Source organism: Delphinapterus leucas, chromosome 2 (assembly GCF_059928025.1).
Source record: "Delphinapterus leucas isolate spDelLeu-1000000601 "Yukka" chromosome 2, BTC_Dleu_Yukka2, whole genome shotgun sequence".
NCBI lineage: Eukaryota > Metazoa > Chordata > Mammalia > Artiodactyla > Monodontidae > Delphinapterus > Delphinapterus leucas.
Genome location: NC_143130.1, coordinates 44,962,088 through 45,538,455, shown reverse-complemented (window position 1 = coordinate 45,538,455; position 576,368 = coordinate 44,962,088). Strand labels below are relative to the sequence as shown.

At 40.9% G+C, this 576,368-nt stretch overlaps 1 protein-coding gene and 3 pseudogenes across 17 annotated transcripts; all 4 read left to right on the top strand.

The window, feature by feature from the left end:
* The first annotated feature begins 16,640 nt into the window (after positions 1-16,640).
* On the top strand, positions 16,641-17,135 carry LOC149750012 (tetraspanin-5 pseudogene; annotated as a pseudogene).
* A 107,276-nt stretch (positions 17,136-124,411) lies between these two features.
* LOC111187358 (protein SET pseudogene) lies at positions 124,412-125,709 on the top strand (annotated as a pseudogene).
* Positions 125,710-140,301: 14,592 nt separating this feature from the next.
* LOC111187343 (large ribosomal subunit protein uL14 pseudogene) lies at positions 140,302-141,271 on the top strand (annotated as a pseudogene).
* A 78,536-nt stretch (positions 141,272-219,807) lies between these two features.
* AKAP13 (A-kinase anchoring protein 13) lies at positions 219,808-562,553 on the top strand. Of its 17 annotated transcripts, none has more exons than XM_030764018.2 (39): positions 219,808-220,180; positions 317,487-317,530; positions 350,962-351,109; positions 363,290-363,586; positions 373,737-373,920; positions 398,315-398,513; positions 401,190-402,605; positions 402,762-404,331; positions 408,092-408,225; positions 467,528-467,603; positions 472,656-472,792; positions 482,652-483,022; positions 485,230-485,283; positions 488,509-488,574; positions 490,495-490,687; positions 493,545-493,653; positions 503,237-503,279; positions 505,030-505,162; positions 511,906-512,080; positions 527,215-527,282; positions 529,430-529,496; positions 532,929-533,064; positions 534,503-534,615; positions 535,196-535,348; positions 535,956-536,206; positions 538,523-538,648; positions 538,765-538,882; positions 539,749-539,997; positions 543,157-543,233; positions 543,765-543,946; positions 544,067-544,149; positions 546,819-547,013; positions 550,076-550,237; positions 550,666-550,736; positions 551,207-551,251; positions 554,054-554,104; positions 554,747-555,196; positions 556,642-556,969; positions 557,800-557,970. In XM_030764018.2, exons 1-39 carry the CDS (start codon positions 219,823-219,825, stop codon positions 557,847-557,849), a joined length of 8,682 nt encoding a protein of 2,893 aa, XP_030619878.2. In that variant the 5' UTR covers positions 219,808-219,822; the 3' UTR covers positions 557,850-557,970. The 17 variants fall into 17 exon arrangements, with proteins under 17 accessions (XP_030619878.2, XP_030619882.2, XP_089762963.1 ...); XM_089906837.1 differs by adding an exon at positions 499,298-499,426 and having other exon boundaries at positions 219,947-220,180; positions 401,190-404,331; XM_030764022.2 differs by lacking the exon at positions 401,190-402,605.
* Positions 562,554-576,368: the final 13,815 nt, after the last annotated feature.

Genomic DNA, 576,368 nt, shown 5'->3' with positions numbered 1-576,368 from the left:
AGCAGATAAGTGGTTGCCTGGGGCCAGGCTGGGAGCGGGGAGTGACTGTAAGTAAATTTGAGGAAAGTTGAGCCAGAGAAGTGCTGTGAGTGGTCTAAAACTGGATTATAGTGATGGTTGTTGCACAATTCTATACATTTACTAAAAATCATTTACTCTAATGAGTGGATTTTATGCCATGCATATTTTAATAATAAATTATTATTTTAAATAATTTTATCATTTATATTATATAATAAAGCTGCTGTTCTTCCCCTCTTTCTTCCCCCCAAAATCTATTTAACTGGTGGAAACCAGTGTTACCCGTGATTATGGACCTCTTTTTCCTTGGAACCCGTATTAACATTAGGCTCTTCTAAATAGTGAAGTACTGATTTAGAGTCTAAGCTTTATTCAACCTAGGATTTTGTCATGTCTTGAAAGCCAATTTGGCCAGCATCACGGAGTCTATTTGCATGCAGGACCCATTAGAAGTGAGAATTAGAGAAAACAGCCTGGTCGTAGCCCAATGGGCCACAGGTGGAGGGAAAGATAATTCTGAGATTTTCCACCAGATTCAATCAAATCTTGGTGGTATATCAAGAGCCCAGAATGTGGCAAGTTGGGTGCAAACAATAATGGAAGATGGTCCCCTTAGCAAAGATGCCAGTAGATTCAGACCCACCCCTAGAAAGCTGAGCGCACTCGTTGGCCTCCTTGGCAGGAGTCAGTAGCAGCTGTGGCTTCAGCTGCAATTGGCCTTGATGAGACATTCACCCCAAAGAGTCAGGGCAGAAGAACGTGGCAGATAACCTACACTTAGAAAGGCTAGTGCACCAACACAGGAGATGGCCTTGGGTACTCCTGAAACTATTTGGCAGGAGTTAAGGGGGAACTGAGGCATAGAGGGGCAAAGCCTGAAAAGATCGTATTTAGAACCTTAGTGTAATTCTATTTCACATGAACAAGAGATAGGAAGGTCAGCAAACTCAGATAGGCACTAATGAGATAGCCGATGTGTCAGTTAGCTTTGCAGACACCTCTTACTTCAGTTCCCATCCTAATTGTGCAGGTCATGCCAATAATGAGTCCAAAGATAGGACAAGAGGGCTCAGTACGAAATATTGTCAGTTGTTTAAGAGAAAGACCACTGGACCACCATAGAGGATGTGAACTATAGCCCTATGCCTGCCATCGAGTCAGGGTGGGACCCTAGATGCAGCCCTCAGTTCCATGCGTCTAAATGACAGGCTGTACTGGATGACTTCTTAAGGTCCTTTCCAGCTCTCTGATTCAATATTTTCTTCTATATCTGTGACAATGCTTTGAACCATCTAAGTAATATACAAAACATTATTATTATTATTTTAATATCTGGGATAGTGTCCATTTTAAGCTAAGAGCAACAATTTCCAAACTGATTAACCATTTTCTGGCAATGTGATGACTCTTTATTCTTAAACATTTAGAATTACTCCAAGAGGTCCCATGGCATTCTGCACATATCTCTATAATCACATTATACTGTGACTGTTTATGTGTCTCTCTGCCAGGAAATTGTGAGTAATTCTAGGATAGGTAAAACATGGGATTTTACTAATTTTTTAATCTCTAGAACCAAATACAGAGTCTTTAAACATAGAAGGTCCTTGAAAATCCTTGCTCAATAAAGGAGGTTAATAGCTATTCAGTGCCTGCTTGAAAGCAAGTCAAAATGGCATCTGGGCCAGAGTGCCCCTGCCCTGGCTGTAAATAGACCAATTGGTTTACCAAAAAAAAGTCGGATCAGCTGACATCCTGAAGACGCCACCTTTTACAAGGAGTCATTCACTCTTTCACTTCCCTACTGGCCCTTCATTGACACCGAGGTCCCGGCTTGGTGCAATGGTCCTAAGGACTACTTGAGTTATTTGTTATCAACTTTCAGACTATAAAATATGTTTTAACCACCTGCTATGCTTCCTGAAATACACTGCTTGATGTTTCTGGAGTAGGTTACATCTACCGTGAGCCGAAAATAACAAGGCTTAATCTGGCTAGTATCGGAAGATGTGTTCTCTGAGGCTTCCAACCTCAGATGTCCCACTTAACACAGTGTGGGCTCATTAGTGTGACATTAAAAGTACTTCCCTCTTCTTAGCTGAAGCACCCAGCTGTCCTATCGTGTTAAAACAGAAAGCCAGTTTCCAAGGTGTATTGGTTATTAAACAAGACCCAAACTACATCATCTTTTTGTTGGAGGAAAAAACAAATACTTTAAAGGAAGGCCAGCCTTAATTTGACTGTTCAGAATCGTTCTTTATTTTAAACTACAAAAGCAAAATAACAATTTATGGAGAAGTACATCAATCAAAGCATCATTTAGAACATCAAGCCCAGAAAACAACCCATATGTTAAGTAATAGGGGCTAGGTAAATGCAGCTACATACTTATATAGTTAAATATTATGGGTTTTGAAGGACTTATTAAGAAAAAAAATGATCACACTATAATAGTAGGTGAAAATATAGGTAAATCATATATTACATCATTATACCAATAGTTTCTGTAATATTATATATTGTAAATATGTATTTATTTATCCTACACAAATGTATTTGGTGGGATGATCTGTTAAGATGTTGATGTTGACCTAGTAATCCCCGAAATGCTAATTCTCTCCCTCTCTGCTCCTCTGTGTTCTAATGCCAGGTCAGGGTTTTTCACAGTGTGGTCCTCAAATCACCTACAGGAGGATCACTCAGTACCAATTAAACACAGATTCTTGGACCCCATTCCAAACCTTCTGACACAGAAGGGGGAAAGAAATCTGTTTTATTAGCAAGCTCTCCAGGTAATTCTTGTGATCACTCAAAGTCAAGAACCTCTGGTTGATGCTCTTCTTACCCCAAGAAGCAGTTAATTTCTTTTTTTTTTTAACAAGTTTACTGGAGTATAATTGCTTTACAATGGTGTGTTAGTTTCTGCAGTTTCTGCTTTAAAACAAAGTGAATCAGCTATACATATACATATATCCCCATATCTCCTCCCTCTTGTGTCTCCCTCCCACCTTCCCTATCCCACCCCTCCAGGTGGTCACAAAGCACCGAGCTGATCTCCCTGTGCTATGCAGCTGCTTCCCGCCAGCTATCCGTTTTACACTTGGTAGTGTATATATGTCCATGCCACTCTCACTTCGTCCCAGCTTACCCTTCCGCCTCCCTGTGTCCTCAAGTCCATTCTCTACATCTGCCTCTTTATTCCTGTCCTGCCCCTAGGTTCTTCAGAACCATTTTTTTTTTTTTTTTTAAGATTCCATATATATGTGCTAGCATGAGACCCTTGTTGCTGCTCCTGGGACTGCAGGGTTAATAGCCTCCATGGGCACCCACAGCCTGCACTTCATCCAGAGTGCTGCCTGCAGGAGGGACAGGGCTCTGTCTTCTCTCAGGGAACTCACAACCCCCTTCTCTAGCTTGGAAAAAAAAGAAAAAGAAAAGCAGTTAATTCCTTTGTGATTCAAGGGCAAATCCACAGAAGCCCTCAACCAAGTCTTCAGACAATTAGACCCTTCCAGGAGCTAAGCTAGAAGGGAAGGGGAAGAGGAGCTGGTGCTTTGACTTCTAGGGGAGGTACACAAGCCCTGAGAGAGGGGGACTCGTAGGTGGCAGAAAGCCTGTTCCCATAGGCAGCACTGAGTAGCAGAAAGAACCAGAACCACTGTGGCTACAGCCATGGACCAAGAGCCAAGCATCCCCACTATTTGGGGGACCACTTAATTGGTCCAATGGAGTGGGGAAGGGAGCCCTAAAAAAAGACTAATTGCCATCTTATCAACCCTACTGTAATTTGATTATGAGAAACATTTTTAATGGTATTTCTTGCCTAGCAGTGATATTGTAAAGCAAATTCTTGCCCCCTGCGTATATCTGCAGATTCCAGCTCTGCTCCTTACAAGCTCTGAGAATCTGAGCAAGCTGTTTAACCTTCAAGCTTCGGTTTCCTCATGTGTGAAATGAAGAGAATATGGGTTCCTATTCATTGGGTTGTTATGAGAATTAAATGAGTTAATACGTTCAAAAAGCTCAGTACAGTGCCTATCACCAAGGAAGAGCTCAATAAAAATAGCCATTATTATATAAATGACTGACACACAGGATATGCATTTCTACATACTCACTAACCTCTGTAGCAATGCCTAACAGAGCCAGAAGGACAATAAGAGCCTTTGCCTCATCCCACAAGCAGCAAATCTGCAGCCTTTGAGGCACGGTTCTCTAGATTTTTTTTTTTTTTTTTTACATCTTTATTGGAGTATAATTGCTTTACAATGGTGTGTTAGTTTCTGCTTTATAACAAAGTGAAACAGTTATACATATACATATGTTCCCATATCTCTTCCCTCTTGCATCTCCCTCCCTCCCACCCTCCCTATCCTACCCCTCCAGGCGGTCACAAAGCACTGAGCTGATCTTCCTGTGCTATGCGGCTGCTTCCCACTAGCTATCTACCTTACGTTTGGTAGTGTATATATGTCCCTGCCTCTCTCTCATTTTGCCACAGCTTACCCTTCCCCCTCCCCATATCCTCAAGTCCATTCTCTAGTAGGTCTGTGTCTTTATTTCTGTCTTACCCCTAGGTTCTTCATGACATTTTTTTTTCTTAAATTCCATATATATGTGTTAGCATATGGTATTTGTCTTTCTCTTTCTGACTTACTTCACTCTGTATTACAGACTCTAGGTCTATCCACCTCATTACAAATAGCTCAATTTCGTTTCTTTTTATGGCTGAGTAATATTCCATTGTATATATGTGCCACATCTTCTTTATCCATTCATCCGATGATGGGCACTTAGGTTGTTTCCATCTCCGGGCTATTGTAAATAGAGCTGCAGTGAACATTTTGGTACATGACTCTTTTTGAATTATGGTTTTCTCAGGGTATATGCCCAGTAGTGGGATTGCTGGTTCATATGGTAGTTCTATTTGTAGTTTTTTAAGGAACCTCCATACTGTTCTCCATAGTGGCTGTACCAATTCACATTCCCACCAGCAGTGCAAGAGTGTTCCCTTTTCTCCACACCCTCTCCAGCACTTACTGTTTCTAGATTTTTTGATGATGGCCATTCTGACTGGTGTGAGATGATATCTCATTGTAGTTTTGATTTGCATTTCTCTAATGATTAATGATGTTGAGCATTCTTTCATGTGTTTGTTGGCAGTCTGTATATCTTCTTTGGAGAAATGTCTATTTAGGTCTTCTGCCCATTTTTGGACTGGGTTGTTTCTTTTTTTGTTATTGAGCTGCATGAGCTGCTTATAAATTTTGGAGATTAATCCTTTGTCATTTGCTTCATTTGCAAATATTTTCTCCCATTCTGAGGGTTGTCTTTTGGTCTTGTTTATGGTTTCCTTTGCTATGCAAAAGCTTTGAAGTTTCATTAGGTCCCATTTGTTTATTTTTGTTTTTATTTCCATTTCTCTAGGAGGTGGGTCAAAAAGCATCTTGCTGTGATTTATGTCATCCCAGTCTGCTGGAGCCCCGCCCTGAATCCCTACCCCTGGGCCAGTGTCCTGACCACCTCTCCCCATCACTCTGTACCAGCTCCTCTCTCTGGAGACCCCGACCCTGACAAACATCCCTGTAATCACCAGATATTTTGCTCCTGTTGGGGTTCAGGGTGGGCCCCCCAAAATACACCACAATGGCATATTGATTACTTTGAATTACAGTTACTTAAAAAACAGCCAATGCTGGAGGGTCACTCTGATCCTCCTTTCTATCTCTCTGAAAGCAGGAAATAAATCACTCATGTAAAAAGTACACTCCCCATATCTGGAGGTAGAAGAATACCCTTATTGCCAGAGACAGGGAATTCAGGCTGAGAAGCGTACGTAAAACAACCTTGTCACTACCCCAAGCCCAAACTCTAGATTCTTCACTAATTCAGCACCCAAAACCTAAGTCTTTATGTCCTGTAAATTCCTCACAAATGCATTGTTTCCTTGTCTAAAAAGTATAAAGGCCACCTGCTTTGGCCACTTCTTAGGTCGCATTTCTACCAGACCCCCTTATGCACAAATTAAAATTTGTTTCTTTTTTTCCTGTTCATCTGTCGTGTGTCACTTTTATTATTAGTCCAGCCACAAGGACTCAAGAGGGATTGAGGGGGAAATTTCCCCTTCCCCGACACTTCCAAATGACTGATGCCCAAGGCCAATTTCCCAGAATGGGTGATGCTACATTTCTTGGTATCTGACATGATTTCAAGATATGTGCGAGCATCGCATTAAATAACATTGAATCACATAAAGAAAAAGTGCATTTTTAATGTTCTTTCAATCCCTTTCAATTGTCAAAGGAAAAGTCTCCTTTGGGGGGCCAGCACAGCTCTACCTCCTAGTTGCTAACTTGCTAACTGCCCTTTTTAACAAAGTGAAAACAAGCCTTAGATTCCGAGCTTTTAGCAAGGCACGGTATCTGGCTAAACATCAACAACGTAACATTGTATTGCTTTCACTGTGTTTGTTTTTACAGTTACCCTATATTTACAAGAGTGGTATAGTTTCCTTCCTAAATAAATGTATTCCTTTAATAAGAGTGAGTTGACTGTTCTTTAAAAATTAAGTAAGAGTATGATCTTTGCCAGGGATATGGTAAAAATCTTGAGGATCATGCATGAATGATGCAAGCTTGACAAATACCACCCAGACAGAAAACACTGCCTTCAAGGCAGAATGAAAGCAACATTTTCTTATCTGAGTACTTCAGATCTATCATCTCATTTCAACTTCACCACACTATGAGATAGTTACGAAACAGAGCAGGACCCTACAGTCATTCCCCTCTGTCCTCCACCTGCCTTTTGCCTGTGGAAAAACTTTAGCCAAAGAATAAGTTTAATCAGAGAAGTGAGAAAATGCAGAAACAAAGGAAAACAGTAGAAGGAGACCAAATAATAGTTTAGTCATGAAGCAAACTCAAGGATCTTTAGTTCCTCCTCAAGGGCTATAGACAATATTCTGAGCCATATCCTGTGTGCTTGTAGATACTGAAACTCCCACCAGGTGGAAGAAGTTAGCTACATGATGACCAGACTGTAGCCATGACGTAAGCTGCCACAATTCCGAGAACTGGCCTCAAAGAAATGGAACAAACCAACCCTGGAACTGAAGACTAACTGTACTTAAAGCAATCAAGATGACGCTGGTCAGACCACTGATGACCAATTTCAAGATGACGGTCAGAGCTGACTGTGCTGTTTCTGCATGTAGCCCCTCCCTCTGCCTATAAAAGCTCTTGTGCCCTGGTTGTCAGCGGGGGACGGAGGCGGGTAGTCGGCCTTTGGACAGGAGTCTGCCCTCCCCACCCCCACAGTTGCTGGCCTCCAAAATAAAGCAAACTTTCCTTTCCACCAACCTTGCCTCTTTATTGGCTTTTGAGCAGCGAGCAGCCGGATCCCACTTTGGGTTATAGTTATGCTTGTTTTTCTATTCCATAGATAAGAAAACAGACTCAGAGAGGTCAAGTCACTTGCCAGGGTCACACAGAAAGTAAGTTTGAGAGTCAGGATTCAAACTCTCCATCTTTACTAAGCTTCCTCCCCCACACCCTTATTGCCTCTCCTGCTGCCAGATGGGTACCTCTCAGAAACCAATGCTAGCTTGAAGAAAAATTAAATGTTGACTACCACTGAGAGGGCCTGTCTGCCAGATAACACAGACCTTCCAAACCAGGCCCTGGGATCCTCTATTCCTCCACAATCCCACTTTACCTTACAGTCAAATACACTCAACAAAGACTGTACACTGTAAGCAACAACTGAAAACATCCCTGTATGTTCACTTGGGAACAGATGTGCCCTAAGTAAATTCACAGACTGACAAAATTACACAGCAAATTTGGGTAACATAGGGGCAGAAAAATGTTCTCTTCTTCCCTAGGTTCTTTGGCTGGCCTAATAGTTAAATTGCCACAGTACAAGTGAACAGGGGAAAAACAGATTTAACTTTATACATACAGGAGTCTCAAAAAAATACGAGACTCAAAGAGATGACTAACACAGGCAGCTTTTATACCTTCTAGACAAAGAAACAACAAATTTATGAAAAATTGCCAAGACAAAGGGGATTGGACTTCAGGTAGTAAATTAGTAAAGAAGTAACAAGTTTCTTGGCTCTAAATTCCCTATCTCTTGTGACAAGGATGCTCTCTACCCTCCTGTTACAGGGTAGGAACATTTCATGTGGGAGATTTATTTCCTGATTTCAGGGGAACAAAGGAAGATCATAGTGTTCTTCTTGTACCGACTGTTTCTTAAGTAACTTTAATTCAAAATAATCAATATGCCAAAGTGGAATCTTTTGGCGTGGCATATTCTGCTTCCTTTCAGCAATGTCAGATTGTCTAATGATGGGATCTCCATGGAGGCCAGTGAGTCCAGAGGAAGTTAAGGGAGATTTTGGGAGGATAGCTGGAGATATATGTGGAAAGGAAGGTAGAGCCAGATTAGGAAGGACCTTGAGTGACAACAGAGGGTGTTGAACTCATTGACACCTCGAAGTTTGAGGAGTGAAGAAGCACAGGTACATTTTAGACTAACCTGGAGGAAAGGAAAGGAATGGGGTCAAGCTTTTTGCTTTTTGGAAAATTTTTGTTTTGTTTTTTTCTGAGAAGCAATATTTCCTTTGGAATGAAAAGTAAGAGCTATTAAAACGGAGCCCTCTGTGCTGCCCACATCTACCTGGAAACTCATAGAACACAGCACAGGCTTATCTAAGGGAACATTTAAAGATCAGTCCCACTGCTGGTGGACTTCCATCTCCCAGAGCAAGAAGAGATATTAGAACCTGCTGGGCATTTAAAATACACTTTATTTTCCTTCTCAAAATAGATTTGATTCAAAAATAGTTCTACTGGTTGAAAGTGCAGCTTAAAGATAAGAAACAAATTGTTTAGAGCACTATGCCAATAACAGAAATGAATATAAGCTTGAAGACTGCAGTGGCCATCATCAAGAAAGCCAAACACCCAGGACCCCCTTCTTGTGTGGTTTACAAATTTTGCCCGCTGAGCCTACTAGAATTTACATCTTGACACTATGCCAAAGAAATAAGGTCTGGAGACAAGCCTTCATCCAACTGACACTGCCTCAGAGCATCCCTCACCTGAATCACCCCAACATGGTCAGCACACTTCCTCACAGCCTAACATCTCCTAGTGGTTTCTTCAAACCACTGTCCTCAAATTTGGCCTTGAAGGACCCTCGCTAAACAATGCCCACTCCACCTCCCCAGCTGTATTTTCTCCTTTTCTGATAACTCCTCCTAGGGGACTAGCCTTACTGAATTGTCATCATTATAGTCACTCATGTGTTCCACAAATACTTTGGGGGGGAGGCATACCAACTACACAGCAGGTCCTGTATCAGGTGCTGGGGACACCAAGGGGGATATAACAAGCTCCTGCCCTCATGTCCCTTACAGTCTAGTTCATAGACATTTTACTAAACCTAAGAACAACAGATTTCTGTAAGAAGAGGGTCCTTTCTTCACACATAAGATAGTCTCCATCTTCTGGTGTGTTACAATCTTTAGAAGTAGATCCCCCCCCCAAAAAAATACAGAAATGGCATTAAACTTAAATGGTTTGATACTCCACTGGGGGAGGGGGCATTGGTTGAAAATTTGGGTCTCTTCCTAAAAGACTAAAAACTTTGTGGATACAGATCTATGAGGAAAATGAAGAGTGGCATGGACAGATTAATATAGTTGATATCCAGGAGGATCCAAGACCTCCCCATCGTGCCCCAAAGGCAAGTCTGAGGACCATTGGCAGGGCTAAAGGAATTCTTCTTCATGTCTTTATTTACCTCCTCTCTCATCTTAGCCCTCGTCCATTTTTTTTCTTAAAACGAGCCTGCTCTTCTACCATATGATCCTGCAATGCCACTCCTGTGCATATATCCAGAGAAAAACATGGTCTGAAAGGATACATGTACCCCAATGTTCATTGCAGCTCTGTTTACAATAGCCAGGACATGGAAGCAACCTAACTGTCCATTGACAGATGAATGAATAAAGAAGATGTGGCTCATACACACAATAGGATATTACTCAGCCATTAAAAAGAATGAAATAATGCCATTTTCAGCAATATGGATGGACCTAGAGATTGACCTACTGAGTGAAGTAAGTCAGACAGAGAAAGAAATATTGTATGTTATGCTTATATGCAGAATCTAAAAAGAAATGATACAAATGAACTTATTTACAAAACAGAAACAGACTCACAGACTTAGAGAAAGAATGTATGGTTACAGGAAGAGGGGGAAGGATGTGGGGAAGGGATAGTTAGGGAGTTTGGGATTGACATGTACACACTGCTATATTTAAAATGGATAACCAACAAGGACCTACTGTACAGCACAGGGAACTCTGCTCAATATTCTGTAACAAACTAAATGGGAGAAGAATTTGAAAAAGATTAGATACAGGTATATATATAACTGAATCACTTTGCTGTGCACCTGAAACTAACACAACATTGTTAATCAACTATGCTCCAATATAAAATAACAAGTTTAAAAAAACCCCAAAAACTAGCCTGCTCTTTGCTACATTCCAGCCTTGCAATAACCCAGCCACGGAAGCGTCCCTCCTCTAGGGTTGCCTGCAGGTAGCAGCTTCTGCAGCTCAGGCCTATGGACTTACCACACGCTGCTCAGCTAGGGGCCCCTGATTTCTGCTGCCCAGTTATGGCTCCACCCTGCATCCCATCAGCCCGCTGCTCTCCCAGCCCCTGGAAACCTTCCCCACGTTTCTCACTTTGAAGAAACTATAAGTAGAGGCCTCCCAGATTATCTTGCTCTTACCAGTCCCCTGTAGTTCCCTGAAATAATATATATTTTTTAATTTACCCCAGTACATTCTAATTCTTGTCTTCGCCTCCTAATTATCCTGGAGTGACTCAGTCTCCGGGTGTGACTGTCCCTATGGTTCTCCTCTGCCCCCCACTCCAATGTATGACATCTCTGTAATTAGTGTCCTCCTTCTCTCCATCCTCGCCTCTAATTCAGCTTTGGCAAAGTATAAACTTTGTAATTAGAAAGAGCTCAAATGTTGCCAGGAATGCAAACACATTTAGTGCTAGAGCCTAGAGTTTTGTACAGTTCTGGGCTGCACTCCAAATCCTAGAGTAACAGCGAAAGAAAAGGGGAAAGAAAGGGACCCTTTAATGAGCTTGTAGTACATGTCAGGAGCTTTCTCACACACAAGCTCATTTAATCCTTTCAAAGACCTAAGAGGTGGGTTTAGGTAACAGGAGCTAAGTGAGGCCAAGAGAATCGCCCAAGGTCATAAACCTGGAGAGAGGCAGAGTCAGACTCACACCCAGGTCTATCCCTGGCAGCCTCTGCTGTGGTCTTTGGGCTTCTCCACTGTATTACTGAATGTCACAGATTATCTCAGTTTGATACCTGACAAGCCTGGCTACTTGTGTGATGAAATTCCTTCACATGCCTCTTTCCACTGTTTGGCTTTCCTGTTGAAATTACTCCTACCTATTTGGTAAGGAGAGATTTCAAATGATGTCAACATCTTAAAGAACTCTGCTTAAGCTATTCGAAGCAGTATTGCCACACTCACGCACTCTTGCAGCTGACTGCCTAGATCGTCAGCACCTTGAGGGCAGGATCCACCTTGTATTTGTCTCCCAGGTGGTAGGTTGCAGGACTTTGCACTAAAGGCACTTAATAAATACTTTATTACAAAAGAAAAATAAAGAGAAGATTGGACTCCTGCCCCACTGAAGCCCAGGGCAGTGGAAACCCAAATAACCCATCGGAGCATCCTTTCATCTGTCCTTGGATACCAAAATGAACTCTGAGAGAGCTATGTCCTGGAGTCCTGAGCAGGACAGAAGAAGGGAGGAGGTGGGTAGGAGGGAACCAAACTAGGTAACAGGAAGCTTATTTTTTTAAAAGATGTATCTTCCTTGTCCTCCTGTTTCTAAATTACCTTATTACTTAGAGGGTTGTTATCATATACCGTCTACAGGGAAAAGAATTTTAAGAAGACCTGGCAGGGATATTTTCATGGGCTCCTCAACAGCTATTGGAATCATCCTAGAAACAGATGGCGCGTCACTGCGACATGCTGTGTGAAGGACAGTTCCTGCTCAGGTGTCATCCGGGATCCACCCCCAGAGCTGCCGGCTGCCGCCACTGGGAGCCTTGAAACCAAAGACACCATGTCTCTCTGTGTTCCGTGAATATGGGACTGTCCCTAGCAAAATGATCTTTGGAAACTTTCACCTCTGAAATCAGCTAACCCAGTGTTGTTTTCTTTCAGAAGGAAAAATAAAAATACTTTCCTCTTCTTCATAAACCACACAGTCATGATTTGCCCTAGAGATCTAAGGAAAACAAGAGGTAATTTGCAAGCTGTTGTGCATATAAATAGAAGTGTACATACAAAGGTTTTTGCAAAATGGGGTATTGGAAACCAGCTGTTCAGCCACCAGTCAGTTTGTACTACATCAGAAATGCTGCCATTGCTTCCTGTGAGCTCAGGGACCCTGGCTTGACTGGTGATACCAATCAGGCCAAACAGACTTGATGGACGTGCCGCGAAAAAATTAGCTCTCAGTTTGCATGAACTGGATGAATCGCTTCCCTGGTGAGCACCTCACAGTACACACAGGCCATTTTCAGGGACAGGGACTAAAAAGATTCCTTACAGAAGCAATACTTTGCTTTAGACACAGGAGGCTTTCCACAGAGGAATTCTTCAGTCCCACCTTTTAAAATCTTCAGCAGAAAAAATGTTTTAAAGAAAACTGCTTGTGGTGCAATTTCACAACTTTTATAGAGTTAGCGTCTTGCCCTGGGCCTCCACCAAATGCTCCCTTCTCACTGTCTCAGGTCTCTCTGGAAGATGCACACACCCAGGGCTGGATCAGAGCCTTCTTTCCTGTTTGGGGTGATGTAGCTAAATAAGAGATCCTAACATCAGAACACTAGCCTTTCAAACTTCTAAATGGATCAGAAGATCCATTTTCCCTCCTCTGGACACCCCTGACTTTAAATTCACTCTGTCTATAATACAAGCAAGTCAAGAGGAAAGATAACATTTATATCCTTATGAACCCATCGGCCGGCAAACCAGAAGATGGGGGTGAGAATGGGCCCCCTCACTCCCACCCCCACTACCTCAAAATGATTGTGTGATTATTCGCTTTCAAGCAGGCCTTGCCCACAACACCCCCAGATGGACAGCTCTCCTCAAGTCCCAAGCAAACTGAAAGTGTTCCATCTGATTCTAATCCACAGAAATTCCTGAGGGGATTTCTGACTTTTACTGAATTGAAATTCAAAGTAGCAACCATAGTGAGGCCTTCGGAGAGCACCCCTATGTGGATCAGTGCACCATACATATACGAAAACAGTCTACATATGGCTCTATGCATGGGGAACCTTCTGCAAGGGTGAAGTTCCTTAACAAAATATTAACAGTAGTTACCTCTGGGAAAGGGGAATCAGGTACACTGTACCCAGACAATGAAACTTTCCAGAAGAAGAGAAGGAAAGGGAGCAGCAGCAATAAGGGACTTGTGAGCTTCTTTCTGAAGCATAGTGAGTTGGCAATATTTTAGTGTATGCTTCTTCCGGAAAATGAAAACTGGGGTCCATACTTCAGCCTTAGGCCAACTTGGGTTTGAATCCAAGTCCAGATCTCCTGCAAGTTTATTTAACCCCTCTCAACCTCAGTGTTTCCTACCTTATAGGGCGGTAGTGAGGAAGAGAAGAAAGTAAGTGGGTAGATAAATAAGCACAGCAGATGTGTGTAAACCTCCATAACTATGATTGATCTATTACCGTAACTCTCAACACATCACAAATGTGAGTTAATTTTTCTTCAAAATAAATAACCCTACTCAAAACTAAAAAAAGTTAGATATTTGAAAGAAATGAAGGCAGAGCCTTCATGCGCTGTCCAGTAGAACTTTCTGGGCTGCCCACGACATAGCCACCAGCCACCCATGGCTATTGAAAGCAGGAAATGTGGTTAGTGTGACTGAGGAACTGAATTAAATTTGGCTGGTGTTGGACAGCGCAGATCGAGAGGTACCCCGCTTTCACCAAGAGGGTAATGAGTTCCCAGACAGTGAGGACTAGATAGACGTTCTCGGTTTGTTAGAAGAGACCTCACACTAGACTCCAGCTCCCCAGACCCAAGCCCTGCTTCTACTGCATCTCAACTCTTCTCAAAGAAATTGAAGACGTCTGGACTGTTTTCACTGAAAGGCATGTGAAACCCAAGTTGGACCATAACAGGATGACCACACTTAGGATACTTTAAAATAAAAAAGTTAATAGTGTTTTTGAATAAAGATAGAAAGGCATTTCATCACAAAGGCTTAAGTCTTTCACTTTTACAGAGTTATTTGCATTTCAACGGAACACTCTCATGCTTCTTAAAAATGCTTCAATACAGAATGGAATTGTAACAGTAGGACTCCAGGCGGTGGGGGAATTGCCTTTAAGTGGAACTGTGCACTTGCCTGGTTACCTAGACTACTCGGAAGGCTAGCCCTGTTTATTTATTTTTTTAAATTTATTTCCTTGTTTTTCCCCCACATATATTTTTTATATAATTTTTAAGGGTTACACTCCACTTACAATTATTACAAAATATTGGCTATATTCCTTGTATTGTACAATAAATACATCCTTGTAGCCTACCTTATACCCAATAGTTTAAACCTCCCACTCCTCTACCCTTATAATGCACGCCCCCCCAAAATGGTAACCACTAGTTTGTTGTCTGTATCTGTGTCTGCTTCTTTTCTGTTATATTCACTAGTTTGTTGTATTTTTTAGATTCCACGTATAAGTGATACCATACGATATGTCTTTCTCTGTCTGACATTTGAGCATAATGCCCTCCAAGTCCATCCAAGTTGCTACAGATGGCAAAATTTTGTTCTTTTTTACGGCTGAGTAGGTTTCCATTGTGTGTGTGTGTGTATATATATATATATATATATATATATATATATATATATATACCACATCTTCTTTATCATTTCATCTGTTGATGGGCACTTAGGTTGCTTCCATATCTTGGTTATAGTAAATTGTGCTGCTATGAACATTGAGATGCATGTATCTTTTCGAATTTACTATTGTTGTTTTTTTCAGCTATAAACCCAGGAGTGGAATTGCTGGGGCATATGGTAGTTCTATTTTTAGTTTTTTGGGAAACAGTATGGAGGTTTCTCCAAAAACTAAAAATAGCCTTATTTTGTTCTGAATCACCTGGATCACAGGAAATAGGGTAGAACCCGCTGACACCTCAACCATGGTCTAAGCAAACTGGCCAGCTGGGTAAAGGCTCCCCACCACCACCACCAAATCCATAGGGAGAAAAGCTTATAGACCAAATCCAATCCTGAATCTTTACAAGCAAGCCAAGATTCTCAAAGAATAGTATGTGCTCTGTTCTCAATGGGCACTAGAATAGCTAGAGGTGCTTAGAAGGAACTGATTGCTGGGTTAAGGCAGTGCAGTAAGAAGGTGTGATTCCCAGCATTTACTGAAGTTTACTGTAGGGGTGCTGGCACGCTCCACCCAAGTCTCCACTCACAACTGGTCTGCAGCCTTCATTTCCCCGCTTCTCCCTAGAGACTGGCCTCACCCACGGCCATGCCCTTTTCCCAGAGACACCTGAAGCCAATGACCAAGTGACATGGGCATACAAAGGCCAGGCCCACCTGCCGCAGGGCAGGCCAACTCTATGGGTCTTTCCAGCTCCTGCACTCCCTGGAGAGATGAGACTGCAGCCCACCTTCTCCCTCTGGCCAATCCTGCTTCTTTTACTCCTTTAGGTGCTGCTCCCAAGAGCACTAATTCTGCATCCCAATCTCCCTCCACTTCCCAGGAAACCCCCTGCAATAGGTCCTGTGTGCCAAACACTGTCCTCAGGACTAACATGTACTTACTCTCAGAAGTAAGCACTGTTATTATCCTCTTTTTAAAGATAAAGAAACTGAAGTTAAACAGAGATAAGTAATGTTTCCAAGACACCCAGGTAGCCTTGGGAGATCTTGTGAAGATTAAGAAATGATGCATGTAAACACGCTTATAATAGTGACTAGCACGGAGTGAGTATTCACTTCATTCATTACTGTTTTTCATTCATTCTGTAAATATTTATTGAGCATCTACTATATGCCAAGTGCTCTTCTTGGCACTACAGATACACCATTGAGCAAAAGAGTCCAAGTCTCTGCCCTCACAGAGCTAGCATTCTAGTGGGAGGGGCAAGAAATATACAAATAAACAAGTAAATGTAAATGTCATGTGAGTGCTGTTAAAAAAGAAAGAAGCCCAAAATGGAGTCACTTATGCTAGACCCCACCAAGAGTTAATACCTAACCTAATTACAGTTTCAACCTTCCCCAGGAACGTGCCCCTTAACCAGCCAACCTGGAATTTCCTGATCAGCACTAGGAAATCCTCTGATAGACTCCCTCCACCCCTCTTAGGAGGGCAACCTTGCCTAAAACAATGAATTCTTTGCTAATTTCTATCCCCCCGCCCCCCCACACCCTCCCTCTCTACATTTATAAACCTCTCCTTTTCTGCATCTCAGTGTTGCTCCTTTCCATTGCTCGATGAGATGTTGCCCAATTCAGTGCTGCGGGCCTTTTGGAGCTGATGATTGGAACCTAAATATTTACTTCAGCTGCACAGATTCCAGTGCAAGTCGAGAGCGATGCAGCATGCCATTCTCCTGCTGTACTAAAGACCCCACAGAAGGTGTCATCAACCCTCAGTGTGGCTATGATGCCAGGCAAAAAACAGAAGTCGATCAGCAGTTTGTAATCTACACGAAAGGCTGTGCGGCCCAGTTTGAGAAGTGGTTGCAGGATAACTTGATCATCATGGCTGGTACTTTCGTAGGTATTGCATTGCTACAGATTTGGGGGATGTGCCTGGCCTGGAATCTGGTGAGTGATATTGAAGCTGTCAGGGCTAGCTGGGAGAGCCCCTGCAACAGCTGCTTCAAGACACTGGACAGACTCAGCCTTCCTGACCCTCCAGTGTGCTCAACTGATATCCATCCTGCAAGGACCCTAATCACAGAAGCGACCCGCAATGCCACCTGATGGAGCTGCCAAGAACTTACTGTGGGGGCGGGGAGTGTACAACTGGGAAATGCTGCTCACTGACAGAATTTTTTAAAAAATAACCAGTAAAAAAAACAATTGAATTGTTTTTAATAAAGCCAATTAGGTCTTCATATTTACTCAGTTGAATTTTTGTTATTTAACAGTGCCATGTAGACAAACCAAGGCAGGTTAAAAGCAACAGGAGACTACAGCAGTGAAAATGGGCTATTTTAGGTAGAGAAATAAGAAAGAACTCATTGATAAGTTGACATTTGAGTAAAGAATAGAAGGAAGTAAAGGAGTGAGCTGTGTAAATACAGTCAGCACTCCCATATCCGGAGGGTCCACGTCCATGGATGCAGAACTCACAGATATAGGAGGGCTGGCTATACTACACCATTTTATAGTACAAGGGGCTTGAGCATCCTCAGATTTTCGTATCCACGGAGCATCCTGGAACCAATCCCCTGCAGATTTTGAGGAACAACTGTAGTTGCAGAAAGTATTTCAAATAAAGAGGGCAAGTGTAAGGTCAGGAACAGTGAAAGATACTGAGCAGAGGTGTGACATGATCTGACAGATTTTAAAAGGATCACTCTGGCTGCTGCTGTGTTGAGAATAGACTTGGGATGGGCAGACAAGGAAGGGAGCAGGGAAGCCACAGAGGAAGGGGCCTTTTGCCGTAATCCAGAGCAGCAGCAGTACTTTAGGCTGAGATGGTTATGATGGAAGTCGTAGGAACTGTCAGACCTGGCTCCATGCTGGAGGTAGAGCCATCTGGATTTGCAGATGGATCGGATGTGGGGTGTGACAGCAAGAGAAGAGTCAGATGACTCCAAGATCTGGGGCCTGAGCAGTTGGAAGGATGGAGTAGCCATGAACTGAGGTGGGAAAAAAAAAACCTACAGGAATTGCAGCTTTGGCTGAAGATGGGGCAGGATCAGGAGATGTGGATTGATGCAAGTTAGCTATGATTAGGCAGAAGCCTTTAGGGAGAGACAATATGGAATGCTGGTGATGGAATTCAGGGCAGGCCTGCCCCAAAATATGGCACTTTGGCATTAATGTTTGGCATTAATGAATTAATGTTATTTAAGAAACAGCTGGCGCAAAAAGAGCACTCTGACCCTCCTTTGTCCCCCTGAAAGCAGGAAATAAACCTCCCACATGAAAGGTGCCCTCCCTGTACCAGAAGGAAGAGAGAAATCCTTATCACCAGAGATAGGGAATTCAAGGCCAAGAAGGCTGTGTAAACAAACCTTGCTACTTCTTCACTAATTTACTACTCTGCCCCAAACCCCTTTGTCTTGTCAATTCTTCACAAATTTATTGTTTCTTTGTCTAAAAAGGTATAAAAGCTGCCTGTTTTGGCCACTTCTTTGAGTCTCTCTCTCTCTCTCTCTTTTTTTTATGGTTTCCGGTACATATGAAATTAAATGTATTTTTCTCCTGTTAATCTCTTTTATGTCTATTTAATTATTAGACCAGCCATAGAACCTGGAAGAAAAGAAAGGAAACGTCTTCCTCCCCAACACTGGTTATGAACACATATTCTAGAGCCAGACTACCCAGAGTTGAGTCTTAGCTCTACTACTATTAGCTGTGTGACTTTGGGTACTTAACTGCACCTCTCTGAGTATCATTAGTCTTATCTGTAATATAGGGAGAATATCTGTATTTACCTCATATGGCTGCTATAAGACTTAAATGAGGAAAGATATGTACAAGTGTGAAGGACTAATAAACACCGTATTAGTGTTTAAAAGTAAAAACTAGGCCTTCAATCAATATCAAAGTTGAGAATTATATAATATGTAGTGGAGAAAAAAGTTGTCCTCAACCCTCTTAGGGTCCCTGACTGGGTCTGAAAATTAAAATGACAGAGACATTAACAGAAGACAAGCAAGCAAATTTATTTAATATAAGTTTTAGGTAACACAGGAGCCCTTGTAAGGAAATGAAAACCCAAAGAAACAGTTAGACCTACATATACCTATACTGGATTTGATGAAGAGTATGTGGTCATGGAGGAATATGACAGGTTAAGGAGTATGAGATGAGTGCAGTAAACTGGGGGAAACTCAGCAAGGCCTGCTTGTTGGGATTATTCTCGGGGTCCCTTTGCCTTAAGAGATAAGGATGCTCTTTTCCTCTGGGTATAGAGAGGACATCTCTCACGTGAGAGATTTTTATCGCCCATTTCAGGGGACAAGAGCAAGGCAGCAGATGGTCAGAGTCACCTCCCTGCTTCTGCCATTTTACTCAGACTCATTCAGCTTAAAATATTCAACATGCCAAGGTGCCATATTTACGGGGGAGCATGTCCTGAACCCCATCAGGTACGTGTTGGTACCCAGGAGGAGTGATTCACTGTATCTGAAGACTTGCTCCCCTGAGGAGGTGAAGCCTGGGCTTGACTTTGAAAAATGCATAGGAAGTAGCCAGGGAGACAAAGGGTGGAAAGAGTGGGAGCATTCAAGACAGAAGGGCCAGCATGTCCATTTCCCTGAAAATATAGCCGATATGCAGTAAAAGTGAAATGTGAAATGGTTATCTTATGCCACCTATGTTAATCCTTCTCCCTGACACTGTATAATCCACCATATGTCTAAAGAGAATGAGAATGGCTTTCAGTTTATTTATGCAAAATAAATAAACTCTAGTACAGTCCCTCTGACCTTCTCGTGCATCTGTCTTTGCTGAGTGGTGGGCTGGCACCACTGGCCACATGAAAGCCTGTGTTGACATGTTAGAGCTTCCAATAGCTACCCAGTGGCCCCTGTCTACACAGGGGCAGGAAGTTTCCTTCCTTAGCCCCCAGGCAAGTGTGTTCAAAAAGTAATCAACAGGGGCTGGCATTTGCCTTTCTTCTAATTATATGTGAACAGATTTCAAGGCCATATGGCTCAGTAAATATCCCGAAACTCTCTGTCCCTTACCATTCCTATCAATCCTGCTGGAGAAATATCATTTCTAAGGTCAAAAGCTTGATTTGGGCAGAGCAGTTCTGTCTGGATCTCAGTGAAATGGGCCACAAAGACCAGACACAGAAGGAAGGCATCTGATTCCCTCAGCAGAAACCTTCCCTCTTGGTAAATGATCAAATATAAGAACATAAGCAACAGGAGAGAGGCTTGAACTTGTGTGGGATCAAGGCACTTCCTGGATTTTTGAATACACCTTAGATACATAAATATGGAAAATCTTAACGAGTGATGACAGATAGTTAAGAAGAAAGCCAGACTCTGAGCTGTCAGAGCTTGCCTCTCTGGATAGGCCACCCATCTGAAGCCCCTTGGCCTGCAGGCGTAGCCCCAGCTAGTCCCCAGTCAGACAGAAGCAAACTTAGCCATCCAGCTGCTACACCGTCCTGACAGCAATGTGTTCTGAAGGGTAGCAGAATATATCACTTTGGCATACTAATTATTTTGAGCTGAAGACAATTGAGAAGAAGCAGATATAAGAAAAGCTCTCTGCCCTCCCCTGAAAGCAAGACGTAAATGTGTAAAGGGGACCCCCTCTCCTCTCTACCAGGAAGGACAAATTCTAGACCCTTATGAGCACAGAGGCAGGATCAGGGGACCCTACATAACAAGTCTTCCTAACTAGCCCTTATCTTCCATTAGTCTCCCCCATATATTTGCCTTTCCACGATTTGCCACCTTTGAAACTGAAAGTCCTTTTCCTTCGTCCTGTCACTTCTCTAAAAATTTATTGTTCTTTTGTTGAACAGCTATAGACGCCCAAGTTCTGACCACCCCTTGGAGTTTCTCATCTCTGAGGGTTCCCATGTATATGTGCTCTGCACATGTTACTAAACTTCAGTTTGTTTCTCTTGTTAATCTGTCTTTTGTCAGTCTAATTGACAGGACCCCAGCCAATGAACCTAAAATGGGTAGAAGAAAAGAAAAGTTTTCCTCCTTTGCAGTTTAAAGCTGCTTCGCCATCAGCAAGTAGGCTTGAAATTAATAGCCTTTAGCCCAGAGTAACCTGCCAAGCTCTCATCCCCACGGTGAATGTCCAGAAACTTCGACTGGGCCTCTGCTCCATTACCTGGCTTACCTATCGCCCCACCTGGGCACTGAAACCTGGGTGCATCGGTGGTTCCTCTCATCTCTTATTGCTTGTGGTCCCGATTCAACCCTGACAGGTTTGGAAACAAACAAGCACCACCACGGCCTGCAATTGGGATTCTCAAAGCATTTACTCTGCTCCAAGAACCTGAGGGCCTAACATCTCCCCAGAGGCACTAGGGTTCAGGACAGCAGATTTCAACAAATAGAGCCCAGGCCCACTCACTCCCACTCCAGGTGGGGAGATCTCGGGGAGATAGAAGCGTATGCTTTGCTTGTCAAACTCATCACCACCACCAAGATGCTGGTCCCCTGAGCACACCAGCCTAGAGCAATGTTATCAACCTTTTTCACCTATGCTCCCCCTCCTTCAGCAAATCTCACAGCCATTCATTTCCTAATCCTCATTCTTCCCCCTAGGGAGTGATGGCTCAGTTAAGAGTCAAATTATTTTCTGAAAATTCTTCCCCTGAGATTTGTTGAGTTTAGCTCTCTGTAGTTTACATGGCCAAAAAAAAGTTTCTATATTCAATATAGAAAATACATTTTATAATGCCAAATATGCTGTTTCAAACTGTAAATCCACATGCAAAACCGCAGGAGATTCTGCCAGTCGTAGAGAACCATCTCCACGTCATTAGAATCACTGTGGTTTATGTCCCCTCCACCAGATCAGGCCACGTGCACACAGCAAGACTAGTCTGGGTCAAACCAAGGTTGGCCACATAGCTTTAAAAATTATAATTAAGATCTCCAGCTACCCTTCTTGGGCAATACCACCACAGCCAAGTGATTGCTTTCCCCCATGGCGTCCCCACTTACCCCTTAAATTGTCCTCATCTCCTGTGGTCTAGGCTCCGTTACCCATAACATAAGCCCTTCTAATCATTAAGGTAGCATAGTCTGCATTTCACGTAAAGGAAATATATTTTTTAGGTTTCTGATACAAAGGTAATACTCCCTTTTAACAAATGTGCTCACCTCCTCTAACAGACCTCCAAACACACACCTACACACACACACGCATTGTGGATGAAAACCCAAAGCCGTCAACCGGGAAGAAAAAGCAGCTAGAATATTCACTCGATGCCAAAAGTAATCTCTTTGCTGGAGTAGGGCTGGGCGCCTTGATTAAAGCGTTGCCTTTTAAAATTTAATCGTGTTATAAAACTTCTCTTCAAATACAGAAATACGAAGAGAAAATGATACAACGTAATGAAGAACCACGAACTCACAGCCCAGATTTATCTGATCTTAACATTGACCTTGTGGACTTTTTGCTTTCGAAACAAAGGGAGGTCTATGGATGAACTTGAAGGTGCCTCCCCGGCACTCCGCAGACCTTTCCCATGTTGTCTCTCTCTCTCTTCCTCCCAGAGATTCACCAGTTTTTATATCTTCCCACGTATTAATGTATATGTCCAATATGTTTTGTGTGTTTTTTAAACTTTATATAAGTGATATCCTATGGTAAATATCCTTGCTTCCATCTAAGACCAGGATCTGTGGGCTGAAGGCTGCCACAGCTGACAGGCTGAGCAGAAGAAGGGCGAAGTCCCACAGCCCTGGGATTGGGTATCAACCTCCCTCTGAAGTAGGGCCCTTTGTCACAGCCTGGCATGTGACTAGTGCCATGTAAACAACGGTCATCATTCTTATTATCATCTGCCTGGCCCTGTGCTTAGCTAGAATCCCAGCCCTTTCCTCCTCAGTCTGCCCTTTAGACTCACCCCACAGTGACACTTTTACTCACTAACAGTGCCCAATGGCACAGCACTCATGTCAGTGCAATTTCATTCAGCAGGCAAGAAACTTCCCTTGATCTATAAACAGAGGATAATTCATAACTTTGCTGATTTTCCTTCCTCTCTGTCTCTGGTGTTTATCCACGGCATAGTTGCCAAATACGTATTTCCCCACAGTGTCTCCCCTTTGCCTGCAGAATCAAATCCAAATTCCCCAACATAGCATCAAGGGCCTTACAGTCAACCTCAGCTCTTCGTCTCATCTTTAGCCACATCCCACATCCCAATTTTTTTTTTTTAATTGTCATGCTGGTTACTTGTTAAAATTCTATAAAATGCATTTTTCATTTTCCTACTCTATTTTTATAATCATTTTTAAATTGAAGTATAGTTAATTTACAATGTTATGTTAGTTTCAGGTACACCACAAAATGATTCATAGATAGATAGATAATATACATATTCTTTTTCAGATTCTTTTCTATTATAGGTTATTACAAGATATTGACTATAGTTCCCTGTGCTACACAGTAAGTCTTTGTTGTTTATTTTATATACAGTAGTGTACATGTTACTCCCACACTCCTAATTTATCCCTCCCCTCCCCCGCAACTTCTATCCCCTTTGGTGACCACAAGTTTATTTTCTATGTCTGTGAGTCTATTTCTGTTTTGTAAATAAGTTCATTTGTATCCTTTTTTTAGATTTCACATATAAATGATATCATATGATATCTGTCTTTCTCTGTCTGATTTACTTCACTTAATATGATAATCTCTACGTCCATCCATGTTATAGCATCTTATTTTAATTCTTTGTACACAGTGTTCGTCTCCTAGACTGTAAGCACCTCAGCACAGGGGCCCTACTTTATGCTTCATTTTATACTCATGCCTTGCCCGGGACATAGAGTGAATAAATGTTTCACAAACACATCAAATGTAATTTTTTTCCATGACTAATTTCTAGCAAGATGAAGAGAATTTTAGTATCTTAGCCTGTGTGTGAACTATTGATTTATTTTTGAAAAATAAGGCTCTTTCAGCAGCAGATCTTTAATAAATAATTATGAACACAAAGTCTAAAGCACTCAAGCAGTTTCCCTCGTATGGATATTTTCCCTGCCTGCAGATTTTTTTAAAAAGATAGACACATTTTGTTCTAGTTGTAATAGAATAGAATTGCAGAATCCCAGCCCTCCCCTAGACCCTTTGATCCCCAGGCCCTCCAATCCTGATGCCAACAGAAAAGGTATCTATATAATAACATCGACATCCTTAATACAACCGCGGCAACAACAGCAAGCGAACTTCATCCAGGACATACGTGTCAGGCACTGTGCTAAGCCTTATCTGTACTTCAGCATTTAACCTGCCCACCACCCTATAAGGTGTGATGGATCATTTTATGTGTCAACTTGACTGGACCACAGGGTGCCCACATTAAACATTACTTCTGGGTGTGTCTGTGAGGGTTTTTCCAGAAGGGATGAGTATCTGAATCAGTGGACTCAGTAGAGCTGCCCTCCTCAGTGTGGGTGGGCACCATCCAATCCAATCCACTGAGGGCCTGGATGGAACAAAAAGTGGAGGAAGAGAGGAATCATTCCTTTCCTGCCTGCCTGCTTCAGCTGGAACATCAGTCTTCTCCTACCCTTGGACTAGGATTTACGCCACTGGCTCTCCTGGTTCTCAGGCCTTCAGACTCAGACTAGAATTATAACAACTTTTCCAGGTCTCCAGCTTGCAGACAGATGGCAGATCATGGGACTTCTCAGCCTCCACAATTCTGTGAGTTAATTCCTCATAATAAATCTTCTCTCTCCATCAATCATTTGATCAATCGATAGACAGACGATAGATAGATAGACAGAGAGATAGGTAGATAGATATAGGTGAGATAGACAGATATAGAGAAATAGATATAGGTGAAATAGATAGATAGATATAGATGATAGAGATAGTATCCACCTGTTTGTGCATACAGACAGAGTATATATACACATATATAACATATATATACTATATATGTATTAGGGTTCTCAAAAAACTAGAACAATGCCTGTGTGTGTGTGTATATATATATATATATATATATATATATATATATATATATATATATATACTGTGCCTCCCTACACTCCACAGGGCCCTACATACCCAAGGAACATATATATTCTACCCAAAGGCGTTATCCCTACTTTATCAAAACAGGAAATTAAGCTCATGAGGCCCAGAGACATGTGTGGGCTGGCCCAAGGTCATGCCTTTGCAAGGTAGAATTGAGGCAGAGTGACTTCTGCATCACCCTATCCGTCACTCCTCAAGTCACTGAGCCAGAGTTCCCCACTTCCCCATCCTACCATTTCTGCTTCACTGAAACACTGTCTTCTCTCTCGAGATCCCCTGGTACAAGACACTAATCAAAACTGCCCTTGACTGATCCCAGCTGACTTTGCCTAAATTCAATCTCTCCTGTGCTGGCCATCCACTGCAGCATCTCAGTGTCTTGTCCAGGATCCTATAAGAAAGAACGACCTCTGATTCATCTATACCCTGATGATTAGCTGGCACGTACCAACACAGGTTTGCAATTCCCACATTTACACTGTAAAAGTAGGGGAAACCTTATGGTTATAATTTAGGTTTGATAAACCTAAACATGCTGGAAGATAGAGGAAAACAAAATCTTTTTCTGGCCTGCTGTCTCTGAGACAATAAGCACATTCAGAGCATTTAAATCTACTCCATTGATCTCTTTTGTGGTCATTTTACAAGCACTTCACTTGAGAATTAATCCTCAAGTTAATATAAACGGAACGATATGAAAGCTGTGTGCTTCCTAGAACGAGGAGCATTGAGAAGATGAAAGCTGCTTTCATTCTGTGTTGGCAAAACGTCCTTGCACTTTTCTCACATATTTGGAGGTCTTCAAAGGCCCTAAGATTTTTTAAATGCATAGGGTGGGTCTACTCTTAGATCTGCCTCTTGCTTAGACCTGGCAAGTGAAGCCACCATCTGCTCTGCTCCAGGAAAGAGAAGGAAATACAGACAGTCTGGGTCTTCCTAAGGGGGTTCCCTGGCTCTGATGTTGTGGGGGTTTTTTTCATCTCCAATTTGGAAAATGTCAGGGCAAAGCCAAGTGAACCCTGCTTCCTTGGAAATGAGAGGCTAACCATATACCTCAAGGTCAACAGGTACATTTTTCAACAAAAGTTTGTTGAGGCACTACTATGTGGCGGGGTACCAGGCAGGCATGGCGAATACTCCCTGTACAGATTCCCCTCCCACAATACTTGCAGGGGCTCCTTTCCATCCTTCTCAGGCTCACTTCTCCTGACTACCCCCATCACTTCCAAGAGCTGAACAGGGTACGATATTGAGCAATCACAGATGCCTAAGAAACAGATGCCTTAACAAGACAGAAAACGAATTAGTGACCCGATTTGTTTCTCTTTTTTTGCACTTTAAATAAGAAAACTGGGGGGTGGGGGGAATAGTGTAAGATATAAGAGCAGCCACGAGACTGAAAATGACAGCTCAGGCCAGCTCACTGCCTCAGGAGCAGCATCCGCCCTGCCCAGCCTCGGAGCCTGCCAGCAGATACCTAGAAAATAGCACAGCTTGGTTTCAAGGTAGGAATCACACACCAGCCCCTAAGGCCCGCCTTATTAAAAGCAGCTGCTGAAAGCCATTAGTCTGTCCACAGCAAGAAAACCTTTCTGTGATTTTTAAAAATGGAAAAACAAATCTCAGTGAATTCCCTGACCTTGTGAAACAGGAGGAAATATTACCTACTCTCCCCTTTTCTTCCCATCCTTTCTAAAAGGGGAAGAATTTTGTCAAAACTTTTAAAGCCATAGTAGAGGCAACTCAGTGACCATTTTACTTAAAGTTCAGAGTGACCAAAGGTCACTTCCAAGGTGGACCTGAGTCCTCACAACAGACACTCAAGAAGTCATATTTGGGACTTCCCTGGTGGTGCAGTGGTTAAGAATCCACCTGCCAATGCAGGGGACATGGGTTCAATCCCTGGCCTGGGAAGACCCCAGATGCCGCGGAGCAATGAAGCCCGTGCGCCGCAACTACTGAGCCTGAGCTCTAGAGCCGAAGAGCCACAACTGCTGAAGCCCATGCACCTAGAGCCTGTGCTCTGCAGCAAGAGAAGCCACCGCAATGAGAAGCCCGCACACCACAATGAAGAGTAACCCCCGCTCGCCACAACTAGAGAAAGCTTGCACACAGCAATGAAGACCCAGCTCAGCCAAAAATAAAAATTAATTATTTATTTTTTTAAGTCATATTGACAAAGACTTATTAGAGAAAGAAACTAAGACAGCTTAGAATCTTATGTCAGCCAAACTTTCAATTAAATGCAAAAGTAAAAAAAGATATTGTGAGTCATTCAAGGCCTCACAAGGTTATTAAACAAAGACTCACTTTGAAAATACGTTTTAAGAGGAATAGTGCTACAAAAAGAGAAAATAAATTCTAGAAGGACACTGCTAGATACAGGAAAGAAAAGTGAGTAAATATACTAACAAATTTTATTTTCTAAATAAATTATGACTCAAAATATATATATTTTGACCAGAGTGAGGTGATACCAGATTGAGGTGAGACCATGATAATGTATTTGATTTGTTTGTAAAGATAACTGTAGTTTTAATAATCTAGAGGTAACGACCAGAAAACTAAAACTGTAACTTGAAAATCTGTAAAGGGACTTCCCTGGTGGTGCAGCAATTAAGAATTCACCTGCCAATGCAGGGGACATGGGTTCAAGCCCTGGTCCGGGAAGATCCCACATGTCACAGAGCAACTAAGCCCATGTGCCACAACTACTGAGCCTGCGCTCTAGAGCCCATGAGCCACAACTACTGAAGACCGTGTGCCTAGAGCCTGTGCTCTGCAACGAGAGAAGCCACCATAATGAGAAGCCTGCGCACCACAATGAAGAGGAGCCCCCTCTCGCCGCAACTAGAGAAAGCCCGCACACAGCAACGAAGACCCAACGCAGCCAAATAAATAAAATAAAATAAATAAATAAATCCAAAAAAAAAAAAGAAAATCTATAAAATAGAATTCAACATATGTATTAGAAAGTAGGAAGGGAGGAAAAAAGACAAAAGCTATGCAAAACTAAAAACAGAAGACAAGATAAAGCAACAAATACTAATATAATAATAACTACAATTAAAGTAAAAAGTTGAACAAAGCAATTAAAATATTCTCAGGTTGTATTTTGAAAAATATCCAGCAAAATGTTGCCTATAAGAGATTTATTTAAAATAAAAGTGCAGGGAGAGATCATGTAAAAGAAGTATTTTGCACCACTTGTTAACAATGGCAAGAGAAATGTTATTTGAGGTATTGCAGTAGAGCAGAGACTCCAGTGTAGAGCTGAGGTCAACTCCAAATGCAGCAAAGACAGCTGAAGCTTGATAGCCAGAGAGCAGAGAGAGGGAATCAGTTAATGGAAAATCACTAAGAAGAACCTAGCAAGGTAAGAGGGGTGGGGGGATTTTTGCTAAACTGGTTTAACAGGATTCTTGCTAAAGGCAGGTCAAGGACTTGGATATCAAGGATGGAGGATGAGGAACTTGATCAGATATGAAGGATGGGGGGAGGGGGTTCTCCCTAAACTCACCTAGAAGGATTCTTTGCTGAAACTGGACTCAGAAGGCCAAGGTCAAGGTCTAGTCAAGAAGAGGATTAAGAGGAGCCTGACAAAAATTTGGTCAAAGAGGGAGTCTGTCAGTTGAAAATAAAGTAATGGAAAAATAAGAACCCAGAGAAATTCAGAGTAACAATCTTAATATCAGACTAAATAGAATGTAAGGTAAAAAGTATCATAAAGAAAAAGACTATGATGTATACTGGTAGAAGCAACACTAGATCATGAAACTATAACAATCATGAACATAATGCTCTAAATAATACAGTATCTAAATACATGAAGCGGACTTCCCTGGTGGCGCAGTGGTTGAGAGTCCACCTGCCGATGCAGGGGACACGGGTTTGTGCCCCGGTCCGGGAGGATCCCTCATGCCGCAGAGCGGCTGGGCCCGTGAGCCATGGTTGCTGAGCCTGCGTGTCCGGAGCCTGTGCTCCGCGATGGGAGAGGCCACAACAGTGAGAGGCCCACATACCGAAAAAAAAAAAAATACATGAAGCATAATTGATAAAACCATAGGGAGAAGTAGACAGATCAACGATTGTAGCTAGAGATTTTAATACTTCCTTTTCAGAAAAAGATAAAGCAGACAAAAAGAAAAATCATGTTGTAGAAGAACTACATATGTGTATACGTTTGTTGACACTTATGAAACATTTGCAGAAATTTATAATGTACCAGGCCACAATAGAAGCTTAATACAGATTAGTTTCTGGCCATAAAGCAGTAAAATGAGAAATCAATAGCACATGTCTGAAAACTAAGAAATACTCTGCCTTTAGGAGAAAGAAGAAATAACAATGCAAAGTTGAAGATACTTAGAACTGGTGAAAAAGAAAGCACTAGAGGTATGTATTTCTGACTATAAATAAACATTGATTGCTAAAAACCTCCAGCAAACATCATACTTATTGAGAAAATTTTACATGCATTCACTTTAACATCAAGAACAGGAAAAAAAAATGCACACTTTTACCACCACTGTACAACACAGTACTGGAGGTCCCCACCAATGCAACTAGGCAAGAAAAAGAAATAAGGAAAAAATAGAAAACATTGGAAATGAAAAGGCATAACAATTATTATTGATGAATGATATGATCACTCATGTAGACTATTCATATAGATGTAATAATTTATTTACATATTTATCTTTTATTTAAGATAAAATAATTTATCTTTTATGGATAAAAGATCAACATACTATAATAAATAGCATTTCCCTTTATTAGCAATAACTAACAAGAAAATAAAATATGAAATAAGATAACCGACACAATAGCAATAAAAATCTAAAAAAGTATCAATGAGTTATTCTAAAAATGAGTGTACAAGGCCTGTATGGAGAAAATCTAAAACTTTGTCAAAGAAAACTTTTAAAAGATCTGACTATATGGAGAGATTTACTATATTCCTGTAATGAGATTACAACATTATATATAAATGGAGAATTTTCTTAGAATTAGATTGTGTTGGTAAGTTAATTTGGAGAAAATTAACTTCTTTATAAAGTCAGAAGCATTGAAATACATATAAACATATATGTGTATATATATGCAAGAAACAGAACAAAACTATGGTGTAATGTCATCCATGTATAGAATATGTATAAATAAAACAATATATTTTAAGAATATATGTAAATGGGCTTATTAAGCATGTTGGAGTGAATGCCTATGGGAGGAGGTAAATAGGGATGGAGCTAGAAAAAAAAAATGGCAATGACTAAATGAACACAAAACACAGGGCATCTTTCTAAGGATCAATTATGACAGCGTGCCAGGAACTAAATATGGTCCAATAAAAGGAATAGAGGTGAAAAAAGACATTTTCAGAAAAAAACAAAAAAACTAAGGTAGGTAAAAGAATACAGATAAGCCAGGGCTTAGTATTAGAAGCTATCAGATCATGAGAACAATAAGAAAGAAAACCTAGAATATGCGATGGGTCATAGAAGTTAGAGCTTTCAAATTAACTTTTTCCAAAAAGTCTTTAGATAACTTTCACTATTCAAACCACACATCCATGTTCAAAGGAAAAGGCACTCATCTGGCTTCCAAATTCTCTGGATTCAAGAGGCTAAAGCACATAGTGAGCTGACAGACTTCTTCCTGGGACCCCTCTTGGCCTCTGTAGAAGGCAGGTTGTAGAACTCTAATTAATTGGTCTCTGATTGATCTCTCTGTAATTATTCTTTTTTAAATAAGGTGAGTATAGGAAAACTTACTGATAAAATAAAATAATTAAATGAAAGCTAATATATAGTCTTAATAAAATATGTTAAGCTTTCAGTCCCAAATGTCTTAGTAATTTGTATTTGAATATTTTATGCGTATAAGATAGCCTCATTATTATTGCTTATTATGGCATTGAAGCTTTAAATTAAATCCAAATACAGTAAATCAAAGCGAGTTTAACTTTCAAATATGTGGTTCAGTAGTTCTCAAAAGCTCTAAGCACCAGCACACCAGTCTTAAAAGAAATATAGTCAGTGTTTTGCAAAATGAAAATCCACAAATCACAAGTGCTGCTTCCTAGTAAATAAATATAGAAAATTATTGTTAGTTATCATTTACACTCAGTAAAAATTATACAAATCCACTTATCTTTGCAATAAGGAGAAATTTTCATTTGTTGCCACAATAAAAAACATAGATAAAATCAAATGATTTCAGGATTAACACTATTTTTCTAGGTATCAAACCAGTATCTGTTGACAGATGTTATCCTACAAGCCTCATGAAGCTTTACTTTAATTACTGTGAGGTATTTTTAAATATTGGATTATATATTAGAATGAGGCGCCTTCTAGAAAACAAACCCATAAGCTGGAGCAGTTTTTCAGCACATTGGACAGTGACCTTTACCTGCAGTTTTCCTATGCTGGAGACCAAGCTGGTTGGAACGCTCCACTCTGCTGCCAAGTGAAAAATTATTGACTAAATGTGAGACTCTGAAATTCATCTCTTACTGAGAAACATTTAAGAGCATTATAGAATTCATTTTATCCATGCAATAAATCTACTGAGAAATGAGAAAGAAGAATCCACTTGCAAATATGGAGAAATATTTCCTTGAGCAGTCACATCAGAAAAACTATTCACCTTCAACAATATGCCATAAAATGTAATGCTGGTAGATTTGTTTTAATGCAGTGTTCATGATCCAGGGAAGGATGCCTGGGAAATATTCATTCTTGTCAGTTTTTGTTAAAAACATGTCTTGTGCGTGACTCAGGTCTTCTCCTGCACTCATTATAGGAATAGAGCATGTTCAAACTGTCCTCTCTTTCTAATGCAAAAAAACAGTGTAATTTTTAAAGATAAAGCTCCCCCAAATAAAGCTCTTTTGTGTATTTGATTGATGTATCATGCTTTCAAGTTAACTGCCTAAGAAAGGCTTGAATTCTCTCTTATTTTTTAAAGTTTATTAAGCATTTAGGATCTTTTCACATTTCTACAGCTTTTTCAATAACTCCAGTGGTAGATGTGATTACCTCCTCTTAAAAATTAGAAAACCAGGGCTTCCCTGGTGGCTTAGTGGTTGAGAGTCCACCTGCCGATGCAGGGGACACGGGTTCGTGCCCCAGTCCGGGAAGATCCCACATGCCGCGGAGCGGCTAGGCCCGTGAGGCATGGCCGCTGAGCCTGCGCGTCCGGAGCCTGTGCTCCGCCACGGGAGAGGCCACAACAGTGAGAGGCCCGCGTACCGAAAAAAAAAAAAAAATTATCAAACCAAGCCTCAGGGAGGTCAAGTGACTTGCTAAAGAATGCACAGCAAGTAAATTGTGGAGCTGGGCTTTGAAACTAGCTTTGACTGATCCCATGTATAATTATGCTTTTCCTACTTGTCATAATGCTGCTCCACTATAATGTTTTACAAATAAAGTTTGCTCTGTGGCTTATCTCACTTACAGACAAACATAAAGAAATAAATTTAAACTCTATCATTAGTTCTATTTACATAAAAGAAAACATGTTTATGACAGTAATCTGTCAAGTAGGTCTCCTAAGGATCTGTAGTTACTGGCTTTGGGTGTAAAAGAAATCAGTCTCGGCCTTCTTCATTACACATCTCACTAACAAGCAGATTGGCCAGGGCCTATTTTTTTGAGAAAGTAAATGCGTAATTTCATGCCAACACCCACACCCTTTTTCAAAGAAGAAAAAATACCATGGTGTAATACAGTAATCTCTTATAAAGAATCCTCCTGTTTATAATGATAAAGAGAGAAGAGAGAAGGAGCAGGCTGTCCAAAGACAGCCTCAGACAGGTAGCAGCCCATCTCAGGAAGGGTCTAGTCCTACCCATTGGGGTGTCAGGATACACTGAGGATAAAGCACTGGTCAACCTCATAGAGTGGTGAAGCGGTTATGAGTGGGTGATTTAGAGCCAGGCCACAGCAACATGACCTTGGGCAAGTTACTTTACCCCTGAGCTTTAAGTTTCTTCATCTGGAAAAAGGAGATAATGAGCTCTACCTTGCAGAGTATTCTAAGAGTTCAGTGAGTCCCTGAGTACAGGGTAAGAACTGAACAAATGCTAGCCATTATCATAATCCTAACCATCATATCACTTTTCCAGTTCAGCAATTTGACCTTCTTAAGTGCTCAGTATTATTTTCTTCAGGAAACCTCAAAGGACACCGACCTGTGGGTGTGAAGGGTAGAAACGTCTATGTTCCATTCCACCTATTCCCATATGCTTTGCTGGGGAAAATCATAATATTCTCTCAAATAGCTATAAGCTTTGGACCAACAAGACCAAGACACTTATCATCAATGTACTGGAGACAGTTGCGTACCTTATAGGTTAAGCAGTGCCCACTGACTGTTTAAACAGAAGGAAGGAAAATATCACCCATATCATGGATGCGAAAGAACTTTGCAAAAGTTCAAAATTGCAAACAGACACACACACCCAGACATACACAGAAATGTGCTGCACATCTTTGTAAATTAGAAAACAAAATAAATTTGATTTTGAAGAGGTTAATTTTTTTCCTCAAATGTCTTTTAGTTGATATTCAACTGGATGGACAGAACATCTGTTTCAGAAGAAAGTTCCAGTGACAGGATAAAATGATTTCCAATATCATACCTCTTTAAAAATGAAAGACACCTTTATAAATATTTACCTTTTTAAGTATTTTTATTGGAATATAGTTGTTTATACATATTTGTCTTAACTGAAGTAGATTCATCACAATTTTATTATACTACCATTAATCAACCAAGTATATGTGCAGATTCTCTTGTGTAAATTTAAGCCAAATAGTCTGAGAAATATTAAAATACTATGATAACATTTTGACTTTAAGCAATCATTTGAGGAGATGAAGGGCAGTGGCTCTGACTGCATGAATTCTGAATAAAGTAGTGAAGATCAGATACATAAGTTGGATCCCAATGATAAAACGAAGCATATGGCTTTGAAGTGACAGATAAGTCTTGAGCAGTCACTTTCAAGCTCACAAAGAAAGAAACAGCTGACTAGCAATGGAAAAAAACAAGGTAAAGAAGAAAGAAATTGGGGAACAGAAAGTGCTGGGTGATGAATCAGAAGGCAGTATAGGTTCCAATAGCAGGATCTTTGGGAAGACGCCAAGAGAAAGGGACATTTTAGGACATTACCAAAGTCAAACTTTTCCCCCAAGAAATAACTGGTATGTAACCACCAATTCGCACAACATCTGACACCCACTTGTGATGCCCAATAGCATAGGGTAGCATTTATTGAAATAGGTAGCATTTATTGAAAAGTTACTACGTGCTAAGCATTGTAGTAAGCATTTTACAAGCCTTCTCTAATCTTAGGATACGGGAACCAATATCAACCCCATTTCTCAGATGAGAAAACTAAAGTTCTGAGAAATTAAGTGAATTGCCTAAAGACATGTAGCAAGTCAATGGTGGTGCCCAGGTATGAACCAGGAAATGTAACTCAGAGTCCATGCTCTTAACTTCAAAATTACACTTCTGTATACACAATGGAATACATTTCTTGAAAGTTAAAAAAAAAATTCATACAACTCAATGAATGAATGAAAAAGAAAGAATTCCATGTGCAGCCCCTCTTCCTTCAGTAATAAAATCTCATTATATGATGATTGATTCAAATTCTCACCAAGCCATACCTTGCTTAAAATAGAACTGACATCACAGGAGAGTCCCAGAACCTTGGGGATAAGAATTTCATAGAATCAGGAACTTTCTTAAGCTAGGTAGCGTTTTCTCCTTTTCCTCTTTATACACACAAAAGAATACTACTTCTTTTTTTTTTTTTTTTTTTTTGCTCTAGCAGCATTTTTATTTACAAACAGCAATTTCCATTGACTTTATACCATAAAAAAGCCATTTACAAGCAAGAAACAAGAATTCAGAACAAAATTAAGCAAGGAACACTACTTCTTACTACCCTAAAGTTTTTAAAAATTATTTTATTTCAGCTCATTGTCTTTAAATAATGACACCCAATTAACCAATTAGATAACAATGAACAAATGGAATAATCAGTTTGATGACCATCATGAGGTTGTCACTTCCCTGAGTAAAGGACTTGTCACATGTCACTTCTTTCATGTGGGCGTCATGGTTGAACCTGTATTGGGTTATTTGTAAAGTAACGTAAGAAACTTCGTAGCATCTGGTCTCTTAGAAGGAGAAAGATTTTAGTCCAAACTAGACTGTAGGTCTCTGCAATCTATATCTAGACATGGCAGATGATAGACAGACAGGCAGACGTGTATGTATATTTACACCATAGGTATTTTTAAGAGCTTAAGTCTAAAGACAGAGAGAAAATGGACCCTTGGAATTGTGCACTTTCATTTTTTATTTTGAAATACTTGCATATCTCAAATGTTAGATTGTCTAGAACCACATTATCACTGGCCTTCTAATAAAAAAATGCATTCAAATGAAAAACATACTGACACTGCAAAATAAATTCAAGTGGGAGAAACAAGCCTTGTACAAAACAGAAGAGGAATGTTTTTCCTATGAATAATTTAAAGCAAGGATCAGTTCAAGCAAGGAGAGCTTTCCTTTTAAAAACCTCTCAAGACCTGATGTGTGACCATCCATCTAACTGCCACAGTGATGGAGCGCCTACAGTGAATGGAGTGCCTTGCTTTGTGTCTGGCACATAGCAAGTGCTCAATTAATATTTGTTGAATGCGTGCATACATGAATAACCAAATAAAAGGTGTCTCAAAAAGCTCAAAAGCTAGAAGCTCCTATTTCAAGAGTCTGAAATAAGATCATAAACCTGAGTATAAATCCAAGGATGATGATAGCACCGACGAAAGTCTTCAGGCCAAGATCATGAATTTGACTCCCCTGGAGGCCAGTCAGTTTTGGTTATTCTGAGCCGCCACACTGTGCCCTACGCCCAGTCAGCCATGTCTCCAACGCATGTCACTGATCACAAGGACATCTAAGATGGGTCAGCACTGAGTCATAGCTGGATAAGCAATTCCAAGGGTCTGTTCTCATGGCAGAGGTCATGAGGATCTCTTTGGGTCCTTCATTTCAAGGACTTCATCCAAAGTTTCTTTCCCTACCACCTTTAAAAATGCCATTTGTGAAGGGGAAAAAAATCCACAATTCTGCTGGATATTAGTTAACCACAAACCAACCTCAAAAGCATATAGAACTGTCAAGTTTGGAAACTGTTATGGAGAATTATCATTCATATGTATGTCCAGGGGCTCTAAGAGGTGCATGATCATTTCACAGGCACTCATTTAACAGCCTCTATGGAGCACCTATGTGCCAGGCACTGTGACAAGGCTGAAGAGACTGCAGACCCTGTCCTCGAGGAGTACATACTCTAGGGAAGAGATAGACGTTGCAAATATATAATGCTATAAAAGCAAAGGAGACGGCATCATTTGGATTATCAAAAATGAGGCCTCTACCTAGTCAGAGGAGGTGGCCTTTAGGTAAGCTTTGGGTAAGGCTGAAAATTAGCTAACAAATAGCTATGATCGCCATGTATTCCTGACCATACAAATTGGGATTAAATTACTTAGATAAATTGGGGAAAGTCAGCCTTCATTTGAATTACCCAGACACTGAGATTTTATTTTCTATTCTGAACTATTGAAATATCAAGTGAAAAAATCAAAGCAATTGACCAAACCATTATCCAGAAAACACTTTTTCCTTAATTTTACAGACTCTTCATGAAAAGTAGTTCAACAGCAACTGTATGAACAGTTCTCAGGTTCTCCACCGCAGCTGGTGCCCTTACATCCGGTTTTAAGATCCGGCTTAAGATTTTTGACTTGTTATAGGTCAAAGCTCTGAGGCAAATTTCTTCAAAACTCTTTGCACAACATGGTAGATGCCATCATAGGTTATTTCCTCGCTGGTAGAATGTCAACTAGCCTTCCCCATAGACTAAGCTCCACTGCTGAATTGGTTTCATTGTACTTCACAGCCATTTTGCTATGTAATTGTGCGGGCATTCATCAAGATGACAGAGGAAATGAAAACTCCAGTCCCAAAGCTGTGTGGATGTCAGTGAGCAAACAGATCCAAGAAGTAAACAAGCCAGATTCACATTCACTTGTGATTAACAGGAAAACGGAAGGGGAGGAAACTGACTATGCCAAGGACAGGATGGAACACAAACTGAATTTTCCTCCTGGCCTTTGAAAATGCTGACATTTCATCTGCTCATTATTTCTATGTGTCTTATGTTGCAACTTGCTTAACACCCTAAATAACTGCCTGGGGCCAAAAAAATAACTACAATAGCATCAGGACTTTTTAAATCACTGGTCTTGTTAAGAAGTTACTGCATTTACCACCTTCATCTTTTATGAAGTGTCTAGAACACCTACCATTCACAACATTGTGAGCTCATAATGAATGAGAGAAATTTGAAGAATATATGTCTCATTTATCTCTGTAGCCCCAGTACCTAGCCCAGACCAGTCACAAAGTCCCATTAACTAGATGCTCCCTAAAACCCTTGAGCAGGAAAGCAACTTGCCAAAGTTCCTATCATGAGTAGGAAAGGTAATTCAGTGAGTGGAAATTCATGGTCTCTGGAGTCAAACAGGTGGGATTTTGAATCGACCCCTGTTTCCTAGTCACAGGACCATGGACAAATGGCTTAAATCTTCTAAACCTTAGATTCCTCATCTATCAAGTGGAGATAAGTATCCCCAACATCACAGGGATAAGGCACGAAACAAACCAAATCATGCACATAAAACATCGGCACTTACTAGGAAATAAGGAAATGTGTTGTCTTTCCTTTACTAAACCATTCAATAGGTCAGCTTGTGGCATGTCAGTGATGTGGAATTTTTATTTTACTTTTACTAGTGGGAGCAAGGTGAGATGAGGAAGTAGATCCTGTTACTTTTGATATGACAAATAATATTGGGAAGTTACTCTTTTCCAGACTTGCTTCATTCATGCCAGAACAGCACACTATATATTCATGCCTGAAACGTGTTCCCCTACGGTGACAGAGCTACAGGGCTGATAGAGAGGATGCCACACACCCATGGTCTCAGAGGCCCTATCCCATCATTATTCTCACCTTCTCTGATGCAATGAACACAGAGAGCTTCATGGCCATCCACCTCCTCTTGGCATCTCTTCTACGAATTACAGATGGGAAAGTTCTCCCCCACCTCCAGATGGAGACAGCTAGGTCTGAACCCACCCTCACTCTTCTCAGCATCTACAACTCAAGCTGAATCCTACACTGGGGACATCAGTCAGCTCAGAAGTCTCAAGGCTGAGAGACTGGCCCATCCAGTGGCCTGAACCATCTTTTAATGAGCTACATAGAAGTGTCAAAAATTTGGAGAACTATCTTAGAAAAAGCTTTTCTTCCATTATCACTACAGTAACCTTCCTTTTGCCCCCTGAATTAAAATCCTCTCCATGGGCTGCTCCCTAAGGTATAAACTACCTGAGCTAGCCAGCACCTTTAGGCATACTGGATCCCATCTAATGAAGAATATGATTTAATGAGAAGATAAAGGAAAGAAGGATGCAATAGTGCAGGGGGCTTGAACTATTAAGAGAATGTGATCTTTGGCTTTAAATTAAGTCATTTTCACCCTAAATTAAGTGATAGCACAGCACTCAACATTCAATTTCCTGCTAGGAATGGAAATAAAATGTATAGAGTACCTACTACACACCATCGGACAGTTTACCAGAACCATCACACTAAGAAGGAAAGTAACTTGCCTAAAGCCACAAAGATAGTCAGTGAAGCTGAGATTCAAAGCCAGGTTTCTCACCTCTCAAGTCAAACTTTCTCAACCACAGAATCTTCTACTGTTCAGGCATTAGTCCAAATGTGCCCACTTCACAGAGGCCCACTCCCCACCACATCAACCAAAGAGTCCCTCCTCTCCTCCAAAAATAACTACTTCCAAGTATATTACCTTCTTTGTTCCTTTCATAGCAGTTGTTGCAATGTGGCCTCATCTTGGTATTGATTTGTTCACTTGTTGATTATCTAAACTTCACTAGAAAAAGAAATGGCCCTTCAAGGAGGGCTCTTACTCATCTCAGTATACTTGGTGGACAATAATGATAAAAGCAAGATTTATATAACCTTTATTATGAGCTACATACTGTAATTAGTACTTTACATATATTAATTCACTTAATCCTCTGAGGTGAAAACTATTATTGTCCTCTTTAGCTTACAGATAGGAAACCAAGGTACAGAGAAGTTAAGTAACTTGCCCAAAGTCACACAGTTAGTAAGGACCAAGCTGGCCACCTGGAAAGACTGTCTCCAGAGTCCAAACTCTTAACTCCTCTGCTCTCTTGCTTCTATTTGTTACAGGGCTGATGGGAAACTTCTTAAGAAGGCACAAAAGAGAGGCTTTGGGGAGCTTATTTACATCACTTGCCAGTATCCAGGCCCTTCTACCTGCCTATGCCTCCCCTCCTTTCCCTTTGTTCTGAAGATCCCATGTGCCAGAAGAAGTAGAAAAAAAAAAAAAGACTCACTTCAGACAAAAACTCTCTGTAAGGGCAGGAAATAGGCTTGCTCAGTGTGACCCAGGGAGGCTGAGCCGCGTTGTCTCCACCTTTGTGGCTCTTGTGCACAGCACAGAGCCTGGCACAAAGGGGATCTGGAAAGGAAGGGAGAGAGGGAAATCCCCTCACTGGGAAGGGCTGAGAAGAGTTTTCCTAGAAGAAAGAACAGTACATGCAAATGATGGAGCTCCTGACTACTTTTGTTGTATTGAGGTGTAGTTTACATATGATACAAATGCACCACTTTTAATGATGTGATGTCAATATAGCGCTTGATGAGTTTTGACATTTAACCACCACTGAAAGCATGATAATCAATATTTCTATCACCTCCCCCCAAAGTTTCCTCACCACTGAAGATTTTCAAGCAAAAGAGTGACACAACCAGATTGGTGTTTCAGAAAGATGATCCTACATCAGGCATGGAGAGGGAGGTAGATCAAAGAGGCAATGGTATCTTAAAAACCCAGTCATTTGGTAGTGTATATATGTCCATGCCAATATCATACATCAACTATACCTCAAGAAAATAAAGAAAAAAGAAAGAAAGAAAAATAAAAATAATTATGTTTACAGAGAAAAAAAAAGAAAAAACCCAGTCATCTCAGTTTCTGACCCATGGAGCAAGAGAGATTCACTGACAGACAACCACTTTAAAACACTCACTGGAAGAGTTCACAAACTTGGTTAAAATGCCAAAAGGAAAGAGAGCACAAAATGACAAAACTGGTCTGTATGTGTTAAGCATAGAGTTTTTCTTAAGAGCAAGATTGCTGCCCAATCAATAAAGCTGCAGCAATCCATACGCATCACAAGGAGATGTGATGGCCGTTTAAGCTGAGTCTGGGTGTTTTATGACTTTGGGCACAGCCTCGGAGTCCCATTCCAACCAACTGCCCTGAGAAAATTAGCTGCCAGCTTGACACACAACCCAAACCAGCAGACCAGGTGAGGGTAGCGTTTGACAGAAACTGCAGTCTAGTGCACAGAGAGACTGCAGAAACAGGAAGGCAGCCTGGCACCAAAGTTCAAGACCATATATGGCACCAGCCTGGTATTCCCACCAGCTCAAAAGACTAAACACCCAAACTCTCTGTGCTCAGAAATGATGATAGGAAGTTCATCCCGTGAACTGCTTATTATATGCTTTCCTTAAAAAGTTAATTATCTTAACTTATTAGGTGAGGTCTACACTTATCTCCATTTTAGAAAGGATGAAACTGAGGCACAGAAAGTTCAAGCCACTTGTCCAATGTCACACAGCAGAGCCAGGATTTAAAGCCAGGAAACTCAGCTCCAGAGACCCAGAGACTGATCCCCATACTTCCTGCCTTTCCAGAGCATAATGGTTTAAGAGAACAAGTTTCAGAGTTGGACTGAGATCCAAATTCTGGATCTGCTACCAGTCAGCTGCATGACCTTGAATCTCTCTCCATCACAGTTTTCTCATCTGCAAAAAAGGCAGAGTTGTTGAGGATTTAAATGTGGAAAGCTGCTGGCACAGAATGAGTCCACAATGAAGAGTAGATGTGATAGTATTATTTCAGGAGCTCACAAACCAAATTCCAGGATGCATATGATTCAAGCTTCACTGTCAACTAACCACCTAAAAAAACCTGAACACTAATGAATCATGCTGGTTTTAATTAGAGCCTCATTATTGCATTAGATCAGGAAAACTTCCCCAGAAGCATGTACTCATTTGACAAATGTCAAATACTTACTTGGTACCAAGTGCTCTTCTGGTTTCTGAAAACACACTGGTGAATGTGAGAGAAAAATCCTTGACCTCACAGGCAGGGACAGTTACAATTTTTAACGTAATTTAAATTATTGCCAACCAGGTATTGAACCCGGGCCCCAGCAGTGAAAGTGCTGAGTCTTAACCACTGGACCATCAGGGAATTCCCTGTTCCTTTTAATTTTAAAAAACTCGAACAAACCAACATGTTTACCTCTCATAAGGCTATACAGGCAATCTAAAAAAAAAAAAAAAAAAAAATGTCAAGCGTCTTTATCTTTGTCTAGAATTATACCAACCTTGTCTACAGACATTGCAATCGTGTGAGAAATCTACTTAATTAATTAAGGGTTGGGGTTTTTTTGGCGGTAAAACCCTGAAACCATGGACCTAGGAGACAAATTAAATTACAATTATTTCTTTAAATTAATCTTTGATTTAAAAAAAAAAATCTGGGCTACAACAAATCACTGGGTGGACTCTAGGATCCCTTTAATAATATGAAAGGAACTGATTCTCCTTAGCCTTTTTTAAACATTTCTCTTAGAGTGCTATTTACACTCCTAATGGTCTCAGTGAAAACAATGAGCATGTTAAGCAAGAGGAAAATTCCATGTTGGGATGTGACCTGCAGATGAATGAATGTCTGAAGGCTTCTTTCTCAAAACTCAGCTCAAACGTGACCTCTGCAGAGAACCTCCCTGACCATCCAAACTAAAGCAGCCCCACACCCCCAGGTTCTATCCATTACCCTCTTTTATTTCTCCCTATCCCTTATCACCCCCTGAAATTACCTCATTTGTTTATCAGTTACTTGTCTTCTGCCTCTCACACATCAGAAGGCAAGCTCCGTGGGGCTAGGATCCCATCTGCCTTTCCTCACTGTATCCCCAGCAGACAGTATGCTGCCTGGTGCACATATTTGTTGAGGGAATAGATGAAGAGCAAAACTGGTGTGTTTCTTTGAAAGGGTCTCTCCCTTCAGCTGCAGTGAGGAAAGAGAAGCATGTACAAATTCCTAAGTTCTCCTCAAGTAGGCTATAAAGCAGTGTTGGGGTGGGGGGTGGTCTTGCATCCATTCATTCACTGAGCACATATTTACTGAGAAACTACTATACACCAGGAACCAGGCTAAGTGCTGGGTAAAAGAATGAAATAGACATGGTCCAGGTTCTTAAAGAAGCCATTATTGAACAAGCCCAAGCCTGGAACATCTGCAAAGTATACACTGATGGGGCTAATTCAAAGATACATAATGTATGTAAATTCCTTAGCATGGGTCCTGGAAAATAGTAAGCACTCAAGGACTGAGGAGAAACAAGAGGAAAACCATCATGATGATGATGACTACTATTTCATATGCAGAAAGATAAAGGAACTTCCTACAGACATCAAATGAGCAAAAAATATTTACTGGGATCAATTAAAAAGTATTAATAATCTGCCCCTGGACGAACTTGGAGAATTCAGTATAGGTTCTTTCTGCAGATAAGAAGAATCATCATGTCCAAGACTAGTGACGTATTTCACTTTCTTATCTAAAGCCACAGCCACTTCGTCATTTATGTTATTACTAATCTACCTAGGTTATTGGTTCAAGATGGCGGAGTAGAAGGACGTGCTCTCACTCCCTCTTGCAAGAACACCGGAATCACAGCTAACTGCTGGAAAATCATCGACAGGAAGACACTGGAACTCACCAAAAAAGATACCCCACATCCAAAGACAAAGAAGAAGCCACAGTGAGACGGCAGGAGGGGCACAGTCACAATAAAATAAAATCCCATAACTGCTGGGTGGGTGACTCACAAACTGGAGAAAACTTATACCACAGAAGTCCACCCACTGGAGTGAAGGTTCTGAGCCCCACGTCAGGCTTCCCAACCTGGGGGTCTGGCAACAGGAGGAGGAATTCCTAGAGAATCAGACTTTGAAGGCTAGCAGGATTTGATTGCAGGAATTCAACAGGACTGGGGGAAACACAGACTCCACTCTTGGAGGGCACACACAAAGTAGTGTGCACGTCAGGACCCAGGGGAAGAAGCAGTGACCCCATAGGAGACTGAACCAGACCTACCTGCTAGTGTTGGAGGGGCTCCTGCAGAGGTGGGTGTGGGGGCTGTGGCTCACCGTGAGGACAAGGACACTGGCAGCAGAAATTCTGGGAAATACTCCTTGGCCTGAGCCCTGCCAGAGTCCGCCATTAGCCCCACCAAAGAGCCCGGGTAGCCTCCAGTGTTGGGTTGCCTCAGGCCAAGCAACCAACAGGGAGGGAACCCAGTTCCACGTATCAGCAGACAAGTAGGTTAAAGTTTTACTGGGCTCTGCCTACCAGAACAACAGCCAGCTCTACCTAACACCAGTCCCTGCCATCAGGAAACTTACTCAAGCCCCTTAGATAGCCTCATCCACCAGAGGGCAGACAGCAGAAGCAAGAAGAACTAAAATCCTGCAGCCTGTGGAACAAAAACCACATTCACAGAAACATAGACAAGATGAAAAGGCAGAGGGGTATGTACCAGATGAAGGAACAAGATAAAACCCCAGAAAAACAACCAAATGAAGTGGAGGTAGGCAACCTTCCAGAAAAAAATTCAGAATAATGATAGTGAAGATGATCCAGGACCTTGGAAAAAGAATGGAAGCAAAGATCGAGAAGATGCAAGAAATGATTAACAAAGACGTAGAAGAATTAAAGAACAAACAAACAGAGATGAACAATACAATAACTGAAACGAAGAATACACTGGAAGGAATCAACAGCAGAATAACTGAGGCAGAAGAATGGATAAGTGACCTGGAAGACAGAATGGTGGAATTCACTGTTGCAGAATAGAATAAAGAAAAAGGAATGAAAAGAAATGAAGACAGCCGAAGAGACCTCTGGGACAACATTAAACGTAACAACATTCGCATTATAAGGGTCCCGGAAGGAGAAGAGAGAGAGAAAGTACCCAAGAAAATATTTGAAGAGATTATAGTGGAAAACTTCCCTAACATGGGAAAGGAAACAGCCACCCAAGTCCAGGAAGTACAGAGAGTCCTATAAGGATAAACCCAAGGAGAAACACACTGAGACACATAGTAATCAAATTCACAAAAAATAAAGAGAAAGAAAAATAATTGAAAGCAGCAAGGGAAAAATGACAAATAACATACAAGGGAACTCCCAAAAGGTTAACAGCTGATTTCTCAGCAGAAACTCTACAAGCCAGAAGGGAGTGGCATGACATATTTAAAGTGATAAGAGGGAAGAACCTACAACCAAGAGTACTCTACCCAGCTAGGATCTCTTTAAGATTTGATGGAGAAATCAAAAGCTTCACGGACGAGCAAAACCTAAGAGAATTCAGCATCACCAAACCAGCTCTACAACAAATGCTAAAGGAATTTCTCTAAGTGGGAAACACAAAAGAAGAAAAGAACCTACAAAAACAAACCCAAAACAGTTAAGAAAATGGTAATAGGAACATACATATTGATAATAACCTTGAGTGTAAATGGATTAAATGCTCCAAACAAAAGACACAGGCTGGCTGACTGGATACAAAAACAAAACCCATATATATGCTGTCTACAAGAGACCCAATTCAGACCTAGGGACACATACAGACTAAAAGTGAGGGGATCGAAAAAGATATTCCATGCAAATGGAAATCAAAAGAAAGCTGGAGTAGCAATATTCATATCAGATAAAACAGACTTTAAAATAAAGAATGTTACAAGAGACGAGGAAGGACACTACATAATGAACAAGGGATCAATCCAAGAAGAAGATATAACAATTATAAACATATATGCACCCAACATAGGAGCACCTCAATACATAAGGCAACTGCTAACAGCTCTAAAAGAGGAAAATGACAGTAACACAATAATAGTGGGGGACATTAACACCTCACTTATACCAATCGACAGATCATCCAAACAGAAAATTACTGAGGAAACACAAGCTTTAAATGACACAGCAGACCAGAGGGATTTAATTGATATTTATAGGACATTCCATCCAAAAACAGCAGATTACACTTTCTTCTCAAGTGCACATGGAACCTCCAGGATAGATCACATCTTGGGTCACAAATCAAGCCCCAGTAAATTTAAGAAAATTGAAATCATATCAAGCATCTTTTCTGACCACAACGCTATGAGACTAAGAATCAATTACAGGGAAAAAAAACGTAAAAAACACAAACACATGGAGGCTAAGCAATACGTTACTAAATAACCAAGAGATCATTGAAAAAATCAAAGAGGAAATCAAAAAATACCTAGAGACAAATGACAATGAAAACACGACGATCCAAAACCTATGGGATGCAGCAAAAGCAGTTCTATGAGGGAAGTTTATAGCAATACAAGCCTACTTCAAGAAACAAGAAAACTCTCAAATAAACAATCTAACCTTACACCTAAAGGAACTAGAGAAAGAAGAACCAACAAAACCAAAGCTGTTAGAAGGAAAGAAATCACAAAGATCAGAGCAGAAATAAATGATATAGAAAGAAAGAAAACAGTAACAAAAATCAATAAAACTAAAAGCTGGTTCTTTGAGAAGATAAACAAAATTGATAAACCATTAATAAAATTGATAAACCACTAGACTCATCAAGAAAAATAGGGAGAGGACTCAAATCAGTAAAATTAGAAATGAAAAAGGAGAAGTTACAATAGACAACGCAGAAATACAAAGCATTCTAAAAGACTACTACAAGCAGCTCTATGCCAATAAAATGGACAACCTGGAAGAAATGGACAAATTCTCAGAAAGGTATAGCCTTCCAAGACTGAACCAGGAAGAAATAGAAAATATGAACAAACCAATCACAAGTAATGAAATTGAAACTGTGATTAAAAATCTTCCAACAAATAAAAGCCCAGAACCAGAGGGCATAACAGGTGAATTCTATCAAACATTTAGAGAAGAGCTAACACCCATCCTTCTCAAACTCTTCCAAAAAATTGCAGAGGAAGGAACACTTCCAAATTCATTTTACGAGGCCACCATCACCCTGATACCGAAACCAGACAAAGATACTACAAAAAAAGAAAATTACAGACCAATATCACTGATGAATATAGATGCAACAATCCTCAACAGAATACTAGCAAACAGAATCCAAAAACACATTAAAGGATCATACACCATGATCAAGTGGAATTTATCCCAGGGATGCAAGGATTTTTCAATATACGTAAATCAATCAATGTGATACACCATATTAACAAATTGAAGAATAAAAACCATATGATCATCTCAATAGATGTGGAAAAAGCTTTTGACAAAATTCAACACTCATTTATGATAAAAACTCTCCAGAAAGTGGGCATAGAGGGAACCTACCTCAACATGATAAAGGCCATATATGACAAACCCACAGCAAACATCATTCTCAATGGTGAAAAACTGAAACAATTTCCACTAAGATCAGGAACAAGACAAGGATGTCCACTCTTACCACTATTATTCAACATAGTTTTGGAAGTCCTAGCTACAGTAATCAAAGAAGAAAAAGAAATAAAAGAATTCAAATTGGAAAAGAAGAAGTAAAACTGTCACTGCTTGCCGATGACATGATACTATAAATAGAGAATACTGAAGACGCCACCAGAAAACTACTAGAGCTAATCAATGAATTTGGTAAAGTTGCAGGATACAAAATTAATGCATAGAAATCTCTTGCATTCCTATACACAAATGATGAAAAATCTGAAAGAGAAATTAAGGAAACACTCCCATTTACCATTGCAACAAAAAGAATAAAATACCTAGGAACAAACCTACCTAGGGAGACAAAAGACCTGTATGCAGAAAACTATAGACACTGATGAAAGAAATTAAAGATGATACAAACAGATGGAGAGATATACCATGTTCTTGGACTGAAAGAATCAACCTTGTGAAAATGACTATACTACCCAAAGCAATCTACAGATTCAATGCAGTCCCTATCAAATTACCAATGGCATTTTTAACAGAACTAGAAGAAGAAATCTTAAAATTTGTATGGAGACCCAAAAGACTCCAAATAGCCAAATCAGTCTTGAGGGAAAAAAAATGGAGCTTGAGGAATCAGACTTCCTGACTTCAGACTATACTACAAAGCTACAGTAATCAAGACAATATGGTACTGGCACAAAAACAGAGATATAGATCAATGGAACAGGATAGAAAGTACAGAGATAAACCCACACACCTGTGGTCAACAAATCTATGACCAAGGAGGCAAGGATATACAATGGAGAAAAGACAGTCTTTTCAATAAGTGGTGCTGGGAAAACTGGACAGCTACATGTAAAAGAATGAATTTAGAACACTCCCTAGCACCATACACAAAAATAAACTCAAAACGGATTAGAGACCTAAATGTAAGACCAGACACTATAAAACTCTTAGAGGAAAACATAGGAAGAACCCTCTTTGACATAAATCACAGCAAGATCTTTTTTTATCCACCTCCTAGAGTCATGGAAATAAAAACAAAAATACACGAATGGGACCTAATGAAACTTAAAAGCTTCTGCAAAGCAAGGGAAACTACCAACAAGACGAAAAGACAACCCTCAGAATGGGAGAAAATATTTGCAAATGAATCAACAGACAAAGGATTAATCTCCAAAATATATAAACAGCTCATGCAGCTCAGTATCAAAGAAACAAGCAACCCAATCCAAAAATGTGCAGAAGACCTAAATAGACATTTCTCCAAAGAAGACATACAGATGGCCAAGAAGGACATGAAAAGCTGCTAAACATCACTAATTATTGGAGAAATGCAAGTCAAAACTACAATGAGGTATCACCTCACACCAGTTAGAATGGGCATCAACAGGAAATCTACAAACAACAAATGCTGGAGAGGGTGTGGAGAAAAGGGAATGCTCTTGCACTGTTGGTGGGAATATAAATGGATAGAGTCACTATGGAGAACAGTATGGAGGTTCCTTAAAAAACTAAAAATAGAATTACCATATGACCCAGCAATCCCACTACTGGGCATATGCCCAGAGAAAACCATAATTCAAAAAGACACATGCACCCTGATGTTCATTGCAGCACTATTTACAATAACCAGGTCATGGAAGCAACCTAAATGCCCATTGACAGATGAATGGATGAAGAAGAAGTGGTACATATATACAATGGAATATTACTCAGCCATAAAAAGGAATGAAATTGGATCATTTGTAGAGATGTGGTTGCATCTAGAGACTGTCATACAGAGTGAAGTAAGTCAGAAAGAGAAAAGCAAATATCATATATTAACGCATATATGTGGAATCTAGAAAAATGGTACAGATAAACTGGTTTGCAGGGTAGAAATTGAGACACAGATGTAGAGAACAAACATATGGATACCAAGGGGGAAAGCGGCAGGGGGTGGGGGTGGCAGATTGATGAATTGAGAGGTTGGGATTGACATGTATACACTAATATGTATAAAATGGAAAACTATTAAGAAACTGCTGTATAAAAAAATAAACTAAAATTCAAAAAAAAAGAAATAGCTAATCAAAAGAAAAAACAACTCAGTAAAAATTAACAGTCTTAAACCCAAAATATATTTATTAAAATAACTATTCTTATAGTCAAAGGAAACCATGACAGACAGCAAAAGAAATATAATTTTTAACAATAATGTTTTATATTAAAACATGTTTTATGTTTTAGATTTAAAAGGCATGTATACCACTAGTAATATAATATAGCTCCTTAGATGTCTAGTACAGTGTTTTTAAAGCTGTGGGTTGCAGTGTATTACTGGATAGGAACCAAAAATGTTTTTGCAGATTAAATTTAGCACAATAAAAAAATCAAACACAAAATAATGAAAAAATAATCTACCTGGGACATCCAGTTCTGGGGAAGATGGAATGAGTATGCTCTGCTCTCTCTCTCTCTCTCTCCTCCCCTTTACTGATAAAATCTCTGGACAAACTAGATAAAGAAACTATATGAGGATTCAAAAAAGTAAATAATAGCAGGCTTGCTGGGAAGGAAAATGAAAACTCAAAAAACCAATATAGCAGTGAATTTCCTGATTTAATTTTTTGAGCCCAAATTCTCCAGCTTAGACTTAGATTTAGGGGTCCTAAATCCCAGAGCTGTATGGCAGGCACAAACGGAAAAAAAATCTCCAAAAGAAATTTTATTTTTCTGGCCAGAAGACTGGAAAGAGGCGGGGCAGCTGTGAGACAGAGACTGTGAGGGCATCTGCATCTCTTTTCCTCCTTTCCTCTCTGCTGGTCCTCGGCAAACCTCCATCATGAGCCTGCACTTCTACAGCGGGTGCAGCACTGTCGCCACACAGGCACCAAAAACTGAGAGAAAATCCTGCTCTTTGGCCAGAGGAATGGGCTTAGTTTTTTTTAATTGAATTATAGTTGGTTTACCACATTGTGTTAGATTCTGGTGTACAGCAAAGTGATTCAGATAGATATAGACATATATAAGAATATACATATATTCTTTTTTCAGATTCTTTTCCATTATAGGTTATTACAAGATTTTAAATGTAGTTCCATGTGCTATACAGTAGGTCCTTTTTGATTATCTTTTTCATATATAGTAGTGTGTATCTGTTAATCCCAAGCCCCTAATTTATTCCTCCCCCACTTTCCCCTTTGGTAACCATAAGTTTGTTTTCTTTGTCTGTGAGTCTGTTTCTGTTTTGTAAATAAGTGCATTTGTATCATTTTTTAGATTCCACAATAAGTGACATATGGTATTTGTCTTTCTCTTTCTGACTTACTTCACTTAATATGACAATCTCTAGGTCCATCCATGTTGCTGCAAATGGCATTATTTCATCGTTTTTAATGGCTCAGTAGTATTCCATTGTATATGTGTACCACATCTTCTTTATCCATTTCTCTGTTGATGGACATTTAGGTTGCTTCCATGCCTCAACTATTGTAAATAGTGCTGCTGTGATACAGGGTTGCATGTATCTTTTGAATTAGAGTTTTCTCTGGATATATGCTCAGGAGGGAGTGAGATTGCTGGATAATATAGTAGTTCTATTTTTAGTTTTTAGGAAACTCCATACTGTTCTCCATAGTGGCTGCACCAATTTACAGGGGATGGGCCTCTTTGATGTGAAGTGTGTGGGAGGAATCCTGTTATTTTTCTGTGTCTCTTCTTTCTGACTGATTTACCTCAAGGTGCAACCATTCACATAAAGTGTGGAACTGTGAAGGGAGACTAAAGTCTCAGATTTTTAAACAGAGAGCAAAAAAACGGAGACCTGGAAGCCAGAGAGTATGGGGACAATCACAAACTGGAAAGGGCTGGAAAAAGCTATCCTCTAAATCTAAGTATGAAATCCTAGGCTCACTCTCAAGCTGCTCATATGTAGAATTAACCAAAGCAGCATAGCAAAAGCTCTAAGAACTGAACTGTGGTATAGACCATCTCCCACATCCCAGACTGGTACCTGAGTAGGCAGGCCCAAATAGTGATACAGTGGCTTTGAAAACTAAATTGACATTGGAACCAGAGCCTACAGAACACAGGACTTGCAGTCTGAACCTTACAGAATTGATTAGCTGCTCTAGAAAAACAAACCCCCTCCCCACCAAAAAAAACCCCACAACATTCTCCAGAGGGTTTTAACTAAACCCAGAGTCTCATAACACAACGTTCAATATGTACAGGATGCAATCTGTGGTAGGCTCAATAATGTCCCTCCCAAAAGACACCCATGTCTTAACCCCCAGAACCTATAAATATGAAGTAAAAGGGATGGTGAATCCCCTACACGGTAAAAGGGATTTCACAAATGTGATGAAGTTAAGGATATTGAGATGGGAGATTATCCTGGATTCTCTGGGTGTGCTCAATGTGTTCACAAGAGGTTTAATATAAGAAGAGCAGGAAGATTGGGATCAAACAAAAAGTAGATGTTATGATAAAACCAGAGGTTGAAGTGATATATTTTGAAGATGGAGAAAGAGGCCACAAGCCAAGGAATATAGGAACTTCCAGAAGATGGAAAAGACAAGAAAAGACATTCTCCCTTAAAGCCTCCAGGAGGAATGCAGCCCTGCCAACACCTTAATTTTAGACTTCTGACCTCCATGACTATAAGAGAATATGTCTGTGCTGTCTTAAACCAATAAATTTGTGGTAATCTGTTACATCAGCAATAGGAAATGGATATAGCATTTCAAATTACTCAACAAAAAACTGAGAAAATCTCAAAGAAAAGATAACAGATGCCAAACCTGAGTAATTCAGATGTTGAGATTATTAGACAAAGATTTTAAAACATCTACAGTAACTATGTTCCATGTAAAGTAAAGGCAAACACTCTTTAAGTGAATGAGAAGAGAGATATTTTCAGCAAAACAATAGAAACTACAAAAAAGAACCAAGTAAAAATTTTAGAACTGAAAAATACTATAAAACTGAAATTTAAAATTCCCTAGATGGGTTCAACAAAAGAATAATGACTCAAGAAAGAGTCAATGAACTAGAAGATAGATTAATAGAAATTATCTAATCTGAACAATAGAAGAGAAAAACTGAAAAAAATTAACAGGTTTCAGGGAGCTGTGGAACAATATCAAAAGTTCTAAATATCTGAGGCTTCCCTGGTGGTGCAGTGGTTGAGAATCTGCCTGCCAATGCAGGGGACATGGGTTCGAGCCCTGGTCTGGGAAGATCCCACATGCTGCAGAGAAACTAAGCCCGTGAGCCACAACTACTGAGCCTGCGCATCTGGAGCCTGTGCTCCACAACGGGAGAGGCCGTGACATGAGAGGCCCGCACACCACGATGAAGAGTGGCCCCCGCTCTCTGCAACTTGAGAAAGCCCTTGCACAGAAACGAAGACCCAACACAGCCAAAAATAAATAAATAAATTTATTTTTAAAAAAAAGTTCTAAATATCTGTATCATTTTTGTCCCAAAAGGAGAAGAGAATGAAACTGATGCAGAAAAAATAAATTTGAACAAGTAATGGCTGAATACTTCCCCAATTTATAGGATATAAACTTACAGGTTCAAGAAATTCAGTGGACCTCAAATAGGATAAGCTCAAAAAAACCAGGACCAGATACACTATAATCAAACTGCTGAAAACCAAGCAGAGAGAGAAAAAGAGAGAGGGAGAAAGGAAGGAAAGAAGGGAAGAAAGGAAGGGAGGAAGGAAGGAAGGAAAGAAGGAAAGGAGGAAGGAAGGGAGGGAGGAAAGAAAGAAAGGTTTTTTTTTTTAATTACACATTATATAAAGGACATAACAGTGGTTCTCATCTGGGGTGGTTTTCTCTCCCAGAGGACATTTGGCAGTGTCTGGAGACGTTTTTATTTGTCACACTGAGAGTGGGATGCTACTGGCATCTAGTAAGCCAAAGATGCTGCTAAAGATCCTACAGGACACAGGACAGCCCCAAAACAAAGAATCATTCAGCCCAAAATGTCAACAGTGCTAAAGTCCAGAACCCTGATATAAGGGAACAACAATTCAAATTACAGCAGAGTTCTCATTAGAAAGCATGGAGGCCAGGAGACAGTGGAACAACATTGTTAAAGTGCTAGAAAAGTTGTCTACCTACAATTCCGTATCCAATAAAAATATCCTTCAAGGATAAAGGCAAAATAAAGACATTTCAGATGAAGAAAAACAATTTGCTGGCAGCAGATTTGATCTAAAATAAACACTAAAGGAAGCTTATTAGGTGGAAGGGAAATAATATCAGAAAGAAATTGGAAATGGTAAATATAATAGACTATCTCCTCTTAAATTCTTTAAAATATGTATGACTGTTGAAAACAAAAAATTATAACGTTGTCTGATGTTATTTCAGTGTTCAGTCTTTTGATCTCTGAGTAGCTTTTTTCTAAGATGGCTCCCAATATTCTCAGGCCCTAGTGTATACACACCTTCTCCCAGTTATTCAATCAAATAAATCTATGCGTTATTACTATGAAGGACTTTTGAAAATCAGTTCACCTTAAGATAGAGAGATTACCCAGGTGCACCTGACCTAATCACATGAGCTCTTTAAATCTGGCTCTAACATTCAGAGACAGAAGCCAGAGATTCAGATCATGAGAAGGATTTGATGATGCTCTTCTGACTTAAAGATGGAAGGGGATATGTGACAATGCAAGTGGACTCTAGGAGCTGAGAGCAATCTCTCGTTGGCAACTAGCAAGGAAATGGGCGCCTCAGTCCTAAAACCACAAAGAACTGAATCTGCCAAAAATAAGGAGGAAGCTGGAAGCTGTTTTTTTCACCAGAGCTTCCAGATTAGAACTGATTCCAGTCAATACCTCAATTTCAGCCTGGTGATAACCTGAGGACAGAACCCAGCCATGCCAGACTTCCAACCTACAGAACCATATGCTAATGAGTAGGTGTTATTTCAAGCTCTTAAATCTGTGGTAATTTGTTACAGAGCAATAGAAAACTAATACAATATATATATAATATACAGATTTCCAAGTCAATTCAGATAAATATTTCTACTTCTTTTTAAGGCTGTATGATATTATATTGTTTTGTTATTATTTTGAGGTAGCAAAACATATTCAAAAGTAGCCCTATTTACAGAAATTCACCTGGTTCCTAATTCTTGTTATTTTCAAATAACCCAACAAACATACTGATGCATTTGTCTTGACATATCTGCGCTATTTTTTTCTGGAAGGCAGATTGCAGGAAGAGGGATTATTTTACCAAGGGCATGCACATTTTTTATTTTAAGAGCTATAATCCAGTTAATCTCTAAATGTGTTAAATTGATTTACACTCCCCAAAACAGACTTCATTTCCTCACACCCTCACAGATAATACTAAGTATTACCAAATGTTAGAAATTTTGTCAATCAGTAAGTTTTGTTTTCATTTCCATGGCTATCTAAGCAAATTTTATTGTCTGTTTGTATTGTCATTTGTGAATATCATTTGCTAATTTGAGATTAGATTGTTTGCCTCTTTTAATTTTTATGAGGTTTGTATAAAGAAAAATTCACTTGTCTTTTACAAATGATGCAAACACTTAATCCAAGTCTATTATTTGCATTTTTTACATTTTAAATGTGTCTTTCACCATGAATTTTGTTAATTTTATGCTACCAAATGTATATTTTTCTTAACAGCTTTTCTATGGCTTGCTTAAGAAAGTATTTCCCATCACAAATTTATAAACAGTATTTTCTGATATGTTACTCCAATGTTTTATTATTTTATACTTTTTCTTTTTTTACTCTTAACACTGTTAGTAGCATTACTGATTGATAATTTACATACCAAAAAAATCCCTCATTCCAATTCTACCGTTTGATGAATTGTATAGTAAATGGAGTTGTACAACCATCCAGTTTTAGGACACATATATCACCCCCCAAATTTTCTTCATGCCTGTTTTCAGTCAATCCCTGCTCCTATTCCAGCCCCCAGGAAGCCACTGATCTCTATAGTTTTTGCCTTTTCTAAAAATTTCATATAAATGGAATCATACAAGGTATAGTATTTTGTGTTTGGCATCTTTCATTTAGCGTAATGTTTTTTTTTTCTTTTTTTGCAGTACGCGGGCCTCTCACTGTTGTGGCCTCTCCCGTTGCGGAGCACAGGCTCCAGACGCGCAAGCTCAGCGGCCATGGCTCACGGGCCTAGCCGCTCCGCGGCATGTGGGATCTTCCCGGACCGGGGCACGAACCCGTGTCCCCTGCATCGGCAGGCGGACTCTCAACCACTGCGCCACCAGGGAAGCCCTAGTGTAATGTTTTCAGGCTAATCCAGGTTGTGGAGGGTAGCAGTAGCCAATCCTTTTTACTGCTGCATAGTATTCCACTACACGAATAAGCCACTTTCTGTTTTACCCAATCACCAGTTAATGACCATTTAGATTGTTTCCAGTTTGGGGCTACTCTTAGACAATTATTCCATATGAAATTAATTCTGATTATAAGATTTGACGTAGGGATCTATTTTTTTCCAAAATAGGTAACAGTCCTTCCACCGCTTTTTAATGAATAATATTAACCCCAGTGATTTGAATTACTATATTTATCACACATTAATTTTCCATTGATCCTTGGATCTATTTCTGGGCTCCCTCTTCCAGTCCCCTGATTATTTTGATCATAGTGGCTTTATGTTACATTGTAATGTATAGTATGGTAGGTACCCTCTAGTTATTTTTCTTCTTTTTCAAAGTCTTCTTAGCCATTTTCACACATTTGGTATTTGATGTGAAATTTCAAATATATTCTTCAATTCTCCACCTCTCCAAAAAAAGGTGATATTATGATTCTTACCAGAATTGCAATAAATGTTTATACTGGTTTCAGAAGAATTTTTATCTTTATGATGTCACTCTTCTGTCCAAGAATATGGTATACCCTTTCATTTATTCCTTTGATAAAATGTATATTCATCTGTAAAAATGTAGAGTTTTCTTCATATAGCTATTACATTTCTTATTTATCATTAGGTATTTTATAGCTTTGTCATTAATTTTTATTCCATTTTACTTTCAAAATCATTTTAATAGTGGAAAAAGGAAATTTTATTTTTGCACATTCATTTTATTTCCAGCTAAACTCTCTTAATAGTTATAACACCTTTTTATTCAAGCTCTTAGATGTTATAGGTATTCAAGTTCTTAGATTTTATAGGTATAAAGTGACCTCAAAGCATATAGTGGTAATTTCCTCCTTCTTTTTCAATATTTAAGTAACCTTTTTTTTTTCTTTTTTCTTTTGCAGTACGCGGGCCTCTCACTGTTGTGGCCTCTCCCGTTGCGGAGCACAGGCTCCAGATGTGCAGGCTCAGCGGCCATGGCTCACAGGCGCAGCCGCTCCGCGGCATATGGGATCTTCCTGGACCGGGGCACGAGCCCGTGTCCCCTGCATCGGCAAGCGGACTCTCAATCACTGTGCCACCAGGGAAGCCCTCAAGTAACCTATTTTTATTGTTGTATTCTATCAATTAGAACCTTCAAGTTTTTTGAATGATAGCAGTAACAACAAATATCTTGGCCTTATTCAAAACTTGAATAAGGATGTCTTATGCTACTTGGTATAATGCTTGCTGTTGATTTTTAATAAATTTCTTTGTCCTCTTTATGAAGTTTTCTTCTATTCTTACTTCACTTAATGTTTTGTCAGAAATTGATCCTAGTGGAGTTAAGAAAGCACCTCATCTACTGGAAGTGCACATAGATGCATCCACAGGGGACGAGGTAGGTGAGGCCCAGATGGTAGAAGACACTGGCTGCCAGGCTAATGAACTTGTTCTTCATCCTTCAAGCAGAGTGGATGAGGGCATGGACTCTTGATTCAGATCCCAGGTTCAAATCCCAGCTCTGCCACGTATCAGCTCCCTGACCTGGTACAAGTTAATTAAGTCCTTCAGGTCTCAGTTGCCTCCTCTCTAAAATGGGGCTGATTATAGTATGTACGCCACAGTGTTGTGAGGAATACATGAACTAGCACGTTCAAAATGCTCAGAACTCTGCCCAGCATATTGTCAGCAACGAAAAGTATTTGCTTTATTATTATTTTTGACCAAGAGAGAGTCATGAAGAAAGCTGTTTTCAGATTGTTACTCTGGCCAAAATTATCCTGGAGCCAGGAAGAGATGAGGGAAGTGTTAACATCTCTTGTGGGTGATGGGAAGGGACAGAAGAGAAGAAAAAAGGGAGCAGGATGTCTGCGTCTCCCAAGGGTGAGAACACCTCTTCAGATTTCATGCCTCTTTCTTAATACTTTACGGAGACAAGCTAACACAGAAATCATTTATGCTCTGTGCATGCAATGATGGTACAACCATTTCCTCCAGAATAGGGATGGAAATGGGGGAAAGGAGAAAATCCTCCCTGAATCGTATTCTCATTTCCAAGCTCAACTCCCCTGCCCCTAACCTGCCCTCATGGCATCAGTGTTCAATACACACAGGGCCTTAACCACGCCCTGACTATGGCCTGACTGACCCTACAGCTGGTGCCAAGTTCAGCAACAGAGAGCCCCAGGTATCAAACAATGGGTTTGCACCTGCACCTGTTCACCTGAGGTTTTAGTTTCCAGATAAAGCATCTCTCCCAGTGCTTTATGTAAACACAAAAATCACAATTAGCAGCCCACATAAAGGAGGCAGAGTCTCCATGTGACTCACAAAGCAGGGCAGTGGGGGTTATATATGACAACAGTGGGATTAAAGGACATTACACCTGGAGATTTTCCAGGCAGTGTTAGAGGCAGGTAATACTGAGCTTCTTGGGAATTTTGGTTGTCACTCTGGCTTAATGATGAGTCTCCATCTATCTGACTTTGCCTTTGATTAGAGATTTCCCAGTAGGAATGAGTACATGTCCCTGTATGTTTAAGCCAGGCCAATGGCCATTAAAGGTGACAGTGCAGAGCCATCAGCACCGTATGTTCTGTACATCTTCCCATCACTAACCCGACTCCCATTCTCCTTCATTTTCTCCCATCACCTTGCCCTCAGCCTCAGCTACTGGTCCCCACTCTGCTCCAGACATTTTGTTTAGGGCTTTGGCTTGATTTTTCTGAGCTTTGATTCTTCTGATGCTTATATACTCCTGCCCACCTCCAACTCCAGGGCTCATTTAGTTTCTGGTGTCTTGTGTAGTGTCCCCTGCCATAGCTGCATCCCTGAGGATTATAATCCCAGCAGACCCCACACTAGCCCCTAAGAAGGATCACTAGGAATAGGAAGGCTATGCCCAAGTGTCCGAGTCTCTCATCAGACTTTCCCAGGTGCACACATTCAACACATGACCTCACACAAGAGAACCCATCTCCAAGAAGTCCCCAGTAATCACACTGGGCCTCTCATGCCATTCCAGGGAAGGATGGCGATTTGCACCCTTTCCCTGAAATTTGACAGAGGCAATGCAAGCTTACTGGGGCCTCTCCTTTCCCTTGGGCATTGCAGCCAAGTTCCCCTGAGACATTTTCACCAGGCCCCAGCCTGGAGTTACCTGGAGGTCCCTATGACATGAACATAAAACATTCCTCCATTCCTGTTTTCCACTTGACCTCCTTGCTTCTCTACAACCAAACCCTTGAGTTTGAAATCCATGTCCACATGGGTACAGCAGAATAACAGTATCTGGGCCCATCATTCCTTGGAAAGAGGGAAGGCAGCATTTAGAGTTAAGGTAATGTGGGTCTTTGGAGTGGCCACGTGGGTTTAAGGAACTGCTTAAAGTATACGAGATTGATGATGGTTTTAATGGTTTAGAACAATGACCACCATGCAATATCAAAAAATCTGTGATCCAATCCTTCCAGTTTTGTCCAATGGCTCAGATTATTTTAAGGCACCTCTTTAGATTAAGTGAAACTCAACTGATGAGTCGTTCTTTTTTTCTTTTCATAAAGGCTATTGTGAGGTAGAACAGGAACCTATTCCTGGAACAGGTGGGGAAGGGAGCAATCAGTCCCCAGCCCTGACCATCAGGTCTCAGGTCGAGCTCTCAATCATTAGATAAACTTCAGGCCCCACGCCATGACCCAGGGCCCAGGCAGAAAGCCCTCTCCTTCAGCCAGGGTCCAGAGGAGGCCAGGGAGCCAAAGGACACACAAAGAATGCTGATCACACTCCCAGATCCAGATGAACAATGACTGCAGTTAGCTGCTTCTGTGCTTCAAGCAACAAATGTCTTTAAAGCCATGTGCTGATGACCAGGCAGAAAGGATGGCCAAGCTGGAACAGAGCTAGTGTGTTAGTATCATGGCCTCCTGCACTTAGCACTCATTGGGAGTGACTTCTGCTCTGGGGCCTGGGACCTGGGGCACCAGTGGTCTGCTCCTGACCCTCCAGGAAGGGATTCTGTTTTTCACGTCTCTTCCTCCTTCCCTGCATGTTGCCCCTCCTATCATGCCCCTCCCTGTCCCCTATTTTGCTCCAGGGCTTCTACCTTCTACTTTCAGTGGCTCTTCTTGAAAGGTGGAAACTGAGGGGAGGGTGGGAAGAATCAGAGTCCTGGAGAAGGGGCACGAAGCAGTACTTTGGGATATTCAGGCACATTGAAGACAGGTAACTCATGAATAACAGGGAATCAGCAATAGCCACAGAATGCTGGGCCCTCACTCCACTCAATCACCCCCATTCTACTGATGGTGCATGCTCTTGCATCAGAGGTATGTAAGTTTCCCAGGGCTGCCATAACAAATAATCACAAACTGGGGGGCTTTAACAACAAAATTTTATTTTCTCACAGTTCTGGAGGCTGGAAGTCCAAAATGAAGATGTCAGAAGGTCATGCTCCCACCCAGGGCTCTAGGAAGAGTCCTTCCTTGCCTCTTCCAGCTTCTGGTGGTAGCTAGTGTTTCCTGGCATACCTTGGCTTGCAGTTGCATCCCTCTAGTGTCTGCCTCTGTCATCACATGGCCATCTTCCCTCTGTGTGTGTGTCTGTGTTCAAATTTCCCTCTTTCTATAAGGACAGTCATTGGATCAGGGCCACTCTAATCCAGTACGACTTCCTCTTAATTGATTATATCTACAAAGACCCTATTTCCAAATAAGGTCCCATGCACAGGTACTGGGGCTTAAGATTTGAACATATCTTTTTAGAGGACACACTTTAACCCACAACAGGAGAGTAAAGACAGACACTGAGACCACTAACCTGAGCCCAGTGGGCCCTGGGCTCTGTCAGTACTGTGCCCTTGTCTGCTCTTCGCAGCACAGTTGGCCTCTCTAATACTCAACTTCAGCTGCTTCATCTCAGGTCTCCAGAACCCTGCATTTTGAGCCTTCCTGGACAACCACATCTCTGTGCTACCATGCCTAGTGCCTTGCGCTATACCCAGCATGCAGTAGGAGTACAAAAAAATGATGATTGCATGACACCCAACCAATCTTGTTCCAGAGATAAGACCAGGGGCCCTAGACATAATTGTCTCAGGGTTGCTGAGGGTTAGAGAAGCTAGGTCTCTCTTAATTTGGACAGCCACCCACACAAAGAAAGATGGAGGGCGAGATCAGACACACTTCAGCACTGCTTGCCTACATTTTGGGGGGGGCCTCTCTCTTGCTCCCACCATGTTCTTGGCAGATGTTCTATTTTAAGAACCTCCCCAAGATTCTTACCTATTTTGCTTTGACCTTTGTCTCCAGCCCTACTTGTATGACCTTGACCCAATAGGAATTATCCCTCAGCACTCAGCTTGCCCTTCTCCCTTGACCAATTTGGATGGACTTCCCTTGTGACCTAAATCTGACCTCTAGGACCTACCCAAGCACTGGCTATTTAGCAGATACATGACACAAGCTTGTCTCGGCATCCTAGCTCACATCTATGGAAAACTTTGTATCTGCCAGACATGGAGCCATTGGTTTTCCATGGATCAGCTCATTAAATTCTCAGAGCAATCATGAGAGGTAATAACAATTATTATCCCCATTGGACAGATGAGGAAACAGCCTTGGAGAGGTTAGACACCTGTCCCGAGGTCCCACACATCCCACACCCAGGATGGCACTTGATTCCATCCTGGGTCTGGGACTGTGTAGCCAGTGGTCTCAGGGCACAAAGCCAGTTTCCCAGAGTGTGGGTCAAAAAGTCCTGTTGGCACCACAGATGATTTGTGGTGGTACACGAATACAGCCCTAATATTGAATTCTGGAGTGAGATTCCTCTGTTAGGTCTCATCTTTCTGATCATATCACGGAGAAAGTCTCGGTTTGGTGCTGAATGGGATGTGATTTAACACCTTTCTGCATGTGTTATTATCCTCTCTATCACCACCCTGTTCTTTAAAGGCAAGGCAAGCCTCAAGCTCAAGCAATCTGACAGGAAATCGTCTAGAAAAAAAAAATGATACTAGTCATCCTCTTATTTCTTCTTTACTTTGAATTTATGCAAGTGACACTGTTTCTCCTTTTATGGTAGTGATTAAAGCCTTCGTTTCATGATGCATTTATTTAAGTACAAGATGTGAATCTACTTCTTAAAAATTAAGTCAGTAAGAGTACATCTGATATACCCAACATGGAAAATCCAGGAAGGTGGGGCACAGGAGACTCCAGAGTGGGGCAGGGTCCTATGTTCTGTCACCTCCCAAGACTGGGGGATCCCAGCTGTCCTATCAGCTGAGCTGGCAGCTCCCACCTAGCTGCTCTTCAAATACTGTTAATGGTTTGTTCTCATTTAGAATAGCTACGAGTTTTCACAGATTTTGCAAACATTGGCAAGCACTGACCCACTAACCATCACATTTTCCTCCAAAGAAGCCCAGCGTTTTGAGAAAGTAAGAATTAGCTCAGACTAAGAAAGTAAAAATCTGCCCCCTGCCATTCATCAGGCTGGGATAACAGATAAAGATAAAGCCAGCTGCAAAGTAATAGGAAACAATATTTCTCGCAAGGACACTCCAACATTATAACCTTCTTTGAGTAACTACTGCTTTCTTACATCCTGGAAAGCCTTGATCTCTAAAAGCAGAGACTACCAGAACGGTTACTAAGGGAAATATTATCTGTAAGAATGAAACATTTCCCTCTTGCCTAGTGGAGGATCTTAGCCACTTTGACACAAAGAGCCAGCCTCGATTACCAGCCCAGATGCAGAGCTTCCAGAGAAGGAGGTTCTAAAGACAACATTCATATTTATCATAACTTTGTCATTTCCAAGGGAACAGGAGCCTGGGGCCAATTTACAGTCCAGACCTGACATTGACACCCTCATACACAGCTCTTTTTTGCTTTGAACCTTTATTTCCATATCACTTAAACTTTACCCTTCCTGAAAATCCTATAACAATTCTATCTTTTCCCATGTTTGCTGAGATGCCCCCCTCTGAAGTGTGGCCTCCCCCACTGCAATGGGCTGATGTATCTTTTTCAGACCACAGATGGTGGTCTTAGGCTGATTGGGTTAAGAGAGTTTATATTTAACTTTTGTCATTCCAGGTTTTTCTGGTTATTGTTTACCTTTTCAAATAAACACGCAAATCACAATTCACCACCAGGGTATCAAAACAAAATTATAAAAACTGCAATTTAACTCTTCTAAAGAAACCACCTAGTTATTCTACTCGACTTTTCTGGGTAACCATTACCGTGATGCTTGTCTTTTTTGATGGCTGTGGTTTTGTTTTGTTTCAGTTAGGAGCTGGCCTTGATCAATGTTGCAAAAAAACCACACAGGCTTATTTCCAACAACATGGATGGACCTAGATATTATCATACTAAGTAAAGTAAGTCAGAGAAAGACAAATATCGTATGATGTCACTTATATGCGGAATCTAAAAAAAAAAAATTATGCAAATGAACTTCTTTACAAAACAGAAAGACTCACAGACATGGAAAACAAATTTATGGTTACCAAAGAAGAAAGCAAGAGGGAGAGGGATAAATTAGGAATTTGGGAGTAACATATATACACAACGATATATAAAATAGATAAATCAACAAGGACCTAATGTATAGCACAGGGATCTATACTCAATATTTTTTTTTTTTTTGCGGTACACGGGCCTCTCACTGTTGTGGCCTCTCCCGTTGCGGAGCACAGGCTGCGAACGCACAGGCTCAGCGGCCATGGCTCACGGGCGCAGCCGCTCCGCGGCATGTGGGATCCTCCCGGACTGGGGCACGAACCCGTGTCCCCTGCATCGGCAGGCGGAATCTCAACCACTGTGCCACCAGGGAAGCCCAATATACTCAATATTTTGTAATAACATATATGGGAAAAGAATCTGAAAAAGAATATATATATATATATATATATATATATATATATATATAACTGAATCACTTTGCTGTATACCAGAAACACAACATTGTAAATCAACTATACCTCAAATAAAAATTAATTAATTAAAACACACACACACACACACACACACACACACTCAGGCTTGAATTTCCACAAGCTTGCTTAGCTGTCCTTGTTCCCTGTCAGCACAGAGCAAAGTCCCATGCCCGTAATGAGGCATGCCCACTGCCTGTTACACAAACCCTCTGGACTGGGGATCATCTGGATGGAAAGAAACCCACATCCCCTCCCAGCTGCATGTATCAGGGAGCTTTCTTTAAGCAGAATCACATGGTTGTCTTGGGCAAGGGGAAAAGAGTCTAGCCCGGGGAGGGATAGAGGTGCAGGGTCCAAATTCCTTCCCTCTGTTCTCTTGTGTCTGCTTCCCAGCAAGCTCCGCTTACTCTCTGCTCACTCCCAGCTCCTCTGCTTCCCCATATCTGAGGTACAGACTTGACTTGGCAGTACAGTTGGCCACCCCATGACTACTTCAGACTCTCACAGCCTTAGAACTAGATTCCCAGGACAGAAAACATGATGAGATTGTTTACCACCAACCCTGTGCTCATGACAGCAGACACAAACACAGACCCCTGGTCCTCGCTTCAGCAGGGGCTGTGGGTCAAGAGTAATTCCAAAGGCGAGGACGTTATGGATCCATTTATGTATTAACTCAGATATTGCAGCTATCTGAGGGCTTTACAGGGATACGTCAAGGGCATGGGATACCCAGTGTGAGCTGACTTGGTTGCCTCAGGAATATGATGCCAGATCTTACTAACAGAGGGTGAGGGGGGGATGGGAGGTGAAGGAACAGGGGACAAGGAACAGGGGAAAAAGGAAAGGAGAGATAAGAGAAGAGAGGTCAGAGGGTCAGTGCAACCTATTCCCCAAACAGAAAAACAACTTTCCACCACAAGCCTGGATGTGAGTCAGCACAAGAAGTGTAGAAGTGTACAATTATACCATTATTAATTCATACTGTGCGTTTGAAAGGTCATTTTCCTGGAGAGAACAGCTGGGTATCATGGAAAGGGCACCAGATTTATGGTCAGGTGGCCCTGGACTCCACTCTGTGTGACTTTTCCAGCTGTGTCACTAGGGCAAATTCCTCCCCCTTCCTGAGTCTCAGTTTTCTCTCTTGAGGACAGTAGGTAGCACCACCTTGCCCAAGGTTGAATTTGAATGTTGCCTAAGATAATGTGATTTGCCCTCCCTTTGGTCTCCAAACTGATCCAAGATGGAGAGACTCTCAGTGGTCCAGGTTGTCACATCAACAGTTCAATCACTTGAGATTCTGTCTGTAGAATCCTCATTCTTTCTTTTGGTAGGTTGTTCCCAGAGGAAAATGTCACAAGAGCACAAGCTTCTCTTCTGAGATAGAGTCCTAGAGGTTAAAATATCTGGGACTTAGAATCAACCTCCAGCTTTAACTATGTTAAAGGTAAGAAAGCATCCAAGTGCTTTACCACACCCTATGTGGCAGACTTTGTTGGTTGATGTAGCTGATGCTGTCCGAGCCCACCCATATCCCCTCATCTTATCAGAGTTCCTGCCAGACTCCCCACGCCAGCACTTATTTCCTATGCCCGAACCTGTTTGCCAGTTCGCAGGCTGGACAGAAGTGTCAGGGACTTAAACTCCCCCAGCAGCGCTCAACCAGCGCTTGCTGGAAGTGTGATAACTCCCAAGGGTACGTGTTACTCTGGCTCCCAGAGATGCTCCAACAGGACTAGGCTCCAGCTGTGCACAGTGGTAGCCAGCTTGACAGTGCCCCCTTTCATGGTGTGATGGTTAACTTCAGGTGTGAGCTTGACTGGGCCACGGGGTACCCAGACGTTGGGTTAAACATTATTTCTGGATGTGTCTGTGAAGGTGTTTCTGGATGAGATTAACATTGCCTGGGTAGCCTGAGTAAGGCAGATGGCCCTCCCCAGTGTGAGTGGGCTTCATCCAATCTGCTGAACGTCTGAATTGAATGAAAGGCTGAGTAAGAAGGAATTCTTTCCCTCTGCCCGTCTTTGAGTTGTAATCAGTCTTCTCCTGCCTTCGGACTCAGACTCAGACCGGAACTTACACCATCAGCTCTCCTGGGTCTCCAGCCTGCTGACTGCAGAGCTTGGATGTCTTGGCTTTTCATAGTCTTTCATAGTCTGTGTGAGCCAATTCCTTATAGTGTGTGTGTGTGTGTGTGTGTGTGTGTGTGTGTGTGTGTGGATATAGATGTGTATAGATGTCTGATTGGTTCTTCTTCTCTGGAGAACTCTTACTAACACACATGGCTATTCTCTTTGCCTACCTTCCCCACCACTCTACCAGGGTTTACTTCACTACCCAAACACAATACTAGCATTCAAATCTTTGTGTCAGAAGCTGCTTCGGAGGGAACTCAGACTAAGGTTAACCCGACAGCATCCCTGACCCCCTTCTCTCTGGCTGTCTCCCTGCGCTGAGGCTAGAAACCCAGCACTTGCTTTCTCAGCTTCCTGTACAATTAGAGACAGCCGTGTGACCCAATCCTGGTCAATAAGACATACAAGTTAGTCTACTGGGGGAAATGGAACTCTAAAATGCTGTTTTATTTATATTTCTCGTTAAAATGGGAAAATCTGAAAAGAAAACTTTTGTCTCTTCCATTCTTCTTCCTGCCTTAAATGCTGAGAGGATACCTGGAGTTTCATTACTATCTTAACAACCACAGTGAATTAAGAGCCCCTAAAGTCCTATAACATTTGCCGTCTTTAATAAGACCGGTCCCTAGAATCTAATTATTTCTTCCTAGGCCCTAGGCATATAACATTTTCAGACATTAACTCTTCTTTGCCGCATTCAAGCACGTAGTCAGTTTTGCACGTTGGCACTTGGGAGAGGCTTACGGCAGAGCAGGAACTAAATCGCCTGAAAGTGTTCTGGGTTATGTGTTCCAAAGACTGAAAGCCTCTGGGAAAGAGGAATTCTGGGCATGGACTGAGTGTCTTAAAGAGCAGAAAGGGAGAGTTGATCTCACGCAAGCTAAAAAGAGACTCCCCTGGGGTGGGGAAAGAACAAAAGCAGAGATTGGAGAGAGGTTGCTGAGAGCAGAGGTGACCTATGCCCTGCTGCCTGTCATGCTCTGCTTGTCTACAGTGCTGTCACTGGCTGATGACAAGACCCAAGAAAGGAGCGATGGCATGGCACGTCTGAGCAGGCTGGACCACTGGCACCTCTGTAAAGTTCTGCAGCCACCTCACATCTCAGGGAGCTTCAGAAGGGGACTCCCAGACCAGAAGGACCATGCAGGAAGGGATAGTGCAATTCTCAGGGTAGCCTTTGTAGAATGGCAAGACCTAGACTCTGCCAGTGAGGTTGAGAAGGTCTGAGTGATGGGTTCAAACTCCTTCAGGGGCAGACATGTTAAGAGGTTAGGGCTGTAAAGTTTGTACACACTCCAGCACTAGCCACTGCACCGTTGTGAAGGTTACTAATCAAATAAGACCAATCCATCTTTCATTCTTTCAATAAACATGAGTTCCTACTGATACTAGTCATTGGAGACAAGAATCAAAAAGGACAGTCTCTGCTTCCAGGGAGCTTACAGTCTGACAGGATAAACGCTCGCAGCCAACTTGTAGACTCATGAATTGAGTTACTCATCTGAGAAGCTTCCCAAATATTACCTGAATTAATTCTGACAAAAAGAGTGTTTTGTGCCCCATTTATAGATGAGCAAACAAGACTTACCAAAGCTCACACAGTTGCTATGGTGTGGTGTTAAGACTCAGACCTAGGTCTGACTGATTTCAGTGGACAGGTCCCTTCCACTTTTCTCATCATCCTCAAACACTCACAGGGAGCCCTAGAGAAGTCTGGGGACCGCTCTTTCTACCCTTGACCTTGACAGACTTTATCAAGTAGAATTAGTTATGTCTTGCTATTTAATGTGAATGTTTCCCAAAGCCAATTGCTCCATCTGCCAAAGCGCTAGGTCATTTCCGTGAAAACCAGTTCTATTCATCACACCTTAAGGGAAAACAGCAACCTCTTGTATGCACACATTAATTAACACAGCAGAAATAGGCTCGAGTTAATTATAGAGGCTTCCTACTTAAAAAATGAGGAACAGGCCGACTGCCAAAGAAGGCTCAGCATCACGGAACAAAGTGGAAAGTGGAAGAAGGCATTACTTTTTTACACTGTGTCTTTGCCCGAGAGATACTCCTGTTGAGAAACAAAAGTTTAGTGGCCAGTGCCTCGGAGCTGGCCACAAACTCTGAAAGTATCTCTCAGCTTTGTTCATGTTACATATCCCTTTAAGGAAAGATCCTCTGTCACTAGAAAAGCTGTGTGCATCAATTATTAAGAAGGGTTTATATCAAGTAGGAAGGAAAAATTACATGTCATTTTCCTAGCATTTGATTTTTTTTTTCATTACTTATTACCAGCATCCATCTATTTGGGGAAGAATGAGCCAAAGTTTTTTTTAAAAATCCATGACAAGAACTAGAGAGATACTAAGCAATAGATTTTCCAAGGCTCAGAAAATATACATTTACCACTGAATCTCCTGAGAAGTTTTCTTTTTCTGCTTCAAATATGCCAAGGAAAAGTGTACTTAAGCATGCTAATACATTTCCCAAACCACACTAGTCCTGTGTTTACCCTTCCATTTTTTTAAATAAATGTGGTATCAACTAAGCATCTCATCTTGATCCCTCTAGCTAGTTCCTGCAGATGTATAAACATTATCCAGCTTCTTCAAAGTAAACTCTGTGTGGTCTGCTGGCATTATGAAAAAGTATCACTAGAATAAATAACATTTTCCATTACAAAGAGACGGTGCAACCCAGATATTTTAAAGGTAGCTCAGTATTCTATCTTCTCCAATAATGAAATAGATATCACATTTGACCAGTTGTCACTGCCCACATGAATAGAACATTGTGATTTAAAGAATACAAGACAGGGAAGACCGTGACTCCCCCACCCCCAACAGAAGACAGAATTTATAGAATCTTGTGATAGAGGGGATTTTTAACAGCAACCTGTTCCAACAGTCCCCAAACTTGGGTGTGCATTAGAATCAGCTGGTGAGTCATGTTGAAATGCCATTGAGCCATCTCAGACATACTGAATCATCTCTAATAAGATGCAAGCATCTGGGTATTGAACATTCCTTCTCCAAATGACTCTGATGGGCAGCTCTATTTGGGAACTTCTCATCCAACCCAGAATCCTCACAACAACATCCCAACCAAGTGGTCCTACAGTGTTTGCTTAAATGCCTCCTCCCATGAGAGCAAGCCAATCAGTCTATCCCTGTATGGCACTAATGCCGGGAAGTCAGCCCCCTGGAATACCCCACCGCTGGCCCTGCTCTAACATGTAAGTCAGAGAGATCTCATCTGCAGTTACGAAAGGGCAGATTTTTGTTGATTTCACCTGAGAAACCATATAGAGAAAGATTTACACCAAGATCCAAATTGCAGGCTATAAAAAATAAGGATACATCCTAAACTTTATTATTATCAAAAATGATTTTGTACTGAATTAGGTTAGCATAAGAGCTGGACTAGATATCATTTCAGAATGAAGCTTAAGCTCTCTATGATAGAAGCATAAGTGATTCAGAATACAATGCAAAGAATGCAGATCTTTCCATCATACCTGGATTGGATCCTGGATCTTCCACTTACAGTTTGAGTGGCTTGGGCATCTTATTTCACCTCTCTGAACTTTGGTTTTCTTGGAAAATTGGGATAAAACCAATATGATAGGGTTGTCATGGGATTACACGAAATACTGGCATTCAGTAAATGTTGGTCCTTCCTTCCCCTTCCTTTTGTGTTGCTTCTCTGCTCAATTTGTTGTGAGCTCTTTTATATCTCTTGCATCCAGTCTTTCTCTTCATTACCAACACCACCACCACCATCCACATTATTGCGCCTATATTTGTTCAGCGTCTCATTGCTTAAATATTTAGCTTTGGATGGGGATAAGAAGTAAATTATCATCTTAAAAACATGTTCCATAATTCCCTCCAGGGAGTAATTCTATTTGTTCAGGAAAATACCTTGCGAGGCCACATGGGACAGCAGAAACCCTGAGATCTTGGGTTAGCCACAGGAAAAAGTAGCAAAAGAGGTAGCTAAATTGTTCTGCATTTGAAATAAACTGGAAGACCTAAGCATAAAAGAGAGGGGAGGGGAGAGAACAGTGAGATTGGGGGTAAGCAACAAGGAAGAGGGATCTTATAAAAGAGATGCTTAATATTTGAGTTTAAGTTGTTACCCTGCTGTGATATAAACTCACATCCATTTCTCCAAACTTAGGTAAAATGTGCTGCACATACAAAGAGGTTTTGTGGCAACCAGGGAAAGGAGCTGCACAAGACAGAGTAAAGGACAAGAATCAGCCGAGGAAAGAAGTCAGAGTTGATCTTGGCATGAAAGCCCCCAAGAACTACAAGAAATCTTGAATTTTTCTACATTGTTGATCGGAGTATGAGCTAACCACATCCAGCTCTGAAGAAACAGAGTACCTCCAGCTAACACAAAGGCTACATTAAGATGTCTACAAAATTCACCTGCACCTTTTCCATCTCAGCTCCCTTATGCCATTCCTTTGCTTGGAAGCTCTGAGGGAGCCTTGCACTGACGTTGGGGAGACTCTATGTTCTTTATTACCAATTTGTCAGAAAGTGTCCATTTTTTAAACATACAGTCTTGGGCTTCCCTGGTGGCGCAGCAGTTGAGAATCTGCCTGCTAATGCAGGGGACACGGGTTCGAGCCCTGGTCTGGGAGGATCCCACATGCCGCGGAGCGACTAGGCCTGTAAGCCACAACTACTGAGCCTGCGCATCTGGAGCCTGTGCTCCGCAACAAGAGAGGCCGCAATAGTGAGATGCCCGCGCACTATGATGAAGAGTGGCCCCCGCTTGCCACAACTAGAGAAAGCCCTTGCACAGAAACGAAGACCCAACACAGCAATAATTAATTAATTAATTTTAAAAAAAGAGAGAAATGGTCATATAATTACCATTATTAAAAAAATACACTCTTTATGCTCAACATCACTAATTATTAGAGAAATGCAAATCAAAACTACAATGAGGTACCATCTCACACTAGTCAGAATGGCCATCATTAAAAAATCTACAAATAACAAATGCTGGAGAGAGTGTAGAGGAAAAGGAACCCTCCTACACCATTGGTGGGAATGTAAATTGGTGCAGCCACTATGGAAAACACTATGGTGGTTCCTTAAAAAATTAAAAATAGGGCTACCATATGATTCAGCAATCCCATTCTTGGCCATATATCTGGAAAAAACTATAATTCTAAAAGATACATGCACCCCTATGTTTATAGCAGCACTATTTACAATAGCCAAGACATGGAAGCAACCAAAATGTCCACCAACAGATGAATGGATAAAGATGTGGTGGGACCTAATGAAACGTAAAAGCTTTTGCACAGTAAAGGAAACCATAAACAAGACGAGAAGACAACACTCAAAATGGGAGAAAATATTTGCAAATGAAGCAAATGACAAAGGATTAATCTCCAAAATATACAAGCAGCTCATGCAGCTCAGTATCAAAAAAACAAACAACACAATCCAAAAATGGGCAGAAAACCTAAACAGACATTTCTCCAGAGAAGATATACAGATTGCCAACAAACACATGAAAGGATGCTCAACATCACTAATCATTAAGAGAAATGCAAATCAAAACTACAATGAGGTATCACCTCACACCAGTCAGAATGGCCATCACCAAAAAATCTACAAACGATAAATGCTGGAGAGGGTGTGGAGAAAAGGGAACCCTCTTGCACTGTTGGTGGGAATGTAAAATGATACAGCCACTATGGAGAACAGTATGGAGGTTCCTTAAAAAACTAAAAACAGAACTACCATATGACCCAGCAATCTCACTACTGGGCATATACCCTGAGAAAACCATAATTCAAAAAGAGACATGTACCACAATGTTCATTGCAGCTCTATTTACAATAGCCAGGACATGGAAGCAACCTAAGTGTCCACTGACAGATGAATGGATAAAGAAGATGTGGCACATATATACAATAGAATATTACTCAGCCATAAGAAGACACGATATTGAGTTATTTGTATTGAGGTGGATGGACCTAGATTCTGTCATACAGAGTGAAGTAAGTCAGAAAGAGAAAAACAAATACCATATGCTAACACATATATATGGAATCTAAAAGAAATGGTTCTGATGAACCTAGGGGCATGATAGGAATAAACACACAGACATAGAGAATGGACTTGAGGACACGGGGAGGGGGAAGGGTAAGCTGGGACGAAGTGAGAGAGTAGCATGGACACATATACACTACCAAATGTAAAATAGATAGCTAGTGGGAAGCAGCTGCATAGCAAAGGGAGGTCAGCTCAGTGCTTTGTGATCACCTAGACGGGTGGGATAGGGAGTGTGGGAGGGAGGTGCAAGAGGAAGGGGATATGGGGATATATGTATACATGTAGCTGATTCACTTTGTTATACAGCAGAAATTAACACAACATTGTCAAGCAATTATACTCCTATAAAGATGTTAAAAAAAGAAAAAATAGATGTGGTACATATATACAATGGAATATTACTCAGCCATACAAAAGGATGAAATAATGCTAGTTGCAGCAACACAGATGGAGCCAGAGATTATCATACTAAGTGAAGTATGTTGGAAAGAGAAAGACAAATACCACATGATATCACTTATATGTGGAATCTAAAAGATGACACAAATGAACTTATTTACAAAACAGAAACAGACTCACAGACATAGGAAACAAACTTATGGTTACCAAAGGGGGAAGGGGGAGGGGGAGGGATAAATTAGGAGTTTGGGATTAGCAGATACAAATTACTATATATAAAATAGATAGACAACAAGGTCCTACTGTATAGCACAGGGAATTATATTCAATATCCTATAATAGACCATAATGGAAAAGAATATAAAAAAGAATATATATATATTTATATACAACTGAAGCACTTTGCCGTATACCAGAAACAACAACATTGTAAATCAAGTATACTTCAATTTTAAAGATAATAATAAACATACACCCTTTCAGGTATAGCATTCACCTCTCTTAATGAAGCTTTCTGTAATCTCCTGTAACAACAACAACAGCAAAAAAAAATGTTGCAAAAATGTGACCTCTGTCCAAAAAAATAAGCTGTTTGGCCACTTTATAGGCTTGAACCTCCAAGGAGAAAGGTTTTTTTATATAATATATAAGTAAATACATATATAAAATATATATATTCTATTTATTGACTATATACTATGTGCCAGGTTATAGACTCAATATTTACTTATATTCTCTCATTTAATCTTCACAAGAGCCCTCCCAAGTAGATGTTATTCTTACCGTTGTTCAGACAAGCAAAGTGAGGCTCATAGGAATTTGGTAATTTGCCCAAAGAGTCAGGTGGTGAGCGACAGAGCCAGCCTTACCTTGCCTGTGCTCCCATCCAGGCCACCTTGATGGGCTAACCCCTCATTTGATTAGGACTAAGTTTGAATAGCAAGCTGCAAAGATGCTCCTGAAGACCTCAAGTCTTCCTGAAGAAGACCGTGTCCTTACTCTGCAACAGACTCTAAATGACACCAGCAGAAGATGTGGAAAAACGTCAGGTCTTTGCTACAACAGCTCTAACTTGGCATTAGCAGTTCCAAACTCAAGCTGTGCATTAGAATCCCCTAAGAAGCCTCCCGAAATTGGAGGTTCTCCATGCAGATCTGCTAAAGCAAAATCTTTGGGGCATGGGGTACAAAAAAGATTGTATTTTAAAGTTCCCAAATAATGTAGCCAATTCCAGAAGTGGGGTTAAGAAACACTGATTCTATGCCCCTCTTAGGTACAAGAACTACCACTTTAGTGTTGTAGGACTTCTAGTTCCATCACAATAATAGGTCTATTTTTAAGGGAAGTTAGAGGAAGTGAGGGAAATCTTAGCATTAACACATGTCCATCTAAGGCTGGATGGGTTTCTGTTTGCTGCCTCTGGCCATAAGACTCTATCTCTCCATATGAGATAGTTTATCAACTCCCAGCAAGGCTGTAATTAATGGGGGAAGCATCCTATTATGCTTAATACAGAGGTGATAAACAGCCATGAGGCATGCCAGAAACTGGTTCAGGACAAGCACAAGCATGCCTTTGAGAGAAGAGAGTATTGTAAGCCACAGAAATATCTGGTACCCAAACCCAGTCTGGTTAGTACACGAAGCCCAGTGGAGAAAAACAAACTAACATCAGCCACGTTCTACAATTTTTGTTGGAAGAGAACAGAGAACAGACAGGAACATCTGCTGCTCAGATCCCAGGTTAAGTGAGACCAGACCTAAATGAGCCAGAGCTGTTTGAGAACTTGGAGGAAGATTCCAGGAGTTGACACACAGGCATGTACCTAATTAAATCCTCCTTTGAGAACGTGATATTTTGGTCCTAATTCTCTGGGAGAATCACTAGACCTTTGAGATAGAAAATGTTTACATAAAATGCTAAAAGGCATTTTTATTAGTTTAAAATCCTTCTTAATGGATACTTGCTGAATGACTTTCATTAGACTTTCTTTATAGAATTACCTGGTGCCATTAAAATGTTTATTATGGGGAAAATGTAACTTTTTTCCTGTCTGCTCTTTCTTTTAAGAAAAATATCATTGGTATTGTGATGCTCATGGAATTCTGTTAATAGCTGATAACACCAGTTAAAAAATGTTTACCTAGGCCAGTGGTTCTCCAATTTGAGGCATTAGAAACACCTAGAGGACTTGTTCCAAAACAGCTCACTGGGCCCCACCCCTGAGTTTCTGATTTATTAGGGCTAGGATAGAGCCCACAAATTCACAGTTCTAACAAATTTCCAGGAGGCTACTGGCCTGAGGACCACACTTTGAGAACCACTGACCCAGAGCATGAGATCAACTTCCAAATGATCTGGGGTGAGATGCAGCCTCTCATTTCCACCAAACTCCAGGAACAGAAGAGCCTGGATCATCCTTCCTCCCCTGTTTGCCAGGGGGGACCATTGGTTTCTCCAGGACAATCCTGGTTTATCTCTTTTGCATTAATTTAATTATTTTAGCACTCCCTTTCATCACCAAAAGTGTCCCAGTTTAGATGATAATTTTTATATTCACCCTAATACTTGTTCATATTTGCTTGAACTTAATCTGTAAAATTCCACATACCTAATTGGAGGATGCTCTCCTCTGGAGAGAATTTGCTTTTGCTTTCTCTGAGAACCAGGGACACTATAGACCAGGAATCACTTTAGCTGAGTTTGCAGCTTAAAAAGAAGTCCTAGTACCAACTCCAGGCTTACTCTCCTTATTGCAGTGTTGATAGTGGCGTTTGCCTTCAGGGGACCCTGCCTTTCCTTTTGGGTACTATGTGTACATCCTTCATGGCCCCCAGTTCCCAGCTCAGAGTTCAGCTCAAGGGAGAAATTTTTCTTGCTGCTGCTGTTATTTAAACTTGGAGAGAGGCTTCTTGGAAATTTCCCTTACTTCTTTTAGTTTTTCACATTTTATTGTGAAAATTTTCAAACACATTCAAAAGTAGAGAGAATAATATAATGAACTGCCATGTACCCACCAACCAGCTTCAACAATTATCAACTCATTCCAATCTTGTTCCATCTATACCACCCAATTCTCTACCCACTTTCCCTCCTCACATGTACACTGGATTGTTTTGAATTAAATTCATACATCATATGATTTCTTTTATAAAGATATCAGTAGTGTCTCTAAAATAATAGGACTCTTTTTTAAATAATTAGTATTGTTATCACACCTAAAAAAATTAACAACTTTGTAATATTATTGTCTCATAATTTTTTAAATTTATTTGTTCAAATCATGATTCAAATAAGCTCCATATCTTGTAATTGGTTGTTATCACTTTAATAATTTACATGTTCCCCAGACTATCTGGTTTTTATTCATTGTATCTTATTTGGTGGTGAAGACAGATAGTTTGTTCTACAGATTTTTCTTTGGAGTATGTTTTGCTGTTTGTATTCCTATGGTGTCATTTAACATGTTCTTCTGTCCCCTGTGTCTCCCATAAGTTCACAGGTAAGTCTAGAGCTGTGCAGTCCAATGTAGTAGCCCTTAGCCACATGTGGCTACTTAAATTTAAATTAATTAAAATTCAATAAATTTTTAAAAATCATTTCCTTAGTCACATTAGTCTCCTTTCAAGTTCTCAATACCCACATGTGGCCAGTGGCTACTACGTTGGACTGCACAGATATAAAACATTTCTGTCATCAGAGAAAGTTCTATTGGACATTGCTGCTCTTGTTCATAATCAGATTAGTTTTTTTCAAAGCTACTTCATAGGCAATGGTATAGTATTTCTATCAAGAAGCACATAAAATCTTGTCTTTTTTTCATCACGTTAGTAGCCATTGGTGATCATTGCCTAGACCCAGAAATTTGGGATGACAAAATTCCAGTTTTATCACTCTTTTTACGTATTACCTGGAATAACTCTATAAAAAGAAGCTTCTTCCCCTCATCTACTCTTTGACTGTCCTGAGCTAGTTTGTATAGGAAAGACAAGGTAACTATCTAATCCTTTCCCCTTATTTGCCAGTTCTCAAAATAATAAGTTGGCTCCCTAACATTTTCTAAAGGTGGCCAATGAGGCGTTTTATTCTGAGAACCATCATGAACCTATGGGTCTAAACATATTTGATATGTTTGAATCAACTGGTGCTCTTAACTACAATTAATAGCCTTGTGTAAATATTTTTTCATATTTTTGCTACTGCATTTTTGGAATTAAATCTTAGAAGTAAGACTTCTGAGTCTAAAGGTAAATGCACATGTAATTTCCTGGCATATGGCTTACTCACTAGTTACTTGCTGTCTCTTCATCCACAGGAAATCCAATTATAAATTTAAAATAAGTAATAGTTTTGTGGTAAATGCTTTAATGCCACTCTCCTCTTCAATCTCACGTTGAGAATCACACAATTTCTTTTTAACATCTTTATTGGAGTATAATTGCTTTACAATGGTGTGTCAGTTTCCGCTTAATAACAAAGTGAATCAGCTATACATATACATATATCCCCATACCTCTTCCCTCTTGCATCTCCCTCCCTTCCACCCTCCCTATCCCACCCCCCTAGGTGGTCACAAAGCACTGAGCTGATCTGCCTGTGCTATGCGGCTGCTTCCCACTATCTATCTGTTTTACGTTTGGTAGTGTATATATGTCCATGCCACTCTCTCACTTTTTCCCAGCTTACCCTTCCCCCTCCCTGTGTCCTCAAGTCCATTCTCTAGTAGGTCTGGACCTAGAGTCTGGCATACAGAGTGAAGTAAGTCAGAAAGAGAAAAACAAATACCGTATGCTAACTTGTATATATGGAATCTAAAAAAAAAAAAAAAAAAAAGGTTCTGAAGACCCTAGGGGCCGGACAGGAATAAAGAGAATCACACAATTTTCAAAATGATTGAGATGGCTGGATTCTGATATAAGGGTGACTTAAACACTCATTAGTAATTGGGGTGATAAGTCATTGGAGCCTGGAGGGATGTCCCACCATCATATTCAAGTTTTCAATAAAACAATTTAAAAATTTTACAAAGCCAGAAAAAAAAAAAAACTTTAAATGGGATACAGAAGTTATCTGACCCAAACCTCTCATCTCACACCTGGGGAAACCAAGGCTCAGCAACGGCCTGATTTTCCCAAGTCGTCCCTACAACTGGTTTCTGAGTTGGGACTTCCATTCCCTGAAAATCAGAGGCACTTTTGCTTTCCCAACAGACTGTCTTCTGCACAGGATTCAATCTTTCCTTTAAGAGCAGCTACTTATTCCTGGTCAGGTGCAGTGGCCCATGACCAAGACAAAAGGAATGAGTAGCCCCCTCAGAGCCATCTTTCTTCTCTTTTCCAGCCAAACCTGCCACTCTCAGTTTCATCACCACCAGCCCTGGATCCCTGTGAACCAGCCTCCAGATGCCTCTCAGCACGGCAGAAGAGCCAGCCAGCCCTGGCTGTCACCGCCCCTACCTGCCCCCGGGAAAGAGGAAGCCATCCTGCTCCTAGAGAGACAGACATGATGACAACTAAAAAGAAGGCATTTGCCTACCAATGCCTAGAGCTCCTTCCGCCCAGATTGTGAAAGGAATGGTTGGTCCTACTTAACTGTCAGGTCAGGGCTCAGCGAATCTAGCCAGTGATGAAATGAAAGATGTAAGGAGGTTGCTGGCAGCTGCCCCCAAGATCCCTTAATCCACTGCACAGTTCTCTGCCTAGGACAAAGCATCCAAGGGGGTTGGACCCTCCCACTGGTGCTCTGCTGGCCGGGATCAACACATGGAGATAAAAGTTTTCTCTCCAAAAATACACCAAAGGTCCCTAGAGCGTAAATCCCCACAACCTGAAACCTTGTATTCTGGAGTTGTCAGATGCATGAACCCTGAATCAAAACTCCCAACAACCCGCTGAAATCAGCCCACTCTCTTCCTACTTACTGAGATTCACACCTAGGCCCCAACGTCCACCTACGGCTGCCTGAATGCCATCCTGCTGAATTATCTCCAGAGAACACAGGTCACTCTTTGGTATAGTGTAGACCAGTGACTTAACCTGGATTCCCAGGTCCCTCAGAGTCTGTGAAGGTAGCGATATTTACAGTTTTCAAAACATTATAGTTTAGGGACTTCCTGGTGGCGCAGTGGTTAAGAATCCCCCTGCCAATGTAGGGGACACAGGTTCCAGCCCTGGTCTGGGAAGATCCCACATGCCGCGGAGCAACGAAGCCCGTGCGCCACAACTACTGAGCATGATCTCTAGAGCCTGCGAGCCACAACTACTGAGCTTGCACGCCTAGAGCCTGTGCTCCGCAACAAAAGAAGCCACCGCGATGAGAAGCCCACGCACCGCAATGAGAAGCCCGCGCACCGCAACAAAGAGTAGCCCCCGCTCGCCGCAACTAGAGAAAGCCCGCGCGCAGCGACAAAGACCCAATGCAGCCAAAAAAAAAAAAAAAAAAAATTATAGTTTATATTTCTCTTCATATCTAAAAAAAAAAATTAAGCATAAAAAAAATCGAGCATGTGTGTTGGGGAAGGGGAGTTGAACACCTAAAAAACTGGCCATGGGAGAAAGCAGGGGGTTCTCTCACCTGCCTGCAAGGCAGAGGCTCAGAGCACTTCCTTCTGGGCATCTGTTTCATTGTGGCCACAGAGAGGGGTTTTAGGAGCAAGCAGACCTGGGTTATAATCCAGCCTTCGTCATGAACACTGGCCACGTGAACTTTAACAAAATTATCACTGCAGACCCATTTTTCATCTCTAAAGTTGGGAACATCCCACCCACTTCACAGAGCAGAGGCAAGAATCAAATGAGATAAAGTAGATGAAGCACAAAAGAGAGCCCCAGGCATAGAGTATGAGCTGGTTTCCTTCTACCATGACCTTCTCCCTTTATGAAAGAAGAGGCATTGTGGCATACAAAGACATAGTCAGAAATTCTTTTGACAATCAACAGGCACATGGCCATAGGTCATTCAACCTCTCTGAGCCTGAGTTTTCTTATCCAAGAAAGAAAGTTTTTCTTGCAGGGTTGCTGTGAGGATTAGGGATCATGTACCTTGAAGCATGTGCTCAACAGAAGGTAGCTCTTACTGGTTTTCATGGTTCCCCCCCCCCCCCATCCCACCATGTGATTTCAACTGAGAAGCACCATATACAATGCATGGGAGAATCTGAGATGGCATGGGAAGGGTAAGAGATGAGCATGCTATGTGCCATGCATTCTCAAAGGGGGTGGTGATGTTACCCCCAAGGGGGTGAAAATCACTTCTTGGAGGAAGTAAAAATTGGTTCTGCAAGGGTGTGGAGGGATCTTAGATATCACAGTGGTTTGTGGCTTCTCAAAGGGCCATGGTATATCAACAGATATATGGTGTATCTGTGGTATTAAAATTTCACGATGGGGAGCAAGGGGTTGGTAATTAGGGGGGATAAGTGTCAAAAATCTCCTTAGGGGCTTCCCTGGTGATGCAGTGGTAGAGAGTCCGCCTGCCAATGCAGGGGACACGGGTTCATGCCCCAGTCCGGGAAGATCCCACATGCCGCGGAGCAGCTGGGCCCGTGAGCCATGGCAACTAAGCCTGCGCGTCCGGAGCCTGTGCTCCGCAACAGGAGAGGCCACAACAGCGAGAGGCCCGCATGCTACAAAAAAAAAAAAAAAAAAAAAAAAATCTCCTTAGGAGGTAATAATGAAAAAAAAAGGGGGGGGGGGCTGTTGAGAAACACCACTGTATAGAGATGAGAAGCATCTGAGAAGAAAAGAAAATGGTTGCGTGAAAAGGCAATACTCTACCTGTGGATTAGAAGGAAGGCTGGGGGTGGGGGAAGTGGTGAAAATAGGCCGAGTTCAATGCCACCTGCTATAAACCTATAAAAGATTTTTTGGTACAGAGCGGGTTTTGTTGCCACTATTGTCTTTATTGGGTTTGTTTGTGTTTTTTTAAGAAAAAAAAAAGAAGAGCCAATATATATTGAACATTTCTGTGGTAGGAATTGTGCTTGGCATATGATATATATCACTCCAACATGATCGTGAAAAGTAGCTTTCAGTTCAACCAATGAGAAAACTGAGGTTGTTTGAAGATAACCAAAACACTTAATGGCAAAGCCCCTGTTCTTTCTAGAGTGGCCATCCGTTCAAATTGCTCTGGACAGTGCCTAGTTATTCCTGGTGTCAGCAGGGTCACTATTAAAGAGCACCCCTTTTCACACTCATAAGCGTCCGGTTTTGGATAATAAATTAAACAACTACCCTACATTATTGTCGCTCTGTCCAATCCTCCAGGGATTTCCACAGGGAGGGTCTAGAATCAGAACAACGCAGAATGGCTTCTTGCAGGAGCATCCTCATCAGAGGAGGCAGAGGAGAGGAGGAGGAACGATGAAAAGAAAGTGGCAGAGAGGTATGAGAAGAGTCCCACGTTGAGAAATTGCAGCATGCCCGACTTCTGGAACCTTCCTGAATAACACCTTGATGCGCACGTGGACCTTTTGGAGCTCAGAGAAATGCAAAAGCACGGATGTGATCGCAGCAGAAGGGTGAGGCTGCAGTTGCAGCTGCTGGGGTATCACACACCTGGCAGGCTTAGGACACCCACGAGGAGGCGGACGAGGGGAACCCCAAGAAGCCCCAACCAGGGCCTCGTCACCATGGAGCCACGCCCTTCTCTGGGGTCCCTGCAGCCTGGGACTGGATACCGACAGGGTTTGGAGTCTTGGCTCCAGATGGCAGGCAGCCTGCAAGCACTCGCTTCTGGGCAGCAGATGAAAGCCCTGCTGCCGGCCACCCACCCCCACCCCCACCCCCGCCGCCTGGGCATCATCTCCAGACCCTCGCAGGGCCCAGCAAATTGACATCTGCAGGTTCAAGCAGGAAGTCGAAGCTGCAGAAGACTTTCTATTTGTGCCTGCGTCTGAATAATTTAACACTCCCTCCAAAATAGACTATCATTAGAATTTGTCAATTCCTGTGCAGACAGCCTCAAAAAAAGAGAGAGAGAGAGAAAGGAAAAAAAAGTCCACACATATGTTGTCTCAGAGTAGTGGAACAAGGGGCTGGAGGTTCCGTGTTGTTCTTCTTTTCTAGGAGCCCACAGGAAATGCTGCCCTTCCATGTCTCCTTGGCCCTAAACCCAAGTCTACTGCTGCATCCACCAGATGGAGGAGAAAAGCCAAGTTCTTACAGATTCACAGGCGTCCGTTTCAACCTCCACCACTTATTTTGTGTGGGGCTATATTCAGGTCACTTTTATGCCCTCAGTTTCTCCATCTGCAAAGTGCAAATAATTACATGGCCTCCCTCTTAGGGCTTTTATAGCATTAAATGAGCTAACGGGGGTAACGTGCCTCTTTCAAGGTCTGGCGCACAACACATGCCCTATAGTCCTTAGTATACTGTTCTATATTAGGCACTGACCTTAAGGGAAACGGTGCTAGCTCCCACGAGGTCCCACAGACAGGCACAATGGCCAGCCCTGCATAATCCCACTTTCTTCCCATTGCTTAGCCTGCCAATGCTCATGGGAAAACAAACAAATCAAAACAAAACCTGTATGTGTATATACAAATATACCTATACATATATATACATACGGAATACACACATATGTACACACACGTGCTCATCAGCTCAGCCTCCAGTCCGGATGCTCAAATCAACTGAGGCCCAGTCCTGTTTCTCAGTGTTCCTCGAGACCCTGGATAGTGCCTAGTTATCCCCAATGAGGGCTGTTCCTAACCTTTTCTGTAACTCCCACCCCACTTCCAAAACCTTCCCTCTTATTTCCTGACCTCACCCCATTCACTGAGTATTGCAGCCTTCTCTTAAAACGTCTCCATCCTCCCTCACTGCTCATCTCAAAGGCTAATCTCCCCACTGTGCTCAGCCCCACCCCCTTCCATCAGTTCCCAGACTTGGCTCCATCCCCCTCCTCCTGCCTTTGCATCTTCAAGGTCTTTCTCCTCACGCTTAGTTTTTATCCTATAAAAATGCTCAAGTTTCACACATTCTAAAAAACACTTGTCTCCACTCTGTTTCCCACTAACGCAGTCTACATTTTCTCCTTCCTTCCACCACCACCATCTTGAGGAATGTCTGCGTTCGCTGGCCTGTGTCTTCATTCCTGGGGCTGCACCTCTGTTCTCACCACTGTGCTGGCAGCTTGTCCTCCAGACTCACTCATTCTGTCCTAATTACCATTCAGGTGCCTCTTCTGGGTCCCCATCCTCCTGGACCTCCTCCTTGGTCAGACCTCTCCTGCTTTGGGGTCCATGACACCAGCTCTCTCCTGGCTCTCTCCTTCCTCCCTGAAGGCTGCTTTGCTCTCTCATTTCCTCCGTTTCTCTCCCTCTCTCATTCCGTGTTCCTTATCCTCAACCTTCTTTTTAAATGGGAATGTTCCCTAAGGTTCTCTGCACAGCACTTTTCTGCTTCTACTCTGTCTCCCTGGAAGACTGCAGCCACTTCTCCCACATCACATTTCGGCCCTAGTCAAGCACATAACTTGACCCTGACCTTGCCCCTGAATTTGCAATCAGCTCATGAGCCTGCCTACCCAGACGTCCACCAGCCTCTGAAATGCCCAACACGGAATTCAGGATTCCTCAGACACACCTCCCACCCTCCCTCCCAGTTACCCTAATCTAGGGACCCCTGCGTTGACTGCGCCCTCTTTCCTCAGCCCCATTTCCCATAAGTCCTAGCCCTGCAGTCTCAGCATCCTGCAGTCTCCAGTCCCTCCTTTCCCCTCTCCCGCCACCGTCCAGGTTCAAGCACTGACATCCCCCACCTGCCGGCACACCATCCGCCCACGTGGCCTCCGCCCCCCCCCCGCAGTCCCTCATCTCCCCAAGCCCCCCACCCCCACTACCGTGGAGCCTCTCCTTGAATGGCTGTTGATATGCACTCCCTTTGCTGAGCCTTCCAAGTCCCAGTCACTGAGCTGAGCATTCTCCCCATGTCATCCCAATGCACTCTCCCAAGATCCCTGTGTGGGTACCATTCCTGCCTCCACTTTACAGATGACGAAGCAGAGGCTGAGGGGTGCACAATTAGCTAAGAGTCTAACCAGGGAAGGGGCCTAAAACCACACAGTCTTATAGCCTCCAACCACAGACCAGATCAGACCAAAAGAATCCCCTCCAAAGAAGCCTTGGGTAGCTCCCTACTGCCTACCAATTTCCCCACCACCATGGTCCCCAAAGCCCCCTCAACAGTCATGTAGCCGTCACACTGGATGCTCCTCGTGTTACTCCGTTTGGTTTCTGTCCACCTCACGACCACATCTGTGCACTCAGACCACATTCCAGTTCTGGGCTTCTCCTAAACTTTTCACCATCTCACTTGGTTCAGCCACAGTGCTCCCTCCTCCCCGCCGTGACAACTCCTGCAGACAATTGATTTCTCCTTCTTTGGCACACCCAGCACTTTACTTATACCTTTGCCACAGCCTTCATTTCCACTGACCTTATATGATGGTCATGTGCATGTTCATTTTCCCGTGGTCTTGAGGGCAGATACCCTCAACGTACTCATTTCTGTACATGGCACATACCTAACCCAGGGCATGTTAAATATTTGTCGAAATGACTTGACCCCAAGGATCTCACATATACACTGTCACCGTGATTATTTTACCCATTTGTAAAGCAGCAGGACAAGAAACTTGCACAAGGCAACATCGGGAATTAATACTCAGTTAAGTGGAAGACGGGGGGTGGGTTCCAGACCCTGGCTCGCTACCTGGTCCACTCACTTGTTCTGGGTCGGTGCAGAAAACTCACTGCTTGCAAGCTGCCCAGTTAATTTTCAAGGAAAGAACAGAACAGCTTTCGCATTCTGACACCTCTTCCTGCTCTCCCATCCCACCTTCTTGAGAACCAGGCTCTGAGGATGACTCACTGGTGGGAGAGGGTGAAAACAGCTCCCAGGAGGGGGCCGGCAAGCTCTGCTAGACACAGAGCAGGGCTGGTGACAACATTTGTCCCAAGAGGGTGGGGATGCAGTTTCTTTCTCCACAGTCTCAGGTTTGATTTGAGCCCTTGGGATAAACCTAAGAAAGATAAGAGCATTCGCAAGTGCATTCACCTCCTTCTGTCTGTGGAATATGCTCGAATGCCTGCAGGATGTTTTTCTGTGCAGAGAGCACCAAATGTCACTCATTCTTCACTCCCGCCACTCAAGTCTCCTCCCATCCCATAAAATGCAAGTCACTTCAATGAGTCTAATGAGAAAAAGAAAAGGAAAGCTCAAAGAAGTACTCCTGAATCTGCATGGCTTGGCAGAGTTAACAGAAATCCTGGACTGTATAGCACGGGGAACTATATTCAATATCCTGGGATAAACCACGATGGAAAAGAATATAAAAAAAGAAGGTATATATATATATATATATATATATATGTATAACTGAGTCATTTTGTTGTACAGCAGAAATTAACACAACATTGTAAATCAACTATACTTCAGTCAATCAACCAATAAAAAGAAATCCTGGTGGGCTTCCCTGGTGGCGCAGTGGTTGAGAGTCCACCTGCCGATGCAGGGGACACGGGTTCTTGCCCCAGTCCGGGAAGATCCCACATGCCGCGGAGTGGCTGGGCCCGTGAGCCATAGCCGCTGAGCCTGCACATCTGGAGCCTGTGCTCCACAACAGAAGAGGCCACAACAGAGAGAGGCCCGCGTACCGCAAAAAAAAAAAAAAAAAAAAGAAATCCTGGTGACGCCCTGGGACTATTTCTGCACCCCAATATGCAGGGATTAAAACCTGAACTCTGCCTACAAAGGCATCATGCAGAGCCTGGCAGGACTGTTAGAGCAAATGTCTTGCTCTTCCTTCCCTTCAAACCACCCTACCTACCTCCCCACTGGCATCTCGGCTCCCGACACACAAACACCCTTCTGGGCTGTCCCTGGGTCTATTCTGTACCTGTTATACCTCTGGAGTATTTATTTTCTTTCTTGTTCAAAAGGTTATTTGTTCCACAGAAAGAGCTTTTCTTTTCCAAAATCAGAAGAGGGTGGACAATCTGCTTTCTAAATACCTACTGAGCCTTTCTGCCAGAGGATGCTGCTGGACAGTGCCACCAGCATGACGGTTTGGAGCACAGAACGCCTTCCTCGCAGCCTCAAACAGAGGGTGCAGCCAAATGAGCTTGCTCTGGATCCGCCACACAAAGGGCACAGCTGATCTCTTTCCAGCCTGGCCTCTGCCCATTAATTAGAACATCCCAGAAATGCTTAAATTCACCTCCCATTCTCCCCCCCCCCCCCCGTCTCATCCACACTCTTCCTTTTGCTCTAATGATAAAGCTAAGCACCCAGGGGAAGGAAGGGCAGAGAACATCTCACGAGCATCTGCCGTGTGCTCAACTCAGAGCTGGAAGCTTGACATTCATTCAGTCCTTACAAGGACCCTCCAAGGTGGGTACAGTTATTGTTCCATTGTAGAGAAGGAGGAGCTGAGGCAGGCTCAGAGAGGTTAAGCAACTTTCCCAACATCACACAGCTAGTGTTTGACAAAGCTTAGCAGTTGAGTCCAAGTCTTTACATTCCAAAGCCCATGCTATGTGGCCTATAGGACAAAGGACCAGATTGAACTGCTCCACTGTAAACTGCTTGAGAACAAGAACCACACTTTAAATATCTCTATATTGCCCGCAACACCCACCAAAGAAAAGGCACTCAGTGTGTGATGAAAGAATACAAGCATGAACAATTTTAACAAAATAAGAGATTCTCCTTCTTCCTTCTTGAAGTGGTCTGTACCCTGATTTGTTAAGTTTTACAATAAAACTAAATGCAGAGAGACCCCAGCAACCAAGGAATGTTAGCTTTTAAAACAGACAGAGCAATCCCTGGCACACCCCATGAAGAGCTACACCCGTACGCTTTAATTTCTACCTTTCCGCCACCTGGTTAGGAAACTATATTCCTTCTTTTGGTCCTCCATTTATTTATCTTAATGGAAATAAGTCTTGGTGTCCCTGTCTGTTACATGGATTGGAAAGGAAGCATGGTGCAATGACAAGGACCAGGCTGCTGGCCAGAATAGGTTCCAATCCCAGAAAACTACTCAGTCTCTGTGACCTTCCTGAACTTTCACATGGGGTATTACATCATCCTCCTTGCCTCACCAGGTAGGGAGGACCAACTTCAAAAATTAAGAGTGTACAGCCAGTGTTATTCGTTCTTAAAAGGGGAGTGTATCAGTTTGCCAGAGCTGCTATAACAAAATAACACAGACTGGGCAACATAAACAACTGCAAATTTTCTCCCAGTTCTGGAGGCTGGAAGTCTAGATCAAGGGTGTCACTGAAGTGGACAAGCTGACTGTCATCCAAGAGTTTTCCCAAAAGGGTGTTCTTATCTCAGTAAGGATAACTGTAGGAGGCAGAAGAATGGCCTCCCAAACATGTCCTAATCCCTGGAACCTGGGGATATGCTACTTGACATGGCAAAAGGAGCTTGCAGGTGTGATTAAGGAAAGGATCTTGACATGGGGAGGCTATACTGGGTTAACTGAGTCGACCCATTGTAATCACAAGGGTCCTCATAGAAAAGAACAACACAGAGAGAAATCTGAAAATGGGAAGCTGATGGATTTGAAGATGGGGAAAAGGCCACAAGCCTGGGAATGCAGCTGCCCTCTAGAAACAGGAAAAGACAAAGGACCAGGTTCTCTCCTCGAGCCTCCAGAAGGAACACAGCCCTGCCAGCACCTTGATTTTAGCCCAGGGAGCCCCATTTCAAACTCCTGCCTCCAGAACTGTAAGATAATACACTGTGTTATTTTCAGCCACTAACTATGTGGCAATTTGTTACAGCAGCAACAGGAAACAAACATAATAGCCCAGCCCCAGGTCTGGCTGGCACCCTAAATCAGGTTTCATCAGTCCTGCAACACAAGTCTCTCTCCCATTCCCCAAGCGTTCCAGATAGCAAGCAGAGTGCTTGACTTATCTGCAAGGAGAAATCTACCTGTAAGTCCTCATCTTGGCACGGCCAGCACCTCCTATCCCACATTAGGCAGACCAGCACCTCCTATCCCACATTAGGCAGACCAGCTGCACGCGTGCCCACAGTAGGTACAGCCATGCCAATAACTGGGTCTGTTGGCTAGAACGTCCTCTTTCTTGGGCAGTATTTGGAAGGCACTGACAACATTGCCTTCTGAGAAGCTCCTTTTTCTGGGCCTACTTCGCTGACCAACACCTCTTAAGAGGGTTAGATGTGTTCTTTCTTTAGAATTGTGACCATTAAATAAGTAATGCATTTAAAGCCCTTAAAACACAGCAAGCGCTCAACAAATTTCAATTATTATCACTATTATTATCATTATTGTTAATAGATTCAATCCAGTTACGTTCAAGTACAGTGGGTTTGGGGGTCTTTTCTCTCTTCAATGTGACTTCATTTTGTCACTCTGCTCTTTATCCCCTGGTGTTTAAATTTCAAGCATTATCACTATTATTATCATTATTGTTAATAGGTTCAATCCAGTTACATTCAAGTACAGTGGGTTTGGGGGTCTTTTCTCTCTTCAATGTGACTTCATTTTGTCACTCTGCTCTTTATCCCCTGGTGTTTAATTTTCAAGTTCTCAAGGGAAGCCTCACACCTTGTGCTGACTGCACAGTGGTAATTATACAAAGATTAGCTGGAATCACTGTTGGATGATCTGTAAGATCCTTTTCAATAAATGAGAAAATGTATGTGAAGCTGCGAGTACAGTGCCTGGCACAGAATGGAAACTCAACAGTGTTTGTATTCTCACTTATTAATTCTCTGTTGTAGGTTGAATTGTGTTGCCGCAGAATTCATATGTTGAACCTCCAGTGCCCCAGAATGTTGACTGTATTTGGAGACAGGGCCTTTAAAGAGGTGATTAGGTTAAAATGAGGCCCTCAGGGTGGACCCTGACCCAATCTGACTGGTGTCCTTATAAGAAGAGGAGAACCGTGTGGGGAGGCATCAACAGGGCAGCCGTCTGCAAACCAGGGAGAGAGCCCTCAGAGGAAATGAAACTGCTGGCACCTTGATCTAGACTTCCAGCCTCCAGAACTGGGAGAAAATTTGCTGTTGTTTATGTCGCCCAGTCTGTGTTATTTTGTTATAGCAGCTCTGGCAAACTGACACACTCCCCTTTTAAGAACGAATAACTTCCATATCTCTGGACAGCAGGAAGCTGCTGTAGTATGACTTAAAAGAAGTCCCTGATCCCTATATGGGCCTGGAAATCTCTGTTTTGTGAGGCAAGGATGCATATTTTCCCAGCAAGACTTGGCTGCTGTGCCTGGCACTCAGGAGAGGGCTTCTCACTTCCTGAGGAAGGAGGTGTCATTAGTTGCACAGACACACCCCCTGCCCCCCGCCCGCAAGAGCCCTGCATGGAGAGGAGAGTCATGCATCGTAACCTTGCAGAGGAAACACGGCTGGCACCTCAGATATGGAGAACTGTAAAATTGCAAATGACAGATTCGTGACTCCCCTGAGGGAATAAATAGTGAGAACAGATGGGCCCCAAGGCTGGGAGATTTCATTTAAATCTTAATAACATTTTGATAGTTTAATGGATGTGGTGAGAAAAGAATAGCAAACCAGTACCAAACACAGTTTGCCCACCCTGATGTTAACCCAGGAGGATGCCTCATGAGGAGAGGCATAACAGGGCTACAGGGACAAACTATTTCCTGTGGGGTTTAAAGCATCCTCTCTGAACTGGCAAAGCTTGTGATGGGGGTGATATCCAGAGCAACACAATGCACCCCATTTTCCCTATGCAACAGTCCTCCGCACGGTCCTGGGTGATTTCCAGGTAAAGGAGTAACCTAGGAACAGGCAGGGGACACAGACCACGTGCGCTCAGAGCTCAGGAGGGTCTCGCCTGGAGATGGCTTATCTAGCGAATCCAGCCTGTTCCCAATTCATCTCTCCCTGCTCATCTCTGGAGACTGACAGTGAAGACATGCCCAATATAGAGAAAAGAATACTGGACGAGGAGTCCGAAGGCCTGGGTCACAACTCTACCACACATCAATCATGAGACATTGGATGAATGACTCAGCTTCTCTGTAAAGTGGGAATAATACTTCCTACCTTGCAGGAATTTTTGATAAAGTGCAAACGAGGTCTAGTCTTTGGAAACGGTAGGCAAATAACTGGCACTCAACACATGCAAATCCCCCCATTTGTGTCTCACAAATAGCACAATGTGCACAGACACCCATGAGTGGTTACTGCATGGGTCTTGGCTTTCTAGGTTATTCCTGGATAAACAAATGCGGGCTCTATGGTTTGATGGCCCACCCACACCATCTCTTCCTCAGGCTCTTATTTAAATAGGTGTCTTGGAAAGTACAGGACTGAGAACAGATGAAAGGTTGGGGAAGATGAGCCCAGATACAAAGTGTCTTAACTGGGACGTCCAGTTCTGTTAAATCACTCAGAGAGACAAAACAAGCAACTGGAAGCAGCAGAAAGGGTGGACAGGGAGCCAGAACTGGGGATGCCAGCTCTGCAGCAAGTGTGCCAGCAGAAAGCAAGCAGGGGACTGGTGCCCAAATGGCTCACAAGGCATAAGGATGGAGCAGAACCAACCCATCAAAAGAAAGCTGAGCAGTTAAAGATGATTCAGATGGAGAAATCAACCTCAGGCACTCCTGCTTTCTCAACTGAGTCCTCAGGGAGGATGTCTGGGGACCCCACTTGTGAGCATCATGACTTAAGCCCTGATAGAGGGGAGGGAGGGCATCTTTGATGAACACCTACTCTGAATCAGGCTCTGTGCTCATCTTACCTGCATCCACAACACCACTGGTCTTATATCTATGAAATATATTTATAGTACCTGACATAATGGGGGTTTAAGCAAATGGGGCTGTTTAGCACATATTGGGAATACAGTCTTTTGTAGTCAGACTCCTGGACAAGCATTACTTTTAAAGATATTAATATAAATAGATGCTTTCTTGAGGTGGGTGGAGAAGGAAAGGGAGGGGCAGAGAGGAACAAATCCCCTGATTGTGATGAGGCCCAGCGTGTTTCAAGAGAGCTGATGCTCTGATCTCAGCTGTTTTCATTTTTAAGCCAACTCTCTTCCCTTCTAGCTAGTGGGGGATCTGTCTGGTTTGCCCAGCTGTTGAGTCCACCTTCAGAAAGAAAGTTTCAGAAATTAAAAGGTAAAAATTATGAGAGAATACGAGAGATGTGAAAGACAAAGAAATGAGGGAATTCCCTGGTGGTGCAGTGATTAGGACTCCATGCTTTCACTGCCGAGGGCGCAGGTTCAATCCCTGGTCGAGGAACTAAGACCCCACAAGCCTCGCAGCACGGCCAAAAAAAAAGAAATGAGATTCCACCCAAGAATTAGGGGTGACTTTAGAAGGAAAATAAAAACGACAGAAACAGAAATAATAACTGAAGGCTTACTCTTTCACTGGGTCACAACCCTTGCCTGCACATCAGGATCACTGGGCAGTTCCTTTAAAAAATTCAATTTCCCAGCCCCATCTCTAGAGTCTGGCTTCAGTAATCTCAGGAGAGTTAGGAAATTGGTTGGGTTTTTTTTTTGGTTTTTGTTTTTTAAAATAAACTCCTCAGCTGACTCTGATATACAGCCAGGATTGAGAACCATAGCACTGGATAAAAATTTACCCAACGTGAAGAAAATCTTGACTCTTCAAACCAATAGTGTTTACTAAATTCCAAGCAAAGTTAGCCCCACCCTGACACTTCTTTTAATTTCAAAGAGAAAATGTTAAAATAAGTTATTAACCTAAGAACAAACATTAGTTGTTAGACTATTTCCCTGCCACTTTAAACTACAGGAGATAATTTGTAGGAATCTTAAGGGAGGTTATATATTGTAGAGGTTAACAGTTCAGCCTCCAGAATCAGAAAAGTCTTGACTAGGTTTCTCTGCCTTTACTACCTGAATCATCTTGGGTAAGTTGGGAAGGTTAAATGAAATACTGCATTTAAAGTAACCAAAGTCTAGCCCATAACCCTCAGTAAGGGTTAATTTTTATTATTTTATTTTTCTATTATTTTATTATTATTTTCATAGTTTCATTGTTTTAAAATACAAACCTTTATAGAGAGACTGAAAATAAACGTTGAATAAAGAAATATACTATGTTCTGTAATGCCAATTCTCACCAAATTAATTTGTAATGTAACTACATAAATACAAATGTAATTTGTAATGGAATTAAACTGTAATTCCTATCCAAACTCCAAATGGACTTTTTTAACTTGGTGTGATGAGAAAAACAATACTTGTTTTTCTGAGTTGCTGCCCAGGCATTTTATGGTATGATAACCTTGCTCACACCCAGAGTCTGGACATTTAGAAAAGGATTGAGTTTAAGATTCCCTCCATAAGTTCCTGCTTTGCTTTTTCCAGGGTACCTTTTAAAATAACCACTTAGAGTTAAGCCCATGAAAAATTAGTGACCTCCATCCCAACCACTTTATAAGCAATAGGTGCTTACTACATTGTTCTCTGTTTCCTGCTGGATCAGGACTTGGGACAGAGGAGTGCCCTTCTCCCCACCCCCACTGTGGCCCCTCAGTCCTTTGTGCAGGTGTATTGAAACTGTGCCTTCAATCAAAATGAACCCCTAAGTTCCCCTTCCCAAAAGTGGGAGCTCAGATGCTGAGGGAGCCACCTGCCGACCCTGGGTGGGTGACTGGTGCCCCCTCATTCAGCAGGTCATAATTGGCATATTCTTAATTCAATACACCAGCTCTGGCTTCTCAACACATCTGGCAACATGATTCAGTAACTCATCTGGAAGAATAAATGGGTGAAAATATCCAAGGAACATTTTAAAAGTAAAAATGAAGAGGGATTTGTACCTCCAGACATTAAAACAGAATATAAAACTATAATAATTACATTAGTCTGAGGCAGAGAGATCAAATAGAACAAAATATACAGGTGGCTTTTCAACTCACTGGGGAAAGAAGGAGTACTGATTAAGTGATACTGAAGGAACTGATTAACAACAGTTAAAACAGACTAAAATAGAGATAGATCCCTACCTCACACCATATGTCATAATAAAGTGAAAATGATCAATAGATCACATGTAAAATTAAAATAATAAAAACAGTCAAAATTTACAGATGAATACTTTTCTGATTTTCTGATAAGGAAGGACTTCTTAGCATGAAAGAAATTTTAACTGAAAATATTGGCAATATATGAAAATTAGGTTGCTACATGGTAAGAAGACCATATAAGTGCAAAATTAAAGGCAAATAGATTGGGGAAATGATTACCGTAATTATGAGAGTCACTGATTTAATAACCTCCATATACACAGAGCTTTTACTGACGAATATGGAAAACACTAACTCTCAATTTTAAATGGACAAAGGACATGGAAAGACGATGCTTAGAAGAGGAAATACAATTAGTCAATAAGCAAAAGTGCTCAATCACATTAGCAGTCAAATACACAAAAAGTAAAATATTTTCTCAGCTAACAGATTGACAATGTTTGATTATTTTAATAATAATACTGCAAGCAAGGATACATTGAGGGGCATTCATACATTGCTAGTTGTAGGGTAAATTAGCACAGACTTTCTGGAAGGTAACTTGGCAGCATGAATAAAGAGCTTTATCATTTATAAGTTTTATTATTTTCCAAATCTTATTCAATAACAAGTACTACTTTTCAAATCAGAAAAAAAATTAGTAAGCATGAGGAAACCAACCACCTGATGACAAACTTGAATAGTCACTAATTTCACCAATAGAATTGGGTAATTTCAAATTTCCTTGCTAACACAAGTTTTGGAATAAGTCACATCATGTGTATTGCTGAATATGTTCATAACAACCAGAGCCAGAAGTGGGATTTGTCATTTGTTAAATTCAGGCAGCTCACCAAGCAGCCCAGACTTAAACATGAGAACAAATGAATTGCTCACCATAGCTTTGTACTCACATCTCAAATGACTGACTACCTTAGGTACATCTTACCTTCTTTCCACATCCACTTTAGCCATTGAATCTCTCCCTGAGATTAAGAAAAGATTTATGGTGAAAAAGATAGCTCTTACCATCAGGAAACTCTTCCTCCCCTAGAAATGCCAACCCTTTGCTCCTTGCAAAGATATGCTCTGTACCAGCATTTTATTTTGGACCCTACCTTATCCTAAAAAAATGGAGCATCTTGGCTGAGCAGCCCACAGAGGATTCCATCTGCTGCTGGCCAGACAGAAGCTGGGGATTAGGAGTAAACACTGGAAGCCCCAAGCGGATCAGCCAGTGTGTCCCTGCCCCTCCCCTAAGCTTTATGCTTCCTCCCGTGGAGACTTCTGTACCTTCCAAAGCCCTCAATGAATGGGCTAGAAAAAGGTTCTTTTCTTCCCTTGGCACTTTACTGCCATGCATGTTTCCCTGCTAGCATGGTCTACTCCATTAAGCCTCCTCCTGCCTGCCAAAATTTCTAGACTCAAAGTAGGCACCAGGCTGTATATCTTCATTGCCTCAAACTCCAGAGGACATGTCAAGCCCTCCAAGTCCAATCCACTCCATCAGTACCACAGGGGAGTGGAATGTCTGCTGGTACAAAATGCCCCACATCCCCTCCTTGCAAGCATCCCCAGTCTCCACAAGGGAGTCTCTCAGGGTCCCTTCACTTGACTTCATGGGGAGCAAAAAGTCTTTCGCCTCAAGCAAGTACTTCCTACAGGCCAAGATTCCAAAGATTATGCCTTCCTTTCCATCTCTATAATTATATAGACCTGGGGGCTTAGAGTTGAGGGTTCCACGGCCAGTTTTGATACCTCTTGGAAAGTCATGAGAATGGGACAGGGACCCCAGTTATTTGTGGCTCAGTTTAAAAGGCAGAGTACCTAAGACATCTTATTTTCAGATTTGCACTCTAAATGCCTATTCTGGGACAATAGAAAATTCCCACTAAACATCCTGTTACGTAGTTAACTTGCTTTGATACCTCAAATTATTAGTCCCAGTTCTCCTCCCCCACATAATATAATTATAATCCACATTCTTAGCCATGTAATGTTGCAGTGTTTTCCACTGTGAGAGGCATGTACATCCCCACCTCACTGATGTGGGGTTTGGCCATGTGGTTCGCTTTGGCCAATGAAATGTTAGCAACAGGATATGCACAGAGGCTTTCAATGTGCTTTTACAGTTTGGCATCTCTCATGTCCTCCTATCATTTGCCATGAGAAGGACATGTCCCTAGCAGCTGCTAGTAGCATATACGTAGCTGGATGAGAGACACACGGAGCAGACCTACACCTGAGCTGCAATGTGAAGGAGAGACCCTCCAGTTGACTGGCAAACTCACGAGTGAGATAAATAATGTTTGCTGTGTGAGCCACTGAGATATTTGGGGATATTTGTTACGCAGCTTTATTATTCTCACACAGTAATAGCTGACTAATATTCTTGCTATCTGCCCGACATTATGCTAAGCACTGTAGTACCTCATTTAGTTTCTTTCTTTTCACAACTGTATGAGATAGAGCACTATTAATATTATCTTTATTCTATAGATAAGGAAATTGAGGCACAGAGCATTCAAGCACAATTAGTAAGTGAAGGAGATAAGCTTCAATCCAGACATCTGACCACCATGGAACATAAAACAGAAGGAGAGAAACGTGCAGCTCTGTGCTCTTCAAGGTCTGTACTCCGGGGCTGACCTTGGACTCAGAGCCACAAGGCCCTCAGCACAAGACTGACCAGATCCCAAAAGCTGATGCAACTTTTCTAGCTTTGTCAGTGCATACAGAGAAAATGAGACAGGCTTCCCTTCCAGAATGCATTACCTGTCCCTGAACTTTGAGGAGGGGAAGTCCCACGGGGAATTCTAAGCAAGGAACAATCCTACCTTTGTGAAGAGCAGCCATCCAATGTTCTGCGCGGGATTGCACAGCACATCTCATTCTCTGCCTGTTATTTGATTCTCTCTAAGCAGATATCTCCAGCTTTTTTCTTTTAAAAATGATTACACAATTGCCAGCTGCTGGGATTATACAAATAACCTGATAATAGCAAAGCAATATGCTGTCCAGTGTTCAAACACTGCCACACAGCAACAAAGCAGCCTGGGGTGCCACTTCTCATTCACAGCCTGCAAACAGAAGTAGCACAGGTGAAAGCCACCCACTCTCTCTGTTTCAGGGGAACAGAGTAGCAGGATGCTTGGTCCCAAGATGGATTTTTTTTCTCTTCAACTTCCATGATGTTCTGTGCACAGGGAGAATGCAAAGTCACATCCTTTGGCAGAATAACTCGTCAATATAATTCAACAATGCACTCCCTTCTTTAACCAAAGTTAGTACCCCTGATGGGCAGCAACAGGGCTTACAGGTCTTCAAGTTACAGACAAGTCCGCGATTCAGAGGACGAGGATTGCATCTTCCTTGCCTACCACTAACCCCAATGCCTAGCACGGTGGGCAGTCAATCAATATTTGTTGAATAGATAGATGTAAAAGGGATTTCGGGGATGGAGGGGAATCCACCTTTGAGTTTTGCATATTTTAATTCTTAAAAAGCAAGAATAGGGCAAGCAAGGACAGGGTTAAGAAAATCGGAACCCCTTAGAAAAGAAGGAACGTTGAAGACACAGCCAGACTTTAAAGTCTTTGACACTCACCAACAAAGCTAATACTTTATCATCTGTATTTCAGCAAAAGTCAGCTCAGTGTTTGTGGCAGACACCTGGGGTTCCCTGCCCAGCAACCACGTCCCCTTCTTTTTGGTAACAAGTCCTCAATTTCCCTTTGAAGAACTCCCCATTCCTCACTCCATGTGGAACTCATAGGGTGGCCTCCAGGACAGGGAGGTGACCCCACCTGGGCCAGGCAGATTTCCTTCATCCCTGAATGGGAATCTTGATCTGGGCACCCAAAGCCAGAAAATGGTGGGGAACTCAGCCCCTTGGGAGGGTTTCCAAATAGCCCATCTATTTGCAAGGGAGCAGGCTGGACTTTCCACAAACGGACTGCAGATTTCCCCAGAACACAACATGGAATTAACATCAGTACTCCAGCACTGCATTCCATCGTTTTGTTTTTTCAGCTAAGCTCCTTCTTCTGAATCCTTATTAAACACTAGCACAGAGCAGAGGAGAGAACTCCAAGCTGGAAATAGGGTCTCTGATCATAAATCTGCCATGGGAAATAATAAGTTACCTCCCCTGTTGGGGCCTCAGTCTCTCCCTCCATAGTATTAAGGGGCTGGCATTAAATAAACACAAAGGAGCCTTGTGTGCTGGGTCAATAAAAATTGACCCTTGGAAGCCCTGGTTCTTGGCAACACAAAACTCACATTGTCAGGGACAGTGAGGCTTGGAGTTTAAAGCAGTTAATCCCCTGGCTGGATGACTTAGACAAAGAGGATTAACCCTCAGAGGAGAGAGTCATCATCCAAATATAGAGCAATCCCAAGCACACACATTAGAAAGGGGAAGCACCCCCGCCTTCTCTTGCAAATTCCTGTTCTCTAGCCCTGTTGGTGAGCTGTTCGATTATCCCTCCAACACCCTAAGGCCAAGGTGTTAGACCCTCTCTATGTTCCTCCACCACGCTTCTCAATTCTCCAATCCAGGGTTACAGCATTTCTCCTTTGAAATACACAGGTTTGTTAAAGGTACCCCAAGTTTGTTAAATAACTAACCATTGAGCACCCAGTGTGCCAGTGTGCCAGGGGCTCTTAAAAGCCAGAGCTATGGAGGTAGACAAGATGATACAGTCCCAGCTCTCAGGGAGTTGTTCAGTCCAGAGGGAAAACACCTATTGAGTGCCACATACCCTCAATAAATGCCCCTCAATAACCCCTGAAAATAGATCTTACTATAACCATTTTACAGATGAGGAAACGGAGGCTCTGAGAAGTTAAACTACTTGCCCAAGGTTATACAACCTACAAGTATCAGACAGAGCTGCTTGGTTTTAAAATGCAATGGGACATAGAATGTGCAACACCAAGAGTGAACCCTAAGGTAAACTACATACTTTGGGTGATTATGATGTGTCAATGTAGGTTTATCAATGGTAACAAACGTACCACTCTGGTGGGGATACTGATAATGAAGGAAGCTACGCATGTTTTAGGGGCCGAGGGATGGGAAATCTCTGTATCTTCCTCTCAATTTTGCTGTCAACCTAAAACTGCACTAAAAATAAAATCTGTTTTAAAATGATAGCATCATTTGTAAATGAAAACAATCCTATTTACAATTGCATCAAAAAGAGTAAGTACCCAGGAATAAGTTTAACCAACGAGGTGAAAGGCTTGTATACTGAAAACCACAAGACGTTAATGAAAGAAACTGAAGAAAACATAAATATATGGAAAGATATGCTGTGCTCATGGATTGGAAAAATCAATATTAAAATGTCTATTACTACCCAAACCAATCTGCAGCTTCAATGCAATCCTTATCAAAATTCCAATGGCATTTTTCAAAGAAATAGAACAAATAATCCTAAAATTTGTATGGAACCACAAAAAACCAACAACAACAACAACTCGAATAGCCAAAGTAATCTTGAGAGAAGAACAAAGCTGGAGGCACCACCTCCCTTATTTCAAACTGTATTACAAATCTACAGTAACCAAAACAGTATGGTATTGTCATAAAAACAGACACATAGATCAATGGAACAGAATAGAGAGCCCCAAAATAAACCCACGCATATATGGCCAATTAATGTACAACAAAGGAGCTGAGAATATACACTGGGGAAAGGATGGTCTCTTCAATAAATGATGGTGGGAAAACTGGACAGCCACATGCAAAAGAATGAAACTTGGACACTGTCTTATACCAGACACAAAAATTAACTCAAAATGGATTAAAGATTTGAATGTAAGACCTGAAACCATAAAATTCCTAGAAGAAAATATAGGGGATGAGATCCTTGACATAGGTCTTGGCAATGATTTTTTTAATCTGACACCAAAAACAAAGGCAACAAAAGCAAAAAAAAAGTGGGACTACATCAAAATAAAAAGCTTCTGTACAGCATAGGAAACTATCAACAAAATGAAAAGGCAATCTACCAAATGGGAGAAAATATTTGCCAATCATATATCTGACAAGGGACTAATATCCAAAATATACAAAGAACTCATACAACTCATTATCAAAAAAACCAAACAATCTAATTTTTAAACGGGCAGAAGATCTGAATATACATTTTTCTAAAGAAGACATACACATGACCAAATAGGCACATGAAAAGATTCCCAATGTTACTAATTATCAGGGAAATGCAAACCCAAACCACAATGAGATATCTCCTCATACCTGTTAGAATAGCTATTATCAAAAAGACAAGAAATAACAAGTGTTGGTGAGGATGTGGAGAAAAGGGAGCCCTTGTGCACTGTTGGTGGAAATGTAAATTGGTGCAACTATGGAAAACATGCTGGAGGTTCCTCAAAAAAATTAAAAATAGTACTACCATATGATCCAGGAGTTCTACTTCTAGGTATTTATTTGAAGAAAATGAAAACGCTAACTCAAAAAGATATATGCACCCCCATGTTCATTGCAGCACTATTTACAATAGTCAAGATATGAAACAACCTAAGTGTCCATCAAGAGATGAATAGATAAAGGAGATGTGGTACACATATACAATGGAATATTATTCAGCCATAAAAAAAGAATGAAATCTTGCCATTTGCAACAAAATGGATGGACCTTGAGAACATTATGCTAAGTGAAGTAAGTCAGATGAAGAAAGGAAAATACTGTATGCTCTCTCTTACATGTGGAGTCTAATAAATAAATGGCCAGTGAAAGTCTGGACACGTCCCACACCAAGCCCTTTGGGTATCTACACTACAGCAACAGGGACCAAAAGACCAAATTCACCTGTTAGTTACTTTGAAGTTTCAGTGGATGGTCAAATCTACAAACTAGGATACACATAACCAACTTACCTGGAGAAGTCAGCCTCATCAAAGGCCTATATGCTATGTTATGTGGTGGTCAGGCACATGCCACCAAAGGTAGAACTTATGTCCTGGAAGATTTCCTCACTTGCGCAGCACTGTTCTCAGCACATAAGATGCTAGATCATACTGCATAATACAAATAGATCCAACACTCTTAATTATTTATGTAATTTATGTGGCAAGAACTTCCCAGGTCTTCAGGATAAAAAATTATTATTTTTTAATGATATGGGATGCTACAAGATATCCCCATCGTTCTGTAGAATTCAGAAACAATGTGGAAAGAAACGGAAATTTTTGAACTTCAGTCTTTTCAGAGTGCATATGCTCCTGGAATAGTCATCAGAGGAAACAATGGCTGTTTAATCTGCCACACTTTTCTGCATCAAATAAGCTCCTAGTTGTTTATCCATTCTATATATAAAAGCTTACATCTGCTAACCCCCCTCTCCCACTCCACTCCTTCCCCAAACCCTTTCCCCTTGGCAACCACCAGTCTGTTCTCCATGTCCGTGATTCTGTTTGTTTCATAGATAGGTTCATTTGTGTCATATTTTAGATTCCATATATGTGACATCATATGGTATTTGTCTTTCTCTTTCTGACTTACTTCACTTAGTATGATAATCTCTAGTTGCATCCATGTTGCTGCAGATGGCATTATTTCATTATTTTTTATGGCTGAGTAGTATTCCATTGTATATATATACCACATCTTCTTTATCCATTCACCTGTCAATGGACATTTAGGTTGTTTCCATGTCTTGCTGCTATGAACGTAGGGGTGCATGTATCTTTTTGAATTATAGTTTTGTCCAGGAGTGGGATTGCTGGATCATGTGGTAATTCTAACTATCTAGAATTATTGGACTCTTTAAATAATGTGCAGTGTAACTATTTTAACTATTAAACATAAATTTAAATATTAAAATAAATGTTAACAAATAGGAATACAATGCTTTTTAAATATTTAGTTAGTTAGTTAGTTAGTTGTGCCAGGTCTTAGTTGTGGCAGGTGGGTTCCTTAGTTGTGGAATGCAAACTCTTAGTTGTGGCATGTATGTGGGATCTAGTTCCCTGAAACAGGGATCCAACCAGGATCCCCTGCATTGGGAGTGCGGAGTCTTAACCACTGCGCCACCAGGGAAGTCCCAATACGTTTTAAAAAAAAGAAAATAAGCTCCTAGGAAACAGGCAACCCAACAGTCAGCCCAGAGGTACCTTTTTAATATTTATGTTATCGAGAAACACTCTTCTTGATCCTCCGCGATGTGTTCCCATAAGCTTATGAGAAATTGCTAATTAAAATTTCAGGCTCTGTATTGATGAAGGTGGACTAACCATTGTAACAAACTCTAAAATGTCAGTAGTTTAACGTAGACAGAGCTTGCTTCTCGCACATGAGACAGCACCAAACAGGGCCAGCCAGCGGATGGGAAAAGAGCCTGGAGGAGGCAAATGGAGGTTCACCGGCCAGGCCTGGAAGTGATACCCATCACACCCATTCTCATCACATCAGCAGATCTGTCACAGGGCCATACCTACTTGCAAAAGAGGCTGGGAGATGGAGTCTGCGTGCCTAGGAAGAGTAGGAAGCAGGTCTGATAAAGAGCTTGCCAGTGTCTGCCACTGGCTGCAAAACCACATACAGGTGTTACTCAGTATCTTCAGGGGATTGGTTCCAGGGCCCCCATGGATACCGAAATCCAAGGATGCTGATATAAAATGCGTAGTATTTGCATATAACTTACACACATCTTCCTGTATACTTGATATTGTCTCTAGATCACTTTTAATATCTAATACAATGTAAACGCTATGCAAATAGTTGTAAACTTGATGTAAATGCTGCGTAAATAGTTACCGGTGTGCAACAAACTCAAGTTTTGCTTTTTGGAACTTTCTGGAAATTTTTTTCCAAGTGTTTTCGATCCATGGTTGAATCCATGGACGCAGTACCAGCAGACCCAAAGAGCCGACAGTACTTAATATGGTTATTTCTAAATAAAGAACATAATTCAAAATGCTTACATAGATGGTGAGATTATAGGTAGATTTTCCTTTTCTGTTCCCAATTTTCAGGATTATCTGTAATGTGGTTATAATATATCCAAATGGTGGTGAGAATAGGAAAGGGAGGAACTCCCCTAATTTGTAACTCATGAAACAGTTATGGATGGACCCACGTTATCCAGGCAACTGCCTGAGAAGTAGGGGCAACACTGCTTCCCTGGTCCCCTTGCAGCTCTCCTCTACTCCAAATACGGAAAACAGAACTTTCTGCTCTGTTTGTTCTGGGCAGCTATGGTCTAGGACTTCTTTATATTTACTAAATATTTTCCACACTCTCTTGGGTCTTTGTGTACCTTAAAGCATCTCCGAGACATCAATCAGAATTTCCACAGGTGTTGTTTCTCTAACTGGATGGATGTCTGTGATGGAAGCTATATCAGACTTCTGATCCACTCAATTCACACACGGCCAAGCCTTGTAGAGGAAGCACAAGACAGTAATTATCTCACCACTCAAAGGACCCTTTCAAGGAGCCAAGACAACAATCAGCTCTTCTGAGTATGTTAGTGGTTCCTGAGTTTTTTTCCTCCTTGGCACACATGATGATAACCTTTAAACACCCAAGAAGAACTAACACAACATTGTAAACCAACTATACTCCAATAAAAATAAAAATTTTAAAAAAAACAAGAGGTTCCAGTGGGTGTCCGTGCCACTTTCCACCATTGCCCTCTCCCCCCTTTACCCCCCGGCCAACACCACCACACCACCTCATCAGACTGCCTGTTGTTCCCAAATCAATCGAGGACTTTCAGGTCTAGGTGCCTCTCAAACTATTTCCTCTATTAGGAATACCCTTCCCCTCCCCAGCACCCACCTGGAAAACTCCTACCCATCCTTCAAGGCTCAGTTAAGCAATGCCCCTTTATGCTGTCCAATAGTTTTTTTGGCTCTCCGTCTTCTCTCCTCATGCAGCAATAACCACTGCGTATAGTCTGTGCTCCCACAAACATTCACTCAGTATATATCTCCGTGACATCATCTTCTCACCTTATAGTCTAATTATTAATTAATGAGCTCCCCAACAGCAGAGCCCAAACACTGCAGCCCTTATAGGTCCTGGCAACGGAGGAAACTTGGTCCCCACCCAAGTCATGGTCCTACTTCCCTAATGAACCAGAGGTGTAGGGCCAAGAATATGTGACCATGTAAGTTCTCAAGCTAGGAAAAGATGATATGAAGATGTTGTGGTCTGTTCCCTACTTTTATTACCCGGGGATCTTGTTAAAATGTAGGTTCTGATTCAGCAGGTCTGGGGTGGAGCCTGAAATTCTACGTTTCTAACAAGTTCTAACAAGTTCCAAAGTGATGCTGGTGCTACTGGTCCAGGGCACATACTTTGAGTGGCAAGGGCCTGAGGTTTGTTTGCATGGGCACATGATACACCTGGGGCAGCAAGAGAGGCAAACCTCAGAGACCCCTGCTTCCAGGGGATGGAAGGTTTTGGACACAGAAAACAGATACCCTTCCAATAAGAGAAAAGCTTAAGCTCTCACTAGGAGACAGGTACTGTTCTAGGCCCTTAATGCAAGTTAACTCATATCTCCTTCCCCATAACTCTACAGAGTAAGTAAGACTATCATCATTCTGATTTTACTGACTGGGAACCTGAGGTACAGATTGTGAAATGACTTGCCCAAGATCTCACATGAGTAAGAAGCAAGGCCAGGCTGGGAACCCAGGCAGACTGACACTGGAGCTCTTTGCTCTCTACCTTCTCAAAGAAGCTCAAGAATCCAGGAATGACTAGAAGGTCAAGCCAGTCAGAAGGGACCTTACTTGTCTAGAGGAAATGGGCTAAAAATCCCAGGATATCAACCTGGCAGTGACACAGATGAACCTGAGAAAGTTGATGGGAATAACCTGGCCTGTGAGAGCTCTACCTGGTGCCCCCAGATCCCACACACTGGGCCACTGTGGAAACAGGAGGCCACCAACCCTGAGATGTGAGGACAGGGGCCCAGCACAGCTTCTCTGCCAGAGGTGGGCTGGCACCACCAAAAGAAGACAAAGTCACCCATCATGGGGAGTGAGAGGAGAGCTCAGCTCAGCATCCCACCCTGTTTCCATACTGCTCCTACCCTTTCTCATCAACCTCTTCATCGCCTCAGGTGGGCTTATCTTCTACCACTTTAATTTTGAAGCTGCCACTTTTACATTGCTTTCCCAGAGCTTCCCTTTCCTTAAAGCTTAATTTTTATGCTTTGCTTTAAAAATAACTCAAAGTGGCTACATTTAACCCACAGACATTTAAGCAACCACAGGTGGGTTGCATTCATCACTCATCCTAGGGACAGGAGTGGAACCGAGCCCCTTCAGCCCTCCAGGGCCAATGTCAGGAGCTCCTGACATGGCCGTGACCTCTTTAGCCCTATCCCCAGGGCCCAGGACTCTGCCCAGAGCAGGGCACACCCCACAAGGCCATTTCCTCTCTCTCAGAGCCGACCATGTGCCCGCTGGGCTCCATTCCAGCACCATCTGCTTCACTCCAGATCAGGAGAGAGGCCGCGGTCAGATTCTGCGCACTGCAGGAGAGCAGGGCCCAAAGGCAAACCATGAGCCGCTCTCACTGGGCCTGGGCTTTGGTCACTGGCAGGGGAAACCCCAGAGAATTTTTCAGAGGAAGTTGCTGGGGAGCCCAACCAGGCTCTTACCTGCCTGGGAAAACTAACTGTGCTGTTTCAGAGGGCTTCTAAGCATAACAATGAAGGGGGCCCAGGCCTCATTTCCTGTTCTCTCTCTTTTTTTAATTTTTTTAACTGAGGTATAGTTGATGTCCAACATTATATAAGTTTCAGGAGCACAACATAGTGATTCACAATTTTTAAAGCTTATACTCCATTTGCAGTTATTATAAAGTATTGGCTATATTCCCTGTGCAGTATAATATATCCTCGTGGCTTATTTATTTTATGCCTAGTAATTTGTACCTTTTAATCCCCTACCCTTATCTTGCCCCTTCCCCTTTCCCTCTCCCCACTGGTAACCATGAGTTTGTTCTCTATATCTGTGAGTCTGTTTCTTTTTTGTTATATTCACTGGTTTATTTTTTAGATTCCACATATAAGTGACATCATACAATATTTGTCTTTTTCCGTCTGACTTATTTCATTAAGCATAATACCCTCCAAGTCCATCCACGTTGTTGCAAATGGCAAAATTTCATTCCTTTTCATGGCTAATATTCCATTGTATATATGTACCGCATCTTCTTTATCCACTCATCTGTTGATGGACACTTAGGTTGCTTCCATACCTTGGCAATTGTAAACAATGCTGCTGTGACCATGGTCTCTCTTGATCTCTACCCTCAGACAAACATATTGCTGCAGGCCTGACTTGGGCTCTGGTCCTTTCTCTAGTGTTAACTGACTGTAGGACCTTAAACAAGTCATTTCCTTTTCTAGACTCAACTCCCTCCTTTGCCTAGTAAGGAGTTTAGATTCCTGCTGTCCCTTCAGCTCTGAAACACTAAGATCCTAAGTTCAAGTAAATCCTTCCATTGTCCTAAACTTGTGCTGGGCCCAGAAAGGAACCTGCCTATGAAATACTTATTAGAACAAACCTGAACACTTGGGGGTATTGATGGATGGACATGTCTTCGTTGGCAGGTTTCTGTCCTGGGGACAGACTTGAAAACTCACGCCTCTCCCTGCTTACGTGAGTTTTAGACGCCAGAGTGCCTGCCAACACGTGTATCATCTGGGGTTGACGTATGAAGCAGTTAACGGTCCCCAGCTCCCAGCTTGAACAGCCAACTGCTACACCCAGGCATCTGTAATGCAAGAAGGCCCCAGATGTCTGGCAAAATTACCTTCTCTTGCATCTATGCAGAACTGGAAGAGAAAGAAATGAGGTTGTTCAACCACTTGTCCAAGGGTAATTTTGTCTGTGATTTCTTTGCTCTGGGCCTCAGGTTTCCCATCTGTAAAGTGGAAATGGGAGAGAGGACATGGCCTACATGTTCTAGCTCCTGAAAGCAGTTCAGAACTCTATTTCTGGGGGGTTACAGAGTCACCAGTTAGGGGACAATTTTCAATTGCCTTTTGGGGGAAAAGAAAAGTCAATGCTACTCTCTACCCTGCTGCCCAAGACAGAAGCAAGCTCTAAAGACTGAAGGAAACACGAAGTGGGTGGGGCAGGAGCTTCCATAGAAAAAGGGAAATTCAATAGGACCACAGGCTTCTGTGTGGGCAGCTGAGAGAGGGAATACATGGTGTGGGTGTTCATTGCCAGGGTAGGAGACACTGTTGGGTGGGCCATAATCAATGGTCAAGACAACAAGGGAGCTTTGGCCTTTGCTCCTGATGCATCTGAGAGCTCCAAAGGAAAACTGACTCTATGTTCCTTGATCTAGAGGAGGCCAGAATGGCGGCGAAGGCAGGTAGGTGGGGGAAAGAGAAACCATTAGCTGCTGAGTACTTACTAGAGGCCGAAGGCTCATCACTGTCACTCACATTCCCACTTCTTGCCCAGGCCAAGAAGAAGAATAGAGAGAGCCTCAGCTAACCGAGCAACCACAATAGCATTGACTCACTCATGTATCAAATAAATATTTATTGTGTGCCTACTATGCACCTGGAGCAGGGAGAACAGCAGATTTTCCAGTAGAAAACATCATGGAGCAGATATTATGCGAACGAAGCCCAGAGGCATCTGACAGCAGAGTTTCTGCACCTACATAATCCAAGTGACTCAAAAATTTTGATCATGGAATTCCAACAAAGTATGGGACAGTGCAGAGCTGAGCTGGGGTGGGGGGGTGTGGCCTATTGCCGAGAATAGAAGGTTGGTTTCCCTCTGAGGCACCTTGGAAATCTCTAGTTCATAAGGATGATTATTGTCCAGTTGTCTCATCTGGAACATCATGGGCCCCATGCAAATAATCTTCTCAATAGCACTGGCAACTTTAAATGACAGGTTCTAAATTCTCGCTACACTTAGAATTTTCAAGTCTTTCATCAGGTGTAGTGATCCTTTAATCAATTTTTAGACCAACATATTTCCAAGTCCAGGAGCATGAAGGAAACTGCAGAGCACTTGGGTTTTATTACTACCACCATCATCGCCATTATCATCACCACCACCACCATCATCACCATCATCATTTTACAACTGAGGAAACAGGGGCTCAGGGAAGTTAAATAACTTGCTAAAGTTTACACAGCTAGAATGTAATGAAGCTTGAGTTCAAACCAAGTTTTGTTTGTTCCCAAATCCCACTACTCCATCCGATCCCCAACATGGTCAATCCTGGTACCCACATAGACAAATGGAGGCCAACTTGATACCTCTTCCTCATATTTCCTTCTGGGCTTCAATTCCTTTTTTCCCACTGTTGCCCCTTTCTCTCTCTCTTTCTTCCTCTCTCTCTCTCTCTCTCTCTCTCTCACACACACACACACACACACACACACACAGGAAACCACTTGCCATTGCGATACCTACTTTTTCTTTTTTTCACTCCCCACCCCCTCCAATATCATTGCAAAGAAAATTCACACTCACATGTATTCAGTCACACCACAGGGAGGAAATGGTCAGTACCTGGAGTCTGAGATTTAAGTCATTCCAGCCTCCCCTTTTCCTGTAAGGCTATTGCCGATTTCTCTCCTTTTATAAACAGGAACACATTATACAAGATGCTGTAGATGTGGGATTTTTCAAGCAAGCTGGTGACACTCTTTCACTTGGCATAAAATCGATTTAAATAAATGTCTCTCTTTTTCAAGATTCTTTCCTGCTCCTGCTTAATCTTAAATTAAGAGCAGTACAATAATAACCCAAGAACATCACACCCCTGAATTTCAGCCACCTCACCCGGCGGATCTTGTCTCCTTTTTTGAAAGTGTGAGCTATTTTTTGGTTTCCACTTGTTTCTCTTTCTTGTCACCACACATTGTTTTCTATAAGAAATAAGCAATTGGAGCCTTCACATTTAAAGCCTGTTTTTAGTCCGTGTGATCCACAATAAGGCTCTCATGAGACCTTGGAAAGAAAAGGAATAACTTCAGGGAGTTACACTTCAAGATCCACTGAAGCAAAGATCTTCAGTCACCTCCAGTAATTAAATGACTCTATTCACTCATTCAGTAAATACTCACTGAGTGCATACTAGGTGCCAGGCAATATTCAGGGCACTGGTGATACAGCAGTGACTCAGCTCACTGAAGGGACAAACTAAAAACATGCTAACGATATTCAAGTTTATGTCTCCTTCTAGGACCTCTTCCTTCAACTCTAGACCCACATATGTAACTATCTAATTAACATCTCCCATTGGATGTCCAATTGAGCCCCATAACTGTCCCTTCTCCATCTCAGTAAAGGGCCACTCTTTCTAGCTGTTCAGGTCAAAATATGTGGAGTCATCCTTGACTCCCTTCTTTCTCTCATCTAACCCATCATCAGCAAGATTCATCCAGAATTTGATGACTTCTCACCATCACCACTCTCCACCCTGGTCCAAACCACCATCATCTCTTGCCTGGATCATTACAGTAGCCTCCTGACTGATCTCCCTGTTTTCACCCTTAATCTCTAAAGTCTATTCTAAAGTCTAAAGCTCAGGTAATCATTGTAAAACCTAAATCAGATAATGTCAATGAGTGCTCAATATTCTCCAATGGCTTCCCATCTCACTCAGAGCAAAAGCCAAAGTCCACACAAGGCTAGACAACCTTGTATTACCCAGCTCTCCACCATTTCTCTGATCTCATCTTCTCCATCCCCCTCTTCTCTCAGTTCCTTCTACATGAATCCCCTTGCTGTTCCCAGAACACGCCAGTACACTGTTCCCTTGGGGCCTTTGCACTTGTTGTTTTCCCCGCCTACAAGGGTCTTTCCCCAAATATCCATGTGGCTCACTCTTTCACTTCCTTCATGTCAGCCTGACCACACCCACCCCACTCCCCACCCCCATTCAACCAGGCACCCCCCATCCTCCTCTCCTCACTTGATATTCTCTCATCACATAATATTACACATTTACTTATTTACATATTATCTCCCCAACTAGAATAAATCCTTCATGAGGATGAACCTTGCTACCCTGACTGCTGTATCCCCTGCCTACAACATGCCTGGCATGTAAGGAACACTCAAGAAATGTTTGGTGAATGAATGACTATCTAAAGATACCTATGTCTGAAGTTGGTCAGCCATGGAAACAGAGAAAAACACAGGAAAAAAAAAGAAAAAAAGAAAAGAAAAAGGGCAAGTTGCAGGCATTTGCAGAGTTCAGGAGAAAAGGAGCCTTAGCCAAGGGGACTTAAACTTTAAGGTCCCTATGGTAGATTGATTGCACAGATATACCAATTCCTCCCCCGTTCCCTGTATCCATGCTCTCTGCCATGTGACTACGTAGCTCCTCCCATCAAGAAGTGTACTCTATTCCCCACGCCTTCACTCTGGGCTGGCCTTGTGACTTACTTTTGTCAACAGACAAGACTGAAATGACAGTGTGCCAGTTATAAGCTTAGGGCTCAAGAGGTCATGCAATTTTCCACTCTCCCTTGGATTCCTGAGATAACATGTGAACATGCCGGGCTAGCCTGTTGGAGGATGAGATACCACCTGGAGCAGAGCCAAGTCATCCCAGCTAAGGCCATCCTAAAGCAGCCAGCTCTTAGCCACTCCAACAGCAGACAAAAATCACATGAGCAAACCCAGCCGGGATCAATCAAGCACAACCTGGATCTGCAGAACTGCCTGGACAAGCCATAGACATGTGAGAAAATGAGAAATGGTTGCTGTCTTAAGCCACAAGTTGTGGGGAGGTTTGCTCTGTAGTCCCATTGGCAAGGTCATCCCTAATGTGTGTGATCAGCCCCTAGGGGAGGCATCTCAGCTGCTCTGCTCTGAGTATGTGTTCATCAGGAAAGCTTCTCCTTATGATTTAGCTCTCACTAAGGGGGGGTCTGCAGGAAGAAAACAAACCACCATGCCACACAGTGTCCCAGCCATTACAAATCAATAGACTGGCATGGGGGTGAGCAAGGTCACTGTGATGTAGCCCAGAGGGACAGATTGGCTTTCTGAGGCAGCAACACCTTGGATGGGGAAAATTGACAGAGGTGAATGTCACCTTCTGAGCTGACTTGGGGGACACCCAGCCAGCCACCCAACCAGGAGCTAGCCTCATCACAGCCTGTTTCACAGGAGCTTTGACCAGGTTCTCAGGCATCCAGCCCCATTTCTGTCCAAGGAAAACACTGCAGGAGCCCTGCAGCACCAAGGACAGCAGTGGGGTGGAGCTCTCAAATCCTAAAACCATGCTCTTTTTTTTTTTAAACTGGGTCTAGTTGATTTCCAATGTTGTGTTAGTTTCAAGTGTACCACAAAGTGATTTTGTTATATATATATACACACACACACACATATTTTTTTCAGATTCTTTTCCATTACAGGTTATTACAAGATACTGAGCACAGCTCCCTGTGCTATACAGCAGGTCCTTGTTGTTTACCTATTTTATATATAGTAGTGTGTGTACATGTATCCCAAACTCCTAATTTATATCTCCTCCCTCCCCCCACGCTATCCCCTTTGGTAACATTAGTTTGCCAAAACCGTGCTCTTTAGAGGAACAAAGTCTCAGAGGGGCAGAGCAGCAAACTGTGGTCTTCACATTCAGCCTACAAGACGGAAGCCTCAAATAAATGCATCATATGATATTATGTAAATGCACCCCGTGGTACACCAATGGTCAGTATATTTCCACTTGATTCTAACACCTTTCCATAGCCATAGAAACTACTGTCATTCTCAAAGAATAAAGAATCAAAGCTAGCAAGGACAATACCTGCAGGACTATTCACTAAAGGTGACCCTTTCTTTCACTGTGGGAAAGGAAATGAACATAACACTAAGGTTCAAAAGAAGCACTAAAATAGTCCTTGATCTGGAAAGGACTGGAAGGATAGCTGAACACTGTTTGGCACAGAGCTTCTCAACACCTTGCAAAGATTTATGCCTCTGTTGGCTGCATTTGCTTAGGCTGAGTGACCACAGGAATCTATGTCTCTCAACCAGCCTTCTTCTAAACATAGAGTGCAGGATTTCAGCCAATTCCTTCCTCAAAAGCTCAGGATATTAATCTTAGCGACAAACAGAAATCATAAGAGGCAATGCCCAAGTGACCTTGCCGTGTTACCCCTCTGACCTCAAATCCTACTGCTGTTCCCCTCACTCACTCAACTGCAGCCTCCCTGGACTCCTTTCTGGTTTTCTTAGGAACATACCTCTCTCCTGCTTCAGGGTTTTTGCAGGTGCTGTTACTCTGCCCAGAATGTTCTTCCTCAGACATCTGCCTGGCTCGCTCCTCACTTCCCCAGGGGTCTGGTCAAATGTCACTTACAAGCAAAGCTTTCCCTGATCAAACTGTATTAAAAAATAACTATCCTCACCCCACCCTCTGGCAAGATTCCCCCTTCCTCTTACTCTGTTTCATTTCTCTCCACTATAATGCATCACTATCTAGTTATTTATTTGTCCATTATCTTATACACATATTCACACACACAAACACACACACCACACACACACACATGCACGCACAAGGTAAGCTCTTTGATGGGCTTTATTTAGTTCAGTTCTGTATTCCCCCCACATAGAGCAGTAACTGACACGTCATAGGTACTCAATGAATGAACTGCCATTTCTTAAGCACCTACTTTGTGCCAAGCAATTTATATGATGATCATTTCCCAATAAACACATATTTTTAAGCATCTATGATGTAATTATATTATAAGAACTCCACTGTTATCTCCATTTTACAGATCAGGAACCCAAAGCTCAAAGCGAGGCTAAATAACCTGCCCAAGACACTCACCAAGGTCTGTTTGAGCATCAGAGCCCATGCTCCTTGCAGTGTGCCAACCTGCTTTTTAAATACCTTAGTGATGGTCTAGGTTACAAAACGCATGTGATACGCATCTCTGGCAACATACATAACACAAGAGCTCATCATCCTACCATTTTTCATCACCCACTACAGCTTTTGTTCAGGAAAAAACATCCATCAGATTGGATTTTTATTTCCCAGAGCACATTGGTTGAAACAGCTTTAGCTTTCCTTTATTCCACCTATTTAGAGACAATCAAGGTTGGAGCTTTCCTTTTGAACTGAGCTGGGACAAGCACAGACAGGTCAGGGACCCAAGGGAGATGAAGGTAGTTCATCTGCTCTGAGAATCCCTCAGAATTATCCAGAATCCCTGCCTCTGTGTACTGCTCCCAAACCTTCCTGGTCCTAGAATTTAGGAAAATGGTCCATTAAAAAAACAAAAAGGCTGATCTCCTGCATTGGGCACACTCTTCCCTTGGTGTCATCCTATGTCTGTGTCTACTGGGATAGATCTGGTCACGTACTGCAAATGCCAGCCCTGTTGTGACTTGTAGAGCTCTGACCATCCAGTAGCCTTGATGCTGATGAGGTGGGAGAGCGATGGGGGTCACTCACAGACCAAGGGACCAAGACAGGGACCCCGTCCCTACTGAAATCCATGTAATGCCTCAACTAGGAGAGCTTCCTTTTAAAAATAATCACTGCCACAATTAATTCCTTCCTCCTCCCTGCTCCCACCACTCTTTTCACACCTGCATTACTGAACTGATCACAGCTCATTGTTACAGGTGTTTCTTCTTCACCAGGTGTGAGCTTCTGGGGAACTGGACTTTGTTTTCATCACCTCTGCACCCTGAAGGATTAATCCAGCCTCTGACACATACTATGTGTTCGACTAGTATTTGCTGACTAAAGAAAGATGCAGAATGAGCCTGTACTACGTCTGCTGCACCCACTGGAGCAAGTAGGGTAAGTCTTCTAGAAAGGGCAAGAAGCAGAAGCATCTTCTAGAAAGGGCAAGAAGCAGAAGCAGAAGAGGCCAGGGTAGACCAGAAGGACCGCTGAGCTGGCTACAAGACCCAATTCTCCCGCACAGGTATATACCTCATCCTTCACCTGCCACTCTCCGAACCTTAAAGCCGCCCACATTTGCCTCTGAACAAGCTTTTGAAAAAATAAGCAGGCACCCCCCGCACCCCCTCCCCACCCCAGTACCCCACCCTACCCCACCCTACCGGGCTGCTCTTTTCAGAGCCCCAGACATCGACGTTAAGTTACCTTTAGAAAGAGCTAGTTTGCATCTGTGGTTTCTGGTTAAAGGATCCTGTTTCAGCAGCCCGGCTGAACCCTGGACAGCAGAGATATCTAACACCCGTCTGCGGAGGAAACGGCAGTGCCTCGCTCCTCCCTGGCTAAACGCATTTGCTCACCCGTCCCTGCAGAACAAATCATGTTCTTTTCCTTGCGCTAAAATCCCTCTATAAACAAATCCTCTCTGTGTCCCTAAGAAACGGCTCCCACACCCGCGGAGGGCGCCCTCCACATACAGAAATACACGCAAACCCCAACCCAGAACCACCAGGTGTAAGCCTGGTTTTGATGTCCTTTAAGAACCAACAACAACAAAAATCCATCTAAGAATTGAAACTAAGAGCAGTGACTAGAAAGCTTATGCACAGGGAGTTATAAACGTCCGTAGTCTAAGTTGCAAAACTGTGCAAGGCGCTAACAGTTCAAACACGCTTTAAAAACAGCCCTTGGGGATGCCACCTTCAAAGAGGCGCGCAGCCCCGGGCAGCGGGCAAGTCCTTGCTTTTCTGCGCCGGCTTTCCAAGTCTCTCCCCTGTCTTTTGTGCCATTTACTATAAACAACATTCGAAGGTAGCACCGTGTACGTTTTCAGCCCTGGCAGGAGAGCCTGGGAGCCCCAGGAGCGCGTGGGGTCCGCGCCGCGGCCGGGTCTGCACGCGCCGTAACGAGCAACACAGTCCCCTACCTGGGTGGGAAATTCGCGGGCGGCCGCCTCCGGGTGCGGGCGGAACGGCGTCCGCCCTGGTGGCCCCGCCGGCAGCTCCGGCAAACGCTGCGCTGGGGCGATCCCCGCGGAGGCAGGAGTCCACGGGTGTCACACATGCATCACGGCGCCCGCGCCGCCGCAGCCGCCGCCGCCCGCCCTGGCGCAGCGCGCAGCGCGCACCGCGCAGCGCGCCGCCGCCACACCGAGCACCAAGGGCGGGGGGCTCCTGCGTCCTCTATTCAGTGGGATCAGATCCTAACCCGCTTTCTACCCGGCCTGAGCATTAAGACATTCGCGGCGGGCAGCTCTTCGCTTCTAAATCTCCTTCTGATTGGAGACGGAGTGTTTGGGATAGCTGGGTGGGAAGGGGACCCAGCGGGACCCCAGGCTCCCTGGATTTGCAGAGCAATAGATGTTAAACATCTTATTCCTCGAGTTTCGAGTTTCATCCCCCACTGATTATTGTCATCTCCTTCGCGCTCTCCACCTCGCCTGGGGCAAGGGGGCGATGTGTACTCCACACCCCTTTCACCAGCCCCAAACTAGGACACGTACTTCAGCCATAACAAACTTATAATTTCTTGCACATGCCTCACTCTCTCACCTCCAGGCCTTTGCATGTTCTTTCCTGTCTGCCCAGAATATTCTCTTCCTCCTAAGCTTGTTATCCCTGCCTAATGACTAATGGTTCTCAGCTGAGCAATCTCTTCCTTGAGGAAGTCCGCCCTCCTCCCTGGAATAAGAGAGTTCTCCCTGCTCCATGTGCACGGGGCCACCACTGCTTCCTCTACCACAGCACCCAACACCTGTTACTAAAGTTGACTGCCTGGTGTCTGTCTCCCTCACTAGAACATAAGCTGTGGAGATGCATGGTCTCTTGTTTGCTGCATGTACAAAGGCATATAGTGTCTCTCAATGTATATTAGTGCAGCTACTATCCAGATTAAGGTATAGAACAGCTCTGGCATCTGGAGGTTTATGACCCTTACCAGGCAATAACTACTCATCTTCCATATGTAACCACTATTCTCGCCTCTTCCAGCATCAATTATTACTGCCTGTTCTTGAACTACCTATGAATGGAATCAACAGTTTTATATTATTTCAGATTTTGAAGGTATATAATATATCTACCTATTATATATATAATATATATGAATAAAGACAAATTTTCCTTTTCCTTTTCCAATGCTTATATCTTTTATTTAAACTTTTTCTCGCCTTGTGGCTCTGGCTAAGACTTCCATACAATGCTAAATTGAAGTGTCAATACCTAGTCTTATTCTTAGATTCAGGGAAAGTCTTCATACTATTAAGTATGATGTTAATTAAAAAAGTGATGATAATGAAGAGCCTTGTTTTATTTCTAATTTCAGAGGGAAAGCATTTTTACCACTAAGTATGATGTTAGCCGTTGGTGTTTATTTTTATAACGTTTATCAGATTACAGAATTCTGAGAAGGAATATCAGGGAATAACAGATTCCCTTCTTCTTTTAGTTTGCTGAAAAGTGTATAATAGGGCTTCCCTGGTGGCACAGTGGTTGAGAGTCCGCCTGCCGATGCGGGGCACGCGGGTTCGTGCCCCGGTCCGGGAGGATCTCACATGTCGCGGAGCGTCTAGGCCCGTGGGCCCGTGGGCCATGGCCGCTGAGCCTGCGCGTCCGGAGCCTGTGCTCCGCAACGGGAGGGGCCACGACAGTGAGAGGCCCGTGTACCGCAAAAAAAAAAAAAAAAAAAGTCAATATTTTTCTATATATTTAACCAGTTCTTCATTCCTTCTTGGAGTTCTGTGTATCTATTTGGAGGTTCCTTTACTTCACTCTGAACAGTTCTTTTTAGTATTTCTTGTAGGGAACATCTACCAGAGACTATTCTTTCAGCTTTTATACAACTTAAAATGTCTTTATTTGACCTTTCTTTTTGAAGATTATTTTTCACTATGTATAGCATTCATAGATGGAAGTCTTTTTTTCTTTCATCACTTTGAAGAAGTCAATCTATTGTCTTCTTGCTACCATATATTCATTTGAAAACTCTGCTCATAGTCTTGTTATCACCTCTCTGAAAGCAATCTTTTTGCCTTTCACTGCTTTTAATATTTTCTTTCAGAAGTTTAATTATGATATTCCTATATATGGTTTTCTTTATTTTTTTTCTGATTCTGAGCATCTTGAATTTGTGGGTTAATATCTTTTATCAGTTTTAGAAAATTCTCAGACTATCTTTTCAAATGTTGTTTCTGCCCTATTTTCTCTCTCCTATGCTCTTAGATTGAGAAAGCACATGTTACACATAATTAAATGGTTTTGATATTATCCCACACATCTTTTATGTTCCATTTTTTCTATTCCTTTTTTACCTTCTTTGTACTTTAGCTTGAGAATTTTCTATTGACCTTTCTTTGGGTTCACTAATCTTGTTTTCTGCTGTGATCAATTTGCTGTTAAACCCATCCAATGAGTTTTTAAGTATAGATATTACATTTTTCAAATGGCTACTTGATTATTTGACATAAGCTTTGTTGAATTTTTCTTTTTATCCATTCTGTTCATCATTTTCTCTATTTTCTTTAACATATTTATAAGAAAATCTATTAACTACAACATATGGATAATTTATTTTATTGCCTTTTCTGTTGATTATTAGCAAACATTTTCTTGCCTTTTTGCATGTATCCTGTTTTCTTCTTGTATGCCAGATATTGTGTAAAGGAACCACTGAAAACTGAAGTTACTCTTGTTTTCCTCCGGAGATGGTTCACCTTGCCCTCTGTTATACAGATAAGATGAGGGGTTGATCACCTCAATCCACTCAGGAATCAGCTTCCAAGGAACTGGATGTTAGCTCTACCTAGACTAATTTCACCTCTGTGTTCATATGTCTCAAAGATGAGAGCTGTCATGTGTTTATTGTAGGACATAGCCTCCAGGGAGAATTTTTCTCATCAGCACTATGACACTGCAAAATATTTCACTCTGCCTTTCCAATCCAGCACCTAGCTTCTTATACCCCCCAACTCAGCATTCAGCAAAGATCCCATCAGGCAAGCTGTCTGTACATTTGGGTGTTTTCTAGATTTTAAACTGGCAAACAAGCCATATGGTGGTCTAAGGCCCTGCCATTTTCTCTTCCCCTAGTATAGCCCCCTCTGCCTGATCCTCAGCCCATGCTTGGACTCAGCAAATGCATAAGGAAGAAAAGAATAAAATCAACTCACCCACCTAGGAAGAGCTCTTCCTTTTTTGGAATGTTAGTTCATTTAGTCCTTTTTGTTTTCACTATCCTCAGATATCTTTTAAAATGTGATTTCTGTAATTTATTCTTTTTTTCTAGTTGATGTGCAAGATTAATGGCATGCCACCACCTATTAAATACTACTGGAAAGCAGAAATTGATTTGCTAACTGTTTAATCCTCACAACACTTTTATGAGGTAAGTACATTTTTCAGACAAGTTGTGTAACTTGCCAAAGATCACTTAATAGTAAGTAATGAAGACAGGAGATGAACCGAAGCTATCTCATCCTAAAACCAGGGGTGACAATAACCATGATGATATATTGCCTCCAATGGATGGGAATATTCTTTTTCAATAGGTAAAAAAATGCTAATTCTGACTTCTAACTGAAAATCTGAAGAGAAGATCATTTTTAAAACTTCCTTTTGAGATTCATTTTGAGTCAGATATGTAAGTTATTTAAATTCAAGGCACATCTCTCACCAAAATTTTTCTGTAGAAACTAAATGACCTTTTCCTACCCCTCAAGCCCCAAGAGATAAACCTCACTTAATCAAAAGTGGTTTTGGTCATATTTTCTTCAAGAAACCTGAGTGGCAACTGTCAAGTTTTCTGTGTCCTCCTCCCACAGAATTCTAAATTATGACAATTCACTGACAATTCACTTCAGGAATACAAATGCATTGAGGGGAACACTTTCACTTTATATTTTCATTTTTGGAATGTAAGTGCAGTGGACTCCTAAACTGCTTGCCTAGAATAGCAAAGGTTAAGGTAATTAGAGTAGAAATGGGAAAATCCATCATCAATTTGTGTTTTAAAAGGTCCAAAGAATACCAAAATGAGAGCTGAGAGGGCATCAGGCAGCCGGTGGTTTGTGGCTGCAAAGGGTGAGTCACAACTGAAGCTATAAAACCAGCACATTCTGAAAAGCACTGGTGTTCACCCTTTTCTTTTTCACTTAATGTTTTTCTTATTTTATTTTTATTTTATATTGGAATATAGTTGATTTACAATGTTCTGTTAGTTTCAGGTGTACAGCAAAGAGATTCCATTATACATATACATGTATCTATTCTTTTTCAAGTTCTTTTCGCATTTAAGTTATTAAAGAATATTGAGCAGAGTTCCCTGTGCTATACAGTAGGTCCTTGTTGGTTATCTATTTTAAATATAGCAGTGTGTACATGTCAATCCCAACCTCCCAATCTATCCCTCCCCCCCTCCTTCCCCCTGGTAACCATAAGTTTGTTCTCTAAGTCTGTGAGTCTGTTTCTGTTACATATATACAATGGAATGTTGCCCAGCCATTAAAAAGAATGAAATAATACCATTTGCAGCAACATGGATGGACCTAGAGATAATCATACTAAGTGAAGTAAGTCAAAGACAAATATCATATGATATAAATGCAGAACCTTAAAAAAATGATAAAAATGAATTTATTTATAATACTGATGTTTACTCTTTGTGGGCCTTTGCCTAAGAATAATGTAATAATGATAAAGTCTCTTCTAGCTACAGCTTTATCAGTAGAAATAATTAAGATGCAAAAGAATCAGAATCTCTTCCACTCACTCTACTGACAGGGAAGAACTTCGGACTTGACCATGGCAAAAGTCAATATATGAACTTACTGAGAAAGACTTGATTGTTGGCTTTTAGAAAGGAAAGTGTCACCTGATACTGCAGAAAAACCAAACAATTCCATAAAGAAAGCAATTGTCTGCCTGAAAGCAGAATTTTAAAACTAAATCTAAAAAAGGAATCCACAAAATTCTATCACAGGATTTTAAATATTTCCATTACCTTCTGCTGCTTCCCAATTAACCAAAGAAAGCAGTGATTTCCATGCACTGGCCGTGTCTGCCAGACTTGCTGGTTCATTTCCTGGATTTTAGCACTCTGTAAATTTTGATGGTTCAATTATACTACTATCAAACGATGTTAAAATGCCACCCTTCCTGTATTAAAAAAAAAAAATTTAACACTACCTGCCAGTATAACAATCAATTTAACAGCTGCTTTTATCATGTGCTTACCATTTGAAAGGCATTCTATATATATTTTTGCTATTTTCCCCAAAACACTGCAATTTATGCATTTTATTTTCATTTTCCAAATTAAAAAAAAAAAACAAGCTTAGAATGGTCAGGTAATATGTCTAAGGCCACACAACCAGTAAGCAATAGGGTTAAGAGTCAAATCATGGTAAAATTCCAAAGCTTGGGTTCTTTCCATAAAATCACTCTTCTCCTATTGGAATAGTCTTGGTTCCAAACTAGCTGTCCTGTCTTATCCCTCCTCATGCCCATTGCCACACCTTCCATTCTACCCAAATCGGTCTGTTCCCTCAAATATTTTGTACTTATTTTCTCTTCTGTATCTTTACACACACAATTCCTCATACTAATATTGTTTCTAATCCTCAACCTTATAAAAAGCTAATTTATCCTTCATGTGCCTGCTGAGATTCCACTTCTTCCAGTAAACCTGCCAAGACCACCTTACTTCCTCCCCCAGCTCTCCATAGCAATCTCTCCCTTCCAGATATGTATATGACATATATTCTATTTGTTCATTCATTCAGCAGATCTTTTTTCACTTCAAGCACTGGAAACACAGAGATGACTGGAAGTGAAATCCAGCAACAGATAAATATAAAATGTGTTTTAAATATACTAATATATATGTGAATGTATATACACACATTTATATGTTCAACAATATTAATAATAGCTGACATTATTGAGTGCCTATTATGTGCCAGGCACTATTCTAGGCCACTTAGGTGTTCTAACTTATTTAATCTTCACGACAACTCTTCAAAATAAATACCTTTTTATTTATGAGAATACTGACACACAGAGAGGTTAAACAAGTTTCCCAAGGAAGATGAGAAGTTCATCAAAGGGACCAGGAGAAGAAGGGTGTAGTGAATATTGTAGGTGATCCTCTAACATCCAATCTAGTCTCCTTCGAGACTATGTTTGGAAACATTTGGAAAAGATGTGAACCCCATAAGTGGCCCATGAATGACCTAAGTAAACCCAGTCAGTAATTCCAGTAAATAATTTCCAGTGCCCTGGCCCAAGATCCATCCAGAAACTCAAGCCTAACAGCATTTCTTTGCAGCAGAAATTGGCTCAAGGAGGTCCACAAGATCACACTAAAGAAAAAATCACTTTTTCTCTTCTGGACATGAATGAGGAATCATTAAATAGCCCTGTTTGCTATCAGCAGCCATTTTACAACCATGAAGAGGACCAGCATGAACACAAAGTTTACTGTCTTAACCTAGGTTTCCCTCACTTAAGCCAGTGTTTCACCTTCCACCTGCTCTTCATCCCAATTCTCCATCATAGAAGGTTTTACTAGTCATAATGATGCTGAATGCCAAGGCCTAGCACCATCCTACTTTCTACCAACAATGGGGTCCTCATTGCCATCTGACCAGTGAATGATGCAGTCATAGGATCCATCCTGAGTGACTCGTTTCCAGGGCCCTTTATGGTGCCAGCTGTCATAGCCTAGGTTTTCCCCTGAAAGCAGAGCCTGAGGCAAGGGTTTACACGTAGGTAGTTTATTTTGGTAAATGAGCCCAGGGAACAAGAGTAGGGAGACTCTGAAGAATGAAATAGAAAAGTAAATTCAAGGGTACAGTATCAAACTAGTCACTGTTTTTGGCAACTGGACATTGGTCCTGCTGGGAAGCTCTGAGAAATTGTATAGAATTGGACTGAGAAATGTCACCCAAGCATTGGAGGAGTGAAACGCTTATCTGCCAGTTTCCATCTCCTGTTGGTCAAAGGTTGGAGCACTGAAGGTTAATTTCACACTTGCACATTTGCATATGCAAAAGTGTCCAGCTGGTCCTCCAGTTGGTTTAGCTGCCTCACAGAGGCTTCACAAAAGAAGTGATGATTCTGTGACTGGACCATTCACTGGTTCACTAGTTGGACAAGCTTGTTCCCAGAAGAGTCCCATATCTGGTATCAGAGAAGCAGAAAGTAAAAAATACACTGTGCAGCTGAGGCAAGGTGCTTATACACTTGGGCAGAACTGACTCCTGCATCCATGGCTAGATTAAAGGTGGACTCAGAGGATATGAGGTGGGGCACAGGAGGTGTCCACACATAGTACCAGTTGTCAGAGAGAGACATGAAAAGCACCTTCAAGCTCAAGGCCATCATCCAGCTGCTAGAATCTGGCTACCTCTGTATTTCCAGTAATGGGAACACATTAACTTCCTTATTTTTTAAGCCACTTCTTTCTTCTTAGTCCCCCCTTTATTAAAAGAAAACTACTAGAAAAAAATATATATATATATATATTTATGAATTGTGACATGTCAGGTAGTGGTAGGAAAGCAGCCAGAGATATAGAATTTGTTTTCCTTGCGTATAGGATTTGCTCACGTCATCGGTTGTGAAGCCTTATTGGTATCGTATTGGCCATGTTCAAAATGTACATAAGCTACTCATTTATGTGAAATAAAGCAAGCTGTCTTTTCTGTAATATGAAGCCTAAATCATGCCAACTTTTAAGAGAGGATTCTCTACAGAAAAAAAAAAACAGTATTTACAAAAGAAGTAAGAAGTTTGTTAATAAGCTCAGTTTTTCACTCAACAAATTTAGGGTGCCTCTCATCTACCTGTCATCATTGTTGTCTTCCCTGGGGATACAGCAGGGAAACAGACAAAATTCCCCACCATCAAGGAGTACTGTCTAGTAGGGGAAACAGACAGTAAACTCAGGGGAGAAGGAAAGGTAAGACCAGACCAACATATATTTTTTAAGGATCATCTGGTTTCTGTAAGGGGCTGCGGTGGAAGCAAGGAGACCATTTAGATGTTGATGTAGCAATTTGGGCCGGAATGATGGTGGCCCATCATTGGTGAGGGTGAAGGTGATGAGAGGTGTTCATTCCTATCGCCTTTATTGTGCAAAGCAGTACAGTCTTTGAAGAAGGAAATACCTGAGGAAGAAAATGGATTCTAGAAGGAAATGGAGGAGTAAAATATAAAAGGTCACTGGATAGGTGTTAGGGAGGACATTTGATTCAGCTGGAAGGACAGTTGCAAAGTGTGAAAGAGCCATAGACCGAAAGAAATGTAGGTGATGAATTGAATCTACTTTGGTGTTAATCAATAGGCATATGAGTGATAACATTGGAATATTCTAATTACTTTTCATTTCTAGGTTATGTTTCTTTAAATACAACACCAGGCGAAGTCTGGACTCTGTGAGACCCAATATACATAGAGTTACACAGACTTACACAGAATGAAATTTGTCCTGTTTAACACATTTTGAAAGTGATTTTTAAATATTTTTACTCTTATGATTTTTACTCATAAATCTTTCCCTCTGAGATATATTAAGTTCCAACTGCTGCAAAGAAAATTAGATAGAAGACAGTTTAGCTATGAATCAAACAAGAATCATGATCAAAGAGAGTCTCAGTAGATAGAATGTAGTATAGAAATTAAGTTAGCTAAGTTTGGACCTCATATTAATCATTTCATAATTCATATTTTCAAATATTTACAGCTCATTGAGCAGACTATTTTCTTTCCCTGTGGAAAGATGCTTGGTGCTTAAGGGGCCCCGTGATTTAGTAAGGATAATTATGTGAAGTAAAGTACAAATGACAAGTGACTATTTTTGTGATTTTCTTTGCCTCCTTTCCAAACTCAGTAGAATGGTGAAGTAGGGGGGAAACTGGATGACCGTTTGAGCAGGGAGCAGGGGTTGATCTCTTTATTTAAAAATATTATGGGCAACAAATTATTCCTTTAAAATGCAAGCGCATTCAGAGTGTAAGCTCCATCACACCTCTGTGTGATGATAGTAATACCTCAGTTACCTAAAACAGTGGGCAATGGGGCACTGACAGAGAATAGAGGGGAAGTCCTAAAAGCTTGGAAACAAGGAACTGGGGTTTGGACCCATCTTTGCTACCATCTATCTGTGTGGCTTTAAGAAAGTCACGTGGCTTCAACAAATGATGTTGGGAAAACCGGATACCTACATGCAAAAGAATGAAGTGCAACCCTTACCTTACACCATTTACAAAAATTAACTCCAAATGGAGCAAAGACCTAAATATAAGAGTGAACCCTATAAAACTATCATAAGAAAACAGAGGGGGAAAGTTTCATGGTATTGGATTTGGCGCTTATTTCTTGGATATGTCACGAAAAGAACAAAGCAACAAAAGCAAAAAAAAAAAAAAAAAGATTAACTGGACTACATCAAATTAAAAGCTTCCGTGCATCAAAGGACACAATCAACAGAGTGGAAAGGCAGCCCAGAGAATGGGAGAAAATATTTGCAAGTGATCTATTTCATAAAGGGTTAGTATCAAGAATACATGCAGAACCCTTACAGCTCAACAACAACAACCACAAAAGCAACCCAATTGAAAAATGGACGAAGGACTTGAATTGGTATTTCTCCAAAGAAAACATACAAATGTCAGTAAGCACATGAAAAGGTGCTCAACATCACTAATCACTAGAGAAGTGCAAATCAAAACCACAATAAGATACCACATCACACCCATTAGGATGGCTATTATTTTCAAAATGAAACAAAATACCAAGCGTTGGCAAGGATGTAGAGAAGCTGGAACTGCTGTGCACTATTGGTGAAAATGTAAAACGGTGCTGCTGCTATGAAAAACAGTAAGGTTGTTCTCTAAAAAATTAAAAATAGGATTACCATTTGATCCAGAAATTCCATTTATGAGTATATGCCTAAAAACTTAGAAACAGGGACTTAAAGAGATGTTTTTAAACACGTTTATAGCAACATTATTCACAATAGCCAAGAGCAGGAAGCAACCCAAGTGTTCATCGACAGATGAATGGATAAGCAAAAGGTGGTATATACATACAATGGAATATTATCCAGCCTTAAAAAGAAGGGAATTCTGATACATGGTGCGACATGGATGAACTTGGAGGATATTATGCTAAGTGGAATAAGCCAGCCACTAAAGGACAGATACTGTATAATTCCAGTTATATAAAGTACCAAGAGTAGTCAAGTTCATAGAGACAGAAAGTGGAATGGTGGTTGCCAGGGGCTGGCAGGAGGGGAATGGGAGTTGTTCCTTAATGGGTACCGAGTTTCAGTTTTGCAAGATAAAAAGAGTTCTGGAGATGGATGGTGGTGATGGTTGCACAACAATGTGAATTACCTAATGCTGTTAAACGGTATACTTAAAAGTGGTTAAGATGAAAAATTTGTTATATGTATTTTATCACAATCTTTTAAAAATTTAAGATAATGAATAGAAAATGCTTTCACAGTATAGGATATACAGAAAGTGCTCCAAAAATAACAAATTTTATACTTGGTATTTTATTAAATTTCCTGAATTGAGGCCCAAGATGGTCCCATTATGTCAAGTTCCTTTCTGGGGAAAAGAAAGCATGTGGTGAAATTAAGTCATCAGAATTTTTAGAAGTGCCTGACACATCATTTGGTCTCATTCCCTGGGGAAAAAAAAAGTTACAATGCCTTGCCAACTCTTAGAATTCTTATTTCTAACATGAAGTGTCTGGACAATTCATTAAATCATCTGTAAGTTCCTTCATCTCTCATAGTTCTCTGTTCTAAGTCAATACTTTGTAAACTGTGTCCTGTAGCTCTAGTCCTCCAGGTAAAGGACACGCTACACCACTTGAGTTCTGGATGCTTCGGTACACGCACACGCACGCACACACATACACACACAGCCTTGTTTCAAGCAGAGATGCTCGCATTTTCTATATTGAGGTTATGTTCAATATTTACTGTTATACAACATTTTTCTAATTTTAAGAAAATGAAAGCTCTGTTTCTATGGAAGCCAGGTAAATAAATTTTTCAGATAAATGAAATTTATCTTCTTCAAGTACAAAACTTTCATTTTAAATTCTACGTTTCATGAAAATCCTATAAAAACTGACCCTTGTGGGCTTCCCTGGTGGCGCAGTGGTGGGGAGTCCGCCTGCCGATGCAGGGGACACGGGTTCGTGCCCCGGTCAGGGAAGATGCCACATGCAGCGGAGCGGCTGGGCCCGTGAGCCATGGCCGCGGAGCCTGCGCTTCCGGAGCCTGTGCTCCGCAACGGGAGAGGCCACAACAGTGAGAGGCCCGCGTACCGCAAAAAAAAAAAAAAAAAACTGACCCTTGTCCCATACCTTCTAAAAGAGGATTCCTGGGCCATAGTCTGATTGGTAAGGCTTGGCTTCACCAGGGACTGACATGCAGTGGGCTATGCTTTTACATAGAATTATAACCATGAGTTTCTATTCTCTTTTCAGGAAAACACAAGACTTTGAACCCAAAATGAAAATAATAACTCCTACTAACCCAGTTCTTAACTTTTCGTCTGTCAGTGCCCCGTCAATCTTCATGGTACTGCCATCCAGTACCCTGCCTGGTTCCATGCCTCCAGCTCTGCCCAGCTGTTACCTCCGTTAAGACTTCCTTCATCTGGCTGAATACTTATCAGCGTTAAAAACTCAGCTCATGGCTCTGCCGCCCGCCCCTCGCCGTGAGGAGGAAGCTGAGGAGGAGGCGGCTCGGGGAGCTGGAGCCGCGAGCTGGAGCGCGGAACGTGAGTGAGGGAGCACAGGGCCGCCTACCTGCCCGCCGCCGCCTCCCCTCAGTAAGCGGGAGCCCGGCACGCAGCCTCAGCCCCTCCCTCGTCTTCAGGCCGCGAGGGCAGCGCGCGCGAGCCAGGGGGAGGGAAAGCGAGCGAGCGAGCGCGGGGAGGAGGCGGCCGGACGGAGCGGGCGCCCGCGCGTGTGGCGTGAGGGGAAGCCGCGGCCCGCCCCCTTTGCCTTCCCTTCTCTGCCCTCCTCGCTCCCCCCGCCCCCCGGACCGCGGAGCAGCACCGTGTCGGCGCCCGCGGCCGAAGTCAGTAAAAAGGTGCTCAACTCCAACCACGACGGGGCCGAGGAGACCTCAGAAAAAGAACAGCAAGAAGCAATTGAACATATTGATGAAGTACAAAATGAAATAGACAGACTTAACGAACAAGCCAGTGAGGAGATTTTGAAAGTAGAACAGAAATATAACAAACTCCGCCAACCATTTTTTCAGAAGAGGTCGGAATTGATCGCCAATATCCCAAATTTGGGGGGAGCAACGTTTGCTAACCATCCACAAGTGTCTGCACTGCTTGGGGAGGGCGCTGCGTTATTTGACAAGAGTCGAAGTGACAGAATTTGAAGATATTAAATCAGGTTACAGAATAGATTTTTATTTTGATGAAAACCCTTACTTTGAAAATAAAGTTCTCTCCAAAGAATTTCATCTGAATGAGAGTGGTGATCCATCTTCAAAGTCCACTGAAATCAAATGGAAATCCGGAAAGGATTTGACAAAACGTTCAAGTCAAACGCAGAATAAAGCCAGCAGGAAGAGACAGTATGAAGACCCAGAAAGCTTCTTCACCTGGTTTACTGATCATTCTGATGCAGGTGCAGATGAGTTAGGAGAGGTCATCAAAGATGGTATTTGGCCAAATCCATTACAATACTACTTGGTTCCGGGCATGGATGATGAGGAAGGGGAAGGAGAAGAAGATGACGATGATGACGAAGAGGAAGAAGGATTGGAAGATATTGATGAAGAATGGGATGAGGATGAAGGTGAAGAAGATGAAGATATGATGAGGGGGAGGGAGGAGAGGAAGATGAAGGAGAAGATGACTAATGGAACACTGATGGATTCCAACCTTCCTTTTTTAATTTTCTCCAGTCCCTGGGAGCAAGTTGCAGTCTTTTTGTTTTTTTCTCCTCCTCCTCCTCTTGTGCTCAGTTGCCCCGTTTTTGAGGTCTCTTTTCTCCTTTATACCATGGCTCACAACTTATTTGGGGGGGAAATACCTTGAGCAGAATTCAGTGGGTAAAGAATCTCTACCCCTTTCTGTTCCAAGTTCATTTTTATCCCTTCCTGTCTCAACAAAAACTTTATGGAATCAACACCACCATGCTCTGTGGGAAAAAAGAAAAACCTCCTGCTCCTTTAGCTCTGCTGGAAGCTGGAGGGTGCTAGGCCCCTGTGTAGTAGTACATAGAATTCTAGCTTTTTTCCTCCTTTCTCTGTATACTGGGCTCAGAGATTACACTGTGTCTCTATGTGAATATGGACAGTTAGCATTTACCAACATGTATCTGTCTACTTTCTCTTGTTTAAAAAAAGAAAAAAAACTTTAAAAAATGGGGTTATAGAAGGTCAGCAAAGGGTGGGTTTGAGAGGTTTGGGTGGGTTAAGTGGGCATTTTGACAACATGGCTTTTCCTTTGGCATGTTTAATTGTGATGTTTAATGGACATCCTCGCAGTTTAAGATGACATTTTTAAAATAAAATTCTCTCCTAATGATGACTTGAGCCCTGCCACTCGATGGGCGAATCAGCAGAACCTGTAGGATCTTATTTGCAATTGACATTTTTTATTGTAATTTTGTTCCTGTTTATTTTTAAATTTTTCTTTTTGTTTCACTGGAAAGGAAAGATGATGCTCAGTTTTAAACGTTAAAAGTGTACAAGTTGCTTTGTTATAATAAAACTAAATGTGAACACACACAAAAAAAACTCAGCTCATGTGTTCCCAACTTAAGGAAGCCACCCAAGCTGGGTGAAGTGCTTGTCCTTTCATCCCCAAATATCCTGTCCATCTGGATACCATATATACACATGTATACCCAGGCACTTACCATTTTTGTTATCATTCTCTCTTTTTCAGTCTTCTCCTTAACTAGGTATATGCCCCTCAAGCCAAACTCTATGTTCTCTTCATGTCTGTATCCTCAATGCAGATGACAGGGCCGGAGTATTCAATATGTACTATTTAACTGAACTAAAATAATTTTATGTCATCTTAAAATTTCATGGATAATTGACCCTTTTTTCATAGCCAACTTTCCTTGATGTCACAGATGAGTTTTCTACCATGCCTCATCTTTTAATTACACCTATATAATTGAATGTTAACTCCTGTTAACGAGATTATTTAATGACATAGAAAAATACAAATGGGAATGAAGTATGAAATCTGAATACAAAGCTGTACAAACTTCAGTAAAATTCTGTGAAAGCAGTAGTATATATTGTATATGTATGTAGAAGTGATATGCACACACAATATGCATCTATATGCATATACATGGAAAAGCATCAAGATTGTTAACAATGTTCACATCTTGTAAGGATGTCTACAGACACTTTAAAAATACATTTCTGAGACTTCCAGTTTCCAGTCCAGCATAAAAGGAGTTTGGAAGTCACCACTCCATTCTAACAGGTGAAAAGCTGAACAAACTGAAAAATTAACAACTCTTCTTAGATTCATAAAAGAAGTGAGGTCACAGGACAAATTGCTGCTCCCAGCATTGGAGAGACATGCAGATACAGAGAATCACAATTTACTGAAGCAGAAACGCTTGAGTAGAAACCTCCACAGGAACCAGTGCTGGGGCTGGAAAACCTGAACTATAATTGATGAATTGCTGGAGGCTCAGTGTGGACCCATCTGTGAGATAAAAAACTCCAGGGGGACCCAGCCTTAGGGGGTCCCCACATTGGTGTGAGTTTTGCCTCCAGAGGCTTGACCGGGTTCTCACAGTGAAGATCGGAGAAAAATCCACTCATGCTTCCTGTAGGAGGAGGGGGAAAGTGGCTGTTTTGAAAAATGCCAGAGCATTCTATTCTTCTTAACAAGGCCTGCCCTCAAGAGAAACTACCTTGCCAGAGCCGAACCTATTGGGTTTTTGTCAGAGCCTAACTAGCCCAGGGGAAGGGAAACACCCAACTCTAGCTCCCTCCAGTCCCTCCTAAGGCCCCCACCCCCACTTAAGAGGGCTGGGACTGAGAGGCACTTGCAAAGTTCACAGCCAAGGAGCACAGCCTCACGGAAAGCCTGAGACCTAATCACAGGACCACAGAACACCTCCCCTACCCCTACACCTCACCACCACATCACCAAAGTTCTCTTTACTGCCATTCCTTCTACCCAGTATATCATGTCCAGCTTTCAACAAAAAAATTACAAGGCACACTGAAAGGCAAAAGGCAGTTTGAAGAGACAGAGCAAGCATCAGAGCCACACTCGTACATTGCAGGGATGTTGAAATTCGCAGATATTGGATTTAAAACAGTTACGATTAACATGATAAGGGCTCTAATGGAAAAAAGTAGACAACGTGAAAGACAAATGGATCATGTAAGCAGAGAGATGGAAATTCTAAGAAAGAATCAAAAAGAAATGCTAGAAATCAAGAACACTGTAATAAAGATAAAGAATGCCTTTGATAGGCTCACTAGTAGACCGGACAGGGCTGAGGAAGGAACCTCTGAGAGTGATGATAGAGACTTCCAAAACTGAAAGGCAAAGAGAAAAAAAAGACAAAAAAACGGAACCGAAGATCCAAGAACTGTGGGACAACTACAAAAGGTATAACATCCAAGTAATGGGAATACCAAGAAGAGAAGCGAGAAAGGAACAGAAGAAATATTCAAAGCAATGATTGTAATAGGGGTGGGGCGGGCGCACGCGGCCCTTAGCGCAGGCCGTTTGGGATTGGCTGTTAGCGGTCCTGCTCCCACCAATGGGTGACATTGCGGTGGGCCCCTCCCCCTCCCCTTCCTCTATATAAAAGGAGCCGGAATTCTGATTGGGGGAAGATGGTTCTTTGAGGCACTCGTCTGCCATCTTCTGGGCCTGCTGGCTTTCTGAATAAAGTCATCATTCCTTGCTCCAACTCATCCCACAATATATTGGCCTGTCGGGCAGCGAGCAGAGCAAACCTGGACTTGGTACCATAATGACTGAGAATTTCCCTAAATTAATGACAGCTACCAAATAGCAGATACAGGAAGCTTAGAGAACAGACAGGATAACAGCGGGGGATGGGGGTGGGGGCGGGGGTTATTAGGCATATAATATTCCAACTGAACAAAATCAAAGATAAAAATCTTAAAAGGAGCCAGAGGGAAAAAATGCCTTCCCTCTAGAGGAGCAAAGATAAAAATTACATCCACCTTTTCTTCAGAAACCATGATGCAAGCAAGAAGAGCATGGAGTGAAATATTTGAAGTGTTGAGAGAAAAAAATGAATGCCAACCTAGGATTCTGTATTCTAAGAAGTTACCCTGCAAAAGTGAAGAATACCTTTTTCTTTTTCTTTTTCTTTTTGTCCACACCACACGGCTTGTGGTACCTTAGTTCCCCAACCAAGGATCAAACCCGGGTCCTCAATAGTGAGAGCTCGTTGTCCTAACCAGTGGACCACCAGGGAATTACCAAAAATACTTTCTAAGGCAAACAAAAAATTGAGAGGATGTGTTGCCAGCAGTCTTGCTTTGAAATGTTAAAAGAAGTTCTTCAGAGAGAAGGTGTTTGTTCAAAACCAACAACCTGGAGCTTCCCGGGTGAAATCTGAAAGGGGCCCTCGGACACAGAGGGTGAGGAGAGACGGAAGGAAGAGGCAGGCACTCCAGTCTGGTAGGCGGTAGGTTTAACAAGCACGGGAACTTGGTACCAAGGCTGTGACCCCAGAACCATACCCCGGCCCCTCCCTCCAGGTAAACTGGCAGAAAACCACAACTAACCATATCCTCTGGCTGTGTTCAGAGCGCAGGAACAAGAGTCCATCCACAGGAAAACTGCGGCAAGCTGGTTCAGCTTCACAAGCGCGACAAAGCCGCCCTGCAGCTCATTACCATCTCATTATAATACTAGGATCTCAGCCATCCGCACCAGAATGGTTCGACCCCGCTTCCCACCCAGATGCCAACAACCATACAAGGGCAGAAAGGAGGTGGCAGCCCAGTTCCAGGAAGAATCACAGCTACTCCCGGAAAACCAATGTATATGCCTCCCCCTCATTAACCTTGCCCTTAAGATCTTGCCTGAATCATCCCCGTGGGCGAGAAGTTGATTTGCGAACTAAGTTCCTGCTTCTCCATCCTCTGGCCATTGAATAAAGGTTGCCTTGCTTCCATCTCAGCTTTGGTTTCGGTTTTGGCTGCACGAACTTGAATGGAAAAAGAACCTTCCCCTCTGAGGCCAGCTAGGGCTCAAGTAGGGGTCCACGCGACCTAACTCGGTAAGAAAGTTATCTTGAGGCTTGTCTGAGGCTTTTCTTGGGCACCGCAAGAGAAGTCCATCTCCACATCTGCCCACCATAATCGTAAAGTTTATATAGAAGCCTGAACAGGGTTCTGTCACACATACTGTCCAGATGGTCTCAGCAACAGATCACTCTCAAAGCTACATCCTTGAAAATGGCTCCCACTGTGGGAACGGTGGGCAGAGCATACATGCCAAGGACAGGGGTGGGGTGAAGAGCCTCCCATTTCCCTGGTCCTGTTCACACATCATCCAGTGGTCACATCCTCTGGATGACCTCCTCCAACAGAAGGAAATCGATATGGGTCAGAAACTCAGATCCACATAAAGAAAGAAAGAGCGTTAGAGAAGTAATACATGCAGGTAAATAAAAACTTTTACTTTTCTTATTCTTTTTTTTTTTTTTTTTCGGTATGCGGGCCTCTCACTGTTGTGGCCTCTCCCGTTGCGGAGCACAGGCTCCGGACGCACAGGCTCAGCGGCCATGGTTCACGGGCCCAGCCGCTCCGCGGCATGTGGGATCTTCCCGGACCGGGGCACGAACCTGTGTCCCCTGCCTCGGCAGCCGGACTCTCAACCACTGCGCCACCAGGGAAGCCCTTACTTTTCTTATTCTTAACTGATTTCACAGATAATAGTTTGTTACAAATAACAATAGCGACAATGTACTTGATTATGTATGTTTATTATACATACAATATAAGCATATGCAATTGTATATATAAGCATATACACTTCCATATGCTTCTGTATGAGTGAGATAAATGACAGCAGTAATATAAGGTACAAGCAAGGGACAGGAGGAAGGAATTAGGAATATTTTGTTTTTATAAGGTACTTGCACTACTTGCAAAGCAGTATAGTGTTATTTGAAAGTAGACTTGCATTATCTGTAAATGTACATTGCAAATTCTATCCAGGGCAACCACTAAAAACAAAAATGAAGAAATATAATTGATATGCTAAGAAAGGAGAGAAAATGGAATCATATAAAATGCTCAATTAAAACCACAAATAACAGAAAAAGAGTGGAAGACAAAAATAGGAATAAAGAACAAGGGCAAGGAATAGAAGATAGAAACAAATATGGTAGATATTAATCCAACTATATCAATAATCACTTTAAATGTCAATGGTGTAAACACACCAACTAAAAGATAGACTTTGACAGAGTGGATCAGAAAACAAGACTTAAGGGAATTCTCTGGTGGTTCAGTGGTTAAGACTCCGCGCTTCCACTGCCAGGGGCCAGGTTCCATCCCTGGTCAGGGAGCTAAGATCCCGCAAGCCACGTAGTGCAGCCAAAATAAAAAAGATTTAGCTATATGTTGTCTACAAGAAACCCACTTTAAATATAAAGACACATGTAACTTAAGATTAAGGGATGAGTAGACAAAGCACAGAGGATTTTTAAGGCAGTGAAACTAATCTGTATGACAGGCGTACAGTAGACCTATGTCTTTATACATTTGTCCAAACCCATAGACTACACAACACCGAGTAAACCCTAAGGTAAACTAGACTTTGGGTTATAGTGACGTGTCGGTGTAAATTATTGACTGTAACAAATGTACCACTCTGGTGGGCGATGTTGATAATAGGGGAGGCTATGCATGTTGAGGGGGCAGAGGATATATGGAAACGCTGTGAACTTTCCACCCCACTGTGGAGTGGAAATGGGGAAAACTTTTTACTGAATAATTTTAATATCTTTCTGCACTCTCCAAATTTACTGTAATGAGTGCGTGTAAACAAAGATAAAATATGTTAAAATTCTACCACCTCCCTTTTCCTAACATTTGTATGTGGAAAAATCAGTGACCTATCGGGCTTCTCCAAGTCTTGAGTTGTTTGATGAGTAACACGCTCCTCTTCTTTGACACTGATTGAACTTGTTCTGCAATAAAAACATTGAGAAAAGGGACTATGACCCTCCCAGGTTGGGATCTTCCTCTGGTCTGTGCTCCTAGGCCTCCCACTCTGTACCCAGAAGGATAATGATGTGACTTCGGGGCACTCTTATGCATGGTGAAAATCTTATTGATTTGGAAGGTGATGTTCTCCAAGTGTTTGCCACAGAGTCAGTAACAAATCATTAATATTTCATGGCTTTTCTGTTCCTGTGTGAGGACAACTCCAACTGGTCTTCCTGAGTCATAAGGGAGAGGGCAAAGGCTGCTGGGGACTGCAGCATCTCCTTGGAAACTGCTGAGCTCAAAGTGGGACCTCACTCCACATATACAGGTCATCATAGACTCTGAGACATGGGTCAGACACCAAGATGTATATTTAGCCAGGAAGCATGTTTCCATGGCAATCTTAAACTCCTGTGTCTGCCTTTCTTCCTCCATCCGGTGTATTAAGTCCACATTCAGCCCCTGTGGGCTTTGCCCATCTGTTATGCAGCTGAGGCCTCAGCTGCTTTATGGGTTGCTGATAATCTTGGAAAGCTAGGGCAAAACCCAGACAATAATGTTCACAGTACTTATTTTGTGATTGCTTGACATTCTTTTAAGAGTCTGTTTTCAATTCAGAGACATTCAGAGAGATTTCACAAGGCAGGTCATTGTAACATTATTTGCAACAGCAAAACACTGGAAATCATCTAAATGTCCAACAAGAGGGCACTTGCCTAGATAGCTATTTCTTCAGCTAAGTACCAGATGAGGAAGTCAACTTGCATATAAAGTCCATGCTGTATGCAAAATAAGCACTAGAATCACATGCATTTAGCTGCATTTGCTTTAAGTTGAATGCATTTATAACATAATCACACTGTACTCATAAAACTAAAAAAAAGGCTCTATTAAAAACTTATTGGGGGCTTCCCTGGTGGCGCAGTGGTTGAGAATCTGCCTGCTAATGCAGGGGACACGGGTTTGAGCCCTGGTCTGGGAGGATCCCACATGCCGCAGAGCAACTGGGCCCGTGAGCCACAACTGCTGAGCCTGCGCGTCTGGAGCCTGTCCTCCGCAGCAAGACAGGCCACGATAGTGAGAGGCCCGCGCACCGCGATGAAGAGTGGCCACCGCTTGCCACAACTAGAGAAAGCCCTCGCACAGAAACGAAGACCGAACACAGCCAAAAATAAGTAAATTAATTAAAAACTTATTATCCAAAAAAAGGTATTGAAGGAAACAGAATAAATTCACTAACCAAGAAAAAATAAAACCTTATTACTCAGGGGGCTTATGTAATCCCTTTTTAATTTCCCTCCTGAAAATTTTCCTGCCATTTGCCAACTATGATAATAATTAAATATAAATTAAATAAATCACTCTCCTGGTCTGCAGAATGTGCATAACCAGACAGAGTAAATGTTCACTGAATACTATTTTCCAGTCAGGCTGGATTGTCAGGGACTGATGGAATTGGCCAGCCTGTCTAGAATGGGACTGGTCACATGGTGAATGCAGAGTACATGGAAATATTGTCAGACCACAGAATTCCAGAGAGGGACAACACAATGCAGAGAGGACCTGATCCAAACCCCCATTTAACAGGTGCAGAAGCTGAGGGTCAGTGAAGCCATACACTAACCCAATTCACAAGCTAGCCCAGAGGGGTGAGGACAAGAATCCAGGTCTCCTAATTGTCCATTCTAAGTACATTCTGACGCTTTCTTTTTTCAGAGAGTAGGAAACTGAGAAACAGAGAAGGTGGATGATTTGAAAGTGCGGCGTTGAGAAACATACACAGAGCATACAAGCAAACCTAGCACACAGTGGAACTCAGTAAACATTTGTTGAATGCAGTTCATGATATGTTAATGACCTATTATTTCAGATTTCAATTTTTTTAAACTTCTACTTTTTTTTTTTCCCTTTGGCCACCCTGCACAGCATGTGGGATGTGGTATCTTAGTTCCCCAACCAGGGATCGAACCTGCAACCCCTGCATTGGAAGCGCAGTCTTAACCATTGGACCACCCGAGAAGTCCCCAGATTTCAAATTTTTGAGCCAATATAATATGTGCTTATTGTAAAAAAAATAAATAAATACTAAAATATACAAAGATAAAAATTAAAACTCAATCCCCTCTATCCCACATCTAGAGGTAACCACTTAACCATTACTGACAGTTTGAAGAATATCCTTCCAGATATTTTCATATATATATAATTTTTAAACAAAAGTTGATTCATAATTTTTTTAATATTTATTTATTTATTTTGGCTGTGCCAGGTCTTAGTTGCAGCATGCGGGGTCTTCGTTGCAGCGTTAGGGCTTTTTCTTAGTTGCAGCATGCGGACTTCTTCTTAGTTGCGGCATGCATGAGGGATCTAGTTCCCCGACAAGGGATCGAACCCGGGGCCCCTGCAGTGGGAGCGTGGAGTCTTACACACTGGACTACCAGGGAAGTCCCTGATTCATAATGTATTCACCTCTACATCTTTTTTTAATTTACTGATATATGAAAGACATTTTTCTGCATCTGTACACATGGATTGCTTTATTTGTTATAATGTCTGAATAATATTTGTCCATCTCTCTCGCACTACTACTCTCCCTTGACCAGGTGAGAAAATTAAAAAGAGAATTGTGGGAGTGGACATTTTATAAATGGTGCTGGGAAATTTGGACAGTCATCTGGAAAAATACAAAATTAGATCTATTCTTCACCCCTTATGCTAGAATAAATTCCAAATGGGTCAGAGGTTTAAATATAAAGTATGAAAACATGCAGAAGAAAATGTGTGTGAATGTATCTAATCTGAGACTGGGGAAATCTTCCCTAATCATGACGCAGAGTCCAGAAGCAGTAAGGCAAGAATGGATCAATTTGACTACATAATTTTTTTTTCTTAATGGTCACACAAAAGAAAAAAAAAAGGGAAAGGGAAAAGGAAACCATAGATTTAAAAGGACACTTAAGGGCTTCCGTGGTGGCACAGTGGTTGCGGAGCGGCTGGGCCCGTGAGCCATGGCCGCTGAGCCTGCGCGTCCAGAGCCTGTGCTCCACAACGGGAGAGGCCACAATAGGGAGAGGCCACAATAGTGAGAGGCCCGCGTACTGCAAAAAAAAAACAAAAAAAAGACACTTAAGAGATAAATCAATCAATATAATATATGGATTGTTTGCATACTATTTCCAACAAACCAAGTATAAACACACACATGCACATGCACACCCATGCAGAAGCATGCAGAAGAACACATGAGCTCATGTGCATGCACACATGTTTATAAGACAATCAGGGAAATTTGGAACACTGATAAAAGATTAGAAAGTAAGTAACTTTTATGTAATTTAATGATATAGTAGGTTATATTTTTTAAAGAACACATATCTTTTAAAGATACTCTGACAATATTTATAGATGAAACAATATGTCTGGGATTTGCTTCAAAATAATCCAGGGAGTAGGGTGGGAAGAAGTGGTTGGCAATATATATCAGATAGGAATAGCCATGGATTTAATCATTACTGAATTTGTGTAGTGAGCAAATGGTGGCTCACCAGACTATACTCTTCTTTTTTGTATTGTTTAAAATTCTTCACACTAACCATTAAAGGTTAAAATTTTTAAAGACTACTGATACAGTGATATAGTCAAGAAAGCTCTCTCCTGACTTTAGTCCTGACACTTGGCAAATACAAATTTCTTTGTATAATTAGAAATCATACATTGCCTCATTATTCTGGTAATTTATGCATATAAATTACCAGTTAGATTTCAAGTCCTTGATATTAGGAATAGCATGTTTTGTTCATCATTTTTCTCCAGTGCCTAGCTAGGAGTAGGACTAGATGGGGAAGTGTTTCTCAAATGTTTCCATGTGCAGAGAGCTTAATGCTCACTCAGCACAAATGTGGACCACTGGTTTTAGGTAAAGCAAATAAAATCGGTATTAACTTTTATTAAAATTAAAATATTACTAAAATTAAGAGTATTAACACTGTATCAATGACAAGAATAATTGATAGAGAATAGTATTGGTAGACAAAAATAAATGATAAAAAATTTATTAATAAATACTAACAATATTATATTATAAATGATAAATTTGATATGCTAAAAACATAAAATAATTTTTTTATTTTTATGTTTCTTTATTGAATTATAGTTGATTTGCCATGTTGTGGTAGTTTCTGCTACACAGCAAAGTGATTCAGTTATACATATATACATATTCTTTTTCATACTCTTTTCCATTATGGTTTATCACAGGATACTGAATATGGTCCCCTGAGCTATACAGTAGGACCTTATTGTCTATCCATTCTATATATAATAGTTTGCATCTGCTAATCCCAAACTCCCACTTCATTCCCCCACCACCCTCCCCCTTGGCAACCACAAGTCTATTCTTGATGTCTGTGAATCTGTTTCTGTTTCATAGGTAGGTTCATTTGTGTCATATTTTAGATTCCACATATAAGTGATATCATATGGTATTTGTCTTTCTCTTTCTGACTTACTTCACTTAGTATGATAATCTCTAGCTCCATCCATGTTGCTGCAAATGGCATTATTTCATTCTTTTTTATGGCTGAGTAGTATTCCATTGTATATATGTACCACATCTTCTTCATACATTCATCTGTTGATAGACATTTAGGTTGTTTCCATGTCTTGGCTATTGTAAATACTGCTGCTATGAACATAGGGGTGCATGTATCTTTTTAATTATAGTTTTGTCCAGTACATACCCAGGAGTGGGATTGCTGGATCATATAGCAACTCTAAAAAATAAAATATTTTAAATTAACATGAATAGAAACGTTTCATCAGCTATAGAAATGACACCCTTTGCAATCTTTCACCAACATCCCTCCATCTGGCTCAGTGTCCTATAGTTTGGGCCACAGGTCAGATTATACATCTTGTCTTTCCTCCTCATATGGTTTACCTTCCTCTGTATTTTTACTAAACACAGAGTTATCGAGCACAGAGTTCAGGTGGTCAGGAATGGCAGTAAATATTGGACACCTCTTTTATACAAGTTTGGAAAATCAAATAGAAAATGAAGTGGTTTCCCCTTTGGGTGGTAATGGATATTTATGGCTTTAATGGAAATGATGGTTTCACAGGTGTATGCTTATCTTCAAACTCACAGATTTGTATACCTTAAATATATAGAGCTTTTTATGTGTCAATCATAGCTTCATAAAGTGGTTTTAAAATTTTTTTAATTAAATTTTTATCAGAACATGAAGTGGTTTCTCACTGAATACTATTTTCACCGCCCTGTTGAACACTATGTTGACCAGCAATCACAGTCGAAAGCCAAAGGGTAAATATTTCTGCTTGGAAGATGACTTTTTCACTCCTTTATTGACCATAGCTCTAGAAAGTATTGTTTCATGGTCTGCTGCAGTGCCCAAATGTGGATATGGATACATATATATATATGTGTGTGTGTGTGTGTATCTCCAACATTATATTGTGTTTTTCTTCATGTGTTTCTCTAACAAGAGAAGAAAACCATTAACTATTGGTAAACAAACTCCCAGCAATCAAACTCTTCACACAACAGTTCAGCTTAGGAAATCCTGCTATCTCGTCCTGAGTGTTCATCATAGAAATATTTTGCCTATGACATGAGAGTTTAGATCCCTGGTTTTCACTATTCAAGATACTGAGATTTATGAATTTAGGTGTAAATGGCATTATGAAAAAAAATTATTTTAATTTCATTCCCCATTTCAAAGACAAAAATGTACCATTCCCACATTCCAGAACAGTGCCCTCACTGGAGGAGAGCAGTGTCGCCCTAAGTATGTGTTTCTCCTGTCAGCATGAAAAGATGTGCACACAGAGACCCCGATTTGTTCTTATGCACAATCTTCAATACTTCCTTCAATGCCAAATGAAGATTAAGAGTAAAAGTACAACTATTCTTTGTGAGAAAGCATTTTGTTGTTTGACACACAAGAGCCACCTCTTTGATTCATGTGACAAAGCTCTTTCTCATTGTAAATTAGCTGGAGCTCCATCAATATTTTTCCCAATAACCCTACTTAAGTCTACATTATGCCCGCAAAGTATTATTGATTAAATTTTTAAAAATCTTTCTTCCTGCAACATGAAATTTCAGTGATAAACAAAATAAAAAGTCATCATGCAGTTCTTCACACATACATCTTGGTAACTCCCGCTCTGCCCCTGGAGTGGGCTGAAGGGTGGCCCCCGAAGATATCAGGCCCTAATCCCTGAAAACTGTGAATGTTACCTGGTAAAGTTTTTGAGATGTGATTAAATTAGGGATCTTGAGATGAGGCGATTATTCTGGGTAGTCCACCTGGGTCCTAAACTCCATCACATGTAATCTTATAAGAGGAAGGCAGACATAAAGTTGACCAGACACAGAAGAAAAGGCTATGTGAGGACATATGATGAGAAAAACAACTTTTGTTTTTCTGAGTTGTTGCCTAGGCATTTTACAATATGATAACCCTGTGCACACCTAGATTATGGACATTTAGGTAAGGACTTGAGTTTAGGATTCCCGCCACAAGTTTCCATTTTACTTTTCCCACTTAGAGGTAAACACCAGAAAAGTTAGTGACCTCCACCCCAACCACCTTATAGGTAATAGGTCCTTGCTACCCTGCTTTCTACCTCCTGCTCGCTCAGGACCAGAGATGGGCTGCTCTCCCCCTGGCTCATTGCGTCCCCTTGCTTCTGAGATCTGTAATACATCTTGTGACTCTACTTTCTTGATGTGGATGTGGGTTTCACTTCCCCAAAGTGGGAGCTGGGGTGCTTGTGGGTGGTTTGTGCCTCCACATTCAGTAGGTCCTAATCCACATATTCTTAAATTGGTACACCAGCTCCATCGCAGGACAGCAGCAGAGATTGGAGTGATGCAGTTACAGGCCAAAGAAAGCATGAGTTGCTTGAAAATGATGCAAAAACATCAATGGTTTTAAGTCACAGACCAGCCACCACAAGCTGGAAGAGCCAAGAAATAGACCTCCCCTAATACCTCTGGAGGGAGTGTGACCCTGCCAAACCTTGACTTCAGCCCAGTAAAGCTGATTTTGGACTTCTGGTTTCCAGAACAGGTTGTTGTAATTTTTTGCAATGGCTCCAGGAAACTAAGACAACCCCTGAGTGGCTATATCCATATGTAAAGTCAGGTGTCTCCCACAATTCCCAGGCAGTGGCAATGGTTCTTCCACGTTGTACACTGTTTATATTATTCGGCATCCAACATTGTCATAATACACTCAGCCTGTCAGCATCCCTTTCTGGGTCCTGCAGAACATCATGCTTGTCGTTAACTCTCAGGACGTTTTTCAAGCTCTTTAGCAATAGTGTACTTGTACGTCTTTTTATTTGAAGAGTATTCCTCTGAATGGTTCCTCTATAGTTTTGATCCCTGTGATAAAATTTATCAATTTCATAAGAAAAGCTTTTTTTGGCAATTTTTTTTCGGGGGGAAGAAAACTTGGTTTATAAGAGGTCTTGTGCTTTGCAAGAAAATGATATGAAAGCTTCAATCGTTTTATGTCGCTGTGGGAAAAATTCTTAACAGACCATCTAGACTAGAGGCAAATGAATTAACAATTCATTGAAATTCAACTCTCAGATGTTCATCGTTCTACCTCCTTTTTGAAACCATCTTGTTTTACTTGTACAAAATCAATAAAATACAGATTCTATTTGTCCTAAATTACAGAGCTTCCCATCATTTTTGCCTGAAAACCTGTTCAAAAGTTTCTTTTGTAAACTTCATGTTTACAAACTTACTATGAATTGTAGCATTTATTGATTCATTTTTGGCCTCAAAATCCACTGAGAATCGTATAAACACTTGAAAATAACCTAGTAAATTTGAATATTTGTATCCAATCTGGCACAGCGGTTTCAAACCTAGATTTTTTAAAGAAACCTTTGAATCCACACGTGCACTGAGAGGCATGAACAAGAGTGTTCAAGCAGCATGTTTTGTAAAAGCAAGTCAACTGAAAGCAACAGAATGTCTACTAACAATAGAATAGATACATGAAAAATTGTGGTATATTCATAAGTTCATTCTGCTATATGAATATGTACAGCAGAGAAAATAGAATGAATCAGAGCTAAGTACATCAGCATGGGTGAAACTCAAAGTGTTGTGAATGAATCTCAAAATGTCCAGTGAGAATAGAACCACTATTGCTAATATTTTCAAATCTAAGAACAGTATTGGCTCTTTATTTTTCTTTACCCGTTGTAGGAACTGTGACTTGTCTGGAAATTTGATTATACTGTATTTTCAAAGAAAGTCCATGCAAACCAACCAGGCACCAGTAGAACTCAAAAGGTAACATTATTTTGGTAAACTCAACAAATTCCGGAGGCTATTCCTTAGGCAAGTAATTTGTACATCAAGAATCAGAAAGAAGACGTTCAAGATGTCGAAGCGAGGATGTGGTGGGTCCTCTGGTGCAAAATTCCAGATTTCCTTGGGTCTTCCGGTTGGAGCCGTGATCAATTGTGCTGACAACACAGGAGCCAAAAATCTGTATATCATCTCTGTAAAGGGGATCAAGGGACGACTGAGTAGACTTCCTGCTGCTGGTGTGAGTGACATGATGATGGCCACAGTCAAGAAAGGCAAACCAGAGCTCAGAAAGAAGGTACATCCAGCAGTGGTAATTCGACAAGGAAAGTGATACCGGAGAAAAGGTGGTGTGTTTCTTTATTTTGAAGATAATGCAGGGGTCATAGTAAACAATAAAGGCGAGATGAAAGGTTCTGCCATCACAGGACCAGTTGCAAGGGAATGTGCAGACTTGTGGCCCAGGATTGCATCCGATGCTGGCAGCATTGCATGACTCTTCGGTGCATTTGTAAAAGAAAACAATAATAATAAAAATTATTTGCTCCAAAAAAGAAAAAAAAAGAATCAGAAAGAATGTCATCATTTCTCAGATGTGATCTCATATTAACACAATTTGCAGACTGGTGAGTCAATCAGAATGTCGGTTTATTAATTTATAATGAGTAACATTACCACACTGACCAAAATACTCAAGCGTGTAAAACACGTGAATCAGAACACAAGTCATCAGATGGTTTCTTGATGTGTATTCAATAAGAACATGGACGCTTAAATGTATATTCAGATGTTTAATGGCATCTCAGTGAGAGTCCACCTTCCAAAGGAACTAGGAAAGTCAATATACTGGAGAAGGCAGATCCTCCTTGAATGCAGATTGAAGGAGTACTACAACTTATCTATGCTCTAAGCCTATGCTTCTGGAGTTCAAGCACACCTGAGGACACTCCTGCAGCACAATGCCTGGCACAAAGAACACCTGCAATAAATATATGGCAAAGGGGGACTTCCCTGACAGTCCATTGGTTAAGACTCCATGCTTCCACCACAAGGGGTGAGGGTTCGATCCCTGGTCAGAGAACCAGGATTCTGCACGCCATGTGGTACAGCAAAAAACAAAAAAATTACATCACATTATATATGACGTAAAACGTTTGCTGTTTGCTTCTTTTTCCCCCTACTCAATAATTCAGCAAATATCTATAAAATTGTCTCCTGAACACAAGGTACTGCTGGGAGATGAAGAGTATACAGATGAGAAAGACACTACCCCTGCCATTATATAATAACCAGCAAGTGGTTTTACAAAGCACTTTCACAGTTACCTCATTTGAACCTTGCAAGATCTTGCAACATTCTTGTCATCCTTTTCTTATAAATGAGGAAATCAAGCCTCAAGTTATTTAAATAACTTGCCTATGGTCATTCAACTAGTAATGGTAGAGCCTGGATTTGCACCCAAGTCTTTTGACTAATATATATATGTGCTATATATATATATATATATATATATATATATATATATATATCAAAGAAACAGAGAAGGAAATAAGATTACTCAAAGCCAACAAACATAGTCTATCTTCCTAGAGCATCAAATAAAAGCAAGTGCAAATAATATTTAAAATATTATATATGCACACATATTATATTATATTACATTATTTATATTGTATTATATTATACTCAGTGCTAACTATGGAGAATGAAAAATTCTATGCACATTTCTGATAAAACACTAAGCCAAAGTGAAAATGTTTGATTGGCTTCTGTGCCTCCTTTCCTTCAGCAGTATGAATCACTTTATTCTGCCCTGCTCTCTAGGTTCACCATTTCCCTTCTCTTTCTTAATATAGTGAACCAAGTTGACTGGATTTATGCCCTGGAAGGAGGTTGACACAGTCAGTGGCTCAGTGCACAAGTTCTAGATCTAGATCTAGACCTCCTAAGGCGGCATCCCGTTTCCACCACTGTTTAGCTGTGTGACTGTGTTTGTGCCTTAATTTCCTAATCTATAAAATAGAGATGAGAATAGTACCTACCTCACAGTGTTGTTGAGTTAATACATATAGAACAGCATTTAGACAAGTGCTCCTATAAATGTTGACAATTCTTTTTCAAAATAGCAGTGACATCCATTTGTCCTACCTCCTTGAAACTGTGCCCTAACAACCTTGATAATGAAGAAGGCCATGGTAATAATAACCTTGTGCTCAGTGCCTGTGATGTATGAGCGCTATCCAAGAGGCTTTGGATACAATACCTCATTTAACTGTTATAATAAATTCTCTGCTGTATTCATTTGCATACAAAATCTGAAAATAAGGAAACTAAGATTTAGAGAATTTAAGAAAGTTGCCCAAGATTACACAAGTAGTAAATTATGGAGCCAAGATTTGGAATGGATTCTTTCCAACTGTAGAGCCTGTGTTTTTCCCCTTGGATAGAGCTTGGGGTATCCTCCAACTGTTTGCTTAAATGTTTACAAACAAACAATCTTATGGTATATTCCACAGTTAGGTAATCCCACCTAGCGTGAATTTTTCTATTCAATTTTCTGAGCACACCTCATTTCCCATAGTTTCAGATTTGCAGATAGAGGGCCTACCTTACTGCAGCCTTCTTGCATTCGGTTAGAGACCACAGAAAGAGAGAGAGAGAGAACATCAAAATGAGCCTTCAGAAACAAATTTATTTCATTGAAAGAGATCCATTTTCCTAGAAGAAAGTAGAACTGCCTGTGCCTGAAGCCCCTGGGTTGTAAGCAAGCTAAAAATGTCAAAGATTTAAAAAAAGAAAGCCTTGGCAAAAACCTCATCAATCAAGCAATGAGGGCTTACTAGTAAGTTCCGTGACACTGAGAATCAGATTGAGAATTATTCATCCAAGAAGCCACTGTCAGTTCCTCACATTTAGTATTCAGATCCACAATTTTCCTGTGCATGCCGTAGTTTAATGATCAGGGACGAAAAGTGACCTGAAGAACCCAGCATGTATTTTCTGTTTATTTGTCACAGACACTAACCTGTCCTCAAGGTCTCCACACAGCCATCCACCCAGAGGGGAGCTTGGTCTTCACAGAATCTGCACTACCTCAGAGCCCTGCTGACTAGTCAAGAAACTTAGGGAAATGCTATTGAGTGAAAAAAACATGGAGGGTCAGGTGCAGAGCGGGCACAGCTGTGCTCCCTGATGAGTCCCCAGGGTCTAAAATGGTCAGCTAGGGGACTTCCCTGGTGGCCCAGTGGTTAAGACTCCACGCTTCTGCTACAAGGGACATGGGTTCTACCCCTGGTCGGGGAACTAAGATCCCACATGCCACGCAGCATGGCCAAAAATTTTAAAAATAATAAAATAAAATAAAATGGTCGGCCAGGTATCATGTCTCTGCTTTGAAAAAATATTAGGGAACCCAACAAATTTAATTTAATTTAATTTAAAATTTGATGACCAGAGCCTTTAAAAAGCATTTCCCCGTAGAGTCTCCATTTGGTCCCACAAACTTGAAGGAAGATACTGTTTTCCCCATGTTCTAAATGAAGTGACTGAGGCTCTGTCCAGGATGATGAAGCAGTAAAGGAGGCAGCTGGGGCCTGAGCCCAGCTGAATGTTTCTGAAACCCCTCCTGTTACTGCCCTGGGCTCAAGTACATCCAATGCCCATCCTGAGCTCCAGCTATATGCCAGGCACTGTTCTGGATGCTCAGAGAAATGGAGACAGGACATAGTCCCTGAGAGTTGGGACAAATAATCAGGCATGTCAAATCCTCCGCAGTGGTTGTCAGCAGGGCATTCTACCATGGGGCGAGGCAGTGACATCAAAGCTGGGGCCTGAGAGATGACCAGAAATTGGTCAGACAAAGGGAGTGTTCCATGAAGGCTTTGAGCCCAAAACCTCAACCTGAGCAGTCTCCAATCTGACAGCCAAATAGTGTTCCCCTCCTATTTAGGGCTCCTGCGATTCATCTACTTCGCATTTTCACACGGCTGGGCAAATACTTTTTAAAGAACCATTTTTTCTAGGAAAAAAGTATATAATACACACATAGTATGTGTATGTATATATGTATATGTGTGTGAATGTGTATTTACATAAATATTCATATATATATGTGTCTATATACATGTAGAAATAGAGATATAGATCTAGATACAGATAAACTACATACAGAAGGACAAAAAAGCCATTAAATTCATTGAGTACTATTTTTCTATGTGGAACTTTAGCTAGTTTTTTCAGTTATTCAATTATTTAAGAAACACTTAAATGTATTTAATGAGCATGTATATATGTCGAGCATTGTGCTAGGCAGTGAGGATACAGCAACAAATAAGATCCTGTTCTCATGGTACTTACATTCTACTGGGGGAAGCAGATACAAGTAAACCTAAATAAGCAAGATACTTACAAATTACAATAAATACTAGAAAGTAAATAAAGGGATGAGAAAGAGGAAAACATCGGGGGCCACCTTAGGTAGAATGTCAGAGTAGACTTCTCTGAGGAGGTGATGTCTGAACTGAGACCTCGCAATTTCAAGAGCACTCCAGGTGGATGGGACAACAAGGATACGGGTCTAAAGGCAGAAAAGAGCTCGATGTGTTAATGCTCTGGTCTTCAACCTTGGCTGCCCCTTTGATTACCCTGGAGAACTTCCTAAAACTACAGATGCCCAGGCTTCACTCAAGTGCTAGGTATTTTTTAAGTGCTCCAGCTGATTTTAAAGTGCCATTAGATTGAGTATCACTGAAGTAAAGGATCAGAAAGGAAGCCAGTGTCACTGATGCACAGTGAATAAGGGGAATTGAGGTTGGATAAATACACAGGTGCAAGTCTGTGCAGGACCTTGTATGCCTTGGGAAGGAATGTGAATTTTATTCTAGGTGTGAGGGGAAAGTATAGGAGCATTTTTCAGGGGCATGTCATTAAGTGATTCATATTTCTATAAGATCACCCTGATTACAGAGTGGAGGAGAATGGAGAGTAGGGGCAAGAGTGGAAGGAGGACCAATGTAGAGACCATCACAGTTGTTTGGATGAGAAGTGATGGTGGCTTAGATTGGGGAGGGGGCAGTAGAGATGGGAAGAAGTGGATGGGCTTAGGTTAACTACCTGGAGTTAGTTCAGACTTCACAGGTTTAAGGCACGGTCCTCTACGAGGCTCCTTTCACTTCAGACACCAGCCACGAGCTCCAGGGTTCTCAAGCCACCTGCACTTCTTACCAACTGGCTGCCTATTTGAGGGTTCCATTACACTTCAGGCTCAATAATTTCCTAGAACAACTCACAGAACTCATGAAAATATTATCCTTAACAATTTTATTATATAGGATACAAATTAAGACCAGCCAAATGAAGAGACACATAAGGTGAGGTCTGGGAGAATCCCAAACATGAAGTTTCTGCGTCCTCAGCACGTGTCACCCTCCTGGCACATCAATGTGTATCACAAATCAGGAAGCTCACCCAAGCCCTAGGGCCCAGAATTTTTACTGTGTTTTCATTATATAGTGATGATCAATTGAATCATTGACCACAGAACAGAATTTAATCTCCAGCTCCCCCACCCCCCAGAGGTTGGGCTGATATCAAATGGCTCAAGGCTCCAACCCTCAAATCACATGGATGGCCTTCCTGGCATGGCTAGCTCCTGTCCTGAGTCATCTCATTAGCATAAACTCAGGTGTGGTCTAAGGGGCCCACCATGATTAACAAAGACATTCCCATCACGTGGGAAATTGCAAGGGTAGAGAGTCCCTCCCAGGAATGGAGACAAAGACCAGACAGTTCTTCATCACTGCCCTGGAACCACTTACTGAGCTAGAGGAGCATAGGCCTGGTGAAGGTTGTGGTCTGGAATCAGGAGTGTGGTTTTGCATGTGTGAACTTTAGATTCCTATTAGACAGCCACATGGAGTTGTCAAGAAGGTAGTTCAATGGATGAGAATGGCCTCAGGGGTGAGATCTGAGCTGTGGATATAAATTTTACAGTCATCAGTACATTAATGGTACTTGAAACCAGCAGACAGGGTGAAATCAATTAGCAAGTTGGCATTAATAGAGAAGATGGTCCAGGTCCAAGCCCCAAAGCAAACCAGTTTAGAGTTATTGCCACCTACAACTCTGTTTTTCCTGCTGTCTCACCTTTACTTGCTCAGACAGCAAAAAATGAAAGTTTATCCCAATTGAGACAAGTCCCATCTTTTATACAGTACGTACAACCTCTTCAAAAGTCACGTGTCACAGGAGCAAAGCTAGATGATTTCCACAGTGAGCACTGGGCTCAAGCAGGTGAGGTCTATTCTAAAACAGACAGTAAAATAAAATGAAAAGCAGTAATCCAGACTATTTGAAATAACATTTGGGATAAACCAAGACATGTTCCTTTCACCAATGTGAAAGTATGAAAGGATTTTAAAAAAGAGATGAGTTTGTAATTTCAACAAAAAATGAGTTTATAATTTCTTTTTACTGATAATATTCACTTTCCATGCAATAACTGTGACTAAAATGATTACACTGTTTGAACTTTTTTTCAAAAAAGAAAAAGTTGCTTATTCCTTATTGAAAAGGAATTTCAAAGTTGAATTGATTTTTTTCAACTTTTAAAAGTTAACATAAAACTACTGGAAATCCAATAGACGAATTACCCTTGAGAGCAGTGCCAACTTAGGACCAGAATCATCAGGGTTATAAGATCTTCATCCAAAACCATCCCAAGGGTGGTAATAATAATTAATAATGAAAAGAGCAGTCAACATTCATAGAGTTCTTATTATATGCCAACCCTGAGGTAAGTATTTCACGGACATGATTTTATCCAATAATATTTTTAATATGTATTGAATGCATGCATTTAATTTTTATTTAATAATGTTTGTTAAACAATAACCCTGAGAAATAGGAATTGTTACTATCCCATTTTACAAGTGAGGAAGCTGAGGCTTAAAGAGATAGAGTGACTTGCTTCTCTACAAGCCACAGTTGTTTAACCAAGGTAACAAGGCCACAGTTCATAAGCCCCAAAGCCAAGATACTAACCTAGTTCTGTCTGAAGATGAAGCTATAAGAGGTCCAAGAGTTAAAGGAGAGATAGAGAGCCACTGATGCCCTTAACCATGTCTTGGCTGTATGACTGCCTCACTGATGTGTGTTTTTTCTGATAGAAGTGATGTAGTACCATGTGCAGACACTGGCAATGCCAATATAACGAAATGTCTAGACCTCAAAACATCAGATTATCTATAAAAACTATTATGCATTCATCATGTATTATTTGTTGTTATATAAATACATCATAAATACAAAGAGATAGTATTTACTTATTAATATAAATGAATGATTTCTTTATCATTGCTATAGTAATAAAAACTATCATGCATTAAGTGCTTTCTATGCCTCAAGCTCTTTACAAATATTTTTATTTAATCTTCATAGCACTCAGCATGATAGATCTGATAATCCCCTACAGAGAGCCAGAAGATTTAAAATTTGTCCAAGGTCACCCAGTGACAGGGTTGGGATGTCTGGGTGCACGTTCTCTCCCACATAAAGAGCTAAGGGTAGCAGTCCCTTAGCTCCAGGCATTGTTCAGAAGTATCTGTTTATCACTGATGTCGGTCTTTGCCATCTGCATTCCCACTTAGCTGCAGGTAATAAAGATCTCCCATCTATTTTATTAAACTGAATATATTAACATTATTTGAACAGCCATTACCGCTCAGTGCTCTGATACAGAGATAGCCTCAGTGATTACTGACATGCATAGAGTTCTTTGCCTCCATGCTAAACCATGTCACCCTGACGTGCTTTTGTATATTTAATTTTTTGAAACTCATGTGTCTGTTTTTATCATTTTTCTGCCTCCTTCCTCACTGCTAGGCTGTAAGCTGCCACGCACATCTTGCTGATGTTCTTTCACCTGCTTCTAGAGCAGAACTACTGACATTTTGTGCCTGATAATTCTTTGTTTGGGTAGGGGCTGTCTTGTGTATTTTTCAGCATCCCTGGCCTCTATCTTCTAATGCCAATAACATCTCTCCTTTCCTCCCCAGTCATGACAATCAAAAATCTCTCCAAAATATACAAACAGCCCATAAAACTCAATATCAAAAAAAAAAAAAGCAGTCCAATCCAAAACTGGACACGGGATGTTTCCATGTCTTGGCATCAAAAAACAATTGGCTTAAGAAGACGTGGTACATATATACAAAGGAATATTACTCAGCCATATAAAAGAATGAAATAATGCCATCTGCAGCAATATGGATGGACTTAGAGACTGTCATACAGAGTGCATTAAGACAGAAAGAGAATAACAAATATCGTATATTAACACATATATGTGGAATCTGAAAAAATTGGTATAGAAGATATTATTTACAATCAGAAATACAGCCACAGACGTAGAGAACAGACGTATGGATACCAAGCAGGAAAGGGGGGTGGGATGAATTGGGAGATTGGGATTGACATATATATACTATTGATACTATGTATAAAATAGATAACTAATGAGAACCTACTGTATGGAACAGGGAGCTCTATTCAATGCTCTGTGCTGACCTAACTGGGAAGGAAATCCAAGAAAGAGGGGATATATGTATACATATAGCTGATTCATTTTGCTGTACAGTAGAAACTAACACAACATTGTAAAGCAGCTATACTCCAATAAAACTTTTTTAAAAGATGTGGTATATACAATGGAATATTACTCAGCCATAAAATAGAATGAAATATTATCATTTGCAGCAACATGGGTGGACCTAGAGAATATTATTCTCAATGAAGTAAGTCAGACAGAGAAAGACAAATACTATATGATATCACTTATATGTGGAATCTAAAGAATAATATAAATGAATCTATATACAAAACAGAAACAGACTCACAGACATAGAAAACAAACCTATGGTTATGAAAAGGGAAAGGAAGGCGGGGGAGGATAAATTAGGAGTATGGTATTAACAGGTACAAACTACTATACATAAAATAGATAAGTAACAAGGATTTATTGTATAGCACAGGGAATTATATTCAATACCTTATAATAAACTATAATGGAATGTAACCTAAAAAAAAACTGAATCGCTATGCTGTACACCTGAACTAACACAATATTGTAAATCAACTATACTTCAATTTAAATAAATGTCTCCAGACATTGTCAAATGTCACCTGGTGGAGAGAGAGGCAAAATCACCCCCAGTTAAGAACCACTTTTTAGGCGTGTACATACACAAACACACACACACTCACACACCTATACCTCTAATGTGTTTCACAATGCTGTTTAAAGGAGGAAACAGCCAGCCAAGCTTTCTAGACAAAAACACAAAGTTAAATTAGATAAACTCAAGTAGTGTTGTGAGGAAACCACTCTGAGTACAATGTGTGAACTTTAGCGCATGAAGCCTGTAACATGTTTTTTGCTCAGAGGCCTGTTTTATTTTTTATATATTTTATATTTCCAGCGTATCCTTCTGAAGAGCTGAGGTCCTCAGATAAGTGACCATAGAAAAGAAAATTTACTACGTATGCCACTATGGTGATCACCCATGCTTCTACCATATTACTTGAATAGTCAGTCTGCAAAGCAAATAATTATCTCTAAATCTCCACTTCTCCTACAACTGAAAAGTCCTATAACGTTTCCATTGTCCCTGAATCAATACTTCTGTTAATTAAAAAAAAAAACTAGTTAAAATGTTACTGTCAAATTTATTGTTCCTTCTCATGTATTAGCCCACCCACTTGTAAGAACTACCTGATATAATACTTCATTGATTCTTCTTTGCACAGATATTTTTACCTGTTCAAATTCTGACTCTCAGGTAGACTCGCTCTGAGAATGTCTGTGAGGCAAACAGCATGACGGTCTCCATCATTTTGAAACTTGCTGCCGATGTGCATTTTCCCCTGCTGACAGCAGCATTCCAAAAGAATCAATTTCTTTCTCATAAGAACTTGGTCAATTTTTTCTGCTCTTCAGATGTCATCTTGTCAAAAAATGAAACCACTGGGAGTCATTTCTATATGCAGTTCTTTGCACTATTTAGCTGTCTGGGGTTATTGACTGGAAAATAAATCCTTATCGATGGTACTGATGGAATGGCTGGGTCATAAGATGCCCGCGTTTTCAACTTTAAGATATGATACCATTTTGTTCTCCAAATGGCTGAACCCATTAGAAATTCCAGCAGCAGCGTTTTAGAGGTGTAGCTACTTCTTACACAAAGGGGTGTTTAGTTTTACTAATAACCTTTAGAAGTACACATTACACTTGACATTCTTTGCAATCCATGGAAGATTTTTACCCATCCAAAGAATTCGCTGACAGATACATGTGCTTCCGCATGCTCTCTGACCACTCTGCTCAGGGGATATCACATCTGTCAATCAATGGCTTGCATAAGTTCAAGACCGGAGCTCCAGTACGACTGATGTGAATCTCGACCTCCTCCCTGAGTTAACTCCAAATGACCTGTCTTTTTTGCCATTCATTGCTAGCTGGAAAATGACTGATGAGATTAAATACTGGATTTTTCCAGAATCCAGAATCATGTACCTGAGTCATGAGTATAACTGTGGTAGAGAATTGGGTGACCATGAAAGATGTGTGATCCCCCTCTGGAGTGCAGAGTTTTTGTGGGGACGTGTCTGTCCAGGAAGCACTACGTTCCCCAGTTTCTAGACAGGACTAGTTCTTACCAAGGAGATAGGAGCAGAAGTGATGTTGTCTCCTGCAGGTTAAAGTGATTCAGACACACATGTGACTTCCACCCAATCCCTCTCCCCAAGCCATCAGCTGAACGAAAAGACCTCTGGGCACCTGGTGGAGATGGAAGGAACCAGGACCCTGAATGACCACATGGGAAGCTTTCCAACCAGTTTGGACTGGGAACTGAGAAATATATTTTTATTGTGTTAATCCACTGAAAATCAGTGTTAATCTGTTGCAGGAGCCAATATCACCCAAATTAATACAGAAACCGTACACAGCTAAAGGAGACTTCATGTATGGACAAATTTGTATTTGCCCTTTTAATAAAAGGAGTATACATATTTGTATTTCTCAAGTGCACAGATGCAGGAGGCAAGGGCCAAAAGCCAGCACCTACTCCTTGTATTTATCCAAAGGAGTTGAAAGCGTGTCTACACAAAAACCTGCACATGGATGTTTATAGCAGCAGCTTCATTCATAATTGCCAAAACTTGGAAGCAACCCAGATGTCCTTCAGCAGGTGACTAGATAGATAAACTGTGGTACAACCAGACAATGGAATATAATTCAGCACTAAAAGAAAGAAACTATCAGCCATGAAAACCATGGAGGAAACTTAAATGCATGTTACTAAGTGAAAGAAGCCAATCTGAAAATGATACATACGGCGTGATTCCAACTATGTGACATCCTAGAAAAGATAACTATGGAGACATTAAAAAGATCAGTGTTGGTCAGGGGCTGAGGTGGGGGAAGGGATGAAAGGCAGAGCACAGAGGATTTTCAGGGCAGAGAAACTACTCTGTATGATACTGTAATGATAGATACATGTCATTATACATGTGTCCAAACCCATAGAACATACAACAGCAAGAGTGAACCCTAATGTAACCTATGGACTTTGAGTGATTAAAATGTGTCAAAGTAGGTTCATCAGTTGTAACAAATGTACCACTCTGATGGGGAATGTTGATAATAGGGAAGCTATACATCTGTGGCGGCCAGGGGCATATGGGAAATCTCTGTACCTTCCCCTCAGTTGTGCTGCAAACTAAAACTGCTCTAAAAAATGAAGTCTATTTAAAAATACGAACTAGAGGGGGAAAAGTCAGCCCCTTTGGATTTGCTCTTAACTCCTCTTGGACCCAAGGCCTTTGGATCGTGAGAGCAGTAAAGTCACTGGTCCAGTGCTGAACACCCAGTAGTACACATTAAATGCCAATTTCCCTCATCTCCTCAGTTCTTAATTGCTAACAGAATAATGGATGCTACCCAGATACTGGACATCGTGGAGGCATTATCCAATGGGAAGAATATAGCTGCCTACCACTTAATGAAAAGTGAAAACAGAAAAAGGAAGCCTACAGGAGGAGAAGGCACAGAAAATTTTCTTGGCCACAAGTAGACAGAAACACCATCTGCTCTTGTATGATTCTGCTGTTGCTCTTAGGGTGTGGTTACTGTAAGACCTTAATATTGTTTTGCTCATTTTAGAATCATTTTAAGGAAGTAAAGCCTAGCTTACAATATGCTTTTACATCACCTTATGGATTTTACTTTGTGTTCATCATTTTAAAAATAGTTTTGATAATACAACTTTTCGAATGTTTCCAAAAGCAATCCTTAGAGAGATGCTGCACTACCCCCCTACTTTTTCCTTCAATTGAAGGCTCTATTCCTGACCAATATGCCAGTAGTATAGGGTGTGGTTTTTTTTAAATCTTTATTATTTTTTTACTATGTGCAAAATCATGCATACGCTTTATAAAAATAAATTCAGATAGTAAAGAAATGTGAAAGAAAAATAGACAAAATGGGATCATGTTATACATTTAGTTTGGCAACTTGTTTCCTGGATTAAACTGTTTGTCTTCGGCATCTCTTCATGGACATCCTTCCCATGACAAGCACCCTCAGTACATTTAAAGACCTGAGATCTCACTTTAGAGACAGGAGTTAACTGATGTTAATTCAGGATTCCTTTATCCCTGTCTGCCTCATTATCCCAGCCCACTTCACATGAGTGTGGGCAGAAACAGCCAGGTCCAAGGAACTCATCTGGGCAGAGATGTAGCCAAAGAGGGAAGAGTTTTACAAATTTGATCATGGCTAGCTCTCCTACAAGGGACTCTTTGTAGCAGGAGTCTACAAGTCAGCATTGCCAGGGATGAGATGCTAATTACTTGAGCATGACAGTAGCAGACCACATAGCAAGAAGCCGTCTACCATAGAGCTTCTGGATGTGTCACTCTAAGATCAGAGACTTAAACTAGGCAGCAAGGCTGAGCCCCAGCCATGGACAGGATGTACAGGTTTGAGGGTCCCTTCTGCACACACAATGGTCTTACAGCTTTCGTCCATCACAAGAAGTACTTAAATAGAGGTGATCTCTCCAGGAAGGTGAAATGGAATACAGCAGCTGCTCTCAGGTCACTGTATTTCCTGGAGGTACCTGCTTCATTCCCTAAGATCGCTGGGCATTGGCCAGGAGGATGTCAGTCACCCTGTGGCCAGATTGCCTGTTTCAACAGTGACACTGTGTGGCAAGACCGGTAACAACAACCAAAAATCCTGGCTAAAGATGATAGTATCCAGGAATCATGGAGTATCCCTGGCGAGATGAGGAGAGAAGATAGCAGGAAAAGAAAAAAATACATTCTCACTGGAGGCGTTATGGGATAATGGATGACTTATGTTAAATATTAAAATAAATGATACATCTCAAGCTCATGAATAAGAAGAACAATAACAAAGGCAGCTGCCTTCGGCTATATATCCTCTGTGGTTCAGGCATGTGAGGTTCTTTGAATGTCATCTCATCTACTCTTCACAGCAAAACTTATATAAGATGTGTACTTATTTTCATTATTTGGAGGAACCGTAAAGTTAGAAAAGTTAAGGAACTTGCCCAAGTTTACACTTGCCAAGATGTGCTAAATTAGCTGTTCAAACCTAAAACACTCTACTCCCCAATCCAGGTCCTCTTCATGATTCCAGAGAATATGGGGGAAATGAAAGTCACCGATGCCCTCCAAAGGGAAGGGAGGAGTCTCTCATTACTTTCTCTGACCCATGTAGGTGTGGAGGGGTCAGGAAAGACCTAAGAGATTCCACCAACCCAAGGAAAGCATCCCTACCAACTAAGAATCTCAGGTTCAGACATCATTATCTCCAGCCCAAACCTTACAAAATATCTATGCATTTTTCACCTCCAATTTCTCATTGAGTCTCATAAAAATTGATAGCAAAATGTATCAATAAATAGTACTCTTCTTACTATTCTATGTCATACTGATTTTCTGGGCACAATGCCCAACTTGGTTTAATTTATCTTTATTAATTAAGCTAGAGCTTTGTAAAGTATGGTTGTTTTATTAAATTGATGTGACCTAGCCAGCTGCTACTAGCACAAGTGCGTGTGGCAGCAGAAAGAGTTGTCACAGAGGAAATATTCTATCTCCTATCTCCTCTAATAGCCCAACAAAACCCAATGCAAAGAAATCTCATCCTGACATTTAACCCTTCTCCTCCTCCTCCTCCTTGAGCTTTGATGGGACTGGGGATATGTTAATCTGGGATCATTTGGTTGCAAGGAAGGAAAACACATCACGCTAGTTCATAGTAAATCATGGGTTTGCTCTAAAATAATCTTTTCTCAATTTTACTCCATAGGAACATAATGGACTTAGAAAGTGGCAAGTGTCCAAAATTTCTATAACAAACTCAGTGTTTATGAAATCACAGTTTAAAAGCTAAGGTGTAGCTGATGGAAATCAGGAGTCAGGAAGTGGTGAGTGGAGGTAGAAGGAAGAAGAGTGAAAATATACTTGTACAATATGGGAAGAAAAGTGATACCATTAGCAATTAATGGAATGAAAAAGGTTAAAATGAAAACAATAGAGGGGAAAAATGATGGTATAACTGGAAGGGGAGGAGGGGCAGGGAAGATAGATAGTAGTGTGTGGGGGTTAGCTACCGCTGCGTAACAAATTACCCCAAAACTCAGTGGCTTAATACAATCATCATTTATTATCACTTACACATTTGCAGGTGAACCAGAGTTCAGCTGATCTAAGCTGGGTCTGGCTAGATGGTTTTGCTTCCCTCTGTGGGTCTACGAGTCAACTGGGAGAGCTTTGCCCCACATCTTTTATCCTTCTGAGACCAGCAGGCTAGCGAGGTGCTGACAGAGGTACTTGAGGGCAAACCCTACCACACAAGCACTTTTCTAATCCCTGCTTGCATCATGTCTGCGAACATCTCATTCGCCAAAGGACACCACATGGCTGAGCCCAAAGTCAGAGGGTAAAGAGTAGAGGTGGGAGGATCTGCAGAGCCCCATGGCAGTGGGCATGGAGATAGGGAGGGGGTGAAGGACTAGAACCAATGGGGGCAGGAGAGGTGGGTGAGGGTAGAGGTGAACTAAATTCTCATAGAGGTGAACTAAATACTACCAAAGCAGAAACCAAGAAACAATACTCCATAGGATGGATGGTGTAGTGGTACAAGTCTATTATTTACAGAACCAAATTAACACTCAGAGAACTAAAAATTGAAACAGGGACTTCCCTGGTGATCCAGTGGTTAGGAACCCGTCTTGCAATGCAGGGGACACCAGTCCAAGCCCTGGTCAGGGAACTAAGATCCCACATGCTGCAGGGCAACTAAGCCTGTGCGCTGCAACTACTGAGTCCATGGCCACAACTAAGACACAGTCCAGCCAAAAAATAAGTAAATATTTTTTAAAAAGAAGAAGAAAGAGAGTTGTTTCCTTCTGGAGATTAGTATCAAGATGGGGAGGGGTGGGTTAAGGCTTATAAACCTTTTATTTGTTGTTTGAATTTGTAACTGTATATAATTATTAAAGATATTTTTAATTAATTTTAAAAATCTAAAAACAGACACTGACCACTATACGCAATACAACAGATTAAAGATTAAAAAGAGACAATCTTCCCCCTCAAGAAGTTCACAGTCTTGTGAGGAAGACGGAGCTATAAACAAATAGTGACAATACTGTTCCATAGGAGGACACAGTGCTAAGACAGCACAAAGGAGAAGGAAACTCAGTGCATTAGGAATGGATGAGGGAAGACTTAGCAGGAGTGGGGACTTTTGAACTGAGATTTGAAGTACAGGAATTTGAGAACGACCTCTCTCTTGCCCAAAATCTTTAGAAATGGAAAAGCATGTGTTTAAGGCCATAGCTATCCTAGAAAGCAAAGAGGGGTACCCTTGGTGGGTGGGTAACTTGGTAAAGAAGGAAGCTACAGACTGAAATATGCTCAGAAGGCTTTTGCACCACTTTTGGGCAAATACTCACAAGAATTGAGAGCAGGGACTCAAACAGATATTTGTACACACATATTTATAGCAGCATTATTCACAATAGCCAGAAAGAGTAAACAACCTAAGTGTCCATCAACAGATGAATGGATAAACAAAATGTGGTATATACATACAATGGGATATTGTTTAGCCTTAAAAAAGGAATAAAATCCTGGCATATGTTACAACATGGATGAACCTTGAGGACTTTATGCTAAGTGAAATAAGTCAAACACAAAAAGACAAATACTGTACGATTCCAAGTATATAGGTCCCTCGAGTCGTCAAATTCATAGAGACAGGAAGTAGAATGCTGGTTGCTAGGAGATGGAGGGAGGGGAGATGGGGAGTTGTTTAATCAGTGGAGTTTCAGTTCAAGAAGATGAAAAAGTCCTGGAGATGGATGGTGGTGATGGTTGCACAACAATGTGAACGCACTTAATGCCACCGAACTGCACACTTAAAAATGGTTAAAATAATAAATCTGTCCCATGTATATTTTACCCCAATTTAAAAAAGAAAGAGGGCTTCCCTGGTGGCGCAGTGGTTGAGTCCACCTGCCGATGCAGGGGACATGGGTTCGTGCTCTGGTCCGGGAAGATCCCACATGCCGCGGAGCGGCTGGGCCCGTGAGCCATGGCCGCTGAGCCTGCGCATCCAGAGCCTGTGCTCCGCAACGGGAGAGGCCACAACAGTGAGAGGCCCGCGTACTGCAAAAAAAAGAAAGAAAGAAAGAAAGAAAGCTATTGTGAAGCTCGGTACAAGCTCTAGAGAGCTCCCAGCCTGGAGGCTTAGTGTGAGAGGGCTGGGCAGAGGATGACTGTCAGTAGGTAATAAGGTGGAGCCTCAGGAGGGGCACATCCCAGTGAGTCAGGAGAGTGTGGAACCCTCAGGTGGAGACGTAAGGCAGTACAGCTAGATATCATTCGTATGGGAATAAAACACCAAACAATACACCATGTTCCCATGGCAGCACACATGTTTATGTAAACACATAGAAAAAGATCTGGAAGCTTACCACTGACAGTATCTTTGGGGAAAGTAAAGGAGAATTTTAGCTTTCCCTGAATGTTTGGGTTTTTTAACTCCAAGAATATATTTACGCATTTATATAATCATGTATTTATATACGAATAACAAGTTTAGATGAGAAAAGGATGGTACGCTAGTGTCTTTGTCTTTTTTTAAACTGAAATAGAGTTGCTGTACAATATTCTATGTTACAAGTGTACAATATAGTGATTCACAGTTTTTAAAGTTATTGTAAAGTATTGGCTATATTCCCCGTGTTGTACAATATATCCTTGTAGCTTATTTTATGTCTTAACCACATATGTTAACCAAAACAACAGTATCTATTTTGACAACATCCACCAAAAGTTTTAGGTACCATCTTGGTTCAAGCTCTATCAAGCTTCATAGAATTACAACTTTTCCCCCCACAGGGACATCCCCTTGACTTTTCACTGGGGAACATATAATGTGTAAGAATTGTTCCCGCTGCTCTCCAAACCACCAGTCCTCACACCAACACTGGGCTTTTTTTTTTTTTTTGCGGTACGCGGGCCTCTCACTGTTGTGGCCTCTCCCGTTGCGGAGCACAGGCTCCAGACGCACAGGCTCAGCGGCTATGGCTCACGGGCCCAGCCGCTCCATGGCATGTGGGATCTTCCCGGACCGGGGCACGAACCCGCGTCCCCTGCATCGGCAGGCGGACTCCCAACCACGGCGCCACCAGGGAAGCCCAGCACTGGGCATTTTAAGTGCAGAACATTGAGGAGCTGCCAGCCTTCTCTGCCTCCACGTCAGACCCACATTTTCCTTGCCACAGACAACAGCACATCTCGGCCTCTCTTGAACTCTCTCTTATTTTGATCAAGATGTTTTGTGAGAAAAGTGGAACTAGAAGTAAAGGAGGCATCAGTCCTGACTCAGTCACTTATTTACTGTTCCAAGTTGACATTTTATTTAAATCCCTGTGCTTCTGTTTCCTCGTTTCAAAACTAGTAGTGATAACAGTGGCTGTTATCATAGGATTGTTGCAAAAACTAAAGAAGAATACAGATATTTCGGATAGTCTGCATGAAAAACAATAGAAAGGGGTATGGAAAATACTCGAGATTAGCTGCAGATGGAAGGTCGTCTGGGTACAACATTTATTTCTCCAATTAAATTGTAAAGTTGTCCAGGTATTGTCCCCGGCTTCCCCCACGAAGCTTTTAGCCTTCGCTTCATTGGTTATCTCGCTTTGGTACGTTATGAAATGCTTGTCCCAGCAGGTGGCAGAAGAGAACTGAGTCAGGAAAACCAGCCTGGACGCTTCAATGGGCAGAGTGAACCAAGTTAAAGGGTCCACATCTTAATATGCAAGCTGAAATTGCTCTAGACCTTGATTTCATGGTTGTCATTGACCTTTCCTAACAAAGTTGGGTCTGGAAAGTCATGAGGGCAACCACTGTGTCAAAAAAACTTCTTCAAGAACATTCTTTCCCTGAGCATCTCCAAGGTACTAGAGACACATAGATGAATACAAAATAGTCACTGCCCCCAGGGAGTTCACAGTTAGCTGAAACCAAACAAGGAGATGACAACTTGCATTTTGCAGGGCTGCCCTATTATGACAGCAACTGTCTGAATGTGACGGGCTGCCAGGTTTGGGTTGCCTGCTTCAAACCATCTTAGAGACATGGCATGTCTCTCCAGCCCCACTGTCTCCATCCAAGTCCAGCTCATCATCTCTGGCCTCCATTACTGCAGCAACGTCCTAAGAGAACCCCCTTCTAGTACTAGTCTTATCTCAAGTTCATCCTCAGGGTAAGCTTTCTAAAATGCAAACATAGTTCTACTATACACTGTCTACATGAAAAGATTTAATGGTTCCTCATTGCCCTCATAATAACACCCATACACTTCACCTTCCTTATAAGGCCTTTCATGATCTGACCTCTGCTTTCCTCTCCTGCTTCATCTCTCCCCCTCCATCTCCCATGCAATCTATATATCAACCCAAGAAATGACTTTCAATTTCCCAAATGCTTTTTATTCCCTTCTGGTCTTAGCCCAAGTTGTTTTTCTCTCTGCCTAGAATACCTTAAAACTAAAACCCATTCCCTCTGACCAGTTGTTCTCCTTAATCTGGCTAGCTAGTATTTATCCTTCAGGTCTCAGATTAGATGTTTTTTCCTTTGGGAAACATTCCCTGATGGCATAAGACCGGGTTGAATAACCCTCCTGGGTACCCCATAGCACTCTCTACTTCCATTTTCCTAGCATTTATCATACTAGAAATGTACGTATCTTCCCCTGACCACTGTAAGCTCCTTGAGGATAGGATTCCCTCTTGTTCAACAATGTATCCCCATTTCTTGGCACAGTTCCTGGTACAGAGCAGCACACAATCAAAATAAATTGAGTAGATGAATAAATAAAACACAGTTGACACCATTCAAGGAATCATAAGATCCTTGGGACATGAGATTTTAAGAAAGTAGATCCTCCTGTGTATGTCAGCCACAATCCCTTTCCATCGAGTTGTCAACCACACATGCTCAAGACAGGTTGTTTTGGTGCAGGTAGGCTGGAGACACGGAGAAGATCATCCAATCAATCTTTTCATCTACAGCAAAGATGTTCTATAAACTTGAAAAAAAAAAGCAAAGACTTTAACAAAGGGACTACTCGCAGAGTTTCCTTCATGGTAAAGGGAACACACAAGGCTTGGTAAGGTGTCGAGAGCCTAGCAATGGTGAGAAGCTGACACCACCCCCAGGGCCTCTTGAGACCAGAGGAGGAAATACTGTTATTGAGAGCCCAGTGAGAAAGGAACCCTGGAGCAAGGGCTGTCTAGTGGGAGTGGTACATATGGGAGGATGCAACTACAGCCACAGGATGCCCAAACCGAAAGACAGCAGAGAAGAAACACCCAGGCCTCTTTTTATTCCATCATTCATCTCCCTGCCCCCCACGTTGGCTCTCGCTGGCTGAAACTGAAAGCCAGCTGGCAAGAGAGCCTGGGTGATGCAGTCCACAGGACTCAGCAGGGCAGAGCATGAATCTGGAAGGGGAGGAAAACAAAGAATAACCCACATCCTTACCTAAGCCAGCATCTGGGAGAGCAGGACTGTATCTTCTCTGTGTCCTTGGGAAAATGTAATTAAATATAAAATATAGAGTTTAGTGTTTAATTTTTTCACTCCTTACATACTTCTAAAATACAGAGAGGTCCAGAAATAAATATAACAGACACTCACATACCTACAACTCAGATGTAACACGTGAACTTTTTGTCATGACTCTTTCAGAGTTGATGTTATTGTTTAAGGAAAAAAATTGCAGATAAAGTTAGGAGCACCCTCTTTTCTCCCTCTAATCCCTCCCCTCTCCCATTTTCTCCTGAGATAATCACTAAATTGGTAGGTATTCCTCCATTCACAATTTTGCTACATACATTTGTATGCATAAACCATATATAACATTGTTTTATATCATTTTGGTTTTTTTTTGTTTTTTTTTTTTTGCGGTACGCGCCTCTCACTGTTGTGGCCTCTCCCGCTGCGGAGCAACAGGCTCCGAACGTTCAGGCTCAGCGGCCACGGCCCACGGGCCCAGCCGCTCCGCGGCATGCGGGATCCTCCAGACCGGGGCACGAACCCGTGTTCCCTGCATCGGCAGGCGGACTCTCAACCACAGCGCCACCAGGGAAGCCCCATTTTGTAATTTACAAAGTAGTCCCATACTGTGTATATCCTTTTGAATCTTCTTTTACACAGTCAGCACAATGTTTCTGAGATTTATTTGTGTTGATACATATAGATCTGGTTAGTCTGTTTTAACTTCTATGTGGCTTTCTATTGTTTGAATATTTACATTTCCTGTGTTACTAATATATTTGAATTTATTTCCACCATTCTTATTTTGTGCTTTTTCTATCTATGTTTTTCTTTTTCTTCCCTTTTTTTGCAGGGCAGGGGAGGAAGGGGAGAACCATGTTTTCTTTATTTCCTCTTGTTTCCTTTAACCATTTAGGGAGTTACAGATTCTATTTCTTTTCTTTCAATTTATTATCTTAATTTTTTAACATGCATAGTTGACCTAAAGAAAATATTAGTATATTAGACTATTTTAGTTCCGGATTATCCTCTCCCACCTTCCATGTTATTGTTGTCTAGGATTTTAGTTCCACATCTTTAACCACAAAATATAATCATTTAAAATTTTGTTTTTAGTCAAAGTTTATTTATATTTGTTTACATGTTTACTAATTGCCTTGCATCCTACTTCTTTCTTCTGCACTATATTTCCTTCTCTTTTTTTTAATAAATTTATTTATTTATTTATTTTGGGGTACATTGCGTCTTCATTGCAGCGTACAGGCAAGCGGGGGCTACTCTTGTTGCAGTGTGCAGGCTTCTCATTGCAGTGGCTTCTATTGTTGCGGAGCTCGGGCTCTAGGTGCCCAGGCTTCAGGAGTTGTGGCACACGGGCTTAGGTGCTCCGCAGCATATGGGATCTTCCTGGACTGGGGCTCAAACCCGTGTCCCCTACATTGGCAGACAGATTCTTAACCACTGCATCACCAGGGAAGTCCCTATTTCCTTCTTCTTAAAGTGCATCTTTTAGTAGTTCTTTCAGCAAGAAATTGTGAATGATTGTTTTAATCATTATCTAAATGTTTTTATCTTTTAAAATGTTTTTTATTTCACCCTCACCCCTGAATGATAGTTTAGCTAGGATAAAATTACTAGACCTAGGGACTTCCCTGGTGGTCCAGTGGTTAAGACGCTGTGCTTTCACTGCAGGAGGCGTCGGTTCGATCCCTGGTCAGGGGACTAAGATCTCACATGCCTCGAAGTGAGGCCAAAAAAAAAAAAGGATTACTAGACTGAAAATTGCATTCCTTTAGCAGTTTGAAAATACAGTACTATTGCCTCTGGCCTCTACTTTTGCTGATGAGAACTCTGCTCCCCACTGATGTACTCGCCTTTGTAGATAATCTGTTTTGTCTCCCTGGTACTTTGTGTTTGTTTGTTTTTGTTCTTTGAGCGTTTGGAAATGGTATCAAATTTAAAGAACATTTGCAAAATAAAAATAGTACTAGAAATATTCATATACCATTTATCTAGTTTCATCCACAATTAACCTTTTACTCTAACTGCTTTATTGTTTGTTCTCTCTCCATACCCATACAGACACACGTACACACTCACACACACAGCACATAATTTTTTTTCTGAATCATCTGAGGATAAGTCATGCATATCATGCTCTTTACCTCTAAATACTTCAATGCACATTTCCTTAAAGACATCGTCTTAGATAACTGTCGGCACAGTTATCAACTTTAGTAAGTTTAAAATTATACATTTTTATTTAATCTTTCATGCTTATTCTGATTTTCTCAATTGACTCAGTAATATCCTTTATAGCATCCTCTCCCCTATCCCCAAAGTACACAGTCCAATCTAGTCTCAGGTATTGCATTTAGTTGTGTTGTATCTTTAACCTCCATGAATCTGGACTTTTTATATAGACTTTCCTTATTTTTTATGACATTGAAAGTTTTATTACATCCCCCTCCGCAATTTTTAAATAGGATGTTCCTCATTTGGGGGTTCTTCTAACTTTTCTTCACTAGATTCATGTTATACATTCTTGCCTGGAAAATTACATAGGTGATGTGTGCTCAAAGTATCACATTTGGAAGCACATGATATTCCAAGAGAGGGAATGTTTCCTCTTTGTGATCTTATTAAAATACGCAGTAAACATGAATTGATCTTATCTTAATTGTGACTCAGCAATGACTCTACAATCTGAAGATTCATAATTAACTAGTGTTTTTATTAAGCTAGATCCAAAAATGTATAAGAAAAAACTACCTTATTCTTTCTTCCGATCTCTTCAAACTCTCTCTGTAGATCCTTCCCCTTTCCTACATGGAATCTCAAATAATAACTTAATAATTGTATTATTTTAGGATAGTCCAACACAATATCAAAACTATAAATTTACTTAAATTCAAGTCATCCTTTCCATGGCTCAAGGAGCAGGCAACTTTGCCCACTATTAATGGACGTGCAGCTCTGTCCCTGGAGTGTAACCACTGCTTGTCACTCTGCTGCCAGTCAGGAGCACCTCCAACCATGGTCTCTCGATTTTGGATTTTTCAGGCATGAGATATGTATCTTCCCTAGGATATTCCAGCTTCAGGAGACACATGTCAAGCTTTCCAGATATCACCATTGAAGTCACTTTCTCTTGGTTTAAAATGAGAGGGAAGCATCTTCCTGCTTCTTCTCTTTGAGTGGTCATAAGAACATAGCATATCAATGACTGTCTCCTAAAAACTCCCTCTCTAAGCCTTTTCATCTTCAACTTTTTATATAGATCTGAAGGAGGCAATTGGCTCATATTGTCAGAACCAGTTTTGCAATCTATTAGCATGTCCTGCATTTGTGACCAAGAAGCTACCTTTAAAATCGGGGTGATACTTGTGACCTATTGAACAGTTCTTGATCTTTTGGTCTCAGGAGAAACTAAAAAATGGTCTTATTTTCACATCCAGTTAGCCATGTCATCCATCTCTTCTGGAAAATTCTCAGTCATTATCTTTTTGAATATTGCTTTTCCCAATCTCTTTCTGTCTTCTTCTTCTGGAACTTCAGTTGGACATAACGTTGGTCCATCTCATTCTACGATCATTCGAGTCCCATGTCACAACTCTCTTTCATTTTTTTTCATCTCATAATCCTTTTATGTGGCATTCTGGGTAATTTCCTCAGAAAAATCTTCCAGTTCACTAAATTTTCTTTCAGCTGTGTTTTGTTCACTAGTTCATCCATCCACAGAGAGTTTTTTAATTCCATTGACTATTTTTAATAATTAGAAGTTTAATTTGCTTATTTTCAATATATACCTTTCCATTTTTCATCGTGTACCCTTCTTCCATTTTAATTTCTTTTTCTAAAATGTATGTGATTGTTTTAAAGATTCTTATGTTATCACAGATGAGTATGTGATTTTAAGCCCTTAGGTGCTAATCCGTCCTCATGTTGTGCCTACCAACCACCCCACACGGTGGATGGTTTCCTTATGTGAGTTGTTATTTTTTATTGTGAGCTAATACTTACTGAAGATCTCATGCACCTGAGGTTATGAAAGTATCCCTTCAGAGTAGTTTGCATTTGTTTCTGTTGACTATTTTAGAGAGTTCATTGGTCTAGGCCATTCTATCTATAATGAAGTTAGAGAACATTTGGATTCAATACTTACACGTGGCACAGGAATGGGTTTTTACTTTTAACAGAAGACTTTTTTCTACACAGAATATCAGGCACAGATAGGCTCCCTTGCTGCTTTTTTTGGGGGGCGGGGGGCTGTGGATAACAGGAGGAGTTTCCTAGTTCCCTTTTTTTGGAGAAAGCAGCCACTCCCTGCCATCTGGTTATATGCAAGAGGTTCAGTTTAGTTCTTTGTGCCACATGCTTCCTGTCACTGCAGGGGAGTTCAATCCTTAACCCCAAGTTCCTGGGGCCCATATCAAAGTCTGGTCTATCCCTAAGTCACTGTAGCATTGGCTGGTACACCTATTGCTCCCCTTGTGAATTACCCTTTCATTTCTGCTATCTGGTAATCTTTTTTTTTTTTCCTTTGAGTTTGCTGTATTTTTATTTTTCCCAATGTTTTCTTTTGAAATTTTTCAATAAGTGAAAAGGATAGTATACTCAACATTTTCACACACTTTTTTTTTACTTAGATCTATAGTTAGGGGAGAAAGAGAAAGAGAGAGAGAGAAATTGGCTTCCTCTTTATTGAAGTGCCTGTTCAATGCTTTTGTCAACTTTTTCTATTGAGCTGTCTTTTTCTTATTGATTTATAAGAATTCTGGATACAACTCATTTGTCAATTAGGTGTGTGGCCAATGCCTTTTATCATCTGTAGCCTGTGTTTTCACTCTCTTAATGGTGCCTTTTGATACTTAAAGATGTTAATTAATGAAGTTAGATTTATCAACCTATTCCTTTATAATTAATTGGGTTTGGGTTTGTTTTGTTTTGTTTTTTGTTCTTCATAAGAAATTGCTCTTTACCTTTGTTCTATGCATTTGCAATAGTAGGTGGGGGCATCTATTAGCTCAGTCCAGCATTTTGCCAAAACCTACCATACAGCTTGTAAAGGAAAACAACATAGAAAGAGCAATAAACAATCAAGGAGCTTGAAGTTTAGCCCTCATGACACCATCTACAGTATTTGTATGACCTATTGAAAATTACATAACCCCTAGTGTTTAGTTTAGCTGGGACTTCAATCATTTGGTCACCCCATTATGTGTCTTCAAACCAATTAAATATCAATTTTTTTCCCAGGGGTTTTGTTAGTTGAAACCTCAAATTTACATCATACTTAATGAGAAAAATATTTTAAGTATATTTACATTTGGATGTACTTCCTAGGGTAGGGATTGGAGAAATCTGTTGTCAACATTTTTCAGTTATAATCGATGAAAAAGTTTAAAAGTAAAGAAGAAAGTCCCTTCACTTCTAAAAATCTCAGTTTCCTCCTCAGTAGGATGATCATATAATTTATTATCCAAACCAAGACATTTTGATACTGAAAGGAAGTGTTATTCATTGCTATTCTGGAACAACTGGTATAAACTGGGACTGTCCTCGGCATCTCTGCATGTGGTTTGCTCTGCCCATTTATAAAGTGGGAGAGCTATACTAGGTGATCTCAGAGATTTCTCTGGTCTCACATTCTATTACCCTAGGAGGGAAAAAAAGGAAATATCTGTATTTCTTTAAATTTATTTCCTACTCTGATAAATAGAGATGTTGTCACTTTTATTATATGGTCTAATTTTTAATAATCTATGCGATAGCGAAAACTTTAATAATTTAGATAAACTTTTAGGTAGAGGAATATGACTAAGACAGGCTAAACTTCTCTTTTGCTTTTCCCCAAGAACATGTAATCACACTCACAACTCCAGCCATGAAGTTTGCTCATCGTGCCTAGTAAGAGGGCCAATCCAGAGTGTTTGGAGTGGTCTCTGTCTCTTGGATCCATCCCTAGTGAGTTCACTGGGAATCTAAGCCCCTCAAAACCCCAATTCTTACAGCTGTGTTCTCCATGGTCCAGACGCCTCTGGCAACCTTTAAAGTTTCCTCACAAATTCCTATGGAATAACGTTAAGTGAAGAAAATAGAAGAGGCACCAAGACCAAAAAAAAAAAAGAAAGAAAGAAAGAACGAAAAAAAAATGTCAAGAGAACAGAATAAGAAGCCTAGAAACAGACAGCAGACCCACCGCCATATAAATGGTAACTTGGAACTTGACAGCAGTGGCCTTTCAAACCACTAGGAAAAGAAAACATAATTTAAAATACAGTACTGGTGCATTACTAATCTATTGCTGCATTAAAAAGAGGCTGGGGATACGGGGATATATGTACACGTATGGCTGATTCACTTTGTTATACAGGAGAAGCTAATGCAGCATTGTAAAGTGATTATATTCCAATAAAGACATTAAAAACATCAATTAAAAAATAAAGAAATAAAAATTATCCCCAAATTCAGCAGATTAAAAGAATACACATTTATTATCTCAGTTTCGAGGGGTAAGGAATCTAGATACCACATAGCTGGGTCCTTGGCTTTCAGGGCATCCCTCAAGAAATCAAGGTGACAACTGGAGCTGCAGTCATCAACTCAAGGTTTGGCGGGGGCAGTATGTACTCCCAAACTCACCCAGTGGTTGTTAGCAGGATTCAGTTCCTCACAGATATCAGACCAGGGGTCTCAGCTCTTTTCAGGATGTTGAGCAGAAGCCATCCTTGCCTCCTTGTCACGTGTTCCTCTCCACCACAGCGTCTGGCTTCATCAGAGCATGCAAGCTGAAAGGGCAAGAAAGAGAGAGAGAAAGTGGCAGAAAGAGAGACGGTCCTAGCAAGGTAGAAGTCACAGTCTTTTGTAACCTAATCACGGGAACATCTCATTACTCTTGTCGTATTCTATTTATGAGGACATTCTCATATCCTCATATTCTAGTCTTGAGGACTAGCCCAGGAGGAAATTACACAAAGGAGGAAGTACCAGGAGGTGGAAAACATTAGAAGTCTGCCTACCACTGGGTCTTACCATCAGTCCAAAATCCCTCTTCCCAGTTTTTCTCAGGAGACCTAGCAATGCAAACTGGACTCCAAGTGACCCCTTCTGCTATCCCTAGTTCCATATGTAGCAATCCAGACACACTCATTTCTACTTTCCAAAGTTATTCTTCTATCCTCTACTAGTCACGCAAATTTAGCCTGTGCTTTCAGAAGATGAAAATGGCAGACAGACAAAAGGAAAGCCTATCTAAAGTGAAAAAAGGCATTAAGGATGCTGCCAGTTTCTAAAAGAAATTTTATCCCCTGGTAAAAATAAAATCCTTATTCGGCTTGACCAGTCCAGTTGACCCAGAGCCCAGCAAAGGGATTTTCCTGTTCACACTCACTGAAGCCACACTGTCTTCCTGAAAGAGTTACTTGGCCCTAGGCTGTAGCTCAGCTCCTACAGAGGGACTTAAAAGGAAACAACAGCTCTTGGTCCAAAGCAATAAAGAGACAAGTGAGTCATAACAGTCTGGATTCTCCACCAGCATAAGCAGTTCCGTGAATCGCCTCTATAAAAACCCTGCCTTTCTATCCCAAGCTGTTCCAAGTGCCAAAACCTTCCATTCAAGAGTTTTATAACTCAGCCCTGTGCTCACAAATGTCACTGCACATAAGAGGGCCTTTGATCTCTAGCCATACCCAAGCCCATAGTCTGCAGCGAAGCGTGGTTTGATAGCTATCTAAAGAGAAAAGCGCTTGGGTTTCCTCTCGTCGATTTCTATTCTACTTTTAATAGGCTGCTTAGCTTCAGGCATCTGCCCTCTGCCCTCCCAGCTTCCATCTCAACCAGAAGTAAAACAGGGCCATGGTTATGTGCTTTGAGAGCTCACGAAATAACAATGGTGGTAGCAAATACTCAGAGAGGGCTCACTACATGCCAGGCGCCGTCTTAAGGAGTTTATATAGGCAGTCCTATGTAGGAGGAAGAGGAAAGGGAAGCACACAGAGGCAAAGTGACTACATGACAAAGTCAGAGTTAGTAACGGATATGAAACCAACTCATACATCCTCAAAGTACGTCTTGCCGCTGAACGGTGAAAGAGAGTAACACAAGCCTTCACTGAGAAGACAAAACATGAAGACAGAAACGTGAGTATCTTTACCATGTGATCCTGCAATACCACTCCTGGACATACATCTGGAGAAACCTCTGCTTCCAAAAGAGATACGTGCACCCCAGTGTTCACAGCATCACTATTTTCAACAGCCGAGACATGGAAGCAACCTAAGTGTCCATAAACAGCTGAATGGATCAAGAAGATGTGGTATATTACTATATATGAGATAGATAAATAATAAGGACCTGCTTTACAGCACAGGGAACTCTACTCAATACTCTGTAATGGCCTATATGGGAAAAGAATCTAAAAAAGAGTGCATATATGCATATGTATGATTGATTCACTTGGCTGTACAGCAGAAACTGACACAACATTGTAATTCAACTGTACTCCAATAAAAAGTTTTTTACGAAAAGAAGATGTGGTATGTATACAATGGAATATTGCTCAGCCATAAAAAAGAATGAAATAATGCCATTTGCTGCAACATGGATGGATCTAGAGATTATCATACTAAGTGAAGTAAGCCAGACAGAGAAAGACAAATACCACATGATGTCACTTATATGTGGAATCTTAAAAAAAATGACACAAATTAACTTATTTACAAAACAGAAATAGACTCACAGACAGAGGAAACAAGCTTATGGTTACCAAAGGGGAAAAGTGGAGGGGGAGGGATAAATTAAGAGTTTGCAATTAACATATACACATTATTATATATAAAATAGATAACCAACAAGGACCTACTGTATAGCACAGGAAACTATACTCAATATCTTGTAATAATCTATAAGGGAAAAGCTTCTGAAAAAGAATAGATACAAATATGTATAACTGAATCACTTTGCTGTACACCTGAAACTAACACACCATTGTAAACCAACTATACTTCAATTTAAAAAAAAAAATCAAAGAAACTCACAATTTGAATTAAAAAAAAAAAAGAAATGTGAGTCTCCCTTTAATAAAGGGATAAACTTTGGAACAAACTCCTTAGCTCTAAAAGCACTTTCTTTTTCCAGGTACAGTGTTAGAAAAGTCTTCAGTAAGAAGACTAAATGTACAAACCTTTGAACTAAACCAAAGCCATGAGCTGATTAATCAAATTGAACTGAAGGCCCCAAGTCAGACTAAACTATGCTCTGAGATCTATTGGAAGAAGATTTCTTCTACTGAAGCTTTTTCCCCCATTCAATATAAAGATACAGGACTCCATTACTGTGAAATTCCTTTAGTAAAAGAGGCTTTCTTGACTCATCTGAACTGGAAGGCTTTATGTTTTTAAAGTGTGTTTTTGTTAATTGTGGAAATTCATCAAATATGGCTAGGTCAGAAGACAGTTCATAACTAAGTCCTAAGATGTATCGTTTCAAGCATAACTAAATTCAAAAATTAGATATTCAAAATTAAGTCCAGAGAAGTTTCTATCTACAAGTAGCTGCTATAATGAAAACCACCTTTTTTCTCTCAGACCATATCAAGTAGTGGAGTCAAGCCGCTCCCTGGGAACAGGGGTGGTCTTGTATATGCTGTTGGGGAGCACAGGGTTGGTCACATGGCTGTAGTTGGGTCAATAGAGCCCCATAATTTTGCTGGAATGATTGAGAAAGAGGGGTTTTTATACTGGACTTTCCAAGCAAGTGACATAAAAGCTGTCGCTGCTCCAGGCCATCTCACTGGGGACAGCCTGTCCGAAAAGGGAGCCAATATAGAAGGAAGGAGATAGAAACAGACGCCATGATTTTCTTAGAGCATTTGGATCCGGCTGTCCCTGAATCTCCTCCTGTGCGATGTGGTTAACCGAGCCTATAAATCCCTGTGTGTTGTTTTTTTAAATTTATTTTATTGAATTATAGTTGATTTGCAGTGTTGTGTTAGTTTGCAGTGCTGTGAAACTGTAACTGTTTCACAACAATTACAGTTGTTGTGTACAGCACAGTGATTCAGTTGTACATATATATATTCTTTTTCACATTCTTTGCCATCCTGGTTTATTACAGGATATTGAATGTAGTTCCCCATGCTATTCAGTAGGACCTTGTTGTTTATCTATTCTACATATAATAGTTTGCATCTGCTAATCCCCAACTGCCCATCCATCCCTCCCCCACCCCAAATCCCTTTGTGTTGAAATCTGTGAATTGGGATTCTGACCCTTGCTATCCAGAGTCCTGAATGGGACAGAGGAATAGGTCAGCTTCCACCTCCTGCTCTGCTACTACTGACACTACAGGCCGTGTGAAATGAACACTCGTGAAAGCTGGGCACTTCAAAGCCACACCCATATCCTGGGTGCGTCTGCTAAAGCAATCCAACAGCTGTGCACACAGCTGGAGCTGACTTAAAGAGTTCCTAGGAAGGCTCACCCTACGGCTAAAGGTCATGTAAAGATGTTTTGGAGAGATAATAAACAACATCAAACACATGCACACACACACACACCCGTTAGGCAAGAATACCACATATTATCTTCTTAGGGGAAATAACCAGGAGCGAAGTATGGTTATTAGTCAGTAACTGACTATAATTAGGGGCTTTTCCGCCCTAGTAATATCTGAAGTAAGGCAGAGAGCATAAGCACAGCCCAGCGGTCTGTAAAGAAGTTATCACATCTTGCTTGATGTTTCCAGTGACTCAGTCCCTGAAGAGCAGGTCCCTGCAAATCAGAAAGAAAATGCCTCCTAGGAGAATTTAGTACCTAAGTAATTGGGAGTTTCCTCCTCTCTATCAGAGTTAAAATAATTCTACCTTCAATCTTCCACTTTGGGGCCCAACATCACTCAAGCAGCCACTCTAGGAATTCCCCAGCTGCTGGACTTTAAGTCCATTTTTATTTCAGAAATTTTATTATGTTGTATATAATACATAGGGAAGAGTGTATAAAAATTATAGGTACACTTTAAAATAACGATTAAACAACGATGTACCCACACCCTGGGTTAAGAAATATTGGGTGGGCCAAAAAGTTTGTTTGGGTTTTTCCATAAGAGGCAAAACCCAAACGAACTTTGTGGCCCACCCAATATGTTACAAGTCATTTTAAACTCCATGGTGTGTCCCTTCCTAATTGCACTCGCTCCCAGGAGAATAACCACTATCCTGACTTTAATGTTAAGCATGCTTCTGCATTAAAAAAAATAGTAATTGTAGCATGATTGTATGTATCCCTAAACAATATATTATTTCATTTTGCAAAACTCAGTATAAGCACACCTTGGAAGGAACAGGCAATATCGCCTATTTTAGATGAAGGCTCCCAAGAAAAGCAAAGCTGAACTGAGTCTCTGGGTCACAGTCTGGTTTTAACTTCTGCCCCTTCTGGTGAAGGTGGAAGGGGCGGATCTTGTTAGTGAGTCCTTGGAAACACAGAGCTTACCTTCCCATCGGGCAGGGCCAGGCGCAGGACGTCCAGAATCTAAATGGACTATTGAGTATTTTCTGCTTCTAAACTCATGACTGTCAGGTACAAGTAGAAACAGAAAAATTCTGTGCAGTGAAATGGATGTTCTCAGCACATCTAAGTGGCACTACATGTAGGCATTTCATTAGTATATGGTCAAGACAAGCCACATTAAGAAGAGAATATGACTCTCAGACTTGCTGTTCTCAAGTTGAAAAGAAAAGCAAATGGCAGTGTGTGTGGGGTGGAGCCCTCAACCTGACTCTCAGGTCCACTCCTCCCTGAGGGCCACTGCACCAGCTGGCCACTCCCACACACCTCTCATTCTGGAATCTTCTTTCGCCAAGCTCCAGGGGACTCCTTCTCAGCTCCTCTAACTGGATCCCCTAATTCCTGTGTCCCAGATCTTTCCTGGTTTGTTCTTTCATTTTGATGGCGTACATCCTACTTGAGATGAGCCTCTTGAAAAAGGCTGCATGAGACATAAAGGCCTCAAGACTTTGTGTGCCTGAAAATGTAGTTTTTCGACTCAAACTTAAGTGATAGTTTGGGTCTCGAATTCTAGGGTGGAAATCATCTTCCTTCAGAATTTTGAAGGCATGGTTCTATTATCTTCTTACCTTCAATGTTGCTATTGAAAAGTCCAAAGCCATTTTTGTTCACAAGCCTTTCTTATTTATTTATTTATTTATTTTCTCTTTGGAAGCTTGTAGAAACTTCTATTTGTTAACCAATGTTCTGAAATATCACAATATGTGCCTTGTTGTAAGTCTGTTTTTGTCTATTTTGCTGTACATTCAATCATCCCTTTCTGTCTGGCGACTTATGTCCTTCAACGCAGGGAAATTTTCTTAAATTACTTTTTGATAATTTTGTTTTCTCTGTTGTCTCATTCTGGAAACTTATATTATTCAGATAGTGGATCTCCTAAACTGATCTTTTAATTTTCTCATATTTTTATTCTTGTTTCTGTTTCTATATTTTTTACAGTATTTTGGGGGTGATTTCCTTTACTTCTACTAAGTTTTTAATTTTCAGAAGCATATTTTGTCCTCTGAATGATTCTTCTTTTATAGCCTCTTGTTCCTTACTTCTCCTTTCCTTCTGAGGATTTTAATTATCGGTTCTTTTGTACTACTTTTTTCTCCCTGTCCTGTTTCTGTATTCCCTAAGTTGCTATTATTTGTTTCCTTTTTTCATCTCAACCTATTATGATGGTGGCTTTTCTCAGAAATCTAGTACTTTTTGGCCACCTACTCATAATGACCGGGAGTGAAGAAAAGCTGGTTGGAAGCTCTGAGCGTATGATGAGATTTGTTGACTTTGAGCTTCGCTGTAGAATTGTATGGGTGGTCCCTTTGGGATAAAACCTTGATGTTAGTTTCTCAGGCTGGTCAATATCTCAAGGAAGAGCCTTCCAATCCCCTGCCTGGAGATAAACCCTGGTGCCAGTATTCTGGGCACCAACAGGAGGAACAGGGCAAGGGGTCCCTTCATTCTGAATTTAGTGTACATACAGTCACCTAATTTCTCTGTTTTTGCTACAGTGTTGACATAGTATAGTACCCACACCCACAAATATGTCTGAAGTACCCCATCCAGAGGCCCTCTGTTCTTATCCTGAGACTAAATCTCCAGATATCTGCCAGGGTGGGCAATCATGAGGGACAGGGCAACATGGCTTTACTGTTCAGTTTTTCCAGTACAGACTCCTCAACTGCATTTCTGTTGCTCTAAGTAATTTGTTCCCAATTTGTTCCTAATTTGTTCCCGTTGACTGCTGAAGAGCTCCACACAAATGCTGAAATGTGGTCGATGTGAGTGTTTACATTAAGCCATTCTGCAAATGCCTTCTGCAGAACCACCCCTACAAACACCTGTGAGGGTGAACACCTTCTCCAGCTGAGGTGGAAGAGATAGAAAGTCCTTGGCTCTAAGTAGGAATAGAAAAACTCCTAGGTTAAATGTTGCTAGAAAAATCTCTCCCATTATCCAAGACCATTCCATCTGTAGTTGCTTCCTGTGTCTTCTGCCATCAGAAGGTCCTCGTGTGGTTAAAAGAAAGCTCTCCTTGCTGCCTTTCTAGGGATTTTTCTCGCTACGTATTCCATGTACATATAGATAAGATTAAGATGTTCATATACCTCATCTCATCTGTTCCTTATAACCACAGTCCTGTGAATTAGGAAGGTTGGGTATCATTAGTACTGTTGTTGTTGTTATTATTATTATTATTACCACCCTTTTGCAGAAGTGAAAACAGGCTCAGGAAGGCTGAAGGACTTGTCCCAGATCAGATTATATGCAACAAATAAAGCCAGCATTATAATCCAGGTATTCTGCCCCATAGGTACCACTGTCCACTGTACCACCACTGCCTCATGTAAATTAGCAGTCTCCTTGGGACGTACCCACTGAGATTTTCCCAGACCAATTTTAAGGAGGAGAAACTTGTCATCAACCTTGAATAAGGGTTGTGATGTCTTTTCACAGTTTGTGCTTTCTCCGGGAGGCAGAAAATGTGAGTGGTTCATTTCAAGGACCTGGAGCTCTTGCCCTTGAACTCTAACACTGAAGCCACCCTATGATGTGGTGACTGAGGTGACAGGATCCTCAGTGAGAACTTATCCTTCAGACAATGACTGTGACTTCATGTTCAAACCAGGAGTTTCCATTTTCCTCTATGCCTCAGCCAGCCCAGCTTTGCCCTAAGGTCTGACTTCTCCATTTTCAGATCATCGTGATCAGCACCAAAAACAAGTTGCAACTGTCCTGTCCTTTGAGTTTTATTTAATTACAAAGAATATCATTAGTATTGAGGAAAGGCACTAATTTTATGGCGTTTCATTAAAGTTATATACCTAGAAACATCTAATGAACAGGGCATGTCCAAAAAGCCATGTGTAAATTACATTTTTGCAACTGGGAATATATTTCCCCATAGGGAAATTGTATTGTGCTTTTTAAAGGCATGACTAAACGAAGAAATAAATGGTCCCAGGTCAGCACACTAAAGTCTGCTAGGCTTGTTTTTAACCCATAATATACCTAAAGTATAGTGCTAATATTAGGATTTCAGATACATTTGTTTCTGAGCACTAAATGTTGTTTTTATAGGAAGGCACATTCCCTGAGTGGGAACATCTCTGATGCCTAAACAAAATAAGGAAAGTCAGGAGCCCAAACATTTAGCCTTTTGTGTTTTCGTTGTTGTTGTTATTGTTTAGCCTTTTGTGTTTTAATACACATAAACTCATTCCATTTTCAGGACAGCCCTTTGAGGAAAGTATTAAAGAAACCAAGTCTCAAAATGGTTAGTAATATTCAGTATGCGTTAATAATATTCTCAAAGACAGGTAACTAACAAGTGACAGAGCCAGAATTTAAATCCAGATTTATCTCAGCCTACTCTTTCTTCTAGGTTTAGGCACCACTCTAGATTTATGGTCCAAATATTCTGAACTGAGGACGACTTGTGCCTACTGGGGTGCAATAAGGGGTGGGATGAATGAAGGCTGGTCCAGAGCCTAGTCTAGAGCAGGGAATCTCAAACTTGACCGTGCATCAGAATCACCTAGAAGGCTTGTTAACCAAGATTTTCTGGGCCCCATCCACTCATGTGTTTCTAATTCAGTAGGTCTGAGTGGGGCCTGAAATTTCACATTTCAGACAAGCTCTCAGGTAAGGCTGATGCTGCCGGTGCAGGGACCACACTTTGAGAAATCATTAAGTCTTCTCTAATAAGACATCTCAACAAATAGCCAACCCCTGAAGCAGCGACCTTCATAGCTAGTAACAAGGGATGAAATTCACCTAACTCTTGAAGGTCTATAATTATGATCAGTACACGAAGGGAGCTAGCAGGTGAATTCGCTGCCCTGGAGAAACAATATGGAAAAGAAGCAAATGTTCTCAACAAGGTCCCTCTCCACGCATAAATTTCATTTTCTCCAAAGAAAAAAAAGAAGCAAACAATACAGAAAATCAACAGAGAACATTTAGTTTGGAAAACAGAAGCAATAAGAAGAAAGGGCAAGGTGGAAACAGTGTGATGACTACAAAACAATTGAGTTTCTGCATTTTTTTCCCTCAATGCCTATAGAGAAGCTTAACCAGTAAACATGTATTTATTGGGCTCTTAGGGCTCTTAGGGTATGCTCAGGTAGGTGTAGAAAAAAGTATGGGGCATGGCTCTTGACCTCTAGAAAGTTATAGTGATGCCTCATGATCGGTTTCTTGCATGCCACAAAGTGAAATTCCCAAATAAGTAAAAGTAATTCCTTAAAGTACTCAGATTTTATCTATTTGAAGTGTTCTTTTCATTTTAAAAAATATTTCTGAAACCTACACCTCCCTATGAATTTAAACCAAGAACAAAAAACATGGTTTAAAATTTTCTTGATGATTCTAGGCCACATAACAGATATCTTCTTTTGGAATATTAAATAATAACCACAGGACTTATTGAGGGGTACATGGCTGTTTGCCCTACTTAACGTCACCCAAGTCCAGTCTTAATATTTGGGGGTTTCCCATTCTTTATCAATTGTCACTTTACCTTTGCCTTCGGGATCCAACTTCTAATACCTCCACTTTACCTCTTTGAATTTGTTGTTTCTTCTCTACTGTGGATTAGAAAATTCATACTTTTTAGGAAGCAAGACTAAGAGAAAACAAGAGATGAAACCTGAGGACCTGAGTTTTTTGCCTATGAATCAAGTGAGCTTTAGGGTCTGGCCTTAGTGACTTCATCTTTGGAGCTCCCTGGTGACGCTGATGCTGCCCGTCTGAAGACAACATTTTGAGAACTCGTTAAGGCTTCCCTAATGAGTCATCTCAACAATACAAATATTTCTTCCTTTTTCTAAATTATTTTCTCAGTGGGGGCCAGTTTGAAATCTTCCAAATATACCTTCACTTTGAGAGGATGATTGGCCCAACCCTCCTGGCTCTTTCCTTTTTCCTTCTGGACAAGCCCTCTCAGGACGCTACTTTCATCTTCTGAAATTTTCCAAACATTTAATATAGGATAATAGTCCCTGGTCATATATGTGTGTCACCTATTTATTGGATGAATAAATAATGTATCAACACATACATATATTATTGTACCCTAGTCCCCTATAAGACAGGTACTATTTGGATACTTTCATTTATCTCTTCTAATCCTCAGACCCATCATATGAGCTAGAATGAATAGCCCATATTCTAAGCTGCGAAAATTGAAACTCAGCGAGATTAAATGACCCACTCATTCAAGGTCTTATTCAGTAAATGGCATAGCTGGGATTACAACTCAGATCTTCAGATCCCAAAGCCAGCATGCTTTCCATTAGACCACAGCTATTGTCCCACTGAGAATAAACTAACTATTGGGATGCAAAGGAAGATGGCAATTTATAGTTTTAAATGAGAAAAACTCATGGCAAGCATAATGGCCTCTCTACCCCACACCCATGGCAGACAATGTTCTTTCCTGCTGCATATGGAATCCTCAGAATCCTTTTCAACCTAGTGTCTCTGGTAGCCAGAACTAATCCATTGGAATAGGCACAAAGTACAAACCCATATGCCTCAGCTTCATTTACTTGGAAATTTCATTTTGTGGTATCCCACTTAGAAACATTCCACCTAGAAAGTAGAAAATAAGATGCTATTTGCAAAAGCAGATAGATAAGGTTGGGGAAGATAGACATTCAGTAGAACTGACAGCTTATTCCTTATCCTAGATCAGTGGTTCTCAACCAGGGGCAATTTTGGCCCCAAAGCTGACATCTAGGAATATCTGGAGACATTTTCCTTTGTCACAAATGGAGGAGGAGGGGGTGCTACTGGTATCTAAAGGGTAGAGTTTAGGGATGCTGCTAAACATCCTACAATGTGCAGGATACTCAGGTTCTCTTACAGCAAATAATTATCCAGCCCAAAATGTCAACAGTGCAGCAGCTGAGAAACTCTGCCCCCGATCACAACACACGGAAAGGAAAGAACAGAGCATAGCCCCTTGCAGAGGCCTGCTGCTTCTCTCACATTAGTAAAATAAAGTTGAGGGAACTGAAACCACTGGTTTAGGATCTCCTTCTGGTTGCTCTTACACAAAGAGCAGAGGCCACACAGGGTTCAGTGATAGCTGGCTGCAGGATCCTTTTATTTTCTTCCAGCCCAGATGATCTGAAGAAGCATAAGATGCTACCCACACATCCTGTATCAACATAGATTTTGGCTTTGCTCTCCCAGTTTCTCTCCAATCAAGACAACAGGAAAGAACATTAAAAAGAAAAGGGAAAGTGAAGGGTGAGGGGAAGAGTAGACTAGACACTCCAAGGAAAATTCCTCCACAGCCAGACTGGTTCTTGGTGCTAGCTCATCCACATGGATGCTGTGAGCGCTCTCACAGTCCTTTGGTCCCTATTTTTCCACAACCTTACCACTCTCAGTGTGGTGTCCAGAGCAGAAGAACTGGCACCACCTGATGCGTATCTCCTTAGAACTGTAGAATCTCAGCCCTCCCTAGACCTCCTGATGCAAAATCTGCATCTTAACAAGATCCCCCAAGTGATTTGTATGCACATTCATGTTTGAGAAGCACTGCTCTAGGGTTTCCAAAAGGCAAAATAAAAATGCACAGTGAACAGCTGCAAAACAGATGCAAAGCAAATCACGTGGTGTAACATATGACTTCTCCAGGGGATTTATGACCCTCTGTGGACGGTAGCTTGAAATATAGAAAACAGAAATGTGAAGGAATATGCGCAAAAAGTCAATGCCATGTTATATCTTTTTAAGTGCCCTAAAGGGATCCACCTTGGGTTCAAGAAAATGTGGTATTAGTACCTAAAACAGTTTCATGTACCCAATGTGTGCGCAAGTGTTTTGTCTTTTGTTTTTTTGTTTTGTTTTGTTCTCAATAGGGAACAAAGATTGGATTTATACTGATCTTCCACAAAAATCAGAGGATTTGATTTGATCAGTATTTCCAACACAGCATTCCATAATACCGAAATTTTGTAACAAGAAAAAGAGAAGAGTCAATGTTGTCTCTTTTTAAATAACGTAGAAAATAGATTAAGGCGAATGGAACCGGTTCAGTCTCAGGTCCTCTCTCAATTTATTCTAATTGGCTTGGCTTTACTCATTCAAGAAATATTAGGTCCCAGAATCTGTGCAAAGGAGAGTTTGAAGGAATGCAGCAACCAGCGCTGCAAAACATTGCCTGAGATTAAGTGGGCAGGCCGCCCTTGATAACTGAGATGAAGGGAACCGAGCAGGGGGGAGGAGTCGGACAGAGAGGAGCTAGAGGAAGGGGTGGGGGGCGCTCTGGATGCACTTGTGGATGCGCGGGTGGAGCCCGGGAGCCCGACCTCACCGCGGGCAGGTCCAGCCTGACTCACACGCTTGCCTTCAGGACAGGCCATGACTTTGCCCGGTGAAGGTTTTCCGAGGACCGCGTCAAGCAGTCCCGCAGCCTGTTTCCAACGGAGCCGTGGCCGAGTTTCAGATGATCCATCCACAAGGGCAGGTGTAGGAGGGGCCGCTAGAGGCCGCGCTCCATCTCTTCACGGAGGAAAGGAAAGGGCCCGAGCGAGTATGTGTGCAGCTGGCTTTGTTCAGCCCAGCACTGGGTGTTCTTTCCTAACCTCCGCGCTCTGCTTGCGACTCTCTGCGTTGACCTGAAAGAGATCAAACACCATCCTCGAAGCCAGAGCACCCCGCGACCCCTGCATCACTAGAGCGGGGTGGGATGCTGGGTGGTCCCTCCGAGCCCCTCCTCCGACTCCTGGGTCTCTTCCCAGGCTTCTCCTGGGGCAGAAAGCTTGGTTCACTGATAACAGGCGTCAGTCCCCTCACTTCACTGGGATTCTGAAGCCCAGAGAACTGATTTGGAGAGAAAGCAATGGAGCAAGGTGGAGAGAGAGAACGAACCTCAGAACTCAGGCAAACCGTCTCCTTCCTGGGGAGGCACCTGAGCCCTGGGAGTGCTCCCCAGGAGGTTGGGCAAGAGTTGACACTACAAGAGGAGCGGATGTGGAAGGGGAAATGAGGCAGACGTTTCCAGAGGCTGCCCCGCCCAAAATAGTGTTCAGAGACCACTGAATTCTTAAGGTCACTGGACATTTTTACGGTGGAGTGAGGACTCAGATAAAGTCATGACAAGGCAAGCAGGAGAGAGTTGCTCCTAAAATGCTTCCTGAGAAATTCTGAGCCAGTGGATCACAATTCTGCCCCAGGACAGAGAGACCCTGGCACTTCCACAGGGAAGGGAAATCACCCAACATTTATGAGCACCCCTCCAGGCACTGGGCTTAGTGCATTCTGCTTTCCATTGCTCAGTGACCTAACAGGCCAGTGGGGTGAATATAAATATATCCATTTTGTTAAGTAATTTTCTAGGGTCAGCTGGTAACAAAGTGGCAGAACTGTGATGCTTGTTTGTTTGATTTAATTTATAAATAGATAATACAATCACATCTAAATCGGAAAGCCTAGAAAGGGATGTAATAGAAAGTCTCTCATCCCCACTGACCCCCAAATATCCAGTTGCCCTCATCTCATCTCCTTTGCCACATATACAGGTAACCACCATCATGTGTTCCTGTTACATATACACTTTCAGCATTTCTTTACACATATACCAGTTAATGAGAATATATAGTCTTATTTTTCCTCCATTTGTACACAAAACACGGCATGCTATACACACTGCTCTGTGCCTTGCTTTTTTTCACTTCACAAGATATCTTGTAGATCTTTCCATATCAGCACATGAAGACTTTCCTCCTTCTTCTCCTTTTACAGCCGCATGGTATTCCATTGTATGGACATACCATAATTTAATTAACCAGTCTTCAATTGTTGGATACTGCGTTGTTTCCATCTTTTGCTACTATAAACAATGTTGCAATGAATAGCTTTGTACTTACATTATTTGGCACATGCCGGAGCCAGAAGCCCACATCTTTCTCCCTCTAAATAATTTATGTTCCCTCCACTCCAAAGCTGACACAGGACTGATTATGTATGCCAGCTCTGACAGATAAATGCTCATATCTCTGTCTTCCCCCCAACCCCCAATCTTCCTATTTTCCTTTTCTTGTTATGAAGCCTATTTGTATTTGAAACAGCTACAGAGATGCCAGACAGAGTCCTTGCCATTTTATCTCTTTCTGTGGTTGCTTCATTTCATTCTTCAAATACCAAGTGTGACTGTAACTGGGCTGTACTGGAGATAAAATCTGCAGATGTTGTTCCACATAAACATGGAATTTCTGCTACCAGTTGGATCACACTGTTTCGTACAAGTGCCAGGGATGTTCAAAGCCTGCATACCGTAGCCCACACCAGGCTTGGATCCCAGCTTAGAACTGGAAGGAAGATGAGCTAGAGGCAGTCTGCTGCTGCAGGAGCTAGCATCCATCGTCGTTTCTGGCTGTTGACCTAAAGGGACATGAAATGAATGGAGGCAACATCAGGGAGGCCCAAGGAAGTCCGCCTTCTGGAAAAGACAAAATGCATCATCCAAGCTTTCATCCTTGTCATCTGTGTTCATTTTATCTTCTCTTTTTACAGTTAGATTTTTCGGGTTTTCTTTTCAAAAGATACCTTCTTGTCTCTCAAAACAGGATCTGGGGATTAGAGAGAATACTGGGCCAGGGAGGGGTGGGGGTGGTGGGGCAAGAGAAGGTAGGGGTTTCTTTTTTTTTATGCATGTGATTCCAGCCACTGTCTGCATAGTTCACCAAGATTGGTTTACCCTGTTTTGTGTATAGTTTGATCTAAGTCCTAATTCTTGGAAACTTACTGCATACCACTCATTATGTTGATGACTGACAGAAGGCCCAGATGCTCTGGTCTAAAAGAAGAGTCAGACACATACCAGATATTATCAGTGCAGAACAAGAGATCAATTCAAAGTGATACGAGCCATGATGTAGGTAGAGATGTACGTTCGGGGTCTCGTCTAGCTCAGAGGAGGGGCGCTTAACCCAGAGTGGGGAGACAGAGAGGTGGGGCAGGCAGTTCAGGAAGGCTTCTTTGGGAAGATAATGCTGAAAGGAGCCATGAGGAGTAGCAGGAAGTGCTCCAGCAAAGAAGGCGAACGGAGACAAGAGCATGAACAAAGGCCCAGACCAAGGAAGTAGTAGGGGCACTATGACCCAAATGTAACTTATTTTTTAAACACTTGAAACATTGAATAGCAAGCTAGTAGCCCACCTGGAGCAAGTTTTAAAAGTGAAGCTGGGATAAATTTGAACTTTATTCTACAGTTCTTAAATATTAGCCATTCCTTCTGTTCTTACCTTAATTAGATGGGTCTCCAGTAATAAGCTCCCATCCAATCTTCTTCTCTAACCTCGGAACATGTCAGGCAGACAGAGTCCCAGGGAAGCCTTTCTCAGCTGCCTCAGCCCTTCTGTCTCTTATCTCTGACCCATGACTGTTTTCTTGTAATCACAAGGACGGCTAGAGTTTGCCTTTTAAAACCGCCACCAACGCTCTGAACTTAGGCAATTCCTACATCTTTCCTTCCAGCTGTCGACCAAGCCTGGACAAGTCAAGTCTTCTGGAAGTCTGTATGACAGCTCTTTGCCCCCCAGGAATGGAGACACTGGAAAGCTTACAGAGCCCACGTCACTCTGTGAATGTAACAGGCTTGTGTTATCAGAATAATCTCTAGGGATCATATCTCCAGGTATTACTGGATATGCTAGATTTAGTTGAGAAATGCATGTGTCAGAGATTCTCTGCAAAAGGTGGTTTTTCAGGTGGTCTTCCAATAATAATAATGCCAGTAACAGTAATTAACATGTATAGAACACTTCCTATGTTCCAGATACTGTTCTAAGCCCCTTAAAGATCACTCCTGAATGGTTTTATCTCCTTTAATCCCCAGATTTCCTTCTTAGAGCCTGGCATGCTGCCTAGTTAAAATTCAAGTGTCCTTGGGTTCAAATCCCGGCTCTGCCACCTACTATTTTTGTAATGTGCCTGAACCTCAGTTTCCTCATCTATAAGTGAGCATATTGATACCTTCCTCCCAGAAGTAAAATGATATAGATTAAAGCACCTGGCACATAACAAGCTCACAGTGAATGTCTCTTACCTTCCCCTAAACAACAGATACTTTTATTGAAAATGCTTCTACTTTCTTTTTTTTTAATGCTTCTACTTTCAAATAATTTAAGACAGAAGACCTAGTCGAGTGTTTTTTGACAATGATATAATTATATCACATAATTCCTCCAAATAGCAGAAGGAAAACATATGGATTTTTTTTTCTCTTCTGGGGTCTGTATTTCTTAAACAAGACTATGAATATGAGGAAAGAATATATGAGAGCAAGACCAAGTGCCAGTTAAGGACACATTTCCTAATCTGGACACTACTCCTTCAGGGATCCACACCCCACCCCCAGCCCCATGAAATCATCAGAAAAGGAAAGAAACACTTGGGCTCTGAGATCCTGTCCAATTTTAGCTCTAGGTGTTAGGGTCATGTGGAAGTGGCAAGTTTTTGAAATGCTGACATGCTGACACTTAAGCGAATGGCTGGATCCTATTATAGCTCAAAGAAAATATATAAAGAACCTGGGCCTGGGTGAGAGTTCCAAAATGAAATAATATCCAGCATGATGTAAGTGGTAAGGCTTAGGGATGGAAAGACTGGGGTGTGAATCTCAGCTTCACACTTCTCAGCTGTGTGACCTTGGGCATGGATGAATAATATATTGTCACCTTAGACTCCGTCCCTGGGTTTACCTGTAAAATGGAGATAGCATCCTTTTCACAGCATTGTTGTGCTGCTCAACCAATGTCCATTCCCTTCCCCTTTGTGGTCAAAAGCTTACTCCATGTGAATCTACGGGGACTCCCAGCTCAGCCCAGCTGCAACCCTAAACACTTAGTAAATTGTTGGAAATCCATTTCCATATACCGTTTCGTGTTTTTTTAAGGAATTGTTGGAATCCAATAATTCTGTTGGAATTATTTCCAGGCTTGCAGCATGTGTCTGCCCATGGAGAAGGAACAGTTTTCCCTCTTAGCTCCTACTCATACAATTTCACCTTGGCTGGCATCTATCACATAAACCACAGAACAGCAGTCACTCCATCACGCTCTCTGCTTCCAATCTCCTTTTCTTTTCTAGCAGTGACAGACTTTCATCTTTCTGAAAACGTTTCCATCTCCATTGGGACTATCCTAGTCCCTTTAGTGCCGGTGACTGGGGCTCTCAGTCTCTATTTCCTACTCCTTGGCCTTTGCTTTCTTTTGCATTTCCTGAGGTGGTCCCCTGTCCTTTCAATGACTTTCTGGATTTCTCATTCGCTTTGTGTTGTTTTTCCTTTGTTGCCTCTTGGGGACCAAGGTTGAAACCCCACTCCCTCCTTTTTTGGTTGCTCATCCTGCTATTTTTATTCCCTTACCCCTTCTGTCAAAGTAACACAAGAAAGAAGTGCCTTGAATATACCACAACTATTTAACTGGAGACATTAAGATTAAGAAATATAGAGCAAACAGAACTTCAACAATATGTGTTTTATACAAAATGATAAATATTTTTAAATGGAATTATTAGTATTAAAACCTTCAATGATATTATATCTTGATAGAAATAAGTGTTCGCAAGGATGTAGAGAAAGGGGAATGCTTTCCCCTTTCCCACTGTTGGTGGGAATATAAATTGGTATAGCCACTCTGGAGAACAGTATAGAGTTTGTCAAAAAAATTAAAAATGGAACTACCATATGATCTGGGAATTAATTCCACTTCTGGGTGTTTATCCAAAGAACAAAAGCACTGATTCAAAAAGGTATCTACACCCCATGTTCATTGTGGCATTGTTAAAATAGCCAAAATATGGAAACAACCTAAGTGTCCATCAATGGATGAATGGATGAAGAAAATGTGATATTGAGCTATTAAAAAAATGAAATCTTGCTGTTTTTGACAACACGAATGGACCTTGAAGGCATGACGCTAAGTGAAATAAGTCAGAAAGATAAAAACAAATACTACATGATCTCACTTATATATGGAATCTAAAAAAACTAAACAAAAACTAAACAAAACTAAATGAACTCCTCCATGAGAATCTTTGTACTCTAAGATACTGGATATATTTGTCTCCAGTCATTTTTCTCCATTTTTCCTGTACCTGGAACCCACCATTTTTTCACTCCCATCCCATGGACAGTGTTCTCACTCAATTTGCCTCCCAAGTGGGACCATAACACCAACTATAAAACACACACACACACACGCACGCACGCACGCACTTCCCTCTTTCCCCTCTGAACTCCTTGCACCCAACCCAGGTAGCTGTTCAATGTACCTTTCCCCCAGATATGGCTTTATGACAATCTCCTATTGTTAAATTAAACTATTATTCGCGACCTCTTGTGCTCTTTCCCTTGTCACAGGACTGTGTCATACTTACCTTCATACCCTCCACAATGCCAACATAGAGTGCCTTGCTCATGGCGAGTGCTCGATGGATATTCATCTCACGGGTGACTCTGGCTCTGCTGGATTTTGCTTCTCTTTTTTTCCAGAGAGGGTCTAGCTGTCTCTGAAGAGGTAGCTAAAGCTTAAAAAACAAAAAGAGAGCGAGAGAGAGACAATTAACTAATGCTTTAGGAGTCCATAGTCTAAAAGAGGAAAAGGCCTGGTGGTAGAACCTTCACAATAGTAAATCCCTGTTTTCAAAAGTATCCACTGTGTATCTGGAGGCTGGAAGGAAGAGGACTTCAAAAACAGGAGAACAAATTAGGAAATGAGATCAACAAATACTGTAACTACAAACATTTACTCAAACAGGCCCCCTCTCTTATCCTAGAGACCAGAAAGGAAATAACTGCTCCCTTTGGAAAATAGGATTCCAACTTGGGGAGACACCCATGGCCTTGACCCAAAGCTCTAGAAGGCCTAAATGTATGCTGTGTCAGAGGCCTTATGCACTAGGGGTGGCCCATAAATGATGAATTAATGAGTGTGAGAGAGAGAGAGATTGGCAAATAGTCTATTCCAAACAAGTCATAAACTTCCAGATTCTAAATAAGCCGGATTTCCCTAGAGAATTATAGTAATAATAACCACAAACATGTTCTTTCTATGTGCAAGACATAGCTATAAGTCTTTCCACGTATCAAGTCATTTCATCTGCACAATCTCTGATGTAGATTATTTTACTATCTTCATTTTGTAAATGAAGAAATTTAAACACAGGAAGCTTAAGTGATTTCCCCAAGGTCAGACAGCTAGCAAGCGGTAAACCTGGGAATGTGGAGGGAGAAACATAGGGACTCAGCTGAGAGAAACTTGAGTTGGAATCTTGGCGCCATCATCTATTAGCTGAGTGAACTTTTGCAAACTCCCTGAATCACATTTGCCTCATTGGAAAAATCAGATTAATTGTATCTACATCCTAGGGCTGTTGTGAAAGTTGGATGAGTCTTGGAACTTTGAGTTTCCTATAACTGAAGGACTAGCCATTTGGATCAACCCTCCTGCTGAAATAGCCAAGCATGCTGGATAACTTTTCTTTTCATCTTCATAAAAGTATCAAAGAACTGACAAAATGGTTTTTAAAAATACAGGCCTAAACCTAGAAGGAAGCAAGAACCCAGAGAAGTAAGCAGAGCATCAAAATCACTTTTCTTCTGAAGGCGTTTGTTCATCTGGATTATCCAAGCTGTGAAACTGAGCTGTGGTTTTGATGGCTTCTCGGGACAGAGGACAGAAGTCAAGGCCAGGGATTGCCAGGTCTTCCACAGGTACTTTTTCAAGGACGCATGAAACAGAAGTAAATGGGCTCCTCCCACAACACCCCCATGGACTGCAGGGAATGAGGTCTTGGTGCCAAGCAGAGTCAGGAGAAAAGAGAAAAACAACCTGTCTCTAAGGGGTTGTAACCATGGGCTAGCATTTTTGCAGAGGCACAGCCTAGGTCTGCATCGTGGGTGTGGTTCAAAAGCTCAAGCTATGAATTTAAAATGGCACTGCATGAAGAATATGATGAGAAAATGGGAGCAGGGTTACAGAAAAGTAGGTTGGAGGGCAACGAAGGCAGACACAATTTGTGTGCTGTGCTCCAGGCCCACTGACAGGCTCCCCGTTCCTCACACAAACACCCACGCACACCTGCTCATCTCTGCACCAGCTGGGCCTTCCACTGTAGGCGTCACGGTGGTCAACAGTATGATCTCTGGAGTTGGATGGCCCAGGTTCAAATCCTGGCTCTGCTACTTCCTGGCTGCATGACTCTGGGTAAGTCACTTAATCTCTCTGTCCATTTTTCTCATCTGAATAAAGGGAATAATTACAAAACCTCCTGTGGTTTATTGTAAGGATCAGACAGTTCACGTCTACAGAATGTTAAGAACAGTGTCTGGCATATAGGAAGTAATTATATGGTAATGATGATGGTTTCCTGAAATGATCATTTGCCCTTTATTTATTTGGCAAGATTTTATTAATCCTTTACAATTTGGATAATATTACCTGCTCTGTCAGGCCTCTCCTGTCTCAGCATACCACACAACTTCACATATACAACTCTTCTGGAGCCCTTATCACACCAATTTGCAATGACTGGTAGACAATTCTGTCTCCCCCATGACACTATCAGTTACTTAACGTGGAAACTAAGTCTTATGTATTATTGCATCCCTAGCTGCTAGTACAGAGCTTGACACATAATAGATGATTAGTTAATATTTGATGAATGAAAGAATGTATTGATGACTTCACCTTGCCTTAGTGCAACAATTTTTCCCATAAGAACAGTTTTTTGAGTTTCCTGTCCCTTATTCTGCCCTCATTTTAAACAAAAAACATAAAATTCAGCTTGTTCTCCCACTTGAATTGTTTCTCTGGAATGTAAACTTCTTACGAGCAGTCCCAGTATCTTATCTACTTAATTTAGATCTGCATGAGACATAGAGTATCAGGAAAATGACTAAACCACCATAAAAATGGTATTGGCAAACAAATTGGGCCAATGAGTCATGAGATCATGAACTGAGACATGTTCACAGATTCTTCCTGCTTATGTGGGGATGCGGACTTAAATCGACTTCCTGGTTCTGCTGTATTCATGGATCAGAAGACTGGGATTTATAGTCCCAGATTGACGACTTATTTGTTATGTGACTCTGAGCAAAACATATTCTTCCTAAACTTCACTTTTCTCATCTGCTAAGTGGGTTTAATAATACCTGCCAGATAGTGATATCGTGAAGCCAATAAGGTGATGCAAGACATGTGAAGGGGCTTCATCAATGGCCAAGTGCTTAAAAATTGTAAAAATGGCCGATTGTATTTATCTGTGCTAGAAAATTCCCATTTATATTCTGGGTGGCCAGTTCTCACCCTTCAATGGATGGCTTTTCTCAGAAGAAGCCTGTGTTATAAACACAACAAAGTCAGTGTTATATATCAGTGTTATAAACACAACAAAGCACTTCACCTGGCAACAAAGAGACCTAATAAAATTTAGAGACCTCTCTGTTTTGAGAGTTTGGCAAGTGACTGAGCTTGGTTCCAGAGAAAACAGCTCTGAGGGGAACTGATTGGGGAGCACGTAGGAGAGTTCATGCTTTCCCTATGACCGACTTGCTCTGACACATCCATCCACAGTAACAAGTGGAAAGAGGTCGTGGACTGCCGCAGTTGGGTGTCTGAGAGCAGAGGGAAGCCTCTCTGAAATGATGTGATTTGAAAACCAGCTCTGAATATAAGAGAACAACCTCAGCCAGAGATTAAAGACAATCCTTCTCATCCTGCCCCTAGGCTCTTCATGGTATTTGTTTTACTCTTCCTGACTTCCTTCACTCTGTATGACAGACTCTAGGTCCATCCACCTCTCTACAAATAACTCAGTTTCGTTCCTTTTTATGGCTGAGTAATATTCCATTGTATATATGTGTCACATCTTCTTTATCCATTCATCTGTTGATGGACACTTAGGTTGCTTCCATGTCCTGGCTATTGTAAGTAGAGCTGCGATGAACATTGTGGTACATGACTCTTTTTGAATTATGGTTTTCTCACAGACCTACTAGAGAATGGACTTGAGGACACGGGGATGGGGAAGGGTAAACTGTGACAAAGTGAGAGAGTGGCATGGACATATATACACTACCAAACATAAAATAGATAGCTAGTGGGAAGCAGCTGCATAGCACAGGCAGATCAGCTCAGTGCTTTGTGACCACCTAGAGGGGTGTGATAGGGAGGGTGGGAGGGAGGGAGACGCAAGAGGGAAGAGATATGGGGATATATGTATATGTATAGCTGTTTCACTTTGTTATAAAAAAGAAACTAACATACCATTGTAAAGCAATTGTACTCCGATAAAGATGTTAAAACAAACAAACAAAAAATGATTCTTCTCAACCAAGGGGAATCAGACCCTGGGGGGGGTGGGAGTGTTGAAGGCATCACAAGGCACCACCTCCAAGTCATTAAAGACAAGACTCTGCGTCCTGAATTTAGTGACATATTTGCTCATCCTCATTACTAGTCTCGCTGAACTCTTCCCCGCTCCTTTTAGAAAGCCAGAGAAATTTCATAACGGAATGAGGCAATTTCATTTTGGCCTTGCCTTGGTCCATTAAGATCATATTCTGCAGCTAGGAACCAAGCTGCACATTTGTGGAATCACAAGGTACTAGAACTTGGAAGGAATTTGGAGAACATCAGTTGGAAGCTGAAACCCAGATATGAAGTGACATGTCCATGGGCAAGCTGTGAGTAGGACCAGAATGCAGGCATCTTCACTTCCAGCCCAGGACTACAGAACTGCATCCTCTCTGCCCCCTGGAGTAGAACCTTGAGAATCCAGATGCTTCCATTTGCCAGCTGTGGTCCAGAGATAAGGTGGATGTAGGTCATAAGTGCAATCTGCTATCTAAACAACCTAGCAACACTGCCAAGGCAATTCATTTTGAAACCTGCTACCTAAGTAGGCTGCATGATACCATCTGTCTAAAGAAGGTTCCAGTTGTCATTACAATCATTGGAATTGCATCAGTTGCATCGAGCATGAAATATACTCACCCACCCGGTTCTCTTCCTCACCAAGCAGGCTTTTTCTTCTCTGTAATTTCTTCCAAACAGTCCTAGAGTGTAAAGGAGCTGGGGAAGACACCAAGACTTGATGACAATGCTCTACATCCCGGTTTAACTTCTGTTTAACTAAAGAAAAGAAAAAAATAAAGTTAAGTACTTCTCTATGTCAGATGCATTCCATTTATCACCTTTAATCCTCACAATAGCCCTCTGAGTTCGATAACTTAGCCACAATTCCCAGTTGAGGAAACTGAGGCAGGAGATAAAATAACTTTCTCCAGGTCACATATTTAGTAAGTGGTAAAGCCATTGTTGAGTCTCTCTGTCTCCAGTGGCACCTGATCCATCATATTGAAAGTTAATGAACATAGTGTAGTTCATATACATGTTTAAACTATTTGTATATATTACTTTATGTATAACAGACAAATACATAAGGTCCATTTCTAGGCAATGATTTGAAAAACTAATTGCACTTTGAATACTCAAAAAAAAAAAAGCTAGCATACACACAGTCCTCTCTTCCATTGAGTCCCATGCCACACGGTTTGCAGGATCTTAGTTCCCCGACCAGGGATTTAACCTGCGCCTTCCGCAATTAAAGCACAGGGTCCAACCACTGGACCACCAGGGAATTCCCCATTGAGTCTTCCGTGGCGGAGCACAGGCTCCAGACGCGCAGGCTCAGTGGCCATGGCTCACGGGCCCAGCCGCTCCGTGGCATGTGGGATCTTCCCGGACCAGGGCACGAACCCATGTCCTGTGCATCGGCAGGCGGACTCTCAACCACTGTGCCACCAGGAAGCCCCCCATTGAGTCTTTTCATGAACCTTCCTACTGAAGAGTGTTTCAAACATTCAAATCACCAGAAAATTAAAGGTAGAAGATTCTCCATTCCACCATGCTAGAAACACACCTGAATTTAACCTAAATTCGAGTCCATTCTGGGCCAGATAAACCTGCCCTTTGTGCTCTAGAGAAAAACAGCATCCCAACTTCACCAAACTCCAAACGAGTTTAAGATAATAAAAAATTAGCATTTAGTAAGTGATTACCGTGTGCCAGACACTGCACTGAACCTTTTGAATTAATTACCTCCCAGCAATCATAGGAGAGAATTACCATTACAGGCATACCTTGTTTATTGCCCTCCACCTTATTGTACTTCATAGATACTGCATTCTTTACAAGTTGAAGGTTTGTGGCAGCCCTGCTTCAAGCAAGTCTATCGGCACCATTTTTCCAACAGCATTTGCTCACTTCATATCTCTGTGTCACATTTTGGTAATTCGCACAATATTTCAAACTTTTTCATTATTATTATGATTGCTATGTGATCTGTGATCTTTGCTGTTACTACTGCAAACACGTATGACTCACTGAAGGTTCAGATGATGGTTAGCATTTTTTAGCAATAAAGTATTTTTTTAATTAATTAATTTATTTATTTATTTTTGGCCACATTGGGTCTTCTTTGCTGCACACGGGCTTTCTCTAGTTGCAGTGAGCGGGGGCTACTCTTCATTGCGGTGCGCGGGCTTCTCGTGGTGGCTTCTCTTGTTGCGGAGCACGGGCTCTAGGCACCTGGGCTCAGTAGTTGTGGCTTGGCGGGCTCTAGAGTGCAGGCTCAGTGGTTGTGGCTCACTGGCTTAGTTGCTCTGCGGCACGTGGGATCTTCCTGGACCAGGGCTCGAACCCATGTCCCCTGCATTGGGGACTTAACCACTGCGCCACCAGGGAAGTGCCGTCGATAAAGTATTTTTTAATTAAGGTATGTAATTTTAGTCATAATGCTATTGTTAGTGCTTGCACACTAACAGACTACAACATAGTGTGAGCATAACTTTTTTTACACGTGTTGATCATTAATGAAACTTTTGATTTGCAATGTTTTCTCAGACTGTCCACCAATGATTTTCTCCTTTTCTTTCTGCTTCTCCAAACTCAAAAAGCATCTGATAAAAGACAATGATACGCTTCTCTCTCAATTTCTGTCCATATTACATATAAGAATTAAATCAGTTTCCCAAATCTTAGTTACAATTACCTGTTCAGTGTTTTTCTTCACCACTCAATTATAAGCTCCCAGGAATAGCATTTGGTTTTTGTACCACTGTCATATGGTTTGTATCCAAAAAGATCCATTAAATGAGTTATGGATATAGCATATTTTAGTTACTCATTACATGGAAAAGTTGCTAAGTGTTTTTGACTCAGAGAGTGAAAAATACTCTCTTAAAGATCAATAAAGCACAATGCAATAACAAAACAAAACACACAGGTTTGCTCTTTATATCCTATGTTGTCTTTGACAAGGCATTTAATATCTTCAAACCTCATTTTCCTAACCTGCAAAATGGGGAAGTACTTTCTCTGAAAACCTGTGAACATTTTTTCCCAAGATTTTGTCTCTGGTGGGAATCCAAATGATAAGTTATCGCTTAAGTATTAATAGAACTTTGTCATTCCTTCACGTGAATAGTCATCTTCTATTGATAAGTAATGATAACAACCTGAGGATTTTAAGCTCAAAGGGTGGATGTACAATACATTGTAAGAGGAGAATAGAATGGCACCCCACCTAAAATTGAGTTCTGTCCACTTAAATGAGAGGTCCTCTGTGCCCTCTTAAATGGTGCTTCAATATCATCACTTAAAGCATAACTTTTATATGCACTAGGAAACAAAAAATTTGTGTGACTCACTTTATTGCGATATTCGCTTTATTGCGGTGATCTGGAACTGAATCAACAATATCTCCAACGTTTGCCTGTGTTCAGATCATCCCTATAGTTGGCTGGCTAAATTACCTAGCAAGTAAGAAACAGAGCCATGCCCATAACCACCATGCCATGATGTCGCCCAGCTATAGAGAATAGCACAGAGGAAGGTTCTATTCAGAAGCTAATTTCGGCTCGGGAGGTTGAAACTGTAGACCAGAGTCCAGAGACAGAGCCTCACCTTCAGCATCCTCTGTCCTCGCCTGTGAGGGTGGCAGATCCAGTGATCTGCTGCCAACAAGAGGTGGCACCATGACTTGTTCTATGCTGACATACAGCACCTAATGGACCTCTAGCTCTTGTTCATTGCAACCCTACACAGAGAAAGGTAGCCTTGCCACCTTGTAAGAATTGCTAGAAAGTTCACACTTTCTAGCAATCATGAAACTATGATAACAGTGATGGTCCCCACCTCGTGTGGATGAGAGTTTCAACTCTTCTTCCAACTGGTCAGTCAGTCTGGAGAGACTATTTGGATTTGTTTTGGTTACCAGCACTAGCAACAGGTAATAACACCGACTTGATTGGCCTCATTCGATTGCCTAAGAGCCTCTTGACTTGTTATCTCATTATCTCCATATAATCTTTCCTTCTGTGCAGAGAAGTCCACATGCAGGAGATTCTTCATTCTTTCTCTGGGCTTCTGCTGGGGCCCCTTCTCCCTGCTGATCTCTGCCCTAAGAAACCTCCCTGACTTTTTACACCTAGCTCTGGTCATGCCTTCACTCTACCTTGGCATTTGGCAAACAGGCTATTATTTTGCTCATGGGTGTTTAAAAATAGCCTCTTTTGCATGTTGTATTTCTCTTAATTAAGTCAGAAGCTTCTCAAGGACAAGCATCATATATTTTATTTACTTGGTCTCCCACCTCTGACATATAGCATCCTCTTCGTTCATGAGAGATTGGCCAGCCACCTTTTATTTCCTCTGCCCAGCCTCCGAAATAAGGGAAAACATCACACAAGCAAGGGAGGAGAATAGGGCAGAGATCTGGACATTCCAGCCTAAAAAAAAATAGATAATTCTCTCTGGGCATTTTCATATGAGTTTTTTTTGTTTTGTTTTGTTTTTGTTTTTGTTTTTGTTTTGCGGTACGCGGGCCTCTCACTGTTGTGGCCTCTCCCACAGGCTCCGGACGCGCAGGCTCAGCGGCCATGGCTCACGGGCCCAGCCGCTCCGCAGCATGTGGGATCCTCCCGGACCGGGGCACGAACCCGTGTCCCCTGTATCAGCAGGCGGACTCTCAACCACTGCGCTGCCAGGGAAGCCCATATGAGTTTCTTGATTGCCAATCAGATTTCACTTAGGCATTAGTTACTTTCAAAAACAAGCAGACCTAAGACTTACTGAAGACCTCAATGTACCAGGTTCCTTACATACATTATTTCAGTTATCCTTGCAACAACCATAAATAACAATAAATGTTTTTCTCATTTTGGAGATGAGAAAAATGACTCTGGGATATTAAATAATTTTCCCAAGGCCTTCTGAACTCAAAACCCAGTCTAATTCCAAACCCTATGATCTTCCACTCAACCGCACAGCCCCCAGTTGTGGCCCAGGGTTTCCTTGCCTATCCCTCTCATTCCTTTTCTTTTCACTTGACAGGTTTATCTGTTAAGTTGCATAACATTAACTCCGAGGAAGAATGATAGTAGCTTCCTGGAAAAAGGGACCAGGAAGAGGAAAAAAGAGCAAATTTTTCTGAGTCCCCACTGTGTGCCAGGCCACGTGCTAGCTTCTTTACACACATTTATTTACTCTTCTTAGTGAGCTCATTATGCAAACAAGAAAACTGAAGCTCAGGAAGTCACATGACTTGCCCAGGGTCCCCCAGCAAGTGAGCTGTGGAGTTAAGATCCAGCCCCAGGACCATCTAACCCAAAGCACAAGCATGGAAGTTCCCAGGAAAATAGTGATGTTCTACTAAAGTAGTGGGCTGTGTTTTCAGGATTTAGGACTGAGACCTTAGCAGGTTGTCAGGCCCAATGGGTAATGTGTCTGTCAGTAGAAGTGGAACAAGACTCTGAAAGCCACAAGCTTCTGACATTGGTGATGTCAGGCAGTTGTGATTGTGGCTCCCTGAAGCCCACAGAGGAAACACAAGAGGTCACAGGCCAAAACCACACATCCAGCCATCCTCCAGGGGCTGACTGCCCATGGGTGTGCTGCCCACATGTCTGTATGGTGGAAGGAGAACCCAGAAACCACCAGTCCCACTAGACAAGCTTAAACAGCTATCTGCAGGCCATCTCTTAGGGAGAAATCGATGCTGAACTATCCTTTGGGCATGGAGCACACTGGATCAACATTGCACACAATGGGATAAGAGAGATCATTTTTAGGTCAGGGATATAGTGGATACTCATTGCTTTCTCCACTCAGCAGTCATCCATTCCTTCCGGCAACAACCCACATTTCCTCTGAGCCCCACCCTTCCCTGCTGTCAGTAAGTTGACTCTCCCTCCGACTCCAGGGACAGGCAGGTGACCAGGCCCAGCCAATCAGAGCCATGTGTTCCTTTCCTGATCACAGTAATGTGTCCAGATGAGCCTGCAACCCAATGAGATGCAATGAGACTTTTGCTTGAACTGTAGGTAGAGGGACACCTTCTCTTTCCTTCTGAGTTTGAACCTGGCAGGATGTTGACCTGGAGGTGACAGCAGCCAGTTTACCTCTGTGTGGAGCTAGAGAATAAAGTCACCACAGAGGAAAGCAGAGATACTGCTGTGGACTGAAAGGTTGTGTCCCCCCAAATTCATATGTTGAAATCCTAACCCCAGTATGTTGGTATCAGTTGGTGGGGCCTTTGGGGACGATTCAGTCACAAGGGTGGAGCCCTCATCAATGGGTAAAGCTTTGATGCTTTATAAAAGAGACTCCAGAGAGCTCTCTTGCCCCTTCTTCCATGTGACGACACAGCAAGAAGGCAGCCATCTATGAAACAGGAAGCTGGCCCATATCAGACATTGAACTGCAGGCACCTTGATCTTGGACTTTCCAGCCTCCAGAACTGGGAGAAATAAATGTTGTTTAAGCCATCCAGTCTATGGTATTTTTGTTATAGCAGCTCAAACAGAGTAAGACAGATACAGATGAAGAAGGTTGTGTCCTAATGACATTGTTTGACCCCTGAATCCAGCCTGGCCTGGACTCTTCAACTTCCTGAGTTAATACATTCCCACTTTTTGCTTAAGTCAATTTGACTCAATATGTCTGTTTTTGTATCACTTGCAAGAGAAAAAGTCCTGACACAATGGCTCTTCAAAAAAAGTCCTTCTCCCTTGAGATTTGGGGCCTCAGATTAAAGGCAGTCTGATAGAACTTAATCTTTTTCATATCTTTGCTTAACTGTCTCCTCAGTAAGGCTTTTCCTGACCAATGTATTTTCAATTATGACTTCCTCCAACCCAGTAATCCTTGTCCCCCTCTCTGCTCTATTTTTCAGTTAACACCATATGATACACCACTTATTGTACTTATTTGTTTTGTTCATTGTCTGCCTTCCATAACTGGAATATAAGTCATAAGGTCAGGGATTTTTTGGTCTGTTTTTATTCATTAATATATCCCCATTGCCTACACAGAGTCTAACACAGGATAGAAGGTCAGTGAATATTGGTTCAATGAGTGAATGACTATTTGGACAAGCAATTCAAGGAGGGATTCCAGAAACATCAAAATCATCCCAGAGCCCTTGGACTCAGACAGACTTGGGTTCAAATCTGGACTCCTCCAATGACTGGTTACCTGCTCTACAAATTACTGAAGTCTCATGGAGATTTAGTTTCTCACATAAAAAGGAGGAGGGTAATAATTTGTACTGTCAGGATTATTGTGAGATTAGGCGAGATTATAACATCCTTCCTGCCACATTGTAGGCTCTCATTATAGGTTATCTACACATAGGGTAACCAACCAGAATGAGAAAGAGAACTCACTAGAATGATACATCAAGAGATCTTGCTCATCTTTTGTGAATCCATGATGACTGAGGAACAACCAAGGGTATATACTTGGCTCAGTATGACAACCACTGTTAGCATGTCTACCTGGTTTTAGAATGACTGATTCAAGAAAGAAGGCTTTTGGAAGGTATGGGAATTCTTGTGGGACACAGATGATAAATTGCTGGCTCCTGGCAAAAGATGATGTGACTTGTATCATCTGTTTATTTATTTAATGCTACAGACTGAATGTTTGTGTCCACCACAAGATTCCTATGTTGAAGCCCTATACCCCAATGTGATGGTATTTGGAGATGAGGCCTTTGGGAGGTGATTAGGGTTAGATGAGGTACTAAGGATGTGGCCCTCATGATGAGATTAGTGCCCTTATTAGGAGAGTTTGCTCTCTCTCTCTCCCTCCCCCACCTCCCCCACCATGTGTGGACACATCAAGAAGGTGGCCACCTGCAAGTCAGGAAGAAAGACCTCACCAGGACCTGACCATGCTGATACCCTGATCTCAGACTTCCAGCCTGCAGAACTGTGAGAAAACAAAGGTCTGTTGTTTAAGCCACCCAGTCTATGGTATTTTGTTATGGCAGCCCAAGCTGACCAAGACACTTGGGCACTCTTCCTTTCTTATTGCACACATGAAAACTGAGATCTGTATAATAAAAGAGTAAAGTGAGAATAAAAAATATCAGGACCAGGGAAAGTGCACATTAGCACAGGAGGTGTCGAGGGAGGGGAAGAGCAAGTAGTTCATCAGGTAAAAGAGAGTTCTAGCATTGAGATTTAAATTTGCCTGTGAGCTCCCAGTGAGCCAAAGAAAAGAGAGAGAGAGAAAAAGAGAGAGAGAAAGGCATTAATAAGGGTCAGCAAAGGGCAGCTTCCCATTGGCTTAATGTCTAGGGGTTTAGAAACTTCTAGAGTTCAAGGTAAGCATCAATTATTTAGCATTATATAAGGTGTGGCTACTTGACTCCTTCATTGTATGATTGGGGCCTTAGCAAACATGCTCAGGTGAATAGGTTCAAGTAAATACATTGAGCTTCAAAGAAATGGTCAAGGGACTTCCCTGTCAGTCCAGTGGTTACACCTCAGCACTTTCACTGCTGAGGGCCTGGGTTCGATCCCTGGTCTGGAAACTAAGATCCCACAAGCCTCGAGGCACGGCCAAAGAAAAAAAGAAAAGAAATTGTCGAGAAGCAAATCCACTGGGCTGCCTGCCTTGGCTCATCACATTTAATGAAGTGTCTCTTTTGAGCTGGTGGCAACTTCTTTAAAATAGACTCCTATCTTTGTCCTATGAGAGTGGATATGATTTTTTTAAAAACGGTTCTCACTATGGAGCCTTTTAGGTCCTGTGCTAGGTACCCCATGAACCTTATCTGCACCTCTCTCTCCTCATTGTAGGGATGAGCAATCCCAGCTCAGAGAGATTAAGTCACTTGCCCACAGGCTCCCAGCTAATATGTAAAATAATCGGGACCCAACAGCCCCCGCTCCTTTCATTCCTTCAGTGTTTCTCACACTTTACTCGTACATGTGCCTTCTTCCCTATCTTTGTCTTATCCTCATAACATTCATGATTGTTTACCATTTTTCAGCAAATTAACTCTCTGTATTTTAAGTTTAACTTTTCCTTAAGCAATATGCATGAAATTATGAGTTTGATGTGCTTGTTATATTATATTATATGTACGTTATGCTATATTAGCAATATTATTAATGCACATTAAAATAATTATGTAACCATTAATTTTTTAATTTAAAATTGTGTGAGTATGACCTAATATATCCCTCTAATGGTGTGCATATTCAACCTTTGGAAAACCTTATGCAGTTTCCAGAAGTGAACTAAGGCGGACATTTCAATGAAAGATACTGTTTGTTGCTGTTGTTTGGGGCTCTAAAGTAACAAGACCCTCTTTAAGCAAGGCTCATCCACTGTCTCTGAAAGCAAAAAAGGTAGAGACCCCAGAATATCTAGAACAGCCACAATGTTATCACAAGAGAAGTGGCTAGACCTGCAGAAACTCTGCAGTGAGGTGGGATAGGGAGGATGGAAGGGAGACACAAGAGGGAGGAGATATGGGGATATATTTATATGTATAGCTGATTCACTTTGTTATAAAGCAGAAACTAACACACCATTGTAAAGCAATTATACTCCAATAAAGATGTTAAAAAAAAAAGTCTGCAGTGAGGGGATCCAGTCATTTAGATACCTGGGTTTCCGCTCTTCTGCTTAAAAAACATTTGTTAATAGTTACACTTCAAGTAATGTCATGAATAAAAGTCAAATAAAAACCTTTGGACTTTATTTGATAACTACAAGCAGATTAACAGCAAATCATATTTAAATAAGGCCTTCGTAAGTGCACCATGATGAAACAGAAGCAATAAGGTTAATTAAATCTTTATGTTCTATTATATACCTAGGGAACCCACCCTCTTTAGACTAAACAGTATTAAAGATAGAAGGGCATGTGGTAAGTTGAAGTTATCTTCAATATATCAATGAAATGCTCTTCTTGGATTTTCAGTAGTTGATTTTAAAGTTGGTTTGAGCAGTAATCCCAAGAGAGGAATCTTTTGATCTAACCAAATGAAGGAATAATCTCATTAGTGCTTAAGCAAGGAAGTCATCATTTGTTCACTCAGTTCACTCATCTACTGGATGGATGCCTAGTGATGCTGGATATTGTGCTAGGTTCTAAGATACCCAGATAAGATGTGGTCCCTGCCCTCAGCGAGCTCATAGTCTAGTTGGGGAGACAAACAAATCAAACATAGAATGATCATGTTATGTTGTGTGGGCACAGGTACTAAGGGGGCCCAGAGAAAAGGAATTAAATGCAGCCTGAGGGAGTCAAGATAGGCTTCTCAGAGAAGACAAAGCGGCAGAACTAAGTGCTTAAGGATGAGCTGGAGTTTGTGATGAGGTAACTCCAGGCAGAAGGACTAAATCACATATGGGAAAGCACCGTAATGAAGGGCAACTTGATGGAATTGGAGACCAGGTTGTTCATAATAAACGAGTAATTCTGTACCACTTAAGTGAAGAAGGGGAGTAAAGTTCAAGACAAGATGGACCAGATGATGACAAGCCTAACTAACTAGCTTATCCTGAGAGCTATAGGAGCCATTTGAAGGTAGTAAGCAGAGGAGATTTGGGTTACTTGATAGCGGCTGCCAGGAATCCTCTGTGTGGGCTGCTCGTCTCCATTCTGGGGACTTTCCCTGGATGCATTTGGCACTAGAGAGCAGCTGCAATTACTGACGGCTGGAAAACAAGGTCTCTCTGGCATGTTATTCGGGCGACTGTAATTACAGATAATGGACCTCAATTTGCCCGTCAGGAATTTGCACAGTTGGCTCTATCACTGGAATTTGAATATTTTGCGTCCTGCTTGTGCACCAAAGTTAGAGAGCAGAAGTGGCTGTGGTTTCTCAGGAACTCACACACTGACCTTGCAAATGGTCCCAGGCCTTTGTGAAGCAGTGGCCCTTCCCTGAAGAGCGGACTTTCCCTGAGCAAACCCATCCCCCCAGAAAAAGTTTCGAGCCACTCTCCTCAGGCACCAGGTCGGGAAGCTAAGCAAGCAGGACCTACTGTTCCAGTGAGGTCGTGGCACTCTCCTGGAGTCCATGGCTGGTTGGGAGGACTGTGTCCACTCAGCTCCTTGTCTTTAACCCAGGCTGACACACCCTCACACTTCACTGCCCATAGCCAATTAAAAAAAAAAGTGCTTTGAATATATTTCAGCTCCATTTAGGGCAATTGCCTTGGAAGCTCTTGCTTCATTACTGTTTTTGTTCTTTATGCCCCATTCTGGTCCAGGGTCAACCAACTTTGTTTTCTACTATTCTGGTTTTGTGTTCTGTTCTTGTCCCAGCACTGGCCCTTCTATCGATTTAACAAATATTTATATAGTATTTGGCCATATACCAAGTCATGTTCTAAATTGCTTTATGTGTATTAACTCATTTATTCTTCATAACAAAAGTATGCAATAAATACAGGTAAGGAAGTTATTATTATACCCATTTTACAGATGAGAAAATGAAGCCAAGAGTAGGGGAAATCAGATTTGAACAAGACAGTATTGCTCCAAAGTCTATGCCCAACTTCACTTGAATTTCATACATTTCAACTTGTGTCTCCTTAACATCTGAGATATTTTTTTACTAAGCACTTTTTTTGTGCTAGGCATTTTACATGTGTGACCTCCTCTAATCCTCAAGACAACCCAAAAGGACAGATAGAGAAAAAAGAGCTAAGTTATAGTGATTTAAGCAACTTGCCCAAGATTATGCTGATTAAGTGGGAGAGCTGCTGGCCACTGAGCCTGACAGAGCTCTTTATCCCCCCATTTTTTGCCTTATTCTCTCCTGTACTGATTGTTTCGGGGTATTCTCAAGCTTGAGTCAGTCCCTGGGACCCTACAACCACCATGACACTAGACACAGCCCAGACCCCACTCAAGGGAAGCGTATTACAATCCGCCACAATCTCAGAGGAAGGAAATGTAAACTTACAGTCTACTCTGTGAGGTCACGTTCTCACTGCTTCAAAGGGCCACTTAATAAATATAGCTGTAACAATTATATTCGCCATTTATGAAATGCTTTCTAATGTGCCAGGCACTTTATATACAATATGCCTAAGCAGCGTGATGATCCTACGAGGTCAATATTATTACTGCTGTTTTACAGATGAAGAAACAGAGGTTCAAAGAGGTTAAACAACTTGCCCACCATCACCCAATTATTCAGATATGCTGACTCCAAAATCCATACTTTTTCTACTATATCTGGCTTCTTTTCTTGTGAACTATATCCAGAGAAGGCCTTTCCAAGGGCTTAGAGAAAATATAGAATATGAAAGAGAATAGGTTCCAACGTGGGTTGGGGGAGTTCATTATTTTGTTTTTTTCCTTCCTTCCTCTCTCCCATCCTCCCTCCTTGCCTTCCTTCCTCTTTTCAATCAAGAAAAATGACACAGTGAATAACAAAGCTAACAGAAGCCCTAGACTTGGCCTCCTGTCATCTTTAAAATCTAAGTTCCACCCATGCACAATTATGACTGCTGACAATAAAATCCCAACCCAGTGTGAATCAGCACAAAGAAAAAGCAAAAGAGGGCAGGGCTGGGGCTTGGTGCTCAGAGTTAGCCCCAAAGATATGAGTCAGGGAAGTCTCAGGATAACCTCCTGCCAAATTAATCCCAGGCCAGGGCTTGCCAAGGTGCAGCCGCTCTCACAAACTCCAGAGGACCTAAGTGGACTGCCCTAGGGAGAAAGGGCAGTTCTACTGGGCCTGAGAGAGACCACTGGGCAGGTCATTGGAATTGTTGTTATCGACTGAATCTCCCTGGGGCTGCTGTGGCAGAAGACAGTCCTACAGTCACGTAGGTGGCAGCTTACCTGTTTAATTCTCTTCTTCACTGTACCCAGATACTCAGTAAAGGTGTGTGTAATGCACAGAGACACAGATTTATTTGCATTATTAGATAACATCTGCAACGTGGCCTAGCCAAAAATAGTGTCAACACAGTGCCTGCGTGCTATCCTAAAAATAATGGCATGGGTTTGTGGAGATCTAAACAAAATGAAAAAGGTTTGTCATAGTTTGTCCTTGGTCTGGGCTCTCCCCATAATCTCCAGGTCAACCTCCCTCTCTGAATCTGAACTTTGTGAGTAAATTCTGGGGTCAGAGGTTGTCAGCATCACCTTGTGCTCCACCCCAGACAGACCTAGGCTCTTGTAGGTCTCAGTAATCTGCACTTCTTTCTTTCAAAACACAGAAACCAGGACATTTTCTGCTCACCCAGATCCTCTTAGAGAAAGAAGAGGGAGTTATGCATCCATGCTATATGGAAAGAGAAGAGGATTTTAGAACCATAAATATCTGGAAATGAACTCTGCTACTTCCTGTCTGCATAGGCTTTGGGCAGCTTATTCATCTGTAACAATGGAGAAAACAAGACTTATGTCGGAAAGCTGTTGAGAAGACTACTTACATGTTAAGGTCGCCAGGACAATGTCTGGCTCATGGTTGATTAGATCGTGGTCACCCAATCTCCTGGGCTGACCTGTGCTTCTTTCTGTGTTCCCAAATCCTTCTGAGAGTCCTAGAGTCAGCTGTTCCTTCAAATACAGGACTCATTGATCAGAAATGCACTGAAGGCCACTCTGGGATACTCCCTGTGTTCCAGAAACAGAAATGGGCAATTTAATTATTCTTTTATTCCATAAAATGATGAAGCATGTGTTCTGGGTTAGGGACTGAACTAGGAGCTGGGGATGTATAAATGAGTTGTGGGTCTCAGTTTAGAGGGGGAAACAGACAAATCAGACTATAGTCATGAGATCTATAAGGGCAAAACTAGAGTCTGGGCAAGTCCCGGGAAGAGTATCTAAATGGGATTCTCGGGAACTGCTTGAGGGATGTGTGTGTGTGTGTGTGTGTGTGTGTTGAGAAATAAGGCATGAAGGGGAGGGGGGCAAGTGGGAGCCTGAAGACCAGATGAGGAAGGAAGGTGGGATTGGCTCTGCCTGCAGAGGGAACAGCGTACGCCTAGGCACAGAGTAGGAAATCACCACTGGTTCTGACCAAGGGGACCAGAGGATAGTGGGGGGCGAGGCCAGGGCAGCAGCTGGAGATTTGGGCAGAGGTCAGATCGCAAAGGGTCTGGGGAGCTAAGCTATGCAGTTTTTGGTTTTAACACGAAATGTATAGTGAGTCCTTGAAGCATTCCAAGCAGGAGGGTAACATGATCAGATTTGCTTTCCTAAATTGCCATGACAATTTATGTCCTCAGATTTGACTTGTTTTTATGAACTCATGACACTACCTACCCCCCCCACCCCTACCCCAAGGAAAGAGAAAATTACATTTCCAAAAATTAAAATTGTCAAAGAACCACATGCTAGGTGGGATTTTGGTTTTGTGTTGATGACGCTGTTCGGGGTGGGAGAGATTGGATTTGAATAGGAATATTAACATTATGACTAGAGCATTTAGCTCTCTTTTCACCCACGAAGCTAAGTCCATGGTTCTCAGATCATGAACAGGAGTTTTGAGATTTTTACCAAATCTGGAGACAATGATCTTCACTCTGACAAACGAGTTCTCAGAGGTCCCTCAGGAGTGAAAAAGCAGGAGGGCTGTAACCCAGCCCTGAAATTTATTGGCAGAAGCCGTTTACGACTGTAAACTCTCACTCTTCAGGCACCCCCGTGCTTGCCTTCTATTTCTGGCCCTGACCAAAGCTGTCAGCTTCTCACTTTCAAAAGCATTTAGTTCATTTAATTAAAAAAATATTATGATTGTGAGAAGTCTATAGAAGTGCCCTGAAAATCTGATGACCTCATTTTTTGGTAGCTCCACAACATTTGTGAACATTTGTTTTTAATCATTGTCACTTCCTTTGATCAAATTTATTGTCAGGGTTTTGGAGTTTCAAGGGCAGTTTATGCTACCAATCAGGACCCATTTATCTGAGGCTCTGTCTCTGTAACTTAAATACAACACGCCGGCATAAAATAAAAACCCCACTGACCTCAGCAGCAGGCAAGATCTGGAAAGCAGACTTAGAAAGTAGATTAAAAGAAAAAGCTCAAACTTTCTCTCTTGCAATCCTGTATTGTCCTCATTCACTGGAAGGCTTTTCTAATAGGACATTTGTCTTGGCAGATAAAGTGTCACATACTAAGCAGGTGATAAGTGGCATAACTCAATGGAAGCATTTGGGAAAGCAAGTCAGAAACAAACGAGTAGCTGGAATGTGTAACAATCAGCTCAGACAGGCAAGGTCCCAACACAAGAGTTATTTTGAAGGCTCCTCTCTGATTTGGCAGCCTGGCTGAAGTTAGACAGGTTTGAGCTTACTTTTAAAATCAGTCTCCCCATGAGTGTGTGTGTGTGTGTATTACACAGCTGCTGTCCTTCTGTCACTGAATACTTAAAGTAGAAAATCAGGAGGTAGTATCATACTTGAAAAGAGAGAAAAGAAGATCTTCGAGAGAAAAATAAAGAGAGGAAAGCAGATTTCCAAATAGGCCTGATATCTACTTCAAGAGACCAGCTAAAATTACCCCAGCTAAAGAGTTTCTTGTGTCACAAGCTTTGTCCCTAATGTACGCTGAGGCCAAGGCCTCCGCAAGTGGAGCTCTAGTCACAGCTCAGCTGGGAGTTATACACCCTCTGGGATCTGCAGGCCAAGACTTAAGTGCATTAATGGAGGGCCTCCTCAAGCTAGTGTGACGGAGATCCATCAAATCCGAATAGAAGCCAGAAAGGGGAAAGAAAATAAAATTAAATAGTTCTTTCATAAGCTTCAATCAAGTTTCATGAGTTAAGACACAGATGTGAAATTTTAAAAGCATTCTCCAATGCCTTCGTTCTGGATGAATAGGTTTCTATATTTAGGCAGTTTTAGCATTTGCAAGGCACTTGCTTTGTGGAGGGGAAATGAATGTGTGGACAGGAGAGAGAGAAGAGGGAGGTGAAGAGCCAGCTTTTAGCTTGTACCTGGTTCCAAATTTTCCTAAGCTCCAAAGGTCTTGGTTTAAGAGCTCTGTTTAACTGTGAGAGCAGCTCCCAAATAAAAGTGAGACCCAGAACTATCTTCCTATAAGTCTGTGACTAATCTGACTCCTCCCAAATTGGGAGCTTCATAGAGGTGGTATTCTTGAGCTGGCTTTTAAGACTTGTGGAATTAGCCAGGCAGTGATGCAGTAGGAGGAGATTCTGGGTAGCAGTAACCACACAAGCAAGGGCAGGAAGGAAGAAACAAGAGAACATGTTCTGGACATGTGAAGATAAAGAATTAAAAGGGCTTGGCATCAGTCTGGATGGTTGGGGCAGGGCAGAGGGAGGTGTCAGAGGTGACTTGGCAGGTTTCGGTTCAAGTGGTGACCTTTACTGAAGAATGGAATACAGGGAAAGGAATGAATTTGGAAGGGGAGCTGATTGAGAAGGGCATCTGTTGATTTTGGCTTCCCAGCATCCATCCCACTTCTTTCTATCCATGGTACTTCAATTTTCCTTTAAGCACACACCCCATCCTCTATCCTCTACTCAAGTGGCTCAGGTGTAACTGACACCATCTGTGGTTCAATGGGTGGACACATGACCCAGACCTGACTAATCAGAACATTTCATCTCCCAGGCCATCAGGGCTGACTCTATAACTTTATATAGAATTGATTATGAATACTAACATAATGGTGGGATGGTGAAACTTTGAGCTGTATTTGCATAGCAGTTTGTAAGATTAAGAAATCACCAAAAACAGGGGGATGACATGATTATACGGGAGCTAAGTCTTCTCCAGTGACCTGCTTGCAGTGTTATGGTACCACCAATACTGATTCAGGGATGGACATGTGATCAAAGTTGGGTCAATGAAAGACAGCCCTGAGACTTTTGATCAAAGTATTGGGATACAGGACCTCTCATTTCATTGGGGGTACAAAGCTGATAGAATGGGGGCCTGGAGCATCTGGCAGTTATATTGCTACTATGAGAGAAGAGTTTCCTGAGAAAGAAACCAAGACAGAGGAGAGCAGAGCCAAGAGAAAGAGATGGTGAGAGACAAAGAAGGTGGTGATGGGGAGAGACAGATTCCTCCTAATGGCATCATCGAATCACTCGGAACAAGACTTGCTTGAAACCTATCACTCAGAACAAGACTTGCTTGAAATCTATCTCTGGATTTAATTTTCCTTTTTCTTTTTTTCTTGAGCCAGTGAACCAAAAGAGTCTTAATGAATATAAAGATGCTATTTTTGGACATATATATTTTAGGTACTGGGAGTCATACAGACAGTTAAAAAAGAAAAACTAGTGCCCAAGACATTAGAGAAAGTGACTTGAGCACTAAGATAAAGTTTTAAGAGTCTTTCACATGTTTAAAACAATAATAAGAGCCAAGAGTCACCTTCTTGCTTGGTGTCAGGTATTGTTCGAAAGGGCTTTGTATTTATTCTCTCATTTCACCTCACAACAACTATGTGAGTAAAAAACTGTTATTTGTATTTTACAGGTGAGGACATTAATGCACACACAGGGGAGGTTAAGTAGCTTGCTGTGGTGGCCAGACTCCAAGATGACACTAATGAAACCTACCTCTTGGTTATTCATGCCATTATTTCATTCCCTCCCCTTGAGTCTGGCTGGACCTAGTGACTTGCTTCTGATGAACAGAATAAGACAGAAGTGATGGTGTGTGACTTGGAGACAATCATTAAAGTGGTATAGCTTCCACTCTTCCCTGTCTCTCTCTTTCTCTCTCTCATCACTCTCCTTGAGGAAAGCCATGTTGTGATCAGCTCTGTGAAATGTCTCATGAGGTGAGAAACTGAAGTCTGTGGTCAACAGCCACAGGTTTGAGTTTGGAAGTGGATCTTCCAACCCTGGTTAAGTCTTCAGAGACTATAACTCCTACTGACAGCTTCACCTCTTGAGAAACTCTGAGCCAGAACCACTCAGCTAAGCCATTCTCAATTCCTGACCCTCAGAAACTGTGTGAGATAATAAGTGTTTGTTGTTTTAAGCTGATGTGTTTATGGGTAATTTGCTACACAGCAGCAGATAATTAATACAGATTTTGGTACCAATAATGGGGTGCTGATATAATAAAAATCTAAGATGTCGAAGTTGTTTTGGAAACACAAAGTGAGTGGAAACTAGAAAAGCTGTAAGGATTTTGAGGGGAGTGTTTGTGAAAGCTTAAAGTGCCTTAAACACACGATTTGTAGAATTATGGACTTCGAAGAGCCCATCAGTAAAGGCTTAAAGGAAAATGGAGAAAAGCTTGTTAGAAACTGTGTAAAAGGGGATCTCCATTGTGCAGTAGCAGAAAGTTTAGTAATATTGGTGTCTGCAGTAATGTGGGTGGTAAAAAATGTGCCTGATTAACTGGGTGATCAAATTAAGGAAATTTCCAGCCAGTGTGCTGAAAGTGCCAGCTAGTTTCTTCTTACTGCTTATGGTAAAATGCAAATGAGAGGGATAAACTAATGGAAGGATTGTTAAACAAAAAAGGGACTGAAGGGTTTGAACAGTCTCACCATCTGTAGATGCCAAATGATGTTAAAATTTAAAAATGGCTTCTGAGAAAAGATCAAATCCAGAGCACTGCCAGGAAAACCTGGTCCAGAGACAAAGCCAAGTGTGTGTCTGTAAAATGCTTTGTTAATACTTGGAAAACTTAAATGTGTTGCCTCACAGTACTGTTCAGGCAAACAAAAAGTCCTCTATGGTGCTAAGGGTGTGACTAATCAAACAATGGGACTTCTAAGAAGCTTTAGGGTATTGTCTTTCCATAGACATCCAAAGTAGAGAAGAACTATATCAAAGAGATTTGTGAGTGTGGCTTTATTTTAATGGAGTGGACCCCCAATAAGATTCACAGGAGACGCACTAAGTATTTAAAATAATTATATCAGCAGAAACACTACCAGCTTGGACTAAAAGAGGTGAAAACAGTACAAAACGTAGAAAGGATTTTGAGCTCTCGAAATTCAACAAGACAGAAGCAAACTGAGGAAACTACTTAGTTGCAGATACATGCTACCTTTCATGAAAAAGGAAAGATAACACAGAGAGTGGAACCAAGAGCTATGAGAACCATTACTGGGCAGAGATAGGACTGAGTCCGAATCTAGGAACCCACAATATTTTCCAAGATGGGTTTCAGAATTGCTATGGACCAGTGATGACTTTGTTCCTCCCAGTTCCTTCCTTTTTGAACAGGATATCTATAACGAATATCCGATGCCTATTTCACAATTGTACATTGGATGTGTGCTTTGGAGGAGGGGACAGATCATTTGGCTACTTCATAGGATTAGTTTAAAGATTAAGAGCTATACTCAAGGAACTATACTTAAGGTCTACATCTGAGGAGCCACATTCACACCTGGACCTCATTTAAGTTATGAAATTCTGGACTTTGATGTTACAATGGTCTGGAGACTTCTGAAGGCCTTAGGATGTGATGAGTATATTTTTTTCAGCCTTGGGATATAATAAGGATATTTTTCATGTGAGAAGAATGTGAATCAATGTGAGGTCAGAGAACAGACTGTGATTGCTAGCCTACAAATGACCCCCAATGGTTCCCATCTCCTAGAATTCAGTCCTTTGTATAATCCCCTCTTCTTAAATGTGGACTGGACTTAGCAACATGCTTCTAATGAATATAATAAGGAATGTTGGTACATGACTTGGAGACTATGTCATAAAAAGTAGTGTTGCTTCTACTATCTGTTTCTTTCTCTCTCTCTGTCTCTCTCTCTCTCTTTCTCTGTTTCTCCTCATTCACTTGGTAACAAGCCATGCAGTGAGCATTTCTGTGGAGAGGACCAAGTAGTCAGGAACTGAAATCTTCTGGTAACAGCCAGGAGAGTAAATTTGGAAGTAGGTTCTCCAGCCCTAGTCCAGAGACTGTGGCCCCAGCTGACAGCTTTACTGCAACCTCATGAGAGACCTTGAACCAGAACCACCCATCTTAGCTACTTACAGATTCCTAACCCTAAGAAACTGTGTAGATAATAATTGTTTTGCTATTTTAGCCTACATTTTGGGATCATTTGTTGCATGACAGTAAACGATATACTTGCCAAAGGCATAAACTCTCTGATTCCATTTAAATGAACCCTAGGGAAGACAAATCTTATCTAAGTTGTCTGGAGTCATGGGTGGTGGTGAGGACTGACAAGAGCAGGGGCACATTTGTCACACTCACTGAATTGTACACTTAAAAATGAGTGTATTTATTGAATGTATATTTTACATAAATAAAGTTGACTTATGAGGGCAGATGTTGAGGAGATGGAATTACTAGTGACTGTAGGCTAAAAAGTATGATGGGGAAGGCAAGAAGAGGGATGGGGCGATGTCTTAAGAATATATCTGTGTCAGGGATTTTAATTTATTTTTTAGGAAAATAGAGGCTTGACTAAGTTTGAAAGCAGAGGATAAGGACTAAAGGTATAGAAGAAAAAGTTTAAATTATAAAATAAAATTCCAGAGGGGACCAAAATAAATTATATTAAGCAGGACGATTGGATAGTAAAATACTTCTTGGAAAATATGGCTAAAAGGAGAGTTAGAAGCTTGAGAGGGAACTGGGGTTTAGGTAAAGAAGGAGCCTATTATAATTTTTGTGCAAATTGACACCGGAAGTCAATTATGTTTTGATGCTCTGCTAAAATGTTTAGTATTATTCTATAAGCAGCTGCGAGCCATTGAAGTTTTTTGATCAGGGAAGTGACAAGATAGGGCTGTACTTTAGGGAAATCATTCTATAGCAGAAATATGGACTAGTTGGGAGATATTAGAGGCAGGGAAACCCATTAGGAGACTATTGCTATCATTCAGTCATGAGATGGTGACTGAACATGAGAGAAGCAGAAAAGAAAACTTGGCCTTGATTTGTAAAAGAGATTGTGGAATGAATAAGGCAGAATTTTGGAAATGATTAGATGGAACTGAGGGAAAGGAAAAGCAGGAAATGGAGCAGTTGAGGGAGAGAAGGAGACCTCACTTTTGGAATAAATTCTGAGGTTCAGCAGACTATCCAAGTGAAAAGGTACTTGCAGTGAGTGGGACTGCATGTAGAAATTTAACAGCAATTATTGGATTAGGTTAGAGATGAGATTTAGGAAGCATCTGTCTTTCTTTACTGACAGAGGAATCAAGACCCTTTGAAATGGACAGTGTGGGCATATCAGTCAGCTTGGGCTGCTATAACAAAATACTATAGACTGGGTACCTTAAACAGCGGACACTTATTTCTCACAGTTTTGGGAGTGGAAAGTCCAAGATCAAGGTGCTAGGAAGTCCAAAATTTGGTTCCTGGTGAGGGCCCTCTTCCTGGCTTGCAGATGGCTGCTCTTCATTATATCCTCACATAGTGGACAGAGGAAGCTCTGGTGTCTCCTCTTCTTCTTATAAGGGCTCTAATCCCATCATGGGGGTTCCACCCTCATGACTTCATCTATACCTAATTATCTCTCAAAGACCCCACCTCTTTATGTCACTTCATATCTGCAACACATGAGTTTTAGGAGGCTCAAACATTCAGTTGGTAACAGTGGATAAATAGTAAATGATGCTTCAGACTCAATTATACCTATACTGTTCTTTCTGGAAGATGAATTGAATGGATTCCAGACACGGTTTCTCAAAATGTGTGCTTAATGCAACATGAGATATTAATGCGTTTTCCAAGAGAAATTCGTTTCATGATGAAAGAAGTTTGAGAAATATAGGATTAAAGAAAGCTAAACGGTTTTTTAAAGGCAGTTCTTCTTAGAGCCTTAATATGTAATGGTACGATGCACAGTGAATCCTCAAGAAGACAGGACAACAGAATATAAAGCATTTCTTATATTCCCTTAAATAGACAAAGCTTTTTCTTAGGAAGAGCTCCAGAAACCAAAGTGTTTTTTGTTGTTGTTGGTGGTGGTGGTGGTGGTTTTTTTTTTTTTTTTGCGGTACACGGGCCTCTCGCTGTTGTGGCCTCTCCCATTGTGGAGCACAGGCTCCGGACGCGCAGGCTCAGCAGCCATGGCTCACGGGCCCAGCCTCTCCACGGCAGATGGGATCTTCCCGGACCGGGGCACGAACCCGTGTCCCCTGCATCAGCAGGCGGACTCTCAACCACTGCGCCACCAGGGAAGCCCAGAAACCAATGTTTTAAGGAGAGCACTGTAAAAGAAACTAGTTTAGGGACTTCCCTCGTGGTGCAGTGGTTAAGAATTCACCTGCCGATGCAGGGGACACAGGTTCGAGCCCTGGTCCGGGAAGATCCCACATGCCGTGGAGCAACTAAGCCCATGCGCCAAAACTACTGAGCCTGCACTCTAGAGCCTGCGAGAAACAACTACTGAAGCACCCATGCCTAGAACCCGTGCTCCACAACAAGAAAAGCCACCGCAGTGAGAAGCCCGTGCACCTCAACGAAGAGTAGCCCCTGCTCTCTGCAACTGGAGAAAAGCCCACAGGCAGCAACAAAGACCCAACACAGCCAAAAATATATATAAAAATTTTAGAATAAATAAATAAACTAAAGCTAAGAACAGAATTTAAAAGACCTAACAATTACAGAGGTTCAATGTGAATTGACATAAGGTATTAATCACATTAAAGAAAAAGAAACTAGTTTAATATTTTATATATATATGTATTGATATATATATACATACATGTATATTAGAATATAACATCACCTATGTAGTATTCTTGCAAAAATAAAAATCACCCTATTCTACCAAGGAGGGGCCAATCGGACAAATACATATCGTGCAACAAACTATTAAACAATTGACCTAGACTCTTCAAATAAGTCAATGTCATGGAAGACCAAAAGAAAAAAAGATGGGGAAACCCTTCTAAATTATGAGAGTCTAAAGAGATACTATTAATAAATGCAATGAATGAGCCTTGATCAGATCACTTAAGGGAAAAATAAGCACAGCTATAAAAATCCTTATTGGAACAACTGGTAAAGTTTGAAAATGAACTGTACATTGGATAATACAAAGTAGGGAAAAAAATAAGCTTCTGACTCAATTACATCCTATTGACCAGGTCTTTCCCAAACTACTTTGGTACCTGGGAACCTATACTATAAGACCTAAACACATGAAAGTTATAAGTGATATGTTCGTTCCATTCAAAAAGAAAAAAGAAAAGAGAAAAGCTGTTTTAAGCTGTACTGAAATTGTAGTTATTGGTAACATTTGTGTGCGAATAAGGACTTCTTTAATATTGCAAACTCCATACAATTTAGGAAAAAATATTGTATCAAAGATGAAAAATTAAAAAAAATCTGCCCAAGAAAACCTGAGTTTTCACAACATCGTAAATCAACTGTACCCCAATAAAAATTAAAAAAATAAAAGAAAACCTGAGTTTAGGCCTCCCATGAATCATTAGAGTCCTTTTTCCATTAAATAGTGTTTAAGGCTCAAAAAAAACCATGGTGTTTCTTTAACTCCAGCTTCAGAAACCCTCCATTATAAATAATTGGGGATAATTATGAGAGCAGCTGAATAAACTGGAAAAGACCAGGCACAAAGAAAAAAGCAATAGGATGAAATGTGCAGTCCTTGAGCCAGCCCATAAATCTCTCTGGAATCAGAATAACAGTCCCCATCTTCTCCAAACTGGAACCTACGTTTAAAGCAAACACCAAACCAAACCTAACCAAATCAAAATTATGTAACCCCCAAAAGTGAGTCTGGTTTTCTTTTACAGTTATATAGAGAGAATCTCTGGACCCTAAAATTAAATCCCCTTGACTCCTGACTGAGAAATATGGCAATAACATTTTTTGAGGGCAGTGTTCCCTTAATCCTAAGGCTTTTGTGATTCCCTTCGTTCTATCAACCCAGCCGCCGCCTAACTCTTCTACCATGGGAAATATAATGACTTTAGAAGCTTAATTTTATCCCATGAGCAGCCTTTAGCAAACCTGTTGCTGGAAAGGTCATTATGGAGAAAAGAAAGGGTTTCAGCAATTAAATGAATCGTTCTATCACTAAGTGGTACATCTGGCCTATATTAATTAAAGGCTGGGAAACTGCTCGGGAGCAGGAGACTAGATGGCTGTCACAACTATTGGAGAGGTCAATATGCACTTTTTGTTGGAAATTCTCTATTACAGTTGTGGCAGCGTCCATGTTTCCCTGAATTTCTCTAAATAGCACTAATTCTGCATGATCAGGTTTACTCCTAGAGTGTCATTTTCTTATTATCTACAAAGGGAGAAGTGGAGGAGGGAGTTAAAGCAGGCAGAGCACTTGCATTGTGCCAGGCAATGTGCTAAGGGCTATGCACAGGTTGTTTTTATGCACTTATCGTTATGTGGCTATTGGGTGGGGGTGACCAATTTACAAACAAAGAATTTGAGCATCCAGGATCTAAAGCCAACCCTGGATGCTTCTAAAGTTCTGGTCTTTCTGTCTAATACAAGAAGAACTTAAATCAGAGAGGTTAAGCACTCTAACACCCTAACAGCAGGGAGGTAAACAAGCATAATCTTTCTGGAGGACTATTTGCAATGAACGTACATCAAGGTCCTGAGCTGGTAATAATCATAATGATAAATGCCATTTACTATGCACTGATCTGTAATCCAGCATATAGCTCTAATCTATTTCTTTGCTATTGCTGTGTTTGTGCCTGTAGAATTTCTGATACATATTACAGGAATATATTCTGAACAAGGAACTGGTTGCTTAAACAGCTGTTTACTGAGCACTTACTCTGTAGTTGGGCTGAACACTCACAATCCTAAATGGAGAAGGGGAGGGGAGGAGCTGAGAGAGCCCGAGTGAGGGAAGACCTAGCCAGTGTGCTATTCTAAAGTGGATTTAGCAACTTTCCCTTAGTTTTTGACCTTTGAAAGCCAAGTTGTGTCACTTAGTAGCTATGATTTGGAGCAAGTTATTTAATCTCTCTAAGCCCGAGTTACTTTTACCAAAAAAATGGATGGAAGACCTAAATAGACATTTCTCCAAAGAAGACATACAGATGGCCAAGAGACACATGAAAAGATGCTCAACATCACTAATTATTAGAGAAATGCAGATCAAAACCACAGTGAGGTATCACTCACACCGGTAAGAATGGCCATCATCAAAAAATCTACAAACAATAAATGCTGGAGAGGGTGTGGAGAAAAGGGAACCCTCTTGCACTGTTGGTGGGAATGTAAATTGATACAACCACTATGGAGAACAGTATGGAGGTTCCTTAAAAAACTAAAAATAGAACTACCATATGACCCAGCAATCCCACTACTGGGCATATACCCTGAGAAAACCATGATTCAAAAAGAGTCATGTACCACAATGTTCATTGCAGCACTATTTACAATAGCCAGGACATGGAAGCAACCTAAGTGTCCATTGACAGATGAATGGATAAAGACAATATGGCACATATATACAATGGAATATTACTCAGCCTTAAAAGAAATGAAATTGGGTCATTCATAGAGACATGGATGGACCTAGAGTCTGTCATACAGAGTAAGTCAGAAAGAAAAAAACAAATATCATATATTAATGCATATATGTGAAATCTAGAAAAATGGTACAGATGAACCTATTTGCAAGGCAGGAATAGAGACACAGACGTAGAGAAGTGACGTATGGACAGGAGGTAGGGGCGAGTGGGATGAACTGGGAGATTGGGATTGACATGCATACACTACCGTGTGTGAAAGAGATAGCTAGTGGGAACCTGCTGTGTAGTGCAGGGAGCTCAGCTCGGTGCTCTGTGATGACCTAGATGGGTGGGATGGGGTGGGGGGAGGGAGGTCCAAGGGGGAGGGGATATATATATATATACATACGTATAGCTGATTCACTTCGTTTTACAGCAGAAACTAACACAACATTGTAAAGCAATTATATCCCGATTAAAAAAAAAAAAGGTGAATAACAGCACCAGCCCAGGGACGTGAAAAATAAATGAGACAGTGCAAGTGAATGAGGTATAGTGAAGGCATTATGGCCCAGGCACACGTTAAGGTTTGGAACAAACTCCCACAGGGACGCTCTATCAGAATCAATCAACCTGAAGTGTGCTGTCCAGTATAGTAGTCACAGCCACATGTGATCTTTAAACATTTGAAACAAGGCTAGACTGAATTGAGATGTGTTTTAAGTGTAAAACACACACTGGATTCTTTTGAAGACTTAGTATGATAAAACGGAATACCTCATTCATAAATTTTTGTAGGTATCACGTGTTGAAATTACAATGTTTGTCATATGTTTGGTTAAATACAATACCTTTAAAATTAATTTCATCTGTTTCTTTTTACTTTTTAAATGTTGCTACTAGAAAATTTTAATCACATATGTGGATCACCATATGTTTCTACTGGACAGCTTTGGGCTTGACACTGAGGAAGCAAGGTTCTCTTTGTCACTGAAGAAGTGAAAACTTAGCTCTGGACTGTAAAACCTCCTCCCTGGAGCCAGGTTTCTCTTAGAGATTCTCCTGTCCCCTACTCCCATCCTCATCCTCCACTTAAATTCAGCTGAAGCACGTGGTGTGTGGGTGACCTTTCAAGATGAAAATCTGTTTTCATCCTGGTCCTATGGCTTAAAATCCTTGGAAGGTTCTTCTTGGCCTTTCAGGATAAAGGCCATACTCCTTAGCAAAGCAGTGTAACCTGACTTTGGCTCACTTCTTTCCTTCAGCTTTATCTCTTACCCCTTCTTGCTCCAGTTTTTGTGTGTGTTGTGTTTCTGATACCTTGGTGTCTTTGGATTGCCTCTTCCTTTTCCTGGGAATGGCCTCTGCTACCTGTGCACACACTCCCAAGCCTCGTGCACTAGCTACACCACCGTTCTTTACCCAGTGGATTGTCCTCCAAGACCTGGCTTAACTGTCACTCCTCCTGGATGCCTCCCCTGAACCTTCACCCTCTAAGTAGAAGTATTCCTCTCTATGCCCCATAACACCCTGCGTCTGCCTGTGGGGGGGTGCACTTACACTTCTGATTTCCTGCTGGCTTGCTTGCCTATTTCCCTCATTTGACAGAGTTCCTTAAAGACAAGAACAATGCTCTTCATCCTGAATCCCAGGACCAAGCCTAAGCCTGGAACACAGTAGACTCTCAACAGCTACTTGCTAACTGAATTGAAAGCAGGTCAGAGAACTGTCCAGGGATCATCTGCTCCCAGGTGGTGTACCAATTAGAGCTCTTGCGGATGCAAGTGACAGAAATCTCCACTCCGACTGTCTTTGTTGTCTTACATGATTGAAAAGTCTATGTGTTGTTCTAGCTTCAGGAATTGCTGGATTCAGCTGTCCAATCAATGTCACCAAGACACTGTTTTGTTTTTTTGTTTTTGCGGTACGCGGGCCTCTCACTGCCCGGCCTCTCCCGTTGTGGAGCCCAGGCTCCGGACGCGCAGGCTCAGCGGCCATGGCTTACGGGCCCAGCCGCTCCGCGGCATGTGGGATCCCCCCGGACCGGGGCACGAACCCCGCGTCCCCTGCATTGGCCGGCAGACTCTCAACCACTGCGCCACCAGGGAAGCCCAAGACGTTGTTTTTAATTTCTCTACCTTTCTACTGTGCTGGCTCCATGTGAAGAGATTCTGTCCTCATGGCAGAGATAGCTGATAAGCCTATCTTCCAGTTTCCAGTTGAGAAAATGTCAGCAACCCCGATAGTTCAAACAGAGGGTAGAATTTACTCCTATTGCCCCTAATTGGCCAGTCTGGGGTCATGTGCCTAACTCTGAACTAATAACTGTTGACCTGCAGATAGGATGCATTGATTGGCTCAGGGTTGATGGTATGCTAAAGCATGGAACTGAGATTGTGGTGGAGTTGGCTTCACCCCAAGCAAGGGGCTGAAAGTGAAAGTTACTTAAGGCAACAGCAGGGTACTATTCGTACTGTGAAAGGAATAAAGAGTCCACTGCTATGAAACAAGAGCCCCGAGGCAAGTTGGTTCCAGCACTCCTTCTTTTACCAAAGTAGACATTTTAGGGACCATGGGTCTCAAGAGAAATTCATGTTCTTACACCTGTGTTGATTTTGTTTTTTCCTTGCTTTGGTAATTTCCAGGGACTCTGTAAAATGGGGTTCATTCTTGTTAGAGTTATAGGTATTATAACCTATGTAAATCAATTGGAGAACTGTAAGTTGACTGGAAAGACAGGTTAGAGATAGTTGAGAGATACAAAATCCTACTGCTGCTTGATAAGGCCCTGGTATCTTTCCTGGCTTGAAAACTTACTCAGGAAAAGTGAGACAATTACTAAACCCCAAATCTCTTTCTGGTGAAATGGGGCACACTGAATAGAGACATTTGGTGTCCCTTGGAAGAACAAGTCTTTAGTATCAGGGACTGTCAGTTTGAGGGCACCTCACAGTAGCTCCTTCTGTACAAATTCATTCATGCGAAACTTCTGAGTGCCTACTGTTCCCACTGGGACTCTGTTAGGTGTAGGAGAGAGAGGGGTAAACAAAAAAGACTTTAGGGAACTTACATTACAGTGGGGGAGAGAGCCCATAACCACACGTAAATAAGATACCTTCAGACCGCAATAAATGCTGAGAATAGGTTTGAGTAATATGAATGAGAGGGAGTAGGTGAGAGTGAATTATTTTAGATAGATGTTTTCTCTGACGAGGGACATTAGAGCTGGTGCCTGGATGATGAGAATGTGCCAATCATGTAGATAACTACTTAGGACTTCCCAGGAAGACAGAGGATTTAGCTGTCTGGGGAATGTAGAGTAGACCCTTGCCCCTCAAAGCAGGATCCCAGACCAGCAGCATCAGAATCACCTGGGAGTCTGTTAGCAATGCAGAATCCCAGATCCCACCCCAGACCTACTGAGTCAGAATCCACATTTAACAAAACGTCCCAGGTGATTTGTAGGCATGGTAAACTTTGAAAAATGCTGGACTCTCGACCTTTTCTGCAGCTCACTGGGAAGGTATAAATCCTGCTGAGGCTGGGAGCAGGGAATGTTGTTGTCAGCAGTCACTTGAAAGACAACATGTATCTTGTCTGCTGCTGCTTTGCTCCAGAAGAAGACCATAGGGTTTTCACGTGTTAGGGTCCAAGAGATTTTCTAGGTTAGTCCTCTTGCTTTGCAGGAGACTGAAGTTCTTTGAGAAGGGGTGACCTGCTCAGGGTGGGCTTCTTTGGGACAGAGTCAGGACTAAGATCTAGGAGTCTCTTCTCTCTGGGCCACCTTTCAAATATTGACAGGACAGATTAGAGTGAGTATGGAGGAGAGAATAATAAGGTGATTGGGAAATAATTTCACATGAAGCACTGGAAATGTTTGGCCTTGGTTTTCCATTCTGTGAGGCTGAAATAAGAAAACATATGTGAGAATCAGGTTCACTTACAGGGAAGCAAGTTTCTTCTCAAGGCTAGGAGCACTTCTAAGATTTAGAGCCAAACAACAATGAAAGTGCCTGATGCAGGCAGTAAGTATTCACAGTAGCCCCTCTCAGGTAGTCAGTCACTGGTAGGGAGCTTGGCTGGATCAGGTTTCCCAAAAGATAGTCCTTTGCATCTTGACATTTTGGGGGGCCATATCCTATATAAGTATTTTAAATTAATATAAAATACATGTGTAACCTGTGTAAAGTGCACTAATCTTAATTGTACACTGGATGAATTTTCACATAAGTCTATACCTTTGTTATTTACCATACAGATCAAAATACAGAACTTGCCCAGCACCTGCACTTCTCCTTCCCAGCCAATAATGCTTCTCCCTCTAGGTAACCACTGTTCTTACTTCGATTACTATCAATTTGCACGTTTTGGAACTTATGTGAAGTATAAGTACATATATACTTTATATATAACGTAAATTTTTTACTTAATTTTTTTTAAGTAGATTCATTTTTTACAGCTTATCTAAGAAATAACATCAATGAAATAGTCTTTTGATGTGAAAGGCATTTTCCTCCAATACACATTAAAATAAACACACAATTATCAAAATGAGTTTATTCGTGTATTAACAGACCACATTTTGCTTTTCAAAAGCCACCAGGTGATTCCTGAGGTCCATGCAACTTGCAGATTGTCTGATTTTGCGCTGATCGAGAAGCTGAAAGTTTATGGAACGCCCTGTCACAATCCTGATGCCACCATAGATCCATCCATCCATCCATCCATCCATCCATCCAACTACAACACTTGTTGAATACCTAGCAACGACTCTCTCAGGCACTGGACACAGAAAAGACTCCACTTTCTGATTTCAAGTGGAGGGAAACAGAAGAGTAAATCATTTCAGTATGTGTCACGGTAAGTGCTACAGCTCAGGTAAGCACCGTTACACAGAGGAAGGGAGTCTTCCGGAGTCAGGGAGCAGAGGAGAGGGTGGGTGAGCATTTCAGTCGGCACCTCTACCAGCCACCCGACTTTGATCACTTTGCCGCAGCGATGCAGCTGCGGTCAACCTCAGCCTTCCTTAGCAACCCGAGGGGACCGCCCAGGTGTCTTCCTATTGGTCTCACGGAGCTTGATGGGCAGCTCTGCTGTGCAACCCCGGCTCGCGGCCCCCGGCTCCGCGCTTACTCACAGGAGAGCTCGTAGGCGTTACGGCCCTCCCCGGGTGCCCCGCCCATCCCCGAGTAGCTTGTGGCGCATGCGCGGGCTCGTTGAGGCTGTAGGGACAGCAGGGAGCCGGAGCCGCCGAGGTGAACCTCCTAGGCTCCGCCGACGTCGCCGCGCCCTCTCCTCGCCTCTGCCGCCGCACTTTCAAGCCGTTGCCACCACCACCGCCTCTGCCGCCGGAGGAGCGGCCGCCTATTGTCTTTCTCCGCGGCGAAGGTGCGGAGCTGCTCCGGCTCGGCCCGCGGGGGAGCCCCGGGCGCCTCACGGTGAGAGCGCAACTTAGTTGGCGGAGTTGGGGGAAGTTTTGTGATTTGAGGAGGGGTCGCGGGTGGGGAGCGCGGGGCCCTCACCCTGCGGGCGGTCCTCCGGCGGGGGCCGGAGCGGGGGTCCGGGGCTGCGGGGGCTGGGCGGGGGCGCGCGGGCGGGGATGAATGGGCGGCGCGGGAGCGCCCCCCGGCTCTGCGGCTCCCGCCTCCCTCCGCGGCCCCCTTCACGCATTGTCTGCCCCGGGGCCGCGGCGCGCCTTGCCGCTCCCGCAGCCCAACTTCGGGGCCGCCTCCACTCCCGGAGTGGGGGGCACGGCCGCCATGCCCCTTCAGGTGCCTGGACCCCCGGCCTTCCCGGTCGGCTCCTATGGGGGCGGGGGCCGTGGTAGCAGCTGCGGCTGCTCCACGGGTCCCTCCCGTCCGGGAGTCGGCGAACAAGTGCTGCGGCCGCGAGGGAGCGGCTCTCGGGGGCCGGCGCGAGCGGTAAACACGCCGGGCCTTACCCGCCTTAGGGGGGCGCTCTCGGCGCCTGTTCCCGGGGGCGCGGCCGGGGCACCCGCGCGGGTCGGAGACGTGCAGCCCGAGGGGACCCACTTTGGAACCGTGCCATGGGCTCAGCTCTGTTGAGTTCAGATGCAAACATACTTTGAGACCAAACCAAACTTTTTTTTGGATAAATATGGCTATTGAACCCCTCTCCCTTTCCCCCTTTTTCCCCCCCGAAGTCAACTCATATGTTAAGATTTTAAAATAAATGTGGGGGAAATCCTCAAGAGTTTTTCTATCAGAAAAAAGGATTGGCTTTTTTTTTTTGAACTAGTTCTTACAGCAAAATGATTCCGTCACATTTAAGTTTCTAGATCTTACTGTGAACTCAGGAGTTAACAATGTAAGTTGGATTGAGCAATATTTTGGTGTTCGTCTTAACTTTTACACTCCTCAGTGAAGTTATTTTGAGAGTTTGTTGCCCCAGGCATATAGAACCAAAGGAAAAAGCAGTGTGCCTTTTTTACTTATTCAACAGCCCCCCCCCAGTTTTATTTTCATAAGTAACTTTATTTTTTTAAACCGTTGGATTGCCCAGATCAGGATAAATGCTGGCAGTTTTGGAAAGATCATTTTTTGCAAGTTTGTAAAGGATAAGCTGTTGTGAGTGATCAGAGTTGTGATCAGCTGAGATAAATCATTGTTACAGTCCTGTAGGCTTTCGTGGTCTCTAGGGGATTTGCAGACTGCAAGAAGTACAAGCCTTGTTGTCAGGCTTTGGGTGCATTGGTTCTGCTGAATTCAGTTCATTTGCCTTATGATGTGAGAATGATTCTGTTTAAATCCCCTCGGTGGAACAAGCCTAAATGTCTGTCAGATTGCGTGGTGGAACAAAATGACCAGAATGTGTTCCTATCAGTTGTATATCCCTTTGCCATCTGGTAAATTAACAAGGAAAATTTGAGAAATATGGTGTGGGTCAATATGCATTGATTGGTTTCTCATGCTAAGTGAGTAATGTGAAGTGTTGCCCAGGTTTTCCTGGTTAGGTTGGCCTAATTTTGCTTTGAAAAAGCAACTTACTTCACCTGACAAAGCTAAAGAAAAATGTCCTAATGGCATAAGCTTGTATTTTTAAAGTACAACAACAAGGTCACTTTTAGGAATCATAATCCTTGCTCTTAGGGCTTTCCTTCCTGGTTGTGTGGTTGTGTGTACTGTGTGTACCTGTGTGTGGGGCGGTTGTGGGGAGGGACGGTGACAGAGGTTGGAAGGCGTTGTCAGGGAGAGACAAAATGTAAACAAATACTACTTAGAACATGTGACAAGTAGGCCAGTTGCTTTCCCTCTCTGATAGCATGTTATACATACTTTTGTTTTAGGATTTCTCACACTTCATTTTTTTTGCCTGACTAATAGTAACTGCATATGTAGTATAAATGGACTCCTCTTCTAGCCTGTTAACTCCCTGAGGGCTGTGATGGGTCTTAGCTTTGTGCCTCTGTGCCAGGAAGGAGTCTTAACACAGCTCAGGTGCTCAGGATGCATTTGAATTGGGTGAAGTGCTTGGTACTTCACCCTAGTGTGGTACCCAGAGAACCACTAACTCTGGGGACTTGTTAAACATGGCAGCTCACTTGCAGATCTGTGATGAAATTTAGTGTACTTTATAAGGATTTCTAACCTTTCTTTTTAACCTGTTAATTACTTCTTGAAAAGAATTGAGGTTTAAATAGTGCGCTATGGATTTCAGAAAGTGGTTCTAATCGAGAAAATTTCTCCCTTTTTTGGTGAAATGATTAAGACTGCTGGACTAATCCATTCACTCCTCTGCCTGTTCATATCTCTGTTGTGAAATGGGGAGGTAGCACAGTTTAGAAGAATGTACATTTTTTGGAATTAGGTAAATTTGAGTTCAAATCCCCACCCTTCCATTGACTAGTTGGGTAGCCTTGAGCAGGTCACTTATCCCCTCAGAGCTTCAGTTTCCTACTGTGTAAGGTATAGTAACATACTTTACAGCATTCTTAGCAATAAATGAAACTATGTGACGTACTTCATAGTGTGCCAAACATTAAGTAGGTGCCTGTTACCTGGTAGCTGTAATGACAATAATTTGGATAATTTTTGTATGAGTTAAAGCATTTTTAGAAGTCTGATGCTTCTGAGAACAGTGGTTTAGCTGTCTGTTTCGTAAGGGGGGAATGCTTCTGAGAATTGAGAGTCTTAAATGCAGTTTTTTAAAGGTGTGGGTTGAACTGAATGTTAATAGAAAACAGTTTTATCTTCTCAGTCAGCTCTTAGTCTTTGAGTGGGCTTTGCAGAGTGTCTCTGTAGGATAGAACTCTATGCATTTATAGTGTTTAGGAAATCGTTAGAGATGGGTTGTTTTCAACATTTGTAATAGAATATCTGAGTTATTTAATTCCAGCTTTTCTTCCTTATTTTACCTTAATTTTGAAAAATAACAGGCATTGATTATGACTACGTTTCTCAAACTTGATTAAGATGGGACTGGACTGTGGGTTAATATAGCAGTAGTACAATTCAGAGACTTGAGCAAATCATTTACTTCCCCTTCAAGATAACACTTTTGAAGGTGTCACCATTTGTGGAAGGAAACAGTGATTTAAATCAGTTATACGAGCTTTGTTTAGAATATTCAGAATACCAAGTGGAATAAATACATTCTAGAAATATTAACCTGTCATGGACATTTCTGTATATTGAATCTAATCTTTCCATTTATTTTCTTATAAAATAAGGGCAAAAAGTTAACCATGAAGGATTGTAGTAAACCTTTAAAAATTATATTTGACCAGACTCACATATTGAGGAAAAAAAGAAAGTTGACAAAGCTAGATGAACACACTTGGACTTTTGATAATCCCCTCTTTTAAAGTTAACATTGAAGTGTGCTTGAATAAACTTGGTTATTACTGATGGGGACAGGCATCCATTCGGAAGCAGTGCTCCCGAGTCACTGTCGGGCTGTCTTACCTCACTGTAAGTGGGGGGGAGAGGAGGAAGCTGTTCGTGGAAGGAAGTTTGTTTCATTCATATGTCTTCACATTTATGGTCTTGTGGTCCACCTCTCAGTTGACTGGGACATATAAGTAGAAGATGGGTAGATAACCCATTTTTGTCAGTCCTTGCTCAGAGAATGGACCAGTAGACCTGATACTGAGATACTGTGATTGTTACGAATGCTTGTATGGGACAATGGTGTGTTTTCCTTTTTTACCTCTTCAGAGCTGTGTTCAGAGCGTGGGGAAGGTGTGGATATCAGTGTGTGTGATGTGGGTATTGGGATGGGGAGAAGGAGATGGTGTGAGGGATTTACAATTTATGTCACTCTGTAGGCTCTTCTATTAGAAATCAGTCCTTTTGATATTTATTTATTATTTATTTTGGCTGTGCCGGGTCTTAGTTGCGGCATGAGGACTCTAGTTGCAGCATGCGGACTCTAGTTGTGGCATGTACGTGGGATCTAGTTCCCCGACCAGGGATCGAACCTGGGCCCCCTGCATTGGGAGTGCAGAGTCTTACCCGCTGGACCAACAGGGAAGTCCCAGAAATCAGTCCTTTTGAATTTTCACTTATGATCCTGTCTTAAGCCCATATTTGGCCACAAAAATAGTCTTTACCACTTCAAAAGGCTAGTTATTCCTGAATGGTTAGGAATTAAGTATGTCACACTGTAATGAATTAGTCTTTTAGACAGCCAAAGATGTCAAGCAAGAGAGCAGCACCTAGGAGTTATGTAGAATTTCACAAACCCAAGATAACTCTCCGATGGTGATGTCTACTGAAGGCATATGATACGGGGCCACATGGCTGACTTCACATCCGAACTTCGCCAATTATTGGCAGTGTGTCCTTGAGCAGGCCACTTCATCTGTCTCAGACTTAGTATCCTTACTTACAAAATAAGAACAAATTTGATATTGTCATCCTACCTACTACCACTACTGTCATGAGAAACGCTCGAGACAAAGCACTATGCAGATGCTTTGTCATTTTGTAGTTTTGCTGGTTGGCTACTGGTTTGGATAAAATTCAAATCCTAGTCTATAAAAGGAGAAAACATCCAACTAAGTTTATTGGTTTTTCTTTATAAATATTGTACCATTTCTATTGCCATTCTCCTTACTTGTGAAAATGGATACTTCTTACTTTTGGCTCTTCTCAGATTTCCTTTTATAACATATTTGTCATGGAGTATTTTTCTAAACTCAGTGCTTGCTGTGAGACCCAAGTTACTCTGAAATCACAGGAACTGACATTGGATGCCAGTGCTTGAAGTCAGGTGAAACCACAGTAAACAGTGAACAAAGAATGTCAGAATGTTTCAGAAGAGTACAAAAGAAGCTAGTGTAGTTGTCTGATCTTTACTGACTCATTTTCTTAAATTATTTTTTAAAAGCTTAAAAAATCAGGGAGTGTGCCTCTTATGTGCCAGATGTTATACTATGTGTCTTACATACATTTATTTCATTTTTGAAACCAACCTATGAAGCAGGAATTATTAACCCATTTTAAGGGGAGGAAACACCCTCAAAAGTGATTTGACAGGGGTCACAGAGTTGTTAAATTTGAACTAAACTAAAATTTGAACTCAGATTATTCTGGCTCCAAAGGGCATGCTTTTCACATCATTGATGCTGTCACCTGAAAAGAGTACATTTTTAAACAAATCAGGTTTACTGAGTTATTGTTTATATGATAAAATGCACCCATTTTAACTATATGGAGTTTGATGAGTTTTGACAAATGTATCCATGCATGTAACTTAACAACACAATCAAGGTATAGAATGTTTCCGTCACTCCAGAAAGTTCCCCTTCTGCTTTCCAGACAGTTCTGCCTTCAGCCCTCACCCTGCTGCCTACCTTGCTATAGGCAACCACTACTCTGCCCTCTGTCACTAGAGTTTTGTCTGCAAACTATGGCCCTCAGGCCAATCTGGCCTACTGCCCTTTTTTTTTTTTTTTTTTTTTTTGGTTTATAACAAAGTGAATCAGCTGTACATATACATATACCCCATATCTCCTCCCTCTTGCATCTCTCTCCCACTCTCCCTATCCCACCCCTCTAGGTGGTCACAAAGCACCGAGCTGATCTCCCTGTGCTATTCGGCTGCTTCCCACTAGCTAGCTATTTTACATTTGGTAGTGTATATATGTCCATGTCACTCTCTCACTTCGTCCCAGCTTACTATTCCCCCTCCCCGTGTCCTCAAGTCCATTCTCCACGTTTGTGTCTTTATTTCTGTCCTGGCCCTAGGTTCTTCAGAACCATCTTTTTTTTAGATTCCATATATATGTGTTAGCATACGGTATTTGTTTTTCTCTTTCTGACTTCACTCTGTATGACAGACTCTAGGTCCACCCACCTCACTACAAATAACTCAATTTCGTTTCTTTTTATGGCTGAGTAATATTCCATTGTACATATGTGCCACATCTTCTTTATCCATTCATCTGTCGATGGACATTTAGGTTGCTTCCATGTCCTGGCTATTGTAAATAGAGCTGCAATGAACATTTGTTTTTTAATAAATAAAGTTTTATTGGGGCACAGCAGTGCTCCTTTGTTTACATATTGTCTGTGACTGCTTTGGTGCTACACTGACAGAACAGCTATGAGACGCCCTGTGGTCCACAAAGCAGAAAGTATTTACTATCTCACTTTTTAGAGAAAAAGTTTGCTAATCCTTGTTCTACATAACCAAATATAATAACACCTAAAAAATGAACAGTTCTATAGAATTATTCAGTGCATATTCAACTTTCCCTATTTGTCCTCCATATATCTTTTTATAGTTGATTAAAATTTATAAAAAAAGGATAATATTCCATTGTGTGTGTATTGGGCACTTGGGTTATTTCCATTTCTTGACTCTGGTAAATAGTGCTGCTATGAACATTGGGGTGCATGTATCTTTTTGAATTGGAGTTTTAAACTTTTTGAATTAGAGTTGATTGCTTTCTTATTATTGCCCCATCTGAGAGTGCAAAGACTTGCCCCTGTATTTTCTCCTAGAATTTTTATAATTCAGAGGGTTTTTTTTTTAGTTTTATTTCTTTTCCAATTTGTATTCCTTTTGTTTGTTTTTCTTCTCTGATTGCCGTGGCTAGGACTTCAAAAACTATGTTGAATAATAGTGCCGAGAGTGGACATCGTTGTCTTGTTCCTGATCTTAGAGGAAATGCCTTCAGTTTTTCACCATTGAGAATGATGTTTGCTGTGGGTTTATTGTATATGGCCTTTATTATGTTGAGGTAGGTTCCCTCTGTGCCCACTTTCTGGAGAGTTTTTATCATAAATGGGTGTTGAATTTTGTCAGAAGCTTTTTCTGCATCTATTGAGATGATCATATGGTTTTTATTCTTCAATTTGTTAATATGGTGTATCACATGAATTGATTTGCGTATATTGAAGAATCCTTGCATCCCTGGGATAAATCCCACTTGATCATGGTGTATGATCCTTTTAATGTGTTGTTGGATTCTGTTTGCTAGTATTTTGTTAAGGATTTTTGTATCTATATTCATCAGTGATACTGGTCTGTAATTTTCTTTTTTCGTAGTACCTTTGTCTGTTTTTGGTATCAGGGTGATGGTGGCCTCATAGCATGAGTTTGGGAATGTTCCTTCCTCTGCAATTTTTTGGAAGAGTTTGAGAAGGATGGGTGTTAGCTCTTCTCTAAATGTTTGATAAAATTCACCTGTAAAGCCATCTGGTCCTGGACTTTTGTTTGTTGGAAGATTTTAAATCAGAGGTTCAATTTCAGTGATTGTGATTGGTCTGTTCATACTTTCTATTTCTTCCCGGTTCAGTCTCAGAAGGTTATACATTTCTAAGAATTTGTCCATTTCTTCCAGGTTGTCCATTTTATTGGCATAGAGTTGCTTGTAGTAGTCTCTTAAGATGCTTTGTATTTCTGTGGTGTCTGTTGTAACTTCTCCTTTTTCATTTCTAATTTTTTTGATTTGAGTCCTCTTTTTCTTGATGAGTCTTGCTAATGGTTTATTAATTTTATCTTCTCAAAGAACCAGCTTTTAGTTTTATTGATCTTTGTTTCTATTTCATTTATTTCTGCTCTGATCTTTATGATTTCTTTCCTTCTATGAACTTTGGGTTTTGTTGGTTCTTATTTCTGTAGTTCCTTTAGGTGTAAGGTTAGGTTGTTTATTTGAGATTTTTCTTGTTCCTTGAGGTAGGCTTGTACTGCTATAAACTTCCCTCTTAGAACTGCTTTTGCTGCATCCCATAGGTTTTGGATCATCGTGTTTTCATTGTCATTTGTCTCTAGGTATTTTTTGATTTCCTCTTTGATATTTTTCAGTGATCCCTTGGTTATTTAGCACCGTATTGTTTAACCTCCATGTGTTTGTGTTTTTTACATTTTTTCCCCCTGTAATTGATTTCTAATCTCATAGCATTGTGGCCACAAAAGATGTTTGATATGATTTCAGTTTTCTTAAATTTACTGATTTGTGACTCAAGATGTGATCTATCCTGGAGAATGTTCTGTGCGCGCTTGAGAAGAAAGTGTAATCTGCTGTTTTTGGATGGAATGTCCTATAAATATCAATTAAATCTATCTGGTCTGTTGTGTCATTTATAGGTTGTGTTTCCTTATTCATTTTCTGTTTGGATGATCTGTCCAATGGTGTAAGTGAGGTGTTAAAAGTCCCCCAATATTGTTGTGTTACTGTCAATTTCCTCTTTTATAGCAGTTAGTAGTTGCCTTACATAATGAGGTGCTCCTATGTTGGGTGCATATATATTTATAATTGCTGTCTCTTCTTCTTGGATTGATCCCTTGATCATTATATAGTGTCCATCCTTGTTTCTTGTAACATTCTTTATTTTAAAGTCTATTTTATCTGATGTGAGTATTGCTACTCCAGCTTTCTTTTGATTTCCATTCACATGGAATATCTTTTTCCATCCCCTCACTTTCAGTCTGAATGTGTCCCTAGGTCTGAAGTGGGTCTTTTATAGACAGCATAAATATGGGTCTTGTTTTTGTATCCATTCAGTGATCCTGTGTCTTTTGCTTGGAGCATTTAATCCATTCACGTTTAAGGTAGTTATCAATATGTATGTTCCTATTACCATTTTCTTAATTGTTATGGGTTTGTTTTTGTAGGTCCTTTTCTTCTCATGTTTTCTTCTTAGAAAAGTTCCTTTAGCATTTGTTGTAAAGCTGGTTTGGTGGTGCTAAATTCTCTTAGCTTTTGCTTGTCTGTAAAGCTTTTGCTTTCTTCATCGAATCTGAATGAGATCCTTGCCAGACAGAGTAATCTTGGTTGTAGGTTCTTCCCTTTCATCACTTTAAATATATCATGCCACTCCCTCTGGCTTGTAGAGTTTCTGCTGAGAAATCAGCTGTTAACCTTATGGGAGTTCCCTTGTATGTTATTTGTCATTTTTCCCTTGTTGATTTCAGTAATTTTTCTTTGTCTTTAATTTTTGCCAATTTGATTACTATGTGTCTCAGCGTGTTTCTCCTTGTGTTTCTCCTGCCTGGGACTCTCTGCACTTCCTGGTGTTGGGTGGCTATTTCCTTTCCCATGTTAGGGAAGTTTTTGACTATAATCTCTTCAAATATTTTCTCAGGTCCTTTCTCTCTCTTCTCGTTCTGGGACCCCTATAATGCTAATGTTGGTGCGTTTAATGTTGTCCTAGAGGTCTCTTAGGCTGTCTTCATTTCTTTCCATTCTTTTTTCTTTGTTCTGTGTCAGTGAATTCCACAATTCTGTCGTTCTTCTGCCTCAGTTATTCTGCTATTGGTTCTTTCTAGTGTATTTTTCATTTCAGTTATTTTATTGTTCATCTCTGTTTGTTCTTTAATTCTTGTAGGTGTTTGTTCTGTAATTCTTCTAGGTCTTTGTTAAACATTTCTTGCATCTTTTCGATCTTTGCCTCCATACTTTTTCTGAGATCCTGTGTCATCTTCAGTATCATTATTCTGAATTCTTTTTCTGGAAGTTTGTCTATCTCCATTTCATTTATTTGTTTTTCTGGGGTTTTATCTTGTTCCTTCATCTGGTACATAGCTGTCTGCCTTTTCATCTTGTCTTTTGTGAATGTGGTTTTTGTTCCACAGGCTGCAGGATTGTAGTTCTTCTTCTGTCTGCCTTCTGCTATAATTCCGAATTTTACATTTAGGTTTATGAATCACTTTGAGTTATTTTTTCGAGTGATGCAAAGTGTGGATTGAGATTTATTTTTTTTGCATATGGGTGTTTAGTTGTTCCAGCAGTTTTTTTTGAAAAGACATCTTTCTCTATTGAATTACCTTTGTACCTTTGCTGAAAGCCAGTTGATCATATATGTGTGGGTCTGTTTCTGTATTCTGTTCCATTGATCTGTGTCTTTCATTTTTCCATTACCACACTCTTGATTACTGTAGCTTTATACTAAGTCTTGAAATCAGGTAGTATGAGTTCTCTAATTGTGTTATTTTTCAGAATTGTTTTTGAGTATTATAGGTGCTTTGCCTTTCCAAGGACATTTTATTTATTTATTTTAATTTTTAATTAATTAATTTATATCTGTTTAGTTTTTGGCCACATCGCGTGGCTTGTGGGATCCTAGTTCCCTGACCAGGGGTCGAACCCAGGCTCCCGGCAGTGAAAGCACAGAGTCCTAACTCCTGGACCACCAGGGAATTCCCTCAGGTACATTTTAGAATCAGCTTGTTGATATATATAAAAAATCCTGCTGAGATTTTTGATTGGCATTGCATTGAATCTGTAAATTACTTAGGGGAGAATTGACAGCTTATGATATTGAGTCATGAACATGTTATATTTATTTACTTAGACCTTTTTTGAAGTTCTTATTAGTGTTTTGTATTTTTTTTTTTTTCCGGTACGCAGGCCTCTCACTGTTGTGGCCTCTCCCTTTGCGGAGCACAGGCTCCGGACACGCAGGCTCAGCGGCCATGGCTCACGGGCCCAGCTGCTCCGTGGCATGTGGGACCTTCCCGGACGGGGCACGAACCCGTGTCCCCTGCATCGGCAGGCAGACTCTCAACCACTGTGCCACCAGGGAAGCCTGTAGTTTTTAATAAATGGATCTTGCACATACTTTGTAAGATTAGTATGTATTTCATGCTTTCTGGTGCTCTTGTAAATGATGCTTTTAAAATTTCAATTTCCAATTGTCCATTGCTAGTATGTAGAAACAGGATTGAATTCTGTATGCCGACCTGGTGTCTTAAAACCTTGCTAAACTCACTTGGGATCTTCTTTATAGACAGTAATGTCAGTGGCCAATACAGGAAGTTTGATTTCTTCCTTTGTAGTCTGTATGTTTTTTATTTCTTTTTCTTGCTTTATTGAACTGGCTAGGATGCCCAGTATGATGTTGACGAGGAGTTTTGAAAGTGGACATCTTTTCCTGATGTTAGGGGGAAAACATTTGTGTTTCACAATTAACATGATGATCTTTATAGTTTGTTTGTTTTTGTAGTAGTAAAGATGTCCTTTATCAAGTTGAGAAATTTCTGTTTCTAGTTTGCTGAGAGTTTTTGTCATGAATGGATACTGAATGTTGTCACAGGCTTCTGCATGTATTGAGATGATCATACGTTTTTTTCTTCTTTACTCTGTAGGTATGGTGAATTGCACTGATTTTTGAATGTTGAACTAGCCTTGTATTCCTTTGATAATCCTCAGTTGGTCATGATGTATTTTTTAAAAATCTCTTTATTATTTATTTATTTTGGCTGCGCCAGGTCTTAGTTGTGGCATGTGGGCTTCTTAGTTGTGGCATGCATGTGGGATCTAGTTCCCCAGCCAAGAATCTAACCCAGATCCCCTGCACTGGGAGTGCGGAGTCTTACCCACTGGACCACCAGGGAAGTCCCCATCATGATGTATTTTTATATATTGTTGGATTCAATCTGCTATTGACTCTTTTTTATTTCTTCCGTTTGTTTATGTTCATTAAAAAAACAATTCTTGGTCATATGTATAATATTCATATAATAGTTGTTAAAGTTCTTGTTCATTAATTCCATTATTTCTTTCTGTGGGCTGATTTTTTTTTTTTCTCCCGTCTTGGGTCACATCTTCTTGTAATTTCTTGTTAGATCCTAGAAATGGTGAATTTTAAGTTGTTGACTGCTGTTGATTGGTCTAAGATAGACCAACCCTAACTCTTGTCCTTTTACTCTAAGGCTTGTTTTACCCCATTACTAAGGCCTGAAGCCTCTGTAGTTTCCATTGAAGAATGAGATGTTCCCTGCTCTGGGTGGTCAGAATATGAATGTCTGCCAGCCCTGTGTGAGCTCTGGGGTAATGTAGCATATAGTTCTTGGGTCATTCTTTGCCTACCTTTGTAGATTTTTTTACAGTATGCACACATGGCTTATTATTTAGTATTAGACTCAAGCAGGCCTCTGTGCTGATTTCTGGAGATCCTTCTTCATGCAACTCCTTCCTTTCTAGTACTCTGCAGTTTTTAGGTTCCTGAGCCTTCTCATACTCTTTGACTTCTTAGCTTGAGAAAACCACCATGGTCTGCTTGGGCTCCTCATTGCAGGTGGTCCAGCATGTGACTCCAGGCTGAGAAAGCTGGTGCACTTGTGGGGTTCACCTCATCTCTTCCCTTTGCTAGGGATTGCAGTGCTGTGCTGCTGGTTGTCCAGAAGCTAAAAGATGTTGCCTCATATATTTTGTTCATTTTTCTGGTTGTTGGAGGGTGGGGTGTGTGGCAGGATAAGTCTAGATCCAGTTACCCCATCATGGTTGGAAACTGAAATCCCTTGGAAGAGTATACTTTATTGATGGTGCTCAAAGTCTCGTTATAGGATTCTTCAAGTCTTTGTGGGTGTAAATATCAAAGAAATGTTTGTTAAATGTCTACTGCCTGTAGCTAGCCCTTACTCTGTAGGTAATACAGAAAAAGTAGATATCTTCTAGTTGAAGAGGTATGTACATAGTACATACATGAGATTAATCAAAGTTGTGAAATGCTCTAGTGATGAGCAGAAAGAGAAAGGTCACGGTGGTCTGATATTTTCTTTCTTTTTTTTTTTTTTTTTTTTTTTTTTTGCAGTACGCAGGCCTCTCACTGTTGTGGCCTCTCCCGTTGCGGAGCACAGGCTCCGGATGCGCAGGCTCAGCGGCCATGGCTCACGGGCCCAGCCGCTCCGCGGCATGCGGGATCTTCCCGGACCGGGGCACGAACCCGTGTCCCCTGCATCGGCAGGCAGACTCTCAACCACTGCGCCACCAGGGAAGCCCTGATATTTTCTTATAGAAATGTTTTCCTTTACATTTTTGATTCTTAGCCTGTGTTTATAATTCCCTTTTATGGCACAGGATGAAGTGGGTCAGTGGGTAGAGTATTGGCTCTTTCATATGCATTTGGTGACTTATTTGCTCTGTGGCTTTAGGTAAACTTTTAGTCTCTGAAACTCAGTTTTCTCATTTGTAAAATGGGCATGTGACATACCTTGTAGGGTTGTTTGTTATTCAACACATATTTGGGTGCTTTCTGTATGTCAGGCACTGCTAGGTGATGAGAGTTCAGTGACAAATAAAACGTAGTTGCTGCCATCAAAGGGCTGACGTTTTAGCGAGAGAAGCAGAACACAAACAGGTAAAAAACAACTTTGGTGACGTCTGGTTTTGATAATTGTAGGAAGAATATGAAGATTATTAGCAAAAATTGGGGAGGTCAAACAATACCTTTCTGAGGAGATGAGATTTGAGAGAGACCTGAAGGAAGTGAAGAGAGCAAACCACCTGAAGGTCTCTGGATGTTCCAAGTCGAAGGAGCATCAAGGGCAAAGAGCTTGAGGTGGGAGTATGAACAGGGAGGCTAAGGATGGGGCGAGAAAGGAGAATAATAGGAGATAACGTATATGTACGTAGAGGCTTGGTCGAATAGGCTTTTAAGTAAGGTGGGAAGCAGCTGAAGGATTTGAGCAAGGAATGACAAGAGCTGATTTAGGTTTTGAAAGTTTCACTCTGAGTGTGGGGAGCAGGAGGTGGAAACAGCGAGGCTAGTTAAGAGTTTTACACTAGTCCAGTCTAGAGAACATGGTGGCTTGGGTTAGGGTGTGGCAGTGAAAGTCTGAGAAGGTTGGAATCTATGTTCCTGTGAAGATAGAACTGATAGGATTACTTACGGATTGGGAAAAGGTGTTGAGCAAAGAAGGCAAGCAAGGATGATTCCTAGGTGTTATGGACAGGTGGGTGAATGGTGGTGTGGTTTCCTGAGTGGAAGAAGTGAAGCGGTTTTGTGGCGAGGAAGAAGTTGATTTCACTTCTGGACATGGTAAGTTTGAGATCTGTGAGACTTTTAAGTGAAGATACCAGTAAGCGTTTGGAGGTGCAGACCTGGAGTTGAGGGCTGAAGGCTGGACTGGATTTACAAAGTAGAGAATTGTAGCTTGAGAAGGGAGGGTGGGGGTTATTGTGGGAATTAGGGATATCTAAAGCTCTTGGCACATAGTAGGGCAACATGGTGTGGTAGCTAGTAATAATAATGACAGTGGTAAAAAACAACAGCAATGACAACAACTGGGTATGACTAAGAGCTAGATATAAAAGAAGCAAGATGGTAGTGACCAAAAACAGCACCTTGTGTCAGTGTTAGTTAGGACTCCAAACCTGCTGAAAACTTTTCTCCTCTGAGCACGATAAAAGTAACATCAGTGAAAACTGTTGTACATTTTCCGTCTCTATATCAGTGATCTTCAAATGTGATTCAGGGGTGTCATTACGTGTAGTGTACACACAGTACACAAGATAGTTTGGGAGGAGGCTGTTGCAAAGTGTTAACTGTAGTTTCGTTTGAGGAGTGAGATGATGGTAGAGTGTCTTTTGATCTTCTAAATACTTTGCAATGTATATATTTTTCTTTAATCTCTCTTTTTTTCTTTTTTTAAATAAAGAGAGGTAATACCTTTGTAGCATCTACTCAGTTGGTGAGCCTCTGGGCTGATGAGTTTCATTTGTTTGTGGTTGCTAACACTACAGATGGGTCTTTGACTATGGTCTGTTGTCTTGAAAATTTGAGCCCTTGATCACAGTGGGGAATTGGGGGAAAGAGTATGGGTGGTTTTGATAAGAGTCCACAACAGCTCCTGGGAAAATTGTTAGCACATGTTCTCCCCCCCAGGCTGGTTGTGACACCGCTTTGTTCAAAGGGGATGTTCTGTTGCATTTGCATTGTGGTGGGCAGATCACTTCAGATAAATTGAATCGAGCATGACTTTTTTTTTTTCTAAATCTGAATTATTACTATCCGTACTAACTTAGATTCTTAGAAGTATTCCTTTTCCCAGGTGATAACTGCCAAAGGTGACAGGGATTTTTTGCAGATTTGACATTTTCTGTAATTTATGAGTCATTTCTGAAAACACACTTAGTATACTTTGAAATGGTGTCTGTCAATTAATCCATCTACCTGGTGTTGCCAGTTGAGTTCTACCCTGTTTAAAGTCATTGTGTTTCTGGAGTTAGAGAAGAGAGGTCCATTGTGGCATTACATGGGAATCATTTCTGTTACCTTTTATAATCTAGAAGAAAGTGGTTTTTTGCCTCTTGGATACCTTGTGCACAGAGAGGCTGGGCTCAGAATACAAAGGAACTCTGGATGTGGCCTTGGAGTTTGGGAGTTATTTAGGGGGAAAATGTGGCAATGAGAGTTTGAGAAGTAGAGTTCTAATTGTTCATTTGGTCACATGAAACCTTGGGGTCTGGCTGAGGTGCTTTCTCTGTTTGAGGATTAAGGATGCATATGGGTCAGTGGACAGGAATGACCAAAGCTTTTGCCTGGGCCCTCCTGCTAAAAGGGTGCTGTATGCTTAGAGCATAGGACAGTGTGTATTTAAAGGACTTTTTCACTCTAGAGAGATCTTTTGCTCAAGATCAGGCCATTTCCCAAAAGGTGTTTTCTAAAAAGTGAAGTCACTAAAGGGAAGAAGAAACTTTTACTGGGTGCCTGCCTGTGTATTGTGTGTTCATTTACATTTTCTCAATTCTTTACAATAATCCTGTAAGATTGGTATTATCCTCCTGGCTTTTTTGATGAGAAAAGTATGGTTCAGAGATTTTACTTTGCCTTTCTCAGGTTAATGGACTATAATTTTCATCCAGGACTCTGTGACTATAAATCTACTCTAGTTTTATTATATATGCCATAAGTCACATTTTTTATTCGCTCTGATATAATTATATCCAACATAGCTTAAAATTCCAGCTTGTTCTTGTAAATTGAAATCATTGTGGTCTGCTTTTAAAGTTTTCCTAGAATTCCTAAAAACATGCTGGGCTTCCATGTTCGTGCCTTGAAAGTAGCAGAAACTTGCCGGAAGAATTGTATTTTACTTCAGATGCAGGGGCTTTGTGGATCAACATTAATAATTAACATTTATGTACTTTTTCACATCTTCAAAGTGTTTTACAAACAGTTAATTAGTTCATGTTTAACTTATATTGGAAGTTGAAAAACCAGTTTTTTAGGTTCATTTTAGCAGTACTGAAATGTTAAGGGCATAAGGAGTAATTCTTCAGTAAGAAAAATGTAGGTAGGAACCGTGCAACATTAAACATCTCTACTCAATCCCCTAGCTTTGTGCCCAGCTTAGCTCACAGCAGGCGTGTTTTTTGGGTGTACACATCTTGTGCTTAATGCAAGGGAATGGAATTATGTGGACTGAAAGACATGGGGTTCAAAGACTTGGATGATTCAGTGGACTGTACTGCAACTTTCTTTTCTGTAGTTCCTTAAACTAAACGTGAATGGTCCTTAATTTCTGTGGGGTTTTGACAGATGGGAAGTGATTGGCACAGAGACTTTGGCAAGTGAACAGAGTTGTTATACATGCTAATTTCTGGGAAAAATATTTTCTTTTTCACTCCTGGCTTAGGAGATAATAACTCTGTAACTGAATACTTTGCTAGTTTCCTCACTTGTCACCTGACTCCATCTCCTCTCCCCCCAGTAAAATGGCTTTTACTTGGCAAGGTTGTGTAGCTGGAAAAAGATTTGGAAGGAGACAGTCGTCTCAGTTCAGCTGTGTTTCTGTCACCTAAGTAGGTGTGTGACCTTGAGCAGGTTACTGCTCTTCTTCTGCCCTTGAGTACTTCTTTGAAATAATGTGTTAAACTCACCTTTCATTGGATCCTTAGAGGGGTGGCTGGAGGAGGATATAAAATGGAACGGAGGATATTTTCACATCAGTGAAGATTCTTCAAAGTTGCAGCGACTTCTTCCTTCCTACTTTGGTTGGAATAATTAATTTATTTTCTTACTGTTATTGCCAACCACATTGCTGTTCTTTAAACATCTTTTTTCCCCTAATACAGAGCAATAAATAGAACCCTGTGATAAATATTGTGTCTGGGTAATTTCCTAAGACAGGACATGCAAGTTCCTTTTCATCATTGCTTATAGCCCTGTCATTCAGAGGAATCTGTTCATGAATCTTTGCCTAGGTGACCCTGCCAGAGAAACTTTACTGTGTGATGGCAGAAAGGAGGAGTCTGAGAGCTTGGCATGTATATTTAATAACATTTTTATTATGAATGGGAATCTGTTCTTTTTATGGGGCCAGGTAGTAATGAATGGCCCTGAATGTTTTCCTCTATCAAATTGTGTTGTTTTTCATATCTTTCTCTTTTTTTCCACTGCCCTTTTCCTTCACTTCGTGAAAATCCGAAAACAAGTGAGATGAATTGGCTTTTGAACCTTTTTGTAACATTAAATACACCCAGGTTTAAGTTTTTTATTCTGTTTTACCAAGGTTTTTGGTAACTTGGAAGGAGTGTTTGTTATACAGCTGAACCTTGAATAATAATACACTATGTGAACTTTGAATAATTGAGATTAACTTAGTTAAATGTTTAAAGCCACCGTTTTATTTTAGAGGATGTCTATAGGTAACATATTTACTTTCTTGAAAAAGACTTTTTTGGGCCAAGTTTTATATAAATTAGACAAGATAGAAGTTTTGGAAACACGTAGTTGGTTATAGAAGTATCATAAGCTACAGAAATAAATGGATTTTTCTGAGACACTGTGCCAGCAACTAGGATAAATGATTGTTTTTCCTATTTAGGTTAGGTATCTTGGGTTATACTATTTTCAGTCACCTTTTTAATTTTTCCATGTTGTCTTTGCCCACTGTTCGTTTCCCCTCTCCCAGTTAATTCAAAAGGATTCATTTGTCACATTTCTCACTGACTAGGTAGGGACAAAGTAAACCCACATGTCTCTATTTCCTCCTAGATTATAAGGTCCTGGAGGACAGATTTTATCTGCTTTGTTCATTGTTGTATTCCCAGCATGTGGTATTGTGCATGGCACATAGCAGTTAGTTATTACTCGGGAAATATTTGGATTGATTGATGAATGAATTTGTGATACAACTGTATATAAATAATATATGCATATGATTAATGTTAATAAAATCTATATTTTGAGAATAAATGAACAGAATTTAATTTTTTTCTCCCAGCATCAATTGTAGTTTGATTTTGGTGAGTTAAATCATCCCTTTTTGGGGAAGAGAAGGCACCATGTTAAATGGAAGATTAGCCAGTGTTGACCAAATCTGGCAGTAAAATTTGTTCAGCTCTTCCCTGGTTTTTGTGCTTGGGCAGTGTAGGTTTCTATTACTTTATATTTTAACCTGTTCAGCAGCTTCATCACTGACATACTGGTGTGGCTCATATATGGCCGTAAGTGTGGCTTGCCTGCCTAATTCTTAAAAAATGTAATTTTAAAACATATTCGAAATACAACAGTAGAATTGATCTCTATATACCCATTACTCAGATTCTGGAGAATTAGTGAGATTTTGCTATTCTCTGCAACATCATTTTTTTTTTTCTTTTGCGGTACGCGGGCCTCTCACTGTTGTGGCCTCTCCCATTGTGGAGCACAGGCTCCGGACGCGCAGGCTCAGCGGCCATGGCTCACGGGCCCAGCCGCTCCACAGCATGTGGGATCTTCCCGGACCGGGACACGAACCCGTGTCCCTTGCATCGGCAGGTGGACTCTCAACCACTGCACCACCAGGGAAGCCCTGCAACATCATGTTTTAAATAACAGTTGTATTGTGATATAATCCATATAGAATAAAATTTACCTGTTTTACTTTAATATGTTTATTATAGTTGTTTTGAAAGTTACTACCAGACTGTTATTTTCTTAATAGTGAGTTTTAAATGGTATTTTTACTCCAGTGTTTAATACTGTAAACCATGAAATGTCTCTGTAAATCATGGCATGATGTGTTTCCAGGATATGGAACAGACAACTTTAACTCAAAGCAAATGAGTGCTGAGTAGCCTTTTTTTCCTTTCAATAGAATCATTACAGAAATAGGACCATAAACCTTCTATTAAGCACTTTTGTATGAAATCTGAGGTTTCTGTCAAATTAGACATGGAAAATTAAACAGAGCTGCACAAGTTACTGATCTTTGCAGTTTTTGAGCTCGCTCTTATGTTAGGCTTATTTTTTTTTTCTTCTTGTTTGGATGACTTTCTCTTAAATACTAGTACAAGAATGTTATGATTTAGACAATATTATTATTGGTTTCATGTCAGTAGTTTTTTCACCCCCCCCGCCATAGAATTTAATGATTCTTTTTTTCTTTTGAGAATCTATTTTTCTTCCTAAAATGTATCCCTGTTTATTTTGATTGTTGTGAAGGAAATACTTTTCAGGTAATTGAATCCCTTCATAAATTTAGTACTTCCTTAAGAAGTCATTTAGCGATGTATGTAAAAATAGTGTTGATTTTTCTCATGCTTCTTAATTCAAATCATCATCTTAAAAGCTTTCATTTGAAGCCCCAAGAACAATTGATTCACTGTTTTTCATAGCCCGTATTTGTATACATTATGTCCTAAGCTCATGAATTCTCTGAAATACCACACTTTTCCCCTGCTCTGTGGTAAAGTACTGTTTGAGTTGCTTTGCCAAAAGTGCTGTGGTTGTCTAAAGATTACCACTTTAATAGTTAGCTCTCTAGGATGTGTGCCTGTAAATGGAGAATTTTCTTTCCTGAGTGTAAATAAAAGCAATGGTTTAACTGTGAGATATTTCAGGACCCAAATACTAAAGGAAACTCAGAGAAAAAAATTATATCTATTCTCTCCCTTCAGCCTTCATGCCTGTTGAAATCTACAGGGCCATGTTCCTTAATACAGCTGTCATTTATTGAGAGCCTCTGTTGAACTAGGTATATTATGTTTCATCAGTTCTTACCTCTGCAAGGTGATTTTATGATTTTGCCAAAGAAGGAGATTGAGGTGCAAGGAGGTAATTAATTAATTGTATACTTATTCAGCAAACATTTAAGGCCACTACTAGGTGCCAGGGATCCAGGGCTGAACAAAAATAAGACATGGTCACTGCCCTTAAAGTGCTCATGATTTTGTTTCTTGTGATAGCAACAATAATAATAGTAACAACTGCAGTCATTTATTACTGCTTTCCATGTGCCAAGCTTACTTCTATGTGTTCTGTACACCTTTATTTCATTTTAATCCCCACAACTCTTAAGAGGTGGGGTTTATACATACTTCATGGTTAAGGAGACTGAGGCTTGGAGAGGGTAGATAACTTGCTCAGGGTCTCGCAGCATGTGGCAGAGTTGGGACTTGAATACGAGTCTCTGACTTTAGGACCCAAGCTCTTTATACATCAAGAATATTTCTAGCAAGAGTTGAAATAAGTAATTATGTGAAAGGAACATCCACTGTGAGCTGTGATTTTGGCAGAACTTTGTGTAACTTTGACTTTGCCAGTAAATTTATTTTTATAGTTAATTTTCTGCTATATAATCTATTCTAGAAGTCATCAGAGAGTTTTCATGATTCATGAGAGATATTTTTTGTTTTGTTTTTATTAACAACAGTAGTGTACAGTCCCTCCAGAAATTTAGGAATTAGACATAAACAAAAAGTACACATATGAATAAATGACACTACCTGGAAAATTTTCGTGGTACAACTGGTGTTTTTCTTTTCAGACTAAATTTGTAGAGGGAGTGTATGTGTGCATTTATATATACCATATGTGATCATATTTTATATGCTCTTGAATATAAACAGGTTATAAAACAAGTTTCATGACTATACTTTTGCACGATATCAAGTAACCTGTGTAATCATTTTAATGGCTATATAGTATTTCATTGTATGGATTTAGATTTATCCGTAGATCACTCATTACCTTTTCAAATTAAAAAAAAAATTTTATTTTTTGGGCATGCCGCGCAACTTGTGGGATCTTAGTTCCCCGACCAGGTATTGAACCTGCGCCCTTGGCAGTGAAAGCCCGGAGCCCTAACCACTGTACCTCCAGGGGATTCCCTCATTACCTTCTTTTTTAAAAAATTTATTTATTTTTGGCTGCGTTGGGTCTCCGTTGCTGTGCACGGGCTTTCTCTAGTTGTGGCGAGTGGGGGCTACTCTTCATTGCAGTGCGCAGGCTTCTCATTGCCGTGGCTTCTCTTGTTGCGGAGCACAGGCTCTAGGCACGCGGGCTTCAGTAGTTGTGGTGCGTAGGCTTCAGTAGTTGTGGCTCGCGGGCTCTAGAGTGCAGGCTCAGTAGTTGTGGCACATGGGCTTAGTTGCTCCGTGGCATGTGGGATCTTCCCAGACCAGGGCGCGAACCTGTGTCCCCCGCATTGGCAGGCAGATTCTTAACCATTACGCCACCAGGGAAGTCCCCCTCATTACCTTCTTATTTGAATATTTAGGTGGTATTTCTTTTCTTTCCCTCCTTCCCTCCCTTCCTCCTGTTGTAAGCACTGCTGTGATGAACAGCCATGTACATAATCTTTGTATTCTTATTTTTCCTCACAGAAATGGAATTGCTAGGGCAAAGGCTGTATGTTTCAACAGCTTTTAATAGATACTGTCGAGCTGTCTGCAGAAAGTTTGTATCATTTACACTCCCACTGGCAGAGTATGAGTGCCTGTTTACCATTTATTTTTCCATAATCTTTTTTTTTTTTTTTGGCTGCGCCTCACGGCTTGCGGGATCTTAGTTTCTCAACTAGGGATTGAACCCAGGCTGCAGCAGTGAAAGCCCAGAATCCTAACCACTAGGCCACCAGGGAACTCCGTTTCCATAATTTTAAGAAAGTTTTTAAAAAATCCAACATTTAAAAGGAAGTTTTAAATGCCATAGTAAAATTACTAGTAGAATTACTGGACTGCTGGCAACCAATTGTAAATAAAAGAACTCTGTATTTCTAAAAGAATAGAAACTCATGAAGCATAGTCCCTACTCTCTTAAGCACTGAGAGTTAATCTAAGATTGGTTCTTAATATTAAAAGGCACATAATGGAACTTTCAAATAAAGAAAGTCACTGATAATCATGTTCTCTGGCTTCTCCTTAACTGCCAGTCCTAATTAACTCCAGCAGTGAGATAGGGAAATGTTTGAGATAAGATTTATAGAGATGGTATGGAGTAAGGTACCCTTCTATACAAAGTGCTTTATGAGAGATGACCTGTGGCCATTCTGTTCCACATCCAAATGAACATAAGAAGCTTTAAAAATTAAAATTACATCTAATTTAATTATGAACATGCAGAGTTCACATATGTTCCCAAAATCACAGTCATGTGTTGACATTATGGTTTAAATAACCAAGAAAATAATCAAATTAAACATTGGTCTATGCTCTTGACTTACTAATCTGGCCAAACATTTTTCTGTGAGATGGATGAGTTAATTGGTCTTAACTATGATAGCAATGATTTTTAATTAGATAATGTTAAGATTTTCTGTACTATAGGTAGGAAGAATTAGTTGCATAGCGAGTTATAAGTCAGATAGGTGCATAAGCTGGTCTCCTGGTACTCTTGATTCACCAAAGTGTCTCTGTTCTGTTGGGCATTCTTAGCAGTATTATCTTGCTGATCTTTAGCCTAGTCCTGGTTATAGAGAAAGATTTACTGGTTAATTTAGTAGATAAATCCTCACTAGAAGTAGAAGAATTGATTTATGCTGGCTCTATAATAGTGTTGTCCTGGAACATGTAGATTGTTATTCAGTTGTGGGAGGACTTCCGTGATCCTCTTGGAAATACCCAGTTTTTTATGTAGCGTACCTGATTCTTGAACTGTTCAGATTTCATTGATGTGTCTGGCGGTTATTTTGGTTTGGTAGGAACCCTCTTAAGTGGAATTTTGAGGACATCTTCTCTGCCAACCTAAATTTTCAAAGGGCCTCTGTTTTGGAAATCTTTTGGGATCAGGTGAGCTTTCTATTTCTTTCTTCTTCTCCTCCTCTCCCCCCTCCCCTCCCCTCCCCCTCCTCCTCCTCCTCCTCCTCTTCCTTCCTTCCTTCCTTCTTGCTTCTTTTTTCTCCTTCTCCTCTCCTCCTCCTCCCCCTTCTCTTTTTCCTCTTACATTGCTTGGACTTGAATCTTAAAAGGGTGCCATCCTGCTTTCTCACTGTTTCCTCCCACTGGTAACTTAAGCTATAATTTGTTTATCAAAGAAGCTAGTCATTTTAATCCTAGCATTTTCTTGACAAACTGCCCTTTTGGAGATAGAAAGGGGAGTAATAACATTGAGCAGAGCAGGCAAGGACTGGGATCTCGGCCTCTAACATCTCAGAGGGTTCTCCCTTTGAGTCTTGTGACTTTTTCTTTCCTGGCCTATGGATTTGGGCATTAACATAATAGGTCTGGTAATGTACCAGTGCTAGGAGTTAAATGTTTCACTGCAGTTGTCTTGGGACACATGACAAGATTAATGGGGAACAAAGTAATAAGAGAATGTGTAATGTGAGAGTAATATAATAATATAAGAATAGTAAGAAAGTAAGGAGTCAGATATAAAATCAGAGAATTGATAATGTACCAGTGCTAGGAGTTAAATGTTTCACTGCAGTTGTCTTGGGACACATGACAAGATTAATGGGGAACAAAGTAATAAGAGAATGTGTAATGTGAGAGTAATATAATAATATAAGAATAGTAAGAAAGTAAGGAGTCAGATATAAAATCAGAGAATTGAAACTCACTGACTGTGATAAAGATGCTAAGGGTAAATGTTGATGCAGAGCATTCTGTAGCTGAGGAAAACTTGATGGTTAGTGGATAGACACTGGCTTCCAATTCAGTAGATTTGGGTTCTGGACTTAGTTTGCTGCTGACAACCTTGGGCAGGTTACTTAGACATACCCCTCCCGTCCCCAGTTTCTGCCATTAAAAGTGAAGTGCATTCATTTTTGTTTTTTAGTTTAGTTCCTCCCCCCTGCCCCACCCCAAATGGTATTCTCAAGCCCTGGGGATTCCTTAGAGTTATATCAGGGGGCCAAGTGGGGTTGGGCAGGGCATGAGGAAGAGACCAAATTGTCCCCCATAGAGTAACTCCGCTTTTTTTAATTTTACATTTGTGGGTTTCCTGTAGTATTTACTTGGAAGAAAGTCACATTGCCAGGAATCAGTTTGGAAACATCTAGACTGAAACATCTTGAAAATGCTTTTGGATGCTAAGATGTGGAGTTTATGAATACTCTTCCATAGTCTTTGTTCTTCGTGTAATTCTCTCAGAGTTAGGGAACTATTGGCTCAGTTGCAAAGTAACTGTGCAGCACAATGGATAATTGTGGTGTTTGACTATTTGGCTGTGCTCTGATGTCCACTGCACATGAGCTATTTCTCAACACACAGTTAGAAATCAAAGTACTTTCTGCCTCTCATAACTTGGATAATCCTAATAAAAGGGTAAAGAAAATCATATTCCATGCTTATCAGAACATATTTATACTACCTGCCACTTTTTTGAGCAGCTGCCTTGGAGCATTTTATATAAGTTGTCTCATTTAACCCTGGGATGGTCTGTGAAGTTGCTGGAGTTAACTGTGCTGTAGGTGAAGACGTTGAGGCTTACAGAGATTGTGTAGCTTGGCCAAGCTCCCACAGCCAGTAAGAGATAGAGCTGGGGTTTGAAACTAGGATTGCACTTCTAAAATATGTGCATGCTTTATTGTTTGCTTGCCTCTCCTAAATTTACAGGAGTTTTGTAGCGTGAAGAAATTATCAATAGCACCATTACTACTCATGTTTCTCACTAATGAAATCAGGTAATATAAGTAATTGGCAGCTTTCATTGTTTTGGGGTTTGTTTTTGGCCACACTACGCGGCTTGTGGGATCTCAGTTCCCTGACCTGGGATTGAACCCAGGCCACGGCAGTGAAAGCATCGAATCCTAAGCACTGGATCACTGGGGAATTCCCTCATTGTTCTTAACTGCTTAAGATTATGCCAAGGACTCTCAATCATAGGGCAGAAATGGTTTGATCAGACTGAATATATATTCCTTATCTTGTAAATACAGAATAAATGAGACGTTTTTCTGATTAGAGCAGGATGAAATAGTCTATACGAAAGCTTGGAAACTATTCCTAAAAGAATAATAGATGTGAAAAAAAACTAGAGTCTACAATAGATGATACAAAATTCTTTAAAGTCAGATTAGATTGTTTAGTAATCAGAAAGAGATTCGTGATATCCGTAAAGCTATATGGGAAATTTGGTAATAATTTTGGTACCTCAGGAACAAATTTACTGTGATGTTATCTAATTGCTAAGAACTAGGCATTTTTTTCTTCAAAATGTAATAGTTTATTACTGGACATTGTAAAGACAACACATTGTGATGGGCATTAGTGCTGCTCACTAAGGTTTCTAGTTCTCCTTTTTTATTCTTATTAAAGATCCATTGCCCAGCCTCTTTCAAGTCCACGTGGCTGTGAGACTTGCTTTGTCCAATGAAATGAGAGCAGGAATGACAGGCATCACGCTTGGATGGAAGTATTTAAAAGCTGATGTGAAATCCTTTCTCTCTCTTTCCCTACTGTTGGGGTCCTACCATATGACTAGAGCAGACTGAATGCTGAGTCCAGGCATGAAGGACAGCCGCTCTAGAGAGTTTCCTGGAACCGTGCTGATCTTTGAGTGAGCGAGAAGTAAACTTTATTGAATTCAGCCTCTACCACCTTCTGGTTGTTTGTTTGCATAGTATAACCTAGCCTATGCTGATGTTACTACATGCGTTGTCAATACTCATTAGTGCAACAGATCGCTGAGGAGAGGGACTGACGGAGAGCAGAGCAGAATTATTTTGGATGTAGGTAAGCTCAATGATGTTAAATACATATTAAATAGCAGAGTTTCTCTTTAGCTATCATCCATTTTATATTATGTCAGTTTATTCTTCCAGAAGCACAGCTTTGGTCATATCACTACCCTATTTGAAAACATTAATAGTTCCTCAGTGCTCACAGAATAAAATCTGCGTAAGACCTGCCACATGCTTTAAAACTGTTCTCTTGCTACAGTGAACTGTACCTCCAGCATGTGCCTTTGCCCATTCATGCAGTTGAGAAACACCTATTGACCACTTTGTGTGCCAGTGCTGAGATTTGACTCTGGGGATGCACAGAATGTTCCTTCCCATCTCTGCATGTCCAAATTTGACTTAGCTTTTGATAGGAGCCTTGAAGGGTATTTCCTATTTAAACCCTGCTTCATTCTTATAGTTCGATATAATCTCTCTTTCTGACTTCTCAGGCGTTTTTGTCACACCAGTTTCTCTCCTATGTTGTGAATTTTTATGTTATGTCTTATTCCCTTTGCTTGGGGTAGAGTCACACCTTTCCCTAGCACCTAGCTCCCAGCAAAGGGTAGGGACTCTAATATTTACCGAGTGAATGGTTGATAGATTGTGGTCCTGTTGAAATGTCAGCCAGTGATTAATTTGCTTTTGTTTGACAAATTGTGTTAGTTATCTTTTTTTAAAATATAGGTACTCATTACATATGTTAGAGAAGGATTTTTATTCATATTTTTTAAAAAATAAATAATTAATTAATTATTTTTGGCTGTGTTGGGTCTTCATTTCTGTGCAGGGCTTTCTCTATTTGCGGCGAGCGGGGGCCACTCTTCATCACGGTGCGCGGGCCTCTGACTGTTGCAGCCTCTCTTGTTGTGGAGCACAAGCTCCAGACGCGCAGGCTCAGTAGTTGTGGCTCACGGGCCCAGTTGCTCTGCGGCATGTGGGATCGTCCCAGACCAGGGCTCGAACCCGTGTCCCCTGCTTGGCAGGCAGATTCTCAACCACTGCGCCACCAGGGAAGCCCTGTGTTAGTTATCTTTAAAGTTCTTCTGCCTTCCTTGCTTGCACTTGCTGCCTTCTGGTTATTATCTTTGTACATTCTTAGCAACTTATGTATGGTTATGTAGTAGGGCCTTATGTGGCAATGGCATTTAAAAAAAAAAACATCTAGAATGCTGTATTCTAACACACTGACACCTGCTGAGTCTTCTTTACCACAGCGTAAGGTCTGTTTTGTGTTTTCTTAAAGAGTTACCATAGAGTTTTTTAATGTGACATATGGGATGAGTCTAGGGCATAAGAATGTATGCCAATTCAAACTTTGTTTTGTCTTGATGTTTTGCTGTCTCTATTGATAATCTCCTGAAAGATGTGGGCACTTGATTCAGAGTTTCGAAATGGGTGGTTAAAAAGATGCAGATTCTTGTCTGGTTTGGCTGTTAGCTAACTTTGTTAGTTTTGGTTGTGAACTTTATGTCCTCAAAACAAGTGGGCTTGACAAGAATCTATGATTCTTTTCCTGATTTTACAGAAGACCAAGTACTTTATTTGAATTCTAATCTAGTGTGGATGCAAAAATTGGAGACAGCATCCTGGTGGAGTTGGGATAGGATGAGGGAGACTTTAGATTTATTGAGTGCTTACTATATGCTGGATGCTGTTTATTCACTTTATTCACTCTCTTGTGAGGGCATTTTTATCTCCATGTTTCAGTTAAGGAATCTGAGGCTCAAAGAAGCTAGGATCCTTGTATAGGCCACACATCTGGTAAGAGCAGGATCCAGAACATTGGTCAAAATCAGTCTCACTCCAAAGCTAAGGTTCTTTCTGTTGTAAATTGCAGGCAGTTCTAGGTTTTCCTAACAGAGTGGCCTTTGGGGCAAAATGAAGGGTGGTTTGGATGTGTCTTGAAGGAAGCACTGTATGTTGCATATGATACTGTTTGTAGAATAATGTTGCGACACAAAGGAGTGACTGGATGAACTTTTTTCCTGGATCTTCTGTTAAACCATGTGTTCTGTAACAGTGGAGTAATTCCCTTTGTTTTTGTTAGTGTGCTTTATGTCCTGAGATAAAGGGACTTGACTGAAATCCCCACAGCTTTGTGTGGTTTCATGTCATGCTTGCTCTTAACTAGTTTTTGTGGCTTTGGGCTAGATAATGTAGCCTTTTCGAGCTGAAGTTCTCTTGTGTGTAAAATGGAGAAAGCAACACCTGCTTTATATAGCATGTTGCTGGATTTCATCTGAAATTGTAGCTGTTATTGGGAAAAGATTTTTTAAGTACAAATCGTGTTATAGGATATTGGAAGGTAAAAGAAAACCTACACGGCAGGCACTGACCTTCCCAGTGTGGGCTCCTGTTGAGAAGTAAGTTAGTTATGATATTTGTGTATTCCTGTTTTAGGATACAAGCATTATCTAGTGCTCTAATAAGTTATTTGAAACTTTTGTTTCTTTGCTAAGTTTTGTAAGTACAATTAAATTTTCATAATCAACGTTTTCAAGCAGAGCATAGACACTCTGAGGGGAAAGTATATAAGCATGAAGCTAACTTGATTTGTTTCTAGGGGTAAATTATCTTGGGATTCTGTTTAGCAAACATTTGAAACATCATATTATGGGCTAGGCCCTGAAAGAACTGATAGAGAATAATACACAGTCCCATTTCAATGAAGGCTCATCTCTGGAGGATAAGCATCTTGCTCACAAAACAAAAAGAGTAAATATTATGCCAATTATAGGTACAATTAGTATTATAGGTACAAGTAGTATTAGCTCGTTGAAAAAAAAAATGAGCAGAACAAATGGAACCAGCCACTAGGAATGCAAAGATAATTTTTGGGTGAGATAGAAATTTGTGGTGTAACAGTGATATATAAAAAGCTCTAAGGAACACAGATGAGGGATGTGACTGGACTGGATCTTAAAGTGTGAGTATAGGAGTTTGCCAGGCGTGGTTGAGGAGAGAAGGAATAGAACAGCGGTCCTGCAGGGACAGAGTCTGTGCAAAGAAACAGCCAGCCCGATGTGCTTGAGCAGAGTGAGCAGTGGGTGGAGGTATGTAGTGTGGGTGGGGTGTAGCCACAGAATTAGGTTGAAAAGTTAAGGTGGAACTGGTGGTGTCACATACCATGTCACATGACCACAGAGTGTCACTCTAGGGAATTGCGTTTGCCCTCCTGAAGCTAAAGGGAGGATCGTCTGTTTTTATTTTGGATAGTTCATTCTGGGAGCAGTATAGGTAGTGACTTGGTGGGGGGCAGGGGAGCACTGCCCCTCAGAAGAGGTAGAGGAGACCATCACAATAGTTTAGGACAGAGGTGATGAGGGCCTGGATGGTGCAGTGAGAAGAGAGGGGTGTCAGCAGATCTCCTGGACATTGTCAAGGTTGAATGGATTAATAAGCTTGGTGAGTAGTAGATGGTGGGCAGGAAGGGGTGGTAGTTGTCCAGGGTGACTGGAAGTTTCCAGCTTAGGCTGCTGGGTGAATGCTTGTGTACTTAGGGCATGATTCTTTCTGGCACGGTGGGTATGAAGGAGTGTGCTTCCTGGAGGAGGTTGGCTTAGATTACCCCTTTCACCGGTTTTTGTTTTTGCTTACTGTCTGTTTTAGAGTTTATTCATCCAGAAGACACCATCTGCTTACTGTGTGCCAGTAATCGTTATTTTTTAAATTAAATTAATTTTGGTGAAATACACATTACATGAAATTTACCATCTTAACCATTTTTAGGTGTACAGTTTAGTGGTATTAAGTGCATTTACATTGTTATGCAACCATCACCACCATCTATCTTAAGAACTGAAACTCTGTACCCATTAAACAATAACTACCCATTTTCTCCTAACCCCCAGCCCCTGGCCACCACCATTCTACTTTCTTTCTTTTAATTTGGCTCTTCTAGGTACCTTATATAAGTATAATCATATAGTATTTGTCTTTTTGTGACTGGCTTATTTCACTTAGCATAATGTCTTCAAAGTTCACTCGTGTGTTAGAATATCCTTCTCTTTTAAGACTGAATAGTATTTCATTGTATGGATGCACCACATTTTGTTTATTCATCCATTGGTAGACTCTTGGGTTGCTTCTACCTGTTGGCTGTTGTGAATAATGCTGCTGTGAACATGGGTATGCAAATGAAGTCCTCATTTTCAGTTCTTTGAGTGTGTATACCTATAAGTGGAATTGCTGGATTATATAGTAGTTTTTAAAAATTTTTTCAGGAACTTCCATACTGTTTTCCATAGTGGCTGCACCATTTCACATTCCCATCAGCAGTGCACAAGAATTCCAGTTTCTCCATGTCCTTTCCAACACTTGTTATTTTCTGTTTTTTTTCCCCCTCAATAGGAGTCATCCTAATGGGTGTGAGGTGGTATCTCATTGTGGTTTTGATTTACATTTCTCTAGTAATTAGTAATATTCAGCATCTTCTCATGTGTTTATTGTCCATTTGCATATCTTCTTTGGAGAAATGTCTGTTCAAGTTCTTTACCCATTTTTTAAATTGGATTTGAATTTTTGTTATTGAGTTGAAGGAGTTCTTTATATATGCTGGATATTAACCCCTTATAGGATATATGATTTACAAATGTTTTCTCCCATTCTTTTCTTTTGATTGTGGCCTTTGATGCAGCCAGTATTCTTTTAACAAACATTAAATTAGGAGGGAGAGTTGTTGCTTCTGAGGTAAATTCACTGAGTTCAAACCAACGAATCAGTTTCTTCCCTTTTCCTTTAGAGTTTCTGGGTTTAGTTGAAGGTGGGTTGGAATTCTTTTTCTGGAATGTTGCTTTCTAGGTGTGGTTTCCTGACCTAGTATCTCTTGAATGGTGTTGCTCCCCTTTCTTTCTTTTTCATGCCTCATAGCTATGGTTATTAGAATAAGCATCACAATTTATTTCCCTTGGCTGGTCCCTCATCACCAGCTGTCCATTTAGAACCAGGCCCTGCCATAGCTTCTTTTGTGTAACATCCCTTTCGTGTTGTAGTTACGTGAAACCTGCTCATGCCCTTCCTCGTTGACTTTGACCTGGATCATGGCAGTGGCTTCCAAACAGGTCTCCTGCTTCATATTTCTCTTACCTTTATTCTTCTTGCATACTATTTACACTGGTCTTTCCACAGCACCTCAGAAATGAAAACTGAACCTCTTTCAGGGGCTTTGTGATGCTCCCAAGATCAAGTTCAAACTGCTAAGCTTGGCAGTCAGACTCCTTCCACCATAACCATATAACCTTCCTTTCCAGCCTTTTTACTTCCCAGGTCATTACTGTGTTGGGGTTCTTGGTCAAGGCATTTTATTTTCATTGGCTGGGCTAAGGAGCTTGGCAGCTGGGACGTTTCTCCTTGTCTGTGACTTCAGATTTCCTCACTGTGCCCTGAGCGTGCCTGTGCTCCTGCTGTGCCCTCAGCTTGTAGTGCTCTCACCTCTTCTCCTTGCCTTGCTTTTCAAAGCCCCATTCAAATCCATTTCCTCCCTGAATCCTTTTCCAGCTGCTCCAACCCATAGGGATCGTCTCCCTTCTTCAGAATTATTATGGCACTTATTTTCTGGGCTGTTCATCAAGCAGTTGATTTTAACTGCTCTGTATTGTTTGCCTTTGTGTGTGTGTGTGCGCACACGCATGTATCCTGTCCTTAGTTCCTTGAGGTAGTAATCATGTCTTATACTCTGTACAATCCTGTACATATAGGTCATTGATAGATATTCATTGATCTATAATATTGGTTCTCAAAGTGTAGTCAGTGCATGATCCTGGAGGATTCCTGAGACCCTTTCAATGGGTCTGTGAGATCAGCACTATTTTCATAATATTAACATGTTATTTACATTTTTATACTGTGCAGACATAGGCACTGCAAAAGCAGTGCTGGGTGAAACTGCTGATGTGCTAGCAGGAGCCAAGGCGGGGGCACTCAGCTGAGCTTGAGTAGTCATGGTAGTTGAACAGTTGTGTTCTCGGAGTGAAAGATGGTGCCAGTTTCACTAAATGTTCTTGATGAAGCAGTGAAAATTATTAGCTTTATCATATCTCAGTCTTTATAGTACCCCCTCACCATGGGGCATGCTGGATCCTTTATCTTGCAATACATGTGTTTTCCCAGTTTTACAAATCATAAAAGCACAGGAAAACAGAGCGGTTAAGTCACTGGCTCAGACTTATTCAGGAGGTAAGTAGCAGAGCCAAGCTTTAGGCCTCGTTCAAGTCTGATTCAAAAGCCTGAGCTCTTCATGCTGCTCTACCACTGCACAGAAAAGCGTGTGTTATGAATCAGCACTGTATACACACTGCAGACCAGTCATTAGCATAAAAGTACATTATCTTTTACTTTCGGCCGTGCTGCGGCATGTGGGATCTTAGTTCCCCAACCAGGGATTGAACCCATGCCCCTGCAGTGGAAGCTCGGAGTCTTAACCACTGGACCAGCAGGAAAGTGGTTCAGGAAAGTCCTGAAAAGTGCATTATCTGAAGATGATTCATGCAGGGCTCACGCAGTGGCTGAAGGCCCTGCCTATGCTTTTTTTTTGTTTGTTTGTTTAGAACCCAGGCTGTAGTCTTGTACTGTTTTGTGGAACCAGATCCTTAGAAAGTGAGCAAAACTTCACAGCAGACCCTCACTGGAAGGCTGTAGGCTTTATGTCTTATAGATTAGTAGTAGTATGTAAATGGAGCTCAAGGTTGGGGAGATTTACAGGGTGGCTGTAGTTCAGAGGCCACTGCTTGGACTAGTAGCCCTTCTTGGTTTCATTCAGGGGTACAGAAACTTTAGGTCATCTGAAAGTGTTGTTTTGGATCAGCAATGGGTTCCCCCACTGGCAGAAGAGGAAACGGGAATGGAGTTGAAGGCAGTGAACGTGAGGTTAGCGGTGTCTGTCTGATCCTAGGCTCTTGGGTTATTTGCTGAGAGCGTCAGGTGACTGAGAGAAAAGCAAGTGTGAAAGCAGATTGAGAAAAGGGGAAGCTACCCCACCCACGCACCCTGCACAGGAGTGTATATTGCAGTTTCCACTCTGGATGGTGTACAGTCAGGCCCTCGCATTTGGGATCATCTGCAGAACGCTTGTTTCTGCTTGCTAGGTTTGCTGACCGAGAGAACTTCACAAGTGTTTGTACTTTCAGTGTCTCAAATGCTTAAGCAGCTTGACTTTCTACTGTTTAGATACTTCAAAATTGTCTTTGTAAATTTGTTTTGAAAGTAATTATATGAACTTTATTTATATTACACATTATACCTCTTTATTAAAGAGTGTATATTTGTTATACTTTATTATAATTATTAAACTCTCATTGTTTTCTTTCTTTGTAACCACCTCAATGGAAATGGAAATATGAGTACCTATTTTAGCCCAAAGAGCAGGGAAAGGAGGTGTAATTCTTTTTTTCATATTTTGGTCTTCACCAACTCGTTTTATTCCCAGGTTTCTCATAATGTGCTTTCAAACCAAAGTCTTCCATTTGCTCAGCACTGCTGTTGCCAGTGTGTAATTGGAACTTGTCCTTTGGATTTGTATTATGTAAATAGGCTTTGACAGGGGCAAATTTAAACTGCTGTAAAGATTGCCTATTTATTTCTAAAACTGTATTTTGCGGTAGAATTGAATTGCTAATTGTGTTGAAGGATTTTTAAAATGAGGGGAAAATAAAACGAAAACTTATGAATAGTTGCACAGTAAAAAAAGAAAAATAGAAGAGGAAAATATGAACATTGTGCATTTTGCCTCTGAACTGGTCAGTAGCTGTTCATTCCAATGATAATTAACAAAAAGATTCCCAGACATAAAATGAGTTTTAGTGGGATGTAGCTGCTTATATATAGAATGAAGATGGAAAATGTACTATAAATACAAATGATACGGCTTCAGAGTGTTCCTTTATTTAGTAATTTGGGAAGAGTTAGGGAGCTCTAGAATTGGCTAAGCAAGTTGGTGTACGACATATTTTGTTAATTCTTATGTCAGAATGCCTTTTCTTGGTGTGGGTGCTTTTCTAAGATGAATGGTTAATTTGTTCTTGGTTCTTTTCAATGACTGTCTTTGAGCAAATGACAAATTGAAAAGATGTCCTAACTCTGAGACTGCTGGCATATGCTTGAGACTTTTTCTTCTTTCAGCTTTCCCATTGTATTTGGGAAGTATATGACTGGATGTCACCTACACGGCTTGGGAGATGGGTTAGCTTCTGTTTTCTAAATTTGATTCTGGGCTTTGTATTATGTAGGATTGCGGCTTTTTGATGAGGAAAAAAAATCTTACTTGTAACCTCAGAGGGTGACAAAGGGTGTCGTGTGAACTTTTTTGGTTGAGTTCTCTGGGGTTGGGATGTTTTGTTTGTTAAATTTTAGTTTCAGGTGTGGGGTGGTAGTCAAGTTATTCTAGAAATTGATCATTTTTCTTTGGTTAGTCTCCTGAGAAATTTCAGAGAGAAATGACTTTTTAAAGTGAGATACGAGTAGATACATTATTAGCTCCTAAAATGTGACGGGAGGTGTTTGAGCTGGTGCTTTGAGTAAGCTCAGAATTCATGGGTCAAGGCAGATTTGTAAACAGAAGGATGTTGAGTCAGTATGTTAAATGGCATTAGAAAGATTTGAACAAAGGTGGAAACAGATGATAGAGCAACTTTATCTGTGTTGAGGAGTTGAGGAGGGAAGGAGGGAAGTAGAGTTGACCTTTGAATAACACTGTTTTGGACTATGTGGGTCCACTTATATGTAGATTTTTTTCAATAGTAAATATTTCAGTACTACATGGTCCGTGAATGTGGAACCGTGGATACCAAGGAACATATACATTGGGCCGACTATAAGCTATATGCCGATTTTCAGCTTTGCCGAGGATCAGTGCCCCTAACCCATGCGTTGTTCAAGGGTCACCTATACAGTCTAAAACCTTGAAAGTGTTAAAGAAGAATGGGATGAGGTTATCCTTTTATAAACTCAGAGTTCACTGGACTGCCAGACACTTAAGAATTATTATTCTAAACAACTATTCTTTGTGCAGTTTATGTTTAGCTCTGTGATAGGTGCTTGAGGAAGGAGTTACAAAAGAAATATGTGGTGGTCTTGCCTCAGTAATTTTTTGGAGCAGCCTGATTAACTTTGGGTTCAAGACTGTGGTGTGGGTAGCCAGATACTTCGGCAGACTGGTGCCCTTTTGTTCATTCTGTTCATTTCCCCTCTTCCTGCTATTAAATTGCTTTGGAAATCATCCATGTCATTAATGTAAAATCACACCTTATACCTCTCGCCATTAGTACCCATGGGCATGAGTGGTAGCCACAACAATTTTAGGGACTTCAGTGGTCAATGAGTGTGTCCAAGGTGCTTAATTTCTTCTACAATTAACTAGTTTTCAGTGGGGAAAAGGAAATTTGAGAGCTTTTGGGTGACTTGCTGTAACTTACAGGACATGTAAAGTATCACATTGTATCATGATAGATTATCGGAATTTTGGTGTATGTTGGAATGTTAGAAATAGTGTCAAGGTCATTCTCCTGAAAATCGACCTATCTGAAAACCAGTATGTTTGCTCTAGTCCATTCTCACCAAGGCCATGGTTTCCATGTTTATTCTTCTTCCTCCCTCTCCATTAAAAGATATAAATTTTAGGCATCCTCTACACACACTCCTTTAAAATTGTACTGTAACTTGGAAGATGACCTGTCCTTTAAGGGTTATGTACTTAATAGAATTGACATTTGTTATCTGTGGTGGAGTATGATATGTTAACATCATAGAGATGTACTAGGTTTCAATATGAAATATGGGATTTTTTTAACATCTTTATTGGAGTATTATTGCTTTACAATGGTGTGTCAGTTTTTGCTTTATAACAAGGTGAATCAGCTATACATATACATATATCCCCGTATCTCCTCCCTCTTGCGTCTCCCTCCCACCCCCCCATCCCACCCCTCTAGGTGGTCACAAAGCACTGAGCTGATCTCCCTGTGCTATGCGACTGTTTCCCACTAAGCTACCTGTTTTGCATTTGGTAGTGTATATATGTCCATGCCACTCTCTCACTTTGTCCCGGCTTACCCTTCCCCCTCCCCATGTCCTCTGTGTCTGTGTCTTTATTCCTGTCCTGCCCCTAGGTTCTTCATAACCATCTTTTTTTTTAGATTCCATATATATGTGTTAGCATACGGTATTTGTTTTTCTCTTTCTGACTTCACTCTGTATGATAGACTCTATGTCCATCTACCTCACTACAAATAACTAAATTTCATTGCTTTTTATGGCTGAGTAATACTCCATTGTATATATGTGCCACATCTTCTTTATCCATTCATCTGTTGATGGACACTTAAGTTGCTGCCATGTCCTGGCTCTTGTAAATACTGCTGCAATGAACATTGTGGTACATGACTCTTTTTGAATCATGGTTTTCTCAGGGTATATGCCCAGTAGTGGGATTGCTGGGTCGTATGATAGTTCTGTTTTTAGTTTTTTAAGGAACCTCCATACTGTTCTCCATAGTGGCTGTATGAATTTACATTCCCACCAACAGTGCAGGAGGGTTCCCTTTTCTCCACACCCTCTCCAGCGAAATATGGGATTTTGTTCACCAAACTGTCTTGCTTCCTTTCTTCCCAAAAGAATATTAATTAATGCTTAACTTGAACAACTTAACTTGATTTTTGTAATACATTTTTCTTGTAAGCTTGCTAACTTATGAACAGCAGGTAACTTTTTCTTGCTTTCTGTTTTTTTTGCTGATTGTTTAAGTTCTAGAATGGTATTAGAAAAAATTTTTTTTTTTTGAGTTTTGAACTTTACTTATTTTTGGCTGCGTTGGGTCTTCGTTGCTGCATGCAGGCTTTCTCTAGTTGAGGTGAGCGGGGGCTACTCTTTGTTGTGGTGCGCGGGCTTCTAATTGCGGTGGCTTCTCTTGTTGTGGAGCACAGCGCGGGCTTCAGTAGTTGTGGGTCGCGGGCTCTAGAGTGCAGACTCAGTAGTTGTGGCGCACTGGCTTAGTTGCTCCACGCCTGGTCTGATCTTCCCAGACCAGGGTTTGAACCCGTGTCCCCTGCCTTGGCAGGCGGATTCTTAACCACTGTGCCACCCGGGAAGTCCCTAGAATGGTATTAGAAATATTAATATGTTCATCCTAGGTAGGGGCAAAGCCTTTTTTTTTTCCTAAATATATACCAGGTGAGCTTCCAATAGTTTTGGACTTCGAGATTTTAGAAACCGACGCGCAGGCTCAGCGGCCATGGCTCACGGGCCTAGCTGCTCCGCGGCGGCATGTGGGATCCTCCCGGACCGGGGCACGAACACGTGTCCCCTGCATCGTCAGGTGGATTCTCAACCACTGCGCCACCTCAAACCTCATTTTGAGAGGAATTTTGACTTTGCTTTTTCTTTGTCATAATTTAAAATTGCTATGTATGACCAAATGAATCGTTCTGATACGATTTTTTTGGGTAAAATTGGAACAGCATTCAAACAGTAGACCTTTAACTTAGAAGATATTATTTATATAAAAATAAACCAGAAATCACTGAAATGTAGTTTTGGAGTATTGGTCAGCGTTGTCGAGTTAATAAGTTAATCAGTATGGTTAAAAAGGGTATTTGGCAGAAACAGAAATGTTGAAATATAATGACAAGTCATGCAGTGTTAAAAGAACAGTCCTTTTTTAACCCATTCAGAGACTTTTTGTGATACTTAATTTGAGCGCAGTGGCATCATTGGCAGAATTTGTTATCCTTTGTGTGTGTGTGTGTGTGTGCGCGCGCTACCATTTACTGAGTTTCTTCTATGTTCTGGCCATTATGTCCTAAGTGCTCATTAATCCTCACCATGACCCAGTGAAGAAGGTGACATTGTTGTAGTTTCACAGAAGGGGAAATTAAGTGTAACTATTAATCAGCTGTTCAAATGGCACAAAGCCACGGGAGTTATTGGTCTTGGGAAACGAACCCAAGTCCGTCTGGCTCCTGCTTAGGTTTGTCCGATAGAAATATAATGTGAGCCTCATATATGTAATTTAAAATTTTCTAGTGACCATATTAAAAAAGTAAAAAGAAACAAGTGATATTAATTTTAATATTTTCCTTAACTCAAAATATGCAAAATATCATTTCAACATATAATTAATATAAAAATTGAGATACTGTACATTCTTTTTTGGTATAATACTAAGTCTGAAAGTCAGTGTGTATTTTACATGTATAGCACATCTCAGTTTGGACTGCTTTTTAAGAGTTCAGTATCCGCATGTGGCTGGCTGGTGGCTCCTATGTTGGATGGTGCAGTCCCAGCACCTCTGCTGTTGCCACTACTCTATTCTACTTAAGTGTCAAGGATGAAGAGTTCAACATCAGCCCTAAGTTTTGCATGTTTTTGATTGACTTCCACTTATAGTGTATGATTATGGCATTGACTAGTTTAATAAAATAAGTCCTTAGAAAAAGTGGCAGAGTAGCCTTGTGGCCATGCAGATATTTGGTTGTCTTTCCCATATTTAGAAATTCTGCCCCTCTGAACAGGAGTAGATGATGTAGGTTAAAATAGTCGAGCAGTATTTAAAAGGCAAGTAATTACCCTTAGGCTGGAGATTTTAAGGAATTCAGTTACGTACTTATCCTTAATAATAAAGACCACAAATGACTAAGACCACCTTTAACCACAAAAGGGGAACAGCTGAAATAGTGTACGTGCATTTAAGGTAGATAGTTCAGCAGTCTATTTTCAGCGCCTACTGTGTGCCAGGCGTTGTTACATGTTTAGGGATTAAAATAAGAAATGAACTCTTAAGAATCTCATTCTCAAGGGTTTAATTAGAACAATTGTTTCCAGAAAGATATTTTTTTTCCCCCATCTGATTGGTGTTGAGAAGAAAAACTGGGGGGTGATGGGAAGAGTCAAACTGTGTATCTTTTGGGATATTGCACCATGAAAACAGTGTTTGCTTCAGGTACAACTTTTGTCTCACAGCATTGTAGGATTTCAGGAAAGTGCTTTGCAAATTTCTTTGTGTGCATTATTTAAGAAGGTATTACATTGTACTGAGAGGGTTGAAATGTCAGAGCCCCAGAACAAGTTTAAAATACTCTCCTTCTGACAGTCTGTGACTTGCCATTATGTTGCCACATTTCTGTTCCTGGTAAAGACCCGTTGATCATGTTGATTAACTTGGTGTGCATTTTTGACTGAGCTTTTCATACAAGTAACATCACCTAGAGTATGATTGTCAGTGCTGACCTGTATATCATTATGTACAGGATTGCTTGGTTGCAAGGTAGATGGAAGTATAGGCGCTTAATCATTTAAAGTTAAGAGTTTGTTGCATTCTAGTTTATTTGGGCTGGGGAGGAGAGTAATGTTTTTCCAAATTCAGTGATTTTTTTGGTGAGGGGAAAGAGGAAATAGAAATGATTAGTTAACTAGCATTTATTTGTTGTTTCAAAAAATTGAAAGCTCTTAAAGATAGTGGCATTTTGTCAGCGACAAAACATGCATGTGTGTCATATTTTCTGTTGCTAAAGGTCATTGCCTCAGGGTTAATAGGGCAATGAGAAGGGAAATTGTTCACTTCATTTTTTTCTCTGGAGTCACAGAGTGAAGAGGATGGGAGAAAGAAGACACACCTTTTATATTGTCATGTCATTTCTAGATGCCTAAGGGTGTCTGACCCTTGAAACAGTGTTCTTACACAGCAGTGGTAGCTTCACTGTGCAGACTCTTGTCACTTCATTTTTATGATGATCTGCAGAACAGCTTCTTTTTTTCTTTTCTTTTCTTTTCTTTTTTTTTTTTGCCACGCGAGGCGTGTGGAACTGGAACTTCCCCCACCCAGGGATTGAACCCATGCCCCCTGCACTGGGAGTGCCTGTGTAGTCTTAACCACGGGACCACCAGGGAAGTCCCAGAACAGAAAGTCTGACCCATGACTTTGGGTGCAATTGTTGGGCTTGTTAGCCCAGTCTGTTACTCTTTCTGCTTGAAGGAATGGGTGCAAGGTTGTTACTGTTTATCGAACGTGAAGACCATTGCCCAGCTATTTGTAAAGCAGTCACTTGACCATCTCCTTAGATAAAAAAGGCAAATACAAGTTGGAAGTTGATACTTAAAACTTATAGCCTTATTGGGACATGGAGGAGGAATACCTTATTTTACCAGAATATAACGCCAGGAAATTTTGTTGAGAGTAAAAATGTAGGGACCAGAGATACATTTTGAAGGGGCTCAAGAGCTAGCTATTTTATGTGAGAGAAGTTATCTGAACAGCATGGAATTGTAGGAAGGGAAGCTGAAATATAAAATAATTTTTCTTTCTACTCCTTTCTTCAGTATTGGAAAACATTTTTAAGGGATTGCACCTAAAAATGTTAGATTTCACACTTAAAGGGGTTATTGGCCCATTCCTAGTTTTTCATAGATTAGGACACTTGAATTACGTGGAAGTCTGCAAACCATTTCCAGTAGAATCTCATTAAACAAAGGTGCAAATGGACAATGACTCAGAAATCCAGACAATAATGATTTTGATTATTTTTGTGTGGTTTCTCAAGTTTTTAAAAAATGATGGGACTTCCCTGGTGGTGCAGTGGTTAAGAATACTCCTGCCAATGCAGGGGACACGGATTCAAGCCCTGGTCCAGGAAGATCCCACATGCCACGGAGCAACTAAGCCCACATGCCACAACTACTGAGCCTGCGCTCTAGAGCCAGCGAGCCACAGCTACTGAAGCACCCACTCCTAGATCCCATATGCTCCGCAACAAGAGAAGCCACTGCAATGAGAAGCCTGCGCACCACAAGGAAGAGTAGCCCCCACTCGCCACAACTAGAGGAAGCCCGTGCACAGCAACGAAGATCCTACGCAGCCAAAAATAAATAAATAAATCGATTTTAAAAAAATGGTGACCAAAAAAATAGTGAGTCTCATAAAATAAGTGTTTTGTGAGATATCTAGGCATCAGAACAGTCCATGGTGCAAATAGAATTGGTATAAATTAAGGGAGAATGTGCTTTAGATTGTGTTAGAGCTCTTGTAGTGTGTTAGAGACTCTTAAAGGGTGGGCAAAGCTAAAACTAAAAATAGCTGGAGGCTTATATGCACATTTGAACTTTTGAAGCAGCTGGAGCAGGTCTCTTAATTCCTTTACCCCTCCCAGCTGAATAGTTCTCCCTCTCTGTTAGCAGTTTTATTGAGAAGTCTTCACTGGCTCTTAGGGCATTTTTGAGAGAGAGATGTGAAAGGAGCTTGGATTAGAGCACAGAAAGTGGAAGGAATAGCATGGAACATTTGATGATCTCTGCCACTGTCAAAAAATAAAAGCAAAATTTGATTGGAGAGGTTCCAAGAGAGTAGCAGATGTTTTTATGGAGGGGTGTCTGTGTGTGTGCATGTTCATATATATATTTTTTTCCTTTACCTTTCTCTCCTCCAATCTAATACTTATTCTTGTCCAGACTTTGACAGTGTAATGGAAGAGGCAAAGACTTTTCTTCCTCTGTAAATGAGTTACAAATTTTCCCAGGTCCAAGGCGGGTAACAGAGGGAACTTTATAGGTTTTTTCTTTACTTCATAGGTTTATTAATATTGTTTTAAAATGTTTGAATAAAAGTTCATTTCTCAGGTTGCTGTTTTTCAGTTTGTATGCATTGTTAAACAGCTGCATTTTCCCATGTTGATTAAGGAATACTTGTTTTAGTAATGCCACTGTCGCCGCTCTATGAGTGAGGTCTCCCCTCCTCCCACCCCTTTTCATATCCAGTACCTAGAACACTGCCTGGCACTAAAATAGGTGCTCCAGTATACATCAGCATTCCTAAGGCCTTTGTTACAACTACAACTAGAGGATTGATAGGAGTAATACACATGATGATGGGCTCTATCATTGTTTCTCTCTGCAAATTATTTATCCACAGTCATTTGAATGATTACTTTATACCAACCAGTATGTGTGGTCCTGCGATATACATTTTTAGGACCTAATCTCACCCTCAGGGAGTTTATTATTTTAGTTGGAGAGGCTAGACTAGTCAACCAACAACCAGCAGTATGGAGGTGCTGTATTAAGAGCTTTGATAGTGTGCTTTGGAGAGTATTGGGGGGGGCACTTGACCCAGTTTTTCCATGCATTGAGAGAATTAGGTGACTGTTTCTTGAACGAAGTGATGTTTATGTTACCATGTTCTGAAGGATGGGGAGGAATTAGTTGGGGTTAGAGTAGGAAAGCCTTGGAGGCATGGAGAGCCTGTCCCTTGCAATGCAGAAGTACTATATTCAGTTTTCAGGTTACCTACCATTTTGATTCATCTGTGAGGAAGAGTAATTGGTTTTGTTTGGATTTAATTCCTGTTGTAATTTGAACAAAGCTCCTTTCCAGTGGAGCAGTTTAAGAAAGAATAAGTTATCAATCCTACCTAACCTAATTAAACCAAACCAAACCAAATGTTGCACCCTTCCCAGTATATTCCTGTACATGGTTCTAAATTAAGGAAAAAACCCATTTCAACTTTATTGTGGATAGAAGTTGTGTTATTGTACACTTTCTTATATTGGCAGAAACTCCATCTCAGTAATGCGGATGCTCTGTAGTAAAATGGATGACTAAAAAATACTTAGTGCAATATTTTCTTATTAATATGATATTGATACCTTATTAATTATAATATATTGCATGGGCAACATACAAGTGAGCTCCTTGAATATTGTACAACATTATATATATTCAGGTATTGTATTTTTATTGGAATTCCCTTTATGTTATTTATAAAGAAAAGCCTGGTTGTAAATGATAATTTTGGAGGCATGTTTAAATTGTAAAAGATAAAAACGTACAGTTCTTGGGAAGTAATTCTTGGAGTATCAGACGGTATTCGTTCATTTAAAGAAGGTCCTCTAAGGACTTTAACACTTGGAAGACATATCATTTTCATTCCAGGACAAAGGCCTCTTTGAAAGTATTGATATTAACTGGTGGGATAGATATGTTTTTTGGGGTGAGAGATAGTTTTGTTTTTTAAAAATAGCCCCAAAGTTATTTAGAAACAAATAGATAATAAATTGCAAAGAACTATTCTGTGTTAAGAAGAAAATGAGACACATCTATAAATATCTAATGCTATTTTGAAGATCCTTATAAAAGAGAAGCTCCAAAAATACTTTGAACAATGGCAGTGTTGGTGGAATAAGAATTGACTCTTCCAAAAGGACCTTGAATAGGATAATCAGTGGTTCATTGTATAATTTCCAATTTTGACTCTTAAGTGCTTGCAGTGGTAAATGGCTAGTTTGAAAATAAGAAAGTGTGGTTTTCCAAAAGGCTTCCCATTTCTATTAGGATTCTGTGTTATCAAAGTCTTTAATATTCTGTATTGGTTTAGTGAGTAATAGTAATGCGTGTTTCCCGTAATTAATTTAAACGTAAGGTTTCACTGTTGCATGAGGCCTTGATAATTATTAAGCCAAGTGCTGATTAGGGCGGTGGGCAAAGGAGCAGTGTTCAGTCAGTGAGTTGAGAACTTAATCATCTCTTACAGTGAATTAATGAGCCTTTACTGTTGGGGGCCTCTGACATTACTGCCAAGGATCATACAAAAATAGGTAAAAATCTAAGAGAATTAAGTTTTTGTTTAGGCACTTTCACTTGTATATTGAGGTAACACAGTCTGTGGATAAATCTTTGTTTTTTAAATTTTTTTAGTGTAACTGAAGCAGTTGCACATATTTAAAGAGTATTTTCGCACTTGGATTTAGGCTGAGGAAAACATAAAGTGATCGTGAAAATGTAAAGGAGAAAAAATATTCTGAGTTCTCACTGCCATTCAGGGAAAACTGTGGAAAATCGTACAGGATGATTTAGGTTTACCTGACTGGTGAGTGCAGTTTCTGCTCAGTTACCACATTTTGTCATTTAAAATCCCAAGACAAGAGAAGTTCTAGCTGTAGTCCTGTCCCCATCCCTAAATGTTTTTTAAAGGATGATGTATTGCAGGAGATTTTTACTTTATTCCACATCGTACCCTCTCCTTCATAACCGTCTCTGAGGAATTTTCTTTTAGGTAATTCTTGCGGCCATCACTTATGTATATAGTTACTTTGACTAGAGATTTAGATTGCATGTGTGAAATCCTGTTTCAACAGAACCTTGTTCTTCATGCTTTAATAGGAGTAGAGAACCCTGGTCATCAGAAATGCTGGGGTTTGTTCTCCTTCCTTTTCCCAGTATAAAGTTTTGAGAAGGTTATGTTATCTTGAACTAAAAGCTCTGTAGGGTGGTTTTATGACAGGAGCATGAGTGGCATGCAAGGATAATGAGTCCTTTAGGCAAAAATCTGTGGCCATTTGTGGTTTGGAAAAAAAAAAAAAGTCCTTTGAAAATCCTGGGCAATAAAATTGCTTTAAAACTAAAATGTTAGCCATAAATGTTTAGTAAGTGCTAGAATATAATGTTGCAACTTGAAGAAATCATTGAAATCATCTTGTCCAGTTTGTTCATTTTATTGATGAGAAACCTAAGGGTCAAAGAGGTGGAAAGAGATTAAAATAGCGTTCCAGATCTGATAAGACTAATTGTAGTAGAAGTATACGTAAAGATCTGCATTTGGGTCCAGAAAACCAGTTATGCAGGAATAGATGAAGGAGGTCTTGGGTTAGTTAGAGCGTTAATTGACCATAATAAGCGTACTTCAGTCATGAGTGACATGGCCATCAGAATTGCTAAATTCATTTTTAATTGCAAGAGTAAAAGTATAATGTCCAAAAAAAGGGACATTGGTGGCCTCTTAGAGAAGAAGACCACACCTGAAGATTCAGACTGTTAATGTACTTAGTCCTGGATTATCTATTTTCAGAGAAACATTGACAAATGAGTTTGTCTTACCATCCAATTTATACTCCTGAGCACTGTTTGAAACCAGATGCCCCAGGTCACTGACTTCAAGTGTTGTTCCTGGCCTCAGGAGCAAGGCTGACCTTTTACCTGTTTTCTTCAACATGATTCTCTTGCCTTTCCTACTGCCTCAAGATCACAGTAACACCTTTTACTTTCCTCCAGGCCTGCTCAGGACATGGTACCCTTGTTTAACGCTGTGAAGGATAGAAGTTGTTTCTCAGCGTCTTGTGGAGTCAGGCCCTGAACCTCAGTAAAGATGAGGCCTCTCCTCTTTTTTCAGAGTGGCTGGTGAGGGGTGGGTGTTAAATGGTCATTTGTGGGTTTGCATTTCTGCTGTTAAGGTTTCTAAAAGGGACTTAAATGTAAGGCCCAGAAATCTTTTACTTTTTGGCTTCCCTGTGATTTTGCATATATCAGAGATGGTAGCTGAGGATAGCACTGAGGACTGACACACCTACAGGAATCAAAAAACAGCAAACACCTGAGAAGGCACACATTCAAAAATGGTGCTAGAATGACCATGTGGTCCTTTTCTACTAGGTTATCATCGTTTTTATTATTGATATCTTACCTTCTGAGTTTCTACCTGAGGAGGAAGGGAGCTAATCTTTATTGAACATCTAGGTAAGGAGCCACATGCTTTACAACTATCTCTTTATCTTATAGTAGTGTTCTCACCCCACTTATAGGGTAAGATAAAGAAACTGTGGTGTGTGAATGAAGTCATACCATGTAGCTAGTGGAATTGTAATTCACTTGTGTCTTGACTCAAAAGATCTTGTGTCACATTTATTTGATGACCAAGGAAGACAAATTAGTATATTTTTCTTGTTTAGAATGGCCTAACAACCACCATTCTTTTCTACCTAATTCTTTACTTTTATACTTGTTAGGCTCTTTATCTGTGTTTTCCCTTTTTCCCTGGTGGATTTTGAGTTCTTAATTTTTTTGAGTTTCTAATTTAGGATCACATGCTTCTGGAGTTTCCCTGGATGATCTTCTCCCTTCCTGTCTCCCTTATAAGACTAATGGTCCATCTGGAAGTTGTTTTACAGGCCAGGGAAGAGGGAAGCATGGGAGGTTATTCCCTAAACTGCTTCTTAATATTTTGTTTTTATTGGACTAATTTCCTTTACTGGTTGAGCATCTATTATTGACATGATGTGGTGCGTGGTGCCCAGGAAAATAGTAACCTCCCCTCTGGCCCTCAGGAGATTTAGGATTTAGTTTGGGAGCTAAAGTATGTACAGCTGGCATTGTGATAAGTGCCACAAGGCCATAGATTGTCTAACCAACCAACCAAAAACCAAATAAACAACTGTTTAGAAGGGGAAGGGAGCACAAATTTATACAGATATTACAGGGAGGCTGTGGTTCTCAATCCTGGCTCGAGATCAGAACATACTAGGGAGATTTTAATTCAGTAGGTCTGGTGCAGGGCAGGAATCTGTGATTCCAATACGCACAGTGATTTATGCCATCGAGGAGAATCTCTTAGTTCTCAGAAACAGGTTTGTTCTTATCTTCTGAATAAACCTTTGCATTTTCCTCTAGCCTGTACTTTAAAGTGGAAATAGTTGAACTTGAGTGCATTTTGGCTCATTGCCCTTGTCTAGTTAGTAGATCTGTGAATGTTATCTGTGATTGACTTAAGCAGAATTTCCAAAGTAGAAGTACATTCAGTCTTTCTAGGAGTTAGGTGTAGAACCTAGTATAGTAGACTTCATTTATTTGTATATTTTTGGGATAAATTTGTGTATTTAATAGCAAAGCATCATCATCTTCTATAAAGCCTCATTAATTTGGACTCTGTTAATTTAAATTTGTATTTTGGAGGCAGACAGGCACCGTTGTTTTCCGAGTGTGCTGATTACATGTTTTAATCCTAGTTAGCAGGTCAAATGGAACCTCTTATCGGTTTTATTGGCTCCCAATTTCAAGTTATCTGCATTAAAGTAGTGAAAATTTCTTAAGTTCATTAACAGTTGTCACTAAATTATCTTTCTGAAGCAGTTTGAAATTGGTTGAAGTTGTAAACTCTGTTTTCTGTATAGAAATATGCTGACACTTTCTCTTCAGTTGTAGAGAGATGCTGTGTATGACTCAGAATCTTTCCCATCAGGGGAGATAAAAGTGATGTGTATGTTAGTGGCTGTTGGTAGGTTTGTTGCTTAAAAGCTGTAAGTTATATTTCTCTGAACCAGCCTGTCTGATTTCCAGCTGTATAGTTATGTTGTCTTGAAGTTCTTAGTCATTCCTACACTTGTGCTTGAAGTGGTACTGTGGGCCTTTGTAGTGTTTCTGCTTTTCATCCTGTTTTAACATGTCTGACAGTTACTGTTTATCTAGCCGCCTCCATTCCTATCCTAATCATTACATATAACAACTAGCATTTGAATACTTACTATATACCAGGCATTACGCTTGATGGCTTTACACTTACTACCTTAACATTCATAATAATACCTATGTGAGTAGTATTGTTATTATCCATATTTTGCATATGAGAAAGTTTTGAAGGTCTAAATGCTTACCTTAGGTCATAGAACTAAAATTAATGGAAATCCATGTCTGTGCTGGGAACCCATAGTTTTAACTTTGCTGTACCAGGACCAGGCCAGATCTTCATCATCAGTTAGCGTTATTTTGTTTTGTTTTTTTGTATAGTCACTGGGGATTTTGATTCCAGCGGATGGAATAGTCACAAGTGTATTACTTCCCAGACATTCACACTAATGGTGTAGAGGCTCATGCTCAACCAAGGACAGTAAACATTATAACATTGTTTAGAAGCATATTTGTTACAAATTTAGGAACCAGGTGTATCAGGAAAATCCAAAATACCACTGGTTATGCCATTATAGTGATTAAGAACTCAGGTGGGGAGCATTTATACCTTAGTTCTGCCTGTCCTGTGACCCCAGGCAAATGATTCAACCTTCCCAGTCCTCAGTTTCCTCACCTGTAAAACAAGGGTAGTACTAGTACCTTACTCCAAAGAGAGATTGTGAAGGTGAAATACTTAGCAGAGTATCTCGCAAATAGTAAGCTTCAAATGTTGCCTTCCTATTATGAGCCAATAGGAAAATCATAGTAGTATTAAATTTAGATTATGTAAACGCTCTGAGGTGGAGATGATCAAGTATTGAGGTGCTGGTACTTTGTACCAAAGTACTAAGGTACTTTGTCCAAAGTACTTTGGTACTTTGTACCAAAGTACTAAGGTACTTTGTCCCTTAGTGTTAAGCAGACTTGTGTTGGTGGTCTTAAGCTCTGCTATTTCCAGCCATAGATAATTACTTCAGGAATATAAAAATTCCAAGTTCTGAAATATTTTAAAACATTTTAGAGTGGTTTTTGTTTAAAAATATTCTTGCTAATATGAAAGTGAAGTAAATGGTAAGAAAATCGATTACCAGGTTATTTTAGCAGAGTGACCTTAGGATAGATAAAACTTGAAAAATATGAAGTAGAGTTGTATGTGCTTGTGGGCTTGCATTTGGTAGGAGCGATGCAGGCAGAAGAGATGTCAAGTGACAATTATTGATTAGAAGGAAGGGTTGATGTAATTGTGCCTATGTGTGGTTTTGTGTATGAAAAAGATGCCTTTAATGTTAAAATGACTTTGAGAAATAGCATTTATCTAACCAAACTCTGTCATTTAGTCTTCTCTATAATATTTAAACACACTGTAAGTTTTCAAAAGAAAGCCATTAAGGAAAACTGTCTTGCCACGTAAGGTAGGGGTGGGAAACCATTTACTTTGTAAAGAGGCCTCTGAACTGTGCAAAAATTCATTGTAGGATATCCGAAATAAATGATTTAATTGGTGATTATTTGTTTCAATTTCCATGTTTGAAATTAGAACATAGACTGTTTAAAACTATATAAGGAGCAACATGCTTATGTTATATATTGTGGTCAGGTCAGGGAGAAGGAAATGGAGAGTGAAGTAGACAGCAGATTGTTGGAAACTGCTGTCTACAGAAAAGTTACCCAATGAGTGGCATGTGTATGCATGACCTTCTCTGGACCAAAAAGTGACACAGTGCAATATCACTCCCATCTTCAGGTCTTCTTTAAGTTAAAAGATAAATTTGTGTTGCATTTTTACAAGTACAGGAAGAGTGGCAATCTTCTCTGGTTGTATCTGGATCAGCTGATGAGCTGGAGCAGACGATTTCTAAGAATTTTTCCAGCTCTAAGATTTTATGATTCTTTGTCATCATCTGATAGAAATAATGACTGAAATAGCTGAGCACTTGAAGATTTCAAAAGTTCAATTGATAGAAATACTTTTTTACTAATTACTTCTGAATTTCATTGTGAGGCAGTTTATTTTTTTATAAATTTATTTATTTTTGGCTGCATTGGGTCTTCGTTGCTGTGTGCAGGCTTTCTCTAGTTGCAGCGAGCGGGGGCTACTCTTTGTTGTGGTGCACGGGCTTCTCATTGCGGTGGCTTCTCTTGTTGCGGCGCACAGGCCCTAGACGCACGGGCTTCAGTTGTTGTGGTGCAAGGGCTCAGTAGTTGTGGCTCATGGGCTCAGTAGTTGTGACTCACGGGCTTAGTTGCTCCATGGCATGTGGGATCCCCCTGGATCAGGGCTTGAACCCATGTTCCCTGCATTGGCAGGGAGATTCTTTTTCAAAATTTATTTATTTATTCATTTTTGGCTGCGTTGGGTCTTCGCTGCTCTACATGGCCTTCTCATTGCGGTGGCCTCCCTTGTTGTGGAGCCTGTGGGCTTCAGTAGTTATGGCACACGGGCCTAGTTGCTCCATGCCATGTGGGATCTTCCCGGACCAGGGATCGAACCCGTGTTCCCTGCCTTGGCAGGCGGACGCCCAGCCACTGAGCCACCAGGGAGGCCCCTGGGAGACAGTTTAGATGAGGAGCTCTTTCCAACTGTGTTTCTGGGATTCTGTGTTTTTGAGTATTGAATGTTACATACCAGATCAGTTCACATTTTTTTTCCTTTTCAGTAGAATATATGAATTTACCTAAGAACAGTAGAAAACAGCTTTCTCTTTTAGCTGTCTCAACTCATTCTAACCTCATTCTAACTTAGCCTAACTTTATAGTTTATTTTGCCTGCAATATCTTGCCCACTTTTTATCTGCTATAAAAATGTATTTTTCCTTCCATGAGGGGAAAAAATGCAAGCTAACACATACTTATTTTGGATTATCTTTTTTCCCCATTATTTTCCTAACCCATTGAGCTCTGTTCATGCCTCTGTCAGTCTTTAAAAAAAGTTGATTCAGTTTGAGGATAGCTGAAACATTTTTTATGTAGGAGTGGTTTGTAAAATGTGGGAGAATTCTACTGACTTTCCTCTCACGGCATCATTCGGTAGCAGCTTACCAGTGATACAGAGATTACTGTTGATGCCTTTACTGTTCTAGGATAGCTCTAGGTTTTGAAGGAGTCAACACAGTTTTACTTCAGTATAGAAACCAGGAAAAACTTTACTTTGTCGTCTGAAAAATACCTGGGTGTATGTAAGCTTCATTATACGACTAGATTTTCATTCACTTTGCAAATTTGGGCTTCATGAAGCTACTTATAAGGTGAAAAAAAAATGATCTATGATCCTGCCAGTTTTGCCACAGACTGATCTCTATCATGCAGAATCTTGATACTCTAAAAGAGCAGAACACTACTGAGAGAGAGCTCTGGGAAGATTTCCAACAACTTTGTTTCTTATGGTTGAAAGCATTTGCCATCATATTTTTATAAGGTGCTGGTGGTGGGGCTCTCTCCTCCCCCTGCTACCTCCCAGTTGTATAAGTGATACATAGAATTTGGCAAATATATAATAAAGGAAATAATTACCCATAATTCCATTACCTAGAGATAGTTAATATTTTGATTTTCTTCTAGTCTTTTTCTTCCTTGTACATGGTTTAAAAAATACATAGTTGATCAGATTATATAAACAGTTTTCTGCTTTTTACCGTTTAATAGTGTGTTCCCATGTAATACAGTTTCTTGAATATTATTTTAAGGGATAGCATAATTCTGTTGCTTGGAGTTATCAAATTTAATTGTTAGTAGATTAAAAATTTTTTTTTCCAAAGCAAGTTTTCCTTCAATTTTATCATTATTTCCTTGTGGTAAAGTAAAATTGCTGAACATTTTCAAGTTTTTTTATTACAAATTGTTAAATTTTATCTAAAACGCTTTGACTGCGTTATAGTTAATATGTATCATCTGAGTAAGGGAGTATTTTGCTGCATCTTTGTCATCAGTGGGCGCTTTTGTTTTCCTACCGTTTCTTGTTTTATAGGGGAAAAAATACAATGAGATTATACCTCTCTTAGAAATGCTATGACTAGTCAGTTCATAAGCTCCTTGGTCTTCGTTTTAGTCTGAAACCAATTCTGGGGACTTCTTGATCATCCCTTCAATATTATTAGCTAAGCTTTGTAAACACATGAGTGTTTTGTGTTAGACCAGATCTGGAGTGGGTTCATTAAAACCAGGCTGTCACTGAATAGTTAAGCAAGCATTTGGGAATTCCCTGTGAAGGAAAAAGAACACCCAACAAAACTATCCATGTTTATGGTGTTCTGTGCCCATCCTTTGTATAGCTGGCAATTACTTTGGCGGAACCAGTTTGTGCATCCAGAAGAACTAGTCCAAATGTCTCTGCCCTTTATCAATGCAGACACCTGGTCATCCCCTCCTGTTGCCTTTTCTTTTGACTGTAACTAGCAGGTTTTCAGCTAGCTTACAGGTTACATACAGACTTGTTTATTCAACTTTAGCTCCGTATTTACTAGGCATATTTCTGTTTTATAGGTGAAACTCTTAAATTTCTCTGTTTCTGGAACTTATTCATGTGTTCTGAAATGCTTCTTTTTATTGTAACTGACTATAGTGTAAACTCATGGATCCTACCCAGGAGGGACTTGACTTTGGTATCATGGAGAGAGCTGGTGCAAAATCTTCAACAGGCAGTTGTCATAGAGATAAAAGAGCAATTCTTCTGTATTCATCAGTAGAAATTGTCCTATCTGGTATTGCATAGGTGAATCTTTACTTTAATTAACCAGTTTTCAGTTACCTTAAGGTCGGTCAGGTGCCAAAAAGGAGAAAAGGAGACATCTAAGCAGTAAACCACCACAAAGATGTCAATGCCGTGGTGCATCAAAGCTCTCACACGCTTTTATTTATCCTAGGAAAACTGTACTTTCTCAGTCATCCAGTTACTCTTGTCATATTGCAATTTGAAGAAGGTTACTTACCTCTTTTCCTAGCCTCTAGCAAAGTATTGATGGCCATTCAGAAGCCGAGGATTAAGTTTAGGGATGGCTTAGTGTGGTGGAAATTGAAAAAAAAAAACTTCTAGAGTGGTTTAAACAATGCAAGTGGATTTCACTAAAGGGGCTGAAATAGTTTGATAGCAAGTGAAACTGCAAGAAACATACTTAACTCTAAGCTCAGTAGTCTGGTGCCATTTGAAAGTTTGAGCATTTCTTTTCAGGTCTTTATGTTGTTATGTTTTTCACGTATGTAAATATTTAGAAGGAAAAGTTTTTAATTCCGAATAAGTCTAGTTTGTCATGTGTTCTTTTGTGGATTGTACCTTTGATGTCATATCTAAGAGATCTTTGCCTTAGCCAGGATCACAAAGATTTTCTCCTACTTCTAAAGGTTTTACAATTTCAGCTCTTATGTTTTATGTCTGTGATCCACTTTTGGGTTAATTTTTGTGTGTGGTGTGAGCTAAGGGTTTAAGTTCTTTTTTTCTTTTATTTTTTGCATGTAGATATTCACTTGTTTAGTGCCATTTGTTGAAAAGATTCTTAACAGTTCTTTTAAGCTGTATTACTACCTCTCAGTCTTGGATGTGCTAATGAACAGAAGCCTTCATTTTCCGGCCAAGTTAGGGGAGGAGGGAGGGAAGGGGTTTGTCTTGAGTCTTGGCCTTATTGTAGGGAGGTCTTGTACCATAGTTTGCTTTGCTTGATTCTGATTCTATCTATTAAGACATCCACAGGGTCTTTGTAAACAGTGAGTAGAGTTTTAGCCAGCTTGGCTTTAGTTAAGAAGATGCTGTTATCCTCTCCCTCTGAGGGTGATCATGAAATCTTATTTTAACACACAGTTTGGGTTGGATAAGCCTAGGATAGTATAAGCTGACTTGAACATTTGTTAAAAATAGTTTTAACATGAGAATGATGAAACCCTTCTTAAAACATTCTCTTTTCCTTTTCCAAACAGTTACTTCTAACACTGTAAGTAAAACACGTTTATTACAGAAACTTGGAAATTACTGAAGTATAAAGAAAAACCTCTCTTTCCCCATCACTACCATCCTGGTTTTGGCGCAGCAGTACTTTAAGTTTTGTGTGGTTGGTATATGGACTCTGTATAGCATAGTTTTTGGGAACAATATTTTGGTCTACTGATGGATTCAGACCTGTTTTCTTGCATTTCTCATGGGAAGGGAAAAGATTAAGAGCTAATATTTGATGAGCATCTATTGTGAGCCAAGCCTTGTAACTCATTAAGCTCCATGAAGTATCAAAATTATATTATTTAAAATATTAAATTAAAAAATTTTAGTATTAAAAATGTATTCCCTCTCTCCATCTTCCCTACCTCCCCCCTGCTTTTTTACAATCTTGGGTTAAATTATTTGCCCAGTGTCATTCAGCTAGTGTGATAAATCTGAAAATCAGGGAGAAAGTGTAAGCATCTTTCATTTAAAATAGTTAACCTGTATTTTCTTTCATGGTTGGAAAGGCTTGAAAAGAAGAGAGGATGAAATATTTCTTATTTTCTTTCTTTTTTGGCTCATGTGGTCTCCCTTTTATTATTCTCCCTCAGAATTAGAAGTTACATGGTCTCCTTACGTCCTGCTCAAATTAAGACTTTTTTCTCTTCCCCTTTCTGTGCTGTGCTTTCAGCTCCAAGAGCCTTAGTTTTAACTTTGGTACTGTTAGCTGAATAGAAAGATAAAGAAGAGAGTGAGGATTTTTAACAAGGAAAATCCCTTGGATTGATTTCATCAGCAATTATAATTTATTTAGCATTAACTAATAACTAGCTGTGGATTACCAGGCAGACCACTCAGTTTCTTCATCTCTAAAATGAATCAGCTACTCACCAAAGATTTTTCTGTGGTACATCAGCATTTCTAACTTTTTGTGTTAGTGGAAACATGAAATAAATTTCTGGTGATAGGGTCAGGAGTCATTGCCATAAGGATGAGTATTGAAAGAACCTCTGTCTTCTCTTAAGTGCCCTTAAATCTCAAATCACCAAACCATTTGCATTGGAGTTAATGGGTAAGAAGCGTCAATTGCAGTGTACTCTTTCTGTGTGTGCACGTGTGTGCACGCACACGCGAGTGTGTCTGTATTGAACATATGTAATCCTGGAGCCTCATTTTTCTTCCTCCTCGTTTAGGAGGTATTTATGACTGTCAAGGCCTTCTTGACAGCTAGAATGTCCCATTGACGCCCTCATTTTACCAAATAGCGTAACTATTCTAATCTGTTGCTTATGTTGTTGCCATAGTATCCTGTCTGGAAACAGAAAGGTGGTTGATACGTTTGTACAGCAATCCAGATTTTTTTTCCCCCTCACTGACATACGCCAGCAGAAATTTTTTTCTTGTGATTCACGCTAAGGCCTGGGGGTATAAATGAGTGCTAAGGGGGGAGGGGTGTCTGGACTCTGGACAGTTAAAATTAGAGTCTTTATATTAACCCATTCTGTTAATCATTAAACTGTTCTGTTTAGTGATTTAGGGCTTTCCACTGGAGCCAACTACTTGCTATATGAATTGTATTTATTCCTGACGAATGTTATGTTTGAGCTGAACATAGAACTCAGGCTAGAGCGGAGCATCTTTCTGCTACCTCAGGCTCATTAAAACAAACAACTAAAAACAGAAAACAACGGAAGGTGGCAGCCTCCAGGGATTATCTTAACATATTTGGACCAGTGAATCAGAGTGAAAAATGGTAAAAGGTGGTTTTAGAGGTGTGGAAAAGAAATCCTAAAGGAAATAAAAAAATCCTAAATCCTAAAGGAAATAAAGAATCCTAAAGGAAATTATTTTTATCCCTTTTATTCTAGTGCCAGTGAACCTTTGACTTGATTGCGGAAGAAATCCACATGGGAGTAGGAAGTTGTTTAGAGTAAAATCTTCATTTTGCATTGATATTTTTGCTTTTCACGTGTTCAGAAAAATTGGAAAGAGAAGCTGTTAGTGGTTGAGTGAAGTACCAACAGACAAAACACTACCCTTTCAGGATGTCTGAGGGGAAATACAGAATCAGTTTTTATCTTTTTCAGAAGACATGGCCATGTAGGCTTTGTGGGAAAGGTATTACAATTCAGTTAAATTTACTGAGGTTAACACCAGGATTCCAGCAGCACTTCCTGGTGAGTGGATTTTGTTCTGGGTGGCCTTCTGCTTTCCATTTTGGACCTCTTACCTGAGGCTTTCTCTCCCAGCCCCTTTGCCCTGGGGTATTTTGTTACCACAGAATAGTTAACTCTTCATATGGTACAATCATCAGCTGTTTGGAAAACTGTTTCACAGCTGAGGAAATGAAGGTAGAGAGAATTTGCACAGCGTCGCACATACCGTTTTCCCATTTAATGTCGTCTTCTCTTAGAGTATTTGAGACTTTAAATGAACTCTTCCCGTCTTTTCCCTCGCCCTCCATATGCTTACTCAACCAAAAAACCCTTATCCTCTGATCTCCGATAAGTACTGGGCAGTTATCTGATCAAAATAGTTCTTTGGAATGAGCCTCTTTTGAGGTTATTTACATTTTTTAAAGACGTTGGATAGTTTTAATGAATGCTCAGCATAGTTTGTGGGCCTTGTTTTTGAGGCCCCTTAAAACACCAAAGAAAACAACTTGGCACTTTACCACTGAAAGGCACTTGTCTCTAAACCTGCATTTCTAGAGCTCACAGTGGAAGTTATAGTTTATGATGACACCCCTGAGAGTCAGCCTAGAGAAAACTGATTGATGTACTCTAATTTTGGAGACAGAAAAGTAAACTGATATATCTTAGGATTTTTAATGATCATTGATGCAGAAAATTTGTTATTTAAGATAGTCTGTGTCCTGAAATGTCATTAAATTCTCTTTTCCTATCTGCTTGTCATATTATGGAGGTAGTTTATATAGAAGTGTGCTCTGATAAAAATTCATTTAATTACATCTTCCTTTGGGCTACCATAGTACTATGATTTACCTTTATTATAGTACTTACTTATAGACTGAACTGAGTTGAAAGATTTTATCAACTGTGAAAAAAGCCGGTTTATAATTAAATTAATAAAGTTCAGGCAGGGACAGAGAGAGCCAAAGATTATTTATAGTTATCTCATTGTAATGGCACTGTACCTGAAGTTTTTCTTTCTATGTATTTTACTTAGTTGTAGAAGTGCTGTGGTTGTTGAGAGCAGCCTGGTATTGCTAGAGTTGTAATGGCAGCAGGTTATAAAGATATTGATAATAATTTGGGGCTAGGGAGTTTGACCTTATTGTGAAGAAAGCAAGGGATCCTTGGGAGGGAGGATTTGATCAGAGAATCGACACACAAATCATAATCAAACTGTGGGGAAGTTGAGCCTTGTGATAATGTGGAGGTTATGGTTAGTGGCAGGGAGAACAGTAGGGAAGCTATATAGTCCAAGAGAGAGGATGAGGACTTGGGTAGTAGGAACAGATAAAGAGACATTGTAGAGGTAAAATAGTAGAGTTTGTTGAGATACAATGTAGGGAGTAAAGGAGAAGGAAATCATTGCATGAGAGCTTGAGGTGAGACCATTAATGAGGATGAAGGACAGAGAATGAGGATATAGGAGATGGGTTTGGTACAGAGCATCCATGGAGAATAGGATGTCTAGCAGGCAGTTGGCAATTAGGAGGGTATGGAGCTTTAGGAAAGAAGTTGGAGCTAGAGAGTCAATGTCAAGAGCAATCTGAATATACGTGATAGTTGAAACTGAGGGAATGGGAAAAATGGGAAAAATGTTTGTTGGATGTGAGGGCTGCCTGGGGGTAGTAAGTTGCCTAGGTTGTCTGGCCAGGTAAACATGCCTTTTCTTCCTCCCCACTTTGCCCAGCCCTTCCTAGAGCGCTGGGCTCCAATGAAGAGAATTTAACTTAAAATCCATCGTATCATTAAACATTGTATAAATATATGACGGCGTAAATATTTGGGTTTCACAGTGTATACTGTGAGAGGCAGTACTGCACGGTAAATAAGAGCATAAATTCTAGAGCCAGAATGCCTGGGCCCTAAACCTTTCTCTGTTCCTTACTAGCTGTCCACTTACTAGTTGCGTGACCTTGGACAGTGTGTTCAACCTCTGTTGCTCCATTGCCTCTTTTGTAAAGCTAAGATAAAGTGGTTATTGTTAGGATTAAATTATTTCTTATTTTAAAACCCTTATAACAGAGCTTGGTATGTCATAAGCTCAAGTTACAGTTATTAGCTGTTATTATCATATACTCTGATATCTGTCCTAAATGGTTCCAGATAGTAATTTGGTACATTCAGAGTCCAGTAACTCATAGTTAAAAATTATTCTCCTCAGATCTTTCCCTTTGCTACCAGTAACTTTAAAACTAATGAGCGGAAGTTGATTTGAATTTCTTTTCCTCTTTTTGCTTGCTTTGTTTTTGGGGGAAGTTAGAGCAGCTTTGTGCCCCTTTTGGTTGTAGATGAGATAGGAAGTGTAGCCATAGCAATAATAGATTTTGAGTCTGTTGCTTTCTTCTCCTACCTCATTCTACTCTTATCAGTGTGGATGCTGCTATCAGTGCCCTACATGGGCTGTATTGGGGCTTGAAGATGAGCTGCAATTCATTGAACTTTGTATTTCTAATCCTTCAGTCAGCTGCTGTAATCACTAGAAATTTTCAGAGGGGGCCAATTAAGTAAAAGTAATATTTTATGTTGGACAAACTTGCCTTGGTAGTGTGAGGGGATTGGGTGGTCAGGGTTTGAGTCCCATCCAGTTCTACCTCTGAACAAGTTACCTCTTAGGGTCTCATTTTCCTTCTCTACAAGAGAAAAGAAACTGGATCTTTATTATCAACATTTCCATTTAGCTCTGATAATGTCATTCCTAGAAACGGGACTCAAAAGTTTAAGTGTATCCTAGCAATACGTGTAGGAAATAAAAAGGACATTTAAACATGCAACTAAAATAGTGCTTTATAATTTTATTAGAGAATGCCATTGTAGCTTGATTATTTAGTGCAGGAGAGAAGAAGGTTTCTGGGAAAGAAAGCGAGTGCTGGCAGCAGAACTCCGTCTAGCATACGACACTTTACAGCTCTCTGGTGTTTTAGGGGAATATGCTTAGTATTTTGGAGTGTGCTTTTGTGAGGTGTACCTTTTAAACTGGAAAGTGTGATAGCCATTTGACTTTAGCTCAGTTTTAAAGTAGTTTTCATGAAAACTCTTTTCTGTTGCTCAGCTAGAATTTTTCAGAATATTGACTCAAAAGGGGAAATCACTTAGGTAGGGCTGTTGCCAGCGTATACCATTAATCAGTTAATTAGCATTTAGGGATCCACTGTGTAACTATCATAGAATCGAAAGTCTTGCTGGGGAAAAAGACAGGCCCACATGAATTCATGATTCTCTCTTTTCCACTCTCAATAAATGGCATCACTGTCAGTCTATGTCATGGGAGGCAGAAATCTAGAAATCATCCTTGATACTCCCTTTTTCTTACTCCCTATTTTTATTACATTATCAACAGATCTTGTTGTGCTTACTATCCAGATGTCTGTCATCTACCGCCTTCTTTCCATCTTTATCACTCTCACCCTAGCCCTAGCTGTTCCTTCTTACCTGAATTACTGCCACAGCTTTCTAGCTGGAAGCTCTCTATCGACATCCTGCCTTCTTTCACTCTGTTGTCCATTACATGAACAAGTGAGCCTTTTAAAATAAAAATCTAATCATGACCCTTACTTTTAAAATAAAGACCGAAATAGTTGACAGTAGGCCCCAAATGGTCTGGCCCCTACACTCTTTTCCAGCCTCATTTCACACCATATTCCCCCCTGTTCTCTCTGCTCTACTCATGTTTGATTTCTTTTAATCCATCATATTTACTCTTTTGCTAGGGTCTGTGTACCTGAAAGATTCTTCTCTTTGTTATTTGTTTCTTAACTCTCATCCCAAAAATTCATTTCTGAAGGAAGCTTTTTCTTTACTTTCTCCAAAGAGGTAAAATCTCCTTATTGTTTGTTTTCATAATATCATGTACCTCATCTTTGCAATATTGTTGCACTTCTCTGTTTATGTGATTACTTGATTTTGTCCCTCGCTAGACTCTAAGCCCTCTGAGAGCACAGATTAAGCCTTCAGAGGACTCAGCATTGTCTCCACGATACCTGGTAAGTCCCCTAGCAGGTAATAGGAGCCCTGTAATTATATGTTAAATGAATGTGTGAGCTTTAGTTAATTAGTGGGCACAGAAGTAGCATTCTAATATGTAAAAGTGTGAGACTTGGATAGAAGTAACCCTGATTCTGTAATGAGGACAGAGAGGTGGAGTTGGGGAGTGGTATGGACTGATGCCGTCAGGCAGAGTGTCTTACGTTGAAGTTGTGTGTTGGATAATGTTATTGTGGAATGTGGACGGTGTCATACTGTTGGAAATGCAAGCAGGTAAATGCGATTCCTTTTTTGTTTGGAGCAAAGTGAACACTGGATAAACAACGTGTGGGAAGACTTGAGCCATAGTTTCCATGACTTCATTGGGTTTTGTTGTGCTACTTGACAGGACTTAATGTTCTTTATCCTGCTTTCTGAACTTTGAGGAAGGAATGGGGAATGGGTTAAGCCAAAAAAGGAGGTGTATAGTCAGAAAATGACAGAACCTCAGATTTGCTTTTTAAAATAATAGATTAGAAAAAAGAGAGAGCTCTTCAATAAGATGGAAAGGATATGGACCTGGGTTTGATTCTCAGCTCTCTTTTAAGCAGCTTTATTGAGATGTAATTCATATACCATGTAATTCACTCTTTTAAAATGTACAAGTTGGTGGCTTTTACTATATTCACAGAGTTGTGTAACAGTCATCACAGTGATTTTATTTATTTTATTTACTGATTTTTAAATTTAATTTAATTTTTATACAGCAGGTTCTTATTAGTCATCAATTTTATACACATCAGTGTATACATGTCAATCCCAATCACCCAGTTCATCCCACCACCACCCCCACCCCGCCGCCGCTATCCCCCCTTGGTGTCCATACGTTTGTTCCCTACATCTGTGTCTCAACTTCTGCCCTGCAGACCGGTTCATCTGTCCCATTTTCCTAGGTTCCACACATATGCGTTAATATACAATATTTGTTTTTCTCTTTCTGACTTACTTCACTCTGTATGACAGTCTCTAGATCCATCCACGTCTCTACAAGCGACCCAATTTCGTTCCTTTTTATGGCTGAGTAATATTCCATTGTATATATGTACCACATCTTCTTTATCCATTCATCTGTCGATGGGCATTTAGGTTGCTTCCATGACCTGGCTATTGTAAATAGTGCTTCAGTGAACATTGGGGTGCGTGTGTTTTCTTGAATTACGGTTTTCTCTGGGTATATGCTCAGTAGTGGGATTGCTGGGTCGTATGGTAATTCTATTTTTAGTTTTTTAAGGAACCTCCTTCCATACTGTTCTCCATAGTGGCTGTATGAATTTACATTCCCACCAACAGTGCAAGAGGGTTCCGTTTTCTCCACACCCTCCCCAGCATTTGTTGTTTGTAGATTTTCTGATGATGCTCATTCCAACTGGTGTGAGGTGATACCTCATTGTAGTTTTGATTGGCATTTCTCTAATAATTAGTGAGATTGAGCAGCTTTTCATGTGCTTCTTGGCCATCTGTATGTCTTCTTTGGAGAAATGTCTATTTAGGTCTTCTTCCCATTTTTGTATTGGGTTGTTTGTTTTTTTAATATTGAGCTGCATGAGCTGTTTACATATTTTGGAGATGAATCCTTTGTCCGTTGATTCATTTGCAAATATTTTCTCCCATTCTGAGGGTTGTCTTTTCGTCTTGTTTATGGTTTCCTTTGCTGTGCAAAAGCTTTGAAGTTTCATTAGGTCCCATTTGTTATTTTTGTTTTTATTTCCATTACTGTAGGAGATGGATCAAAAAAGACCTTGCTGTGATGTATGTCAAAGAGTGTTCTTCCTATGCTTTCCTCTAAAAGTTTTATAGTGTCCAGTCTTACATTTAGGTCTCTAATCCATTTTACGTTTATTTTTGTGTATGGTGTTAGGTAGTGTTCTAATTTCATTCTTTTACATGTAGCTGTCCAGTTTTCCCAGCACCACTTATTGAAGAGACTGTCTTTTCTCCATTGTATATCCTTGCCTCCTTTGTCATAGATTAGTTGACCATAGGTGCATGGGTTTATCTCTGGGCTTTCTATCTTGTTCCATTGATCTGTGTTTCTGTTTTTGTGCCAGTACCATATTGTCTTGATTACTATAGCTTTGTAGTATTCCTCAGGCTCCATTTTTTTCCCTCAAGACTGCTTTGGCTATTCGGGGTCTTTTGTGTCTCCATACAAATTTTAAGATTTTTTGTTCTAGTTCTGTAAAAAATGCCATTGGTAATTTGATAGGGATTGCATTGAATCTGTAGATTGCTTTGGGTAGTATAGTCATTTTCGAAATATTGATTCTTTCAATCCAAGAACATGGTATATCTCTCCATCTGTTGGTATCATCTTTAATTTCTTTCATCAGTGTTTTATAGTTTTCTGCATACCAGTCTTTTTTCTCCCTGGGTAGGTTTATTCCTAGGTATTTTATTCTTTTTGTTGCAGTGGTAAATAGGAATGTTTCCTTAATTTCTCTTTCAGAGTTTCCATCATTAGTGTATAGGAATGCAAGAGATTTCTGTGCATTAATTTTGTATCCTGTGACTTTACCAAATTCATTGATTAGCTCTAGTAGTTTTCTGGTGGCGTCTTTAGGATTCTCTATGTATAGTATCATGTCATCTGCAAACAGTGACAGTTTTACTTCTTCTTTTCCAATTTGTATTCCTTTTATTTCTTTTTCTTCTCTGATTGCCGTGGCTAGGACTTCAAAACGATGTTGAATAATAGCGGTGAGAGTGGACATCCTTGTCTCACCTCTGATCTTAGAAGAAATGCTTTCAGCTTATCACCATTGAGAATGACATTTGCTATGGGTTTGTCGTATATCGTCTTTATTATGTTGAGGCAGGTTCCCTCTATGCACACTTTCTGGAGAGTTTTTATCATAAATGGGCATTGAATTTTGTCAAAAGCTTTTTCTGCATCTATTGAGATGATCATGGTCTTTATTCTTCAATTTGTTAATATGGTGTATCACATTGATTTGCATATATTGAAGAATCGTTGCGTCTCTGGGATAAATCCCACTTGATTATGGTTTATGATCCTCTCAGTGGGTTGTTGGATTCTGTTTGGTAGTATTTTGTTGAGGATTTTTGCATCTGTATTCATCAGTGTTACTGGTCTGTAATTTTCATTTTTTGTAGTATCTTTGTCAGGTTTTGGTATCAGGGTGATGGTGGCCTCATAGAATGAGTTTGGGAATATTCCTTCCTTCACAGTTTTTTGGAAGAGTTTGAGAAAGATGGGTGTTAGCTCTTCTCTAAATGTTTGATAGAATTCACCTGTAAAGCCATCTGGTCCTGGACTTTTGTTTGTTGGAAGATTTTTAACCACAGTTTCAATTTCATTACTTGTGATTGGTCTCTTCATATTTTCTATTTCATCCTGGTTCACTCTTGGAAGGTTATACCTTTCTAAGAATTTGTCCATTTCTTCCAGGTTGTCCATTTTATTGGCACAGAGTTGCTTGTAGTAGTCTCTTAGGATGCTTTGTATTTCTGTAGTGTCTATTTTAACTTCTCCGTTTTCATTTCTAATTTTATTGATATGAGTCCTCTCCCTCTTTTTCTTGATGAGTCTGGCTAATGGTTTATCAATTTTGTTTATCTTCTCAAAGAACCAGCTTTTGGTTTTATTGATCTTTGCTATTGTTTTTGTTTCTATTTCATTTATTTCTGCTCTGATCTTTATGATTTCTTTGCTTCTGCTAACTTTGGGTTTTGTTTGTTCTTCTTTCTCTAGTTCCTTTAGGTGTAAGGTTAGATTGCTTATGTGAGATTTTTCTTGTTTCTTAAGGTAGGCTTGTATAGCTATAAACTTCCCTCTTAGAACTGCTTTTGCTGCATCCCATAGGTTTTGGATCATCGTGTTTTCATTGTCATTTGTCTCTAGGTATTTTTTGATTTCCTCTTTGATTTCTTCAGTGATCTCTTGGTTATTTAGTAACGTATTGTTTAGCCTCCATGTGTTTGTGTTTTTTACGTTTCTTTCCCTGTAATTCATTTCTAATTTCATAGCGTTGCGGTCAGAAAAGATGCTTGATATGATTTCAGTTTTTTAAAATTTACTGAGGCTTGATTTGTGACCCATAATGTGATCTGTCCTGGAGAATGTTCCATGTGCACTTGAGAAGAAAGTGTAATCTGCTGTTTTTGGATGGAATGTCCTGTAAATATCAATTAAATCTGTCTGGTCTCTTGTGTCCTTTAACGCTTCTGTTTCCTTATTCATTTTCATTTTGGATTATCTGTCCGTTGGTGTAAATGAGGTGTTAAAGTCCCCCACTATTATTGTGTTACTGTCGATTTCCTCTTTTATAGCTGTTAGCAGTTGCCTTATGTATCGAGGTGCTCCTGTGTTGGGTGCATATATATTTGTAATTGCTGTATCTTCTTCTGGGATTGATCCCTTGATCATTATGTAGTGTCTTTCCTTGTCTCTTGTAACATTCTTTATTTTAAAATCTATTTTATCTGATATGAGTATTGCTACTGCAGCTTTCTTTTGATTTCCATTTGCATGGAATATCTTTTTCCATCCCCTTACTTTCAGTCTGAATGTGTCCCTAGGTCTGAAGTGGGTCTCTTGTAGACAGCATATATATGGGTCTTGTTTTTGTATCCATTCAGCAAGCCTGTGTCTTTTGGTTGGAGCATTTAATCCATTCACTTTTAAGGTAATTATCAATATGTATGTTCCTATGACCATTTTCTTAATTGTTTTGGGTTTGTTTTTGTAGGTCCTTTTCTTCTCTTGTGTTTCCCACTTAGAGAATTTCCTTTAGCGTTTGTTGTAAAGCTGGTTTGGTGGTGCTGAATTCTCCTAGCTTTTGCTTGTCTGTAAAGCTTTTGATTTCTGCATCAAATCTAAATGAGATCCTTGTCGGGTAGAGTAACCTTTGTTGCAGGTTCTTCCCTTTCATCACTTTAAATATGTCATGCCACTCCCTTCTGGCTTGTAGAGTTTCTGCTGAGAAATCAGCTCTTAACCTTATGGGAGTTCCCTTGTATGTTATTTGTCATTTTTCCCTTGCTGCTTTTAATAATTTTTCTTTGTCTTTAATTTTTGCCAATTTGATTACTGTGTGGTCTCCATGTGTTTCTCCTTGTGTTTCTCCTGCCTGGGACTCTCTGTGCTTCCTGGTGTTGGGTGGCTATTTCCTTTCCCATGTTAGGGAAGTTTTCGACTATAATCTCTTCAAATATTTTCTCTGGTCCTTTCTCTCTTCTCCTTCTGGGACCCCTATAATGCAAATGTTGTTGCATTTAATGTTGTCCTAGAGGTCTCTTAGGCTGTCTTCATTTCTTTTCATTCTTTTTTCTTTATTCTGTTCCGCAGCAGTGAACTCCACCATTCTGTCTTCCAGGTCACTTATTTGTTCTTCTTCCTCAGTTATTCTGCTGTTGATACCTTCTAGTGTAGTTTTCATTTTGTTATTGTATTGTTCATCTCTGTTTGTTCTTTAATTCTTCTAGGTTTTTGTTAAACATTTCTCAAATCTTCTCAATCTTTGCCTCCATTCTTTTTCCAAGGTCCTGGATCATCTTCACTGTCATTATTCTGAATTCTTTTTCTGGAAGGTTGCCTATCTCCACTTCATTTAGTTGTTTTTCTGGGGTCTTATTTTGTTCCTTCATCTGGTACATAGCACTCTGCCTTTTCATCTTGTCTCTCTTTCTGTGAATGTGATTTTTGTTCCACAGGCTGCAGAATTGTAGTTCTTCTTGCTTCTCCATCACAGTGAGTTTAGAACATTGTCATCACTCCCAAAAGAAGCCCTGCACCCTTGAGCTGCCATCTTGACCTAGCATTTAATAACTGTTTTATCTCAACCCACTTAACAGTCTCTGAGGCTCAGTTCGCTTTTCTCGTTTGGGCTCTTAAGAGCTGCCAGGAAATTGAGCCAGATTATTACCTTCCTAGACCTGAGAACCTTAATTCATTTTGTTGACAGAAGGAGAGATTGTTGGTTACCAAAGTCATAGGTGTTTTTCTACATATGCCAATAAGATAGGTTTCTTCTCTCTTCTCTCTGTTCCTTTGGGTGTTTTGACATAAGTTCTGGGTGTTTTGATGTAGAAGTGCAGGATTTATTTATACCCATATTAAATTTCATCCTGGTACATTTGGTCTCTCATGCACTTCCTTGATACACCCTGTTAGCCATTCAGGGTTTTTGGATCTTCAGTCTTAACTTTCAATATATTAGTGTTCTTAATTAATCTCAGATAGTCCGTATATTGGATCATTTTATCGTTAGATATTTCAAGCCCTTGGTAAAAGTGCTCATCAGAATTGCACAGAGATGTGGTGGTGAAGAGTTGGAGTTGCCTATAATGGAAACCTTGTTTCTTGTAGATGTTCATCAGTTATTCGTTTTGCTTTGTTGTTGAAATCTATTACAGGGTTAGGATGGCAACAGTGGGACATGGGGCATGTTCTCCCCCTCCCACAGTGTTTCCCCAAATTCCTAGAACATGCTTTAACATAGAAGCACATTCTGTGGCTTTAGAAGCACAGACAGAATCATGTGCTGGGGAAGGGAGAATTTTATTCACTCTATGCTTAATCTGAGGCTACCATGTTCTCTCAACCCAGATTTCTTCACTTCATTTACAGCAGTATCATGGGAGATATGGCCAGGTGTTTTGCTGAAATTCAGACACATTGTCAATCCCTAGGATGAATTAAGTTACTAAAAAGAAAAAAAAACACAAACCGTGAACTGTCTGGTGTGTCTTAATTGTGGCTATATCCTGGATTTTTAGATTGTAGCTTCCCTCTCCAAGGCTTACAAAACATCCCTTTAACAATCTGTGTCTGATATTGAGATAAAACTCAATAGATTAGTTTATGGAATCTACTTTCTTACTGCAGGCTGCTGTTGTTCTTTCTAATCCTCCATCTCTTTTATTCTTTTTTTTTTTAAATTAATTTTTTTGGAGTATAGTTGATTTACGGTGTTGTGTTAGTTTCAGGTGTACAACATAGTGATTCAGTTAATATATATACATATATATTCATTCTTTTTCAGGTTCTTTTCTCATATAGGTTATTACAGAATATCGCATCTCTTTTACTCTTAAATAATCTTTCGGGACTTGGGAAGACTCTCTTTCTAGCCTGGGGCAAACTCCTTTAAGTCAGACACTCTGACAGTGTATCCATGTCTTGGGCTGTTAATTTTTTTCTTTGCTGTTACTTATGCTTTATCGTGTAGTCCGAAGTTCATTCTGATTGGGAGAAAAGGAGGAACTAGAATGGATAAGGAATTCCTTCATGTACTTCCTTTTGTACACCACCACCCTGAGCAGTGGGTCTTAGATCTTCCTTCCTTGTCTTGCCTCAAACATAGAAAATCCGAGAAGGTTTTTCGTAGTCCGTGGCATTTTTCCCAACTTCAGGTCATTTTTGGAGTAAAGACTCATATCCTTTGTGCCTTTCTACTCTAAACTGCTGTAAGTTCATCCTTCTTGTTGTAAACAAAATCAGAAGTGTTTAATTGTTTAGTCACTTGGCTATATACACTGAACATTTCAGTTAAACAGGTTTTTCTGCTTTGGGTTGGAGGTGGCTGTTAATAAGGTGTTAGAGATGAAAACTAATCCTGACCACCCCTTCTTAATCAGAATCCAAATTATCAGGACTGCACTGCCTCAGAGTCCGTAGGAGACTCACTGCCTTCGCTTTCTGTTTTCTTACTGCTCAAGTTGGCAGCTTTCTTTCCCTGCAGTGAGTCTAGTGGCTCAAGTAAAACTATTGCCTACGGGTTTTTGTTGCGGTCGTGAATCTTCCCTCAAAGTTCCATGAGGTTATGGCTCAGGGGAGATGTTTCTCAGTCCATTCAATACTTAAAACAATAATAACTACAATTTATTATCTACTGTGTGCCAGGCGTTCAACTTATATTTGCTTGCTTAATCCTCCCAACAGCATTGTGAGAAAGGTATGATCCCCTTTTTACTGAGAAGGGACCGGAAGCTTAGAGAGATTAAATGAATTGGTCCAGACTTCATAGAAATAATCTATTTGATATCTGCGTGTTTTTGTCAGTCTTTGAGAGTAACTTACCTGAAATAGTAAGAGGCATACCTAGCATTCTAATCTAGGTCTCTTTGACTTCCAGAGTAAGTGATTTTTCTCACTGCTGTTGGGGGCCTGCCGTGATGTGGTGCTGTGCTAGCTGCTTTGGAGGATATGAAATGGAAGAAAGTACATTCTTGGCCTTCAAAGACTTTTTTAAAAATAAGGGTGAGGGGAGCCATTGAGTTTTTTAGGGGAGGGCCTACCTTTCTTTCGGAAGCAGTGGGCTGAATCCTTTCATCAGTGTGCAGAGTAGGAGCCTTAGTTGACGCAGGTGGAGATTGCCTGTCTCAGCACCATGGTGTTGCTTGTAGCCTTTGACTCCTTGGGGTGATCTGTACGTCACCCTCTACTTGGACACAGCTGTTTTCATCAAGCCTTGTCCGATGCATACATCTGTTGTATGGTAACAAAATGATTTGCCTTTATTTTAGGCTCTTCCATTTACGGTGTCTTCACATACTCCAGCAGAACTTCACAGAACTCTAGCCCTTGGTGGAGGGTGACTTTGAGTTGTATCTACATTACTTAATTGTCGTGAATTTGACTTTTCTAAGCCACAGTATCAAGAAAAGAAATTTGAATGTTTGCCAAATAGAGGGTAGGTCCCTTTAAGGGATGAGACATCTGCCTTAAGCAGTTTTGAGGAAAATAACTTTTAAGTATTCCTTAAAAGTAAGTATCCCCTTTATCCTGATTTTTGGTAATGCTCATTATGGAAATTCTGGACTACGTAGAACTTAACTCATTGTGGAAATCTTAGAATATAAAGTAGAAAAAATAAAAATTACCCATAACTGAACCTTCCAGGAATAATCACTGAACATTTGAGTCTGTCCCCTCCCTCCTTACTATTATGTATGAGAGAGCTACATGTCTATATTCTGACTTTTATCACTTTACATTATAAGCATTTGCACATGCTATTAAGTTCTTATGGTTTTAAATAACCTTAATCATTTTCCTAATGTTAAATAAGTTATTTCCAGATTTTTTGTCATAAAATCCTTATAGATTCCAGTATTTTTAAAAATATTTGTTTGATTTTTAAGTATGTAATATGCACAGCAGAAACCAGATTTCTGCTGCCTTGAAACTTGGGGAAATCATTTTGAATAGTTGGTAATTTCTAGAACTGATAGGTTTTCCCTTCAAAACTACTTTATTTTAAGCATTTTGAACAGCTTTTTTCTGAAAAGCGTTATGTACTGTAGTAGATTGCTTTAATAGCTTAAATTTTCCTTAATGATTCAGGGCCATTATTTTATTATAAGCATCAATCTTGCTATGTTACTAGAATAGTTTCCTCTTAATGGCTTCTATCACACCATCCTTTCTTGCTTCTCCAGACTCTTCGGCTTCTTTCTAATATTTGTTTTCCTTAGAGTGTTGGGTTGGGTCCTACTTTTCTGAATATACTTGTCTGCATGATTTCATGTCTACTGTGACATAAACTGTTACTTATATGCTAATGATTCCTAAATTTATGGGAACTTATTTCTCATGAACTTCAGATCCATGTATCCATCTTTCTTTTGCTCATTGTCAATAGCTATTATTCTTATCTGTATCAAGGATACCTCAAAACCAGCATATCTAGAATTTAACTCATTATATTCCCCTAAAATTACCACATGCTCATCTGTTTTTTCCCAGTAGTACCATCATCTAGGTAGTCAAGGTAAAAATCTTTCTAGATTCCTACTTAGTCTTCACTCGCAAGGAAATGTGATCACTAAATTCTAGCTAGGCTGCCTTTTGCAGATCTGTTTTCTCCTCTCCATCCTTATTACCATATTTAAACTCACTAGTTTTTATCAGGACAATCACAATCGCCTCTCATCTTCCTACTTACAGACTTACCTCTTCAAGTCTCTTCATCATGGCCAGAAATTACATTCTTGGGCATACATATCGTGCTGTTTTAATGCTTATAGACCTTTATGGTTTCTAGAGTAACCATTACTCTAATTGCCTCTAGAGTAAAGTCTGCACTCCTTAACAGTCTAGAATTGTTTCTTCTTAGCTTTCTGGTCTTATCTCCTGTCTGTCTGTCTGTCTGTCTGTCTGTCTGTCTGTCTCTCTCTCTCTCTCTCACACACACACTCTCTCTCTCTCTTTCACCAGACTTTGCCACCAAACTTCTAGCAGTTATCTGAATATTGTGTGAAATTTTATATGCATACGCATTTGCACATGCTATTTGTTCTGCTGGAGAGTACACAGCCCCTCACATAGCTTACCCTGCATTTTACCTCAGCATGATAATAAGTTCTTACAAGATACAGCTGAGTTCACTTGTGTCACTGTTCATGAACCGTGTCACCCCGTGTTGGCCAGAAATACCTCACCTGCTTCATGTTTATTGAACCTTTTATGATACTTCCTGTGGTAGACAGACTAATGTCCCCTCAAAGATGTCCACATCTTTATCTCTGTATGAATAAGTTACCTTACATGGCAAAAAGGACATTGCGGATGTGATTAAGGACCTTGAGGTGGGGCGATTACTTGGAATTATCCAGGTGGGACAGTCTAACCACAGGAGTCCTTAAAAGCAGAGCACCTTTTCTGGCTGTGATGGGGGGGTGGGTAGAGGGATGGGGTAGTGGGGTGTGTGTGGGGGGGAGGTGGGGGGAGAGTGGGGGGGGAGGGAGAGAGAAAGAGTGCGAGTGAGAGCGGGCACCAGTGAGGGGAAGGTTGAAAAAGGATCAGAGAAGTTCAATGTTGTTGACTTTGAAGGTGGAGAAAAGGGCCACAGCCAAGAGATTCAGGTGCCCTCCAGAAGCTGCAAAAAATGATAGGGAAACAGATTTTCCCTGAGACCCTCCAGAAAGGAATGCAGTCCTACTGACACTTTGGTTTTTAGCCCAGTGAGATCCGTTTTTAGATTTCTAACCTACAGAATTGTAAAATAAATTTTTTTGTTGTTGTTTTAAGGCACTAAGTTTGTGGTAGTTTGTTATGAAAGCATGAGAACTAATATCCTTCCACTGTATCTTATCTATCTTATTTTATTAAATGTTTGCTTTCTTGTCTTTTTCACTAGATTTTAAGCTCTGTGAGAGCAGGATTATATATATTTTCACCTCTGTCCTCAGCATGTAGTCCAAGTGCTAAGACATTGTTAACATCCAAAAATTTTGAGCACATGAATTAACTAATATAGTGATATTTGTAACCTTATAAATATCTTTTAGGATCTTTGCCACCTAAATTCCCCATGCTTCTTTTTGAGTTACTGTTTTGTCATTTTAAATATTTTGTCTCCTTTTTCCTGTTAACTTACTTTACTTACTACTCCTGTTTTTTTGTTTTTTTTGGCCATGCTGCACGGCATGTGGGATCTTAGTTCCCCGACCAGGTATCGAACCCACGTCCCAGCAGTGAAAGTGTGAATTCTTAACCACTGGACCACCAGGGAAGTCCCTCTGCTCCTGTTTTCTTTAACTATGCTGTTTCTTCTCCTGTTGGTGTTTTTGTTTGTTTTTTTTGCTTTCAATACAGTCTTTCTTACATCATTTGCACACGGCAGTTTAGAGTAGCATAGTTTCTGAGTCCCTTTGGAGAGAAGCTTGTACAGATGTCCAGTCTTATTATATTTACTCAGTGCTTCTTTACAGGTGGTGTGTACTTCTTTCTCACAAAGAAATCTGAACCAAAATTTTACTTTGATAATTTCCATAAATGAAATAAAATTATTGATTTTCCCACTCTTTGTTAAACTGCATTCCAGTGTAAATCTGGCATGAATTCCAGCTTCACTTAGACTGTCATAATTTACCAACTATAAATTCTAGATAAAATACAAAAACAAAAATATTAAAAGTACTAGAGAGTAACCAACAAAGTGGATTCTGGAGGGCAGTTGATATGTGGAGGAAGGGACCAGGCAGTCAGTCACTGGGTGGATTTCTCATTTTTAAGTCCATAGGAAACCCCCAGTATTTATATTTATGGCTTGTTATCACCAGAAGAGACAGTTCAGGGCAGTCACAGCCATTGAACATGAAGGAACGTGGGGGATCCAAGCCAAGGCTTAAACTGGAGATTGGAGTTGCTATCCAAGAGACAGAAGTTTGCTGTCTGAGTTCAATTAACTGCCTGCTAAAACAAACAAACAACAAAAATCGAGATTATTTGGAGGAATAAAATAATCCAGAGTCTCCACAATATCCAGGATACAATCTAAAATTACTCAAAATATGAAGAAACAGGAAAAGGTGACCCTTTTGCAAAAGAAATCTAATCAACGGAGATTGATCCCAGGATGACCCAAATGTTGGATTTAGGGGATAAGGATGTTTAAGCAGCTATTATTTATACTTCGTTATGTGCAGGGAGATCTGCTTGTAATGAAAAAACTACAAAATCTCAGTACAGAAATAGAAACTATAAAAAAAGAAATACTATCTGAAATAAAAACTTTACAGGTTAAATTTAACAGAGGACAGAGAAAAGAATCACTGAACTTTTAGATCAATAAGAATTACCTAATCTGAAGAACAGAAAGACAAATGATTGAAACAAAAATGAACAGAGCCCCAGAGCCCTGTGGGACAATTTAAAAAAGGTCTATAATATGCATGCAATTGAAGTTCCAGAAAAAGAGGAGAGGGAGAATGGGACAGAAGAAATTATTTGAGGGAATAGGGATATAAATATTTCCTAATTCAATGAACGAATTAACTAGAAATCATTACTGTTTTGACATTGTTTATGAGAAGAAGGGGGAAAAGGATGACAGGCATAGAACCTAGGAAGAATTGAGGCTTGCTTGCCCTACTTTCCCCCAAATGTCTGGTCTTAACCAGACTGACTGATTTCAGTCCTTGTAGTGTTTCTTTCTGGGTCTTACACATCCACCCTGTTAGGACATCAGTAGTTTAAGTTGCAGCCAAGACTGAATTGCACGGAGTGGTAGAATACAGTGGTTTTTGAAACGTGCCAGGGCTGGTTTCTTTTGGAGGTCTGCAGTGAACACTGAATCTTTTTGTTTGTGCTGCTTTTCCTTTTGCCTTTCTTCTTTGCTTTCCTTTCCTGCTACCCTCTTGTTTCTGAGAAAGGGCAAAAAGGAGCCTGAAATATTTGAGCTGGACTGGCTAGATCAAAGGCAGTGAGTTCTATTGAGATCAGAGTCAGCTTTGGCAGAGAGTAGCCTCTGGGGAGGCCTTTGTTGGGTCTTTGCTTTTCTCTCCTAGATGATGTTGCTGGTGGCAGTGCATGGAGTCGCTTGGTAATGAGTCGTTGTTAATATGCCTGGATTGAAATGTGGAGGCCACAGTCCTGTAATTCTGACCGTAACTTTTAAAGAAATGCATGCTTGCATGCTCACATCCAGCTAGTATGCACTGATGAGGCCATACTGATTGTTAGAAGTTTGAAATACTGCCCCAAGCCCTTGTTCCCACTTCTCTTTGCTCTGGCTGTCCTTGGACCTCCCCCAAGATGGCTGGTTGTCTTCCAACACATTCCTTGTGATCCAGCAGCCAGAGGGTTTCAGTCTGGCATGAGGGCTGGGTGCCTCTATTAGGCTTTATCAGACTAGTGACTTCCCTGGTCATAAATATTCAAACATCTCCCTGTCTGTCCCTCTGGTTCCTGTGTCCATCCACAGGTGTGCACCAGTGTATGTCCTAGATAGGTGTTAGAAATTTGGTTACCGATTTTGGGAGGTAGTGTGGTCTAGGATTAAAAAAGAGTTTTGGAGTTGGATTGACTCCAGAGTCTACCGATTTTGAGCAGGGTGTCCTTAGACAAGTTCCTTGAATGCTGATACCCATTTTCTTGTAGAATAGGGATAATGTCTACTTCTCAGGCATTAATGGAAGCTTACAAGAATCTGTATATAATAATATGCCTTCCACATAAATGTTGATTACTTTGATTTCCTTTTGGTTTCATCATAGCCAGTTATTCTAGGTCATCTCTAATTTTGTACATTTTTGTGTAATTCTGTTTTAAGGAATTAATTTTACAGCAGGAGTTTAAAACCAGTAGTTTCTCACTCATCTATCTTTACAGAGAGAAGACTGAAGCTCAGAGGTACAATTGGGTTGCCCAAGATTATGTGGTTAGTAAGTGATGTAGCTAGAATTTAACCTCAGGCAATCTGATGTCAGAGCTAGGGCTCTTAACAAATTTATAACAGGATATACCTAATAGTAAAGTTATGTAGGTTCAGACTTTTCAATTGCTACCCCACCCCACCCCCATTTACCAGTTTACATATAGATTAATGATAAAACCAGAGGGACTAAACTGTATAGTTTTCTTTTAATCAGAAATGTAACTATCTGTATTGATCTTTAGGCACTTATTATAATTTAACCTTGCTATAGATCTGTCTATAGATCTGTCTTTTGTACTCTAGTCTCTGGTCTTTGAAAGTAAATAAGTACTTGGATTTTAGTACTTTTGAATTCTGCAAAGGATTCAACATCCTATCCATCTTCCCCTTCTCACTGTCTAGCACTGCATCCTACTCATCATAGGCACACTGTGTATTTTATTGGTGACAGTGATGGCGTGAATAAAACTTTTGAACCACCATAAATAAGCTTTTAAAATTTATGCTTTGTCGTCAAGCTATAGAATCTTGGAGTTAAGAGAATCTTAAAGATCCTTTAATTTAAAGATCCTTAGATCTTTTCCCCTGGTTAAGCCTGTTTAGTTTTATCAAATGTTACTTTTTAAAACATAGTTTTCATTTCTCTTACCATCCCTTTCACTTTGTTCCCAACCTTTAAAATTTTTTGCCTGTCTTGATGGGGCTCCCAGAATGGACCATTATATTCTAGATACGTTGAGTAAACAGTGGTTTGGAATCATCTGTCAGCTTCTTTGCTTTAGACACTGAGTACACTTATTAATGCATACCAGTGATTTTGGCAGCTCTTTTATGCTGTCAACTCTTCATTTGAGTTTAGTATCAACCAACCCTTAAGTGTAGTTTACAAGTGCTTCTGCTGTGCTGCATCTTACATGCCTTTATTTTATATAATTGATTCTAAATGTATACCTTGATTCTAAATGTATACCTTGCATATTTTCAGTACTTGGTACCTAGTAGGCACTTAATAAATGTTTGAATGATTCTGATTTTTGCTTGCTTACTCCCCAAGCTTTTCCTCCCTTCCTGCCTCCCTCCCACCCACCCACCATCCCCTTAGAACCTGTGCTCTAGCCCTACTGAACTACCATTAATTGTACCCCTAAACATCTGTGAGTTATATATGCCTCTCTATATGAGTATGCACAGTTTTATCTCTCTAGAAGGACCCCTCTTTTCTGTCATCTCTGATGTGTTTCAACTTCTTTCAGCTCAAGAATCACCTCTTCTTCTGTGAAGCCTTTCTGGACCATTTTTTCTTCCCCATACTCTCATGTCATCTACCTGGATAACTAAGGCATATCATTCCACTTAACTTGTGTTCCTCTCTGTTGCCCTTGGAATGTATGTACTTTGATAGCAAACACTGTGTTTTTATTATTATTTTCATCTTCAGCATCTAACACAATGTGCCTAGCAGTAGCTGTATACTAAACTTTGGTGAATGAATGAATGAATAAATAAACAAATGAACAGAGTCAGGGCCTGACGTTCCAGCTTGTAATCTTTTTGGATCTGGGTTCTGGTATCGAACCTGCTACCCATTATTAGACGCAACAAGTTTGATCAACCTGCTTTCTCTGTCTTCATCCAAGTTACTGACTTAAGTGTTGACTAAAAGCAGGGTTGAGGAGGTCATTTCTGATGCCTGCTTTTAATATCCTCAGTGACTAAAATTTACATACTAATTTTTTTCTCTATTTTTGTCTCAGAATAATATGAGAGAACCACCACACAAAAACTTACTGTTTCATGACTTACATGGTATAGGAACAGCCCAGAATAGCTCACTTTGTAAGCAGATTGAGAGTCAATTTCTGATTATTTGCTCTGAAAGTATTGTGCAGGGAGATGGTTCTTGAGTATTGAATAGATCAGTGAATATTACGAGACCATGGTGGAAAAGCTTTCTTGTATTTTTCAGGGTAAAGGAAGTTTTGAGATATTCCATGGAAACCCACTAAGGCTGCAAGGAGCTGAAATTGGGAATCCTGTTTTTGCTTTCTAGTTTTATCTAACCTGGCTCACAATCTGCATTACATGTTTAAATTAGCCTGAGCATATTCTGTTATGGCTGATGACCCTTTAGGGCTGGTGACAATCCGAGCCCTTCTAGAAGTATATCAACATTTGAAAATAACAGTGTATTATGACTATGACTATATTATGATTTAGTGGTAGTTCTGTAAGTTTGGACTATTTTAATCTCTAGTAGTAGATGAGAGGTAATATCTTTGGAAAAATGACTATGAAATAAAATTAACTTGCGGTAAAATCAATTGTGACTTGTAGCTTGTAAGAGTAGTACATTAGCATTTTAACAATGTAGCTTTGATATTTTAAAGAAGATTGGGGTACTAACGAGATGTCTTGATTCTCTCATATGAGTTCCATCTTATCACTTTCAGAAGTTTTGTTCTTTATCATATGAAGAGACCCAAACAAAGCAGCACAAGTATAAAGGGCTTTAGGACATGAGCTGGATTTGTAGAATTCTGTATAAAGTCTTACTTAAAATGTAATTCAGTTAATATTTGGGGAAAGAGTTTAGTCTTTGCTAATTTTTTTTTAGCTCAGATAGTGCTACTGTGAGACTTGCCCTATTCCACCCTTTCTACTTTGGTAAGTATCTGTGGAATGATTATCACTGCCTTGCAGTTAGGTTTTTACGCATCTCTCTAACAGTTGGAGAGCTCCTTCAGGGCTGTGACTACCAAGTGGTTAATTTCTTTGTCTGCAGAGTAGCACAGTCTCTGGTCCTCATTAGATGCAGAAATATTTAAGAGGATGAATGAGAGACCCAATACCTGTGCACGTGTCCTATGCAACCAGAGAGTGCCTTCTGGTATACAGGTAGATCTGAAGTTACTGGCTGTAGTTGCTGCGTAGTATTGGATGTTACTGTCATCAAAGCTACCTCTTTCCAAGCTGCTCCAAATGGTGATAAACAGCTTAATCCGGTTTAGACAGGTACTGTTTTAGGTGTAAAATTATAGCATTTACCCCTAAGCATACTTCTAGAATAGCTACTTGGTAACACGGCTGCCATTATTTCAGTGATTGATATGATGCAATTCTGAGTTAATCACTTGAGGATCATTTCTGGTGGACCTGCTACCATTAAGATATAGATTTAACTACTAACCTCTTTCCTTTCAACCCAAGGACCTGTGACTGTTAAGCAGCATGTATTAAATAACACAACTGATCTGTCTGTTTTAATAACTATGCATACAGACTTTAGCCAGGACACCTTAGACCCTAAATAGAAAATCTTAAAATATTAGCATGGGGTTTATAGAGTTTGCTGTATAGGGGAATAAACAGGCCTAGGGAGATTAAGTGGCTTGTACAAGGTTCTTCCAAATTCTTATCTAGCTTATAGATTTTTAAAGATAGCTTTTCCCTTTTCAAAATATCTTCTCCCCTCCCTCCCTGCCTTGGATGTTATAACTAATGAAGTCGGTAGGCCCTAATCAGTTTCTTTTGTTCTGAGTACCCAGTGTGCATTCGACAGATGTGCAGTTAGACAAAGGCCCAGAGCTTTAAGCATTGACAGTGAAGAGAATTCAGTGATTTGATGTCTCTTTGGAGATGTGGGGAGAAACAGAGATGCTTCTTCACAGGAGCATTCAGTTTTATACTTCTCTGTGAGCAGTAACATCCTGTGGCTGCTCTGTCATTGTAACTTTACTCTTGTTATCCAAGTGCTTGTCAGTGCTATTTAACAGACGCATGACAATGTCTTAGTTACCTCGCTTCATGTACTTTTCATGCTCCTTGTGACTTCTTGCTGGCCTCTTGCTGCCAGCCCATTACCGCGCTTGTGGTGAGAGAAGCTGAGACTTTGTCGTCCTGGCCCGGCCGTGGAACCAGGGGTAGTTGATGTTCAACACAGTGACATCAGGCATTACAGCTTTTTAAAGAATAGTTGAATTGTTTGAAGAAATAAAAAAGAAATTGTTTTAAAATCTGCATTGTTAGAGTATAATTTACGTACGATAAATTTCATCCATTTAAAGTATACAGTTAATTAGTTCTGTCAGCCGCATACAGTCATATAACCAACACACCAATCAAGGGATAGGACATTTATGTTACTCCACAAAGTGCTAGGCAAGCACTGATATACTTTGTGTCACTACAGTTTTGCATCTTCTAGAATTTCATAAGAATGGGATCATACAGTCTATAGTGTCTTGTCTCTGGCATTTTCATAATGCTTTTGGAATCCATCTATGTAGCTGAATGTGTCAGGATTTCCATTCTTTGCTGAGAAGTATTCCATTGTTTGGCTATATGACAAATTGTCTCTCCATTCACTGGTTGGATGCACATTTGGATGGTTTCCAGCTTTTAGCTATTATGAGTAAAGCTTCTGGAAATACTTTCATATAAGTCTTTTGCAGACATGTATTTTTATTTCTCTTGAGTAAATACCTAAGAGTGGGATTGCCAGATCATATAGTTAGTATATCTTTAACTTTACAAAGAACCTGTCAAACTGTTTTTCAAAGTGGGTATTCATTTTTCCAATCCCACCAGCAATGTATGAGGGTTCCAGTCACTCTTGTCAAAAATTGATATTGTCAGTCTTTTAAATTTAAACCATGCAGGGGGTGGATAGTGCTTTTCTCATGGTGGTTTTAATTTTCATTTCCTTGATGACTACTAATATTGAGCATATATCCTTTTTGGTGAAAGATCTGTTAATTTCTTTTTGAGATATTTGTCTTACTGAATTTTAAGAGTTCTTTATATATTCTGAATACATGTCCTTTACCAGATATGTTTGGCAGATAATTTCTCCTTTTCACATTAATGGTGTCTTTTGAAGAGCAGAAAGAAGTTCTTAATTTTGTCATCATCCAATCTATCCATTTTTTTCTTTCTAGTTTATGCTTTTTATGTTCTGTATAAGAAATCTTTGCCAAACCCAAGGTCACAAACATTTTCTCATGTTTCCTGTGAGAAATTCTGTTCCTTAGATTTAGGTTTGTGGTCTGAGTTAACTTTTATAGCTGGTGTGAGGGAAGGGTTGAGGTTCATTTTTTGCTTATGGATACCCACTTGTTTCAGCACCATTTGTTGAAAAAAACCATCCTTTCCTTATTGAATTACCTTGACCCATATATTGAAAAATGAATCGACCATATATGTGTGGGTCTGTTTCTGGATTCTTCTGTTTCATTGCCTTTATATCTCTCCTTAGACCAGTACTACCCTGTCTTGATTACGATAGCTTTGTGGTTAAGTCTTGAGGTCAGATAGTGTAAGCCCTCCAACTTTGTTCTTTTTCAAAATTCATATGGATATTATAGGTCATTTGCATTTCCATGTGCATTTTCAAATCAGCTTGTTGATTTCTGTAACAAAGAATATTGAAGTTTTTATTGGAAATGAATTAAATATGTAGCTCAATTTGGGGACAGTTGGCATTTAGCTATGGTATGTGTATCTGTTTTTAAATATCTTAAGTATTTTTTAAAAGCATGTTTTCAGTTGCAACATTTTGTTATACTTAGTATTTCATATTTTTGGAACTATTATAGATGTTTGAAATTTCAACTTCCAATTGTCTGTTGTAACATGTAGAAATACAATGGATTCTTGTTTATTGACCTGCCACCTTGTTAAAATCACTTGTTTCTCAGTAGCTCTTCTGTAGATTCCCAGTGAGAACTGATATTCTTGTTGCCTATCTTAGGGATAAGCAATCAAACTTTTATCCTTCTATATAATTTTAGCTATAGGATTTTTGCAGATTCCCTTTTGTCAGGTTGATGAAATTTCCTTTCTATTCTTAGTTTCCTTAGTTTTTTAAAATTTAATTTAATTTAAAATTTATTTATTTATTTTTGGCTGCATTGGGTCTTTGTTGCTGCGCGCGGGCTTTCTTTAGTTGTGGTGAGTGGGGGGCTACTCTTCGTTGTGGTGTGCGGGCTTCTCATCGTGGTGGCTTGTCTTGTGGAGCATGGGCTCTAGGTGTGCGGGCTTCAGTAGTTGTGGCATGCGGGCTCAGTAGTTGTGGCACGTGGGCTCAGTAGTTGTGGCTCGCGGGCTCTAGAGTGCAGGCTCAGTAGTTGTGACGCACGGGCTTAGTTGCTCCATGGCATATGGGATCTTCCTGGAGCAGGGCTTGAACCCGTATTCCCTGCATTGGCAGGTGGATTCTTAACCACTGTGCCACCAGGGAAGCCCCTCCTTAGTTTTTTTTATAATGGATCAGTATTGAGTTTTGTTAAATGCTTTCTCTACATCTAATGAGATATTTGTATCATTTTTCTGTTTTATTTTGTCAATGTGGTGAATTTCATTAATTTACAAAAGATAAGCCAACACTGTATCCCAGGATAAACCCAGTTGGGTCATTGTGTATTATACTTTTTCATATTTCTGGATTTGAATTGGTAACATTATGTTAATGGTTTTTGTGTCTGTGTTCATCAGAGGTTTGGTTTGTATTTTTTTCTTGTAGTGTCTTTGTCTGGTTTTAGTATCAGGGTAATGTTGGCCTCATAAAGTAAGTTGGAAAATCCCCCCACCCCTCCATTTTTTTGGTATTGATATCATTCTTTTCCCCTTATCTGTTTGGTACCTGTCACTTTGATCCTCTCTGGGCCTGGAGTTTTCTTTGTGATAAAACTTAGCTAAGAATTCAAGTTGTTTAATAGATATGAGGTGATTCTGATAGATATGCATCTCATTGTAGTTTTAATTTGCCTGTTCCCTAATGACTGATGATGTTGAGCATATTTTCATGTGCCTACTAAGCCATTTATATATCTTATTTAGTGAAATGTCTACTTCTTCCATTTTTAGTTGGGCTCTTAATACTGAGTTGGAAGAGTTCCTTAGAAGTCCTGGATATGAGTACTTTTTCAGATATGTGATTTGTTGATACTGTCTTTGGCTTCTCTGAGTTAAAGTTATGAATCTTATTCAAATATAAAATGAACATGTGTTGAAGATTTTAGCTAATTCATTTATTAATGAGGTATCCAGTAAGATGTTAAATGAGAATGTGATTCCACGTATCTAGTAATTTTTTATCATATGCTACACATTGTGGATGGTATGTTTTAGAGACTACTCTGTTTTTTATCTTCAGAAAAATGTTAACTTTTGTTCTGGCAGGTAGCTAATTGCATTGGGCTCAAACTCCCACTTTAATTTGATCTCTGCTCAGTTCTTTCAGCCTCACAGATTTGCTTTCTGTTGGAAATCTTGGACTCTCCTCAGTATATGTACAACTCAGGAGTCTACCAAGGATTTGAGGAAAGCTGACATGCAGATTTTTAAGAATGCTGCTTTCTGCTTGAGTTCTGTCTATTGTCTCAAGTGGTCTGGGAAGTAACCTTAGTTGAAAAGCAGTGTAAAAGTGAATCTCACCCAGTACTTTTCCCCTTTTTTAGCTTTCTGTCTGCTTTTATCTTCTTCCAGTGCCTTCAAATGGTAGCTTTTTATATTTTATTCAGTTATGATTGCTTATCCGTAAGCACAGTAGTCTACTACAGTACAGGGTAATCTGCCTTTATTTTTTTGTTGACTTTTTTTTTTTTTTGGCGGTATGCGGGCCTCTCACTGTTGTGGCCTCTCCCGTTGCGGAGCACAGGCTCCGGACGCGCAGGCTCAGCAGCTCCGTGGCATGTGGGATCTTCCCGGACCGGGGCACGAACCCGTGTCCCCTGCATCGGCAGGCGGACTCTCAACCGCTGTGCCACCAGGGAAGCCCCTTTTTGTTGACTTTTTAACTAGTGGAGCTCTTTTTCGGTCATCTCCAGTTAACTTTCCATAGTGTATATCTTCTATTGAGGTACTGGAAACCTAACTCGAGAGTTGAAAATTTTGAAAGTGAAAGGAATAGGTTGATTTGGTTGGCAAGATTTAAAAAATGTTTTCCTTGCTTCTAGTTCCATTTTGACTACAGTCCATGAAAGGCAGAGCTTGTCTTGGGATTGGTAAGTGCAGCTAATGCTGACCCTTAGAGGGGTTTTTGGCTGTTACTTGTTAAAGCTCAAGGCCTGAGGCTGTTAGCCCATATCTGAATATCAACTAAGAAGGAGTGTCTCCTTGGAGATTCCATAACTGAGTTTTTAGATTCCCCGACTCTGTGGTATTCTTGTTTTCTCTTGTACTGGGTGGGGAGGCATTCTGTGGGTGGCTGCATTCTTCACTTGTTCCTTGCTCTGACCTGGGATAGCCATCAAGGTCTATAATGGAACGTCACAGTACATGTCTCTGGTCTGTCCATCTTGCTTTTAACTGCTTTGTTTTTTAATTTTCTGTCCAATTTAGTAGCACACTTCAAGACTGCTGATTACCTATATGAAAAGCCAATGTACTTTCCAGTATGTGCCATGAAGTGATAGGATGGTGTACTTCTTTTTAGTACTTACAGTTTGTAAAATTTAATGTAGTACCAACAGAAACGTTATTCACTTTGATTGCAGTTTTGAGTGTGAAAGACTCCCTGTTCATTCTCTTGAAGCTTGGGCATTGGTTTTTAAGCTTGATTATTTTCTTTATCAGATTTTTTTAGAATTTAGAATTTAGGAGAAAACATTCTCAGAAGTTCCTGTAACAGCAGCTAAATTTTTTGGGCAGCAGATTTTAGCTGGTGGACATTAGCCTGTGTTTGTGTAGAAGGGAGTCTGTCCATTCCCCGGCTGATTATCAAGCTTGTAAACATTTCCATTTGGATGTGGGTAGGAACATGTTGGTCTGTTGAGTTGCATTACTTGTTTTTATTATGCAGCTGACTTTTTCTGTAGGCCGTTGCCTACTACTTTGGAAAAAGAGAATAGGGCACCTCTGTAAAGTAGTCTAAAATGGTTCAGTTTGGTGGGAGATGAAACAGATGAATTAGTCTACAGAGAAGCTCTAAACAAGCATGTCTTTGTCTTCTTTCTCACCCTTCCGTCTTTAATTAGTGAAATGCTGCTTCCTCCACTAAGCATTTTCCATTGAAATTCTTCTCATCCTCACTGTGTTTAATTCCCAGCTCACAAAATCACCTTTCCTCCTTTGTTTATATACCTAAGGTACCCAGTGTTTCTGTACGTGGAATTATGATGTGCTAGAGATGGAAGGAACTTTCATGATTACCTACTCCAACCCGTTCCATTCACAGAATAAGAAATGGAGGTCATGAGGCTTACTACAGAGTAGGAGAGGCAGCAGTGTAGTAGTCTAAGGGTTAAGGTCTGGGTTCAGATTTTGGCTCCCACCATTTACTAACTGTGGGACCTTATCCAGGTTACTTTAACCATGAATCTCTTCATCTGTAAAATAGATTAAGTGAGGATTAGCAAGGTGCCTGGAACAGATTAAGAAAACTCTTCTATAAGTGGCAGTGAAGATGATGTTGGTGGTCATTATGTCTTCATAGCTGATAAGCTGTAGGATGTTAGGATGGTAGAATTACGATGTTTGCCTTTTGGTTGAAGAATAAGAAGAACACCCATTGAGGAATGAAATAGAAGGCTATGATGTACCTGTCAGTGAGGTATATACACATTTTTGGTGAGTATGAATTCTGAAAGCCAGTGAGCGCTTGTTTACCACCCAGTGTATTTCCAGTGTATGCTTGAGAGAGAGAACGAGGGAGGAAGGAATACTTTTTAAAAAATGCCCTTGGTTGAATTTCAGAAATGGATTTCAGAGGCCAGGAAGCAGCTTGTAACAAGAGGATGAGATCAGTTGGTATAATTGGAACTAGTTGATAATCCTTTTACTCTCTTCTCCGAACATTTAGTGTTCCTATTTTTATGCAAACATATGAGCTAGAAAATGACTAGGTCTCTCCATAGATATGCCATGTGTCACGTTGGGGAGGGTGAGGGGAATGTGAGATAGAGCTGGCAGTCAGTCTTCATCCTTCATCTTTGTTTAGCTTTTTCCTGTAGTAGGTACTGGGGCCGTTTTGTTCTTTTTAAAATGCCTCTGGAGGTTGTTTTAGAATGCGATCTTTAGTTTGGTTGTACTGGCACTTGGGGAGGGCAACAGAGGGAAAGAAAGAGGAATTAGGAATATATTTTTAAAACTATGAAAAAAAATTACCTATGAGCTTTTACGTCGTGGGGTAGGTGCTGAGACTGTTGGCTTGTGGTTTTCACCATTTTACTTCCTGCTGATGGAGAGCCAGCCACGAAGTCAGCTGTTCCTGAGCCCAAGTTTGATAGCTGAAAACACCTTTTTCATTTTATTCAAGTCACTTAGAAGGAGAATTCATATCACTGAGGTTTTAACTCTAAGTTTCCAAACTAGTGGTTAGTTGAGTGGCCTCTGTTTCTCAAGGATTCTGCTGTTGCTGCAAGTAAGGAGTAAGGATTCTGTTTCCCAGTCTTTTCCATCTTGCATTATTGTTTTTTTCTTGTTGGTTGTCCCAAGTCAGGTTTGCCTGGCTGGGTTTGTGCCAGTGAAAGACAAAGTGTATAGAACATCTACTCTTGTCATTACTGTACCGAAGAGCTGCCCACTTTTGATTGACCCACAGAGGTTCTCAGAGGCCCGTGACTACCAGCTGCTTCATGCAGAGGAGAAAGGTCTTACAGCTGGCAAGGGCTCAGACTTCAGTGCCCTCCTCTGGATGGTCCTCTTACTCTGGTCAGAGCAGTTCATCCATTCATCAGTTGGCGGGGCATGTTGAAGGTGTTGCCTCTTCTATCTCCCACCTCAGATCTTAGGAGCAACCGTGGCTTTTCATTCTTCCGGCGCAGTCTGAGTTCTGGCCGTCTTCAAACTGTGTGTGACTAATCCAGCACTGAACCAACTGTTGCTGCAGTGGGGGTGGGACCTCTGTGGGGCCTGTTTAATTTATGTGGAGAATCAGAAAGCCAAGATCACAGAGCTCTCAGGAGAGTTTATTTGGACTATTTATAGTTTGTTGTTCTATCCGCAGCCTCTGTCCAGAGTACACACGCAAATACTTACTGAATTGAATTATTTCCTCTTGCTGCCTTTCACATACCTTTGTTTGCATCCTTTACATCTTCTCTTCGTCATCCCTTCCACATCGAATTGCTTTCTGGACAGCCTGGACTCTTGGAAGACACGCGTACAGGTACCTGTTCTTCAGTCCCACCCTCATTCCCAGTTAACAAAACCTGCAAAGCAGCAGTTTTATTTTGGGGACAGTATGCCTGGAAATCTTTACTCTTTTTCCCCTAAATTAATTTACTAACAAAAATTTTTTTTGCTTTTTAATTACTTTTTATTGGAGTATAGCTGCTTTACAGTGTTGTGTTAGTTTCTTGCTATACAGCAAAGTGAATCAGTCATACGTATACATATATCCACTCTTTTTTTTAGATTTCCTTCCCATTTAGGTCACCACAGAGCATTGAGTAGAGTTCTATGTGCTATTCAGTAGGTTCTCATTAGTTATCTGTTTTATGTATAGTAGTGTATATATGTCAATCCCAATCTCCCAGTTCATCCCATGCCCCCACTTCTCCCCTTGGTAACCATAAATTTGTTCTCTATTTCTGCTTTGCAAATAAGTTCCAATTGACTTTTTTTTTTTTGCGGCACACGGGCCTCTCACTGTTGTGGCCTCTCCCGCTGCGGAGCACAGGCTCCAGACGCGCAGGCTCAGTAGCCATGGCTCACGGGCCCAGCCACTCCGTGGCATGTGGGATCCTCCCGGACCGGGGCGCAAACCCATGTCCCCTGCATTGGCAGGCGGACTCCCAACTGCTGCGCCACCAGGGAAGCCCCCAATTGACTTTTTGATTGTAAAGATTTTCAGAAAAAGTAGCCAACTGAAGTGTTCATTATGACCAAATTATTAGCACTTGGGTCATTTTTTGATAACATTTATTTTATGAAACACCTATATATATTTTCTGTATTTTGAAATATTGTAGTTTTAAAGGAAAGGGTATTGTGTAGCAGATGCCTGACTTTCTGTAGCTATATTTTTTTGTATATTCTAAATATATTTAGTATTTGAAGTTTCATGTGCATAGTAATATTGTCTGTTTCCACATTTACTTGAAACAGTTCATCATTATACATTTCTGTTATGTGCCACTTATCTACTCACACATAGCTAGAAATGCTAAATGTTTTAAAGCAACGATCATATGTTTTAACTTAGTTCAAATAGGGAAATTAATAACTGATACAATAAGAAATGGAAAATTAGGGGGCTTCCCTGGTGGCGCAGCAGTTGAGAGTCCGCCTGCCGATGCAGAGGACACGGGTTCGTGCCCCGGTCCGGGAAGATCCCACATGCCGCAGAGCGGCTGGGCCCGTGAGCCATGTCCCCTGAGCATGCGCGTCCGGAGCCTGTGCTTCGCAATGGGAGAGGCCACAACAGTGAGAGGCCCGCGTACCGCGGAGAAAGAAAAAAGAAAATTAGTATATGTGATCCTCTAAGAGTTTCCTATTAAGAGGAATTCAGAAAATTTGAAATTCAGGGAATAACCTCTAAAGTTTCTCGTAACTCTGTTATTTCTAAATCCAGAACAAGTGTAATATCACCCAAATTTAGCCGGGCAATAACCTTTTAATAATTTGATGGAAAGCTGCCTTTTGAATCATTATTTTTAAACCATTTTTCAGTGAATTGATCAAGTTAGCAGAATTTGCAGAACATGTTGTAGTTGATTTTCGATTCAGTTGAGATATAATCTTACCAGTTCTTTACTTTAGTGTTGTCAAACACTTGTGTTTGTTTTGTGAAGCTGTATGTCCTAATTGAAAGTGAATTGTCTTTATTAACATCCAAACAGAGTTAGCGGCAACTCTTGTAAGTCACCATTTTCAAAATGCATAGGCACTTCCTCCTGTACCGTGGACGCTATGAGTGCAGAGTGTTTCCTTTAGACTCCCCTTCAGTGTGACTTGGAGGAGAGATTACTGAGGGAGTCCTTTCCCATATAGTGAGAGGGTGAGAAACAGTTCTGTTATGTCAGAACACGGATACATTTTGGTCTTTAAGTAGCTAAATTCTCTGCTAAAACTGCTAATCACATTATCACGGGTTCTGTATAGTTTGTTATGGTTCTATATGGCATCTAGATCGTTAGACGTAGGGGTGATGATTTTCGTGTGCTTTTAGTTGACTGGACCTAGTTGTTTCCACCTAAACTAAGTTTATCAGTAATTTAAAAAAATACTCCCTGCTCATTGTATGATATAAAAACAAAATGACTCCCTAACGGATAACTCAGGCCAGGGATGCCTTTATGAACAGAAAATCTCCTTTTAAAATGAAATTTTTCGCTTAAGAAGTTAATAAAGTAATATTTGAAAAAAACCCTAACAGGGACTTCCTGGTGGTCCAGTGGGACTATGCGCTCCCAATGCAGGGGGCCTGGGTTTGAACCCTGGTTAGGGAAGTAGATCCCATATGCATGCCACAACTGAGAAGTCCGCGTGCTGCAACTAGAAGATCCCGCATGGAGCAACGAAGATCCCACGTGCCACAACTAAGATCCAGCGTGGCCAAAATAAATAAATATTTAAAAAAACTCAAAAACCTCTAATAGCGGGCTGCTGAAAATACTGGAGTTTCTTTGACTTTGTAGAATTTTCATTTAATTATGAAATATACAAATTTCTTGAAGTCTTTGTTGTTTAAAACTTTCCCTCCAATTTTGAGATCGTTTAAAAAAAAAGCCACCTCTCATGTTTTCAAATACCATTGTTCTCAAAATGTTAAAGACATACTACTGGAGAATAATATTGAAGGCAATATTTATCCTTGAGATATGAGAACCATTTTAACAATTTAAAAGCTAACATTGACATTCCTAGCATCTGTTTCTAATACCTCTTCTGCCTGCCACTTGTGGGAATGATGTGATAGTGCTTTTGTCATGTAATGTGACCAAGAAGGTGGGCTTTGTGTCACTGTGAAATAATTTCTAACCAAGTAGCCACTCCAGGCCTTGGGATTTGTCCAGGTTAGGTCATCCAGCTCCGTAATGTCTACATTTGTGTGAGCGCCCACTTGCCTATATTTAGTCTTTCCAAATAGTTTATAATTGGTTTAGCCCATTGGATTGCTTGCTTTTTGGATGATAGAGGTTGGGGAGGATGAAGGAAGTATAAGGCTTGAATTTGGCAGTCTCTTTACAGGATGTCCCTTTTAACCCCTGCTGAGGTTAATTTACATAAAACACAGCTGTGTGTGAATTTTTCTAAATTTAAAGTTTATACTTATTACCATAGGGATAAGATTGTCAGCACTTACTGAATTTATGGTCTTGCTCTCCTGTATCTGGACCTCCTGGCAGCTTACAGTTCCGTTTCCTTTGGATAACAGGATACAGCTGGCGGCAAAATTCTCACCTGTGGAATAGCAATTTGGAGTTTTGTTCTCTATATAGGTCTCTGCAAAGCAGCAGAAACTATTTTTGCAGGAAACCACAAGCCTGTGTAAAACACCAAAAGAGGATTGAAATAACATGTGCAAGTGTTCCTCTTCCCTGAAGTACCAATCATCATGCGAGAGCCTAAGTATGGTGTTAAGCAGCTCTTTGCCCTCCCTCCCCTTTACTTTGGGGTTGTTGTCCAGTTAAATGATGCTGAATTCCCCCACTCTGGTCTCTGTTACCTCTCTGGCCAATCAAGCAAATTGAAACAGGCTGGATTTCTTAATAAGCTACTAGGTAAGCCTTCTGGGACTAGACTGACCTTAGATATTTTGGTAAGATTGATTTTTGTTCTTATAGCTGTGGATCCTTTACCATCAAACGGTGCGGAAAAGCTGATTAATTTCTGTCTCTGATGTTCATGTCAATCAGGTGTTTCTTTAGTGTTTATTGGGTGCTCAGTACCATGCCAGATGCTGCGACAGGAGCAGTAGTGGTGTGGAGGAGTGCTACAGAAGACATATATGGGTGTGGTGGGCTAGAATAAACAAGTTAAGGAGAAAAGGTAAGCACAGAAGTAAAAGAGAAATAAAACCCAGTGTGTGACTTATTGCTGATTGTATAGATTAGCTTATCAGCAAGGTGGAAGGCATTATCTTGAGCAAAGGAGTGAGGACTGGACTGAGCATGGTGCATGCAGATGGTGTGTGTAGGAGCTGAGTGGAAGGGAGGGTATGGGGTAGGGGAGAGGAGTGCTAAATGAGGCCACATAGATAATGCACTGAACACTATGCAGAGACATCAGAAGGGGTAGTGGGGGGGAGCCTGGATGGCCTCTGAGAGTTCACCAAAGATAAAGGGCATATTTAGTAGAGCACTGTATCTGTTGGGGTCCCCGTTTCCCTCATCAGTGCCCTTTATTTAGAATTAGACATAAGCAGTGATTAGGATGGAGTAGTTGAATGTGATGCGAGGTGAGTGCTGAGATGGCTAATCACATAACTCATTCCAGGCAGTAAGAAGAGGAACTTAATTTATTGAGTACTTTCTTGTTGCTTAGTACTGTATAAACATTTTACACACATCTTTTATTCTTTTTTCCCCCCATTTTACACATGAGAATAAAGCCTGGCAGTTAAATAACTTGTCCAGGGTATGCAGCCAGAAGTGCAAGAGTTAACAACTCAAATCCAAGCCTGTCTGTCTCCTTCTCTGAATTATATTGCCATTCTCAGTTTTAGCCTTACATTCTTCTATGAGGGGTTGCTAAAGAATTGTTTTTTTTTTTTAATTGGGGTATAGTTGCTTTACAATGTTGTGTTAGTTTCTGCTGTACAATGAAGTGAATCAGCTACATGTACACATATATCCCCTCCCTCTCGGACCTGCCTCCCCCCCCACCCCCGCCGCCAAGAATTCTTAAATGCTAGAAGGTTGTTTCCCCAATCTAGATGGGCACTGTGCAGTCATCTATTCCTTTAGTATCTTCATTATTATCAAAGTGGCTTATAGAGAGTTGGTGTAAAATAATTATAATATTGAATATTTTGCACAGGAAATGTAGTGAGCTTATTAATCTCTCTGTTGGCAGTTGCCAGTCCTAAGCTGCCCATGTGTGTCTGCGGATGCAGCACATGGGCTTATGAGCCCTAGGGTGCAGGGCTCCACCTTTAGAAGAACTAAGATGGGTTAAATGTGTTCCCAAAACTGTGATCACATCTTATTTTTAGGCTTTTCCCTCCATTTCTTGAAGCAAGGCAGATCTTAGTGCTATCGCCTAGAACTTCCTAAAGAAAAGAGGTTGGTGCCCCCAAAGAACCTTGCTATGTGATTGCATACTACTATGTAGGCAGAGAGGAAGCTGCAGAACGAAAGAAGCATTTTAGGAAGGTTGAGTCAGAGGTGCAAATGGAGCATGGAGAGATTTTCTCAAGGTGATAAGGCGCTGGCACTCATATCTACAAGCAGAGGCAGGTAGACTGGCAGTGATTCCTACTTGGGGAAGGAGGGTAATGTGGGCTGCTTCTGAGACCGCGTTTATAGAGTTCCATGGCTGACAGGATTTGGCTAGAGTTTGGGATGAGGATCCCAGGGCCTGTGGAAATTGATTGGGAAGCCAGCCTTTGCTTGCTACACCTCAGGAATGCCATGGTGAGGTTCTGGCCTGACCTTACTGGTTGTAACCCACAACAGATACTTGCTCTGTCTGGGTTTGAGTTTAGGCTACATGATTACCTTCCAGTGAAACTTTTTAATGAATCTTTGAACCTGCAGTTGTGTATGATCCGACATTTGAGCCTGAGCTTTAAAAAAAGAGAGATGACAAAGAAAGGAAAGAAAAGAAAATGAAAAAGAAAAAACAAAGCAGAGATTTGTTGATGCCAGTGCCATTGTATGACCATGATTTCTTTAGGCTAGAGCTGTGTCCACTGGTTTGTATATTTTCTCTGTCTTCCTTCCTTGGCTTCTGAGGCCAAGCAGCTTTTAGGCATGTGAATTTACATGAGTGCCTCTCCTGACTTCTCCCATCATCCCCTGCTTGCACTTCTCATTTCTTCTGTATTGTTCTTGAGAACTTACTGTGCTGTCTTGTCTTTGGTTATGCAGTTTTTTCTGCACTACACTTCTATGTCCACTTGGTGAAAATTGCCTCAGGGTTGACCTCTTCCAGTAAGCTGTGTCTGGGCCTCCACCTTCTAGAGAGTTTATAGCTCCTTCCTGATCCTTGTAAAATTTTTATTATTGCACTTAATCATATTGTACTATAAATTACCTGGTTACTTAATATGTGTCACTTATGAAATTGGTACCAGCCATGTGGTGTTTATCCCTAAAGCTCAGCATCCAGCTATACATGGAATATTCTAAGGGCTCAGAAATATGAGATTATCTCCCATTATTGAGTCTTTATGTGCCAGGCAGAAATTATATACATATATAAAGAAAAGGAGGCCTTAAGCTCTAAAAAGACTATGGTGTACTCTCCCTTATGAATTTTAGAGCAAGCTCTAAGATGAGTATAAGAAAGTCAGAGTTTTAAAATTAAGTTTAATTTCTTAATTATTTTAATTAGTTAATTAATTATCGTGGAAAGAGTTCTGATTTTTTTATTCCACGATAATTACTTTGCGTGTGTATGTTTGCCCTAAGTTCAGGATCATTCTGCCTATTGGGTAATGCAGCACTGATAAAGAAGAAATTAAATGAGTGAATGTGGGTGTTAGTGTTTTGTTGTTTGGGTTTTGTCTTAGTTTGCTGAATCCTTTTGTTTTACTGTGAGTATTGCACTTTGTTAGATTCTTCGTTCTTTTCATATCCTGACTACCTGCTTTAGGCCCCTCTTCCCATCTCACCCCAATTCCGACTAGTGCTTTGCTTTTTTCTTGGTGTGTAGTAAGTACTGTGTCATGAGACGGTGGGACAGAGCAAGGCTTACTGTGCTGTGAGAGAATCAGACATGTGTTAAGGATCTTAACACCATTGTTTCCAAAAGTGTGGGCCATGATTTCAAAGCAAAAACATCACAAGGTTTGGTCTGATTTGGACTCTGATGGTGGAAGTGGGGGGAGGGGACCAGGCAAGAGTCGGCATTATTTAAGAAGGCTCCAGTGGATGCTCATGTGCACTAAGATTTGAGAATCACTGCTTAGAGCAAACTGCTCCGCGGCATGTGGGATCTTCCCGGACCGGGGCACGAACCCGTGTCCCCTGCACCGGCAGGCGGACTCTCAACCACTGCGCCACCAGGGAAGCTCAGTGCATCTTTTTAAACAGAAGAACTTGGACATTTATGAGGCTTCTGTAAGATTTCCTCAGTCCCTAATTCAGGAAATGTATTTCTTACATGTAGTGGTCTATATTTTTTGTATAACTTGACATCCTCCCCAGGAAGTCTGTCTGCTCTTTGTACTGTGCTTCTTTTTCTGTTGTTCAGAATTCCTGGCTCCCACCCTCAACCAGTTCATAACATGTTTATAGCCACCAGCCCAGACTCCTTAGGAATGAAGGAAGGAGTCTTTGGATCTTGTTATTTTCCTTGAGGAAGACCTGAATGTTGACTGTTTTGCAAGAATCCAGAGTATGCATTGTCACTTCCATGTTAACCCTCGCCCCAAATGTTTGTGGGTTTCGAAGGGTTTACTGTAGCCCAGTCTTAGCAGGGTCTCTGGCCAGGGAAATTCATTTGAAGCACATTTTGCCATGGAAGTACCCTGCAGGTAAAAATACTCTGTTTACACTTGGCTGTGTCCCAAACAGCTGTCCTCCTCCTAATGAGACTGGGGGCTGTACATCTTTTTTGTGGATTTAGAAGCTTTCCTGTTGTGGATGACAAAAATCATTTGCAAAAACCAATTGAAGTGATAGGTTTGTCAGAGACAGACAGCTGGTCCTTAGGAAATGGGCTGAGATCTCCACGCTCACAGGTTCAAGGGAGTTTGCAGCCTGCAGTATAATTACCTGATATGGTGTTGAGGGGGGCCTGTGATTCGCTCCCCCTCCCGCCACCTCCCCTTGGGCATTTCCTTAAGGGTGGAGCACTTGTTAAATGCTTGTTTAGTGTACTGTGTGGCTGTGGCTAAAGAATAGTGAGTTTGGTTTAAGTTTACAAACCTATGGGTGCAGACATTCTTGTTTTAATTGCTTTGCTTTTATTAGCTCCAGGGACCTTTAGTAAGGATTGTAGATTTATTCAGTGTTTTCGTTTAGGAAAAAAAAGGTATTTTTACTCATTTCTAGGTCAGTTGCGATACACTGAATGACCGGGGACTTAAACCAGATGTGCTGTGTGTAATGTTTCCTTTCTGATTGCAAAAGTAATATCTGTTCGTTGTTTGAATAGTTATAATTAAGAAACTGATAATTTAGGAATGAAAATTCCCTGTAATCCCCAGAAATACATACATTTAACATCCTCCAGATCCTTTTCTATGGTTATTTTCTTATATTTTGCAATTCTACTTTACCCACCAACGTGTTTTAAGACAGAAATGCATCTCTTGCTACCTGAAGCCTTTCATTTAACCATTTATACTTTTCAAAGTATTTTATGTGGTAGTCTCCACTGAGACCCAGAAACTGCCAGGAAGAAGGAACAGTGGCTTCTACTCTGTGCCTGGCAAGTGTGCTTAAGTGCTTTACTTGGCGCTTTTTCTTTTTTTCAATTCAATATAAAAAGATTTATTAAGAAGTCATTCTCCCACCCACATCCTCTTCTACCCTGTGACCCTCACCTTTCATATCCAGTTTTACTAGTTTCTAATGTATCCTTCCAGTGTTTCTTTATGCAGATAGTAGCAAACATGAATATATGTTATTTCCCCCTTTCTTACACAAAAAGAGGATACTATGCGTACTGTTTGGCATCTCACTCTATTCACACAGTATACCCTGGAGACATATTCTACATTAGTACTTGGCCCTTGCTTTTGATTCTTACACCAACTCCATAATATAGGCAGCAGTTACTATGCCCTTTCTACACATAAGGAGGCTGAGACTCAGACAAGTTAAGTGACTTGCTCATGCAGTTTATTAGTAAAGAACTTGGATGCCTACCCATTTAATCTGATTTCTCATCTAGAGAATATTGTGCCACACCCTATGCCTTTCCTGTATTGAGAAGTGGATTTTTAGATGAAAATATTCTTTGAGACATATAAAACTGTTGAGTGAGGACATAGTGCTTCTTTGGATTATTAAGAGGTATTTCTTTTAGTTTTTGACCAGGAGTTGGCATTCTGTGGCCCACTGGCTGAATCTAGCCTTCTTCCTCTTTTTGTAAATAAAGTTTTATTGGAACATGGACCCACCCAAGTCATTTACATATTGCAGCACAGACCATATGACCTGCAAAGCCTAAAATATTTACCATCTGGCTCTTTACAAAAATGTTTGCTGACACCTGTTGTGGACACCAAGTTTTATTTAGGTGTGTAAATTTTTTTTTTTTTTGTAGCTTCTAAGGTTTTGCATTCGTTTGCTCAGGCACATTGGTTGGTGGAAGTGCTTTCTTTCCTTTACTTCCCCCAAACTAATCAAACAGGCGTATCACTTCTTGCTTGAGTTTCTCTGTGATCCTGTATAGTGACTGAGTTCCTACACAGTCATTTTCAGGTAGAGTGAATTGCAAACTATTCCAAAACTTTTGCTACTGTTAATGTTCGTACAAAACTGGTGTACATTCTGATGATGGTTTGTGCATTGCACCCTATGGTGATAGTTTATGTTAAAGTGCAAGAAGGGATCATCAGCACAAAGCCTGATCCTAATCAGCAGCACCCTGAGACTTCTTGCATGGGGGTGTTGTGGGAGTGTGTAGATTTATATAATTGAGACAGTTGCACTAAAATTGGTTGACTCTTGTTTTGACATAAAGTGAACGTGTGACATTTATACAATAGCAAACTATTAAATTTGGTTTTCCTTTGAGCATTTTGAAATAAAATGCAAAATGTGGAAAGAATAAAAATACTTAATTACTGTGCTTGTAATTATTTCACACCCCCTGAATTTATGACTCCTCGGAACTGTAGCAGGTTACTACTGAGTGGCAGAGTTGGTGAACATACTTAAAATCACATCATTTAAATCTTTGAGTTTTGATAGTTCCTTTTCTTCATGGTCTCTTTCAAATGGCATGCAGCCTTTACTGTCCCACTGTGTCTGTCACATGTTGTGCTTGTGTTACATGGAAGCAACCCAGTGAACTTGTGCAAGGTCACTCACTAGTTAGTTATTGGGTAAGGAAGAAATTCCAGGGTTTTCTCTCTTAAAATTCCTTAATGAAATGATTGGATGGACATAGTGCATTTCTTTAATTTTCCATTTGGGAAAGCTTGATAAAAATTCTGTTGGCAAAGCAAAGAGTCCAGTGATCTCCAAATTGGTCTTGGTGTATACGTTGATTTTTAAGTGCATTTACTTTGACCCAAAAGACTGCCTTCCTGTAATATGCTCCTTTTTGTGGAACACAGCTCTCAAGTAAGTAAAGTAAGTTTGTTTAAATGTGTGAAATAAGTTGAGGCATTTTACGTAGCAAGTTTTCGATGGTTTAGCATCGCAACTCTGAGTTTTCAGTTTTAGGACCAGTTTGAGGGTCTTTCATCTATTATCTGTATTACTAGCTTTCTTAATCTCTTTGATTTTTTGGGTAAAAGTCACCTCACAGAGGCCTCCCCTCAGCACCATATTTAAAACTGTATCCTACTCATTTCCTGTTCCCTCTTCCCTGTTTTATTTTTCTCAATAGCACTCACTAATCACTCTCTGAAAACCGTTTATTTTAATGCTTTATTCATCTGTGTTACTCCTAGAATAAGCTCTGTGAAGCTTCTGTACTCTCAGTGCCTTGAGTACGGTGCCTGGCACATGGGAGACGCCCAGTGACAGTTGAATTAACAAAGTCAAAGAGAGTCTGTATTGCTTGTAGAATGAGGGCTAGACGTAGGGCAAGTCAATTTGTGGCGTCAGACGGGGTTTGAAACTGGGTTCTCCCACCTCTTGATGTTGATATTAAATAATTTAATCATTGAAAGAACTTTTCCCTCCCAATGAAATGGGAGAAAATAATATCTTTTTATGGGGATTAAAAATTATATTGGATATAAAGCTCTATAGATGTTAGTCCTCGCTTTCCCCTGGTGTGTCAGCATTGAAGAAGCCTAAAGGCAATGTGAAGTTACCAATCCTATGCTTCTGGGGTCATTACCTCGATGACTTTTGACTGATGTATTCTTTCAACGGCTGTGTTGCCAACACAACAATGACCTGTGCCTTTGACCAGTGTGAGTGGACAGACACTTTGTCGTCCCTCTTTAATCCTCATATCAGAATAACTTGTATGGGTTTGGCCTTGAAATAAGTTTAGGCAAGTTCATGATTGCAGACAGTTCAGATGGCATCAGCCCTTAGAGCCAAGTGAGTTTCACCAGATCTTTCGTCAAATGCAGTGGGAACATCAGATAAGTTGATGTTTGTGGTCCTTATACACGTCATTCTAGGTTTTTTGGCAAATCAAGAAGCATCAGAGGGCTGTTAAGTCACTAGTTTGTCTCTGTGGATTTCTCCAAACCTTATGGATTACAAAGTGTTAATTCCTGTTTTGGTTTCCCCTGATATTTCTTCTGCTTTGGGATGACAGGAACACTTCAGAAGTTAGTTAAGGCAAATTGGTTCAGAAATTTATAGGTTCTTTTAGTCTTTTGTCCCAGGTAAGTCTGAATAGGACCTGGAAAGCTGATTAAAAGACCAGTGAGCACAGGGAGCTTAATTTTAAATTAAATGGATATTTAATGCGTTGAGAAAGCACTCAATCTTCAGTCTTTCTTTTTTTAATCTATGCTTGCTATTTGCATCTGATGGCCAGGAAATCTCTATTTTTCTACTAAAAGCATTGGTTATTGCTACATTTCTCAAGCTTGGTTTTCAGTGTGGATTTTTGCGGGTGATTTTTAGCACCTATGGGTACAAAACCATTAAATGAAGGCCGGCAGAAAGGAAAGAGTGCCCTGAGCTGGGAAGTCTCTTACAATCCTCTGGTAGACCAGAGGATGAACGGGGCAGGCAGGGAGGTGGTCAGTCACTGCGGGGGCTTCCTGGCTGTGAGCATGTCTTCCAGCAGAACACAGTGAAACCCGTGGCCTGCTGGTTGGAGGTGATTGTGCTTAGGAGCCTGGTTATAGATTTTTTTTTCCACAGGTGTGTGTTAACTGTTTTTTTTTTTGGGTGAGCCTTGATCCTCAGACACACACAGCCTGACCAAACTGGCAGATTTGTGAGAATTTTAATATTGAGAGGATTCTGTTATTGGAGTTATGCACGGTTGCTAAGGCATTGCTTTTCATTCTAAAATTTGGTCTTGGATAACCTCCGGTTTATGCTGTTGGGATTTCAGTTAATTGTTACGCTTTTGTGATCTGGTCTGGTATAATACCACATATGAGATTTTATCTTTTTTTGCATGTATGAATGACATTCCTGTACTGTTGTTTTTTATATTGCTGGATAATAATTTAATCCAGTCCCCTATCATGGGTAAGACACTTGAAGTTGACTATAATGAAATCACTTGGGTCTGCTTCTCTGACTCTTGTGAAGATGGGATCAGCTTATTCTCAAATTCATTGTATTTGGCAAAAGACCTGCCCTTCTGAAGTACACAATACTGGACGATGATCATTTTGGCTTAGAGGAAATCCTGGTCAAATTACCAAGTTAAACTTTTAAGAACATGCTATTCTCAATATTCACAAATGTATTATGTAATGCTGGAAGTCTCCTCTAAAGTTCTTCCTAAGATTTTTGTGAGAATTCATTTAGTGCAGGTAACCACAGGGAATCCAGCTATTAATTTTGAGGAAAGTGACAACTTCTAGCTGTTGGAGGCCAGCAGTAGCCCCCCTTCTCTGAGAGGAGGGTTGAGAGGAAGAGGGCTCTCTAGTGGTCTGCCGAACCCTTCTACCCTAAGCGCCCCAGTGAGACTGGGGGGAATCCCTGGTTAGGTAGCATTATGTGAGTTTGGGGGATTATGTAAAAGTATAACTGCACACACACTGTTCTTGCTTTGGTAACTGATTTTAATATCCTGTTGGTTTTGTTGTTGAAACTTCTTCTATGACAGTGAAGCCTTTTGTCTTTATTTTTCAATCAGAAAATCTTTCTCCCCACTTGAAAGGATGGAATCGGGGCTACAAGGCATTCTGCAATCTTTGACCTTCTTGCCTCCCCAAACCTCTAAGGAAAGCCGGGCATCCAGTAATCTCAGACTTGTGATTGTGCTTTTGTAACCTTGCTTGACATCTAGGACTTTTGGAGGGTTTTAGATTTTTGATGATAATTCTTAATTTTATTCTCATTTATTTCTCCCTTTTCTGTTTCAGTGTCCTGGGTCATGAAACTTAATCCACAACAAGCTCCATTGTATGTGAGTAAATCGCAAGATTTCATTTTATACTTAACTTTTGCTGTTTAATTCTTATCATAAACTCAAAAAATGCTCTCATGTGATTATCAAAGGAATTTTTAACCGTCTACACATGAATTTATTGGCATAATACACTTAAATTGAATTTGATTTAGTAAATATTAAATGATAATAATGCATGGTACTGAGCTCAGAACAAATAATGCTCGTAAGACTTGTGAGATAGACTGATCGTGGTGATAAGATGCGTGTATAAAATAATTGCATTGCCCTGCCAAATGATACTCCGGCTTATTTTTACGTACAGTGCATTTCTGTAAAAGTAGTATGTAGAGCTTCCTACTGCCATGGTCAGTTACCCTGTGCCACAACTAGGTGGCACTCTTTCATTGGCAAAAGTGCTATTTACTTTAAGAATCTGGGTGAAAGCTGATGTATCATCTCCCTGAAGTGAGGGAATTATAAGATGAAATGGATAAATGAATGAATCGAGGCTGGAAAAACTAAATTCTAGGTGTGTGTGTGTGTGTGTTTTTTTTTTAAATGTTGTAAGAGTGAATTATCTGAATCAGAGTGGTGAAAAGTGCCTGTTTGGTGAGGAGCTGGCTTAGAGGTATGGATAGTTATACTTGTGAGAGGCTGGAGGGTTTGGGGTTGGTATGGTCTGGAGATGTGAAAAAACCTTTTTTGATGGGACAGGATTTCAGTCAGGTCTTGAAGATTAAGGATCATTTCGTTGGCTGAAAAATCCTCAGAATTTGTGCAAGACACAGACCAGATGGTAGAGGGATGAGTGGCAGTGAGCATGTTCAGTGAGCGGGGAAGGATGGTAGTGGAAAGTCTGGCCCTGCTGAATTTGTGTTGGGGGTGATGGGAGATAAGTCTGAAGAGGTGGGTGACGCTTAGTTGTGAAAGCACACAAGAAGGTGCACGGAGTTTATTTTGTGACCGCTGAGGAGCTTTTAATGGTGTTTAAACAGGCTGTTCATTTTCTGTATTTATTTTTAACCATGCCGTGTTAATTAAAGTCATATACCTTTCTATCATACAGCATTCATGTGATCATGCTCCATAGTTTATCTCTATGTTAAATGTAACATACAAAGAAAAATATATGTGTTCTTAGAAGATATTTTATGTTCACATTTTCTTTCCAGACTACTTGGAGACAATTTATTATGTTCACCAGTGGGTTTGCACATGAATTGAATACCTTGGACTTAAGAAAACAACTTTATTTTTTGGTTTGTTTTTTAAAGTCCTTTTTTAAAAAAATATTTATATTTATTTATTCATTTGGTTGCACCGGGTCTTAGTTGCGGCAGGTGGGCTTCTTGGTTGTGGCATGAGAACTCTCAGTTGTGGCATGCATGTGGGATCTAGTTCCCTGACCAGGGATTGAACCCGGGCATTGGGAGCGCGGAGTCTTAACCACTGCATCACTGGAGAAGTCCCGAACAACTTTATTGAGATAAAATTCACACACCATAAAATCCACTCATTTATGGTTTTTAGTATATTCACAGTTGTGTTATCTTAACTTCAGAACATTTTTATCATCCCCAAAGAAACTCCGCACCCTTTAGCAGCCACTCATCAATGCCCCCTCCTCCAGCCCATGGCACCCACTATCTACTTTCTGTCTTTATGGTTTTACCTGTTCTGGAAATTTCGTATAAATGGAGTCATGCAATACCTGGCCTTTTATGACTGGTTTCTTTCACTTAGCATCATGTATATAAGGTATATGTTAGAGTGTAAGTATAAGTACTTTGTTCCTTTTTATTGACAAATAATATTCCATTATATGGACCTACTGCATTTTATTTACCCACTCCTCAGCTGATGGGTATTTAGGCTGTTTCCACTTTTTGGCTATTCTGAATAATGCTGCTGTGAACAGCAATCTTTTTGGTACTCCTCCAATTTTATTCTTTCCCCGTTGAATTTTCTGGGGCACCTTTGTTGAAAATCAATTGATTATAAATGTAAGGAGTTACTTCTGGACACTCAATTCTGTTCCTTTCATTTAGGTCATCCTTCGTTAGGTCAGTTTCTTTCAGCAGTGATTTATATCGGTAGTTTTCAGTGTACATGCCTTTTATTTTTGTGAATTTATTCCTAAGTATTTTATCCTTTTTGATGCTATTGTGAATGATATTTTCTTAATTTCATTTTTAGGTGGCTCATTGCTAGTATATAAATACAACTGATTTTTGTGCATTGATCTTTTAATCTACAACCTTGCTGAACTCGTTTATTAGCTAGTACTTTTTTAGTGGATTCCTTAGGATTTTCTACGTCCAAGATGATGAAAATAGTTTTTTTCCTTGCCAGTCTTTTTATTTTATTTCTTTTTCTTGCCTAGTTGCCCTGAGTAGAACCTCCAATGCAGAGTTGAATAAAAGTGGTGAGAGCAGACATCCTTGTCTTGTTTTTGATCTTAAAGGGAAAGCATCTGGTCTTTCACCATTAAGATTAGTATGATGTTGCTAGCTGTGGGTTTTCATAGATGCCTTTATCGGGTTGAGGAAGTTCCCTTCTGTTCCTAATTTGAGTATTCATATCGTGAAAAAATGTTGGATTTTGTTGAACGTTTTCTCTGCCTATTGAGATGATTGTGTGGGTTTTTTCTTTCATTCCATTACTGAGTTACATTGATTGATTTTTGAATGTTAAACCAACCTTGCATTCCTGGGATTAATCTCATTTGGTCATGGTGTATAATCCTTTTTGTGTGTTGCTAGATTTGGTTTGCTAGTATTTTGTTGAGGATTTTTGTGTCTTTGTATAAAAGATATATTCTGTAGTTTTCTTCTGATGTCTCTGTCTGCTTTTGGCCATTGAAAGCGTTTGATCAGGGGGCTGATGTAACTACGTAGTTGTGGTAGGTAGAATAATGGTTCCTCAAGTGAGTCTATGTCTTAGTCCCCAGAACCTGTGAATGCTTATCTCACATGGCAAAAGGGACTTCACAGATTTCATTAAGCTGAGGATCTTGAAACTGGAGATTGTCCTTTAATTATATGGGTAGCCCAGTGTAATCATAAAGATTCCTGTAAGTGAGAGAGGGAGTCAGAGGGAGATTTGTAGATGCCACGCTGCTGGCTTTGAAAAAGGAGGAAGGGTCCATGAGCCAAGGAATGCCACCTCTAGAAGCTGGGAAAAGCCAGGGAACAGTTTTTCCTCAGAGCCTCTGGAAGGAACACAGACGTCTTTATTTTAGCCCCGTGAAAGTCGTTCAGGCCTCTGACCTTCAGAACTGTAAGCTAATAAAATTTGTGTTTTTTTAAGCCTCTGAGTTTGTGGTAATTTGTTGTAACAACAATAGAAAGCTAATACAGTAGTAGTTTGGGAAAATTAATTGGTGGTAGTGTGCTGGATAATTTAGAAGGAGAGAGTAGAGGCAGAGAGATCAGTTAGAAGTTTTCTGAACTTTTCATCATGGAATTTGAGAACTTTAGAGTTAATAGAGACTTCAGATAATACCTGCTTCAACCTCTCCGTTTTAGAGATGAGGAAATGAGTTCTGAAGATACTGTGATAAGGTCACACAGCTCATCGATGATGGTAGATTGTGATTTAAATCTGTATTTTCTGGGCTTGGTCATAGAAACCACTGTAAAGCTTATGAAGCTTAAAAAAGCTTCGTTCTGTTAGGGAAGCAAGGTTCTTAGACATCCGTTCTGGGGAATATACTTAATAAAGTAGTGCTTTATATATGATTTATGTGTTTAATGAAGTTGGGCAGGCTCTACTGGGGAAGACTATTTTAAATTTCAGATTTCAAATATGTCGATCAGCAGTAATACTTATTGAGGCAATTGTTTATCCCTTTTTAAAGAGTGACAGTGTACTCCATTTTCAGTGAACTAAGCCAAGTCTCAGGGATTTACACTGTTTGGGTGAAGAAAAGTGTAGTAGTTTCCCCCTTATTCACGGTTTCACTTTCTGTGGTTTCAGTTACCTGCAGTCACCATGGACTGATAATATTACACATGGAAAATTCCAGAAATAAACAATTCATTAATTTTATTTATTTATTTTTGGCCATGCTATGCAGCATTCAGGATCTTAGTTCCCTAACCAGGGAACGAGCCTGTGCCCCCTGCAGTGGAAGTGTGGAGTCTTAAACCACTGGACTGCCAGGGAAGTCCCACAATGCATACATTTTAAATTGTGCACTGCTCCGAGTAGCATGGTGGAATCTCACACCATCCTGCTCCGTCCTGTAGGGGATGTATTTAAATCATCTCTTTGTCCAGCGCGTCCTGCCTGCTAGACACTTAGTATCCGTCTGGGTTATCATATCAACTGTCGCAGTATCTCAGTGCTGTGTGCAAGTGACCCTTATTTTACTTAAAGGCCCCAAAGTGCAAGAGTAGTGATGCTGGCAATTCAGATATGCCAAAGAGAAGCCATGAAGTGCTTCCTTAAGTGAAAACGTAAAGGTTCTTGACTTAATAATGAAAGAAAAAAATTTGTTTGCTGAGGTTGCTAAGATCTATGGTAAGAATGAGTCTTCTATCCATGAAATTGTGAGGAAGGAAAAACAGATTTCATGCTGGTTTTGCTTTCACACTTCAGACTGCAAAAGTTACAGGCACAGTATGTGATAAGTTCTTTTGTTAAGATGGAAAAGGCATTAAATTTGTACAATAAGATATTCTGAGAGAGAGGGTGGGAGAGACCACATTCACATCACTTTTACAGTGTATAATGGTTATTGTTCTATTTTGTTATTAGTTACTGTTGTTCATCTCTTTACTCTGCCTAATTTATAAATTAAACTTTATCACAGGTGTGTGTGTATAGGAAAAAATATATATGGGGTTAGTACTGTCCATGGTTTCAGACATCCACTGGGGGTGAATGTACCCCCCTGAGGATGGGGGCACTACTGTAACTGTACAGGACAGTCCGTTGGTAAGGGGGTCAATTCTCTGCACCTAGAGAAAGAAGTACTAAGCAAAAGAACAGAGTGTGTTGAAGTTTTTCTTTTAGTTTAGATTTGAGATATGCTAGGGGTACATGTCATCAACAGAAGAGAGAAAACTGCTAGTTAATAAGGAAAAACACTGGATCCTGAGAAGGACTTTTACCTGAAAGTTAAGAAAAATAGGCTGGATTCCAAATATTCCAAATAATCATCTTAACCAGTCTTTGAATAAAAATGTGCCCACAATAAGCTGCAATAGTTAAAATGTAAGAAATGTCCCACTGTACAGGTGGCAGTACTGTTGAGTATTTAAGTGAAGCTGTTGTAATGAGTTATTTTTGTGAACTGTTCACAGTGGAACACGCGGAACCTGGAACTTCGGCTGCCAGTAGTGTAACCTGGCTGTGCCTTGGTTTCCTCACCTGTCAGCTCTGTGATTCCACAAGTACACCCTTTGTGTTAGGCAGGCTAGTTACATTACCAGGTCAGGTTTTTCCCTCAGCCTCTGCAAAAATGTTGATTACTGCCAGGTGCATGTGTGAGAATCGCAGTTGCAGGACCTTTGGGTGGCAGTGGTAAAAACGTTGATAGCTTTCCTAGGGTCCCTCTGGGTGGGGAGGGCCTAGGTTGTTTAGTGGCAGTAAAAATGGAGAGGCGGTGGCAGATGCAAGAAATATTTAAAAGAAGCAGTAGGACTAAATACTTTATTAGATGGGGGGAGTGAAAAAGAATGAATGATAGTTGATTGAGGACTTGAGTGTGAATGACAGCTGATGCCATTGCCAGATGTGGAAAAGAAGGAAGGTGATGACTTTGTTCTTTAGACGTGTTGAAGGGCGTATTGATGTCCTGATTACAGTGGGAGATGTGGGCTCGGAGCTATGGAGTAAGAAAGTTGATTTTGAACTAGAGAGAGTTTGAGTCATCTTTAAGAGATTGGTACTTTTGACTCTGAGAATAGATGAGTCCTTTGAGTGGATAAGAGTGGATGGAATTAGGATAGTGGACTATGGCAGAGAAGGCAAAGCTGAGTCAAGAGAGGAGGAAGGAGTTTCAGAAATCTGGGTTGCATGTGAGTCTTTGACTTTTTATTCCTGGAGCTGTTAAATTTCAATCACACACTAGTACTGGAAGTGAATTTTGAGCTGGAGCTGGGGAATTCTTCTTCATTCAGGTGCCCGCCTTGTGCAAACCCCTTTTTGGATGCTGGAAATTTAGCCATGAACAGAATGGAAGGGTCCCTGCCCTTCCGGTACTTGTATTATAGTGAGAAGAAGGCAGATAATCATAAACAAGAAAACATCAGGAAGAACAGTTTAATGAAAGTAAATAAAACAATAGGATGTGATGTGATTGTGCCTGAGTAGAGGCTATTTTAGGCTGGGTGGTCGGGGAAGGCCTCTGAGGGGCGGCCAGTTAAGCTGAGACCGGAATGACCAGAAGCAGCCCGCCACGTGCAGATCCTGGCACAGTGTTCTAGCCCAAGGGAACAAGTGCAGAGCTCTAAAGTGAGGGCTAGGCTTGATACATGTGGGGAACAGAAAAAATGGCGGCGGGGATTCAAGAGTGCAGAGGGGGCGGGGTGCGTCCTCTCCTGGATGAGCTTGGAGACTCTGGGAGAAGACAGGGAAAAGCCTGATCTTGAAGCACTTCACAGACCATTGGGTGACCTCCCTAGGGCCTGCCTTTCATCACGTCTGAAGCCCAGCACAGCACCCACCTCTGAGTGTACTCTGAACTTCAGAGCCTTCAGTGGCTTGGGGTCAGGTCAGGCCTCTTAGGGATATTGGATTAATCCTAATGTGGAGCTGTGGGCCCTGGGCAGACTGGATTCTCAGGCAGTTTAAGCATAGTAATTTGGACTACCCATCTGAGGAAAAATAGTTTTAGTACTCTGTAGTCATCTTTAAGATCCGTGTTTTAGATGTAAATTGGATTTTCTTGAACGGAGGAACATTTTAAAGCAGATTTGGCTCTCATTTGTTAAAGGGCAGTGTAATTAAAAATTTCTGCTTAGTTTTTATATTCTTTCATGGTTGAATTGCTTCTGGGGAGAAAAAAATGTACTTTCAAAGTGCATTTGTGAACCTAAATGAACGGTGTATGATAGGATTCCATTGTAGTCCTCTCATTTTCTGGTTTTCTGTGAATGCTTCACCTACTGGTGTAACACTCATTTGCATCACCTGTAGCCTTTCTGGATGACAACTCCTTAAAAACAAGAGTTCACGTTCATATACTGCCTCCTGGTTTAAAATGCACATTTTGTAATGAGGTGGATAGACCTAGAGTCTATCATACAGAGTGAAGTGAGTCAGAAAGAGAAAGGCAAATACCGTATGCTAACACATATATATGGAATTTAAGGAAAAAAAATGTCATGAAGAACCTTGGGGTAAGACAGGAATAAAGACACAGACCTACTAGAGAATGGACTTGAGGATATGGCGAGGGGGAAGGGTATGCTGTGGCAAAGTGAGAGAGAGGCATGGACATATATATGCTACCAAATGTAAGGTAGATAGCTAGTGGGAAGCAGCCGCATAGCACAGGGAAATCAGCTCTGTGCTTTGTGACCGCCTGGAGGGGTGGGATAGGGAGGGTGGGAGGGAGGGAGACGCAAGAGGGAAGAGATGTGGGAACATATGTATATGTATAACTGATTCACTTTGTTATAAAGCAGAAACTAACACACCATTGTAAAGCAATTATACTCCCAATAAAGATGTAAAAAAAATAAAACGCACATTTGAATACATTATACCATTTGCTTCGCACAGCAACCTTGTGAGGGTGGAGGAAGCTTCATTCTTACCCTCATAATACTTGAGGAAATAAGAGCTCAAGATGGTTCATTTAGTATATGCAAAAGTTAGGGCTTTACCCAGAAATCGTGACTCTCAAACCCATTGTCTTTCTTCTGTATACCAAGCTGACATGCACAGTTGCTGTCCATAATTGTTATATAAAACACACAAATCTCATCCCACTTAATGTGATAGAGACTTGCACATATAAAGTCCTTTTTAAAGTAAGTAACCCAAGTTTAGTCTTCCATTTCCCATGTTTTTAAATGTTTTAAAGTTTTATTTGAAATAAGTTCACATTTATAGAAAAGTTAGAAGAATGCAACTTCACCTCTACTTATCTTTTATTAACATTTAGGTGTGACATAAATGTGATTTGCTTATCATTTTCTGTATTACATATATTTTTTGAACCGTTTGAAAGTTGCTTTTCCCAGGCATCATACCCTATTCTCCTTAAATATTTCAGCATAGATTTCTTAAGAACTGGGACGTTCTCTTTCAGAAACACAGTACAATTAACAAAAACAGGAATTGTAACATTGATGTAATATTCTTATGTAATGTTAAGTCCATATCCAAATTTCTCTGATCATCCCAATAATGTCCTTTATAGCATCCTCCTCCCCTCTTCTCCCCAGTTCAGGATTTAATCCAGAATTACACACTGTATTTATTTACAGTCTCTTTAATCTCTTAATCAGGAACAGTTCCTCTGCTTCTCTTTGTCTTTCATGATACCGACATTTTGGAAGAGTATAGGCCAGTTTAGCCAGTTATTTTGTAGCGCTTTGCTTCTTTTTGACAGAACAACTGCCTTTTAAAAGTTGCTCATTAAAAAAAATAAAGATGCTCATTTGTTTCCCAAGTTTCATTATTGATTAAGTTTACCTTGTGTGAGTCCTGAACAGTCAGTAATGTCATCTTTGTGATTAAAAGTATTGCTAACAAGGAAATAAATGTGATAACGATGTCTCTATTGTGCATATGTAACTTCCTTATAATTGTAAGGAGATATGTAGAGCATCCCTGCAAAGTGTAGCCTAGAGTATCTGATTTTATTCCAGCGATGTATTCTGTGAAATAACTAACCTACCTAGTCATTTAGCGAATTGAAAAGGCATGCTAGACATGGTGCCTATGTCTCTTGAGTCCTGAACTATTATCTCTAGCCATTATGGGACTTATGGTCTGAGCCACTTGTTTACAGTAAACAACATGCAGCAAACCACGTGGCTGCTAATAATTTTTATGAACATAGTACATGTACTCTTTGGCTCTAGAGCCCTTCTCACTATCAAGATAAAAGCATAGACTTTTCCAGGGAACTCTACTTCACTTCGCTGTACAGTAGAAACTAACACAACATTGTAAAACAACCATACCCCAATGAAAAAAAAAAAGCATTGACTTTTCCCAGAAAGGATAGGGGGGATGGGGAATGCTATCAGGTGATAAAAGAAAAAGCCAGGCACATGAAGCAAAGGTTGGTATTTATAAAACAAAATAGGCCCTACCACCAGCCCCACACACTAAGCACTAGGGGACCTAGCAACCTAGCAACTGGACATTAGCAACAGTAAATAAATCCTCCCCCAGACTAACAGCTGAAGGGGATGAAAGATTTTTAAACTTCTGAAGGAGGAGCATGAAAGGGTCTTTGGATGCTTCTTATCTCAGGCCTCAGGCTAATTCTAGAAGAAATGTGGCCAGGCCAAACCTGAAGGTCTGCAAGGCACAAGGAGACAATAGGGGTCAAGAATAAGGAGATCCGGATTATTCCAGAGAAAGTCACTTCCTTTCTCCTCTCATCACTTTACTTTTCTGGAGAAAATGTTGTGATGATGCACCCAAGTGATTGTCCCATAGTCAGCCCTCCGTGTGGGGATGCACTTTGTAGGAGAGGTCAGGACTGGAGAACAATTTGATGAGTCATAGGGATCATTGTATTTTCGGGGTGGTTGAGCTCACTCTGCGGGAAGAGTGAAGAAACTGAGCTACAGAGAGATTGAGGGATTTGCCTGAAATTTCACAGGGGTTGTGGTAGATCTGGTCAGGTAGCAGGATCTGCAAATAATTAGCCCAGCCAGTGTGCAGGAGGCAGTGGCTTGAATTTAGGATTCAGAGTACACATACAGAGAAGTTGTGGTATAAGTCTGGTGGTAAGTGGGCTAAGTCAGAGGAAAAAAGGTAGCTGTGGGAATGCCGAAGAAGAGAGAAATATTTGAAAAGATAGCGTTGAACTCTTTTTCAAAGTGTAACAGGTAAGGATTAGAATGTCTTTTGGGCTGTAGACACATTGGAGAGTAGTTTACAGTTATTAATTGAAATCCCTCTTCAGTAGAAAAAAAGAGTAAAAATAAAATGTGGGTTGTAACTTTGGATGTAGGAAGTCAGTAATAGCCATCCCGGTGAATTACTTGGTCAGATACTTATCTTCAGGAGGGTGGGTGGCTTTTTAGCCCTGGACTAGTGAAAGGAAGGGGGGAAGGTCAAGGCCCTTGAACAGTAAGTGAGGCATTTCTCTTGTTAAGTGCAGCTCCTGCAGGTTTTTTTGTGTATTAGAATAATGTCCTTACTGGTTGCCAAAGTGTTCCAGTGGGCATTGGGCACTTTATGGTTAATGACACTCCAGAATGCATGGTTGTGACTCTTAACACTGACTCAGAAGGTTTATATTGGACGCTGATGATTCACTAACTAAAATGACCATAAGAACACATTTAAAGAGGAAAAACTTGGGGTTCATTTCTCAGATCCTTCAATTATAAACTTGTTTTTTTTTTTGGTGTCCCCAAGATTTGTGGTCTATTGAACACATCTCTAGGCCTCCCTCAGGAAAACCAAAAGGCATTTTTTTTTACCTTACAAACTAAATACTTTTTTTTTTTTTTTTTTTTTGTGGTACGCAGGCCTCTCACTGTTATGGCCTCTCCCGTTGCGGAGCACAAGCTCCGGACGCGCAGCCTCAGCGTCCATGACTCACGGGCCCAGCCGCTCTGCGGCATGTGGGATCTTCCCGGACCGGGGCACGAACCCGTGTCCCCTGCATCAGCAGGCGGACTCTCAACCACTGCGCCACCAGGGAAGCCCACAAACTAAATACTTTTTTAGAAGCAGAGAGATAGATGTGAGGTATAAATTCTGTTCTAAGCGTGCAGCAAGTTTATGTATGGGATACTTATTACCTGCCATATGATTGAGATGAAACCCACATTTATTAGATTTTCAAGGGGAAGAGCCATTCTAATTACAAAACAAATTTCCAGAACCCCAACAGATCTGGTTTATTATGTCCTTTCGCATTTCTCTTTTTCCTTACCACTGAGTGTTTGCCTGGAACATCCTGACAGTAGAAGAACATCGTAGGAAGGTAGATCTTTGGCACTGGATTCCTTTCTTCATTAAAAATGAACAAAACAAAGCAATATCCAGTGATTATAACTATTTCTATTAGAATAGGGTCCGTCTCTTAAGATGATGTTGCTCTCTGTTTTCTCAAGGAAGGGAAAGGTGGGTTAGGGTGCTGATATTTGTTGAGAACAACTTCTTGGCAGGGTACCCTGGTGGGCACTTATACACATTCCCTCATTAATCTTCACAAGAGACAAAAGATTTGGTCAGTATTTCCACTTTAGAGCCAGTGAAGTGAGGGTTCCAAGGGGTAACTGACTTGTCTTAGGTTGCAGCTATGGTGGACCTAGGGTTCAAATCCTGTGAATGATTCCCAAGCCCGTTTAAAAAAGGGAAATCAGAAGAGCCTTTCCATTTGACTCACATTTAGATCTTGAGAAAAACTTAGAGTGATTTCCTGCCATCACATTGGATTCTTGTTGACTCTGGACTTCTGTGTCCAGCCTCAGTGAAGAGGACTCTGTGCAGTGGATGAATATGCTGTGTGTGTGCTTATCAGAAGTGGCCTCAGAGCCCAAACAGGACCAGAAGATGAGCGTGCAAGTGGAGATGTGCTCAGAAAGAAGCGGGTTTAAAATGAGCAATTAAAACAGTTTATTCTTGCATAAGTATAGTTTGCATAAATAATCAAAGCTGTGAAGGGCTGCAGAATTTAAATTACCCCAGCTTTAATCTCAGTTGCCTCCTTTTAGGGAAGAGGACCTATTTGGTAATAGCAACATTTTATCTCTTCCTGGGAAATGTGTTTCCATAGCAGGAGTTGAACTAATCTGGCTATGCCTCTTGCTTGGCTATTACTTTGTCCCATTTTTCTCTTACAAAGAGGGCTTTATCAGCCTTCTGATCTCTTAAATGAATTACCTGCCTTAGCCTTAACAATACATGTCTGATGGGTCAGCTCCAACATTTTGTAGCCTGGAGGCTCTTTCCATCCAGATCTGAGGACTGTGTTTAAATAATGACAACTTTGTCACTAGTGCCAGAAGAAATAAGGAAGTCAAGTGTTCCTTAATTTAGCTTTTGATGGTTTTACAGAGCAAGAGCTTCAGTTTCCTTCTGTTGGGACTTTTTAATCCATCTCCAGAAACGTGCTTTGAAGTTAACAGATTTTGCATTTGCAGGTAGCATTTTCTTATTTTTCCTTGGCATTTTCAGAGCAGATGAAGATACATAGAGGTCAAAGCCTTTTCAGGGTCTGTGTACATGATGCCTTTACAATAACTTGGTGTTTCCCAAGCATCTGGATATGGGGCAGGGGGGCTGGAGTTAAATTTTCCATTCGGTTCTAGTGAAGAGAAGTCTTGCTGTCCAAAGAAGACCAAAATGTAGTGCTCTGTACCCTTAGCTCATTCACCAAGTGTCTGTGAAGCACCTGTTAGTGAATGGAGGACCTGGTCTTAGAGGAATAGATTCTTTCACTGGGGCTCAGATGCTTGAAGAGTTAAATGACAGCACAAGCAGTACTTGTTCAGGTGCTTGGATGAGTTATACAGATGGTTACACAGTGACGGTTCATAGCAGGGAGAGGAATGAGATGTTGGCAGAAATGATAGGTAAGCCTTCAGGAAAGATGGGGGGCTCTGTTAGCCTGGACAGATTTGGCTGTGGAGAAAGGGAAGAGCAGAGCGAGAGAAGGGAGCACAGTCTTAGAAGTAAGGTATGGACATGGTGTTATCAGTGGTGGTGAGGGATCTGGCTTGACTGGAGAGGACAGTTCACATGGGAGAATATGTGGAGATGAGATTGTATAGATCTACTCTGTTCAGTAGTCACTGGCCCATGTAGCCATTTAAATTAATTTAAACGAAATAAAATTAAAAATTCAGTTCTTCCATTGCAGAGTGCTCAGTTGCCACATGTGGCTGGCAGCCACCATTTTGGACAGTGCAGATATAGAATATTTCCATCATTGCAGAAAATTTTCTTGGCCAGCACTGATGGAATATAGCATTTTACAAGCAGGATAGAGAGCAACTGGAGGTCTTCTGATTAGGCAGATAGTAACATGATGAAAGTAGTACCCAAAGAACATTTATGGAGAGGTGTGGAGAGCAGAGGAAGAGCAGTGAGGGACTCTCAAGTGAGTAGCCTGTTCACCGTTACAGTGTGCTGAATGGATGTGAGGATGATAAGCTGTTCCGAAGAACAAATGGATTTTGTTTGGTAGAATGACTGAAAGCATCAAAGAGCCACAGATATGAACACCGAGGATTTTACCGTGAGAGGCAGAGGGAGAATGGTGTAGCACCAATGGGCGAGGGAGGAGCTGCCTCGGCAGTCTGAGGGAGAACAGTTGTGTCTTTACAACAGCCTGTGGCGGAGGGGCTGGGGTGCGGTGTTGGTGGTGTTGGTAGTGAGGATTAAATGGTATAAGCATATTTCACAAATGATGGATAGAAACTTTAAATATATAGGTAGTTTTTAAAAGAGACCCATCTCCTTTATTTTGACAGTACAAAAGCATATAAACATATTGGGTGGCTTCCTCTTGCATCTCTGCACATGCACTTGTGTTGACAGCTCTTTCCCTTGTGTACATAGAAAGAGGAGGGGAACAACATTTACTGAGCACCTTCCAGGTAGGGTGACTTATGTACATTTTCTCCTCAGCCTTGTGAGGCCCATATTATAGATGAAGGACAATAGCTAGTAAGAGGTGAAACAGAGGTTTTTTTGTTTGTGTGTTTCTTTCTTTTTGCGGTACGCGGGCCCTCACTGTTGTGGCCTCACCCGTTGTGGAGCACAGGCTCCGGACGCGCAGGCTCAGCGGCCATAGCTCACGGGCCCAGCCGCTCCGCGGCATGTGGGATCTTCCCGGACCGGGGCGCAAACCTGTGTCCCCTGCATCGGCAGGCGGACTCTCAACCACTGCTCCACCAGGGAAGCCCAAAACAGAGGTTTGAACTCAGAACTCTTGCCCTTTCTGTCTAGTCTCTCTAAGTAAGGATGGTTTCACTACCAGTCCCTCAAATTGCTACCACCCTCTCTTGACCTGGGAGCTCAAAACCTGATGCTTATATCACATTCTACATTTAGAGGTTGGCTTTAGCACTGAATTCCACTTGCCATCGCTTTTTCAAATGTAAGATAGAGATCCTATAAACATTGTTTGCTCACAGTAATCATTGGTGTGAGAGGTTACCCGGACTGACTTTCAGCTGAATTGTTCTTGAGCACTGGTTTTCAAAGTGTGGTCCCTAACCACCAGTGTGAACATCATTAGAAACTTGTTAAAAATGCAGATTTTCACACCCAACCCAGATCTACTGAATCAGAATGCTTGGGGTGGAGCCCTACAAGCTATTTTTAAATAAGTGCCCCAGATGACTCTGATGCACCCCAGTGCTTCAGCATGAATCAAGTGAACAAAAAGGATACTTTTAAAAGCCCCTTTCCTGTGAATTAAATTGGAGCCTCTTGGGTAGATTTAGATCTTCCAACATGGCTGACTGTTAACCCATCAGCAGTGGTTGGCTGGAGATATATGGGAAATGATATGCATTAAGTAGGACGTTGTTTCAAATGGATGGATCTATGGTGGATTCCTGAGTAAATTATTACTAGATTATTGACTCAAAATAACGTCAAGGTGTGCAATATTGAACACAGGACTGCTTATTTCTTAGCAGGAGGTGGTAGTGATTTTCAATTAAGGGAGTTAATACTTTGCATTATTTTTCACAGTATTTTTATGTCATTTAAGATTCCTCATTTCTTCTTTGTGTGGTTGTGAATCATTAAAGCCAGATCTGCTTTATAGTTAGTTAGCAGAGCAGTTCATGATGCAAATGGAACTCATAAGAGCACCTGGGTTTTGGAATGGTGTTGTAAACAGGCTTCTGTAATGGATTTTTGGACGGCATCAGTGAATTTTAAAAAATTTGAAGTCAGCCTTTGGGAGTTTAGCTATGGACCCTATGCTGAGTCAGTGGTACTGCAGGGAAACCAGTTACAGCTCTGTGTGTGCTAGCCTTCAGCTAGGTAAAACAGTTTTTGCATTTCTCCCTCTCTCTGAAATACAGTCAACCCTCTCCACTACCCCCAACACACACACAAAGAAAACTGCTCATCTTTCAGTAGGCAGTTCCTGTCATTTGGCTCTATGGAGCCCTTCCTGAACTTTCAGCCTCCTGTGGAATCTATCACTCCTCTCAGGCCCCAGCTACTCTGTACAGACTTCACTGTAACACCTCAAGCACTTTAAATGATTGCACTTTTGCTTACATGCCTTTTTTTTCGTTTACTGTGTCTATCTTGAGTACAGAGACTTTATACTTGAGTTGTTGTTTTTATTGCTCTCACTTTAACTTCAGCTTCTATCACAGTACCTTGCACATAATAGGTTCTCATTGTTTTTGATTAAATATAATAGAATTACAGCTGTTTGGGAAAGAGCTTTGCTGCATGCATGGATGGTTATAAATGTCTGTTTAGTCAAAGATGAGATTTTTGTGTGGGGGGAGGTAAAACTTATGACCCTGAAGGGTAGGCCACTCAAGAGATCAAACAACATAGGGGACTTTGTGACCTGGAACCAGTGACAAAGTGTCACTTTGACCCCTGAGATGGGGCCTCTAGGAAAACGTGGGAATGATACTTGATGAAAAACTGAATTTCAACCCAAATAGTTTAATACTTCTGTGTTGTGTATGGGCTCTTTACTTGGAACTCCCTGTGTTTGCTTCTTTCTGTACTAATCTCACTTTATTGGTTTGACAAACCTGTGAATTAGGAGGAATTGTTTTCTTACTTTACAGATGGGGAAACTGAGACAGTAAGATTTATATTTTGAAGTTTTAGTACAGCTATTAAGTACAAAATAAGCTACAAGGATGTATTGTACAACACAGGGAATATAGCCAACATTTTATTATAACTACAAATGGAGTATAGCCTTTAAAAATTGTGAATCACTATATTGTACACATGTCACTTGTAGAATATTGTACATCAACTATACTTCAGTAAAAAAAATAAAAATAAAGTTTTAGTAAGTTCATTATAAGACTAAAGATCTTTATTGCCCTCTTTGGAATTTACTGTGCCATCCGAGATGAAATTGTTAGGTAGTTTCACAGAGTCACCCCAGTGAATCTGTAATTCAGAAATCCGAAAATAGCTCCATACAGATAGAATATTAGGAATATATTTGTATCAGCAGGGCTGTAGAAATTAGATTCTTCTGAGAGGTACACTAATTTATTGATTGATTAATGAACTGGTGATGTGCATCTTTAGTACTTTTTCTCATTCCTACACATTTCTCCTCCAGAGATTCTGATTGTTTCCTTTCATGTGGGTCCTTATCTTTAAGTATAGAGAACATCATATGTACTCTCAGAGATTTGTTTGCTTGTTTGTTCTTTTTTAAACCAAAAAAGAGCTATTGGCCCTTGTGCATCCTTGGAGCCCTTCACAAAGCTCTGTGTTTGGATTAACTGCCGACCCCGTGTGATTTACAGAGCATCTGGCAGCTAGGATGGAATTTTCAGCTGTCTCTCTTTGTTATGTCCGCAGAAGGAAATGTGAGTTTTATCTTACTACTCAGGCAGTGGTACATTCCTTTTTTGGTCCATGGGATCCACCAATCTGATTGTGGACTTATTTTCTGCCATTCCTGTCATCTTCTTGAACTAGTTAAAAGGCCAGGGGTGATCTTAACTTACCCTCATGACTATGAATTCCTCTTTGGTCACTTCCTGCATTCTTAAATTCTACTTTGATTAAAGCTTATTAGGTTTTGCCAGCATTGTCTGGTTCATCCTATCTTGTGTGGTTAAGGGATCCCAGGCAGCGTAATATGAAGGAGCTACTACTGTGGGTGTTTCTCATAGCCAGTGTCTCTCTCCACAAATCCTCATTTTCCAGATCTCCATACAACTGGTTCTTTTATCCTTGCCACATGTACGGGTATGATTATAGGTTATCCATATCTTACTAGGTCTCAGAATTAGAAGGGGGTCTTCTTTATTATGAGACAAAAGTGGGCATCTTAAGAAGTGGTGTGCTGAGGTTCCAACTCCAGTCTTCCTGTTGATTATGGGGTTGTGGTCTTGATTTTTCATTTGCTGTAATGTATGTATATGCAGTAGAAGGCAGCAGAAATGCATATTGTATTAAAATAATAATCCTAAGAGCCTCCATTTTTAAAAAATTAATTTTTAATTGAAGTATAGTTGATTTACAGTGTTTCAGGTGTACATCAAAATGATTTAGTTATACGTATACATACATACATATACACATACATATATATACACACATATACATACTGTGTATATTCTTTTTCGGATTCTTTTCCATTATAGGTTATTACAAGTTATTGAACATAGTTCCCTGGACTATACAGTAGGTCCTTGTTGTTTATCTATTTTATGTATAGTAGTGTGTGCCTGTTAATCCCAAATTCCTGTTTTTTCTGCGCCCCTACCTCCCACCCCCTTCCCCTTTGGTAACCACAAGTTTGTTTTCCATGTCTGTGGAGTCTCCATTTATTGAATACCTTCTGGTACTTGCCCACTATGCTACATGTCCTTTCATTTTCTCATTTAATCACGCTAACAACCTCATGAGATAACTTTTGTCTTCTGTATGTTAAAAGGTGAGGAAATAGGGCAAGAGAGCTTCAGCCAGTTGCTGAGGTCGTGCATCTAGTAAAGGATAGAGTCTGAGTTCACACTAGCCTTTCTTACTTCAGAAGCCGGCCTCCCGATGTCAGTGTACTGCTACTGTGTGTCAGCTCTTACCCTCCATGGTGAGGGAAGAAGTGGGCTGTTGCTGAGGATTTGTAAAATAAAGGTATTGATGGGATTATTGAAGGCAGAAGGAGACAGTGAAAAGTGGAATTATTTGCAAAGAAGGGAAACTGTTTGGGGACAGACACTACACCTTCTATGATAACCATTCCAGTGGGGTACAGTGCAGTGCAGCCTACTGGTTCTCAAACTTGAACCTGCATGGGAATCACCTGGAGGACTTGTTAACACACAGATTGCTGGGCCACAGCTCCAGAGCTTCTGATTTACTCCGCTTGGGGCAGAGCTGAGAACTTGCATTTCTAATAAGCTTCCGGGTGATACTTTTGGTTCTCAGACAACACTTGGAGAACCTGTGTAGAGAAAAGTGACTCCTTTGTAGGTGTCAAGTAGATATGGTTTTAAATTCCTGCTGTAGTACTAACCAGCTGTAGGAGCCTTAGAGTCTTCATCTGTAAAATTCAGCAGGGTAATACCTGTATTACAGGGTTTTTGTGAGGGTTAAATGTGATTTTTAAAATGACAATATCTAGCACTTATTGAATACTTACTAAGTACCAGGTTCTTTGAGAAATGCTTCACATACGTCATTTACTCTTCAACCGTTAAACACTATTGTCCCCACATATAGAGCTCCTAGCACATGGGAGTTGCTCAGTTACCACTCCTGCCCTTCCCTGTCCGCATTTAAGAAGGTCGGGAAATGTGTAATGCACCTTAGTTAGATTTTCATAAAGCTAATTTATTTCTTTTTAAAATTTTGACACTTTAAAAGGAAAACTTAAAAAAAAAAAACCAAAAAAACAAATTCTGGATATTTATATGCAATGGTTTTACCAGTAAGGCTGGGTAAGAAAAATGTTGCTATCATCTGAAATGGTAGAATATTTCTTCTTACTACTTTACGGTTTTCAAGTATTGTGGATCGCTTAATGCCCATATAACTATTTATTATCAGGAAGCTTAACCAGCTTTAAGAAAGCTTTATAATTTACCTTTAAAACTAATCAGGTTTTTAACTCTTTCTCCCTTCCTTTATGGCTGCTTTTCAGAAGGTGTCATAAAGCCAATTTTGCCATCCAGTTACAGTCCTTCACCCATAATTAAATAAAACCCCAAAATAGTAAATTTATTACTTTATTTTGCTTTGTTTGAGAAATAATATATTTTATGAGAAGAGAGTATAAAAGAAAGTAAAAACATGGAGATTCTGAAATGGGGGATATTTTTATTGTGAATGAGTGGGGACATTTATTCTGTGTCTGCTAGATACTTGTTAAAATACTAGTACTTAAGGGGATTAAATAGTAACCCTAATCTGTGTAAGGCAGTTGAAGTGGTGCTGGTTTACAGTGAGCACTTGATGAAAGAGCCGTTATTAAATTATTTCAGGCACTTCAAATATATGGATATCCTGACACAGCTTCTACCCTTGTGGAGTTTACAATCTAGCGGTTCCCCAGAAGGACTCGAGGTGGCTCCTAGAAGAGTCACACAGCTGGTGACAACTGAAGCTGGTGTTCTGAGTCATGCGACTTCAAGGCCAGTGACCTTGCCTCCCAAAGCGATGCCTCCCGTTCCTAATCTTGGTGTATTTGACAGTGTCCCCACTGGCCAGCTTTGAATATCTCTTTTCGTGGTCTCACGGTTTGTTGTATCCTGGGCCAGGAATGAGATCTGAGCAGGTGTGGTTCAACTTGACGAGTTGGGTTCCCCTCCTGAGGCATTGCCCGGACACATGCCCATTACACAGACAGGGGAGGGATTGGAGAGACCTTGACCTACGTTCAGTGAGTGAGGCATAGTGTGTTAGATAAGGTAAGGAGGCCTTTCCCCTGAGGAAGGAGCCCAGGTGTCTCCTCAGGAAAGCAAGGCAGGGCTTGTTTCATGCTGTCCTCTCTTGGGCCAGTCATCAGTCAGGCGAGAGGAGGATGTGACAGGTAAAGGGAGCAGCATGGCCAGGTAGTGAGTGAGACATGTAGTGAGAGTGAGGCTTCAGCCTCTTGGCATCCTCCTGGTTTGGCATGATTGTGGTGAGTGTGTGGGGAGAGGCTCCGGGAGGGAGGGGAGGCTGGGGAGGTTAGCAAGGGCCAGGCTGTGGGGGCCTTGTCTGCCGCCGGTGGGAGGGACGCGCTCCCGAGTTAGGATGTTATCCTGTTGACCATCCGTGAGTTTCAGGGGAGTAACTTGATCAGATTGTATTTAGGAGACTCTTCTGTGGCCCCCTACTGTGTGAAGGGCTAGCCTGGAAGCCTGGAGACCCAATTTCATAGATGACTTGAGAGGAAAATCAAGAGAAGTGACCAGGGAATATCCAAGGAAGCTAGGGGGATGAGTATGGGAGATGGGTGGAACAGAAGTCAAGCTGATAGGTTTTAATTATAGAATGTCCCCACTTGAATCATCTGCTCTCCGGGAGGGCAGAGAAGGAAGAGAAGACTATTCTGTCAAGAATTAATAAAAATCCTTATGGTCTCTGCATTTTAACCAAATATCTGGTCCTGTTAGCAGAGGGGGACTGTCTCTTGAAGTGTTGACCTAATTACTCTAGCAGTTCCAGAGAGCCGTGTAACATTTGTGAGAGGGTGAGGCTGCTTTTTAAAGCCACCAGCTAACTCTCTTCAACCAATGCTTTGCTTATTAACAAGAATAGATTGAGAGGCAGGGTTGTACATTGAAACAAAAAGCTCATACTCTTAGAATTCTAAAAAAAACTTTATTTTTAAGCAACACTTTCCATTAAGGGGACCATACATTAAATGATTTCCAAACTTTTTGTAATTTTGATTCCTTTTCCAGCTGAAGTTTCAAGATTCTTCCCTGTTACAGAGAATAGTTCCTAAAACCATTCCATACAGAGCACTCTACAGACTCATTGAGCGCCATCTGCTGGTTTTATTTTAATGGACCAAATAGGTGGTGCTTGGAAATCTTTAAGTATTTGTGTATATCTTAGTGTTGAAAAATTATGAGGCTGGAAGACAGTATGAACTTTGATCATAATTAGTAGTAGTATTTAAAATAATGGTTTTGCATTGAGAAGGGGAATGCTTTTTGGCTGGAATATAGACATATTTGATTAAAAATGAATGCAGGTTATAGGGATTTCACTGACCCATATCTATATCTGGCAAAATATTAGCCTGGTTGAAATAAAAACTAACTTCAAACGTCAAATAAAATGGTTACTTGTTTTCTAACATGAAAATCAACCAAAATCTGCTTATATGGAATGAATTTAGTTTATGCCCCAAATTAATAAATTTCACGGTTGACTTTGTTCATGTTACTTGAGCTGCTTTGAGACATCTTTCAAGGAAAGTGTTATGAAAAGGGCTTTGCTGGCCAGTCTGGAGAGTGGCCTTTCTTCTGAGGGGAGTGGAAGAGTATCTGAATATTTTTCCACTTAAGAGAGAGATGGGTAGAGTCCCTAGGGTAAAAAAACAGGGACGATGCTGTTTTGTTCTCTTCTCATCACTGGCCCCTTTGAGCCTTAGTTATATTTTACGTGACTGTTTAAGGACCACTGAGCTAAAAATTTGGCATAGCCAGAGCGTTAGATTTACGGTCTTTTAATTTTTCATCTCGTCATCTTAAGTGTTTAAATGGGTTGAGGAGAGAGACGCAGATTGTTCACAGGAAGAAAGTCCAGTTAGGAATTCATTCATTCATTCATCCAACATTTACTGAGCACTTAAAACAACCAGCTATACGTTTAGGCCATGATATTGCATTGAGTAAAGCAAATGTGCTTCCCTGACCTCGTGAAGCTTACATGATAGTTGGGAGGAGAAGAGGGAACCAGGGCAATATGTAAATAAATATATACTCTTAGAATTTTATGTATGTAAAATATACACTGAGTGTGTATATGTAAACTCATGTACACACATAAACGTAAATATGTGCGTCAGAGAGTAAAAATTGCTATGGGGAAAAAACACAGGGCAAGCTAAGGAGAGTTGGGGCCGGGGAGTTCCATATTTCATTTAGGATGGTCAGGGAAGACCTCACTGATAAGGGGACATTTGAAGAATAATCATCAATGTTATATAAAAGTTGTTTATGATTTTCTTATTTGATCTTTCAACAATGTGTAGAAAGGACATGGGGGAAGTAATGTTGTTAAGCCTTCCATGGCTCCCCTTGCACTAGTATAAAGGCCAGAATCCTTGGCATTTCTTTGTGAACTCGTCTCCAGCTTATTGTTCTCTATGCTCAAGCTATAGCGTGTTACTCCTCAGACGGGCCATGGTTGTTCAAAGTGTGTAGGCGTGGACTAGGCAGACAAAGGATGAAGTCTTTCCAAGGAGAGGGAGCGACAGTGATTCTTTTAAAACGTGAATCAGATTATGTCACTCTTTTCAGAACCTTCCAGTGGCTTAGCATCACACTTGGGAAAAAATCCAAACTCCATCCTCATCTATCCAGTGTTATTCACTTGCTCTTCCAGGCTGGCCTTTGTTCTGTATACATGCCAAGTTTATACTTGTCTTCCAGTTGCTGTTCTCTCGGCCTCGAACACTTGTAACTTGCTTCTTCATTCAGATTTCTGCTCAAATGTGAATTAGCCCGTAGTAGCCTTTCCTCACCAGCCTACCTGAAGCAGCCTCTCACGCCCACTTCAGACACACCTTAATCCCTCACGCTGTCTTATTCTTTTTAATAGAACTTTCTCCCGATGTTATTTTTTATAATTTGGTTGTCTTACCTGCTAAAACATAAGCTCTATGAGGCCAGAAGCCTTGTCTCTTTCATGTTTATTCCCTAATTCTTAACAGTGTTTGACACATGTTTGATGATCAATAAATATTGTAATGAATAAACCCATTTTGCTGACAAACAAAATGAGTTTCAAGTGGTTATTTATCAGGTCTATAAAACAACCAACTATACTTAGCTATTAAGTGATTCTGACCTTACTCCCGTGTCAGCGTTTTTTCCTACTTCACTACCCTTTGTGGTGGCAGATACTCTGTTAGTGAGTAACATGTTACGTTGAAGAAATAGTGGATGCTAAATAATATTGACTTGTGTATGTGTGGGCACATTTGTGCATGCTCTCTCTCCCTCACGTGCACGCACACACACACACACACCTGTGTGTGTGTGCTAGTGCTTTGTGATGGTGTTAGTTTCCCAGAAAATGGAAGCCGCTGTGAGAACCATACAAGTTACTTTGGGGAAATATTAAAAAGCCAACAGAACCGAACAGCCCTATCCAGTGATTTGGGTTTGGGATTTTTTTTTTCTTTCTGGTAAGTCTTCTGTTTTTAGTCTGATGGCAACAACATCATGATTTATGTTAGCTCTTATCTTAAAGGCACTCAGGGTGCTACTTTGCCATGACTGTGCCTTATAAACTCGCCTATTATTTCCCTACCTAGAACACTCCAGTAAATTGGGTGGCACAAATGTAACTCTTGTGTCCTTCTGTAATTAAAGTTTGTGGTATTCTCCTTTTGAATGAATCCCAGTGTAAAGAAGGCCAAGGAACTGCAGTTTGGGGTGCTCACAAAGATAGAAATACAAGATTGCTATTTCTTTGAGGTTTGCTAATATTATATATATATTTTTTCTTTTTTTTAAGCTTCATTACATCCAGTGTTTAAAACCCCTCTGATCTGGCAGCTGTTTCCTGAATGATTTTTGGATTCATTTAGTTTGTAGCCTCTTTCACCTCCTCCCACACCCCTGTCCACTCACTGCAACCACCATCTCTTTCAGAGGGAGTTCTTGTTCCTCTGGCTCCTTCCAGTGGCCTGTGTTTGAGATGACCCTGTGGGAAGCCTCCCTCCCCTGACTTTTGCTCAGTCTTGTGTCCAGTGCTTCCTCTAATTCCTACAGTACCTGAACCTTGCTTTTCCAGCAAAATTATTGTGGATGAATTACTGCTTTATGTGTCTCTTTCTCCCTTGAAAAACTATGAACTCCAAGAGAGCAGAAATTGTCTTGTCTTCATATGCTCGGTATCTACTGTAGTATCCTACCCAAATGCTCAACCAATCTTTAGTTAAGTGAAGGAGGTGATAAGCAAGACAAACTTAGTGTTTGGCTTATTTGTAGCATTTTATGTTTTGTTTTTTAAAAGGATGAAATGTTTTTGGTTCAGCCCAGCAAACACTGAGCCCTTGCTGTACGTCAGGCCCTTTGCAGAGATGTTGAGTGTACAAAGATCAACTAGATAGTCAAAGATGAACTAGGTAGTCTCTTCCCCACCTTCACTGTAAATGGCTAAGCTTTCAGAAGGTATCTTCCTGCCTGGGATGATCTGTCCTGAGCCATGAGCAGCACTGGGCACAGCCATTTCTCCCCAGAGGCCTTCCTAGTATACCCCACAAGGCAGAGTTTGGGCACCCATCTCCTCCTCTGCACCTAGAGATGCTGGGTGTTTATGCTAATTATAGCACTTACCCAGTGGTATTCTGTCTATATGCATGTCTGTCTAGTCCTCTGGAGGGCAGGCAACAGGAAGTATTTATAATTCTCGTACCAGTTCATAGCAGAGGCAAACTATATTAAATAGAGGCACTTCGTGCTTGTTTAGCATGAATGGATGAATAACTTAAGGCTTTGCTAATGGGAACAGAACAGAAAGGAAGGTAAAGAACACATTAATATTGGGCTATTAAATATCTTTCAACTATTTAACTTATCTACTTGATGGATGGACTAAAATAAAAATTTTATACTAGCAGTAAAAAATTATGAAATAACAAAGTAAAATAAACTAAAGGAAGTGTTTAAAGTAATAAAATATTTTCAAATACTTTAAGGCTCATTTACATATAACATTAATGTTTAGTATAATATTCATATTTTCAAAATAGCCCCGATACTAATGGTTAGCAGTCCTATTATATGTGATAGCAATAAGTCATTGGAAAATCCTTTAACTTTAATTAATTCAGTCCAGCTTTCTACCTGATTAGTACAGATCAACAATTATATTTTGCCTAGATCATATCATCCCCAAAGACTTTTTGTAGTTACTGAGGGTATTGTTAACAAGATGGTTAAAATAAAGAGAAATTTGAAATATTTTAGATGGTGGGAAATTAACTGCATCATGAATCTAGGAAATGATGTTTATTTTAGTTATGAGCTCTCTGGAATACTCAAAATGAGAAAGTCTAAGTATTTTAAGTTTTTGGCTAAAGAGGGCTCAATTGTGGCTGCCATTAACAAATGGAAATATGGTAAGTCTCATAATCTTTCTTGATGGCATTTGAGTTTGAGTTCCTTTTGGGTCCAAAGTATCCTATTTCTGGGGTTGAGGCACGGGAATAGGTAGATGAATAGTATGTTGTGAAAAGACCCATTTAAGGCTGGAGAAAAATGAAACAGTTCTGTAGTTTGCTGCTTTTCTGTCTTTGGATCTTTCCCTTGTGTGTTCTGAGGATTGCTTAAAAATCATTCCTTTTAAAACTGCAAGTCCTTTAATCTTTGCCTCTTTTAGCATCACTGATCCTCTGTTCCCTGATTTCTCCTCTTATCTGGCTGGCCTTTCCCTGCTTGGTTTGTTTCTCCCTGCCCTCCCCTGAAGGAACCCGGGGTCTGGTCCTTGGCTCTCTGTTACCGTGGAGACTTCATTGATGGTCAGGGCTTCTTAGTGCAGGTTGACTCTCAGATCTGCCTCACCAGCCCAGACCTTTTGTGACAGCCTGTCCTGCTAACTACCTCTTGGATGTATAATATCTACAATTTCCCATCCTGTTGGTAGATGAAACTTGACATTTAGAGCTTATTATTCTCTTTCTCACAAATCATTCCCATACCCCCTCCCTTTTTTCCTTAGAGAGATACTTCCTTTTCTGTTAATGTTGCTTAATGTTTACTCTCTTCCTATCTTTGTTCAGCCCCCATTGTCAGTTATCATATTTCATCAAATTATTTTCAACCACATGCCTTTCTCACATTTATTTCTTTTTAGATCATCTTGGTACTATAGCAGTTTAAGCCCATTTTGCTTCCTCACGCTATGTTTTTGTAATATTTTCCCCAGATGGTTTCCTTGTCTCTAATCTCTTTTTCCTTCTTAGGATACTGCTGTGAGACAAACCTTTCTAGAACGTTTGCTGCTTTTAGCATGTCACCCTCCACTCTTTGACGTCCAGTTTTCTCCCATTACATACTACACAAGGCTGTGGTTTTTTTCTTGCCTACACACAGGTTCAAGTATGAATCTTTTGGCTTGCCATTAATATGCTACGTAAACTGATCTCTGCTACCTTTGTTCGTTCATATAGTTATTGAAAAGCTTCCTGTTGCTACATAGGCATTGTGAGAAGTGCCCCAAAAGACACAGTTCTTGCTTTCCATAAGCCTCAGATGATGATGAGAAGTATGTACGATGTAGTGGGCTGAGTGTACACTTAAACACACTCTGGCTCTGTCACACATCCTTGGGTCCAAGCAGCCAGTGTGCCTAGGTTTGAGTTTACCCCAAATGTAAGCGTGTCTCCTGCCTGCTCTCTCCTTCAGCACCTCCGGATACTTCTGTGTCCCTTGTTTTCGGCACCCTCTTCCTTCTTCCTGCCTAATACGGGACGTGTCCACAGCCTCTCTTTCTCTTTTATGACCTGGACCATTTTGAAGAATACAGTACCCCTGTTCTACCTATAGACCTTTTGGTGTCTGTCACTTGCTGGCTATTGAACATGTGTTTCTTCTACTGATAATTGCCTCTTTGCACATTTCTCCTTTCTGCCACTTAACTCTGTCTCCTGCACTTAACCTTAGTGTCAGAATTGTGGAAAGAATACAGACTTTGGAATCCTACTTGGGTTTGAATCCCAGCTTTAGCCCTTTCTAGCTTTGTTCTTAGACAAGACATTAAAAATCTTCTGGGTTACAGTTTTCTCATCTCCAAAGCAGGGGTAAAGATACTCACCCTGCAGTGTTTGCAGAGCAGCTGGTTCTGCCTCCGACCTGCAGAAAATGGTTGTAGTGAGCCTGTGTCCCTTTCTCCTGTCACCAATCTCCTGTCGTGTTTATTGTTTATAGCACACTAATTTGTGATTAAAATGGCTGCTGCGTTGTATTAGTTATTTTTCCTCTATTGTTGGGTAAGAGACAGTTGTACAGGGGTGAGGACAGGCCCCATGCTCCCAGCCTGGGGTGGAGTGCCAACGGAACTTTATAAGCGAAGTTTGCTGTTGGTATAGAGCTTTGTCCACATCTGTGATGATAGAGCATAACATATCCCCAGTCCTTAAGTCCTTTAAAGCCTTTTGAATTAAACATTTTTTTTCCTTATCTTTATGTTCTTAAAACTTTATGTGTGGAAATAATTTCAAATTTATAAAAAGTGGTAAAAAACAGTACAAAGAATACCCAGATATTAGTTACTCAGGATTACACCTGTTAACATTTTACCCCATTTGATTTTTTATCATTTGCACTCTCTAGCTAAAAACCTAGATACATCCACAGTGTTTCCTTTACTATCTGTCAGTAAGGTGCGTATATCCTGGCCTTTTATCCCTGAGGTGCTTCAGTCTGAATTTTCTAAGACTGGAGCTGCTCTCTTATAAATCACAGTAGGGTTAATTACTGGTTTTTAGTTGTCATGCCTCTTTTAGCCTTCTTTAATATGGAACATGTCCACAGCCTCTCTTTATCTTTTATGGCCTTGACCATTTTGAAGAACACAGTACCCCTCTCCTTTTTAATAGAACGTTTCTCATTTTTTATTTGTCTCGTGCTTCCTTGTGGTTAGATTGAGGTTTTGTGTTCCTGGTCAGAGTAATGCATAGGTAATTTTATGTCCTTCTCAGGGTATCACATATGGAGGCACACAGTATTCATTTATCTCTACTGAGGATGTTTATTTTGATTATCTGGTCAAGGTTTTGGTAGATTTATTCCCTGAATAAATACTGCTTTTTTTCTTCCTTGTAACTTGTTAGAAGTCTGGGGGGAGACAATGTTTAAGACAGTATATATATCTTGTTAACTCATCAGAATTTCCCCCTAAGTTGAGCATTCATTGAAAATTTTTGCTGGAATCAATTTCTACCATTATGATTGTAAAATGATAGTTTTACTACTTTAGCACTTTTCCCGCTTGGACTGTCAGGCTTCATCATTCCACCATACATAAGAGTTCTCGCTTTTCCTCTTTCTGTCTATTGTTAATATAGATGCATGACGTCCTTTTTTTATTGTTTATAATTCATTACTGTTCTTAATTGACAATTTGGTCTAAAATTGGTCCCAGATTTGGCCAGAGGAAGCTACGTCAATGTGCAGCATGGCAGCATGTCCCCATCCTTTTTTTTTTTTTTCCTGTCAAAACAAGATGTTCCCTTATTTTCTGTCAGTTTCCTTATTTTCTATCAAAACAAGATGTTTCAGTCTCATCTGGTACATACCCTGACCTAGACCTGGAAACAGCCATTTCTTTGAGCAGCCTTGGTTCGTTTTAGTGGAGAATGCTATCAGTGACCAAGATCTGAGTATTAGGTATGCTCATTGCTACTGGGTGTCCCTCTGTGGTGTGAGGCTTTAATGAAATTAAAAACTAGCTGCCCTGCGTTTCCAGAGGATAGACTTTGCATTTCAGACAGTGGAAAAGCTATAGCTGACTGTCAGTCTTTGGTTGCTTTAGGAAATGATTATGCAAAATGGTATGTCAGTTGCCGGTACTCTTGTATTTAAAGGCGAGAATGAAGCTAATTGCATGGATGCATATAGTATCTGAATTATACAAGGACTCACTTTGGAGTTATTCTTTTGGTACTATAATATTTACCACCTCATGGAAAGATAATACTTTGGAGTAATGCTCAGTATTTACTTAGTATTACTTACTTTCTTTGTTTCACTTTTCCCTTATGATTGTTGGGTATAAATCTTGTCATTTTGGCAAACTGGGAAATTGATTTGGGTAGACCTGTAAGCCTCCTTTAAGATTCTTGAATAAAAGCTAGTTATTGTTATAACTTCATCATTCTGGGATCCTGCAAGAATATCTGTGCTAAATATTTGTGTCTGCAAGATATAAAAATTAGCCTCAGAAATGTAACTTAATTTTGCACCTTTTAACTTTGAATATCTGATCATATAAATTATTTGAAAAATTTTTTCTTGGAAACTTCTTATTTTAAAATAATTTCAAATTTACAGAAAAGTTATAAATCCCGTATACCCTAAACCCAGATTCACCAACTGTTAACGTTCTGCCTCATTTGCTTAATCATTATCTCTCATTTTTTTACCCTGAATCATTTGAGAGTAACTTATAGACGTGCTCCTTTACCCCAAATACTTCATTGTGTATTTCTTAAGAACAAGGATATTCTCTTACATAACCACAGCACAGCTACCAAAACGAGGAAAATTTTAACATTGGTGCAGTGTTAAATGTGTAAGCCTCATTCAAATCTGGACACTTGTCCCGTTAATGTCCTTAATAGCAATTTGTTTTTATTGTTCAGGATCCAGCCCAGGATCATGTATCGCATTTAGTTGGAAAGTCTTTTCAGTCTCCTTAATCTGGAATAGTACTTCAGTCTTTCTTTGTTTTCCATTAGTGACATTCTGGTAGAGTACAGGCCAGTTTTTTTGTGTGTGTTTGTTTTTTAATTTTTATAGAAGGCCTCTCAATTTGGGTTTGTCTGATGTTTTCTTCTGACTAGGTTGAGGTTATGCACTTTTATTAGGAACACTAAGTGATGCTGTGTCCTCAGTGGGTGGGATCAGAAGACATGTGATGTTAGTTCATTTCATTTTTTGTGTTGTTAACTTTTTTGATCACTTGATTCATATGGTATGTGCCAGGTTTCAGTCTTTCCCTTTGTAATTTATAAGTGAGCAGATTATTTTTAAAAGTAAGTTTTTTCTTTTTAAAATAATCCATCTTTATTTTTAAAAATTGGAAAACCAAAGCACAAAGTAAATTAAAATTGGCCTCAATTACTACCTAGGAATAACTACTATTAAAGTTTTGGGATCTCCTTTTCTTTCTTTTCCAATATGTGTTTTGAGCACCTGCTACTTATTATTCTAGACAAAGGGAATATCTCAGTGAGTAAAACGTGTTCTCATGGGGCTTACATTCTGGTAAATAATAATAGCTATCATTTATTATTTTTTTATTGAGATATAATTAACATATAACATTGTATGAGTTTGAGGTATACAACATAATGATTTGATATATTGCAAAATGATTACCACAGTAAGTTTAGTTAACATCCATCACATATAATTACAGATTTTTTCTTGTGATGAGAACATTTAATATTTATTCTCTTAGCAACTTTCACATGAACAATACAGTATTGTTAACTAGTTAACTGTAGTCATCATGCTGTACAGTACATTATAACTATCATTTATTGAACATTTATTATGTGCCAGTGCACTGCTGTAGGTGCTTTGCTTTTATCAATCATTTAATTCTTAAAACAACCTTATGAGGTAAGTGTGATCGTTGCTCTCTTATGGCAGAGAATTTAGTATACCCCATGTTAAACAGCTGCAAAGTGATGTGCCATACTGTGATTCAGGCAGAGACCATCCTCTTAACTACTGTGGTGTGGTAACAAGTTATAAGCCAAGTCTGAAAGTTAGAAAGCAAATTAAGGTGGTGATTCTGTTCAACTCTTGGGAACAGAGCTATGGCAGCATTGTTGTCTATACCTGAGATGCTTTGTACTTGCCTAGGGTTTTCTCTTACTCCGTGTAAGCAGTGAGCTCTCTTGATTCGGCCTCCCTAAGGAAATTCTCTTACTTTCCCCCTCTTCCCTTCTGCTGACCTGTTCTCAGTGATGTGACGGTTAAAAAGAAGAAACCAAACCAAACCCTGATTTGTAGCATTTGCCAATTTCAGTGGTGTAAATATACCCATAATCGTTGACTTCAAGATATTAATGCTACATCACTGAACACAGAATTGGCAAGAGGTGTGTTGGGAAAAGATGTGCAGTAGCACATCATTATAACAGATACAACAGATGTAAACCTCAAGAGCGTAGATAATAGTAAGATGTGGCAAAAGATTAAAATGTGATGTTTTGAGTATTTATTACCTCTCTTTTTAATTTACTTAATTGTAAGCTTATATCATTTACTTTTTTTTTTTTTTTTTTTTTTTTGCGGTATGTGGGCCTCTCACTGTTGTGGCCTCTCCCGTTGCGGAGCACAGGCTTCGGACGCGCAGGCTCAGCGGCCGTGGCTCACGGGCCCAGTCGCTCCGCGGCATGTGGGATCTTCCCGGACCAGGGCACGAACCCGTGTCCCCTGCATCGGCAGGCGGACTCTCAACCACTGCGCCACCAGGGAAGCCCTCATTTACTTTTTAGTAATGGCCGTGTTTAACACCTGGCTTGCAGAAATCCTGAAAATATGATGCGCTCTCGCAAGCCTGTACAGGCCAGCTCCAGCATGCCACTGCAGTTCTCTTGCTGCTGACTGCCCACCTTCAGGAGCCTCATGACTGACACTGTCTTGCTATCTAAGAGATCAGTGCTATCCCTTCTTCTATCATTCCTCCCGCAAAACTCCCTATCTCATTCCTCTAATCTCCACCTAACATCTTCCCTGTTTCCAAGGCCTTGTTTTCCCCACACTGTAAGTCACTCTCTCCCATCCCTCAGATGCTCTTCTCTTCCCAATTTCATTTTTTTCCCCAAATCAAGTTACTGTCCCCAGTTAAAGGAAGGCCCCAGACACAACTAACATCTTGGGGCATGGAGAGTCTCTCAGCAAGATGGTAGGTCTAATGTAGAGAGAGAATCCTTGATCTAGAAAAGGAAGATCTATTCTTAGATTTCCAGGTTAGAAATCTTAGTGGAAATAATATATATTTTTTTACTTATTAATAAGTACATAAAGGTGATTTCAGTACTATTAATACAGTCCCCAAGATAGGGACTTATATACAAGTCCAAAAGTATAATTCTAAATAGTGTCTGAAGTCAGTGATAATTCTGTTGTACCAACTGTGCTATTCCTGTGTTAGGGTGCTTTGGAGCTTTCCAGTTCAGCAGCCCTAGTAAGTTACAGCTTATTTGTAGTTCATTCTGACTTCTTACAACAGATTGGAACCCCTACTGTATACAGGGCGCTACACAGAGTACTGGGGAAAAATAAGAAAGAGACACTCAGGGCTATAGGAAATACTTTGAATTTGGTCTTCAGAATCAACCTGCTGGAGCATTTCTGTTACTAGACTTGATCCCAAGTTTGACTTCATGATTTTTGGTTTTTATTATTTAGTGAAACACTACCTGCTGCTCCTTTCTGCTGCTAGCCATTAAGTTGTGGCCACAGGGAGCCATGGTTCTCTAATAGGCTTTATTACTCCTAAAGTGGAAAGGAAAAAAGTGTTTTAAGTAATGGGAATTCTCTCCCCTATTTAATGTTAAAATGGCCTGGCTTTCTCTAAATTGGATTTTCAATAATGCATCATTAAGGTTTACACAGTACTAAACCTCAGTGCTCTAAAATCTTTTGTTTATGGTTACCACATGAATTATATAATGTTTATGATTGGGAGAATGGTAATTAGGACTGTATTTCATAGAATAAATTTAATTTAGCCAGTGACCTCAATTTTTAAAAATGTATAAAAATTGCTAGAAGAATATTTGCAAATAAAGGACGAAGATGTCTTAACTTCTAAATAGTTGCAGAGTCACGGGCAGAGTTACTGGCACAAGATTTATGTCTGATTCTGTGGGCTTAAGGGAGGGGTGGATAAAGAAGAGTAGCGATTCCAGATGGTCAGGAAACACAAATTGTTGGAAAAGCGCCCCTCCCATCCTCATAGATTAAGAATATTATCCCAGGCTGAGTGGTGAATATGCTTCAAAAATTCTCACACATTAGCTGTAAGAAGAGAAGATATTATCTCCATTTATATAGTCAAGGAACCTGAGACTTAGAGGATTTAAGTAAAGTCTTTGTAGATGGAATTTAAACCCAGATTTGTCTGGAGCCCAAGCTCTTTGCACTCTACCACTTCTAGGCCAGCTCTGTTAGAGGCTCTCCATGTTTGATGGAGAATGGGTGGACTTGGCAGTGATTCTGTGGGATGTAGAGTTTAGAGAGTTATTGCTGCAAATGGAACACAGAGGTTAAGGGGCATTCTGAGTATAAGGATGTAACTGTTTAATATACTTCCTCCATCCTCTCTGCCTTATTTTTAGATTTTCCTGGAATTTTTACAGAGCTTTTTTAGGGAGCTATTTTACATTCTTTAAAAATTTTTTTTCCAAGTGAATGTACCATTATCTTGTTGGTTTACTTATTTGTCTAACCATCTCCACTAAAATGTAAGCTTAAAGAGGACAGAGATCTTATTTTCAGATTGTTTTGTATTCTCAATGCCTAGAATACTTCCTGGCACATAGGGGCTCAATCAGTGTTTATATTTGTATAAACTCACTAGAATGGGCACAGTTTAGATGATACATTTGATTTCCCCTTAAATTAGATGTTTTCTAAAGATAAGCTCCCAAGAGGAACCTTACTAATGCAAACTTGCTCTCTCTTCCCTTTTCCTAGGGTGATTGTGTTGTTACTGTACTGCTCTCTGAAGAGGACAAAGTTGAGGATGATGTAGTGTTTTACTTGGTATTTTCGGGTTCCACCCTCCATCACTGTACAAGTACTCGGAAGGTCAGTTCTGATACGCTGGAGACCATTGCTCCTGGTAAGTATTTGAGTGGAATCTTTACTAGCCTTTATTTATTCTGTGTTCTGGTATAGAGTAATCAGGGTGATAGAACTATTGTTAGATCTTTGTTTTAAATACACTTTAAAGTATTTTACTTCTTGCTTGCACAAAAATCTGAGCCTAACTAGAAATAATTGAAATAAAATGGTGTCATAAATTGAAAGACAGTAATTAAGATCAGCAAAAATATTAATTTATTGGAATGTGGAAGAAAACTAAAACACATTTGAAAGATAAAAGTTCATGTGGTTTCTGTGGTGTGACTGCATATTTGATTCTGAATATCATTGTGGCAAAAGCAAAGGTAAAATACAATTAGTAACACATTACTCAGTATCCGTGAGGGAAAGACTAAAAACCTTCTGTAAAAGCCAAAGCTTCCCCAAATTAACAGATTATAGTTCATGGTGAAATGAATACTTAATCACTATTGCATTTATCCATTTAACAGAATTAAAAGGAAAATGTTTACTTTAAAAAATTGTTTATAAAGTCATTAAGTCATTGCTGTTTCCACCAGAAGCGGCTGACAACTTTGACTGTCTTTTGACTGACCCCAGGTATCTGAAGGTGTATTGATTCGTGTTTGGAAATGAGCTTCTTCTTTCTTTAATTGACCTTGCTTCAAAGTTAATAATTGTTTAATTTTCATCAGAATACAAAAGAGGGCACATTTAGGGGGAACCCCTAAAAATGTTGACAGTTGAACCATTTGCCTTTAGAGAATAAAATGGATTTAGTTCTTATTGAAACATTTCCTGTAACCAGTGATTTTATGTAACTCTGATTCCACTTTGTTGAAATAGATGGTGTAAAAAACGTATTAGTTTATCAAGCACTTTCAGTATCTGGTCTTGCTGGTATTAGATCAGATTGTCAGTTTTTGGTTGTTGCTGTGCTATTTTCCATACATTATCTTCATGTCTGATGCCTACCAGATCCTGGAAGTTAAACCACATTCAAGAGCTGAGATTATGACAGTTGAAAGCTGTATTTATCCTCCTACTCGACAAAAGTGATTTTGAAAATACAGGATTTAAAGATTCTTGGCAATTTCTATGTATATTCCCCCCAAACTTTTAGGGATAGGAAATTTAGCTAGGAGTCCAGCGTAGGTACTGACGTTTTCCCTAAAGAGTATTAAGTATCCTTCTTTGTAACTTAAAGCTCTAGTCTTGTTTCCTGTGAAGTATATCATGTCAGAGAGGCTGATCTGGAACTTGACATCTGCTCCAGCAGGTGCCATCCAGTGTCACCACTGCTAAACATTTCTTATGTGTGGGTGACTGTGAGAAACAGACCCTCAGCTAGGTAGAATCAGTCAGTCCCTGACTGGGCTCTTATTAGGAAGGGAATGGAGGTAATTTTTATAGACTTATTCTTTTCCTGATTTAGAAATGCTTTAACAGTTTAAGTTTGTGTGTGTATGTGTGTGTATGTGTTTGTGTGTGCGTATATATATAGAGAGAGCGAGAAAGCGTGCAAGTAGACATGAGAATGTTCGAGGAAGGCTGGCTATTACAAGGACATAGCCCTGTGCCCTCACTGCCGTCCTCAGTCACAGGTACCAGCAGAGTCCAGCCTCCTGGTGGAGAGGGATGTGCCTGGTGGCTCGTATACCTTCAGTGACGAGGTACTTAAATTAGTGTGGACTGCAAACAGTTACTCTCCTCGGGTTCACAGACCCACGGTACTTGTATGACAGCCAAGAGCTCTAGGTTTGTACCACATCCTTGTACACTGTCCCCAGCCTACTGTTTTGGAACTTTAGTTCCCATTTCTTCTCTTGCCTTTGGTCTAACACTTCTTCAGTCTGTTTCAGGCCCCTCTCTTTTCCAGCCCCACCCATCTCTGGGTGTACTTTGGTACTGACTGACTCTGAGTGCCCTAGACCTGTTGACTCCAGCCAACCAGAATGGGCATTGTATTCTGCTCTTTCCCTCTAATTTGATCTGAATCCTCAGTAATCATTCCTGACCCATTTGCTTGGGGCCTGGAATCACAGTACCTGGTTTCTCCTAATTTTTCACTAGTCAGCTCTCCTCCCCTCAAATTATGATCTTAACTATTTACCATATTCTTACAACTTGTCCCCTTTGCCCCCAGTTGGCCTGAATGTTCTGCTACCCACCTGAATTCAGTCAGCCTGCTGCCTGAGGCCCCTAATCACAAGAGAGGTGACAAAGGATTAGAGTCCCTAAAAGGCCCTCTTGTTCAAGCAGGCTGAACAAAGAGTAAGGCAGCATGTGAGACTGTGATACGTGCACGGGTCCCAGTGAGCCTCCCTCCTTGGTGAAGTAGAACCTCTGTTAACTGTTGAAACAAAGGAGATTCCTGAGTGGATCTTGCTGCTCTGGTCGTCACACGTGTCATTTTTCTGTTCACTTGTCTTCTTCAGCTGCTGTCCAGATTGGCCCAGTAATTGTTGTGGAGGGATGGGTAGAGATAGGGAGACTTTCGGGGGTTAAGTTAGTTTTGAATTGCTTGTTTATATCATGGAGTTAATAGTTTCGTCTAGAATTAAACTGCCTTAAATCTGCTTTGGGAGATTTCTTTGGCTTGTTCTGTACTTTCCTCGAGGTCTTTACTCAGATATCACCTTCTCAGTGAGGCCTTTCCTGTCCACCTTGTAAAAATATACAAACTGCCTCCTCTCCACGCTCCCTGTTCCCCTTCCCTGCTTTACTTTTCTCCACTGCACTTATCAACTTTGGACACATTATATATATTATTTATTTTCTACTTGCCTCTACTGCAGTGTCAGCTTCCCGAGGGCAAGGATTTATGTCTGCTATGTTCACCGGTATATGCTAAGAAGGCTTTTTCTGTGAATTCCTACCACTTGATGGGACTGAGTTTCTATCGTGTTGAAACTCATCCTCGTTCTCAGAAGCACCCTTCTAGAAAGGTTGTGCATACGTACGTGCATGTACACGTACACACACACACACACACACACACACACACACACACACACACACACACACACACACACACACACACACACACACACACACACACACACACACCCGTCTTTTGAAAACTGCAAGTCTGGCTTCTTGAGTTGAATTCTTGGCCTGGGTCAGGAGTCTGTGTTCTCTTTCCAGAGCTACCTCTGATGATTTCAGTGCATCAGTTAGCCATATTGATAGCCTCAAATTTCCTGTCTGTGGAGGGCAGTGTCAGATTAGTCAAGATTCTTCGTGGAAAGTCTGTATTGCTTTGTGCATCCCAGTTACTGGGTAAACGTGCACGGTCTGTTTGCAGCAGCTGCGACCGGGAGGGATGTACCTGCGCCCTTTCTGCTCCTGTGTGGGGCTAGCTCCTCAGGTCCTAGCCATTTTGCCGACAATGGGCAGAAAAAGGGCTTTGTGTCTTGATCTTGCTTTGAATGTCATGCTTCATCCAGATTGTTGGCTCAGATTTTTCTTTGAGTTCTTTCTCTGCGTGTTTCACTGTCAGTGTTTTGTGCTATTTTAGTTTTCACTAAAACCAGATGATTGATTGACCTTCACAGACAGCTACTCCTTGATGTTAGTCTGTAACCTTTTATAATTTGGAGGGTAGGGAGATGAGACATTTCTTAATAGTCTCCTGGAAAAAAACCTCTTTGACTTCAGATACCGAGATTACAGTCCATTTTTTTCCTTTTTTCATATTTTCTCACTCTTTTGCTTGTTTTCTGATGAGAAGCTTACAATGAATTGTGTATGTATGTTTAGTTATAAAGAAATTGTAAAGTGATCTTCTCTTACCTTAACACTACCGAAAGGCTGTAGATGTGATACAATCCTCCTTCTTTAAAAATGAAATTATGTTAAGAGTAGTAGCATCTTAGGGGACAGTTAGTTGGAGCCTTTGGAGGCTTTATCTGCCTTTAAATTGTTTGAATGTTTTAAAAGTGCACATATTACTTTTAACATATTGAATATAGTAATTTTTAATAAAAACATATTGAAGACTTTGGAAATAATGTCCTCTCTTTTGAAAATAAACCATCTTTGTGCTAATGAACACTAAACAAAGACAAACAAGCGTTATAATAAAATACCACATTCAAAATACCTATGAATTGGCTGGTTTAAGAATATAATTTGCTGTGAAATACATCCTGAAATGAAAATATATCTCTACAGACAAAAGGTGTTGGTGTTTGTAATAAATGAAAGTAAAATATCTCCATTCTTTTCTCTTCATATAAAACAAATCCAACCCCAAATCCCATTTTAACAAAACAGTGATTTTCCTTGAGGGCTGAAGCCAACATGTTTTCTTTAAAAGACTATAGGACTGGTAAGTAATATAAAGAAATCAGAGTATCCTTGGAAGGTAATTCTTGGGAGATGCAAGGTACTGTCATGGATTCATTTTTATTACTTAAATGTGAATTTTGACCAAGCAGACAGTAATTGCAGAATGGAAAATGAGACAGGATGTTTAGTGGATGCTCATACTACTTTTGTGAAAGGCTTTGGTGCAGAATCTATCATAAAATGAAATCTTTTTTTTTCAGCATGTCTGTTACTCACTTTTAGACTTCACAGCAAGGGGTCTTGTTTGACAGGAAAACTGCAAGGATTCACTGACCCAGAATTTGACTCTGCTGTTTCGTATCTTTCTTTTCTTTCTCACTTAATCAAAGGGAAGGTACTATATAAAGTAGATTTGTTATTAAAAAGAAAGAAAAAAGTACATTTACCATGATCAGAAGTCTTTTGTGGCTTAATTAAAAACCAGTGCTTATAGCCCCAGGTCTCAACAAGTAGTCCTGCAGTTAAGTCGTGTGTCTCTCAGTTCTTGTGAACCAAGACTCTGTTTCTATCTGCGGACATACAGAGGTTGCCAAATTGAATAACACATTTGAAAAGAAGTTATAGGCTTTTAACTGGCACAATCAGAGAATCCTGGTGCCCTCTGTCTCTGCCAAAGTACTCAGTTATCCTAAATTACTATCCTAAAATACTCCTACTACAAGGCAGTCTCTAGACAGACATGATTTTATATCTTAAAAGGCTTAAATTACTGTCCCAATGCTAGTCAGTATATATAGTGGCTATCCTGGAAAAAACTGAGGACTAGTTGAAGGGAAGTGTATCTGCTGTCTGCTGTCCTGTTGTAATTAATGCCTGTGTGGATACTTCATCACCTTGGAACTATGAACACAGCACTAGAATGGAGCACACACGTTGCACTGGGGCCAATATCCCCCCAAGGGGGTGAGAATTGGTTCTTAGGGGAGTTAAAAAAAAACTTAACTCTTTATATAGAGAGCACAGATGCACATATACAAATATATGATATATCTGTGGTATTAAAGTTTCATAGGATGGGTGTGGCAAATAGAAATGTTTATAAAGGCTCCTTGGGGGATGACAATGAATAAAAGGTTGAAAAGCACTGCCTTAGAGTAATAAGCTGGATTATATAGCACATCACATTTTTAGTGTTAATTAGCCCCTTTCTCCCCCCAGATGTATCAATACATGATTCCTGGGCCTGCCTTCTTTTCCCCCTCTGCATAAATACTCCTATACATACAGAGATCTTTGATACCTATCCCAAATTTGCACATCTACCATTAGACCACCGAAAACTAGCAGTAGGTACATACTTCTGCACATAATCCTATTCCTGTTAGAGTGTGGGTCTGAAGACTGAAAATTTCCTTCAACCCTGTATAGCTACTTCAAAGGGAAGAAAAAGGCACCAAATTTTTAAATACTTTTGATGCCAAAATGAAGTAGTAAAAGATATAATTTTTATATCTTCCACCTTGACTACAAATGCAGCCTTCTGGTAGGAAATGACTGAGTGGGCCTGGACTTGGTTGGCCCAGCAAGCACTTGCAGGGTTCCTTTTTGGATAGCTGGTGAAACAAAGTCCCAATTGTTTCCTTCTCAAAAGAGAAGGCCCGGATGGGATGTGTGCCACTTTTAGCCTAATAGGAAATGAAGTAATTCTTGGGTCATGCTTCAGCAGTTTTGTTTATCTGTAGCACTGTTTCGTTTCCATGGATATGGGTGCTTCATATAGTGATAAGGAGCCTGCGGAAAAGCTCTCCAACCTCAGGAGCACACACCTCCTGATGTGTGAGCTTAAAAACGTTTGGATTAGATGCTTTTAAGAGGACCATCAGCAGTTACATTTTTGTTTCCCATCTAGGTGCTCCTGATTGTGTGTTGTTTATTCGGCATTCTTCTTCCTTCCCTTTGTTTCTTCAGTTCTGCAGTGTCAGGGGCAGCATTTGCTGTGTTGGGCTTATGCAGAAGCTCTTGATAGAGTAATAGGCATCTCTTTTCCTTGAGTCACCTGAACAGGAGGATTTTAATAGCTAATACTGATAACAAGTACCAGGTTTAGATGCCTGTTTATGCCAGGTGTCTGCTTTGTGTACAGCCATCTCTGATTTTTTTTTTTTTTTTTTTAAATAGCCTGGAAGGTTGGTGATGTTCCCATTTTTGTGCGCAAGCAAATAGACTTCAAGGTCGAGTGACTTTTTCAGGTTGACCCAGCCTGTTTGCAGTGGAGGTGAGACTTAAACCTGGTATCTTCTGACTCTACAGCTAGTAGTCAGCATACTTCAGTACCTCTTACAATTTACTCAGTAAGGGTTCCATCTCTCCCACCCCAAAATTTACTTCATACTTCTGTTGTAATCAGCTCGGACCTGATTGTAGCATATATTCAGAAGTCAGTTTTAAAAAATGGAATTGAGGTTTAGGCCATGTTCCTTAACAGTTCATCTCTCTTCTTCCCCTGTCTCAATTCTCTGTGGGTATTTCCCTCAGAAGAAGCTCAGTAAAATTTTCAGAACTTCCCCTTTTAAAAGGACTTGTGATTTTTATTTTCTTTTTTTGTTACCAGGAAATTGAGTGGAAGGAAAAACACCACGGAACCAGCTGCAAACCTTGTTACTCTTCTTTATGCTGCAGCTTCTGTCTTCATGTAAAAAGAAGTTAATTGTGGTTATTATGTCGAATTGGATATAGTTTCCCATCCCCATGTTTTTGCCCTGAAGATGTAGACATCGTTAATACCTTGTATTTTGTGTGTACAAAGGCAGTCATAAGACTAATGGCCCCTGAAAACAGTTGTGTCTTTAGAGCTAATTTATGGTAGTAAGAGATTTTATGTGTACAGATGCAGTGACATCAGTTTTATTAATGGGTCCATATTACATAACCTTTGTTTTTGAAAAACGTTGATTTTTTTTTCTAGATGCTTTATCTGAAAGGTCATAGGGATTAAACACTAATCTTGTGAACCATTTGAGCCTAATAGAAAACGTGAATATGAGACAGTAGCCCTGCCAGCCTTGAGAGGTGGTTTTCCAGACGGTAGGGGAGGCACTTTGCTCGAGCTCAGTAGTAATTCTTCCAATTTACTGAAAGTTTAATAAAGACTGAGCCAGGAAACCCTCAGTTCTTCACTCTTTTAACCCTCAGTTTTTCTTTGGAAAAAGAAGCCTATAATCATACCAAACAAATTCCAGATTTATGGCACATTTTACTTAGGCTGATTCATAGTTTCTCCTTCAGATTGTGAGTTCACGTCTAAAGGGAAAATATTGGGCTAACAGTTGGATGGCTTCTCCTAGATATCTATTTCATGGCCTTTGCTGACATTCTGCCTTCTCTAATACACGGTTTTGTTTTAGTTCTGCACAAATAGAGCAGATGATAGTTTGCCCATCCACCCATCCACCTTCTAAGAGATTCTGCTAAAGCAGCAGAAAGGATTATGCGTGCTTATGCTGCTAAGCACATGTGCACAGACATACACACCCCTAAACCACCTTCTGTTTCTCCCTCTTTGTTTTCCCCACCCCGCCCTAGCCAAGTAAAGTCATTTTTGCAATTTCAGATAGATTTCTGTGTAGATGTATTACGCCTGCACTTTCCAGTTTTGAGTTAAGGTGGTATTGCTTCACCATGGCTTTTGGCTATGTGTGTGCGTGTGTGTGTGCGTGCGTGTGCGCCTATGCAGGAGAGTGTGAGATGAAGTTGAAGATCTGGACTATGGCCTGGACCCTGTGTATATACAGGAGGTGATTTTACAGAGCAGCGATGATGTTAACTTTTAGCAACGGTGTGACTCGCTTTCTGGCTCAAGCTCTCAGGTGTCTCAGACACCTCTGCTGCACAGGCTTGGGGAAGGAGATGAGTAAGAAAGAATAACTGTTTGGATGGGTGGGGCAGTGGATGTCATTATTGTAGGTTAGTTTAATATCTCTTCTAAGAGTGTGTTTAAGTTTTGAAGGTAGAATTTCAATTTGGATCCCACATTCACATTCTCATCATTGAATTGTGAAACCTGTAAGTTTAGTTTTTATTGACATTTATTTGTATCTACCTCAAAGGACTGTCAGGAATTTAAAAATGAGCTTAATCCTGAATAAATGGGAAATGCTATAATTACTGGTGAGATTCATGAATGAGAACCACAACATTCTTAAAGTACAGTCATCTGTCAGTATCTGCAAGGGGATTGGTTCCAAGACCCCCGTGGACACCAAAATCTGCAGATGCTCAAGTCCCTTAGTTGGCCCTATGTATCCATAGTTTTGCATCCGGAGATTCAGCCAACCATGGATCGTAAATATAGTAGTACATCTATGTAGTATTGAAGAAAAAAATCCACATATAAGTGGACCCAGGCAGTTCAAACCTATCTTGTTAAAGGGTCAACAGTAATTATCCTGACTGAAATATGTATTGCTGTGTCTGTCTGTCTGTCTAGTTTGATTGGAAGTGAAATGAGCCTGTATATGTTGTTTTGGGTGATAGTATTACAGAATTTGAGAGGAGTCTTCTAAATTATAGCTCTTGACTTACGAGATTAGGATACTCTCCAGATTTTAAAGTGTTAGAGAAGTTGTCATTTACCTCAGGCCACATAGCTTAGGAAGTAACAAAATAGGTTTGAACCCAGGTCTCTCCTCACACGAAACATCTAGGTGTAGCCTACTTAATATCTCCCTGAAACTGTCTTTTGCAAAAATTATTCCATCCCTTGAACTTGCTCTCTGCTTCCATTTTTATGTTTTTGAAACTGTTTCTTGTTCCTGGAATCTCTTCCTAAGTTTCTGTCTCTCCCCACCTTCTGCCTGGTAAAACCCACGGGTTTGTACAGCTGGGGAAACCATAGAGCCTGCAGAGGCTGCCCTTATTCTGTACATGAAGAAATTGAGGCCTGGAGAAGCAGAGATGATCTGAGGTCATGCAACTTAGGAGTCTTATAGTCAGGATTTGAGCATAGTGTTTTCCTTCCTTTCCTGTTAGTTTTTCCATGGTACCTTTATTTCCTGTTTAAGCCTTCTTGTCTCCATGAATCTTGGGTGTAGGGGCAGACAGGAGAGCAAGGAAACTTGGGTTCAGATTCTAATTCTGCCACTTAGGAGCTTTATAACCTTGGACAAATTACTTAACATTTTTGTGACTTGATTTCCTCATCTGGCAAATGGGGATAATAATAGTACCTACTGCTAGGGTTGTTATGAGAATTAAATGAACTGTTATTAGGAAATCACTGAGGATGGTGCCTGGCACAGAGAAATTATTGGAGAAGTGATAGATAGATAGATATTATTAGAGAAGTGATAGAGAGGGAGGGAGGGATAGGATAGGACTATGCATCTGAGTTCTGAGGGTTGCAGTGAAGAACCGCTGCGGTTGGAGAGTTGGGAGCAGGATGCCTATGGAAAAGGTCCTTCTTGACTGCCACCTTTCTTTTGCTCACCTGTGAAATGCACTGGTCCTCTCTGGCGAGTCGTATGGTATGTGTTTCTTTAGAACCCACCCCATTTTGCAGTGATCTGCAGCTTGGTTGATTGCCACCTAATAGACTATAAACCTCTGGAGAGCTCAGATTCACTGTGATAAGCTTCTGGTTACAGTGTGCTAGGCTTGGTGGATGTCCACATGTTATTTTTGGCTGCACCGAACAGCTCACGGGATCTTAGTTCCCCGACCAAGGATTGAACCTGGACCCCAGCAGTGAAAGCACCGAGTCCTAACCACTGGACCACCAGGGAATTCCCCAGATGTTAGTCGTTAAATGTTACAGAACAGTTTAGAAAAACTACTTTCTGCCAGAAAAACACCCAAACCTTTATTACCTGAATCAGTTGATTTGTTTATCCTGATGTTGTTGTCTTATGTAATTAGGCTGGCTGCCCTTCAAAGAAAGATTAAGATTCTTTTTTCTGATTTCATTTCACATAGTAGACGTATAAATTCAACATATTTATTGAATTGAAATACAAACATGGGTGTATACACACCGCCACGCACATGTGTGCACGCATGCATGCCAGAGGATGCTTCACTTTCCCACAGCCTTCATGGAAGGAATTCCACTGGGAATGCAGTGGGAGCACCTTGGTGGAGTTATGCGTTTGTGTGGAGACTGATCTCGGTGGTTCATGAACCTGTTCCTCTTGCTTAATAGTCATACTGGCCTGTCATTCCAAGAGTTGGGCTCCTCACAGGTAGGGACGTAGCTGTCACCCCTCCCTCTTTATAAGCAATGTGTTACAAAACTTTTGCATCATGATATAATAGGCCATGAACTTTGGCATCCGACTTGAATTTGAATGATGGATTCTGCTTCTTCACATGTGTGTAAACGTGGGCAAATTACTTCTTGAAGTCTCAGTTTTCTTACCTGTAATGTGAGGACAATATGCACCTCATAAATTTGTTGTGTAGAGAAAATGACATGTCAGATGCCTGGTATGTGGTAGGTTCTTGGTTAGTAAGTATTGATACTTGTTACCATCCTCAAATTACACAGCAGGGAGAGATTTCTTTTGTCACAAAGTAAAGGCTTAAGGAGGCCCCTGGGGAAAAAGTATATGTGGAAAAAAATAATTGTTTTCTCTTTCAAAGACAGCAGAAAGCTTACTTTGTTCTGTGAGGTGTGAAGCCTCGTTGGCTGTCCGTGGTCTGGAGAGCCAGATTCAGGGACCCTCCTCCTCACCCTGCTGCTGGTCAGTGCGAGCTGGTGGGCTCAGGGGAGCCCAGGCCTCAGGTGCCTGCAGTTTATCAGGCAGCGCACCAGGGGGAGCAACTCAAACAGAAGCATCACCTTCATTGCCTTTTCTTTTTTCTCATCAGAAAGATACTTATGAAAGAAATGATGATGTTAGGAGCATAGTTCCAGCTAGTTGAGATCAGTGCCTGAAAGTTGAGGAAAAACGTGTCTTGATTAATATTCTGTATCTTGGAAATACTTAGTTCTGTGAGGCTGAAAACACAGAGAAAGTCTGATTCTCCAGGAAGGCCTCCCCACGGGAAACACTGCTGTTAAACCTTCCTGGTCTTACTTGAGCAGAGCTCTTTGAGGTGACACGTAGCTTGCTGCCAATGTCGCAGCTCGTGAGGTCTCTGCCCCTCTGGACAGTGGGCACTGCAGTCTCTGGCATGCTTGCTTCTCCTCAACCAGGTTTCTAGCCACAGCATTGTGTCATCCCTGGGTGACCTAGGTGATTTGATTGAAGTTCTCTTTACGTTACAGGAAAGAACGTGTATCTCAGAGCAAAAGTTATTTTCTAGGCCTTGAATTGCTTCATAATAGTAAAATAAAATCAAGTCGTTTTGTACTTTTCTAAGTGCTTCCTCATTTGCTCAGTTGTATCGTGGTGAAAGTGAGGCAGGTTCTGGGGCATCTGTACAATTCCTGCCATGTAACCTGTATGAGTGACTTTTTCCCTGTTGGGTTTTTGGATCCAGCGCAGTTCGGGAGGGGTTAGACTTCCCATTGTACGCTAGGCCTTGCAAGGTCCTTCAGCTTTCATTCTTTAATTTGTTCAAATTGAACCGCTGTAGTTCAGTGTATATTGAGATTTTCAGAGCCTGTTAGTACCAAACACTACACTGCTGGCACGGTGGCAGCTGGAATACGAAGTTATTTGCTGTTGGTAGGGGAACCAGTTCATATTTGCAAATAGCCATTGTAAAGATGAGTTGGAAATGGGGTTTTAAGAAGTTTGGAAGATTGCTGTTAGAGCTCGGACGAAGGAGAGGTTTGTTTTAGGAAGGGGAGCTTGTATGTCACGCAGGAAGAGCCGAGAAGCACCGCCCCCCACTCCCAGCAGTGTCCTCCTTTCAGGAGAGGGCTCTAATCCTGTTTTCCTTGCTGCGTGTGTTTCCTTAGGTCATGACTGCTGCGAGACGGTGAAGGTGCTGCTCTGTGCTTCCAAAGAGGGCCTGCCTGTGTTTGTGGTGGCGGAAGAAGACTTCAGGTTCATCCAGGACGAGGCCTACGATGCAGCCCAGTTCCTGGCAACCAGTGCTGGAAATCAGCAGGCTCTGAACTTCACCCGTTTCCTGGATCGGTCAGGACCCCCGTCCACGGATGTGAATTCCCTTGATGAGAAGGTTTCCCTGGCGTTCAGGCACCTGAAGCTGCCAGCAGAGTGGAATGTGTTGGGAACAGATGCAGCTTCGCATGGTAAGAACTTCAGTGACCCACAGTCTCTGAATTTGGAATTCTTGTGTTTTTGGATGGGGCTGCTTTTGTATGGCGATTGTCTTCACATCTGCCACGGTGGCTGAATAGACCTTGCAGTTACTATAGCGGAGTGACCTCGGTGGCCTCTCTCCTGGGTTCTTCAGCTTAGCTGTTAGTCCTGTTCTTGCAGTGAAATGACCCCAGAGAGAGCTTGCTGTTGTCGTCGGCAGCTCTCATTTAAAGTAGAGGGTGGCCAATCAAAAAATGGGCAGAAGACCTAAATAGACATTTCTCCAAAGAAGACATACAGATGGCCAAGAAGCACATGAAGAGCTGCTCAACATCACTAATTATTAGAGAAATGCAAATCAAAACTACAGTGAGGTATCACCTCACACCAGTTAGAATGGGCACCGTCAGAAAATCTACAAACAGATGCTGGAGAAGGTGTGGAGAAAAGGGAATCCTCTTGCACTGTTGGTGGGAATGTAAATTGATACAGCCACTATGGAGAACAGTATGGAGGTTCCTTAAAAAACTAAAAATAGAGTTACCAAATGACCCAGCAATCCCACTACTGGGCATATACCCAGAGAAAACCATAACTCAAAAAGACACATGCAGGGCTTCCCTGGTGGCGCAGTGGTTGAGGGTCTGCCTGCCGATGCAGGGAACGCGGGTTCGTGCCCCGGTCTGGGAGGATCCCCCATGCCGCGGGGCGGCTGGGCCCGTGAGCCATGGCTGCTGGGCCTGCGCGTCCGGAGCCTGTGCTCCGCAGCAGGAGAGGCCACAGCAGTGAGAGGCCCGCATACCGCAAAAAAAAAAAAGACACATGCACCCCAATGTTCATTGCAGCACTGTTTACAATAGCCAGGTCATGGAAGCAACCTAAATGCCCATTGACAGAAGAATGGATAAAACAGATGTGGCACTTATATACAATGGAATATTACTCAGCCATAAAAAGGAACAAAACTGGGTCATTTGTGGAGACGTGGATGGATCTGGAGACTGTCATACAGAGTGAATCAAGTGAGAAAGAGAAAAACAAATATCGTATATTAACGCATATATGTGGAACGTAGAAAAATGGTACAGATGAACCAGTTTTCAGGGCAGAAACAGAGACACAGATGTAGAGAACAAACGTATCGACACCAAGGTGGGAAAGTGGCGGTGGTGGTGGTGGGATGAATTGGGAGATTGGGATTGACATATATACACTACTATGTATAAAATAGATAACTAATAAGAACCTGCTGTATAAAAAATAAATAAAATAATATTCAAAAAAAAAACAAAATAAAGTAGAGGTTGGCGTGTCTCCCTTCCATGGGCCCAGATTTCAGGCTTGATCTCCTTTGTGTAGAAAGAGACCTGACCTTCATGAGGAGGGTAGCAGAGTAACTTGGGATACTTCTTTCATGTTTAATTATCAAAGCAGGGTTTTCCTTATTGTCTTCTCAAGTTCTCTAGAGAGTCCACGCAGTTGGAGGAAAGGAAAAGACTGGGAAGTAATTGGGGGGCAGCACGAGAGCAGGCTGAGCTCTGGAAAACCCTGCACATTTTTAACCAGAGTATTTTCACTCTTGTTTATTTTATCTACTGGCTCTGCATATGAGAGTTCATTGAAGGAAGGGCTCTACTTTTTAAAAAACACTGATGTAGTAAGTATCTATTTATGTTCCTCTTATTCAGACAGGGGATTTCCTGTGTAATTATTCTTGTGGCAAATGACATCTACTAGATATTGTGAATATATATGTATGTGTACACACACACACACACACACACACGTATTTAATGAAGCAGCATATACCTGGAGTCCAATAAATAACATCATCTTTCTCTCCTGAGTGCAAATCATGGAAAGATTTAGGAGTTACACAGAGTTTAAAATGTTTGCCTTTTTCCTGACAAAAGCTAGATTGAAAGGCTGACTTCAGACCGCTTGCTGGAAGGGGTTGCGTATCCTTTCTACTTTATTTCTGAAAGAGCTGGACAATCACAGGACTGCCCTTCAGCGTCCACCAGCTTTGATTATTGTGTTATGTAGGGGAGCACCCAGAAGTCACCCTCCCCACCCTCCCCGCAGGCAAGCAGATCCTGAGGAGAAGCGCTGAGCCAGGGGCACGCTCAGTTCCTCCTCCCGCAGACCTGTCAAGTAACTGTGTTCTTCCTCCCCTGGAAGAATGGTGAGGAGGTGTTTGCTAGTTTGGGCTCTCTTAAACCCACTGAATTTAACTATTAAGGCGGTGATCAGCTGCAAGAATGATGTCCCTCACTATCACTGGCTTCCTGTCAAGTTAACGACCGGGGCCCTCCTGCCAGGTAAAATACAAAAGAAAGCGTGGACTCTAAAATGAAGGGGAAAAGCACTTGTCCCTTGTCCTTTTCTTATTAATACAATGTCAAAGAACCTCTGCATTGCTGAGATCTAGAGATCAAAATATTTGCCATTATACAGGGCACGGGCACCTTTTCAGAAATCTAATGTTTGGAAACCTAGCTCATGCTGTTTCTGTGTTGTGATCAGAATGATTATTCTGGTTGCCCTTTATAAATCAGTATCAAAAAGGATTTCATTAGTTATTTGTGGGGCTTAAAGTTTATTTTGTGTGGTTTTGCTTTGTCCTGTTTAAAGAGGGTACAGGAATTGGATAGTTGGTTCACGCCACATGATTAGAAAGAACTGTTAGAAAAGCACAGGTCTGAGACTTCAGGCATATCCTTCCCTTCTCTGGGTCTTAGCATCTTTGTCTTTAATAGGCAGCTCGCCAGCTTTAATATTTTTATAGTCTTTCCATGTGCTTCTGAAGTTTCTGATGTACAAAATTGTTCAAGCAGTGCTAGTGAAGACTAAATCAAATTTGAACACTTAGGGAAATGCCTGAAAACCACAATAACGTGCCATTACACACCTTTAGGAAGACCAAAATTAAAAATACCAAGCACTGGGCTTCCCTGGGTGGCGCAGTGGTTGAGAGTCTGCCTGCTGATGCAGGGGACAGGGGTTCGTGCCCCGGTCCGGGAAGATCCCACATGCCGCGGAGCAGCTGGGCCCGTGAGCCGTGGTCGCTGAGCCTGCGCGTCCGGAGCCTGTGCTCCGCAACGGGAGAGGCCACAACAGTGAGAGGCCTGTGTACCGCAAAACAACAACAACAACAACAACCACCAAGCACTGGCAAGGATGCAGAACAACATCTCATACATTGCTGGTGGGAATGCAAAATAATACAACCACTCCAGGAAACAGTTTGGCAGTCTCCTATAAAGTTAAATGTACATTTACTGTATGACCCAGCAATCCCACTTTTGGCTCTTTGTCCTAGAGAAATGAAAACTTATATGTACTCAAAAAAATCTTTTCAAAAATGTGCCTATAGCAGCATTATTTATAATCATCCCAAACTAGAAACAACCCAGATCTCCCTCACTGGGTGACTATATATGCAAACTGTGGTACATCCATACAGTGGAATACTACTCAGCAATAAAAAAAGGAGCAAACTGTTGACATGTGCATCAACTTGAATGCGTTTTAAATGCATTGCACTAAGAAGTCAGTTTCCAAAGTTATTTACTCTACGATTCTATTTATATGATACTCTAGAAAGGGCAAAATTGTAGGAACAGAAAACAGGTTAGTAGTTGCCAGGGGCTAGAAGTAGGGAAAAGGTCTGACCACAGAGGGGTATCATGGGGGAGTTCTTTGGGTGTTGAAATGGTTTTGTGTCTTAATGGTGGTGGTTTTAAGAATCTATGCGTGTGCTCAGACTCATAGGACTGTTCACCCCCCAAAAGTGAATTTTATTGTACATAAACTAAAAACAAAAGAACAAAAGAAATTGAACAAGTTAACTGTATACTTTACAAGGTGAAATGCATGCAAGGGACTAATGGCTGTGATTTCAAGTGCTGGATTCACATTCTGCAGTTGAAATTGTTCAGTTAATTGTGGATTAGAATCTGCAAACAGTGGGTATTTTAAGGCTGAATAGCATCAATTAAGAGGTCTTTGCTTGCTGTTGGGGGACAAATGCAAAGGAACACTGCTTACAGCAGTGAGTTGCACATCAGATGCTTTTTTAAAGGTGTTTAAAGGAAGAAGGTACGAAGTCAGCTTGTTGCCTGGGATAATCATGCAGCTAAATAGGGCACGTTGTTACATAACGGGACTACTTGCTGTTGAAAGCTAGGATGTTTACAGGTGTTCCGGCCTAATACTTGTACAAAGGAGTCATGTAAGATTTATGGTTAATCCTCCCACTCTAATCGTTTAAGATGTAGTGCTTTTAAACTTTTTTTCAGGTCAGTGACTCCTTTGAAAATAGCTCGGATTTCTCCTCAGGAAAAGATATACATAGGGGCTACCTGCAGAAATTTACATATTGTTTCAGGGATTCAGTCTCCCTGAACCGCAGGCGTGAACATGATGTTAAGAACTCTTGGCTTAGGCTTGATATTGTAAAGTAGAAAGAGCATAGGCTGCAGAGTCAGTTTGTTGATATCCGGTCTTCATTGCGAGAGTTTGTGCAGAATACATAATCTCTCTGTTTCTCAATTTCTTCATCTGTAAAATGGAGGAAAATATATCCAATAGTGTGTGCTACTTTGCGGGCTCTTTATTTTTAATGTACCATGACCAATGTCCAGTAGCCTTTTGAGGACAGAACACTGATGAGCTCTGATGAGGGAAAGTGACATGCTCTATAAAAGGATAAAACAGTGTAGAACTTAAAAGAAAAAACCTCTTTGAAGCAGAATGAGACTGTTTTTTTTAACCTTATTCCTGCAGGCAGTCCGTACTTTAAATATCAGCAACAGGGAACGTGTCCATTTTATTCTTCCAAGATTTCTTTAATCCCTAGTTACATAAAGCCCTGTACTTTAGCCTTAGTTCTGCCTTAAAGGCAAATAATATGGATTCGTCTGGGTGGAGGGTGAATGGTGGGGTTGGAATATCTTCCCTCTGAGTTACCAAGTCTCACTTAGTTGTCTCAGCTCTTCAGTGCCTCTGTGGCTAGTGAAATGGTGAATCAGGATGGTTTTTCCCCTGAAAGACCCTTGTACAGTAGCAATCAGCATAACTCTCAGGTAACAAAGGGTGGGCCTTTGAGGTCCTGGGGGAAATCTGCATTCTTATTTAGTCATGGTGTTGTATAACTAAACGGAAAGAAGATCTAATCACCTCTGGGATGGGAACCCTCCCCACATAGAGAAATTTGGATGGAGAGAAGGATGAGACAGGTTTAAGCCAGGCTGCACTAAAATCAGCCTGTGTGTTCTCAGTTCTTTATATCTGATGTTGGTTAATAGAACCACAACCGTAATCATTTAGTGTTTTAGTTCCCACACCTTTTCCAGATTGATAGCTTTCCAAGAAAATGTTTCCTTAGCTACACCCACTAGTAATTTTGTATGTTTTCAGCTATCGTAGCTGCTAAAAAAGAACATAATAAAATATTAAAAGATATTTTAATAATATATAATATTTTAATAGTCTAAGGGATTGACTCCAGGACAAGTGGTTTCTCGTAATGGCAGCACTTTTAACTCCAAAAGATTTTGTTTCCTCTCAAACCTTGATTCTGTCACAAGGTTACAGGTGTCATTTTTCCAAATGCCCGTTTCTCACATGGGCCTGCTGTTTACCTTCCCCACGGGGTGTGAGAATTCCTGCATCGTGTGGGACTTGAGGTTTATTTAAGAAGCAGTACAGAATAGTAGAAAGAATGGTGATTTTGGAGTCTCATAGATACACAGTCGAAGAGTCCTGTGAGGAGGATGGATCGATGGGGTAGGAAAAGTACCTGTAGCCTTTGAATACTATTTTGTTCACAGAACTCAGAACGTTTTGCTTAGACAGAAAACCTGACGACTTGAAAAGGTGCAGCCATCTCGCCTGCTTCTCACGGTCTAATGCCTGTGAGGCCCAGCGCCTTTCTCTGCAGAGCTGAGGGAATGCGTGGAGGGGTGCTTCCAGCATACAAGCAGATAGTAAACAGGACTTCAGACATCTTCTCCTACCTTCTCCGTGGGAAGCTGGGCCCACAGAGAGATTTTGCCAGTTTAACACGGTTAAACAGGAAAACTAACCAGCCAACATATGGCCTATGAAATAACACTACAGCATAAAGGAAATGGAAAAGTATCATGAATATTCAGATGGAAGACTCTAATTTTCTTTAAGAAACCAAAGAAAAATTTAGAAGAGGTTTGCCATTTGTCCTTTAAAAGATTGAAGAAGTCAGACCTATTATAAAATAGGAAGGAAGGAAGGAAGGAGAAGGAAGCAACAGGAGAAAAATAAGTTTAATGATTTTGGTCAGTCAGGGTCACCCAGAGTATCAGAATCAGTAGGAAAATATGTATTAAGATTTGCTTCAGGGAATGGCTTGCACAATGGTGGGGTCTGGCTAAGCAAGTCCAAAATTTGTAGGGTAGGAGTGGAAGAGAAAATCACGGGCAAGCTCAAACCCACCAGCATGAGCCAAAGCTGTCATCCTCAGACAGGAAGGGGAAATCCTGAGCTGGATGGCACTCCACGAGCACAGCCTGACGCTGTCCTCCTCGGGCAGGATTTCTTCTCTCTCCAGGGGAAATCTCAGCCCTGCTTTTAAAGCCTTCCAACTGATTCTGTTAGGCCTACCCAGATTAGCCAGGATAATCTTCCTTATTACGTCAACTGATTAGGCACTTTAATTACTGCAAAAAAGCCATCACAGTGAGGGCAAAGATGGAAGGGAGTTGGCTTAAATGATGCAAGGACATCCAGAATCCCAGAGCATAATTAAATTCAAATTGGGGATAAAGGACCCAATTGACATCATAGGAAATGCAGTTAGTGACCTGAAAAACAAAGTTGAGTAGCTCTTACAATACAGAGGGAAAACACAAAGATCACAAGAGAGAAAAAAACAGAGTAAAGAGGTTGATTCTAAGTTGTAGGTGCTCTGGATTTTAAACTGAGACAAAAGGAACAAAAGCAATGATGCAAGGTATGTTAGGTAAGAGAAATTATTTTTGGAGGAAAACCTGAGAAGGTACTTTTTTTTTTTTTTTTTTTTTTTTTTTTTGGCGGTACGTGGACCTCTCACTGCTGTGGCCTCTCCCGTTGCGGAGCACAGGCTCCAGACACGCAGGCTCAGCGGCCATGGCTCACGGGCCCAGCTGCTCCGCAGCATGTGGGATCCTCCTGGACCAGGGCACGAACCCATGTCCCCTGCATCGGCAGGCGGACCCCCAACCACCGCGCCACCAGGGAAGCCCCAAGAAGGTACTTTTTAAACTACAACATTAGAATGCTTGCATGATTGATTTTTACAAAAAGAAAAGGGGTGGAGTAATGGAAAGGGTATGGTTTCTAGACCCAACACAAGAATTTTCAAATCTTGATGATTTTTGCTGTGAGTAAGTAATTAACCTGTCTTCATCTGCAAAATGAGGATAACGAGACCTCACAGGGTTATTGTGAGAATGATAAAAGTGAATACAAACAGTTTAGCCCAGTGCGCGGCACTTAGTCTTCACCACATATTACTTTCCTTATTATCTGTTGATTGCAGAGAGGGGGTGACCTAAAAGCACATGTGGCACCTGCTGCTAAGGACGTTAGGATGAGATTTGGGAGCCTGCAGGTGCTGGAATTGGGGTGCCAGCTTGGAGCAGGTGTATGGCCTTGTTATTGAAACTCTACTCTTTTTTTCCCCCCCCACCAGGAATGTGAGATCTTTTTTCTTTTTAATTTTATTTATTTTTTTATACAGCACGTTCTTATTAGTTATCTGTTTTATACATATTAATGTATACATGTCAATCCCAATCTCCCAATTCGTCCCACCACCACCACCACCCGCCACCCACACTTTCCCCTCTTGGTGTTGGAACTCTACTCTTGAAGGCTGAGCTGACTCAGAGCAAGTAGGGGATGAGAAAGGGCGGGGGTGTAGAGGAAACTACTTTAAGGAGGTGTCAGGTAGTGAGACCGGACTTAGCTAGTCTCTGAAAAATCACCTGGTTCCTGGGCAATACCTTATTAGCTTTTTTGTATTTGATAAGGATGTCAGAGTGCCTGTGAACAACTGTAAGGCACAAGTTAGATGGTGATATTTGATCTTTTCTGAAGGTTCTTTCTGTCCTTTTGTCTGGCCTGGCCGCCTGCTCTGAGTTGTTGATTATTAAAATTTGTACCTACACGTGCAGTGGTTTTTCTTCTGTAGTGTTGATGTCTTTCCAGCCTGTGCCTGTGCTGAACATCATATAAGTCCTGAATTAGTCAGTGTGCAGAGTTCTATAGGGAAAGTATAAAATATGAAAGATAGTTTTTGCTTCGAAGGAAATTTACCCCGGCAGTAAGGAGACAAGACTAAGGCACATGTGATGTTAGAAGACAGTGCAGTTCATGTACAACTGCAGGGTCAAAGATGCCTTCATTCTTACCGTGCTGCTCACGTACAGAAGCATTGGGGACTTCAGTGTAAGGAGAAAACACTGGGGTCCAAGAAGTCTGAGAATGCTCAGTGAGGAAGTTGAGACCTGCGGGAAGCCACGGGGAATGAGCGATGTTAGCTCAGCCGAGGAGATGAAAGCAAGCACAACTGCAGGGCACCATTCCCGTTTCCAGACCCTGAGTGGTGGTCCCTGTGGTTGAGTAAGCCAGCATCGTGGGCTGTGTACTGAAGCCCTGGGGCAGCTGTAGCTCCCGCCTTAACAGGTTGGGCACAAGAGGATGCCCTAGGCACAGAGAATGTTGCCAGGGAACCTAGAATGTGATTGGAAGTTGGGAGGGACAGAGAAGTGGGGTGGGGATGGAAGGAACCCAGCGATTATTCAATGAGTGCCTGCTACAGGCCATCATCGACTAGCATGTCACCTACCCCCCTGATTTGTTACTGCAGCCATGGGAGTGAGGTGGTGGTACCCCACTCTAGGGATGAAGAGAATGAAGCTCAGAGAACTGAAATGGATTATGCCCAGTCACATGATGGTAAATGCCAAATTTGAACCCAGATTTGTCTAACTCCAAAGCCCTTCCTCATTCTGCCACTTTCCTTTTTTAAAATAAACTTATTTATGTATGTATGTATGTATGTATGTATGTATTTATGGCTGTGTTGGGTCTTCGCTGCTACACATGGGCACCTCTCTAGTTGTGGCGGGCGGGGGCTACTCTTCACCACGGTGCGTGGGCCTTTCACCGCCGTGGCTTCTCCTGTTGTGGAGCATGGGCTCTAGGCATGCGGGCTTCAGCACCTGTGGCCCACGGGCTCCAGAGCACAGGCTCAGTAGTTGTGGCGCACGGGCTTAGTTGCTCCGCGGTATGCGGGATCTTCCCGGATTAGGGCTCGAACCTGTGTCCCTTGCATCGGCAGGCAGATTCTCAACCACTGCGCCACCAGAGAAGCCCCCTCTGCCACTTTCAAAGTGACTCTGTACCAAGAAGGGACCTTGACTTCACCTCAGGTGAAATAGACACATATTTTTCTTTCTGAAGGTGTTAGCATATCATCTCGGAGTTAGTCTTTCTTATGCCTGGAGATGCATTTCTTTCTTTCATTAAGCAACCAACCAAAAAAGCTGGCTGTGCCAACAATTTGATTTGCCCTTAATGTGGGAGAATAAAAAGACCTGTGTGTACTTAACAAGCAGAACCTGTTTTTAGTGTTTAACTAGCCAACTGCTCTCTGGGTGTTATTTTTTTTTTTAAGTAATTATACCCTTTTTGATATACCCGTCTAAGCCCCAATAACTATTCCCCTTGGATCCCGATCCCCATGTTATGAGGCTGCATTCACTTCTTTCTTTCTTTTTCTTTTCAGGAAAAGAACATATGTGTAGTACAGTCACCCTTAAAATCTGCCTGTATAAATTTGTTGAATGCATTAAATCAGAATATAGAAATGGATTCTCTTTTGTAGGACTGTCTCCTATTGGAGATTTTGCTTCTTATATTTTTTCTAGCTTCATTTTGTCTTTGAGAGCTGATTCTACTCTGCCACAAGAAAATTGTTCATGTTGTATGTTGTGGCTTAACTTGAGGATCTTAGGTGCTTGGAGGCAGTGGTGTTTACCTGAACCATCTCTTTGTTTGTTTACTTTGGGTTTTCACATCCTCCTCACTGATTTTCATTTTCTCCTCCATCTACAGATGGTGGCCCCCGAGAGACATTGATGCATTTTGCTGTGCGGCTGGGGCTGCTGAGGTTGACGTGGTTCCTGTTGCAGAAGCCAGGTGGCCGCGGAGCTCTCAGCATCCACAACCAAGAAGGAGCGACCCCTGTGAGCTTGGCCTTGGAGCGGGGTTATCACAAGCTGCACAGGCTTCTAACTGAGTAAGTGCTCCTTCTTCCCACTTCCTTCTTCTCACCACCAGCCCCACCCCCGATTCATAGCAGCCCTGCCCCCCTGGCATCTGCAGCCTTCGCCAGGAACTAAAACCTCAGCTCTGTGCCTTGCCTTTCTCTGGAGGTTTATAAGCTTGGTCCCGCTCACGACTTCATTGTCTGAGAGTAACACAAGTAAGTCATATTCCCATCTTTTTTCTCTCCTCTGTTTCCCTGCCCTTACTGCTTCATGCCTCTTAAATTTTACTGAAAACTCAGAATAAGTCTGGTCTGTAGGGGTAGCACTCCATTACCAAGGTATCCAGTTTTTCCCAGTTTAGTACAGAGGAAACATTTTTTCTGTACCATATACTTTTCTTTCTGGTATGTCTTCAAGATTTGAAAGAGTTAACTAGAAATACTTTAATAATTGCTTATGGAAAGTATGCTGAACACTGAGTTTTGGTTTGAATGTAATTTCTATAAATAAAATCGAGAGCAGTGGTCTCTTCATATGAGTAGCAGTAAAAAGCCACTGAGCTGTCCTGGAAACGTGCAGTAGGAAATCCTGTCTATGTGTTTGTGGGTTCAATTGTTATACATTCTGACTCTTTAGAGAGTCCTTTGAAGGAAGGTTGTTAGTCAAAACATTAGAAGAGTTCTTTTTTCTTTTTTCTTGAATAAATAGAAAAATAAATGCATTATGACAGCCAACACTTTTCATTGAAATATTATAAAAGGCAGAAAATTTCAAGTATAGTTTCTCTTGTTTAATGATTTTTTATTGCTTTATGGTCATCATTATCTTTTCCGCCACATAATCTAAACAAGAATCAATCCCATTGGATCTGTGTTATTTTTTGAAGGATCCTTGAAAATTAAGTCAGTATTCCCAAATTCTCAGACATTTTGCCCATGTTAGACTTAATTTAGTTGCATTTAATTTTTTTACCATTTTAAGCTGTTGTGTGAGGGGTTATCTGGAAGGGCCAAGAAGAGATCGCAGAGTGTAATGGTACTTAGTGTTATATAAATAGGGGTTTTTTGTTTGTTTGTTTTTCTTTATCTGCCATGCTTATAACTTCCCCAGTCAAGCCAGACAGAAGGTTCTTTGCAGAAAGCTTTCTGATGGGTGCTATAGATACAATGACGGCAGGAGGGGCACACCTCATCTCAGATGAGCTTTGGATACTTGAGCTCTCCTAGGACAGTATTCCAGAGAGTGATATGTTCCATTCCTTTGTACTTCCCATCTGGCCAGTGATTTGATTCCTTCTGCTTGTTTGCCTCATGGCCTTAGGAAGACAGGCCTCTTCCCAGAAGTTGAAACAATTATCTTAGTATAACTATCGTGAAGTTCAAGTGCAGTTTCTCTAAATTCAATCTTAGAGCTCAGAGGTTTTGCTGGGAAGCAGAGTTGGTTAAGGATTGCCATCCAAATGGGGAAATAGTGATTACAACAGCTTCATTATATGCTGGGCGAGGATGTCACAAGACTATTCTTACAGCACAGCTTTAAGGAAACTAGAGTGTGTTTGTTCTTGGAGAATAGTTTTTGGCTTGCTTTATAGTGCTACCTCTGTTACATGTTGGAGAGCAACTTAGCTCCTTCTGAAGGGGAATGGGTAAGGGAAAGCCAACTTGAGAAGTCTTCGAATAGAGGACTGTAGTAGGAGAGTAGAAGCACCTTGCTGCAGATCTAGCTCTGAACTGAGATTCTTCTGGCTGTTATTGTTCTGCAACCTAGAAAAAAATGCTGAGTTATAATTAACAATTTTAAAAAAGATCGGGTGGCGATTTTCCTAAATCCTTCATTCTAACTGTGATGTCAGTAGACTTTGCTAGAATTTCAACCATGAAATCAGGAAAGATCATCTTTAACAGATGAGGAAACTGAGTGGGTTAGAATGACAAGGTGGCAGGGCCAGAAACAGAAGCCACATCTCCTAACAGGCTGTCCAGAGCACCTTCCACCCCTAGGAGTCAAAGAACCCAAGAGTAGACTTCATGGGATCTGCATCCTTTGAAATTACAGGTAAAAGTTTATGCACGTGTGTTTCTGAATAAAGAGCTTGTTTTGTGAAATTCACAAAGAGGTTTGTGGAAAGTTAAGAGTTGCTCCACTACATGCTGATATCTTTCTAGTAGTTCACTAAAATCTTTAGACTTGGGTGTTCTTACCCCTTCCCCCTTTCAAATTGAAAATTTTCGTATAGGCCTGTCTCTTATCCTCTCTTTTCAGTTAATACGAAATTGAAGTATATACACTTTACATTTATTAATAGAAGTATATAGACTTTACATTTATTCCAGCCCTAACTGAAGTATCAAGTTTATTTTACTCCTTTTATACCTCTCCCAAAATAAATTTGTTGTTTTAATTCTTTGCTGCTTACTCTGGTTTTATTGAGGGGGGGAAAGAGAGGTCATTGTGCTTATTAGGGTCCAAGTTATTTTTGTGTTTGTGTGCCTAAGGCTTATTTAGATAGTCCATTTTGATAAACTGAGTCATTTCTATGCGAAAATTGATTCTCCTGTGCTTAGAAGAAGACGCTTTCTCTAAATAAGACTCATGTCTTTAGGGAACTCTATTTAGGACATTTTTGGCAGTTCCCCTTTTCTGTAACCCGGAACTGTTAACTTTCACTTTGTTCAGTGACAGGGAAGAGAGAGATTTTGTTGACTTATAGCTCTTTTGCTTTAGCTTGTATTTTGATTTACATTATGAATATGGATGCATTTGTGATCTGAAAATTCACCTTAAACACAAATGTTACGAGTTTTGCCTGAGAAATCTTAGTCCTGGAAGAGTACCCAGAACACCTACATCTACTTCTGCTCTTACGTAGATGCACAGTCATCTGCCACATTTTGAAGAGGAGTTGGTTGGACACCCTGCCCAAGGTCCCTTAATTAGCGATGGGCAGTGTAGGGAGAGAACCCGAGTCTTCAGGCTCTTAGTTTAGGATGATAGGAAGTGATGATATTAGATGAGTTTTGCATTGGAGCCATCTAACAAGAGAATATTAGAGCCAGATGCTGCCTGATATCTCGCTCACATATGACAAATAAGAAATCTTAGGACCTGGGTCACTCATTAGAGCTGAGATTGAGAGGCAGTTCCTGGTAATGGCAAAGTGTGCAAACTTTGGAGTCGAGCATAAGCTTGCATTTCAGCTCTGCCATTTTTAGCTGTATTACTTTGGTCACGTTGGGTAACTTTCCTGTCTAAGCTTCAATGTCTTCATCTGATTTTTTTTTAAAAAAGGATAATAATGTCTACTTCCTAGAATGATAACTAAGGGCTGGGTGTGTACAATGTAAAAAAATCAGGGTTTATTTGTCACGCAGATTATGGTTATTTCCTGGAGCAAATGTAGGGGTTATAAATATTGCAGCTTGAAGAAAGACGGTATAGTATGGTGGAATTGCTTAGGGACGAAAAACGTAATTAAAATCTAAGTTTCCTCACTTAGTAGAATGTGTGACTCACAAAAAGTCACCTACCCACTCTGAGTCTCATGTTTCTCATTCCTTGTGGATAGTATATCTAGTCTGTTGACATCACCAGGTCGTTAGAACCAAGTGAGATTTGTGCAGATACCTTGTTAAACTCTAAGGGGCTCTATGTGAAAGTTTCCTATGTAGTCATAAAATCAGTGAAATGATAGTTCACTGATCAGTGAAACTCATATTCCCATTGATTGATCTGGTTACACTATCTTTATTTATTTATTTGTTTGTTTGTTTGTTTGTTTGTTTGTGGTACGCAGGCCTCTCTCACTGTTGTGGCCTCTCCCATTGCAGAGCACAGGCTCCGGACGTGCAGGCTCAGCGGCCATGGCTCACGGGCCCAGCCGCTCCGCGGCATGTGGAATCTTCCCAGACCGGGGCACGAACCCGTGTCCCCTGCATCGGCAGGCGGACTCTTAACCACTGTGCCACCAGGAAAGCCCTGGTTACACTATCTTTTTTTGTAATGTTTATTGTAGTTCTCAGTGAATTACAGTTAGTAGAAAGGTTGGGAGAATTGTAGTGAGGCAGGCTAGTTTTGACTCCATGGTCTGCCTCTTATGGAGCGATGTGATCTTGGGTGATCCACTTAACCTCCTCAGTGCCTTGTTTGTAACATAGGAAGAATAAGAGGACTATCGTCAGGGGGTTGCTTTGAGAAATGAACAAAAGAATGCATAACATTTCAGTGAGAGAGGGGCATAAAACAGTGACTGACATAAATGTTATCTATTATTGCTCTTAATTTTCCTTTCCTTCTAGGCCTGCATCAATTTTTCATACATTAAGAAAGTATGGACGCAGTCTTGAAGTATTTTCAGGCAGCATTTGGACATCCCTATTTAATAAGAGTTTGCAATTATTCCCTTGTGTAATAGATAACACTTTAAAAAATTAGTTTGGCTCTCTGATATATGCTGTGATGTTGATGGAACTAGGAACTCTAGATTGGTAAGGAATCATTTACAATGCTGTTACCCTTACAGGAAGAGTATATCTTTGAAGAATTTCAACTCTCTAGTGTTGACATAAAAGTGCGAAAATATTTTATTTGCCCTAAGAGTGAGTTTAAAAGTACTTGTCCTCGGGCTTCCCTGGTGGCGCAGTGGTTGAGAATCTGCCTGCCAATGCAGGGGACACAGGTTCGAGCCCTGGTCTGGGAAGATCCCACATGCCGCAGAGCAACTGGGCCCGTGAACAACAATTACTGAGCCTGTGCGTCTGGAGCCTGTGCTCCGCAACAAGAGAGGCTGCGATAGTGAGAGGCCCACGCACCGCGGTGAAGAGTGGCCCCCTCTTGCCACAACTAGAGAAAGCCCTCGCACAGAAACGAAGACCCAACACAGCCAAAAATAAATAAATAAATAAAAAATTCACATGTCAATATTTAATTAAAAAAAAAAGTATTTGTCCTCATACTTCATCTCATTTTCAGTATCAGTTCAACAAATCTTTATTTGTTGAATGCCTACAATGCACTAGAAGTCATGGTTGGTACATTACACATAATGTTTCATTTTAACCTTATTACAACCTTTTGAAATATGTATTATCTGTTTTACAGATGAAATATGGAGGCTCAGAGAATTGAAGTAACTAGCCAAGGCTTTATAGAAATGGTAGAGCTACTAGTACACACACATCTGTGGAATTCCAAGACCCATATTCTTCCGTCTACAAAAATTTGACAGAAGGAAAGAGACTTGGGAAAAGGCCCCTGGGATACTGGATGAACAGCACTTCATTAGGAAAGGGTAATAGGCTTTCCGTTTAGTCCTAGCCTCTACTTTCCTGAGGAGAACAAGATCCTCACTAAAATCTTTACATTTGTATTACCCATCATATGGTTTTAAAACTATTTTTGGTTACCCTTAGGCTGTCTTTTTACATTTTGATTCTCCCGACAGCCTAATGAGAGGGTCGGTGGCATTATCCCTGTTTTATAATCAGGGAAACTGAGGCCAGAGAGGTAAAGTGAGTTGCCCAACATCACAAGGCTACAAACCAGGCTCAGGCTCAGAGTCCAGTGAACGATCTGCTTAGGTTGAGATGACCCGTGTGCATATGCAGAGCACAGACCCAGCCTGGCGAACACTAGGCTCTCAGTCAGTGGTTTATTATTGTAGCATGCAGTATTGGCCCCTCTCAGTCTGTGTCTGTAGTTCCCAAGTCCTTCTTTTGACATATTTGCACTTGAAACCTGGGTCAGGGTCAGGTGGTAGAGTAGCTAGTACTCAAGTGTACATATTTCACAATGGAACCGAGTCCTGTTGAGCAAGATGTTCTGTTAACATAGTGGCTGCCTTTTTAGGGTTCTCTTCAGGTACTAGACAAGTGAGTCCTCAGTAGCCCAATCTGGTGTAAAACAAGTTTGGAGCCTTTGCTTTTGCTTAGGAGGGGAAAGGATGAAACAAATGTACAAACTTAATCTTCAGAATAATGGCCAGAGAGAAAAAATTATTTCTTTCTTTTTTCTTTTTTTTTTTTTACTTTACATTTCTCCGGCCTAAGTCCTACCCATCTATCCCTCCATTTATCCATTCACTCATCCTCCTTTCTCATTGTAAGATCTGGATCTTTGTGTTTTGGTAAAGATAAGGTGGTAGGACTAAGTGGAAACTAGAAAGAGGAGGAAGGGCAGTAACAGTTACTGAATGTTGATTACCTGCTGCATTGGTGCTTTACATGTGTTCTTATTTAAAACCTCTCCAGAAACGTCTAAGACATAGTTAATACAGTCAGTATTTTTCTACAGATGAGAAAATAGACCCAGAAAGGCTAGATTGCCCAAGGCCATATAGTTAGTAAGTTGCCATTATTCACAAGCCTGTCGTTTGTTTTTTTTTGTTTTTGTTTTTTTCTGGTACGCGGGCTGCTCACTGCTGCGGCCTCTCCCGTCGCGGAGCACAGGCTCCAGACTAGCAGGCCCAGCGGCCACGGCTCACAGGCCCAGCCGCTCCGCGGCACGTGGGATCCTCCTGGACCGGGGCAAGAACCCGCACCCCCTGCATCGGCAGGCGGACCCTCAACCACTGCGCCACCAGGGAAGCCCCGTTTGGTTGTTTTTAAACTCTTTTAATAGAATTTTGTGAGGAGGCATGTTTGGTAACATTGTCAGACTTATAACCAAACTAATTTAATTACAGTGATTCATAGATCTGACTTACAGTGACTTTTTCCCCCCCTTTTTTGGTAAATTTCTCACTGAAGCATTTTAAGAATTTTGACATTTCATAGTTTTTTTAAAGCATTCAACTACTAATCTCAGGATTGCCCTATCTGGCAACCTGCTGGAAAATTGCAAAATGTACTTTCTGAGGATAATGTTTGTATGTATTTAACAATTACGCTAGTTACCATTTATTGTATTTGTGTTAGGCATTTTGTGCAAATTCTCACGTTTTCTCCTCTCCCAGACCCTTTGGGGGTGGGCATATTATCTTCAGATCACAAGGTGATCACCATAGCTGGTAAGTTATGGAGCAGTAATTTGAACCAGGCTGCAAATCCAAAACCCATGGCCTTTTACACTGTCTTGGGGTTTCTAAGAAGATGCGTGGGTATTGGAAGTTGGTTGGAATAACAAAGCCATTTCATATGTCTTGTGGTTCCTACCATACACTTCTTTTTTCTCCCTGCTGTATGCGCGCAAATGGCCCCAGCCTATGTTTGTTCTTGGTGTAACATTTAGGCCTCAGAGGTTTTCTTCAGAGTTATGAAGTTACACAGCTTAACCTGTGGTAACAAATTCTCTATGGCAACAGCATGTGATTTTTGAAAGTATTTCTGACTTCACTACAGACCCAGGTGGAAGTAAACGTGAACCTGGAGTATAGGACTTGATGGGTGTATGTGAGAAAAATGAAGGATCAGTTGGCACCTTCTACCCTCTAAAAAATACAAACCTTTAGTATATTACACATTATTTGATCAATTTTGGAATTTCCTTCAAGGCATACCAATAGAAAGAATGACTTGAAATTTTTACCTGCATTTATTATTAACAAAAATAAAAATGATTTTTAAGCAAGGAAAGAAATAAGGGTTGTTGAATAAACATTTTGGCTAAAATCAATATGCGACCAAAGCTGAATATCACCAGTGTAGAATGAAGTTGTGTCGTACAGGAATAAATATGGAATAGTATAAAATGTAATTCTGTATGTTTATTAAGATTTAATAGTCTTATTTTAAAAGTTTTATAGTGGAAGAACAATAATTTCTCAGCATTACCAGCTTCTAGATTGCTCCCAATTCATTAACAGCACACTCTCTGCTGGAGCATTAGTACCTCTAAGCAGGTGGGTGATAGAGATTATAATTCAGGGGAGTTTTTCCAGAACTTTTTTTTTCAGAATTTTCCAGAATTTTGTACTTAGGATTCTTGATTTATTGAATCTCAAAGGTACTTGAGCTGCTGAACTTGTTTAACATTGTAAAACAATCATTTTGACAAGGTTTTGTTCAAATGTTTAGTGTCCATATACACTTATAACTACATACTGTGCCATTTTATATAAAGAACTTGAGCATCCACAGATTTAGGTATACGTGGGGGGTCTTGGAACAAATCCCCTGCGGATACTGAGGCACGGCTGTATATTGTTATATCCTTGAAGTATTTGGTTAGCAAAACCAAAACATATTTGAGGTACCTCATTTTTTTCTAATACATTTCTTCATACATTTATATCTGGATTGAGGATGATTTGTCTTAGTTGTTATACATGGTTTTGGCCATTTCTCCTTGTAAATTTGGAGGTGGCAGTGTTGACATTCCGCTTTTAATTTTTTTTCTTTTAAGATATGACTAATTTACAAATAGAATTTTCCCTTGAAGGACACTTGGCTTAAATGGAAAGAGATATGTACAACTTAAAACATTTATTCTAGTGAATGTTTATTTAATGTTATGAATGAGTTAACAAAAAGTTAATCAGAATTAGGGTTTTTTTAATATAATATAATATCTATAATTCTGTAATACTTCCTTCTGTCATTTAAATTGTTATAAACAGTTGTGGCTCAGAAAAGGTAAAATGATCTTCGTAAAGTTATCTAGCCATTGCACTCTTTTAATATTTATATTAACTGTCAAGCAATTTCTCTATTAATTTAATCATTTGAAACACTCTTGTATTGTGCATAGCATTAACAGTTTTCACAAACACTAATTATTGTAGTGTTTTACTCTTATAGTAAATACACATTTATGCTTTAAGTGGTCATTAGAATTTTTGCGTCAAAAGCAGATAAGGAGATGTGCACTTTAAATTATGTACTTGATCGTTGATCACATACATGTTTGGTAGGCATTCAACTGTTTGGCCTTTAAAATGGCAAAGCTGGACTTCCCTGGTGGTCCAGTGGTTAAGAATCCGCCTTCCAATGCAGGGGACGCGGGTTCAGTCCCTGGTTGGGGAACTAAGATCCCACATGCCGGGCATCTAAGCCCACGCACCACAACTAGAGAGTCCACACAGCCAAAAATAAAAATTTTTAAAAATGGCAGAGCTGAACTTGAGTGCATCCCTATTGCTTGTCATCTGTGAGCCTTAGTTTCCTCATCTGTAAAATGGGAAATGATAGCATGAACCTCATAGGTCTGTTAGGATTAAATGAGAACATGCTTATAAAGTTGTTAGGAGCTTCAGCATGTCCCTTTATTTGGAGAGCTAGGAATGAAGAGTCATTGGAAAGTCACTCAGCTTTACATGAATATGACATCTCTTTGCACCACCATCTAGTTTCTGATGTATTTTTTCCTGGTCAAACTCACCCATATAGTCACAATTTATTGAGCACTTTGGGAGAGCCAAACGTTATGCTGGTAACACTTTACATTCGAGGTCATTTGACCTCACAGCAAACCTAGTCACTCCCACTTTACAGATGAGGAAGTTGAGCTGCAGAGAAATTTGGGTAAGTAGTCCAAGATCCCACAGGGTTAACGTCAGAGTAAGGAGTCAAACCAAGTCTGTCCAACTTTCCAGCTTGTGTTCTAACCATTGCCTTATAAAACTTTTGTTTTAAATTATTTAACAGCATAGAATTTGTACCAAATTGCTGATGCACAGTAGTTGTTCAAATTATGTGTTCTTTTTCCTTTGCGCTCTTCCCATTCTAGCTGTTAAGGGCAGAGTGGCAGTACTATGTCAAAAAGGAAGGAGGGAGGACAAAAACAGAGTATCAGTGCCAAAATTTCTAGTGAATCTGCATGTTTGTGAATGCATAACTAGTCTAGCAGTGAGTTCCCTACTGACACCTAAGGTAGTAGCCTCCTGTTCATTTTGAGGTGGATCAGTGATTCCCCTCCCCCTCCCTCCCCCTCCCTCCCCCTCCCTCCCCCTTTTCTGGCATTTAGCCTCTCCCACTCCATCTCAGTGGAGCTGTGGTTGATTCTGTAGGACTCCTTGAGGTTTGGCACTGTTAGGGTGATGTGGTTTCATCGACGATATTGCTGTAACCCTCAAATAAGGAACTAGATGCTGCAGTTCCTGTCAGAAGTAGACTGAGCAAAACATGCCTGCTGGGTTTCCTCTGCTGTTAAAGCCAGGACCCAGATAAGATGGGCTTGCGATACTCGTGGTGCTTGGGCAGCCATAAGTGAGTATCAGCTTCCAAACTGTTGCATTGTTGACCTTCATTGTTTATTCTCTGCCATTTGATCTGGCTTTTTGCTGTATCTTAGCAAGTATCTTTGAGCTTCCGCCTGAATGACTAGTACCGGAAAAATGTTTTTCTCTGCAGTTGATTTGACAGGGTTTTACATTTACGTTAGCATCATACTGAACTTTATTCTTGAGTTGCAACGTGCTAGACAAGGTAAGAAGGCAGAGGTAGATTGGTTGTTGACTGTTGCATAACAACCGGAATGCTGGGAAGTAAGTTGGAATTCATTCTGAGCTTATTGAATTTTGTTGTACCACATACATAAACCTTGAGGTTTTGGGCCAGCTATGGATACTCAGTTTGGATGATGTAATCCTCTCTCTGAGGAATGGTGTCTTAATTTGTGTTTTTCTCCAGTTGAAAATTTGCTGTGGATATTATAAAATTTATAACAGAAAACCCAGTATACCTGATTAGCTTCTGATAAATATTGTATCAGACTTAGAATTTGCATAATTTGAATATGTGCTCATAGTTTGAAACTGTTAGAGGGTAAGTATTACTGTGGATAGTGTAAAGAGGTACAGAAGTTTTAGAATTAGATCTGGGTACAAGTTCTGGCCTTTTCACTTACTAACTGTGAACTGGGGCAAGCTATTCCTTAAGCCTAAGTGTCCTCACATGAAAAATGGAAATACACTGACCCCTGCCTCAAATTGGTTGTACGGATTAAAAGTCAGTAATATACACCTGGTACCATACTAATTGTACTAGTATTGTTGGCTTCGTTCTTTGCTTTTTTTCTCCTTTGGCTTCCTCCTTCTAATATGTTCTCACCCCATTCAAAATAAAATTCTGGTTCCTACATGATCTGCAAAGCTCCATGAGATCCAAACTCTGTGCAACTCTCAGACCTCATTTCATAACATTCTCTTTATTTCCATTGCTTTCACTGCACAGCTACACTGGCCCCAGCTGCACTGGCCAGCTGGTTGCTACCTCAGGCTCTTTGTACTTGCTGTACCCTTTGCCTGATACATTCTGTCCCAGTAAACTCCACATGCTGGCTCTTTTGTATGATTCAGATCAATTGCCTTATCTCCTGAAAGATTTTCCTGACACCTATCTTCAGAAGCCACTGTCTCCACTCCAGGGGATTTTCTGTGCTAAACACCTTGTTTTATTTTCTTTAAAGCACTTACCTCTAAACTGTAATCATACCCCTCTATACTATAAGTTCCATTATGGTAGGAAGCTTGGCTGTCTTATTTATTCATCAATGTATTTCTTGTACCTAGGAACATAAAAGGTACTGCATGAATGTTTGTTGAATGTTTGAATGAATAAATGAAAAAATACATAACCTAGACTATTCATTTTCTGAAAATATGTTTTTTTTAAATATCTTGAAATATGAACTTAAGAACAACAGAGAAGACCAAATTCCTGGTAGAATGCATTTGTAATACATTGGCATACCATCTTTTCAATGGACTTTTGGTAACATTTTATTTAGCAATAGAAAAATATGTATATGAACATTTGAAAACAAGTATTCATACAGAGCTTTTCATATATTGAGAAATAGTATTTTTGTAATTGCCACATAACCCAGTTCCCTCCTATTTAATAGGATTTAGATTTTCATTTTAAACTTGTACAGAGTAAGTTAAAATTCTCTATATGTTTATGCTGTAAATATCTTCTGGGGTCTTTTTATACATATACCATTTTAGAGAATATGTGCTAATATGAAAATGAGTTTGTTAAGATACAGGTGTTCAGTAGGATACTTCTTAATACCTTTTTTAAGGGTAATCTAAAGAAACATTTAGCTTGTAGCTTTTCTTTTAGCTCATTAATCCACATAAGTTACTATACTAAATTGCTTAGGAATAGATTGCTTGGAATGAATTTAAAAAATTGTATTTTAACCTTCATTCAGCCCTTAGCTCTGTGAAACCTTGGTTGGTTTACCCGAACTTTGTTCTTTGTCTACACGCAGAACATCAGCCTTATCACTTGGGATATTAAAAATGGTATTTATAATGAAAGAGCTCTGAAAAGCTGGGTACTGCTTTACAGTGTACAGTAGTCCCTCAGTATCCATGGGGGGTTGGTTCCAGGACCTGCCACTGATACCAAAATCCATGGATGCTCAGGTCCCATAGTTGGCCATCCATATCTGCAGTTGCGCAGCCTCAAATTCAAGCAACCGCAGATTGTGTAGTACTATATGTCTTTATTGAAAAATATCCATGTATATGTGGGACCTGTGTAGTTCAAACTTGTGTTGTTCAGGGGTCAACTGTATCATTTTTATTATGTACAGTGATTAGTTTCCTGTATTTCACATTTGGTTAAAGGAAATCATGTCAGTAAATTACAGAAGTTCTTGGTGACGTGTCTGTTAAAGTGGATTTTTTAGGTGCTTTTGATTTTCTAAAAATAATAATTATAAACACTGTTTGGGTTTGAACTTTTAAAATACTCTTGAATATTATTGAGTTATTTTTCAGCTTTTCCAGGACAATGTGAAGTATACCTTGGGACAAAAGGAAACTTGTCCGGTGGGTCCGTAGCTGGTACCACATTCCATATTCCAGTCTATGCCATGACTTTCCTTTCTGTTGCCACTTCTCTCCAGGGTCTCTAGATATTAAGAATGTAAAATATGGTTCCTTGCAGTCTGGAGGGATCTCTGTTGTATAACACACTGCTGTTCAAAATGAGGGAGGCCCTGGATCAGGGCTGATCTGCCAACTCTTTGTCACTGGTCCATGATGAGATCAGTATAATGTATAATGAGAGTACTGTATGTGTTTAGAAACTTTTAATAGTAATTTGACAGAGTAATTATATGTCTATTGAATCTATTAAAACTTTGGGCATAAGTTTTTTATCTTGTAAATTTTGTTTTTCTAGTAATTTTTAGAATTTTTACTTCTGTGATGAATTGGAAATTCATAAATAGTTTGAGACGTTCTCGTCTGACACATTTAATCTACTTATTGTATAGTTCTGTAATCAGGGAGAGTAGATCAATGTTTTATGGTTTCTGCAAAAGTAGCAACTTAGAGGAGACCTGAAAAAAAGTCACATCTGGTCTGTGACTAGTCTTTATTTTGACTTATTTTACTTATCTAACTGCTTCTAAGTAAGATTAACCCATTTCATCAATTGAATTATGAAAAGTGTTGAATAAGGGCAGTAGGGTTTATAAAAATACACAAGATCATTAGAAGCTTATTGGACTTAAGTATGGGTTCTTTTCTTAAATTTTAATGACAGTAACCTGCTATAAAGTCAGGTGAACTTCATGCCTGAAGATAAGAGTCCTGCCCAGATTAATGAACAAAAATTCTTTTTCTTTTTCCTGAACTGGAAAAGCTAGTTTACAGAGTGATGACTTGTATTAAAGTTATCAGTTTCTATAAGTAGAACAAATAGCTTATCTATAGAATGATGGAATCTTCACTGTTGGAAGCCTGTTACTCAACTGATTTTAATGGTCACCATTACATTGGAGTTTGGGATTCATATTTAGCTCTTAGTCTTTCTATCATATTGAGTTTCAAGTGCTTGTCAGAAATAAGATTGGAAAAAATGGATGTGCGTTCCTTTCCCTCTATTATGAATAGGTTATTTAAATCGGTAAACATATAGGGTTGCTATTTGATTTTGTTTGTGTGTTTGCTCCATGAGAAAGCTAAAGAAGAGGAAACTAACATTTTAAAGACACATTACCTCTCTTCTAATAGTTGGATATTGGATTTTTCTTCCTGATTTGTTTTCTGTCATCAGTCTGAAGTTACTTCATACAGTTCTATTTTTCTTCCCAAGTTTCAGACTATTTTGTAAGCATTTCTGTCTCTTTTCCCAACCTAGAATTTAATTTTAGTCAACAGTGATAATGTTCTCCCTTTCAAAATAATTCCCACGTGCCTGTGTTTCTCACTCTTATTAAGTAACATCAGGCGCTTTGTAGGCAAAGGACATAAGTAGGTATTAAGCCAATAACTGTCATGGAATAGGCAGAGAATCATAAGTTCTGTGAGAGATCAATCTATCTTTATATAAGGATAAACCCAGTAGTATTTAAATAGAAATCTCCATCACTTAGCTGACCTAAAGTCATCTGGGAAGTGAGGGGGCTGAGAAGGAGAGGATGCATTACTGAGTGAGTAGAAATTGATCCACCTGGGTTGCTTCTTAGCTGAAGATCTATTTGAAGTGCCTGGTGTTGTTCTGGGGATGAATTAAATGTAACTGTATCAGAGTCCAAGCTGAGACTTCTGTGTTGTGTGTTTTTTTTTTTTTTAATATTTATTTATTCTTGGCTGTGTCAGGTCTTAGTTGCAGCACGCAGGATCTTTCATTGCAGTGTGCAGGCTTCTCTCTAGTTGTGGTGCGTTGGCTTCTCTCCAGTTGTGGCATGCGGGCTCAGTAGTTGTGGTATGTGGGCTCGTAGTTACGGCACTTGGGCTCAGTAGCTGCGGCATGCAGGCTCTCTAGTTGTGGCACGCAGGCTCCACAACACACAGGCTCAGTAGTTGCGGCACACGGGTTCTCTAGCTGTGGCACGTGGGCTCCAGAGTGCATGGCCTCTCTAGTTGTGGCACGCGGGCTCCACAGTGCGCGGACTCAGTAGTTGCAGCTCGCAGGCTCTCTGGTTGTGGGACGCAGGGTCCAGAGTGCATGGGCTCTGTAGTTGTGGCGTGGGGGCTTAGTTGCCCTGCAGCATGTGGGAACTTAGTTCCCCAACTGGGGATCGAACCTGTGTCCCCTGCATCGGAAGGTGGATTCTTAACCACTGGACCACCAGGGAAGTCCCTGTGTTGTGGTTTATATCTCCATGTTCCCTTGATGCAACTCTCGACGATGCCTGCACTAAGCTGCCTCTGTCTTCTGACTTAGGCCAGAAGCAAGAAAGATAACAGGGAGGGAAGAATTAGCATTTTTTTTAAACAATTACGTTTACATAACAAAATTATTCATAATGCTGCCACCAGAAGACAGGTTTATTTTATTATCAGATATCACGTCCCACATTGCATGGAATTGCTTAAATAGTTGCAGCTGATATTCTGTTTTGTATTCTGATATTTTTTCACTTTTTCATCCTCTTAATCTATTTCTCTGGTCTTTATAATTATCTTTTAGGCCATCTAAAATATTTTGTTTATCATGAGTATTTAAACCATTTAACATTGAATGTTAATTTTAATCTTAAAAAACCCAGAAATTAACTAATGAATGCTGCAGTGAGCCTCATTTTTACTTACTGATTTTTATTTCTGTTAAATTATTTATATAGGATAAATTCCAGGGAACTGTATAATTAGGTCAAAGGATATATTAACAACTCTAGTATTCATTGCAGTCTTGCTAGCCTTAGCTATACTTATGTAAATGAATTGGGACCTGTAGGTTACTTTAATGTGGTGTTTTACAACCTTAGCTGCACATTAGAATCACATGGGGATTCTAATTATACGTTAGAATCTCCTGGGAACCTTTAAAAAATATTGATGCCTCAGCACCGCCTCTAGAGATTTTTATTTAGCTCGTGTGAGGTGTGATCTGGACATGAGGATTTTTAAAAGCTCTCCAGGTAATTCTAAAATGCAGTTAAGATTAAGAACTTTGCTTTAGTGGGAAAATTAGACTTAACATTGCATCTGAAAATTAATTCCTGAGAGTTTGTTGAATTAGGTTGGTGGCTTAAATCTGATTAAGTAAGAACAGTCAACAACTAAGTAGCTTGATCACATCAATAAATATTTAGATGTTAATCTAGCATAAACTTGACTTTAATTTTTACTCACCCTGTGAATGTTGGTATATTAGATATTGATATAAATATAACTAGTATCATGGTAGGTATTAAAAATTATTTTTCAGGATTTGAAAGCAGTGCAATAAGGTGAAGCTAGAAAATAGAGAACTTCGGCTGTTAGAGGAGCAAGGTATTCCAAAAGTCATGGAACCATAGAGTAAGAGAGCCCAAGTAGCCCCTCAGAGTGAAAAGGAACAGAGAAGAATGACCACAAAAGCCGTGGACCACAAACTATACCCATGTCCACAGTGCACAACAATCTAGAACTTGCATCTCCAAAACTTAATCCTCCAAAGTCCGTATGTTAAAAATATTTAGTTTGTTTCATTGGTCTGCATTTTCTAGTGCAAAATAGGCAGCAGAGACGTATATATGTGGAACCTAGAAAAATGGTACAGATGAATCGGTTTGCAGGGCAGAAGTTGAGAGACAGATGTAGAGAACAAACGTATGGACACCAAGTGGGGGAAAGCTGTGGGGGGTTGGGGATGGTGGTGTGATGAATTGGGCGATTGGGATTGACATGTATACACTGATGTGTATAAAATGGATAACTAATAAGAACCTGCTGTATAAAAAAATAAATTAAATTAAAAAAATTAAAAAAAAGCAGCAGAGGTAGTTTTGTGTGGTGGTTTAGAATATCAGCCCAAATTCTGGCTTAACAGACTGTTAGGCAAGTTATTAAATTTCTCACAGTTTCAGTTTCCTCATCTGCAAATTGGGGTAATAGTATCTTCCCTCACAGGATAGTTAAAAGAATAAATTAGGTGATATGTAAAACACACAGCTCAGTATTTGACACATTGTTAAATAATTAAATTTAGCTGTAAAAGAGAGTGGTTATGTTTGTACCCCTTGCTTGTGGAAGGAAATAGAACCCAATATTTAATGAGTACTTAATTAGGCATATATATAGTAAGGCTGTCTCTATCCATATATCTTTTAATCCTTAAAACAACTGTGTAAGAAAGTATTATCCCACTTTTTAAAAAGCAGATGAAAAAAACCTCTGGCTCATAGAAGCTAAATAATTTTTCTTAGATCAGATCATGGCGTAAATGAGATTCTACGCAGACCTCAATACCCATGCTTTTCCCCTCATATTGCCCGGTGATTTAGCCTCTAGGGAAATCTAAATTAAACATAATTAGATGAATTTGTGGTGATTTCTTATGGTGAGTAGAATATTTTTTCCCATTAGGAAAAGGTAGGTACTGATTGGTGTCAGTTTTATGGAAAATGTGGTGAACAGTTTGGGGGTGCCATTTGTGAAAAAGATTGAAGGGATAAATGCCCAAGTTGATATTGTCCTTCAAGTGAGTAGAATGTGCTCATTTTGAAAATAGCTAGGTAGAATGTGGGCTCTGCGATTTGTCCTACACTTTGTCAGAGTCTCACCAGACACCGGAGAATGACTGTGGTTGATTTGCTCATTCTGTGAGAAACTCAGAAGAGGGCAGACTTTAGAACTTTTCATTGGAGAATGCTTGTGTGTTGAAAAATGTTCTGCCTGGAGTGGACATTCTTTTAATTCGTGAAGAAATGTTTCCCCTAAAGGCCTCTTTGCTCCATCCTGCCTTCAAATGACCCTCAGTGCTTCCTGCTGTGGCACCTGATGAGTTTCTATTAAAGACCAGCCCTTTCCACTGGAAGCAGTGCAGCATTAGGTGTGTGTATGGGGCGGGGGAGGGTACAGGCTTTGGGGTCAGTCCAGCATGGATCCAGATCTGTCACTCCATTACATATTTGAGTACTAATGTTTACTGACTGCCTCCTGTGTGCCAGGCGTTATTAGATACTTTGTTTCCTGTCCCCTTTAATTACCACTGCAACTTTTAAAGGGACTTTTACTGTCTTTTTACAGATTGTGATACATACTCAAAGAGACTACATATCTAGCCCAAATGCTTACTTCTCCTAAGTGGTAAAATTTGTCACTTGAAGCCAGATTTATCAAAGTCTGATGTATGTGTTATATCTTAAGCAAATGAATTAGTATTTCTGAGTCTCAGTTTCCCCTCCTCTGAACTAGAAATAGCACTTCTTTGAAAGACTCGTATGAGGATTAAATATATGGGGTATCAGGGTGCCTGTCTCTTAGTAGATACCCAAATATTAGTTTCTTCCCTGCCTGAAATAGTAATCATAGAATAGTGAAAGAATTACTACCCTCTGCCTTTTTTTAAATTGATGTTTTATATTTAACTTTTTGTTGTGAAAAATTTTGAACTCATAGAAAAGGTGTGAGAATAGTACAGTGGGACTTCCCTGGTGGCACAGTGGTTAAGAATCTCCCTGCCAATGCAGGGGACACGGGCTCGAGCCCTGGTCCGGCAAGGTCCCACATGCTGCGGAGTAACTAAGCCCATGTGCCACAGCTACTGAGCCTGCGCACCTAGAGCCCGTGCTCCACAGCAAGAGAAGCCACCACAATGAGAAGCCCGTGCACCGCAACAAAGAGTAGCCCCCGCTCGCCACAACTAGAGAAAGCCCGCGTGCAGCAATGAAGACCCAAAGCAGCCAAAGATAAATTAATTAATTAATTTAAAAAAATTGAAGAATAGTACAGTGAACCATTGTGTATCCTTCACCTAAATCCACCAATTGTTAATGTTTTATTTGCTTTATCTGTGTGTGTAGATAAATGGATAGAATTTTACTGAACTCTTTGGAGAGTTGTTGCCGACATCATGCCCCTTTATTCCTAATTATTTCAGCATGTTCTTATAACAGGGCAGTTATCAAAATCAGTAATATAACATTAATATATTATGATTATCTAATATATAGTTTATATTCACTTTTCACCAGCTGCCAAAAATATACTTTCAAGCAATGTTTTTTCCTCCTGATCTTTATCATATACTGAATTCAGTTGTCATGACTTTTTAGTCTCCTTTACCAACTAGACCTTTTAAGCCATTACTGCCACTACATTGGGTCTTACTAGAATTACTTCTTTAGGTTATCTGTCCTTTCACAGAGAGTGAGTTCTTAGTGATCTCAAACCATTTGTTTATAAAGAATATCCCTACTCTTTTGCCCTGGAGTGAAATCCCAACAAATATTTGAGTACCTACAGTGTGTCAGGAGATGAAGCAGAGTAGTGAGACCCAGCAAGTCAGAAGGTGTATGGTCCTGCTCCTCCTTAGGGGTTACAGGTGAATGAAGAAAAGGTTACGGTGCAGAACAAGTCTTTCAGGGCTCAGAGGTGGGAGACTGCACTTGGAGTTGTGCTGGATACTCCAGATGAAATTCAAGGCGCCTGAGAATGGTTGAAAACAATATTAATTGCCTTACTGACAGGATGATTGAAAGTTTCCAGTAATCATAATATCAGTCCTTATATCTTGAAGTCTGATCTGGGATGTGGTTGAATGTAACAATCTAAGAAATTCTACGCCAATACCATCTGATGTCGTAGTAATGAAATAATGCCTATACTGCACAGTTGCCACAATTGGTAGTAAAAATACCCTCTTCTTTGTTCAGAGTGGTGGTGTCCTCATAGGGGTGAAAAATGAAAGGTCGTGGAGAGCTCTGTAAACCTTCCCGCAGCATTTATACTCCTTCATCTACAGATCTCCCTTTCACTCATTTTTTAAAAAAGCCTCAGCTGAGGCTATGGTGCCTCTTAATTCACCAGCTGAAATAACCAGAATTTCTGGTGCATTCATGGACGTGCTTTTCTGTCCTGCCAGACTTGATTTGATTACATAAAAGCGTTGTGTGTATTTCTAAGGTAAATTTTAGATACCCAGGCATATTCTTCTCCATGGCGGAAATACAAGGCCAAGGGGTCAACTTAATTACTAACTGTAAGCATACAAAGGGCTTCAATCAGGAGAATATGGAGTAGTTATTCTACAAGTGCAGAGGAGACTAAACAAGGAGAATGACCTTAAAATGGGAAATGTGGTAGCTGTACATAAAGAAAGCCTGTACCTTGGGAATTAAGAACATTTAGCTACTCCTTGGGTATAGTATGGGTCTCACAACCCACCTAGGAGGGATGGTGGCTGGAGGGAGGGCCGGGCTTTGCCTTTCCTTCCCTCTATTGCCCCTATCACCAGAGCAACTCTGTTTCTGCATGTGGCTTTATTTGAAACTGTTCAGCTACTTAAAAGTTTGAAAACTAGTGTCTTAGGTGTTTAAGTCTGTCTAAAGCCTCTGAGCTGCCCTTTTCACTTGTATCTGCTGTCCGTTTGTTGCAGGCTTGGGACTCACAGGCGAATGAAGTTAAGCAGTTGATGTTGGAACTGTTTGTTCATTTGAACTGTTTGTACCACCCATACCAGTATTCAGAAGGACAGTTGACTGTATTTATACTCTGTTATCTCTCTCTTTCTTTTTTTCCTTTGGCCACACCACGCAGCTTGCAGTATCTCAGCTCCCCAACCAAGGATCGAACCTGCGCCCTCGGCAGTGAAAGCGAGGAGTCCTAACCCCTGGACTGCCAGGGAATTCCCTGTATTATCTCTTTTAAGATGTAAATTTTTCTAACTTGTGTCATAATTTAACTCACAACAGTTCTTTTCCTTCTTAGTAATACAGAAAATGATTTTGCTTTTATAAGTAATAGCATTGTAATTTTGATGAAATATGGTATATTTAGTGCATAAAATGCCACACTCATAAGGGTAAAACTCCCATGAGATTGTTTCTGCTTTTCGTTTCCATGGAGGTGACAGTAACACCAGTAAGCCAAACTATGGCTATCTAATAGTAATTCATGTTTGACCTTAGGCTGTGTGTTTACGTTATTCTTGAGAAAGGTATCATATTTAACCTTGTAGCCCTGGCATCTAGCACAGTGCCTACCATTTAATAGAAGACCAAGTTCAGGTAGTTGACATCTGTTCACATCTAAGATGTGAGAAGAAGAAGAAAAAGCCAGAGAAAGCAGTGGGTGAATAGGATGATTCTTTATGAACGTCAAGTGAGAATAAATGTCAAAAGAAGAATCAGGTCACCATTTAAAGATGCTACAAAACTCAAGGACAGTGGAGACAAAGAAAAGCCATTGGATTTGGAGATTTGTTTTGTCAGTGGAACCCGAGACAGAAGTTTTAGTAGCAGTGGGAGGGAGTAGGCGCAAAACCTTTAATTGTTCAAATGGCTGGTAAGGAGGTAGAAGGGAAGGAAGAGGAGGGCAGACAGAAAGGGGTTTCGGGGGTTTACAGCAGGATTTCTCAACACCAGCACCACTGGCAGTTTGGGCCCGATGATTCTTTCTTCTAGGGAGCTGTCCTGTGCATTGTAGGACCCCTCCCCATCCCCAAGTTGTGACAACGAAAAATGTCTCCAGACGTTGTCAGATGTCCCCTGGGGGCTGGATTCCTCAGAGAGAATCGCTGGTCTGCAGGGCTGAGTAAAGATTGCTGCTGCTGCTGCGGGCACCTGTGCAGTAATCCCTTTTCCTGCCTCTGCTCTGTCTACTGGTGAGGTTTTCATGGTACTTGCAGGTGGATGGGGAAGGAGCTAGTCCAGAAGCAGGTGGAAAACTGCAGGCATCCAGGGGGTGATTACCGAGCCAGTTACCTAAGGACGGGGGTGTGGAACAGAGCAAACCCACTGCATAGAGAGGTGCCCTGAAGTTAGAGGAGACGGGCACAGGCATTTTTGGGTGGATTGAAGATGGGTTTAGTTCATGTTAGATGGCCTCAAGCTTTTCACTAAGATGGGAGAAAAGGTCACCTGAGAATGAAGTAGACAAGGTTAATGTTAGGCCTTTGAGGAAATTATAGAACATTTTGGTAACCCCCGTGGGGATGGATTAACACACATGAGTAAGAAGCATTACAGAGCAGCAGCGAGGCCTGGCTGAATAGGAACTTTAAAAAATTATTTAAGACATTAATTAAAATCCCAGAGAAGAAGAAAACCTATAACCCAACCACCCTGACACTATTTTTATTGTGCAGTTTACTGTCTATGCTTATAATTTTGCTCTTTTTATTTTGCTTATTTCACTGAATATAGATTTCAATGTTATTGAACTGTTTTTTCAGTTATATTTAATGGCTCCATAATAGTCTGTAGATCTGTTCTTTAATTTACCAAACATCCCTCTAGTTACTGACTCGGTTAGGGTGTTTCCGGTCTTTAGTACTATTACACCTAATGTTTCAGTAAACATTCTTAGTCATAGAACTTTGCCAAGTGGATCCAGCCAAGGTTTTATACAGTGTTGAATACAGAGCAGACAGTGCATTGGCTTAAATGTCACCTCAGTGAGGCCTTCCCTGACCCACCACATTTCAAATTGCAGCCCTCATCTCTGGTTTATTTCCTCCACCACACTTGCTGTCTTCCAGAATTCTAGGTGTTTTATTTATCTTGATTGCTTTTGTCTCCCTTGCTAGGTATATATGCTTCAACAGGACGAGGATTTTCGTTTGTATCACCAGCACCGAGAATACTGGCACAAATACTTGTTGAATGGTGGGGTTTACCCAGACCTACAGGCACGATGGGTTTGAAGAGTGTCAATAGCAGCAGATATTCATGGAAGCCAGTGGGAGAATAATTGCATTAACTAGTCTTTGGTTTCTAGGTGGGCTAGGAAGTAACAAAAATCCACAGGGACGATGAATTGGGAGATTGAAGGGCTAGCACTTGTGGCAACAAAAGCACATTCTTCTGGAAGGGGAGAGCATGGGAGAGGTGGGAGATAAATAGTTTGTGGTCACAGAAGGGAATTTCCCAAGGTTTAGATATTAGAAAAGAAGCAGTTTGAGAATTAATAGTGGCAAGGTTGGTAGAAAACTCCATCTTGCTGGGAATGGACTGTATCACTATTTAATTGCCCCTCCCTTGGCAAACAGTTCCCTCCTAGCTTGTTGTATTTGGTTCACACTCAGTGGTGGTGTATAAATCAAGTTTTGTTTTCAAATACCTTTTTTTTTTTTTAATTGGAGCATGGCTATAAGTGGTAATCTGAGTAAGCAGATATGCCAGTAATGCCTTGTCAAGACAGTTGAGCAGAGTTAGTGACAATGTCAACCCAAGCTCCAAAGTTGAATTTACAGAGATGTTGCCTCCCCCTCACTTGGTGGAGCTGATTGACTTCTTGAGTCATTCAGTTGAACTTCTAAGTGACTATCTTTTAGGTACTTTTCTATTTGAGGTCACTTTGCTCAGTGTAGAGCAGCTTGGTAAATGCATGAAACATTTAGCATAGCATATGCTAAGTTCATTTTAAGCAACTGTTTGGGAGTCACTCTTGAGTATGGAAATTATAATTGTTTTCTTTTGGATCAGCCTTAATTGTTACCTTCAGCCAGTGCATGACCCTCCAGTTTGTTATAGGTTTTCCACTATAGCATATTTTTAGCTTTCAAATTCCAGTTATTCTCTGGTGAATTGTTAAGAACTGACAGGTATGATTTAGTAGACAGAACACTGGAGAGAGAGTTGAAGTAATGTTTCCCTCTCATATTTGTCAGTGGATGGCATGTCTATTAGTTCTTAATTCTTTAGTTTTATTTTTTATTTTAAAACATGATAATGATCTCAAACACTACCTTCCGCCTTCTTCCAGAATCTCTGGGATACCATATCAGCGTACTGGTTCATTAGAACCACGTAAAGAGATTTCATGTTTTGAGGCCTATCCCAGAAATGCTTTTTTACATACCTGAGCATTTGTCGGCTTTATTTGAATATGAGGTGTATCTATAATGATGTGAGTTGAGCAAAGTTGTTTGTCTTTTAAATTTAAAGTTATAGCTTAAAGTTCTTGGAACCAAGTGCTTCATTCAAAATAGGATTTGATAATTATATTGACAAGTATAGTATGATAAGGCATTATAATATTGATAGTTTTCCTCTATATAGTTGACTTTGAGAATTTTGAGAGTGCTTCCTCCACCTATCTTTAACAAAAATTGGAGTGCCCTTGCACGGATTGGATTGATTAGTTCTTCCCTTCCCAATATGATCAACTGCATTTAGCATATGGTATAACCCATTTTAAGAGAAACGCTTCATAAGTCTTGCTTTTTTTGAAAACCAGGGCAAAACCATCCTCCTTACATTTCCTCATTATTTGGTTGTGAGCATAATATTAACTATTTTAGGATCCCAGTCTTTTCTTGGTCTTGATCAAAAGAACATCCTTAGGGAGGAATCCTGCAGTTTTCATTTAGCCCATTTATGACCTCTTATGAAGAGAATGAAACAGTTAGTTATATGCCTGAATTACTGGGGAACTGTGCAAACCAAATTTCTGCTGCAGAGCCTCAAAGAGCAATGAGGTTCAAAATTTTTCATAAGACTTAGAGGGTTAAACCTTTGCCTGGGAGGCAGAATACATATATATGTATATTGTATACACATATATATATATGTTATTATATAGTAATATTATAATATATTCATGTATATTATGTATAGAATATACATATATATTAACCAGAGTTTGCTTGCTTCCAGGGAGGATACTGGAGAACCAGACTCCTGGAGCAGTTTATCCTATGAAATCCCTTACGGAGACTGTTCTGTGAGGCATCACCGAGAGCTGGACGTCTATACGTTAACCTCTGAGTCTGAACCACACCAGGAACCCCCACTTCCTGGAGACAGTTGCACTGGACATATTTTTAAACTTATGAACATCCAACAGCAGCTAATGGTAAGACAGAAAATTTCCATTTTCAGGCTTTTGTGCCCTCACCCCTTCCCCCAATGAGCCTTACTATAATTAGAACATAACAGTGCTTCCCTCAAAGATTGTGAAACCTGTAAAGCAGTTTTAGCTATATTAGACGTTAGCATTTATAGAGACAGAGTTCAGCACTGGGGTAGTAGCAATAGGAGACTGCGAGAATTTTTCTTTTTTTTTTTGCCAGGCTTTTAAAATAACGAAAGACACACATACACCTGGCAGATACAGAAATATGCAACAACTAGAACTAAATTTTCCTGGCTTAAAAGGAAATTTATTTAACTCTATAAATTTATTGGTTTAACTTTATAAAACGAAATGAGCTAAACAGTTTCTGAGATTGTTGCTGAAGAATAAGAACCAAATCTACTCAGAAATGGAGCCTTTTCACAGCTATTTCAGTGAGTGATGACTGTGTTACTATATTTAAATTGGTAGTTGTGTGGTAAAAAGATCACTAAAACAATAAAGATTTTATAATCCACTCAGGCCTTCAAGATAAAGTTGTTGCCAGACATAAAAACATTACATACTCCCTGGTAGCATTTATTATGGATAATATAAACGTCACATGGGTACATCTGTCTTGGCCACGACATCTGAAAGGCTAAGTTTAGATAATTTTTCCACCCATTTTATTTCAGAGTTGATTTGATTTGGAAAAAGCTTGGCAGTAATTTCATTTAAGGTCATCTGGGGTCAGCTCAGCGCCAGAGCCTTCTTTGGGAGCAGGCCTTGCTTGTTTCGGAGAGCAGCAGGCCAGGACACTTCATAGCAGGTTGTAGATGTACCTGCCTCTGCCTCTCCGAGTCATATTTGTTCCAGAATAGGTGTCATTTTATTTTCCTCTGAAGAGACTGCCGGAAGGTCAGGTTTTCCTTTAGGGCTCTTCTTACTGGGTGAATGATAGTCCATTTGAAAACAGCACTTTGTAGATGCCAAAGCTACCTGCAAGGTGTGGGAATATTTTACAGGAAACCATGAGAAATTAAAACTGAGAAGATGCTTGTGTTAGGAGCATCTAAAATTTTTCAAGCAAGACAACTTTTTTCTGCAAATCTCTGTTCTGTAATGTTCACCCTTTATTAAATTTAATGACCTGCTTTCATAATTTTTTTGGAGTCAGTTACACTCTCAGCGGGAAGGGAAGCAAGCCATTTTGAATACCCTAAGGAGCATAGCACAGACGCTTTCAGTGAAAATTCATTTCTCGTGTACTCTATTATTAGAAGGACTTTAGTGAGCGTAACTCGTTTTACACTTACGTGTGTGAACTTTTACATCAGACCCAGTGAGTAGACAGGAATCGGCTGATGATGGAGTACTGTAAGTGCTCGACACAGGAACTGAGTGGGTAAGTGAATGAGATGACAGTGCGTGGTGGATTTGCGTGAGATTCTTGTAGTAGATCAGATAATGAGCGAAGAGCAAACCAGGTGTTATAAAAATAGTTTTGGGACTTCCCTGGAGGCCTGGTGGTTAGGATTCTGCGCTTTCATTGCCGTGGCCTGGGTTCAACCCCTGGTCAGGGAACTGAGATCTCGCAAGGTGCGCAGTGCAGCCAAAAAAAAGATAGAGAGCAAAATAGTTTTTATGTGTTGAAAAAAATAGTATCATTTTAAGGATTCCTGAAATTTTGATATAAAGGTAAACCCACTCTAAAGATCAGCTGTGTTTGTTTTTCTCCATTTTTTCCTAAGCCTTATCTACGTGTACTTGTAGTTTTTGCATAATTATAACCTTAGATTAACTGTAAGTTTTGTTTATTTTCTTAAACATTATGTTATAAATATCTTTTCCTTATTTCACTGTGGTCTTCATAGTTAACACTTATATAACAGCGTAGCATTTTCCATCAGGTTGATTAACCATGATTGTTTTAACCATTCCTGTATAGTTGGTTACATCTGTTTTTCAAGTTGCAAAAACTATTTTTGAGATGACCTATAATATCCTCAAAGCACAGTACCATCTGAGAATAATCAAGGATTAGGTACTACTAGTTCAGTATATTCTTATTTATTTAATATTCAGTATTAGAGGAACTGCTTTTATCAAGAAGTAAAAGAATCGACCGTGCCACTCTTTTTGAAATTATAACCCCATAACTAAAATTGTTAAACTAGATTGAACGGAGCATATTTTGGAGTTTAAAGGATGCTGTGTAACTCCTCAGTGAGAATTTAGGGCATGGGAGCATATGTCTGTGCCTTGTGATTGAAGAGAGTTTACCAGACTGGCCAGGATTTGTTTTTACTTGTATATATGAGGTGGGATGGAAGCAGCCTCTGCCCCTCTAAAGCCCCTATAAAAAGTATCTTTCTCAGCTGCTCATTTGAAGATAGCCACTGAGCTTTTTTGAGGCTCAGTTTTTATCTGTTTTCTAAAATAAGTTCATAATATAGAAAAGAGTCATATTGTATTATTCTTGCCATTTTTTATCATTCTAGTGGATATGCAACTATAAGAGGAAATTAATGTCAGGAACAAGAGAGAATTTAGTTTTATTTAGGTTGGCTTATCCTGTGACTTGAGAGGCTGGAATGCTACTGAGTTCTCTCCAACAGAATTTTTGCTTATAGGTGTCAGTGACATCTTTTCCCCCGGACAATTTTTTTTTAAATATCTTCCATTTCCTCCTAGAAAACAAACCTCACACAGATGGACAGTCTTATGCCCTCAGTGGTGACAGCACAAGAACCTTCAAGTCTGCCCAGTGACCAAGATACAGATGGTCAGTTTCTTCCCTGTGCATCAGAGCCCACAGCCAGCCAGCAGCTTGCTTCTCCTGAAGGTGCTGAGAGCTCTCAGTGCTGCCATGGGAGCACTGTGGGGCAGACTGAAAGTTCCTATGATTTGTCAAGTGTGGTTAAGGAAGAGAATACAGACTCTTCCTGTAGGAAGAAAAATACAGGCGTGGAGAGAAAAGGAGACGAGGTGGAGCCAGCACCTATCGTGGACTCTGGGACTACGTCTGATCCTGACAGCTGCCGTCAGAGCACACCTGATTGCAAAGGAAAGGACACAGAAGGCCTTCCATCCTGTGGAGTCAGAAATGAAGAAACTGGAACAAAATCTTCGGCAATGGCCACAGACCAGGAGTCTCCAGGCAGTGGAGGCCACGTCCTGCAGGGAGGCGTAGCCCTGGAGCCCGGCATGGCCCAGTCTTTCTCTGGAGGTGGACTGGTGGTCCCATCACCAGCAGGTGCCAGCGTCCCAGACACTGCAAGGGAAACGGAACGCAGTCTCGTGAACCCAGAGGCCACCATCCAGAGGAATGTGCTTGCAGCAGGGGAGAGTATGAAGGAAAGATTTGAGGACTCCAATATCAGCACAGCTGGAGCCTCTGACCTAAAAGTCACAGACGAGCCTATGGATAAAGCCAGTGTTCCAAATGGTGTCTCTGCCTCTGGCTCCCTGGTTGCTGACAAGCCTGCTGAGTCTTTACTTGTCGTTAGTGATGAAGAAACTGCCATTGATGAAAACACTGCAGAAACGGAAACTTCTAGAAGTTGTGAAGAGAGTGCTGATGCTCCAGGGGCTCAGAACTCTCAGTTAATTCTAGCTGCTGCAAAAGATGAGATTTCAGAAGGCCTCGAACTTGACACTCCCTTAGCCAGCATGTGTGTGGCGTTGTCACCCTCTGATTTAACCTTTCCCAGGCCGCAAAAAGATGTTATGCCAAACCAGAAATCAGAAACGGATTCGTCTCATGTTCAAAGCCAAAACAGCAAATCACCCGTCTGTTCTACAACTGGAGATGATAAACTTTGTGCTGCCTCTGCATGTCGACAGAACACGGGGACTTCTAGTGGTGTGTTGGCTGTAGAACACTGTGATGACATAGTTACCCAGCCTGAAGGCACCACCACAGGGCTGCTCAACACACAACCACTGCCCACTGCCAGCCGCTTGGAAGGCCCACAGGCTAACACGGTCACCCCTGACCCTGATGGAGACACCCAGGAACATGTGGATTTTTGTCCTCTCCAAGTTTTGGATAAAGAAAGCCAAGGAAAAGATTCGAAACTAGAAACATCTTTAGCAAATATGCTTGAGGTAGTTCCACATCCACATGCTCTTGTCCCCAAAGCTGAGAAAGAACGGGTGTCAGACCAGGCAGTGACATCAGGCAGGACTTTCTCTCTGCCAGGCAGTCCCGGCAGTGAATCAGTAACCAAAGATGACGCATTTTCTCTTGTCCCCTCCTCCCAGAATGAAAAAGGAACAGCAACTCTTGAACCACATACAGACTGTAGAGATGGCCCAGATGGAGATTCGAATGATCTGGAGAAGCAGCCAGCAGAAGACAGTGTAGCGGGCCTGTGCACACCCTCCTCTGCTCTAGATCTTCAGCCCAGCATGGGCAATACCAGTCCCGTAGGACCTGGTGCGGAGTGTGAGCGTCCCTGCCTCTCAGCAGACCCTGAAGTCCTGAATATCGTCGAGGGGGTCACTGACTCTTCCCTGCTCCATGTGGGTCAGGCCGCTTTGGCCTCTGATTCCGCTTTGACTGAAGAAGGGAAAGATCAGGTGGTTCCAGAGAGCACTGCAGCTCAGGGACCAGAAGACAAGGATAAAGCAGTGACCTGTTCCTCCATTAAGGACACTCTTCGTTCAGGAACGTTGCAGGAAGAGCCGAGAACACCACCCTCTGGACAAGAGGCCCCGGGATTCCATGAAGAACCTGGCTCAGCTGTCTGTGATGAGGACAGAGCTCCTCGGAACGGCAATTCACTGGGCACACCCTTGGCCTGTCTTCACGCAGAAACTAAACATAACAAGGAAGTGGCCCCACCAGTCGCACAGCTGATTGAAGGTGGGGCTGCACAGAGCCTGGTGCCACCAGGAGCAAGTCTGGCTGCAGACTCAAGCCAGGAGGCCTCAGGTACAGAGCAGAAGAGCTCACCTCCATTGCCAGATCTGTTACCAGATGGGTTCGAGGTTCTTAATTGTGAGCAATCTTCTGCTCTGGATGTTGAGGTGAAAAACACTCAGTCCCAGGGGAAGACCGCTGCTTGTGAGGTGAGTGGAAATGCGGCATTGGATGGTGCCGTGGTCGGTGCTCTGCCAGGCACCACTGGGACCGGGAGAAAGGATATACCACACAACGCTCCAGACATCCAGATTCCGCAGGTCTCTTCGAGCCAGGAGAAGAATATGATCCTGGGTTTGCCGGGAGCTTTACCGGACAAAGGTGTGACTGACCCTCAGGGCGCCGCACCCCCAGAGGTCGTGTCCCTGGGTTGGGAGAAGGGGAAGGTGGGGGGAGCAGATGGCAGCCGTAGCACAGGCGACTCCAAGGAGACACAGGTGGATGAGGAAGCGCATCACGTCCCGCCGCAGCCTGCTGCCAAAGAGCACCCCACAGAGACGGAGCTCTCAAGCCGTGGTGACAAGGCCCCAGGCAGGGGAAGGGATGCTGCCCCTATGCCGTGCACCGTCGCTGCCAAAGCCGTGCTTCTGCCTGAGACAGCAGACTTGATTGAGGAGGCTGCGAGTCGCCTAGTGGATGCTGTCATAGAACGAGTCAAGGCCTCGGGAGAACTGATGACAGAGGGGGAAATCAGTCACATGTCACTGCCCTGTCCTTCTGAGGCGGGCCCAGGGGCCGAACAGCTGGAGAGTGCTTCTGCAGGGAAGGCGAGTGCTTTCCAGCCTGCGGAGACCCTGCCAATGGGCAGTAGTCGTGGAGAAGCCTCTGGGAACCTTGCAGGATGCTTTGCTGGAAGGGAGGAGCCAGAGAAGATTATTCCGCCTCTCCAGCGACCAACTCCGGCAACAGGTAAGCAAAGTAGAGTACGAAATAAACAGTTCGAGAAACAAATTCCCGTAAGAGTCTCTGTGATGTGCTGGTATAAACATAGGTGTCATGTTGTTGTTTAGAGGTCTGGCGTTCATCGGATAGGTTGCCAAGTTACCAGTCAGCACCATCCGGAGAGGCACGTCATCTCAGGGTTGGGCAGTTTTTGCTCCCTGCATTCCAGACTTCTGGCTTGACTGCTTAAAACCTATAAATGCTCTATCGCACTGGTGCAGTCATGACTTTCCTAACCTGGAAAACAGTGCCTAGATCCCAGGTGCTCTAAAATGATAAAGGAATTTAGCAGATGTTTTTGTTCACATGGCATAGTCCTTTTTCTCGAGAACCATAACAAACAGTGCTGAAAAAGTGTGTTTTATTTACAAACCTGAAACTCCTTTCTTTCCCTATCATCCTAGTCTGTGTCCTGAGCAAATTTAGTCAGAGTGGTTTCACAAACAGCTCTAAGTATCGTTGTAAGCCGGTGGCCCAGCATCCCAAATGGTGGTATTAGGTCATTGGTGGAGGCTGTGAGAAGGGAACTCCCTCCTTTTCCTGCCTGAGGAGCAGACCTCCAGTTCCATTGCCTGTTGCTCTTGGGCAGCAGTCTGGGAATTGAGGGCCCTGCGAAAGGCAGGGGATAGGATACAGGATTTCCGCCAGAGCCTAGTCTGCTGAGCTGCTGTCACAGGGCAGACGTTGTGTCTGCTTATCTTGGTGAAGCAGCTGCAGCAAGCAGATTGCTCACACAGCACCAGCCCGTTCCGTCTGTGGGTAACCATGTCCAGAGAGAGCAAAGAGAAACCACTGGTGTTCAGTGGAAAGAAACGATCTGAATAAAACTCCTTATTGGGGGTTGAGGCTGAAGTTCAAACTGGAGTCAGACTCGGTTTTGACTCCTGAAGTCGTTCAAGGTCAGTTTGATTCAGACTTTGCGACCACCACCTGTTACCAGCTATAGACAGAGGACCTATCTCCTTGCTTGCCCCCAGGCTCTCGTAGGTAAGAAGCCTGTTTTGTTTTTATCGTTTGATTGCTCTTGCTGTTCTTTCTAATTTTTGAAAACCCCTTTACTGTAGTAGGTGTTAAGAATTGGGGGGTGGGGCATGAATAGAAATGAACAAATAGAATAAGGAGAGAAGTGGCTTTAGAAAAAGAGCAATTTAAACACAGTGGTCATTTTCCCTGATAGAGGGTGTTTAACCATTTATAATCTATTTTTCCAGTTGAGGGATTTAAGAAACCTGAGATAGTATTTTTGGTGATTTCACACTTTTTGTTTTATTAAAGTGTCTTGGATTGTTAGCAGCCAACAAATTTCTATCACTAACAGTCTCAGAATTTCAATGAGAAGGTCTGTAATTTTTAAAAGAAGGCACAACAGCAAGTCTATTTTGGGGGGACATTTTAGAAGAACGGGAGTGGCTGTAAGCTGATGCCTGCCTATGTTGTTTTCATCTGGGTGCTGCGTCTTTGGCCACATGGGCTGGAATTATTTCTCTTTCTGGCTCAGTAGTCAGAATTTAATCCAAGCAAGTACAAACTATGTAAGGTTTGTGTCTATAGTACCTTATGAGAAAAGATAGAAACCAAGCCGACTTTGATTTTTTTTTCAGACTTTGATTTTTAATAGCACACAAAGATAGTAAAGGTGCTAAGAAATTATGTTTAAGATTTTAAGGCTTTAGGAAGGAAAATGAGATGAAAATCAAGTTTCAACTGTGTCTCTGGGCTTGGGATTTCGGGGTGTGTGTGTGTGTGTGTGTGTGTGTGTGTGTACGAGTTACTTATTCTGCTCTCCAGAGGAGTCATATGTGCTCCATGCTCATGGCCTCAAAGGACAGAGAGAAGTAACCAGTGATGAAGAAATTGGTGCTTTTTTCAGAAAATAGCTAGGATTTGGGGAAAGTCCCTGGTCACGTTGCCCTGGAGAAAAAGCACCTGAGTGTGATCTCAGACCAAAGGGTATTTTCTAGGAAGTTTACATTGCCATTTATGAATTTAACCATACTGTTTTATAAGTGAGGAGACGTCGGTTTAACTGCTGATTTGGAAGGAGCCACATGGCATTGGCTTTTGTTTTTATATACTGCTGTTGACAAAGCCAAGTAGAAATTGAGATGAGGAAAACACAAAACTTCCAGTTAGGGTGAGGGGACGTAGCCCTTTACACATCAGGAGCATTGGCCGCAGTGCTTTGGGAAGTTAGTTGTGCATAACTGAGCCAGGCCAGTCCCGAGGGGGCTGCCAACACCCCACGGGTCTCACTAATCTCTGTTTACCGCTGGGACTGGTTGCTACTTGCCAAGATACATATTTTCAGTTGATGGATGTAGGATAGTAAGGATGTGTCAGAAATCACATCCCCAAATAAATAAAATAAAAATCATCAACAGCCCCCCCCCCAAAAAAAACAAAAACAAAAAACAACCCTATCTTAGTCAGAAATGTTTTGATCAAGGAGTACTTCTAAGGGGGTTGCTTAGTCAGTTTTTTTTTTTTTTTAACTTTAATCACATTTTATGAAATGTAGGAAAGATTTTGGTTCTTTGGGCAAGGAAACGTGTTTGCCCATTTTTTTAATTGCTAGTAAGATTATGTAATTAAAAAATTAGGGCAAAGAAAGGAGACTTACAACTGTTCATTTATAGGAATGTCACTTTCCTAAATCTAAAGCAGACCTTTATACATCACAGTGTATAAAGGGTATACACTCTCACAGTGTGCTATTAAAATAAAATCTTAATATATTTTATTTATATAATTATAAAATACATAATACAATATAATATAATTTATTCTTTGGTGAAAGGAGCCTCTGCCCTCTGGTGTAGGGAACATTTTTCTCTGCCAGAGTAGTAGTGTGACTAGATTAATAACAACCACAGAAAATTTTCCAAAGGAAATCGAGATGATAGTTCCATTTGTATTTGGATTATCAAGGTGAATTTTGACTGTTCAACCATCAGTCCCCTTTAAAGAAGTGTTGAAGCCTAAACTTGCCTCAGGCATCATTTTATCACTTCCTTCCTGTATTAGCTTGACCATATGGTAGTCATGTAACAAAACCACTACTGTTTGGTCTGTTGAGCATAATTCTAAAGAAAACATGAAAAAACTTTTTCTTCAGAAAAGGAATTGCTGTTGATAGTGTGTAATTATGTTTTGGTTTGGGAAGAAATAAAAGTTAAAACAAAAACTAATTTATTAAGAATAGTTCAGTCTTATTAGTTGCTGTGATGGGTAGGTGAGTGTATGTAGTATGTTTTTAAAGAAAGACTCTTCCCAAAGGCTTTATCTCATTCTCAGTAGCTCTTCCCTTTTTGTCCTGTACAGATACATCCCTTGCCTCTTTGATAATGGCCAGGATGGACTACTAGCTTTAGCTATTAATCTGTTCCCTTAAAGCTTGTCAGTTTTCTTTTGCATGTGCAAGACAGCACCACACTCATCAAATTGTCATGAAAAAGTCAGTAGTGAAGATGGAAGTTCAGTGGACATTGAACTGGATCTTACCTTAGCTACAAACCCACACAGAAGCAGGAGAAAACCATATAACCAGGTGATGAGGGACTAGCTCAGCACAGGGTCAGAAATGACACCAGCTTCAAAATAATACTTTCTATTTAACGCAAAGGGAAAGGCAAACAAAACACATGAAACCTGGAGCATGTTGTGTAAATAGTAAGGCCCAGGAATCAATTTTTCCAAATGCACTTTGTAACCACCTTGTTCTCTTCAGAAATGCCAGACACGAAAGCTGAAGATGAAGTGGATTTTCTGAGTAATACCAAGGAGAGTTCAGTTTCTGAAGAGGTGGCTGTAGGAAACGTAGCTTCTACGCCGGAGGTGAAACAAGGCCCGAAGACCCAGGCGGTAAGTCTGTATGAGCACAAAGTGTGTTTAGGCTGCTCTGTTGTGTCTGATTTATGGCCTTGCTTGGGGGATTGTTTTTGATTCACAGTAGGATTTTTTTCCCTTTCTCCCTTGTTCCCTCATATACAAATGTGGACATGTTGCAGTGAAGCTTTTGCATAGCATAGTTTTAGAATGGACCCTCCTGCAGGGATCCCTTGGAGATAATAATGAAAAATGCTTTTCCTGTGAGCACAAGACTTTCCAATTTGTCATGAGGTTTAACATGTCACAAGATGGGAATTACCAGAAAAAGGGATCTATTAACCCTTCTTAAACCTGACTCTTCTTTCTTTATATAGAAACTGATAGCAAAAATGAGATTTTAACTTAAAGCTCAATACTGACTAAAATATGAAGTATGTCATTTTTAATGATGGAAAAAAAATTCACTAGGTTTTCATAATAGCTCTATTGAGACATAGTTCACATAACCGTAAAATTCACTCATTCAAGTAAAGTGCACAGTTTAGTAGTTTTTAATATATTTACAAAGTCTTAAAACTGTCACTGCCGTCTAATTTTGTAACGTTGTCATCATGCTGAAAAGAAACCCCATGTTCATTAGCAGTTCACTACCACCCCCCTCAGCTAACGGCCACAAATCTCCTTTCTGTCTCTATGGGTTTGCCCGTTCCGGAACTTCATATAAATGCAATTATAGAATATGTGGCCTTCGGTGACTGGTTTCTTTCACTTAGTGTAATGTTTCAAGGTTCATCCATGTTGTAACATTGATCAGTATTTCATTTCTTTTTATTGCCAAGTAATATCCTGTTGTATGGATATACCACATGTTGTGCATTTGGATTATTTCTACTTTTTCGCTATTGTGAATAATAACTGCTCTGAACATTTGTGTATAAGTTTGTGTGGACATATGTTTTCATATACTTAGTAATGGGTGTGCTGACCCATATGGTAATTTTATATTTAATACTTAACTAAGTTTTCAGAAATGGTTTTCTTCAGGGTCTTGAGATTATTGTTCTTCTTGTTTAAAGCTATTAACTTGTAAAACAGAGAACTTAAACTTGTTGAGAGAAACAGGGTTCTAAGCTTTAGATTCCACACTTGTCTTAAAAAAAAGAACACCTTTTGGAAGCTGAAAAATCGAGTTACTGGCCTAAATCATATTGCCCGTCGGAAAATGAACCTTCCTTGTCTAGACTTGAGGGTGTACTGTGTTTGCTCTTCAGAGGGCTAAGTATTTTTTCATAAAGTTACCCCAGTACATAAACAGAACTATACCCTCCCAAAATGTTTCAAGTGTATGGACTGTGATAAACAAGCTTCACTTTATTGGAGTACAGTGGTAGGGAGATGCTGACTGTTTTCACCCACCCCTTATTACAGATAGTATCCATGACTAATGCCTGGTTGGCTACTTGTACAGCAGGCACTATACAGACAAATATTGCTTTTGCCCCTGGGGAAAGAAAAGAGAACACACCCTGCATGGGTACATGTGTCTTTGTTTCCAGGAGCCCCTAAAAATGGAAAGGAACAAACTCACATCCTTGAATTCAAATGCCTCTGTTTCTTAGTCTTCCATCTGAAGTCTTGCTAATTAGTGTTCTTGAGTGCAGCCTGATGCTTGGCCATAGACCTTTTGCTTTCCCATGAGGATATCTCTGTCCTGACTGTATCTTGACTACTATAAAAAAGAAAACAAAACACTGTATTTTTAAAAGAAAGTACCTCCTCTCCTCGTCTCTTTCCTCTTCTCATTTTTCCTCCAGTTTTAGGAGTTGAGATAGGTAATATTCCTCTGGTTGGTCATCAAGCCTCATTTTACAGATAAAAGAATTACACCCTCAGAGAGTCACATGGCTAGCTCAAGGTCAGAGCCTGCTAGAATGGGAGCTTGTAGTTTGGTTCTAACCTAGGACTTGCCCAGTGGGGTGCTTTGCTCCCTGACTCTTAACCCCAGGCTCTGTGACTGTGGGTATATTCTAAGGAGCATCAATATGTGAGAACCATGTAATTTGTCTGTTGCTAGGGGTTATCTGTGCTTTGTGTCTGCCTTCACTTAGCGTAGTTAGAGAAAGCATACGTTAATGGAATTTTTAGTTCATGAGGATTTTCAGGTCTACACAGTGGAGGGTTTTGTGTTCACAGCATTCTTAAAGTGACGTGAAATCTGACCACTGACCTCCCCTCCCTGTTGCTCTGCCAGCCTTGCCTTACTTGCTATGGATTGAAAGGAGAAAGCATGGACACACAATTTGATCTTTCCAATGCCCCATTTTCTCTTTTTATCCCATTTAACTTTCCACATGCTATATTCATTGAGAAGTTCCCAAACGTTTTTGGTAAAGGACAGAGAGTAAATATTTTAGGGTATGTGGGACTACAGTTTCTGTAACAACTAATCAACTTTGATGTTACAGTGTGAAAGCAGCCACAGGCTGCCTGTAAACAAGAGTGTGACTGTGTTCCAATAAAACTTTATAGAAATTTGAATTTCATATCATGAAGTAATTTAATATTTTGAAATATTCTTTTTTGAATTTTTTTCAATCATTAAGAAATGTAAAATCTACTCAGGGTGTTTTTTTACGGGCTGTACAAAAACAAGCGGTGGCCTAGTGGTGGTAGTTTGTGGGCTCCTGACCTAGAGGATACTTGTGCTTCAGTGGATGAAAAGAAAGAGAAAGCAAGTAGAATTTTCTTCTTTTCTAAATTGTTTCAGCTTGCCGTGAAAGCTCTGGTTATTAACCTGCACGTAGGAAGGTGGAGAGTTCCGATTCTGTGTTTCTCCTGAATTTGCTTTTTGACTTAGTCTCTCCAGGGCTCAGCTTCCTTACTCTATTCGTCTTCTAGCCTTAACCTTCTGGAGTCTGGGTTTGCAGTCTGAAAAGGGTTACTTGAGCTTGTGATTGTAGTCGAGGGTGGAGTGGCATTTGTTTAGCATTATTTAATTCAATCTTTCAGACACATGGCCAGTCTCTTTGTTGGCCTTGGGAATAAGCCAGTCATTGCTTCACTGACTCATTGTTTCACTGAATCATCCTCTTCCAAATGTAAAACGGGAAAAAACTGTGTATCTTACGCTTTGCTGCTCTCTTGAAAACCTAGAGCATAGGTTCATAAAGGAATTAGGCAGTATCAAGAATAGTGCTTGCTTATATCCTCAGAGAAAACGCATGTGTGTGTTAAATGCTACAGGTGTCTCAATACATGATATGTGGTCCTAACGGATATTTCTTCACTGAATCGAAAACTGTTCACAATTCCAGAGGCCAGGTTTTATACACAATATGGTCCATTCCCATTAGTCATTTCATCAGCATTTTTCTTTCTTTTTTTTTTTGCGGTAAGCGGGCCTCTCACTGTTGTGGCCTCTCCCGTTGCGGAGCACAGGCTCCGGATGCGCAGGCTCAGCGGCCATAGCTCACGGGCCCAGCCGCTCCGCGGCATGTGGGATCTTCCCGGACTGGGGCTCGAACCCGCGTCCCCTGCATCGGCAAGCAGACTCTCAACCACTGCGCCACCATGGAAGCCCTCATCAGCATTTAGTAGTCGTGGTTGTTATTAAGTATTGCCAAAGCCTTAATACTAGTTACAATTTAATATTCAACGTTATCCCTTCTTATATACATTCCTGGTTTCAAGGTTCTCAGATTACCTCTTGTAGTCCTCTTTTTTTCCCCTCAGTGAGTTAATATATATCAAGTACTTAGAGCCTGACATGCAATAAGTACTACTTAGCATTATTATTATTAATTAGTTTTATAACTTTAGATTCCAATATCCTTTTTACTAATTTAAGTAACCAGTGGCATATTGTGGTTCCTAAAACAATCAAGCCTCAGGTTCTGCTTCTTGAACATTGTTATAAAAGCTTCAGGAATAGCATCAAATGTTAATTTAAGTTGGGAGACATGGTGCTTGTTTTACTTCTGAGACCTTTAGAATTTGAGTGAAGCTTAAAGATTATCTGAAGTCTAATACCTTTGCTTTATAGGAGGAAAAAAATGGTTTCTGGAAAGTTAAGCGACTTGCCTCATTTTACAGCTAGTTAATTCTGTATGCTAGACTAGAACCTCATTTCTGTGTCCGTAATGTTTCTGCTATACTGTGGTTTCCAGAAAAGTCATCCTGAGGGTATACTTCTGGGGAATTCAGTTCACTTGGGTGGACTTTTGCATTTTAAACAAGTACCCCTGAATGATGCATACACACCCTAAGATTCTAAAACCATTGCATTATACCCTCGTGCTTTCAGTGATAGTTGGAGAAATTCCTTTGGCTGTTTTAGGATCTAAGCTGATTCACTTTAAAATAAGTCTCACGTTCTTATTATAATTTGTTTAGCTGTAGCTAAGTACCATCAAGATGGTATTTGTCCAGAGAGTTTGCTTTTGATGTACAATTACTAAGATTTTCCAGACCTGCCGTTTATTTCCTAAAGAATGATATGACTGGGTGTAGAGGTGACATTCAATACTTGAGTCCAGAACAGAAAGCTTTCTGGGACCATTCACCTTGAGAATATGCTCCATGGTGACCAGGAAGGAATTCTGACTCCTACTTCCCTGACCCAGTGCTGCAAACCAGCATACTCCATGTCCTCTGTGAATCTTTTCAACATGTGGCCAAGTTCATTAGGAAAGAGCTTGCTTCCCTGGGGTATCTGTTCATTAAGGTATTTCTGTAATAGTTCCTTTTCCAGATGATCATTGCAGAAGCTCATTAGCCATATGGAAGAGTTAATTCGGCAAGCCAGGTATATCTTGTCAGGATGCCCATGGTCCTAGCAGCCAAACACCCAAGAACAAATATGTTCAAGCACAACTATAAAATCCCATATGTTGAGTATTAGGTTACTGGGAAAGTCTACTCTTCATTTAACACACACTCCCCAATCAGAACCATGCTCCCTTTTTAAAAAAATAACTACACAGGGCTTCCCTGGTGGCACAGTGGTTAAGAATCCGCTTGCCAGTGCAGGTGACACGGGTTCGAACCCTGGTCCGGGCAGATCCCACATGCCGCAGAGCAACTAAACCTGTGCGCCACAACTACTGAGCCTGTGCTCTAGAGCCCGCGAGCCACGACTACTGAAGCGCGAGCACCTAGAGCCCATGCTCCACAACAAGAGAAGCCACTGCAATGAGAAGCCTGCGCACCCCAATGAACAGTAGTCCCCGCTCGCCGCCAACTAGAGAAAGCCCGCGTGCAGCAACGAGGACCCAGCGCCGCCAAAAATAAACAGATAAATAAATAAATTTATTTTAAAAAAAACCGGCACAGCCAAACATTAAATTAACTGAATTTCCATTCTTAGTTATTTTTACAACAATATTAATATTTGTTTCTTCAAGGTTGTGGTAAGGGCAGTGTTGGACTATTTCCGGTTAAAATCTTGAATTCTCCCTGTAGTTTGATTATTTTCTGTGTTTCCTTCCTCTTGTCTCAAGGGGGCGAGCTTGCATTTCCATCCCTAGTCCAGGAATCTTTTCAAAAAAGTTTTCGTTTTGTGTGGCTTTTCACACCCTTCATGCACACCTGCCATAGGAACATATGGCAGCTCTCAGGCTATCTGGTAACTAACTGGACTGGTCGTAGCACTGATATTCAAAATGACTCACACATCCTACCCTCTTATTTAACAGTTTTCAATTTTAAAAAAGTCTCTGCTATCATATTTACATACATATAGTTTTGTGGTATACGTGTCATCTAGGAAAAAGCAAAGTGGCCTCTTCATGTCGCCAGTAAGTCTTCTCTGCGTATATTTGGCATGTAAGAGAACTAGCACTGCGCCCACCCCCCGCTGCCAATTATCCTTTTTGGGTCCAAATCTAGAGCTAGCTTCAGTCACAGGGAAACATACTCCTCAGCTTTTTCATACAGAGTTTTTGGAGATACTCTGGATGTCTCTTCTGAAATGGGGTTAACAAGAAATTCTCCAAGCGTTCTTCTAGAGAAGATAGTTGCAAAAAAGAAGTGCCTTAAAGAACCCCAGATCACAAAGCCGTAAGTGGAAAAACTACATCCTTAATGTAAAAATATCTGTAAATAATACATGTAAGAGTATAATTTAATGATCTAACTTTACATTTTTTCCTTTTTTTAAAAAACTGAGGCATAGATGATGTACAATATTATATGTTTCAGCTGTTCAGCAGTGATTCACAATTTTTAAAGGTTACGTTCCATTTATAATTACTAAAAAATATTGGCTATATTCCCTCTGTTGTATAATATATCCTTGTAACTTATTTATTTTATACATAGTAGTTTGTCCCTCTTAATCCCCTGACCCTATCTTGCCCCTCCCTCCTTCTTTCTACCCCCTGGTGACCACTAGTTTGTTCTTTTTATCTGTGAGTCTCTTTCTGTTTTGTTATATTCACTAGTTGGTTTTATTTTCTTAGATTCCACGTATAAGCGATATCATACAGTATTTGTCTTTCTCTGTTGGACTTACTTCACTTAGCGTAATATCTTCCAAGTTCATCCATATTATTGCAAATGGCAAAAATCCATTCTTTTTTATGGCTGAGTAGTAGTATACCATTGTATATAGCTATACATTTTTCAGTGACCTTGAGGAAATTATTTAATTTCTCTGATCTCCATCTTCCCACTTGTATAATGGTTAGGTAATCTCTAATGTTTCTTCAGGTTCTTAATTTTTAACCAGTGTGTGATTCTAAAATGATAGGAATAAGTTCATGAATGTTGGGGTGTATATCTTACTGTATTGGAGTAAAAGGGCAACCGTGGAGGACATTTTAAAATCACACTTCCTTTAATGGCCAGTTCTTACTGATCACTTTTTCTTTGAACATTTTCCAGGGTGTTTTGCTCTGCAGTCTTACTTTGATTAATAATCCACTTCTTTCTCTCATAGAACTGCTTAATCATAGGTCATATGTGCATTTTGGAGGAGGCATGTGTGTCTTTTCTCCCCCCCCCCCACCTGTTGGGACAAAAGAACCAAATGTGATTCTTATCACTCTTTTGGCCCATTTGTTACACTCCTCATCTCACTTTTGTTCATTCTTATCTCATTATATTGACAGCCAAGGTTAGTAGCCAAGCACAGTGGAAAGATTATGGAGCCCAGTAAACCACGGTTTTAATCCCAATTCTGGCCCTTGATCTGCCACTTTGATCCATTTGTTTAGAGGCTTAGTTTCCTCATCTATAAATTTGGGATAATGATGCCAACTGCAAGAGTTATTTGTACTAACTAGAGTTAGTATAGTGTCCAGCATGTACTAGACGTTTTATAAGCAGTAGGGTGTAACTCTAATCTCATTTTAAACTAACTCAGAATTATCAGACCCACTCTTAAGACTCTATGGATGAATGATTTTAAATAGGTGATGGTTAAAATGATCTTGGAAGAAGTTACCAACTGTATCAGGCCCCATAGTGTTACTTATTTAAATTACCATGTCAGTTGGTGTTTACTGTGAAGGTGCACTGATTTATTCAGAACTTGATTCAACAAATGTTCTTGAACTCTGTGCTAGACCTTAGAAATGCTGAAATGAAAATAAGCCTGTCTCCACATTCAAATTCATATTCCAGTGGGAAGAGACAATTACTAAACCAATAAGATACAGTCTGGTAAGTGTTAAAATATATAGGCAAACTCAGGGTGGCTTATGAATAGATATATTTCAGCTAGATAAATGGTAAATTCTCCTCTCTAAGTTCCTATATACCCCCTGGGAGGAGGGACATTTCTAAGGAATGGTGTATTATTTTTACACTGTTTACCTCAAGTGGCTTCCCAAGTTTCATTTTAAAGGAGGATTGTCTTTTGTGGGGGTGAAGATATGTGCATTCCATGTCAGAAACTCAGGCTTGGGTGTAACCGTTATTTCTGCCAGTAGACTTGGAAGGGCCCCCACCGGGCGACCTCTCAGAAAAACTAGTGTATTGCTTCTGACCCCAAGTTCTATGTTCATCTTACTGACATAAACATGACTTTATGGCTGCTTGTTTTCCCCTCTTAAGAGAAGAAGCTTCCATAGTAGAAAAACGAAAAGAAAAATATCATTTGATCTATGGAGAAAGGCTTAGGTCCTTCTCAGTGATGCACATAATTGGGACATTTATAGATTTCTCAGATTTTGATTATGTATTTTAAGAAGATGCCTTGCTGGTTGGCCACCATAAGAGTAAAGGTGCACGCTGTATATGGAATTGTTTATCCAGAAAAGGTTTCAGGGGTACTGATTTCTGATATTTTGGGCCCATTAGGCTGCTCAACTTCGTGATGTAGTCTGTGGCTTTGATTTCCTTTATTCGTTCATTTAGTAAACTTTAAATGAGTACCTTTCCCTCTCAAGGTATTGCATCAAATATGTAGGGAAGTAAAAAAGAGGTTAGATATTGTCTTTGTCCCCAGTTTAGTTAAATAAAGAAAGCACATACAGGCATAATCACAGTCTGTGGCTGCAGTATGTGAGATGTGCCATAGGTGCCTTTAAGGTGCTCTAGAAGTTCACAGAGAGATGAATTCTTCCTGAGAAGTGCTTGTTTGAAATGTAGTGATGTTTCCTTGGTGATAACCTTGTTGTAACACACATGGTATAAATATTCATTAGAAAGTAGGGATAGGTTCAGGGAACCTTTGGTGTGCTCTCCAGCTTTATAGTTCTTTATTGCTTTCACAATGTACTTGGCCCTTCAAAGATCCAAGAATTGCGAGAAATGCCCCAATTTCAGTTTAGGAAACTGAAAAGTAACATTCACCAAAAGAAGCATAAAGAATGGAAGTATTTGGTAATATGTGAACCATGTAGGAATTAAAAAGAGTAGTACCTCTGTTTAAATATTTCCATTCAGCCAGTATAAATCTACATTCCCTCCTTGCGTCTTTCATGCAGTGATATAGCCATTTTGCTTCCATTCTGAGAACCCCCAAAGCCCCATCCCTCCTTGTGGAACCGAAGAATTGTGACATGGTCTTAAGTCATTGCCACGTGTGTAGTCTTCAGTAGAAAGTTAGTTGATAATGAAGATACTTTCCATAAAGTTCAGAACAGAAAATACTCTTAGGAGCACAATTAAAATATCTTGAGTTTAAGTCTTACTCAGAAGTCACAGTAAGCCAAATATTTTTTATATTGATCTTCCATATCTGTGTAGCAGTTGGCATTCTGTCCTGAGTCATTAGAATTGATATATATTTAATAGTTTTGAAAGCCTAGTCATTATGCAGTTGGAATTTGGCGTCGAACCGAAGTATAAGAATGAAATAGATTTTTTGTGTTTGGTTCCTGGATTTGTATTGAATATAGTTGCAGAAGATGATTTCTGGAACAGTTTGAACTACTTATAACAGGAATAATTAGATTAAGTCTATAGCTCCCCAAAGTGGACACTGTGGAAAGTGTTTATTTGAATGTCTAAATTTGACTCGGAACTTTCATTCATGCGAGATATTCAGTAGTCCCCCCTTATCCATGGGGCGTGTGTTCCCAGACCCCTGTAGATGCCTGAAACCTTGGATAGTGCCAAATCCTACGTAGACTGTTTTTTCATATACATGCATACATATCTGTGAAAAAGTTTAATTTATGAATTAGGCACAGTAAGAGATTAACAACAACAATAATAAAATGGAACAGTTATAACTGTACTGTAATAAAAGTTATATGAATGTGATCTTTCTCTCAGAATACCTTAAATCTGTAATGTCTTTTCCATCTTGACTAAGCACGCACGGTGCCCATAATTTCTGCAGTTTGAGGTGCTATGGTAAAAATAGCACTATTTTCTTTATCCTTCTTCACAATTTCACAGAAAATTCATCCTTACCATAGATCTTAGCAACCTCAGCATACGATTCCCCCCCCCCCTTCCCTATTAAGTCTAGAACTTTCATCTTTCACTTAAAAGATGCACTTTACATCTGTGGTAGATCCAAAATGCCAGCATCACTACTCTTGTGATTTGGGACCATTATTAAATAAAATAAGGGTTAGTTGAACACCACACTGTGTACTGACATAGTCAGTCTGATAACCAAAACAGTTACTAAGTGACTAATGGGCAGGATATGCCGGACAAAGGAACGACTCACGTCCCAGGTGGGGCAGAGAGAGATGATGCGAGATTACATCAGACTACACAGAATGGTGCACAACTAAAAACATATGAATTGTTTACTTCTGGAATTTTCCATTTAATATTTTCTGACTGTGGTTGAGCACAGGTAACTAAAATCATGGAAATTAAAACCTCAGATGAGGGGGGACTACTGTATACATAACACATGTGTGTGTTTCTTTTACTACATAGAACATGCGATACTTTTCGAGCATCACAGCATCTGGGAAATTTTGCTCTACCCCTTTCCTGAAGCAGTAGTTAAAAAAAAAAAAAATAGGAGAGGGGGATAAATCGTGAAAAAGCAAGACTTACTTTCTTGCTCGGAGTCTCCTTGAAGAAAGATAGACCAGTAGAAAAATGTACTTGAGTTGGAGATACCTCACCACCCCTTTGGTTTGTTTGCACAAATGGAATGGGATCATAAGATTCGTAGTGGGACCATTTAAAGGTCTTTTCTGCTCCCATGCAGTCCTGGCCTGAGGAACAGGGGCGGGAGCTTCGAGACTAGGGTGGCGCGAAAGCCGTGTGGAGGACGGGCTCTTGGTGATCCAGCCAGCCATCAGGGCTGTGCCACTGAGGTGGGAGAGCCAAGTTCAGGACACTGGTCCACAAGAGACCTCCCAGCTCCACGTAATATCAAACAGCGAAATCATCTCCCAGAGAACTCCATCTGAACGCCAAGACCCAGCTTCACTCAACGACCAGCAAGTTCCAGTGCTAGACACCCCGTGCCAAACAACTAGCAAGACAGGAACAAAACCCCATCCATTAGCACAGAGGCTTCCTAAAATCATAAGGCCACAGACACCCCAAAACACACCACCAGACATGGACCTGCCCACCAGAGAGACAAGATCCAGCCTCATCCACCAGAACACAGGCACTAGTCCCCCCCACCAGGAAGCCTACACAACCCACTGAACCAACCTTAGCCACTGGGGACAGACACCAAAAACAATGGGAACTACGAACCTGCAGCCTGCAAAAAGGAGACCCCAAACACAGTAAGATAAGCAAAATGAGAAGACAGAAAAACACACAGCAGATGAAGGAGCAAGATAAAAACCCACTAGACCTAACAAATGAGGAGGAAATAGGCAGTCTACCTGAAAAAGAATTCAGAATAATGATAGTAAAGATGATCCCAAATCTTGGAAATAGAATAGACAAAATGCAAGAAACATTTAACAAGGACCTAGAAGAACTAAAGATGAAAAAAACAACAATGAACAACACAATAAATGAAATTAAAAATACTCTAGATGGGATCAATAGCAGAAAAACTGAGGCAGAAGAACAGATAAGTGACCTGGAAGGTAAAATGTGGAAATAATTACTGCAGAGCAGAATAAAGAAAAAAGAATGAACAGAACTGAGGACAGTCTCAGAGACCTCTGGGACAACATTAAATACACCAACATTTGAATTATAGGGGCTCCAGAAGAAGAAGAGAAAAAGAAAGGGACTGAGATAATATTTAAAGAGATTATAGTTGAAAACTTCCCTAATATGGGAAAGGAAAGAGTTAATTAAGTCCAGGAAGCACAGAGAGTCCCATAAAAGATAAATCCAAGGAGAAACACTCCAAGACACATATTAATCAAACTATCAAAAATTAAGTACAAAGAACAAGTATTAAAAGCAGCAAGGGAAGAACAACAAATAACGCATAAGGGAACCCCCATAAGGTTAACAGCTGATCTTTCAGCAGAAACTCTGCAAGCCAGAAGGGAGTGGCAGGACATATTTAAAGTGATGAAGGAGAAAAACCTACAACCAAGATTACTCTACCCAGCAAGGATCTCATTCATATTTGACAGAGAAATTAAAACCATTCCAGAAAAGCAATGCTAAGAGAATTCAGCACCTCCAAACCAGCTTTACAACAAATGCTAAAGGAACTTCCCTAGACAGGAAACACAAGAGAAGGAAAAGACCCACAATGATAAACCCAAAACAATTAAGAAAATGGTAATAGGAACATACATATCGATAATTACCTTAAATGTAAATGGATTAAATGCTCCAACCAAAAGACATAGATTGGCTGAATGGATACAAAAACAAGCGCCGTATATATGCTGTCTGCAAGAGACCCACTTCAGACCCAGGGACACATACAGACTGAAAGTGAGGGGATGTGAAAAGATATTAGATGCAAATGGAAATCAAAAGAAAGCTGGAGGGTTTCCCTGGTGGCACAGTGGTTGAGAGTCCGGCTGCCGATGCAGGGGACACGGGTTCATGCCCTGGTCCGGGAAGATCCCACATGCCGCGGAGCGGCTAGGCCCGTGAGCCATGGCCGCTGAGCCTGCGCCTCTGGAGCCTGTGCTCCGCAATGGGAGCGGCCACAACAGTGAGAGGCCCGCGTACCGCAAAAAAAAAAAAAAAAAAAAAAAGCTGGAGGAGCAATTCTCATATCAGACAAAATAGACTTTAAAACAAAGACCATTACAAGAGAGAGGCAAAGAAGGACACTACATAATGATCAAGGGATTAATCCAAGAAGAAGATATAACAGTTGTAAATATTTATGCATCCAACACAGGAGCACCTCAATACATAAGGCAAATGCTAACAGCCATAAAAGGGGAAATTGACAGTAACACAATCATAGTAGGCGACTTTAATACCCCACGTTCACCAATGGACAGATCATCCAAGATGAAAATGAATAAGGAAACAAGCTTTAAATGATACATTAAACAAGATGGACTTAATTGATATTTATAGGACATTCCATCCAAAAACAACAGAATACACATTCTTCTCAAGTGCTCATGGAACATTCTCCAGGATAGATCATATCTTGGGTCACAGATCAAGCCTTGGTAAATTAAAGAAAATTGAAATCGTATCAACTATCTTTTCCAACCACAACGCTATGAGACTAGATATCAATTACAGGAAAAAGTCTGTAAGAAGTACAAACACATGGAGGCTAAACAACACACTACTTAATAACCAAGAGATCACTGAAGAAATCAAAGAGGAAATCAAAAAATACCTAGAAACAAATGACAATGAAAACACAATGACCCAAAACCTATGGGATACAGCAAAAGCAAGTCTAAGAGGGAAGTTTATAGCAATACAATCCTACCTTAAGAAACATCTCAAATAAACAACCTAACCTTACTCCTAAAGCAATTAGAGAAAGAAGAACAAAAAAACCCCCAAAGTTAGCAGAAGGAAAGAAATGAGAAAGATCAGATCAGAAATAAATGAAAAAGAAATGAAGGAAACGATAGCAAAGATCCATAAAACTAAAGGCTGGTTCTTTGAGAAGATAAACAAAATTGATAAACTATTAGCCAGACTTACCAAGAAAAAAAGGGAAAAGACCCAAATCAATAGAATTAGAAATGAAAAAGGAGAAGTAACAACTGACACTGCAGAAATAAAAAGGATCATGAGAGATTACTGCAAGCAACTCTATGCCAATAAAATGGACAACCTGGAAGAAATGGACAAATTCTTGGAAATGCACAAGCTTCCAAGACTGAACCAGGAAGAAATAGAGAATATGAACAGACCAGTCACAAGCACTGAAATTGAAACTGTGATTAAAAATCTTCCAACAAACAAAAGCCCAGGACCAGAGGGCTTCACAGGCGAATTCTATCAAACATTTAGAGAAGAGCTAATACCTATCCTTCTCAAACTCTTCCAAAATATAGCAGAGGGAGGAACACTCCCAAACTCATTCTACGAGGCCACCATCACTCTGATACCAAAAGCAGACAAGGATGTCACAAAGAAAGAAAACTACAGGCCAATATCACTGATGAACATAGATGCAAAAATCCTCAACAAAATACTAGCAAACAGAATCCAACAGCACATTAAAAGGATCATACACCATGATCAAGTGGGGTTTATTCCAGGAATGCAAGAATTCTTCAACATACGCAAAACAATCAATGTGATAAACCATATTAATACATTGAAGGAGAAAAACCATGTGATCATCTCAATAGATGCAGAGAAAGCTTTTGACAAAATTCAACACCCATTTATGATAAAAACCCTGCAGAAAGTAGGCATAGAGGGAACTTTCCTCAACATAATAAAGGCCATATATGACAAACCCACAGCCAACATCGTCCTCAATGGTGAAAAACTGAAACCATTTCCACTAAGATCAGGAGCAAGACAAGGTTGCCCATTCTCACCACTCTTATTCAACATAGTTTTGGAAGTTTTAGCCACAGCAATCAGAGAAGAAAAAGAAATAAAAGGAATGCAAATCGGAAGAGAAGAAGTAAAGCTGTCACTGTTTGCAGGTGACATGATACTATACATAGAGACTCCTAAAGATGCTACCAGAAAACTACTAGAGCTAATCAATGAGTTTGGTAAAGTAGCAGGATACAAAGTTAATGCACAGAAATCTCTTGCATTACTCTATACTAATGATGAAAAATGTGAAAGTGAAATTAAGAAAACACTCCCATTTACCTTTGCAACAAAAAGAATAAAATATCTACGAATAAACCTACCTAAGGAGACAAAAGACCTGTATGCAGAAAAGTATAAGACACTGATGAAAGAAATTAAAGATGATACAAATAGATGGAGAGATATACCATGTTCTTGGATTGGAAGAATCAACATTGTGAAAATGACTCTACTACCCAAAGCAATCTACAGATTTAATGCAATCCCTATCAAACTACCACTGGCATTTTTCACAGAACTAGAACAAAAAATTTTCACAATTTGTATGGAGACACAAAAGATGCCAAATAGCCAGAGCAATCTTGAGAAAGAAAAATGGAGCTGGAGGAATCAGGCTCCCTGACTTCAGACTATACTACAAAGCTACAGTGATCAAGACAGTATGGTCCTGGCACAGAAACAGAAATATAGATCAATGGAACAGGATAGAAAGCCCAGCGATAAACCCATGCACATATGGTCACCTTATCTTTGATAACGGAGGCAAGAATATACAGTGGAGAAAATACAGCCTCTTCAATAAGTGGTGCTGGGAAAACTGGACAGCTACATGTAAAAGAATGAAATTAGAACACTCCCTAACACCATACATAAAATTAAACTCAAAATGGGTTAAAGACCTAAATGTAAGGCCAGACACCTTCAAACTCTTAGAGGAAAACATAGGCAGAACACTCTATGACATAAGTCACAGCAAGATCCTTTTTGACCCACCTCCTAGAGAAATGGAAATAAAAACAAAAATAAACAAATGGGACCTAATGAAACATAAAAGCTTTTGCACAGCCAAGGAAACCATAAACAAGATGAAAAGACAGCCCTCGGAATGGGAGAAAATATTTGCAAATGAAGCAGCTGACAAAGGATTAATCTCCAAAATTTACAAGCAGCTCATGCAGCTCAGTATCAAAAAAACAAACAACCCAGTCCAAAAATGGGCAGAAGACCTACATAGACATTTCTGCAAAGAAGATATGCAGATTGCCAACAGACACATGAAAGAATGCTCAACATCATTAATCATTAGAGAAGTGCAAATCAAAACTACAATGAGATATCATTTCACACAGGTCAGAATGGCCATCATCAAAAAAATCTAGAAACAATAAATGCTGGAGAGGGTGTGGAGAAAAGGGAACCCTCTTGTACTGTTGGTGGGAATGTAAATTGATACAGCCACTATGGAGAACAGTATGGAGGTTCCTTAAAAAACTACAAATAGAACTACCATATGACCCAACAATCCCACTACTGGGCATATACCCTGAGAAAACCATAATTCAAAAAGAGTCATGTACCAAAATGTTCATTGCAGCTGTATTTACAGTAGCCAGGACACGGAAGCAACCTAAGTGTCCATCAACAGATGAATGGATAAAGAGGATGTGGCACATATATACAATGGAATATTACTCAGCCATAAAAGGGAATGAAACTGAGTTATTTGTAGTGAGGTGGATGGACCTAGAGACCGTCATACAGAGTGAAGTAAGTCAGAAAGAGAAAAAGAAATACCATATGCTAATACATATATATGGAATCTAAAAAAAAAGAAAAAAGGTCATGAAGAACCTAGGAGCTAGACGGGAATAAAGATGCAGACCTACTAGAGAATGGACTTGAGGACACGGGAAGCAGGAAGGGTAAGCTGGGACAAAGTGAGAGAGTGGCATGGACATATATTATATACTACCAAACGTAAAACAGATAGCTAGTGGGAAGCAGCCGCATAGCACAGGGAGGTCAGCTCCGTGTTTTGTGACCACCTAGAGGGGTGGGATAGGGAGGGAGGGAGGGAGACGCAAGCGAAGAGGTGTGGGCATATATGTATATATGTAGCTGATTCACTTTGTTATAAAGCAGAAACACACCATTGTAAAGCTATTATACTCCAATAAAGATGTTAAAAAAAATAAAAGAAAATAAAGGTCTTTTCTGTTTGTATTCCAGATTCTGCCACTACCGGAAGTCAAAATCTTCCAGAATAAGTTGTTCTTGTTATAGAATCTTAGTGTAGGGCGGCAGTTGTAGTCTCTGTCATGCAGTCTATACCCTGTAGTTTGCAGTCTATACCCAGAGTGCTCCAGTGCTCAAACAGCCTGCCCTTGTTTGCCCAGCTAGTTAGCACAGAGCCAGGCCCAGGACCCCAAACCCTGGAGCCTTGCTGTGGGCCGGCCTCTCCCTGCCTGCCCACCTCTACTTGAGAGATCACCTCATCTCACTGAAGTCATCTCCTTAGTATCCCACTGTCAGCTGAGGCACCCTGCAAACCTCTCCAGGTCTGTGCTTCCTCTGCTGGGGAAATACTTAAATAGGACCACCTCTCCTTATCAGTGACCCTCTTCTGTTTTACGAAATCCTCACGCCATCCCCATACGTGGAGAGAAGTCATGGGAAGGGCACAGCTGAATCTGCACACTGAGTCCTGTGCTGCGGGCATCTGCTGCCTGGTCAGCTCTGCAGTACTGCCTGCAGCAAATTGCCGTCTCACGCGGACTCTTGGAGGCCTGTGGTGGGGCCTCATGCCGGTCACAGTGCAGGGCAATCTGGACAGATGTAAGAGTCTCACCTCTTGTTGCTTTTTGCTTTCCAGAGCACGGCAGCTTGCTTTTGATGTGTGCTTGTCCTGGGCTGCCTTCTCTGTAATTTAATGCAATTTGTTACTTACCAAGGCAGGGGGGTCTTTGGTTACAAACGAGCCCGTGTGAGTCGGTTAGGACTACAGGTGGGTTTAATGATGCTTCCTGGCCATGCCACGGTAGACGAATGGCGTGAGACAGGGAAGAGCCTTGTGCTTGCCGTGTCCTCCACTAGGGGAGGTAACCCAGCATCCCTGGGAAAAGCAGAAAGGGAGGAAGATCCCCTTTCCAGTGCCCTTCATCTTTCTGTTTCTATGAAAATAATAACTTACGTAAATGTGCTTGTGGGCTCTTGTGTTTCTGACATCATCGATTCATTCCTTTGCCAGCTTTCCTCATTTTGCCATCCCAAATTCTATTTTATTCATTTCCCCATTGAATCATCTACAAGCCAAGCTCCTTTTAGGCAGAGAGGTCTAGGAGTTGCATCGGGTTGCAGTGGGTTGGCATCAGGCCTCTCCCTCCCATGCTGGGCTAGTGGCAGAGGTGGAGAAAGAAGAGCCAGGGCCACTGCATCAGCTACAGGCCTCTTGAGATTGGATCAGGGCCTGGACCAGTCTGGAGGGGGATGCATGACAAGAAGCCCCAGAACCCGTGCAGTGTGTGACCTCCACTTTGTGGGCAACAGGACATCCATTCCAAGAGACTCAGGAAATTTTTCTCTCATTCCACCCCTGTGAGGCCAGGGATTGTGGGAAGCCACAGACTGACTTGTCAGCAGGGGAAGCATGGAGAGAGCACATATATATCCATGCATGAGTTCCTTACTTTTAAACGTTTATAACAAAAGATTCCAGTGATAAATGATACTGTTAGAATGTATTCCCTTCCTACAGGACTTACTGTTGTGCATTTGCAAAACTAAATCAAGCCTTTAATTTGCAGACACCTACTGTTTTGTGTGTTGAACACACAAATTCTATTATAATAGAAACTGAGGGTGCATGATGGGTTAAATGAGTAAGATACATCCCATCCCTCAAGAAGCTCTGTTAGGAGAGATAAAGGAATGAACCACTAGTTGGCATCTGAGTCATGGGAACTTAGGGAAGGAATCATCTCTTGTTTAGGCCTATATATACCAGTGTCCCTTCTGTTCACTTTTGGTGGCATTATAACATCAGGCATGAAGTGGAGTTCTGAAATGTCTCACCCAGGGGATTTTCCCCTGTTGACAGCCTTGCTGGCCTTAAAATAGGGAGCTCTTTTCATTCCAGTTCCAGAAAGTGATGCTTGTGTTGTGATTGTTTTGCCATGGAACAGTTCCTGTCTCTATCACCATTGTACACAACGCAAATAGGCTGTGTTCCTTCCTAGGAGTCATTAGGTTTCCCTAATGGGATGATCTAGAGGAAGAAAATAGAGCTCTGGCCCTCCTCCCTCATTAATGCTGTGTCTGCTTCACATCAAGCTCATTGAATTGTTTTTCTCCTTACTTGAGACTGTTCTTTCCTCCTTGACTCAGGAAGAGGATTTAAATCCTAGCTTTCTTGACGTGGGACTTTAATACATTTGCTGTTGCAGCTGAACCCGCCTTGCAAGCCGTGAGCAGAAATGCTGTTTCAAGATTGGCACATAATATGGACAGTGCTCTGAGGTTTGCTTTATAAGTCGAAAGACTGTGTCCCGTAGGCTTTGAGAGTTTGTCATTGGCGCACTCCACCTGCATAGCCCCCCAGGCTCGATAAAGCCAATGGAGGTTCTTAAGAAATGCTGGAAACACTGAGTACAGATGATTGACATCTGCTGCTCAGTGTCATAGTGACCATGTGTCTCTACCTCCTCACTTTGGTTTTGGTGTCATACTGGGAGCTCCTGTTTCAGCTGTCCCTGGAGCCGGTGAGGGCTGGGGGTGGAAAGCTCATCAGAGCCTAATAATGCTTAGTTTTCTCATCTTTGTTTTATTCCCCATGGGGACCTTTATTGCCACATGTCTATCTCTTGGCATGGCTCTTCGTTTAAGTAAAAACAAGATAACGCATGCCCTTTCAAGAATCATCTCTTGTTTAGGCCTATATATACCAGTGTCCCTTCTGTTCACTTTTGGTGGCATTATAACATCAGGCATGAAGTGGAGTCCTGAAATGTCTCACTCAGGGGATTTTGCCCTGTTGACAGCCTTGCTGGCCTTAAAATAGGGAGCCAGTTTTTTCATTCCAGTTCCAGAAAGTGATGCTTGTGTTGTGATTGTTTTGACTCAATCTCGTTATTTATTTATTTTTTTTTAGACTTAGAGTCCCCATGGGTTACCTAATTCCAGCCACTTATTAGTGGACAAACATGAAGGTGCCCTGAAAGCGACTGATGTGAAAAGTTGCCTTGATCCTTCCTCCGTAAGGCTGGTTAGTGGGAACATGGAGCAGGAAGGAGGGAGGTAGCAGAAAGGAAAGGGAGGATGAAGGAGAGCTTTAATGTGGGGGTTGAGAAAGCAGAAGGGTAACAAAACATAAGCCTCCTTACAGCATCTGCAACTGACCAAGCTCTAAAGGCCTGGAACGGCAACAGCTGTGAAAAGACCCAGGTTGTCTCATTCTTCTAGCAGTTGTTCGTATAAGTTCTTACAATTTATCACCCCAGCACAGACTGGGGAAGATGAGATTATAAAATGAGATATTAAAAAAAGAAGGAAGGCTGGCCGATTTCTCTTCTGAAAAGGATTTTATCACATAACCAATTAACTTAGTCTAATGGAGGGAGATAATTGCACAAATCTAAATAAGTAGAAAGTGGGAATTGTCAAAATATTTTTAAAAGCAAGGGTCTAACTTTTAGATGTACAGTTACTCAGGAAATTTCAACAGCTGTTGCTAAGCAGAGGCACTGCTGGGCCATCTTTAATGTAATAGACAGCACTTTAAATATTGGCACTTGTTTTCACAAAACAAATGTTTCTTTAGGAACTTCTTTTTGATAAAGAAATAGTAGTAAGACACTTGACAAATGCTTGTCATTGATTTTACATTTTTAAACATTTTAACAAGGTGGCCTCTTAAAGGGATATAACTCCCCCCCGCCCCCCACCCCGCATCCCCCAAATGCATATATGCTCTGATGACCACAGGGGGTAGCACAGGGAACTCAGCTCTGGCAGGAAGAGAAAAATATATGAAGTCTTCGACCGTGTCTTTAACTTCCATTCCTTAGAATTATGCCTTGTGGCTCCTCATATTACCTGCCCCAGGAGTGAAGAGCCACCGTATAATTAGATTGCAACATTTGCACTCTGTGGAGGCTCTGACAAGTGAATCTTTTTGAAATTGCAGAGTTTTCAGATAGCTGGAGGTAAAGCCTTAAGTGCTGGTGCTTCCATTTGGAAGTCTTTGCTGGAGTATATTTCTAAAATACCTATGTATTTGACTGGCTTCTTAAATACTGAACAAAATTTATCCTCTTCTTGATGGCTTAAGAGTATCATTATGGCTATCATTTGTTGTGTAATAAAGATGTACATCAGTGGGCACTGATCCTACTAAGCAGTCCAGAAACTTGGATGAAAGAGTTACTCATGTCAGTTTACCTCTTGGTCATTTGCCTCAGTCTTTCAAAAATAGAATGAGACACAGTCGGCCATGTGGTCTATGAGAAAGTGCCTTTCAGCTAAATTCATTCACACATAGACCATGGAAACAGTCTTTTCCTAAAGAATTTTATTTGCCCTTCAGAAAACCATCTCTGCTTTTCATTCCTGCTGTAGTTACTCTTAATTCATCAGCTTCATTCAGAATATTGGGAAATTGTTTGGGCCTCGCTTCACATATATAAAACTGAAGGCATTGGCTTTCATATAGTCTCTCTCTATTTTTCTTTCTTTTTTAAAAAATTTATTTTATTGAAGTGTAGTTGATTTACCGTGTTGTGTTAATTTCTGCTGTACAGCAAAGTGATTCAGTTATACGTATATATACAATTCTTTTCCATTTTATTTTCCATTGCGGTTTATCCCAGGGTATTGAATACAGTTCCCTGTGCTGTACAGTGGGACCTTGTTGTTTACCTCTTCTATGTGTAATAGCTCGTATGTGCTATGTAACCCCAACCTCCCAGTCCACCCCTCCCCCCACCCCAGCAACCAGAGGTCTGTTCTCTGTGTCTCATGAGTCTGTTCTGTGTGAGTCTTTTCTGTTTCACAGATGAGTTCATTTGTTGTATTTTAGATTCCACATATAAGTGATATCATGTGAAGTTTGTTCCCTTTCTGAGTTACATCACTTAGTATAATAATCCCTAGGTCCATCCATGTTGCTGTGAATGGCATTTATTTCGTTCTTTTTTATGGCCGAGTAGTTAGTATTCCATTGTGTGTGTGTGTGTGTGTGTGTGTGTGAGAGAGAGAGAGATCTTTTTTATTCATCTTTTGATGAACATTTAGGTTGTTTCCATGTCTTGGCTATTGTGAATAGTGCTGCTGTGAACATAGAGGTGCATATATCTTTTCGAAGTACAGTTTTGTCCATATACATGCCCAGGAGTGGGATTGCTGGATCATATGGCAACTTTATTTTTAGTTTTTTGAGGAGCCTCTATACTGTTTTCCATAGTGGCTGCCCTAGTTTATATTCCCACCATCAGTGTAGGAGGGTTCCCGTTTCTCCACACCCTCTCCAGCATTTGTTATTTGTAGATTAATGATAGCCATTCTGACCAGTGTAAGATGGTACCTCATTATAGTTTTGATTTGCATTTCTCTAATAATTAGTGATGTTGAGCATCTTTTCATGTGCCTGTTGGCCATCTGTATGTCTTCTTTGGAGAAATGTCTGTTCAGGTCTTCTGCCCATTTTTTGATTGGGTTGTTTGTTTTTTGTTGTTGAGTTGTATGGGCTGTTTGTATATTTTGGAAATTAAGCCCTTGTCAGTCGCATCATTTGCAAATATTTTCTCTCAGTCCATAGGTTGTCTTTTCATTTCATTTATGGTTTCCTTTGCTGTACAAAAGCTTCTAAGTTTGATTAGGTCCCATTTGTTTATTTTTGCTTTCATTTCTATTGCCTTGGGAGACTGACCTGAGAAACCATTGGTACGATTTATGTCAGAGAATGTTTTGCCTGTGTTCTCTTATAGGAGTTTTATGGAGTCATGTCTTGTATTTAAGTCTTTAAGCCATTTTGAGTGTATTTTTGTGTGTAATGTGAGGGTGTGTTCTAACTTGATTGATTTACTTGTGGCTGTCCACCTTTCCCAACACCACTTGCTAAAGAGACTGCATACAGTCTCTTAAGCTAGAAAGCTTTCATCCCAGACTCCTTCTTCTTAGCACAAATCAAAAAAATTTTTTTCAGTCAAATTTAACTTATCACTTCAAACTTCTGGGTTAGATATTCATCTTTTCTCACCTGGACTCTGGTTTCCTTACCACTAATCTCTTTCTGCCTTACAACTCAGCAGTTCTTGAACTTTTTGGTCTCAAGATTCCTTTATACTTTAAAAATTATTGAGCATTCCAAAGAAATTTTGTTTATATGAGTTATATCTTCAGTTATTTACCATATTAGAAATTAAAACTGATACATTAAAAATATGTAATTCATTCACAGTAACATAGTAAACCCACTACTTGTTAACATAAAGAGCATATTTTCATGAAAAATAACTTTTCCAAAACAAAAACAAAATTAGAAGAGTGACATTGTTTTACTCAAACATCTGGCTCAGTAGAAAACAGATTCTCATATCTCGTATTCATTCAGACTGTTGCAATAGGGAAAATCCAGCCTAACACAGATATATGCTTGAAAAGGGAGGAATATTTTAATGGTTTTCTCAGATAATTGTGATATTCTTCTTTGATACTAGATGAGAATTGACAAATGGTAAGTTCTGAGAAGTTATCTGTAGTGTGGAATGTGAAATCATATCGCTGAACTTTCTGTACTCTAGCGCATTAAAAGCCACTTGGTCTATCTTGTACTTTGAATGGATTTTTTTTATCCATGCATGATTTTCTAACATCATGCATTGGTCATTTGGGAAATGTTGATTCACAGAATAATGCAACTCTTCCAAATGTTGAACATTTCATTCTACAAATCAGAAAATCATGTTTGGTAGTATCACCACCAATCTCATCTGAAATGTCTTTAAGTATTAGTAAATTGGCAAGTTCACAGTGGCAGATACAGGTTTTCAAAAATCTCATTTTCCCTTGCAAGTCTGAATTTTATCATCAGCAATGAATACTGCCAGTTGCTTCTTTTGAGAAACAGGTTCACTTTGTTCATTTTCAGGAAAATACGCAAGTTCTGAAGAGCCATGCTTCGTTTGCCAGTCTTTCTTTCAAATAAAAATGTTGTTCCATGACAAAAGTGTCTGCGTCAGCTCACAACTTAAAACAATTGCACAGGTGATTTTCCTCAAGACAGCCGTAATAACCTCCATGACAGAAGTATTTTATGTCTATTTCCCATTTGTCGCACAGAGTATCAAAAGATGAGTATCTAAAGCTTGAAATTGAATGATACTAATAATGTTTACAGCTTCATCAAGGACATTCTGTGTGAAAATATTTCTTTGTTTTTCATACTATGAAGAATATAGCAGCTGCTGGTTCACTTTGGTACCACTGAGTTGGTTTGTGCTAAGGCCTGTCAGTGCAAATGTCAACACAGCAAAAGGGCAAATGACATCGTAGGATTACTGTGAAAATAGTTTTGACCCCACAGATGCGCTGAAGAGGTCTCTGAGCCCCTGAAGGTTTTGCAGACCACGTGTTGAGACCCACTGCTCTGGCTCATGTTAGAGATTCTTGCTAAACTTTGTGGTGTGGCATGGACTTCACAGTCTGGCTCCTGAGATTACTCAGACGATACTGTCAACTCTGCTGTTCTGTTCCACAGTCCAGCTGCCAGCCGCGCCAGACCCCTCTTTATCCACGAGGTATTCTCTGCCTGAAATGTATCCTTGGAGCCTACCTGGGTACTTACTCTTGGATTCTTTAAGACCCTTCTCAGAAGCGCTGCCCCGTGCTGCACTCCTCACTCTCTCAGGCCTCCTGCATACCCTTCTCTCACCATCTTTACCCTCTCTAGTGCATTGGGTGGTGGAACTGTGCTGGGAACTGTGAGGCCTGCGCAGTAACGCACCTCCTGATAGGGGCGCTGCCTTAGCCATGTTTCGTGGGCAGGGACCTGCCACGGTGTCTCACACACGATGGGCATTTACAATGTAGGATGCCTGGTGGGTATCTTGAAAGAAAAAGAAACACAGGAAGAACTTTGGCAAGGCAGATTTCTAGTTAATTGACAGTTTTCTTGTAGGTACAACTTCAGTGGACTTTACCTAAGAGTATACTTCATTTATCAGTTTCTCTCCTTAGGGCACTGATAACCTTTAGTAGTTCCCTTTCTTTTAAAATTCTATGTCCTGTTTTCATAGCAAATATATTGGAGGCTTTTACATTTTGTTAGTTCAGCTTAAAAATGGTTTAATCAATATGGCAGGAGTTGCAACTAAAAACTAGGTGGAGAAAAGGAAGTTCCTCATTGGTTACCCATTAGTATGACTATTTGGAATTGAACCTCTATATAGAATTTGGAGAGTTGCCTTTGTAGTGACACAGGATAGGTCAAAGCTACTTTGGGTTTATCGGTAAAAGGTAAAAGGCATAGAGCCATTAGAATTCAGACCCAGGAAAACTCTACTTGTATGAAAGAAAGATAGTAACAGTAAGCCATATTAAATAATACTGTAATACTGTGCTCTTTTGAAGACTACTAATATTATTATCACATCCTCACAGGGAAGCAAAAGAGAAGTATTAATAATAATCTTATAGATGGCAAGTTGCAGGGACAGAGCAAGGCCTTTTCTGTGTCCTTCCTGCTCAGTGCTGGGGACTCAGGGGGTGACCCTCATAATACTTTATGCTCTTACCAGTTACTTAACACTATCTTCATGGATTCCCTGGTTTGTTAGATGTACTGTCCTTGACATAGTGCACAGCCAGTCAGTGCTGTGCAATCTTCTGAGCCATTAAACATACATACATATGCACACACATATTTTTGGAGAAATTATCAAAATGCATCCATGAAACTTGGTCGTGAATTGACCGTTGTGTGCAGAGTATGTATATTTTTAAGTTTCGAGGGGAACAGTTTTTTTCTCTCTTCAGGGTTTATATTAAAAACATTCACATTAGTTTTGAAAAGAGACATAGTTATATTTAGGAAGGTACTGGGATATCAGTTGGTTAAAAATTATGAACAAATAGGGGCTTCCCTGGTGGCGCAGTGGTTGAGAGTCTGCCTGCCGATGCAGGGGACACGGGTTTGTGCCCCGGTCCGGGAGGATCCCACGTGCCGCGGAGCAGCTGGGCCCGTGAGCCGTGGCCACTGAGCCTGCGTGTCTGAAGCCTGTGCTCTGCAACGGGAGAGGCCACAACAGTGAGAGACCCGCGTATCGCAAAAAAAAAAAAAATTATGAACAAATAAAATAGTAACCCCAAAATTAGTATGTATTTAGTCAGACAGATCTCCAGCATGGATAATCTTATAGAGCCCACCCAAACTGCAATTTTTATTTAAAAAAAAAAAATTCAGGGTAGGGAGAGAATTCTGTTCTTTTACTTGCTGATTAAGTTCTGACATGTCCCATTTATTGATAAGGTCTAACTAATGCCATTTGTTTGTGGTGAGCGAGTAGATCCCTTTTCTCTAGTGTGTGTCTCCATATCAAAAATCCAGGGGTTATATACATTTATGAATAAAGGAGCTTCTGAATCTAGGTTGCCTGCACCAGTTTGATCTACTCCTGAGAATGGGTTACCTTGCCTGAAAGTTCCTCTTCAAAGAGATGGATATTTATTCATTCACATAGGAACCATTTGTTGAATGCTAAATAAGCCCCAGAACCTATAGGAAAGCCAAAGAAACAGATGTCTCGGTCCAAGAGACTTGTACAACAGGTACCCAGATAACTCTGATAATGTGTGATTTAAGTGTGATAGGAGTGCTAACGCAGTTCTAATAGAGTTGGAGGAAGGACAGGGCCAGTTTTTTTTGTTGTTGTTGTTTTTTAATACAGAATCACATTTTTAAAAATTATTTTGGCTGCACTGGGTCTTTGTTGCGGCATGCGGGATCTTTTAGTTGCAGCATGCAGACTCTTAGTTGCGGCGTGCATGTGGGATCTAGGTCCCCGACCAGGGATTGAACCCGGGCCCCCTGCATTGGGAGCATGGAGTCTTACCCACTGGACCTCCAGGGAAGTCCTAACAGGCCAGTTTTTTGACTGAGGTGTTCAGTGGAGGTATCAGGATGTGATGGCATTTGAAGGGGTCTTAAAGACTTGACCGGTTTTGCTTCTGTGGGGAACAGGAGGACAGGGTCCAGGACGTGGAGGCAGCCAGATGTCACAGCTAATCTGAGCACAGTAAGTTGACTCGTGTGACTGCAGTGGAAGAGTTTTCCAAGGAGAGGTGAGAGGAGAGACCCGAGAGGCTGGCATGGTGCTAGGCTTTCCTCCCAGAGTCACCTCCAAGAGCCACATGCTGTCTGTCCCGATGGTGACACTGGGTGGGGACTGTTCAGGGATACTTTGAGTTCCATCCAAATTAGGCACTTGGGGATTGGCCAGGAAAAAAATCTATAAATATCTGTCTTTTACTTCTTTCCCTTTGCTTCAGATAAAGAGGCTTTTTTTCTTTTTTTTTCCCAAGGCTAACTCTTCCATTTGAATTCCCAGTCCTATCTTGACCTTAAATTTTAAAGAACTGTTTCTGTATAGAACAGCTTGGCATTCAGATGCATAGTAGCTCCTTTAGTCTTAGCTTCTGGGGCAGCTACCTACCTTCTCCACTTATCAGAGGAAAGAGAACCTAACTTTTCCCTCTGTCTTCTTTCCTGTCTCATGATACAAAATATTTTCAGAGGGAGCATGGTGGTCTGAATCAAAGCAGAGGTGTTTTCTTCTTTCAGCTGTATCTTAAGTCAGAATTTTCAGTTACTTGTTTTTTTCTTATATGCTCCCTTGTAGGCTGACTTAAATACCTCTTTAAAAAATAAGGCAAAGATGTAGCGATGATAGTAAAATAAAACATAGCAACTAATACTTATATAATACTCATGCCACAGGCATTATACAAAATACTTTATGTGTATTCATTCCTTTATTCCTCATAGCAACATTTTTCTTTTATCAATACTGTATGTCTTGGGACGTCCCTGGCAGTCCAGTGGTTAAGACTCCACCTTCCAGTGCAGGGGACGAGGGTTCAGTCCCTGGTTGGGGAGCTAAGATCCCACATGCCTCATGGTGCAGTCAAAAATTAAAAAAAAAAAAAACTATATGTTTTTATTATTTTTATCTCCTGACAGTAGTGTTAAAAAGTGGGTTTTCTTCTTGAAGGATTTTTCTCTTTTCCCTTTGTTTTGTCTTTTGGACAATTGATATAAAGAGCAAGTTATACCTCTTCATTTTTTGGGAAGGCTTGACTGTACTGGCATGTGTTTGCCTGGGAGGGATGAGGGATGTCTTCCATGGGAAATTGAGTCATTTTTTGGCTTGTCTGACTGACTGACTGTGCTAGAGCTGTTCTTTTTGCTGTGAAGTGAAGAAAAAGAATAAGTCGGGTGAGGAAAGTAGCACATTCTCATTTTATGTGAGATTCAAATTTTTCCTAAGGATATGGTTATTTTAAACACAAGTTTTCATGTCTGGCCAGGATTTTTATCCTTTAAATCTAGAACCTCTTTTAGACTACTCACCTTTTGTGTATGGTTAACAGTGACAAACACTTTTTCTCCCCTGTAATAACTGAATCTGGTCAGCCTTTTGAAAAGTCTTAGGGTTATGATTGTGGTAAGGAACAAATGCATCATCAGTAACTCAGCCAGCCTTTGGATGTCTAGTACTGTTTTTGGCGCTCTGGGAGAGATTTAAAAAGTACCTGTTGCCTTTAAGGAAGTCGCCATTCTACTTAGAGTAAGACTAACACGCAGCAGCAGCAGCAACAAGGAAGAACACAGGACAGAGCACTGTAAAGTCAGTGCGGCAGAGTCTAAGGACCACCTTAGTTCACAGTACAGCGTTAGAAGGAGAGTTAGAGCAGGCAGAGAGCCTAACTAGAAAAGTGGGATTTGAAGGATAGATTGTGGTTAAGGTGGAAGAGACGCGGTAGGGAATTCCAGAAACCACGATTGTCCTAAGAGCCAGGGTTACTGGGGTAGGAAGAAGCCCATATCCTAATTGTGGAACCTTGAGAGATCACCCGTTTACATATCTTGAGGAGTGACAGCAAATGAGGTTGGATAAGGATCATGACATAGTATGATATCCAGACAAGGGAGGTTAGACTTGATGAGGCTAGAGACTTGTACAGCCTTTCTGAATTACAGCACAAATCATACCGCTTCTGTGCTGGCACATCTTCGATGGCTCCCTGTTGCCTCTGAATAGAGTCTGAACTTTTTAGCACGGCATCATATGCTTCCATAATCTAGCCTGTGAATGCTTTTCCAGGCCAGGGCCATAGCACTGCTCTCACAGGAATCTGACGCAGGTAGTAGACGGCTCGCTCGTCCTCTGTCCTCCCTGTTGCGCATCAACGTCTGCACCTTCTCTCACAGTCTTCATTTGGGATGCCTGCCTCCTCCCTCCCATTTTCTCTCTTTCTGTCCCTTTATGTTAAACCACCACCTTCATGAAACTTTCTGCCTAAGTCAGTTTAGTCAGAGACCTTTATTCCTTGCTGAAACCCTACATTTCATTTGTACTACCCATGCCGTCTTATATTTCATACCATTGCCCCTGCTATGTTTCCTTGAGGTCCCAGAAATGCCTCGTCCATCTTCATATCTCTCATAGCACCTCACAGAGCACCATAACTTCGGCAGAGATTTAAATATTGTTGAACAGATAAATAAATTTGGCTAATATTAGCTAGTTGGCTACTAGTTGGCCATGACATGCTGGTGATGACAGACTCCCATGAGGAGATTCTCGTCCATAATTGTCAGTGTTGTTTCCCTGACCTCATTGCCTTTGTTTTATAGAGTGAGGTTTGTTCTTATTTCCATAGATGATCATATGGAAAGGGAGTTTCTTACTTGCTGGCTGTTCCTTCTGTTTCCATTTCCTCGCCAAAACACTGTCTGCCCTGCTTCCCTGCTCTAGCTATTATGAAACCTTTGTTCATATTCCTGACGAAGATGCAGTGTGTGCACTCAAGTGTTCTCTTTTGGTCTCTGTGACAGGATCTCTTGGAAAGAATTGAAAGAACGGGCATAGAACTCACTTTGTGTTAATGGTCCTTTTTCTCTGTTAATGCTTCATTTACTTCTCAGAAAGTTTTTTTGTTTTTTGTTTTTTGCGGTACGCGGGCCTCTCACTGTTGTGGCCTCTCCCGTTGCGGAGCACAGGCTCCGGACGCGCAGGCTCAGCGGCCACGGCTCACGGGCCCAGCCGCTCCGCGGCATGTGGAATCTTCCCGGACCAGGGCACGAACCCGTGACCCCTGCATCAGCAGGCGGACTCTCAACCACTGTGCCACCAGGGAAGCCCCTCAGAAAGTTTTTTACACACTAAAGTGTTTATTTCCAGGTTAGCCATCCTGTAGCAACCATATTTTTATGATTCACTAAGGCACTTTGTCTGAAGGGTAAAATGTCTTAAGAAAACTGGAAAAAGCGAACGAAGTGTACAGGCAGAACTTAAATTTTCCCCTGTGAAATGGTAGAATATTGAAATTCAGCTTTCATCACTCTACTGCTGCACCAGAACTTGCCCTCACCAAGCAAGGTCCATGAAACATTTACATACCAAAACCCAGATCTCTTATTGGCTTGACTTTTTCACAACATTTGGCACTGTTTACCATTCTTTCTTTCTGTTTCCTCGATGCCACATCTGTGTGTTGACTTCCAAATTGGTGTGCCCAGCCGCAGCTGTTCTCCCGAGCTCCAGACACAGATGTTTATGTTACATCTAAAGGGAGATGTTCTTGTAGTGATCTTGTGATTCCTCTATTCTGGCACTTCTCACACACACTATTGTAACTATTTAATGTCTGTCTGGTTCTCTGTTATATTCTCAGTGCCAAAAACAGGTGTTCAATGAATATTTGTCTAATGATTGAACGAATTTCATTTACTGAAAAGCTTGTTGAGGATTCAGGACAGTGACACATGAGAAGTTGTAGTTTACAATCACAACATTATTATGGATTTTCCATGTAAAACTTCTTGGTTGTTTAAATTGCTACCGATAGTAAATTTGCCCTTTTTAGCGTCCTTAAGCAGTCTAGGTTTTTAAAATACTAATGTATTTTAAAGCCACATTCCTTGGGAAACTGAAAATTCAACCTAAAAAATTAAATATTTACAAATTATCTAGTACACTTTAAACAAGGAAAGATGTAAAGTGAGTTTTACAATAAAATCACAAGATTATAGTATGGAGGAGACCTGTTTCGACACGTCCAACTAAGAAAAGATATGAGAAGTGACTTACTTCACCACAAGCTTATCTACTTCTAATGGTGTGGTATTCATGTTAAGAAAGCCAGTTGGATCTTAATCATCCCAGCGTACTCAACACCAGAGGGTTTTGTTTTGGTGTTCGCATCACAAGAAGGACACCGACTAACTGAGAGCCCTCAGTCGGGTACCCTGTGGCATGAGGAACAGTTGTGGGAACCATGATCCAGAAGAGAAGCTTTGAGGAGGGTAGCGAGTTGTAATAAGTATCTTCAGATGTTTGAAATGCTGCCATAAGAGGTAACTAATGTTTGTTCCCAAGAGGAGAACTGGGAACAGTACACCCATTCATTCTAAAGGAGACCTAGAGAACAGTTGTCAGTGTCCAGAAATCTTTTAGTCTCTATGCTGGATGTGTTCATTCTGATTATTATAACATATTACCAATAGTGAGAAGCTATTAAAAAAATTAAATATCAAGTATTAAAATGTTGGCAAAGAAGTTGAGTCCGTTGAATGTAATGACACACTTTTCTACCTGTACTTTCTAAAATTAGGAACCATTTGTCATTTTTATTGAAAAAATAAAATCTTTTTCTATCCTTTGGCATTTGTATAAAATCAAATGTAAGAATGCCAATAATACGAGTAACGAATTCTAAGTTTTCTTTCCTCAAATTTTAACTTACATTTTCTCCATGATAGTTTCATTTCTTTCAGTTTAGGGGATTACTCAAGGCAAAATAAGACGCATATGGAAAAAAAGATCTACAGAACCGAGTTTAATGCAGACTCATTTTATTAGCTGTGTGACCTGATACAACTGACTTATCTGAGTGTGACTTTTCTGCATCTGTAGACAGTGACGTTTCACCCTGTAGCTTTTTATGAGGAATAAGTGAAATTGTACATGTGGAAGCACATGGCATACAGGAAGCACTCAGTGAATGTTGTTATTAATAAATCTTGCCCCAGAAGACCTGTCCTAGAGGTTAAACTATCCTATCACCACTTTTCCAGATGAATTCTGATTCGGCTTTCTCCCTTTCTCCCCTCCTCCTGCCTTTTATTTCACCAAGTTGTTGGTAATTTTAGTAAAATTTAACATTTGTGTGCTTGTTCCACGAGACCTATTTCCTGTGAGGAGCACAGGTTGGTGAAGAGACATTTTTAAAGCTTTGTCTTGTCTTACTTCCATCTTAATTACTTTTTGCTAATGTTATTGTTGTCAAACAACCTGCTGCTACCAGCTAAATTGTGTTAAGGTTTCTTCTTGAAGAAGTCAAGAAAGGGTTAAAGCAGAGGAGCTGCCTGCTGCTGCCAGATGGTAGTTTGAGGAGAATTGCTGGTTGACCGGTTGCTTGCCCTTTAGGCCTTCCCCTTCTCCTTTATTCTTTTAACCTTCTTGGAACCTCCAAATCTGGGAGTGGAAGAAAAGCCAGGGGAGTGGGGGCCCTAGGCCTCCCTCTCCTGGACCAGTAGTGCTTAAACACCTAAATTGAAATGAAAAAGGAAATCCTCGCTGGAAACAATGCAGCTGTTGTAAATAATTCCCGTCTTCTCTCAATTACTCAAACATCTTATTTGGAGCAGACTGTTATTTTAAGCAGACTGGAGTTGCTCACATGGAGGCTATAATAATAAAAATAATACAATGTTTTATCTATATTTTAGTAAACTTTGCTACCAACAAATGTGTAGCTCTGGATGACTCAGTATTTTTTAAGTTAGTGAAATCATAGGTTAATGAAAATTGTTGACTGTGGTAGATGTTTCCTTCCTTTTCATTTCACATGAAAAGTGGAGGTGGAAAATATAATTAAGCAAAAATATACTACGTTTTCTACAGCAGATTTTGAGAGAATTTCTCAATCCCTTTTTCTTTTTCCTCTGCCTCTTCCCACATCCTGTGAGCTATATGGCAAGTGATAAAGATTTGTTAGTCTCATACTGACCATATCCGATCAAGAAGGAACTTCAGATACGATCTAGTGTCCAGCCCTTCTCATTTTCCAGTTCTGGAAACGCAGGTCCAAGAGTCAAAATAATTATCCCAGGATGCTCAGTGAGATAGTGGCACACTTAGGAATGGAAAGAACCTTTGATGTTCACCTTGTGCTCCTTGCAGAGACAAAACTGATCATTGGTGGGTCTTTTAGCCAGTGACATGCTACTACTTTATGTTCACTCTGGGGTACAGGACAAATGTTTTAGTAGCAGTAGACACCCCTCTTCCCGCCCCAGTGCTTGCTGGCCTTTGTGTTCTGTTTGGCTCTTTCATATACCCACTAAGTGGTGTCCTAATTCAGAAACCTTGCTGTGAGACTTTAGATAGGGTTCTGCCTTAACTGAAACAAAAGGAGCCAAGTAGAGTTGACCCATAAGAATGCTGAAATAATTTGGGTAAGGGTTAGACCTTAAGAGTTAAATATCAAGGGAAAATTTAATTCATGAACAGAAATGCTCTAGTTAACTTCAAATGCATAAAATATTTTTATACTTCATTTTCTGGAATCCTTAAGAATATATGTTGGGCCTGTGGTATGAACAGACTTTAAGCACTTGAAGCTTCTATTGAAGAACGTAGGGCTCCTTGTTGTGGCTGGAGAGTGGGATGGAGGACACAGAAAGAAGGGAGATATAATTAATTTTGTGAATAATTACTACTGTAAGAGGTTGTAAATAATAAACATATTTTACTACAAGTTCCCAAAATTAAAGAAAAGGAGAATATTCTTAAAGCGAAAATTCATAGGTATCAGCTCTATGGTTTGGATGTAAAATGATTGGTTTCTGTGTTTCAAAATCCTAACAGAGTAACTGTTCAGTGGTTCCAGATGTTTTTGATAAAAACTTGGAATTGTCACATCAGCAGCAAAAGCACTGGACTATAGACTCAGCCTTCTGTGGAGAGTGCTGAACAAATCCAGAGGGGAAAGCAAAACAGACTCTTCCCCCCACCCAGAGTATGTGTTCCCTACCCAGAGAATTTGTTCTCCAAGAAGGAACAGAATACTCAAGGACAATCCAAATCCTTTTAATATGTTTATGTGTACAGAAAAAGTAGGAAGTCTCGATTTCCAGCCTGTAGCACAAAGCCAGCAGATCATCCGAAATACAGAAATTAATCTGTTTGTCTCAAAACAGTAATCTCGGCCATTTCAGACAATAGTATAACTTTGAAAGAGGTTTCTAATTATATAAACTTCTTGAGGACAGAGACCTTGCTCTTTGTTTCTTTTGTTTGCCTTTGCTGCAAGGCACAAAATATCTGTTAAATCAATATAGATTATTTAAGTCAGGAGTTACACGAGGTTGGGAATAGAAAGGCTCCGTGGTGATTAAAGCATCTATGATCCTTAGGGAGATGCCTGGAAACCTTGGAAGCAGGAAACATTTGATTCTAATTAAAACAGAAGGGAGCAGCAGTGAGGAATAAACCATACTGAGGACAGAGGGGTGGCAGCTTTGTGTTTATATGGGGAGGAAGGAGAGTTCTAAATTATTGCTTGGTGAAAGTTCGTACAGAAAAGATAATAAACTATCCATTTTCCCCTACACTAAAGCCTAAAGGACCTTTCGATTTGTGCCCTAGACCACATAGTTTCAGAGTAGTTGTAAATCCCCGGACAGGTTCCCACCCTTTTGGTAAGCCTGAGCTAGAATTTTATTTACAACTTTCTAATCTCTCTCTAATCATCTGTTTCTACTGTTTCCCATCATCACTCTAATTAAAAGCAACATCTGGTTCGCTGTCCACGTTGGTAGCATCACAGAGCTAGGCTCACCGAGGGCGTGTGGGGAAGGGGAGGGGCTGTCTACCTCCCTGCGGTGGATGGAACAGTGTGGGACTGGGCTCAGCGGCTGCGGTGTGTTAGGTAGAGGGGGAGATGCGTACTAGCAGGATTCGCTGCCTTGCTCTCCTTTGAGCTGGTTAGCTACTTGAATGCCTGGCCAGAGGAGATGGTGACTCATCAGACCTTCTCTACCCCTTTCATAGCTCCTGGGAAGCCTCTTCGCCAGCTCTGTTTGTGATATTGACAGAAATTTAAGTATTAAATCTCTTTTTTCCTTCCACTTGTGATGTTTGAGTCCCCTCATTCACACTCTAGCCAAGGACTCCTCTGGCCACTTGAGGAAAATGCCAGCTGCCTAATGCTCCTAGAAGGAGAACATCTTTGGAGTTTTCCTTTCTCCACTCTTCCCTTTTTGTCCCCCTCAGTTCCTTCTCCTCCTTTCCCTCCCAGATCATTTATGACCCAGGTAAGAAAATGAATTCTAGAACAGGTCTGCCCCTGAGAATCTTGGCTAGGGTGGGGCTGGAGGGCTCTTGGATAATAAGAGAGCGGGCGCACAGTGCTAGAGCCACACTCTGGGCTCAGTTTATGTGAGTGGTGGCTTTCAAGGGGGGAAGAAGTCCCAGCCAGGTGACTCTTCTTAGCCACACAACGTACTGACGCATGTGCCTGTCATTCTACTCCTTTCCTCTAAAATTTTCTTTAAAGTGCTCCTCCTACCACCTCCCCATCCCTCCCTTCCTCTCCGCCAAGAAAAAAAAGCTGACCTCTTGATGATTTCTAAGCCTTGTCAGTCACTTCTGGAACCCCTTCTGGATCCTGGAAACATAGCCCTGAAATACTGGCTAGCATTTTTCTCATATTAAATCACTGACTTGCGTTTGCCAGGGAGATGCAATGTCTGCCTTGTGTAGTTTCAATTTCCCCAATTTCGTGGAACAGATAAGTGTGTTGAACTTGCCTGTGGTGTTTAGGATGACACCCCCTCCCTTTATTACCATACCTCCCCTGACATCAGAGCGCTTGGGGTACATCTGGAAATGCCTGACAGAGCCTTTTTCATAGGGAACAGCGTGAGGAGGAGAAAGGGGAGGAGGAGGAAACGGGTTGGAAAAGGAAGCCTTGTTTTTCCCTTCTTCGTCTGTGGATGAATCACGTTCCCACCACTGCCATTAGGTTTTCAAGCCTCCGAAGCTGCTGGTGCAGGGCTGAAAGGGCAAGTAGTGACGTTCCTGAGAGGCAGGGAAAAGGGGTGAGGAGTCTGGGGTAGGGAAGGGCCAGCGCCCAAGAAGGGAGGGAGCAAGAAGGGAGGAGTGGTCTTTTTTTTTTTTTTTTCCCCTCCTTTCGCTCTGCTGTCATTAGATATTTTCAGCTGAAATCAGAAGCAAGCCCTACCGCCTGGCGAGCAAGAGGCTGACTAAAGACTCTTTACTTTGAACAGAATCTCAGAGCTTCAACTTTTTTTTTTTCCTGTAAAGGAAAAATTGATTTTCCTTGTCTTTGTTTTATAAGCAAGAAGAGGATTTAATGAGAGAGTTTTTTCCTATCATCCCTTCAAATTAGAGTTGTCTTCCCTTCTTCACTCTTTCTTTTTTCCTGACAAAGTACATACTGGATTTTTATTGCCTGCTTTGGGCTACTCCACCACATGCGTCAGCCGTTATGTGTAGCCAGTTAATTCTTAATTTTTCCACTGGAATTATCGCCAGTGATGGAAATGGTGTGTGCTTCTCTTTCGGTCAAGATCTGCCTAAGGTATAGCATCTGGAAGCATTTATTGTTCATATTATGAATTGTAAATTGTAAATTCATCATCCCAGTGCTCTGAAGTTGGCCAGGAAGTTCTCAGTCCGTTCAAGGAATTGGGATTCTGCTTGGTTTTCTTTAATTCATTTTTTGACCCTTTGAGGCTTTTCTACATAGAGAAGTCTGGAAGTCATAAATCCCCTTCAGCTCACGGTAAGAAATTTGGAGCTCTGGACTTGCGGGAGCGCGGTGCTCCCCCAGGTTGACAGTGGGTACGTCTCCTGCATCTTACTTCCTCTCTTCTGCATTTGGACAAAATGTATGAACGGCACAAGAGGCGCTACAGCCTATGTGACATCTCCAAGGTGGACAGGACTGTGGACGTGGTGTTGCTGAAGGTAAGGGGCCACACTCCATCCACTCCAAAGCTCTCAGGCTCTTCTGTCTCTGAATCCAGTAGCTGGATTCCCTGGCCCCCCTGTATTGGGAGAATGGCTGAGAAGTGTGCGTGTGTGAGCAGTGGGGAGTGTTGGGTTGGGTTGGTGATTTTAAGGTTCTTAGCAGAATATCTGAACAGAAACAGTGGGGACTTCAGAATCAGCATTGAGCCGCTTACTGTTTCAGTGTCATTTTGCTTGCTTTAAAATGGATTCTTATGCTCAGGAGAACCTCATACTCTTGAAAATCACAGACGGAGAAATTCACCTTCAGAGTTGCCCTTTCCTCAGATGTCTGTGTCCCTCTGTCCCTGTCATCCCCACCCCTCTCCTCCTAACCCCAGGCCCCCATCTGGGGGGGCGGGTATCTTTCTCTGTCAGTCTCTCTCCTTCTGCCTCCGTCTCTTTGTCTTTTGCCCGAGTCTTTTCTATCTGTTGTTTCTGCCGTCTCTCCTCACAGCTCTGAGGGGAAAGATAGACAGTACTTATTTCCTTTGGAAGGATCTCCAGTCAGTCTATTTATTAAAGTGGCAGAGTGGCCCCTTTGGCTTTGTTTGACTGCTTTTCAGGTCTAGCCTTTGAATGTTAATAGCTGTATTTGTTTGTTTTCTCCCGGTAGTGATGCTGGGTGTCTAAGCAGGATGGGGGCGGAGACTCTGGATGGCTGATTGCTCGCAGAAGGCATCCTTGAATCTAAAATTAGCAAGGACTCCTCCAGGCATAAGATGGGAGTCTGGGAATGTTGGACGACTCAAGGAGCACTTCTTGGAAGTTTAGCAATTTTCTGGCAAAGGCAGGGGAAATTGGAAGCCAAGCAAGTGCTTCACAGTTGCCAAAAAAACCTCAGTACCTGAACTTGTGAAGGTGTGGAGTCAGGGGAGTCCAGGCAAAGTAGTAATGTATCGCCCTGGTCAGGGAAATAGTGGAGCTCTTGTACTGATTTATCAATTCAGTGTATTACTTGAGACTCCTTAATTCTTTTCATTGGTCCATTGAGGCCAAGAAACGGCTCAGAAGGCTAGACACAGAAGTCAGTGAAATAACACTACCATGCTGGACGAGGGGCTAGGTGGAGGAGTTGTGACCGTGGAGGGAGTGGCGTCTGTCCCTCCATGATCGCTGTCAGGTGGTGGTTTGATATGCCAGGCCGAGGCTGACAGCAGTGGGCAACTTGGCATTTTGAACTTGATCCGAGATATTATTCATTTTAGTTTCTCTGAAATGTGATTTCCGCTGTGAAATCACAGTGATGTTTTAAAATTTTTGACCTCATGTTTAGGAGAGACTAGTTTTTAGAACCTTTATATGCTTGACTCTTTATGATTTTACCTGTCTGGGGGGAAAAGAAAGAAGGAAAAGAGGGGAGGGAGGATAGAAAATCTCAATCTGAGTATCACAAGGAGTATGGTACATTTAAAATAGTGCTGAAATGTTCAGTGCTCTTCACTCTCATGGGGCATGAAAGCCCTCAGGAATGGGGCTAAAGTAGCACAGGCTTATTGGCCTCGTAGATGCTGTTTTACAGTTTTAACAAAACACTTTTATGTATGTTATTTTCTTTGAGACTGACTGGTCAGGCAGCAGCGGTTCCCCCGCCCCTTCATATGAAGAGATTGAGGATTCTCCTGAGCCAGGGTGAGGAACGTAAAGGACTTGAGTTATGTGATTTTTTTCCCACAAGGCCACAGCTAATAAAGGACATAATTAGGTTTTTTTTAGATGTACCTGTGTTTGTATTATTTTTTTGCACCATACGGCCCTTATGCAATGAAAGATTTTCACTTCTCAGAAAGTAAGCATTTATTACAAATAAGTAAACACAAAGAGTCCTGAAAATACGCTATTTTCAGTTTGAAATGAGGCGGGTGAGTTTGGTTCTGATTCTTTGCTTTGGAGACAGAGAAGGTGACATCACTGAGAGCTCTACATGAAAACTATATTAATGACCCGTTTGATGTCAGACGTGCTAGGTCCAAGGGGCACACGGATCTTTAAAGTCCTCGTATTGCTTAAAGACAGGCAGTAAATAGAGAAACAAAAAGTACAAATTACTGTTAGCGATTTGATAGAAATAAACAGTGTGTCCTGTGGGAATAATGGGAATCGTATTTCAGATAGAAGATCTTTCTGAGGTGCTGACATTTAAAAAACTGTTCCCTAGAGGATAAAGAGATGCTGGAGCTATATACCAAGGGAAGGCGTTCCAGAAAGAAGGAACGGCAGATACAGAGGCCCTGAGGTAGGGAAGAATGGGTAGGGCCATTGTGATGAGAAAATACTGAGCAAGCGGGGTGGAGTCATAAGCAGGCCCTGGGAGGGCTGGGCCTTGACAGCCATGGTGAGGAGTTTGCTTTGCTTAGATATGTTACTTCTCTATTTTTTTAGATCATTCCGGCATGTGGGAGTCACTTAGGCTGCCGTTATGGTAGTCCAGGCATGTTGAAATGGCTTTGTGGTCTGAAGTGGTAATAAGTGGATGGGTATGAGATACAGGCATTTAATTTTTACATCATTCCTAGTATTTGTCTCATTTTACATGTGGAAAAACAGATTCGGAGAGTCAGTAATTTTCCAAAGTTCTCACAGCTCACACATAGTAGGTAATAGGATGCAACCCCAGATCTGATTGTTTTCAAAGTTCATGTTTTTTCTTGCTACCCTAGGTCTCTTGAGTCAGCCAGTTCCTCTTATTACATGAATATGTATATCAATTTTTATTTATATTTATATGTATTTTTAAAAATCTAATTTTTCTATCGGAAGAAGTCTTAGAAGTTATCATAAGCACTTTTTTCCCCAGTGCGGGAATTCGTTCTACAACACTTTGGACAGGTGCATGATCTCATCTAAATTCATTTTGCCACACAATTTTTAGAATGATTTTTAGTCATTCAGAAGTGGTCTCCAGTTATCTTCCATTTTGAATTTGTGTCTTTAATCAGTGTTTTTGAGTATAATTGCTTTACAGTGGTGTGTTAGTTTCTGCTTTATAACAAAGTGAATCAGTTATACATATACATATGTTCCCATATCTCTTCCCTCTTGCGTCTCCCTCCCTCCCACCCTCCCTATCCCACCCCTCCAGGCGGTCACAAAGCACCGAGCTGATCTCCCTGTGCTATGCGGCTGCTTCCCACTAGCTATCTATTCTACGTTTGGTAGTGTATATATGTCCATGCCACTCCAGTGGTTTTTTTTTTTAAATAATTATATTGGGTGTATAGGCCACTTCAGTTCTCAAGTGATCATGTATATTTTCTCACTCCTTTTCTGTGGAAGATTGCTTTATTTTATAGTAAGGAGTTTGTAATTTTTTCGTCTACTCACTATATCTAAACAGTGTCCCTCATTCGTACTAAATGCGCAGTAAGTTTTGTTAATTGAATGAGTTAATCTTTTAATATTTGTTCATGTTATGCAAACTATACTTAATGTGCTGATGAGACGGGGGTAAGAACAGAGAGATGAATTATGACAGTCATCACAAAATTTAGATTGTGAGCCTGTCCCTTTGGTATCACACATTTACAACTCCAGTCCCTCCCATTGGCATCTGAATAATTCACTGTAGATTAACTTCAAGATTCTGATCCTCTTTTATATACCCATACTTTCTTGGGCTTATTCCACATTCTGATCTGTTCCCTTTGTCAGTTCTGTACAGTTAGTTTCATGGTAGCTTTTCTGCATCAAAGCCATCTCTTAGGATTTCCCTAAGGCTGGGCACACTGGTCTTTATCCTCAGATCAGCTCTTGCTTCCCATCATCAGCCCCCAGTATCCTCTGAAATCTTACCTCCTTTCTGAATTTTTTTCTAAATAATAAGGTGTAGGTTGATAGTATCCTTTGGTCACCCATGCCACCATCCCCCAGCCCAGTACACGCATACACACTTCTCTTCCTCACCTTATTGGTTACCCCTCTCCCCCAGTGCATATATGCCTTCTGGCTCTAATGATCAATAAGTGGTTGGTAACTATGAATCATGTGCACAGAATGGGATAAGGAAGAATTTTAATTCTTGGCAGAGGCCCTTTGGTATCAACATGCCCATTTTCCTCAGCATCCTTCAAAAAGCTAGTATTGACCTCACAAGTTGGTGAATGATAGGACCCTTTGTCTGACGCGGTTCAGTAGCTAACTCATGAGCGCATTGAGTAAGAGACCACTCCTAACACATGAGGATACCAAGTATCAGGAACTTACTGCAAAAACTAGCATACCAGAAAGAGGGGAGTTGGAATCTAGGATTAACTGCTGACTTAAACTGATTTTAGTACAGGGACCATTTCTGTTTTACTAGTTTTATTACTTTGGGTACCTGGAAAAACATTGCCTACTAATAATAACATGATTTTTCATGTTACTGATGATTTATTGAGAACTTACTTTGTCGCTAATAATTCAGAGTATCGGATGAATGGTTAAAAGATTTGCAACCATGTTTTGCGTGCAGTGAGTAAAAATGTTCACGGAGGAGGATGACCCCCTCCCCATCCTTGATGTTTGGGCAGGCCACCTGACCTCATTAGTGAAAGCACAGAAGGAGTAGTTTGTCTTTAACTCCAGTGTCATTTTCCAGAGAAATACACATCCTTTAAAAAGTTTACTTGCTTTAAGACACTTCCATGCTGCTTCAAACAAAAGACATAAGGAGGCTAAGGATTGAAGACAACTATGCCTGTCTGCTCAGTTACACTCAGATTCCCTGAAAAGACTTGGACTCAAGTGTTGGCTTCCATGTCCGGATGGAGGGGTTTTTGCTTCCTTTTGTTCCAGCCTTGTAACTCTGGCTAGATCTCCTGAGACAGTTGCAGAGGAAGTAAATACAGGCAATGGCTGGGAAGGCTGGGTGTAACCATGAGCTGTATTATTAGGATGTTCAGATATAAACAGTAGCAGAAACACTGCCAAAAACAAGAGTTCTCTCTCCGCTGAAAATATGTACAACTCTATTTTCAGACTGATGGGAACGCAACTTAGGTGTGGTTTAGATAATCACAAAGGATCCCAGGCTTCGTGACAGGAATGAAAAATTACCAGGATGGGTCGACATTTCTTTTGAATTAACTTCTCTTATCCCGTGTTCCATGTGCACTATAACTCACCAGGACTTTGGATGTTCAGTACTTGTAGTGTCCATGGTCTGGTTGTCATGGAGATATAACGTGGACAAAGGACTAAGTTTGTGTTTTAGCTACAGAATCATAAATGGAGTCAGAGCCAGAAAGTGGTTTTTGGTAACTTATTCCTCCAAAAGATGTGAATATTTAATGGCAAAATCTCTGTTTTCCTCATTTCCAACTACTTGATAAACAAAATTTCAGAATCATTTTGAACTGTTTCCTACCCATTCAATCAGTTGCCAATCCTGTATTTTGCTAATAATTCAAAGATTCCATAGGGCAAAACCTGGATAAAGGGGCTTATTATTAATCATTATGTTTGTTTTTCTCTTAAGCTCAAATTATTAGCAGTCTCAACACTGCTGTTTCTTTCTAGTCTGTCTCCTAATTCTGCTGGCGATCAGAATCTTCTTCCAAGCCTAGTCTCAGAGCTGGCTAAGAAGAGTGTCAGTAGTACAGAGAACCAGGTCATCATCCGGTAATATAGAAACCTGAGTCTTAGAAGTCACCTTTTGGAAAAGAGACTAACATGAGAAGAGGTGTGTTAGCATGTATATAATCAGGGCCTGGCATTTTCTCTGGCCCATATCAGGCACTCTGAAAATATTTAAGGTGGAGCAACGTAGTGTGTGTGGCCTTTAAGTTATCTCATTGTGTGAGTGAGAAACAGGGGAGTTGTTGAAAAATAGCCCCAAGACCAGGGTAAATTTATCTGTCACATCAGTGATTCTGAAACTGGGCAAAAAGCGGGAGAGATGTTTTGTAATCCAGTTTATATCTTAAACAGCTTACTTACATATAATAAGCACATTTCACACATGAATATGACCTGCTTGGTGTTGCTATTACTGTATACAGGATGTGGTTGAAAACGCTGATACATGTTTTGACATTCTTTCCACACTCCGTGCATAAGGAGTTTGTCTTCTGGTTAATGGCATTGACCATGATTGGTAGCATCTGGCCCAGATTACCAATGCTCCTTCTGACTGTGCGGCTTCTTTTCTCTAAACAAGCTCGCTTCTCTCTAACTGCTGCACACTCCCTTTTTTTGAGGGGGGGGAGGGGTCAGGAAAATATACAGAACATAAAATTTACCACATTTAAGTGAACAGTTCAGTGGCATTACGTACACTCACATTGTTGTGCAGCTATTATATCACCACTGTCCACCTCCAGAACTTTTTCATCTTTGCGAACTGAAACTCTGTACCTGTTAAACAATAACTCTTCATTTCTCCCTTCCCCCAGTCCCTGGCAACCACTATTCTGTGTTTTGGCTCTATGAATTTGACAACTCTAGATATCTTACATAAGTGGAATCATACAGTATTTGTCCTTTTTGTGACTGGCTTATTTCACTTAGCATAAGGTCTTCAGGGTTTATCCATGTTGTAGCATGTGTCAGAATTCTCTCCTTATTTTAAGGCTGAATAACATTCCACTGCATGTATGTACTACCTGTCGTTTATCCGTTCATCTGTTGATGGCCATTTGAGTTGTTTTCCCCTTTTGTCTATTGTGAATATTGCTGCTGTGAACGTTGGTGTACAAATATCTGTTTGAGTCCCTGCTTTCATTTCTTTTGGGTGTGTACCCAGAAATGGAATTGCTGGATCATAAGGTAATTCTGTTTAAGTTTTGGAGGAACCCCCTTGCTGTTTTATACAGTGACTGTGCCATTTTACATTCTCAGGAGTTTACATGCACAAAGGTTTCAGTTTCTCTGCATTCTCACCAACACTGGTTATTTTCTGGAAGTGGTTGTTGTTGTTGGTGGTGGTGGTGGTGGTGGTCGTGGTGTGTGTGTGTGTGTGTGTGTGTGTGTGTGTGTGTAATAACAGCCATCCAAAGATGGGTGTGATGTGGTAGCTCACTGTGTTTTGATTTATTTTCATTTTGTTAATCCACACTCAATTTTATGCTGTTTATGTTTGTAAGAAGCCAGCTTTCCAAGCTGCTTCATCTGTAGATGTGTGTTATCTAACATGCATGCTGCCTTCAGTGTGTCTTTTCTCTTGGTGTGTTCTGCCTCTACTCTCTTACACATTCTTTTCACCTTTTACTCAAGAACAGATGAAGCCAGTTCCAACCTTTCTCTCAATAAGCATAACTTTGTTTAGCCATTTGGAAGACATCTTAACACTTAAAACTCAACACAGTCAGATAGAAGGCACCATCATCATCTCCTCTGGATTTCCTAAGTCTGTTAAATTGTGGATTTTTGGTTCCTCTTTCTCCCTTATTTCTGTGGGTTCTGCCCTTTGTACCAGCTTGCTGACCTGCTGCTTCTTCTGTGCTCCAAAGGCCATGTCCCCAGTCCAGGCACACGCTGTCTCCAGACCAGAGCAGTCTGGGCCCCCACCTGACTGGTCTTGTGTGTCCTGGATGTCCCATGCTGCTTCTTTCCTCCCCACTGTCCGATTTTATCTGTACATTTCTACAGTTGTTTTCCTAGTGTAATACTGATTTTTTTTTTCACTCCCTTGCTTATAAAATTGGGGAGAGGGGTCCACCCTGGTAGAGAACAAAGCCATATCTCCCATTATTCTTCTTTCCTCAGTTTATACTTCTGGACACTCTTGGGCTTTTCGTGCTCCTCAAAAACATCTAAGGAAAAGTCTCTGCTCTGAGTTGTAAAGCTGTGCTCCAGAATCACTGACTGGACACATACATGTGTGTTTCTGGGAAGGGGTCCATGGCGTCCCTCGGATTCTTGAAGGAGTCTGTGCCACCAAAGGCTGTGCACTCCAGCTCTGAAGCGTCCTGACTGTTTGCTCATCCTCTTTGTCACGTGGCTGGAGTGCCCTGCCTTACCATCTCTCTCTTTTAAGCACACCTCCCCCCCTGTAGGGCTTACCTCGTATACCACCAGCTTTGTTAATAAGCTTTTCCCAAATCTCTGAGCCAGAAATGATCTTTTTTTATACTAGAGACTTCCTTACCTCTCTGGGTTTCAGGTACTAGTTTACCTATTGTATTTCACAAACTAGTCTGTTTCCCAACCTGTAGTCCCCAGTTTGTGGAGTTATTTCACGGGGTCTGATAAACCTTAGACCCATATGGTTATACGTGTGTCATCCTGGGATGTGGAGGCAGATGTAACCCTTGACATTTTAAATGAACAGAGAGGTCCCTCATACTTTAAAACTGTGGGACCTATTGTGCCAGTTGTCATCAGGATCATGATTCGTCTTTCTGTTGCTGTACCTTGACACTGTTCCTTGCCTAAAGTGGGTACAGTACTCCCCAAAAGCTGACTGGCCAACGTGTGAATGAATCAGCAAGATAGTTCTAGGAAGACTTGTTATGCTAGATTTCCCCATCCTTTCCTGGTGAGGAAGTCTTTGATTTACCTGAAATTTACTAATTTGCAGTATAGGTTTTACTTTGTTTGTGAATGAGTCCTAATTCCAAAGAAGGAACCGACTGGAACTGCATCATTGCCAGATTTCCTGAAGCTTTTTGTGTACTTAGAGACAGTGAGCCTTCTCAGTACATCATTGGTAATTAACTGTTAGTGATTGAAAATGCAGGCTCCTTGAAATAGACAAAGCCAAAACAAACAAAAAACATTTCTTTCAGTTACAGCATTTCAATGTTCAGAATATCGGCACCCACAGTTCCATATTTTAGTTGTTGCGTTATGATAATACTTTATTTTCTAAATATTTTGGTCTAAATTGAACGTTGACTCTATTTTCCAACAAATCTTCTCCAGAGATGTTAAATGCAATTTGCCAGACTTATCCAGTTTCATATTGCTTTTAAAAATTGTTTAAACAAAATTTGAATTCTGAGACAAAGTTAAGAATAAGAAGAGACATTTGCCGGGGTGGGGAAAGAGCGCTGGACTGGAAGTGAGGAAAACTGGGTCCTCACTCTGTCTCTAAGTGCTGTGTTACCTCCTTCGCGTCTCTTATTAAAGGGGGATGTGCCCCCATCCCCCTTTAATGGAGCTAGTAAAGGGAGGCAGAGTGATAATCCTGAAGGTTCTCCCAACTTATAGTTCTCTGTAAAATCATTGATGATAAGGAATTCAAAGATTATTCGCTAAACATCTACCATCTACTCATTGGGAGATCCGTAGAATAAAAGATGGGATTCAGTTCTCAAGAAGCTTACAGTCTTTTGAGCAGATAAAGTTACCAGTACAATATAGTTCACACACAACTATACCATCCCCAAATCTAGCCTCAGTTAGTGTGTGGCCTCTTCTTGAAAATGGTAGTGTGCCTTCTTGTGGGACAGGAAAAAGGTCAAATCTAGGTGACAATACTTTGCAAACTTTAAAGTACCATGAATTGAGAAATATAAGGAGATGTTTTACAGTTTTAATTCTGGTATCACCTGTCTTGTTAAAATTGTTCTTTCCAAACTCACCACAAACCTCACAGTTGCCCAATTCAGTAACTTCCTTTCAAAAATTTATCAGTTTTGACTTCTCAGCAGCAGTTGGCACTGTGGACCTACCTTCTCTTTTCAGCCCTCTGCTTCCTTAACTTCTGTGAAACTCATCTCTCTGAATTCTCCTGCCTCTACAAGGGCGTGGCAATCTCTGACCTCCCCCCTCTATATATTGTGCAATGCCTTGTATGAAGTGAAAGAGAAGAATTGTTATTCTGGCCCAGTGTCTGTATGTCACATTTGTGACCTGGGTAGAAATGTATAAAGCATTTCAAGTATGGTTTGTCATTAGAGTATCCCATTCACTCTAATTCCCATTTCTGTTGGTCACAGCACACCTTGTCCAGGTCAGCACACATTTCAGTGCCTCATGTGTGCAAAATGTTATGGAACGCTTATTTACTTAACATTTCCATGTCTCTCTCACATAAACTATGAGTTCTTTGAGGACTCAGTTCTTTTACTACTTCTTTTAAGGCTTGACACAATGTTTTGATACACAGAAGGTTTTAGTACTTTTTTTTTTAAGCCTTTATTGAATTTGTGACAGTATCGCTTCTGCTTTATGTTTTGTTTTCTTTGGCCACAAGGCATGTGGGATCTTAACTCCTGGACCAGGGATCAAACCCACATCCCCTGCATTGGAAGGCAAAGTCTTAACCACTGGACTGCCAGGGAAGTCCCTATTTAGTACTTTTTTTTTTAATAAAAGAAGGAAGGAAACAAATCTGAGGGTGCTTAGCATTGTGTCTTTATAGAATCTTCCTTTCCTAGGAAGTAACCAATAGATTAAAAAATATTTTCCATTTTAAAAGAATGGAAGGTTGGAAGTATATCTCATATACTCATATGAGGGTACCATTCATACCTGCTAGTTTGGCTACAACCAAAACACAGACAAGAACAGTAACAAGTGTTGGCAAGGGTGTGGAGAAATTAGAACACTCATACGTTGCTAGTGGGAATGTCAAATGGTGCAGCCACTCTGGAAGTCTGGCAGTTCCTCAAAATTTTAAACATAAAGTTATCATATGACACAGCAGTTCTACTCCTAGATGTATACCCAAGAGAAATGAAACACGTCCACCAAAAACTTGTGTATGGTTATTCACAACAGGATTATTCATAACAGCCAGCAAGTGAAAACAGCCCAAATGTCCATCAGCTGAAGAATAAATAAATAAAATGTGGGCATGTCTATACAGTGGAACATTATTTGGCAGTAAGATTAAGTACTAATACATGCTAAGACACGGATGAACCTTGAAAGCCTCTTGCTAAGTGAAAGAAGCCAGTCACCAAAGACCTCATAACGTACAATTCCATTTATATGAAATGTCCAGAGCAGGCAAATCCATAGAGACAGAAAGTAGATTACTGATTGCCTAGAACTGGGTTTGGGGTGGGGTGTGACTGCTACTCAGTTTCTTTTTGGTGCCATGAAAGTATTCTAAAATTAGTTAGTGGTGATGCTTACACAACTCTGTTAAATGGGTGAGTTTTAGAGTATATGAATTACATTTCAATAAAGGTCTTAAAATGCAAAATTACACACACACATACACACACAAAATGCAATGTGGTGTCCTGGATTGGATCCTGGAACAGTAAAGAAGATTATTGGAAAAGTGAATGAAATCCAAAGTCTGTAATTTAATTAATAGTAGTGTACCAGTGTTGGTTTCTTAGTATTGACAAATGTACTGTGATTATGTAACATTGAAGAAACTGGTGAGACCCTGTGTATGAGAACTCTGTACTATCCACGTTTATAAAAATTAAATTTTTAAAAAAGTAACACAGTCATTAAAGAAAATTCAGGAAGCTATAGAAAAATTAAAATGGATATTAGTTGTCTCTTTATCATTATTCAAGCATAACCACTCAGTGAAAAATTGAATCAGATTAGAGTTTTTCACCACATAGGTGTGATCACATTGAGAGATTTTTGGCTGCCACTGTGTTTAAGTGTTTTAATACTGTTTAATATAGACTAATTTGTCAAAGTGTGATGGGTCTGAGATTTTACCCTGCTTGTAAGGTACCAAGTTAGCCTGACAATTTCATGGCTGCTGGCTGAAGTCATGGAACTCCTGGGTCAAAGACAGATGAATTTATTACTCATCGTTCAAAAAGCACCATGAACATCAGCTTAGCTTCTCGTTGGTTCTTCTTGCTTCCCTAGTCTCACGGGGGCAATACGGAGGGGCCTAGGTAGATGCTCTGTCACAGCTGAGGAACCCCAACGTTAGGAAACCGGAATTTTTACATTGGGCAGTAAGCCTACCTGACGTTTGCTCTGATTCAACACATCTGCCCTTTGCTTCAGAAAGAAGCAATATCTCTATCTTCCAAGGCTGTTTGATACATAGACATTCTTGAAAAGGTAGTCTAGAACAAAAGGACAGTCAGTGTCCTTTGCTCACAAGACATGCAGAAAAAGGGGAGACCCATGGGGAATTGCCTCCCACCGCTAATATGTTCTCATCCTTGTTATTCAGAAATTAGTGTATTTAGTTAGAGGTTTGATTTAATTTTTATTTCTTTCAGTATTTATTATATATTATTTTAAGTAATACTCTTAAATATTTTTTTGTTAAATAATACATTATTTTAAATAAATATTTATGGATTATTTACATTATATGTTATTTTGCAAAATATAACTCACTTTCTGTAACACACAAATGCCTAAAATTACATGAAAAGTGTAGAGTATTAGTCCCTCAAATATTGAAGGCAAGAATGTTCGGTTTACTTATTGGCTATGGAATGATGTGTGAAAAGGTGACGAAAAACATTCTCAGATAAAGAATTTTAACAAAGTTTCCTAAAATGTTGACTGAAGAGGTGTTGAAGATCATGGAAGGGGAGAGAGCAAAGTCCTGATAATGCAGAGCGGCTTGGCATTCTTCGCTGTTTAAAGGAACTGCTTTTTTATTTCTGTTACCTATTTAAATTTGTTGCTCTATTCATGGAGCAAAAGTACAGCAATTCTGGACTCTTGCTTTTCCTGTTAACAGAGAAACTTACTTCACTGGAAGTGAACTTTGGCTCACTTCAAATGAGATGCAGTTCACAGTAAGAAAATCCTTCTCTAAATGGAAGATTTTTTTGTTTGTAAAGAAAATTTGCTGTTTCAGTTCTTTGAAAGATGTGGATAGGGTTTGTTAACATTACTGAATTTGAGGTTTCTTCCTTAGGCACATTCAAATTGCATTTTGAAAGGGGATATTTTGCATAATCTCAGGGAACCTGCTGGAGATTTTCTTTTCCATTCAAGATAACTTTCAAATTTTTGGCATCATTTTGTAACACACCAGGAATTGAAACATTGATGGCCCCTGGTCCCCACCTCCTCTCCTCTCTAATGGTGAAAGAGCTGAAATGAGCGAATGACTTGGTGTTTTGTTTCATGGTTATTTGCAAGCAGCCTAATTCCTTGCATTTCTTCTTTGTCACACAGTTGTAATTTGACAGAATGTCCCATAGCTTTCTACCTTATCCCACCGCAGCATACTTAGTAAAACTGTTGGTCCTTCTCACCAATATAGTTTAGTATCTTACCAAAGATCAGAAATTTACCAGTAGGTACACATGATATTGTAGAAACCGTTAAGTAAAATCATCTTTGAGCATAATAAATATTCACCTACTTGGTAATTTGTTTGGATACTCCTACTTATATTGTTTAGAATCCACTGAGTGTTTCAGTGTTAATGAAACTAGAGGATTATAATGTTAAGGTGTTTGGGAGTGGTAAAAACTAAAATGTAATATTATACTTCTCTTTTGGGGATACATTTTTTCAGCTTTACTGCGATATAATTTATATACAATAAAACTCACCAATTTAAGTTCACAGTTTGATGAGTTTTGACAAATGTTTGAATTGTGTAGTCACTGCCACAGTCATGATAGGAACATTTCCATCACCCCTACAGTTCTCTCCTGTCCCCTTGCAGTCAGCCTCTTCCTCCAGTCCCTGTTAATCACTAATACGCTTTCTTGTATAAATTTCGCCTTTTCTAAGGTATTATATAAATGGAACCATACAGTAGGTAGTCTTTTTGTCTGGCTTTTTTCTTTTAATTTAACATAGTGATCTTGAGATTTGTCCATGTTGTTTGTATCTGTAGTTCATTCCTTCTGATTCTGAGTCTATTGCATTGAATGATGTATCACAATTCGTTTATCCATTTACCCATTGATGACAGTCTGGGCTGTTTTCAGTTTGGGGTTATCATGAATTGAGCTGCTATGAAATTCCAGTAAAAGTCTTTGTGTAAAGGTATATTTTGATTTTTGGGGTGGTAAATACCACAGTGGGATTGATTGCTATGTTGTCTATAAATATATGTTTGACTTTATAAGAAACTGCTAAACTGCTTTCTAAAGTGACTTACTATTTTGCATTCTCCCAGCAATGTTACCAGTGTTTCAGTTGCTCCATCTTTGGCAACACTTGGAATTACCAGTTTTTAATTTTAACCATTTGAATGGCTGTAGACTGTTATTTCCTTGTGGTTTTAATTTACTTTTCCCTGATGATTAACGGTGTTCAGCATCTTTTCCTGCATTTATTTACCATTCATAATCTTCTTTGATGAAATGTTTATTCAAATCTTTTGCCTATGTGAAAAAGCATGTTTGTCTTACGGCATTGTAAGAGGTTTTGTTGTTGTTGTTGTTATGTGTATTTTAATATTCTAATTACCAGTCCTTTAGAAGATACATGTTTTGTAAATATTTTCTCCCAGTCTGTGGCTTGCCTTTTCATTTTCCTAACAATGCTTTTTGAGGAGCAAGACTTTAAAAGAATTTTGACGTAGTCAAATTTACAAGTTTTTTTCATGCTTTTTTAATGCATGCTAGGAAATCTTTGCCTAACCCAGTGTCACAAAAAACATTCCCCTCTTTTCTTCTAGAAGTTTTGTTGTTTTAAGTTTAACATTTAGATATATTTTGAGCTCATTTTTATAGACAATATGAAGTTTGAAATTTGGGGGAGATTTATTTCTTTGTTTTCACATGAACACCCAATTTTTGCAACTTCATTTGTTAAAAACCTATTCTTTCCTCATTGGAATACCTAGACATCTTTGTCAAAAATGAATAGGTCATATCTGTGAAGGTCTATTTGTGGATTCTCTCTTGTTCTTTCGATCTGTATGCCTGTCTTTATACCAGTACCAAACTGGCTTTATTAATATAGCCTTTTTAAAAAATAAATTGATTGATTGATTTTTGGCTGCATTGGGTCTTCGTTGCTGCCCGTGGGCTTTCTCTAGTTGCAGCGAGCAGGGGCTACTCTTTGTTGTGGTACACGGGCTTCTCCTTGTGGTGGCTTCTCTTTGTTGCAGAACACAGGATCTGGGCGTGCGTGCTTCAGTAGTTGTGGCACGCAGGCTCAGTAGTTGTGGCTCGCAGGCTCTAGAGCGCAGGCTCCGTAGTGGTGGTGCATGGGCTTAGTGAGATCGTCCCGGACCAGGGCTTGAACCCGTGTCCCCTGCATTGGCAGGCGGATTCTTAACCACTGCACCACCAGGGAAGTCACAATATAGCTTTTTTTTTTTCTTTTTTTTTGGGGGGGGGCATGGATTTTATTTAATGTTTGTTTTTTTTGTTTTTTATTTTTGAGTTTAAAATTTTTTAATTTTAGCATTCCAAAAGCTAAAGCTATTAACAATACAAAAACAAATACTTCAGTGAACTAAAACCTTCACTATCTCTACGTTTTTGGGAAATTATCCAAACTTCTAAAAGTACTTTTTTTTTAATTTATTTTTTTATACAGCAGGTTCTTATTAGTTATCTGTTTTATACACATCAGTGTATACATGTCATTCCCAATCTCCCAATTCATCCCACCACCACCCCTGCCGCTTTCCCCGCTTGGTGTCCATACGTTTGTTCTCTACATCTGTGTCTCAGTTTCTGCCCTGCAAACCGGTTCATCTGTACTATTTTTCAAGGTTCCCCATATACACGTTAAGATACGATATTTGTTTTTCTCTTTCTAACTTACTTCACTCTGTATGACAGTCTCTGGATTCATCCACGTCTCTACAAATGACCCAATTTCGTTCCTTTTTATGGCTGAGTAATTCCATTGTATATATGTACCACATCTTTTTTTTTTAATTAATTAATTTATTTATTTTTGGCTGTGTTTGGTCTTCATTTCTGTGCGGTCTTCTTTCTCTAGTTGTGGCAAGCGGGGGCCACTCTTCATCGCAGTGCACGGGCCTCTCACTGTCGCGGCCTCTCTTGTTGCAGAACACAGGCTCCAGACGCACAGGCTCAGTAGTCGCGGCTCACAGGCCTAGTTTCTCCACAGCATGTGGGATCTTCCCAGACCAGGGCTCGAACCCGTGTCCCCTGCATTAGCAGTCAAATTATCAACCACTGCACCACCAGGGAAGCCCTAACACATCTTTATCCTTTCGTCTGTCAATGGGCATTTAGGTGGCTTCTATGACCTGGCTATTGTAAATAGTGCTGCAGTGAAGGTTGGAGTGCATGTGTCTTTTTGAGTTACAGTTTTCTCTGGGTATATGCCCAGTAGTGGGATTGCTGGGTCATATGGTAATTCTATTTTTACTTTTTTAAGGAACCTCCATATTTTTCTCCATAGTCGCTGTATCCATTTACATTCCCACCAACAGTGCAAGAGGGTTCCCTTTTCTCCACACCCTCTCCAGCATTTGTTGCTTGTAGGTTTTCTGATGATGCCCATTCTAACTGGCGTGAGGTGATACCTCACTGTAGTTTTGATGTGCATTTCTCTAATAATTAGTGATGTTGAGCAGCTTTTCATGTGCTTCTTGGCCATCTGTATGTCTTCTTTGGAGAAATGTCTATTTAGGTCTTCTGCCCAGTTTAGGATTGGGTTGTTTGTTTTTTTAATAATGAGCTGCATGAGCTGTTTATATATTTGGGAGATTAATCCTTTGTTGATTCGTTTGCAAATATTTTCTCCCATTTCTGAGGGTTGTCTTTTCGTCTTGTTTGTAGTTTCCTTTGCTGTGCAAAAGCTTTTAAGTTTCATTAGGTCCCATTTGTTTATTTTTGTTTTTATTTCCATTACTCTAGTAGGTGGATCAAAACAGATCTTTCTGTGATTTATGTCAAAGAGTGTTCTTCCTATGTTTTCCTCTAAGAGTTTTCTAGTGTCTGGTCTTACATTTAGGTCTCGAATCCATTTTGAGTTTATTTTTGTGTATGGTGTTAGGGAGTGTTCTAATTTCATTCTTTTACATGTAGCTGTCCAGTTTTCCCAGCACCACTTATTGAAGAGACTGCCTTTTCTCCATTGTATATCCTTGCCTCCTTTGTCATAGATTAGTTGACCATAGGTACGTGGGTTTAGCTCTGGGCTTTCTATCCTGTTCCATTGATCTATATTTCTGTTTCTGTGCCAGGACCATACTGTCTTGATTACTGTAGCTTTGTAGTATAGTCTGATGTCAGGGAGTCTGATTCCTCTAGCACTTTTTTTTTCCCTCAAGACTGCTTTGGCTATTCAGGGTCTTTTGTGTCTCCATACAAATTTTAAGATTTTTTGTTCTAGTTCCATAAAAAATGCCATTGGTGATTTGATAGGGATTGCATTGAATCTGTAGATTGCTTTGGGTAGTATAATCATTTTCACATTGTTGATTCTTCCAATCCAAGAACATGGTATATCTCTCCATCTGTTTATATCATGTTTAATTTCTTTCATCAGTGTCTTATAGTTTTCTACATATAAGAGTCTTTTATTCTCTCCTAGGTATTTTATTCTTTTTGCTGCAATGGTAAATGGGAGTGTTTCCTTAATTTCTCTTTCAGATTTTTCATCATTAGTGTATAGGAATGCAAGAGATTTCTGTGCATTAATTTTGTATCCTGCAACTTTACCAAATTAATTGATTAGCTCTAGTAGTTTTCTGGTGGCATTTTTAGTTTCTCTATGTATAGTATCACATCATCTGCAAACAGTGACAGTTTTACTTCTTTTCCAATTTGTATTCTTTCTATTTCTTTTTCTTTTCTGATTGCTATGGCTAGGACTTCCAAAACTGTGTTGAATAATAGTGGTGAGAATGGACATCCTTGTCTTGTTCCTTATCTTAGAGGAAATGCTTTCTGTTTTTCACCATTGAGAATGATGTTTGCTGTGGGTTTGTCATATATGGCCTTTATTATGTTGAGGTAGATTCCCTCTGTACCCACTTTCTGGAGAGTTTTTACTTTCAGTCTGAATGTGTCACTAGGTCTGAAGTGGGTCTGTTGTAGACAGCATATATATGAGTCTTGTTTTTGTATCCATTCAGCAAGCCTGTGTCTTTTGGTTGGAACATTTTAATCCATTCACTTTTAAGGTAATTATCGATACGTATGTTCCTATTACCATTTTCTTAATTGTTATGGGTTTGTTTTTGTATGTCCTTTTCTTCTCTTGTGTTTTTCACTTAGAGAAGTTCCTTTAGCATTTGTTGTTTGGTGGTGCTGGTTTGGTAGTGCTGAATTCTCTTAGCTTTTGCTTGTCTGTAAAGCTTTTGATTTCTCCATCGACTCTGAATGAGACCCTTGCCAGGCAGAGTAATCTTGGTTGTAGGCTCTTCCCTTTCATCACTTTAAATATGTCATGCCACTCCCTTCTGGCTTGTAGAATTTCTACTGAGAAGTCAGCTGTTAACCTTATGGGAGTTCCCTTGTATGTTATTTGTCATTTTTCCTTTGTTTGCTTTCAGTAATTTTTCTTTGTCTTTTTTTTTGCCAGTTTGATTACTATGCATCTCAGTGTGTTTCTCCTTATGGGAGTTCCCTTGTATGTTATTTGTCATTTTTCCTTTGTTTGCTTTCAGTAATTTTTCTTTGTCTTTTTTTTTGCCAGTTTGATTACTATGCATCTCAGTGTGTTTCTCCTTGGGTTTATCCTGCCTGCGACACTCTGCGCTTGCTGGACGTGGGTGGCTATTTCCTTTCCCATGTTAGGGAAGTTTTCGATTATAATCTCTTCAGATATTTTCTCGGGTCCTTTCTCTCTCTCTTCTCCTTTTGGGACCCCTATAATGCGAATGTTGTGTTTAATGTTGTCCCAGAAGTCTCTTAGGCTGTCTTCATTTTTTTTCATTCTTTTTTCTTTATTCTGTTCCGTGGCAGTGAATTCCACCATCCTGTTTCCAGGTCACTTATCCGTTCTTCTGCCTCAGTTATTCTGCTATTGATTCCTTCTAGTGTATTTTCTATTTCAGTTATTGTATTGTTCATCTCTGTTCTTTAATTCTTCTAGGTGTTTGTTCTTTAATTTTTCTAGGTCTTTGTTAAACATTCCTTGCATCTTCTTGATCTTTGCCTCCATTGTTTTTCCGAGGTCCTGGATCATCTTCACTATCATTATTCTCAATTCTTTTTCTGGAAGGTTTCCTATCTCCACTTCATTTAGTTGTTTTTTGGGGGTTTTATCTTGTTTCTTCATCTGATTCATAGCCCTCTGCCCTTTCATCTTGTCTTTCTGTGATTGTGGTTTTTGTTCCACAGGCTGCAGGGTTGTAGTTCTTCTTGCTTCTTCTGGTGGATGAGGCTATCTATGAGGCTTGTGCAAGTTTCCTGGTAAGAGCGACTGGTGGTGGGTAGCGCTGGGTGTTGCTCTTTTGGGCAGAGCTCGGTAAAACTTCAGTCTGCTTGTCTGCTGATGGATGAGACTATCTGTGAGGCTTGTGCAAGTGTCCTGATAGGAGGGACTGGTGGTGGGTAGCACTGGGTGTTACTCTATTGGGCAGAGCTCAGTAAAATTTCAGTCTGCTTGTCTGCTGATGGGTGGGGCTGGGTCCCTCCCTGTTGGTTGTTTGGCCTGAGGCAACCCAATGCTGGAGCCTACCTCGCCTCTTTGGTTGGGCTCATGGCAGACTCTGGGAGGGCTCACGCCAAGGAGTACTTCCCAGAACTTCTGCTGCCAGTGTCCTTGTCCTCACGGTGAGCCACAGCCACCCCCGTCTCTGCAGCAGACCCTCCAACACTAACAAGTAAGTCTGGTTCAGTCTAGTATGGGGTCACTGCTCCTTCCCCTGGGTCCCGATGCACACACCACTTTGTGTGTGCCCTCCATGAGTGGAGTCTCTGATTCCCCCAGTCCTGTCCAAGTCCTGCAGTCAAGTCCTGCTACCCTTCAAAGTCTGATTCCCTAGGAATTCCTCCTCCCGTTGCCGGACCCCCAGGTTGGGAAGCCTGATGTGGGGCTCATAACCTTCAGTCCAGTGGGTGGAATTCTGTGGTATAAGTGTTATCCAGTTTGTGAGTCACCCAGCAGTTATGGGATTTGATTTTATTGATTGTGCCCCTCCTACTGTCTCATTATGGCTTCTCCTTTGTCTTTGGATGTGGGGTATGTTTTTTGGTGAGTTCCAGTGTCTTCCTGTGGATGATTGTTCAGCAGTTAGTTGTGATTTCGGTGCTCTCACAAGAGGGAGTGAGCACACGTCCTTTTACTCCGCCATCCTGAACCAATCTCCCAAAAAAGCTTTTATATATAGTAAGTCTTGAGATCAAGTAGTGATGAATTGGGGAGAATGAACAGTTTAACAGAATTGAGTTTTCTGATCTATGAACATGGTGTCTCTATTTAAGCCTGCTTTAATTTTTCTCAGTAGTGTTTTGCAGTGTTTAGAGTACAGGTATTACTCATATTTTATTAAATTTATGCCTGATTATTTTATATTTCTTGATGCTATTGTAAATTGTATTACTTTTGTTTTTAACTTTAATTTTTAATTGTTCACTCCTAATATATAGGACTAGTATTAATTTTTTTTTTGTACATTGACTTTATAACCTTCAGCTTTGCTAAACTCGTTTATTCTAGTAGCATTTTTGTAGATTCCTTGAGATTTTCTCCGTAGATAATCATGCCATCTATGAATAAAGTAGTAACTACTTCTATTCTACATCTTTGCATTTTATTTCTTTTTCTGCTTTACTGCGTTGGCTAGAACCTGTACCTATTGAATAACAGTGCTGAGAGTGGACATTCTTGCCTTGTTTTTGATCTCAGAGTGAAGTATCAGGATTTTTTAAATAGATGCCCTTTATCAGGTTGAGGAATTTCCTTTCTGTTTTCAGCGTTCTATGAGTTTTAGATGTTGAATTTTGCCAAATTCTTTTCTGCATCTCTTGATAATCATTAGTTTGTGAGAGGTTTTGGTCTATTAATAAATTGATTTTCAAATGTTAAACCAACCTTGCTTTACTGGGATGAATTTGGTCACGATGTTTATCTTTTTTCTATATTGCTGGATTCAGTTTCCTAATTTTTGTTCAGGATTTTTTCGCCTATGTTCCTGAGGATATTGATTTATAATTTTCTTACGTCTTTGTCTAGTTTTGGTGTCAGGGTAATGCTGGGCTTATAAAATGAGCTGTATATTGTTCCCTCCTCTTTTGTTTTCCTTAGGAGTTTGTGTAGAATTGCTATTATTTCTTCCTTAAATGTATGGTGCCATTTACCTCTGAAGTCATCTGGGCCTGGAGTTTTCCTTACAGGAAAGTTTTAAACTATGTATTCAATGTCTTTAATAGAATAAGTGTGTACAGATTATCTGTATCTTTTTGAAAGAATTTTGGTAGTTTGTGTCTTTCATGAAATGCTTCCATTTCATCTAACTTGTTGTATTTCTTGTTCGTAATATTGATATTTCCCTATCATCCTTTCAGTGTCTGTAGGATCTTTAGTGATGTCCCCCTTTAAATTCTTGATACTGGTAATTTTTAACTTAGAATTCTTTTCTGGTCTATCTAGTTAAAGTTTTACTGATATCAATAAACTGATCTTCTAAGGATCCAGCTTTTGATCTTATTGATTTTATTTTTCTGTTTTCTCTTTCACTGATTTCTGCTCTTTGTTTTACTCATCATGTTTGCTTTGTGTTAATTTTGCTAAGTTCTTAAGGTGGAAGCCTAGATCACTGATTTGAGACATTCCTTTTCTAAAACAGGGATTTAATATTATAAATTTTGCTCTAGGCATTATTTTGGCTGTATCTCACAAATTTTCATATGTGGTATTTCTATTTTTATTCAGCTTGAAATATTTTCTGCTATTTAATGTTTCCTTAAGATTTCTTTTTAGAAGTTTTTTAAAAATTTTTTTAAATATTGGGTTTTTCCAGATATCTTTTTGATTTTGGTTTCTAATTTGATATTGTTGTGGTCAAAGAGCATGTTTAATATGATTTTAATCCTCAAATTTGAGACTTGTGTTATACAACAGAATATATTCTATCTTGGTGAACATACCATGTGCATTTGAAAAGAATGTATATTCTATTGTTGGGTAAAAGGCTCAGTATATGTTGATTAAATCAAATTGGTTGATGATGTTTTCCAAGTTCTTTATGTATATTCTTGCAGATTTTGTGTCTACCTGTTTTATCAATTACTGAGAGAGGGCTGTTGAAATCTCTAATGGTAGTTTTAAAAATTACATTATTTTTAATCTAATGAAAGTAGAAAGTCATAATGTTAAGATGGTTTGGAGTTGTAAAGGCTAAATTTTAAAAAAATGTTTTAAGGCGGGTGTATGTGCTTCTTAATATGCTTTAGAATCACGTAAGTTTGTATTCCATTCCCAGTCCTGCCATTTATTACCTTAGCAACTCCTCTAAGCGTAGCTGTTCTTTGGATAGAGATATTACAAACTTCTTGGAGCTAGTGTGGGGATTAAATGCAATAATATATGTAGAATTCTTAACCTGATGCCCAACATACAGTAATTCTTGAACAAATAGGAATTATATTTGCATTTTCTGAGTTGCAACCTAGGATGTGAAATGCATATTTCAATATTTGATCCTTTTCACCTGTTAACTTATTTTTCTTTTTTATTTCACCATTGGCCTGCACCATGATCTTCCTCTTTGTATATCTTTTTTCCTTTTGTTTTTATATGCCTAACTTTTACTGACAGTTTCTTTAGAGTCTTAATTGAGTATAGATTGCCTTGTTGTGTTGTGAAAAAGGTTTTTTCTTGACATAATTTTACCCACTTTGCAATAAAATATTAAAGGAAAAGATAGGAGTGTTGGTGTGGTAGATATACTTGCAACCGCTGTATAAACATCCCACACTACTTCACTGTCTGAAGGTCAATCTCTTTTTCTTTTTCTTCAGATAAACCGAGAAAGTTGGTGTGCCATTGAGCCATGCCCAGATGCAGCATCTCTCTTGGCTCCGACGCAGAGCGCAGGTATGCGGGGATTCTCCAACTTCCAATTTGCTTGAATAACTCATCCAAAATGTCCATTTTCTAGAGCCACATTCCCACTCTAATAACAGATTGTTTGATTTCAAGGTCTGTCCTTCATGAGCATTAATGGGATAAATCAGAAGAAGGGGTGTATGTGATTTGGGTTTGTAGGCATTTTGTCTCACAGTTGAAAATGAACACGTAATTACCTAAATTTCACTTCAGTATTAAGTTTTCACATGTGGCTTTATGATTTATTAATTCATCTGTGAAGGCGTATGTGCTGTGCATATATGTACATGTGATAAAGGTTTCTTATTATGGTAAAACTATAAATATGTATTATTAAGGACTAGTCCTGGGGCTCTCGATTTTGGCTGTACATTGAAATTACCTAGGGAGCTTTAAAAATGTAGTGATCTCTGGGTCCTGCCCCTAGGGATTCTGATTTAATTGGACTGGGGTGTGGTCTGGGCATCAGAATCTTTAAAGGCTCCCTTGGTTCCTCTGCTTTGTAGCCAAGATTGAGAGCCATAATCTTTGGAAGTATTGTCAGCAATTGAGTCTTTCCTTAAGCACCCATGAGGTATTAGTAACATTGGATGAGGGTAAAATTCTCTTAAGACCTTGCTGGTTAATGACACAGCACATGATCTGTGGTTAGTTAGGAATCCCAACTTTTTATCCAAGTTTAGCCACTAATTCACTGTGACGTAAGGTACGTTCCCTAATGTCTATGTGCTCTATTGTCTTCCATCCCTAAAGCCTTACTGGCCTTTCTTAAGGGAAGAGTCCGAATGACCTGGTGAGTAACTGAAGTCTGTGTGCCTGTTCTTGCAGCTGGTAACTTGCATTTTGGGCTCTTGAGTCGACTTTACCCAACAAAACCTCTGTTAACCTTTCCAATTTTCACTGACCTGCTTTAAAAATTACCGAGTTTTCATTTACTGGTCTTTTAGAGACAGTTTAGCTGTGGATGTCCTGCAGTAGTATTAAATTTAAAGACAGATGGTTCAAATCCTCTATCTCCAGAGAAGTTTCCTACTGATTCTCAGTCCTCTGACTTTGCTCCAAAGGAAGTGTCAGAACAAATATGAAAAGCTTTTTTCTGTTTTTCTCTCACGTGGAGAAAGAGGTTAAAGGATATTATTATGCTGTAGTTGTGTTTCGGGTCTCCGAATATTATAAGACTGACCTTGTTCACAGATGTAACTTACATTTTCCCTATCTCTCCCCCTAGAATCTTCTACTTAAAAGTATAGTACTTACTATGTTTTGGTTCTTTAAGCTGTTTGGGGCTTTTTCTAAAAGTGTAATTACTCTCAACCACTCAGGCAGTGAAATTGTCTGCTGTGTAGAGGTTGCCTCATAATTTGAATATTCACAGGAAGTTTCTTCACATGCTGCAGTCTATTTTACTCGTTTAAGGAAATGTATTTTGAACCCCTGAGCATTTTCCCCAGGGCATAATCTTGAATTTTGTTGACCTTCTCCATACCCCAGCCCCCAAAAGACTTTGGTTTTTTTAGAGTGATTCTTTTTAAACTTCAATTTATCAAAACCCAAGATCTGGATTATGCTTCTGAACTTCAGACCTGAGATTTTTATTTTAGGCATATTGTTTTGTGAATTCTAGGTACTTTCAGTCATGTAGGTTTCTTTCTTTTACTTTTAAACACAGCTCAAGAGAGCAATAGTGTTAGGCTAAATAAGGTAGTAACATTTAAAATCACTTTGTATACTCTTCAATCCAGGATAAATGCAAACCTATTTAAATAGGAATAAATAACAGATGCATTATGATTAACATGGTTCAGCAAAGCCCAGTGAGTGGGCTGCTGGTAAGTTTTCCTACCCTTCCCCAACTATAATTTGTTTACATATGTATAATTGAAACCTAAAAGACCAGATGGCACTTTAAAAGTGCACATTTTGCTAGCTTTTAAAAAGCTAGTGGCTCAGGACACAAAAGTTATAGACAGATTTATATATGGGTCATAAAATGGGGTTGGCCCACCTCAAAGTGTAATGTCCTTACTGGATACTTGTCAAATCACACGTTACAGGTTAATGAAGCCTTAACTCCATTAGGCATGTTTATCGCATGCCTGCTGTGTACTCAGGGGCGGAGTTCTGGTTACTATATATATAAATTATTTCTCACCATCCCTACAACTATTTTAGGGGGGTACAAATCATCCCATTTCATTGGTATGGAAATGGAGACTTAGAGGGTCAAATTCCTTCTTGCCTGGGATCTTTTTGCTATAAGTATTCGGATCCAGATTTGAGCCACATCAGCCTCACTCTGAAACCAGTGATCATTCATTCCTGTTTATGCCTTTGTTTGCTGCTCCACTTTATTCCTTAGGAAGGGGGGCATGTAAGAAGAAAGGAAAGATTTTATCCATTTTGAAAACTTGTCAACACATGTGAAATGGGGTATAGATTAGCCCTGCCTTAGGGTCCCCCCACTTCCATTTGTGGGGTTTCATAATGGCTTAAGGTCCTTTTCTCTCCCTTGTTCCTCATTTTCATAGTTTCCCTCCTCCCCAGCTCACCAACCAACATTGTATCACAGCAGCAGATTCTCATCCCAGACTTGGTTTGTGGTCCCTTGTAGTGCTGGCTTGGATTTATTTTCTGGGTGAGGTATTCCTACCAAGGCTGAGTCCGGATCTTCCCCGTGGATTTTCCATTAGAATGTCTTAAGCTGCTCTGTTTTCCAGGTCTGGAATTGGGACGTGGTCTGTTTGACTGCCAGCTGGACAGCTAGCACCTTAGCATAGTTGCTGCGGCAGCCCTTTCTTTCCTTGGCCAGTCCCCCTACTTTCCCCTCATCCATGGAGTGGAGTTTTTGATTTTTCCAAGCGGGGAAAAGGTGTGGGGGGAACAAGTAGAAAAATCACAGCCACCAGCTCCACCTAAGTTAGTACATACTCTGGGATGTGGGAAAAAAGGGACCAGAACTCCAGAATCCCCATGATTTCCAGTCTTTAAAAGGCAAGGCTATTCCCATTAACTAACACACTCAGAAATAGTTTGGACCAAGACTGAAATGGACCAAGGTAATTTTTTCTTTAACTGAAACATTTTCAGATTAATCTGTGGGCCGTGCCTTTATTCCTGTGGCATCCTTTCTGTACTTCTGTGTTGAAATTACCTCTTAATATATTCATTTCTACTACAAAATTGTAAACTACTCCCCCCCTCCACATAGACACAAACATTAGGCATCTCTTTTTATTTGGATAATTCCCAGTACCTAGTCAAATGCCTAACTAATAGAAAAGGTAATTTTATTGACAAGTGATTCATGACCTGTATCAGTGCAGTGCCTCTTTGACCCTTCCTCTAAGATTCCTGGCTAATGCAGGGCAAATTATTTATTGATTGATGATCAGTTATTAGTTAATTTAGATAAGAAAAACTTCCTCTTCTCATTATCTCTGAACACAGACCTGTACACGCACACACACACACACACACACACACACACACACACACACACTTATTGTCTAAGCATAGACTATAAGAATTAAAAGAGACATTAGGGGTCGTCTAGTTCAGTCTCCACTTCCACTTCTGTGCAGACAGCTTTTTTGAAATGTCTTGCCACGGTCACTCAGCCTTTGCTCCAGCCCTTCTGGTGAACGAGCCTCATGACTTTATAAGGCTGCCAGCCTATGGCCTGAAGCCCCGTTATAGTGAAGCTCTGGCTTCCACTTGGCGGGCTTTGTTCTCCCTCCTGAATGGCACAGGGCAAATCTGCAGCCATCCTCAGACACATTTTCTTCAAGCTCCTCTGCAACCTGAATGTATCTCAGGTGTTTCCACTCATGGTCACCTCATTACCATGCATGCAATTTTGTTTATCAGTGTTTTAATTTAATTTATCAATATTTAGGAACAAACACAACCGTATAGGTGCAGTGTTGGTGGCACATACTGGCCAGACTGTCCCCATTTTGGATTTGGGTGCATTGTCTATTAATAGAGCCTAAAACTATTAGTATTTGTTTGTTTTGCCATAACCTTGTATTGTGAACTCCTCTTGAATTTGCTTTCAAGCAAAACCTCCAGGTAGAGTTCTCATGAACTGCTAGGTAGCCAGGTTATCTACTCTGTCCCTCATCACTTAGTGTCACCTGCAGGTTTGATAAACATACGTATGTTTTTCCAAATCATGCTTAATGCTAACTAGAATGGAAACGCTTCATTCTTCAAAACTTCTTGAAGGAGGTTGATGTCTTACTTGGTTTCACCATGTACATAGAGATATTTTTCTCTCTGTTGTTATCAGGTCACATGTCCTTTTTGTTTACAGAGTTAAAGAAGAGAATGGGTTAAATACTTTGCTAATTTAAGCATACAAATCTTTAGAACCCCTTGATGTACCAATGTAATATTTCTATCAAGGCCCTCTCTGTCTGGTTCACCAGAGTCCACATCCTAGTTGTTGAACTGAAAACAGATTCTAGATTATATATTTTTCTTCATCACATTATTCATCCAATGTCAGATCTATTAAAGGTAGGAGAATTTAAATAGTTATATTTCTGTTATTGCTTAATAGAACCCGTGAGTTTAATACACAGGTATATTTTATTAGTTATGCTCCCCCTTTGTCTTTTATCTCGGTATTTTGATAAAGTAACAAGTTTCCAGAAAGAACTTAAGTCTCAAAAACAGAAATTGCCCACAAATCCTATCACATAGTTTCCTAATAAGGAACTTCTGATTTTGGTAGCAAAAGAAATAAATTCTATAACTACCAGGAGGAAAAGATCATTATTTAAATACATAGGTGGAATTACGGTTCTAAATCATCGTTTTATCTTTCTGTACCTGTGGTTTACATGACAAACTCATGCTTGTCCTGTAGTAACTGTATCAACTGAGAATTAAAAGCTACTAATTCGACTGTGTCCTTTACAGCTTCTTAGTATGAGGAGGGAGGGAGATTGATCAGTTGGTTGATTTAAAAGGCTGGAATGAAAAGAAACTGATTTTTTTTTTTAAAGCAGTGGTTGAATAAATTTTCTTTTTCAGAATGTGATAACTTCCTGGATGTTGGATTGAGCAGAGAGTGTGCCTCAAAACAAGGTGTCCTTAAAAGAGAATCTGGGAGTGATTCTGACCTCTTCCACTCACCCAGTGAAGAAGTGGACAGCATTATCTTCTCCAAGGTACTGTTGGACTCAGTGTGTGACTCCTGCTAGTAAGATGTGACTCCTACTAGCCTTACAGGGCTTCTCTTCAGGTCTTAGAGAAGTGTAAATGCCCCCTTTCAGAGAATGAAGCTCCAGGTTGCCAGGCCTTAGAAAGAGGCCTTGGCCACTTTATTTTCTGTAGAATCATGGCTGGTTACGTACAGGTTTTGAAGCTCACATTGAAGCCTAAAGAAATGGAAGTTCCTTTATTGTGAATTAAATCAGATGACAGTGAATACTTCTCAGGGGGCAGGAAGGAACCACAGCTCAGACTGTATGACGTCATGTGTATAAACTAACCACAGAGCCTTCTGATTAATGTGTTTAGGCCTGAAGCTCGCTGTTGAGCTTCGTGATGTCACCTGTCCTCATGGAGCCTGCTTAATTGGAAGTTTCTAGAGCTCTGCTCAGGAATCCAAGCTTTCTCACTAGTGAAAAGCCAAGCCCATCCACATGAATCACCTCGTGTTTTCATATAATTTGAAGCTCTGAGAGAGTGTGTGTGTGTGTTGGCGGCGGGGGGGGGGGGTTGTTGCATTCTTTTGCTTATGTTTGTATCTGGTTGCAGCAAGGTTGGTTTTGTCTCCTAAGAAGAATAGAGGCCTTTCCCACAGCAGGATCAGCAAATGGTACTCAGTTATATGCCACAAGTGCTTGTCTTTAAAATAGAGAGCGGTTGAGGGGGCAGAAACATGGCAGCTGTGCAGGTGCCTTTGTGAGGGTTCACGATGACTTTGGAGAAGTGATGAGAGCAGTTGGGGTTAGTGGCTGCTTGGGTTCTCCAAGGCAGCGTGATGATGCTGGGTTTAGAAGTTACACTAGAAGAAGGCTTACCGTTCTGGGACTCTGGTCTGGAATGTATTTAAGCCTCTGTGCATTTACTTTCACTTTCCCTTCATTTTTGCTCAGTGGCTCTCGTATGCCTGCTTGGCCTCCCTTCGCCCTTTTCCTTGTGGTCATTGTCTTCCAGAGGGCCTTGGAAAGACTCATGGCATTGTTACTCATAGAAGGGATTCTGTAAAGTAAAAAGTCCACACAACTGGGAGGATCTGTCCTTCTCCGAAGTTATTTAGGGAGAGGGACACCAATATGATCTTCTTTTTTTTTTTTTTAACCAACAGAATTTAGGTAATTTCCACTGTGATTTTGAGGTTTTCATTGTAAGGACTCCTAAAGTGTCCACCTCCCCCCAAGGGGAATACCATTCCGAAGGTGCATGTCTTTAAAAATGTATTGCTTTTATCCGAGATAAATAAATTAGATAATATCTCTAAGTTCCAGCTTTAAAACAGTCATCAGTAATCACTGAAGCTGGGTCATGGATACATGAGGATTTGTTAAACATTTATATATGTGTGAAAATTTTCTTAGTAAGAAATTTTTAACAAATTGCAAAGTCTCCGTTAAGAAATAATTGCTTGAACCTCCTAGGTGCGTGACAGCTTGCCCTGGGCGTTACCATCTCTGCAGAATGATAGTTATTTCTGGTTACTAAATTGAATGATTTTCCTAGCTAAGGAGAATTAGAATTTACTACATTTTACCTAATTATTCGAACTGCCAAAAGCACTTAGGAGATTGTTCATACAAATGGCCAGTGCTAGATTTGGCAGTTTTTTCAGGATGACTGGACAGATACAATTTTTAAAGGTTGAAGCATATCCCTGAATAAACTTTGACCAACATTTCGTACTGGAGTGTCTCAGGAAGTCGAGAAATGGCGGATGCACTTTCACCTCTTCATGCTGACAGAAGAATGTCTGATGGCCTGGGGTGAGATTTGGAGGGTCCTTCCTCTTAGTGTCTCCGCTCTACCACTGTTGTTAGTGACAGAAAGGTTTTGCAATAATGTTTTCTCTAGCATTCATAAACCCAGGGTTTACATGTGAAGGGAAAAGGAGACAGACAGACTCATGTGTACAAGATGCTTACTTTATACTAGGCACTGAACAGAATTTTTAAAGTATGATCACATTTCATGCTCCCAGCAACCCTGCAAGGTGGGTGGTTCTATCTTCATTATACTCCTGAGGAAATAGAGGCTCTGATTGGTAAAGAGGTTTACTCAAAATTACTCAGCTGGTAAGTAACAAAACTGAGATTTGTACGTAGCCCTAACTCTGAAATCTGTTCATTTTCTGTTATTTTGCTCTCAACCTCCAGACACCTGCTTTAATAACCAGTGCTTTATATAGAAGCATGGCAGTGGCAGACAGGCCATCAGCTACTTCCTTAAAAGCCTTCCTCTGTGGTCATCCACACAACATGTACTGTGAAACATCAGACTGTCCCAGAGTTTCTTCTCAGGCTCCAGCCCTCCCACTCTCCCTTCTCTAAAAAATAATCTGTAGGCAAGGCATTGCAACATCCTTTTCTGCGAACCATGAGTGGTGCATTAGGTCACTTCCTGCAGCCACTTGTGTGACTCTGGCCTTAACAGAGGTCTCTTTAACATTAGCCTGCGATGTTTGTCAGAACTTTCCACTTAATCTTATGTTTCCACTCAGTGTGCCTGCCTCCTGGCAAGTATGACTCTTTGGTGAGTGTTGTGAGCTTCATGTTTATTCTTATGGATATTTGCTCATTTCTAAGTTCTTTTTTTCCATAGATCAACAGCATAAAATTTAAATTTTGTTTTTAACGTGAGAAGAAATCCTAGGATGCTTTCTGGCACTAGCTAAGAAAGAAAAGTGTGATCATAAAATACACGATCTGGGCCACTCTGTTATCCAAAAGGATAATTGAAAGCCACAGAAAATACTGATAGTTGCTGCCTCTTTTCCCAGAGATAAAGTAAAGCCCTTACACCTTGTTTTTTCCTCCAAGTTATAAGACATATCCACAGTTGATTAAGAAAATCAAAGTAACTCCTCTAAGATGCTAACCCTTAAAGGAAAATCCTTTATTTTATATTGCTGTAGTTTGCTCTCAAGTACCTAAACACCAAGCCAGAAATTTACCTTTTATTTTAAACTTTTAGAGATAAAAGTAAATATGTTTACAGAATCCAGATTAGAAAAACTATAATCACTTATGAATAAGTATTGAAATTATTGTAATTTCAGAACTGTGAAGCAGGGCTGATGCTTGCTATCAGATACTTAAATAAAGTATTTTACATAAATGGATTAAGTGATTGGCATACATTAGGATTTTAAAATATGAGCTTTTATTTTCAAGGCACGTGGCAGAGTGTCCTGCGTATAATATAATAGATAATAATTTATAAGTATTTGACGAGTAAGTGAATGAAAATTAAAGGGCTATTTTGGCAATATTAAGCATGATTCCTTCAGGTATAGTAATAAGATATAAACTGCATAGCTATTTCTATATTTCTGTGTATATAAGTGTATATAATGTTTACACCTCTCTATATACATATCTATATCATACCTATATGGTGTAACACTGGTTAAGAAAGCCAGTCAGGCATTTTTTTCCCCAACATTTTATTTTAAAAATTCTGAAACAGAAAAGTTAGAAGAATTGTGCAGTGAACATCCACCACCTAAATTTTGCAATTAACTTTTTATTATATTTGCTTTGTTACATAGTTATGCATCTGTCTCTCATTCTTCCACCTACCAGTTCATCTAATTTCTTTGATGCACTTCAAAATAACTTACAGATATCAATACACTTCACCCCTAAATACTTAGAATTCAGTATTTGTTTATAGGGTTGTTGTTTTTTGTTTTTTTATAAAATTTACATACAATGAAGTATGCAGTCTCAAGAGTACCATTCAATGACTTCCCTCCCAACTTTGAGTTATAATCGACAAATAAAAATCATATATATTTGAGGTGTATGACATGTTGTTTTTATATATATATAAATAAACACACATATATATGATACTTACATACATATTACACACATACATTGTGAAGTGATTACCACAATCAGGCTAACTAACATATCTGTCACCTCATGTAGTTACTTTTTATGTGTGTGGAGAAAACACTTGAGATTTACTTTCTTGGCAGATTTCAAGGATACAGTACCTTATTATTAACTATAGCGACCATAGTGTATATTAGGTCTCCAGAACTTACTCATCTCATAACTGAAAGTATGTTCCCTTTGACTAACATCTTCCCATTTTCCCCACCCCTCCAGCCCCTGGTAACCACCATTATACTCCCTGTTACTATGAGTTTGACATTTTTAGATTTCACATTTAAGTGAGATCGTGCAGTATTTGTCTTTCTGTGTCTGGCTTATTTCACTTAGCATGATGCCCTCAAGATGCATCCGTGTTATCGCAAGTGGCAGGATTTCCTTCTTTTTCAAGGCTGAATAATTCTATATCCATTCATCTGTCATTGGATACTTAGGATATTTCCATATGTTGGCTACTGTCAGTAATGCTGCTTTGAACATGGGAGTGCACATATCTCTTCAAGACAGTGACTTTATTTCCTTTGGATATATACCCAGATGTGGGATTGCTGGATCATATATGGCAGTTAGTCCTGCCTTTAATTTTTTGAGGAACCTCCATACTGTTTTCTATAACAGCTCTACCTCAGTGACCTTTGATTAATGCATTCACCCATCTTTGTAACCTAAATGCCCATAAGGATATATCACTTTGGAAAGTTTTCTCATGCCCCTTCCCAGTCTGTCTCCTCTCTAACCCACTAGAGGCAGCAACTGTTCTAATTTTTTTCTACCACAGGTTAATTTTTCCTATTTCAGAACTTCATATAAATGAAATATAAATATTATCATTCCTCTTAGATGAATACCCAGGAGTGGAATTTCTGGATCATATCGTAAGTGTAGGTTTAGTTTTATAAGAAATTGCCAGACCCTTTTCCAAAGTGGTTGTACCATTTTTTATTCTCAACAGCAAGAATGAGAATTATAGTGGCACCACGCCCTTAGCAACATGTATAATTGTTTTGTTTTGCTTTGACTGTAGCATTTCTGGTGTGCATGTAGTGGTAGCTCACTGTGTTTCTGATTTGCTTTTCCTTGACACCTAATGATTATGTTAAACACATTTTCATGTGTTTATTGGCCACTTGTGTGTATCTTCCTTTATGGAATGTCTGTTCATCTCTTTTGCCCATTAAAAAAATTAGATCGTTTGTCTTTTTGTTGTTGAGAAGTAGAAATTCTATATATGTATCCTGGATACCAGTCCTTTGTTAGATTTACATTTTGAAAATATTTTCTTCCACTCTATGGCTACCTGTTCACTTTGATAATGCTGTCTTGATGAACTGAATTTTTAAATTTTTGATGAAGTGTAACTTATCACATTTTTATAGTATTGCTACCTGTGTCCTATCTTGTTATTGATTTGTCTGCCCCCAGCTGCAGTAACAGCTCTGTAGTTTTTAGCAATAGGATTGAATCCTAGCTGTACCTAGAATCACCTGGAGAGCTTGAAGAAGAAGAAGAAGGGAAAAAAACAAAGACAAAGAAAAAAAGTCTGGCCCTTACTCCAGATCAGTTAAATTAGAAACTTGAGTTTATTATGTAACCTCACTGAGCTTCAGTTTTCTCATCTATAAAATGGGAATAAGAATAGCTACTAAAGCAAATAGTTGTGAGGAATAAAAGAAATCATACATCGAAATCACTTAGTATAGAGCCCCACACATGGTGAGTATCCAGTAAATAATTATTATTCAAATTTATGTAATAGTTATACTGCACATATATTTAAGTAATAGATTCTCTCAAGCTTTATATAAAAATCATCATTTGTTTTGGACTTTTACATTAACTTTTATTTATGTAATTATTTTGTAATTTCATTCTCTCTAGTTTATTTGGCCTTAAATTAAGCAAAACCCAAGTATCCTTGGGTCACTCTGTTGGACTCAGCCCCTGCCCCTGAAGCCAGAACTGTCTGTTTAAGGCTAGTGTTGGAAAGACAGCCACTCTCATACCTTTGTAGTGCTCAGAGGGCATTCTCTCTGAGGCCTATTGGGTTTTTCTAGCCTGATAACCATTTGCAGATTTTCAAAATTTTATAAACCCCAAGGAGAGAGAAGCTGATGGTAGAGATGATAGTTTTTTGTGTGTGTTCCCGTCCTCCTATATGCAGGAGGGAAACCAATTATGAAAACTCAAGAGAGGAAGGATTTGTGTGTCAGTCTCAGGTAGACTTGGTCTTAGTTTCCCTAGTATGCTTGCCTTCTCGCATACATACGTGACTCCCAATCACCCCTTCTCTCCTGTTTCCACCTTTTAACATCTCTTCTACTTCTCTGCCCTAACCCAGTCTTAATACTCATCACAATTGTTTTGGCCGTTTGTTTATAAGAATGAAAAAATATATATACATATATTTCATTCTTATATATAAATGCGTAAGTATTCATATAAATATATATTTATATTACATATATATATGTATGTATGTGTATATATATACATATATATATAGGACTTGGGATATTATTCCTGATTGTCTGGAGGAATGGCAGCATGGGATCAGTTTAACTAGTACATCTGATTTACATGGATTCAAATCTAAGTTTTAAAAAATGTGTTAGTTTAATTGATCCCATGGCACCATTCCTCCAGACAATCAGGAATAATTTCCTAAGTCTTGAAAGTCGTTTAATTAGCAGACATTTTAAGAGAAAAGACCTCTCTGAAGAAAGACTGACAACTCAAAAACTCTTAAGAGGAGCTTCAACTATTAGGCATGGAACATTCTGTCTGTGTCAGAAGCCATAATTTTTTTCCGTTTCTAATATATATAAATGAAAAAACAGCATCCCCCAAAATCTGGTACTTTTTTGAGGAGGGAGGAAAATGGTGGAAGTAGTAGTTCTCACATCTGTTATTTGGCAGACATCTCTAGAAACTTTAGCACTAACAAATTCAGGGACTGGAAAGGGAACATTGCAAAAACAGTTCAAAAGTTTTAAAAAGCTGCTTTCCTTCTTTCCTCTGTTATCCATGATTTAAATGGACAATACTTTTCAACAGACCTTACATTAATTTCTAACCTTCAGATCTAAAGATCATCGTGTGACTTATCCATAGACACATACCTAGCTGTAGAAAGGCTACGACCATACTCTGGGTTTGATTTCTCATTACACCACTGACTACTTTCTAGTCTGCAAAGGTAGTGTAAAGATGTGATGAAGTTGGGAAATTCTTTTGAGAATGCTAAGAAAAACTTGGAAAAAAGTAGTTTAGAGCCTTCTTTAGATTCAGTCTAAAGTTAAAACCATTTGCCTCAGTACTTAATAAATGAGCTCAGTCTTAATTTCTGAATTTGTCCTATTTTTCCCTTTTCAGATAATAACTGCTAGCTCACAAAAATACTTGAGTGTAAGAATATTATACTGTGTGAACCTGATTCTTAAATCAGGATCAGGAATGCAAAACTAAAGAAATCACGTGTTACTATGAAAAAACTCCCAGGTCTTCTATCTTGTGTTTTTTGTTTTTTAAAAACTCAGAGTTAAAAGCACACACCAAGAAATGCCATAGCACACACAAGGAACAAGGCTATGTTGAGGCTGTATGCTAGGCAGATTTCTCCTTTTTACAGAGAAACCTATTCTACCATCTGCAAGTCATTTTCACACTGGGAAGAGCTAACTTGTACGAAGAATGTGTGATAAATGGAAACTTCAGCTCAAAAGCTTTCATATCTTTTGAAGCCTTGCTTGTGCGTTTTAAAACAGGCTCATCACACATTTTGCTTTTTTGATGCCCATTCTGCTTGTCCCTTGGTATTGTTTTGAGAATTAGACATTTAGGCAGCTTTAGTTTCCCAGGACCGCTGTAACCAACTACCACAAATTTGGTGGCTTGAAACAATATAAATTTATTCTTTCATAGTTTTGGAGGCAGGAGGTCCTAAAAGCAATGTATCAGAGGGGCTGCTGTCTCTTCTTATAAGGACACTACTACTTTTGGATTCAGGAACTACCCTAGTGTAGTATGACCTCATCTTAACGAATAACATTTGCAAAGACTCAACCAAATAAGGTCACATTCCGAAAAGGATGTGAACTTGAGGAGGACACTGTTCAACACAGTACAGTGAAAAAGCTAAGACATCCTAAAAGTGTCTTCTAAAGTTGGTATTCATGACCATTTATAGTCTCCCTTTCTGTGGAGAGTGGCCCCAGGAATAGAAACTTTAGGATGCCCAGGTCAATGCTCACTAACTTAAAAGGAGTCATCGATAATTTTATTTTAAAACAAGACCTACCCTGTTTTAGAATCTACTTGGTAAAGCATATAGTTTTATTTTACAGTGTGGCCCAGTGAAGGGAACACTGAGGACTTTTCTGATATTGACTTTGAGATCTTATCCTTACAGGGTGGTTTTTTTTGTTTGTTTGTTTTTTAAGGTGATCTTATCCTTACAGGGTTGGTTTTCTTTTTTTTAAGATAACAGAACAGAGCAGTTTAAAAGTTGAAATCAAGCTCCATTCAAATCTTGCTTCTCTTGTACTTGGAGGGGTGGGGGAGCCCATGAGACAGTCTGGGCCTCAGATTTCTGACTGTCCAGTGGTCCCCTCGCATCTTTCCCTCACTCATCCTTTAAAGAGCAATTAACGTAGGAAACGGGATTCTACAGGGTGGAAAAAAAAGCTCATATGAGCTGGTGAGATCCAGCCCCAGCGGTATAAAGAATGCTTTCAGAAGGTACAGTGCTTTTGAAGTGTTATGTTAAGCCTTTAAAGTGGCACTCCCTTTAGTATGGGAGTTGTTTTCTGTTTCAAAGCTAACAGGACTCATTCGTTTCCATAATTTTTAAAATCTTTCTTGAAGAGCTGTAAGTTTCTTTACTCCTAATTAAAACTGAGTAGACTGACTGATTAGGGAAATACTGTGAAGGGGAAAAAAAAAAATCACAGAATATCTTTCTCTATTCCTTGCTCCCTATCCCATAAGAATGCAAAATAAGGATATTAAGACAGTACAGTGCCAACATCTGTAACTCAGAATGTGAGCGTGTATCTTTTTAGACACTTTACTTATCTTTTGGATACATTTATTTTTTGAATGCCATGATGCTTACCTTTCCCTCACCCATCAAATTATGTGTTCTGGTGTCTTTCAGCACGTGGAGAATGTCAGGCCACTGGGATCAAAATGGCACAATTCCTGTTAGGCTCTAGAAGTTGTCCAGGGAAAGAGCATCATCACTTTATCAAAGGCTGCATTGCCAGGACTGATTATTTTATGTACAGTTTGGCTCGATAAAACTCAGCCGGTACTCAGTTAAAGGAAAAAAGGGGATAGATTTCTTGCATTTAGGTGTTTGTGGCCAGAATTTGGGCATTTGTGGCAGACTTTAGGTGGGATAATAAGCTATTCTGCATTTTTCAAAATGCTCCTGAAAACAATTAGACTTGCTTTTGGAATATAAACTTCAGTATATCACTGTTGTAGCCAAGCACACTACCTTGTTTTTAGTTAAGGCTTGTAAAAAAAACAAAACAAAGAAAACCTAAACTTTATATGGTATGAATTTAGAGTTTTCATAAGCAGAAACCTCAGAGACATAGTTTCCCTTCATTTCAGTTGATGGTATTGACTGAAAAAAACTGACTTGAATTAGATCTGTTCCTCTGTAAAAAAGGGAAAATGATGTACTTCCCATCTAGCACCTCTAGTAAAAGGGTAAAAAGAGCATAGACCTCGACCCTACCTTTACTGGAGGCTGTTTGAATCCATCTGTGATCATGCTTTAAGAAAGAAATCTGTTTGAGGCCAACTGTGATCTTGCCTGTCCTACCCACTGTAAAGGCATTGGCTCGCTGGGGAATAACAGAGAGCTGTCTGCTTGGTCCTGCCATTTCCAACCATACGTGCTTTCTCTCCATTACAGCCTGAGGAAGAACAGTTGGCCTGTGATATCACTGGATCCAGTTCCTCCACCGATGACACAGCGTCCTTGGATCGGCATTCTTCTCATGGCAGTGATGTGTCCCTCCCCCAGATTTCAAATTTGAACAGGTCCAGAGACCAGCAATGTCTTGATGGTTTCTACAACCATGGGGTGGGAGCTGAGGGTCGAGAGAGTGAGAGTGAGCCTGCTGGCTCAGGTGAGATGGAAGAGGAGGAGATGGACAGCATCACTGAAGTGCCTGCGAACTGCTCTGTCCTGAGGAGCTCTATGCGCTCTCTGTCCCCTTTCCGGAGGCACAGCTGGGGTCCTGGGAAGAACACAGCCAGTGAGGCAGAAATGAACCACCGGAGGTGAGATGGCAGGCTGTTTGTCTAGTCTCTCAGTGTCTGCTTGCTTTTGATTTGGTGGTATTATTAGTAAAAGATTTTAGGAGACACCATGGTATCGAAGAAAGAATATAGGCTTTGGAATCAGGAAAATCTGTGTTTAAACTCTAGCTCTATAACTTTCTATGTGGATAACCTTGGCAAGTTACTTGACCCTTCTGAGCTTTAACTTTCTCATCTGTAAAACACCTGCCTTTCTGAATATTTGTAATAATAAAGATTACAAGTGAAATATGTCAGTCACGTGGGTGTTTAATAAATGGTAGCATTTGTTCAGGCCAGATTTGTTCATGAAATTCAGAGATTAGAAAATTGGGGGGGGGAATAGTTTCATGTCAGTTTTGAATTAAGAAATAAACATGAATTCTTAAAGTCTCAACACATCTAAGTCTTCACAGTGCTTCATAGAAATTGCCATCTGTTTCTAGTGCAGAGAGTTTTGATGAAGTCTAAATTACCAGTGTTTAATCCTTAAGAGATCAAAATAATCATTCAATTGTTACTGTTTTTCCATGTATCACTCAGTCTTGGGGCTCTCTTGCAAGTGCCACCCAGTCTCATACCTTCAGTTTGGAAGCAGGCTCTAAGAAAAGTTGGATTGGCTTCTGACCATTGGCTGCCTAGATGAATTTAAGCAGATGGCTTTAAGTGTAAAGAACAAGTGCCATGATGCCTACTGTATGTGCAAAGGTGTGCCTGCTCCAAAGCTACTTTCTTAATGAGGACAAGCAGCCAAGGGAGGAGGCTGACAGTGTAAAACAATTGATAGAACGGTTCACCAGCAGCAATTATTGGTTTGTTTGCTTTTTAAAAATTCCTTGAACTCCTAATATTTTGGCTCATAGCTGTAAGTACATGTAATCTGATCACACTCACTTGCTCATTTATTCTTTTATTCGGCCAACATATATTAAGCACCGCCTGCACGTCAGGCATTTCTACGTTCTGGAGACCCAGAGGTGAACAAAGTCCCTGCCTTCATCATATCTTACACCTTCCTGACTTGCTACCCTTTTCAGATTCTTTTAATAACACATTGTCTCGTGTAATGTTGCAACCTCTTCATGAGTCAGGTGGGATTAACCCCATTTTTGCAGATGAGACTCTGCAGGTAGTTTATATCATTTACCCAAGGTCAGTGGGATCCAGGTTTCCAGTTTCCTGGTCAGGCGCTCTTTCTAGAACTCCGTATTATTCTGGGGTGGAGTTCAGAATGCTAAGCTTAAAAATAAGCGGTTGCTTTATCTGATGGGCAGTTTTTATATATATTTGAAATCCTAGATTATGTAAAAAGCAGTTCCTAAAAGCTTTCCTTCCCAGCTTTATTCAAGCTGTACTTTTTTTTTTTTAAGCATTCACACCACAGGAAAAAATAAGGTTGGGGGAATGATCCCTACAGCCAGAATTCCCTTCCTGAAGCAAGAGAAGCTTCTTGACAGGATATACTTGTCTTAGATGACGGCAACATTGAGAAATGAGGATTTATTTTATATATAATCTGTTTTCCTTTATAAACCACTATGGATCCCTTTGCCATGACTTTGATTTCCAAGCTAGATGTGACTTCATGGGTCATGTAGCTCCAATGAGGAAATTGAAGCTCAGATTAAATGATTTTGCCCAAGATTACATGATTTTAGGACTGAGCTAAGATTAGAACCATATCACCTAAATTGTTTATATTTTCAATCTATGTGATACCATGGAACCTCCTGTTTGAGTTTATCATTAAGGATTGCTTAGCACCACTGTGCCAGTACCTCTGGAGATAATGGAATGAGAGTTAGGGTTCACTTTAATTAGTTTGACTAATTCTTATAGTGTTATCTACATATAGTGTAACCTGAATTGTAGAGTCTTAAGAAAACCCTTTTAAAATTTTGAATGGCCTTTTTAAAAAATCCTTTTACTTTTATAATTTAATAAACCTCATTCTTGGTCACCTGATTAACTCCTTGGAGCAAGGAGAGAGCAAAGTAGCCCTTCTCAGAAATTATCAGGCCTTTTTGGTCATGATGTTTTCCTGATTCCACATTCTTTCATTCCCTTACTCCCTGAACTATTTCTCTTTGGCCATTGTGTCTCTTCCCAGTGTGATGTCTGTATGTTTCATGCATTTGTATCCACTTTATTTCAACTCGACACTGACCTCTTCCACCATTCATTTTCAGTTCAATGCGAGTTCTTGGGGATGTTGTCAGGAGACCTCCCATTCATAGGAGAAGGTACAGAGTTCACTAACTTGATGTCACTAACTTGATGGACTAACTGTTTGCCTTTGAGCTTATACTAACAAGCATCTCATTCTGCTTCATCTATGATTAAACAGTCTATTTTTAAGTAATGTCATGTCTGCTTCAGACAAATAAAATACAGGTACTTATTAATTGCTAATGTCCATTCCATATGAAATGGCTTCTCGAATTTGAAGTTTTCTCCTGTTCTACTTTTATTTTTTGAAAAACAATTAAAAAAATATTTTTTCCATCTTGTGCTTTTTGGTGTTCAGATCATTTTGATAATAGGGTCTCCCCAACTTTATCCAGGAGAATTCAAAGAAGTGTCTGTTGTGCCTATGTAATGGACCCTGGGGAGTACTTTTTCTTTCTTTCCAAAAAGAGGGAAAGAACCAGAAACATGAGTGTGCTCATGTACAGGCCCTAAAATATTTTCAACATGTTCTTTAATAATGTGATGAAAGCCTGTCTTCCTAGGCCACCTGGCGCTCTCCATTCCACTACTGATGTGGTCATTCCTTAAAGCAAGTAAGAGGCATCAGCTGATTTCTCAGGGGCCCTCTCAGTCTTTCAATTCCTTAATTATTTTTTGTCACATAAAATTTTGAAGCTAAAAATTATAGTGATTTATAAGCTGAAAAGTCATTTCTAGCCAGAAAGTGCTGATTTGCTTTAAATTGTTCAAATGCTGAGTTTTGTTTTATATTTACCGTACAGAAGTCATTTGTGACTTTTTCTTCCCTTGTTTGGAAAAAAATTTAGAAGTCTAAAAACGATGGTTTGATTACTGTTAGTGTCTCATATTAGGAGATACTTGTAAAAAGGTATTTTTAACTATTAGCTGAAGCTGTTTGTTGGGAAGCAGGCAAATAACAGTCTTTCTTTCCCACTTCATCTTTTTCAGGTGGGTGTTTCCTTTAATTCCAGATTTTAGGCACAGAGTTGAACTCAAATACAAATGTTCTCATGAATCTTAGATAGTCATGAACCTGGTTAAGTTTTTCTCCAGGGGAACAAGTTGTTAAATGCCTTTTTCAGTAGAAGTATCTAAAACCTTTAGAGATATATTTGTCTGACTTTCTTTTAAACTCTCCAGTATGGACTTATTAAAATCATGCACTGGATGACACTGGAAGATGACAGGTTGCTGGATACAGTCCAGGTTAGCATGTAGATACAGCCATCACAGCAGGTCCAGTGACGGTTTCATCCCTAGTCATATTTCTGTAGGAAGAACATGGGTTATAATTTTAAATTTTGTATTAAGCCTTAGCTACTAAAATTGAAACGTTCCAACAAGTATTAAAAGGTGGGGGGAGCGGGATACTTGTTTTTGTTCTTGTTTTTTAAATCTGGAACTACTAAATCTCAAAGCTAAAGAACCATGAATTGTTACCTCCCCCCAGTTGAGGAATTGAGGAAATTATGATGCTCCCAAAAATACTCTTAGTTGTGAAAGGAATTTTCTGCTACTGTAGGACCATCTGCAGCTTCCTTCCTGAATCCTTAGAAAAGCTTTTCGGACATGGTTTCTGTCTCCCTGTTGTTCTTCATTCTCTTCATCCTAAATTTCATCCCAGTCTCTCACATCATTGTCATTTTCTGAGAGTAAAGGGAAGTTTAAATCTATAGGAAGAAAGACAATATTTTATTTTTCATGAATGATAAATCGGCGAAATATATTCAGTTACTGATTTTTTCTACATTCTGTTTTTAATAAATTGGCTATTTAGGCATAATATACCTTTTATTAACAGTTTAGAGATATAAAATTAATTTTCAAAGAATGGACTTCTGAATCTCATGTGTGTCTGCAAACTATATCAAGCCTTGCTTCCCTCACACGAGTAAATTAGAAGTCAGCCTGGCCTTGCTTAGCAGACTAGTAGAGACGTGTCTCAGGTGTGTATTTCCACTACCTGCTTGTGCATTTGTGAGCTTTGTACTATTAATTTAATCTGATTTAAAACGTTTTACCATTTAAATTATTTTTAATGATATTATTTTAAAGATTTACTCTTAGAGGATCCATAGAGGTAGCTCATATTTATTCGCCCACCATTTTCCTTGTCTTTTTTCGTCTGTCAAAAACCTCCCACTTGTCAACAAAACAGAGTTATCAGCTGTATTCAAGACAAGGTGGGGTTTTTTTGGTGTCTGTAGGTCTTCCCATTTGAAGCGTCAGGAAGCTGATTGGTTTTACTGTTATCCCCCTTCTTAAAACCAAAGCATGTCACTGAGGACCTTAAGGCCAAAGTAGTAGCAGTGTTATTTTTTAAATGATAGCTTTTGTTAATCAGAAATCCTCTCCTATGGATGCAGCTCCTTTCACAGAGTATCTCATATTTTGAATTGGTTATTTTTTGGCTGGTTATGTTTACTTAGCATTTCCAACCCCAGATTTTCTGTTCTTGCTGCTTGAGAATAAATATCAGTGCTGAGATAGTCAAGGAAATAGATGATCAAGTGGATTTTTTAAAATCTTGTGGGAAAGTGGATACAAACCTAAAATTAAGAGACACATTGCTCACTCCGTACTATAAAATTCCTTTTCTTTTTTAAGGAAAGAAATCCCTTCATTATCATTAAAATACAAGGAAACAGGATCCTTGTTACATGCTTTATCTTTAGCTTACAAGCCTAGTGAATAGGGTTTGAAGGTGAATCTAAGTGTTGATTGGATATCATTATGAAAGATACATGAATTGTCTGGCTTAGATGGATCCTTAATGGAAACATGAAAAAAACTGATGACTCGGTGAGCCTACCCTAGTGCAGTTTGTCATTGTTCCTTTTAGTTAAGGATTGGAGATACTGTGGTAAGGGAGTTGTAGGAGTGGTGGGATGTATAGAGAGATTGTCCCCAGTGGTGGAGGTTGGAACAAAGAAGAAGCCACACGTAGGGTGGATTCTCTGTTCAGTGTTCTCTAGGAGGAATTCTTGGTTTTCCAAGATTGGACTTGTTATCCTGTAAAGAATTCACGTAGTCATTTCCAACACATTATGTAGATGGACATCAGTAGAACAGTTTTAAGTTTCCATGTTTTTTGTTCCAGGCATTTTCTAAGTTCTAAATCAATGTTACATTCCTAATTTTTTGATAATCAGATAAATCCGTTTGTCTCTAACCATGCCCTTTCTTTTTAAACCCAATAATCCCATCCCTGTTTCCTCTTCTTCCATTTCTGTTTCTTCCTTTGATGTCATCCCCAGTATGAGCTGGTGTCCTTCTGGTGTGCAATACTCTGCTGCTCTGAGTGCTGACTTTAATTACAGAAGGTATGGTATTGTGTGTCCAGCCACCAAAGGGGGAATCATAAAATATGGCACTTGAGCTTTTGGCTTGGAGCTGGCTTCTGTGTGGCTAGAATGCATATGGCAGCCTGCTTTGGCTGTGAGCACAGTGTTCTGCTGCCTCTGCTGTGGGCACCACTGATCCAGTTGAAGGGGTACAGCCTAGGAGTTAGATGGTATACCCTGATGCATCCTTTTTGGCTCAAGTGGCTATAGATTTGGTGTTTTCTGCACAGACTTGTCTCCGTGGTACGATAAATCACTTTTCTGTTTGTTTTGATCTGTCCTAATTCCCAGATCCTAGGAATTCCTACATCCTGAGGAAAAAAATAACAGAAATAAGGCAGCTAATAAGATGCACTCATCTTTTTACACTTCCAAATCCACCGACCTCTTTATTTTTTTAACATCTTTATTGGAGTACAATTGCTTTGCAATGTTGTGTTAGTTGTTGCTGTATAACAAAGTGACAAAAGACCACCAACCAATCTGTTTAGATTCCAAGCTCACAGATTCCTCATCACTGCATATTCTTCTCTCAACTAAGCAGCCAGATTTAATTACTAAAACATTTTCAGGTTTAAATTTTGTGGTAAGCATAGATCTGGCTTTCCCAGGCTTTACAAATAATTCATAATAGAAAACTAAATTTCTTCACTTAGTCTGTCTTCTTATCCCTGCTATTGAAAATGAGTTTTACAGAGACATTTATGTGTAGTTAGTCATGATTTCTATTGTCATATTGAAATAAGAAAAACAAAGTCCATTGTTTAATTTACTCACTCAAGAAAATAGAGGCATACGGTTTCAGTTCATAATAAGTAATTCATGGGGAAAAAGAGCGAATAGAAACCCTTCTAGACTGGCATACATAAATTTTTTGTAGCAATTAACTTTGAGCAGAGATAACTAAATAGCTTCAGTATACCTTCAAATACAATTCCAGATGCTTGTAACTGAGGACATGGTCCGCTACAGCTGTATTCTGAGATCCAGTTGTAACCGGATGTGAATTATTATGGCTAGCAACCCCAAGGATGATAGATGGCCAACCTCTCTCTATAGCCTCCTGCTTACAAAAAAAATGCTTTTCATTCCGCAAACCACATAGTCTATTCCAGGGATCCCATTTTAGATACCAAAACTTAAGTTTGCTTTTTTCCCCTTTGTCAGTATTAAGCAAGGGGGGGGGGGGATTAAACCTCTTTTAGATGCAGTAGCTTTTCAGCTTTTGCCCTTTAAGATGTCACATGTGCCTGTCTGCAGCTAACAAGTCTCAGGAAACCTGTCAAAGCAGTTGTTGTCCGGGCAGGTGTGCACAGATATTAATGCTCCTACGTAATGTGGGATTTCTGGGGGTGGATGCATACCTGTGAAGTTATAAAGGTCAACTAGACTATAGTTGAATGTAAAGTTATAAAGGTCCACTTGATGGATGCAAGGGCAAGTCTAGGTCTCCCTCTTTGCCTTCTGGAAGTTACTTATGCTCATATTCTCTCTGTGCCATTTCATTCTTTGGCATTTGCAGAGTTCAGATTCTGGCAAAGATTGATCACATCAGATCAAGGGAAAAAAACACACATGAATAAAAGATCAATAAGCTAATGTGGCCTGTCCATATGGTATATTGAAAAATATCTGAGAAAATGACCTTAAGTGGTTCAGCATTTGAATAAGTTGAATGAGGTTTTAAAAAAAAAATCTTAAGTGCAGCGCGTTTCTCAGCATACCAGGATATTTGTGGAGAATGGTAGGTGGCGCTCATGGCCATGCCCTTGCAGATGGTTTTGCTGGGTGACATAGAAATAGTTATGAGCAAGGGAGATACAGCTAAAGGGATTTTGTATCCTCCTTCCTTTCTGAAACTCAGAAATAGAATGAATTAACTCTTGGTTCTGTGTTCAGTTTCAGTCTAGAAGGCTTGACAGGAGGAGCTGGTATTGGAAACAAGCCATCCTCATCTCTGGAAGTAAACTCTTCGAACACCAAAGAGCTCAGACACCCTTTTAGTGGCGAGGAAAGGGGTGACTCGTTGGTGTCACTTTCAGAAGAGGATCTGGAATCAGGCCAGAGAGAACATAGGATGTTTGATCAGCAGGTAAGGCTGAAATGGGTATATGTTGCTAATTTGGAAAAAATTAGTTTTATTTCCCTAATATGTCCTCATATTAGGAACAAAGAAGGCAAGATTTATGTTAATATAAGGCTAGGAGCTATGATTACTTACCCACTATATAATATTCTCCGTGTAGCACACAGCAGTTTTTTAGCACTTAATACTAATTAGAGAATGCCATTAATCTGCATAGATTTAAATATTCCAGCAAAGCAAACATTTTGAAATTAGGAGAGTATCCAGGATATTAAATTGAGTTTTTCTTCTTGTCTGAGGACTTCTTTTACCACGCCAGTAGTAAAATGAGTCTTGAAGTGTATTACTTACCATTGTTAAATTTCCCAATTCTCAAAAACATATCCTAAGTTTCTCCTTCCTGGGGAAGAAAAATTCTTTGTCTCATCGCATTGTCTAGGCAACAACTAAGTATTCTCTCTGCTTCCTATCACTGCCAAGCTACTTGAGACAGCGTCTGCACTCCCTGCCTTCTCTTTCTCCCCACCTAATGTCCACCACTATCACGCTCTTGAAATTCCTGTCTTGAAGGGTCCTGGGCTTGCTTTTCCACCAGACCAAGTGACTTTTTCTTAGTTCTCATCTTCTCTTTATCACTTACCATCAGGGAGTTTTTGAGTTGAGAATTTGAATCGTATGCTTTTCTAGCATCCTACCCCACTGAGTCCTTTTTCCTCCTCTTCGGCCGAGGAGACTTTGGATTAACTTCTGGGAGGATTCCGGGATACACATTCAAATGAAACATGTCTAATTAAACAAACAAAAAAGTTAAACACCTGTCTCTGAATAGGTGACTGGCATTTTAGATAGAAATGTAAGGAAACATTTCAAATTAAACAAACAAAAACCTTAACCTGTTCTTTGAATCAGTGACTAAGGTTTTGTGTAGAAATTTAATTTTTTATTACATCCTGCTACATAACAATGATATGACCAAATATAAATTTGTCACTAGAGGATTACCTTAGTAATGAATGTATCGCTTATGCTCATGTGAAGGCCTAAGAGAATTTAGGCCTAAGGAAAATGCAGTTGAAGGCCTAAAGGAATTTTACCTCCTTTTGGCCCCCACCCGTGGCTGCTTGGCCTGATACCTTATAGAAAAAGTTAAGAAAAATAAGAATACAGAGAATATATTCATTGAAGTAAATGGTTTAGATTTATTTAGCCTAATGGTAACAGGAAGAGGGAGGAAAAAAATAGGAAACTATAATTTGGTGACTACCGAGAGCATCTCTGACAAGTGCAAAATCTGACAAGTGAAAAAGTTGCATTTTACCTGTATAGAATCCTTTGGAGGTCATTTGTAGGACCACATAAAATACCAAAAATTGTGTGCTTGTGAACAGAATCATAGACTTAGAGCCAATACACCCCTTCCTATTCCGCTCAAGCTTTGGTGTGTGAGAACTTCAAGCCCATTTAAGTGACTTGCCTAAGCCTCATAACTGGCTATTAGCTGAACAGTATGAAACTCAGAATTCCAGACTGTTAGCCTCACTGTTTTTTCCATGTCTTTGAAGTAGATGACTTTTAATGAGGAAATGAGAACACTTTAATTTTCTTAATATTGTTTATGTAATAACCTTTCCTGAACTGACATTCCTAGGAATTTTAGCTGTGACCCTGTTTTATAGTAAGTGATGTCTTTCTAATGGCCTTTCTGATTGAGTCTGCCTAGCTGAAGTTGTTGACAGTGTAGCACCTTGTGTGCTTAGTCTCCCAGGGGCTCTGCTCACCCATAGTTTTCCATCTTGTGTGTAACCTCAGAGTGGATATTTGAGCTGCTGGTATCACTGATGTGCACAAGTTGCCTGCAGCCAACTTCCTGTTGAAGATCTCTGCCTTTCACTGATGTCATTTTTCAGACCTCACAGTTGTATTCAAAACATAGCAGCTGTTTGCCTCAGACTCCATGGTTACCCATGGAACAAACTCTAAATAATCAGAAGTCTTTGGCGCAATTGAGTTCACCCTGGTAACGGATTTTCATTGCTTCCCTTTCGACATGCACAGATTTCAGCCTACTATGAAGGGAAGAGATTTATGGTAATTAAAGTTAGTTGCCAATTAGAATGGCCTCTCTCAAAGCAAAAGGAGAGGGATCCCATCATCACTGGAACCATACTAATAAACACTAGTTGACTGTCATGGGTTTTGTTGCAGGAACTTCTGCAGTGGGTTGGATTACATGGCCTTGAAGTGGCTGTGAATTTACTGAGGGAGTTCAGTTGTCAAATTCCAGTCACCCTCATGTTCATGTAGAAGCAGTGTAATCTTAGAAGAGGAAGTGAAAATGATTTAGGCTTCTGTCCAGATGCACAGGCAACTTTGCTTGTGATCTTAAAACACGTTCTATTTGTATCTCTGTTTCCAACTCTTTAAAATAAGAACATTACTGGTATCCTACTATATCTGTAAGTGATATTTAGATTTTCAAAGAGCAAGAACTATATGTAGTTTTGGTATTTCCAGTGAAATTATTTTTATCTGATTATGCATTCAGTAGATGTTTTATTAAGCACTTACGAAGTTTGAAACGTCATTAGGTATTATGAGGGTTATGGGACAACTGTAAAGGATGGATACTCTCACTATCCCCATTTTGCCGATAAGAACACTAAGGCTCAGAAAAGCTAGGTAGCTTCTCTGAAGTTGAGCAGCTGTTTTGTGGCGGGGGAGACTTCTGACTACAAAGCCTGTGCTCTTATTCCTCTTGTGTACTGCCTCATTTCCCTAGGCTGAGTCAGAATGTGAAATTTGGTGCTTATCTAGAAATATGAGAGCAGATACTCAGAACCTGTTTACTTTTTTTCCTTCACAGACATGTCACAGATCTAAACAACAGGGATTTAATTACTGTACATCAGCCATTTCTTCTCCATTGACAAAATCCATCTCATTAATGACAATCAGCCATCCTGGGTTGGACAGTGAGTATACTACTTTTTTAAATTAAATATATTATATTTTAAACATTCTTCCTCTCTCTCTCTCTTTTTTTTTTTTTTTCCCCACTTTAAGACCCTATGCCATTACCTTACAGCATTTGCCTGCCTGTTCCTCTGAATGAATGGCTCATCATTTACAAGAAAGGTGACACAGAGTTCAGTTTGGGGATCTTCCTCCTTTTACTACATAAAAATCTCCTTTACACATTAAATTCATTGTATTCTTAGGCCTAAACCTGACAAACATTTTTTAAAACTTTCTATTTTGAGATAATTTCCGGTTAAAAATAACTGTTTTTTATTTATAAATAAAAATATTTTAACTATTTATAACTATTTTCTAGTTAAAACTAACTATTTTTTAAAATAGTTGCAAAAACAGTGCAAAGACATAATCACATATTCTTGACCTGGAGCCTCCAAATGTTATCTTAACACTTGTTTTATCCATCTTGCTCCCTGTCTTTATCTCTGTCCTTAAGGATTTTTCTGAAACATTCGAAAGTAAGTTACACATATAATGCTCTTATGTCTCAAAGATATTTTCTTATATTACCACAGTACAATTATCCACATTTTATCCAGTACTAGTTTCCTGAGCTCTTTAAAAATGTCAAGCTCTTGAAGGACAGAGAGAGACTGAGATACATTTTTAGTCAGTTAAGTAAATGCCAAAAGGATTACAGCCAAAAATGATTACTGGAGCTGTATGCAGATTCAGGATCCATGACTATAAAAGTTAGTAGAGACGTCGGGCATCCACAGGCACAGAGCGTTTGCAAATTAAAGATGCTCGAAAACATATTTGAGTTGGAGCCAGATGTTTGCCACAGAAAGGTTTCTTCGGGAAACCCCACTTTTTTTGTTTTATTTTAAAAATAGATTTCTTTTTCATGAGTAGTTGCAGTGTGGGATCTTGATATAAAGATTTAAATTCTCATCAAAGAGAGTATGGTACATTACATTCTTTGCTGAAAGATCATGTATTCAGGAGGCTGAAGCAAAGGGTATAACCCCTCCTGGTATTTCTGGTGTTTCTTCAGCGTCCCCTGATATATAACTCATCTTAAAAGAGTTGAGGACAGGAGTAGCTGCCCTGTATTAATGGGATGTTCTGTGTCCGTTCTTGACTTACTAGAGGCCTCATTTTCTTAATTTCCATGGTGGAGTTAAGGCATAATGGATAATTCTGTTAACTTCGTCCTCATTTTCATATGGTTAGTACTTAAAATACCAGTCTGGCCTGTTGGACTAAAGGTGCCTAATAATGACTTATTCCCCAAGATAACAGGTACAACCTCACAGAACTTGACTGAAATAGCAGTTCCTGTTTTTGTTTGGATCTTGGTTTGGTTTGGTTTGGTCTTGATTTCGCTTTGGGTTAGTGGTTTTGCTGGTATAGAATGAAAATTATTATAACAAAATAGTTTATAGTGGCTTTGAACCCAGAAAACTAAAACTTGATAACCAAAGACAGTCCGTGAGGCGTTTCAGCTCTGCACCCGCTCCTCCCGTGGCCTGGTGAAGGGCCTGCTCCTGCAGCAACAGCTGCCCAGTACCAACAGAATGTGTCCTGGAGAGAGAGCTTTTTCCATTGTTCTGTGACACACTCTCTTGCCTCATACATGAAACACTTCATTATTTTTCCTCCAAAAAACAAGATGGTTTTTGACTGTGCTTTCAGTTGCTAACCAGCACTCTAAATGATGCAGGTCACCCCCAGGAAACACTGTCCTCTAGCGCCAGGAACTCTGGCACATCTCGTTGCTGGGGACTTGTGGCTCAGCTCACTGAGGGGTACTGAGATCAGTAGCTGACTGCTGTCATGAGTAGAGCTTGGAGCAAGAGTCCAACCCTTTCATCAAAGTAGAGTACCCTCATTCTGATTTGTCATGTACATTTCATGCAGATTGGAATGATTAGCCAGCCCCACTTACTTCCCTAAGTTAGCATATAGTATAATTGGAGGGCTCATCAACTCTAATGACAGTATTTCTCCTTAGTCCCTCCCCATATACAATTAACTTTCCCCACTGTACTTTTTTATTCTGCTCTAGAAACATAAATTTTTTGCAGATGTAAAAATTCTGGCTGTTAAACAGAAGGCTATAACTTGTATCTTGCATGCTGTGCCTTTAAGTCTCAGGGTAACTGGGTAGTTCTCGACTTGCCGCAGACACAAATCTTCATTCCAGATCCCTTAAATACTCTGCATGAGTCATCTTTGGCCATGGTCGTCCTTGCTGAAACTATCATAATTAAAACCTACCCAGTGGTTTTAAAGCCTAAAGTGTGTGGTACACTTAAGATATTTTAACTAATGCTTTATTGTAAGCACACTTAGTGGCTTTGTGACCTTGGGTCCTTGAACTATTAAACAGGGCTAATAATATGATAGGGCTTAAGTTGAATTTATTTAAAGTTCACATTAGCGTGTTTCCTGGCTTAGGATAAGCATTTGTTATCTTTATGGAATGAGTTCACAGTGTACAGGCAGTGCTGGGGTCCGTTTTTCTCTGACCAGAGTCTAAGCAATGATGAAGAAACTAGAACGTGATCCCTCATTTTCTTTAAGCGGCTGTGTCTTATGAGTGTGCTTGTCTAGGGACAAAATACTTCCTAAACTCAGCCTCATCTCACTACTTCCCAGCTATTACTTGTGTTCTAGCTTCTACCTTGAAGGAAATTAGCTGCTTCTCCCACAACCTTTCATAGCTGTTACCATTTGAGCATTTCTGAAAACGTGTGTCCACCGAGCTGTTGTCTGGAATATCCCATCATTGGGTCACTGGCCAGATTAGAAAAACAGAGAAACTCAGCATTATTCCCAAACTGGAATCTGTTTCAAAAATTCATTGATGTAGAGGACAATACCACATAAAGGCGACAACTAAAATATTTCTGTGTCATTCTCTGGGGTGGAAAGTAGATGGGCGACAGCTGATTTAGGAACCGTAATGGGCAGGAAGGCTGTCCTAGCCCATGTCTTCGATTTGCTGTCTTGGTGGGGGCAACATGACAGAGGCATCTTGCCGGCTCATCTTTTCAGGGAATCAGAATAACACTGATGCTGTGTGTGTCGTGTGGGAAAATGCCGGGGAGGACTGCCCTCAGAGGAACCGCTCCAGGAAATGTGTTCCCAACATAGGGTTGAGTGGAGACTTACAGCTTGCCAGGAGACTCAGATGTTTTCTCAGTAGAGCTTAAAAACAAACTTTATTTTTGCAGATATGGAATAATTCAGTTATTACAGACAATCCCTTAACAAGACTATATTTTTTAACTTTTCACTGCTTGCACCCAGAAGATGCTTAGAAACAGTAAACTATTTGGTTGTATCCCTGCTAAGCATATTAGTGGTGGTAATATTAAAAAGAGAATGATACCCATTAGACAATTTAACCTCCTGGGCTTCTTAATGAGATTTCATTTTGCCCTTCATTTTTCAGGGTTTGTTATCACAAAGAACGGTGTTCACAAATGGCACTTGTCCTTGGAATCATTCTCAGACCTTCACTCATGGTGTGTGAATTGACCAAGTTCCTTATGCATGTTTTGATGGCAACACTAGCTTGTAATTGTATAGCTTGCATTAGACTACGAAAGCTAAGTGGGTCTTAAGAACTTGAAGTGTGGCATTTACATATATAAAATGCACCAGATCTTCAAAGCTAAATGATCCATGTGACCAAAGATCAGGGTGGGCGTATAGAAAGTTAGGCATCGATGCTAATGAGGATATTTTATCTTTACTTTCTGTGCTTAGTTTCTCTCTCTAACTGGACAGTGGGATGAGACTTTATTGGAATACATTTATTTTCTTAGGGTAGTTCTGTTTGGAGAAGATAATAACATTTGACAAATTTGTCAGAACAAAAATTAAGTCAGGCAAATAGACTTTTTATATTGGTCTTTTTGATTATATTGCAAGGCTGGAATATATATGTAGTCATTAAAGTTGAGTATGTTATAAAATTGAATCCCTGTGTTAATAGAACACATTCTTTCCATATATGTTGAAGATACTCCTTATTCATACAAGTAGGTTTCTCTTTATGATCCATGATCGTGTGACAAAAGAAGGGGATACTCTTAGATTTGGGGTAATAAGAGAGCTCATTTTCATCTCCTAAATTTACTTTACATTTGGAAATACTTTAGAACACACATTAAAATGGTATCTTACTTTTGTACTCGACCGTCGCTGCCTAAAAAGCCAGTGTACATGAATTTGTGCCAGGTGATCTCTGTTACGAGCAGTGGCTGCACCCTGCAGTCTGTCATCACTTAGCATTTATCTGGGGTGTGGAGTGGCTTTTGTGTTGGGTAGATACAGGGCTTTTTCCTTCATTTTATTTAGGTTATTGAGCTTCTAGAAAGCCTGACAAAAGGAAATTCATTTATTAATTTGTTTATTCAATAAACATTTGAGTACCTACTCTTTGCTAGGCACCAGGCTGGACAGTGGAAGGAGAGGGATGAACTTCCAGACACGGTTCCTTTTCTCACCACACTTAAGCTGATGGACATGAGAACAGTTGAGTGTAACAGAAGATGATAAATGCAGCAACTGAAAGCAACGTTGGGTGTTTAGGAGCCTCCGACTTGAGACACCAGAGAAGGCTTACTGGGGAGAAGTGATACCAGAGTCGAGACCAAGAGGAGTCTAGGAATTTGCTGGGTGAACTAGTATGTGGAAAGCTAGACTGAGGAATTTGGGCTTCTTGTCTGAGGGCAATGCAGCGATTTAAGTAGATTAAATTGATTAATTAATTGATTCAAACCCTTCAGAGAGACCACACTGAAGAAAGTGTTGGGGAGGAGAGGCTGGTAGATCAGTAGAAGGCTATTGCAGGATTCTGGTGAGAGTAGATGGTGGCCTGAACCAGGCCGTAGAGCACTGGCAGTAGGGGAAAAGTTGATGTTCAGAGAATTCTAGAAGGCAAAATCAAAAGGACTGAGTGATGTGATAAGAGGATTCAAGGATGGTACCCAGGTTTGTGTTCTGGATAGTTAGATGTTAGGTACCACTCACCAAAGGAAGGAATAAAGGAGGAGGAACAGGTCAGGAGGAAGGGGGTAAGTTGATATATGCACTTGTTCAGTTTGAGCTGCTGTGGGATATCCCCCCACAGGTGGGCAGTGAGATGAATGAGGCTTGAATTCAAAGGAGAGACCTGGCTTGAAAATAGAAAGTTGTGGAGTCACCACTATATCACATGCAGATTGTACTCGAAGGGGAGACAGTGAATGAGGGGGTTTGGGGTGAGGGGGAAGAGAGCCAAGTACGGGATCCTGAGGGACACCACCACTCCAGGCGTTTCCTTACTTTGAAGGAAAAAAAACTCCAGCTGTAAATGATGACTGTGAAAAGTAATATACTTCGTGTTTTCATAATCTAACAAGTACGTATTTGTTGGATGAATTTTCTTAAGCTGCTTTAGAATTCTGCCATATTCAGAAATAAAGATGAAAATGTGAGTACATTACGTTGTCCACCTAGACAGCCTCTCCTGGAATCATCCAGGCCAGTGACATTATTCTCGGCACTGTGGGTCTGAGGTGCCTTCACTCTGTTCTGGTATGATCTGCGTGCTCTAACGTCTTCTGTCCACCCACTCCTCAGCCCAGCAGCAGATGCAGCCAACAAGGCGGATCTCCTTCTCCGTCAGCATCTCTCCGCTCCTCCTTAAGTCTAAAACTCTCTTTTCTCTTGGCTCTTCTTACTCCAGTTGTGAGGAGGAAGAGTTGCATAGTAAGTAAGCAACTTTGGGGTCCAATGGCCGTTCTCCAGTGTCTGACCAGTGCTGAAAATGCTGTAGGCTTGGTACTAAGAAATTTGGGGACTTTTCTCCCCTTGCATGTCATCATTTCTAAATCATTCGTCTTCATGCTTTGCTTTGAAAATTAATTTGGATAAAACAACAAAGTTTTTGTCGTCTCTATACTACCAGTGCTGACAGAACTAGTGACCTGATTCCAGGGCCTGAGACACCCTCTCAGAACAGAGATACCTTCAAAGGCATAAGGGCTTCCCATCCCACCTTGTACCTTTTGTAATGCTGAGTAGTAATTTCACAAAACTTTCCATTTGATCATGTAAATTTCATTTTCATTATTTTGCTTTTTTTGTCTCATGGGACAGATACCTAGATGTCCACTTGTGATACTTATAAACTAATGTTAAACTTTTTTCTTCTCACCTTTCAGACCATTTCTTTTTTTTTTTTTTTTTTTTTTTTTTTTTTAATTTTGTCAGTTTTTTGTTTGTTTTTGGAGTTTTCTTGGCCATGCTGCACGGCTTGTGGGATCTCAGTTCCCCATCCAGGGATTGAACCCGGGCCATGGCAGTGAAAGTTCCCTGGGCCACCAGGGAACTCCCCCAGGCCATTTATTTAAGAATACCTTTTCTTTGAGATTAAACCACATGGATTATTGGGTGGAAGTTAGATATTTGTTTCCCTACCTTTTCTCCTTTTGAACTTTTATTTTTCAATCCTTTTACTACACTGTAGGTTTCAGATTATTATATTGTTACTTGATAATAACCTAGTTTAAAAACTTTATAAGGTATCAGTTTTAGTAAGTTTGGAGAGGAAATGAATCCCCCCCACCCACATGAAAATCACTGTTCTCAATTGTGCAGGACTTCTAGATGATTCCAGGATTGCTATTTTTAATGGAAAAACTACTTCTAATATAAAGTTAAATAATAAATTATTTTCATTTCATATAACTCATATGAGTCTCAGGCAATTACAATATCCATATGATTAAGCATCCTAATTCCCTACCACTTGGTGATCCTAAGTTTTAGCAATATTTAAATAATTATTTAAATATTAAAATTTAATATTTAAGCAATATCAAGCTCAGGGTGACAATTTTGCATTGTTCTTAAAGGAAAGTGACTTATGCACAAATGAAGGTCTTATATGTTCAATATTTTCTCACAATTAAAAGGCATTTGGTTTAGGCACACAAGATATTCAGTCTATACCAGTTGTCATAGGAGGGAAGTTGTGAAAATCCGTCTGCAACTTTGAGTGTTCAGAAATTCTCAAAGCTGTTTCATCTCAAAGTATTTGTAATATGCTGGGAAATAGGTCAGCACGGCAAAAAAAAAAAAAAACTAAGGTCCCAGTAGTATTTCTTCTACCACTAGTAAAATTATGACTGGTTATTCAGTAAATCAGCACTGGTTACTCAGTTAGTCCAACCTGATGTAATCATAAAAGTATAGAAGCTTGAAGAAACCTTTGAATCAAATATCCAGCATTCCTCAGAATGTGTTCCTTAAACTCAAAAATACAATGAGAATTATGGGGAAGGGGGAAAAGGAAGAAAAAGAAAGGGCTGGTTCCAGGCCGTATAAATTTAGGAAACTGGTTTAAGCAGGTTTCAAAGGCTAATGTGTATATTGTGAATTTCCAAGGCAGCATTCAGTATGCGGTGTTTCCCAGACTTACTAACCTAGGTAACTACAGTATGTTCATGATGATGCGTAACATCTCATGAGACGAGTGTTCCAAGGAACATACTTTAAAAAATATTGACTGTGTCCATCCAGTAGTTCCAGTCCTGGAATGTTGTTATATTAGGTCTGCAGGTTATTTCATGCCTTTTAAAAAAAAGGTCTAGTTGAAATATGCTATTTACGTGCAACAGTACTTCATAGGCTAACTTCAATGACAGATTTCTACCATCATATCATGGAAGTAACATTGGTTATATCATATTCTTAGATGCCCTGAAAAGTTGATGACACTTTAGGAATTTCAGGGGCATTGATTTTAGAAACATTGGTGGATTAATCACTGTTTTCAGAACCACATCTCAGAGGTCATGGTAAATGAATTAAAATACCTTTCAGCAGCCAAAAAGTTGGAAATCCTTATAGGAGTCATAGATTCTCCCAGTATTCAAATCACGTATTTGTTTTTAGTTTATTTGACAGAGACCTTCTGGGAGCTTATTCTTGGCCATGCTCTCTGCTGGTTGGTGTTTTTCTTTATGGGTTTTATTTTTACTTTGTTCATATCACTAGGGTGGTAACTTACTAGGTAATTGATAAAGTGTACAACAGAATCCTGGCAGCCTGAGAGAATTTAATGCTGTTTATATCATTCAGGGCTCCTTGAGTGGAAAAATTTTTAAAGCCCCCAAATCTAAACCATACTCTTGATTTTTGTTTAAGTAAATTAAGGCATTCTGATGTTAAAATGCTGATGGTTTCACACCTAGATCATGCAGAGCTGGAAGATAGATCCCAGATCTTACTCTTCATCTTTCTCTTTCTTCTGGCTACTGTTACCATGCATTATAACTGAAATAGAAGAAGAACCCCAAATACGTAAAAGGAAAAACTATAGAAGGCAATCTTTTGAAGACTTAGAATTCATTTTTAAGTTTCTCATGCGTTATTTCCACCTGTTGGCTGTATGTTAGTAATAACTTCAACTTTGCATTTCTATTCAGAATCTGGAACAATTTGGAGTTTTTAAGAGTTCCAAATGCTGGTAATCTGGTAGTGGAACATTTTCAAATCTCTATCAAATTAAAGTTTTACTCACAGTAACCTCAAGGAGAAAGGGTGTGTTTTGTCCACATTATAACAGTAGTTATACAGAGCAACCTTTGTCTACCTGGAATCATACACCGAAAGTGTTTCTATACCTGATCTCCTAAAACCTTGGAAACCATTAATCATTGTGTGATTGCGGCCTTTCTCTCATCTAAGTCCTAAAGTAGCTCAACCTTGATTAACATGTCGTAGGTAAAATAATGGTATTGTTCCTTCTGTATTTGTTCTACTTATTATCCTATCTGACTTAGCCTTAGATTTAATGACCCATTTTAGTTTACAGTCTGATAGTTGTGGAAGGAGGAAAAATGTATCTGGCCTACTCATTTGATCAGTATCAACCTGGAAAGAACCTTAGCATCTGTTTTATCTTCTTTATTTCATAGATGAAGAAATGAAATCCAGAGATCTCACCCCAAATTAGTGGCAGGGCCTAGACCTTATAGGCTAGCTCTGATGCTCTTTCCTGTTCACTAATCCATTTCTAGGAATGCTTAAGAAAATATCAGACCTATATTAGCTAGATTTTTAGCATAGAAATATATGACAGCAAAATTAACAGCATACAGGATGACATTTAATTTCCTTTTGTATATTTCTCCCCTGACATCATCTCAGAAAGATGGCCTATGGACTCTGTACCTTCACGAGAACAGGAATTAAACGTGCATTTGAGCTTTTTTTTTTTTTTTTTTTTTTAAGTTGATTTGGGGTTTATTTGGTTACTTGAATCCTGGATTAAAATTTTTTTCCACATGGGAAATTCACTCCCCACTGCTGCCAATTTTCCAATTCTGATTTGAGGGTTTCATTTTTAATTTTCCCTCTTCCAAACCCTCATGAGGAGAAGGCATCCCACACTGGCTTTCAAAGGCTATTTTTGCTTTATCTGTGTCAGTCGTAAAAACGTTAAACATTTTATCTGTTATCCAGGTAAAATCCTTTTGTTCTAACTTTTATTCTACCGTTCTTGTTTTCTAGATTCACGGCCCTTCCACAGCACCAATGCTAATCTGACTGAGAGGTACTATATATTTATTTTGTTACTCCTTTTCCCAAGATGAAATAAAGGAAATCCGAAATGTCTTACGGCATTTAGGCAAGCTAAGTTAATTGAGCTCATTGGAATCTTACTTCCTTGACTGATAAATTTGGAATAATGGTTAGAAATGTTTTTTTAATGAAGGCTATATCCTTTTTAATTAACGTCTTGAATAGTTTTCCACCTTTATTCTTTACACCATCTGAATAATAAAGATTATTGTTTGCATTTATTCACATAAGGATACACTTATATTTAGCTTTATGAACTTTGCACTCTTTGCTTATGGGAATTTATAATTCCTAAGTCTTAAGAACATTTTGTTTCATAATTTGTGTGTGTGTGTTTGTGTTAATGCAGTATTGCTGCCTTCTTAGCCATTTTAAGCTTTAAAGCTATTTTCTTTTGTATACATTGATATGGTACACACCTCTGTCCAAATAAGTGAATTGGTTCTTTACTTGACAGCAGGCAAAAGATTGCTATTTTGACTCATTGTTTATTTTTGTATTCCTCTTTTCAAGCTTATGAGATTAAATATTCTAATCTAAGCATAAATGGGGTTCTGACTGTTACCCCACAGTGTTTTTTAAGTCGCCTTCCTTTTCACAAAGGCGTCAGCTGTGACTCAGTGATCCAGAACTCTCTCAATATGAGTGCTCTTCTTTGCACTTCTGTCATAGTTTACCTATTCTTCGTTCTTTCTAGAGTGGTGATTTTCACACCATTTCCCCTTTATCTTAGTAACAGACTGCCTTATACTGTAAACAATATTTTATATATAAATAGACTTTAGCTACTGACTAGGGCCCTTGTGGTTCTGCCTGTCTGCCCTCTCACAGAGGCCCTTGAGGCAAACACTACTTTCTATGGAAAACTTCAAATATAACTGTTCGAGAACACCTAGGAAAAGTAGTTTGAATATTTCTATATAATAGATTATGTATACAACTGTACATAATTGTATATGTATACAAATTATTATGTGTACAAGGGCCCAGCATTCTTTGAGGAAATCAACCTTTGTGAATTTCCTAGGGTCCAGACATGCCCATCATGGGTGAACTTAGAATACAGGTGTCCTAAACAAGTAGGTCAGTGCATCTGGATCTCTGTGAAACTCCTAGAATGGATCTTTCTACACTAGGTGTCAGTTTGGCCTACTGTTTTGCCTGCCTAAAATTGTGCATAGCTGAATTCACGTATTGATTGTCCAGTGTGCCAGAGGACTGAAAAAGAGGTGTGATCTCTGCTGTTAGGGAACTTGGATATCCATTCAGTCATAAAAATTCCTTGGTTTGCATCACATATACGGGTTTCTTTTCAAACACGTATTTAATGCAAAGAAGTTTATAAATGGGTGCTTAGATTTTAAAATTTCAGATAAAATAATTAATGAATAATTGATCTTTAGACTCTATCATCAGATCACAAAAACCCATTAGTAAAACACTAATAAGTGATACAAGAAAACTTAGCCAAGCTTTGACATTAGAACATGGGCATTCTGGCGTGCTCTGTTCTCAGATAGATATTATTGTATAAAACCATTCAGCAGCCTCTGTCCACCTCTTATTCCTTTTCCCATTTTCATGTGAGTATATAAGTTGGCTGTGACTTGTAGCTAAAATTAATACATGACGATGGTTACAAAGAATTATATGTAGAGCGTTGTAATTTTAAAAACTCAACTTCTGTAATCTTTTTAAAAACTCTTATTTTTTCTATTTAGTATAACAGAAGAGAACTTTAATTTCCTGCCACAAAGCCCCTCCAAGAAAGACTTTGAAGGGAAGAGTGGAACAAAAGTCAGTCGTACGTTCAGCTACATCAAGAATAAAATGTCCAGCAGTAAGAAGAGCAGGGTAAGTACTCTCGTGGGCGCTTCTGTGTGGCCACCTCAGCAGGCCCTCAGTAGGCTCCAGGCACAACCTGCACACACCAGGAAACTAATTAAATGATGGGGACAGGTGGAAATAAGTTCAGAGATGCTGGCTCAAATAGCCTAATATTTGAAGAAGACTAACAGCAAGGAAAATAACAATAAGAGGTGATACCACCAATTGAGTTTTTACTATAGGGTAAGAACTTTCCATATAGAATCTCATTTAATCCTTTCTACAACCGTGTATGGTAGATATTATCTCCCTTTTCTAGGAGTAAGGTACCTTATCTGGGAAAAACAAGGAAATAAAAATTACCTGTAATAATCCCACGTAGAGATAACTATTCTTCTAATATTTTTTTCATGTATTTTTAGAAAGAAAGGGGTAAAGAAAAGGCATTAACTTTCTTATACCAATTCCTGGAGCTAAACCAAAAGATTCCATTTCAAATTAGTGGGGAAAAACTTTCTGCCTCACACTCCCCTACACTCTATTCACCCACCAAACTCCAGCAAAGTAAGAAGAAAAAAAAAAAGGGAAATCAGTTACGGAGTTCTTGCACAGGAATCACTATATATGTGTGTGTGTGTTAGACACATATACACAGGTACGTACATACTTAGAAGTATGGGAATAAACAAGCACTGGACGCCAAGGGTATCGTTGTAAAAGTGCATGCACCACGCCACCCACACCCCCGCCACCAGCGCAAACGCAGACAAGCTTCTTAGGTAAGTGGGCTGGTAGAAATAGAGCCAATGTACTTTACTGAGTTTTGTAAATAAGATCTCTTTCTTTTAGCAGATACTAGATTTGGTCATCACTCAGATAAATTTTTCCACAAAACCTGCCACCAGAATTGTGTTTTCTCTTCATTTCTCCTGCCCAAATGCAGAATGGACAGAAAGTGGGCAAAATGGAAAAGATGCAAAGAGTCTAGCAAATCGTGAACTATTATTTTACAAATAAATAGTGTAAAATGTAGAAATGATACTTAATCTTGGAATAATAAATTCAGAATTTTCTAGGGGAAAAAAGAGTCTTGCAAATCGTTTCTAGAATAGTCACATATTTAAGCGTTAACTTCATGCTTAGCCTTGTGTTTTTTTGGGGTTTTTTTTGTTTTTTTTGTTTTTTTTTTTCCGGTACGCGGGCCTCTCACTGTTGTGGCCTCTCCCATTGCGGAGCACAGGCTCTGGACACGCAGGCTCAGCGGCCATGGCTCATGGGCCCAGCCGCTCCGCGGCATGTGGGATCTTCCCGGACCGGGGCACGAACCCGCGTCCCCTGCATCGGCAGCCGGACTCTCAACCACTGCGCCACCAGGGAAGCCCAGCCTTGTTTTATAATTCAAAAAAATTAAGGTTAAAGAGGGCAGAATGCTTATCATTATTCTACATATGGCAGCAAGGCTTAAAATAGAACCATATCTATCTTACTTATCACTGCTCGCTTGGACACTGGTTGGCATCAACAAAAGAAAATCTCCTTGAAAGTTCAGTATAATTTGGCCAAATATTATTGAGTGGCTTCTGTAATCAGCATTCTGCTGGGTACTAACAAGCACCCGGAAGGACCAAAGCCACATAGTCTTTACCTTGAAAATTTTTATGATCTGTTTGGATGATTTCAAATGTTTCTGTTGTTTTTTATCTTGTTTTTAAAATGTGGACTCTTTTCTTCAAACTAACTTTTTAATTGGAAGACCAGTATAAAGTGGAGATCCCCCTTTCCATCCACCGCCTAGTACCACTGACTTAAGGGCAGAGCAGTGAATACACCACTGATCGCATTGACGAGGTAATACAAACAGACAAGAATGAAATGATGTAAGACTGAATTTAGAAACTGGGACCTGACCTTTAAAAAAGTCTCGCACCAGCCTCCTTATTTTACAGACTGAAGCGCAGAGAAGTATGCTTCAGGTAACAGACTAGATCATACCTTGTGATCTGACTTCTAGCAGGTAGAACTCTTCATTTCATGTTCACTCTTCAACAAGAGTGAACTGTTACTGCACAGTATCTTTTTCCTTTAACTTTTTTCATAACCTCAAAGGACTGGAGTTTGCTAGTAGGGGGATGAAGAGAAGGGGCAGGAGAAAAGAAGGCAATTTGTGTACAAGTGCAGCCTGTCGTCAGTGGCAAGACGGCATCAGTTGACCTGTCACCTCCCATCTTCTCCTTTGTCAAAGTGACAGCACTCTTTTGCAGTGAGGCTGCTTCCTCTTTCAGGCCCTTGGCTTCAAGGTTTGATCTCTGGGGGCTTGCTATCTCTAGTGGTGGAAATTCACAAAAAGTTACAAACCTGTAACCCTGGATTGCAATTCTTTTCACATTATCAGGGGTTTAGGTGCCCCAGTAGCCAAATATATTAAGAAGCTTAAGAGTCATCTTTGATCATTGTTACTAGCTCACTTTAAATAAGGTTGTTTTATCCCCCCATAGGACAGCTCAGCTTTTGTCAACGTACCAAAGATAGTAAGAAATAGGGGAAATGGTGAAGTAATATATTTTATGTTAAAATTAAATACCTTGTCTTTATTTGCCATTGTACCCACAGGAGAGCTTTACCATTCAGAAGTATTTTATTCTCTAAAGGATAACACAAAAATAAGTGAATAATTTCTTGTTTTGATGATGCTAGCTCTACTCTTTAACTGTTGAATAATGTTAGTTCTCCATAATGCTTAAAAAATTGAAGATGCTACTATAAATGTTAGCACTGGTTTTTATGTTAATTAGCATAAGCACTCTATCGTATATATAATATACTATGTATAACATAGTATACACTATATATATTATACATATATTCTCATACCGGTAGCCAGTATATGAGAAATTTGGGGGAAATTGAGTACTCATCCTTTATATGTCCTTTTAAGAATTCTCATTAACTGGCATGAGTTATTAGGTAAATATTTGAATCTTTTTTTGAAAGAGGGAGAACCTAAACAGGAAGTATAACAGGAAGACTGGCAGTTTCTGCTTTTGTCTTTTAGTATCTTTAAGAGGTAGTACTGTTTCCTGCTAAGTAAGTTTACTTGCTGCAGAGTATTTAAACACTAATATGCATAATGTCCACATTCACAGAGGGCGTGGGGTGACCCTCTTTAAACCATCCTGTCACACTGGTTTTCTTTTTTCTAAGCTTTCCTCTTTGCAAACAACAGGGAGACAGGGATGTTTGAGACAGATTCTTAATCTGACTTGAAGCAGGCATTTTCGGATGTAAGGATCAGACTCCTGCACAGCTGTTAATGTACTCCATGACTTCGTAACAAGACATTCAGCTTCAACTCCCAGTTCCTGTGGTGTGTCTAAAAAAGAACTAAACCCCTCCGCCTTTCAAAGGTGCCGACTAGGGTAGGGTTGTGTTTGCAGAGGCTTAAATCAGCATTAGATACCATTATCTCTCTCGTTCCTTCTTTGATTAAAGACCTGCAGTGTGACAGTTGCGTAATCACAGCATGCTCCACAGTTTTCCAGAAAGTTCTCTGATTTTTTTTTTATTATAATTACTTGTCTCAAGTGGTAGGTTTAGAAAAACGAAAATATCACTTTCCCTCATAGTATCCTAGTATAGTTGTTACCTGCAGTTTTCTCTTTAAATATTGTTAGTTTCTATTTCCCCAGCAGACAGGTTTAAAAAGCATTTTGGCAGGTGTTAAGGAAAAGTCAAACTTCAGGAAACTACCAATCACCGCCTTACCCACAGGCACAACTTCACTAAAAAAAGTTTTCTTTGTAAATGTATTGCTTTTTATAAAATGAGCACATCTAATTAAACAGATGTGTTCCTTAACTTCTGGTGTTAAAAAATCGGCCTCAGTCTCGCCAGAGTTCCCATCTTGCAACTTAAGTACTGTCCACACACACTGTGTTAGGGGGAATTTGTTCTCGTTCGTGTCCTGTGTTCTTTGTAACTAGGGTGGTTGGCTGTACTGGCAGCGTGCAAATAGTTAAGCTTGTCTTAAGGAAACAAACAGCCCCAGCCCTCCCTCCTTCCCTTTCTCAACCAGTCCGTGGCTTCCTCTTACCGTTTCTCTAATGGTTGCTCTGATGGCAGCTCGAAGCTGCTGGGCTGTGCCCCGCCGGCATGAGCCCCTCCTTCCGTGAGAACACATTTCCTGGCATGGGGATCGAATCATGTCGGTAAAATGGGGTCGGTTTCATGAAGCACCCCTTATAACAGTGAGATTCATAGGACCAAAACATGGGGAGGTAAGCGCCTGACTTCTTTAAAGCACTAACCTAATAAATACAGAAAGAGACAGTGGAGTTTATTGTTTTTTGTTGTTTTTATCCCTGGAGGAGCTAGTTTGGATTGTTGCAAAGGATGAGGAAATAATTTATTATCTATTCAGATTCGAAGAGCATTGCAAGGCTTGAGAGAGTTGCCATAGAAGGTTTTGTTTTTCTTTTTTTTTTTTTAAAGGTAGAAATGAGGTTTTTTTTCTTTAAATTTATTTATTTTTTGGCTACGTTGGGTCTTTGTTGCTGCACGCGGGCTTTCTCTAGTTGCGGCAAACGGGGACTATTCATTCCGGTGCGCGGGCTTCTCATTGCGGTGGCTTCTCTTGTTGCGGAGCACGGGCTCTAGGTGCGTGGGCTTCACTAGTTGCAGCACGTGGGCTCAGTAGTTGTGGCTCATGGGCTCTAGAGCGCAGGCTCAGTAGTTGTGGCGCACGGGCTTTGTTGCTCCATGGCATGTGGGATCTTCCCAGACCAAGGCTCGAACCCGTGTCCTCTGCATTGGCAGGTGGATTCTTAACCACTGCGCCACCAGGGAAGTCCCCATAGAAGATTTTCTTAACTCTTACAGCATGCTTTTTTTTAAGCTTTCTTGAGCAAAATGTCAGGTGCTTTTCAGTTTAACATTTTATGTATGAAGAAGCCTTTAGCAAAATTTAGTTAAAAGAAAGAAATTATTAGAAAAACTCAATTTTTATTATTTTCATTAGTTTTGCATACTTTAGCAGTTACGAATTTTCACTCAGAGCAGTTTCCTGTTTTGTAAAGTGAAGTCGTTTGTTTTTCTCCCTTCCTCTCCATTATTTTTTATGGTTCTAAAGTGTAGCAATTTGGCTCATAGAGTTTTATGATATTCATTCTGTTAACAAAGGAGTTTACATGAATCATAGACTTAGCAAATATTCACCATTTCAGTATAGCAGATGGGTTCTGAATAGGAAGTCAGAAGACCTGGGTTCTGATTTTAACTGCAGATCATTTGCTGTGTGACCTTCTGTGAGTCAACAGACCTCTCCAGCCCTTTGCAGTAGAGCGTAGTGAATGAGAGCTGAGCTTTAGAGTTGGCAGATCTGGAACTTAATTCCAGCTTGGGCAGTTACTGGTGTGTGGCCTCCAGTACAGTATGAGACATCTCTAAGCCTCAGTCTCCTCAAATGTGAAATGGAGATCATAGCTGGTACTTAGTTCATTGGGTTGTACCCAATGTATGAGAAAATTCATGTCAATTGTATACTACAGTGCTTGGCACACAGTAACTGTTCAAACTTTTAGCTGCTGTTTATTATCTTGCTCTTTTCAGTTAGAACATGGGAAGCATAATGCCCACCCTACTCACCTCAGAAGTATTGAATCAGATGAAATAATGTATGTAGAAGGCATTGATTTAAAATGTAAGGCATTTGGTAGTTGTCAGGATCACTGACTTTGGGGTACCTATTTTCCAGGAATTTTTTTAGATTACAACAGTAGTATTGTATGCCCTGGAAAATGGGTACCCCAGGGCTAGTGGTGATGACAACTAATAAATGCATTCTACCTACCTCTGTGAATTGTAGTTCATGGTCCAGTTAGTTTGAAAGAGAATTATTCATTTGGTATTGGTTAACCAGCCGAGCGTGTGCCTAACCATGTTTGTGAAGGACCTCTTGTGGAGAGCATATAGTTAGACCCCACAGCCCTCGTCTCTTGACAGTAGTGTGTACCTGAAATGTCCCTGGCAGCTTTGGGTATTTTATTAAGGATCTAGCACTCATTAGTATTTCTTTAAATTTTTAGGGTTTAAATCCCTCCTCCCCCAATTTGAAAATTGGGCCAAAGTTAATATCTATGAACCTTGAAATTCTAATTAGTAAGAATAGAAAATGTATATGTGGGGGGATAGTTAATATTTCTGGCTAGAGTAAGGGAGGAAACATCAGAGATGTGCCCTCACGTGGGGACATGTGATGGCTGGGAGGCAGTCAGAGGGGACCCTCGAGCCATTTTTGATGCTGCCCAATCATCTTTCCTCTCCCTCAGGCTGGTCCCAGAACTGTCACCGTCCTTTCTTCTGCTTCCTGCCTGCAGCTGGCCCTGAGCTCATTGCCGGCTTCCCCCATGGGCCGAGCTGTGGCTCACTGAGGAGGATTCACGGCCACTGCAGACTCCTCCTCCAGCACCAGAAGCCTCTTTCTCTCTGGTGCTGGTCATTGGGCAATGAATGTGTCTGTTGGCATAAATAACCAGTGAATAAGCCACTGACAGAACTGTTTAGCCTTCCCAGTCCTCTTAAGGTTTTGCTAACGTAGCTCAAGTGCCCACAGGTTAATAAAAAAAAATTTTGTCCAGGACAGTGTTCCAAATTTTCATCCAAAACATTCACCAGCCACTGTTGACCACATGCCAGCTGGGTACCCTTCCAGAAGGGAAGGCCTTCCAGTGTTAACTGAAGGCCTTCAGTTAACTGTCGATTGTTTTCTTTGGCAGGAAAAGGAAAAGGAGAAAGATAAAATTAAGGAGAAGGAGAAAGATGCCAGAGAGAAGGAGAAGGACAAGAAGACTCTGAACGGGCACACTTTCAGTTCCATCCCTATTGTGGGTCCCATCAGCTGTAGCCAGTGCACGAAGCCGTTCACCAACAAAGACGCCTATACTTGTGCAAGTAAGAGACGTGCTTCTTCCTGTGTGATGGAACGCTCTTGGCTCAGAAAAACTCATTTCTAGTTTCCTGTCCTTCCCACCCCTAATCTGTTCCTCGTTTATGTGGAGAAGTAGCCCTTTTTCTATCTCTCTTTAAATAGCATTGAAGAAATTAATTCTAGGTATATAACATACAGCCTATAATTTTTTCAGACAGCCCAATTTTAAATATCCTGTCCTTTTGTCCCTAAGCCACTACCTTATTCCAGAAGTCCATGTCAGCATGAAAACAGTCTCATAACCTCAAACCCTCAAGCTACCCAGCAGTCCCTTGTCAGGTCGTATATGCTCACATTTTGCTCTAGTACTTTGGTGTATGCTTCAGCCATTGACCAGCGTCAAGTCATGGAAACTGCCAAGGGAGAGGGAGAGTACCTTCGCGTGCAGAGACGTTCCGTATTGACCTCTTGCTGACCTGCTTACTACCACCTTAAAGCCAAGTCTGTTAACTGAACATGGTTCCTGGTTTTGACGATATGCTCTGAGACAGAGGATGGCTAACTTTTTCTGTCTGGATAGCAGACTTCTTAGACTTCATGGGCAATACAGTCTCTGCCACACTACTGAATTCCGCTGCTGTAGTGCAAAAGCAGCCATAGATAATACATAAACCAATGAGTATGGCTGTGTTCCAGTAAAACTTCATTTATGGGCAGTGAAATTTGAATTTCATGTAATTTTCATGTGTCATGCAATATTAGTCTTTTCTATTTTTTCAACCATTTAAAAATGTAAAAACCCTTTGTAGTTCATGGGCCATACAAAAATAGGTTACAGGCCAGATTTGGCCCACAGGCTGTTAATTTGCAGATCCTTGCTCTGAGGCACTACATCTCAAAATTTTGTGGTTGCACACAGATAGAAAGTAATAATATTCTTAGTGCACACCAAGGAAAATCAAGGAGGCTGCTTGTGGTCAGAAGTGGCCAGTGTAAAGGTCCACTCTTCCAGAGGCTGAGGTGATTTGGATCTTGTCATACCTGTAACCAATTCAGACCAAATAGTGACTAACTCAGACTCCAAGAAGCACTTCTCAGACCATGATGTCATGACATTGTCTTGATTTCAGTCACTTATGTGAAGTATCCCAAGTGATCTGTTACTAAAAATAGTTAACTTACTGAAATTTGAAATGTTTAAAACTTTATTTGAGCAGAGTCTAAGTTACTGCAATAATAATTTCCACTCACTTGCTTCCTTGATATTTAGAGAAAGAGTGGAGTGACAGCTGGCACACAGCCTGTCTTATCCACGCTGCAGCTGTTGTGACTTTTTAAACGACTGGCGTTAACACTCATGTGCTTGTAAAATGCCTCTTATGGATATATTATACCCCAATATTGTCTACAGCCATATTTGTTTTACTGTCCTATTTTTTTTTTTTTTAAAGAAAACTTCCGGGGAGCTCTCATCTCTTTTTTCATCCTCGTGTGCAGATATCACACACATTTATGTCCTCCTTCATGTGTGACTTACTGGGACGATGATAACGACTCCAGCATAGTAACACATTTTATGTGACCTCGAGACTGTCACTGTTCAATATCCCCCCAGCATGTTACTCTGGAGCCCAGGTTCTAATAGGACTCATTCTTAGGACACCAGTCACCAGTTCAGTTTCTTAGCCACTGGACACAGACAGCTTCTCAATACTAGAATAACTTGGTTGTCTAGGGCAGTAGTCACCAAGCACTTTTTAGTATGTTTATCTATCATTAAAACATACTTAGTCTACTCACACGGGGTATGTGTGTGTGTGTGTGTAATGTGTGTGTAAAAAATTACGTACATGTCCTATACTATGATTACAAGGAGCTCATTCTAGGAATGAGAAGTCAGGTTTGCCATTTTCTTGTTTGCTGGTTAGTTATTAGTCTTCTTAATATTGTCCTAGATGCACAGTTTCTTTGCAGGAATTTGTCTCTTTTTCATTTTATTTTAGTTGAAACTAAATATAATTTATAAGTTTACTTTATTGAGCACCTGTAAATTCCCATTCATCACAAGATGCTGAAAGTAAATGAACGAGGAAGCTGTTACACATCCCTGACCTACCTTCCGAGGGCCTCTTCTTCCTTCCAGAATCCTCTAGGATCAAACATAACAGGAAGCTGCCTAACACTGAGGCTGAGTGAGCCACCCATTTATCAGTCTATATATTAACTCCATTTCTCTTTTAAGTCAATATAAGTGAGAGCTGTAAAAATTTCCTCCTCTATTTCAAAGAATCATTTTGTGCATCCCTCCTGCCAAGTGCCTGATCTCCATTTTGGGAGTACTGGTCTCAGAGAAGAATAGGGGAAGGTCATATTTCTTGACTGGCAGCATGAAATTAATATTCAAGGAACTTCATCAGTACAGCACACTGAACACCTGCTTTCTGCTATAAAACGTAATTTTTAAATATGTATTTTCAATAAAATATATTTTTTAGAAAACTAATGCGTAACTGAGCATGCAGAAAAGAAAATCCCTGAGCAGTATAGATTCTGTTCTTTCCATTAGGGACTTTTAATAACTCTCAACATCTTCTCTTGCCTCTGCATTTGCTAATGCTTCTTCATAGCAGTTTGCTTCCTTACATGGTATCTGGGTTTTTTTGTTTTGTAAGTTCAGCTTCAGCTTTATAAGACATTTTTCCCTCCCGTGGGAACCTCTAGATTCCCTGTTTTGTCACAGTGACCCTGTGATGCAGCAGTTCTGCATTTGTTTCGGCTGGATCCCTCAGGGTTTCATCATTCCTAGATTGGGATTCCATTAAACCTCTAGAGAAGATTTCTTAACTCAGGGTTCCAGGAGATATGGATGGTGTAAATTTGGACCCTGGATTCATATGTGATACAGAATTCTCACTCAGGGTCCTGGGGAGGGCAGGTTTCCTTGCTGCTTCTGCAGGGCCAGTAGGTGGACTTTCTCCAGGCCCTTCAGCATGGCTGTTACAGTCTTTAGTTTAAAGCTGTTGGCTTTATTTAGGGGTCTCAGTCCCAGCTCCCACTATGTGCCCTGAGACCACACATCCTCTCCCCAGTTGAGGGTGATGCTCTCTACTGCTCAGAGTACTACACAACCAAGGGGTGGGTTTGAAAAATAACTGAATAAAACTTCAAGAATGAAAGTAGTTCTTGAAGAATCCTCATGGAGATTTTCACATACTTCAGTGTTCTGTGTCCTCAGTGGATTGTTCTGATTTATATTTATTTTATATATATATGTATATATATATATATAAGAGAAAATGGCTTCCACTCTGTCCTCTGCTTCAGTAGGGGGAGAGCTGGGTGAATATTCTAGAAGATCTTGATGACTTCAGACTGGATTTATTTTTTACATTTAACTACCAGTAAGTATGCATTTGAGTTTCTTATCTTCAGTTACCTGAACTCTGCAAGGCACTGTGGTTCATTCAAAAGCAGTTCGTCAACAGATATTCATTGAGCAGCCGAATGTGCCAGGCACCTTTCTCTTGCTCTTTTTCTTAAAACTGAATATATTTGACATGTAACATTGTGTAAACTTAAAGAATGCAGAGCATTAATTTGATGCATTTATATATTGTAATCTGATTGCCATTGTAGCCGTATTTAGCACCTCTATCACATCACATGATGATCCTTTCTTCTTAGTGGTTGGAATATGTAATTAGAGGCACCTTTCTCAAGTTGCTTATTACACAGTCGCTTATAAGAAGAGTTCTCGGGACTTCCCTGGTGGTGCAGTGGTTAAGAATCTGCCTGCCAATGCAGGGGACACGGGTTCAAGCCCTGGTCCGGGAAGATCCCACATGCCGCAGAGCAGCTGAGCCCGTGTGCCACAACTACTGAGCCTGTGCTCTAGAGCCCGTGAGCAACAACTACTGAAGCCTGCGTGCCTAGGGCCCATGCTCTGCAACAAGAGAAGCCACCGCAGTGAGAAGCCCGCACACCACAATGAAGAGTAGCCCGTTCGCCGCAACTAGAGAAAGCCCCGCACGCAGCAAAGACCCAGCGCAGCCAAAAAATAAATAAAGAAATAAAGAAGGAAGAGTTCTCAAGGTATAATCCTTGGTACTTAGTCATTGCAGCATTATTCATACTGTGGAAAATTTTAAAGGAACTAAATGTCCAACAGTAAAATATAATTTATTCATCAGGTGGAATATTAGGCCAATAGTAAAAATAGAATAGATCAAAGGTCGGCAAGCTTTTTCTGTGAAGGAACTGATAGTAAGTACATTAGGCTCTGCAGACTATTAGGTGTCTGTGGTGACGACCCTACCCAGCTCTTGCAGCACAAAAGCAGCCGTAGACAAGACATAAATGTGACTATGTTCCAATAAGTCTGTATTTACAAAACAGATGTGGGCTGACTTCGGCCCCCAGGCCACGGTTTGCCAGCCACTGGGATAGCTCTGCAAGTACAGACAGATTTCCAAGACATTTTGATAACTTGAGAGGCAATAAACAGAACTGTATGTATGATCCCAATTTATAGAAAGCAGATAAGTAAACAGTAATTGTTTACATAGATGTATAAGAATATCTAAAAGGATATACACCAAACTGTTAACAATTTGTAAAAGAGGTTAGGAGAGGAGAGATTGAAGGGGACTAAGTTTTTATTTTATACTTTTGTGTTTGAATTTTTTAAGACTGTACTTAAATATTGTTTCTCTGAGTAAAAAAAAAATGTAAACATCAGATCACTGGTAGTTTCAGAGGTTTTTCTGGTTGTCAGCTGGTCTCTGATGAAAGAGCAAAATATGTTGATGTTGAATGAAGAACTTAATGACAAAGAGCAAAATGATCTCTGGAAAGCAGTCAGCCTGACAGAAGACCTACGGAGAGTTGCTCTGTATAGCACCAGCATGAATAAGAAGCAGTATCGTTGATTCCACCAACTCTCAGTTCTGAGTTGTGAAGTGAAATATTATCAGAAGGTTTAGGGACAAAAGAGAGAGAAAATCTTGTTTGAGGACCCAAAGAATCCTTTTCTTTGTGCTATAGAGGACCATAGGTTTGTGGTTATAGTGAGTGGATGATTCTTTCCATGACTAGCTCCAGGTAACTTTTCAATTTAAATGCAGGCTGGAAAAAGTCTAATGTATGTCAGTGTATGAAACATCTTATCATTGTCATTGATTTTTGAGTATACATTATTTCCAGGTTAAAAGAGTTGAATTATACTCTCCTTGACTGTATCGCTAGTCTGTGTTAGACTACAGTGACTACTGAACCTGCAACTGGCATATGATTGATTTGTCAGGTAGCAAAAATACCCACTATGATGTAGGAGAACACACCTCTTTTAACCAGGCATCCTAAACCCAGTTTTGTTTTTTTCATACCTTTTCCTGTGAAACATAAATAGAAATTCTCTTTTATTGGACTCACTTCATGATGAAATACAGCTAGGGCACCTCAGACTGTTGAACCACTTTATGCTGTCAGTATAGCTTGTGGCAGAACTCCCCCTGGAGAGGACACCTGGGGTACCTTTTGGAAACCTCTATGGCCCAAGGACACCAGAGCAACCCATGGAGAATCACTTGTGTGGGGTCTGGTACTGATGAGGATAAAACAGACTTAAGAGGTTTGAGGGGGCTTCCCTGGTGGCGCAGTGGTTGAGAGTCCGCCTGCCGATGCTGGGGACACGGGTTCGTGCCCCGGTCCAGGAAGATCCCACATGCCGCGGAGCGGCTGGGCCCGTGAGCCATGGCCGCTGAGCCTGCGCGTCTGGAGCCTGTGCTCCACAACGGGAGAGGCCACAACAGTGAGAGGCCCGCGTACCGCAAAGAAAAAAAAAGAGGTTTGAGGGCTTCCCTGGTGGCGCAGGGGTTAAGAATCTGCCTGCCAATGCAGGGGACACGGGTACAAGCCCTGGTCCAGGAAAATCCCACATGCCGCGGAGCAACTAAGCCCATGTGCCACAACTACTGAGCCCGCGCGCCTAGAGCCCCGTGCTCCGCAACAAGAGAAGGCACCACAATGAGAAGCCCACACACTGCAACGAAGAGTAGCCCCTGCTTGCCGCAACTAGAGGAAAGCCTGCACGCAGCAACGAAGACCCAATGCAGCAAAAAATAAAATAATTTAAAAAAAAAAAAGGTTTGAGACTTGTAGACTAAACTTCTCAGCCACACATCTGTGTAGTAATTAAATAGTTTGGTAGATAGGACAGTGGTTTTCAGAATGTTTTCTGTGGAACTGGTGTTTTGGAGGTTCCAGATTTTTGGATTTAAACTAATTTAAAACGCACTTAAAAATATACATGCTCAAAAGTGTAACCAAATTTTAACATCAGCATATTAACTGTAGCTGTCAGTCTACCTACTTGTTTGGATTTTTCCTTCCATCTCGAATTAATTGAAGAACGTAATATAATTGCAAGGCAAGCCATTTTTTTTAACTGCTAATATTTGTACCAGCTTATCTATGAAAATGAAGATATTCTCTATGTTATGTATGCAAAACTAAATACAGACATAAATTAGATGCTGAGGTAGTTATGTGAATTCCAAGTATAATATGCACCTGATTTCTCATTTTTGGATCCATCAAAACAAGTTCATTTTCTCTTTTATTGACTTCAAATGGAAATGTTAAAATTATAGTTCAGATATCTGTACTAAATATTTTATATATTTGATAGCACACAATATAACAATATTTTATTTAAGACGTTTTAAAAGTAGAAAATCAGTAAAATAGGTCGACTACTAGTTTTATGCTAACAGTGTTTATAATAAGCAGGATGGGGGTTTTTTGGTTTAATTCGTAATTTTTAATGTTCAGTCACGTCAGGTGTCTATTTCTTTTGGAAGCAGATTATTTCACTGAGTCCAGTGTGTCATCACAAGAGTCTTTTCTGTTTGGAGAATCAGTCTGGGGGAGGAAGTATAGTCATCATGTCCTCTGCCAGTGGTTCTTTGATTTATGGAAATCACTTGGTCAAACTGAAAATGTCACAAATTATCTTAGTTCTACCTGCTTAGCAAAACAAGGAAGAAAAGTTAATGTTTTTCAGTTTAAACTGAAAGAATCAAGGGACTTCCCTGAAGGTCCAGTGGTTAAGACTCTGTGCTTCCAGTGCAGGGGACATGGGTTCAATCCCTGGTTGGGGAACTAAGATCCCACATGCCATGTGGTGTGGCCAAAAAAATTATTTTTAATAAAATTTAAAATAAATAAATAAACTGAAAGAATCAGACAGCAAAAAGGAACTGCTTGATAGGGCCTGATTATTACTCTAGTATGCACCTAAGGTGCAAAAATACATTTTTAGTTTAAATACCACCCCACCTCAGAATCTTAGGGGCTGCCTATCTCAACTATATCTTTGCAGTCCGCTCCAGAGGTAGTGTTGAAATAAGCTCGACATTTAGTGGTGGCATTAAGGTCTGTTTGTTGACAGGTTGCTGCCTGCCACTTAAAAAAAGAGGGGAAAAAAATCAAGGCTTGAAAGCAGAGGAACAACATGTAGTCATCTTCCCAAAGGAACAAAAGTAATGGGCTGGTTCTCTCCAGCTTCCTGAAGAACAGTGCCTGCAGTGCATGTTTGTGTGTGTGAAGCACCATCTGTAACCTTGGCAGGAAGTGGAAAATATGAGTAATTTGGGGACTCAGAATCTCTTTCCCCCCCTCCCTCCATTCCCCTCTCATGTCCAGGACCTTCCCAGGGGTCTCAGGAAACATAGCATCCCTCCAGTTCATTTAACTCCCGGGAAACCCTTGTGCTCTTAGCCTCCCTTTTTTGGTTTAACATTAACCCTGTTTGCTGACCCTGGAGCCTCAGACCCCAAGTGGCTGCTCAGTCAGTTTTGACTCGTGGTTTAGAGAGATCAGCCGCATGGTTCATCATGGTTATGTGTGACAATGGCTGATGTTGACCTTCGCCTGTCTCTCAAATGTCTTTATTCACTTTAATATATCTTTTTGCATGCAAATATTAAGAGATACAGCAGGATAGAATTTTTAAAACAAATCAGCATCTCTTCACCCCGGTAGAACACACCTGGAGCGGTCTGAAGTCAAGTCGTGGTGAAAGCTGAGTCCCTTAGGTGGAAATGGTCAGGATCACAAGATGCTAGAACTAGCAGGGAGCAGTAGCGAAGCCTCCCTGTAGCTCCCCTGAAGTCCGCTCCTGGAAAACAGACAACTGGTGAGAGGAGGGGCTGAAGCCCCTTGTCAGGACTGCTTCAGAGTAATTTAAGTTATGAGAAACTTGACAGGGTTGTGTGTGTGGTTTGTTTGTTTGTTTTAAACTCAGCCAAAACTCTACCCTTATTTTAGGATTTCAGTGACTTTAATGGAGAAAGGAGAAGAGCGTCTTTCCAGTTCTCACTTCTTGTAGTTATGTAAAGCTTCCCTTGAATAATCAGCTATTCTTTACAGCTGCCACAGATAATTTGGTCTTTGGAATGCTTGGTGTGGAGTCTTTCAGAGTATGGAATTCATTCTGTTCGGGGTTTTTTGGAGATTGCCAGTGGTTCTGTTTTGTTTGCTTTAAACAGATGTAAAATGATATTGAGATGATTGTGGATTTATTTTCTGTTGTGTTAGCAGCTTCTGAGTACTTTTGTGGTAGGTTGGTTCTCTTGATTAAAAAAATAAACAAGTAGACCAGCTGCAATCTAAGTAGGAAACATAAGAGTTTAGAATGTGTGTGACGGTTGGATTCAGCTTTAGATTTTATCCGGGAAGACAGCTCTCTAGATAGGCAGTTTTCTCGTATTTAGAATTCATTGCTTAGATAGTAAAATACATATAACTGATTAAGGAAAAGAAGTTCGTTTAGGGAAAAGGAAGGTGAAAGAGCCTGAGCAATAAAGTCAATTCTTATCCAAACAGAGCAGTTTCATTTTGGTTTTTGTTTGTTTGTTTACCAGTGTTCTTCTGAAAACTGCTGCTAGGTGAGCACTTCAGCTAAGATGATTTGGGTCATTTGTGGCTTTCCTCTTGTCCTGTACATCAGCATTGTGGTTATTACACTAACTACCAAGAATATCTTACAAGGCTTTTGTATCTACACTCTGTCAGTCCAGACCAGGCAGTGTCTCACACTCCCCAAAGAATTTAAACAAGAAGTTGTGGAAATAATTTTGGAGCGTGTATTTCTAAATTGTTGGTATTTAAATGTTTTTTTGTTGTTTTGTTTGAGTTATCTTGGTTACGGTTGACACAATAGGAAGCAGTTGCACCTTTCTCTCCTTAAAGTTAAAAAACTCTCCAACATTTATCCTTAAGAGGGGTCAGAGAATTTTCCCCAGATGGATTTTGCTGCTCAGACCTGTCTCTAGGGGGAGCTCTTCAGCACATCGCCCACTGGACTGAAGTGGCAGAAGAGCCCTTCCTTCAGGTCCCCAACACAACTCAAGGTGAATCCTTCCCTTAACAGGGAGGCCTGGAAAATGCCATGCTGTAATTTCAATTTGGCATGGCCACTCCTCTTACCCTTCTTAATGCTGATTTTCTTAAGCCAGTCTCTCTAACGGGTTGTTTGATTTTTCTGCTGAAAGAGAGTGTATAGTATATAACAGTTCACCAAAGATCTGGTGGCAGAGGTTAAAAAAAAATGCAGCAACAAATAGATGATAGCTCCCAGTCATGTGGGTTTTCCTTCATATCCTTTTGTTTGATGCCTCCTTGTAGCAAGAAAAGAAGTTGAAGGCTGGGCTGTTTGCTTTTAAGTTCAGAGGAGTCTAATTAAGGGTCAGCTCTGTTCCCATAAACCACTGTGCCAAGACCTTTTTGAAGAACTTTATAGAATGAAAGTATATTGCTTACTGCTATCAGGAAATCTTTTTGAAAAATAAATAAAAGGCCAAATAAGTCTTTGATCTCCCTAACAACATTATAGTCTGTGGCAGAGAGCTTGAAAGTGTATTAGATTTGTCTTCGATTCTTAAGTTCTCAGTAATTGCCTGTTTTCCAAAACAGAGGTTTTAACCACATGACTTTGGCTGATGTCAGTGGGGCGGAAGTTTCTAAACCACCCACGTATACGACTAAAACCATTGCCATGAACTGAGTCCAGGACAGCCTGCTGACAAGTAGAGTGGTTTCCAAGTAGGTACTTGAGTAAGTTAAGCAGACATCTATGCAAACTGTTTATCTCTAAGACTTGTGACCATGTTAATAAAGTATATTAAAATTTTCAGCTGGGTTGTGGGTTTGGGGACATGTCTCAGTTAACTAAAGTGGATTTGTATGAAAATTTGTTTACCAGAAGTGCATTTTAAATATTACTTCTGCTTTTATGATTCATCAATTGCAGTTGTCTTTTAAATCTCAAACACTGGCCTGAGAACTTGAATATTGCCAAAGTCTGTTTAAAAGTGATTGTACCTTTCCCACTGTTTAATTCTCTACAGGGTGATGGAACTGATGGGGAGGAAAGAAACAGGAAGAATGCAACTTGAAAGCAAGTTCTGTCCACGGTGTACTAGTTGGTCATTTTTGTAGATCAGAATTAGTGGCAAGTTCTCAAGCAAATCCACCACCCTGTGTTGCCCATTCATGCCTAAAATACCGATTTTCATTACAGCAAAGGAGAAAATGCTGTTTTTTAACTGGAATATAAGATAATAAAATCTAATTGAAAATTGTTTTATATTTGTTTTAAAAGATAAGCAAATGCAGGGAACTTTGAAGGAATTAGAATTTGGGTTTTAAAAAAGAACACACTAATATAAAATAGTGCATGGATAACACAACCAACACCTATGTGCCCATTACTCAAGATGAAAAAAAAGTAACATTTTGTCATATTACTTTAGATTATTTTTCAGTTTTGAAGAAATAAACCATTATAGTTAAGGTTGAATTCCCCTGTTTCCCTGCCTAATCCCATTCCTCTTCCTTCCTCCTCAAGACAAACACTATCATGAATTCAGTGTGTATGTAGCCAGTGTTTTATTAACTATCTTATATATAAATAATATCAAAAAAATTTTTTGTTGTTTTTAGTTTATTTAAGTGGTACCATACAGTGTATCTCATTCTGTAACTTGCTTTATTCTCCTCAGCATCATATTTGGGGGATCCAGACAGGGTATTGAAACACATGGATCTAGATTATTGACTTCTAACTCTTATATGGTATTTCATTTTTGAATATATCAAATCTGTTCCACTGCTAAGTCATTTGGGTTATTTCCAATTTCTGTCTGTTACAGTGCCGCGGGGAACATCCTTAATTGTACTTGTGTGTATCACCAGGCTATATACCAAGAAGGGAATTGCTAATTCATTGCGTGAGCACGTTTTTACCTTTACTAGATGTTGCCTAATTACTTTCCAAAGTGGATGTACCGTCCATCGGCAGATGGTGCGAGCTCCTGCATCACCATATCCTCACCAGTACCTAGAACTGGCAGACTTTTATTTTGGCCAATCTGGTTGGATGTGAAATGATATTTCTATGTTGTTTGAGCTTGCATTTCTCTAATTTCTAGAGAGCTTGAGCACCATTTTGTGTTTCTTGTGAATTGCCTGTTCATAGTCTTTGTATTGTTTTTCTGTTTGGTTCTTTGTCTTATTGTTTTATGAGGAGTTTTAAACATTTTTAAGATGGTGTTGTTGGATATGGCACTACCTTTAATTCCATTTCAAAATGTGGGCTTTTTTTTGTCCATGATATGAATTCATTAGTTTTCCTTATATTCTTATCACCCATGTTTTAAAGTATATTTTGTTTAAGTAAAATGGAGTGAAGAAGAGGTTCTCCTAGGGTACCTAGGCAAGACTCAAGAGAGGGTAAGGAAGAATGGGATTAAAGAAGATGTATGTGAAAGACAGAGGGAAAAGATAGGGAGGGGAGCTGGAAAGCCTGTGCATGAGAAAGAGATGATGGATCAACAAGACCACTCCGGGGTCCCAGGCATCTGTGTAGCAGGGGAGGGGAGACATGTACCCTGAGTAAGGATAGTGGGGCCGATACGGGGGGAAAACACGTTCTGTCTTACTAGAAGATGAATATAGATGTTTGCCTTAACTACTTTGTTATACTTCATGCTGTGGGTCTAGCAGCTTGGAGCTCACCTGCCCACCCCTCTCCCTCCTTCAGACATCTAGTGCTTACTGTGGGCCTGAGGCTGAGGCTAGGGATATAAAATTTAGAAAGACAGAGTTAGACTCCCTGCAGGAGTTTTCTGCCCAGTGGAAGAGTATGGCCATCACAGTACAGTACTATGACAGAGGAAAGCATGGAATTCCAGAAGCATAGAGGTGGGGAGTCTTATCTTCCCTGCGAGAGTCAGAGAAGACTCCACAGAGCTGAGTCCTGCCAACCTAGTCAGGGAAGGAAGAGAGGGAAAGGGACACAAGTACAGGAAACAGTTTGTTCAGAGCTCAGAGGTGTGACAGAACATGGCAAGGGGCTAGAAATGTATACAGCACGTGATGGGCCATGTCAAGCTAAGTAAGAAGTTTGGGCTTTATCCTAAAGATGATGGGGAGCCATTAAAAAAGTTTCTGAGAAGTGAGAGGCAAAAAGTTTTGAATACAAATCAATCAAGGCAAACGGTCCAGCCCACCTGTTGCCTCTTTGACCCTTTCTGGAAGACCATTGGCTAGTGGGGCTTAAAGTCTTTAGCCAAAGTTCACCAAGTCTAGATCCTGGAATATGAATTACATTGCCTGATGTATAGAAGGGCATAACAGCATTGGCATCTCAGAGTTAATGTGGATTTCTATTTGTGATTCTGCTTTTTTCTCTGAGTAGTAAGAGGATTTCTTTATCAAAATGTGTCCTTATTTTCAAGTAGCAGAGAACTAGACAGTTTAATGAGGGCCAGTGGTTTCCGGTCCTTGAGAAAAATATCCTCAAAATGTTTCCTTTTGCTGATTAGAATGAGTCACTCCCCAGGGGTCTCTTTCTGCAGAGCCTTCCTTGTGCCCAGAAGGGGATGTTGCTGAGAAACCCTGGCATTAATATTCAATGATACATAACGCTTTTATAGCTGCTGACTTCTGGAACAGTTTCACGACCTATGTGGAAGTGGTCATGATCCCAAACAGTAGAAATTGCAGGGAGCAGAGCATCCATATGCTCCCTTGCAGTCTTCTCCCGGAGAAGAAAACAATGGAAGTAAGAACAGAGCTGTGACTGAGATAAAGCCTTCCAGGTTTTTTCCTCTTGTTGATTCCCTGAGTGAGCCTTTCCCAGGAGAGTCTCTCCTCGTGCTGCCGTTGGTAAATGGATGTCTCTTCTGATTGTTTAACTTCAGAAAAATGACCAGACAGTGAATTTCACTTAGGGTGGAGCTAGAAGAGCTTAGCTAGATAGAAGGCTTGGTAGGCCTGAGAGTAAAAGGCCCAGAAGACTTCACCCCACCCCACTTCCAGACAAGTTCCCGCTCTGGGCCATCCTGTCAACAAAAGTAGAGTTGCTCCCTATCGCCTCTTTTATGGAAATAGCTTCAGCCAAGATTTCTCCACTTGGAACTTTCCCTAACCATGCCCTGAAGGATGGGTCTGTCCTAGTGATAATTCAGATGACTAAGTTGAAAACTCTTCTGCAACGTGAACCTTATAGAACAATCTAGTGGATTTACTTGGAAAATTATCTCTTTCTTCAAGAGATGTAGCATAAGGAGTCTTATAGGATCACAGAGAAAAGGAACTTGGGAGGGGAAGATGTGGTACTTCCTTTCATTTTATAGGTCTGAGGAAACTGAGGCCTATAGAGAAGGAACTTGCATAGGGTACCATTAACTAATTAGGAGAGCCAGGACCTAAATCACATTTAGTGTGATGGCTGTTCTTCTAGTACTCCTTTTAGTGTTGATAAGATATTTGACATACTGTAATCTAGGTTGTGTCAGGGCACTTGGCTTTTGGATAAAATAGACGTAAGATCTCCAACAGACGTTTGAGTAGGTGGCATGAGCCAGGCATTATGCTAGGGAGACCTAATTAAGGATTCGGCAGTAGATGAAGGGACCCTACCCTAGAGGAGCGCTCAGTGGAGGAGAAAACCATAAGATTATCCAACGCATTGTGACTGGTGGTGTCAGGGAAGAGACCTGTGAACCGAGTAGGCATTGAGGGAGGAATGGGGAAAAGCGTCTGGGGTTCTGGCCGTCTCCATTCTAGTATCCTCGTAATCCGTACGTAGGAACCAGGAGAGCATCCTGGCCCGTGATTCGTGGGTTACCATAGGCAGGACCCGTGGTGCTTCGTGAATCAGGGTGTGAAGCGTTGCCTGATGGGTGGTATCTGTTGATTTTCTCAGGCAGTCCTTCCCTGGAGAGATGCTCATCATGGGGTGTCCCCACAGACAGCTCTTGTATTTGTTTTACTTCACCTCTGGCCTCCTGGAACCATTCTTATGACATCATAGTACAAGCTGATGATGACCCTTTTGTGAGGCACAGAGGGCGGGGTTTATATAGCAGTGGCCCTTATGGGCCAAGGAGTGAGAAGTAAGAGTTGAAATACACTCGTGTCCTTGCAGGATTATGGGCTGTGTTTCATCTTGCGGTAAATCTCTGTTCATCATTCAGGAAGTCTCCCACTTTCTCTTGAGTCAGGGCTCCCAGAGGTGCTTTAGGGTGGTGGTTCTGATGACCTTTCTTCTGCAGTTGTTGACTCGCTTGGGGTGTTGCAAAAAGTTCAGGGTAGTTAGGTTTGCAAGTCGAAGGACATAAAGCGGTAGATTTTCACATTCACATTCCACCTTTGACACAGCCATACACATTTCACAGCCCCTGTTAAGGGGCTGTATTTATGTATTGTTTGTGGGTGTTACTCGAGGTGTATGTAAATGTCTGTATATGTAAATACACACCATTTGTGTCTTATTTGTGACTTAGACCTACATATTGACAGCAGATGCTTCACTTGTAGTTTTGTAGCCTCTCAGCTTCCTGCCCGAGAAGTTTCAGATTTCTGGTCTTTATTAATCAGAAATCACATCTGCTCTTGTTTCTCCTCCTCCAAATGACATCGCATGCCTGCTTCCTAGAAGAGGGCTGCAATCTGTAATTTCGGCTAGTCACATTCTCACGTGTGAGCGACTTCACCTGGCAGTCTGTCGCTTGCTGTGGCAATGGAAAATCAGTCTGGGGGATCTGTTTGCTGTGTATTAATGTCACCTGGGGTTTTGCTCTCTTTTCAGATTGTGGTGCTTTTGTCCACAAAGGCTGTAGAGAATGTCTGGCCTCCTGTGCAAAGGTCAAAATGAAGGTAAGACATTTCTGGCTAAACCAATAAAATCTTCAGAGTTGGGAGATTTGGGGTTGTAGTTTTTGTTTATTTTCATCATTTTGATGAAATGACTACTTTGAGACTCAAATAACCAAAAATGATTTTTCTCTTCTTAACACACTCGGGAATTTGTGGCTTTTGGAAGGTGAAATGCTTTCAGAACTGCTCCATGTGAAATGCCCATTTCTCTGTGATTTTAATGTGTGTCGCCGTTGAAGTGGTTTTCTTCTTAACTGTGTCTGCAGACCTCCTCTGCCTTTCACACGCCTGGCTTCCTTCTTCAGGACCATGAGGGCAGCAGGTGGAAATCAGGGGCTCTGACATGCTGATGGGCTGGGGAGTGTCAGGGTTAAACGGGCCTGTGTGGCAGCACTTTGCTCCACAGGCTTGTGTGGATCACATGACAGGAGCAGGAAGTGTATGATGGTACGTGCTCTGAGTATGCAGCTGTGTGATAACAGGCACTGCCCTTAAGGAAGATACGGGGCTGGGGGCAGATGGGCGTTTAGGCGGCCTGTGTGGTTTTCAGTGTTGTAGTCACTCATGAATGTCTTTGTTCCTTGTCAGAAGAGTGCTCTCCAGCTCCATCTACACAAATGCTCAGCATGCTGTGTGCTTCCAATAACCAAATGCATTTATCTAGTGCAGTGGCCTCAAACTGGAGTGTGCATTAGAATCACCTTGGGGGCTTGTTATAAGATGACACTGGGCCCCACTCCCAGAGTTTCCAATTTGGCGGGTGGGGAGGGGCTAGGAACTAGCCTTTCTAATAAGTTCCCAGATGATGCTAATACTGCTAGTCCGAGGACCACACTTGGAGAAGCACTGAACTCTAGTGTAAAGATGACAGACCTCTGTACCCCAGATCTTATTCAGTCCGTGGACATAAATTTTGTTTGGCTCATGGAGTAATTTTTTTTTATTTGAGTTAGTGTATCTATAGAAAAATCGTATTTCACACCAATTTGGATTTCGGATTTCTCCTGAAGAAATGGAAGATCTCACAGCCGTGGTATTTCCCCTTACCCAGCATTCCCAATTCCCACCTTGCTCTTTTTCCTTTTTTTCCATAGTACTTACCACCTTCTTAGGGTCTACTTAACACACTGTATGTATTATTATATTACATTTACTTTTTATGGTCTGTACCTTCCCCCCACTAGAATGTAAGCACTAAACTTGCCAAGCAGTCTGAAGTCAGGACTGTTTGATCCATCAATAGCTCCTAAGCATGTAGAACAGTATCTGGCCTGGAGTTCCTTCAATGTTAGAGAGGTGGGTGGTGGGTGATAATCCACTGGGGCTGAGTGGCTGCCGCCTCCTCTAGACAAGATGTACAAGCCCCAGACTGCCACTCCCCCCCTCCTCCAACTCGCCTCTGTCCTTTGTTACCTGCCTGACCCCACAGGCATTTGAGTTTGTGATCTCTGGTAAGACTGCTGTTACTGTGAATGTGCTATAGAGAAGGAGAATGATAGGGATACAGCATATCCCATAGAAAAGAATGTAACCTGAAAGGGGGAGTTTCATTTTAAATGGACCCTTTTTCACTAATGATTTATCTCAAACTAATTGCTTCAGTCTGTAATTTCTCACAGTGTCTCTGTTCCATGCTACAACAAAAGTCTTAAAATTAGCACTTTACCTAAGAATTATTTTACACCTTATAAATGCGAGTCACTGGAGAAATAGAAACGAAAAGGGCACAGATGCCGCTCTTAAAGGAGCCAGCATTCTGGTGGGGAAGATGGACAAGCAGACGATGACCATAAGTAAGGAAAAAGCTAGGCGGGGACACATGCAGGATCCTGAGGGGTGCCAGTCTCTGCCTCGGGTGAGGAGAAGAAAGAAGCTAACAGACGGCTCTGCCAAGGAGGGATTATCTTGAAATAGAAGAATGCCGTGCCTGTGACGGTGAAGAGAGCATTCCAGGCAAAAGAGATGGCATTTGCAGGATCAGAGTGCTTGGCGGTTTCAGAGGAGAGCCAGAGTGGGTGATGTAGCTAGGCCTAGGGTGCTGAGGACCGTTGGCAGGAACAGAGCGGGGAAGTAGGAGCAGAAACTTGAAACTTGACAGAAGATAAATTGTAAATGCAGTGTTCACTCAGGCTTTCTTTTCCTTTCAGCAGCCCAAAGGGAGCCTTCAAGCCCATGACACATCTTCGCTACCCACGGTCATTATGAGAAACAAGTGTAAGTAGCTCAGCCCACCTCTCATGATTCCTTTTCGCCTCTCTGGTTCAGGACTTACCCATACTTCTGTAGTATTTATTTGTTATTCTTAAGCAAGATTTGAAAACCTATTTTGAATACTTAGAGAAGGCTGCAGTTTCATTGACCAAAAGCTTACCATTCTACCATCAAACTCTCTGGAAGGTTCTAGAATAGTGTGTGTCTTAGCTTAAAAGGCAGCACCTTAACCCTGTGTGTCTTGAAATTTCTCTTGCATTGGTCGACAGTGAAACTTGCTTTTAGCAGCATTACAGTTGCATCACATGAGATCTTGCTTCTTAAACTTCTTGACAAACTGTGGAGTTACGAAAATAGTTCTTTTTTTCCCCAAGGACTTCAGTGGTACACAAATTGGGTAAATCACACCTCTCCCATTCACATCAATCTGTCTTCTCCAGTCTGTGCAAAGCTTCACTTTGGTTTTACTTAATATTTTCCCCTTTTCATTCTTCATTTCCTATCTCATTCCTTTCCCTTCCTCAGCACGCACTGCAGTATATTTAATGTAAACCTCTCTGATCTGCCGTATCTTTAGACATATGTGTACCTCTGGAAATATCTCTTATGATTTTGTGCGTTAAATTTAAATTAGATGATACGACTTGCTTATCCATTCTGCTGGGTTTTTTCCCACTCAATATGGTTTTGAGATCTATTCGTGTTACTATATGTAAGCTATTGTCTCAGATCGCTGCATGGTGTTCTTTCATAAATATATACCACATTTTAATTATCAGTTCCCCCAAAGACAGTTGTCTGAGTTGTTTCCAACTCCTGCCATAAAGATGCAGTAATGAATATCACCTAAACTTGCTCTATGTGAGCCCATGTGAAACTTACCCTCAGGCCGTGTTTTTCAAAGTGTAGATCCTGGATCAATTAGAAGTGCCAATTCTTGGGCCCTACCCAGACCTACTACCTCAGAGATTCCAGAGGCGGAGCCCAGTGATCTGTGTTTTAGTAGATGCTCCAGGTGATGGTGATGCACACACTCGAGCTTGAGGACCACTGCTCTGTGCCCGACTGCTCTGAGTGCTTCCAGATGGCCCCGGAATGGCTGTAGAGACTGTGCCACCAGGAGGGTGTGGAGTCCCTTTAGATAGACGTCCAATTATTGCCCGTCTTTGCATGTGGATTCCTAGAAGAAAAGTTGTGCCAGACTGTCACCCACCTTAACCAGTGATCCAACCCATTCCAACACCTTTTACAAGTCTAATCTTCCTTAAACTTTTGTTCTGTGACATTATCCCTTATTTCAGAAACCTTTTTTCTCTTTCAAATCAGATAAAATAGCATTTTTCAAAAAAAATTACCAATTATGTCTGACCCCCACATGTATTCTTATTCCTGTTTTCCCCCTTTAATTCCTGAGGTAACGTAGCGGTAAGAGTACAGATTGTGGATTCAAGTTGGATGGGTTTGAGTCCCAGCATCCCACTTAACAGCCGTGTAACCTCGGACGTTTACTAAGTCCCCTGTACGTCATTTTCCTCCTCTGTGGAAGGATGGTAATAGTATCGGCAGGTGGTCATCGGGTTTAAGTGAGATCACACCAATGAAGTACTTGGTGAGAGGCCTCCTTCAGTGTTTGCTTTCACCACTACCATCACCATCACAAATAAGGATGCTGAGGCTCAGAGAGTAGTTAGCAACTTCCCTGAGTGCAGTGGATTGGTTTCAACAAGGGAAAGTTGTTGTTTGCACCCCCGTACGCTGCCTTTTAGATGCAGGTGGTTCTTTATAATTTTCAGGGCTCTGCATGACGTGACATCGTTCTGCTTCTCCGGCCGTTTCACTGATCCCTTATATACACCCCTCTACTTACTTCCTCTTCTGCTTGTTATCTCCCTGTCACATTAATAGAGTGTTTCTGCCTTCCTTCATGCAGTTCTCCTCATCAGAATGTCCTCTTTTTCTGCTGACTTACCCACATGCTACTGTTCTTCAAGAACCGGTGTTTCTTCCTCCATCAGATTTTATCTGCTCAGCAGCTTCCCTTCTGAGACACTGAGGATGTGCTCCAGGCTCTTGAACACTTGAGCATGTTCTCTTCCCTGCCAGTTGCCCTTCTTCCCTGTTGCTGTGGGACCCACATCTCCTAGTTTCCTGTGTGCTTCCTGCAGGAAGGGTCTGGTCGTGTTATAGGGTAGCATGTTTCTGGTGTTCATTATATCGCCTTCTTCTAAATAGAATTTGAATTGGAAATTAATGGTTTTATTAATTTTATTAAGTCAGAAACATCCTGTAATACTGTGAAGCCATAACAGCTGCCCCGGTCTTATTTCCTTCAGCTCCTGATGCTCCTGGGGATGGACAGGTAATGCAGCAGTTTAGTTAGCTACCTAGGAGAAATAATTTGCTACCCCGATGGCAGTGTGACTACTTTAGCATGAAATTAGACCTCCAGTTTGCTCTTTGGTCAAGTTCAAGAGAAATACGCAGTATGAGGACAAATTAGCTATGTGACATCAAACACATGTTGCATTTTCCTCATCTGTAAATTAACGGAATTGGTCAAAACCTGTGTTCTCAGACGTTGTACAGAAGAATCTCTTGGGGAGCTGGTAAATGTGTAGGCTCCCAGGTCCCACCCGCACAGAACGAGGAGGGCTGGGAATTTGCATATCTAACCAGCCCCTGACACGTTTCTTGGTAGGTCCTCCCAAAGAACACCAGCCTCAGTTATCTCTGAGGCTCCTTTTATCCTTAAAATTCTTTCGGTCTCCTTTTCTCTTACTTTGACTTAGTTTAAATTTTTAAATATATGATACTTTCACACGATTCTTTATCCTCATTGCCTCATTGCCATCACACCATACAGGTAAACCACTTTTCTTAGTTTTATATTTATCTTCCTTAAGTTTCTTTATTAAAATAAAGCAAGTACCAATTTGGATTATTGATTATGTTTTTAAAACATAGAAGGTGGTGTGTTGCACACTTTATTCTGCACCTTGATTTTTTTCCCCCTTAATAGGTTATCTGCAGATCTGTGTCAGTTCATGGAGAGTGTCCTCATTTTTTTTTTTAAAGCTTCATAGTATTCCCATGTAGGCTGTGCCATGATTTATTAACTGATCTTCTTTTGATACTCATTTTGCTTTTACCAAACTTTGCATTGAATAACTTTGGACATACGTCATTTCAAATATAAACAAGTAAATCTTGTAGAATAAACATATCCTAAATGGAATTACTGGGTCAAAGATATAGGCATTTACCGTTTCAACAGCTGTTGCCAAGTTGTCTTCCATAGGGTTTTTGTACCTATTTACACTCCCAGGGTAAATCTCCTTTAAAGCAGTTTGCTTCTATCTGGCATTCATCAGGTGAGCCAGTGCCGGTGGGCATGTGTCGGTGATACTTCATTTGGTGTCCTTTCCTTCTTTACAGCCTCCCAGCCCAAGGAGCGCCCTCGGTCTGCAGTCCTCCTGGCCGATGAAACCACTGCCGTCCCCATGTTTGCCAACAGACGGTCCCAGCAGAGTGTGTCGCTCTCCAAAAGTGTCTCCATTCAGAACATTGCTGGGTGAGTGGGGATGTAAAGCTAGCACAGTTGACATCTAGGTGACAGAGCATAATAATTTATACCATTTGACAAAAAGATTGTTTTAGAAAGAAATGTATAACGTAATGGGTTAGTGCTACAGATGAGTGGGGTGAGGATTACACTTTGATGCACCATCATGGTCGCCATTTTGTAGCAAGGATCCCCTTTAAACACCATTTTTAGGCCAGTTGTCCTCTGCTTTTATACATGATCAGCCCTGCTTTTAAAGAACCTGCCTTCTAAAAGGATGATTTTCAGATCAAAATAAGAAGTGGGAATAGGAAAAAAGATTTAATTCTGAATGTTTGGTTTCAATCACTTGTATTTTCATATGTCTGTTGGTCTTTTCTGTTGGTCAGATGAACCTGGGGGGAGGGGGTCACTTTGTTTTGTTTCGCTTTTTTCTTTTCTTTTCTTTTCTTTTGTTTTTTTTAACTCGCCTCTTGACTCTTAAGTCATGGGAGTGAATAATGGGCCAGGTACGACAGTAGGTTCCCCGTCCCTCATCTGCACTGAGTTCCTTTTGTGGTCCCTCCAGAAGTTGCTGTGGCCCCTGATTGTTCAGGCCTCGGCTGTCTGTAATTAGCACAGGGCCGATTATGATGTTGCTGGCTGTTTGGGGTAAGATGCCTGCCTTCCCATCCAGTAAAGAAGTCATCTCAAATGTAGGACTCAAAACATCTCTTGCAGCTCTCTTAACCTAGGCTGGAGGAAAATTCCCAACTGAAGGATGCAAATCTCCTTTTGTCTGTGCTTCCTATAACCTCTGTGCTGGCTAATGTTTCCTCCTCCTTAAAAACAAAAAGTCCCAGGTATTTTTATATTGTTTTGTCTTTCTGTTGTAATTAACCAAAGGCTTTCTTTTCCAAGTTCTTATGTTATCCAAATGAGTTTCTATTATGACTTTGAAAAGTTGGCCTTTAAATAAAATTTAGTTTTTAAATGACTCTGGCTTACTTTTGTTGTACCACAAACATCATCTACTGGGTGCCTAACGTGCTAGCTGGTGAGTTGGGGTCAAGAAAAGTTCGAAGAATATGGTTTAATGTAAGTGCTTGGTCTATAGTTATTTAGGGAACACAGGGAAAAAGTGTAGTGGTTAGACATGAGTTTCCAACAGAAAAATTTCTTACATAATGTGTATGCAGTTTGAAGGAAGAGCATTCTCCTTGCTACCTATCGTTAAAAAAACCCCAAGGCTCAAAAAGTTCATGCTTGCAGTGATGTTAAGTGCCTCCAACCTTCCTTAATAGTTTGTGTTGCATATTGCTGGGTACCTGACATAAGTGATTTGTCTTCCATCATTGTAGTACTTGCAGCCAGCTGTCATTTTATAGTTTTTCAGATCTTCACTTAAGACCGGAAACTATGGCTTCTCAGAATGTATCTGACAGTATGTGTTTCCTTTTTCCCACAGAGTTGTCAATGATGAAAACATATCAAACACCTGGAAATTCCTGTCTCATTCAACAGACTCACTAAATAAAATCAGCAAGGTCAATGAGTCAACAGAGTCCCTTACTGATGAGGGTAAGCAGAAGCCACGGCGTGTATTGTGTGCGTCTGCAGAGACTTTGTGCCATCTCCTAGAATGCAAGCACTAACGCATCTCCTGCCTCTTCCTTACTCCTGTGAAACTTCTCTGAACTGTCTTTAAAGCATCACATGCTTTATAAGGAGTTGGTAAACCCACTTATCCTGTTGTTAGATGGTTGTCCACCGAAGGATGTCATTGATTTTAATGTGGTCAGACTCTGGTACAAACGCTTCTTCTTCCCCCAGATTTTGTACACGTTCAGTTCTAGCTCTCTTGGCACAGCTGTAAGCCTACTCTCTTAAACAAGTAAAGTCACCAGGACCCTGATCATGTCTTAATCACCTTTGATGTATGTGACATTTATCACCCATAACCGAAGTCTTGAATATAGAGTATGTCACTCCGGAACAGAAAATGATCTTTTCTAATAGAATATATATTCTATGAACATCCCTGTATTAGTGTAGAGTGTTTACGTCTCATGAAATTATCCCCATGAGGAACGTCCAGCAGAGGTTTTTTTTAGAGGTCACAGACGCAGGATTCTGATATTGATTCTTTTTGTATTTTGAGGAGTAGGTACAGACATGAATGAAGGGCAGCTAATGGGAGACTTTGAGATTGAGTCCAGACAGCTGGAAGCAGAGTCCTGGAGTCAGATCGTGGACAGCAAGTTTCTGAAACAGCAAAAGAAAGATGTGGTCAAACGGCAAGAAGTGATTTATGGTGAGACTCTTCATGTGCTCTGCTAATATTTGATTTGCATTGTCTGGCATTGTTTATGAGGGGATTTATTGGGCTATAGCAAGTCAATTTTCAAGTATGTAGCATCTCAAAGATTTTCTTTTGAAAACTTTGAGGTATAGAGACATCTTATTTCTATCCTTTACTCTCTCTGTAAAATTATATTCTTTAATTTTATTGGACATTTTATTTAATATGAGTGCTTATTTATGCGATAGTCCTAAAAAGAGATCTCTTGTGACAGTACAGTTTAATTCCTCAGCTACAGTATAAACTAGACTAAACGCAAGTCATTTCGTAGTAAATTATGAAAGGTCTTGAATCCCAGTGAAGACCACTTTGGCAACCACCACTAAAGAGTGATGGAATCCAGTACACCTGTCAGAAAATAGTGTGAGGTCCCGTGAGAAATCGAGGAATACGATGAAAACACTTCAGGGAAAAGACAGCTGTTGACTCATTTTTAAAGTTTAAATTGGGCCGTAAATAGCCTTAAGACAAAATTGGGCTCTTAGTAGCAGCAGACACACTTTGCAGGAGAATCCTCGAGGAGAGCATTCCTGACCACTGAGCCTTGTCCCTCCCCCAGAGCTGATGCAGACGGAGTTCCACCATCTCCGCACACTGAAGATCATGAGCGACGTGTACAGCCGGGGCATGACGGCCGACCTGCTCTTTGAGCAGCAGATGGTGGAGAAGCTCTTCCCCTGTTTGGATGAGCTGATCAGTATCCATAGCCAGTTCTTTCAGAGGATCCTGGAGCGGAAGAAGGACTCTCTGGTGGATAGAAGTGAAAAGAATTTTCTCATCGAGAGGATTGGGGATGTGCTTGTGCACCAGGTGAGCAGCGGGCGGGGGCCTGGTGCCTCTCACACGCACTGGGGGCCCCGTAGCCGTGCGTTCACATCCTGGCTGGACTGCTCACGATCTCTGTGAGCTTAGGCAAGTGGTTGCATCTCTCCGACCCTCAGTTTCTTTTTCTGTAACTGAGGACAGTAGATTTTCTCTTTTAATGCTATTTTGAAATTTAAGAGGTAATATATATATAAAGTACCCAGCATACATGGTAGATATGCAGTAAAAGCCAGTTTTTCTTCCTCAGCGTGTGTACCAACATCAGAGATACTATAGTTTAAGAGATCAAAAAATATTTTTTGGAAGTCTCAACTTCAACCTGTGCCTCAAATCAAAAGGCTCATTTATCTAAAAACCACCTGAGACTAAAACCTTGACTAAGAAACCATCTGTAAAATAATTCATAAAATATTTCTTGCTAATATTTTCATCAAGGTATGGCATGGTTTCAATCCTACGTCAAAAGCAATTTAGCTAAAAACTGTTTTGATACTTTCAGATGTATATGTCATAGGCAGTTTCTAAATGTTTCTTTTTTAAAACATTGTTTCTGAAAGAGGAATAATGCTAGTATAACCTTTATAGGCAGAGGGGCATCGCATCACATCTGACTAGCTCTTTCTCACCGGCAAGTCTCTGCCTCATTGTGGAAGCAGAGGCTTACTTGCTGGAACATTTGCCTGAGAACTGGAAATACTGTCCTTTCGTTGTATTCTTGAGTCTGTACCCCTCGCCCTATTAATTCATTGGTGCCTTCATTCATTCATTTTTCAAGTATTTACTGGGGATTTACTCAATACCATGTGGAACCACAAAGGTAAATATAATGTAGACCTCTGCTTCATGGAACTCATGTTCTAGGAGTGAAGGATAGGCACGTCGTGAAGTAAATGCAGATGCAGTGTAGTGAATGCGTTCACACTGGTGGTCAGGGCATCAAAGTGGGCACGGTCAGCTCTGCAAGGGAGGACCCTTCCTCCCCAAACATCCTCCTCCTGTCATTTTCCATGTTTCTCCCTCTGCCCCTCCTCTCCACCCTCAGACCTGCACTGGTACTTCCTCTGACCTTGTAGCTCCTTGTATTTGTGCATGTCCTCTAGTAGGATGTTAGCCCCATGGTGTCCATTTGTTGTTTCTGAGCGCCAGTGCCAGAGTCACCCTTTTAGGGCACTTGCTTTGCGATGGGAGCCGATCACTTAAAAATCTCTCTGCCTCAGCTTCTCTGTTGGTAAAGGGGAAAAGGAAAGGCTACCCTGAACGTTTTTTCAAGTTTTGGGGTAAGGATCAAGTTGTGTTGCCTCCAGAGACTGTTAGTCCAGCAGGAATTGATGCTTAGCACGTGTCTTGTGGACCACATACAGAAACTCAGAGGTTACCCCACAGTGAACGTAGCTTCAGATGAACGGTTGAGATGGCACACGCTTGGAAACGATGTAAGGGCCAAGCAGAATTGTTAGGCCTGCTGGCCTGAGGTAAGTAGGATAAACAGGTCCCTAGGTAATGACGGCCGTTTCTGATGCCTTTCTAACTTATCAGGATGACTTCTTTGAGGCTGCTACCTCATGAGAGACTTCTCGTGAGTCTCTCTGTTTTATTACTGTGTTATGACAAATGGGAGTTAAAACACATGTTGCATTTCTTATGTGCACAGTACATAGATATTTCTGTGTTTATTATTTTTTAAATATATGTAACAGCTTTATTGAAATATAATTCATATGCCATGTGATCCACCCATTTAAAGTGCACAGTTCAGTGGTTTTCAGTATATCCGTGACTCTTGTGCAGCCATGGCCACGGTCCGTTGTAGAACGTTTTTATCATCATCACCCCCACCAACTTCCCCAGCCCTAGGCAACCACTAATCTACTTTCTCTGTGGGTTTGCCTATTCTGCACATTTTATATAAATGGAATAAAGCAGTATGTTGTCCTTTGTGATTGGCTTTTTTCATTCATACGTTATCCATTTATCCTCTGATGAACACTTGGGGTATTTCCACTCTGGGGCTGTTGTGAATAATGCTGCTATGAACATTCATATACAGGTTTTTGTGTGGACATATGTTTTTATGTCTAGGAGTGGAATTGCTGGGTCATATGGTAACTCTGTTTAACTTTTTGAGGAACTGCTAAACTTTTTTCCAAAGCTCCTGTACCATTTTAATCTTTTAATCTTTGGGGGGAAGTTATGAGGAAGCTCTCTTGGGTTTCACAAGTAGACTGGAAACTTTGGACAAAATGGTAATAGGAGTTTAACACCCTGAGTTACGGCATAACCTATGTTCTCTTTCCTCTGCAGTTTTCAGGAGAGAACGCAGAACGCTTAAAGAAGACATATGGCAAGTTTTGTGGGCAGCACAACCAGTCTGTAAACTACTTCAAAGACCTCTATACCAAGGATAAGCGTTTTCAGGCCTTTGTGAAGGTATTGATGTGAAACGGTGGGGATTTCCATGTTCTCCAGAGCATTGTGTCACTGTCAGTTTTAGCTCGAGCCTTCTCCCTTGGGTAGTTCCTGACACTTGGTTTCCTTCCTTGCAGAAGAAGATGAGCAGTTCAGTCGTACGGAGGCTTGGAATCCCAGAGTGTATATTGCTTGTAACCCAACGGATCACCAAATACCCGGTTTTGTTCCAAAGAATATTGCAATGTACCAAAGGTGCGTCTTTTTCTGGACTCGGTCTCATTTGCCAGTGGACTGTTCCAGTCTGTCCAACAGCACTGGAGACCCCGTAGAAGAACTCTTCTACGTCGAGAGGGTCTAAAAGAGACCCTGTGTTTTATCTTAAAGACGGTTTTCTTCAGTGAAACACATCATAAAGTGTTATATCAGCAGACTTAGGGTGAATGAGAGCAAGAAGGGAAGGAACCACTTAGTGATCCCAACGAGAGTTCAGTGACCTGAGCAACTTGTCACTTGTCCCTAGACTGGGAGGTGATTCCCACCTGCAAGTGCTAGAATCACCACTGTTTCTCGTTTAATCACTACTTAGTAGTTTCTCTCTTACCTAATCCTGCTCCTGTGCAGTTACATTAAGGATTAGGTAAAACAAAGATGTAAATAAAAAACTCATTGCTCCTCTCCCTCCCTAAAAATGTTGGGTTCCTTCCACTTTAGAACGTGGCCCATAATTGCATGTCGTCTCTATCAGTGAAACATGTAACTTGATTTAAACTCTGACAGAGCGAGGGGTAGGCACGTGCCCTTCGACGTGTTGGCTTCGCTCTGCCAGCGTGCCCTCAGAGGGAAGACAGTGATGTGGAGCAAGAAGGCAGGGTCCTGGGGCTCCCCTGGTGGCGCAGTGGTTGGGAGTCCGCCTGTCGATGCAGGGGACGTGGGTTCGTGCCCCGGTCCGGGAAGATCCCACAAGCCGCGGAGCGGCCGGGCCCGTGAGCCATAGCCGCTGAGCCCGCGCAGCGGGAGAGGCCACAGCGGTGAGAAGCCCGCCTACCGCAAAACCAAAAAATAGAAGGCAGGGTGCCCCTCCTTCTGCCCAGTAGAAACAGTTATTCTTTCCTTCTCAGAGAGTGAAGTGGAACAGGAAGATCTAGCTCAGTCCCTGGGCCTGGTGAAGGGTGTGATTGGAGCTGTGGACAGCAAAGTGGCGAGTTATGAAAAGAAGGTCCGTCTCAATGAGATTTATACAAAGACAGATAGCAAGTCGATCATGAGAATGAAGAGCGGTCAGATGTTTGCCAAGGAGGATCTGAAGCGGAAGAAGCTCGTGCGGGATGGGAGCGTGTTTCTGAAGAGCACGACAGGGAGGTTGAAAGGTGAGGCTCACTCTCGTCAGAGTCTAAGCGTGTGCCAGAGGGCAGCGGGCAGAATCCAGATGTCACCAGGTTGTTCCCAGGGACCCATGTCCAGACGTCACACAGGAGCAGCAGGCATTTAATTGATCTTAATCTTGTATCAGAAAAGACTGGTTTGAGATGGCTTACAAAACCATATAGAATACAGTAAGAGGAGGAGGAAATGATGCAGTCAGGGGAAAGGATAAAAACAATTTTTTTTAAAGAACAAAGCAAAGGGTAAGATTCATACAAAAAAGCAAGGTGTTAAGGGAGACATATTTTCCCTATGAAAGAGGGGCAACAAATTTGGGGTCAGGGTTTCTGGCAAAACAATTGCTAGGAGGGAAATACCATCAGTTGCACAATTCATAGATTCTCTGCGATTAAAAATACATCACTCGTTTCTAAGAGATGGCAGAGGAATTTTCAGCTCCTGAGACCTTAGAGAAATGAAAGTTTAACTCACAGCAACTAGATTTATTATTAAACTTTGTTTTTCATCTTTTATCTTTCTCTAAGCAAAGGAGATCATAAAAGATACTCCCTTTCTGTTTGATTTTAGTTTTTACCTTTTAAATGATCAGCCCCATCAAGTGAAAGAAGTTAGGAGGTTTGTTCATTCATCTGTACATCTGGTTTGTTTGTTTGTTTCTTTTTAATAATTGTTTTCGTCAGACCTGTATCCTCTGGGCCTATATGGTAACTCTAACCTCACCAGTAGCCTTGAGTATACCCAGCCCACCTCCCTGGGCTCGGTGAGCTGAGCACACAAAGTAGCCCAGTGCCGTCAGCCCCGCTGACATAAGACTCAGGTGAGTGAAATGTGTGCTTCTCTCATCGCCGAGGTATAAGTAATGCTATAGGTGGCTGCTCTCGGAGAATTCCCAGGACTCCTTAGCTAGGGTCTCAGCATGCTCAGAGCACATAGTAACGACATCCCAGGCATTCAGCTGCTCTCAAAGGTGAATGTCGCAGGACACCCTGCATTAGAATTTGGGCTCAGAATGAAGAGACTCGTAAAGAGGTTCTTGCTCCGCAGTATGATGGTTGCTAGAATAGAGAGGTGTGAACTGAGGACAAGAGGAGGGAGCCAGGCAGAAGGGAGGAGTAAGCGTGGAAGCGTGGAGCTGAAGGATCTGGCCCATGGGGAGGGGTGGGCAATCGGGGTCTCTGGCAGCAGAGTGAGGCAGGAAATACGGCTGGAGAATCGGCCAGGCGCCAGGTTGGGGTGGGTGCGTGCTCCAGACTAGGGGGCTGACAGGGATGCTGGTAATGGGAGTGAGCGAAGAATGGGCTCAGAATGGAGGGTTTGAGCAGGAAAGGGGTGAGTGAGTTAGCGTGTGTGTAGTTCAGCTGCTGGGGGCAGGGTAGAGGACAGCAGGGGTGCGGAGGTACCAGTGACCGAGACGAGGGCGGTCATTGTCGCAGGGATCCGGGAGGGGCTTCTCCGGGCAGGGTCATCTCAGAGAGAAGAAATACCCCTTCCTGCCACCAGCCAGCTGTGCCTCTCACTGCTCCATGATGAACTTGAACCGTGCGATCCCTGCAGCTCCTTCCTTCCAGCCCTGATGCTCTGTGATGTCCTGAGACCACACTTGAGGGCTCTGGCCTCACCGCCACTGTGAGGCCGTGTCGGAGGTAGCCTGGTGGTAGAGAAGTACCTGCCCTCTCTTGTAAGGATGGATTTCCTAGAGTTGCTGCCAGTGCTGTATTTTCTTTGCACAGCAGTTTATTTATTCATTCCCAAAATAAAAACTAATAGATTCCAGCTGTTGGAATAATGTTGCGGTCAAAGCAATGGCAGAATGATAGGTTTTCTGGCCTAAAATGTCTCCAGTGGAGATAAGAGTTTGGTGTTTAGTCATTTTCACCCCCAAGTGAAAATGACTTGTGCCAAGAACAGCCAGTCCTGTGTTGGGTAACCCTTGAAAGGGGTAGGATTGTTTTTCTCTGATCTACTGACGCCGTGATCACGTAAACTTCAGGATTCAATAAAGTTGAAACTTATGTTTTAGAGCTCTTTTTTTTTTTTTTTTTAGCAGACACCTGAACTATTTAAAAGTAAAGTTAAAAAAAAAAAAAAAAACTTGTCGAAACGAATGGTAGTGCGTGGAAAATTACTGTGGTCTAGGCTGAAAAACTAGACCACCATAGGAATCAGACATCCTTGCTTCTGTTTTCCCGCATAGCTTTGCAATGAATTACACAGAGGAGGTACCCCAGTTTTGGCAGTAGTGGTAGGAAAGGCCAAGAGGGTCCTGCCCACCCAGGAGGCGGCTGCATAAGTCAGCCCGTTGTTTTCCCAGAGATTTGTAGGCTCCCCTTTCCAGAGTGAAGGCGGTACAGAGGGACCTGTTAGGTCTCAGTAGACGGCTCACCTCCAGGGAGGTCCCACTTTGTCCTTAAGGGAATAATGGGAAATGTCACTTCATACTCCTAGAGGGTTAGAACAAGAGTTTGTGGCATTCTTTTGATTCCTGGATCCAGCTAGAGATGGTAATTTGGCTTTTGTTTTGTCTTAATTGAGAAGAAGAGAAGGCTGTGTCCACGGTGCAGAGGGGTTGAGGTTGACTGTGCTGTGTTGGAGCTGGGAGCGGAGCCACTGCACTTCGTGTACCTGTGACGGCAGTGGGTGTTGTCTAGCCATCCGTGTCCTCTAGGACGTGTGGATGAAGCCTGCCTTTCATTAGACTGAGATATTCTTGTACATCACCTTCTGGCCGCCTTCCTGTCTGCTGTCCCACGCCTTTTTCCCATTAGTATGATCAGAAGTTGAGAAATACTATGACCTGAGTATTATGACCTGTAGACTGTGTTGCTATTTAGCATCTGTTAAAGTCCTGCTTTCCAGCTTTACTCTTATTTATTCTTAAAAATCTTGCCTTGTGGGATATATCTTTCCAGCACTGAGTGCTTAAGCCTTCCCAAGGCAAGGCTTTGGTGATAGACCCCATTTTAAAATGCCTCTAACAATCTAATGACCATATGTGGACCCTGCAGAAATGTCAAGCCCTTGCCTTGGAGGAGTGTAATAATGTGCTGTGCGGGTGTGTTGCTGAGTTTTCCTCTAATGAAGTGCCCTGAAGGTGCTTCACCGTTCAGTGGTCATTGTTCTCTCTTCCCTTCCCCCCTCTACAGAGGTTCAAGCGGTCCTGCTTACTGACATTTTAGTTTTCCTTCAAGAAAAAGACCAGAAATACGTCTTTGCGTCATTGGTAAGCTGAACTGTTTGTGTGCTGTTTGTAATGAACAGTATTCAAACCGGTGATGGTAGGTGTTGAGTGTTAACACTGTATTACTGCTCTCCCACCTTCTTAAAATTGGCTCAGGACCAATGCCTCCGAGTCATTCCTTATATACCCTTGCAATTTTCTGCCCGCCTCCCTCCCCACCAATTATTTTTCTGTTCCCTCATAATCCTTTTGAGAGCCTTTGGAATTTGATCTAAAAAGAAATCTGTCACTGGAGTATGTCTCACACATTACGTATTACAAATCTTGCCAATTTATCACATTGCCAACCAGATTCTGTGACAAACCGGAAAGGACTCATCATGCAGAAAACAGGACTCGAACCTTGATAACCTTAAATTTTCGTTTCCTTTTTGGAAATCTTTTTCTGTTGGATAAAATGTGAGTGAGCCATATGCTTTTAAAAGGCATCCAGTCTTACCTTAGACGGAGGTTGTCTGAAGAGCTAGACTGTTGTATCCATGTCTTAACATCTGCGCTCTCCCCATTTTCCAGGACCAGAAGTCGACGGTGATCTCTCTAAAGAAGCTGATTGTAAGAGAGGTAGCACACGAGGAGAAAGGTTTATTCCTAATCAGTATGGGGATGAAAGTTCCAGAGATGGTGGAAGTCCACGCCAGCTCCAAAGAGGAGCGGAACAGCTGGATTCAGATCATCCAGGACACGATCAGCACCCTGTGAGTCACACACCCTGGCCCACCCCCGCCTCCTGGTACCTCTGTGGTTTCATAACGGTTGGGCCGCCGTCAGACTAATTGACATCTTCAGGATGTGCTGTTTTGTTATGGTTGTATTAGGAACAGAGATGAAGATGAAGGAATTCCTAGTGAGAATGAGGAAGAAAAGAAGATGTTGGACATCAAAGCTCGGGAGTTAAAAGGTAAAGCTGGTGGAAGCGGTCTGAGGCCCTGTCTGGGCGCGTCTGCAGTCCCGTAGAGTCCCCGCTGCACCTCCATCCCAGAGCCATGCCGGCAGGGATGTCAGCCGAGGAGAGGAATAGCTCCTAACAGAAGAGAAACCAGATCTGAGCTGGCACAGGTCCTGGGGAACAATGGCTGTAGGAATGTGTCTGATACTAGATCGAGGGGATATTGGCTCTCTCGTCTCGGTATCAGTGTCCTTGGACCCTGGTGACAGTCTTTGTACTTTGTCACAGAAGAATCTGCCAGAACTCATGGTCACATCTAAGATTAAAACAAGGAGAGAAAGGTACTTGCGGGAAAGAATTTTCCAGTTGATCCATTTGTCAGTCACCCCCGCCACTGTGCCCTGCGTTCCAAATCCATCATGAGGTGGTTTGGGGAGAAGTGTGCTTATGGGTTATGTTTGACCACGCTCTGTCAAGGCCCTACTGTTTCACGTAGTCTTGTTGGCATCCCTGCAAGACCTGTATTGTAATCCCCACTGTGTAGGTGAGAAAGCTGAGGCCCATGAAGGCCAAGCAACCCAGGGTCACACACACACAGTTCATGGCAGAGCCAGGGCTGTGCTCCCTGTCTGCTCAGCTGCAGGGCGCAGTGCTCGTGCCCCTTTGCCGGTGCTTGCTGAGTGTTCTGAAGTAAATACGTGTTGTGCTTTGGGTAGAAGTAAGGCCCAGAGTCAAGGAAATATAGGCACCCAAGGAGTTTACTTATTGCTTCATTCTGTTTCAATGGGGAGAAAAACAAAAAAAGAGATGGACGGATTTAGACTGGAGCCAGTATCACATTTTTTAATCTCTGCCCGTGATTAGGATGGCAGAGATAAGAACTGCCTTCTTTTCACATGTATGAAGCACCTGGCCAGGCATAACGCTAGGTGCTAGGGATGCAACGAGCCCTAAAACACTGTCCCTGCCATCAGGAAACCCACACTCTGGCAAGGGAGATCTACATAAATGACAGGCCACCTAGACCACAGGCACATGTAAAGTGTGTAGGACCCACGAATCCTGCCTGTGGTGAGTCTCACAGAGAAGATGACACAGGAGCTACATCTGAAAGAAATTACCTCACCAGATGAAGAATAGTTAGGTGAAAAGTGAAAAAGGACTTGACATGTCTGCCAAGGAATGAAGGTTTGGTATGTCTGGAGAGTAAGGGCTGAGTGATGGGAGAGTAAGCCAGGAAGCCACCACACCTTGAAAGGCAACAAAGGGAATGATACAATTTCTTTAGCAAAATTTAAACTTAAATTTTTTTAATTGGTATTGACACCAGTTGGGAGAATTGCTTGGGGGACTGGGGGAGCCCACTGGGAGTGGAAAGGCCAGTTGGGGGACTCTTGGGATAAGTTTGGTGAGAAATGGCCTGGAGCGGGGATGGACGTGAGTAAGAAATAAGGAACCACTGTGGGTGGTGGGACAGAGTGAGGAGACAAAACCGCTCCCAGGTTTCCAGCTGGGCAACTGGGGGATGACAGTGTTGTTGCCTGAGGAAGAGGCCACAGGCTACAGGGAGGAGGCGGGGTGGCAAGAAGGGAGAACAGAGGTTTCTGACGTGCGGAGAACAAGGCGTCTAGGTGGAGAGAGCCGCCTGACAGTGGGACTCAGCGGTCTGGTGCTCAAAAAGTGGGTAGGATTTGGGGTGCCTTTTGTGAGTTACCAGCACATAAGAGGTAATTGAAGCCATGGGAGTGACTGAGGTCCCCGAGAGGAAAGCATGTAAAGTATAGAAAGGAGTCTAGGATGGAGCCCAGGGCTGGGGGGTGGGGGAAGCCCAGATACTCATTCATGGCAGGTGGCAGGTCTGGTCTGTAAAGTGCTGGAGTAAGAGTGGTAGGAAGAGAACCAGCAGCAACCTCAAAAGCAGATGGGGAGGGAAACAGTTTTATTTTATTTTATTCATTCATTCATTCATTCATTCATTCATTCATTCATTCATTTTGGGCTGCCTTGGGTCCTCGTTGCTGTACGCAGGCTTTCTCTAGTTGCGGCTACTGGGGGCTTCTCCTTGCGGTGGCTTCTTTTGTTGCGGAGTACAGGCTCTAGGCGCACGCAGGCTTCAGTAGTTGTGGCTCGCAGGCTGTAGAGCGCGGGCTCAGCAGTTGTGGCACACGGGCTTAGCTGCTCCACGGCATGTGGGATCTTCCCGGACCAGGGCTCAAACCCGTGTTCCCTGCATTGGCAGGCAGATTCTTAACCACTGCGCCACCAGGGAAGTCCGGGAAACAGTTTTAAATGGGGGAAGTCATCCATGCTGGAAAAGATGAAATGAAAGGCTTCACTGGATTCAGTAGTGAAGGGTAACCTTGGAAAGAGCAGATGCAGAGTGATGGGCGGAAGCCAGAGAAGAGTGTGTGGGTTGAGAAATAAACAGCAGGCAGGAGAATGGAACAGAGTGCAAGTTCGTTATGTCAGAAATTCTGGCATTTGCATAGAAAGACCCAGGATAGTTTTCCAGGTAGACATTACAGATCAAAAGCTTGATACTGCCTTCATGATGAAAAAGAAAGTGGGGGAAGCTGTGTTCCTTGTGGTTCCATGCGTTACCACAAGGTGGTGGTCATGTCTTAGTCATCTCATCATAGTGAACAGTCAAGTCACCAGATCTCTTCTCTGTGCACCTGCAGAACAACTTCAGCAAAAGGACCAGCAGATCCTACTCTTACTGGAAGAGAAGGAGATGATTTTCCGGGCCATGACTGAGTGCAGCACTCCCTTGCCAGAGGATGGCTCCCCAACTCAAAGCTCTAGAATCCTCTTCCGATCCAACACAGAAGAGGCTCTCAAAGGAGGGCCTTTAATGAAAAGTGCCATAAATGAGGGTAATTTACATTCAGCATTGCCCCCCTCTTTGTCTCCTCCCACAGTGGTTTACACACTAATATTATCTACCAGTTTGTACTTTTTTATTGTAAAATAAATCACAAATACAGAAAACAACCCAATACATATTTCGCTTTAGTAAATTATTATCAGGTGGGCATCCTTGTAACTACTACCCAGGTCGAGAAATAAAATGTGGCCAGACCCCTTAAAGCCCTTCCACATGTCCTGTCCCCATCAGAGCTCTCTCCCTCCCTCCTGAAAGTATATTGTGACTTTTACAGTAATCGCTTAGGTTTCTTTATGGTTTTATGGCCAAGTGCCTGTTCATAGACCCTGTGGCTCAGTTGTATTCATGGTTTTTGATATGCCTTTTAGGATTCTTTATTTACAGTCCTCCACCCACCCCACCATCCCTTTCTTTTCCACACAATTTATCCTTGAGCTTTGACCTGTGGGTTTCTCTTTTTGGGTTTTATTCACACAGGGGTTCTGTTCTTCTGCCCTCCGTTTCCTTTAGATTCTCTGCTGGACTCGGGGGCTCAGTTGCTCAGACATAATCCCTTTGGCAAAAGCTGTGTTACCGGAGTGTTGTGCGCTTTCCTCTGGGGGCACAAAATGTCTAGTTGTAACATATAGGGAAAACAAGATAAAAGGATAAATGCTTGATTTTTTTCTCCCCCATTATTTACCAGTTTTCAAAGTAGTGAATTGATTACGGTCATTCTCTGAAAGTGACCGGTACTTTTAATATATTATTATAGACTCATGAATTAAATATGTCTGATGCGCTTCAAGTTGTTGCAGTTCTTATCCTTATTAAAAGTTAAAAAGGTCCTCTCTTTGCCAAGGAGCACCTCTTTGTGGGGCCTCTGAGTCCTTTTCGCGTGACCCCAGCAGTCTTTGAGAGCTGCTTTGCTGTTTGGTATGTTAAGATGTTCCAGGCTCATCTTGTTTTCTGCCCATACCTGGAATTAGCCATGTTTCTGAGAAGCTCTGGTTTCTTTTAGTGGGAAGTGGTATTTCAAGACCACTGTTTAGGCGCTTGGGGTGGTTATTGCTGCTGGGATTTTCATTGTTACTAGGTTGGGCCTTTTCAGTGGGCCGCTTTGGGGGAAATATCCTTGTGTGTGTGCATGAGGGGATGGCCTAATGAATTCACACATATTTAATGTGTGAATTTTCTTCCACATTGTGAATCCTCATTCTCAAGGATACATCGTAGAAATAAAACATCCTGTATTTACCTTAACATACACATCAGAATAACAATACTAACACTACTATCGCTAAATATGACTCTTTTATGCTATCCCCATTCCCTCCCCCCTTTTTTATTTACCAGTTGTACTCTGTCTATACTGTCAGCTTACAACCACTGTATATGGCACTCTCCCCTTCTTAGACCCGAACTGTAGTCTTCATTCTGCAAGAACCACCACCAGTTTTTATCAGTGTCTCTCCAGTCATTTTGGATGTCTAAAGCTTATTCTTTAGTAGATGTCTCAGGAGAGGTTCATGAGGATAATATACCGAGTCCTTGCATATCGGTAATAATTTGTGCCCTTTATACTTGAAAATCTGTTCTGCTGGGTATAAAATCCTTGGTTCACGTTCTCTTCCTCTGAGTGTCTTAATTCTCAAATATTTATTTATTTTTTTCTGACGTAAAGCATCGCTGGCAGAGTCTGACCGTAATTTGATTTTCCCCATGTAAGTCACGTGCTCTTTGCCTAGACGCCCAAAGGATTTTTTCCCCCTAAATCCGAGTAGTTTTACTAGAATATGCCTTGGTGCTGGTTATCCTGGAATGATGTTCTCGGGTTCACAGTGTTCAATTTTGACATATAGTTTCAGATTTTTCAGATTTCAGAGATGTATTCTTATAGTTTTTAGTATTTTTCCTACACCCTTGCTTTGATTTTCTTCTTCAAGAACTCCCACTATCCACATGTTGGATCATCTTTGCCTGTCTTCAATACTTCTTGCTTCCCATAGTACTTTTTATAGCTTCATCTTTTTAATGTTTAAATATCCTTTCACCATCTATTATCTTAAGTCATTTTCTTTTGGGTTTATTTGTTCTCATATTCTAGTTCAGTTTCCATTTCTTAAAGGGATACCTTTTTTCCTTTCATTTCCACTTGAGTTTTGCCACCTCCTTTCTGTGTTTTCTGATTCTGACTTAGGTTCTTTCATGTCTTGTGTCATTGTCTTTATTTTATTAGCTCACTTACTTTATGGACATGTCCTTCTGATGTGCTTTTATTATATGTAGGGAAGTTATGCCCCTTGTTCTTTCTCTCTCTCTGCCTTTCCCGAACTTTGTGTGGGATTTGACTTTGATGTTGTTCTGTTGCTCATTTTTGTGTGAAATACATTTCCTACATTTTTAGGCTAAGATAGCATCTTTCGCTTCATCGGACTCTTCTATTGTTTTCATGTAGTGTTTTTAGAAAATAACAATGGCTTGTCTTAGGAGATTCCCTGCCTCTGTTTCCTCCCTTATTCCATCTGGACCTTCTTTTTCCTTTATCTCTGTTGCTTCTCTCCTGCTCAATTTTTATTCCATTGTCAGCACGTTCTCCTTTCTGTGGGACACTGCTGCTCTAGAAGGGAACCCTAGCTGGTTGGATTTGAGAATTCAGATGCTGAGACTGCTCTAGCCCCTTGACCTCCCTATGGGAGGGGCAAAAAGCCTGCCAGTTTGAACTGCAGTTCTCAAATTGCCTCACCTTACTTCCTAGGGAATTCCTTTTGGCTGCTTTGGATCTGACTCCCGGAGCCATGCTCCTTCCAGTAAATTACTCTGCCTTCCCTGTACCCTTTTAAATCTCCTAGGTCTCATGTGAATAAGGCTGAAGAGTTAATCTCTGCATTTCCAGTAGAATCCATCTAATGCATGTATCCTGAGCTGAGAGCTTTCTCTCAGCAAAGGAAGTCACGTAGTCACTTTGGAATTTTCTGTTCCTCTTCCCTTTACATATAGTGTATTTCCATGAGATTTTCTTTTTCCCATTAAAAGAGGAGATGTCAGTTTTGCATGTTTCCTTTCTTCCAGTGGAGATCCTTCAGGGCTTGGTGAGTGGAAGCCTGGGAGGCACACTTGGGCAGGCTGTCAGCAGCCCTGTTGAACAAGAAGGCATGGTAGGCCCCGTTTCCTTGCCCCGGAGAGCAGAGACCTTTGGAGGATTTGACAGCCATCAGATGAATGCTTCAAAAGGTCAGTGGTTTTGAACTCATGTGTTCTTATGGGCAATCCTTAACTATCACAACTAAAAATGATCTGTACTCTGGGAGCTCCGTCTCCTCTGTCCCAATCAGTCAGTAAATGTTTTAGTGAGATCCTAATAAGTATCTAGCTGCTAAAACACTCAGGAACCTCTATGAATGTCATGTTCATTTTCAGTAATAAAAGAGGTTTTCCTGAGATCTCAGCTAAGCTGTAGCCAAAGGGGGGGTAATAACACTTGTTTTTCCTTTCTGCTTCTAGTTCTTCTGCATCCGTAAAATTATTAATAATCAGTCCCTTAGCTGCCATTGGCATTAATAGGATTCAGAAATACTCTGTCCCTAAGCTATGTATATAGTATTTCATTGGCTAATCTGTTTTACAACGGCAAAAAAACCCCACCTTGTTTGTTTGTTTAGGAGGTGAGAAGGAAGAGGGCGATGATGGCCAAGATCTTAGGAGAACAGAATCGGATAGTGGTCTGAAAAAGGTATTTCTTTCTAAAGTACACTCCCTAAGTCCTCCCTGGCACTTCCTCTAAATTCATAGTCTTTGAAACTAGCCTACTTTGATTTTGTTTTGGATGCCCAATTTGCCGTTTTTATTTCCTGTTTTATCTGAAGAGGAAAGCACGTTTTTAAGCAAACAGTACAATTCAGAGCCCCACGTTCTTGGCCGTTGGGCCTGTCTCCAGACACCACGTCTACGTGCACAGCTCTGCCGCGGCCGTGGCTGGACCAGTTTCATTAAGAGGCTTGTTTAAATGCACACACCCACCTGAACTCTTTGCAAGGCTTCAGTAACAGTTCAGCCTCAAATCTTTACTGCCCTGCAGTGAGAAGCTACTGTAAAAAAGAACGAAAACGGGAAGTCACAGCATAACTCAGACACACGCTGAATATCATTCTTGCCTCAGAGTCTTCGTTGTTTTTAAATGCACTTTTTTTGTTTGTTTTATAGGGTGGAAATGCTAACCTGGCATTTATGCTTAAAAGAAACAGTGAGGTAAGAACATTATGAGCTATTTAAAAGAATATGATTTCGTTATAATTGCTAGGTTAGGAATACTCATTTCTGTTTTGCCATGATGAACAAGCTTGGCTCCTGGCTGATCTGTGCAGTTGTGTTTCCTTTCCCTGGCCCCAGGGCCTCGTCTTGCCCTTTTGCCAGAGTACTGCCTCTGCTTCTCTGTCCTTGAGAAGCCCCTTGCTTTCTCTAAACGTGGGCCATGAAGCTCCCACGGTGATTTCTTTCCATCTGCGCACACTGCGTAGAATTTGTAGCCACCTTTGCTGTAATACAAGCCTGGCAGCAAAGCCACAGTCTGGAACGTGGCAAATTAACTTGTGGGTAAAATTTTGCATAATAATTTCTTATGCTGCAACTCAGCTTGAGTTTTCTTCTCCGAGCACTGCTTTTCGCTCTGTGTGTGTCACTCTAGAAATAGCCTTGTCGTCTCCTAGCTAGAGATCGGGTCCCCACGGAAGTCTTTCATCGGCCTTCCGCTGAGCTCCGCTGACCCTGCAGGATAACCCACGCCTTTCACTGTTTCTCCATCTCCTTGGGTCCCTCTTAAGAAATCCTCCTCAAGGTTACTACTGTCTCCAAACCTAGTTGACTCCAAGCGTGTGACTGTGTCAGCAGGCTGGAATTGGACACAGGACAGTGGGGTGCTAGGGTGTAGCTCTCAGGGTGTTCTCTGTGTTTCTTCCTGCTTTTAATGGAATACCTTAAATCCCTGAGGAGCTTGGTTTTGAAATTTCAGATTAAGGAAATCTTTCCTTTTTTCCCTAAAACACAGAAGGGTGTTTTTTGTCTTCTGTTTGTTGGCATGTTAGTCTACACGCTGACGTAACCCCTTTCAGCGTGTCCATCCTTGAATGAAGTAAGCCTGCTCCCACACAGGCTGCTGTGCTCTAGCGCTGCTTAAAAAGTAGCCCTTAGTTGATTTTTTCACCTGGCAACTTTCCCCTCATTTTTAGTGAGAAGAGTCAGATAAGAGACAGTACAAGACCAGTGGTTTTCAGGCATTCCAGCATGGGTTATACACTACGGATGCTCAGTCAGAGTCAGCTGGTCTGCTGTGACTTCTCCCTCTCTCTGTTAATTAAGAATAAACTTAAATGAGGGGTAAATCGTATTCTCAGAAGAGCTAAGCCTGATAATAAAGTTTTTGTGTTTTAAATATTATAAAAGGAATACATGTTTGTGGTAGAAGATTTGGAAAACATCCAATAATGTAAAAAAGGAAAAAAGTAAGTAAACATAGTACCACTGAGCAATAGCTACTATTAAATGTTTGGTGTTCATATTTCCAGCCTTTTCTTATACAGGACATGTACTTTATGTGTGAGTGCGAGTTGCATAAACATAATTTTATACAATTTGTTTCACTACTCCCTGGAGCTTCGTATCCTGCTTTTTTTCTCTTAAGACACCAAAAGCATTTCCCCAGGGCATATTTGTGCAAAACATGCTAATCGGGCTTCCCTGGTGGCACAGTGGTTGAGAGTCCGCCTGCCAACGCAGGGGACACGGGTTCCTGCCCCGGTCCGGGAAGATCCCACATGCCACGGAGCCTGCGCATCCGGATCCTGTGCTCCGCAACAGGAGTGGCCACAACAGTGAGAGGCCCGCGCACCGCAAAAAAAAAAACAAACAAAAAATCCCAAAAAGAAACATGCTAATTAACAGCTGCATATTATTATGTTATGTGCCATAATTTATTTAATCTTTCCAGTGGTTCTTTCTCTACTTTTTTGCTTTTTAAATGATGCAGTCAAGAGCATCCTCATACTTTTTTTTGCAGGGCTCTGATTATTTCTTCAGCATGTCATCCGCCCTCTATAAAGGTTATACAGCGTTCATCCCTGTCAGTAGAAGAGTATCCATTCTCATCATACTTTCATCAACACTGGGAATAATTTTTTAATTGACATTTTGTTGATAAGTTCAAGTGGTTATTTATTTTTGCATTCTTCTGATTTCAAATAAGGTTGAATCATTTTTAATATGTTATATAATTGGCCATTTGTATTTCTTCTTTTGTGAATTGCTGGTGTATGTTCTGTGCCTGTTTTTCTACTAGAATATTCGTTATTTTGTCGATCTATGAGAGCCTTTTTTAAATTAAAGGTTTCTTTTGCCTTGTTCTGTTCACTGTTTCCTTTGCCTTTTTATTATACATTTTTACATAGTAAAAGTTGAAATTGTGTGTGTGTGTGTGTGTGTGTGTCTGTGGTTTCTTCCATTGTTTCTGTCTCTGAAAAGCCTTCCCTATTTCAAGATCAGAAAACATTCTCACATTTTCTTACAGCTCTTTTACAGTTCTTTTCTACACTTAACATTTCAATCCATTTGAATGTTTTTTCTGTGGATCCCAACTTAATTTTTTCCAACGATTTAGCCAGTTTTTTCAGAACAATTCACTGAATATTCTTTCCTTCTCCATTGACTAGAAATGCTCTTTGTATCATATACTAATGCTGCGGTTTGCTTCTGGGCTTTCTGTTTTGTTACATTGGTGTGTTTGCCATTTTTGTGGCAGTCATTTTAAATAATTGGAGCTTTGTAATACCTTTCACTGTGTGCTGACTTCCCTCCTACATACACACTTACTTCGTTTGATCTTGTTTTTCTTGGCTACTTGTACCGGCTTATTCTCTGTGGTGCTTTCAGTCTGAAAGAACTTGGTTCAAATGCAAGCCCCTTGCTGTGTGGTAGGGTGGGTTCTTGTCGGATGACACGCAGTGTGCTGGGGTCTGAGCCTCCGAGTCTGAGGTGATGGTCCTTTGATTCCTTTTGCAGCCGGTCATCCAGAGCGTCGTCCATCTCCACGAGCTCCTCAGCACTTTGCAGGTATGTGCCCTTCTCCCTTATCCCTTCACTTCCTTGTTTCGAGAGAATCGGTGACCAGGGTATCTCGTTGGCCTGGATCTTTGAGGTCTATAGGTTTCTTATGGATAAATGGGGCCCTCAGACTAGAGAAGACTGGCTCTCATGATGAGAAAGGTTCCAGAATGCAGTGGTTAGATTATCATCGACCCGCTAAGACTGGACTTGACGAGCACATGGTGGACTGCAGGTACCCTTGACAGCCATGCCCCAGAGCACATGGGGTGCTGACATGCACAGAGGACATGGTTTCAGTCTGGAAGGCCTTTGGTAGGATTGTAAGTTTCCATATTCCATGTCTCTGTGTGGTATTTGGGTAGGGTGACCCTCCCCACACAGCTTTCTGGGAATATCCTCAATTTCTAACCAGTCCAGTTCATACCTCCTCCCACCTCCCAAACACACACTCCCCACCCCATACAAAGCCGCTGACTGCCAAATCCGAGTCCCCCACACCACTGACATTGTGACTTGGTTGCCGCCCAGGGTTATGCTGGAGCATTTTCCCAGAGCAGCTTAGAAACCAGGGGAGGGCCGTAGTCTGGGGTGGCGTCCTCGTCCTCCAGGCGGAGGCGCATCGTCCCCCCTCGTGCGCCTCCCCCGCAGGGGGTGGTGCTGCAGCAGGACAGCTACATCGAGGACCAGAAGCTGCTGCTGACCGAGCGGGCGCTCACGCGGACGGCGTCGCGGCCCAGCTCCCTCATCGAGCAGGAGAAGCAGCGCAGCCTGGAGAAGCAGCGCCAGGACCTGGCCAACCTGCAGCGGCAGCAGGCGCAGCACCTGGAGGAGAAGCGGCGGCGCGAGCGCGAGTGGGAGTCCCGCGAGAGGGCGCTGCAGGAGCGCGAGGCGCGGCTGGCGCAGCGCGAGGACGAGCTCCGGCGCGGCCGCCAGGACCTGGAGCGCGAGCACGACGAGCTGCAGCAGAGGAAGGTCGCCTACCAGAGCGACCTGGAGCGCCTGCGCGCCGCCCAGAGGCAGCTCGAGCGCGAGCAGGAGCAGCTGAAGCGGGAGGCCGACAGGCTCAGCCAGAGGCCCACCGACTGTGACATCGGCCAGGTACGGGGCGCTGGGGGGCCGGGTCACGACCCGCATAACCAAGAACCCTCTGAGCAGCTGAGGAAAGTAGGCAGATAATATAAAGGCTGCTTCTACAGATCTGTTTATGCACCACCAGGGGGCAGGTGAGGAAGTGAGTCTTTTTCTCCTTTTTGCATCTCTCAGCATGATGGGTTGGGATTTGGCTAGGGGAGTTAATGGATGCCTGGCACTTCCCTCAGCCCTCAGTCGCTTAGGCTGGAGTAGCCTCAGCATCTCTGAGGATGGCAGTCACCCGTCCAGGATTTGGGGAGCAACCCCTCTGCCCTGTGCCACAGAAGTTCTCAGAATGGTCCCCAGCTAAAGGAACTTGTAGCTGGATGGTGACAGCACACCAAGGACACAGGTGCCCCCGGAGCACAGTGCCTGGGGCTCACAGAGAGCAGTAACGCCTGAGTTCCTGAAAGAACCCACATGGTGGGGTCAGTGGGCATCAGCTACAGGGAGGAGCCCATCCCGGCAAATGATGGAAGGCAGCCCCTCTTATGGAGAGAGGGTATTCCTGCTCAGGGATGCTCAGACATCTGGGCTCTGCTTAATTCCTGATTTGTCTCGCTACTGCGGATGAAACCTTTCTTTTCCTGCAGCGGCTACGTATATGGGAAAGCATCACATATGTGGGCAGCACGCTGACCCCCGAGTTTATTTCGGTGGTGTTCTACGGTTATTCTGGAACGGGGCACCTGTGGCAGGTGGGAAGCTTGGGTGCACACAGATCCTCCTGTCTGCTGATACTCAGGTTGCCATTTGTTTGATCGATTGACCTTGGATCATGAAAGAAAAGGAAACTGACATCTTCCAGAGGGAGCAGTTTAGCTTCCTGCAGAGGTTTTCACGTCTGTGGAGGGAGTAGCCAGTGGCTCTATGTGCTTTTCGTGACACAAGGATGTCTTCCACAGGGAAGGCTGCAAGGCCCGGCGGGAGCACAGATTAGACTGATTATCTCTCTTTATCTTTGGTTTAACCTTTGGCTAGGATCTTGGTATAAGCACGTCTCCACCTGCCCTCTAACCTGAACAGACCTTTATAATCTCTTAGCCCTGAAATAATTATCTACACCCCTGTGTAAATCAGTCGTTGGATAAGCAGCTCTTCCTGCTTCTTCAGGGAGTGGGAGTTCTAAGCTGCCTCTTCCAAGCTACTGTTAATTCTTCATGTTGCTGATAATAAAAATAGTAATGGCATCAGATGATGTTTTTAGCACTTCCATAGATACTACCTGAGGGAGGGAGGAGATGGAACTGAGAAGATCAGAATCTTTTTACCATTTCTCTGGAGTCCAAGGCAGTGGGTGCACACGGGGCTGACCCACTGACACAGCCGGTGACCTCAGGTAGTGTTCACTGAGTAGGCACTGGGGATGCTGCCGGCCTCCAAGTCAGACCCCTTCTCTTGACCATGTGCAGGTTTCACATCAACACACCAAGCTGCTGAGGATCCCATCCTTCCTTCCGAATCCTGAGGAGACCCCCTTGCCACCGGCACCTTCCATAGCCAAATCAGGGTCATTGGACTCAGAACTCTCAGTGTCCCCAAAAAGGAACAGCATCTCTCGGACACACAAAGAAAAGGGGCCTTTTCACATACTGGGCTCCACCAGCCAGACAAACAGAGTACCAGAGGGTCAGAGCCAGACCCCAGTGTCCACGTCCACCCGCCTGTTTGGGTTAGCTAAGCCAAAGGAAAAGAAGGAGAAAAAGAAGAAGAACAAAGGAAGCCGTTCGCAGTCCGGTGGTGAGTTACACACACCAGGTCTCCCTCTGGCCGTGTAGTCCCTGGATCCTGAAGAGTGGGTGGCTTTAGCAGCACGGGAGTGGTTAAAAAGAGGTGGCTGCCATTCAGGTGTGTAAAAGCTGAACCATACACATCTCACCGAACCCACTTGCTCTGCCCGCAAAGGACTGTTGGAACTTACACTAAGAACACAGATTCAAAGAACATTTCAGAACCCACTCTGTGTGGCACGTGCACGAAGTAGGGAGTGCGGGCTCATTTCTCACACTTACTGTCCAGCTGAGGAGCTGAAACTCACCTCAGTGAAGCAGCTGCAGTCCTCCCTGCCTTTCTAGGCCTGGTCCAGTAATACTAATAACAGGTGCTTGGTGAGCATTTTCTGAGGGCTGCTTTAATCCTGCAGGTGACTGTGAGAGAGGTGTTGCTGACCCCCAGACACACTGGGAAGCTGAAGCTCGGGATTAACTGACCTGCCTGCCGCCACAGGGCGTGCTATCAAATCCCACTGCACAAGGTCTGAGTCCTTCTCATTAGGATTCCTCTCCCTTCTGTGTGGGAGGTTGAAGAGAAATCCCTATTTCCAGGCCTATTTACAAACAGCAAGCCTAGTGTTTCTGTAAAGTTTAAGGAGCTGTAGACACGGAGGACATCACTGACGACCTCATGCACTACATCACCTGGAGGCCTGGCTGGCGGATGTCATTGTCCACCAGCCCCGCATCTGTTTGCATCCCAGAAGACTTGTGTTTGGGGAAGAAAGAACAGAATTTACCAGTGAAAAGAGCAGTTTTTCTGAAATTCTTTTTCCGCCTTGGTTTCCTTTTCTCCAGATGTCCCTGCATCTGAAGTACCCGCAGAGGGGGAGGAGATCTTCTGCTGAGCCCGTTCCTCTCCGAGGCAGCCGCTTCTGTCACGCCATGGTTACAGCCCCAACCCCTGCTGTCCTGTGCGCGCACTCTCCTACACTGATGCCCCTGTCCTGCGGCGCCCAGCCCTCCCGCACTGCCCAGGTCCTGGACCAGAAGAACAACTGGTCTTGGGGGTCAGGGTGGGGAAGGAGGCCCAGGATTGGCAACCCAACGCCTCTCGGGTTGGGGCCAGCCCTGCTGGGTGGTGGATGTTACACCCAGAGTAGTGGCCCCAGAAGTCCAGGCGATGGTTTTGGACATGTCAGGAATTCCTAGAGACTAAAAGAGTGTTTCCAAATGCGGTCTGAAACTCTTACTGCCTTTTATTTTGGGGAACAGAACCAAAAATCAAACAGCAGATAGGTTGGACTTCATCTGAACACATACAGTAGCCCATCTGCACATACATGTGGAGTGCGCCAGAACTTTGCACGGTCTATACCAGATGCCTGCTGGGCGCAGCTCAAGCCCCGCACGAGGGGCACTGCCCGCCACCGCTCAGGGAGCGCGCACCCAGAGCCTCACCCACTCGCCCTCCCAGGCTGTCTCCCTGTAAACTCACCCCATGCACGCCTCACCCCTTTTCGCGTGTATCTCTCATTTCACTTCAGAAGGGACGACAGCATTTGTGAGAACCAGTGAGAGAGGCTTGATGTCTTTAAAAGGCAGATGATCCTGAAACACCTTGATTTTGGTGTTTCAGTCACTTTGAAAAGAGAAAATGTATCTAATTTTATCAAGTCTAAAAGAAATCATATATTGGCTTTCCAAGATGTGTGCCCACATGTTCTGGGCGCAGACGAAGTAGAGAGGCCTCCTCACCATCACCCCTACGGCGTGACACATTTTGGTTGTCACTAGCCACTCAGCAGTGGCCACGGCCTCCTGGCAGTACTCCTGAGACCTGGAGGTGTGCCCCCAGGGAAGCTGCTCCTGCGTGGCAGTCGCCGTGGGAGAGGGTGGCCCCATCCGCGCTCCACCCGCGCAGAGACCGCCTGCTTCTCCCGCTGCCAGGGCGTGCCCACCCTGTACTAGACAACTGGACGAAAAGCAGGTTCAGGTGGGTGTGTTAGGCCCATATGAAGCGGTTCCCACCAGTACAGACTGAGAGAAGAGCTGGCCAGAAGGTGTGGCTTGGAAAGGTCTCCTATCAGGAGACCTGGCAAAATTTGATTTCTTTCAAAAGTTTTAGAAACGAAAGGCCTGTTGGTTATTGTACTCTACCCCTTGAAGAATCCACAGATGCTGCCTGTTTGTTCGTTTCCTTCTCTGTTTTTCTTGTCCCACTGTGTTTTGATCTGTATTCCTTGAGGCTTGTCACCAGCAAGGAGGTGCAGGATGTTTCTCCCTGAGGCCCCTGCACCTGCCACACTTGTTAACCCCCCAGGAGGGGAAACCCTGGAAAATTCTGTGCTTTAAATGTGGTCTTTGATTCCTGCCTTTTGCCCCTCAGGAGCATGGGTCTTTGAACATACTTTTTAGAAACAAACAAAACAATCTGTAACTTGGTGCTTGTTGATGAATTGCAAGCTGGCCTTGCCGATGGAGATATTTATCTTTCAGTTTATTTGAAAGAGGTCTGGTTTAAAACTTTTAGCTTAGATTTGTTTTATTTATTTGTGTGTTGTGTGCATGTGTGTATGTGTGTGTGTGTGTTTTAAGGGTGAACACACCAGCCCAACGGTTTCAACTGTCCAGTCAAGCAGCCGGTGCTGCTTCCTTACTCCCCCGTGTCTGTCAAAGTGCCTCGAAGGCCCAAAGGAAAATTAAGGTTGGGGGAGGGGTCCATTTCCTTCCCTCCTGCCCCTTCACCTCATACTTTGATCAAGGGATGTCTTCTTCCTTGCTTGAGAGTTAAGAAACTTGCCACTCATGGGCTACATTTGCCTAGTTTTGTCATGGAGATTTCTTACCCTTCAGAAACACACCTTGAGCAGAACCAGCTGATTTTCTATTGAACCTTAATGTACTACCCCCCCCCCCCGTCCCCCGGCCACAGAGACCCTAAACAGCAAAAGGTTAGGTTGCTTCCTGCCACCAGTCCGTACAGCTTGAGTACGGCCAGCCTGTCATGCCTTTCTCAGATCCACAGGGAGCTCAGCAGTCTGTCCCTGTCACTGGCTCAGGTTCACCTCTGTGGGTCCCTGTCCCACAGCTCTGCTGGAAAGGGGTGGGGCTGTTGAATGAGGACCTGCATCCTCCTTCCTCTGTCCCTGTAGGCCGGGCCTCCCTGCCTCTGGGCTTGAAACCAGTGCTGGGAGCTGATGGGATTTGCCCTAACGCAGGCTCTTCACAAGAAGCACCCTGGATGCTGAGTTTCTGTATATAGCTGCATAGGTGGCTTTCAGCTTGCTCCCAACTAGTTGTGAAGTTTCGGTTGCCTTGATTATTCGGTGGTAGTTGTTTTAAAATGGTGATTTCCCCTTCACCTGCACCCCACTAACTTAAAATACTTTGGTCAGCTTGTGGTTGGACAAGTTTAGAATCAGAATCAGAAGGCATCTCCCCCAGAACAGTGTGCGGTGCAGAGAGAGAACCACTTACCCGGACCCGTGCTTTTCCATGCCTTCGTCCTGTCTCTCTCCCCCTTTGATAAGGAACTCGGGGATTTTGCTGTTGCGCTTGGGGAACCACCTGGGATTGTTGCTGCTCCTGCTTTTGCTGATGGCCTTGAGGTCTCCTCTGACCTTGAGGCCTGTCCTGGTTACTGAGGTGTCCTTCAAGTGAGAAGGGGCTGTCTCCCGGGACAGCTCAGACTCAGTTCTCCACAATGTCCCCACGCTAGGGGCCGTGCTTCTCTAAGCTCCGGAAATCAGGTGGCTGGCCTTCTTTGTGTTTAGGTTTTGGGGGACAGATGGAAATACCATCCAGAGTTCCAGAATCTCGTGAGTTGCCTGGAAGGAGGCTGCATCTTCTCTCAAAACTTCCATCATCTCAGTGGTCGTCATCCCAGTGGGGTGGCATGTGCACTTTAACCGCTCCCTACAGTCCGCTTCACTTTCGAGACAATCAACTATGCTAACTGTTTTCTTTGACAATGGAGAGGGTTAAAAACATGCAGATTGCCATAATTCAGCCTTTGCCAACATTCCATCCTCTACCCCCATGAGAGCTGTCTGTGGGGAAGAAATCCTTATCAAGACTTTTCTTTTTGGAAAGGTACAAATCTTACCTGTTTTCCTCTCATGTCTCAGGGTAATACCACTAACAGTTGTTCCTTTGCTGATATTCTCCCTTATTTGTTGTCTTCCCAAGCCCCTAGTATTAGCAGTAGTGAGCACACATTTTTAAGATCCTTGGGCTTTGTCGTACCTTTATTTGGAGAGTGGGTGTTAGTGTATAGGGTTTATAACTAGGCCCCGCCTAAAATAAAGGTAGCACCATAACCTTAGGGGCCAGAACTCCATCCCGAAGGTACCGTTCACAGAAGCGCTTTATATTTCATCCATTGGTCACAAAGTTCTTTTTCCATAGCCGGTTCTTTCTCCCCAAGGATTTGGTATCGGCCTTGGAGCTGCAGTTGTTGATACAGCGTTGATGGGGGGGCCAGTTGTGCCCAGAGGACAGCTAAGCCCAGGGACTGGGGTGGGAGCGCGTTGAGAGAGACGGTCCTGGTGAGTGGGTTTCAGCAGCCATGAAGAGGGTGGCTTGCAGGGGACCCCAGACACTGCCAAGGGGTGTGGACACACTTGGAATGTGGAAGCCCAGAAAGAACGCTTCCAATTCCACGGCGGCAGTGGATGAGGGATGTGTGTCTTGCCTTCCTGCAGCGGGACAGTGTGGCACACACACCTGTGTTCCTGGGGTCACGGCCCCACCTGGCGCTGTTGCTCCGATTGACCCTCGGAGACAAGGAAAGGGGCAAAGAGATTGTTTTGGTTCGGTTCTTCATTTTCTTTCTTTCTTTCCATGTAGCGTAAGATTCCTAGTTAACCGGAGCTTTGGGATCTACTGCCTGCTGGCCAGGTTTTAAAGTGAAAAGTCTTTTAGTGCTGCCATAAGAGGGAAAAAAACAAAGGCTTCTTTCCATGTACCAATCGGATTTCATTTGTCAAACGCTCGACAGGCCTTGGGTGAGTTCTCCATCTTGCTAAGGTTTAAAGACAGGCAGACCCAGCTGCCTAAAGTCTCTCCTGCCGCAGACGGTGACAGCCTGCTCCGGACACCCAGGCTGAGCCCAGTCTCTGCTCACCCCAGTGTTCACCCTGCTTGAATGCCTCTGCCTTTTGTGACCACCTGCCAGGATGAGCAGCTCCAGAGCACTGACAGGGGCCTGCCCGGTCGGCTGGCCCACGGTCGCGGTTTAGCCTGAGGTTTCTGGCGTGTTGCCCCGCCGCGCACGCAGGGGACACGAGGACACGCAGGAGGGTGATTACCATGCACCTTATACCTCTGCTCTCGTTTGTTGTCCTCAAATGCTAAATGAACGTTTCTGTGCTGAATCCTATTAGATAAAAAGGGGTTAAAACCCAGATGCTGTATATTAATTTGTAATTATGTATAAAGTGAAGCAGTTTTAAACTGTAAAGATTTTTTCAGTGTGTTTTCTGGAATTCTGCCACAACGTACTGGCTTTGTATTTTATTTATCTTCCTTTCTGGTTAGCGGCTTCCGACCCTTGTAAAGTCCCCCTCCAGCCTTTCAAAAAAAATAATAAATGTCCTTTACGTCCCGATGGTGATTGTGTGGGCTTCCTGAAGTGAAGGCTTCCTGGATACTCTGGGTTCCTGGTGAAGGGGCACCCCCTACCCAGCTCTAAGGGACCCTTCTCCCCAGTGGAACCTTATTTCTGTAGCTTCGGGAACAGGACTCAGGAGGACAGCCCCGGAGCACAGAGCAGCTCCCGGGGAACTCGGGTCCCCTGGAGCTGGACCCTAACCCGGAGGCACCAAGAGTCAGAACCATTTCCAGTCAAATCAGCGCGGTAAGAAACGTCCTTGCTATAGATTCTACTACGTAAAAAAGATGAATGTCAGTTTGCCTTTCTTTGCCAACTTTTTTCACCTCATCCCACCCCCAAACAAGGGAGCTGCCAAAAACTAATTCAGAAAGAAGAATCCCATTTGCATGTAGCTCCACAGGGATTTACTGGGTCTGATCCTCTGAGAAATTGCTGGAATGCACACGGTAGGAGCTGTTGCAGCTGCTGCCTGCGGGCACCTGTGCCGCCCTTCCTGAATCGCTGGCTGCCTCCCCGGAGCCCAGGACTGCTGTCCGTGTGAGAGGCCCCTCGGTCCAGCCGGCTGCGTGGTGTAATGCGAAGAACGTGGGCAGAGCTGCCTCAGTTCCCAGCTCTGCGCTCCCAAGAGCTCCTTGTCCCTCCCCAAGCGACAACCAAAAAGAGGAAAGTCCTGCCGGGTTGCCAAGCGCTTTGCCTTGCTCAGTGAACTTGGAAGTGCCCAGATTTCTAAGGAGTCTTGCAGCCCTGGTGGCAATAGATGCCTCCCCAGAAGCCAGCAAACACTGGTCCCTTCTCTCTGCCGTCTGCCCTTGGCTGTCACGGCAGCTGCAGCGTCCCGACGCCCCCAGCGGGGCTGGGAGAGTGGTTCCCACGGCCTCCCTCCTCCGCAGCTCCGCTCCCATCGTGCTTGGGTCTGAGCCAGGGACAGGCTCCATGTGGCAGGCAGGCCAGAAGAGGGAGGAGGTGCCATCCTTTGTTCCAGAAGAAGAGCAGAGGCACAAAGCCCACAGGGCTCCACGAGGACCGGTCATCCATCCAGTGGGGCGTGGGGTGTCTGCCTGCTCCTGAGGGAGAAGGTGCCCCAGATAAAAGGGGCCACTCCTGTCTGAGGACCTCGCACCGGAAGGGAAACCAGGTTGTGGCAGCCATGTGCCCAGGAAGGGAGTCCTGCTAACCAATGCAGCAGGACGGAAACCTGAGTCACAAATGCCGGGAAGAGATTGGGATGCTGGAAAGTCCAGAAAAGAGCTTGCAGGGCAGGGAGGAAATACAGCGCACAGGTTTTGTTACTTCCTAGGAAGCGGGAACAAAAGTAGATCGGTGGTGAGCTGTGCTGCCGAGCATCAGGAATAAGATCAGGAACCTCCTTCCAGCACCACATCCCGGGTTCAGGCCGCAAGGGCCTCGCCCACCACAGCTCCTGCTCTGGGATTCTTGGGAGGTTACCTTTCCCTTAACTTTACCCCCATTCCTTCAGGGCCTCAGGTCACCGCCGGAAGGTTGCCCAGAGGAAGTGGAGCAATCCAGGTGGACATGATGCCACCCCCATCAGGGTCCCAAGAGGAGTCCGACGTGGAAAAGGAGGCAGAACTTGGTAGACCCCAGACTTGGGCAGAACTTGGTGCACCCCACCGGCCTCCCCCATACACCCCCTCCCAAGTCTTTTGGTGTCCAAGTTACAGCCAGGGCGTCCTCAGGCCCCTCTGGCCTCTTTCTTTCACATGGTAATCACTCACACAGCTGTAAATAGTCCCACTGAAGTTTGGGCTGCTCTTCCCTCCAGGCACCTTGGTGAGACTTTCTTCCTGGGAAAGGGTATCTGGACCCTTGGGATGGAGGTGGGAGGGGAGGGGGACCCAGGAGGGCCTCTGAGGGGATTGGCTGGCGGGGCTCAGGGGGCGTGAGGGGACTGAGCTCCTTACACCAGCTGAGAACTGGGCCAACTTTTCTCCCCCTCCCTTGTCAGCACATCCCTTGAGGGCCCTGAACTTCCCACCCCACCCCCAGGCAGCTTTGGGGTTGAAGCTGGGCCGTTGCCTGGACAACCCCAGTTCCCAGCCTTGCCTGGTCTCTGCATCCAAAGGACAAAGGAGCGGGACGCTGGTCACCTGCAACAATGCTCCCTCCACCAGCCCCGGCTGGGCTCCCGCTCCGTTGAGGGGGCAGCGGACAAAGGCTGGGGGGCCATGGGGTGAGTGAAAGAACGGGCGCAGACTTCGGATCAGAGTCTGGGCTCAACGTCAAATCCAGCCATCTAATGGCCAAGTGACCTTGGACAAGTTATTGGACCTGTCTATCCCTGTTTTCCTCTTTCATTCGGGAACCAGGGTATCTAGCTTGCAGATTTGCTGTGACAATTCGGTGAGATGCTGAATGTTGGTCCCCAGCACGTGATTCTTGATTCCTGAGCCTGTTACCACAGCTGCAGCAGGAGCCTGTCACAGCAGCAGTGCCGGAATCCCATACCTGACCTCCATCCCTGTACCTGGAGGTGAGCGCCGGGAGGAAGAAACGACCTTCCCCATAGCCTGGCAGTGGTGCCCAGCCCAGGGCGTGGCTCAGAGCTCCTTGTCCCTGGGCTTCTGGTTTGGGATACCTTTCCTCCTTCCCCCACTTGGCTTAGGTGAACTGTCACTTCCTAGAGGAAGCCTTCCCTGACAGCCAGGGCAAGCCCAACCCCTCCCTCCTGTCTGCCCTTAGCACCTGGAACCCTCCGGCCTACACAGAACACGTGACACCTGGAACCACCAGCCTTTGGCTAGTGTCCCCTCCCCCTAGCTTCCAGACCAGAAAGCAAGGCTGAGCCCGAAGCCCACGCCCCACGCACCCTCATTCCAAAACCACAGTGCTGGGAGTGGACAGGCAGGATTGTCCCAGGGCCTGGAAGAGGCAGGGGCCACTGCTCTGCCAGCAGGGCCAAGGTGGCAGGTGGCCCTCAGCTCCAGCTAACTCCAAAAAGGCTCTCCCCATGGGTGGCCTCTGGTTGAACCGTACAGAGTCCTGCTGCCAGGCCTGGGATGGCCGCCAGCCCCTGTCCCTGCAAAGCAGCTGAGCTTCATCCCCATCAGGTCTTGCAGCCAAAAGTTGGCCAGGCCACTGTACCCAATCTGGGACCAGGAAGCCCAGGGGGGGCTCTCTCACCCTCTCCCACTGGAGATGAGAGCGTCTCTGAGAAAGGCGGGCTGGTAGAGCCAAAGCAGCCAGGTCTGGAAATAGAACCATTCAAGTTCATACCCTGGTGCCCCACTCCTGTGTGCCCTGGGCCAACATGCTTAACCTCTCTGAGTACAGTTTCCTCCTCTGTAAAATGGGGATGATGGCAACTACCCCCATACTGTTACTGTAAAAAAAATAAAAATTACATGTCTTTTTGCTTGGCAGGAAGAGACAAGATAAAGACCTGGATCTTGGGACTGTGCAGACATGTGGGCCTACAGGTGTGAGCATTTACTGTGATGTCAGGGCTCCCCCAAGCTTTCAGATTTTTCTGGGTCAAAGAAAGTTTGCCAGTGTCTTGTCTTCTTCTTGGAATGACCTTCCCATGGAAGGCCCAATAGTGAGGGGCTCTCACTGGCTGGAAACCCATAGGTCTCATATCCATGATGCCTTTGAACCTGACCACCCAAAGGGCGTCCGAGTCCCCCATTTGTGGGTGATCACACCAAGGCTCATGGCCCAGCCAGAGCCAGCGGCAGGCCCATGCCTGCCCACATGCAGACCCAAGATTTGCCCTTAGACCAGTGTTCCTCAAAGGACACTTCAGATCCCTGCATTTGAACTCTCTGGGCTGCTTGTTAGAAATGCATCTCCCTGGGCCCAACCCCAGATTTAATGAGTCAGAATCTCCTGGGAGAAGGCTAGGAAACTCACAGCTTTCACTAACTCCCTGGGGAGTTTTACCCATACCACAGTTCACGAGACCCTGGGTGCACCCAATACTCCCACCCCGGCGAGTTGGGGTGGGGGGTGGGTGGAAAGGAGGAAGGAGAGAGCTCCAGTATCCCACCCCTCAGAGCAGTGAGGTCCTTTCCACTCTGCAAACAGAAGTTCCCTGCATGGAATCCCGCTCTTGTTCTGCAGATGGTGTTCCGTGAACATTCTGGCTGTTTCCAAACCTGTTGACAAAGTCCGAGAGCAGTTGCATGGTTCTGAGCAAGGTACAGGCTTCAGTCTCTTCATCTGCACGGTAGGAACCCTACAACCCCAAGGGCTGCTGTGATGATGAGATGACCGGACAGCACAGAATCCGTGCTCTGTAGACTTCTCCTGCCATTGTTGCGTGTGCCGACATTGTCACTGAAAGGCTGGGTGGCCTTGAAGGTGTCACATCCACAAAGTAGGTGGTTGGACTAGAGAGCGGCTCTCAGCCTTGCACACGTTAGAATCATCTGGGGGGGCTTTGCGCCTCGGCGGCCCAGGCCCCACGTGTGGCCGATTCCCCCACAGAACCTTTAAGGTGGGGCCCAGGCATTAGTACATTTGAACAGTTACAGGTGGTTGCTACGTGCAGCTGAGGTTGAGAGGCTGGATGATCCCCAGGCTTGATCTCAGAGATCAGCTCTGTTCTGCAGGTGAGGCTCCCTCCCCCAGGGTCTCCAAACAGCCCCTGAGATGGAGCCGTCTCTGCGTGTGATGGAAGCTTGGGCTTTGAGTAGCTGGGGCTCTGGGCCTGAAGGAGGACATCTGTCTCCTTGGGGCCTTGAATCCCACTAGAGTCTGCCAAGCAGCAGAGTAAACATGAGGGAGAACAAGGCAGAAGTGTTGCCCGTGGGAGGAGCACAGCCCAAGGGGAACTGGGCCTGGGCTTGAGGGAACACTCCAGGGGCCTCCAGAAGTAATGAAAATGGTGGGCAGAGAAGACAGGGCCCCCAGCCCACTCTGGAGGTCTGAGCCAAGCTCAGTTGGCTCGAGCACTGCCTGCAAGTCCCAGATTCTGGTGCCAACCTCCAGCTGACTTTCCCCCCAAGGATTCTAGACCATTGTGATCCCTCCCCCAGCTCCACCTGCCCTTTCACACCCACATCATCTCCATTTAGCCCTCTCCCAGCCTGATAGGAGCCACTCCTCTGCAAGGATGCTGTCTTAACATTTAGGGGGGATTTGTTGTTTGATATAATTGTAACTCATATTCCCTAAAAAAAGATATGGGAAATACTGATTTATTTTTAAAACATTTTTAAACACCTATAGTCCCATCACCTGGAAGAAACTATCCACTAATATTTCATTATGTTTTCTTCATATACATTTTTAAAAAACTGGATTTATAATACTGTAAACAGGTGTACATCATAGTGATTCGGGGTAATTTTTTTGGCAAATGATATTCCATTATAGGTTATTACAAGACATTGGGCATAATTCCCTGTGCTCTGCAGTAAATCCTTCTTGTTCATCTACTTTATGTGTAGCAGTTTGTATCTGCTAATCCCATACTCTTCATTCTTCCCTCCCCCACAACCCTGTCCCCTTTGGTAACCATAAGTTTGTTTTCTACGTCTGTGAGTCTGCTTGTTTTGTATATAGATTCGTTTGTATTCTTTTTAAGTTTCCACATATAAGTGATATCATATAGGATTTGTCTTTGTCTGACTCATTTCACTCAGCATAATATTCTTTTGGTCCATCCATGTTGCTGCAAATGACAATATATATATATACACACACCCCACATCTTTTTTTTTTTATATATAAATTTATTTTATTTTTGGCTGTGTTGGGTCTTCGTTGCTGTGAGCAGGCTTTCTCCAGTTGCGGCGAGTGGGCTTCTCATTGCCGTGGCTTGTCTTGCTGTGGAGCACGGGCTTTAGGCACTCGGGCTTCAGTAGTGGTGGCGCGCAGGCTCAGTAGTTGTGGCACGTGGGCTTAGCTGCTCCACGGCATATGGGATCTTCCTGGACCAGGGCTCAAACCCGTCTTCCCTGCATTGGCAGGTGGACTCCTAACCACGGCCCCGCTAGGGAAGACCCACCACATCTTCTTAAAGCAGTCACCTGTTGATGGGCCCTTGGGTTGTTTCCATGTCTTGACTATTGTAAATAGTGCTGCTATGAACACTGGGGTGCATATATCTTTTATTTTTCTGTTTTTTTGCGGTACGCGGGACTCTCACCGCTGTGGCTTCTCCCTCCGCGGAGCACAGGCTCCAGGTGTGCAGGCCCAGCGGCCATGGCCCACAGGCCCAGCATGTGGGATCCTCCCGGACCGGGGCACGAACCCGCGTCCCCCGCGTCGGCAGGCGCACCCCCAACCACTGTGCCACCAGGGAAGCCCCGCATATATCTTTTTGAATTAGAGTTTTCCTCTTTTCTGGATATATACCCAGGAGTGGGATTGCTGGATCGTATGGTAGCTCTATTTTTAGTTTTTTAAGGAACCTCCACACTGTTCTCCATAGTGGCGGCACCAATTTACATTCCCACCAACAGTCTTTGTAGGCATTTTTATTTAGCAAAATTAAAGTCATGTTCTATATAGACGTTTATATCCTATTTACTTCATTCCACATTTTCATATAAACATTCGGTACTTAATATTCCACTTTATAGATATTATTATTGTTCCACTTTCTAGATATATCACTTGGGAATTTAGGTATTTCCAATTTTTCATTCTTATGAATAACATACAGGACTAATTTATAGCATCATTCTTCCCCCTGTTTCAGAGTAAAACCATGTTTATTAGAGAAAATGTAGAAATTATTGATAAGTAGAATAAATAACTGAAAATCAACCATAGTAGGAACTTCCGCTTCCACCCAAGATAGAGTAATAGGGACCAGATTTACCTTCCCTACCTACCCAAAACAACCAAACCTCCAGAAGAAATATATGGAATGATGGTTTTAAGGACACTGGAAATCAAACAACAAAGTACAGGTATCCCTGAGAGACCAGGGGAGCCTTATGGCTGCCTTAGGCCTTGCAACTGCCCCGAGTTTCCAGGCTGCAGCAAAGGATGAAGGCTCAGATGGAATCTGGCAGACTCCCCAAGGTGAGTGGATGGAGCTGAGAATCAGGGGAGATGAAGGCAGATAGAATAGGCAGGACAGAATACAGAAGGGAGAGATGCACACAGAATTCTAGGGATCTTCAGTGGGTCCCCCTCAAGTATTCATTAGAGGACTGATCAGTGCACACATGTGAGAAAAGTGTTCAAGTCTAGAAAAGAATCATCCCAAAGGATTAGAGGTGATAATACCCAGTGCTCACACAGGACCAGGTATAGTGCCTATTCCCACCAGCCAGCCTGGAAAAATCATTCACAGGGCACAGGGTAGAGGACACAGAAGGGGCTTTCCTTAGTAATAGGGAATAATTAGCCCTAGATGAAGCACTGCTGCAGTTCTACCTAACAAATCTTTAAAAGCAAGACCTAAAAGGATCAAACAGTTTCCAAGTAACTTAACCACATCCCAGAACAAAGTTCAGGAATACTTACAAAAACATCCAGCACACAACAGAGTAACATTCACAGTGTCTGACATCCAATAAAAATTACTACACATGTTAAAAAAAAAAAAGCGTAAAGGATAAAAATCATGTAAACTGACACAGATGTTAGAATTATCAGACAAGGATGTTAAAACTTATTATAACTGTGTTCTATATGTTCAAAAAAGTTTTAGAAGCATCAAAGATATAATTAAAGACCCAAGTTAAATTCCTACAGATAAAAACCATATGTCTAACGGAAAAAAAAGACTGGAAAAAATTAACATAGCATCAGTGAACTGTGAGACACCTCAAGCAGCCTAATAAATTTGTAATTGGAGTCCCAGAAAGGGGGTAGGAGACAGAAAGAAATTACCTGAAGAGATAATAGCCAAGTTTTCCCAAATTTGATGAAAAATATAAACCCATAGTTGAGGTTCAGCAAAAACCCCAAGGACAAGAAACATGAGAAAAATGACATCAATACACATCATAATCAAGTTGTTCTAAACCAGTGATAAAAAGAAAATCTTAAAAACATCCAGAGGAAAAAAAGCACATTATGTACAGAGGACCAAAGATAAGGATGACAGCAGATTTCTTGTAAGAAACAATGTAACAGAGAAAACAGTGGAGCAACATCTTTAAAATATTGGGGGGCAATTTGTCAAACTAGAATCCTATACTCATTGAAAACATTTTTGAAAAGTGAAAGCAAAACAAATACTTTTTCAGATGTACAAAAGCTAAAAGAATTCATCACCAACAGACCCTCACTACAAGATATTTTAAACTGAAGGAAAATGATACCAGATGGAAATATGATCTATATAAAAGAATAAAGGTCACTAGAAAAAGTAATTACCTGGGAAAACGTATATTTTTTTCTTATTATTTAAAACTCTTTAAAAGATGGATGACTGTTTAAGCAAAAATAATAACAATGTAGTACAAGGTTTTTAACGTACGTAAGAATAAAATGACAACAGTAGCACCAAGGCCCATTGGAGAGAAATGAAAGTAAACTATCGTAAGATTCTTGTACTATATAGGAAGTTGTTGTATAATATCACTTGAAGGTAGACTGTGAGAAGTTGAAGATATGTACCATGAGCCCTAAAGCAACTGAGAGGAGAAATGAATTTTAATCCACACCTCACACCATATACAAAAGTTAACCCCAAATGGATCACAGACCTAAATGTGAAAGCTAAAATTACAAAGGTACAAAAGAACACACAGGAGAAATCTTTTTGACCTTGGATTATGCAAAGCGTTCTTAAATATTACACTAAAAAAGCACAATCCACAAAGGAAATTGATAAATGGACTTTATCAAAATTAAATGCTTCTGCTCCTCAAAAGACACTGGTAAGAGAATGGAAAAACGAAGTGCAGACTAGGAGAAAATACTTGCAAATTATATATCTATTAAAGGACTTCTATCTAGAATATATAAAGAGCTCTCAACACTCAATAAGAAAGCAGACAATGCAATCAATGTCTTCGCAAAAGATTTGAACAGACATTTCATCCAAGAAGATATAAAGATGGCAGATAGACACATGAAAATATGCTCAACATCATTACATAACAGAAAAATGCTAATTAAAATCATGACAAGATACCACTATATGCCAACTGCAGTGACTAAAACTAGAAAGATGAATCATGCCAACATTGCAAGGATGTGAAGGAACTGGAACTCTCATACTCTGCTGGTGGGGATGTGCAATGGTACAGCCACTTTGGAAAACAGTTTACTATCTTCTTAAAAATGTAAGGATACACCTACCAGATGATCCTGCCATTCAACTTCTAGGTGTTTACCCAAGAGAAATTAAAGCATATACCCATACAGGGCTTTCACATGAATATTCATAACAGCTTTATTTTTAATAGCCCCAAATGGAAACAACCCACATATCAATGGACAGAAAGGAACAACTAATGGTATACACAACAAAACCAATGAATCTTAAAACTATTATGCTAAGTAAAAGGATACACACACATAAAGACCACACTGTATGATACCATTTATCAAATGGTAAAGTGTAAGGCAACTATTATAACAAAAATAGAGCAGTAGTTGCTGGAGATGTACAGTGGGGAATTGGGGAGGGGCAGGAGGGATGGATTTTAAAAGGGACACAAACACTTCTACTCAGCATTGTGCTGAAGGTCCAGGAAAACTGAGCAAAAAATATGGTGGGGGAGATTGCATTCAGATTGGAAAAGAAGAAATGAAACTCTTTTCATCTGCAGATGACATGATCTTTGATGTTGAAAATCCCAAGGAATCCACTAAAAAACAGAACTAATAAACGGAATCAAAAAATTTGCAAGGTACAAACAATATAAAATGATTAATTATACTTCTATACACTAGCAACAAAAAAACTGAAAATGAAAATTAAGAAAATACATTTGTAACATCTTCAGAAAATTAAAACCAGGAATAAATTTAACAAGAAGAAGTTAAAAACTGATACTCTGAAGACAACATATTGTTGAAAGAAATGAAAGAAGACCTAAGTAAATGGAAACACATCCGTGTTCATGGATCAGAAGATTTAACATTGTTAAGATGCCAATATTGGCTTCCAGTGTCCTTGTCCCCACGGTGAGCAACAGCTGCCCTCCACCTCTGCAGGAGACCCTCCAATACTAACAGGTCTTCCAATGTGATGCTGAATAAGAATGTTGAGTGAAGACCCACCACCAGTCCTTCCCATCAGGAAGCTTGCACAAGCCTCTTAGATAGCCTCATCCACCAGAGGGCAGACTGCAGAAGCAAGAAGAACTACAGTTCTGCAGCCTTCGGAGTGAAAACCACATTCACAGAAAGATAGACAAAATGAAAAGACAGAGGACTATGTACCAGACGAAGGAACAAGATAAAACCCCAGAACAACAACTAAATGAAGTGGAGGTAAGCAATCTTCCAGAAAAAGAATTCAGAATGATGATAGTAGAGATGATCCAGGACCTCGGAAAAAGAATGGAGGCAAAGATTGAGAAGATGCAAGAAATGTTTAACAAAGACTTAGAAGAATTAAAGAACAAACAAACAGAGATGCACAATACAATAACTGAAATGAAAAATACACTAGAAGGAATCAATAGCAGAATAACGGAGGCAGAAGAATGGATAAATAACCTGGAAGACAGAATGGTGGAATTCACTGCTGTGGAACAGAATAAAGAAAAAAGAATGAAAAGAAATGAAGACACCCTAAGAGACCTCTGGAACAACATTAAATGCAACAACATTTGCATTATAGGAGTCCCAGAAGGAGAAGAGAGAGAGAAAGGGCCCAAGAAAATATTTGAAGAAATTATAATCGAAAACTTCCCTATCATGGGAAAGGAAATAGCCACCCAAGTCCAGGAAGCAAAGAGAGGCCTAGGCAGGATAAACCCAAGGAGAAACAGGCTGAGACACATACTAATCAAATTGACAAAAATTAAAGACAAAGAAAAATTATTGAAAGCAATGGGAAAAACAACAAATAACGTACAAGGAAACTCCCATAAAGTTAACAGCTGATTTCTCAGCAGAAACTCTACAAGCCAGAAGGGAGTGGCATGACATATTTAAAATGATGAAAGGGAAGAACCTACAACCAAGATTACTCTACCTGGCAAGGGTCTCATTCAGATTCAACGGAGAAATCAAAAGCTTTACAGAGAAGCAAGAGCTAAGGGAATTCAGCACCACCAAACCAGCTCTACAACAAATGTTAAAGGAACTTCTCTAAGTGGAAAACACAGGAGAAGAAAAGGACCTACAAAAACAAACCCATAACAATTAAGAAAATGGTAATAGGAACATACATATCAATAATTACCTTAACCTTGAATGGGTTAAATGCCCCAACCAAAAGACACAGGCTTGCTGAATGTATACAAAAACAAGACCCATATATCTGCTGTCTACAAGAGACCCACTTCAGACCTAGGGACACATACAGACTGAAAGTGAGGGGATGGAAAAAGATAGTCCATGCAAATGGAAATCAAAAAAAGCTGGAGTAGCAATACTCATATCAGATAAAATAGACTTTAAAATAAAGAATATTACAAGAGACAAGGAAGGACACTACATAATAATCAAGGGATCAATCCAAGAAGAAGATATAACAATAATAATATATATATGCACCCAACATAGGAGCACCTCAATACACAAGGCAACTGCTAACAGCTATAAATGAGAATATTGACAGTAACACAAAAATAGTGGGGGAATTTAACACCTCACTTACACCAATGGACAGATCATCCAGACAGAAAATTAATAAGGAAACACAAGCTTTAAATAACACAATAGACCAGATAGATTTAACTGATATTTATAGGACATTCCATCCAAAAACAGTAGATTACACTTTCTTCTCAAGTGCACACAGAACATTCTCCAGGATAGATCACATCTTGGGTCACAAATCAAGCCTCAGTAAATTTAAGAAAATTGAAATAATATCAAGCATCTTTTCTGACCACAACACTATGAGATTAGAAATCAATTACAGGGAAAAAAACGTTAAAAACACAAACACATGGAGGCTAAACAATATGTTACTAAATAACCAAGAGATCACTGAAGAAATAAAAAGATACCTAGAAACAAATGACAGTGAAAACGTGATGATCTGAAACCTATGCGATACTGCAAAAGCAGTTCTAAGAGGGAAGTTTATAGCAATACAAGCCTACCTCAAGAAACAAGAAAAATCTCAAATAAACAATCTAACCTTACACCTAAAGGAACTAGAGAAAGAAGAACAAACAAAACCCAAAGTTAGTAGAAGGAACGAAATCATAAAGATCAGAGCAGAGGGCTTCCCTGGTGGCGCAGTGGTTGAGAGTCCGCCTGCCGATGCAGGGGACATGGGTTTGTGCCCCAGTCCAGGAAGTTCCCACATGCCATGGAGTGGCTGGCCCCATGAGCCACGGCTGCTGAGCCTGCGCGTCCGGAGCCTGTGCTCCGCAACAGGAGAGGCCACAACAGTGAGAGGCCCACGTACTGCAAAAAAAAAAAAAGATCAGAGCAGAAATAAATGAAAAAGAAACAAAGAAAACAATAGCAAAGATCAATAAAACTAAAAGCTGGTTCTTTGAGAAGATAAACAAAATTGATAAACCATTAGCCGGACTCATCAAGAAAAAAAGAGAGAAGCCTCAAATCAACAGAATTAGAAATGAAAAGGGAGAAGTAACAACAGACACTGCAGAAATACAAAGCATCATAATAGACTACTACAAGCAACTCTATGCCAATAAAATGGACAACCTGGACGAAATGGACAAATTCTTAGAAAGGTATAACCTTCCAAGACTGAACCAGGAAGAAATAGAAAATATGAGCAGACCAATCACAAGTAATGAAATTGAAACTGTAATTAAAAATCATCCAACAAACAAAAGTCCAGGACCAGATGGCTTCACAGGTGAATTCTATCAAACATTTAGAGAAGAGCTAACACCCATCCTTCCCAAACTCTGCCAAAAAATTGCAGAGGAAGGAACACTCCCAAACTCATTCTACGAGGACACCCATCACCCTGGTATCAAAACCAGACAGAGATACTACAAAAAAGGAAAATTACAGACAAAAATCACTGATGAATATAGATGCAAAAATCCTCAACAAAATACTAGCAAGCAGAATCCAACAACACATTAAAAGGATCATACACCATGATCAAGTGGGATTTATTCCAGGGATGCAAGGATTCTTCAATATATGCAAATCAATTAATGTGATACACCATATTAACAAATTGAAGAATAAAAACCATATAATCATCTCAGTAGATGCAAGAAAAGCTTTTGACAAAATTCAACACCCATTTATGTTAAAAACTCTCCAGAAAGTGGGCATCGAGGAAACCTACCTTGACATAATAAAGGCCATATACAACAAACCCACAGCAAACATCATTCTCAATGGTGAAAAGCTGAAAGCATTTCCTCTAAGATCAGGAACAAGACAAGGATGTGCATTCTCACCACTATTATTCAACATAGTTTTGGAAGTCCTAGCCATGGCAATCAGAGAAGAAAAAGAAATAAAAACAATACAAATTGGAAAAGAAGTAAAACTGTCACTGTTTGCAGATGACATGATACTATACATAGAGAAACCTAAAGATGCCACCAGAAAACTACTAGAGCTAATCAATGAATTTGGTAAAGTTGCAGGATACAAAATTAATGCACAGAAATCTCTTGCATTCCTATACACTAACAATGAAAGATCAGAAAGAGAAATTAAGGAAATAATCCCATTCACCATTGCAACGAAAAGAATAAAATACCTAGGAATAAACCTACCTAAGGAGGTAAAAGACCAGTACTCAGAAAAC

Excerpts from the sequence above, each read along its gene's own strand:
- AKAP13 (XM_030764018.2), top strand. The coding sequence starts at position 219,823 with ATGGGCAGCTCTGCTGTGCAACCCCGGCTCGCGGCCCCCGGCTCCGCG. Across the intron at positions 485,284-488,508 it reads CCTCCCATTCATAGGAGAAG|TATGAGCTGGTGTCCTTCTG; the intron begins GTACAGAGTTCA and ends TGTCATCCCCAG. Across the intron at positions 551,252-554,053 it reads TGCTTAAAAGAAACAGTGAG|CCGGTCATCCAGAGCGTCGT; the intron begins GTAAGAACATTA and ends TTCCTTTTGCAG.